The sequence below is a fragment of the Idiotropiscis lumnitzeri genome, chromosome 15 (genome assembly GCF_059441095.1).
Source record: "Idiotropiscis lumnitzeri isolate Australia: NSW breed Sydney's pygmy pipehorse chromosome 15, RoL_Ilum_1.0, whole genome shotgun sequence".
NCBI lineage: Eukaryota > Metazoa > Chordata > Actinopteri > Syngnathiformes > Syngnathidae > Idiotropiscis > Idiotropiscis lumnitzeri.
In genome coordinates, this window is record NC_142405.1 from 7,601,877 (window position 1) to 8,015,556 (window position 413,680).

General features: G+C 42.2%; 15 protein-coding genes and 2 long non-coding RNA genes across 31 annotated transcripts; 9 read left to right on the forward strand and 8 right to left on the reverse strand.

Moving 5' to 3' along the window:
• The first annotated feature begins 55,465 nt into the window (after nt 1–55,465).
• Nucleotides 55,466–118,051, forward strand: LOC148322632 (uncharacterized). The gene is made up of 4 exons (XR_015846711.1): nt 55,466–55,542; nt 57,490–57,621; nt 102,938–103,021; nt 116,358–118,051. It is a non-coding gene; the product is annotated as an uncharacterized LOC148322632 (long non-coding RNA).
• On the reverse strand, nt 97,136–115,132 carry LOC148322633 (neurexophilin-1). Its single transcript, XM_088318045.1, has 3 exons — nt 114,927–115,132; nt 114,643–114,724; nt 97,136–99,050 (listed from the first exon to the last, which is right to left on the reverse strand). The coding sequence occupies exons 1-3, from the start codon at nt 114,986–114,988 to the stop codon at nt 98,277–98,279; spliced, it is 918 nt and encodes a 305-aa protein (XP_088174171.1). The 5' UTR covers nt 114,989–115,132; the 3' UTR covers nt 97,136–98,276.
• Nucleotides 118,052–157,745: 39,694 nt separating the features above from the next.
• Nucleotides 157,746–179,432, reverse strand: ngfra (nerve growth factor receptor a (TNFR superfamily, member 16)). The gene is made up of 6 exons (XM_088318044.1): nt 179,187–179,432; nt 177,001–177,160; nt 171,655–172,017; nt 166,137–166,380; nt 164,030–164,253; nt 157,746–159,310 (listed from the first exon to the last, which is right to left on the reverse strand). Exons 1-6 carry the CDS (start codon nt 179,223–179,225, stop codon nt 159,258–159,260), a joined length of 1,083 nt encoding a protein of 360 aa, XP_088174170.1. The 5' UTR covers nt 179,226–179,432; the 3' UTR covers nt 157,746–159,257.
• A 1,844-nt stretch (nt 179,433–181,276) lies between these two features.
• On the reverse strand, nt 181,277–191,314 carry LOC148322635 (GTPase IMAP family member 8). Its single transcript, XM_088317271.1, has 6 exons — nt 191,229–191,314; nt 191,114–191,154; nt 188,188–188,868; nt 187,017–187,727; nt 186,183–186,797; nt 181,277–185,829 (listed from the first exon to the last, which is right to left on the reverse strand). Exons 1-6 carry the CDS (start codon nt 191,312–191,314, stop codon nt 185,231–185,233), a joined length of 2,733 nt encoding a protein of 910 aa, XP_088173397.1. The 3' UTR covers nt 181,277–185,230.
• An 819-nt stretch (nt 191,315–192,133) lies between these two features.
• LOC148322636 (migration and invasion enhancer 1-like) lies at nt 192,134–194,455 on the forward strand. The gene is made up of 4 exons (XM_088318046.1): nt 192,134–192,301; nt 192,415–192,512; nt 192,590–192,666; nt 193,949–194,455. The coding sequence occupies exons 1-4, from the start codon at nt 192,270–192,272 to the stop codon at nt 194,030–194,032; spliced, it is 291 nt and encodes a 96-aa protein (XP_088174172.1). The 5' UTR covers nt 192,134–192,269; the 3' UTR covers nt 194,033–194,455.
• Nucleotides 194,456–198,520: 4,065 nt separating this feature from the next.
• On the forward strand, nt 198,521–207,854 carry slc4a1a (solute carrier family 4 member 1a (Diego blood group)). Its single transcript, XM_088316759.1, has 21 exons — nt 198,521–198,676; nt 199,958–200,028; nt 200,142–200,200; nt 201,035–201,135; nt 201,202–201,248; nt 201,322–201,487; nt 202,169–202,304; nt 202,567–202,636; nt 202,715–202,757; nt 202,825–203,009; nt 203,112–203,319; nt 203,379–203,582; nt 204,016–204,164; nt 204,247–204,441; nt 204,824–205,057; nt 205,125–205,214; nt 205,583–205,743; nt 205,832–206,073; nt 206,328–206,497; nt 206,912–207,085; nt 207,270–207,854. The coding sequence occupies exons 2-21, from the start codon at nt 200,002–200,004 to the stop codon at nt 207,345–207,347; spliced, it is 2,739 nt and encodes a 912-aa protein (XP_088172885.1). The 5' UTR covers nt 198,521–198,676; nt 199,958–200,001; the 3' UTR covers nt 207,348–207,854.
• A 488-nt stretch (nt 207,855–208,342) lies between these two features.
• Nucleotides 208,343–219,679, forward strand: ubtf (upstream binding transcription factor). Of its 6 annotated transcripts, none has more exons than XM_088316823.1 (21): nt 208,346–208,859; nt 211,586–211,645; nt 211,749–211,921; nt 212,010–212,093; nt 212,570–212,725; nt 212,803–212,867; nt 212,941–213,067; nt 213,150–213,260; nt 213,865–213,998; nt 214,075–214,216; nt 214,300–214,341; nt 214,858–214,968; nt 215,071–215,226; nt 215,304–215,441; nt 215,764–215,874; nt 215,959–216,050; nt 216,123–216,312; nt 216,401–216,448; nt 216,542–216,595; nt 217,006–217,113; nt 217,804–219,679. In XM_088316823.1, exons 2-21 carry the CDS (start codon nt 211,609–211,611, stop codon nt 217,924–217,926), a joined length of 2,202 nt encoding a protein of 733 aa, XP_088172949.1. In that variant the 5' UTR covers nt 208,346–208,859; nt 211,586–211,608; the 3' UTR covers nt 217,927–219,679. The 6 variants fall into 6 exon arrangements, with proteins under 6 accessions (XP_088172947.1, XP_088172949.1, XP_088172945.1 ...); XM_088316822.1 differs by having other exon boundaries at nt 208,350–208,859; nt 217,801–219,679; XM_088316821.1 differs by having other exon boundaries at nt 208,343–208,859; nt 215,764–216,050.
• Nucleotides 219,680–219,730: 51 nt separating this feature from the next.
• On the forward strand, nt 219,731–226,258 carry atxn7l3a (ataxin 7 like 3a). 4 transcript variants are annotated; one of them, XM_088317599.1, is made up of 15 exons: nt 219,731–219,953; nt 220,361–220,394; nt 220,822–220,922; nt 220,990–221,122; nt 221,318–221,489; nt 221,557–221,657; nt 221,739–221,761; nt 221,839–221,884; nt 222,456–222,493; nt 222,600–222,674; nt 222,834–222,877; nt 223,043–223,102; nt 224,054–224,125; nt 224,559–224,707; nt 225,048–226,258. In XM_088317599.1, the coding sequence occupies exons 3-15, from the start codon at nt 220,872–220,874 to the stop codon at nt 225,278–225,280; spliced, it is 1,197 nt and encodes a 398-aa protein (XP_088173725.1). In that variant the 5' UTR covers nt 219,731–219,953; nt 220,361–220,394; nt 220,822–220,871; the 3' UTR covers nt 225,281–226,258. The 4 variants fall into 4 exon arrangements, with proteins under 4 accessions (XP_088173725.1, XP_088173727.1, XP_088173726.1 ...); XM_088317601.1 differs by lacking the exon at nt 223,043–223,102; XM_088317600.1 differs by lacking the exon at nt 220,361–220,394.
• Nucleotides 226,259–226,318: 60 nt separating this feature from the next.
• tmub2 (transmembrane and ubiquitin-like domain containing 2) lies at nt 226,319–229,208 on the reverse strand. Its single transcript, XM_088317043.1, has 3 exons — nt 229,061–229,208; nt 227,837–228,369; nt 226,319–227,253 (listed from the first exon to the last, which is right to left on the reverse strand). Exons 2-3 carry the CDS (start codon nt 228,358–228,360, stop codon nt 226,866–226,868), a joined length of 912 nt encoding a protein of 303 aa, XP_088173169.1. The 5' UTR covers nt 228,361–228,369; nt 229,061–229,208; the 3' UTR covers nt 226,319–226,865.
• Nucleotides 229,209–230,951: 1,743 nt separating this feature from the next.
• Nucleotides 230,952–233,774, reverse strand: asb16 (ankyrin repeat and SOCS box containing 16). Its single transcript, XM_088317272.1, has 6 exons — nt 233,437–233,774; nt 232,999–233,349; nt 232,417–232,684; nt 231,829–232,237; nt 231,683–231,766; nt 230,952–231,242 (listed from the first exon to the last, which is right to left on the reverse strand). Exons 2-6 carry the CDS (start codon nt 233,339–233,341, stop codon nt 230,952–230,954), a joined length of 1,395 nt encoding a protein of 464 aa, XP_088173398.1. The 5' UTR covers nt 233,342–233,349; nt 233,437–233,774.
• Nucleotides 233,775–233,952: 178 nt separating this feature from the next.
• hrob (homologous recombination factor with OB-fold) lies at nt 233,953–238,261 on the forward strand. The gene is made up of 10 exons (XM_088317042.1): nt 233,953–234,204; nt 234,333–234,383; nt 234,630–235,862; nt 235,941–236,024; nt 236,537–236,668; nt 236,767–236,875; nt 236,969–237,054; nt 237,134–237,256; nt 237,333–237,465; nt 238,069–238,261. The coding sequence occupies exons 1-10, from the start codon at nt 234,202–234,204 to the stop codon at nt 238,119–238,121; spliced, it is 2,007 nt and encodes a 668-aa protein (XP_088173168.1). The 5' UTR covers nt 233,953–234,201; the 3' UTR covers nt 238,122–238,261.
• A 1,490-nt stretch (nt 238,262–239,751) lies between these two features.
• Nucleotides 239,752–350,304, forward strand: asic2 (acid sensing ion channel subunit 2). Of its 4 annotated transcripts, XM_088316897.1 has the most exons (12): nt 239,754–239,944; nt 241,073–241,247; nt 242,573–243,198; nt 335,596–335,746; nt 341,193–341,320; nt 344,572–344,722; nt 344,822–344,878; nt 345,988–346,141; nt 346,233–346,324; nt 346,588–346,667; nt 346,735–346,803; nt 347,834–350,304. In XM_088316897.1, exons 3-12 carry the CDS (start codon nt 242,629–242,631, stop codon nt 347,933–347,935), a joined length of 1,554 nt encoding a protein of 517 aa, XP_088173023.1. In that variant the 5' UTR covers nt 239,754–239,944; nt 241,073–241,247; nt 242,573–242,628; the 3' UTR covers nt 347,936–350,304. The 4 variants fall into 4 exon arrangements, with proteins under 4 accessions (XP_088173021.1, XP_088173023.1, XP_088173024.1 ...); XM_088316895.1 differs by lacking the exon at nt 241,073–241,247 and having other exon boundaries at nt 239,752–239,944; XM_088316898.1 differs by lacking the exon at nt 239,754–239,944 and having other exon boundaries at nt 240,953–241,247.
• Nucleotides 350,305–353,422: 3,118 nt separating this feature from the next.
• Nucleotides 353,423–366,888, reverse strand: mpp3a (MAGUK p55 scaffold protein 3a). 3 transcript variants are annotated; one of them, XM_088316464.1, is made up of 20 exons: nt 366,772–366,888; nt 364,078–364,141; nt 363,884–364,002; nt 362,465–362,542; nt 362,080–362,160; nt 361,662–361,799; nt 361,485–361,566; nt 360,618–360,703; nt 360,472–360,546; nt 359,920–360,116; nt 359,655–359,719; nt 359,043–359,063; nt 358,293–358,334; nt 356,699–356,764; nt 356,059–356,214; nt 355,478–355,558; nt 355,307–355,400; nt 354,920–355,028; nt 354,717–354,845; nt 353,423–354,348 (listed from the first exon to the last, which is right to left on the reverse strand). In XM_088316464.1, exons 2-20 carry the CDS (start codon nt 364,112–364,114, stop codon nt 354,169–354,171), a joined length of 1,836 nt encoding a protein of 611 aa, XP_088172590.1. In that variant the 5' UTR covers nt 364,115–364,141; nt 366,772–366,888; the 3' UTR covers nt 353,423–354,168. The 3 variants fall into 3 exon arrangements, with proteins under 3 accessions (XP_088172590.1, XP_088172591.1, XP_088172594.1); XM_088316465.1 differs by lacking the exon at nt 356,699–356,764; XM_088316468.1 differs by lacking the exons at nt 356,699–356,764; nt 358,293–358,334.
• A 3,478-nt stretch (nt 366,889–370,366) lies between these two features.
• On the reverse strand, nt 370,367–382,439 carry LOC148322645 (uncharacterized). Of its 2 annotated transcripts, XM_088316462.1 has the most exons (14): nt 382,264–382,439; nt 374,500–375,873; nt 374,316–374,405; nt 374,147–374,245; nt 373,974–374,083; nt 373,832–373,890; nt 373,627–373,760; nt 373,417–373,551; nt 372,923–372,965; nt 372,537–372,574; nt 372,381–372,468; nt 371,816–371,993; nt 371,114–371,146; nt 370,367–370,936 (listed from the first exon to the last, which is right to left on the reverse strand). In XM_088316462.1, exons 1-14 carry the CDS (start codon nt 382,319–382,321, stop codon nt 370,808–370,810), a joined length of 2,568 nt encoding a protein of 855 aa, XP_088172588.1. In that variant the 5' UTR covers nt 382,322–382,439; the 3' UTR covers nt 370,367–370,807. The 2 variants fall into 2 exon arrangements, with proteins under 2 accessions (XP_088172588.1, XP_088172589.1); XM_088316463.1 differs by lacking the exon at nt 371,114–371,146.
• LOC148322646 (uncharacterized) lies at nt 371,849–386,013 on the forward strand. The gene is made up of 5 exons (XR_015846610.1): nt 371,849–372,011; nt 380,071–380,132; nt 382,421–382,709; nt 385,148–385,224; nt 385,810–386,013. It is a non-coding gene; the product is annotated as an uncharacterized LOC148322646 (long non-coding RNA).
• A 1,257-nt stretch (nt 386,014–387,270) lies between these two features.
• Nucleotides 387,271–397,553, reverse strand: LOC148322647 (zinc finger protein 281-like). The gene is made up of 7 exons (XM_088317802.1): nt 397,437–397,553; nt 394,393–394,806; nt 392,364–392,465; nt 390,897–391,014; nt 390,738–390,821; nt 390,538–390,656; nt 387,271–390,228 (listed from the first exon to the last, which is right to left on the reverse strand). Exons 2-7 carry the CDS (start codon nt 394,756–394,758, stop codon nt 388,930–388,932), a joined length of 2,088 nt encoding a protein of 695 aa, XP_088173928.1. The 5' UTR covers nt 394,759–394,806; nt 397,437–397,553; the 3' UTR covers nt 387,271–388,929.
• Nucleotides 397,554–400,123: 2,570 nt separating this feature from the next.
• Nucleotides 400,124–408,220, forward strand: LOC148322648 (G protein-activated inward rectifier potassium channel 1-like). The gene is made up of 3 exons (XM_088316964.1): nt 400,124–400,977; nt 405,559–405,775; nt 407,398–408,220. The coding sequence occupies exons 1-3, from the start codon at nt 400,279–400,281 to the stop codon at nt 408,027–408,029; spliced, it is 1,548 nt and encodes a 515-aa protein (XP_088173090.1). The 5' UTR covers nt 400,124–400,278; the 3' UTR covers nt 408,030–408,220.
• The last annotated feature ends 5,460 nt before the right edge of the window (nt 408,221–413,680 follow it).

Consider the following 413,680-nt stretch of genomic DNA (forward strand, 5'->3'; position numbering starts at 1 on the left):
GATCTGGTCTGAAATAGCAAATCAATTTTGCGTTATTTGTTCAAACCACACCGGCAAAACTTTATTTTCACTGTTTACTATGTGGTTCAACATGCAGCGCAATCTATAGTAACCAGATAAAGCGCTCATGTTTATGCATGAAGTGGGAATGGATTGCACAGCGCGCGCGTGTCATTGATTGATATAACGAGACACGTGGAGTTTGAGGCTCATCCGCAGCAGCGCGAGTGCGGAGATGAAGAAACCTCATTGAGATGAAGGGAGTGTCGTTTGCGAGACAGCAAACACATGCTGGTAATTAGTACGAGTATAGTCAACAGATTCTGTCAGTCAACAGGTCTGGAACTGGTCTCGGTCCGGTTGGCTTTCATGCTCTTTTATTTTCAGTCACTAGTGTATTTTATGACTGATTGCAGTTTTTAAAATCAGCTTCAGAAGTGGTCTCACTCTGGTTTGGTCTCACTCTGCTTTGTGGAACAGTTGGCTTTCATTGTTTTGGTTGAGGCTCTTTTGCACCATAAGAAGATTGGAATGTGGCCAAAACAAAACAAATCCCTTTCATATCCGATTAGTATTTTTTGTTGGTTTTGATCCTCTTTAGGATAATGTGAACAGAATCCTGCACCAGATTTATTTTGCTTATTATTTGAATGAATTCCCTCTTTAGTGGTTCACTAGTTTTCACTCTGCAGTTTTTGTCTTCTTTCGGAGTGGGTTTAGTTTTGATAAACTTGTGTTGTGTAAACCGAAATCGGCTCCAGATTTACTTTGCAACCGAGCAGTGTGGCACCTCAGGGTCTGATCAATCTCAGAAAACATGCCACAAATAATGACTGCTCCTACTGAAGGATTTTACTCAAGGACTTGGTACCAAAAGATTTCTGTCTACATTCTTCCATGTGTTGCAATTGTAACGCCATACCAGGACTGTAAAGACTTCATCCTTGGATGCAAATATCTGGAACACCTCTCATTTGTGTTTAGTTAAATCCATCTTGTCTCCACATAGCAGAACCCCAAAAATCTTCAAATTCATGTTTTTTTTTTCATTTATTTTTTTTTAGCCTGGACAAACAAAGGCAACATCACTGTTTTCTTAGAGACAACCTCAAGGTCGTCCTCTGACTCCAAAAACATCACAGCATCGCCTGCAAAGGCAATGCGAGCCGCTCTTTTAAAATGTGTGGATTAGCATTTTTTTGTTGTTGTTGCAGAATAACATCCAAGAATGCTCCACTCTCAGCACTCAGACATGATGTCGTTTGATGTCTAAAGTGTGTGAAGAGGAAACCAGCATTAAGGAAACAGTTTGAGGATAGAATTTTTTTTTTTAAAGTTTTCTAGGTTTTTTTGTGCTCCCCAGTGTCCGAAAAGAGGGTTATCCAAAGTTTAGCTCATCACAGATAATTTAGTGCAGTTAAACAAACTGGGATTAAACTTGAAGGCATGCAACTAGATTTAGTGCCCCGCTAAGGAAGCCCCCCCCAAGCATCCCTCCAGCGGTGGTCCTCGAACCTCCCCGAAACAAAGTCCCCATGCGGACGTTTGGAAATGAATCCAGGACTGAATTCCAAATGATTTGTGGACTTGACAGGTGACTCAGAGGGAATGCTAATTACACGTTGGCTCGGCACACGCATGAGTAAGAGCTCCTGGCACTAAAAAATCCGGGCCTGCATGTCGTTAACTCCTCGTTTGATGGCATAGAATCTCAATGTCGGTCATAGCCTCTGACCTCTGCAGCTTATTAAAGAAGGCGCGCTTCTTTGTAGAGTATGTAAATGGGTTCCTGGTGCTTTGATTGTTAATAAGCTCTTTAATGCATAAAAAGCAAGTCACTGCTTGGATGATCCAGACGAGATGCATTTTCAAATGTGTGTTTTCATGCTTGTAATTGCCATTGTTGTGGCAAAAGATTATTTACATTTTTGTGGGGAAAAAAATGAACACATCCAAGTTGAGACACTTTTTCAAATTGTTTCTTTCCTGGCATCAAAAATTTGCCACACAAGAGAGCAGCCAAACAACAAATAATTCCATGCACACCGTGTTTTGGTACAAATGCTAATAGCATAATTGTTAGTGTCCCCATTGAGAGATTCTCAAGTTAAAAAATGCTGTTCTTACTCCAAAAAAACCCAAACTCATCCAAAAACATTTTTTTTTTCACATTTTTAAATCCATTTTCAGTTCAAATGTTCTGTTGAGCAACATGTTTTGATGAACAGTATTTTTTCCAAAAACAGAAATAAATAAAAAATCCATACCTGTACACATGAAATAGTTTTTAATTCATACTCATTTGTGTTTCATATTATTTATTAATTTAATTATAATCAATTAATGAATTAATTCGAAACTGTTACATTTTCTATGTCATTTTTTATTTTAACAATGGCTCATGTCCTGGTTTTACTATTTACAATGAATCAATAAATTATTTAGTGGGATGCATTGATAATAAATGATAAATTCAAATTACCGTGGCTAAATGAATGCAGCGCGTATTACAGGATTCTTGATGATGTAAATGGTGTGTGGGCCATTCTTCACCCTTAACTTATGTAAAATGTTAATGTCGGTTTGGGCTTCTGATATTTGCGGCTTATTAACGGAGGCCCGCTTCTTTGTAGAGTATGATAATCAATTGTTAATAAGTGCTTGAACGCATAAAAAGTAAGTCACTGCTTGGCTCATCAAAGACGAGGCGTGCAGTCCAGGCCCATGCTCACCGCTTCAGCCGCGTACAGTAAATCCACACGAGGAAAGTCTCCCATAGCTCCAGTAATGCAGCCCGACGTTGATTGTCAGCTGTTGCCTCAAATGCAGATCGAGCCGGCACGTTGGTTCTCATTTGCATATGCAAATCCATGAGCGGGCCAGTGCGGTTGGCAGCAGTCCCCCCCCCCCCCCCCGGAGGCAGATAAGAGGAAGCGAGATAAATAAACAGATGGAAGACAGAATGGAATATTGCGATGGAAGGAGGCGTTTAAGAAGTGATGAGCGGCGAGCCAGGCCCAGCCAAATGGACCCAAAGTGTGATACTCTCAACCAGAGAGTCCCTCACAATGATGCTTCAAGAGGCCTTTTGCCAGGAGTGGAGTGATAGTGAAAATTCCCATCCCTGCCATGTAGATTTAGGGTGAATTCAAGTCACATGAGGTCCAATTTGAAGGTTGTGAAACCAAATTGTATCAGATTTAGCACGAGGGTTTCCGTTAATAGCACCCACAAAGCTCACCTGAAGTATAAAAAACCCAAAAAGTGCACTAACAAGTGTTGAAGTGAATATAAATATGTTAAGGAAAAAATGGGTTTCAATCTGGTTTGCGCTGTTTACACTTTCTAATAGACTGGATTGGATTTCTACTGTGAACTACTTGATTGCTTTTAGTTTACCAGGTTAAATCAGAGCAATGAATCCGTAATTTGAAACAAATTCAGATCAAATGTGACCTCAACCAATACAGTGGAAAGACGTGAATGCATTGCGACCCAGACCTAAAGCACGCCAAAGTCAAACCATTTCCTAAATAGAGTAATCTCTACGGTGTTTGTACCCAACGACAGAATCAACTGCAGCGTGAAATACACATTTTAGCCATTCAAGTCAATTTAGAGCAGTTAGTCAGAAATTATCTGCGCAAATATGAACACTTGAAACTAAATCGGATCCCATCGGGGTTTTCACATGTAAAGAAACTGAAGTCAGTCCTAATGAGTGACCGAACAGAACATTTGATGTTACAGTGGACATAAGCAAACTGAAGTGAGATTACTTCCGGTTGCTTACACATCCCCTCATTCAGACCCTTTTGTCAACTTGTACTCAGTCAGGAACAAAAAGTGAACAAACAAGGGATTCAGCTCTTTGCCTTTTGAATTAATTGGAAAATAGGGACGATTTTTCTTTCTGACCTACATTAGGTTAATAGAGTTCTGAATTCACTTCTGTCTTAATTTGTCGCAAAATTAAGTCAAATAAGCGCCTTCTGGTTCTTTGTCAAGATGGGACAAAAGAGCACAATGCCAGTGGACGATGACTCATGATACTGCTACGATATGAGGTGTTACTCTTGCGCTGCTTTAATGGTGCGAACAGGCCCGTTTAAAGGCTCCAAAACCACAATAAATGGGATGGGAATGACTTCACCGGCCTCCTTCACGTTATGAGACTTAATTAAAAAGTCTGTGTGCCACTTTAATGGCCGCAGCAGAGCTTGTTTTTGTGCGCTTTTTAAAAGCCTGGCTTCCCTAATGAGCAGCGGCTCGAAGAAAAATGCTAGGACCTGTGGTGCCGGGTCGCCGCGTCCCGCCCGCGTCAGGAGGACGGATAACTGCGCCTTCGACCGCTCGTTTTATTGAAAGATGTTTACAGCGACCAGGCGGAGATGAAGCAAAATGACAAATAAGAGCGTACGCCTGCGGCCATGTGCCCCCGCGTGTCCTTGTCTCTCCTTGGAGTGCTTATATTTCACCAGCCAAGCACAGCCAAGCCTTGAAAGCCTCCGTCTGTCTGTCTCGCTACAGTTTGAAACATGGACCACTTTGTTAGCCTGCTGTCAGAGGTGTCGCGTTCTTTCTCTTAAAGGAAACACATATTTGACTACAGGGATTACTAAGCGTTCCCAAGGATAGTGTTAGTCCCTGTAAAATAAAAATGTTTTCTAAATTTGACACCACAGAGAATAGTCCTGTAAACCACTATGCAGTATTTAATGAAAAAAATAAAAAGTCGTTTTCGAGACCTTGAAAAATGATCACACAAAGTGCGCGCACTCACAGCGGACAACAAGGCGCTCTAAAGCAGCAATTTCAGCAGACTTTCCAAAGGAAAGATACATTTTGGGGGCTTAAGCGTAGCTAGCTAGCTAACAGCGTGTCGCAATTGCACCAGCTGATGCAAAAAAAGTTCTTGTCTAGCCTATATCATGCTCCTGTATATTGGGAGAGAGGCCCACAGGGCACTGTTTTAGCCACGCCCAAAATATCAGGAAAACTGAAACAGTAAAAAAATAGTTTAAGGCTAAATTGCCACAATTCACCCCTACATAGTTCTTAGCCTTTGCGCACATTTTCAGATTTTATCAACTTCAAATGGTATTATGGATTTTTACATTTTTTTTTTAGAATTTTGGCAAAATAAAAAAAATTATTTTTAGCGCGTTTATAATCTAAGAAATATCCCCAAATTCTTTTTCTAAATTGTTTTCCTTCCAGTCTTATTGAAAGGTTGTGATCAATCCTGCGCTGTTAAACCTGTCAAAAGTGAATAAAAGAACCTTGTTTAAGGCTATATTTCACAAAGAAAAACAACAAATGTTAAACCCTGTGAGTATCACTATTGTGCACTTTTGTGTATTTTTCACACACTTTGAGCGTAATTAGGCAGTAGTGAGAGCCCTTGAGCTCCGACGCCAGCCTTTACTATGCAAATGTTCCCCGCCGGAGTCGCGCTGGAGGCTGCATCGGCTTCCCCAAGTCAATCAAAGTGAACTCAACCTCTGACAGCAGGCCAAAGCCAGCGCCGCTTGCGTTCTGCTTCCTTCTTAATTAAGATATTAATATATATATATATATTTTTGCCTTCCTTGCCGGCACACAGGCAAAAAAAAAAAAAAAAAAGCGCTCCTGGCAAGCGTATGCTACTTTGCACATAACAAATTACCAGCTTGCTAAGAGCACATCTGCAGCTGACGGCTTTTGCAGCGTAATTAACCGGCCATGCAGTTATCAAAAATTGTGAGAGGCAGAAATGACGCAAAAAATGGAGGATGTGGAGAAGGCGAAGGCTTTTAAATGGGAAGTCTCGTCAATTTATTTATTTTACAATAATAATTTCTCAGTGCCCCCACTAGTCTAAACACAGCATTCTGATTAATATTGGGTTTTTGGAATATGAATTAAGCAGCAAAATCCACCCATTTTTATTCATCTCAGGTGTTGGCCATTTTAACACTAGTTGAGGCGTAGAGAGCATAATATCGAACAGAAAAATGTGGACTTGACTTCCCCTTTAATTTTTGGGAGGGATGCATTTGTTTATAATCAGTTAGTCATTTGGCTTTCCTTCAAATTTGTTTTGAATGTATTTTTAGTTTTGTGTTCACAGGCATTTAATTCAAGTCATTCAGTTTTTTTGTGTGTTTAGTTTAATTTGTATTTTTATTTGGGCAACTTTGGATTTGATTTGTTTTTTTAATTGTATTTTTATTCATTTCGTATTTACACATTTTTACGTAGTCTTTTTTTTTTCAGTTACATTATTTTGCCTGTGCTTGTAATTGCTTATTTTTCCAATTTGTCAGTTAGTTTGTATTTTTACTTTCAATTTCATATTCATTTATTTTGTTTAGTCGAGTTGAATTTAAGAGCTGATAGCGACATTTTCCAAAGGCTTTCTTCGGAGGTATCGGACATTAAAATGACCCCAAAAAAATGAAGCCAACACGACGGTCTCTTAATTTCTTCTTAATTTTGTCTTGGCCACTAAGTAGAGTGCAGACCCCCTGCCAATGTTTTTGTCTGTATTTAGCTTGCAGCTGACTACTTCCTGGTTGGCAGCGGATGATGCCTCGACTGGCGGTAGAATTGTGATTCTTGGGGGCGGGACGTGAAAACCCTTTCCAGAGCCTCGCCAACATGTAAGTAACGATACTGGTCCTGTTACTACGCTTCTTCTTCTCGGCCTGCAGCTCGGGTCCCGGGGGAGATGTCGGTGTAAACCGGCAGGTCTGAAGCGATTATGTGAGCGCGGTCGGAAGAGAGCGATGCCTTCGGGTCCTGTGGGAGGCTTGAACATTCTTTGTTGACAATACAGATGAGGAGTGAGGGTTGCGGGAGGAGAGCCAGGTAGGAAAGGAGGAGATGATCTCAACACACACAGTCACGAGTGGAAAAGGTGTTTGTGTTTTGTCTTCGTTTACTTAAACACATTTTGTTCTTTGCCATCCACCAATTCTAGAAATATCTGATTAGTTGAATCAGGTGTGTTGGAGGAGACATGCAGGATAGTGGCCCTCGAGGACTCGTTTAAAACTTGTGACGTAGACACTTGACATGTGGTCGCTCCACAGTGTTGTGTGCATCCATATTCTCATATTCCTGTTGACTAGGGGTCACCAATCTTTTTAAAACTACTTCTTGGGTACTGATTGATGGAAAGGGCCACCATGCACACTTCGTAAATAAGAAATTTGCTCAAATTTCCTTGTATGATTATTCATAATCACTGATATTCATGTTTGTGAATCATGCTAATGAGATCTCACAATGCAACGCAGGCCTTTACCTGAACTGACGTTGTGTAAATAATGCCCATGCTTGGCCACGGTTTGTGATAAATCGACCCCCCACCCAAAAAAAATAAAATAAAAATTCATTCACGTTCCGCCATCTTGGTGGCTCGTCCTTGACACGCTGAAGGAGCTGAGCTGTCCTTTTATCGGCGCCATGCAGACAAATCCACTCAACGTTTCGTCATCGCTGCAGTAATCCATCAGAGAATTTACACATTGTTGTCTTTTCTCCTTTTTCTTCTTCTTTTTCTGAACAACGCGTTCCTCTTTTGCACTCTGAAGGAGGCTCAGCAGCACACGCGTATCAGACGGCGCGAATTAGCAGCAAGCTGTCACGCGTCCTTGTTGGAGTGCTCGCACGTCCTCCGTAAATGTCAAATAAGGAAAGCGCGAATGCATAAAAACAAAACAAACGACAGGATAAGCAAATAGGAAAATGTAAATAAATAGACAAACAATAAATGCCAGTGTCTCAAAAAAAAACTACAAAATAAATGCCTCCTTGACAAATATTAATTTACAAACTGTAAACAAGTAAAACTAAATAGAAACTGAAAAATAATTAAATGGTAACCTTTAAATACTCTACATGCAAAATATCCGAATATGAGTTTCCATACAAACAAATACAACTTGGCAGCATTCTCCAGAACACTTTGCTCTCTCTCTCTCTCTCTCTCTCTCTCTCTCTCTCTCTCTCTCTCTCTCTCTCTCTCTCTCTCTCTCTCTCTCTCTCTCTCTCTCTCTCTCTCTCTTGCTCTCGCTCTCGCTCTCGCTCTCGCTCTCTGAATTCCTTAACACAATGATAGAGTTTGATCTGCTGTGTATAATGTTGACTCCGGTGATTTTACTGACCGGCAAACCTCCGCTATAATGTCTTCAGTCACCACCTTTCCTAGCTGCGTCCGCACGCCCCCACCCCCCGCCCCCCCGCCACGGTGCAGCCAGCGTCGTAATTGAGTGTGAGCCTTGTGTAATCTACACTTGATAAGTACTCTAATTGAAGTGCAAATTCAATAGTCCCTCATCAGCCTTTCCAAAGGCTGCGGCTAATTAAAAACATCACCGCACCCAGCGCCGTGTCACTTGCCCACTGCAGGTGACACGCGTGCAGGCAGCGGTCGGTATTATAAACAATACAGAGCTCGAGTCACTTAACTATGATACAACAGGATTTTGATATTTTGCTTGAAAATCACATTGTAACTGCAGAGGGCAGATGTTGTCTTTTTAAATATAAATATAATGTTCCATTCATGACACATAATCATGGTTTGGTATTTATGAATTCACCCATTTGCTGAATTCATTTGGAACCTATCCCGTTATTTTATTTTATTTCTTTTTTTTTTTCTAGATGTCTTATTTCTTGGCTATTATCACATCATCATATACATTTGAACTAAAAACAGAACTTTAGAGATAAGCTCAGGAACGTGCAAGCTGGCAGTATTAATGAATGCGCGGGAGTGTGAGTGGGACTTTGCAGCTTTCATTAAACTTTCTGTGTTTTCTCTCTGGGTAGAACCACACATGCTTATTTATTTCTTGATAATTGCATTGGAGTAATGAGCCAAAGCAATGGAGCGCCTTCCCAAACGTCCCAGCGCTTGTCGGTCGTGGCCAAGTCGAGACAATATGAGACGATGAGTGCGTTTAATAGGGGGGAAAAATTGTCCATCTCGTGCATATTGTTGCGTGCGGAAATGAAAGGCGGTGCGGATGAAAACAATCCAGGTGTCACAACAAGCTTCTTCCTTTCTTCAGCTGCCAGATTTCCTCCTCTGCCTTTTTTCTCCCCCCTCCGTTCGCCTTAAATGAAAGATCCCACCAGGGCAACTTTTGGACGAGCATCACAGCCATGCCTCGCTTCATCCCCCAAGTGTTTTTGTTCTCGTCGGATGATCTCGATCTTCAAAAGGGGGGGGGGCGGAGGAGGTGGGGTGAAAATTGCATTCGTCTTCTTCTCTGGTGGAATTTGCCAAGACAGCCGACATGGGCAGCGTCCCACATGCAGCGACTTGATGCCGACTCACATCTGCCACACAAATAAACAAACAAACCTGCCTTCTCCTTGCAGCCCAATTAACATGCTGGCACCGCATTCAAAAAGCACACCCCTTCTTCTTCTGCACTTGATGATGATGGCAGGGTTTCATTACACCTCCTGCCTGCAGGTGGTGCTGTGGCTCGTGTTGTCCTGTTGAGAACCCCAGCAGTGGTTCGCAAACTTTTTTACACTATCTCGACAATTACCACCATACTGACCATACGTTAAAGTCTCAGCGCAGTAACACTTCAAAGTTAAATATAACTGAACTGAAATTAGGCAGAGATTCTTTTACCTATCACTAGACGGAGCGTGAGTATTAGTAGTGATACTTTGACCACGCTGAGTTTATCTCATGATTGGCATCGGTAAGCTAAATCATATCACAACCAAACGTGTTCAAATACAATCTCTCCCTGCACTAAACATTCACTAACCTACGATAAATCCAAAGTAGAATCCTGATTTTTTTTTTCTTATTTTTTCTAATATACCATTAATAAAAAATGATGAGGAGACCAACCCATTGTAACCTTTCAATTGTTGGCTGTGTGGCTGTGAGAGGAGCACCTGCACTTAAGAAGACAAGAACAGATGTTGAAAACAGTAATTAGACTGATGGCCTTTTCTTCTGCCGTCTCTTGGCAGCTGCAGAAAGACGCAACCTTTTCTTTTGTAAAGTGTGCGTGTGTGTGCGTGTGCGTGTGTGTGTGTTGAAGCATTTACATTGAAGCGTTTACACTGGCGTCATCGCATAAGTCAAAGTTAAACTCGGCGGCTGATGAAGGACGAGCGAAGCCGGGCGCATTCGTCTCGCTCCTGTAGGTTAAATTATCCGGAGCGATGTTTTTACACACAAGCGCCCACATGCCCACACATTCCCCAGTCTTCATTTACTACACGACGCGGCCATTTGCTTTATTTACGGGAGGAGGCGACCGTTGAAGCCGCTGGGGAATAGACGACGAGCCAATGGAAGTGGGGCGAGCTAATAGAATGTGACAGGCGGCGAGTCGTGGAGGCCACTCAGGCGTCGTAAAGCTGTCGCCAGTCAAACCTCCAAATTTGTGGCTCGAACCTGCTGACTTTTTTTCCCCCTCGCTCGGGAGCTCCACTCCAGTCGACCAGGCTCTCGGGTCACTGTCACAAATAAACGGATACATGACCCAAAGTGCTAATTACTGGGCGCCAAGGACACTGTTTGGAATGTTTATTATTACTCACAAAAACTATTTCTCATATTTGTAAAACTTGATATCTCCTTGAGTGAGTTTTTGCCAGGATGCTGTACAGTATCGATTGTACAAAAATTAAAAAATGTACAAAATGAAATGAGATATGGAACCAGTTTTAGATGCTAAAATGTTTTTTTATTCTTTGTACCACAGGATGTGTGTGACTGAAGAGTTCTGCAGTGTTCTGGTATCCAATAATACTGGAGGAGGTGGAAGAGGAGCGACACAGATTAAAGTGAGTCTTTTAAGAGCGCGAGAGCATGCTCACTTTGGACCAGTGATCACAGCTGCCTAGCCGAATATAAATTCAGCGTCAGCCCAAAAGTCACGCGCAATTGTACTGATATTATCTGCCATTTAAGCGCCGGGATAGTGGCTGGCCATCGGGATTATCGAGTGGAGTGCTGTCGCGGTTGAGAGATATGGTCTGATTTGGCATTTGAGATTGATGTCATTCATCATGGAAATGTGAGGGGTTTTGGAAAAGTGACAGATTCTACTGCACCAGACTTCCACTCAGGCTGAGCTATTATCAAAAGAGAACAAACATCATGAACTGACATATATCAGGTTATTTTTTTCCCCATCTTTTCATGGTGGATGACGCAATGATGAATTCCCGAGTTAACACTTTAGGTCCAAAAAAAAGCAGCAAATTTAATTATATTTACAATGTTCATTATAAATGTTAAGTTTTGCCATTATATTAAAGGTTGTCTTTATTTTATTTTTTTAATAAAAAAAATAATTTAATTCTTTAACTCATTCACTACCAGCCGAGTAAAAAAAAAAAAAAAAATAATATTTGTGTAATTTAAGTTAGTTACGTTGAAATAAGTAATCGCTATAGTAACTGGGTTACTTTTAAAAACAAAAATAAATCAATAAAGTAAGTTACTTTTTCAAGGAAACTTTACCATTTAGGATGGAGCAATTATCATTTCAATGTATTTTTCCCCCCTTCATTATAATTCCAAAATTTCTAGAAGAATTGATTCAGATTCTAATGTTGTACTGTGCTATTTTTGCCATGGTAATATTTCGCCAAACTTTTGCGAGTGGTGCACCTTTTTGTGGCTCTCTAACAAAACGTATTAGTTTCTTCTTTGGCTCATGGAAAATGATGTATTGTTGCGTATTGTTTCGGGTAATCCTGATTGACCGCCAATTAAAGACCAGACAATGCGGCTCAGAAGAGGCTTAGTAACGCACATCAGAGCGCTTTCTCTGACTGTACGCCAAAACGTGGAGCTTTGTGTTCTTGTGCTGTGGCTCGACTTTGACAAAATCTAAAATTCAGAAGCGAGGACTGCTCCATTCCCCCACATTCCAATCAGAAAACAACTTTTCCTGAGAGATGGGAGGGAGTGGGGTTGGGGAAGGAGAAGCAGGCAGAGGACAATGAAGGTGCGCCTGCAAAATCGATAGTTCATACGCTTGTGAAATTGAAGTTTTGTCACAAAGCGAGCGTCCAAGTTGGAACATGAAATGGTTTTGGCGTTGGGCCCGTGAACAGCGGCATATTGATTCCCCTGAGCGCTCGCTGCTTCGGTTTCCGCTGGACAATCTTTGACCTTTGAAAGCAGCACACACACATGGCCTCTGGCGGGACGGCTTTTGGCATCCGCGTGCAATCTTTTGCATGCTCATATGCCCTTAATCTCGCCAATAATGCCAGATGACCCCAAGTGTCCTTAACTGGCCTCAGATGCAACCTCCACCACTAACGTTCACACATTTTCTCTTCCCTCTAACTATTCAACGCATCCTTAACTTCAAATGGACACAAAATGCCTCCTAGATCCGCAAATTTCCTCCAACTCAAATGTCTCCAGATGACCACAAATACAACCTTTACATTCCAAAATGTCATCACCCTCAAATGTCCCCCGAATATCGCCCACCTTGAATCTCCCGACGTGTCTTTAAATATTAACAAATGTCCTCAACTTTGTTGCTTGTTGCTCCTCAACTTTAAATGGTCTGAAATGTCAGCACGGGTCCTCAGCTTCAACTGTTCCCTCAAAAACAACAATTATGCCCCAAATTGACATTCTTACAATTGATTTATTGGAATTAAAGAAAATATTCCATATTTATTTATCTATTTATTTATATATTTGCACTCAAATATTCTCCACTTTGCCCACCACATGTCCTCATATAAACCTAAATGCCGTCAACTTAAAATCTCCCCAAATGCCAGCATGACCTCAACCACGGTCCACAAATTTCCTCACCCGCAAATCTCCCAAGGTCTCATTTACTGTAACATCCTCAAATTTCCTCTTCTAATGTGAAATTTTAGTCTTCTAATGTGCCCACAGGTTCCCAAATGCCCTCACATGTGGCCAGATGTTCTTAAATTACCTCGACTCGCCCGACATATCCCCAAAGGTCCTGAAATGTCCCCACATGTCCGCATTCTTACAGGTTTGCGGGACCATGTCTTTAGATATCTCCAAATGGCTCCTAATGTCCCAAACCTCACCTACCTAAACCTTAATTTGTGTTATTCACAAATGTCCCCACATTCACCCAAATGTCCTCTGCCTCCAAATATGGTCACATTTCCTCAAAATGTCTTCCACCCCCTGTGAAAGTCTACACAATATCCTGAAAGGCACAAGCAAATCCTGATCAGTCATTTTGCAGAAACTCTGCAGAAAGGGGCTGCTGCTTGGCATCCACGGCAAGAAGGCTTTGATTTCCATCTCGGCTTCACAGGGTAACAACCATTCCTTTCCCCGGTGAGGCTTTGTGAATGCGCCCCTTCAGCCTCGTCCAACCGAGCTCTGCCCCATGGCTCACTCTCCCACCCGAGCTTCTTGTTTTTTTTTCTCGCTGGCACAATAAGCACCACAAGCTTCCCCCGCTCGAGTTTTAATGGGCCGCATGAATATCCATGAGGAGGCTGACATCACTGTTCTGCAGGCGAGCAGAGACATCAGGAGACCGAGGGGACGCGACGCTAATAATGAGACGAATAAACGCCTCCCTCAAGTAGAGGCGACTATTCCCCCAATTTTTCAGTTCTCAGTCACACTCCTAGACCGGCTTTCTGCTATTCACACCGGTGCCGTCCTTTCTTTGTTATACCCCAGATACCAGTTGAAGCTGGAAAAAAAGTTGATGTGGTACCCGCAAAATTCCTCACATATCTTCAAAAGTTCCAACATATCCACAAGCATTGAACACGTAACTACGAAAAGATGGCTTTCATTTCGGCAAATGTCTCAAATGATTGTCTTAAAATCTCTCCGGTCAAAGTCTGTACCTTTCACACAGAAGAGTGTCAAGTAAAAAAATGCTGAGCGACATTTCAGAGCAACAAGTGAAAAAAGTCAGGCGACAAACTGGATTTGATTTCCACAAATGTCCTCACTTATCCTCAAATATCCCCAAATGCCCTCAATCATATTCCCATTCGGTGTCTTTACCTTTCACATTGAACAGTGAAACTTTAAAAAGCAGTGAAATGATGTCCACATCTGTCCTGAAAAGTCCCAAAATGTCAAAATTCATGTTTGTTCCACAACGACGACCACGGCATGTAAATAAGTAAATAAATAAGCCCCGACTTCCACGCTGCAGACAGCACATCCAATTCACATCGTATGAAAAGCCTGAAATACACAATTTACATTTACATGAAGTTATTACGTTAGCCTCTCACGGTAGAAATATATTGGATCTACATTATATACACCGCACCCGACACACATTTATTTTTTTTCCTTTTATCAGTTTGTTACCTTTCCAGCCAATTATCAGCGATTGTGTTACATGTCAAGTGTCCTTCCTTTCTAACGTACTGAGTGGTGTGTTGACAGCTCTAAGTTTAACTTTAATTATACACTGACAGCGTTGAATACGCAGGAAGTTTATGTCAGTAAGTCACTAGTTGCTTCCCTAACAATGTTTTTTTAGGGGGTGTGTGGTGTGCACAGCTAACTGTTAATTTAGTCATTATTTGTATGAGTGTACATTGAAGGAGGCAATAAGTAAAGGAAAATTTTCCAATATTTTTCAGTTTGGCACAGACGCAGTTAGCCTTGGCGTGTGTTCGAGTGAGTGTGTAAAAGTCTGTCGCTGCATCACGGAGGGTAGCGAGGCGGCTCGTTAAAAACCCCTTTGCTCTGCAAGGTCACGCCCCTGAATTAAAAAAAAAAATTTTTTTTTAACCTTTTGTGAGTGTTAACGCTTCATTGTGCAGACACATACACACTTCTTTTAAGTTAGTGCGCAACTTTCTTACACTTTTCTACCATTTTGAAGGGTGATGTTATTCTTCCTTTTCGGTGTGGCTATTCCTGTAGTGTTATCAGAACCTAATTTGGATCCGATCCAGGTTTGGCCGTAATGTAAATGCAATATTGAAACCCAATTTGTGTAGCAATAGGTATTTTGGTCTTCATCTGGAGGAAATCGGACTTTCTTTCAAGATAAGATGACATAGTTTAAGCCTTGGTGGAGGCCTTTAAAAATGAAATAAAAAAAAAATAATTATATGTGGGAGGGGGGGAACCAACCAAATGAGCACTACCCCCTTTTAGCAGTAGCTGAAGTGAAAACTCTATGCTCAGGTAAAAACAAAAATTTAGGCACAAAGGCAGACAAAGTCAAGTACTTCCTGTCTCTATTTTGACTTTGTCCAAATAACTGCTGCATGTGCATCCCACTGTACATTTTCTACTGTATTTGTCTATAGACAATGCGCTGGAGTGAGGAGCGCTAGTCGTAATCTACCTTGGCCTCGGCACTGCTTGGCACTCATTGAGGAAGATTGATGGCTTTCCGGTCACAATGGGTGCAGGAGACAAAGATGGAGGCCGAGGGAGGATTTACTAGAGGGGAGCCGCGGAAAAAGAGCAATAGAGTGTCAGTGAATGATCGTCGTAAAAGATGGAGAAATTAGAGAGTAAATGTCACCGTGTGGAAGAGCTGAAGTGATTGCTTCCTCCCGCTTCCTCCCGCTTTTCGCATGTGCGGAATACCTGCGTGTCTACTGAGATGCAGGCAAGATTATAAGGAAATGTCAGTTGTTTGTTGCCAGCATGCAAATAATCCAGAATCATGTTTGCACATTTAATCTCAAAATGACTTTGTGGAGGCAAAAAAACGCCATTACAGTGTTGATCCATAGTCAAACATGAAATGCAAATTTTAACTCGGGTCATGATTTTTTTTTTTAATTCAGTTCCCAACATTAAATTTGGTAGACAGGTCTATTTTAGAGAGACCCACAAAAAAAGTGAGGAAACAATGCCTGAATAGACGCAGGAAGTCTACCGCGTTGGTTGATGAAGTCGCCATTGTAGACTCATTTTGTCATTTTGCAGTCCTTCTACGGCGAATTATTTCTTGTGATTTGATTCTGTTGCTACCAAAGTGGAACTTTTCCAACACAAATCAATTTAGAGATTTTGTGTGAACGGCACCAAATTCAAACCGTGTATTCTAGACAAGCATTGCTAAATTGTGAGGGATAAAAACCCAGCTCATTCATTTTTGGCAAATTTGGCCCTCAAAGCCAGTTTCCCAAAATGAAAAATTCAGCGTCATTGTTTATTTTTCTGTCATGTTTAATGCACCAATTTGTAGAAACTCAGATTGACCAGTCTGATAGTTTTTGGTGTGGCTTAGTGAATAAACTAGCTGGACTTGACCTGCGTGGAAAACGTATCCTGTGGAAATCAGCCTGAACGCTTCTGTGCTACCTTGCAAATCTTTGTATCTCTGTGTGTGTGTGTGTGTGTGCGCGCGCTTGTGAGGTTAATGCGCTGCATTAAAGGCCCGCAGAGATCTCGCCGTAAAGCTGTCTGCCCGAGCGTACCCGCGGCGCCGATCGAAGCGTCAAAATCATTTAAGCCCAATTCCTTTCCACGTCGGAGCTGCGCCCAAATAAGTGCCAAACGCACTAAACCAAACGGTCCTGAAGCTTTGCATTTGGCCCAACGTCTCCAAAATGCTCGTATTAAAACGCGTAAAGTAGTCATTTATTTTAAAAGCGGGCCATAACGGTCAAAATGGAGATCTATGCAGTGTGCACGCGATCGCACTCACGCACACACTTTGTATTCCCAGCCACTGCTCCCCTCTGAGATTGAATAAATGTCATTTCTAAACTTACGCGTGTTTACACTCCCATGCCAAGGAAATGTCAATCAGATGCCAGAAATGTCAAAAAGCTAGCCAGCTAGCCTATGCTCAGTACGTGCGTGTGTGTGTTGGTGTTAGTGAGAGGCCTCGTCAGTGCTTGCATTAAATATATGATTGGTGCTATGATTCAAAAATTTTGAATTTACGCGAGCGGCAAGCTGCTTCATGACCAAAAAAAAAAGTATAATTTACATAAAATGAGTCTTGAAAGTCAATTTTGACCTTGTGTACCTTTGGCTTATTGAGTGCTAGGATTTTAACAATCAGCAGGGTTCTTGCTGACCCAGGACCTTTGAACAAGGTCAGTCAGTGATGATTTGCATTGTCAGATGCAAAAAAAAATAAAAATAACAATTTTACCTTGGACATATCTCAGTCATCAACATTCTTCAGAGCCAAACTCTGCCTAGCAGCTCATGTTACCTTGACTAATGGTTTTATGTACCTAAGCAACAATATGTTTTTCTCCCCCATGAGCAGTGGTGCATCGAGATACAAGTTTAATTTGTTATGTCACCAACACAGTTGCATCTCAATCATCATCCCTCATTATAATCAACCTGCTCGAGCCTTCCCACATGTTCTTTTTAATGAAAACGCGACACAATATTTTGTATAAGAAAATTGTCACCCTATAATTTTTACTTGGCCACCAGGGGGCAGTAAGATCGCCATGAGGACGGACAAATATGTTCACGATTACTTTTAGTGACTGTAAACTGCAATGACATGAATCTTTTTACACAGAGGAGAGAGGAAAATATGCCTTTGTTATATTGTACGTCTACATCTGTTGATAAACTTCTTGTGTTCAAATATTCATTGCTTGAAGGCTTATAACAATGTAACTATTAGCCCCTCTGCAGTGTTTTGCATTGTGTGTTAGCATTAAGCAAGAATAAAGCAGAGTTGTGTGGTTGTTTTGGTTGCACAACGTGCGACGATGTTTTATTTATTTGATTTTGACTGTGAACTCTTGAAGTGAACTTGAATCCTATCGGACAAAATTCTGCTTATTGTGAGGTGGGTCAAAATCACTGCTGATACAGTGCTCGTATCTGGAGTTATTGCTTGCAAGTCAAAGCAAAAAAAAATGGTTTTCACCCAGCACGCCAGCTTCCTCCCACTTTCAACAAATATGCATGTGAGGCTAACTAAAAATTCGAAATTGCCCGTAGGTGGGAAAGTGAGTGTGAATGGTTGTCTATGTGTGCTCTACGATTGGCAGTATGCACCCTGCCTCATGCCCAAAGTCAGCCGGGCAGGCCCCAACACCCCCCCGTCACTCTAGTCAGGTTAAGCGATGTTGAAGATAGTTGGATGAAAAAGCAGCACTGGTCACGCTCCATCTCCAAAACATTTCTTTCCTCTCGCCAAACAGATGCAAACTTGCCGTCTGGTCCTCCCACGCTCGCTCTCTCAACTCACCAAGAAGCCTCGGCGGTGGACGTATGGGAAAGATCGGATGCAGAGTCCAGCTGGTCCGACGGCGGAGTCAGCCAGCGTAACAGATGTGCGAGGGCCTTTGATGTAGGTAAGGCACACATTCTAATGAAGGAATGAGAGCAAGTTGGTGAGAGGAACTGAATTATACAAACAAAGTGATACAGGATTAAAACTCAAACGTGGAAAAAAATACAACTCAAAACAAATAGAAAAATCGAGTATAAATCTGATTGGTTGTGTCAAATTCACGACCCGGGGGCCAGATCCGGAGAGAAGACAAGGATCAAAGTGGGTGGAAAATTCGGGCAGAGTTGATGCTTGCTGCCTGATACGAGCGGGCGAAAACTATCATGACAGTGAATAGAAATCAGTCAAGAAAGAGATGCAATATGACAGGAATCATGATTGCTCTGGTTTATTTTGCGTTTGCTGGAAGCGTGTGATCCGACGATGACGATGAGAAGGTGCAGAAAGATGCACACAAATGGTGTTTGAAGTGAGAAGAAGATGATGTGAAGGTGACAGAAGAATATGCGACCCGCGGGGCGGGATCGGGACCAAACTGACAGCAGATCAGTTTAAGTGCCAGTCTTTTCAGCTGTCACTCACGTGCGCAAATCACATCAGAATGCATTTTAACTCATTCGCTGCCATTGACGGATATTGAAGACAAAACGTTTTTTTTTTATCCCTTCAAGGGGTGAAATCCCCCCCTCTGTAAATTAGCTGAGTAGTCAGTATGATCACAAATGGTACAAAAGTAGGAAGTCTCTGTAATATAAACAAGAATTTTGTTTTCAGCTGCTCTATTCTTTCATTACCCCAAAACAAAAACTATACCGCCAACGAGTGAGACATCCATGTGACATCATGACAAAATGAGGGTCCATTTTTAACTGGAGAAAATTCTGCCAAAATGGCTGACCTCCTATTTAATTTCCAGTCAATCAGTGAAACGGGCATGAGCTCATTTCGGGGCGTTACTGAGGAAATTAACCCAAAATGGCTGACTTCCTGTTCAGGATATTATGATAAACACGTCCACGTGAAAATGATTTTGTGGGATTCGTTTTTCTGACTTCACTGATGCGAATGAAGTAATTTGCCTAAAAGACTTTGTGTTTAATTTCTGGCTTGTCCAACACATTTATGTATTCATGCCGAAAGCTAAAATGGACACGTATACCAAATTGCAGGTTGATAGGTGGGACCAGGGACCCGTTTATCCTAACAGTAGATTAAGATCAGGCTCTAAACTTTAATAACCTAAACAGGATGCATGACTTGATTCCACGGTAAAGGCCACATGTCCATACCGAGCAGAGCTGGAGGCGACGCAGGCGAGCCAGGATCTGTTTTGACGCCGCGCTCCGCGCAACATCGTAGTTTGTAATTAAAATGCAAATTGAACGACCTTGTTTTGAGTCTCGGGGAGGGGGGAGCGGCCTCGCGTCTATGGAGCCCAGCTGGCCAAATCGATTTTCATACCACACGCTGAAATCAATTTGGAAATTTAAACTCCGCACGCGCAAATAGAAAAGGTGGCGTACAAGCGAGTGGAAACATTCCGACGACTTTGGAGAGCTCACAGCGTTTACTTGCCACTTCGAACCAATTATTGACACGTTTAAAAATAAAAAAAATAAAAAACACACACACACAATCTGACAACGGCCAACTGTTTCAAACATACTTTAAGCTTCAATCTACGAACAACACGTGTGAGTGTGCGCCCTTCAACATGACATTGTCGTGCAACACATCTCCAGCTCAATTATCTCCATCCAGCGGATTTCAAATACGTTGAGCAGGGGAGCGCGATGCTCGCTAATTAGCCCGTCGCCGCGACAACAAAGTCTGCCTTTAGCTCCCCCTTGATGCCTCGCCCTCATGCACAATTGTTCGTGTGCGTGTGTCATTCAACACCTTCGCTTGTCAACAGGTTGGCGCGAAAGAAAAGAAAGGGAAGACTTTTGTAGGTGTTTGTGTTAAGAAGGGACATTCTACTTTAGGAATATAGCAATACAAGTTACAAAAATTAATAAAAAAATGAAAAAAAGATTCAACATTAGTTTTACCGGTCAACACAAAATTTGGTGGACTTACTTAGTATCAAATGGCGCATGAAATGTCTCAAGGACCAATGCCCAAATTAGAAATGGAACACGTCCATTTTTGGGCAAATGACACTACTGCACACTGAAAAGTTTAGTTTCACAAATGGACATAATATTGGGTACACATGTTGATCGTAACAGGACGCGCGTTTCAATTCATTCATGATAGTGAACATCAGGATAAAACAACAGGAAAAAAAAAAGTCGCTAATTTCCTCGATAAATATGAAATTGGGTGGATATGTCTCATGAAAGGATGGACAAAAAAAGTCTCAAGGCCGCATTCACGAAAATGAACGTCAAGTTGAATATTTTGGTTTGAAGCAGACATTTTGGGCATATTCACTTTGTATTTTTTTCCATTGGAAATTTAGAAAAAACAGCTCAGACACCGGTTTCACCAATGGACATGAAACTGCGTGGATCTATTTATCACAACATTTCGTATCTAAAACTCTTAAGCACCCGAGAATTGGAGGTCATCCATTTTGGTTTTAATGCCATTTTAGGGCAAATTTCACGGCTCCAACTATAGGACATTTCACTGAAACAGCCAGACGGGCGACACTCAATTCCAAATTTTTTTACAATAATTTCCCAAACCCTTCCTCACTCCTAATCTGAGAATTCCAAATGGGAGTACAAGGAGCGCTCGCTGCACACGACGCCTGCTTGGCCGTTACTCTTTTCAGCAGCAGGACGACAAAAGAAGAAGGTTGGCCGGGAGAAACTAGCTTGCACTAATAAGTTCATTTCTCTCCACTGGTTGCACTCCTGCATGACAGGGGCGGCTCCCGCGTGTGCCCCAACGTCTCTCCGCTTCCCAATTACCACCTTGCTTGCACACTCGCACGCACACACATTTACCTTCCGAGGAGCTTTTAAAAGCTCTCCATTAAATTGCTAAAAGCTTCTTTTTTTTTTTTTTTTCCTGCTCACCTTTTCCATACTTTGGAACATGTGCCAAACATGGCAACACATTATACACGTTGGGCTGCAAATGAGGCGTCTTACTGTGAAAAAGTGTCAAAGTGCAAAAAAAGCATCAATACAACCTAAGAAATGGATTACAGTTTTTGGGGCTAAAGTACTAATGATTCACTGCGCAAGAGAAGAGTCTGCCTGGATTTGTTAATTATGCGTACTTAAAAAAAAAAAGTGGAAGTATATTCCCTGGGTGTTTCATATCCTTCTTTTGGGGGGTGTTCTTTTTGAGAACGCACTTTTTAATTGTCTACATTGCTTCCAAATGCAGCATATTAACACCTCATTTCTTAATCTTATGAGTTATGTATGAAGGAGTAAGCGGGCCAGACTGAAAAGAAAAAATGAAATCTCTTTGGGATTACGATCGTAGTTTTGCGTGATTGAAATTGGATATTTTGTCATACATGTCAATAAAAAAAATAAAGTATATATAAGAAAAAATTACAGATTTTAGAAAAGGTTTCATATACTGTTAATTTCTTTTTGTAATTTTAAGAAAATTATAATAGTTAATTCAAGAAAGAAATTTTATATTTTGAAGAAAATTTATTTCATATATTCAGGATTGAATAATATATTTTAGAGAAAAACTTAAAAAAAAAAATTTTTGTAAACTGATATTTTCGAGAAACAAATATTTTCCTGAGTTTTAAGAATATTCTCAAGAGACATGTTTTACATATTCTAGTATTATTTTGTATTTTCAATAAAGTATATTTAATTAAAAAAATCACATTTTAACCTTTTTTTAACAGTTTCAAGACAAAAGTAAAAAATTATACATTTGAGAAAAACAGAAATACTTCTTTGAGAAAAAAACTCATAGTTTTATTTTACTCATTTTGTGAAAAAAAAAACATATTTTCAAAATCAACATTTTTTTGACCGATAAAATTAGTATATTTCAGAGAAATATTTTATAGAAAATGAGCTGTGTTCTTTTATGGTAATCAAGTAATATTTTTTTAAGAAAATAAATCTGATATTTTCAGAAAATAAAATCTGATAATTTATGAGGAAAAACCCCCAAACCTTTCTACTTCCTGTTAAGGTCATGTCGTGCTCTACAGTGTGGGTGGGGTCATCAGATGGCTTCTTCTTCTGCTTACGTCTGAGAGCAGGAAATGCCAGACTGATAAAACTGCACTATAAACACACACAGACACACACAAACGCGCAGACACGCGGCGGCAGTGACATTAAGCGTCGCCGCAGTGAATCTGGGAGCATCGAGGGCTGAAGTGACCCCCGACGCGCCTCCTTCCTATAACTCATCCGCTCGTCTTTCTCGCTTGGTGGCATTATCAAACCGGAGACTCCTCGCCGGCGCCTCTTCTGCCATTTTCAAGGGGCTCGCCTTGGTGCTTGCACACCTTTTGTCTAATTGGCCGTGGTAATCACTCCTTAACCCTTTAAAGGGCACGCAGTGTGAAACACTTCATCATTTACTCGCATCATTTTTTTATGACGAGTTTTGTGCCTCAACATATAGGAGAAATCACCAATTTTGATTAAAAAAAAAGTTTCTGTTTCAGAGGTCCCCAAGAAAACACCCCAAAACTCAATCAGATGCCTGTCGCGAATTTTCAGTCCTGGTTTTAGTTTATCAAAAGAGGATGCACGTGCAAGTCTCAAAGACCCATACACGAAATTAAACAGGAAGTCATCCACTTTGGATTGAAGAGGCCATTCTGGTTGAATTTCCTCCGTCGTGCATCTTGAAAAAGTAGAATAAAAGAGGCCACGGCGCCAGTTTCACCAATAAAAGCGCAATTCGCTAGACAGGTCGATCATGACGGAACACAAAAAAAAGCCTCCTGATATCGAATCGCATCACAGAAGCAATTTTAGGTGAATGTATCCTAGCTGGCGTCCTTTGATTGTTTACAATCATGAGAATACATACATCGTAGAGTGCGCTGATTACAAATATGTGTTGGGCCTCAAAGGGATTGTCCCTGCAAAAATAAAAATCCGAAATAAAATAAAGCCACGCCGGCAAAACTGATGAGTCAGCCTCCTCTCGCTAAACTCACTTGATGCGCCGCGATGTAACCTGTCGGCGTCTTTGCCGTTATGAGTCTCCCGGCAACGAGCGGCTTTCTAGGGTACGCGCGCTCAAAAGAGCTGAAATGTCAATATTGCGCCCGCGGGAGGGCATAATTAAGGAGTAAGGATCTAAAAGGCTTGTCGCATATGGCCTAGCAGCTGTTGCATCTGTCTGCCGCTGCAAGGAAGCGTACAGCAGAATGGTAACAGCTCGACGTTAAAATGCCAGCTGATGTGTCACCCCTAAAACGTTTTTGATTTGTTTCCAATGTTGATTTGCGTGAATGAGGATCATATTGACACACATAACTAGATACCATATGGAAATGTGAGCAGCAGCAAAAATAGCCAGCAGCATTTTGTGTATCAACTGTCCACTTTAAGGTCACATATATTTAGAGCAAGCAAAAGCAATGGATAGCACAACATTTTTTTTTACGGTTTTTTGATTTGTACATATTTTACAAAGCTCTACATTATAAAATGCACCCACCCATCAGTTTTTGTAGGCATAAAAAGCAGGATTCACGAGGATTTGACATTCATTCATTCAAAATAGTTTGCCTCCATCAAGTGGGCAACAGTGGAATTGCACCCAAACTAACTGTATTCAGAAATTAATTTGAGCAGCCTAAATAGTCAGCAACCACATATTGACACACATCAACAATACATTTCCAAACCAGGAAGTAGTAGATCACATTTTTGTCTGAATCCCTACCAAATTCTCATGGGAAAAACCAAATCCCCTGACGCATTCACTTTGTTCTGGTGAACATCAAAGCGTCTTCTCCAGAATGGGAAGTGACTGCAGTCGATGACATCATCCACTTTGGGGTCACTTCCTGTAAGGCGCGCTTGGCCGTAATCAACCTGAGCTAATTCCCCGAGCGTTCTGCTCTTTCTCCTCGCGTCTATCTCGACTGATGTGAAGTGGCATCAATTAAGTGGATCAGCCAGGTGTGAGGGAGTGAACGGTGAGATGGGGGGAGCTGCTTCCTGTCAGGTACCCTTTTATTTATTTTGCTTTTTTTTTTATGCGCATGGCGGATTGCGCAACACCGGCATCAACCTTGCCGAGCTAATGATGAGGTGCTTGTCACCGCCGTTGCGGCAAATTGGCTGCAACTGACGGGTCAGGAAGGAACGCATACGGACATGATCGGCCCATTAAATGATGCTTATGAGCTGTGAGCGTGCGTGGTGTGTGTTCATGTGTGAGTGACGTGTTTTTCGAACTTTATTGAACCAAAGCACATGCAGTGTGTGTTACGTTGGGAAAATTGAACAGACGTCAATGTTACAAAAATATTTTCTGTGCTACAAGGGCTTGGGTGATAGGGCCCTAAAACCAAATCCCGCTGCACTCGTACGTGGACAGCTGTTTGCTATTCATTGTGTCATTTGGCCAAGCAGCACATACATGGCAGGATGATGCTTTTTCCAAAATGGGGGTCAGGCTCGCTAATCCTCAAGTGCTCCCCATGCAGCGCTCTTGTCCGTTTTTTAATGGAACCTTCACATTCGGGCCACATTTAACATTGTTTGCAGAAGAGCTGGAGGGTGAGTGTGACAGGTTGTTTTGATTTACGCACGTCTTTGCCGTCTCGCTGCAAGGCGCATTCTTCGGTGACGTCGTCTCAGCGTGGTGTCGATCTGTCGCGGTTCAAGGTGACTCTGAAGGCGGGATTGTTGCTCTTTGTGCCTCATGAATGTTTGGTTGTTATTACATCCAGTGGAACGATCATGTTTTTATTATTTGGGCCCAAACACAAACCCACTGACAATTTTGAATAAAAAAATAAATAATCTCCCCCGACTATAGCTTTAGTAATGGACATGAAATTCAATGTTTTCAACTTTTTCTTTTATTAATTTTTGCTCAATTTTTTATTTAAATTCATGTTGGCAAATTTTGCATGTGTTTCATTTGATAATTTATGCTCAAAGTTGTTTTTAAACTCGCACTCCAACTTTTACTTCACATTCACAAGTCTAAATTCCTGCTCAGGTTAATCCTCATTAGAATTTTTTTCCCTTCTTAAATTCATCCTCATAATTGTTCCTTATTTAAATTAGCTCTTACGTTTTATACTGTAGGTCACTGATGGTGTAGTGGTACACTCGCCTGACTTGTGTGCGGGCAGTGTGGGTTCGGTTCCCACTCAGTGACGGTGTCTATGTCTGCCCTGTGACTGGCTGGCGACCAGTTCAGGGTGTCGTGCGCCTTTCGCCCGTAGTCAGCTGGGATAGGCTCCAGCACCCTCCCGCGACCCTGTACAGCAGGGGTAAGCAAACTTTCTGATTGGCGGGCCACAATGGGTTCTAAAATTTTACAGAGGGGCCGGAGCAGATGAATGGAGTGTTTTGGTAACCTCACCTCATTGGAGAAAAAAAAATATATATTTTAATTACAACAATATATATGTCCACAGTATTTAGAAAATAAAACATTAACAAGGTTTATTCATTTGATTTTTTTAATTTAAATTCGGCGGGCCGGATTAAAGCATTTAACGGGCCGCATGTGGCCCCCGGGCCGTAGTTTGCCCACACCTGCTTTACAGGATAAGCGATATGGATAATGACATATTATACTGTATCTAAATTAGCTCTCACATTTTTTCTTATCAACAGAAAATTCACACTCACATTTTTGGTATGTTAATTTGCGCTCATATTTTTGTTTTCCAAATCAAAGCAGTTCCACTCCCTCGGCAAATCACATAGTGAGGCACTTAAATCTGAATGGCTCCTCCTCCCAACACGAACGTCCGCCAATCACCATCCAGGTTCATTTTGCAAGCCCCCCCCCCCCCTCTTTCCTTTCTAAACTCTTTCACCTTGCACGCTGACGACGTGTCATTGCTGCAGGCTCTAATTAAGAGGCAGGTAGGCTCAGATCATTTTAATTGCAAATCAGTGCTGCCGCTCTGATTCATATTTGATTGTCGGACTCGGTGCAAATGCCACCAGTGAAGCGTTTCGCTCTCCTTTCCCCAGATCTTCTAATAAAGACAGAGGTCTCACTCGCTGTTTCGCCGCGCTCCCTAGTCTGTCACTTTTTTTTTTTCCCCAGTCTGGGAACTTTTCTCTCTCTCTCTTTCAGGCCACTAATTAGGCAGCTACGTGGAAGTGCGGAATGTGCAGTTCGAGAGCGAAGGAAGTCGCAACCTGACACTTTGTGATGACTGAAAGGCTACAGAATGTGAGACATTTAGGTAGCTTTCAAACGCCCGTGTGTGCACGCGCGTGTGTGTGTGTGTATATACGGAATGTCTGTTTGTTCCGAGCACATTTTTGCTCCTAGGATGCCTCCGGTATCGTCAAGGATACCAAATGAGGCAAAAATAACAAGGGGGTTTGCAATTGTCGCTATGAAAGTATCTCAAGGATGTAGACTTATAGTAACATCTCCCATAGTTGCGTGCGTGTGTGTGTGTGTGTGTTTGACAGACAGATTTTTGACATGAGACACAGACGTAATTGTTCACAGAATAGGATTTGAATGCTCTCATGAGTTTCAACTGCATATAAAGAGTGTATAGTACATTTAAGCACAACTCATCATTTCTTATTTTTTTTTAAATTTTACATTATTTGTATTGATGAATTAATATCTTACTCTGTTGAACCATATTCGACAAAACACTGGAAGTCGGATCTATGTACATAAGAATCGTTTTCTGGTCTCTATATAATCCAGTGTATTCAGCGTCAATATTTATTATATTTGTATTGATTAGAGAATAAGAGTTTGCCTCAGCCAACACTCTAAATTATATAAATAAATAAAAAATCCAAGTGATGTAAATTGATTACAATCACGCCTCACTTATCATTTTTTTTGTTCTAAATTTATGTGATGTAAATTTTGTTTTTATTTGTATTGATTAAAGCACAAGAGTTTACCACGCTCAGGACTCCGTGGATGTTATCTCCAAATATTTCTGGCCTTAAAAGATCCAAATTCCTTCCCCCAATTAAATAATTTACACATCATTTATGAGATGTCAGTTTTTAGTGTACGGGTATTTTTATTGAGAAGAGCATCATGAATTTGTTGCGTCTAGCGCTGTTTATAAAAATGCGGTGGCTTAAAAGGGTCAGAATCTCTTAAGCATAGCTTGTCATTTTCTCTTTTATGGTCTTTTAAACTCATTAACCGACTGCGAAGTCACTTGGGATTGGACACCCCGTAGGTGCGCTATATTTACATTTACAATCTTTTTGTGTTTGTACAAGCTTACTATTTGTTTTGATTGACTGGAGCAGTTTTGACAGTGTTCAAGGTCGTTTGTTTATAGCCGTCACGTCGCGGCTGTAAAGAGTGACGGCGTGTAAAAAGCTGTTTTTTTTTCATCTTGCGCTCGGCCCCGTGAAATTGTTCTCTCTGTTGTTGTTTCCTTTTTTTTTTTTTTTTTTTGCTTTCTCTCTGCTTTTGTTGTGGGTCTTTATTAAGATGAAAGGCCAGTTTGAAGCAAACAGCACTTAGGTAAATATAAAAAAAAGGGGAAAAATATATATAATAAATATTGAATATAAATATAGAAAGACAGGTCTGTGCTTTTTTTTTTTCTTTTTTTCTTTCCCGCCTGTGAAGTCTGTCATCATAGGTCGTCACAAGATGGCTGCTTGCTTACCAAAACAATCACATCGCTGCTGGTCACGAGGAAGGCAACCTTATTGATTTTGACACGTGCTTTTTTTTTTTTTTTTTTTTTCTTGGCTACTTTCACCGATCATTGTGGTGTGGGCCCTATTGATTTTGAATGACCTGTTACAAGATGGTAGCCTGGAGCGGAGGCTATAATCTGTTCATTTTCCTTTGAGGTGGTCTCGACACCTGGATTGTCAACTCATCGGTGAAGATTCCTAACGATTTTTAATCTGGCCCAATGCTTGGGTTATGATTTTTTTTTTCTTTTTAAACATAATCAATATATAAAGACTAAGTTTGCTGAGGTGAAATGTCATCTAGTATTAGTACTAGCTCCTTTTCAGCTTTTCAGTCCCATTTATTGTAAAGGTTGACTCTGGATCAGATTTGGGCAAACTTTTGTGCTCTGTGCCCACAGTTGATTTTTAAAACTGTCTCGCCTTCTTCTGTGTTGCTCCCTTTTCTTCTTTTTTGTGCCATTAATATTGGCAAACCGGCTTGTTTAAAAATATTTAAATAATCACAAAAAAAATGGTGAGTAATTGGAAGATGTGCTTGCACGTCCTCAAATATAACGTTAAATTGCAATATTTCAGGGGCAGTCTGGACCCCTCCTTATTTTACAGCCGCTTTAAGGTGATTCAAGTCAAATAACATTATTGAATATTGAAGTAATGTCAAAGAGAGAGAGATGGACTTCCTTTGTCAAAAATGGATGAGTAGGTTGATTTATGACTCTTGCTCGGTTTCTGACTGTCAAATATCAATGAAGAGTCATGCATTGACTTTTTTGGGGGGTGGGGGTGGTATAAGTGGTCTTTTTACCGTTTTTAAATCATTCTTTTTACTAATACACAAGTGGGCCAAAGTAAGGTCCAATCAAGTTAAGCGCCCCACACCGGACAGCCTCAGTTTGTGTGCGTGTGCGTGTGTATGACATCTACGCATCACAAGCCTCGCAATGGTGATGAAACCACATTCAGCGGAGTCGTTTCATTTTGACACCATGCTAACGGCTTGCGCGGCAAGTAGTTGCGAGGCGGCTGAGAGAAATGACTGCAGCCTCGGGTGAAACGCTTCAGACGTTTGCTGCTGGAATTAGACAAAAGGCTTTGAGGAGGGGAAAAAAAAACATTTGAAATTTGTCTTTGCCTCCCGTTTGTTTCCCCCCTACTTTGAACAATTTAAACGCGTAGTGGTTTTGAACTACTCTGTCCTACTTTGCATAGTTCGCTGGACTATATTGCCCTGCACTGCTGTTTAACTCGAAATTATCCATATCGTGGGGGGGTCTTCAATCCTGTTCCTCGAGAGCCTGTTTTCCATATCTCCCTGCTGCAACACACCTGATTCAAATAATCAGGATCATTATCTAGCTTCTGCAAACCTTGCTGATTATCTGATCATTTGAATCAGGTGTGTTGCAACTTGGAGAAATGGAAAACAGGCAGGACACCGGCCCTTGAGGAACAGGATTCGGGACCCCTGATCTGTAGCAATGACTTGCAAGGTATGTAGGCTCCCTCTAGTGGCACATGAAAGAATCACTGAATGAAATATTCAAATTGTGCATTAGAAGTAATTTCTAATCTGTTACATAGCATACACGCTACTGACTGAGTTGCACACTCATCTTGCAGCCAGTCATTATGACATTACTATTGATGCAAAATCAACGTAAACTGGACTGCTCGAACTGCAAATGGCACAAATGAGTACAAAAATAATAAATACCTAAATTATAGGGTTGATCATATTTTCCCGACCACTGAACAACTTTTGGGCCCACACAAGAGGCTGTATATGCATTGTTGTCATGGAGACACATCGCGGTCACCAAAACACATTTTTTCGTTAGGCTGGTTAACTGTGCGCTGCGACGTGATATGTGATTTGGGGTCACACACGACTATTCTGAAAATCTCATCTGATCGTGGAAAGGGCCACAAATAAATAGCTGGCGGGCCGGATGTGGCCCATGTGCTGCATATTGAGTATCATTCTTGTAGAAACTACATCATGGCATAACACAGTTTTGTACTTTATTACACTGCTACACACACTTTCGAAAATAGTCTTGTTTTAATCAATGAATGTTCTTATTCTATTTGAATAATTTTCCCTGCCGCTTAATTGTAACTGAAATGCAAAGTTGTGGAGCATTTGTCAAAGTTTCCAAATGGAAAAAGTGCCGTCACACCTGAGTCCTGAACTTTGTAAATATTGGAGGCGAGGCGCGTGTCTAATACCCCTGCGAGTGTGTCTAATAATGTGAGCAGTTGATTGCCATATGGGCTCGCTGGCTGTAAATATATCATTCCATGTAGTGTGGGGGGAGGGCAATTTTCATTTTAATTAAAAAAAATAATAAATCCCAACCTTTTTTTTTTTTTTTCCAGGCCTTACTCGGTCCGCTTGATGAATGTGAAATGAGCGCGCCTCTCCCCAAATTCTTGCGTTTTGCTTTTAATTAGGTTATGTAGCGAGCGGGGGGAAAGCAAACTTGTGTGGGATTGAATTAGCGAGGAGCAGATGTGACTTCTCGCCGGCTATCAGGCTTTTCTGAAGAGGAGGAGGTGTTTAATAAATGTATTTAAATGGGGGTGGTGCGCGCTTCGGAAAGGAAGAAATAATTTCCTCCTAACAAACTCGACTCCAACGCTTGAGGAGGAAATTTCGTCCAAGACTATTTTCGCCTGCCGAGCAGACTGAACAACAAAGAAAATTTGGAGTCTTTGATGTTTGTTTTTTGGAAACGTCAAAGGACAGTTTAATCTTTGACAAAGCTTAGGTACTTTTTTTTTTTTATAAACCTCAAAGTTGACTTTGTGTCTCTGATGGCCCGAACAGGTGCTACTGATAAGTGCAACGAGATAATTTGAGTCTGACAAAACTGACAAATCTGATAAAGTTCAATGACAATATTGTGTCTTTGTTGAGCCCTATATATTTTTAAAACAATCCAGGAAAAATAAATACCAGAAAAGCATAACCTATGCGATTTATTAACACTGAAGCCACTTTAGTCTCTGATGACTAGCATAAGCAACTGTAACCATCAAGAGTAAGACAACGCTACCACCGTGTGATTTGGTAAGATTATAGTGTCTTTGCTTACCCTAACATCCTCATTTGTGAACATCAAAACAATATTACAGTTTGAAACTTAACAATTTGTTGTCACACTCAATTGACTCGTTGATGGCCAAACATCCAATTCTTAAACAATTTCAGAGTCCGATAATCCTAAATAGCAATTTCGTGTCTTTGAACACCCAAACGTGCAATTAAATATCAAGACAATTTGAATCTGACGAAGCTGACGTATGTGATTTTCAATATCGATGGCAATGTAATGTCTTTGATGTCCCAACATACGCATCAAACTTGCAAATCAAAACTAATTTGTATGATTTGTAAACATTAACAGCAACTTGGTGTCTTTGATGACCCCCATCAGTTGTAAACCTCGACACAATTTGACAAGCCCCGGTGTAAGCGAGTCGTAAACATTAACGGCAACTGAGTGTCTTTGATGATCAACTCAATAAACCCCAAATCCACTTTTTTGTGAATATCAAAAAAAAAATTCAAAGTCTTGTCACTTTGCACATGTTTTGTAAGCATCAAAGACACGGTTTAGTCGGTCTTTTCTCCAAGAGGAGGAGTAGGAATTGGTGTTTAATGAATGCATTTAACTGGAGGAAGGTGCTGTTGCAGCTCACGTACACGCAGAAATCATTTCCTCTCGCTAACAAACTTGACACCTCGCTGGCGCCCTTCATCCCACCGGCGCCGGTGATGAACTATGCCGTCCGCGTTGATGGTGTAATGCGGAGGAGGGGGGGGTGTGCAATAAACAGACATTGGCGGTGTTTGACTTCCCCGCTCGGCCATTTGCGCGCGGCTCGCCTCCGCTAAACGAGCGAGGGAGAGCCCCGGCTCTCTGAGTGAAATGAAGAGGATCTCATTTCCTTCATCTCCTCGCCGCTCGCGTCTTGAGGGGTTCTCGGCCATAAATGGCGCACGCCGTGTCGCTCCAATCTTCCCACAATCCCCTTGGGGTGGGCGCCGGGGCCCCAGACTCGACTGGCGGCACGTCGGAGGCGCTTTTAGTAAAGATTGCTCTATTGGTTATGGATCATTTAGAATCCAATTCCATTTAGGACTGTGGAAAAGGAAAGAGGAGGACAAATAAAAACAAAGTGTCTTAATTAAGAAACGGTGGCTGGCAGTGCAGTGTTTGTGCTGGCAGCTTGCGATGCCTCAAGATAGCAGACTGCAGCCCACTGGGGGACGTTTTGGTTCACACTCTGGATCGTTTCTGTCTCAAGAGATTAAGAGGAGGAGGATGAGGAGTATGATACAGAGATGACATACCGTTCGTCAAAAGTCTGAATTTACACTTCCGCTGCATTGCGCTTAATTGTGCAATGCTGACCAATACTGTATTTCATTTTCTATACTGTGTAAAACTATCGAATACCAAGTGGGTAGGGAGCAAGATTATTTTAGAAAACTAACAAAGTGGCAAAATCTAAAACATTTTCTTTTTTTTTTTTTTGACGATATGTGATGGAACTCTCATTACGCCCTTGTCGGCTGCAATTTTTGGGTTTTGCAATCACTTTGCATTGACAGTGTGTGCGCGTGTGTGTGCGTGCATCGGGGTGTGTGTGTGTGTGTGTGTGCGCTTGTCACACGTTCACCCGCTCACAGTGGGTGAGAGACAAAAATTGGAAGTATACTTGCCTCTTTCACATCTCTGTTCGTATTTATTTATTTAATTTTTTAAATGTCATCGTTGAATACGACAACAAAGTAGTGAATATCTGAAATTATTTTGTACTCTAGTTGTCCGTTTAATTTTTAGAGGTGTAAATGTACGTTCTTTGGTGTCATGCTCTTCAGAAAAGATTGTATGACTTGACTCGAACCAAGAAATGACTCGACTTGTTTGAAATGTAGACACAGAACAACACTGCAATTCGCGTGACGGTAACTTGACACTAAACTACTTGCATGCTGGACACGACATTTAACCCCAACACTATGCACTGCCCTCCATTACACTACCCTTGACTGCACTGCACCGCACACTGAACTCTCTCCACTCTCCTGCACTTCACCACACTGTTAACACAATACGCTACACTACAGTACTGGAGATAAAGACGGAGAACATTCTTGATGGAGCAAAAATTATGCAGTGATGGTTGTACAACAATGGCAGCTTTGTAGAAGGAAGCTAATGAACCCATATTTGTGTGTGTGTGTGTGTGCGCATCAGTCACTGCTGTTTGCATCTGTGTTTGAATCTAATGACGCTAGGCGCTTTGCGAATGGAGACAAATTCCAGCACAAGCCCACAAAACCCGATATTCCACATCCACTCACACAAACACGCTCGCACACAGCGACATCCTTGCATACTCTCAGCATGGCCACATCATTTCTCTCCCCCCGGTTTAATCTGCGACTTCTGCCCCTCAGATGTGGAGCGTCGCACACAAGTGATGGAAAGTCATCATTTTCCGCGTGGTTGTTTGTGTCCTCCACCTTTCTTGTTAAGAGCCCCCCCGGACCACGCCTTTTGTTTGTATTGTCTGCACTAGTGATTTTTCCACCTTGCCCCTGCACGAGCACGTGGAAGAAGTGATTAGGCTAATAGACACAAGCTACGGTCCGTTCTTCATATAATCAGATGCTATTGATGCTAGCAGAAAGCCTGTCGATAGCCATGTTTGTGCTGACACCAGTTTATAGAGCTCAGTCTTCAATACCCATTAAGTCTGAGAAAGAGAGAGAGAGAGAGAGATGCCAAGCTAGCGCACATAGCTAATTGGACCGTCGCATCAAACGCTTTTTTTTGGGGGGCAGTGGCGATGGAAGAGGGGGAAGTCGGTGCGAGTGTGGTGAGTCTGCTTCAAAGTATGAGAGGGGATGACAGCCAGATGTGTGACGGCAAGCCAGAAGCCCGTCTTGTGACGACCTTCTGGCAACTGCGCACCTCTGACTGGAATATGGATGCTTCGCTGGCTTTCGACGCACTGGCGGCGCTCTCGCTGTCTGCAAAAAGCACCCCTCAGACTGCCAAGCGACCCCTTCCCCCAAAATTGGCAGCACGGGCCTCGTTTTTCTCACTTTCACTCATTACCTTCACTCCTTCGTCGGAAGGGTGAGAAAACTCGTTCCACTGCCGGGGAAGCATCAAAGTGTAACTTGTGGACTTGCAAATCTCCACTCCTGATTGATTTTGTACATGCGTCAATGCTACGAGGCTACACAGGAGTGCGTGTAAATACTCGAGGCAGGAAATTCATCCAGCCATCCGTTTTCTATTGCGCTTTTCCTCATTAGGTTGCCAGCTGAGCTGGAGCCGATCGCATCTGGCTTTAGGCGAGGGGCGGGTTACATTCTGGACTGGTCGCCAGCCAATCGCAGGGCATATGAAGACAAACAACAAATTACCACCTCTGGATAATTTATATAATAGGCGTGCGATTTAATTGTCTTTTCTTCTCATAATTTAACTCCACCATCCACCCCCGACCCCCGCTAGCCCCCCCAAAATAAAAAGACCACCCCACATCGCACACTCCCACACCTCCCTCACATCAAGTTCTTGTTGGTATTCTGTCGGCGTGGTTGCACTCCTGCTATCTTGGCCCGACTCGCTGCCGGAGCGAGCGCCGGCGTTTCCGATCCTGAGCTTGATTCCCTGCCAGAAGCGTCGCTTCCTGATGACACGCTGGAGATCACACATATTTGTATACCTGTTCATACATCACGCACACACGCATGTATGCACAATCACGCGCACATCTACGCACAGATGCTCATATATGCACATTCCCATTCTTGCACGCATCGGCACATATGAACATTCATGCATACATACACTACACAAACGTGCATACAGATTCACACTCGCTGTACTATTTGCACAAACATATATTGCTATACCATAAATACACACATGCACACACACGCCACACCAAATTCAGTGCGACATATACACACACACACACCCCTACACGCGCACCCCCTCACACACGGGCGTCAGTGTGACAGTTGAGTGCTGAGTAAATGACGCGTATTCCTCCTTGCTGTCAAAGTCCCTCCTGAGTCTCCAGTTAGCCTCGCGAAGGCTCCTCATTTTGGCAAGTCTTCTCTTGCCCCCGTCGAGTCACAGTCAACCTCACGTCGGCGCATCTCGTGTCTCGATCGCTGCCTTTCTAACGCTTTTAAAAGACGTATTCAAGCAGGGGCTCCCAAACTTTTCGCTGCCAAGGATTCCTAACTGGGATTATTTCTTTTTTTTTTCCAAGAACACCTTTATAATCCACAAGACCTCTGAATTGTTTAGAAATGAAAAGCTGTTTTTGAGGAAATTATCAGATAACAATTTTATCTTTTTAGAGAAAAAAAGTTTTAATGTTATGATGAAAATTTCCTTTTTTTTTTCACATTTTTGAAATGTGATTGGAGATGCAAGTGTATTGAGCTCCTACTGTGGTCACGTAACAAATTAAATGAGTATCTCAAGGCACCCAAAAATACAATTACGTTTCTCAAAATACAAATGGGTCTTTATTCTTGTGTCTATTCCTCCCCTTTTTCTTCTGATGCAAGGATGTAACATTTATGTCGTATGTTAAAATCATATCAGCACTTTTAATTAGCTCAAAGCTAAGGTAGGGAGATGCGTTATTCATCACAATTGCTGTATTATTTTTGGCACATCTATCCACATATGTACTGTAGGTATGTACTTTTATTTTAAATGATACATTATTTATTGCAAATTATTTTTCTGAACTCAAAGTGACTGCTCATGGTCCCCCCCATGGGGCAAGCGACTCAACTTTGAGAACCTCCGTCTTAAAATGCATGCAAGAGTCTACCCGGCCACTGGGGGCAGCAGCGAGTTGTGACTTTTAAAACCTGCTCAGCATTGTCTGAGATCTTTTATTGGAAGAAAAATATTTTTGTAATTCCCTGCAGTGCCAGTGAATGAGCCCCGAACAATGAACAAAGCGCACACGCGTGTGTGTAAGTGTGTGTGCACAGCGTTTGCTTGTCAGCCTGCCAGCGACGGGATTACGTGGAGGACCTCCCGGAATAAGGACATTCGCACCGCACTGCGCCGTCAATCCTCCTCTTTGGCCGTCTGTGAGCTCGCAGCCGAGCAGGAGATTCTGATGCTGCTCACACTAAGATGCGCCTGCAGAGTTCCATGTCGGGATCCCTGTGTGTGCTTGCGTGTGAGTGCGTGAAACCAGCGGGAATTTTGAATAATTCACTTTTTCAATGGTTTAATATTAACACTTTTTTTATTTTCCCATGACCTGAATCACCTTTAAAGTAGCGTATTATGACAATGTATTGAAGTTAAGTGTAAGTATGTGTTTTTGAAGCACAGAGCTACTTTTTTGGTACCGATTAATGCCATGGGCTACCATTCCTACGCACTTCTAAAAGAAAAAAAAAAGGTCAAATTCCATTTAATAATCTTAGTTTATGTTATGATTAATTAATGATACATATATAGAACATATTACGGTTTTAACACTTGCATATCATGTTGTGTGCCACTATGTGGGATAATTGGCACTCCATGAAGGCTTGATAATTGGGCCTGCTTTTATCCCGCCAATTCCTCACTTCCTCATCACTGACAATGAGAGACAAACACAGCAAGAGAAAGAGAGATTTTTTCATTTATTTTTTTCCCCCTTCCTGTGAAGTGTTAAAACCTCCCCACGGGCTCCACTTCCTGTTTCCACAGCCGTGACTCGCAACAAACTTTTTTGGGGGGAAAAGCGTCCACGGGAGTAACATGCTGCCAATTAGTGTTGTCGTCAATATTGAGTGATATGAATGTGGTAGTGGTTAGAATGTCTGTCTCACCATACTAAGTTTTGAGGGTTAACATTTTTTTTCTCCGTATGTGTGTGCGTGTATAAAGGGGTGTGTGTGTGTGTGTATACAGTATATAAATAATGGATTGGTAAATGCTTTTGTGCTTGTGCAAACGTCGGTCTAAATGTGTGTGGGGCGGCACGGCTCAATGTGGTCGTCTCCCAACTCAGAGGTTGCGGGTTCAATCCCCAGCCATTGTGACCTTGTCGAAGTGTCCTTGAGCAAGATATTGAACCCCCCCAGTTGCCCCTGATGCTGCGTCACTAGTAGGTAAGTGAGGCAAGCGTGTGAAGCGCCTTCAGTGACGTGTGTGTGTGTGTGTGTGCCCACTCGAACGCTCTGTGACTGCATGTGTATTGTCCCACAAAAAAAATCTCCCAAAGACACACGGCAAAATTTGTTATGGTGTGGTGAAACCAAGGTTAAAATTTTGGGCGATGATTTCAAGAGGCATATTTGGCGCAAGCGCAACACTGCTTATCACCAAAAGAACTCCAGCTGGAACTAAGGCAAGGTGGATGGGGAATTATGAACAGTTCAAAACAGCTGTCAGTGTTGGCACAAAACCGTCAAAAACACGTCACGAAAAGACGAGTTGAACATCTGAAGATTGACTTTTAACAAGGTGGCAGGTGTGTTGCTGAGTTCCATTTAACGAATGTGATTGATCGAATGGTTGATTTGGAAAAACAGCCACATCCCAGTGATGAGGGTGTGCACACTTGTGCAACCACATTGTCTTGCATTAGTGCGTATAGATGTGTGCGCATGTGTGTGTGTTTGTGTCAATGGATTGTAGTCCTGTGAGTTTCCATCTGTCCTCAGCATGTCCATCATCATCATCATCTGCCATACGGTAAGGCCTCTCAGAGTGCCTTTTTTATCCTTCTCGTCCGACATTCCCCTGCTGTTTGCCGGCGGTAACGCAGGAGGTGGCAGAGGTCAAGCGGTTCTTTGTCTGGTTGCTGAGGTGAAGGGCCGGCGGCCATGTTAATGCCTGGTTCACCACGCGGGCGGCCATTAATGTTTGAAAAGCTGTTTAAAACAATCCTAATGAAGCCGGCGGGAGGAACGTGACTTGAAATTCTACCGTTTTTTTTTTTTTTTTCTTTCTTTCAACTGTTTCCAACCTTTGCGTGTGTGTGCGTGTGTGTGCACGTGCGTGCGTGTGTGTGTTTTGCGGAGGTGTGTCTCGTCGGGACGTGGATTTGAGGATGAGCTGGCGGGAATGGGCGATGGGAGACGTGGCGATGACTCCTGGGGGCCCCGCCCCCTCTTCTGTAAATATCTGTTGTGTTGATGAGAACATTTGGATGGTTTTTATGCGCAAGTCAAAATAGACATCAATGGCTATAGCCGCGTGGCACTTGTTTGACTTTTGGGGAAAAGTTGGGCTTTGAATCGATCTGACAAGCTGGACGTTATAGCCACATGGCACGAGCGCGGATTTGAAAAACTGCAATATACAGCCACTCGTATGGAAATTACAAATTGAACTTTGCAGATGCATAGCACTCGTATACAAACAAGGTTGACCTTGCAGCCGAGTGTTACTAGTATAAATCTGACAAGGGCGACTTTTTGGTAAAAAGTTGGGCTTTGTATGAATATGACAATTTGGATTTTCAGAATGAATGCAACAATTTGCAGCCACTTGTCACCAGTATGAATAAACCTTTTTGAGCCACGTAGCACGAATCTGAATGTGCCATGGATTTTGGACAAAGGTAACTATGACACTAGTATAATGACAAGTTGGACGAGTGGGCTTTGCAGTCACATGGTGCCAATAGAAATCCAACAGGTTTGGCTTTGCAGCCGCATGGCTCTAACTGAGTGGTGGGCAAACTACGGCTCGGGGGCCACATGCGGCCCGTTAAACGTTTTAATCCGGCCCGCCGAATTTGAAAAAATTTAAATGACTAAACCTTGTTAATGTTTTATTTTCTAAGTACTGTGATGTGTCAAATGTTTTGTTGTAATGATTTTGTTCATTTTCATTTAAAATTTATTTTATCTTCTCCGATGAGGTGAGGTTACCGAAACACTCACATCCATCTGCTCCTCCTCTGTCAAATTTTAGAACCCATTGTGGCCCGCCAATCAAAAAGTTAGCCCACCCCTGCTCTAACTAATAAGCTATGTGGTCGTCCGCATAGTTCGTTATATATCGTGAAAAATCAAATATGTATGCAGAGCAGGCTCATCGTAAATGTCGTTACGTTTCATCAATATTAATACATCACAAGTCTATTTAATTCACCGCAGTCGACGCTAACGTAGCCCGCATGACACCAAGGTCACACAACACGCGGGTGCAGCGGTGACCATCACATGCGAATCGTGCATCCAGTTTGCTGACGCTCCGCTCCGAAAAGTCTGTTGGAGTCTGTTGGAGGCCTAGTGTTTACTGTGGGAGACCTGGCGCCGTTCTCGTCCAGATGGTCCCGTCCTGCATCTGAGAGCCCCCCTCCCCAACCCCCACCAACCGTTTCCCTCCCCCGTCCTCCTCCATCCTCTAACATCTCCTCCACTTCCTCTCTTCTGCCTCCCTTCATCTCCCATTCAAACCCAAATCGCTTTCATCTCCCGCTGCCGCCCACTTCTGACTTCAACTGGCGCCTCGCTCAGCTGTCTGCCTGCCTCAGAGCACCCCGAGTGCCCCCACCCTCTCTGTTACTGCCCGTTCGCTCGACGACTCAGTTTATGTCACCCGATTCAGACTCATGCCTGCATGACTAGATAGCCCAACTTATCAAGTTCCCAGTGGTGCCATGTGGCCGCTAAGTCCAACTTGTGGGATCGATGCGAGCGTGCGGCTGGTGCCATGAAAAGGGCTCAGTAGTCAGAATCATACAAGTGTCATGCAACTGAATCGTTGGATAAAAATTTGTATCGTTTGGTTGCAAAGCCAAACTCGTTGCTTAAAGTGCTTAAAGTAATGTCCAACTTGTGAGATTCATACTGGTGCTAATTGGTTGTTGGTTAAAATGACAATATTGGGAAATATCTGAATTAGCACATTCATATATCGTGTCATATTGCATATTTTCTATTTGATGTTTTAAAAACATCAGAAGTTACTCATCACGTATGCATTACTTTACTTTTTTATCAATGAATTATTTCATGCTTACACGATTCACATTCACTTGAATACAATTTTTTGTCTTCTCTACAGGCAAATGGTGCCATGCGGCCAACTCACCAGATTATAACTCGTGCCACGCGTGTGCAAGCAGCTGCACTAGTGTGTTCTTGTGCTGCTGCATGTAGCGTGCATGGTGGGGCGGTAGCATCTGGAGCGTGTGCGCCGTTCTCCTGGGTGACAGCCATACAGCATATGGTGAAGCCTGGTGAAGGATGGCCGCTGTCAGCTTCCAAAGTGCTTACCAGCAAGCGAATGGAGGAAACAGATGAACGCTGGCGTCTCCCCGGGAGGGTGCGCGAAGGGTGTGTGTTTGGTGAGTACCATGAAGAAAAGCGCCGGCGATGCATTACGTTAAACTGCATCTATGTTGGGCAGATAAACCAATCAGAAAGACACTACGCGTTTTCAGCGTGAGTTTTCAGCCCCAGGCATTTTCTTTTCACCACCAGGAAGAAGGCAAAGTCTCCTTTTTAGGATGTTTGCAAGGAACAGTGTAGGAGAATCAAATCAAAGCCAAACTGCTGAGAATCTGCTGTGCAGGGAGAAACATCAGCTTCACTTGGAAGCTTCTCAAAACACAAGCAAAGGACGCCATTTATAAATGTTGAATAAAAACAGCACACATCACTGAGAACTAAGCCCTCCTTGGACCATTTATGCAGCTGCAGAGTCCAACTTGTCAGATAGACAACATACTAGTTCCATGCATCGTAAAAGTCCAACTTGTTGGATTCCTACTTGTGCCATGTCCAATTTGGCAGATTCCTACAGGTGCCATCGGCTGCAAAATCCAATTTATCCAATTCAAGCTAGTGCCACACAGCTACAAAGTCCAGTTTGTTGGATGTATACTAGTGATTCAGCAATACTAGTGCCCTGGAACCTCCAAACCCATTTTGGCCAATTGGTACTAATGCCATAAGGATGCAAAGTTCAAATTGTTGGATTCCTTGTAAGGTCATGTTCACCTTGGCAGATTGCAACTAATACCATGTGGCTATAAAGTCCAAGTTGGCAGATTAACACTAGTGTCATGCAAGGTGTAAAATCCCACTATATTTTTATTTTCATTTTCATTTTCATTTTCATTTTCATTTTCATTTTCATTTTCATTTTTATTTTTATTTTTATTTATAGTTATATTTATATTTATTCATATTTTTATTTATTTTTATTTATTTTTATTTTCATTTTCATTTTCATTTTCATTTTCATTTTTTATTTTTATTTTTATTTTTATTTTTAGTGGTACCATGTGGCGGAAAAAATCAACTTGGCCATTGGCCTTTAAAGTCAAACTTGTATTTAAGATAAGTAAAAATGCGGCTGCACTCTTGTCAAGTTCATACTGGTTGCCATGCAGCTGAAAATTTCAACTTTTAAAACTCATCCTGGCAAATTTCTATTTGTGCCATGCGGGTACAATATCTTACTTTTTGTAGTGCTCATGTGCTTTTCATCAGTCATTTCCGCTGCTAACTGACAGACGAGATTCTCTCTCCTGCCTACTTCTGTTCCCCAGAGTCCTACGCGACTATGCGACCTCTTCAATGCCTCTAAGCCCGGCAGGCAAAGCACGGGGACTCAAACTGGCTGAGATTTCCCAAGATGCAACCGGATCCCTACGGGTGTTCCTGCAGAGATGACAACGCTGTCACCTCACAGCAGAGGTTAGTTGCGTGCTGGAAGGCAAACACGGAAGAGATAATTCCACCGACACTTAACTACATTTACCATATCATAGAGAAACAATTCACACAAGAGAAAGTAAAAAAACTGAAGTGGGACCTCTGTTTTTGTGATGAATCTTTCATCATTTCTGGAAGTGGAATTGTACGAAAACCAAAGTAATGTTTCCCATTGGAAATAGTGGGCTATATATCGGGTGAAACTATTTTATTGAGGATAACTATCATTTTATACACTTAAAACTGTGTGAAATAAACATATGAAGTGGATAAATGAAGATTTAGCATCACATTTATCTTTTTTCATAACTCTTGATGGTGTATGAAGGACAGGCATTGTCGTACTTTGCTACAAGTTCTTGAATTTGATCTTTTTTTTTTTTTTACTTTCTTTATCAAACGGCTGGCACTTTCTGTGGTTTTGTGTAAAAATCTTTCAACAGATGGCAAGACGTATTCTATAATGCAAGCTTTTATTAACTCAAGGCAACACCAACCCTTCTGGTCTGCTCTGCATTTTTCTAGCAAGTTGACACAACACTAGCTTGACGCATCCTGTTTAGAGTCCAGCCTTCAAAATAAAACCTCTCATGTAAAATAGTAGTTTAAGTAAAACTTCTTTGGCCCTATTTTGACTTATTTAGCAGTCACAATAAATCAATTTTGTGCCTCTTTATTTAGTCAGATTTTTAATAAGTCATCATGTGGTCCCAAAAAGTGTGGTTAAACTGTTTTTATGCCCTCACACTTTTATTTTGAAAGTCCAGACTCTATACAGGAACACATCAATACATCAATGCGTTCTGTTAAAGCCTTTTTACACAAATAAAATCTTTTGTTATGGCACAAAAGCACATTGAAAACTTGATTCCCTTGTAAAAAGCCAACTCGTCTAGTCAAACTTTAGAGTGGATAAGACAGGCCTGAATACATAATTATATTCAAAATAATAATAATGATCATAATAATAATAAAACAATGGGCTGTGTTTAACTCATTGGTGCAGCACAAAGGGAAAGCACAGCAAGTCAGTAATGAATTAATCTTTTCTTAATGATTATTTATTGTCCTCTGAGGAGCGCATGTACTGCGACTATTTTAATATTCATATCTTTTCTCAGCCTTTGGGACTCAGAGTTTGTTTATCTGTGACGGGAAGAAATGAGATTTGACTTTAATTACTCTCAGCTTCTAATCAGTCATCATTAAATACATCATGGCAGGTTCATACTAGCGCGCTGTATAATCTGACTTGTCAGAGTCCTACTAGTAACTAGTGCCATGCCCATATTTTTGGATTCATATTGGTTCGAATCACATTTAGCGGCAAAAACAATCCAGCTTGGCAGTTCCATACTTGGCGGCAAACTCCAACATGTCAGATTTGTACGAGTGCCTTGGGGCTACAAAGTTGAATCTTTGGATTTATACTAGTGCCATGCAGCTGCAATGCCCGACTTGTCCAGCTTTGCAGATCCGTACTCGTGCCATGCTATTGCAAATTCTAAAAATGTACTAGTGCGATGCGGGTGCAAAATCCAGCATGTTTAATACTAATGCCATGTGGCTGTAAGTTCCAACTTGTCGGATCCCTTGGTTCCTACTAGTGCCAGGAAAAATTCAACTTGCTCTATTCATACTCGTGCCATACAGCTGCACAGTCCAACTCAATTTCTACTAGTGCCAGGTGGCTGCAACTTGTTGGATTACTCCCCGTTTCATCCCATCGCAAAGCTTCGTCACGGCGAGCATGCGGGATCAAAAAGCACACAGAAAAAGTCAGTCTGGGGGTCCATCTGCCTCGGGTAAAGACTGTTTGATGATAAGCGAGTGTAACCAAATGCGAAAGCGTTAATAGGAAAGCAAGTGAATAATAGAAGTGAGTCTAGCAGGAGCACCTGCTCCGAGCGCAGAAGATGCAGAGTAAGTAACTAAGATGGATGTTGGATGAATGTGAGCAGATGGCGATTGGGGGAGGCGGTCAGGTGCATTGTGGGAAATCCCTCGGCAGCCTCCTCGCCCTGTAGCGGCACGAGGCGAGAAGTCAAAACTAAAGTACAGACTGACAGCATTGAATGGAACTCAAAAATGAATGGTGAGCTAGCAACCATGGAGATCTTTGGGTAGAATTCTGTTAGCCACATGTTAGCGATTAGCATAATTAAACTTAGCACTAGACTGACCCTGGTAATTTGGACTTTGCAGCCGCACGGCACGAGCATACATTTATAAATCAAAATGGGACTAGCATGACTATGCCGAGCTGGATCTAGCATATGCATGGCAGTATATTAATTAGCAGTTAGCTCTTGCTACTGCGGCACCAGAGAATTCTCCAATTCCAAGCGGATGCTTATTATTTGAGTGTGTTTTGTACGATTGAGTTTTCTGTAATTAATTGACTTAGACTTGTTTTCCTTTCCTGCTTCCGCAAGTAAACCCACGCGTGGCTAAACACAACGCCGTCCTTAAACACATGCACAAACAGATGGAAAAAAAGATTGATGTAATACAATAAATCATGCAAAAAAAAAAAAAAGCCAATCTGCGAGCGCCTGGAGGGACGAGCAGGAGAGCTTTAGCGCCGATCCATCTTTTCCTCCCGCCCGGTAACCGGCAGGCTCTGGTCCGCACTCATCCCGCTGAATTTAATTAGCACAACAAAAGCGTGATTGCCGTGATAGAGAGACCATAATTCTTCATTATGCGTGTGATTTACCTCTGGTTGGATGTGCTCGTCATCATCAGCATCATCGTGATTATCATCAAACTTCAGCTAATTGGCATTTGTGGAAGGAAAAACATACATCATTGGCACTTTTCTTTCCGTAACGCAAGCGCATATGAAGGCAAGGATGAGGCTATGAGGATGCGATAATGTGAAGACGTAACTCTATTAGGAGGGTTGAGAGAGATGAGAAAATGGGGATGTAATGAAGTGATGTGAGGATATAAGCAAGCCAATAATATCGATACGAGCGTGCAATGTATGTGAATGTGAGGGAGCAAGGGCGGGAGGATGTTCGGATTCAAGGCGATGAGAACGGCCTGCGTGTGTGACTATGAGGTTCCGAGGATGTGCTGGTACGAGACCAGGATATGAGGGTGGAATGAGATAAGGAGGCGTAGGTGGGCGTCTAAGGATGATAAGAGGATGGAATGAAATGAGGATATAATGACTCGGGGCCCAACCGATTCATCGGTCAGCCAATTAAATCGTCCGATGATGGCCTTTCAAACATCGCCCAAATGCCCATTATTTTTTACAATAATGCACTTGTAACTCATTTGCAGCAGTTGTTATGTTCTTGAATATATACAATCAAATTCGTTGATAATTCAAAACAAATCGTATTTTCTCTGAACAAAGCATGTTATACACAGAATTCACCTGATCAGTATTTTATACACAACCTAAAGTCACAGTTAAAAAAAAAGATAGGTGTAGGGTGAGTCAAACATAAACTTATTAAATAAGACATACATTCTACTGGTAACACAAACACACATCCAACGAGGATTTACATCCTTATGACTCTTTGTGAACAAAAGGGACCAGGCCATCCCGCTAATTGTGAAAAATCGGCGTATAATTGTCACCCATTTAAATGCATTAAGAGAGGCGAAAAAAGGTATTTTATGCAGTATATACATTTTAAAAACTGCAAATGGCTGGCTACCAGTCCAAGGTGTACCCCGCCGACTGCCCAAAGACAGCTGGGATAGGCTCCAGCATCCCTGCCACCTTTGTGGCTAGGATAGTAAAAGGGATATTTTAGAAATGTATCTTCCGATTAATTGGTATTGTGGATTTTTTTTTCTGCTAAAAATTAGCTTTAAAAAATTCTACATTGGTTGGGCCCTAATAATGATGCAGTGAGAATACACGACTGGAAGTATGACGTTGCAATCACATGATCTGATGGGGTTAGGATGGAATGAGATGAGGATGCAAAGACACGATGACGGTGGAATGTGATTTTGACAAAAATGGAGAGAAGCGAGCGGGTCGCCTTTTGCATTTAACTCTTGCTTATTCATGTGTGTGTGTGTGAGAGTAGATGGGAATATGCCCATCCGTCAACTTTGCCTCCTCCTGGAGTGTGACTAATAGAGCCAGATGTGGAAACAACACGCTCAAACGCACACATGCAAAGACACACGGCGAAAGCGGACGCCTGAAAATGCTGCTGGCTTGACAAAAGTCCAAATGTGACTCGAGAATGTGCCCGGTATTCTTCTCTGTCTCTCTATCTGTATTTATTATCCATTCATCTTCCCCCTTTTCCACTTTTTATCATCCTCCCTTTTGTCTACGCGTCGCCTTCAGGCAAACACTCCCAGCTCCTCCGTCAGGAGCAAACAAGAGTCCTTGACATTCAATTTCCTGCTTGCCTCGCACTTCTCCATTGTGCTCCCTTTCACTCTTTTTTTGTGTGCCGGATGGATGGATGCACTGTCGGGAGAGTCTGTGACGTTTCAAGTCTTTTTTTTTTTCTCGTCATTTTAGAGGTGTCAAGGTCAACGCTTCCACGGACTTAAGTGTGTTGTGTCCGCATCTCATGCCATGCCAGCACCGTTTTCATATCCTTGAGACGTCATACTTCCACCCACACAATCCTTTATCCATCCATTCATCATCCATCCATTCTAGTCTGATCCCCGTCTCATTCCATCATCATATCGCTTTTGAATCCTTTGCATGTTCATCATTAATCAATGACAAGCTGACACCTTGCACGTGGGAAATAAACACACTCAAAACATCAATGCAATGTTACCTAAAGAACAATACTCCGCTTAGTTAGTCAAGCGAAGCTTGTGTGTATGTGCGTGTGTGTCCTGTGGTGAGATAAATGAGTCGAGTTGATATTGTCTGGAGCAGGTGGTGAAGACAGTGGGGAAGATGACACAGACCACACTTGCACTTTAGCTTTATGGAGTTTCTGTCGTCATGTGTTGGTGTTTTATGCCGAATCAGAACGCACAATGCATGTTTTATAGATCATGCAGAGAATGATGAGACAAAAAGGATGGCGCGTCTTGAAAGCGGCGGAAGCTCCCCCGCTGATGTCCTGTTCCCACTCGCCATGTGGCACATCGCTAACATGCTAACACGCTAACAGGAGTGACGCACGTGGACAACAACAAAGCAGCAAGATTTTGACCCGGTGAAAGTTTCACGGATGACCCGGCCGGCTTTGTGGCTGCAGACAGTAGCAATAATTTTTAGCTAAAGTAAAAAAAAAAATTAAAAAAAAACTGATGCAACCTCAAGCCTCTAGTTTTAATCAGTCCGTATCGATACTATTCATTTTGATTTGTACATGTTGTAAAAAAAAAAAGAAAATGTGTTACAATTCTCACTTTCCTCATCCTGCAAAAGATGTCAGATTCCCCAGTGCGTGACTCATTATTACCTCCACCAAGGCATTTTTTTTGTGTTGCTCTTCCCTCTTTTTGAGACCCCCCCCTCCACCTCTTCTTTTGGTTGCTGCAGTATGAGCTCACCAGGATAGAGCTGCATAACATAGACCAGCTGTTACATCTTATCATAACATGAGGCTATTTAGTTCAACGTGATCAATTAGCTGCTCATTTGCACTAATTGATAAGTGCTAACTCATTTGTGACCTTTTGGACAAGTAGTTAGGGATCGGACATATTATTAATGATCATTCAAATGATGATTCAAACCATCGTCATCATTATACTGTGAATTAAAGCCAGGCAATAATATGAATGCCGACCGCTTTGCATATCCGCCGCACAGTTCAAAGGTCGAGAGTTCAAATCCACACATTCTTGTGTGGACTTTGCAGCTTCAAAAGTTAATTGAGGACGATTAAAAAGTCGGTGAGGCGTCAACGTGAGCGTCAATAATTAATGATTATATTTAATGTAATTAATAACAATCAACACACACACATAGCAGCATTGTGACCGCGAATCACTATTTCATTGTTCGTGTGTGCGTGCGCGTCTGTGTTATCAGCGCAGGTGTTCAATAAGGCGGCTGAATTCATTCGCCTGTTAGCGGTGGAAATAACGAGCCTCAAATACGCTCGTCCCTCCTCCCCACTTCCTTCTTTTACCCAGAACTTTCCCCACCGGCAGATAAACAATCCCGGGAGGCAGCAATAAGGGACTAACGCGAAAGTAAATAGAAAGTTCACAAAGCTTTGACCACGCTAAATAATCCCCATGTTTGACACACCGTTTTTTTGTTCCGTTTTTTTTTTAAATCTCAGCAATAATATGACATCATCCCTGTCAAGTAAAGTGTTGCCTTCAGGTACAGTCTGAAATCATATATTTCTTCACGTAAATGAAGTTGAATCTTTTCTAGTTAGTTGTTGTTGCCTTCAGGGCCAATATTAAATCCTAGTATTCATTTAAGTTTTTGTTGGAGTGTGCGCGTGTGTGTCCGTGCGTGTGTGTGATGCTGAGGGCATCTTTTCACTCTCATGCACACACGCACGCACATGCAACCCCCCCCCCCCCACTCCCCTTCATCTGATGGGAGATACAGCCGTCACGTCAGCGGAATATTGATGCCCGTGCGGCTCAAACGGGGAAATTATAACGCGCCAGGCGCGGGAAATGCAACTTAATTGCTGGTTAAGTGGGCGTCTTCATCAGAAAGACAGACAGCGAGCCCGGCCAGCCGTGTCCCAATATGACGCAGAGGAGCCAGATCGACGGTTGATCGGTCGTCGGCAGCGATCGGTATAAATAATGAGCTCATAAAGCCCATTGTCTAATCGAGGCCTGCTCTGCTGCTACAACACTCTTTTACGAGACGCGAATGCGATCCCATTTTGTAGTGGTGAGACGCCATCTCGTTCATTTATGATTTCGGGCAGTCCCTGAAGGCAACAACCAACGTCAACTGTTTAAGCTTCGGTGTTGTGCAACGCGACTAAACAAAAGGACGGAGTGTGTTCTAGTGGCCCGGGGACCTACTTTTTATACAACTGCAAGGATGAGCAAGTGTTTTTTTTTTTTTTTTTGAAGGTCTATTTGAGAGGAGGCCTAGAAGGGAAGCGAAACGTATATTTTGGTCAACAAAAACAAATGAGGACTTAATAGACTGATGACATGATTTTAGAACCAGCACTGACGATTTTACAAAACCTAAGGTCTGTGACAAAAAGTTTTTCTTCGTCCATGCCGCTCTCTTATTGTTTGCGACGTTTCCTGTTTTCGGATTTATTCGAGCGCAATAGATATTGGTTGTTGGTTGTGTCGTGTCACCGCAAAGACTGAATTTGTCAGAAGGCCACGACTAGGAAATGACTGATCTAAAACACCCGAGGTTACCACATTACACTAAATAATTGAGAGGACGGGGCGCGACATCAGCAAATCTCTAAAACTTCTTTCTGACTTTCTGCGACTGAGATTATTCGTATGCCTTGGATAAATTAACGTTTGTTTCATCATACATCAAAAAAATGTCTTCAATGAATCTAACCATATTTTGAAAATAGCATAGCCAACATGGTCTTCAAACACCATACACATTTATGTAAAGATCACAGCCAATTTTGTCTTGAACATCAAAGGCGATGTAGTCTTTGATGACAATATGGAAACGTCAGACAATTTCGAGGTGAACTCATATTTTCCTCTTTGTTGTTTTCAGACTTGTACTACTCAGTGAGGCTTTTAAGGTTTGGTGGTCCGAGCGTTTATCGCCTCTCGTCATATTCCATCTGCTGTAAAAAAAAAAAAAAATGTTTGGCTGCTGGCAGACTTCACAACCTCATAGTTGATATGAGAAAATTGAACTAAACTCCCAGTTATCTGCCCAAATCATCTCCATATTTGTTTTGCATTGTTTGGCGTCCAGAGCTGTGTTATCTGCAAAAAGGCGCAACAACTCCTCAGACTCTGCCGCCATTATGTCGTCGTGTTTACGTGCACTAAGCCGGCCGTGCACGGGGGCCGACCCGCCGCCGGTCACCGTGGAGACGATAAAGCGCCGTCGTAATTGCTTTAGCGCTTTTGTTGTGCCCGCCAGGCGCTCGCCAGGGAGGGTTGCGGGTTAGTGCAGATAAAGCCGACTCGGCGGGATTCGCTCTCGTGCCACTCATCTGGAAAGAATCAAATAAATGTAATAGAATGTCGTACTGGCCGGGCGACGTGTTGCGACTGTTCGCCAGCCTGCCCCGTGGCGTGTCCCTGAACAAGGTGACGGCTGTGCATAAACATCAAGTTTCATTTTTCATAATGTAAAATACGGCGTGACTTTCTGTCAACTCTGAGCAGGTGTAACCTTCAGGGACAGTCTGAAATTGTAGCTTTCCCCTTTGTAAGTGAGAAATTGTTCCAAATGTACTTATCTCCCTCAATCCATCCAACCATCCTGTTCAGTCACATGTTGCCTTCAAGCACTGTAGGACAGCATCCACCTATCCATGAATCCATCTAATTGAGTCAGGCGTGTTGCCTTCAGGGACAGTATGAAGTGTATGAAGCTATCCATTCATCCAACAGAATCAGGTGTCGCCTTCAGGGTCAGCTGAAATTTGGACTTTCCTCACACAGTTCCAAATGGCCATGTTGTTCCTATCCATGCAATAGCATACGGTGTTGCCTTGAGGAGCAGTCTGAAATCACAGCTTCTATCTCTGTCTATCCCATCCGTCCTGACTTTGCCAACTTTGAGGTGCAGGTGTGTGTGTGTGCGTTGTCCAGACAAATGACAAGGAGCCAGATGTCCAAAACGCCGGCGACGCCCCCCAACCTGGACAAGATGGCCGACAACCCACTGACAGAAGCTGACAGGTGCGCCATTTAATGAGATCTCGTACAAAAAGTCTGCCTTTTTCACCAGAATTATGTTTGTGTATTAATATAAAGAGATATTGCTTGTAATGTAGTGGGAACTTGAATTGATTTGCTTGATTCCTTTTTTTTTCTCACAATAACTTGTCACTAAAGGTTACAAATTGAGACTCGTGACCCGCACAAATGTAACTTTCTATCATCAACATGTCGTGTGGACTGCGCTGATATCATTCGTCTTCACAAGGACTCACTTGGGCAAACTTCTTACGCACGTTGTGCCATAAAAGGGAGTCATTAATTTTCAGTGGGAGCCATTTTGGTCTCCCGAGGAAATTTAATTAAATCGCCATTTCTTCGTCGAGTTCTCTTTGGCCGTTTAGCTGGACAGTAAGCCTCCCCTTAATCACCATTCCGGCTTTACGCACAACTTATTAGCATTACCGTCAGCGGTGATGTCGTGCAGCTCAACTGGAAGTGAAAGGCAAATTTTCAGCTGTTACATTGGATTTTATAACCAATTGTTACACACCAATCAAAAAGTTTGCCCACCCCTGATCTAATGTGTAGTTTTGTTCACAAAGATGCGTTTGAGTCTTTGATGAAACAAATATACGCGGATTGTAAATCAAATAATTTTTTTTTTTTGTAAATATCAAAAGAAACGCAGTGTCTTTGAACCTAACGTACGTGTCTTTGTTGCTGTGAGGCAGGTGAGCTCACCACAGTCACTCTGTATTACAAAAAGTCAAAATTGATCATCAAAATCACACGCTTCTGCTCTCTGCTTGCGAGCCCGAAGGTGCTCGCCCATGCAGATTCCAGTGCCTGATCCCGCTCATTAATTGTCGTTATGGCCGTTATGACAGTTTAATTTGCGGCTGCGAAATTGGCCACGGGGGAACCGGCGGCCCCAGCGAAAGCGTCATCCAGACGATCAACGGCAATGAGATCAACAAAGACAAAATCAGTGTTAGAGGACAAATACAGTAAGTGGGGGAGAGGGACCGAACTCTGCTGCAAATAGCAGGTAATGGATGCCCCCTCAAAACGTTTATAATTGCAACCATAATTATACCATTAACCATGATCCCAAAACACTTTAATATCATTTCAAACTCTTATTAAGGAAATTTGATTCAACCCCTCCACCCCCTCAAAAAAAAAATTATAATAAATAAAAGCTGTCAGTGAATTTCCAATAACTACCCAGGCTAAACTTAGCTGCTCCCCAACATTCTTGCTCTCAGTCGAGAGATACTTCCTTGACACCAATTCTTACCGTGATGCCTTGAGATACAAGTTCACCCCACTCAGAACTCAACACACCTGCATCATCCGACTCGTTTGAAATGAATGGAAACGCCATTAATTCGTTTTCCAGCCTCCCGCCCAATTAAACAATTTTTTTTTTTTTTTTTAATAAGGGAACTCGCACTCTATAATTTTATACTGTAATTTTGTACTGCATAAAAAAAGGGCACTCAAGCTCTGCATACAAACACAGTTCAAAGCAAACGAGCAGTATCATAAAAGCAACGGAACACGATACATCAATTAGAACGGCTGGCGATATTATAGTGAATAAGCAGTCTGGAGAACGCGTGTGTTGAGTCTGAATTTAAAGAAGGTGAAGTGTGTTCATTGAGACTTGGCAACAGCCAAATGAAGAAGAGTTTCAGTCAACTGCAGTAAGTGACTCTGTAGTCTGAAGTATTATTACTGTAAAACCTCGTGAATAACGCACTCGTCTATAATGCCCCCCCGTTAAAAAGCATTTTTTTCCTTTTTACCTGCCTGTAATACAATACCCTAATTTGTTGGTTTACTTTATCATCAGGGTGAAAAATATGAATAAAAAAATGATTAAAATTGTAAATTGTGTCAGGTAAAACTATGCTCCGAAAATAAATCTGTGAATTTGTGAATAGCGAACCACAAATCATTGGGCGTCCACTTATATATTGACAAATTCAAAACATCTTCATAGAAATCCCTTTCCAAGCCCTTTCCAAGAAGGCCAATTTTTTTTTTTGCTCATTATTCCAGCTGACTGGAGGTCAAAAGACCCACACGTACACAAGCCCTGTTGTTTGCTTACACTGGATAAACACGACAAATGTCACTAAAGGCCAGCCTGGCGGTGCGCAGCCCAGCACCCCGAGGGTGTCGGGACGGTGACCAGCGCCGCAGGGGTCGCCCGGCGGATGTCGAAAAGACCATCGCCGCAAGGGTGATGCATCAGCGGTTCCTCAAATAATGCACAATACATGTGCTTCACAGTAATTACCGGCGGATCAATTCAAATATTGATTTCGTATTGGAATTGGTATGCGGTTTCATCAAGTACTGAGCAAATGAGCAAATATTTATGTGGACTCGGTTCTTTACGCTTTTTTTTTTTATTCAAAGCTTAGGAAGCTTTCTTTCAAACACTAGAAATCCAGTACACCGAAGAAGTCAGTGAGTTTTGCATCCATTTATTTTCTATTCAGATTATCTATATTAGGGTTAGGAGTGATTTGGAGCCAGATGACTTTTTTTCTGGAGTGTGCATTTTGTATCCAAAGTGAGATTTCGCGCAAGTTTGTTTTAATTTACCCTCTTCATGCACATTGACTATTTAAAGGGGAAGTCAAGTCACAAAATCTCTTTTCAGTATCACGTTCGATGCGGCCACACTCGTCTCAACACTCAGCTTGTCAATGTCACATGACCAAACGCAGAAAACAGGTGAGCCGTGATTGGCTGTTACCTGAGCCCGATGCGACTGTGATGTCATTTTCAGAATCAGAATGCCGTGTGCTTGTGAGCCCGCACGCAACATATTGTAAAGAAACTTTTAGACTTGAATTACCCTTTAAGATAAAATTGAGACCTCACATTAGATTTAAACTTTATTTATTTATTTATTTATTTATTTTAGACTGTTTTATTATAAGTATTAAATATTTTGCAAAAAATATATTTAGCAAAAACTGCCTACAATATATTCTTAATTTGAAATAATTAATAATTAAAGACAAAAAAATAATAAAGAAGATTAATTTAGCATATAAAGTGTTACTTGGTATGGAATCAATCCCAAATTTTACACTGCAGAACTGCAATCAGTTCACTGCTCGACTTTTTATCCACAAAAAGTAATTGAAATACAAATAGAATCATTTTCAACTTTATTTCTCATCCAATTTCAAGAAGTTCATGGTGAAAATATAAAAATGCAACTCCCAATTTTTCCTTCCCGCATTGCTGCTCAAATGCTCAGAACTTTTGTCGATGATGTCACACGACATGTGGCCGGCCGTGTGATAAAGGAATGAGTCACAATCCGGCCGACTTGTTGCTGCGTGATTTGTTTAGTGTTATTGTGCACGTCGAGTCAATAGCGACTCGGCCAGCTGGTAGTTATGAGCAAGGTTTAGTGTATCGTGCAGATGGACATTTCAAAAGATGCTATATGTTTGTCTCCTTGTGCATTATGTTTAAAATGTCTAGTGGGTTGTATGTATCACTGCATCAGGATACCAAATCAGTATCGTTAGTATAATATGATATCATGAATCACTTTGCTGTCGAAGAAACTAATCTGCTACCTTTGAAATGACCGGGACACCGCCGTAATCCAGATGCAGCCATATGTGCTCACAGTGATACCAGACTTAATTATTATTATTCACATTTAATATTATTATTATTATTATTATTATTAATGTAAATTTGTCTTATAAATCAATTAATATTGTATCATGATGTGTGAATTAATCTGAGATTTCCACCATTGAGACATTGTGATGATTTGTTTTCCAATTATCAACTGTCATGAAACTGACATTTTGTGGCAGTATTGGGCGCTATATACTCTGCACTACCACCTTTAATGGATATTGTGATGTGTGATTATTGCCCCCTCCTCCCACATAACGATTATCCCATCATGCTTGTATCCTTACTATCTCTTATTGGTGAAAAGAAAATCGCAATATCGGTTACTCGCCAATCACGATTAAATACGATCACATTAAATAGAATGGATTGTGCAGAATTATCACCAGATCATGATACTATCTTGTATATATACTGAGGCTTTATTACCTTGAGTCCGACTGTCTGTCTGTCTGACCTTCCTCACACACTAGATGGAATGTGAATTTGATAGTCAACGTGTGTGTCTTTGTGTAGACCCGTGTCTTTGTGTGTGAATGCACTGGCCATGTTTTGCATGCTGTACAAGCCTCTCGCTGCCTCCCTCTCCTCCTCGCCTCACCTCCCCATCATTCACTTGAGGCGCTGGGCTGGCGGCGTGACGAGCCCCCTGTCTCGCAGTGAAGGAAGAGGAGGAGGAAGAAGAGCTTTTTGGGAGGGCAGGGGGGTGTCAAGATATCAGATTTGACATGTTTTTATTTGGCAGTGTGAAATAATGGTCGTCTTTATTTATCCAGTTATTTTTAGACTTTTACCTTTTTTTTTTGTTGTTGTTGCTCCAAATAGGACCAAGCATAGACGAAAAGAGGGGTGGGCCAACATTTGTGGACAAAAGCAACAAATGATTTTTAAAATGGGCAGATGGGGTATTTTTTGTTAAAATGTAAATATAAACGATGCAAAATTGTTTTGATGCTACAGGAATAAACGATAAAAATATATGTGTGGGTTCTATTTTTTTCTGTTACTTACTATATTACAATACGTCAGTGTGTAAATAAATAATAAAATAATTCATTTTTTTAAATAATTAATCCAAATATATCAAACATGTTATATGCTTGTAAACGTATTTATTTTGCACAATGAATACGATTGATAGTTTTATTAATAGTCTTAATTTGAAAACAAACTGATGGACAAACGTGATTGTTCCGCCCCGCCACCTGTGGAGTCTGCAAACGTCGACGGGACAAACGCAAAAAGAAGAATCGTCCCTCCAATCAGGTGTGTTAAATTTCATGCCACGGTTCTTCCCAACGTGTTCTTTCACCAGGTAAACGTTTTAACCCATTACTGTTAAATGATATTTGGAAAAATATGCCAGTTCAGTAGGTTGCTGATGTGTCATTTATGCACTGCGCATGAAGTCTGTCCTCCAAGATTGCAGACGCTCGGTCAACCGCGCTAGTTCGTGCGGTAGTACTATAAAAATGTAAAACCATCACTTTGTTTCCATTGCGGTGCTCTTGTTGATATTTGGGTGTATGCGTATCGTGATTACGACAACAGTGCAATTTGTTTGTGGAACAAAATGTTAGCGTTGAAATGCGAGACGCTTCGTTCAGCTGCCTGGCCTGTTGCTGCGACACGTTAGCGCGTTCGCCATATTGGATGGGGCAGTCGTTAATAATGCAAGGGAAATGCATTGCATCGCATTTTTACAAAGTTTATGAGGTCAGTGCTTCCCATTCATTAATACACGGTGTTTGACATAGACTACACCCGAAAAAGAAAAACAATTTTTTTACTTTTATTACATTTAAAAGCTTAACCACATAAATTCTCTGAAACATTGCGCCATTTCATAGTCCATCTGATTTTTATAACCAGATCTGTCATCGATTAATCAGTGCTTTGTCAAAAAAAAGCATTTGCGTTTTTACAATTGTATTATATGCATCCAAGGAAAATGTTTTACTTTTGATCACATGAGGTCGCCGTACTGTTGTTCTACTATAATATCGTTGACTTTGCGTGCACGACTCTCCAGGATAAGATGCTTTGAAGATGTCACACAGTGGGGCCTTGCCTGGTGAGTGACGTGGGCATCAGAGGCATGTAGACTTATCTGTCATACTTCATATGGTCGAGAAAAAGTACAGGTACCCCTTAAATTCAGCCGAAAACACACAGAGTTTGCTTCCTACATTGCGGGGATGGCTGTGACCGTGGAAAACGCGTACATCGTGATGGCAATCCTTAAATGAACTATCGCCCAAGATATCACTGTCGTTAGCAGTTTTCATTTTCTCTGGAACCACGCAAAGTGCTAATTTAGATTGAATGAAACAGCAATATCTGCAATGTGTGACACCTGTACCCAAAGATCTTTGCGTGTTGTGTGGCAATATTTCTTTTAAAGTTTTCTCCAGAAACCGAAGTGTTCCTTCAACATATCATTTGTCAACCAAGGTTCCACCGTGCTGTTAATGGCTATCATTAAAGATAGACTAGCAGGCACGCTTATTTGTATTCATTTACATCATGTCTAAATATGAGGGTGGTTATATTTTACACCCAAAATTAAAAGGGAGGAACTGATGAGATTTTCAAAAGGTCGACAGCTCCTACCATCAGACATTTTTTTAAAAAAAATATATTTTCTCTTTAGTTATTCACTATTTTTTTATGCCAAAGAGTTTGAAGCCATGGCATTTCTCTGTTGATAAAGGTCAACGACTCCTGCCTCTCTGCTAATAGAATGTCTATTTGTGGACCAGGTCAATTGCTTTGAATTGAGTGTGGGCAAAATGTATACCGTTGAGTTGATGCCTTCCTTAATTAGTTTAGCTAAACAGGAGACTTTATATCCTTGATTGGTAGTAGTGCAAGAAATAAAATATTTCATTAAAAGTTGTTATTTTACAGGAATAAATATTATACTGCCCCCTAGTGGCCAAGGCACACACGAGAAAAAGTACAACGTCAATAGAACGGATTAATGGCATTTCAATTGGTATAGAATTTGGATGTTTTGAGTTTCCGGGTTGGTTATGGTGCAAATTAACACAGAAATCAAACAACCACTCTACGAGAAAATTCAGTTACCATTCTGTTCGCTGAATGAATTAGACTCGCATAGTGTTGCGGTTATGCCTGCTATAAAGACTAAATGTTACAATTTCAAGTCTATTTGTCATCTTCAGAGTGAGAGCCTATTACAGATACGTGGCCCACACATCCGTCACGCTAACCCCAGTCATCCTCTCGCATTTGACAGGTGAAGGGTGCTCGGGCCTCGGGGGCGGATGGATAGCGGCGTGAAGAGCGATCGAGCGTCACAGAGGCGGCGACAGATAGCGAGCCAACGCGGAGAGATCGGTCTCGATCGGAGTCCATTTGTCATGTCCGAGTGAGTTATACATTTAACACAAAAAAAAATAAATCTTGACTGATTTAGCGGCGTTCCTGGACCTGCTTGCAGATGCCATTTTGTGGTGCTTCATCCCTTTGCTTGAGGATTGTCATAGCGATTAGGGGCGCCAGGCACAAACAAACAAACAGTAATCCACTGTGAACAGTGTGCTAATAACATCGGATGGTGATATTAGTGGAGTAAAAGACTCACATACACGCACGCAGTCAGTCTGCTAATTGCTTTGTGTGCTGAAAAGGCGCCCGAGTGATATTGCCATGCTGCGGGTGTTTGGCCGCCTCGTAACTGCCGTGCAGTGTGGCGGAGACAAGCTCGTATATTAAGATAACCTCCAAACGGAATGGAATTGTATTTCCCCGGCGGTTCAAACCGCACCCGCGCCTGTAAACGCGGTGCAGATGAAATTTGGCCTTAATGAAGCGCGACTTATTGCGCATAGTGCGACCGCAGGACAGCGTGCACCTGGGCCGGGTGCGTGCACTGTTGTCTTATTTATGATCGGGCTAAAAAAAAAATACAGAAATGATATAAAATTAAAAATAAATCTAGTAATAGTAATTATGTGAGAAAAAAAAATTCTGAGGAAAAAAACTCCATATGAGACAAATTAATTTTTTTAATTTTACAACAAAAAGGGCATAGTTTTTCAAGTAAAAAATATTACTAGAAAATGTAATCAATCCTCCAAAAATGCATCCCATGAGTGAATTTTTTTGTATATTTTACAGCGAACCGTCAAAATTTTCTGAAAAAAACAGCCCTTGTTTACTTGTACAGCTTTGTTTTTGTTCAAATGCTTTCCAAATAAAGAGTTGTAGTCATCATCGTATATGGGAAATTATGGTAAAAGGAGACGGAGGACAAATTTGGCAAGGAATAACAAATATTTCTCTGGACAAAGTTGTAGTTTTTTATTAAAAATGCGACGTGAAACATTTTAAAGGAATTAAGTCTATAAACTGTAATGAATGTGACATTTTGCAAAGAAAAAAACTTCACCGTTTAACAGGAATACCGTCAACATTTCCAAGGGAAAAAATATTTAAATATTTAATATAAAAAATATTTCAATATTTTTACAGCCATGCCATTTTGCAATAATTTTTCATTTTATGAGAAAAATGTCATAATACATGATAAAAATGAGTAACTTGATATGTCATAATTTTAAAAGGAAAAAAAAATCTATCTCACAAGAAATGGGAACAAAATCACCAGGAAAATAATCGTTTTCTTTATATTTTATACATGGAGGAAATGAAATCCACCAGTTTACAAGAAGAAAGTCTACTGAACAAAAACAACAAAAAAAAGTCCTCATATTAGAGGAAGAAATTTAGACGCTGCTGGTTTATTAATCTGCAGTTATTTTCCCAGCTCGGAGGTTACGGTGCGTGAACTCTTGATTTATTTGGGCCGAAATAATTTGGCCTCCTCAAGGTTGCGCGTGTTTACGTGTAAACTCCGCCGTCTTGGTCTGTTTATTAAAACGCCGCCTGGCCGGCCTTCCTGTAATGAGTCTCTGTGATGGACTCGCATTGGGACGTTGCTCATTAACAGACGCGGGGAGGCGGGGGTTGAGGAGGGTGGTTGCCAGGTGATGTAAGAAGGTCACGTCTTCAAAAATACATCAATAAATAACTTCATTTTATTTGAAAGGCAACTGCTAAACATTCCAAAACTATTTGCTGCGATTATCACTTGTACTTTTCACGTAAGGAATAAATGTCACGTATTAATGAGTCACCATAACGCACCTGCTTTTAAGTATCATTTTAAAGTATATTATTAGACATGAGCTGATTTTTGTTCGTTCATTTAAATGGTAACATTACATTTTAGGTTACAAACGAGGTCACGTCACGAATTGTATTCTTAACCTGAAGTTTCACTGCATACGTTTATATAAGTATACAAAAAGGACTCTCTGCCCCGGACTTAAGCAGAATTTATCTGCATTGACAATACCCCGAGCTGCTCTTCTAAACATTGCGGTGAATGAAAGCCTCGTTAAGCTCTATGCTCGTCCTCGCCCGATTAATATTCACCCTCTGGACTTTGGGGTAGCGGCTAGCTGAGGCCGCGCTCTCCCTGCAAAAGGGCACAACCATGCCTTATTTATTTAGTCTTTGACCTCGTTGGCCTCATAGAATATTTACTTCATGTTAGGCTGATCCATCAAAAGTCTCTTGCTGTATTGAACAGTTTTGGATGATTCACCATGATTTTGCGAGATTGTGATTTGTTTCGATGTTAGCTGTTTGAGAGTCGGCGTATTTCTTTCTTTATTTTGACGTTCTGCAACGAAAGCAATTGGACCGTCAGCAGACGAGTCATTTCGAGAAGTTGAGTGCATTTTATATAAAATGTATTTGTCTTTCTAAATCTATACTTAGCCTCTTGAAATGTCAGTCATTCTGTAAAACACAGGAAGTGTGTCATTTTTGTTTGTTTAGATTGAATTTTGCAATTTCCTGCGTCTTTCAAAGGCAAATTTCTCAAGATTTTGTCTGTTGGCTCTCAAATTTGAATGACATATTCTATACTAGTTTTTATTTACTACTATTACCCTAAGCAGCGGACTCTTCAACAACTAAATAGTTGTCGAGATTTTGTCTAATAGCCACCTAACTTGCCCTTCACCTAAGTTTGCCGAATTGCGAAGGAATTTAATTTAATTTAATTTCGTCGTAGCTCGTAAGCATAACTTTGACGATTAAGTTCGGTTAATCGTCAGGAAAAAGTTTAGGGACAAATCTTGAGCTTGTGATTTATTTATTTATTTATTTTTTCACTCTGTCACCAAAGCCACTTCAACTTTGCAACAAAACGTTCGGCAGGCTTTCCCGTTAAGAGTTGACAAAAACTTTACAACAATATATGTCTTTGAAACACCACAGTATTTAGAAAATAAAACATGAACAAGGCTTATTCATTTAATTTTTTTCAAGTTCAGCGGGCCGGATTAAAACGTTTAACGGGCCGCATGTGGCCCCCAGGCTGTAGTTTGCTCACGCCTGTAATAGTAGGTGGATGGAACATGGCAGCAAAATTGTGTCTTTCCAGGATCCCAAACGTGACTGCAGCAACGCTCATTATTTCTATCGTGACAGCATGCAGTAAAAAAAAAAAAAAAAAAAAGTCCCATGCCTGAAATTGAGCAGCAAGATGGCCATTTTGGTTTGAAGCCTCCACTTTGGGTGAAACTGACCCTGCCACCAATTTCACCTATCCACTTGAAATTGCACAGACCTCGACTCTGAGAGAACACGCTCAAAAGTCACAGGGACCCATGCCAGAAATTAAACAAGTCGTTGGCCATTTGGCTTAAACTCCCTTGGCAGCAGCCCTTGGAAAATGAAAAGGATTAAAAAAAAAATTATCCTTGACACCAGTTTTGTCGATCGACATGCAATTTAGTAAAATGATTGTACTCTTTGTCGTCTATATCCGTCAATGGCACCGAATGAGTTAATTGACATGCATTGGTGATTTTCGTTTTGGAGGATATGCCAAGAAATAATTAAATCTGCGTCAACGATCCGCAAGTGGACCCGCAGAGAAAACACTCGCCTGAGTTATTGTCGCTGTCGTGTTGGCAACACGGAGCAATTAAGGCCAAACTGTGCTGTAGGTTGCCCTCTATTAGTAAACTGGAGTGTTTTGTTGACTCGTCGGCCTCGACCTTGGCGTGCTTTCTCTCCCTCTCGCACCAAGGTTTCCACACAGCTGCGCCGCTCGGAGTCGTCGCACGTCTTCGCCGAAGCGTCTCGGCATTTACCCCCGGGGAGGTGTCTGACATTGCATTCCTCTCGCCTCTGATAAATCCAATTTCCCCCCCGCTCGCTTTCTGTTCTTAACACCTTCGTTTGCGTCGCATCCATCCGTACAAGCACCTCAATCCCCACCCCCACCCCCACCTCGCGCACCCTCGCACCTCGGAGACAATCTCTCCTTCGCCGTCCTTTCGCCGTCTGTCGGCGACGGCCTTTTCCTTGCGACTGAGCTCCCTCAAGCCTCCTTCATCTTCATCCTGCCGTCTTATTTCTTGCTCTTTGGATGGCAGAGCGGGTCCGACGAGGTGTAATTGGCTTGCACCGCCGCTTTGAATCCGTAGTCTGCTTGTAAATGTAAAGCGAAGCCCGGAGGCTCTTCATTCTCCCCACTTACTCACACGTTTGCATTTGAAACCTTCCTTGTCGTCTATTTTCATCGGAATGTGCGATTGGCGCAACATTGAGTGTGTGGCATCCTACAACTTTGTCCACACCGAGCGAGTGGCTTCAGTGCTCTCCAGGTGGCGTGTCGACTAGATAACGAGCCTTGAGCTAATTGATTGGGGCTTGAATTAGGCTTTAGCTGTCCCTGATTAATCACACTCCGCTACTTGCGCACTTCTCATCTTTGGCCACCACCCTCCTGCCGTTTGGATCACTTGCCCTGATTGGAAATCTTGATGCTGGTATTTGAATGCGTTCAGCATCCATCCAGCCATTTTCTAGATTGTCGGAAGGCTATCCGCAGGTCGCCGGTCTAGTTCCTCTTCAAGCAGTCACTGCGTGGGAACTGAAGTTAAGAAAGTGAAGCATTACACCAATTGTGACCGCTTTTAACATCTTGAGGGAATATCTTTGACAAATTTCTGTACTGTAAATATTCGTAAATAGTTTTTGTATTTATAGTCATTAGTGATGTGTCGAATGGGTTGCCCCCTCAAAAATTCACAATACATGTAGCACTTTTTTTTCAGACAGATAACAGCATGAGGACTCAACTCTTAGGTAGTCACCGATACCAAGAACCGATACCACTGGTAGTTTTGATATAGAACATTTTTATTAAACCAAGAACCAGTAATTTTAAAGTATAAATGGAACTTAAAGACTATATCCCAATATGGCATCAAATTAATGTCAATATTATCTTTTTTTCCATTATTTCATAAAATTCATATTTTGTATAGAACACACAATAAAACTAATTTAAAGTAATAACAGCAACACAAGTTTGTCATTTTGTTCTGAGGCACCGTTTAATTCAACTGGTGTCAGAACGCATAATGACTGAAAAAAGTAATAATGAACCATGAAGAAGTCTGATGTCATGAGGTGTATATAAAGTAAAGAAAAAAACATCAAATAAAAAAATAAAGACTTGATGCTGAGAATACGACTCATGACCACGGTATTTTCCCCCCCCGTCTCCCCTCCTCTTCAATGCCAGTCCATCAAAATAACAGCAAAAATGGTTGAGGGGGTGGTCTGCTGTCATATGGGGTCTGTTGATCCCTTGGGGTCAAACTGACGGTCAGGCATGCCGGCAAAAGTAGAGAAGCTTCAATGTGTGTGATGCCGGCTCACATTTGAGGCGAGGTGGGAGTGGGCCACCAAATCCCTCATTTTGCCACCGTGTGCAGCATCGCAAGCGTGATGTATTAGATGGCTCGCCCTTCAACAAGCTTTGCCCGACCTGTTCTCATCAATGGAATCACGCACACACACACACACACACACAGGTGCACGCCCAAAGGCCACAGTGAGGACAGCCAGTCCCCTCACTTAAGCCAGTGACTTCATGAAATCTCCGTTAGCTGCCAGACGCATCATTCTTTTCCCAACGCCTTCCTCAAAAGTTATCCGGAATTCTCATCACACCTGAGCCCAGCCAGATTGCACATCTTCTTTATTGAGCATATCTCACACACGCACACGCACACCCGCACGCACACCCCTATACACACGCACGCACCTTCATACACAGTGATGAGAAACAAACAAAACAAAATCTATCAAAAGCCCAAAATGACACCATGCTGCTTGTGTTGTGCTTACCTCTTTTGTTCTCCTGCAAACCCAGCCCCCCCCGCCCCCACTCCCTCCGCCCCCTTCTGTTGATTCTCCAATTTCACACCTCGTGAGAATTGCCCTCAACTTTGTCTGATTTTTATTTTTTATTTTCCTCTCTGTTGCTACTGCCAACCCAGGGGTGGGAGGTGGGGGGCCGTGGAGGTCCAGTTATGTCTCCACAGGGGGGTAAATAAAAATATCTCTGCAGCCCTAATTAGTCAACCGTTTCTGTGAACTTTTATGGCTCTTGTTCACCTTTCACCAGGTAAAAATAAAAGCCGAACAAAGTGATTCATTGATGAAAAAGTGATGCAGTAATGTCTACTAAGTTGCCATTTTTGTTCATTCCCACTTGATTTGACACAAACAATGGATATGGCTTGTAAAAAAAAATGTCTAAAGAAATACCTAATGCAACCAGCTTTTTGCATTGACATTAGGATTGTTTTAATTTTTAGCATTCGCTCTTCAAAGCTACAGGCTTCTTAATTGGTCTTGACAGTCGGCAAATCTAGTCTACAGCCATCTACAGGATTTGGGTTGAACTGCAACGACAGGAGCTTTAGTATATATTTATTTTGTTAGTTTGTTTGTTTTGTTCCAGCCCATAAAATAATTTCCATTTGATGTGTCCATGTCCGTGATTACCTTTTTTTTTTAAACCATAATTATTTATGGGCACACAACTTTACTCGATTAATTGGCAAAAGATCTGCAATAAGATTTGATGCATTTCTTTTTTGGGCAGCAGAATCTCCTCCACAGCGCCCCTGCTGGTCGCAACCAAGCAGCACACTCCGTTTTTGCCTCCCAGTTGGTTCAAGTCATAGTGAATCAATTCCATACAATCAGATTGACAATTCTACCCATCTCCACTCAGAATTCAAATTTTTTTTATTAGCTCACTTTTCCTGCCATCTCTCCCTGTCCTTTTTCTGCTGTATGGTGCTTCCATGTTTTTTTTGTTTTTTTTTGGGGGGTGAATGATTGTACCTCACATGTGCCAAGCAACAGGTGACAAAAAAAAAAACGATCGTGCCTAACTTATTGCATAAACGGCAACAAAATTCGCCAATACAAGCCTCTAGTGCTGCATTTATGCGACTTTCGATCATGTCGTCAGTTAGCAATCAAACAGCAAGTTAGTGTTCTCGTTCTCAGATTATTGTTTCTGTCCTTTTAAAAACATTTTTTTATTACAAACAATCTTCTGCCACGCACAATCCTCAACGTGTCGTAAAGCGAGAAAGTAGGTTGAACGCTGGCGGTCGTTGTGGAGTTTGTGCCTTGCCGCTCCGCAGGGAATCCATTCCAGCTGACGACGTGAGGCGCATGATAAACAAGCAGCATTGCAAGTGGTGACGGTGGCGCCAGTCTGCGCTTGATTATAATGAAGGACTTGATGAAAGACACTTGTGATGATGACGTGCGTCCAAAAGAAGAATTCACACTGTGATTTGGAGAACTGGTCATCAGCCACCAATTATGTTTGTCCGTCTGCTTTGGACGTATGAGCTAAACATTACAAAAATAACCGTAGACGATTGCGCTTTATGAGCAAAGGACCCTTAGAAAAGTTTCTACACGTCTAAATCTGAATCTTTAGTTACGAGGGCCGTGTTCCAATTGTTGCGATTTCTTCCAGATCAGGATCAGACTCAAAATCATCTTCATTGGCCTGCGCTGAAGTATGTGCCAACCATAAAAAAAAAAAAAAAAAACATCATGAGGAGGTAAATCACGGCTATAAGTCGCTCCCGAGTCTCATTGAGGGGGGGAAATTCATTTTACAAAAAAATCGAGACTAAATACATTAGAGCATGGACTCGTACCCAAAATCTGTTCCGTAATCATGGATGCAGTCCGAAATATGCACACTGCTTTCGCTCGGACCGTTCAAAGTCATCTATTTGTTGTTTGAATGTGCCGTTTGAAGGGCCTCAAAAAAAGAGTGCTGGCACCCACTGTGTCAACCAGTTGACGCACCGCAGCGAACGAGTTCCAATATGACTAAGTTTCACTTTTTAGTTTTGCCAATGGTGGAATTGTGCTTGGTTATCGTACCTTTTGATGCTGTAAATTCCTTGTTGTGGCGAAAAGAACTCACCTGCCAAGCTAGCGACATACGTTACCATGACAACGACTACTACTGCTGAATAAATTTGATGACGACAATAGAAAATGGATGGATATCTGATCTAATTTAAACCTTCAATGTCTCTGCTTATACTTCAAATTCATTGTGGAAAATAGTAAAGAAGTCATTGTCATTGCCCAATTACTTGTGCATCTCTCTGGGGAAATAATATTTTCCCGGCACTAGTATTAGAGCATCCCCTGTGTGACAAATGCGATATTTTGTGGTTAGAAATCGTCATCTGGCCTTCAAGCCCGAACAATACTGGTCCAGACCGCGTGGGTCTTTGGGGTTGGTCATAAATGAAACATGAGGCTGGACCCCGTGCTATTTACACGTGGAGCGGGCGATTAAGTGCTGAAATCTGCTTTGCGGCTCACGAGAGGCGGATATTAAACTCGAAGAGTTTTGTAAGAAGGTGGCCTTTTCTGGCCTCTCCCGCTCCCTTTTTGCTGTAAATGAGAAAAGCCAGATGAGGAGAAAGTGAAGGAAGGTAAGGCAAAAAAAAGTGCGCCCGTGAAATGTATATTACGAGTGGATGGAAAGCGGGGAGAAATGAAGGATGAAGGACGCTATATTGAGAGGGGACCGGCCGCTCCGTATTCGCTATGCACGTTGGGCCGGTCAAGTGACGCTCAGCTGCCTCGCATGCACGCGTTACAAATTAATTCCACTTTGCTTTAAAGCCAGATCCTCTCAAAATGAAAGAAGGGGGAAAAAAAAAACATTACGAATGAGATTGCGTCGGGCCAATTCTTTCATATGTCAGATCTATTATCCGTTAAGGGTTTATGCTCTGAAAGCTGGAAGACTTTTAATCATCAGCCAAGTCCAAATGGGAGCGGGAGATAATAAAACAACAATATAAGAGCCCAGAACGGCCGGCGTAATATGTTCACCTACGCCGTCCCCCCTTGATGCTAAATGGATCAAGAAGCTGTGTGCTTACGGCTCAAGAACCCTCGTATGAAAATTAAAATCCTTCTGACGGTGCAGCCGTGCACGGCCATATCAAGTCTTAAAGTGGATTTTCCAGAAGCAAGATTTAAACTCAGGACCTCCGTCCCGGCACTGAAGGACTGCGAGGGAGGTGTGCTAACTATTAGTCAACTGTGCCGCCCCGAAAGTGTCACATTATGAACAATATTCCAGTCGTTTGTGTTTACCTCTGTTGTGTGGCGCGTGAAGTCGCAATACATATTTAATTTGCTCTTGTGTTTAGATATTGAAGAAATATGTTCCTTGTTACTCCCGACTGATTGTTTTTTATTTTGGATTCACGACAGGGTCGCATTGTGGTTTATTCAACTACTTATGTTGATTTATGTAGCTATTTATTTATATTTATTTATTTATTTATATTTATTTATTTTTATATATTTTTATTTTTATTTTTTATTTTTTTTTTACTTTTATTTAGTTATTTATTTATGAATGCCGTTTAAGCCCCCCCGATTTAGTCTTCAATAAACCCAACATGAATGTTTATGGAATTTGAAAGGAAGCCAGAGTACCCAGAGAAATAAGAACTTTTAGAACATGCAAATTCCGCAGCCGAAAATTGGAGCGCGAGTCTCCGAATCGTGATGCGGACGCGCTAACACAACTGCTTCACCACGCTGCCCAAAACCGTAACATTTGAAACAATTTTCGTTGTAATGAGGCGTGAACTCGGTGGGATTATCAAACAAGTCGCTCACCTCCCCTGTGGGTGAAAGCACCGTCGCAAACACCGCTGTCATAGTTGCAATGACACACACACACACACACACACACACTTGGGCAGCATCTCCAGCCTCTTGGCTTCGGCGTGTCCTTCCTCCCTCCATCTGTCCGTCACTGCAGACGCACGCGCCATTCCAAGCAGCGGTCGCTTGGCAACATGGCTCAGCCTCCTAAGCATATTTCCCAGTTCGCCGGAGATATACACTTCCAGCCCACTGTTATTTCATTACGGCCGAGAGCGGGCGCATGCGTGGGTTTGAGGTTTGGGTTTCTGTGTTTTTGGTCTCCAGCCACCTCCCCTTTTATTGCTGCCGACCCCCCCTACCCTTTCCTCCTCCCAAGTTGTTTGCCGAGGGAATATTAAAGAGATCACAACCACTGAATGGGACATTAGAACGTGATTAGCGCGGGTTCAAGGCTAGGACATTGCACCAAAAAGCAGATGGCGTTGCTAATTCTGTTTGCGGTGCATAGATGAGATGACCGACGGCGCTTAGAATGGCGTGACCTTGACCTCAGGCTTGGGATCGCTTGCAATGCAATGGTGGCGTCACACCATGTTGGCTGGCCAAAGCTCAAATGTGCTAAACTGCTGCTGGAATCTTGGCGAACATATCGTGACATTTAAATGCTCATCCACCAGAGCAGAAAATTCAAACTCTCAAGCAGTTTTTTTTTTTTTTTTTTTTAAGTAATATTTTATTGTTCCTGATATACATGGTTAAAAAAAAAAATAGTCGAGACAATGCAACACTCAGTCTTTGATCTTATCTCCTTCTTCTCTTGGGTTTGTTCCTTCGTTTGAAAGAAGTGGCACATTGTTAATCCTTTGATGTGTACACTGAGGTCTCGTTATACCTCGGCATCATTATGAAATGGTCTGACTCCAAAATGTGTGCGTCATCTTATGAGGATAAATAATGGCCCAAGTCCAAACTTGCTAACTACTTTTTCCTTCCGGCCTAATGCAGAGAAGAAAAAAAGGACGAGCTGGTAATCATCAAACATAACAAAGCACTTTGTCACCTGAGATTTCTGTTGGTCTTTGGTCAACACTCTCGGACTTGTGCGCCGTCCTCCTCTCGCTATCGTATTTGCAGGACGGCCACTCGTGGGGAGCGATGCAATCGAGGCGATTCTCATACTTTTCCCACTTTTATGCTGAAATCCAGCTAGGGTTAATTTTTCTTTTTTTTTTTTGCGGCGCCTAAGTGGTAACGTTGCCTGATAAAAGGGTGTAACGTTGCTCTTATCTTTATTTTCTACCCTTCCTCATTAGCTGTGGCGCTATTTTATCTCCTCAGACATCCGCCTGATTAAATGTGAACAAATTGCGCACCGATTAGCACGTCAGGAAAGTGTGGCTATGTTGTCAACTCAGTGGGAGCTTAGCGGCGGCGGGAGGAGGGGGGGGGGTGAAAATGACTTTTTTTTTTTTTTTTTTTTTCCAAAGTGAAAATGTGGAAAATGTTATAATACCTTTGTTGCTGTGGATATTTTCTCCCGCTGAAGAGGGCGAGAAAGCGAGGCTTGACTGGATTTGAAGTTTTCGCCTTCCATTGATGCCTGTCAGTAATCGGGGGGAGTATTGTGGATTAATTCGCCTGATTGATTCCTCACATTTGCATATTAATGAGAGCGTTTGCAGCAGGTAGCACACGGAAACGAGCGTCCGAAAAGTTGCATTTTTGGCATATTTATCACTTTGCATGCGCGTGTGCGTGCGTGGCGAGTGGAGGTCAGTGTCTGCTTTTGCATGCATTTACATATTTTTACATGCGAATTTTTGAGCCTCCTTATCAGCGGCTCCCTTTCATTTCTGATTACAGCTTCGACTCGCTGCGGTTTGATTTGACTTGAGCTTAATAGAAACTCTGAGACGGATTAATAGAAATAGTATGAATGACAAATGAAAATGGCTGGAGGCCTTTGGATTTCGATGAAAAAGAGGAAACAAAGTGGAAAAGTTGACCGATTAGCCGACTCAACTCTCCTGTGGGGTTTTGCCGTCTTCGCCCGAGGGTACTGAATAAAATATTCCCAATTAAGACAATATTCTGTAGAGAACAAGGAGCCCCGCATCCACCGACAGCACCTCCAGTTAAGTATGGTTTAAAAATCAATTGAATCTCATACCGAGCCGGAAGAATTAAAGCTTCCCCGGCATCCGCTTTGTCATCGTGAAATGTTTGTTGAGTCACTTTGGACCTAAAAACTTTCGGTTCAATTCCGTGCACAGATCCCTGAAACTTTTTTCTCCTGTAATAAGTCTTGCACACAATTTTGTGATGATTGATGAATCAGGGCTAAAGCGCCATTTTTTTCCCCCCCCAACTTTCCTGAGCTGCTGTTTAAATTTGCCCAAAGTTACCGCTTCAATGTCAGAGATTTGATATTTGAGACTTTTTGTGTGCGATCGGGATATGATGGTAATGTCCACGCAGTTTTATTAATTTGAAAACCGGTGTCAAAATTACGTGCCGATGTCGAGGTGTATTTTGAGTGTTTCAGTTTACTTTCCAAATGACCTTTAAGACGTGCGATGTGTCCGTTGGCTCCCAGAATCATCCGCAAAACACCTCCCACTCCCTCTCGGGTCATGATTGCTGTGATTTCTGACACTTTTCATGGCGGACCGACAGACTCATGTAAAGCAAAGTGGCGTCTCAACATGACAGGGTTGCTGTTTGTTCTCGCCGTGGGCCTCGGCTAAATCACCGCCGCTTTATGGGCCACACGGAGAGAACATTAAGCCCGGCGCTCTTTTTTTTTTTGTAAAGGTTGTCTGCCTCTTAAACTCCGTCAGCCTTTATTGATGTCTCTCTCTGCTCATCTCGTGTGCGGAGATTTGCGACGCGGCCCTGCTTTAAATTCACTTCTTCGACATAAGCTGTTTGTTATGTCAGAGAGGCGCGGGAATGAGGATGTGCAGAGGTGGACTCTGCTGTATCCTGCCACCAAATGACACAGCAGATGAATATGTCAACGTCTCAGATGCCAGAGAGGATCCACTTTTTACGATGTAATTTTTGCAGTTGGTTTAATTGAGTGCAGTATTTTATTTCTGACTTTGTGTTTATTTTTATTTAAATATAGAATGACATTTTTGCATTTATTTTCCTTTTTTTTTTGCATCTCTTAGATGTGGTGTTTTTTTCTTTTTTAGACTTTTTTTTAATATATTCTTATTTATTAATAAGATTATCAATTATCTTCTATAATGTATAGCACATCCGCCTTGCATTTCTGAGTTTGTTGATTTCAGTCTGGGCTCAGGCCTTCTACGTGGCATTTTTGTACCCGTTCTCCAGGTCTGCTGGTTTCCTCCCACTTTTTTGAAAACCTGCATAATACGTTAATTGAAACTGGGTGTAATGATATGTGTTTTGACCGATACCATCCGTTTCGATTCGACACAAAGTGATATGTTTACAATTCTGCATCTCTATCTGTAAAATATAATTGCCAACGTTTTGTAGTGGAGACAGCTCAATGTGGCCAGGCATTGAAGTGTGTGGCCAGCGTGTGATAGAGCAAGCTGTGCCATGACGACAGGCAGGCCTTCGTAAGTCCCATTTTTGTACACTCTCACTTTCCCTCTGTTCCCCAGAGCTCACTGCTAAGTGCTAATTGTAGCACGGCGGGGCGTGTGCGGGGTACATGCTTTTTTAAAAAAAAAAAGAGGATATTAGCCACCGTGCTGGGCTGGCACTGCCGCTCTTGACCTGTCATCTGTGAACTCGGTCTGGCAGGAAGTTGACTCAACATTACACAGCATGAATAAGAAAAACTAAATTTCATGTTAGTCAGAATTGATTAAATAACAATGTAATAATAAAAGCACCCTCCATACACTTTTCGGTGAGAGACATTCTGTCCTTGCGCACTCTTATCTCATGGCTGGGTTCGTCGATGACACCACGTGTTGCTAAGCGCAGTGTGAAAAGGCCTAAAATGTTGCCTTGACTCCAGTCCCACCAATCAGCAAAGATTTAGTGGACATGATCATGAGAAGATTCGCCAAAAAGTCTCAAGGACCCATACATGAAATAGATGTGTGTGCCTTTTGGTTTAAAACGGCCATTTTGGGGAAATTCAAGAGCTCACACTATTTAGCGATACTAAATTCTGAAGTGTTTGTTTCGTCGTGTCATGTAATGTGTAACGGTGACTAAATTTCAAGATCATTTTGATGATTCTTGGAAAGTAAAGACAAACAAAACAAAACCCAATGACACCAATTTCACATATCGGCATGAAATTGGCTGCGCGTGTCTATCATTACTGGAGACGCAAAAGTCTCAAGGTCCCATACCTGAAATTGAACAGGAAGCCATATCAGTTTGACACAGCTCGTACTTTGATGGAGTTGGTCTAAATGTTACACAAGAGGCTGAGGCTAAATGATCATTTTGTATGTGCCACTAGGAAAAAAAAAAAAAGTTCACGTAAATTCACTATTAATAATAAAAGCCACCTGCAAATCGACTTGTAACTTCTTCCACGTCTTTCCCTGACTCAAACCGTCTCCTCAGTGTCCGGAGGCAGAAAGCAGAAGCTATAATAACCCTTTTTCTATATTTCATCTCATTTACTCCGAGCCCCCACCGTAAATCCCTTGTTAAGCTCCTTCCTTGATCCTACAGCCACACTTTTCACCTTCCCAAATCCTTTTCCCTTTTCCCAGAGCTTGACTGGACCTATGGATCTCTGCGGTCACAGTCCTGGGGCGCGAACCCCGACAATTATAGTGTCACCGTAGGAGAGCTCAGACGCCCGGGCAGGCCAGTGCAATGAAGGACTTTTTTTTTTGACTTCTTCAATTCATTCTAAATACGATTTGACAGCACAAAAAAAAGCATAATTTGGGTTTGGTCGACTTCAATCTTCACTCATTCCGTATGCGGTGTCATACAGCCAACTTGTGAACTAGTCGACCAATCGGTTCAACCCCAAGTACTTGTCAGTGTCACTCGTCTGTGTGAAAGCGGTTGACACAGAATGGGGAGACCCCTTGAAATCTTTTCTCATTACCTATCAAGGAGGGCACACTTGACTTGTGAATTTCCCAGCTTGGAAGCATCATCAGAGGTAGAAAGACTATTTTGTAGCACTCGACTTGTAAGAACCAGATTCCCCCTTGTTCTCTGTTATAGGGACTGATGGCAGGGTCAAAAATGACCCGCAAATTTCTTGTCCTTGAAATAGAGGTGAAACCAGCGGTTTGTTCCACACTCTTGTCCCTCATATTTGGGACTCAAAAGGTACTGCTTTCTCCTCCTCTGTTAGCAGATGCTTTTGTCAGAAGTATGCAAGTAACGAATGCCACTGGTAACCCCCGCACAGCTGCCCTCCGTCGCCCCGCCCCCTAACCTCACTTCCACCCATTCAAGCCCTCCTGGACCTTCCTGCGCCTCCATCAGCTCCCAGACACAAAACCTCTTGAGTGTCTTCTCCTCCGTGCTCTGTGGGGGTGCGACAGGGCTGGACCGAGCCGGGTTGAAACTCTCCGTCTTGCAGCCCAGCGGTGCTTCAGGCCTTCTGGATGGAGCAGATGGCAAGAGAGAGACAGGTCTGGTGGAGACGTCCTCTGAATTTGGAACTAGTCCAGACTACCATCAGGCCCGTCAGATGGATTTGGACTGGGCCCTCAAGACGTTGTCTCCGATATATGTTGAGGATGCCAATAGATCAGGGATTGCATGATTATCGATTTGCACAAAACCGAGAGGTATAATACTTGGTTGTCTAATTTGAGAGCGGACAAAGCTCGATGATGCCAAGTCTGTTAACAGCAAGCAACAATTGTTCTGAACACAAAGAGAGAAGTGAATCCTGGGTGTTAAACTTCCTACCTGGGTCCGAGGAGTCCGTCGTTTCCTTTCACACAGGTGTTCTAACACCTCTGAAACCACCTTGATGTAAACCTGGACTCCATGCCGGAATTATTCCGTCAAAGAAAAATGCCGGGTCGTGTGAAAAAGACTTTTGGACAGTCATCGCTGTTTGTTGTACATTATAATACAATAATGACGATCACAAAAAATGTAATCAGAAATTAATTGAGTTTTTATTGGCTATTTGGACAGAATCAGATTCCCCTCATTATTGGTCATAAATCGTCAAAAGTTCTTTCCTTGACGCAAAATCCCCCCTAATTCCTTTTTGATGTGCTGCGTTTATATACACCTTCTATTTTCATCCAGCCAAACAATCTTTGTCTCCAGGGCCCCGAAAGCGGCATAATTACTGCGTGGCTTAGGTTACACTTTTCATGTAATTAGAAAAGTATTGCATCTGTTTCCATAGCAACCGCCCAGGACTCCACGCTCCCACCTATTTTGTATGTGGGTGCTCGTGTACACAAACGCAAAGCCAATCTCGGCGCAAGGCTTAGCTTGATCCTTGTAAGTGCACAATATGATGGATGTGTCGGACGGAAAAAGAGATTGAGATGAAAGTACGCCGCGCGTGTCCCGCAGGAGAAGAATTTTCTACCTTAGCAGCCGGAGAATTAATGTCTCCATCAAATCTTCCTCGGAGAGTTTCGCCATCCTGATGAAGTCTGCGTAGCTGTTCTGCCACACGCGGCGTGATAGTTACAGGGCACCCTCGTCGTTTGGCTATATTTGAAAGTATATTAATGGCTATTCGTTCAAAAACAAAAATCATTTAAAATTCATTCGTACCACAGGGAGCATCTCGACGAGCGCCGCCTTCTCGTTTCTTTCATTGTTGTCGTTCCCCCAACGCCGCTCTCCTCCAATCACACCGCGTTATTAAATATTCAAGTCTCAGCCGCAACCGCTCTGTTTGGCTAACACTCAGGGGAGCTCGCCCAGTCTATTAAGGCGGAGATTATTGCCACGGTTTGTTTTCCGGGGGTCCCCGACACGGCCGACGTGCTAATTGCTAAAGCTTTCGTCGTAATGCGTGTCCGTTTTGTGTGTTCGGATCACCAGAATGCTTGTGTGCGTTTGCGTTGGAGTATTGCTTCCCGGCTCCTTAGCAGGCCATCGCACTCGTCGTGCAAGCGGGCCTGAGAGTTTGATGCTAATGGGAGATTTTGCCTCCATTTCCCCCCTGGTTTCTCCCCGTTCCTTCCTCGCCTCCTCCCCCGGCGGCGCTGCAGATATGAGCCCTGAGCGTACGCAGGGCACTCTCATTAAGACACCAGTGCTGGTATTAAATTCGCTGTTATTAGAGAGGCCTGCTTTCATTTCACTGGCACAGCAAACCACAGACACCCACAGGAGACTCAGGGCAAAGACTGGATTACACTCTGGGTAGCGTGTGTGAGTGTGTGTGCATCTTTGTGGGTTTTTAAGAGATAAAAGAGTTCTTTAAGCCTTTTTCTCAGACCACGCATCTGGAACGATGGATTTACGTTGATTGATTGTTATTCTAATCATAGGTACTCTTAAGTCGATGAATGTGTGGCTGGAGAGGCAAATGAATGAATGGGGCGGTTTGGTTACATTATGATGTCGCGATTGTTTGGAAGAAAACTGAAATTGGGTGACACAATTTATGACAACTTTCTGCCACAAGCATGGCGAAAAACTGTTTATTTGCAGTGTGCCATTTGCTTATTTACTGTGGTCTGCATACTTGAACTCGGGGAGCAATCGGCTATATTCTGTCGAATGAAAGGATCTGTGAGGCTTTATTGCCGTGGCGGGACATAGGTCAACCATGTGCTCTTCCGCCGCAGCCCTTGGCTGGATGGCCGATGTGCGCCCCTTTTCGGCCTGAGATGGACCAGCCGTTTGGGACATTTCCCGAACTTCCCCTTGTATGGATAGTCTAAAAATGAGAATTCGCGGCTCTAGCGCAGTGATTGTTTTTCCTGACAGACATGACGACCGATGTCACGTTGCAAAGTGAAACCGGCTTCCGAGCTGAATTAATTTTTTTTTCGAGAAAGGTTGGCGAAAAAACATTGAAATCAGGAGAGCTGAATAGTCCAGATTGTGACAAAAACAAGGAAACTTGAGATAACCATTTCTGAGGCTCAACTGTGTCGTCTTTTCATTGACATTTTGTCCGGGTGGTTTCGTAGCAGGATTGTTGCGCGGCACCTCCGAGAGACTCACGTGGGCAGAGATAATAGCTGGCATGGGCCGCTCCGGTCAGCAACGATGACTCCTCTGATAAGCATCAATCAAGCCAGCAGGCCTCTGGAGTGGCCCCATGTTGTTGTTGTGGAGAGGCCGGCCGGAGATGGAGGACGATTGGGATCTGATAATCGTCTCCGGTGAATCAGCACTGATGAACCCCCGTCAAGAGATGGCATTTTGAATTTTGTTTTTTTTTGTGGGGCTCCAAACTTCACATTGCTGAGTGAAACTGGCTTGTGTGCTGAATTCTACATTTATACATTGCCAAATAATGTGCTACATGTCCCCCACAAGATGTAATGCTTACTTTTTTCTGGACATGACCTTGCTCACTCACATTGCAGCGTAGTTATTTGATTGTCATGTTTTATGGCAAGTCGTCAAAGTTCACCCCTATTTTCCGCCCTCATGTAATGACCGAAACTCAAGTCCTTTACAGTGTCGTACCGGCCTTCAGTCTTGCACGTCGTTTCAATTTGATAGCCATCAGACGAAATCTATTCCCTTAAAAGATCTTTGAAATACACTTGGAATTGGATAAAATGGCCCTAAGATGGCTGCTTTGAACCAAAATGTCAATTTACCAAATTTTCACCAATGAACCTGACCTTTGACCATGTATTCATAATAGCACAATGATAATCCAATTATTACACACCGAGCAGTTTCTCATGTGTGTAGTCGTGTGGCGTGATCATTTCCGACTCCGAATGATTTCTTAATGAGCGTTGACGTCATGTCGTTTTTCCATGGATTTCTTATCAAATTGTTAAGCTGTCCTCTGCTCGCGTCCGTGCGTGTGCGTGGTGGTGTGCGTGCGTGTGCGTGCGTGTGTGTGTGTGTGTGTCTGGGGGCGGGGAGCGCCTTCGGGAGACAAATGGGGTTGATAAATAGAACTTAATTATCAGTTAGTGACACACAGGTTCAGAGGTTGGACCTAATCTGAGTCCGGGAGGAGCTCGGCCGCTTGGCCGTGGTGCGACTCGACTTTTAATCAGATGGAGGGTTTAACGTGCTCTCCAACACAGTCTGCATAGCATGGCTGCAAGTCTTGGAAAAATAATGTCGTCCAAATTCAGTTTGTCACAGATCAAAATGTCATTATTATTCCATTAGTCGGTCCACCCTCCATTTTTTTTTCTTTTTCTGCATGGTTTGTACAACCATTGTCGCCGATCTACAATAGCTACTCTGAGCAAAATGTGCCTACAAAGCACAATTTGTTAGCCATTTTAAAACATCTCAAGAAGCACAAAGACAAAAAATGTGCCATTTTGTTTTGGGGAAGCCATTTTGAAAAATCTTCTTAAAAGTCAAACTAGTCCTAGAGATTTTGTCCAATTGCTGCAAAACCTGTTCTCCCTCGACAAAAGAAATGGCCTTCGGTAAATCGTGAAGAATCTGAAACTCAATACGGCGCGACGCGACTCTTAATCCGATCTCAGGTTTAATGCGCTCTCCGGCACTTGGCCTGCACCACTGAGCCCAGATCACAAAGCGAAGAGCGAGCACGTGACAAAATAAATATGGTTAACCCGCAATTAAAACCCTGTTCTGTGTCCTGACACCCTTTATTGTTCTCATATCTCTGCCCAATTACAGCAGGCGGCAGTAATTACGCCGGGCATTAAAAAGTAATGAAGTTATACGAGCGCGGGACGACCTGACAGGAGGCTGGCGAGCGGGTGGGAACTCGCAGGAGGAGGCGGGAGGATGCGCCGCTCATCTGTGCCCGCGAGGTGAAATGTCAACGAGATGTCTGGGCAACTCAACGCCGATCTCCCTCGTGGCTTGCGCCGGCCGATCAATCACCGTGCCTGCCGGGCGGCCATTATTTTGCGGCTGGTCAACACGCCGTTGTAGCCATGGAGACAGGATCCCGCCCCTGGGGCAGGGGATATAAATGGCTAGCCCTCTTTGTAATGGCTGTTAACAGATTTAAGTCGGGCACTTGGCTCAAGGCCGTGTAAGACAGCTGCATTAAAACAACATGTTTACGGTGTTGTTGTCACATTTGTGCGCGAGTGTGTGTGCGTGTGTGTGTGTGTGTGTAGGCTGAACAGCCTCAATAAGCGCGATAAACGTGGGGTCAGAAATGAGAGCAAGGCAATTTGAGCTTGGAAATGAGCGATGTCCTTTCTCGTTTGAGCACCATGCGGGCCCTTGGCCTCTCGGTTGCCACGTTCTCTTAGCGTGTCAACGTCAGGGCTTTGTGCTCCGCCGTCCCTCTGTTGTGCGTTTGCCTCGAACGGCAAAGCGACATGTGAGCTGCAGTGATCGTGTGAAAAAAAGATCAGTGGCAGCCGAGAAAGGCCATGACGAGCGCTGTCGAAAGACAATCCGGCTGGGAGGACAATAACGTGTATAAAGGAGGAAAAAAATGGAGGGAAATAAATTGTGTGATGGGTGGAAGGTTGAAAATTTTTGGTACGCAAAGGATGGAAGGATACATTGTGCAATTGATGTCCGACCAGCTGGATAACGACTATCGATGGACGGATGCATCACTAGATTGACGGATTATTAGAAGTATACGAAATAAATACACCAATAATTGGATGAGAATATTTACGTGTACGTAAAAATCTGAACGAGTTAATTTAGGCTGACGATGGGCGGAAGATTATTTTAGGTATACATTGGGTTGAAATATGAATGAACATTAATGGATTGTATTATGAATTTAGTTGTGCTCAGAGCGGAGGGTGAATTCGCCGATGGATGAATTTAAGTACATGATCGTCAAAAGGATGATAATATCAGCGGACGGAAAGGAAGATTTATGATGGCCCATAAGCTGATCAGTCGATAGTGTTTTTTAGCCTTCCAAATCCTCAGTAGGTATCTTCCATGCCGCTTTTGTGCTCTTGTCAGACGCCCCACGGGGCCCCGAATACTGACGGCTGCGAGTCTTGAGTGGCCATGACGGGGCCAACTCGCATTAAATTCCATGACAGTCGGGCCTGACGCGACACGCCGCACGAGGAGATTACTGAATGGATTTGCTGGAAGTAAAAAGGAGCTTTCATGTCACTTCCTTACAGGCCAAAAGAAAGGGCCGCGTGTGATACGTTTTGGCACTCAGCGACGCGACAAACGTCTGGCAATGTCAGCCAGGCTGCCAAGTCACCGCAGGTGTCTTGGTCACGAAAAAGTGACACAAACAAACAAAAACACAATTAGGCCCTCTTGCAAATGCGGTTATTCTTAAATGAGGCGCCATTTCGGGCTGATGACGTTCTAATACTCTTTGCACTATTTCGAAAATTCAGTAGTCATTTTGGCATCGGCATCATTTCTATCGGGCCTTCGAAAACAAAGTCATCTGTGAAATTTTGTCCATTTGCTGGCAAATTGTCATATATGTCTACAAGATAAATTCCTTACTCGTCACTTAATCATTACCTCTCATGATTTGCCAGAACGCAATTACTTTTTGGGTCATTTGTGCCATTTACAGGGGTGCTTTATACATGAACTCATCCTAATCATTTTGTCTGATTACTGCCAAATTTCAACCTTGTTTTACAAGACAATTTTAATTATTGCCTGTGGAGTGCAAAGTTTGACGAGTCAGCTCCACAAAGTCAAAGCAAAAGCAAAATTCTGGAAAAGTGACGACGGTCAAACTCTCAAGTGATTTTTAGGCGCCCCCTACTGGCTGAGGCCATAAAGATGAACTAGTGGAGTCCTAGCTTATATTTTTAATAGACCATTGTATTACAAATACATTTGAGCGATGACCATAAAAATTCTCAGTTTGACTTCAGACGCCTACGCGTTTATTTGTAGTGACATCATGCAAATAAACCGACCAATGGCGCTGGCATCTTACCGCCTTCCATTTTTGATTGATGCCATGAAAAAATGAAGAGAGATTTTTGCGCTGACAAGTTTGAAGATTCCAGCTTTGTTGCTCTTCCACCTGTAGCTTGCACACATCTGTGCATGATGACCGAGAATAGACGGCTAGATTAATATCCTGCCAGCGGAGACGTTAATATCCTCTTAACTGCCTTTAACAAAGAGCTACGTGCATCCTAGTTATTGCCCCGGCCTCAACATCTCATGGTTCACCGCGGAGCACAGATGGATGAGACGAGTCCACCCCGCAACCTTGTGTTCTGCTCCTTGTTTGCTACAAATATGATGGATTGGAGCTGTGGGTGTTTGTGCCACTCGTGTATGCGTGGAGATTGAAGTGCGCGTGTGCGCGCGCAATGACACGTTTCTGGATTTGATTAAACGCGAGCGCCGCCGCCGCCGCCGCCGCCAATGAGGAAGATGATCTGGCTCCCGCGTCGCCGTTATTAGGAAGGCATATGAGTATTATGAAGGCGTCTTCGGATCGGAAACGCCGTGTCGCTGAATATTTGCCCGAACCTCACGGGAGATTTGGGAGATGAGGAAGCAACTGGACTGTGTAGGATGAGCTTCCTCCCCCCCACCCCACAGTCAATTGAAAGGGTGAATGATTCCGACGCCATCGCTCATTACGTGACACTTTCAATTCCAATCAAGGCGAGAAGCATTCCCTGGTTATTTTCATGAAAGTTTATGCCGCTTGGTTGCCAAGGTTACCACGGGAACGTTACAACTACCAATCAAGACAAACCACTGGCTGGTTATTTTGATGAAATATGATATTGCTTGGTTACCATTTAAACAAATCATCCCCCCCCCTTGGCTGTGATTTGTATTTCAGAGTGGCAATTTGTGTTCCAATCCAGACAAAAATACATTTCTGCTTATAGTTCTGGACAAGGTCAAAAGTTGATCAACTGTTTAATGGATTTTTGTTTATAAAACCTAATATTACATAAAAATATCATACTAGGTGTATTTGGGAGGGTTTGCCATCATTTTAAGTATCCATCCATGTCCATCTCATTTGCGTCTTTTGGCTTTCATGGCCTCGAAAATGCTTTATTTTCGCAGCATGCCGCGGTGATTCCCCAGGAGTGGGCTGGCCATTCCGCTGGCGCTCGCTCATTAGTTAGCTGCCATTGTGAATCTTCTCCTTGATTAGGGATGCGGGAGGCTGGCCGACAGCCTGGTGGCAAACACTCTATCAAAGCTCGTCCCTATCGATCGGGCCCTCGCTGTGCACCTGCTCGGACCTCGGGAGTTTGCTCCCAACATCGGCGCTGTGCTGCGATGGCTTCGCTCAAATGTCGCCGGTAAACGAGGTTCCCGTTCTTCCGCCACAATCGGATCTTTTAGCTGCGTGTTTGCGTCTTTAAAACCATTCCACGGGCGGCTATGAAAGGACGGTTAGTGATTGTGTTGATGGCAGGGATTTGTCTTCAATGAAGAGGAGAAGCTACAGTTCATTTTTCAATGCACCTTGTGGGAATATTCGAGTGTCTTCGTTTCCAAGTAATGGCTAAGAAAGTCCAGGAAAGTCTGCTGAAATGGGAATGGGCCAGAAAGAAAGAAAATAAATAAATAAATAAATAAATGTAATTTTATATATATATATATATATATATATATATTATATATATATGTATATATATATATATATATATATATTATTTTGATTTGATTTATTTTTTTTATTGTTATTTTTATTTAATTGTTTGCGTGTTTTTTAAAACAATTGGCATGAAGCAGGTCACACTGACCCATGAACATTTTAGACGCATCAAAATTAAAATTAAAATAAATAACATGCAGGCCTACACATCAAATGTCTTATTTCTAAAATGGTTTATTAATGGATTAATGCGATCAGATACGCTTTTTTTTTTTTTCCTCCTGCAAAATATTACTTTTATTAATCCGACTAAGGCAAATCAGATATTTGCAACAATATCATTAAAATTCTAAATGACCCGAAAATGAATATTTCCACGATACCGTGTAGCTTTGACTATTGAAATTTAAATACGTTTGTGTTGAAATACATGCTGGAAATATTAACTCATTCGCTACCAGCCAAGTAAAAAAAAATACATATAATAATTTTTGACGTCTTTAGCCGTCAATGGCAGTGAATGAGTTAAGAACACCTCTACATGGATCATTCCTATTTCCTTTAGCTAGATACAACAAGCTTTTAAAAAATCTTTCTTCAGGTTGTCAGGTACATTTTGATACCTTTCCCAGAGTTTTCCAAAAGTTTATATTCAAGGGCCAAGTTGGCGAATCATTTATTTATTTTTTTTTAAGTATCCGCATTCGTCTATAAAGTCATGCAAATAATTTATTATTATTATTAAATATTTGTAACTTTTGAACAACGTTGCAGAATTAATACGATGATTTACGCTTCGTGTCCACCTAGATTGCATCGCTTCCCACTTTCTCAGTTTTGATTCTTAACAGTAGGCATTATGTGGCAGCCCTATCAATAAAATCCACTCATGCAGAAATGAAGCATTACACATGTGTATAAACTCCGCAGTACTCAAGTGTTTCCCTGGCCGTCTGCTTGCAAGGTAGCCTCACCTTCATCCACAAGGGGGAAGAGGGAAGGTGCACCGGGGCCCTTTAAGCCAATTCCGAGACATCAATTAAGCCGGTGATTTGTGTCGGACAGAGAGGACTTTGGGCGCTGGATTGCTCACTAGCACCGCTCCATCCAGCAATGCTGGGAGTACTCAACAAGCCATTGATTGGTTGAGCTCAGACAGATCGATGATCACTGTGCCACTGGGCCAGGACTGGCAGACGCTCATTTGCCAGTTCCCATGGGAAGGCTTCGGAACCCCACGAGGAAATAAGCTCTCCAAATCCCACTCGAAAGTCTCGGAGTCAACCTTTAAAGACGTTTAATTTGGTGTAAAACAATAAGGACTTTAATTCGGGGGAGAGTGTCTTGGTTATTATTGGTTAACTTTCTTTTTTTTTTTTTTAATTTGAGACGCTACGACAATAATGAATTTCTTTTGATTAAAGTTCTCTCTCGGAAAAAAGCTCCATCCAAAGCTATTGATTTCCATTAAAATTCATCAAACTTCTCATGGTGGTGGTGGACGTTTTTTTTTTTTTTTTTTTCTCTTTTGTTCTCTCTTGGTTTGAAATTACCAACCAATCCGGGGCGAAGAGCCGAAGACTCGTCACATTCATCAATCAACCCTTGGCCGCCGCGGTATCAGCTGCTAATAGTCTGAAGCATCGGCGGGCGTATTGCCGGAGCCGCGAAAAGTTTAGAGCCGCATCTTCTGATTCATCAATCTCTCAGCCCCATAGCTCTGTTGTTCCCTGTGCTGCAGCCCTTGAATTGTTTGAACCATCAATCTCGCCTCTATTAGATCTGCGCTGTCTGCTCGATGGCCATGTCGACGCTTCGGAGTTATGGCCGAGGCGGGAGCTGATGCAGACACGTGGTGATGGGGGGGGGGGTTCAAGATGCGCCAGGCACGTGGACGAGGGGGATGGCTGCTCGTGTCATTTTGAAGTCACTGTCGGTCGGCACCATCCAGTCGGCCGTAAAGAGTCCTGCGTGGCCCTATGTTCAGGCCGTAAAACCAAATTAAAATATTAAATCTGTCAGGACCTGTCTCATAAATACAATCATATATTACTCCCCCCCCCATCCATAAAAGTGAAAAAGGGTTGAGGCATTTTACAAGGGGGAGAGGAGCAGGCTTTATTTATTTATTTTTTTTAACTCTGGACGATGCATCACGGCGCTCCACCTGTGGCCGAAGGTAATTATTCAACGGGCAGTGAAGACGGCGAGTGAGGTTGGGTCGATGGCGAGCAGCAGATGCAACACGCTATTGATGAAAGTTGTCGAGGCATAAAGACTCAATTTCGGATGACGCGCTGATGCTATTCAAAGAAAAGTTAGAGAGATATCAAACTTTTACATAATTTGTTGTATTTTTAGAAAATTTTCTTGCCTGCATAATTTGTGGGTGATGATGAAACAAACATCCTAAAGCAATTGCAATTTCCCATGGACTATGCAACACGGACTTCCGAAGCCCCTTGAGCAAGACACTTGGCGAGTCCTTGTACCAAACCATATTCACTCCAATCAAATTGCAGAATTCTAGTCGAGGGTAAAAGACTGTCGAAAGGGATCTTTTACCTGAAGTTGCCATCAGGATCTTTGATTTATAAGCACCCCCCCCCCGGCTGTCTGGTTTGGCGCTCCCTGAGATCAGAGCCATTAGCTTTAGCAGATGCTAGGAATGTTGGGACAGGCGTCCAGCTGCTCCTTCTGCGCTCAGCTAATTGGCTGGCAGGTGGCCGTAACATGGCCAGCAAAAAGAAGAAGCGACATATTCGGAATCTTGGACAAAAAAAAAATCGTCGTCGTGTTTGCCTTACTTGAGTCAGTAACATACTTCTTTCATGAGACATTTTACAATACCAGCAATGTAGGAAAAAGTCACAAATAAGCAAGCGTTGACCGGTAATGTGAAAGAAAAGTACAGAACCCAAGTGAGGGAGACATTGCCCCCCCTTTTTTGACACCTTTACCATCTCTGAAACTACCATCCACGTCAGAACCTTTTTACATAGACCTTGCACTTTTGGAAGTGGCTTCAGAACCCAACGATGCAAGACATCGGACATCTGTTTTGCCTCTGGTACGACCTCCGAAATATTCCGTGTTGACCCCTTTCACACAGACCAGTGACAATCAGTCAGCCATTTTGTGTTCATGGCGGAAAAGCTGAGGAAAAGACAGCTTTGTGTCAAAAATGCTACAGAACCCGATGTATGGGGGCATTGTTGTGTGTTGAAGGAGATATTTTTATTTGTCGTGTTTGTCTGAGCTGACAAACTCACGGACGTCTGTTTAGTTCCCATTCCGACAGAAGATGCCAAATGTGGGGAAAAAGTATTGACGAGCGTCTGACAAGCAGGATAAAAGTCGCTAAATGACAAGATTTCCCAAAAATTGCTGCGTCGGGTTGGAATGCCCACTCCAGCCTGGGCAAAAAAAATAAATATATATATATTGTTTTCATTTCTATATTTCTTCGTAACAATACCCATGAACATCTGGGTCTGAAACCGAATGAGAAAAAAACAATTCAGTTCATTTAGGGGCTGCCGAACCCAATTTAGATGTTAAGAGTGATTGCTTTCAACACTCAACTTTCTGCTATTCCTCAAACACATGCACATTTTTTTTACACCTCGAATACTACCTCCGTAGCCGTCAAATTCTGTCAGTGCGGAAAATGAACAGTTTTAATAGACATGATAAAAGTGGCTACTAAGTGTTTCATTGGGATTAGTGGGGGTATTTAGTCCTCCCGAGATACATTCCGCACACAATTCCATTTTGTTGTGTTTAGAACATGTAATCCCCACGTAAACATGATTAGAGCAGCGTATACGTTAATCTCGTGAGGGAAGTTACCCAAGCAAGTATCTGCAGGATAACCTTGGCACCAGCGTGGCGTCTGGAGATGGATGGGCCTCACCACTGCCTGGCACGGACTCTTGTTTTTTCCGTGCCGGTCGGCGGGAGCTCGGCCTTGAGATTCGGATTCCCGTCCTTCCCTGCTTGTTTACGACACTTGGCTGTTTCTCCTCTAGCCTTCTCTTCCTCTCCCAGCTTAATTAGGATGTGGGGGAGATGCTTGTCGCTTGAGTAAGCTCGCTATCAGATGATTAATTGCTAAAGGGGGTGGGGTGGGGTGGCGGCTGGGGGTGTACCGGGTAGCCGGGAGAAGGCAAGGTTGCCGGGTGGTACAAAGTACCCCCTTTCCTCCTCGCTGTTCATCTCTGTCTCGTTCAGCCTGCCCTCTCTCCATGTAAACAAAAAAGCCACCGCGTCTCCATGCCTGACCCGCGCCGGTTGCGGTCGAGGGTTCTCCTCGCCACCGCGTTAATGAAGACAAACGGCGGGCGAGCGGGCACCATCGGCAAGCAGCTGTTCATCGCCGCAATAATCATCGCCTACACACAAGTCATTAACGTTGCTGCAAATGTCCTCTCTGATCTGAAGCAGTCGTGCCTTGGCTGGTGTCGGACTGCGGCCGTGATTAGCTCGCAAATAGCGGACCTCGTCTCCGGTCAGCCAGAGGGCAGAAAATCTATTACGCGATTGGTCGGCTGCCGTCTAGCTGTGCCTTTGTCTGGACTGCTAGATTTAGATTAATGGGTGGCTCGCTGGAAAAGTTGATTATTAATAGCGGTGCATTGGCGAAACTCGAACGCAGGTGCATTCTGACCAAACACACTTCGACCGCGTCTGTTTTTCTTGGGCAGTGCTCACAAGAAAAGCCAGAGTACCAAGTGGCGCCATTTTTTCCCTCCTTGTTCGACCCTCCATCCAACAAGAACGCCATGTTTTTGCTTATCCTCTTAAAGGTGCCAGTGGAATCCACACTTTTGGATTTGTAGCCAGTCAATCTTAGGGCATGTACGCTGTAGACTTTAAGATCCTTCCATTCCGTTTTTGACGCCTGTTCACTGCCTCGGGTAAGATGGAGTTCATACCAGCTCGGTTTGAGCGAGAGGCGCTTGGACACCTTTTGATTTGTTGAAGGCTCATATAGTCATCCAATTACATATTGACTCTTAGACTAGAGTGTCCGTTTCTTGCATTTATCTTGGTGAGGTGTCCTTGGTAATCAAGAGAATACCGAGTGACTTGGGGTGAGAGGGAGGGTAAACCCTCAAATTCACACCTAGGAATAATCTAGAGTTTTTGAGAAAAGTGGGAGGAAATCCGTTAACCTGAAGAAAACACACACAAGCGAAGAACAGGAACTCCCCATGGAAATTCCCGAGCTGAGATTAGACCCTGGATCCTTGGACTGCGGGGCAGATTTGCCTTCCTTATGCAACAACATCCCGCCCCTTGAAATGTATTTATTGAATTGTACTATTTCGCGACTTTGTCTCGCCCTGCTTCGTTGACGGCAAGTTCACTCGGTGCCGTGCTGTGCTCAGACTGTGCCTGCGAAGAAAGGTGGGGTGGTCGGGGTGCGAACAAAGACGTGCTGCTTGAGCTCAGCTCCTTGTACTTCACCATTTCTGTTTGTGCCTCTTCCTTTCCTATCTCCCGGATGATCACTTTCTCTCGACACCCGCCCTCCCCCAAGGCCGACCTTCCCTCCCTCTATCACAGCGAGATGTCCGCCGACGTGTCGGTTGCCGTCGCTTTGTCTTTGATAGATGGCCGACACACGCGAGGAGCGGCCGCCCTTAATAGACACGGCGGATTGAAACGTAGGGGAAGTAAATGTTAAGGGCCTCATAAAACATCCATTCCCCCGCCCCCTTTGCACTCTCCAGCACCTCCACCAACTGCCCTCACCCCTCCTCCACTCATATTCACTGCCACACTTTCAGCTTTATGCCTTTCCATTTTGCCCCTTTCACACTGCCTGTCAAAGCTGCCCTTTGCCTTTTTCTGTGTGAAAGGCAGACTGGAGGGACGAAGGCATTCGGTGAATTTCTTGTCTTATGTGGTAGAATCGGATGCTGAACGCAATTGCGAAGTGTAGCCCATTTCACGTGACCTCTCAGAGCTGTCTTTTTTTTTTCTATCCCGGCCTGTGTGTATGGGGCATTATCAGGGGTGGAAAAAGAAAAACTTTCACATTGCCTGTTAAATAGTTGTTTTTTTTTCTACACGGCGCTGGTCTATTTGAATAGAACTAATACAGAATAGGCGCTGTAGTTAGGCTGGGTGGTAATTGAACAACACAAAAATCAATTTCTCATATTCTGCGCAATACCAGAGGTGGAATGACAGCTGTGTAGTCTATTTCACACTACAAGTAAAAGCCGAGCTTCTCCCCCGCCCCCCATGTCGTTGTTTTGTGTGAAAAGGATGACATGGAGCTGGAGGGGCAAGGTGTCTCATGAACATCACAACTTCCAAGGTAGTATCTTGTGCTTATTACTGAGGCAGAATGATGACTGTGTAGACCCTTTCACACCGGCAGTCTTATTTTTTATTTTATTTTTTTTGGGTGTGTGTGTTGGTGGTTTGTGTGAAAGGGAGCTGCAATGTCCCTACTTGTAAGTTAATATCAAGAGCTTAGCAAAACCAGAAATGACATCTGAGTAACCCCTTTCACGCGACTTATCAAAGCCGCCTTAAGTTAAGTGTTAAATTTGACACTGCCAAAGTTATGCCGTTGTTACTGCTCTGAAACTTTCATCCCCTCGTTCTGTCCAATGAGAAACGTTTGTTGATGATGAACCAATTCAGCGTGAGCGCTTGTGTGAAAGGGGCCTTTGATACAGCAACAACCTTTCCAACCGTCCGCAAGCATTGAGTTTGCAATCCAGCCTGCTGGAGTAGCTTGTCGTTTTCTTAAACCGAGCGTGGCGACACCCTTTTGGCCCTGACCCGTAATAACGTCCCGCTCCGGGTGGCTTGTGCAGATATAGGAAAGAGATTAACCGGATTTATGTCCTCCTGAAACCAGCAGGCAGGAGACAAATGCTAAAACGGTCGCCATCAATAAGCCCCCGCTCTTTGCCTGGCATGTTTTTTGAGGTAAGCTTTTAAAGCGTAGCCTCGGAATCACTCAATTCCCCCCCACCCCTTTCACAAGGTGCAGCGGTCAAGTGGAGTCAAGGACAATGGCTAAGGGTGGAAAGTGGATTGAAAGGGTGGATTGACGTTTAATCTGCAGCTTTGACCCTGGTCGTTATTCCAATCGCCTGACTTGTTTGATGCCCAAACGGATTCCCCCTGCGCCCTCACATCTTCAAAGCCCGACCCTAAATTGAAACTACCTCGCAGAGAAGCATGTCAGTGGTGAATGACACAACCTGCCGCCCATCACTGCGACTGAGCGCATTCTGCCATTTGTCATGGGAAGCCTCGCCCTCGGTGGCGTAATTGAAAGGCAAAATACGAGCGGTCGCACTACGGCGGAATCATTAAATTGAAGGTCGACAATGAGTTACGGGCCCACTAAGGCAAATGGCATCTGTTCCCCAACGAGCTATTATTCCCTGACGGATTCATGTCACCACAACCTATGCAAGCAAGCTGGCTTCTTTGGATTTGGAAGAAATGTTTCCAAAATATTTCCCCAAATCAGTACAGCCAACCCTCTTAAATTAAATCTCGTATTGTTAAGGAGTTTTTTTTTTTTCTTCTGTTTATTACACATTTATTACTTAAGCTTATCAATGAGCCATTTGTCTGGCTAATCGCTGCAAAGAGTTTCTTTTGGTGTCAAAGTGAATCGGCGGCCGGGCTTTGTGCCAGTTTACAGCTCAGTAAAAAGACAAAGCTACGGAGAAGAGCACACTTCACCGTGACCTTTCAATGACAAGGGATTTCAATGGACACTTGGAAAAAAAAAAAAATCATTTTGAGGTCGAGTAATGCACGTCTAACCTGTGAGATGAAATAAGGACATATTTCTCTTTGTAGATGTCATGCTACAATGTTCTTTTTCCACTCCCTGGGGCCTGTATCCCATAGCAACATGAAATCTGGTCGTCACATTCATCATGATTAAAACCAACCCCCCTTCCAAAAAAAAAAAAAAAAAATCAAAAAAACTACAGGAAGTGTGTCAGTTTAGTCAAAAAAAAAAATGTCGCCACTCGATTTTTGGCGGAGGGAATTCAAATGGATCTTGCCCCATATACATCCCTCCTGGCCGAGTCCACAGACGCAAACTTGAGTCGGCCATTTATGACAATCCTCCCAGCAAGGGTTCAAGTCTCGGGTGCCTCGGCCAACCATTAAGTGGGATCTTTTTTTGTTGAAAAATGACTCGCCGAAGCTTCCCCCCCCTCGCAACGTCGTCCTTGTTTGCCGCGCTCCAGCCGAGAGGAAACAAACGATGGATTTTGACAAGGAAGCGAGGGAGCAAATGAAGACTAATACGTTTGTGTGGAGCTGAGTCGGCACAAGTTTGGATCCACTGATAATGACGGGAAAACAAAAGGCTTCCGACAAAGGAGGGAATACTGCGCTCTGGGCTTGTTTAATGGCTTTTTTTTTTTTCGGCTGTAATTTGGCCCTATAAATTATTACCTCTGCCAAGGTTGAGTGAGCAAAACTGAGTGATATTTTTTTTTCTCCCAATTTGGTAGTTAGTAAGCATGATAAACACAAATTCGTGTGACTTGTCATGTAATTGAGTGCCGCTTGGGACTATAAAAATAAAGATGGACCCCCCCAAAAATCTGAAATCATAATTTTTGCCCACCATTTTTTTCACAATAATCCCAATTTTTCATCCTTTTAGCGACTCCAAACACTTTAATCCAAACATAACGTATGCACATCAACTGGACTTTTCGCTGAAGCTTCCAGAAAGGTGTCTTCATGCGAGTCGCGGCCCCTTTGGGAGGGAGGCGAAGCAGTGGCGCGAGGAACTCTGCAAAAATTTGTGAGAGTGGAAAAAAAAAAAAGCGGTTTAGTAGGGTGCGCCGAATCAATCCGACGTCTTTGATGGACAACTTCCCGGGACGGGCGTCTCATGCCGTTGACCCCGAGGGCGTTAACCCTCCCGTGGGGACCGCCACTCTGCTTTGAAGGCTTTCAAAATGGAGGAAATATGGCGGCCTTTTGTTTTCTGCATGGTCCCTTCTCACTTTCATCGAACACGTTTTTCACTCTTCCTCCTCTGAGGCATTAGGAATCAACACCTCTACTTCTTTGCTACATGGAAAAAGAGAAGTTGTAACGATTGCGCGGAAAATATGGAATCTCTAACGGGTAAAAGAAACTAAGTTGTTTAAATCGGGTTTAGAACACGTTTTTTGTAGGATTCTTATTGGCAAATTAAGCATATTTTCCAATTTTTTTTTTGTTAGGGTACCAGGCTCAAATGGTGGCTTGTCGCTCATTGGTGGAAGAAATTGTAAGATTTGAGGGTGCATGGTTAACTCATTCACTTCTAGCCAAGTAAAAAAAAAAAAAAAAAAAAAAATGGATCTTTGACGTCTTTAGCCGTCAATGGGAATAAATGAGTTAAAAGTGACAACAAGAAAGTATTCCACATCCTCGGGTTCTGTGTTGAACTGAAATGTGGGTACTGGTCTCTAATGCATTGGTGACCTCAAAGACTGCGACCACGCCCTCAAGGCTCCCCCGACTAAAAACACACATTTGGATGCAGCGCCACGCCAGCACTTCATTTACCTATGCGGCCTCCTTTTTGGACGTCAAAATGTATATTCTATACGCGGCTGCAGCACAATTTGCATTTAAACATTTTCTCTTGTAGTAAAGAGGATGACTGAACCCCGCAATGTGGAATATCAAAGAAGTGCATTAGAATGCTGCAGTGGTGGCGGCGACGGGGAGGTCTGATAATAAATTGCATCTGGATGGACGTGGTATCCAGGTAACAAAAAGACCATCAGCACTTTCTGTGCCGCCGCCGTTGTGTGTCCGACATGAGCTGGAGGTAGATTGACTGACGTCAATGAGATTGTTTTAGAAATTGATGGTGAGCTTTTCAAAACCTTGCTTGAAGCGCACACACTTGCAGTAAATCTGATGAAAATATATTTCGCAATCCAGCCATGATCTGATCCGCTTATCCTCATGAGTGTCGCGGGCGTGCTGGAGCCTATCCCTGCCGTTTTCAGGCAATTGGCGCGGTATTTATGTTTGGGGGGGAAAACTCAAACTGTAGCGCCCCTGAAAATTTGGAGAAAAAAAAAAAATCATCGCGCAACATGAGTTTCAAGGATCAACGCAAAATTAGGTGGACATGTTTGTCGTGACAGGAGGGACTCAGAAACTTCAAAGACCCATCCCCGAAAGGGAACGGAAAAGCAGCCGTTTTAGCCGAATTTCCTCAGTACAGCCCTCTTGAAAGTTTAAAAAAAAAAAATGATGGCGGTAATGCTGTGTTGTATTTTCCATCAATCCACACAATGGAAGGGCACCCGTTAACAGTCTCTGAGGATCACCCTAAATCCACAGAACGCCATCCGTCCGCATACACAATCAAATGAAGCTGAGTGATCTTAATTGGCGAATCTTTTTTATTCTTTGATGGCCATATTTAGCATGACAGGACAAATAAGTCTCAAAAAGTCAGCCCGTGCCCTAAATTGAACGAGCTGTCAAATATTTTGGGCGAAATCCCTCTGTAGTGTCTCCTCATCCGGTCTAGCCAATTTTATGACCTGCGTGTATAAGTGGGATGAGATACGTATACGGTATTAATTGGCTATCCAATATGCTTTAATGCCCTCCAGTATTCATTTAATTCCCGGAATTAAAATTTTCAAAGGTGAGCAAAAGTCCCCGAGAGTTGCTTTCATGCAATAATAAGTTAGCAGAAGCTTCATCCAAGGCAGAACTAATGAAGTGTCCAGACGCAGGGTGACCCATCGCCCCTTGATTATATTAAAAAATGCAAAGGATTGAGACCTAGAATGTCAGGAAGTAGATGGAAAAATGAAATAATTGTCATGGGAACCACAAAGCAGCAACATCTTGTTATTCAGAAGGCCGGCTGAGGTAACAGTGAGTCAGCGTCGTCCCTTCTGTCTTCTCCCACTCGTCCTCTCTCCTCTCACATATTCTGTCAGTCCACTTGCTTCCCAGACAAATGCTGCTGGCCTCCACTTCAAGGTGACCTGCTTTGCATGGTTCCTACCTGAGCAGTGTTTACATGAGAACGTTGGAATCAAAACAAGGTCGGATAAAGAAGTGTGAAGACTTGAAAGACGATTGAGTGATTTGACATGTGTCACGTTTGTTAGTCGCGGCGGTTTGACTCATTTTACAATGCTAAAAATGGCTTGGTATGGTATCCCTCAAGGGTCACTATTAGGGCTCTCACATTTGACTTAAAAATTTTGTATTTATTTTTTTTAAAGTTTTTAGAGGGATTCATCCTACCTATGGGCTCCAGAGAAGTCCGACATTTTTTGCCACAAGAGTGCGTTCGGCAGCAACACGGTCAAACACGTAAATGGCCAAACTTTAGATTTGGTTACCACAAAAATGGTTAAAAATCTTAATTGTAGTTTCAAGGCAGATTTTTTTTTTTTCTTTTTTGTATCCACACATGCTGACTTGTTTTGACCCATTCCGCTAAAAACCAAATGATGGTTGCCCAAATGGTTCAAATTGGGATTGTAATTGTCAACATCCCGCTTGGCTTCGGCAATGAGAACAAGCGCATATCGACAGGGAACACAATTCCTAATGAAGCCTCTCTTTTCTCTCCCCCTTTTTCTTTTTTTTTTGTTGCAATCCAAACCGCCCCCACCCGCCGTCGCTTTATGGCCTAACTGACATTGAATTCAATTTACTTCTTAATTAAATCCCAGACAGGAGTTCAGCTCGCCTTTAAACAAGATCGATTAAGGCGTGGCGGTCCCAATCTAAAGCTCCCATCCTCTTGTTTCTGAACAGCAGGCCCGTCTGGGGATAACCTCATGATGAAAGAGGAGCAAAAAGATGCAGAGCAGCCGTCTAATTGGAAAGGAGCACGGCCAAGTCCGAGGCTTTTTTGCCGCTCTCTCGCTGCGAGAAAAGGGCATTTTGTGAGCGATGGCGAGCTGGAGCGCAGTCATTTGAGAAAATAAGCAGTCTTGGCGCAGGGGGGGGGGTGCCTTCAAGTGTTAACAAGCACCAGAGAAAAGTGGATACAAATTATAAGACTGGTCATTGATATTAAAAAAAAAAAGAAAAAACTTTTCAAGGCCACCATCTTTGATAATTTTAAGCCTTTTTGACAATTTAAAACCACCACATTTTTGATTGTTTTTAGCCAAATGATTCAAAACAATTCGAAAGGTTGCGCAATCTGACCAGACCCGAGTGAGATAAGCGGCTTAGAGAACAAGATGAGATTTTAGTTAGTTTAGTTAACTCCCAATTATTTTAATAATCGATAAATTTTGGATTTTTTTTTTTTAATTCATCAATAGTTATAATAATCATTGATTAATTGTTGCACCTCTAATTGTATTTACAACCCTCCGCTGCCAAATGTTTTTTTGAATGACTACAAAGCATTTGAGCTTTCTCTCTGTGATTCCTCTTCTTGTATTGATGTATTAGATTTTTGCATTCTTATTATTCCAGTATCGGTATCGTAGGTAAAAAAAAAATGCTGTGCCACAAAAAAAGCTTCAGGACTGGTGCCACACCTCCCGCCTCTTCTCGCTCACTGAACAACGCAAACACTGCGGGCTGTTTTTGTACACACGCTGCTTGATCGTCTGGCCCATATTGAAAGGGGGAAACTCATATTTTGTAGTTTGGGTTTGAAACATCTTTTTTGTTTTCTGATGCACCATAGCACCAAAGTCAGAATTTTGCTATCGTGACTACAATGTAAACGTGTGACAGGCCCCAAGTTCTGTTCCAACAAGTTACTGCCTTTCAGTGTACATACACATTCCAGTATTGAGCCGTTTTTTTTTTTTTTTGGGTTGTTTTTCTTTTGCCCTTTTTATGGGAATGCAACAAGAAAAGGAGAGAAGGGGTAGGCTAATTAGGTGTTGTGTTGAAGCGCTTCCTGCTTGCTGACACACGCACATTTACACACACACACATTCCCTTCAAGTTTATCTACGAGAGCCCCCCCCCGGCGAACGTCATCATCGGCGGTACACACTTGTGTCATTTGCAGTGCTAAAAATTAGCTTAAGACAAATTACAGTGGGTTTGAAGCATAAAAAGGCTTAGTTAGACTCAATTATGGTGGCCATGAAGAGTGTAAATAACGTCTCAAACTAGCTGATGGGAGGTTGCCCTAAGGCACAGGTGCCAAACTCATTCGACCCGCCAAGTATTTTATTTATTTATTTTTTTGTCTTCTATCTATCATGTTTCGTTTGAAATACTGTAAATTCTACATGGTTAAATCTGCCGCTTAACATAAATTAAAAAATAGTGGCGTTCGGAAATGCGTGCTTGTTATCATTTTTCACACTTTTCAAGAAAAAAAAAAAAGTATATAGAATAGCAAAATAAAACCTCAAGTGGTGGCCCTCAAGGGTCAAAAAGGCTCAAAGTGTTGTATAATTTTCATTAAGCCCTTTTCACTCTTTGGGGGGGGGAGTAACGAGAGGAAGAAAATGGGAACGCTCGTTTGACCAGTCACAATTTCACACTTGTGAGCGGCAACTAAACAGATGCAGCGTGCACGGAAGTCCGACGAATGAACCACGACACCGTCGGTGATGGTTTTCAGCACTTTAATGTGAATGTTTTCCCAAAAAAAAAAAAAGCACAGTAAATGCCATGTCATCTGCACATTATACTTGATCATCCACGTGACAAACAAACCCCAAAAAAATGTCGACATTTAAATACCACTTTATTCATATCTGAGTCTTTTTATTTATAGATATATTTATATATATTTATATATGTGTGTTTATAGATTTTCTGTTGCTGTCCTTTTCTGAGGTGTCACAGTCTCTAAGGCCAAGTAGAGCGTGTGGGGGGTCACCCCTGGTGTCTCTTGGTCTCACCACCGGAGGTCTGGCGGGGGTAGCTACAGGGCCAGATTAAAGATGCGGTTACTACCCGGCATTCCTGCAGCGCGCGCGCGTGTGTGTGTGTGGGTGTGATGTCAGCTTCTCCGCGGGGGGTTCGAATTTCCAGGTTACAAAGGCATACGGACCAAATCCTCCCGATCCAGTCTTAGCGAAGATACTTTGAACACAGGACAAGATGGGTGCACTTTCATGATGGGAGAGATAGCAGACAAGGTGGAAAAGGATGAGCTTTTACTGCTAAGATCACCGGTGGGATTAGCTGGCTCAGCTGCAGTGATCACGGGCGGCTGGGCGGAGGCGAGTGCGGTGTATGTGGGAGGGGGGGGGGGTTCACAGACGGGTTATGGGAGGCACCGGGAGGTCACGGAGAGGAATATGGTTGAGGAACATGCCACCGTCTGGAAGGGGGATGGAGGCCAAAGTATGAGTGGAGCATCGCTCCCCGAGGCTTTGGCTTCTTCACCAACATTTCATGGGACGATCTTTAGCTTGGCAGAGGTGTCGCTTTCCGCAAGGGGGCTCCACGTGGGTCGTTGATTCTGCGGCATGAGGCGCTATCGCTCGCACTCCGGAACCATGACCCTCCCCCTAAATGTAGCTAATCCTACCCTCAATGTTTTGCTAAAGTTCTATATTCCTTACCCTTAACTTGTTTATTTCTAACTTTTCTTCTTAACCCTTATCTACCCTCCCTGTCTCTATCCCGACCCCAAGAGCTGTAAATGTCTCCTCCCCCTCCCCAACACTTCCCCACCCTCTGTTGACGTTCATTCAAGTGCCTTTTTTTGTGTCACATTCCTAAGTTAATAAACGCTAATTCGAGTCAAAACTCCTTTTCACCTGTGGGGTAAAAAAAATCATTTATCTCACGTTGCAAAGCCAGCAAGCCTCTGCAAAGGACAATTGTCTTTTTTTTTTTTTTTTTCCCCCCAAGAAAAAAAAAAAAAAAAGCTCCAGTCAGCAGATACCCACCATAATTTATTATGTTCTTCCTCGGCCAATGCGGCATACTTTGCCCAGACGTCTTTTTTTTTTTTTTTTTTTTTCCTGCTGATTCTGCTTCAACGCCACAAAGCAAACAAATGTGTAATTGTCAACAAAGTCGGGCGAATAAACACAAAGCAAGCTGTAACTTGTCTAGTCAGTGTGGAATTTTTGGGTCCTTGGACTGAATTGTATTTTTTTTTCCTGTTGGAGTTCTGTCATGGTTATTGGATGGAGCCAATCCGACAATTGTGCACCGTTGAAGACGGTGCATCTGTTTTTTTTAATGTTCAAATTAAAAGCCAAATGGTTAGCAGATGGGAAGTCGTCGATAGCAGCCGAAAGTCCGCGCTAATTCATGGCTCCGTTGTGCGTTGCCCTCTGCCGTTGTTTATGACACACGTCAGCCGCTGGCCATTTATCTTAATGAGAGCATTTAACTCACAGCTGAACTTGGACCTAAAACATCCCCGACGTTAACGTCTTGCCAGCCATCGAGGAATACGTCCGAGCCCCTCTGTGAAAGCTTAATTAGTTCTAAGGGAGATTAAATTATACGCAATTATTATGATAATATTTTCATTTTTTGGCCGATAACCGGGCGAGCGAGTGTGTTTTGTCGGGAGAGAGCAATCTCACTGGTAACAGTCAAAGTTATCGAGGCGTGAAATCAGAAATCCTGACGGCAACAAAATGTAATCTTTTTTTTTTTTCCCCCGCACACACAGGCGGGGACAAAAGACGGCGCCGCGTTTGCCGTTACGTCCAACTTTAATTATAAGAGTCGCGTGTGGTGGGCTGCGCGTATTTCCGCCAATCGGTGTGCTTTCTGTCAATTTCGGACTTGTCTCCTGCTCTATTGTGCTATAAAAATGCTGTATGGTGTCGTCGAATTTCGCTAGAATTTAAATGGCACTCGTTACCGTCTGAGGCTTCATATTTTCTTCAATAAAGAAAGGGGGAACAATTATTGCGGAAGTGAATTGTGTACCGTACAGTTGTGGCGTAGTGTATGATATGTAATTGGACGTGCGCAATATGTAATTTTTTTATTTTATTTTTTTGTGTATTTTCTTTAATTCTATTCATGTCGTAAGGTTGTCTCTCATAGCGTTAATATGCAAATGGATATATCAACGAGGCATCACTGACGTTAATATAATCCAAAATATTGCGAGTTATGATTATGATGTATGTATCGATGTGCGTTTAGATTTTGGTGATAATCAGATCATGGTTTTTTGGACGTAGAGTTTTCAAAGTTGGAGGCTCACTGGCTTGCTACATTGCACTGTTTTTTTTTCTGACAGTTAGGAGTGCTATCTAAATTCTTCAGCTACATGCCAATGCCATACAGCATTTTTACAGCTCCATTGACCAGGAAAAAACACCAAAATGAAGTCAGGAGAAAACACATCAAAGGGATTTACGTCAACTCCTGAAAAACGTCCAATATGGCAGCATACATTTTGATACTTAATGAACTTTGTCCTTTTTTTTTTTTTTCCAGGGTATCAGCTGTCACGTTTCATGTTTAATAGAAAGAAGCAAAATTCATTTTGAATCATGTGCTCCTTGAAAGAACGTAGTGGAGCCATAGTTTGCCCTCCCCTGAGAGCGACCCACTGTAGATTGGTTAACAGAAAACTTGTCAGTTCTATTGTCGTAATGTCCATCTGTCTGTCTGTTCTAAACCAAGGACCCCCTTCACCGGTTCGACGTTTTAATGGTAAGGCACCGCTGCCTCCTTCTGAGCGGGGATGAAATTATTGTTCACAATATTGCACGCGTTTCACACCAGATGTGACCAGGACATGGCGGTGTCCTCTCAAAAGTGCCACCAGAAACCCCATTTTTTTTTTGCATTCTACATTCAACCAGCGGAAAGTAAATGCTCAAATAGTTCTATTACCACACGACTTTTTGTCTTTTTGACATTAGTTCATTGTAAAAGTTTCGGAAATGATGCGGGGACGGACGGGAGAGCTGTGTCAGGGGCAAGACGGCGGCTTTTGTGAAATCCATAGCCAGGAGGATGCGTTTCGACTTAGACTGCACACTTCTTCGAGCATCCAATGTCCCACTTCTTTGCGAAAGGCACAGGCTGATGAATCCCGGATCTACTGTGCTAAGCCAATTTTGCAGAAACTCTCACGTCGGTAAAGCCAGCCTCCTCATGCGGCGGGCGCAGCAAGGACAGTGACGCGACTTAATGGAGACTGACTAGGGTTGAGGTAAGAACTTGTGTGTTGACGCTGACGTTCTCGACCGTTTTGCGAATGCCTCGATCCGACTGCCACGTTATGTGCATATGTATATCGTTTGGCTTTTGCATATATCTTTTAATCCGGTCAGGCTACACAGTGGCATCGAAAAACAACCCGCGATCCTGCTCCCCCCTCTTAGTCCCCCTCCCCATCAAGACAAGTCCCCCTACCCCGATGGCAAATAGGGCATCTCGTTGTGGTAGTTGTAGTCCGGGCAGACCTTCTGAACCAGGCGATAGTCCGTGCTGTAAAATGAAATGTAGATGCAGATGACTTTAAAAGGCTTTGAGCAAATCCAGGAGACGTGGCTCTGGATCTGCTCCTGGAAGCAGGTCTTGGACGGGTCGTAGTTGCACAGCGAGGTGCGCTTGCTGCGGTCCACCTTCTCATAGTCCACGCGGCAGTTGAAGATCTTGGAGTCCTTGGGGTAGACCACACTCTGGCGCTCCAGGTCGAACTCCACCGCTTTGACGGGCGGCACCAAGCTCACTGAGATGTTGCCCTGGCCCGTGGAGTTGTGGCGGAAGTAGACGCTAAACGTGCCATTGCCGTGGTCCACGATCTTCCCGGTGATGAGCAGATTCAGCCGCACCGTCTTGATGTTGGAGTAGAAATCCCCCCAGCCGAACATCTTTTTGAACTTGCCCGTCTTGACGATGGGCCGCCGCTTGACCCGGGAACCCGAGGAATCTGATTTGAGCGGGTCGCTGCCCAGCATCTCCCAGAATTCCTGCTTGGAAAACTCCTGCTTGGAGAAGGCGGCCGGCGTGCGGTAGGGCAGTTCTAGCGAGGTGGCGTTGGCGGCCCGTCCTCTGCCCTGAAGCATCCAGCGGCTCAGTGGTGAGAGTGTCGCCTGGCTGCTCAGGAGGCCCACCGTCTTGGAGGACTCTCCCGAGGAGCTCTTGGGGTTCGAGGAGTCGTCCTCTTGACTCAAGGCCACCTGGAACCAAGGAGGGAGAAACATGGTTATCGCAATGTTGGGCGACTTATCAAAACTTGACTTCAGTCGGACTCAAGTCAAGTTTAGGACTAAAACTCGTGAAAGACTGTCTGTAAACTTGCTCGTTTGCGTCTGAAATTTCAGAGAAGCTGAGTTTAGAGCCACCTCATGTTTTATTTTTGCCTCATTTGATTTAGATTTTTTGATTTAGAACGAGATTTAGCTTTATGTTATATCTTGTTTTCTTGTCCATTTTCATGCCTTCCCCGTCATGTCCACGTTGTCTCGTCAATCTGCAGCTCTGCAATTTTTTGAGAGACAGATTATATGTACAAAAAGAAGGGATGTCATAAATTTTGACCGCCGGACGGACCACACGCTAGCAATGTCGTCCTGTCTCGTCTCGTCCCTAAAAATTCATGCATGTCACGTCACGTCTCCGTCACCAAACAAAAGGGGTGCTCACGACATATTTTCGTCATCGTTGACGAAAACGCTGGTTTGCACTTGGTGGTTTTGACCTCCGTTGCGTTGTTAAGAGATTCCCCCCTGTAGTCGAGCCTTCCTCGCCTGCTCCCCTGCACTTTGGTCCACCTCCCTTGTTTGCCTGCGCACCACGACAATGAATCCCCCCACTTGCCCAAAACGTGACAATATGTGACTTACACCCACTTCTAGTTATTAGCAAGGGGGGAAAGGAACGTGCCACGAAAATAAATTACAGATCTAATCAATATCTAATTTACCATTCACACCTCCCTTCAGGTGTCGGTGACATTTGATCAATGTGATACTGTATAACGCGTAGAAATGTTACAAACTTCATAGGTATTACATTCTTTTGTTTAAATTGGCTGCAAGAAGTTAAAAACCCCCCCAAAAAAACGCATCTCTGGTGTGAGTTATTCCCAGAGAAGCCCTGCAATGGAATGCCGGAGATGCCCCGAGGAATCCTGCAATTGATTCAGACAGAAAATCCGAAATTCAAGGTCCGTTAGCCTTGCGGTCTTTGGCGTTTGGGTCGATATATATACGCCAGGGTGGGCTATAATCCCGTTAAACAATAAAGCTGTGCTATTAAGAAACGCTCTCCAAGGGTGTTTCTCACACGTCGATGAGCCCGGTCCTCAGGCGCATTTACAAATCTTCATCCGAGGCAGTGCTGTAAAATGCTCATAAAATTGATCTTTCAGGTTTTTTTTTTTTCTCCTCTCTCTCGTATGTTGCAGTGTTCGGCATGCGGTCGTTTTGAGGAAGCCCTTACAGAGTGTTGATGACCTATCACGTTCGCAGTGAAGCTCTTTGTTGCCCGCAGGAATTACGAGTTGGCTCACTTTTGCAGCCTGGCTTCAATTTGTCGGAACGGAATTTTAATGAGAAAAAATCGGTCCATGTTAAAAGCAATGAGGACGTTGTTTTTATTGAAACACAACAGCCCAATTACAATGCTCCGTTCCGTTTCGTACTTTATGTATCCCACTGCCGAATACGTTGGCTTCATAATCTTACATCATTTTATTTGCTTAGATAAGGCTTCACTTTCGAGTCTGTTCAAATTTGCATCACTGTAACATGATTTAAGATGTTAACATGGGCCAAAAGTCTTACAGTCTTCAAATTTGAAGTATGACAATTATTTCCTCATAGACTCATTTCATGAATATAATTTGAAATGGAATTTCTTCAGATGAAAAAAAACATCTTCATAGTCTGATCAATATTAAAGACCCTCAGTCTTTTAGCTTTTGGAATTTGCCAGTGAAGGCCTAAAGCTGAAGATGCTTCAAATGATCTCTTTTGCTCGTGTCCCAATCTTGATTTGAACTGGATTGAATCATATTCCATTGCATTTTTGTTGGAGCAAATTGTCTCTCATCACAATTGGAATTTTCAGTGCAAAAGGGCTCTAATGCATAAAAATTACAATTCAAGGACGGGACAAAACTGCTGAACAGAAAACAAACATTAACTGCAAGGACTCCCTTTGTGCATGTTTTTCCCACAAAAAAAAAAAAAAAAAAACTCACTCTGGTACTGGTTGTCCTGCGTGGCCTTCCAAATCCACAAAAATTTGTTCGGCCTACTCACGTTGTCTGTAGGGCAGTAGAAGGGTCAGTGCAAGTGCAACTAAGCCATATCTACCATCTAGTGGTGAATAGTGACATTACAACTTAGTAGTTAATTTTATTTTATTTATTTATTTTTTTAAAAGGCTTTAAAAAAGTTATCAAAGGGCCACGTAGGGCCCTCCAACCACCAGTTGCTTATCACTCATCTAAAACTACATATTTTTTTAATTTTATTTGCAATAAACTAAGCAAGTGCATTGAAGCATTACGAAAAAGCAGCTCGCAGTAAAAAGTAGTTTAATTAAATAATTCAAATGAATCCTGCTTGTTTAAAAACGCCATCCAAGTTTCGTACCGTTCGCCACCGCAAACTTCCGACTGCATGCATGCATTTAACGTCAAAAGCACCCCCCGCCCCAACGCTTTGTAACTGAATCCATGGGCAAGTTAGAGGAGGTCACTCGCAGATCATCATTAGTTGCTTCAACTCAAATCTTAAAAGAAACAAACTCGCGACTTCATAAGATGCGCAGGGGAAGCCGTTTATCGCCTCAAAATATTTGGGTTTGGAGCATCAAAGTGTTGGAAGACAGGCAAGGGAGCACATGGGGGTTACATACAAAGGAATAAAGCCCTCATATCCAATTAGCACATGCGGTCTTTTAATTAAAAGCGAAAAAGTGGCGGCCGAGAGTTGAGACATCATCGCTGCGCTCAGCGGTGGCTTTTTGAGACGAGTTTGAACGCCCCAGCAGATTAATGGTGGATTATTCCACCGTAATGATCTATATTAGCAGGTAGATTGCGTCTGAAGCGGCTGTGATGACGCCGCCCCCTGGGAGCTTCTCACTAAAATGATAAGCGATGCAAATACAAGCAGGTGCGTGGGGGGGGAACAATTCAAATGAAAAGGTGGGCGTAAAAAAAAAAAAAACTCAAGTTTATGTAAATTATTTTTTTAACATCTTTATGAATATTTGAATAACTGGAAATAAAACAATTTGAAGTTAAGATGAATATGCCGTTGCTCATTAAGACATTTTTGTTTTTCATAGTTAATTCAATTAGAATTAGTTAATCAATTGTTTAATAAAGATCTTGAGTAGATATGTAAAATAGTTTTTTATTCTTTTTATATTTATAATCAGAATCCATGAACTTATCACTATTATTTACTTTTAGTGAATCCTCAATTAGACGATAAACGATGCAAATATATGAGGTGTGCGTGCGCGTGCGTAACGCCCCACGAGACGTTGATGCCGCGATGCATTATGCATGCGTTTCCGTCTGCGCTCCCCTTCAGTCTACTGTCCTGACAGCGGCAGCTTCCTCGGGGATGATTAACTCCGACTCGTTTTGATTCCGCCGATCCGAGGCGGCCGGCCGGATTTGTTCCGACGTGCCGCGGACTGCGTGCTGCTATATCGATTTTCTGTCTTGCCGAAAAAAGAAAAAAAAAACTCGGGATTTCCTCTCATAACAACAGCGAGGAATTCCCGCCGTCTTGCCCTTTGGTCACAGACGAGTGGAGTCACGCTTTTTTTTTTTTTTTCTTCTTCTGTAATCTGGATTTCCGTGAGGCATGGCCTGTACTCTTATTACCTGTCAATCAAATGGCTCTGCCGATCTAACAAGAAGTCATAACCAGGCTGTTATAAAAATCGCTGTCCTTTGTTTTAAGAAGGCCCCAGCTTATATTATTGAAGGTGTGAAAAAAACTGTTTTGCGGTTTAATAATCACACAATTATTATTGCAGGGAGAAAAAAAAAGCGTAATTTTTCATGAACTAATTTTCTAATTTGTTGTTGTTGTAGGGATGTTCATGATGTTGCACTCCTTGTTCTGAAGCTTATGGAAATGGAGTGAGGTCTTCACTTATAAACGCAGCCAATCATGAGGTATGATTTTTCTTCAAAAAAATCTATCATTCCAAAAAAAAGAAATGTTGAATTTGGTTTCATTGATAATGGGCACCAAGTTACTCCTAAAAATTTATTTATTATTCAAGGCTGAATAATATTATTTATTATTATTCTTAATTAATTTATTTCTATTTATTATTGACCCACCTCTGCTATTTGTGGAAAATAGGAGCCAAAATCTACAATGAGACTCCCAAGTTATTTTATTCATGATTTATATTTTTAATAAATTGTTCGGTCAATCGGTTATTGTAATTTTATTCCGCCAAATATCGGTCGGCATTGACCTCGTGAGCCATATCATTAATGCCCTGTATCCTGTACTGTAATTACCTGTAGCTGCCACAAGATGGTGGCAAAGTATTACTTTTGTATAAATGGAGCGCCTCAACTCACTAAGTTATCACCAAACGTGTCAAAACAATAACAGCATTGCAAATAGGCCATTTTGGGAATTCCGGGTTCAATTTAGATTTTCTTTTTTTTTTTTCTGCTGTGATTTCAGACAAGTCTGCCGCGTTTTTATTGTGTTGTTTGGGGCACTTTTTTTTCGAGGGTGGTATAAAATAGTGAGGAAAGTCCAAATGCAGACGAAAATCATGGTTGAGATTTGCTCATTGTGTGTGTGAAAGCGACAAATTCAATCTTTTCTTTTCTATTTAGAGCATAACATCATTTAAAGGCGTCGAAGCATTTGCATGCACTCATTTCAATGTGTTAAAATTCCCCCAAAACAAGTGGAACAAATACATGTAAATCCATTTTCCTTTCATGTTTAACTTTCACGGCTTGTCGGCAGACTGCTGCGGTAGTCTGATATGCATTGATTTGCCCCGAAGTTGCAGCGTTTGGAGGCAATTTTTTCCTAGCGAGTCGTCTGAACTATCCCACTCAGGCTAGACAAACAAAAACAGCGGTTGCGATTTGCTTGCTTTTGTGTGTGAAGACAACAAATGTAATCTTGTTTGGCAGTAAGCCAATGTTTTGCAGAATCATGTTGTTTCTGTGCGCGGATATATCAGTGAAAATGCAATGGAATATGATTTTTTTTTTTTTTTGTACTTGACTAGTAAAAAAAAAAATTGCAAATGAAATATTTCACTCCGTGCGGTGAATCTCTAAATTTCACTTCTTCAATTGAACTTAACATAAATTAAGTTATGCCCCGTATTCAAATTTCTCGTAGTGCACCCTTACATCACTTTTCTTTTGAACATCATTTTGCTCCGAGCATTATTTTGTAGCATTTCTCCGAGGGAGTGCGGCGAAATTTTTTCGACTTCCTAGATTTCTGGAATATGTTGTCATCATCATTCCTCGTGGCAAAATTTGCTTTGGAAGTCCCTCGCATGTGAGCAAAATCATCTCCAAAAGAAGCAACAGAAGAAAAAGGCTTTGTAAGAGGACACCCGTTTTTTTCCTTTAAGTACAATTTAATACGCCTCCTGTGCTTTTGTCTTTTTTTTTTTTTTTATGTTTCATTTGCATGCGTTTGAAGACTTTCCATCCCCGCGGAGTGCTGAATCATCTCAAAAAGGTCGCCGCTGTGGCCTGACACCTCCTCCTATTTTTTTTTATTGTTGAATATTACAACGGGCATTACTTTTATGCTTTACATCCTTCCGGAAAGAATGCACACGGCTACAACTTTGTCGCCACTTTGCATTTAAGCGTGGCGGGGGGAGTATATGAGGTGTAAGATTTAACCATCAGCAGCACGCTTTCTAACTTTTACTTGTGCAATGCAAGCAAAATGGGATAGGATGGATTGCTTCGGGAAAGAACGTCTCGGAATGCAAACAGTGGAGAGCAGACCTCCGCCATGGCTCTGACATTACTCATCAACCGGATTTGTGTCGTAGACGTTCTTTTAACATTTATGGTAGTAAAAAAAAAAAAAACCTCCAATGACAAACTGTGATTCCACAAACTCATCTTGCACCATTTCCCTTAAAAATAAATTGCTGTGCATTTTACAAATACTAATTTCCACTGACGACCCAGGCTAAACTTAGCTCCTCCCTAACATACAGAAATAGTCTGTTTCTCATAATGTATCAGATCAACTTACTTCCTTGACACCAGTTACTATGGGCCATCTTGTGACATCTTCGAATATTAGAGAAAAGCACAAATAACACAAACATTTTTAATTCTCTTTATTTCTCAGCAACGGTGGATAGGCTCCACAGAAAAAAAAAAAGGTGAAAAGATTAATTTCTGAATGGTGAACCGCAAATAGAAAAAGTCAGAATAATCTAGCTTTTATTTATATATATATATATATATATATATATATATATATAATTTTATTTTATTATTTTTTTAATCATAAAAAAGCATTTTATTTTCGCTTTAAATAGCGCAAAAGATGAATGCCGAGCTACAAATGTGAAGTGGCCCACTCTATGTATTTTTGTAACATTTTTTTGTTTGTGGTGGAGTGAGCTATGTCAAATGTAAAACGTGTGCTTTGGCTCATTTAAGGTTGAGGAAAAACTCCCTTCGACTACAGCAAAGACTATGCGACATGGTTGTTGGTGTGTGTTGGCTACGATTTCGCCATTTGTCACATGCGCTTTAGCCTAGCGGCGAAAGACGCGAGGCAGGCGGCGACGGCTCCGTCGCCGGCGGTAATTGCGAGTCATTCAGCCTGAGTGATCGGTGGCCCCCCGGGCCCCTATACTCTCCGCGGGGAGCGCAATCTCACTCGGCCCTCCCTCTGCTTCAGGCTGGCGATTACCAGCCTGTTACCGTGACAGCGACAGCGCTTTAACGCCGCTTCCCGTGGCGTGCGGGGTCACGCTCGGCATAAAATAGCACGGGCGGGAGAGGAAATGTTTAAGTGGGATCCGAGCCATTATTTCAGCTCAAGCAGGTGACGGCTGACAAGCCAGAGTGTCGACCAGTCAAACACGCTGCATAATTATCACATTATTTGGCAATTAACTATAACTGCCGTGCAATTCAAAATAATACCGAATGGCAGACATTTTCAGCAGCTCCAGTCCGCTATTTGCTTTTCTCATCTTGCTTGTTTCTGAACTTCAGTATGTTTCTTCTGCCGTCTAAACATGGGCATAGCTGCCACAATTTGTACTGGCTCCGAGCCAAGGCCCCTGTTCCAAGTCAAACTCAGCCGCTAGCGCTACATGCTAACACAACCGCAACTACCGAAGCGTGACGTGACAGTGAGCCGAAGGGGAAGAGACGGGTGATGTGCTGGGACAAAGCGTTGAACAAGGAGACAATGTCACCTCAGTTGTCGCCAATGTTATCTCTATCGCCGCTAAAATGGACGAGCTCCTAGCGCTGACATGAGAGGGACTTCCTAGGCGACAGCCTGCTGCTGTTTGCCGAATCATGGCCGCCAGCGCTGACGTCGGACTTTGTCGTTTGTGAAGCACTGCATGAACCTCTTCCGTCTGTACTGTGGGTGGGTTCGTTTATGATAGCCTAGCTTGATATTGGTTTGGGTAATGAGAGTCGATTCCCATCGGAACTGTCATTCCGGTTTCCCCAGAATTTTAAAATGGCGATGCTAAATTTGTGTGCTTGCATTAATGAATAGTACTTGGTGACGATTAATGGTGTGGCTGAATTTTGTAAAAATAAAAATAAAGGCCCGTCTTCTGTTACTTCATTAAATCATAATGGGCACATTCGTCTGACAAAAATGGAAATAAAACAGCGGGCTAAAAAAAACGAAATTTTGATGCCTAGCTAATGTTTAGCTTATAGCATACACAGCATATACGAATACGAGCTTCTCAGAAATAAAGTGCTCTTGTGGAAAATTAAAGTTAATAGGTTTGATATTAGTATTCTGGTCAATAATAGCCTTTGAAGGAATTTGTACTAAAGTTCGTAAACAGTAAAAAGTTAATTAAATGAGAAGTTTATTAGATTTTATCCCCCAAAATACCTGGTTAGAAGCCTTTTTTTATTTATTTATTTTTTTAATTGAGTGATTGCGAATCGGAATCAAACTCGTCGCTGATTGTGTAAGCGGTACACTCGCCTTGCTTGTTTCCCACTCGATGACGCTGTGTTTGGTTGTTTGTCTCGTGTGCTCTGTGACTGGCTGGCGACCAGTTTGGGGTGTAATCTGCTTTTTGCCCCAAATCAGACTCACTCAAAATGGCGTGAGAGGAAAGAAAATGGAATGTTGTGGAATTTCGAATGGGGCAGACCTAAGATGACGTGACCGCACCAGTTTGAGTGATTCAAAACATCCCCAAAAAAATTCAAAAGTCATGTTAAGGATATTTGTGTTACCTGTCCACAAAGTTGGCAATCCGAAATTCTGCTAACAAATAAACAGACGTCCAGTCTTGTATAAAGTACTTGATCAAAACAACAACGTGCTTGGTGGAAGTAATCGACATCACAGTTTCTTTAACTAGCTCTTAAAGCATCTTTGAAGTTTTTTTTTTTTTTTATTAGTACATGCAAGCTCTATTCAGTACTCATCTTTTTCTGCGCCAACGTGTTGGGATAATGATTTCCCAATCAGTGTGGCGCGTCTTCATATGACCATCAAAGGAGCAGATGAAGTGATGGAGGCTGACAGCGTGCCTGGTGAGAGCTGAAAAGCTGCTCCCGATCCCGGGGAGTCGAATAAGCGCCTCGCTTGTCGTCTCCGCCGCGCTCAAATCTTCATCTCTAATACGACATCAATTTTTAATTAAAGAGCGCCGCAGCTCAGATGTCTTAAGTGTCGGCCCGGCCGCTTTATTCGCGTTTCTCCCGTGCGTCTAATAAGCTCGCCATGGGGAGCTCTCGCGTGTTACACGATTAAAAGTCTGAAAATGGATTTTGGCCTTCGAACTAATTGTTCCTCTGTATTGTGTGGGAAAAAAAAATTTAAAAAAAGGTAATTTCAACAGAAACATTTGACTCCTGATGAATCAGTTATTTCTTTTTTTGTGGGTTAACACACTCGGCACCTTTTTTCATTTTCAACTCTTCACCCACCGTGTTCCGCCTTTGTGCGGTCCCCCGAAGAGCGGCTCGTTTTGTATGCTCGGCAGGGCAAGCGCTTGTGAATTGGCTATCACGTTTCTGCATGATAAGATATCGACCAGCCGGCGGAGGGCGGCGACGGCGGGCTCTGTCGCCCTGATGGGAGGCATCTTTAAATGACACGACGCCTGCCTGCTTGCGTCTCAAAGCCAACAGATTTTCCCCAATCAGTTTTTGTAGCGTTGGGAAAAAAAAGAAAATGAACGTGATGGGGTGAAACGAGATTTGGTTAACTGTTACAGTGCCGCGGTACTCATATTTGGTTCGCAAAATTTGTCTAGTTAGTCTCATCAATCCAACCAAGGATCGTCTATACCACAGGTGTCAAACTCAATGAGTGAGGGCCAGATCCGGCCCGCCACTTCATTTCATGTGGCCCGTCAATTTCCATGATTCTTCCCAATAACTCAAAATTTCAAACTTTATTATTTTTTTTTTTTGACAGCCCTCTTTTTAGAGTATCCTTTATCCTTAACAATTGATTTCCAATTATTGCGTAAAAATAAACATTTGTATGGTTTCTCACTCATAACCGTAACAACCATGTAGCCCGCGGCGAATGCGCCCCAATGGCGCGATATATGCTTATTTTCCCGCTTTCGCAGCCCTCGGTGCACTGCCGAGACGCTTATCTGCATGTCTTCATTCGCAATCCTGCAGCAGGTGTGCACAACTGCTGCTATGCTAATAGTTCTGCCCGCAGGCTAAAAGTGTCTGACTCATGCACAAGCGCCGACCTGATGCTGACCAAATAACACTCGCCCTAGAGTGGATCATGCACCAGACGATTGCTTCGGCCCCCTCGGGCTCGCAAGCTCAGGTGTCACCGCATCAGCGGAGTAAGTTTTGAAAGCCACGTTTACACCTGATTGGCCGGTCGGGTTCAATTTGACTCGACGTAGCGTGGCTCGCGTACCTGGTTTCGATTGGCTAATTTCTGAGGATGGAATTTGTCCCAAACCAAAATGGCATCAATCGGGGAAATTGGTGTTGTGGATCTGATTCCCATCACAACTTTTTATTGAGGAAAAAAAGTGACTGACTCTACATGGATCCCTCCGTTTTATATAATATATCTGTGAAACTCGTCTTGTGTGGGACTTTTTTTTTTTTTTCTTAAACAAATTGTGATTTGGAGACTGCAGCAATGTTGCTTTTAGAGCGTGAAGGTTGACCCGCAGTGCATCGCCTGAGCACCTCAAGGGGAAACCAAGTGGGTGTAACTTCCGCCTGGGAATCCTAATTAAAACCACTCTCTGCAAGGATATAATATTAAAAAAAAAAAAAATTTTTAAATCCACAGCCGACATTGCATCTGGAACTCTGGACTCCTGTCGGCACCATTTAACGCCCAAAGACCCTCCTCCTCATCTTCTGAGCTGATCGGGCCTGCCTCAAAGCAAGCCTTTCCAATTAAAGCGGCGGAGCTCAGTTGGATGGATGACTTTTAAGAGGTGCTCAGGGATTCCTGTGGGGGAATTGAGGATATATGGAGCGGCGACAACAATCATTTGAAAAAGCCCATTTGAGCCGTCCTCCGCGGTCCACATCACAGCGACCACTCTGGGTCATAACGTATGTAGAGAGTCTCGGCATGATACATTGTACATGCACCAAAAGACTCATCGGCTCTTTCTCGCTCTCGCTCTGTGTCTCTCTATCTCCGTATTAATCTCAATACGTGGAATGCAATTTCGATTCAAGAAGGATGGTTCGATTTTTGCAGTGGAACGACACGATTTAAGGACGATTGGATTACGATTCAGTTTGCTTTGGTACGGCTCACTTCCAGAGGATATGATGCATGATGTGATGGCATTTTACATACGTACGGATGCACGCGTCTCTTTTTTAAAGGTGGCTTTTCCTTTAAAGTTGTAAGACTCGGGATGCGTATCTCAAAATATTTTAAACGATTATTTTAAATTTGAGAGAAATAGATTTTCCGAAGTGTTTTCAATTGAATTGTTTTGTCTTTCACTGTTTTGCTGGAAGATGAGCGATGATATATCTGGAATTAATAGATGATTTTCCGAAAAAAAAAAAAAAAAAAGAAGTTTGGAATCATGTCTATTGTAAAAATGCGTGGACTGAGTCGCATTCCTCGACTGTAGCTGCAAGTAATTGTGACGTTTACGGATAATATAACGCAAAATTTGGTGGTCATAGTATTCAGCCTTGTAGAACACCATTTTTCTACGATAGCAGCAAACATTTGTGACATTTATAGCTCATAAAAATATGTGTCCCCTAGTATGTAGCATTGCGGAACCTTGCCGGGTGTCCTTGGTTTGTGGTTGTGGTCCGTTTCGTCAACGACAAATTTTTTACTCGAAAGGGAAGTTGCGCTGTAAAGTCGATGCTAAAGCAGTATAATGTCATCACTACAGTTAATATTTGGATCAAATCCTTCCAGGCCATGAATGTAGAAAAACAAAACAAAACAAATGAAAAACAATGAGGTTATCCAATTGTAAACTCAAAATCTTGTGTGCTGGGAATGTTGTAAAACAAAGGATCCCCTGAATCTTTTTTTAATGAGCCTTGTTAGGTTGAGGTTGTTTCCTGATTTGCAGTCGAGACCTAAAAATATGAGTCCTACTCAAACGGTTTCTGGAGAAAAAAAAACCATATGATTGGCGATCTTAATTTGCTTCATTTTTTTCAAAGTCACAATTGATTTGTTTAAAATTACAGTTTCATTAAAAATAACTCGCGATCGAGTCAAATAAGCGCATTGAATTTCCTTTTTGGTTCTGGTACAAACTGTTCCGCTTACTCCCACTGCGCTCCAAACTAGCAGCTTTAATTAAGCAAAGAAAGTAGAAATTTAAAAATAAATCTTTTGACTCGCTCCGTGACCTTCCTTTCTAAACACATTTTTGCTTATTGAATTATTTCGACATTGAATGCCCACTTGGGTTCATAAAAGGACAGCTCCTTTTCTGAGGGGATTTAAACGGAGACATTGAAACTCGGTGTGTCTCATGCACGCAAGTAATTGATTGGCCGTTTACGATGCACGACAATAACCTCAGAGATAACGATGCCATTATACAACAATTATGCAATAATCGGTATGTCGATAATGTTTGCAATAAATTGCTAAGCAACGACTAAAAAAAATATTACGACAGAGTATTTGTCCCAGAATAAATATATCAGTATTATTTGACGCTCTACCGTGCAGGACTGACATAAAATCATACAATCCAATATTTTGGATGTTTCAATCATTTTGGATCTTCTCAACGCGGCTAAATTAGCAATCTATTTAAAATCGTTGTTTTGGGTATGATGCTGTACATGTCCCAGCGGAATTCTTTAATCAGATCTCCGTGCAGGTGTACCTAATGAAGTGTCCGCTGAGTGTGTATTTTGCGGCCATTTGCAGGAGGTCCCCGGTGAGTCGGGGTTTCTTTTTCCTCTCTCTCGGCGGGATTGCATGCCATTGCGACAGAAAAGATTACATTTTAAATCATCCCCTTTTTAATGACTCTTTTTTTTCCTCTCTTCGTAATGGACTTAATTCATTAATTGCTCCATAATTCGTCAATGTCATGGAGCTAATGAATTGCCCATGTTCCCCTACTGATGTTCTTCTTTTTTTTTTTTTTCTTCTCCCTCTCCTCTGCATGGAAAAAGGGGGGAGAAAAAAAGTGAGTGTTAATCCTATTATCACATGAATATGTTTGTGTGTAGTCTGCCTTTTTTATTTGACTATTACCTGAATATTCGCACGCCGCCTTTCTTCTTCTTCTTCTTCGTCTACCCCCCTCCTCCCCCTTCCCCTTGGTTTTCCGTAATGAGGCAGCTGAGCCCGCGGGCTTCCGAGCAAGAAGAGGAGGAGGATGTTTTCAACTTCCCTCGTGTGACTAAAGAGCTGATTTCTCATTGAAGGCAAATTTATTTATTTATTTTGGCTTTTTTTTTATGTGCAAGTACACATGAAAGGCGAGTGGGTGAGCCCACTTTAAGACGCAACGGGAAGGGGGGGCGGGGTTGAAAAAACATTTTTGGGACATTTTTTGTATTACACATATACGATTTCAAACAAACCACAGCCCAAAATTTGTGTTGAGCCTCAGCCCCTGAAGTCACTTCGACGTAGCAACAATAAAGTTAGTTGGCTTGGTTATGATGAGTAGACCCACAAAAGAAATCTCAAGAAGCCTTGCCCTAAAAGGCACAGGAAGTTTGCACTTTTGGCGGCAAAGTTTAATAATTCACCATCAAAGACGAGATTTGCAAACTCATTTGTTTTGAAAATTCCTCCCTCGCAGCCACTGCCACTTGGCAATATAAAATTTGGTAGACATATTTATCGTGAGAAGTCCCAAGAAGCGATGCCCGGTGATGTAAATGCTCATTTGAAGTCATTTTGGAAGACAAAGTCATCCTTGAGATTTTGTCAGGCAACCGCTAAATTGGAAGTCAGTGCATTAAACAAGTGGGCGACCCTCGATTGCGGAAAGCATGCTAATTCAGGTCGTGAATGTTTTTCTTAAATTCAGCACCCAAAGTTTTGTTGACGAATCTTAGCATAAATACATCCACCCACATTGAAACACATTCACAGTTTGTCATTTTTGTTTTGAAGCGACTATTCTTAATGTGAAGACCGTTAAAGGTGAACTTAATAAAATTAAACTTAGCTTTCTAAATAAACGGGTATTGCTAAATAATGAAGAATTTGATGAGCAAGTTGTCCCGTTTGAAGCTGCTGAGAGTCATTGGCGCCACCTGCTGGCAGAAACTGTTGCACCCAACAACTCATTGTGCCTCCAATTTCTTGAGAGATCTTGGGGTTTAATTACCGATTTTTTGTTGCTTGCAGCTTCAATTGTTAATATTTCTGCCACGGTGGATATAAACCAAAGGTCACATTGAGTGAAATACACGTGAAACGTGCCTCAATTCAGAGCATACAGAGATGACTTTTTTTTCCGAAGATGGCGATCAAAAGTGAGATGTTCATGATTTCATAGCAATGAAAGAGCGCGGTGAGTTCAAGTGTCTGGAAATCGCATGAGTTCCCTTTGAAAGCGAAATTTGGCATTAAAACAGTGACCCGGTATATTTGTCATTTGTTTATTCATGCAAGAAGTGCAAGGGGAAAAAAAATAAATAAAAGGCTGTTGGGGTCACATTGAACCTTATTCATAAGTAATGCAGAGTGTGAACCAGAGGAGACGATGTGGCAAAAATGAGCAGGAAGTCGCACGTTACTTTGTGTGGCATCACGTCACGTTTCTCTACTTTTCAAGTCATTTACTTTTTCCACTTCCATCTATTTTCCTGCCTGGCCCAAATGACTTTTGATGCAAGAGGCACGATGAATAAACTCCAGACTTCGAGGTACCAAAATGAATCGATTAATCGGCAGCTGATCAATTCTGAAATGGATCCGCAACTATTCTAAAGATGGTGTAATTGTCTAACTTAAATTTGTCGAACTGAAATCCTCTGATTTCAGCCTCTCGATAGTAATTCTCTGATTTCTGTCGTCTTTCAGGAAAGCTTTTGTGTTTGATCCAAATGAGACATTTGCAAGCATTTGTTTTTACTTTGGAGTTTGAAAACAATGACCGAACAGTCGCTGGAACAGGTTGGCAAGTACAATATCAAACTCTGGACTGGTCGCTGACTCGATCTCGCTCCGTCACCAGAGATCATTTTGTTTCTTGTAATAGATCACATGATACGACGCGGCATTTCTGATTGGCCGCTACAGCTGCGACTTTTCCGTGCCGTTCGCCCTGCGAGCCTAGCGAGCTTATCTTTGGAATGTGTGAGGAAGCCCGAGTACCTTGAGAAAACTCATTGGAGCACCGGGGAGAACATGCAATAGGCGACTAAGCGAGGTCAGAATCAAACCCGGAACCGCAGAAATGCGAGGCGGACATGCTTACCACTAGTACGTTATATTTTTTTATTTTTGACCATCCATCCATTTTTTTTTAATAGTTTAATTCGGGTTGCTGTTGACATGAGTTTGTCCCATTTGACTTTGAGGAAAGAGGCGGGGTCCACCCTTGACTGGTCGCCTGTCATTCGCTGGGCACAGATAGACAAATGACCTTTCCCGTCCCACGAACATTCAAACTCCACACAGAAATGTGCCAAGATTCGAACCTGGCTCTTTTTATCTGCGAGACAGACGTACTGTTCTTACTGGCATGTTTTATTTTTTAGGGGGGGGGGGGGGGGGGTGACAGGAAGTCGGATTCTGTATGAAAAATCCAACCAATAACCAATAACCCAACATGTTGGCTGCTTCAGATCATTTATGGATCACATCATCGTGTTCTGGACTAGTTTCAGCTTCTAATCCATATTTGTGTGAGTGCGATATTAAAACTAGTCGACTTGTGTTCGGTGACTTTCCGAACAGCCGGTATGTGAATTGTTCGGCATCTATTCCGCCCCCGTGGTGACTTTGATTGATCCTCACATGGATTGTTCCACGGATAACTTTTCAGTCAATTTTTAGCGGCCACGTGCACGTTTGTGTGCATCATTAGGACGCCCTCAAGTCCCCCCCCCCCCGAGTGTGACTTTGTTTTCCTTACCAAACAAGCGGTTCCGTTGAGGAGCAGCAGGATGAAGCCACGCATTGTTCCGCCACGCTTGAAAAGCCACAACTCTTCCCTCCTAATTATTTAAAAAAAAAAAAAAAAAAAAATGAACTCCCTCTTCCTCCTCCTGCTCGTCGACTTCTTTTTTTTCTTCACGAGCCTTCGACACGGGGTCCGTCCCGGCCGGCGCGCCGTCCCGTCATGTCTGTTCTCGGGGCTCGCTCTCGCAGCCTTTCTTCTTTTTTTTTTTTTCTTTCTGTGTGTCAAAGTCCAATTACCTGTGCCTGAGGAATTCCATGCCGTTATCATCCATGGCAAGAGATTCCGGAGTAGGGTGCATCCCCGGGAAGCTTGGGAATGACGATGGCTTCCGGCTCCGACTGAGCGGCGCGCTGAGCTTGAGAGGAGCCGACACTCGTTTTAACACCCCTTTCGCTCTCTCTCTCTTGCTCTCGCTCTCGCTTCCTCCCTCTCTCTCACTTTCTCGCCGCTTTCCCGCCAACTCTCATCCTGAGGCCGCCTCCTTTTTGGTTATATCTCTGTCTCGGTCACCCACTTTCTCACGTTCATTAGGAATGCGACGCGCTCCCGCCTCTTGTCAAATGTGCCCGACGCGTCCAATACACGAGACGACGGAGGCGTTTAGACGGAAGTATTGGGACGCATACAGGTAAACGAGCGAATTGGGAAATGAAAGTTGAAAATCAGGATACCAAAAATAGAACAAGTCTAAATATGGGCAAGAGGATGTGGAGGCCAAAAAAAGTGTACACAAAAGGATGAGGCAAGTACCGGGAGGAAAGAATCTCGAGTTCCCTCTAAAAGTACAAATGTCAAGGTTTGCTTTGACATGAGATCATGAAGAATATTTGTCCTTGCGAGAAAAGCAAATCATTTTGAAGCTGAGAGAAGACGTAAAGTTAATCAGAGAAATTGTAGCCAATACCAGTGATGGCCACGTTGCCGTATTTTGCCGGTCCGTCCTCTGTTCGCGACGTGGGCACCCTTCCGTCATCGTCTTACTCATAAAGTAATCATCCTTCGTCTGCGTCCCTCTTTGCATTTCACCAAACAGTCCCTTTGTTGAAAAAAAAAAAAACGCCCGTGCATGACGAGAGGCTTCATAATCATTTAAAGCTCATAAGCTGGCTAATTTGTTATTCACCTCCAAATAAAATACAAATACTAAATAAAATACAAAATATTTGACGGAATTAACTTTTAAGACTGCTGGCGTGGGCTCCGGCACGCTCGTGACCCTCGTGAGGATAAGCGCTTCCGAAAATGGATGGCCGGATGTTGAAATGGCAAAACGAAACATTTATAAAATCCATGCTGAGTCGTTAGTTACTTTTGAAGAGTAACCGTAGTCTGATTACTCGACCGGAAAAACGAACGCGTCCGATTTTTACAACAAAATATGCGTATGCGGACACTCGTAAGTCAAGAGAAATTAATTAGCATGTTTGACATTTAGAGAAATACTTTGCTTGTGGAATTCCCTTCTGGGACGGCAAGTTGCATTTCCACCCAGCTGGTCTGTGACGAACAAAGACAGCAGCCTCGCGCCGCAGTTCATTAATGTCTACGGCTCAATTCTGCCTTAATCAGAACCGCGGCCCGTCTTTTGTTTTGTCTTGTACTGCCCGAGAGGGAGGCCGTGACACGGTCGCAGAGGGTCAGTTTTTTTTTTTTTTTTCTCTCTTCAGAAGAACCTTCTCGCACCGGACCAGATGCTGCAGTGCAGGGTTAACTGAGGCCAGGGCACGGGTTAATTGGCTGAGCCTTGCAAACACCGAGAGACGTCGCCCTGGGAAATGGAAGCCGAGGTTGGGGCATTTGCGAGACGTGGCCAACACGGAACTCTGCGTATTGAGCATTTCGAGAACTAGAGGCTGCCTTTTGGAATATATCTTATTGGTACATTTTAGAGCGACAGAACTGAAATCCCAGCATCTGGAGATACTTTAGAGATCCGGGAACCTTTCAAGTTATTTTGGAAAAGATGGTCAGAACTTTTTTTTTTGGTTCAAGGAATTACTTGTAACTTTTGATGGAAATTTTTTATTTTTGCAATGATTTATCATGGACAATGGATGACACTGCAAACTGTATCTGTTTGACACTTGTTTTTCCTCATATCCCAAACCGCTGGACATTAATAAGATAGTCACGGAGGCGGGCTTTTATTGGACCTTGTCTCTTTACCATCACCATATACTGTCAAAGCCAACAAAGCGACAGTTAAAACTAGCTCGAGCAGTAAGTGGCCTATACCATCACCGGACATTCATCAACAGTGCCAGGAGTGCCATCGTGCGACATTACACAATATGAATCCCGTGGTCGGATTGGACACTTTACGGAAAGCAACTGACAATGTCACAAGGCGGGTGCGAATCTGGAATCCGCATGAGACGAGGAAAGCGGCCAGGCCAAGCCAGAGTTGGGGAAAGTCAGTTGAGATTCATTTAGTTCCATGGAGTCCAAAAAAACTAAAAGAAGTAAAGATACCTAAAACTGTTTGTAGAAATCGTGCAGTTTTTTTTTTTTTTTTGCTGTAATATTGAGCCCTTATCAGCTGTTCCTATTGGTTCTATTTAGCGAAAGCAAGTCTTAAATTTGATGGAAGTGGCTTTAAATTTGTCTCCCTGATACCGAGTCGTTCCGACGCAGGCGCAAGATGCCAATCATCTCCATTTTCCCTTCCTTTGTCTCCCTGGCGGGATCCTTCCGGAGGCTAAACGTGTGTGGGAATAATTCCAGCAGGCCAGGGAATGGGGGAGCTATTTGAGAGAGGAAAACATTGAGCCCCATAAAGGGAGATGGCGCTCCCCGGCCCACGATTGTCGGCAAAAGCGAGCCTAATAAAAGGCATCCTAAAACGCCTCACGTTCTCGCCACACACTTTCACTTTGGCACATAATTGCCGGGCCTTAACTCACTTTGCGCAGCCTCCAGGGAGCCCCGACTCCCCTTCGCCCCCCCCACCACCCTCGTTTTCCGCTCACTTGCAAGAAATCATTTTGTGTGTGTGTGTGGATGCTTGCGTCCCCAGATATCATCACTGTATCGTAAACTTGTCCCGCTCAATAATAAATGCGGAAGGCATGTTTTGTTTTGTCAATTCCCTTTAAATTGTTGTTGCTAACTGCGAAATCCGATTGGACACTCTCAGTTGCTTTTGAATGGAAAGCTGCAGGCCAACAAGATGTGGCAGACGGGGAACACTCCAGTGTGAATGGTGAGCGTAGGCTGCCATCTAGTGGAGGTTTTGAGTTTTGATCCCTTGAGAACAAATTTATCCGGTCTTTTCAACCATCACGACGACAACTTCCCCAAATAATACCAAACAAGTGTGGCGTAAACATAAGTCAGTCTTTTTTATATTTTGTTGTGCAACTCTTTTATTTTTAATATATCCACGTATAATAATGCCTTTATTAGTCCCACAATGGGGAAATTCGAGATTCGAACCCAGGCCTCCTGGGGAGACTGGGTCCGGAACGCGGCGCCTTAGACCACTCGGTATGAATTGTATTTGAACTTTTTCGTGGAATAAATTTAAATACGATTTTTAACTAATTGAATGTCAGCTATTTTCAGACCCGCCTTTATTCTGCCACGTAAAATAAAATAAAAATGCGTATCTGGGATTGAAAGTCTGGATTCTTACTGGACAAAAGTATGTAATTAACTTTGAATGAGTTACTTAGGTGCATTTTGTTTTATTTTTTTATTTCCCTTCATCCAAGCGCATTGTCACTAATTCAAACTGGACAACGTGACAGTGACTTGCAAAAATATTAAGCAAACCTTTTAGGAGTAAAACCTCTGTCTCATTTTTGAAGAGGGTTAGGCCCAGGCCTTCTCTTCCTCTATATTTATGTTGACCATAACAGTGGTACATTTAAACCTATGATTTTTTGGGGTGCTGCTTTGTGAGAAAAGACAGAACCAAGATAATAATAATGTGCTCGTCTGGTGTGTTTCGTCGTATCAGCCACAAGGGGGAGCCGTAACCCAGGAAAAACCACAGAGCGAAGTAAAACACTTTTCCTTCCCTGGTAATGCAAAATCCATTCATTCCCAACCACTTGACAGCGTCAACATGAAGAATAATGTAGTCTATGTAATCTGTCAAGCTCATAGCACATTTCTTTATTCTCTTTCCAGTTATTCTACATTTCAACCACAGAGGGTAAATTGAGTTGCAAGAATGCAGCATAAAGTATACACAATGTATTTTCTTCTGTTGAAGAATAGGAGGAGGAGGAGGAGTGTATTACTTCCAGACGCAGAGGGGCAGGTTTCATCCAAATGTTGCGCCAAATCTGTTTAGCTACGCTCATGTTGTCAGGAGTAGGTTCAGGAATTTAATGTATACCTGAACGACTCATCCGCATCAGTGCACTGGTCAGACTTCAAATGGGGGGAAAAAAATGGACGTTGAATTCTGCATCTGTTTTGGATTAATTCCAGTTAATTTTCTCGCTTCGGTCTATCACAACATTTGTCTCGGCTGTGGGTGGTTAAACACGTCAGCGAGACGGCGGTTCACATAGCCAAGCATCACGATCGCATAACCTAACGTGGTGGCCACGAATCCTGAGAACCGCTTGCTGTTGTTGTCTTTCTCACGGGAAACAAAAAGAAAGTGACACTCGGAGAAGAAGCCATTGGAATGTGTCAAACATTGCCCTCAAACGCCGCCCCCCCCCTTCCCCTTGCAATCCAGATTAAAAACAGGCAGCCAAATATAACTTTCACTCAAGTCTCACCTCTTCCTGAACTCCAGGAATTAGCCACATCCAATGATCTCCCCACTTTGTCCCTGTGGGGATAACGATGGAGAACTTTCTGGACAAAAGAAGACAAGAAATGAACTGCTGCCAGACGAAGGCAGGGAGCTGATAGGCAGACAAAGATGAGCAAGTACGACTGCCACGATTAGTCGAATAGTCGCGAACAAAATCGTCGACAATTATTTTTAAAAGTTGATAAGTTATTTATTTTTTGCAGCTTTTTTTTTCTCTTAAAACTGCCTTGCACCAACGCAGTAGCGGTAACCCGGGTCGTACATAATGTAAACAGAAGCATTGTGGGTAATCCAGTGTCATGTCTTGGCTCGTGTTTGCACACTCCGAAAATTTGGTCGCACGGATGCAAAGCTCCCTTTAATGGCAGCAAGGCGGTGATAAATGAGCATCTAAAAAGGAAGCACACTGTGGCTGACGCCTGATTTCATTTCGTTTATTTTTGTATTCATAGAGAGTGTCATACTCTTAATGCAACTCTGCTCAGTGTATCATTTTTAGTTCCATTTTAATATGCACTAAACATTTAATACCACTTTTTTCTTTAGGCCACCGTACCGCCTTCAAATGAAGTTTCTCCTTCATTTGTAAACATGTCATGAATGCTGGTGCGAGCTGCAAACTTTAATCAAAGTTGAATGCACTACCGTCTTAACTGTCTTATTATTGATTTAATTATTCATTTGTACATACCTTAAATAATTCTAACTGCAAGTAAATGAGGGTTATAGAAGAACAGCTGGAAGAATTTACATATACAAATTGTCGACTACTGTTGGTGATTAGCCGCCTAGCGAAATAATCGTTTCTGGCAGCCCTAAAAGCAAGAAAAATTCTCCAAATATTCTAAAGCCGACTTTGTGCCTGAGTGATGCACTTCCACTCCACTCCTGTAGGTGGTGGCAGTGCACATCACAAAGTGGAAGTCGCGCAAAATGAATGTATCTTTGTTCAAAATGTCCTTTTTTTTTTTTCATTTTACTAGCCTCTGTTCAGCACATAGATCGACTTTGTCCCATCCGTTACAGACAAAAAGACAAAACGCTTGGCCCTAATACAAGCAGACTGTAACTCTGGATCTGCACGGGTTGTTCCTTGTTTTCTGAGATCGGCGTTTTTAGAAACGTTATCCGACACATAATCTGACAAACTCCTTGGTGGAGGTCATAACAGAATGGGTTGCAATATGTTTGCAATTTGTGGAGCAATTGACTTGTCTCAAGGTGTTCGCTGTTTATATGACTTCACACAACATGGGAGCGATGGTGCCAGGAACTCATTTCCCCGCTTGCAATGTACCCCCCCCCATCCCATCCCACCCCAACCGCATCGATACTAAAAATAAACACTTCCCAGGGGTCCGAGGCACCCTGCCGAGAGGCATGATGGAGCTCTCCGACTCGCCTCTCCTGTGTCACTCAAACAACAATGTTGTATTTCAACCTTTGACCTCCAGCAGCATTTAGCGGACCTTTGGCAAAGGGCTAGAGTAGGCTCTGGAGGAGCACGTTTAATTTCTAGAAGAGTAGTCGACAAACATTTGCCCAAAATGTCTCATATAAAAATATTATTGAATGCACATAACCGTCATACTTAAAGATTAAATGCAAATGTACTAAAAAGTTAAATATAACTGAATTGTACATTGGCTGAGAATCTTTTTTTTTTTTTTTTTGCATTCCTACAACATTTTGCTCGTCCCTGTTCTCCAACAAACTTATGACCTCACAATACCATCCAAAGACCCGAGCTCCCTGATAAGAAATCTATTTGCAAGAAAAAGTATGTGAACCTGCATAAATTGGTCATAGAATATGCTGTGGTCTCCGTCATGACACAACAATAGAGAAACACAATCAGCTTAAACTAACACCACACGGACAGTTATGGCTTTTTCGTGTTTTTATTGAGCACACCGTGTAACCATTCACATTGTTGGGTTAAAAAAAAAAGGGGGGGGGGATCCTGAGGCCTATGATTTGTCTAAGAGCTAATCGAAGGCAGGAGTCAGCCAACGTGATAGGATGTGTTACCTAACGTTGCTTTGCCTCACCAAAAGCACAAACCAGTTTTGAGTTTGCGATTCTCAAGAAGCATCGCCAAGTATGAAGCATGTCTCGTTGCTTGCTCGAAGCTGGAAAGTGTCCTTTAAGTTCAAGTGTGCCGTGTGGCTGGCTGACAACGACTGCAGGCTGTTGAGGACCTTCCCCCCCAAAAGCTCCCCTTGAACCTTGTACAGGATAAGTCAGGGGTCCTCAATCCTGTTCCCCCGATGGCCGGTGTCCTGACCGTTTTCCATCTCAACACACCTGATTCAAATGATCAGATAATCAGCAAGGTCCGCAGAAATGAGATGACAATCCTGATCGTTTGAATCAGGTGTGTTGCAGCAGGGAGCGATGGAAAGCGGGCAGGACATCAACCCTCGGGGAACAGGATCGAAGAGCCCTCGGATAAATGGTATCGAAAATAGATGAATGGATGCGACCGGATTTTAACCCCAACGGTGAGTTTAATGACCCGCTGAAAACCATGGAACTAGCCATAACTCTCTTTTTTTTTGCATAATTGTGCCCTTGAAGTCATTTTGGATTTACCCCCCCCCCCCCCCCCCCCCTCAAAAAAAAATATTCTATGCATTTTAAGCATAGAGGACAACATCCGGAAAGTTTCAGGTGAGGTCGTGACGAACGCATCGCGCCACCGTGCCGCGTCGTGAGCAACTCACCACCACTCACCGTCGAGTGCCCCCCCTGGCGTTGCCAGCAGCAGATGAGTCAGAGGCAGAGTGGGGGGGATTAATCAAATAATATGAAAACATAGAAGGTGGCCATTAGGGAGCCTCCCCTGGCACACTTGATTTGATTGTCTTTTAATCCAGCAAAGACAACTTTCATTTTAGGGCTTTTTTTTTTTTTTTTCACCCCTCCCATCTTCTTGGCAGTGGACTTGTTTTTCTTCTGTTGCTTTAAGTACTTCCTGTCTAAAGCAGGAAGCCTTTGAAAAATCTGGTCATCATGTTGTTTTTGGGTCGAATCTAATTTTTATTGACTGTTAAAAGTAACTTGCCCAACTCGGCATGACGCCGGCTTGTGTGCCGCCTCCACGACCTTGACCTGACCCGCCATCAGCGAGCAGGTGTTGTCGTACTGAGCATGTGCGGCGGCCGCGGCAATTTCTCATCCTGACCTCTCGCCAGTACGAAGGCGACAATGACGCTGCTAATAATAAACTTGCTCGTTAATGGTCGCCATCACGAGCGCGAGGCCCGCGGGGGCTTCTTGTCCAAGCCGCCCGTCGCCTGGACCCTTCCGCAAAGGGAAAACAAGGACACGCTAAAAGGGTGACGAGAGATCAGGATCAAATGGCACTCATCATCTCACAGTCCGGAGGTCCTTTCAACAATGACGCATCGCTTTCGGCACATATTAGTATTTCTTTTTATCAAACACGTGAGGGATTACCGTTTCACTCGATCTGCGTTTGATTAAAAGCCACCCTGAGAACTAACTCGATAAACAATGACAAGAATTTCGTGGCAAATCAACTTAGCCCTCAAGCTCCAATTAGATGAGAAATCTTCACAATTAGCATCATGCTTCTGTCAAGTAGCCTCAATCTCATTTTATCATTTTTAACGTTTTTGTTTGGTGATGTGCCGTGGGATTTTTTTATTCCCCCCCATTTTTTTTCAATTATGCTTGTACCGCAGTTTAGATTTAAAGTGGGTCTTTTGTCATGTGTGAATTTGTCATTTTTGTGAAGACGTGTGTGTGTGTGTGTGTGTGTGAAGCTGGCACTTACATTGCACTCACATTAACATGTATTTGATCCATATCTGATTTTGGTTGCCTGATCCCCATCTGAAAAATCTCCAATTTTATGCATTTCCTCTAACAGGACGCGTATCCCAAGTAGGTCACTTGAGAGAAAAAAAAAAATCTGAATTGCGTCACTTTGAACCATGCGGACTAAAGCCATTCTCAAATTGAATAAATGTGAAAAAGATCAGAGGTGGTCGTGTCATTCAAGTCGACGTGAGTTCTTTTTTTTTTTTTTGAAGGCAAAACGATCTATAGTTGCGCTAACAAGCAATTAATTTCCTTAGGTCAGCTTGTTAGCTTTGATCAGGCTCTTTGTTTAGAGTGGCCCGTCCTTGTAATCGTGCCGGACGGCGTTGCTGCCCGTGATGGAGCATTTGGCGAAGCATGTTTATTTTCCGTCGGCAGCTGTGCAGCAGCACCTGTCCCTGCAGCCACGCTCCGTAAAAATAAACCACCGACGAACCATGTCGGACCCGAACCTGGACCCCTTCCTTCTTCCTCTCTGACAGCGCGCTATGGCGCTGAAAACGTCTTTCCCAGATTGCAATTGAGTCGGATCAGCCCGGGACATAAATCACACGACGGCGAGTGGGAACAAAGGGCAAGTGCAAAGGCGGATAAACCGAACCCCTCCACTTATTTTTTTTTTTTTTAAAGTCCATCACTTCCTCACTGTAAATCAACGCCGAATCCCGGATATGAGCGCCTCCCACCAATCCAATCCCTGATGCTTCCAATAATCATGGAAGAAAGGTCAAAGGCGGGTTTTCCATGTGGAGGAGCAACATGAGAGCTCATGGCAGAGGTGCGGGACTTGAGTCATTGACAAAAAAAAAAAAAAAACGAAAGGCAACGACAGTCGAGTCTTGCCAGTGATACCAATATCTGACCTTATTGATTTTTAAAATTAGATATTGCCTTAAGAAGTGATTTGACTTGACTTAACTTGCCCAATACTTGGATTCCAAGGTGCTCATGTGTCTGCTTCACTTCCCCGAGGTATTCCCGTTTGGAAAACCTGTCGGTGGGATCGGCCGAAGCTCACACGGGGGAATTGATACAGGCCGAATCGTTCCCTCCTTGAACATAGCGCATGGTGGAGGCTTCCATGGACCACATGGAAGCGATAAAGATCCGAACACATGTCAAGCGGCGAGCACAAAACGGAGATCACGGGGGAGGCATCAGGCAAAACCAAGTCCGCCATTCCAAAGCAGCGGGATCTTGTTTCGACCAAAAAGAAAAAAAAAAAATCTCCCACTCTCTTGCAAAACTGTCCTGGGAATGACTATTTGAGTGGGTTCGTGATAGCATGACATCGTCCATTAAATCACGTCTTAATGTTAACCCTTACGGAGCTTGTTGACATCTATATCGTTACTCAGATAAAACAAAACGCCTTGGGGATTTTTTTGCTCGCTAAAAAAAAAACGACATGACTCGAGCCAAGAAAGATGAAACAGTAGTTGGACGTCTCAAGGTTGTATAAATTCGAAATGTGACCAAAATTACGGGAAAAGTATGTCACTTAAAGCTGCACGACAATCGAGCAAATAGGATGAGAAGTGTCTCGGGGGCGAGACGTGCCCGTGTGAAAGCAATTTGTGCAACGTCAACGATGGAAAAAAAAAACAAATGACATGCAATTTTACTGGATCTTTTCTAGCATCTTTCAGACTGCCCGTCATTGTTCGGTGTGAACGATAGAGACACGCAAACGAGGGGATGAAGTCAACCCAGCCTTTTTTTTTTTTACCTTGAAAGTGAAGTACGGGTGTAAAGTTAATCGGGGAGGACCAAGCGAATATCGTGGGCCCGACGAGCCTGCTTGCATTGGGAGCAATTCGGAAGCTGCGACCGCTCTGACACACCCCATCAATCACGGAGTTAGAAGTGGATGCGTGGGGGGGGCGGGGCTTCCTCGGAGCCGCCCATAGTGACTGGAGTGGATCCTCAGAGGTGCCACTGCGGCTACTCTGAGGTGAACGTTAACAAAGAACACGGCTGGACGTGAGGGAATTTATGGTGGCCGAGTTTTGAATCTGTCAGCTGTGAGAATCAATGCGTCATTTTGACGACTTTTCCTTCCGCGTAGTTGCGCATAAGGGTATGTGTAGTGGCAATAAAGAGAACAAAATAAGTGGTGTTTGCATTCTAATTGCCGCGAGTCATCTGAATAAAGCTTTGTGAATGAGTCATCGTGAATAAGGTGAAATGTTTCGTTGTGAAACTTGATGCGCTTTGTACCGAGAAAGGGAAGTTATCTTGGCTCTTAATGGGCGAAAAGTTCTACAAAAAGCTGCGAACGAGTGAATAAACCATTTTGACCTATTTGGGAATAACAATGCGTCGTGTTGATTTAGTCGGCATCGACTTTATTTTACGTACGAGTGCGCGCAACACAAAATGCACGGTGGCACTTTCGCACAAGGTTCAAAACTCAAGGCCCGGGGGCCAGATTTGGCCGCCCACATCATTTTACGTGGCCTGCTCAGGCAAATCATGTGCGTCGACTTAAAATTGCAAATTGACCTCACGTTTAATACGATTGAGATATCGCAAGCATTTTTTGCTTTTGTGCCACTTCATTCTGATTTCAAAATTAGTTAGCCATCAATTTGCTGTGACAAAAAGAGGCATCCGATATGTAATATGACGATCACATTCTAGCAGCTTTGCGAGTTTTTATTTTTTTATTTTTATTTTTTTCAGCTTTGCCGAGTTAGTCATGAGTAACAACGTGTCACGTTGACTACTTAATGTGGTTTGCGTTGCGGCGTGGGCGCCTCGCCCCCGACCCACGCTAACCGCACCGCATCCATCATCTCCAGTGTGACTGATTGCGAGGCTCTGAAGGTGTAAAATGACATTAGGTGGCGTGACGCCGGCGTAAATGGCCCGGCGGCTCACGGCCGTGTAGGTGCGGCGTTAAGTGGGAGCTGCAGCTGTTTACGAGCTCCACCGCAGGAGTCTTAACGAGGGAGAAGCAGTCCGGGGTAATTGCTGGGCGTGGAGGAGGTCAGGCACTAAGGTCCAAAAAGAGAGCTATTTAACAAGCTCGCGGTGCAAATCTGCAACCGCAGTCGACACACCGAGGGCTGCGCGAGTCGCACCCTCTTATTCTTTTTCTTCGCTGAGAGCGCCCACGCGGCCAGAAGTTACAGAAGTTGATCTTTGGCCAACTTTCGGGGTCCGAGTGTCCTCCCTCCAAGCATGAATTTTATTCATTCGGAATGATATCCAACACACGTGTAGCAAATAAGAGAACCATATTAGTTTGATTAAATCTCACACTTGATTGCCGATCGCTAACGTTGACAAAAATCCGGACGCTCATATTTGTTGTCTGGTCTAATTTCAGGAGAATTATTGTCACCTGTCAATCAGGCTTCAGTTTTCCAAAGAGTGTTCCCTGCAAACTAAGGAAAGAGTCCGGTACAGTTTTGACAACTCTTTAAAAAAAACAAAAAAACTTTGCAAGGTTTAGGCACCAAGCCCTCCCGCAAATAATGAAAAACATGCTTGTAAACGACAGCCCCGACTCAAATGTGAATATTAATAGTTGAACTGTATACATACCACAAAGTATGTATGATCCAAAAACAAATGAATAGCATCATCTCAAACTTATTTTACAACTTTAACATGCACATCCTCCCCAAGATCTTATGTCACTCAGTCGAGATGTATCATTCAGTCATACTTCCTTGACACCAATTTCCTATTAGCCGGACCATTGTTTCCATTTTGTGGCATTTTAGGGCGACGTCTCATTGGTTCTAGATTATATTGGCATGTACATACTGAACAATGCATTCATGCTGGCCATTGGTTTTCAATCATGCCCAAATGGGTGAGCTACATGAGGGAAACTTTGACATTTTTGGGGTGGTATTAGTATCAAGTGCTTTTCAAAGATTGGTCTTGCTTATCAAAGCAAGAATTTGATGGATTTTTTAGATGCATGTCCAAAGTAGCTGAGATTAAAGTCAGATGGTTTAGTATGCCCAACGGGGTGGGTGTGTGTGTGTGTGTGTGTGTGTGTACTAAAATTAAGTGGACCTCACAATTGGCAAAGACGAGTAGGGGTGTGTGTGTGTGAGACGTTATTCACACTTTCAGAGCGATCGTCATGTAGAGTCTGTCTCCCATCAATCAATCGGTTTGCAAAGTTTATATTCTGTGTCACAGCAAGAACCTTGGTGCTTTTGAACACCACAAAACAAGCCGGATGAGCGATCTGATATCAAATGTGGAATCCATCCATGCTCCTTGTCACCAGCGTTCAAACATTTTGGGGCGATCTAGTCCGACCGTATATCAAAGCAACAAGATTTTTTGGGGGGGATTTTGAATGATGGAGCACTTCATGACAGGATTTGTTTTATGTATTTCTCCGGTTTGTTCAACAGATGATGGTCATAAAGGTTCTTTTTTGGTCTGCGAGGGAGATTTATGTGTTGGTTCGACTTTGATCTCCTCACATGCGTCTTTTGTTCAAAAAAATGAATTTCTCATTGCGTTTGCTGTGAAATGCCTTGTTTCGTAGACAGCCCCCCCCTCTCTCTCTTGGGTGCACGCTGGGTTCAGGAAGGCAACGGGGAAGATGGCAGTGAGGGCTTAGCGTGAATGTTACTGTGCTGGTTAAAATACTCGTCAAACTTTGCGACCCCAGACAAGATGCTGGCCAGGTGCGGCGGGATGATTGACAGCTGAAAAGAGGGCGCATTGAACGAGGCCACCTTTGGCGAATTTTTTTCATGTTTTTGGCTTGCACATGATTATGTTTACTGCTTGATTAACAGTACGCTGATTATCTTGCTTTTAATGAGCTGCACATGTGCTTTATCACACTTCAATATCAACTTTCGCGCCATGCACTGGTGGCAGACACAACCTGCGAGTGATGAGGAGTTAAGACGTGGGGGGGGGGGGACGGGGGGGTCAAGACAGCGCAGCAAAGTCTCGCGTTTTGTTGTGAGAGAAGGTGAAAGTTCAAATATCAACAAATTGAAAGTGCGACGTGATTGCTAACGTCAACAAAGAGAGGCTCCTCATCACATTTTTTTGTTTGTCCAAGGAAGTCACCATGGCGACGAGCAACTCGGCACTTTGGCTAATTTCATGGGAAAAAAAACAGAGAGGTAGTCGAGGGTGGGCTTGTATGCGTCACACAAATTATCGTAATCATCGTGAGCAATTCTTTTTTTACAAGTTTCTTCCTGACCAAGAATCACAAAAGTTGTCTGGAAATGACCCGATGGTCATCCCGTCATCGTCCCAACTGAACGGCATCTGCCATGCCGTCATTGCAACACAAAGAGGATGAGTCATCAATCGGACAAAATAAAAGAATAAAAACCGCTCTTGTTCAGTGTGCGAGGCAAGAACGCAGACGAAAAAATTGGAATCTCTTCGGGGGGAGACCGTCATCACATTTGAGATCAAGTTAACACTGCACTTCTGTCTTTGCATATGAAAAAAAAAAAAAAGTTCTATCACATCAACAGAATTTTTTTTTGTTACTGTATGTGAAGTAATGTGCATTTACGTGGTCAGTAATTTGTGATTAGTGCGAATGCGCTTCGAGCTAAGGTCGTTGCAGTCTATTAGTTCACCATAAGAGGGCAGTAAATTCTATACGCTATACCTTTATGTCTAAAAACTTTTTGGGTGGGACCACTCATGATAGACAAGTCCTTCGCATTTTATGTTGCTCCGTGAAACTAGTTTTGGGGGATACATTTTTCCACGGGAATTTAAAAAAAAAAGTGAATTTGCTGCTTCACGCTAAAATAACATTTATTATGTCTTTTCAGCCATGGATTATTATTTTTTTTTTTGTGGGTCTAATCAGCGATATGTCTACCAAATTTCATGTTCCCGAGTAAATCTAGTTTTAGGGGCTCTAAAAAAATTTTTTTTATCAAAAATCTGCATGTCCAGAACACAATCCTATCAGCGACTGTTTGACATGTATTTTGTGATGCGTATAAAACCTCTTAAGCGTCTTCCTCCCCACCCCAAACGCAAAAAGAGAAAAGGCCACATGACGTTCACCTCTATGATGGAATATAACAGCTTGACACCACTTGCCAACACATGTGGGGGGTCTAAAAATGGGTTGAAGTGTCTAAAATACCCCAAAATGAGCGTCAAATCTTCGCTGAGTCACACACCACGTCGTGTCAGTTTGGTCGCTCCTTTTTATTTTTCAATCGAGCGAAATCAAATTATTTGACGCGTCTCGCAGCAGGGCACTCACTTGATTAAGACGACTGCTCCATTAAGAAGCGCTCTGGTAACCAATGAGAACACCTGCTGCTAAGGGCCAGCTGCGTCCTTGTTGGTCAGGATGCACAAACAGCAGGAAGAAGATGAACTGCTTTGTAAGGAGGAACATTTTCGTCATCAGTATTTGAAAACGGGACCACAGATATTCTTTCAACGGACATTCGACGACTTTATAGGTTACACTGTACCATTAACAAGTTGACATGTTGATGCTGAACAAATGACAAACCGTCGTCTTTGCGATATTTTGGAGTGTGCAATTTCAAGAGGTTTTAGCTTTAAGTTCTAAACGGTATCATCAGAACTGATTTGTTCGATGTAATTGCCTTGGGACCTTCCCTGTTGGGGGCGGAGCTAGTCAGCATTCTCATTGTTGATTGGCTGACATAGAATAACCACCATTTTACAGTAGGAAAGTATTTTTTTTTCTCCTCAATTTGATTCAGTACAGCGCCTTCTCTGCTGTGCGCACCATGGCCACCGGGGGGCAGTATAATACACACGACTATACACACGAGCCGGTCAAGACTCCTCAGCAAGCCGCAGTAATATTAGTTGTTCTTCGCAGGGGATAAAGGATATGCATCAATATGAGTCTTGTTATATTAATTAACATTTGTTGGTCTTCTATTTCTATTTCTTAAACGTTACAACATATTTGTCAGCCCGTTAATGGCATATTACGTGGTTATTTAGCGAAAGAGACTTATCTAATGCAAAGCTGTTTTTGGGGTTGGGGATTACGCAACACAGAATTTTCATTGTTTAGTTTGACTGTAAACTTAAACTGGGAGCGGCAATAAACAATTTAAAACTGTTTTTGAAGAATTCTTCACTATCTGTCAGATTGCTGCTTGGTGCCAAGTGAGTTAAGTTGTATTCCGTACCATCGTACTGGGCTTGTTTTTTCTCATTGTTGCGAGAAAATTAAAGCAGAAAAACATTTTTTAATGCCATTTTGCCATTTATAGAGCTAATCCCGCCTGTAGTGGTGAAGTACGCTGTAGCCCTCGTCTCAAAAGTGATGACTCGCCGCCTAATCCGAGCGTCCAATCGACAAATCCGAGAGAAAACACAAAGCGCAGGCATGGAAAATCATGAAGCGAGCGGAAGAAAAAAAAAAGTCTGAATGCTTGCTGAATGCAGTGAGCCGAGCGAGGAGAGTGGAGACAGCTGGGCAAAGTGAAAAAGTCTTTGGGGGGGCCGTGACACACATCACTAAAGTGACGCTTGTTCCAAACACGTCGTGGGGTCTTTGATGCATCCATGAGGTGCTTTTTGCAGCGCATTACCCATGATTCATTGTTCTTAAAAGTGATTTACTTTGAATTTTTTTTTGGGGGGGGAGGGGTCGTGGGAAGGTGACAAAAAATATTTGAGTATAATATTTGGTGTTTTTTGACGGTTTCTCCCTTCAGTCTAGAGGGGAAATGCATGCTCTATTGGGTTGAGGCCTGGGGATTAACTTGGCCAGTCCAAGACAATCAATATATTGCATTCATATTGAATCGTCTTTTATTGACAAGTCATACCTTTGAAGGAAATGCCACATTTACACGACTGAGTTCATCCTTGTGCACTGTATGTAAAATGACGAGGAATCACGAATTGTACCACTTTCGAATCAAACTATCCTTGAATCGTATTGTATTGTGATAGATATAGCGATGCACACCCCTAGTGTGTAGGAATCACCGAATGGGGTCTTTAAAGATAAAAGTTGCATGTGGGTGATGGAACAACGGCCTCCACTACGCGTTAAATACCGCCTAAACAACAGCAGATGTAGGAAACCAAATTTCTTAACGGAAGCTGCCTGCATTGCTCTGAAAGAAAAAAACAAAACCTTATTTGTCATTGCATTTGGGCGTGAACGCCACAATCAGGACTCGGGTGGACTCGTTAAATCAAACGTGCAGACGGGAGCCTGGGAGGCATCACGGCAACGACGACAATCTCCAGGAGATGAATTAGCGGTATTAGCAGGACAAATTGCGACTCCCGCAGGCCGTCGCCGGGCTGGCCGCTTTCATAAACAAACTTCTTGACTTTAACCTCGTCTGGAGGCGGCTGAAAAAGAAGCCCCTCGTGATGCAGTCAAGGCCACTTATGCCGAGTGATGGGAAAGCAAACAGGCGAGTGAAAGTGCAGTCGGTGTAAATGGGTGTGAAAATAAACCACAATAAGCGACATGAGACCTGCTCACCTTCCAACTTCCTGCTTCATTTGCACCATTACACGAAATGATGATGATGCTCCGCTTCCAGTTGTAATGAGGAATGTGTCTTTGATTGCAATCCAAGTGATAGACAAGGACTCCATGAAACATGAATACTTAGATAAAGTTTTTTTTTGTTTTATTTTGCCACATTGGTTTGTCAAAATAATTTTTCAGGAATTTGAGTCAGTTCCCGCTGTTATTTTAGTGCATAAGACAACTAGGGTCTTTGATATCAATGACTCCTAAAAAAGATTCAAAATTCAATTCACTCGCTTGACAATGTTTCTGCATGATGATGATGCAATGCAAGAAGACTAACGGTGTTTGCTCATTGTCGCATTTGTCAGGAATAAGACGTGTCTTTGTTTTTAATAATACACGGGAAAACGTGATAAGTTAGCACTTCGAAAAATGTCATTTCTTTGAGTTTTTGTCTGCTGCTTTTTTTTTTTTTTTTTTTTTCTTCATCAGCGCCCCCCACAGGGTAAATACACACACCGGAGCGCTATTGGGTTTCCATACAGGCACACGTCAAATAAATGGCTCCCATGTAACCCAAATCGAGGCATTGCTCAGATCCTGACTGCTCACTTCCTGAACATCAGTACCGAACATCCAGACTGCCTCCAACCCCACCGGAGACTCCCCCAAATCCTCCACACATTTTGGGACTCAGCCATTCCTCAAAGAGAATGTCGTCTTAGCTATAAAGACTGGAACGGCATAGCCTCAATTGAAATCTACCGAGCCGATGCATTAAAAAAAAAAAAAAAAATCGAAGGGCCATTCCAACACAACAAAGCAAAATTGTGGTCACAAATGTCAATGCTAATACGAATTTAATTGCTCTATGAGAATTAATTAAGGGACTAAAGAAATTGAATTTGCGCTGTGTTGCTGACCAAAACAGTAGCACCTTAGCATAAACAGTCTCTGCAGTCACATAAAACCTTCTTGGAAACATGTTCATGATTTCTTTTTTTTTTTTTTTTTTTTGGGCTGAAATTAAACAGAGTTGGATTTTTTTTTGTTGTTGTTGTTGAATTCCTCTTTAACACCCCTTTGCGAACTTGAAAAGGCCATATGCCCCCTCACCAGTTCCTCCAATCCAAATGAAATTGAATCGACATTTTTAGCAGTGTGCCCAAAAAAAGTCTCAAGGCCCCCTGCCCGAATTTTAATAGTAAGTCAGCCATTTTGTTTTGAAGTAGTCATTTCTGGCTGCGTGTGCGTGTTGGGATGCTGCCGCAATTGAAGGCAGAGGAAATGAAAAGTGTTTGGCAAATGTTTTCACAGCCTGCTGCCGGTGTTTTAACACCCTGCTCATGATTAGCATGGATCTCAAGGTTTTACCGTGACATGATCCCACATGGCCACATGCTGAGATACACTCACACACACACGCACACACACACACACACACACATGGTTTGTATGAAACACAGCACTCAAACCAAGAAGAACATTACTTAAATTTGACCTTGTGTATAGCGCAGGTTTGCCCCGCCCAAAAAATCAGTTAGAGGTATGACTTACAAGACATGAATGGCCTTTAATATATTTTTAGGTTATTTCTTGGAGGAAATGGGAAAAACTGTAATGAAAAATGCTTGAATGCAATCACAAAGGTCTTCTGACAAACATAATAAAAAATTGTTTTACGGTTTCTTGGAACAGAGCGGAAACCGGAGAAAACGCCCAAAAAGCATGAGAAGAACACTCAAATTGCACTCAGGAAAGTAAGAGTTTGGAAATCACCGTAAGGCAGCCGTGATAACCACAAGATCGTGCTTCCCCCTAACTCAGGTCATGAAATTATTTTCAAATCCTCAACAGAAGTTGTTTTCTCATATCCCCAAAAAGTAGACATGTCTTTGGAAAAGAGGACATGTAGTCACTGAGGTGAAACATCTCCGACATTCACCAAGTGAAGGCAAAACGGATTTAATCGCACCTTTATGTGTGCCGTGGCTCTTGGCAAATATTTATGCACGCCGGCGCGCTTGGATTACAGCGCTATCACTCGGGGGCCCCGTTGCAGACGCGTAATTGTTTCCATTCTCGTTTGGCGGGCTCCGCATAAAGGCGCGTTGTACCCGAAGAGCAAACGCTGGCATTGTATTATAATGACATGAATCCGTGACATCATGCAAATGAGGAGCTCCAGGTGACATCTCTTATAGGATTAGCGCACAGCTTGAAACACTTGCCGCACATCCATTTCCTGACAACCTAAACGCGCCCCACACCCCGCTTCCACCACCAACGCACCGCCGCCACACTTTGGCTGTTTGTTATGGGAACTGACGATACAGCACAACACCAGACACCTGATACTTTATGTTTACACTGCGCACGATGGGGGGAAAAAAAACGCCCAAACTAGCAGAGATTTGCAAATGCCTGTTTCTCATTTTAAAAAGGGCCCAATGTAAACGTTGCTCGGTTGCACATCAGAAATAAAAACTCAGTGTTGCTTAAACAACACCAATGGCTACTGTCATTGCAATTTTAGAAACACACTTTTGACTTTATTTGTCTTATGCTCAACTAAAATTGGACATGGACTGGGGAAAAAAAGTTATTTGGTCACCAAGCTACGTGTGGGAATGTGGGAATGTGGTCAATCCTCTGTCTTGATTGAGTGATTGATCAGTCAATTAAGCTACGTACTGTATGTATATATACGCTTTATATATTTAAGTATATATATATATGTGTGTGTGTGTGTATACAGGATGTGTGTATAAGTGCTCAATTTCAATCAAATTCTACAACCGTGCAACTTCTAATTTCCGAATTGTCCGACCTTGACAGCTTTGAGGTTACCTTAATAAGCATCCATCAGATTGTGATGTGATCTGACAATAATACAAGTGTGCGGTGGGTATAAAAATAATGTGCGATGGGACGAGTAAGAATACATTACATTTATTACATTTTTTTTGGCAGGCCGTCCCGCCATCGAAGCTCACCCGCCTCACCTCCCCTTCCACCTTCCCTTTTTGGTGGCTTACCCCCTCCTCGGTCTAAAAGCTTTTTTAATTATGGCAGCCATTAAAAGGGAGGGAGGCAGGGTTGTCTCTTGGCTCGGTCTGATGGTATTGTGCAGAGTACGCACACACACACACACACACACGCTTGCTTAAAGATGCATGCAGACACGCTCAAAACAAGCAAAGTGGCTCCATAGGCATAACATTATCTTTACTATGGAGACGAGGCAGTTTTACCCCAAAGTATTGTGAAGCTTTCAAACACTTTTAGTGTGTGTGTGTGCGGTGCTAAAAGCGAACAAATAAATTGTGGCTAAACATAGCCGACAATATGAGTCCCCATCTTAAAAGTATCAATCGGTGGCCATAAAGCAAAAAAACAAAACAAAAAACATGCAAGAGGCTGATATCAATTTTTAAGACGAATGAGGATGAGGACAGTGCTGCAAATGTTTTCCGAGACACCAATCCTTTTTGTCACCTCACTAAGAGAGGAACCCACCCGTCCTCCGAGCGCCCCCTCCCCGGTGGCTTCACGGTGGCTTCCTCATTCGCACCAATTGAAAGCTTCCATCCTCCACCGAGGGGGGGCCATAGGCTGCTGTACCCTATTGGGTTACCGCACCCCCCCCCCTCGAAGTGTCCATATGTGAAGTACAGGGTGAGGTTCAGGCATAGGTCCGATTCAAGAACCCCGCCCGCTTCAAAGGCGGCGTTGGTCTTTGAGGCACAACAATAGCCCCCCCGAAACCTCCCCTGCGTGAGGCCTTGAAGTCAGACACCCTCCTGGCCGTTGACCCGACCCAGCGGTTCTGACACCTCCCAGCTGATGACGCTTCTGCTTTGATGGTGTAACAGAGCTACAGGGACCATATGGTGCGACCCGCTAGGGCGACATTACCTTTTAATAAACGCTCTTGTGTGATATATAGGTGGGAACACGTAATGAGGTTATCTGGACGGGCCCATAAGGGCTCGACTTCTGTTGTCTGGCTTGTAACGGGTCTGGTTCTGATAAAAGTGCCGAGAAGGACGTACGGGCATTGTGTGGAATCAAATGAAATCCAGATTGACCCAACAGGTTTGGAAAGACAGAAATGGTCACAAATGTAGTGGTGTCTCGATTTACAATGTCCCCAAATTTCCTTATTTATTTGCTTCATGTGCTGCAAGCCAAATTTGTACACCCGTGCTCGAGTGAACTCATTATGGCACTGTAATGTCCTCGCCTTTGGGCAAGGAGAGCCGCAGCCGTCGCCGTTTATTAAACAGGACAAAAAGTCAAATACACAACAAAATATATAAATATATAAAAAAACGAATATAGTAATTACTCTTCATAAGTATAAATGGCCTCAATTTTTTATGTAAATTGTCCTCACAATGACAATAATAAGCATTGCATAGTGATTTCCCAAACTGACTAACAATTGTTTCAGTTTTCAAACAAAAATTCCATTTTAAAAAATGCTGTTTTGATCAAAAGTTCTGTAAAGCATGTCTGAATATTCATTAAACACACACACACACGGAAATTATAATAAAAAATAAAAATCCATCCTTTGGTACTACACTGATGGCTGTCCCACACTTACTAAATCAGGAGTGGGCAAACTTTTTGATTGGCGGGCCAAAATGGGTTCAAAATTTTGACACAGGGGAGCAGATGGATGGAGTGTTTTGGTAACGTCACCTCATCTGAGAAAAAAAAAAAATAATAATTGTTTTCAAATTCAGGGGGCCGGATTAAAACGTTTAACGGGCCGCAACTGGCCCCCGGGCCGTAGTTTTCCCACGCCTGTACTAAACTAATGGAAATTCTTGGTGACCAGCTTCAACCTGTTAGGCACAAAAGCTGTGCTCAGTCAACATGTCTTCATCTAGAGAGGCGTCCATTTTCTAATAATGAGTGGAAGAACACTGTCACTTAACTTAATTTTCACCTCGTCTAGCACTCCGCTGGGGTCTTCAGTAAAAACTGCAGAAATGATGGAAAACAGAACTGGATGAATATAGTGTGTACGGTGTCTGAGAGGCAGGTGTCTCCTCTAACGGCTGCTATCAACCTCCCACCATTCACACATGAACACAAACACACACACTTCCTTTCACGCACACACACGGAGTAGATGAGGATGATGATGAGATTGTGAAAACGACAAAGAAGAGGGGCGCACCACAGGCGGCCGATATCGATCCCATTTCCTTTCACGCGCATCCAATTACGCCGGACCGCGATGGGGACGCAGCGGGAGAGATGAAATGACACATTCGCGCTCACACACGTAACACACACACACACATTAACAGCATCATAAAAGTAGTTGGCAAATTTAGATTTTGTTCCCAAATATAGAAAAATGTTTAACCTGTCTTACTATCTTTTTATTGTGATAGCTCAAACAGTCGTGGATTTTTCTTCGTATTTCTCAAGCTAGCTTGCAGTGATTTCCGCCTGAACCTGACATAGATCAAAAATAGGCAACTATGCAATTACTGTGTCATTTAAAAGTTAATAATATGCTTAATTGCCGTTAAGATCATGAGGTGGTAGTTTTTGGCGGGGGAAATCCCTTGACTTTCGAAAAGAAAAATGCTAATGAATGCATGAAAATGACCATGTGGGAGCCAGGCGTGTTTCCTACGCAAGCTTCACAAAGCGAAGCCTCATCTTTGGACAGCGAGCACAAAGATCCTTGAATGTATCATAAATAACTGCAATAAAAGCAGCGAATGCACATGGCTCAAATTTCTCGAAAGACCAAACGTGGGAATGTCTGTTGAGACGTGAGTCAGAAACGGAGTCGTTTTCGAAGGCGGGCGGATAGTGAGCCTGTCAGGCGCACTCGGGTTGTAATCCACGCTGACAGAGATTTTTCTCCCACACTTATGAACGCAGATGAGCGTACAGTAGATGGCTAAAAGAAGAAGTCGTAAAATATTTGTTGCTGCTTTGCTCCATCGTGAAACATGGCACGAAATGTTTGCCAATGCCGAGTGAGCTGCCTTTGCTTAGTGTGTTTTCCCTTTTCACACTGCACTTAGGTGGGCACAAGCCAATCATTGACTTTGTGTTGAGGGGCGGGCACCATGGAATGGAGTGTTTCTCCCTTGAATTGACATTTTTTTCTATTTGAGAGTGCCGTTGCCATGACGTCAGACAAGCACCTCCGGTAGGAGAGTCGTTGGCAGAGTTGACTTAGTTACATGCAGCAGCACGATGACAATTAAAAAAAATGCAGTGTCGCAGTGTCCAAAGATTTGGGACACAAGAGAGATGACATAAAGTGACGTGGTTAAGAAATGAAATATTCCTCAAAGTCGTCTTGGTGGAATTGGAGTTCACAAACTAGATTAAACTCTCCCGTCAAGCCAATAATACTAATTTTCCGCTTGACTTCTCCTCCTTTGAAGCAAAAATAAGCAAAGGAAAAAAATGTTTTCAATAATGACACAGCTAACAACAACACAATTCATATGTGGTCTAAACCAGCGTCAAAATTATTTTGACCACAGGTGACAAATTAAACCTGTCGCCACCTGTCCGTTAGTACCGACGGATTGTCCTTGGCTCACCTTTCAAATGATATCGTTTGAATGTTGTCCGAGCACGATCTATTGATCTGTCGACGGACGTCTTGGTTTTAAGAACTGTAAATCATCATCAATTCGCGTTTCTTGTGTTTTGGAGATCAGAAATGGGAATAGCAGTCGTCGAAAACCAGCGGCAGGCAACAGCTCGGACATGTGCAAGCAATCAAATCGTTCCATAATCGTCGCTTTCTTCCTTGTCATTTTCTCTGCTGTGATGAAGAACCGACGGTCGGGTCTGTCAAGCCTGCCCTCTGCCCATTACAGAGGTCGCCTGGATTCGACTCGCGGGCCGACGGGAATGCGAGCGGGAAAGTAAAGGATACAAAGCGAGCGAGTCACGCTGGGATTTCCGCTGGACCTTCGCCAGGAAGGAAAGGCTCATGACTAATGGCTTGTTTACACACTTTGGATCTTTGGACTTGCGTAATTGCCCTCCGTCTCGATCAATCAAAGAATCAATCAGCTTAAGTAAACATATTAATCATTTTACGATTCTCAGTTTCTGAGCGCCGTGTCGGCTCGAGTCGGGCTGCGGCATCGGAGCAGGAAGCCACGGGTTACGATCGCGGACGACGTCTCGCTTCTTTCAATCAGCTACCGGATCGCTTAGCCTGGATTTCCTCAGGAGCTTCCCCCGGTTTAAGGCGGGGCGGCTTTGCGGCTTAGCGGCTGTTCAGATCACAGCCTCGGGGAAAGCGATGGAGCTGAGCTGTCACGGAAGGTTTTGGAATTCCCTCGCGCTGCTGTGGACTCATTTTGTTGTTTAATGAGCTGATCGACTTGATACCTCAGCCAAGCACAAAGTTAGAATTCACCAGAATTTGGAAGGAATTTTTTGGCCCCTTTGACACCGTCTTTCCACTGGCTCTTTTATTGGCTGTTTTCCGTGGAGCTGTCTTGTTTGAAAGGTGAAATCTGAGTTGGAGTCAAACATCTAATTTAGATTGAGATGCATGGAGGCGGTTGTGTGAAATGGAATTGCCTAAAAACCTTGAACCCACTTCATCTCCCCGGTTTTTCCTGTCACTTTTCTGTGTGAATGGTAGTGCCAGATTTTTTTCCCTTGTTGCCGTGTGAACTGCACATGACATGGGGAGTTGAAATCAACCCCCAAATTAGTCGTTTTGAAAAGCATAACAGAGGCAACTGTCTAAAAGTAACACCAGTTTAGCACCCACTCCTCCCAATTTGTCGCTGCCCTTTAAGACGAGCCAGCTTTTTCTTGACTTTTTCGCATGTTTGTTTTGTGTGTGTGAAAGGCATCAACTGATCTGTTTGAAGGAAGTTAAGCGCACCCCAATACCGCGACAATGTCCACCTTTGTTGGGTCTTGTGGAGAAATGCAGCAATTCTGTGGAAACTCAACGCTTTTTTCTCAGCCTTGTCAGATGGTTGCACTCTTCTGAGTGTTCCTGAAATTGGATTCTGTCCTTGCTAAGTGACAGTGTGATGCTCTCTATCTCCGGGGATGTTCATCCAGTCCAAAAACGGCAACTCAAATTGCATATTCGCGCCTCTCATATGCGAGCGGTCGCCGACCCGCCGGCTGCCCCCGCCGGCGTCCACTCGGGACGAGAGGCGCGAATGACGGTAGGCCATCTACCCGTCACCGCCACAAAGTCTTCGCGGCAGCTGAGGCTCGCCGGTGGTCCGCAGATGCAGAGGCTCTCCGGGGCCCGCCATGCTGCCTTCCATCATTAGCGAGTTTACAGGCCAATGGCAGAAATGTGGCCGCTCGCCCAAATAAGAAATGGACTGGAGGGTTGCAAAACAGCTCAGTTTGAAAGTGGCAATCTTTTGCACGGACTGCAGCAGGGGGTTTGGAACAACACCTTGTAACTTATGGCTCGGGATCAAGCGGCAGAGCCTCGTTCCATCCGGTAATTCCACTAAGCACGCACTTGAAGTCCTAATGGGAAATTTCTAACCTGAAACGCTAACCATGGTCAAAGCCTTACTTTGAAACCCGAACTAAGCCTGATTTTTAAAACACTACTTGGGCTTAAAACTTTAAATTGTAACGCTGGAAGCATCTTTTTGAAACCCTCAACCAACCACACTTGAAATCCTAAATTGCTAATTAACGCTGGCTTGAAGCTCCAACTCGACTGTGAAATGCTGTCTACTGCCTTGAAACCCTAACCAAGGCTTGAAATCTTCGTTAGGAACCCTAATTAATGTTTGACTCGCTAGCTTGACGCACGGACTCATGTTTGAATCCCTTAGCTCACCTTTCAACCCTACTTTGAAATGTCAACTCTTCCTTGAAACCCTACCTTTAGCTAGAGACCTTACAACATCTGCCTGTGGATCAAGTAGCAGGCCCAAATCCAATCCAGTAATTAGCCCGAGCCTGATGTGGGCCAGGGAGCGGCTGGCTGTTCTCAGGCACACCTCCTAATGGCATTCGCAGAGCCATCTTTAAGAGTTAGCGCTCCTGCCGAGCCAGGCCCGCATGCACAACGAAGATTTGAGATTTACGGGGACTCTAATGAAGTCAGGCTGGCGAGACTCAGCACACTTCACTTGTGTCTTCTTAGATTTTGACCTAGAATTGTCCCAGCAAAGCGAAAAACAGACAAATGAAACCCCAACTGTTAGCAGCCCCCCCCCCCCCCCGCATGACCCCGCGACAGCCGCTCCCCGTCTTGCAACGGGTGCCGCCAAACACATGCCAGAGCCCGATGACACTCTCTCAACAGGTAACTCCTGACTGACGAACGCCGTATGTTACCGACACCGACCCCTCGCGCAGGAAATGGTACACTTTGCGCTTTATTGGTCTCTTTACGTGTCTGCTTCGCTGTCTAAATAAGCTATAAATCCCCCCAAAAAATGGTCCTTGCGGGGAGGAGGTGAGGTCCTTGCAGTCAACGAAAACTGATTCTCACTTAAGGACAACACAAGATGTCCTCGGTTTACGACAGCGGTGATGTCACCTCAATTTGAAAGTAAGAATGCGCTGTCGTCTATCATGGTAATAAAGTCCTAAGCACAGTAAATATTGGTATGAAGTACATCTTTAGGTGACAAATCTAAGACAAAAATATGTAAGACTAGAACAGAATCGAGTCTACTACTTTGTGTTTTTGCTGGAGGTCTGCCAAATAAAGTTCCGGAAAGATTGTGGACATTAAAGCGTGGTCGGTGGTGTGTTTGATGCTCGGAAGTGTCACAATTGATAAAAGCTTTCGCATGTGAGTCTGAGTATTTTTTTCCATTTATTCTTTTCATATTTTAAGTCCTCTCAGAAAAAAAAAAATGAGTGCGAGGTGACTCGTCATGAGTATTGACAGCGAGAAGGAAAACAGCACGGGTAATCGGAGAAGCCAGACTGCCGATCACACGTCAAGTCGCAGGGAGTGAACTTTATGTTAAGCAAATATTGTGGCAATACTTTCGGCCTCACTGAGATACAAACATTGAGTTGCCTTTGCAATTTCTCATGAAAAAAGTTGGTGCAGTCGGAAACATGAAGTCGCCTCGCGGTAACAAACACACAATTGTTTGTAGTTTATGGGAATGAGGCATTTCAACGGAGCCACGTGCTGCTTCACCAAATAATGCAAATAATCATCTTGGAAGACAATTATTCCAACTATGGAACATTCCAGTAGACCACCTGTCGTCAGTATATTCCAGATATATGGATATGTTTGAACGCAATGTCAATCCTCTGTAAACCATAATATGACTTAATCTTAAAAGAGATTTTTTTTTTAATGTGTTGCTGCACCGTTGGTGTTCCAGTATCGGTTATTTAAAGTGTTAAAACACCGCAAAACAGATACTATCCGTTAGCCCGTTAGCATTAAACTAGGAGACCATGAGGACGAAGCAATAATACAAGTTGTGGTGACTTGCCGGCTTGTATGCGGCGATGATGTCACACAAACAACCTTGATTGAGTAAGATTTAACGTTAAAGTGCTTTAAAAAAAATTTATCCAAACAAAGCCGGTCGTTTTTAAATGCACTGTGTTATTCCGAATACAATTGATTACCTTTTAAAACTATTTTAGGTTGATCGATGTCATCCAAAAAGGCCATCATCGATGTAGTTGGCTCATAATAATGAGAATTATTCATTAAACCCTTAAGAGTTTTTTTCATGGGAGGGGGAGGTGGCTTCCAGTTGTCAAAAATCTTTAAACGGGTTCAACCGATTGTCCAAAAGCGCTCAAGTGTGTTCCTTTTGGCTCTTAGCTCGTCGCAACCACACGCTGCATGTTGGTTGGCATGTCTGCTGCTTTTTTAATAAGCCAATTATGTGAATGTAGCTTCTGAAAAGTGCCCCAAAAAATGGGGGGGGGGGGTGTTGGTTGGCACCCTGCGTCGTCGCTGTCGTGGCGCCTGGAATTCTCTGTGGCGTCCATAAAGTGGTCGGAATGTTGGAGGGGTGGGGGTGGGAAGCAAGCGGGCCCCTTCGGGACATGATGCAGGCTTTTGACATGGCGGTGTGCTGATTGCCATGTTATACGACACGTTTGGAAAACACTTGACAAATGGCGACTTTATTTTAATGACATACTTTTGAGTATGTAAGACGAGTGCTGTGCATCAACGGCCATCTTGGAAATGTTCTTTTTGGATGAACAAGCCTGATTCAGCACTTGGTGCTAACTTTGGCGGCTTTGAGCGTAATCTTGGCCTTATTGCGAATTGCAACTTTTGACGGGTGTCGGATTCTTGCGATTGAGTTGCGGTCGCAGTCGATTTGCTCATGAAGCGTTTTGCTTTCCAAAAGTATCCCAATAACGCTCGCCATTGATCGCTTACAATCACAAATCTGCTGACTTAAACGCTGTCAGACACACCAACATACATTTACAACCTAAATTCTGAGATTTATTTCCTGAAATAGCGTGATCTTGAACTCCCAACAGTCTATTCTTTAAATTTCAACGCATTTGCAGAAGTAATGCAGCACAATTCAATGAAATATAACAAAATGGGAAATATTCCGTTTCGGAAGATCTGAAGAAAGGAGAAGGTATGTAAATAAATTGTCAGTTGAAACAAGTAAGTTGACCCCAAAATCAAACGTAATCCAATTCTCAAGGCATCATGAATGTAATTATGAAGACTCCCCAAACTGTGCTGTCGGATCCAGTGACGGGGTTGCGCTTCAATTGGGATTGATCTCTTTGTTGGGTGACCCTGATTGGTTCATGTCCGCTAAATCTCTTCCTCCACGACCCCCCTCACCTCCATCGATCCCATTCTTTTAAGTGTTTCCATAAATCCCCCCCCCAAACCCAATCTTCCCTCCATCCTACCATCGAGCCATTGGATGCCGTTCAGTGTCCTTAATTCCCACGGACAGCAACTTTGCTCCTCTCCATCAGCTGCTGAAGTGTTTTGTCTTTCCTGGATTCCTGCACCCTCCAGAGTGCCTCTTACGGGGTAGGATTGAATTCTGGCCCTAATTACATTTGTGACCTCTCGATTCGATTTTATTTATTTTTTTGAGAGGGGTAGTTTTAGAAGGTCTGATCATGCTGAGAATCTTTTACTCTTACTACCATTTACTTTACTACGACCATTTTTTGGATTGTACTTTCATGAACTGTCAGTCAGGCATCTGCCGCAGCTGTCGCGTGATTCTTTTTTTTTTCCCCTGACATTTACTCCATTCTGAGGTCTTCCCGAAAAAAAATTCCTGGATGATTTTTTTTTTTTTTTTGTGCTGCAAATGTGTGAAATCTCTGCGTAAATCATTCTCGTGTCCATGTGGGAGTTTTTTATTTATTTATTTATTTATTTATTTTTTTTTTTTTAGGAAGGTTTGGGGAAGCAGCTTGGAGTTGACACATGAGAATTCTGGAAAATTCACTAAAAGGATTTTGTCCAACTTATTTAGAAGTGAGAAAACTGAAATTGAAAGAAAAATTCCTAGAGCCGCATTTATTTTTAATATAAAATGTAATGCAAATCAAAATCTAAAGTAAAGTGAAAATAAATGTCTTCTTAATTCGACACACCGCAGAGCCCCACTCAGCTGCCAACTGTCAATCAAATAAAATGCTACTGTGCCTGGCATCTTTTCTCTTCCTACATGTTGGAGCTACGAAAATATATCCGCTTAAAGCATCCGATGGCTGGAAAGTATCCCATCGGGTCGTCACCGGGCTTTCCTATGCCGTGACAATGAGGCACTCGAAGGCGGCTACACTAATAGGAAGCCATTGTCATGTTGGACTTTGGAAAAAAATAAAAAATAAAAAATTATTAGCTAACTATGAGCCTTTAATCTGACTTAAACCACCTCAGCCTTCTTCTGCATATCTTTGAAAATCAATCTGATATTTGCTCATGCTCGTGTGTGGGTGTGCTCTATTAAATGTTGCCCTGCGAGTGGAATAAGTGAAGTGCATCGAAGCGTATCGAAGTGGAGTGTATATAACAGGCAAGGACATGTCCTATTAAGGTTAAGTGTGCATGGCAGTAAAAGGTGAACCTCTGAAGACTTGAACACAGCCGGCCACACAAAAGGAATTGTGATTAAAATCTCCCCACGTGTTATTTGAATCAAATACTTTCCGCGTCGTAAACGTCAAATCAGCCCCCCAAGATTGGCCTTTGATAGATTAGCGTCAGCGGCTAGCTGCGAGGCTCGCCGCTTCGAGTCTTTCAACTGGTGCGGCGGTCGATCCGCCGCCTTGCTTCTAGTAGAAGAGGGAAAAAAAAAAAGTATTTACTGGAATTGGAAAAGCAGCAGAGACCAAGCAGCTGCCTTGCCGGGATACGCGCCAGACATTGTCTTGCTGGCACAAAGACAAGCAAGCATGAAAGCAGACAATTACAATCAGTCGAAACAATCTGCACAAAAAAAAAAAGGCCGCGGGACGACGCATGGGCGATATGCGAGAGTAGCTGTGACATTTATTGCGCAATATTTGTGATGATTTCTTAAGATTTCTTCATGATAAATGCCACCTAGAAAGAATCTTCAAAATCAGTCATAATTGTCTATAATCTATTATTTAATGCAGAGAAATATTAAATTTCCTCTACAGTGTGATTTTTTTTGTTTTTTTTTGTAATAGTCCCAAAACTAAAATGAATGCAATGTTGTATGATTTAAATCCCCCGTCTATTATATTAGCCCCCCCCCCCCCCGGCCCAGGCGGCCAGCGGCAGAGGCTACCGGCGACTGATGTACTGCCTTGTTAATCAAACACAAGCTGATTAAATTATCCGTCTGATTTACAGCACACGTTTCCGCCCCCTTCCTCGCCGTCTGCCCGCCTGGTATGTAACTCAAGACAACATGAACTCTACGTCTTTATTTAGCATGCCGGGTTAGGGCGCTTAATGTATATTTCAAGTCAAGCAATAGGGACGCTTCATCTAACTCAATATTATTAGTTTAGAGATCAAGATGATGATATTAAAAGTACCGTGAAAATTGATGACACAGCATCCAATCTCAATCTGTTTTGTGATCCCGGCCAGCGTTCCTGGTGTGTTCCAGACCACAAAGCTTGTTTTGTGGAAAGATGTAAAACTGTACAATTTGGAGACCGGAAAGCAGACTTCCAAGTCATCACTTTTTTTGTTCTGTCAGCTTAGAACTATTCATTGTGTCTGATCCGTGATATATATATATATATATATATATATATATATATATATATATATATATATATATATATATATATATATATATATATATATATATATTTATTTATTTTTTTATTTTTTTAAATATATTATTTTTCATTTATTTATTTATTTGCACAACGTTCAACTATATATGTATATATATATATATATTTTTTTTTTTTTTTTTTTATTGAATACATTTTTTTTATTATTATTTATTTGCACAATGTTCAACAAGAGGAAATAAAACTCTGCCTCCTGTGTGCTTTGTGAAGAGAGCCTATTGTGTATTTTAATTAGAATATATCATTTTAATTATCCATGATTGTAATCTGGGAAACCGCTAATAATGTGAAAAAGGTCATTTCTCAGAGTGAAATGCACATGAGAACTGTAATTAACAAGCGCAGATCATTGTAATTGCATGAGTGGCTATTCTCTTTCGCTTGTTGTTGACTCCGGAGGACAGTCTGGCAAAAATAAGTTTTTCGAGCCTCGACTTTATTTCCAGAGTCTCCAGCTCTTGTTTTGTGATGTTCCTCTTTTTTGATATTTGACTCTCGGTTTGATAATCTGATTATCTGATCGTGCAGAGTGAAGAATTACCTCCGGCAGGCCCTTTTGCTACTAATTTGCATAATTAGGCGGAGGCATGGAGGGGGGAGGAGTCTCACCAAAATGTGCCGGTCGATTCCGCATTGATTGGAAAAATACAAAAGGAACGAGCTTGGATTCATGCCCGCCTCCTCTAACATTTGCACGAATGTGAGTTGGATAGCAAGTCAGCATTCTGATTTAGGCCATCGTCGAATGTTGGTGTTTGGCGTCCGTACACTCGAGAAGCCGTTGTTATTCTAAATCCGGCCCTACCATCATCCCCTCAACCCCACACAATTAGATCCGATGTAATGAAATCACAACGCGGTGCTCTGGCTGATGGAGGCGCCGACGAGCGAGGTCAACGAGTGGACAGCGCAGCTGCTTTATAGTCTTTATTCTTTACAAGAGCGTCTATGTGGATTTCCTCCGTGCAACCGCGTCTACACGTGAAACCTTTAAGTCACACATGTAAAGATGACAAACACGCGTTTACTTACTGAGAACAGCCATCTCATCATAGTTAAATATTTATGAGAGACGCGTTCTATGATGGGATTACAGTCTGCAAAATATACTTTCACATCCTGCACACATGCCCGCAGGGATCTACCTAATGTCCTGTATCTATAGCTGGAGGCAAATAGGTGAATTCGCAAGTGCCGCACCGTGAGTGTTGTTTTCAAAGCGGAAAATTATCTCTTGAGAATATATTACTTTATAGAAACGTACGGTAATGACGTAATTACAAGCTTCTGGTGTGTCCGTCTGTCTACATGAGTAATTTTTTTTAGTCCAAACCATTGTTTAAAGCGCCGTAACAAATGCTTTTTAGTGTTAGCAGGAAGCTAACAGAGTATTTGTATCTGTCTACAAAAGTGGAAATTGTATTTTTAATTTTATCCTTCTATACTGTAGAACATTTTTCATGACAATTTATGGATGGACATCCGTGGTAATGTCCTCTTCTGTTTTCCATTTCGACGGAATATATTTGCTGTATTAGAAAGACACGATCGAGTCGTCGTGCATTTAATTAAAGGATGGCGTCCGAGCGAGCAGGCAACCTCTCGCGGTTGAGCCGAGAGCCTCGGTACTCAGGGTGCTCTAGTGGCCGCCCGAGCACCGCGATAAATCACACGGGGAATGAAAAGGCCGGGAGTGGATTAATGAAGCTGAGGGTGACTCACGTGAAGGTCACTTTGTGTACTCCACCTCAAAATGCCAGATGAACATTGTTTTTTAAGATTGTGACTAAACCCGTGTTAGCTTTGTTGGCGTTGTAGAGATGTGCAATGCAACTCGGTTTATTGCAAAGGACACGTTGCAGACCAAACTGCAATAGGCGAAAATTTGGAATTTTTTTACATGGCCGACAAACTATAAGTAAGAGTTCTGTAAATACCCCAAAAGTTTCACCAAAAATTCCACAAAAAAAAAAATCTTAAATTCTGACTACTGCAAATCCCGTCAAGTTGTACGGGTTAAAACACGACAACCATTAACAGTCCCTCCCAAATTTGCTCAGGTTTAACTAAAATGATGGTAAAATATGCAAAGGTTGAAATAAAATTAATAAAAATCCCACCAAAATCGCACTTGTTTAAAATAAGACTTTAGTAAAAAAAACTCTCTCTCCCCAAAATGTGCACAAGCTAAAATACAACTTGCATAAATCTCCCAAAGGTTGCTTTAGGGTTAACGTAATTCCCCCCAAAAATTGTGCAGGTTTCAATAGGACAACCGTAAATCCAGCAATGGTTGCATCGGTCAAAATGTGACGACCATTAATCTCCTTAAAGATTCAAAGAAGAACAATAAGCCGTAAATTCCACAAAAATTGCGCCGGTTAAAACCTGTCGACTGTGAAGCTCCCAAAATGTTGCTCACGTTCAAATGAGATTATCGTAAATCCTCAGAAGATTCACAAATTACAAGTCTGTGTCAAAAGACTCGAATAGTTCAGGGTCCATCTCGAAAGTCTGGATCGGCTGCAGTGGATTTTCAGTTTCGCATCCGCTTTTATGACCGCAATTTTTATCTAAAACAAAATTAGCCTCTGCGCCAAATCCCGCATACCAAAAAGGAAACAGGCCTGACTTTAGCCACAAATCACACGTATTAACAGAGAAAAAAAATAAATAAATTACATTCCAACTTATGCTTGTCATCTCTGACTTCCGAACCATTTTTTTTTTTTTGCATGTTCTTGTTGATTCAAAGTGCTCGTTTAACTCCAACCATAAAATGCACCAGTGTTTATGTTTGGGTTTTTTTTCTTTCTTGTTCTAATGGCTCCCAATAAACTTCAGTGCGGCGGAAACAAGACCCCTGAGTCTAAGGCTTGTTATGAACGCTATTGATCACACGGACTGTCCCAACGCTATTAAAGGTTTAGTAGCATCCGACCGGCCAAGCTGCATCTGCTCATTTTTTTTAATGATTATCAGGCCTGTCGCTGGATTATTATTATTTTACACATTTTTTTTTTTTTTTTGTAAATCTCCGGAAAGAGAGCTCAGCTTCCACTTGACTACCCAAAGGCGTTTGGCATTCAAGACCAGGACTTTGTTTGCAATCGCAAAGACTTGGCTGCACAACCTGCGGTCCGACGTGCGGAAATTGAATCATAATGCAAAATAAAATGGAACAAAAATTTTAAATGGTGACCTGAGAGAAAATAAAGTGGGAAGAGAATGCAAAATTGTAAAAAGCAGCTAGTTTGTGGCAGGTGAGCTGTTAGGATATTGATTAAAATTAGAATCAAAGTAAATCAAATGTGGTTCTCATCAGAATATAGTCGATACTTAGTTTGTGGTCTGTTTAGAGCACAGAAATTGTGTTCTCACTAGGAACAGGCGATCCCAAAACAGATTTATTGATTTATTTATTTATTGTTTTTATGTATTTTTATTTATTTATTTATTTAATTTTTTAAATTTATTTATTTATTTAATTTTTTAATTTATTTTATTTATTTATTTATTTAATTTTAGATTAAAGATCAATTACAAAAGTACAACTGTCCATCTGCTCTTCTCATTACAGGACTTATTTTTATTGGTATTGATCTAAGACCAGAAATGTTCTCATTGTGGACAAGTCAGATGTGACTTTTCACTTTTGTTTTTATTTTTCGGCCTCTTTCAGCAGTCTCAATCGCATCCAAATTGAATATTTATTCGGGACAGGCAAGCTAGAAAAAAAAAGATGCATGAGAAATATTGGACTTTGTCAATCAGAAGATTAAAATTCAGATCAGGAAAGAAGGAACTACCTTAAGCTATACCGAGATCTTTTTTTTTTTTTTTTTTTTTTATCCTATCATTAATTCTGGCTCAAAGGACTTCATATTATTAGAATGCTGTCCTTGGAGCAGTCAGGTCGCCGGTCTCTCGATTCCTCACTCTGGGAAATCCTCTCAGTGGCAGAGATGGACGAGGCGAGCTAACCTCTCCCGACATATGTCGAGGGCCTCGTGCAGGGAAGTCGGGCCAAAGCGTGCGTTTGTGAAGGAACACCAGAAGATGTGACCGAAACAAGAAAGAGAATTCACAAATTCACCCACGGTGTGATTCCGCCAGGTCCGATTAGCTTTCAGGCCTAATTAGCGGCTGTCCGGACTTTTTCCCGATCTTGATGGATGATTCCATGTGGGAATTAACATGACACACTCCACTGCGACTCTGTATTATCTTCTGCGTCCAGTTCCTTGAGCTCCAAAACGTTACCTGAGATCTGAGCCTCCACTTGTCAGCATGTGGTGAGTCGCCACTTGCTTTGTGGGCCGGCAAAACATCTTGTAATGACTTTCATGTCAGCTTTTTGCAGCCTCCCACCTCTTCGTAGCTGAAACTTTGATTGATGACTCAGGAGTCACCCCTGTTTTCTTTCCGGGGTCGTCTCACGTTTGCGGGCGATCCCCCCCCCCCCTCTTGTGTCGAATTTGCCATATCCTGGTAAGCGTTAGAGCGTGCTCAGGCAGATGTTTGCGTTTGAAACGGGCATACAGGTGCAGTAAGGTGACAAACAAACGGCCAAGTGGCATACTAGAAAAAAGATCCTTGATTAGTTCTAGTCCGCTCTGGAGATTTAAAATTTTGGACTCACTGGATGGTCTTTACTCGTAATGTTGGAGTATATTTTGAAGGTTCTGCTAGACGAGCTGGACTCTGGACTTTCCATTAAGACCAGCGCTGATCTGCTACTCTTCGAATTTATTAATGTGATGAACAAACAGCGAACTTCTTGTCTCAAGCTTGGTCTCGTATTGTTTTTGACTCAACTTGACTTGCTCACGACTCCCAAAGGTCTTGGTCTTGTGAGTTCTGGTCTGGTCGTGTGGTCTTGGACACAACACGCGGCTCCAGACTAACTCCTGTCCTAGAGGGCCCCTAGCCTGCATATTTTAGATAACAGGTGTCAAACTCAAGGCTCGGGGGCCAGATCCGGCTCGCCACATCATTTCATGTGGCCCCCAAAGGCAAATCATGCTAGTTATTAATTTGTTGCGTATATGGAATAATAATAATATGATGATGATTTATATGGGTTCACGGTCATAATGGCCCACCGAGCGAAACCAAAACTATGATGTGGACCGCGAGAAAAGTGAGTTTGACACCCCTGAGCATTATTTCCACAATAGCTACATTCTGGGAGACTTTTTACTTGTATTTTAAAAGTTGTAGGAGTTATAGTTTGAATTAGTGAAAAGGTGGTGAAAAGTTGCAGTCAGCACTTGAGAAGCGGCATTTTGTGTCCGCTTGAAGGTCTTTAGAGACTTGCTGGATCAGCAATGTACACTATGGGCATTTAGAAAGATGAAACGCAGCATTTTCTCACACAACACACACACACACACACAAAAGAAAAATCACCAGAATACAAAATATTTACAACTAAAAATGATGCGAGTTTCTTTCATAGTTTGCTTCTTCATCTAATGGATCCCACAGTCTGCCTCAGCTTTAATCACCACTTTATCTCGTTCGGAAAAGTCAGCAAACAGCAAGCCGTCAGCGGAGGATTGGGGGCGCAGAGTGACATCAAGTATCTCGGCAACAATACAGAACGGCGGTTTTTGTCCCGCAGTAATTATCCGTTACAAGTGTCCCGTCTGGTCTGTATGGCATTTTGACTAATGGCTCCTCCTGAGCAAATTGATGCTGCAAAGTCGGAATCAATCAAAGCCGCATCCACTTTAAGTGGCTCTACGTTACGCGCCGCGTAGCTAGCGCAAAGCGTTTTCCCTGCTGAGTACGTTTCTAATCGAATAGTTTTCAAGAGGCCTCTGGTCAGCCGCCGCTAATGAACAAAGCCGAGCGATATTGCTAACATGCGCATGTGTGCTGTTTCGAATGAGGTCAGATCAACAACGCAGATGGGGTCTTTGTTTCAGTGACAGTACATTTGGAGCAAACACTCAAATCCCCCCCCCCGCCCCCCCGAGTTGGTATAAGTCAGGATAAGGGAGGCCTTCTGGCGGGGGAAGTAAGATTGACAAGTTGGTGGGGGTGATGGGAGGCAAATGACTATCGGTTAAGCACAATAAATGCCTGGCTTGTTAGGCAAAACTGCAAACATTTGACTTTGATTTGACGAGCAAGGACCAATCCAGATGTCTGCCCTTTTTTTCAAAAAGCTTTCATTATGGGATCAATGCAGTCTGAAGGAAACTGATGATTTAGCCAAGCAAGATTGTGTTTTTCTTTTTTTTTTCAAGTGCAAAGAAAGGGCAGCCATGACAAACAAACTGTCCAAAAGCCTTCCAGCAGACTCTTTCATCCGTTTTTTATAAGAAGGGTTGTTGTGTATAACTGGATATACAGATGAGAAGAAGACACGAAACAATGTTAAAGTTATTTAAAACAGACAAAAAAGTATTCTTAAAGCAGACTTCATGCTGGGGATACCACAAGGATCCATACCGCGACCACTAATCTTCCAGCTGCAGAAGCTCTGATCGTTCAAATATTCAGTTGAAGCCATCAAAAACTAAAATTAACCCAGATAAATGCAAAAAAGAAAGAACACAATTCATGTTTGATTCCGCGTAAAGCGATGGAGTTATCCACATAGCCTCAGAATTCAAATCTAACACGGATATTCTAATAAATATATTCTAATCTACCCTAAGGAAAAAAAGAAAAAAAAATTGCCGTCTTCTGCATAGTCATTTGAGACGTACAGAAATGTACCAACCAACATACAGGAAGAATTAAAGTATGTGTACGTGGTTCACGTCATCTGTTTCCAATGAACACATCTTGCCATCTGTAATGCTTTATAAGCACTCGAGTATTCTCTCAGCAGTGAGGTTTTATGCCGAAAACTCCAAAAGACGTTAATCACCCACTCGTCATAAATGCGTACTAAACGTCCACATCTAAAGGATCTGAGTGTGGCATACACTCCCTGGACACTTTATTATGTACTGCACAGTGCGCCAATCATTATGGACACAAAAAAAACTAAAACACAGAGACACTGAGTTAACAATATGTTTATGATTGTGCTGGTAGTTGGCGGTTGCGCAACAGGGCTGTTAGTGTCTATTTTTATGTGGTCGGAGATATGCCGCTTATTCTGTTTCCGCGTTTACGCGCCGTAAATAGAGTTTGCCAAATTAGTTTAATGCCACTTGAAGAAAAACAGCATCGACTCAGACATATGGCAGCTCCATTATGTTGTGTGTCCATGTTGATATTTTGCACAATTATGACACTTTTCGGTTTGCAGTTCCACTTGACATGAAGCAGAGTATACAAGATTATTTAATATTGTTACAAAACAAGCATTGGTCAAGAGATGGGGTCACGACACGTTTTTTTGTTTTCGCAGGGAGTTACTCGACTTATGGTTTCGAATTGACGCGTGGTGGCGTTACAATGTAGTGTATGTCAGTATTCCAAAACAGGTGTGGGCAAACTATGGCCCGGGGGCCACATGCGGCCCGTTAAATGTTTTAATCCGGCCCGCCGAACTTGAAAAAAATGAAATGAATAAACCTTGTTAATTTTCTAGATACTGTGGTGTGTCAAAGACAAATTTTTTGTTGTAATGCTTTTGTTCACTTTCGAGGTGAGGTTACCAAAACACTCCATCCATCTGCTCCCTTTGTCAAATTTTAGAACCTATGGTGGCCCGCCAATCAAAAAGTTTGCCCACCCCTGTGCCAAAATGTAGTCGCTGCACAATGTTGCGTGCGTCCATGTTTGCGTTCCCACGAGCTACACCGATGTAACATTAGTTGATCATTTTTTTGCTAAATTGCCTGATAAGTTGCCGTTTGCCAAAGGTGTCCCTCAGGGTTCTCTACGCAACTGCTAAATGGCTTTGTCCAACGATGGGAATACTTTGGGATACAAGAGGCTCGTGTTTACCCAAAAAGAAGTAATTTTCTGTGCGTCGGTGCGCCGGCAGGTCAACGCGCTAAATGAAAGCATGTGTGATTGTTGTTGTAGCGCACGCTTCAAGTGTGACAGCGCTTCAAACAGCTGGACGCCATCACGCCTTTTGCGCTTTCGTTCGCCGTGTGCTGATGATGTGTCAATATTTTCAGGTAAATTTAACAGATTTGTGTGGGCTTTTCTTCTTTTACCGCTGAGGTACAAGTATCTTTTTTTTTTTCCTTTCGATTGTTCTTAAAATTAATTTAGAACATTTGAACCGGTCCACAACGATATCTGGTGTTGATGTTAATACACACCACAATCCCTTTAATATGCTCTTATACACTTCCTATACGTGAACTTCACACCCTTGTGCACGTTGTTTGCACATGTAAGGACACAACGCGTGTGTTGCGCTTGGTTTGGATGTCGTTCCAATTTACAGGTTCAACATCTTAGACCCGACCAAACATCTGCAACCGGGTATGTTCTGTGTTACCACGGTGATAAGAATGTAGTGTGTCGGTGGAGGTGGATTATGCTGACTCAATGTGATGAAGGACATCTTGCTTTGTGGCTTGATCATCTCGATTGAAACCATTTGCCGTGCCGGACGCTAACTTGACCACATACTTTGACCACGTGTCAGCACACCGACTTTGGTTTCGTTTTTTTGGAGGGGAGGGGTTTTGTAGTTGTATTTTTCTTGAAATAAAAACACTTCTCATGTGTTTCTATGAAATGTTTGACATCATCTGGTCAAAACATGTCAAGGATGAAGAATAGCAGTGTACTTTTCAATTTTCCCGGAACTCAAATTTGAGTTTGATCTGTGTCAACAGTGTTTCCGGTGAGTCCGCTAACTCGGACAAGTGAATCATCTGAATCCATTGTGTTTCTTTCTTGGGCTCTGCTAACTCAACTGAGTCAACTGAGTCTCCTGAGTCCTACTGTTTTCGCGTAGTCTTGTAACTTTACTCGGCGAACTGGATCATCTGAGTCTGCAGTGGTTCATTGAGTGAAAGACTCGAGCCAGTTACTCAATTCAATTGAACGACTGAATCAACCTTTATTCTGTAAATCCATTAACTTGAGTGGTGGTCAGTCTACTTACTCAAATCAGTCACCCGATTCGCAGAATCATCATCCGCTAACTTGAGTGAGACACCCGAATCAACTGAATCAGCTGAGCTTGAAGTATTATCAATTAGTTCAATAACTCGAGTCGGTCACCCGATTCAACTGAATAATCAAAGTCAGCCTTTTACAATGTGTCCCCAAACTTGAGTCAGTCCCCCGATTCATCTGACTCATCACACTGCAAAGTGTTTCCTTGAGTCTGCTAAGTCAAACCAGTCAAGTGAGTCAGCGGTGCCTCCTGGGAGTCGAGTGACTCAAGTCTGATCGTCTGAGTCAGAAGTGTTTCTGGTCTGTGCGCTAACTTGTCAGTCTACCAATGCAACTGAATCACTTGAGTCTGCGGTGTTTCAGTGTGTTCGAGTCACTCTGATTGAACTGAATCAACTGAGTCTGACATTAGATGTTGAGCCCATTCACTTGAGTCCATCTCCATAAATCATCTGACTCCATAGGCTTTGCATGAGTATGCTAATTAATGTCAATGATCCGATTCCTACTGAACCATCGTCTGCTAACTCAGTCAGTTCAATTGAATCATTTGGTCCAATTAGACGATTCAAATGATGAAGTTTTGAGGTGCAATTTGTGGTCAAATCCAGAATCATCCAACTTTTCCTGCCACACATAAAGTACCTCTGCATTGTTTAATGATCTTGCACTGAGAGCTGTTTTGAATATTGCGGGACTTTTAACACGTGTTTGTCGTTTCAACTGTGGTTTGGCTCGTCGGAATCTCTCGGAGGTTGTGAGAATTTTCCCAAAAAAGCTGATACGGGGATGGAAAATGCTGGTGTAGCGTTTTCGTACCACTGTTGGCTTGATTTTATTTTTTTTCTCTTTCAACAAAAACGCAGCAGACTCACTATGCAAGAACCTCTTCTTTTTTTATTTTTATTTATTTTAGATCATTTCATGAGCACACTTTGTACATTTGTGTTTGTATTTTATATCAACTCTAAGAAATTCACATTTACACAAAGCATTGTACATTATTAGTGTGTCAGTACAGTGGCAAATATCCCTTTGTGGTCATTCTAATAATTCTAATACTGTACTATGGGAGACAATCACAGTGAAGAGTCACATGACGCATTCTATTTACTCCCAGCCACAAAATGCACATTCAGAACAAAAGAGACAAAAAAAAAAAAAACCTACAAAAAAAAAAGACAAAGCTCGCAGGCACTGCGGTGCGACTCTTTGAGTGCGTTAGTCTAATAAGTGCTTGAAAAAGAATTGAACAAAAACAAAGGATCAGTGGCAAAACAATCACACTTTTAATGCACTGTAAACTGTCACCTGGTTGCGTGATTGATTCATTGTGAGCCAGTTTTGTGATTATTGCGACGAAATGAAAATAACATTTTCGGTTGGGATGCTTGTTTTCCTTATCAAATTGCGTCCTTTGACACCTATTTAAGTAAAGATTTTTTTTTTTCGTTTTTGTGGCAGGTAACTGTTTTTTTTTTTGTTGTTTGTTAGCAGGATTATATAAAATCTTCACTACTGCTTTCTACGGAGCTATGCAGATATGTAATACTTGGCTGCAGATCTTGATAAAAAGATTTTTAACATTTTGCCTAATTTCCTTACCAAATGGCATCATTTGGTGCTTCCCTTTCCGGATTATGATTTTTCTGGATGCGTTTTCATGAAAAGATTGAACTTCGGTATCGGAGGAGTGGAGAGAACCATCAGGTGATGCCATTGCCCACAAAAAATGGCCGTTTTAGGGTTGACATTTGCACCCCACAATCAGCCACAGTTTGTGTGTTATTTCGTTTTGTTTTTAAGATGGGCTCGCCACTCAACACTGTAACAGCTTCTGCTTGAATGCCGCTCGGATGCGGATGAATCACGCCCACGCGGCCTCTCGGCAGAAGTGTGATTCATATCCTCGCCTCGTGTGTGCGCGTGTGCGTGGCCGCTGCTTGTTAGCCTCCAACTTGACCACAGCCGCGCATGAATCACAAGTCCATGGACGAAATAAAGGAGCAGAAGGTTAATTGTATGGAGATGTTGGCGGCCATGTGACCCATTTAATGACTCACTCTTGTGTGTTCGCTCACTATTCAGAGCTCAATGTCGCCAGCAGTGCTGCATAGGTCGGGCTGCTCTCCTCGATAAAACTTATCACAGTTTTGCCTCAATATTTTGCCGTTCATTCTTTGCGCTCCCATGACAGTATATCGCTGGTTTTTAAGGTCTTCTTTTCAGGGTTTCTGAATTTAGAATTTCAGTCGAGTACCAGGTTGTGCCGCAACACGCCAGGCATCAAGAGATGCAGCGTAATTAATGGCAAGAAGAAGAGGCAGAGAAGTCCCCCAACGGAGCTCCAGTAATAGGCTAGAGCAGGCGTGGGCAAACTACGGCCCAGGGGCCACATGCGGCCTGTTAAACGTTTTAATCCGGCCCGACAAACTTGGAAAAAAAATTATATACCTTGTTAATGTTTTATTTTCTAAATACTCTCGTGTGTCAAACACAAATATTTTGTTTTCATGCTTTTGTTCTTCTTCATTTAAAATTAAATGTATTTTTTTTTCTCCGAAGAATTAAACCGGGATCAATCTGGTGAAGTCTTAAAAATGGTAATTTTTTGGAGGGGGGCTCAGAAATTATCATCTCCCGTCCAATAATAATGCCTGCTCACCATTATCTTAAAAAAACATCATAACATCCTGATGCTGATATAGTCCCGAAAAATGTATTTGAAAAGCCTCGCCATTTATGACACATTTTTAAACTTTGATCTTTAAAATGTATTTATAGATGTCACTGAAGGGGGTCGACTTTAAAGCGATAAAAGGTTGCCTGTGAAGTGAAGCGCTTTTATATCAGTGCGTCCATACCGTAAATGTCAGCTGCTGCTTTTGTGGATAAGACTCACACACACGCTCACACACCCCCACACACACACACACCTGACGAGTGGGTGACGGATGCTGCAACCGAGCGGTAATTGTTACCTGCCTGTAACCGCATCTCACTAATGGACACTTCGGCATTGTTGACGACAACCGCTACGTGTTAAACGCCTCGTCGCTGTCGGTCAAAAAGATGTTTCTATTCTGTGTGCAAAACACCGACGCGGAATACAAAGTCGAGGGATTCAAACGCAGGACAATGGATGTGTGAAAGCTGAAATTCGGGACTGAGAGTTTTGGTTTGCTCACTTAACTTCTCCTGCCCAATTTTGAGAAAACTTTTCAACGGCTTCTTGACATGTTGCTCGTTGAGGTTTTTGGGGAAATTGAATATTGGAAAGCTTTAACAAGTGTTCTCCATTCAAAAAGGGGCATCCCTTTTGGAACATTTTTGGGGGGTGGGGGCCAATTATTTGGGGATCTTTGCTATCCGCAACAAGACTAGGTCCTAAAATATAGCTCACTGTACATGTTTTTTTACATGTGGAGAAGAAGCTTAAAAAAAAAAATGAAAAGCAGTTCTTATCCAAGGTAAGCTTAGCTGCATGTTTTGTACCTATAACCGTACCTGTTTTTATTATTTCATAATGTTTGATGATGTAAGGTCAAATAGTCCTTGAACGTTCAAGCGTTCACCTTCTAAGAGTCCACTTAATTTTTACGCGAGACAAACGTTCAGGGGCGCTGCTTTCGTCACGGCGCATCTGAAGGCAAGACGGCCAAAACGGACTCCGCTGAGCCGACGTGACTGAAAAATGAAACTGGAGCCCTGCAGGAGGTCTGAAAGGCAGAAGTTGAACAGAATTGCTTCCAACACCACCACCACCACGGGGTGTTTGCGAAAATAAAAGAGCGAGTCTGACATTAGTCGGACCTTCCAGGCACCGGTGGGTTACAAGGCTAATCCCTCGCTGAGTGGACAGGGGGAGAAAAAAAATGGTGTTAGTCGGAGAAAATGAGCTTGTGGAGTATTCGCTAAGATGCACTTTTTCATTATCTACATACGTCGATGCGCTAAGAGTCCAGGCACGTGGTTCTATGAGACTCCGCATGCAAGGATGAAGAGTCAAGAAGAGGTCCATCTACGGCAAGTGTTGGGGGGGGGGGGGGGCAATTTCAAGTCCATGCCCCCCCCCCCCCCCCCCCGCTGCTTTCTTGAATGAAGGAGCTCCGTTCTAAGTGGCCTTCCTCTTCTTCTTCAGACTTCGGGAGGAGGCGTAATGGTCTCTGAACCGCCGTCCACCCTCAACACTGCAGGATGAGAAACGAGAAAATGTTTAGACTCCAGCGAGCACGTCATGTCACTAATTTGTGTTGAGATTTTTAAAGAGACGCTTCGGACCTGGTTTTAATACCCGCTGAAACCTTTTTCACGGGTTATCGTCACCGTTTGGATATTTCTCAAACTCCAGGAGGGATTCCAATCATCACAATGTGATCTGTCAGTCAAAGAGCGCTTTTAGGGGACTAAAGATCACGGGGTGTCATTAGTATTTGTCAACTGTGGGCACGTGAAGACCTATCAAAATCATTTGGACTTGACTTGAATTTTAAAATAAGAGCCACAACGCTAGCGAAAAAATGATTGGACAGGTCATATTACTGAATCAATAAAGTCACAAATTACCAGATGAAAGTTATTACTTTATGATAAATTTTGTTTCAAATTGAAATACGAGGTTATGGTAAATATTGCCACCCTAATGAACGAGTTAAAAAAATCGTGATTTCCAAAACAGAAGCAACCAGGTTGCATTTTGTTTATAGTCTCACGACAATAAGAAAGTCAGAGAGTGGGGAAGTAAAGCCTTACAAATATGCAGGATTTTTTTTTATTTTTTGGTGGGTGGGGGAGGCGGGGTCCCAGGATTTAGGTTAATTGGCAAAAAAAAAAAAAAAAACTATGTATAAGATGCCTTTCTTAATCATGAAAGCTGTACGATTTTTTTTCCTGGGCTGTTTTCGTGTATTTTTTTTTGTTTTTTTTTCAATTGACTATTAAAAAGTGTGTGCTCTCATTTCTGAAGACTTTTTCACATATAACAAGATTGCTGACATTTACAATCTGTTCTAAATAGTTTTCTGTCTATTTTCCCATGATGACTTTTGATCATAAAATTACATCTTAGAAATAGTGAATTGCCTCTTAATTTATTCCTTGTGTTACATTTGGGTTCCCTTGTCATGTAAAGTGTCCGCTCTTTCCCCAAGGGGGCGCTGTGTTTTCACCCACTGTGTTCAAGTGGCATCATTAGCCGGACATGGATGGGAATCAAAAGCTGGTTTTTTTTTTCCCACAAACCTCTAAACCTGCTTTGCCACCAGTGCCGATGCCATGGAGACGCCAGAGGAATCCGGAGGCATTCTTTATCAATGCACGCTTTTGCCCAAGAGGAGTCGCACAGACCTATATGTGTGGAGGCTACTTTGGTCTGCTTCACACATACATTGTCGTTCATTCATCCTCAGCGTTGACGAGACTAGAGTCCTGCATCGGGTCCTTGAAGGATTACGTGCAAAAAAAAAAAAAAAGAAAGATGATTTTGGGGTTCTGTCATACTCTCATGCTACCTCGGAAGCTGTGAAATTTACCATTTTCTCGTCGGTACCTTTCACACAGACAAGGGACAACAGTTGAGGGTTGGGGTTTTTTTTGTTGTTTTTATGAGGAGTGATCAGAATTTGCTGACATGATTGCTCACACACACACACACACACAATGAGGAAAACACAAGTTCCTCGTAATTAATTTTCACACCATCCATCTGCCTAGCATGTGTGGTTCAAATTTGGTCGTCATCAGGCAACATCTCGCGGATGAGTTTACTTTTGAAGGGAATTGTGATATTCACCCTAAAATTTAGAAACTTGCCACAAAATGTTTGTGTGGGTTTTGTGCTTTTGTCTGAATTTGTGAGACTTTTTTGTGGGTCTTGTCATGTTCGATTTACAGAACAAAGGTCACGTTCAGAAAAGTCATGAGTCATGGATGCTTCAAACGAAAATGGCCGACTTCTGCCATTTATTTCTTTGGGCATGACTTTTTGAGGCTTTTTTGTGGTTCTGCTGATGACAGCCATGCCTGCCAAATTTACTGTTGTTAAGTCAAGCAGACTTCGGAGTTATGAATTAACGTCACTTGTTTTTGGGGGAATCATCCGAGTTTGCCTCCATGCCTCACCTAAAAACTGTGGCGAAGTCAAAGAATTCACAATTTGTCTTTCTGTCCTGCATTTGTGGTTTGAATCTAATAACATAGCAGTCGGACAAAATCTCTCGGGGGAATTTGTCTTTGAAGGACTCCTGGAAATGGCCCAAATGATCCTAAAATGGCCTCTTCAGACCAAATAGCAGCTTTTCAAGCCCGGCTGCATTGTCAAATTTGGGATATGCCACCCACTAAATTTGGTTTGGCCTGAGAATAATAAGAACGTCAAAAACAGCAAAGCCATTGTAAGGGAGGGACTTGGCACTCTGTGCTCAAGCCCGAGCAATCCGAACAACAGTCAGGCTGGCGATCAATGAAATCCACCTCTGAGTGGCTCAATCAAAAAGAAGCTTTGTTACGCACTGTTTGGCTTTTTTTTTTTTTTTTTTATTATCTCTCCCCCCCATACAACATTGCTTTCTGGCTGACAAATAAAAGTGATGCTTTCATTTCATGCAAAGAGGAAACAATACACTTAAGTATTGTGATTGCGCTCCGTAATTAAAGTACTACATCATGCGTTTGCCTCTCTGGCAACCTTTCTCAATGTAATGTTATTAAACTTGTCTTTTTTTTTTTCCCCTACTTTATTTATTTGATCAATTTTATTGTTAAAATGTACAATTTTGTTGTTGATCGGCAGCCTTAGGAAAGGAAAAAAAGCAGCAACGTGCAGCACAGAGTGAGTGAGTCATCGTTTCTGCGTGTGACTGTACCCTCGCAGGACACAATATTAGGTACACCCGCAACACTGAATGGCCGCCAGTTATAAAGGAGCTGTGAAAACCAAATTACGCAAATCATTTTATGATTTTGATTGACACTGTCAAAGAGCTATTTGTTTACATTGTTCATTCTTGGGAACAGGCTTTTACTCAGTTACTTTATATTTTTATTGTAATTTTTTTTCTTGTAAAACTGATTTTATTCATACGGTATTAAAAACCAAAGTAGTGATTACTTATTAGTAAGGTTTCAAGACGGTCATGGCTTTTAAATTAGCATTTAAGGTTGCAAGATAATGTCAGGGTTTGGTTTCAAGGTAGGGTTTTAAGGTACAGTTCGAATTTAAAATGAATGTACTTGCAGTCGAATTAGGAATTAATGCTTGTTGAAATCCTATTTGGCTTCCATAAGAGGGATTGAGTTAGTGTTAGGGTCTCTAAATAAGGTTTGGAGTCAGGCAATGAGGGCTTCAACGTAAGATTTCAAGCCTGGGTGAATCTTAAGGCTTTGAGTTTGGTTTTCTAATTAGGGTTTAAACTTGGGTTAGGGTTTTAAATCAGGGTCTCAAATATGGATTGGTGTTTCAACGTAGAGTTTTAAGTCTGGTTAGTCTGCCATATTTGAAATTGAAGATGGGGTTATATTTTCGCCACGGGGATTTAAATTACGACTGACTCGACTAATTTCAAAATTTTCAAGATAGAAAAGTCACCCGGCCGATTTATTTGTCCTAAATTGCACCACTCTATAATGCATGTGGTATTATCTTTATCTCGACTTGACGGCTAATCCGGTGGAGGCTTTTGCCTCATTAGCGACTGGGAGCTGTGACAGGCCGCCACTGTCGCTCGTGCACCGCCACAGTTCGTTTCGCGTTTCGCACGTGCTAATTGACATTAACGGCAGTGGAAGCCATTAAAAAAAAAAGTGAGATGACGTTTCGGGGTGGACCATTCTCTCATCACCGGATTACACGTTCTCACAAGTCTAAATAATAGGAACAGAACTCAGAGTAACATTATGCTCTCCCTTGTTTGGCACCGTAATCCTGTCTTCAGACCCAAACTGGAAACCTTAACCTTTCCTTGAAACCGAATTCTGTCTTGAAACTTAAATTCGAAACCCTAATCATTTTGCTTGAAAGGATGGTCACGCTAAAGGCACAGCTCTGCGTTTAAACGTCATCTTCCTCTTAGAAGTGAACAGTTACGATGCAAACACGTTTGGTTGCACTCGTCTGCTTTCAAAGAGGGCTTTTCCCGACATGAGCCACTTGCGAAGTGTTGATGGGGCCGCGGTATAAAGAGGGCCGGAGTGGCGTGCGGCATAATGGGGGTTGGCGCGTCTCGTCTCCATTAAATAGAAGCACCTCTCTTGGCAGAGCGCCTCCGCATACATATTGCGTGCATTTAAAATTTAAGCAAGACTCTGAACGCGTCTCTGTCCTACATTTGACCTGACACACACAGAGAGTGCTGAGCAGTGGTTCTAAAAGCTGTTACTCGTAGCACTCCGACGACAACCGCATTGAGCAAGTCTCATAGATAAGCCACGCCCGTGAAATTGACCAATCACAGCAGAGCAGAGCGATTTTCATTTTCAATGCCAACCTGGCAAAACGAATGGATGACGGATATCGGATGTTGAGTGGTCGTAGGATGTCTGGTTGGATCAATGATGGCTGCATCTTGGAATGCTTGGTTGGGTGGATAGATTTTGGTTGCTAGGAATTGTTGTTGCTTGGATAACGACGGTAAGAAGGTAGAAGATAGAATTGTTGAATGGATGAGTGGTTAGGATGGATGACTGATAAATATTTGTTGAATGGTTGGATGCATAGTGGATGGATGGACAGATACTGCAAGTGTTGGTTGGGTGAATATCATATTGAATAGTTGGTTGGATGACTGGCGTGTTTGGTTACCATTCATCTGTCATCCAGCGATCATCCATCCTACGACTCAACCATTCAAAGCAACCCGGTAGGATGGCTGGTGAATGGTCGGACGGAATGAATTGACGAGACATTGACTCACCTATGTGTTCCTGTGTGCGCGAGCGCGGTGGCTGCGACTGTACGTCGGCCTGCGCCTGTTGCTGCTGATGCTGTTCCTGGAGACTCTGACTGTCCACTGAGATGCCGCTGTCACTGTGCAGCTTCTCTCCCTCCGGCGTCACCGTCTGGTTGTTTGTCGCCGCCGCCGCCGCTGCCGCAGCGCGATTGTTGGCCGCCTGTTTGTTCTGCTTGCAGCTGTTCCACCTGGGGACGGACAAGGCAGTCAATCGGATCAGTCCTGGCTTGGCTCTTCAACGCCGTTTTAAAGTCATAGTTTAAATCCCTAACCCTGACTTCAAAAGTCTATCTTAAAAAATATCCTGGGCATGCAACCCTCATTTGAAACTAACGCTTTCTTCAAACCCTTATTTGACATCATCTCAACCCTTGTCCAAGCATTTAACCCAGGTTTGAAACCCTAATTTGCTAACCTAACCCTTGTTTGAAAGCCTAACCGGAGTGTAGTGGAACCTCTGTTCACTGGTTTTAATTAATTCTCCGACTGTTCACGAAATGATATATTTGAGAACCAAAGCGAATGTTCCCAATCAAATCAATGGAAATGGAATTAATCTGTTCCAGCTCAACACCGTCTGCTGTAGAGCGAGTTGTAACGCCGCACCACCTTTGTGCCGGATGACCTGCCGGTCTTGTTTATAAACAGTGGTGTTCATGAACCAACGTTCGTCTGTATTTGACTGATAGGGTCTCCAAAATTACAAACTGGTAACGAGCTGTTTACATACTTGCTTCCTTAAGTCACAGTCGCCAAGGCAACCATGCTCATTTTCCTTCGCCATGTTGTCAGGTCATTCTGTGGCTGATTGTTATTACTTCAACATTTATGATGTTTATATATAATGATTGTGTTATAGCGGGTATGCCTGAAGCCATTTGTTTGTTTTTTTTTTGGCTTTGCTTTGTTTACACTGATAACAAACAAACGTGGATGTGCGTACGGTTAAGGCTTGAAGTGATAATCTAAACGTTTACTGTATGCACACGCGCGCGTTGACATCTGCTTCTCTTTACGAGGCCGCCGCGATAAAATTAACACACGCGAGCATTTGATTTCATTGCTAGTAAATACGTAGACGGTCCTCATCACTCTTGAGGAATATATGCGGCGGGTGTGTCTGTTTACCCCCCCACCCGTCACCCAACCCCCCCCATCCCCCCAATGACCCCCACCCCCTAACTCCAACACAGCCTCATAAAAGTACCACTTGAGTTTCCCCCGGTTGGCACTTTTCAAATAATCAATGTGCGTAAAGGGCCTGTGTGCGTGTGCGCGTGTTTGTTTGTGTGTGCGCACGCGTGCATGTGTGTGACCTCCATAATGTATTTTGCGCTTAGTGCTTTTGTTGTTTTTGTTCGGAAAAGGTTGTTGGTTTTAGTAGGTCAGAGCCACCAGCGCGAGGATGCATTAGTCACCCTAAAACCTTCATTTTCTCTTCTTCTACAGCAAACTTTTATACTTCTACTTCCGTTTTCTGTGTCCTCTGCTTGAAACCGTAATTTCAAACCCAGCTTTGGTTTGGAACCCTCAATTGTTCAATTTTAACCCTGACGAGAAACGCCAACCTAGACTTGAAACACTAACCTTGGCTTCACACTCAAATTCAAAACCCCAAACCGGGCTTGAAACCCTACTTTGAAATCCGAACTCTGACTTGAAATCTTATATGCTTAAAACCCTTTTGAGACCCTAATTTCAAACCCTAACCCCGGTTTCAAACCCAATCCCTGGATTTGAACCATCATTTAAAAACTCTAACATTCACTATGAGGCTAAATTTGAAACTCAACCCGTGTTTGAAACCCTAACCCTAAACGCTCACTTGAAACCGTAACCATGGTTTCAAACCCTAATTTCAAAAACATATCTCGTGTCTGTCTTTAAAACCCCAATTTCAACCTACTCGAAATCCTAACTTTACAACCCCATCTTGAAACCTTGATTTAAAAACCGAACTCTCCCCTAAAACCCTTATTTGAAAGCATAAACTTGGTTTGAAACTCTAACCGAGGCTTGAATCTCAACCCTGTCCGCTTTTCTTGGGCTTTGGTTTTGTTGCGCCGCTGACCTTTTAAAGGCGATGTACGCCACCAGGCCCACCACCACGGCGGCCAAGATGGAGCAGTAGATGGGGATGAGGTTCTCGTTGAGGCCGTGGCCCAGGAAGCGCGGCGAGCCGGCGCCGGGCGTGGTGGTCTCGCCGCTCGGTCCCGGGACCTCGGAAGCATCGGGGAGGAAGTAGTTGGTGAAGGCGGGCGATGTCGGCTCCGTCTCGGAGGAGGTGGACGGGAAGTAGGTCGGCAACAGGGGATCTGAAAGAGGGACAAGGTGGACATTTTTTCACGTTAAGTTGGTAAGTGCAAAATAAATGAAAAAAAATAAAAATTTTACAAATGCTCTTAGTTGGTTAACTGAAAATAATGCTTATTTTACATTTAAGAAAGGAACTAAATGTATATAAAAAAAATTAAAAACAGTTTTCCACTGGTCCTTCTGTGGCCTCACTCGAATCGAGTTTTCTTGTTTCCTGTCGCACCTCCCTATCCTTTTTCGGTTTCTGTGAGGCAGCTTCCGTCCCGAGGAAACATCTTGCCAGGCAACAAGTGCCTGAGTGTTAAATAATGGCTGCAATCAAAATCCTCTTGCGAGGAGATCTTTTTTTTTTTTTCTCTCTCTCTCTTTTGAGGCACATTTTTGTCGCAGCTGTTTTTGAGTTCTGCTTGTGATGTTGCACAAAGGAAATGTTTCTCAGCGATCGTTTCTCAGCCTGGATCAGGACCGTATGGATCCATAGTTTGGGTTAGGGGTGGGTGGCTTGAGGAGGACACGAGTTGGGTCGAGGGAAAGTCTGGTTCCTGTCATCCATTTTTTTTTTTCTCGGCTAATGATTGGTCGTAGTTTCCATGCTCCCAAAGCACAATGGGCGCTCCGGGCGCCCGCCATTAAAGTCCAGTGCGGTGAAGCTGTCAGGCCTGCTTGTGATTCCTTCCCCCGCAGGGCTCTGGTCTGCCAGAACCCTCCAGTGCGGAGCGATTGGAGAGGAGGAGGAGGGTTGCGGGGGACTGCTCCTCATTAGCTCCGAGCCGGAGCAGCGGGGATTAACCCTGCGAAACCTCCCAAGAGTTCTTCAAAGCCAACGACGGCAACGCACCCACCACACTTTAACAATGTAAAGAAATTTTGGTGGTTTGGATCGATTACAAAAGACACTCAACAAATTTACATCCCAATTTCCTTCATTTATCGCAGCAGTCCTGCAGCTGGCGGTTTACAGTTTTGCGAAAGCAACCTGGAACATTTCCAAAATGTCATTCTTGGCCATCTGTATGTCATTTAAAAAAAAAAAAAGTGACAGTGCTGGAAAGGTCATTGCTGAGCTTCTTTCTGAAAATGTAAGTCCCAATGTTCTCACGTCAAAGGGATTAATAGCTCCTCCCACACCGAGGTGTGACGTTCATCAACGAGTTTATGAGCAACTCGGCCGTTCTTAGTTCATAGGATGAGGTAAACACTAGTTAGTTTTATGTAAACACTGAATACGTTAATTAGTTAGCTACTTAACTCCATTTAGTTTTGCTTAAATAAAATTATGGGAGTCGGTAGTAGTAACATTTGTTAGCTACAAGACAATTAGCATTAGATTTAAATTTAGTTAGCTATTAAAAAAAAAAATCCCCCAAAAAAAACGTAGTTGGAAAAAAAACATTTTCCATTTAAAAAAAAATATGATTAGTGTGTCAGCTGGCAGGATTTATGTTGCATGTTTGTTTTATTTTTTTTTTCAGGATTGTGTAAAAAATAAATAAACACTACGGTAGTTTTATATAATTTGGGGGGGAAATATTCAGTAAAAACCCATTTAAAAAAAAAAGGGATAAGTTAAACCAAAAAAAAAAAAAGTGGGAGCGCAAATGAAGAAACGCCATATAAGGGGCAAGCGGTGCTATTTTTACGTAAAATACTTATAGTTATTTTTATGTTAGCCGCATGCAAATACGATTGATAGTCCACAGGATTATGTAAACAGCATTACTGTCGGCGTAACTTAAAAAAAAAAAAAAAACACATTTCCTCTATTAAATTATATGCCTATTTCCTCTGTTATTTTCCTCGACTGGAACTCTTCAGTCTTCAGGGTGTTGTTAATTTGTGCGCAACTTCCTTGTGTGTCATTTGCTGAGCACACAAAACAATCCAGTGCAATGTGCGCCCCCTTAAGTGTCCTGTGATGTGGTCCCAAACATGTCATCTGTGTCCTCTTCTGTTTCCACTTTGCAATTGATTTGCTGCATTGCTCACACACGGACGTCGTCCCTGTTCGCCCGCCGGGGGCGCCAACAAGCAGCAGCTTGGTTCTGTGTATCAAGAAAAGAAAAGATGCCTTCGCCGGTGGTTGATGACAGGGCATTCCTGCCTGCCTGCCGGCCGGATCGCTTTACAGAACGGGTAGAAAATATCTTTCGCAGACAGCGAGGCATCATGCACGTGTCTATTTAAAGGTATTGATTGGACCAAAAAAAAATAAAAAATGGAAATGGAAGTCAACGTGCGTTTCATGACCTTTCCGCCGCGCGTTGTCAGGTTTCCTGCGCCCGGCCCGTGCATCATCCCGCTAATGCGTGGCCGGCTAATGTTATTAGCGCAGTAACACAAGCTGGCAAATGGAATAAAGTGAAGGTGTGTTAACAGTGAATGCTGGTAATGTCTTTTTGCATTCGTGCAACTCTGAAGTACCTTGATGGACGACTTTATTCCATACCCTAGCGAAGATATCTGTTCTTTAATCTAACACAAAAACCCAGAAAAAAAAGTCTGCTTTTTTTTAAATTTCAAAAATAAATATGGAGAAACAGTCCATGCTGGATTGATTTTAATATTGAATATATCCTGATTAAGAATTTTGCTCAGTAACGGTAAAGATACATTAGTTACCATAATTGGCCAGGACCACCAACATAATCCATCAAATGAGTGACAGGCAATTTTATTAAGGAAATATGAAAAAAAAAAAGGGCTATTGTTATTTTTTTAATATAGTAAAAAATGAATGGATCCGTTTTTCCTTTTTTTTTTTTTTTTTAAATTGTATTTTTGATCACCTATCTAAAATGATGCAGCAAATGTAGGTTGCAGAACGATGCAACTGAATCAGTTGTCATCACTTGCGAAGACCCCAAGAACTCGTCTACTTTGGGCTAGTTTTGAATCCACAATTGAAAATCATATTCCATCCTGCGTGGCCTTAATTACCTCCGACCCAGGAAAAGCGCTCCACCCCCAGAACTAAATCCTCTGCCACCAAACCGGTCCGCCTCAACCGAAATCCTGCAAATTTTGTGACTGAGGGAAGCTTTGGCGCAGTCCAACCATCACAAAAAACAAATCTGACCTCCCACTGGCAAAGCGGACCAAACTCAGACAGTGGATTTAAAAGGATCAAAACTGGCTGGTGGCCCACCAAATTCTGGTTGCATTTCGTAATTGTCCAGCTTTACTTTCGCAAACCTGATGAGTAAAACACGGCCGCATACCTCGACTGGGCTACAATGCGAGCTGGTCTATTCATGGGGCTTTTGCTGGCTCGTGAAAGCGGCCAGCGAGACGCATTTATGAGCAGGGTGCGGACCGGAGAAGGTCTTGTGCGGAGCACCACGTCAGGTCGCACAATGACGTCTTTATCAGGGCCCCCCTAACACCCCCGAGAACACTCGCCTCTCTGTGGAGGCGACGCCTCGTCCGACGCATCCCAGCTTCCTTTCCAGAGGAAGGCTGATGGACAGAGGAAGGGAGTGTTGATGAACAGAGGAGCTGCTGTCAAGGTTCCCAATTAGCTGAGGATGCTCAGTGGGTGCCGGCCAAGAGAGAAAGAGGGGGGGGGGGGGGGGTTATTAAGGGTGAGGTTGAGACCGGGGAGAAGTGGACGGGGGACAGCACCTGCTGGCTGTGAGACGACATCGTCAATACCCAGGTCTTCTAAATGTCTCTAAAAATGCACTCGTGGAGTCGCTGTTTATCATAATTCCTCTGACAAGTGTGCATTTCGATCTTGACAACTTGTACAACAATTGTCAAGTGATGAAAATTGAACCGGATGTAGGTAACTTTTGGACCTTGCCGTGTCTGTGACTTTGAGACTATGGAGTGTGAAAAGCTCTCAAACCATGAAATGTTCCGATACGTCCTCATTTTTAGCCGGTTACCACCCACGTACCTCAATACTCACGACCGTATTACATAGGATGAGGAAGATGATGATGTCATGTGATGAGTTTAATAGAATGGTGTGAAGTTCAAACCCACCTAGCAGGAGAAAGTGTGCATACTACGGATTTCGGACGCTCATAATAAAGAGAATGTGTGTGTGTGTGTGTGTTGATGGAGGTCACTCAGCGAAACGTGAGCCCCGGTCACATGAATCCCATGACTCTGATCGACCCATCATCGTCAACATCATGGAATAGCTGCGCAGGGCTCCGTTACGCTCTCGTGTTCATATTGCTTCCGCTTCCTCCATCGTCACATGCTGCGATGAATGAGCGTGAGGCTGAATCAATTAATAATCCGTTTCGCAATCCAAATAATGATTTTTTTTTTTTTTTTATCTATAATCATTCAGCTTTCGTGCCACGTGGAGACCCCTGCAAACTAATGACGTAGCGACTATATTTGCACGTCATGTGGAATTGCAAAGCAACTGTGCTTTAGAAAATAGAAAAACTACCAACAGAGAATATTCTACAGATGTATCCTCGTGAATTTTTAATCGGATTTCTGAGTTGAGGTCAGCTGCTGTCAAGTCTGATCTTGCAATGGCAGGAAGTGGAACTCTTTAGCGTGAAAGAGGTCAAAGACGAGGGAACGCATGAATGTGTTGCTCTCCCACAAAGAAGAAAAGCACAGTGGAAGCTGTAAATGAAGTCGGGCCCACGGGGCATCAAATCAAACACCAACAGAGCGCTTCAAAGTGGACACGCTCAAGTTCAGAATCGTGCCAAAGATGAAATAGCAAAGAACTCTTGATTAAAACGATCGTCTTTGGGAATGCTCTTTGATGTGGATAAAAGTTGTTTTTTTTTTTGTTTTTTTTTTTTTGCTCCCTGTGACTCGTTAGGGAGCGCTTTGTGTCCGAAATGACGGCTCGTAAATTAGGCCAATGTCTTTTTAGTAGGTCATTCACAATAGCTGAATTGAAATGGAACTGGGTGGCACTGTGCTCTAAGTGCTAAAGCGTGTCTGGTCAAAGGATAAGTGTTCGAAAATGGACTCCAAAAGACCCTCAAGGTGGTCCAAAATGCTGCTGCATGTCTGTCAGTTCTCCAGTACATTTTGAATTTAAAGTCTTCCAAGTGCTGTCAAAAACAAAAATAAAATTGTGATATTTCTCCAGTATTAGCATCACAGCTAGCTAACGTCTGCCGTTGCCCTTATAAGGACATGAGATGGCAGAAAACTAATTAGTGATCTTTGATCACCTGGAAACTTGGGCGTAAGACTCTCTGGTAGTCTGAAGTTTCTGCATTTGAATCACCGGTTCTGCTGCTCGAGCGCTGACCCGAACTGCAAATGCACGACACGAGGCTACTTACTGTGGCAGACCGAGTCGCTGACAGGCGTGCAGTGCGCCAGCTGGATCTCGGTCTCGTCGTCGCAGATGGTGCAGGGCAGGCAGGGGTCCAGCGAGCTGTCACGGTCCGAGAAGGTAAAGTCCACGCACTCCTCGCACACCGTGTCGTGGTCGTGCTCGCAGTGGGCGAACACGCCCTCGCCGGTCGGGCACACCGTGCACGGCTCGCAGTGTCCAGATAATTCGTCCAAGTAGAAGTTGTAGCGGCACACGCAGATGGCATCGTTGGAGTCGGTACACGGGGTCTCCATGCGCATCAGGCCCGTGCACTGGGTGCAGGGGTGGCACTCCTCGGTGTGGCTGTAGTTCTCGGAGAAGGTCTCGCCTGGGGACAAGAATGTAGGATGAAGTGACTTTGAAAGATGCGGACAGGCCGTCATTTTCATTCGCCACTAAGTGACAAAATTACCAAGCCCGGAAACGATTAAAGTACATTCTATATTATGAAATGATCATTTTTATTTATTTATTTTTTTTTTTATACGATAGTGATTTTTTGGGAGGGACCATCTAATTTTTTATTTTCAAGTTTTTGCTTTCCAATTTTTCAACTTTAATACTTGCTTTACTGGAATATTTGTCGTGATTATTGAATTTGACGTGACCCGGGAAAATTGTAGCATTTTTTTTTCATTATTTTTTTTATATTCAGCACTACTAACTAACAATTGGCGAACTATTAGTAACTCATTCAATAGTGGAGTTTTTTATCTATTTATTTATTTTTACATTTTTCTCGTTTGAGGTGTGCATTCATGAAAAGTGGACCAACTCTTGAAAAGGTGAAATGGCGGTTGTATTTTGATTTATTTTGGAGATATTTTTATTCCTATTTTGTTAACTAAAAGGTTAAATAGTATGCTTCCAATCAACAGAGAATAAATCCACATCATAAGACTCATATTTTTACTTTTAAGTGAGGAAATATGTATTCCCCCATTTCTGTGAGGGCAAAGGTCTCCAGCAATTCAGCAAGGACGTGATCGGAGGTGTAGGGGGGAGTTGCCCGTGTATAACTTTCAAAAATACATGGCACCTGTCCGCTTTTTTTGCCGGTTAAGTGCTCCTTAAAGGCTGCTCATCTTCTTGCAGTGGTGTAAATCACGGGCGGGCAGGGCTGGCGGGAGTGTAACAGAAGTAACAACATGATGTGTGAATGTGTCAGACTTGCACATGCGGGTGTCATGTTGATTAACAGCAGTTTAGGGGCTGCGAACACCCCATTGCACCCTTCTCGTCTCGCTATGTTGGAGCACATGTTGCAAATCGAGCCAAGGCTGGCACCGCAAACACCTTGTGAACAGTGCTGATGCACTAAATAAAAAATAGTAATACATTTTTTCAGGACCAGCATTTTACAGTCTCGGGGTAGGGGAGAAAGGAGGGGAAAATCTTGTCAAGAATTTGACCAGGAATAACTGGAGACAAGGTGGTCCGCCAAGCTCAATTACGAAAGTGTTGTTTACAAAGGACCACACATTCTCATGTTGACAAATGAACCAAGCACTGGAATGCTATGTATTCGGATCAGGTTGGGGGTGGGGGGTGGGGGGAGCAGCCAAACCCCTTCTGCGCTGCCTCCTGTAAATCATGCTGGAGTGCCATTTGTGTCATCAATAATGCAACATTGATGAGTCTCAAAATTTGGTCGTCTCAGCTTTTAGCCTCCACTGTGCAAAGATGACCCAGTTTGTCATTTTAAACGCTCTCATCGACCTAAATGGTGGTGCGCAACCCACACCCCACCTGAGCTCTCAATCGCAACATTTCTGTGCAAATTTCATCGTTGATACTGAACTGATTATTTTATTTATTTATTTATTTTTGTCATATTCTGGGGGGATGCCCTTAAAGTACATTTTCGTCAATATTTAGTGACTCATTAAGAGGCATCTTTTGTACCAAAATGAAAATAATAAGACAATAGGGCACCACCTCTGAGATCAAGGCGGAATACAACTTTAAAAAAATATATTTATAAATCATTTATATTATTTTGTAATATTTTTTATTATAATAATATAATAACAACTTTTATAATCGAATGAGACGACAACAGACGTTCATTGGCTGAAGTCGACAACGCAATTTTAAATTAAATACCTGCGTCCTATGTTTCTGGGGGTGCGCTAGCAAATCAATACTGTTGGGGAATTTTTGGAGCCCTTGTAACAATTTTTTTTAGAAGGCTTACAATGGACCGTTTGCTCATGTAGGGATTCACAATCTGTGGTGAATGTCCTGTAGGTGTGGTGCGCATGTTTTATTCAGTCCAACTCCAAAGTGGCGTTTTAATTTTATCCGTCCGTTTTAATTGACTTGTAAATGAAAAATAAATGGCTTGATATGATGTTTTTCCTTCTAAAGACCTCGACCTAAAAAAAATTTTTAAAAAACACAGGGAGTGTAAAGGGAATTTCCTGTGCAGGATGGGAACGATGGGGTGCGCCATCTTATTGCATCTGGATTTTTAAAGGTGTGTGTTTGGGGAAAAACTAAACACTGGATTGCTTCCGCCTAAATTGCGTTAGGAAGTGGTGGGAAGAAGAGCGTATTGGGAATTTCCCACGTCTCCTTGAAAATTCACTTCCAGTCTTGAATCTGGGTCCAATTGGCTCTTAATCACTAGGCTGACCTGTCAGCTTTTTGCGGAGGGTCCGGGTGCGGCGGCTCGAGACGGAAGAGAAAGCAAGAGACAGTTGATTAATATTTCAACAGTGCTGACTCTCAACTTAAAGTGAGTGTGTGTGTGTGTGGGGGTGTGTTTGTGGGGGGGTGTGAGGGGGCAACTGTCATGAGGGGGGAGGGGTGTCTGTGGGTGCTACACCAAAAGGAAGTGGGAATGAAATGGCGCTGCGGTAACTAAAGATTGGCCGCCAAACAGGAAATTTTGCACTTTGCAGGTCATCAATGATTCAGTCGAGCACTTCAGCCGCGCACGCAGGTAAGTTTGGCGCCGTTCCCGTGGTCCACAGCCACATTAAGACTTTGACTCGCCACGTGCCGCAGAATATTGGACGTAACCTCTCAAGGGGGCCCATGCGCCGAAGTACAGCTCGGCTGAGAATAATTGTTCCTGATAAACTCTGGGAAAGCGTTTAATTAGCGAAAGGCGAGCTTGCATTCAGCTAACAGAATGCATGATGAATGAGCAGATTGGGCTCTCAGGTGCGCCGCGGTCTCTTTCAGTGAACCTTCACGTTTTTTAATATTATAAAAGGTAACTTTAATGATTGGCTGAAAAACACAATAGGATGACGCCCAAAACACCCGGCTGCTTATTCAGTGCCATGTTAGCGAAGGTTTAGCTAGCATTGGCCAAGGCTGATAGTCGACCGGCTTGACGGCAGACATCAGCGTAAGAAGTAACATTGGAAGCGAACTTCAGAATCAGAAAAAAATGTGAGTGAATTGTGAATCAGCGGGAGTTTCTGTAATTGTTCCTGATAAGCTCTGTGATGGTGTTTAATTAGCGGCAGGCGGATTGTGCTAATCTGCATTCATGTAAGAGTATGCATGATGAATGAGTGGATTGGGGCCCTCAGGTGCGCTGCTTCCGAATACCAATTTATCCGCCAGTACAGTCGCGTGAGTCATCACAACAGGGAGGATGATGAGGAGGGGGGAGAGGGTCTTTTGAATAGAGAAATAAAAATGGAGAGTCGACAGGAGTGCGGCGCGAGAGGGACTGGTGGGGCTTCTACTCAATTGGGAAAAGACGTGAGAACAAACGCATCATCGACTAGAATTTATGTTCACAACATTGGAGGAATATGATACACATGTGATTTTAAAACTCAAAGCAGGCTGTTTAAGTTCATGAATGTTTTACAATCCATAGAGAAAGGTCCATCTATTTTATGATTCCCGTAAGGAGTAAAGAATCACAGAATTTACTGCGCAGATCAAGTGCATATTTTGTTGGCGAGCGACCAGAAAGACGAGCAGCTGTTGGCCTGGAAGCAGCCAAAATTCCAACATGTTTTAAATCACCTCAAGTTAATAAGCGATGAAATCACCCTTAAATTTCATTACGCCTGCCACTCATAGTGACACAGCTAAACCCAACTCAAGCGCATAATTACAAACAAATTACAGTTGGCTGCCCACACCCGCGCACCTGCCAATTGCCTCTATATATATATATTGCGTTTGAAAGCTAACGGCTAACTGCTAAAATGAACCGGTATTCAGTGTGCCAATGCCTTTTGAATCGACACAAAAACAGTTTAAACAATGTTTGTCGGCTCTCCCGAATGAAATTAAACCAGTTAAGAAGTCAAAAATCACATCAGCTAGTTGTTCATGTTAGCATCTAGCTAGCCTGTTGCGATTTCCTAGAGGGGAGGTGAAAGTTACAGAGTCTTAGTTGTTAATAATGGCGTCTAAATTGGTGAAAAAAAAATTCTTAACAGGACTCTTGATTTTATAAATGCTCAGATTGCCGGAATAATGAACAGAATAATATTTTACCTGGAAAATTGCACTGCTTTGGTTAACTTTCATTTCACAACCTGTGTGTAGTTTGGCTAAACTTTTCTGAAGAAGTCAGCCTAAAATAACTGATTACGTAACATAATTCAACACAGATTTGGTCTGTTTTGTGAAAAGTGAAAAAAAATAAAACTTTTTGGGGATTAGCATTCCTGAGAAATTCATGACATCCCTTGTTTTCAAGTGAGAACCACTGGTGATGCTAATGTCGTTAGCATACGTAGCGCTCTGTGTTTTATAGCTTTTCAAGTGGTTTGAAATGTGACTTAGAAATGTGTGGTCAATTGAGGATTTATGACTTCTTTTGTCCATCCCGTGCACCAGTGTGGTACACGTATAAGCCTTCTGTTATGCTTTTGCTTTTATTGACACTTTTTAAAGTTAAAAGTGGCTCCAATTAACTCATTTCCTGACAGATCATTCCAAATTAAAAGGGGTTGTTACTCAAATAGAGGACAAAATGGAATGTATCAATGTGTCCCAATACGTTTGTCTACATAGGAGACCAGAAATGTTTTGAAGTTACTAGATGGTATATTTTTTATGTAAATCTGAAAAATGTTTGATATATCATGTGGAAGTGGTTTGGATAATGGATGGATGAATTGATGTATAAATTATATCAAAACTGAATGGTTGGAAACTATTTACCGTGATTCATTTAATACATTTATGTCACAGAGAGGAGCAGAGAGCAGAAATGTTGCCTTTAAACACGTTTAAAAAAAAAAAAAAAAAATCCAATAATACATAACAGCATTGCTTTGTCTCATTTTATTTCTTCCTCCAACAATAGAAACAAACGCAAACTTACTGTCAAGACACTGCGCGCAGACGGTCTGCTTGGCGCCGCACGGCCTGACCACGCCCTCGCCGGGTGGACACTCGCGGCAGCACTCGCCGTCGTTGGTGTACTGGCCCGAGTCGCAGGGCAGCTGCACCGCACGCTCGCTCTTGGACGCCACCAACACCACCTTGAGGCGAGACGCACACGATAAACAAACATCCGCGGCAATTCAAAGGAGATGAAATCATTGACATCCATTCTGTGCCGTCTTCATGAGGGGAGTCTCATGCGAGTCGACTTCAACATCTCCTTTGGATTTTTAGAATGTAACTTATAAAGCTATTCTACCATTCCATTTCTTGTAACTGTAACCAATTATATTCGGAAGATATTCTTCCCCTCTCTGGTGACACACATGGAATGAATGAGGCTATTGCCCAATACCAGCAGGAAAGCGTGGGTGTTGAACCCCGCCTCCTCATTGAAACACCCGCATGCCCCGCGGGTGTGACAAAAAGTGGGTGTTAAAAACCTTTGACCAGAGAAAGTGTGCATGTTAACCCTTTCACTGGCAAAGGTATGTGGTGATGAAACAGATGTTTGCACTGTAAATGTTGTTGAGTCAGTTCTCCTCATGCCTGCGTGGGTTTTTTCTGGGTACTACCTCCCATATTGCAAAAAAAAAAAAAAGATGCATGGTAGGTTGAGTGGACACTTTAAATTGGTGTTAGATGTAATTGGATGGTTGTCTTTGCGTGTCTTACGATTGGCTGTCAACCAGTTCGAGGTGTACCCCGCCTACTGCCCGAAGACGGCTGGGATTGGCTCCAGCACCCCCCCGACCCTCGTGAGGAGAAGCGGCTCAGATAATGAATTGATGGATGTTCGGTCACATGAAAAACCCACAAAACTGTGTGGGTTAATCTAAAATTGTTTTAGGTTACGAGTTTAGAAAAATAAAATTTCCTTTTTTTCCTCTGAATTTTCTTCCTAAAAGCAAACATGCAACCTGAGGCCTCACAAGCGCTGCCTTCCTTTTGCTCTACGCCGCTTGAGCTTAGGGCGCGCTTGTTATTCTTTCACCCTGATTTCACGCTCACAGGTGGGAAAGAGGGAGGATGAAGATTATTCCTAAATTGAATCCGTGGCCGTCCTTTGGGCCAGCTTTCACAGCACAGCTGGTTGGCAACGCGGCCGCGCCAATTCCGCCAGCTGCTGCGCGCCTGCTTCACTGTCATTGAAAAAGTCCTCCAGCGATCACTCTGACGAGTTTCCATCCGCAGAGGGCCAGCAAACTTGAGCTGAGTGTGAAAGCGTGCCGCCCGCGACTAAAGAGCTGCGGCTCGAGAAGGTTTGTTGCTCCTCCTGATGGATGGATGCATCAGTTGTGTGAGGACAACCGCAATTTCAGACAGTCCATGAAGGTGACACGTGACTCATAAAAAGATTGACGAGAGCCATTGGCTTTTAAGAAAATAAAAAGTATCAATAAAGAGCCACGACATTATTTTAAAAAAATCAGTTAATAAACAGGTGAATTTGACTGACACAATCGGAGGTATAAAGCAGGGTTTGTCACGCTTGCTCATATATATCCCTCATATATATCCCACATTGGTGGACCCTGAGAATATAACCCTGGGACCACCTTTGGACCAGCAATCCACAGTTTGGAAAACATAATCACTTGCCTCTTACATATGCGAAAATGGAGCAAATTTTGGCATCATATCCAGAAGTGGTATACTGCACATAAATAACAAATCCATTTTGCAACTCTGAAACAAAAAGGCACACTGACATGTTTAGAGCCCCATGATTGTGGGAAATTATGCTTCATTATTTAAAGGGGATGTTTTCAACCCTGCTCCAAAAATTAAATCAAACGCCTCGTCTTGTGCCTCTTATTTGATAATCAAGTAACCACCATGTCTGAAGAAAAACAACCAATCAGAAACAGAAGGTGTCAATCATATGTTGCACACTAATGGGCGATATATTTGAACACTCCAGTGTTGTTCTGTGGTAGCAAAATTGAAATTTGCCCAGGGATCCATTTTGGGGCCCCCCAGCCACACTTTGACGAATGTTACTCAATCATCCAGATAGTACGCGTTGTATACGTGCGGGTTGTCATGCATGGCTTCTTTTGAGGCACCCAAGTAGCAAAGAAGTCACTGAAACTGCAAAATAAAAAGTGACAAAGTACTCACCAGAGCGTACATGACCACAAGCACGGGAAAGGGAGTCATCCTGTTTGTGTGTTGTCCGAAAAAATGCAAAGAGGAAGAAGAAGCTATGTGCTCATTTTCATCCCAAGTTGACTTGTCTTCTTTTCTCTCTTCACTGCAGCATCAAGAGGAAGAGGAGGCGCAGCGATGTCCCGTCCGGAGTGAGGCTCGGATGCAAGTGCAATGCAGAGGAGGAGGAGGAGAAGTGAGTCCCCCTCACTCACTCTCGCTCGCTCACTCTCTCTTTCTCCCTCCCTCTCTTTTTGCCTCGCACCCTCCCTTGCAGGTGCACGACAGGGAAGTAAGAAAGATACGCTGCAGTCACGACGTCAACGCGCCTCCCTTCCTCGCTTTACGACGGGTTACGATCAGAGCGGAGAAGACCACATTTGACACAAGGTGCAAGAAGACACGCTCAGTTTTTGCTGTACTTGCTGTTTTTCATGTCATTGTTTCTTGTTGCACCAGATGTATTTTTACATCGAATATTTACTCTAATTATGACTTCACAAGTTGGACAACGGCGCTTCCCGACTTGCGTACAGATGAGAATGATGTCATCGTGTTTAGAAGATGCTAAAATGTAGAAAAGCTCACACACACAGTCAAATACAAACGGTGTTAGTAGTACATAACTAATATCCGTTCAAATTTGCTGGGGAAAAATGATCTGTATTCGTTTTATAGCTTGCAACCAGCAGGGCTCCATGTGTTCTGCATATCCTGCATAGCTGAGTTTGTCATTGATTTATCCACCCTTCAGTACCGTCGCCAGCCACAAGAGGGAGAAAGTGATTATCTCAATTACACAAGTTTTGTCAAGTCTATTTTCCAAGGTATGCAGAGGTGGCAAAAGCACACACACTCTAGTTGAGTAGAAGTTCAGATGTAAAAAAACAAAAAACATAATACTCCTGTAAAAAGAAATAAGTAAAATTAAATATATGTAATGTGTTAATAAATAAAATAAAATAACTGCTTTAAAGTAAAAAAAAAAGCCATTTAATTTCCTGAACTGGGCAATTGAACACATATTTGGGGGGGGGGGTTGTTAAAACCTATAAACTGCTATCTCTTTGCCCAATTTATTTTTTTTTTTTGCAATTTTACAGGGTCTTTAAGGCTATGCATGTATTTGATATTCCAATTGGGAATTTTTCAAACGCTAACAGTTAGCATGTTCATCAGCATTGACACAACTAATTTTCTCAAATTTTTTTTTTTTTTTGCTGACCTGGCGACTGATGACCCTCACCACACACCCCACCCAGCATGGGCAACTTCAGAGAGAGTGATTTAGTTACATGGCCGAGATCTCGTATTGATCCCTAGAGGGATACATCCACTTCTCAGAGACCTTCACCCCCTCGTGGGGACCTCTGAGTGACCTTCAGCCACTTCCTGAAATCGTTACACCATCTTCGTCGGAGAATCATGATCTGTTTGGATTGACACCAAGAAATGTATTTTAATTCATTTTATTTTATTTTTCATTCAATTTATCTTAAATACAGATACACTGTAAAATATTTCATTTAAAACAAATGAAGAGATGATTTGAGTAATTATAATAACTATTGTTAATAAAATGCAATTCATGAAAAGAGAATACAAACAAATTTAATGCTCAATCTGTAATGACATGACATTTAAATAAGTGAATAGGATAAAATGAATGTAACAACAATAGATATTTATTAAAATTAGTAAATGAAATGCATGTTAAATCCAATTCAATCATAATAAATGATTGAAGTGCATTTTAATGTACTCTATGTAAAATAAATGATACAAGTAGAAACAAATAATAAAGTTCAAACAAACCCAATTTAATACGAAACATAACTACATAAAATCTAATCGAATTACATTTGAGAATAAATATACAAGAAATATAAACAATATTCAATTAAATTAATATTCAAAATCCAAATGCAATGATTTTGACGATAAATTAAAAAACAATGATCAACATAAAATATTCCAATGTGGAAAAAACTATGTTGAAAATATATGGACATACTTAAGAAAATTCAATTTATGAAATTAAAAAAAAAAATACAAATTAAATACACAATAAAATGTGATCAATCACAACAGATTCAGATACCGTTTAACATCCTATTTTTTTTTTTACTTAATCGCTCCATAAATAATGCTTAAATCTTAAGCTTTGTATCTAAAATGATGTTGAATTTAGTAATGATCCACATTAGGATTGTTTGCCCCCCCCCCTTGTTTTTAGACAGCTCCTGTATGCACTACAGTGGATTGTACAGATAATCAAATGTCCTGAACAAAAAATGCAATAACCAGATTGCAACATCAGAGCTGAAGAATTCCGAGGAATGTGTTCATGATCACGATCTCTATATAAAGTGCAGATGTTGAGAATCTTCACAGACAAACAGTCTTCACCTGCAGCCATTTCTTCTTCTTTAGTTGCACCCCGCCTACATTGCACGGCACTCCGCCAGTTAATTGATGCGCGGGCCAAGAGGGAAGATCGGGACGGGCGACGACGGGGGCTCACCTGCAAATGGTTACGCTGGTCTGGAAGCCAGAGTTACGCTTCCCAGTAACAACAGAGGAGCCAGACGCGCTCATCCGTGGCGAATGCATACGAAGCGTCCACGTTACAAGCCGCGAGGATGTTAGCCAGACATGCCGGGGGGGGGGATTCTCCCAATGGGGTGTCTTTACGTTGTCAAATTCATGGCCCGGCTCCTGTCCGCAATACTGAGCTCAGGTGTCAGGCCTTCAAAGAAGACGGAATGGAAGCCGGCGATGAATCAGCTCCTATTGTAGAGTGATGATACAGATAGTCTTTGTCACCGTATTTCACATTTATTTAAAACAGACGGCAACATGGATGCCACCGAGGCCTTTAATATTTACGCGTTCCTAATCTTTGAACTTTGAACCACACACTGTTAAGGTCTTCCAGGTCAGAAGTTGACAAGACTTTTACCCCCTGTAGGAAATCATGTCAAGTGAATGCATCCGTTACATACTCAGATTATTGCCATGATAAAACATTTATTAACTATACAGTCAATAATTCAAGAGACATGTTTTAAGATAAATCCCACAATTTCAAATTTAGAGAGAGAGAGAGAAATTGAGACGGAAGGAAATTGAGACGCAAACGGTCCCGCCTGGGTAATAATCTTGCGCAATGAGACATGTTTACATAACATTTACACAACAAAAGAAAGGAGCTGTCATTTGAAAACAGACTCAATCCAAAATGTCCAACAGACTGAGGCGTTGCAAAGCGACGCTTTCTTGGCGGAAGTTTTAAAGAGAACACGCCCAAAAATTTGAGCAAGTAGCAGATGTGCTCACAAAAGTTTCCAACGACGTTGCGATACAACGTGCTAATCATGCTAACTGAGTTACTTAAGTTTCCTGTACAGAGGGGTGCTCGCTTTTCCAACATATGATACTTAAAGGCTCTGACTGAATCGGCGTAAGACTTTGTGGCGTATAATACCATAGTAATTACTATTTTTCATTTCATAATTATGTAGGACCGCTAGCTTTGTTTCATACAAATATATAATTATGACATTACGACTGGCTTAGTGTTGATTGTTGCTGTTATTGTTGTTACTGAAAATGATTTGTGATGTATTTTAAAATTGTTATTATTAAGTTGAAGTGAAAGGGGTACCACTATGAAATAATGTTTTTCATTTAGTTTCTTATAGCACAGATTTTCTGCATTGGCACAAGTTTCACTTAGCATAGCGTAGCTTAGTTTAGACCACCGCAAGTCAATTCCGATTCATGTGCTGTGCAATTCCAGATAACTTGAATATTTAGTAAAAGCTAACAGCTAGACTATTTAATGATATGCGTTCCAATCTGAAGTTGCACAACTTTAACTGTTTTCGAAGTTACCTGTGGCAAGGATGTCGCTTTACATTAATAGTGACATGCAAACGTTAAATTGCTGTGTCAGCATCTGCAGGCTTCCTTCCGCCTGTCAGCATAATGACTTAGCCACGTTCATGCCATTTGCTTGGTCGCAGGGTAGTAATTTCGCTTAATTGTTTCCTGAACTTTGCCCTTGCGTCGTTTCCCCTCCCATGGATTGATGGCGGGCGGGCACTCCATGGAAGACGTGGATTTGAGAAGACCAGAAGGGGGGTTCATTTGTGTGTTTGAGTGCATGTTGGCCAGGTGGTGATAAAAAATGCACGCCATTTACTTGTGACAGCATCATCAACTCCACGCGTGACGCTCGGAATTAAAACCATTGCCCACGCATTCCAGGGAAATTGTTCCCACTGCTGAGATTGGCCGTTGCCAGACTTTCCTAAATTAGCATTCTGATTTGGCTCCATTCATGATGAGTTTACTTGAGTTCCCGCTTTGCCGCATACCAAGACAATTAAAGCAAGCCCGCGCAGATTCTTTTTCATGGCAAATCTTCAAAACTTTTTACGCCATGCTCCACTCACATTAAGTGCGTTGGCAAAATGTTTTACCCATCGTTTGAGCTGGGATTGTTGAGGGAGCATTTTTTTTTTTAACTTCCTAAGGGGCACTACAGAGGGAATTCAACCAAAATGGCTGCCTCGAAACAAAATGGCTGATTTCTTGTTCAACTCCTGGCAAGAGTCCTTGAGAATATATTTTTTTGGGCATCCTATTATAATACATGTTCACTCATTTTTGTTTTGATCAGTTAAACTGCTGTTCTGAGTTATTTTTTTATTTATTTATTTATTTATTTTTTATTTTTTTGCAACTGTCCAGGGAGCGCCACTGAGGGAAATCAGCAGGTGGCCGCTGCAATGTGCCGCTTTTTAATGGAGACGGATAAGTAGCGAGGGGGACATTCATCCCTCCTGTATTTGCTCCAGGCGGTGGGGCTACCCTAACGAGGTAAGGAGGGGGGGGGGGGGGGATAATTGTATAAGGAGGATGTGGGCACTGTAATGTGATTTAAGGGGGATGAATATAGACCTGCAGGTAAAATAGGAATGTGGGAAGATGGGGGGGGAAAGACAAGATGCCCATGTGATGGGAAATGACACTATGATGATAAGTGTGTATGTGTGTGTTGCATCTCTACTTTTCCATTATGATACAGTCAGTCCATCCTAGAAGTGTTGCGTCCATTTTGTTGTTAGCTTAGCAATGCTAAGCTAATCCATGTCCTATTCACCCCGAAAGGTCGCATATGTATTTAATCATGTTGTTATTCAAGACTCAACCCTCGTGAGGATGAGCGCCTCGGATAATGGATGGATGTTGTTGAAGAAAAAGGATGCAATTACTATATTTATTACTTTCAGTCGGAGGTCAAAAGTGCATTTCCCTCAAAGCATTTCTTGAGGTTGAAATTACTGAATAGATTCAGAATGGACTTTGTCATAAATCCTCTATTTACAATATGTGCAGTACTCTGACAATGATGCCTAGTTTTTTTTTTCTGCGTCCTCTAAGGAAAACCATACAATAATGTCTACAAGATGCAGTGTTATTTTTGCTGCGTTTTTTTTTTTTCTTCATTTGATGTGTGTGGGTAAAACGTGTCTCCAGAGGATCCCAAATGAAAGCTGTGATAATTTTAAATGGATGCCAGCTGTCTTTGTATTAACTTATGCCATATTTGATCATGTTAAATTTAAGCGGGTTCGCTGCACCACGTGAGGAGAAGGCCGTTGACTGACTATTTATGCAACAGCACCCCCTGGTGGAGAAACCTTACTTGAAACCCTCAACTGACTTGAAACCCAACTTTTAAACCCTAAACTGTTGATTTGAACACTAATTTGATACAATTACACGTATTTTCTACCTTAATCTCACTTGACCACCTTCCCCGGGCTGGTCATTTGAAACCTTATCCCAGGGTTTGGACCTTGTATCTTGCGCTTGAAGCACTCGCGTGAAACCCTAAATCTTGTTTACTCACTGAAACCCCGACTAAATAAATTGATGTTAAATATAGTTACATGAAACAGTCTTTTTTTTTTTAATTGTAGTGCAGGTGTCCACTGAGTGTCTTTTCACTTGTGTTTATTTTTGCATCTAATTTCCTGCATGACGCTCCAGCTGAGCTCCAGGCTCCTCCGCACTTCCGCCAGGTCCTCCCGGATCTCCTCCAGCACCTCAAGCTTGGAGAGCTTCCTCTCGATGGACGAGAGTAGGCGATCCCCCGACTGCGGGGCGAAGGCGGCGTTGGCGGCAGCCTCGGGCTCGGGCGGAGGCGGAGTTAATGCCTGCCACTCCCACAGTGTGTCAAAATACGAGTCGATGAAGGCCTCCAATTCCTCCAGGTTGCTCCAGTCTCCACTCTGGCTGCAGAGGGAGCGCTGCAGGCGAGCATCCCCGTTGGGAAGCGGCCCATGTTGGGATGTAGGCAGCACCAAGAGCATCATGGGAAGTGTGGCTCGCTCAACGTGGAGCCACGCAGGTGTGTTGACTCTTAAAGAGTGTAATCGCTCCTGAATCACGGCCAGCAAACAAGAAGTGGCGTTTCCCCTGTTCCACGTAGTAGGCAGAAGCGCAACTTGCTTGTCAGAGGGTGAAGACTCAGTCAAGTCGACTGAAGGGCACTCGCTGGAGGACGCACTGAAAGGCTCGGTGGAAGAACCACTGCAGTTGTCTGCAATGCAAGCAACAAGTTTATTGTGAGGTGGAGGAATTAATTTGAACTATAAGAATGAAAAACTCTTTCTTTGAAAGCTGATTTAGAAACTCGAACAAGGGCTTGAAACCATCGTCTAGCTAGTTCAAAACCTTATCCCTGTCCTAAAATCCTATTTTGAAAAACCCAGTCCTTCAAATCCCCAACCCAACTTGAAACTGTAATCCGTCTTTAAAACTGTAACCCAAGCTTGAGACCCAAATTTCCAACAAATTGTTTTGTCTTATTTTCGAAACCTTGACTTCAACCCTGACTAGAAGCCATAATTTGAAACCCATTGAGTGTGTTATTGTTGTGTTCAAAGAACTCACGTGGATCTGAAAGCTGATCGTCACCGGGCATCAAACTGGGATTCTTGCCCAACGTGGCACTCGTGTGGCACGCGGATAATGCTGCAGTTGCGTGTCGCTCCGCCACCAGCATGCGCTCCACCTGCGCTATCAACTGTCTCACCTGCGAGCCGTCTCCTCGTCGCTTGTTGTCCAAAACGTGGTACCAGTTCCCGCACTTGTCCACCAGCGCCCTCAGCGCCGGCCCCTCGCTTTCCAGCCGTTCTTCAATTCCCATGTCGCCCAGCCAGTCTCCGTGGCTGAACACCACCACAACCCTGGGCCAGAGCCATCCCAGCTGGGCCTCCAAGGCTTCTCCTTGGCGGTCAGTGAAGGCGGCGCTGGCATTGACCACCAACAGCACTGCGCATGACGGCGCCCCCTTTAGGAAGCCGGCGGTTAGAGGAAAGCCACCCGGCGTGTCCCATACCGTCACCGCCAGGTCGTCCACTCGGGCCCGCCCGAGAACGCAGGAAGTGGTCGGGCGATCGGTGTGGAAGCAGTCATGGCCCAGCAACGTGTTGCCGCACGAGCTCTTGCCTGTTTTGTTGCCACCCACCAAGACGAGCGTCATTTCGGAGAGGCTTCGTGGCTTTTCTGGAACATCAAAAAGCTGCTTTGAGTGAGTCCAAGCAATCACGATTCTTTAATACAGCTTTGAGATACAAGTGACCCGACTTTGAAGGATTTTAAAGGACGAGCCATCAGTTGACCAGTCTGATAGCTTATATGACAAAAAAGGCAGGAGACTTGTATCTCAAGGCAGCACTGTGCATGTTTTGTTACTTGTAAGTTAAGGTACTACTGTAGTCTCACCAAGGTGCATCCCGGCCTCCTTCCTCTGCTGATCCTTCTTCGTCTTCCTCTCAGTGGCTCTCGCCTGCTCCACCCTCATCGTCATCTCCAGCTGTTCTTCTGCTTCTCTCACCGCCAGCCGATGTCCGCCACCGCAGCCCGCCACCATCTCCTCAATCTTCCCCAGAAGCTCCCTCACCTGGAATCCATCACCGGCGGTCTTGTTGTTGAGCACGTGGGTTCGATTCCCGCAGCGCTCAGCCAGCCAGCGCAGCGGCTCGCCCTCACCCTCCACGTGCCGCTCGGCGGCCGTCTCGCCCAGCCAGTCGCCAAAGCTGAACAGCAGCATGACCCGGCTCCAGACGTCCTCGCCCAATAGCTCCAGGTGATCCCGCGCCGCTCGCCGGTAGGTCTCTGAGAAGGCGCGGTCCGGGCGCACCACCAGCAGGAATGCGTGCAGGCCCGGCGCACAAAAGGACGGGCCGAGTCGGATCTGACGTCGGTCGAAGGCGGTGGTCTCGTGGCCAAAGAAGTTCATCCACCAGCCGGGCGTGTCCACCACCGTCAACTGCCTCCCGAAGACCGCACCTCGTCCTACTGCGCAGCGAGCTGTCCTGCTCGAGGGCCGCTGCCCCTGATCCCGGCCCAGGATGGTGTACAGAGAAGACGTCTTTCCGGAACCTTTGGCTCCCAGCAGCACGATCCTCATGTCAGGCAGAGGACGAGCCCGCTCTGGAAATGTTCGATGTAAGATTTGAAACACTAACGCTGTCTTCAAGCCTTATTTGAAATAATGACTTTGAAACTTTACTTTGTAATCCATCGACTGATTTGAAATCCCAATTTAAAATTCTCACTCTTATTTGAAATGCTAACCACGCTTGAAACCCAAATTTGAAACATTAACTCGAACTCTGACTCGAGGCCCTACTATGAAACCACAACCCTGGATCGAAAACCCTAAATCTTGTTGAAAACCCTAAACCTGGTTTTAAACCATCCTTTAAATTGAATCCTTATTCCTGACGTCAAACCGTAATTGAAAACTCTGATCTTATCTTGAAATAATAACACTGGTTTGAAACTCAAATTTGAAACCCTACTAAAGTTTTAAACCATATTTTGAACCCTTAATTCTGACTTGAAACCGTATTTTAAAAACTGTCTTGAAACCCTACTTTGTGATCCTTACCTCTCATAAAGGCTCTGTGAGTTTTCATATTCAAAAACCGGACGTGGGCGTCCTCCTCCACTTGTCTCATTTCCGCCGCTATGGCGCGGCTGACGCTCGCCTTCATCTCAAACACTCTGTTTCCAATGGCAGCAACCAATCTCTGGATGTCCTCCCAGAGCTGCGAGGCTCCACTTCCATCGCTCAGGTCGACGAGGTGACACCTCTGTCCGCACTTATTCCTCAGCCAGTCCAGAGCCTCCGACCCCAGGACCTCCCAGTCCATCTTGAGCTCGGGTCCGCCTGGCGAGGTGAAGACCACCAGGCAGTGGCGCCACACCCGGGACCCCAGCAGCCCCACATGCTCCTCCAGGGCGCGGCGGCGCCTCTCCGTGAAGGGCGAGCCGGCTTTGACCGCCACCAGGAAGACGTGGGGTCCCGGGGAGCACAGGGCGACGCTCCCCCGGATCTCCCGGCGCACTGTGAGGGGCGTGTCGTCTACGCCGAAGTCGCACCACCAGCCGGGCGTGTCCACCACCGTCAGCCAGTGCCCGCCCACCTTTGCCAACCGCCGCAAGCACGTGGTTCTCTCCTTGGTGGCGAACTCGTCTTTGCCTAGGAGGAGGTTGCCCAGGGAGCTCTTCCCGGAATTCCTGCCTCCGAGGATGACCAGCTTCAACTGGGAGGTACGCCAGCCGTCCTCTAAGATTCGCACAAAAAGCATTTGGGAAAGAAGCATTTTTTGGTCCCATAAGTGGGAGTTGACTTTGAGAGCCCCATTTTTACAATTCATTCAAGTAGAAATGGGAACATTAACTGCTCATTTTGGGAGGCTTTAATTTATTATTAAAAAGTCATTCGCTTTAGAAAAAAAAAAAATAGTAAGTCAAGCAAGTGTTGCATTTGACACAACAATTTAATTTAAACAATAAAGCTAATTGTGTTTATTGTTGGTTTCAGAATTTTAGCTTCATTGCTTTTGTACTGAAGGAATTATAAATGGGAGTCCAATTTTAAGAGCATAATTAGTACCTTCTTTAAAAATAAAAATGATTGCTATTCAGCTTAATTATCTTCACGCGAAAGAATGCCTTTTAGCAGACTAATGAGGCATTTAATGTCACATCAAGAAAAAAAAATGCAATTACAGTCCAAGTCTTTGTTTAATGCTCATTTTAGACTCTTTTGCCTTCATTGGCTTCAAAGCGCTTTGTTACAACTTAAGCGGTTGCGAATTGCGCTTTATCAATAAAGTTGTATTGAATTGTGTCGTCGCGGAAAGGAACCATTTTTGGTCATGTTGGAGGGTTTCCAATAGACACCACTGAGAGGCAGTAGTAGCATTTACCAGCCAAGTACAATAAAAACAATGTCCCTAGTTTAGAAGTAAAAAAATATGATAGTCGTCGTCATTATATGTACTTGATAAGCATATACAAAATATGTTTACCTATTTTGCTGCTAGATTTATATATTTTGAAAAAAAGACTCAACATAGCTATAGGAATACATTTGCTAAATTTAGTTTAATATTTTTGAAAATATGACTACTCACTACTGAACTGAATACAGGCTATCTTATGAATGTCTTGAAATCATGATCCCAAAAAAAACAGTACATCATAATATCATAGCAGTCAAACGTGTTTGTAAAGTACGTCACCCCGCACATGCATGAATTATCATTCTTCACTCTGTCACACCCACAAAGGGCTCGACACTTTGACAGCAACTTCAGGGTGTAACATAAAAGTAAAGCTCCATTATGAAGTTTCTCTCATAGGCACAGAGTTTGACTTACCTGCTGATTGCTCACTGCTCGCCATTATTTTCTATTGATATCTTCTTAGAAACATAAACACAACATGTCACGTTGTCTCCGGAAACATGTGAACCAAACTCTGTTCCACCAGACAACACATTCCTGATTTTATGCCTTTATGGAGGTCTGAAGGTCGCCAGAAATGACCACATGCGAAAATACCCGCCTCGAGGCAGCAGGGAGACAAGCTATCTTCTAATTGTAATTTTCATTTTTAATACATTTTATTCTAGAAAACATTTGGTGCAAATTGGATGACATCAATGTATTTGTCTGCATCAATGAACCTGTAGCTATTTAAATTTGCTTAAAATTTCTTTTCTTTTTTTTTCAGATTTCTAATTGAAAAAGCAAAATGGCTATGAAATAATTAACTTTAATTTCGTAACCCACTTGTACAAACCATAGTAGGCCCTGAGATGAATGTGCCGAAAATGTTTCTGACAAGAAATGTATCCTGAATTTTCAAGTTAATAGTATAAAATGGATATGGAATCATTTTCAGATTAAGTTCAAAATGTGTCTGCATAGCTTCACATTTTAACCACCCTCTTAGATTTGCAATCACAAGTTGCAATTGGATGACTACAAAAAAGCTCTGTCTTACAAAAAGCAAATACAATATGATTTTTTTTTCCTTTTTTTTTCTTCGACAGAAACAAACATTTGTTTTCTTTCTTCTCTTAAACCTTTTTGAAGTCATACAATTTTGAGATACAAGCTTTTTGTTGGACAGTGAAATGAATGTAATGCTAACATTAATCAAAAAATGCGGTTTCTAACTAAGTAAATGACTGCAGTCTGGTATTATGCCTTTTGCATGCTTGTGTTACTCAATTTGAGAGACAAAAATGCTTCTGTTAAGACGACCCCACAAAAATGCCATGAGATGACTCTCTGATAGGCATTTTGCCACAAATTACAGGCCTGTCAAAAACTACAGTGGATGGATGGATGGAATGATTGTCTACGTGTGTTGCTGCAGCGTATGCATTCAAATATATGTTCCTTACACTGTTATAACACCAGGACGTAGATATGTTTTGTTAGTACAACTATGGCATTTCCCATTATGAGTTTGCAAGTTCTAGTTACTCTGGAACAGATCATTTTCATTTCTTTTACTTGCGGTGGGGGGTTGAATTGACAAGCTCACATGTGCTTGACTGGGAATAGAAAGAGAGAAAGATTATGAGATGTTTTATTCTCATAAGAGACTGGTTTTCCCTCGTAAATTTACAGCAGTTCTCGAGCCCAGTGAATGGCTTCATTGACGGCATCCGTTTTGATTCTTCCCGACTTGACTTCCCATTTCACACAGGCCATGTTACGCTCTAACTGTGGCGAGCTCTAGACCACCACACACGCGATGCCAAGTGAACAAAAAGATGCATTGTACAGATGTCAGACTAAGCTAGTTTGGACGCTGCTTCGTTCAAATACTTTTGAATGAACGCTTTGTTTTCACACTGACAGGACAAGAGGCCAGATGGAAAATCTACTTTCTATTGTTCTGTACCCTTTTGTGATACACCTTGTTAGAAAAATAAATCAAGAAGAATTAAAAGTTTAGACAAACCCACTCGAGGCCCAAACATTTTAATTTTTTTTTTAAGTAAACGTGAAAGAAGTGCACAACGTTTAAGCTTCTGCTCAAAATAAGATGAATTAATAACTCAAAAGTTCTGTTTTCTGTCTGAGCTCGTCGTAAAAAAAAAGGAATATAGGAGAAAAACAATACACGAGTAAGAGAAGTAGACTCAACGTTAAATAAAACGTAAAAATCATCGAATTAGTGACGCATTGACGGAATGGGGTATGTATGAGAGCTGTTGTTAATCCGTTACGGCCATGTTTGTTGTACTAAATACCGGGGGTCCGTGAAGGCACATCTCGCGAGAGTTATGTGCGATTGGTGGAGAACGAGGAAGTTAGCAGGTGTAAAACGAGTGCGAGTGGAGTTGCTTTTATGAGTGCTACGTATATGTTGCCATCTAACTGTTGCAATAAACCTCAGAAAAGCAGCCGCGACTCTATTTCGCTTATGAGACGTAGTAAAGTTGCTCAATGAACGTGTGAAATGTGTAATTGTCGAGTTTCCGGGTATCGCCCAGTGACAGTAGTCGTCCCTCTCACGTGACCTACGAGTTTGCTTCCCACCCCCGCCCCCTTGTGAAGACATTTTACATAAAGAAGCTCATCTTGACACTTGTCGAAATTTGTGTTGGAACACGAGCGTCCGCTACGACAGCAACAGGAAAAAACACAAAACTAAACAAAAATGGGAGTGGTGACAATACGAGTGGAATACTGGTAACGCTTTAGTGTGATCACACTCTTTTTGTCTTGTCTTTGTTTGTAGACTGTAATAGTAATACGGTTGTGTGTGGTTAATTGCTAAGCTAACCGAGTTTCTCCGTCTCCAGTGGCAACTGAGGCTACGAGCCCCGTTATCTGGAGCTCGCCCGAATCGTAAAGGGCGAGTTTCCCGATGCGGATGTGTCGGGCTTCGTCGGACGGAGAGGTAAATAATAAATGGCACAAAGGCCTAAATGATGATAGATGTGGTTAACAGTACGCTTACACGCTTGTCTTTTATAGGCAGCTTTGAGATTGAGATCAACGGGAAGCTGGTTTTCTCCAAGCTGGAGCTCGGAGGATTCCCATATGAGGATGACGTAAGTAATGTATGCCCATTTTACTCAACGCAAACAGCTGCGTTGCTCCTTTTGACGCCGCCCAAATATGTACGTACGTACGGACTGAGTGCACTGTCGTGTATCAAGTTACGCTATGTAGTATTGCTAAATGGCTGTATAAAACACATTTAATTCATAAGTATGTAGGCAAACATTAAAACTACAGTTGTGTTGCAGGTAATGAAAATGCGTTGGCTTTGGGTCACATAGACCTGTGAAAATGTGTGGTATGCAGTGTCGTCAATCAAACCCCTGCTACTTTTTTTTTTTTTTTTTTTTTTACAGCCTATTTTCTTCCTGTTATGCTATTTCATATGCACAAGGAGAGCCCCAGTCAAAATGCATTTTGCAGTCGTTTATTGAAAACCCGGGACAACTATAAACAAATGCAAAAACTGAACTGCTGCTGTTGTAGTTCTCAATGAAGACACTTGTAAGTCACACAACCCCACCAGGCCCCGCCTCTAAAAGGCAAACCTATGGACAGTATGCCCTCTACATTTTGTGCTACTTTTGTGTTCATGTGTATGAGATGCTGAAACTGTGGAAGGGGTTAAACTCTTAAATTTAACAGAACTATTTTATTTTTACAGTAAAAGTAAAAATAAATCAAAGAGATAAAAGCTGGGAAAAATCTCTAATACTTTCAAAGTTTTCCAAGCTCTTTTCAAAAGGTCTTGGAGCCATGAGTGATGCAGTAAACGGTAAAAAGCTGCCGGCTGTAATGGCATGTCCGGAACTTGTTACGCCTCGTTACAGCCGTAACATTAAATTTTAAGGGTGTTAAAAAAATTTAAAAAAAACAAGCCTCGAATCATTGTAGGAATCATTTCATTGAATGCATAATTATCTATTTCTCTGCCTGTGGCAGCCACTTTGCGTGCAGGGTGTCAGGTTGTGACGCACAGACCAACTTTACATCATCTGCAAATGGAGATCTTCAAGTTCCTTATAAACGTAGTTAAACTGTGTTAATCTCTTGCATGGATTTCAGTGAGTTATTTTATGCTTCCGCTGTATAGAATATTAAGGGAATGAGAGGGGCCGCTTCCGTTCGCTGGAATGTAAGTTGGCTGTGCTCACTCCCACAATGGCGCAAATGTCCATTTCTACCTGCATGTGAACGAAAATTCCAAAAAAAAGAAAAATGCACCCTTGCATATAATTAGAGTGTGCTTTACATTTCAAAAAGCCACAACAAAAAAAAAAGTAGTTTTTTTTTTAACTTTTATATTTTATCCCCAATCCCGCATTTGTCCAGGTAATGGAAACTATCCAGAAAGCTCATGATGGCAAACCTCTGACGAAGATCACCAAGAGCCGCGCGCCATGCGTCATCATGTAGAATAACTGGTGTGAATGGACTAAGCCTGGCTTTCCCCAACAGATTGATGCATGAGGTAAAAAAAAATAAAAAAACGGGATGAAACATTGTAAATCTGGACCAAGTAGCTGTTGGGGAAAGTCCGGTTCTCCTCTCCCTCGTTCGTCCTTGACGCCGAACTGCTGGGCCGCTAATGACTAGCACTGCCTCAAAATAAGCCACGTGGCTGTGCTACGATGAATTCTCATGCCTGCCAGTTCTGCAGCTCGTCAGGAGCGGTCGACAGGGAGGATTTGCTTTTGTTTGAATTGAATGCAAGGTCAGTAATAAGTCATCAACATGCTTTTTTTTTCCCCTTTTTAAAAAACGGTTTACACATACTGTGCTTGAATTGCGGTTTGAAATGACTTAATTGGGTTAGTTGAATAAAATATCTGCTTGCAATTCTGTGTTTGCGCTCTTTCCTTGAGGGACGTCTACTCCACCGCCTGGGCGACCATTCCTCTTGTGTAAACATGTTTTCCTTCGTTAAGCGTCCCAACAACAGGACGCGGGGAGAAATGAGTCCCGACCATAACAATGATTCCAGATCTATTCATGAGTGTATGAGAGATAAAATAAGTCTAACAGTATTATATGGTGCATCTGTCAAGTCCAGCGTTTCACTCTAGGGGGCGCTAGCTTCTCAGTCAAACGTGAGCCTAGTGTAGTTTCTGTTTTCTGTTACTTTTTAGATTAGACGCTTTTCCACATTTAATTTTTTGTAAGTAATCATTTTTACCCAGTAGAATAGAAATCTAAGGCAACTCAAATTTCTGTTTTCAAAATAATGCATGAAACGGAAATGAAGTAATAAACTGAATCCAGAAATAAATATAATTGCAATTGAACTTGAAAAATTCTATTATTATATTTTATTTAAAACGTTATCAATTTGCCACTTGTACATTAGATACTGAAAAGTCCAAGTCTAAAAACATGAGACTTGCGTGATAAAAATTATTTAAAAAATACTAAAATTGGGTTAAATTTACCCACCTGGGTAAAAAAATGTCACTTTATCTGTAACATTTGAAAAATATTAAGTCAAATGTCTATGTAAAAAGAAATTGCAAAATTGTTTTTTTTTTCAATGCAGACCTTTCTTAAGTGAGCTGGAGTAAATTCCGACTGAATGCCAGTAAATTGTGGGAATTAAAAATGAAAAATATAAAAAGAAATGTTGAAAAATCAAACAATAATAAATATATATGGGAAAATTATATTTTTATATATATATATATATATATGCGCACACACACGCGTACATAAATTAAATGTATTCACAGGACTGCGGACAGACAACTTGAAAACTGTTGTAAGATTTGGTGGAAAATTCAAGCATTGAGTCAGTGGCTCGCAGACCACTTGGGGTTTCTTTTGGCCTACCCATACAAAAATGTGAAAGAATTAAAATAGAACTTTTACCATGGCTAGTGTCGCTTTTAATCGACCTTGCCCTGACGCTTGTGTTTGTTGTATGACAGGTCGTTACCTCCAAAGATGACAATGCTCGCTTACCATACTGTGTGTTAAAACGTGTCTTGATGGGGTCAGGGTGTGTCTGGCTGTTGCGTGCGTGGAGTCAGCAGATAGCTGGCCAAAGCTGATGATGATGATAAGCCTGAAGCTCACGCATGCAGCGACTTCATCTGGCCCCCTTTGCCCTCTTCGCTGTATGCAAATTGTAACTTTTATTCTGTTTTTGTTTTTATAAACGTCACAATTTGTTTTTAAATGGAAAAAAAAATGTTAAAAAGGCAACCATTTTTTTTCGTGGATAACTTTCCTTAAAATATAAATTTCTCGAATAGTCTAATCAATTGTCATAATCAACGTACAATTTAGAGTGCTCAAAAACGTTTCACATCAAACAATCTGAATCTTCAGAGATATAGTAATGTTTTGTCAACGAAGAGAATTAAGCGTAATGAACTTTCCTTTTTTTTTGGAACATCAGAGGTTAACAGCTTTATGTACGTTTATGTACAAACTATATACACTCTTTAAAAAACCACTGTAAGTCTTCAAAGAATTTCTGTTTTTAGAACCATCAAAGACGATGTCTGTAAACATAAACGAAGCAAAGCTACACCATAACCGTTACCAGTGAAATTAATTGACCTAAAAAAAAAAAATAAATAAACTCTTCGGTGTTTCTTCAACTCTGTAAAATTAAAAGCTGTTAATCCGTTACTGGACCAATACATTTCCTGGTTCAATTTGAAATGCTCTTTAAATAATAGTTCGCGATATCATGCTGTTGACATTTTGACATCATGAGACCAAGACGGCGCCAAAGCGTTGATCACCAGTAAACGGGCTTGCTGCTTTGAAGTCGTTTCCCTGTGTGGATGGAATTCCTACGACAGAAAAGTCAAGCGTCATCTTGATTGGTGATGCTTCAGGCACAACAGCACATCTCTTCTGAAAACATACAGCTTTTTCAAGAGTCTGACATTTTCTTTTGCGACTAGAATTTGTCCAAAATGGCTGCTTCAAACCAAACAGGCCAACTACCTCCAGCTTTGTTTTTTTTTTTTTTTTTTTTTTTTTTTTTAACTTTCCAAGGGGGGCTCCATGGAGGAAAAAAAGCCCAACGAACTCTTCAAGTTCACTCATGGGTCCTTGAAATTTTTTTTTGTGTGTGCTGGCAACTGTCCCTGTTACCGGTTTACTTAATTAGCGACATTTAGGCGCAATTTTCATCCAAGTCATGAGGACGCCCCCAATGAACTGTCCAGTGTGTCTCACAGAAGTAACCGAAGTGTGTCCAATGTCGATATAATCGTATTTAGCACGATTGACGTCAGGGTCCCCATGATCGGCATAAGACTTCCTCTCATTGTTAGCCTTCTCACACCATGAAAAGTTGTCGCTGGCTCTGACAGACACTTGATAACCCCTTTCATGTTGATGATTGGCCGCTAACGGTGCTTCTTAGGGCGAAAAAACTAGGGTAAGCGGTTCGGACCATGAATGACAAAAAATTGGGGGAAAAAAAAATCAGCGGACGTGGTTATCGGGGGCCGAACTGCGTTTATTGCAGGGGCCCAAGGAGAGATTTGCTGTATTTCTATTTTGCACCTCTTACAAAACGTGATTTCTTTTTCAGTTAAAAATAAACTTGCAAAGTTTTTGATGCATGCGTTTCGCTCGACAACCACAATATAATTATCGTTTGTTTCTCCAAATTGTCTTTTTTTCGAATACAAAACATATATTGCCAGACTATAAACGGCTACTTTTTTCCTTGATTTTGAACCATGTGGCTAATACAACGGTGCAGCTTTTCTGTGGATTTTTCTTTCGTGGGGAAGGTGCGATCGTTAGTTCAGAAAATATGCTTAATAAGATTTCTTTTTTTTTTTCTCTTGGGTCTGTTCTGTTTTAATTAAAAAAGTTGTTGCTAGGCACTGTTTTAACCATCTTTTTATGTACAAGCACTAAACAAAATTTTTTTTCAACATAGAAAACTGCGGTTTATAACCTGGTGCGGCTTGTATATTTAATTTAAATTTTTTATTTTTTTTAATTTTTTAGAGTTACTGCAGTTTATAGCCTGGAAAATACAGTCAATGCAATTTTGGTTTCTTTTTTTTCTTTTTGTTTTCGATGGTGTGATGATGTTTTTCATTGGGCATTATTGATATCCTTGACTCCATTGAAAAGAAAGCATCTTGAAATTCTTATTCTTTTACCCGAAATACTCATTCATGTTCAGGTAGAAACTAAAGTCATTTAATATTTTTTCTACATACTGCACATTATTTTTATTGAACTGCAATTTTATCCCCACATCTCCAATTTTTTTACTTCAAAACAATAATAATTTCTTTTTTTTTTTTAACAGCAACAAAAACACCTCAAAATATTTGGAGTTTTTAATCATGTCTTTTTGCATTAAACCATCAGAGGGAGTTTAACTTTTGTCCATTTAGGCACAGGTCGCATCATCCACACATTCACAGCATGTCTAAAATTCATCCAATTAGCAGGTGAGTTCTACTACAAAACGTTTTGCATGAGTTGTGTGCTTCAACTTTATTTTGGATTGAACAGAATTGGCCACCATGAGTTTGGACTCGACATCCTCACAAATGGACTCTGGCTTCTACAAGAAGAAAAGACTTGGGATCACTTAACTCGCACATGACGTTGACGGGTGTCCACCAAAATGAAATGACCGTCCTAACCTAACGTGAGTTGTAAATTTGGGGGAATCCCAAAGATGTCAACAAGATGACGTATTTTGACATGATACATTCAATGCCCCTTTTCTACCACCCTGTGTGCCCCCTCGTGTGCCCCCCAGCAGCGAAGATCATGGCATCGGCCACGTTTGTTGAGGGTGGAGTCGTCCAACTAGGGCTGGGATATCCCCACGTTAAGGTGTCCCGGCATGATAGCGCCGATGTATGGTCATGTGGGGCCTTATCTTCACCTACCTTGTGTGGTTGCTAAGCAACCGGACGGTCTGCGGGGTACGGCACATTCACCAGTTTGACGTAGTTTTACTTTTGGGTGTTCCCACTCTTCACCGTGGGGTCTCACCAAGGTCGTTGCTCATTTTCATAGTGATTCGTCGACGGCTGCCGGAGACCAGGCGGGAGTACCTGCATGCAGGTAGGGGTGTGGTCTACTTTGGGCCAGGGTCCACCTACTTTTTATTTATACTTTTTCAAATAGTTTATAATGAAAGTTGATGTAACACTTACCCTTAGTCCAGAAGCCTAACCCTTGGTTGCAAACCCATATTGCCGAACTGATAACTGCAAACTCTTTGATTCTAAATCTAACCCCGAGTTTCTAAGCATAATCCTAACCCATATCTAACCCATTGTCGTTAATCCTAACCCGAATTGTCCATGTCCCTAACCCATAGTCCTCAGTCATTGTTTCTAACCCATACCCGGGAGCCATAACCATTCATCCTGATATAATCCCATGTTTCCCAATTTAGTCCCAAATTTGAACCCATAGACCCCCACGTTTAGTCCTGAGCTCACATTTACAAACCTAACCTATTGTCATTAATCCTAACCTAATGGAATGTCTCAAAAACTATGCCTAATTCAAATTCCTCATCCTAACCGATAAATAATCCCACGGTCCATTTCTACATCTATCACACCTGTCCTTAATTCAGTCCCTAACACATTGTCCTCAACCCATAGTTGGGATTCTCCACTAATCCAAACCCTGAGTCCTGAAACCTCTCGTTGTTAATCGTAACCTGTAATCTCCCAAAACTATCCCTAACTCATATTCCTCTCGCAAACCAGTATTTCCTGACTCATAGTCCCGATCCTATTATCTTAAAGACTAGCACATTATGACTCAATCATAGTCCCTAATTCTTAATTCCCAATTCTGGTTTACAAGACGATATCTAAATCATAGTCAGGAAACCTAAAACGGAGATCTGAACCCATAGTGTGTAATCCAAAACCTGCTCTGTTCCATACATAGTTTTATTGTGCTTTTGTAAACGGCAAAGTTTTATTTCAAATTGACTGAAGGTTAACAATCCAAAGATGGCTCCATCGCTTTTTTTTTTTTTTTAACGATTGGTTTTGATTGTAAATCCACCATTCTACAAAGTAAAAATCCACCAACCCATCTTTTCATTTTTACTACCGTAGTTGTTTTGTTTTTTCTGCACTCAAGTCCTTTAAGGGGACAGAGAAGACAAGCAGGTGTGACTCAAAGATAGACCAGTCATCGTTCTTAACTGCCGATTATCTGTCTGGGGCCATGAGTCTGCACATCAAATTGGAGTGACATAATGTTCCCGTCGCCTCGCCTCTGTGTTTGACTGTTTTTGTTCAAATTATTAATGACTCAATCTTAGGTTTCACAAATGACAATAAATGACCCCCCCCCCCCCCCAATTGTCCTTCAAAGGTAATGTACAGCAGTAGCTGAGCGTGTCAACCCAGAACGCAGCAATGGATTACAGATTCACTTGTGACGAGGTTGGTCTGTGTTTGTTATCAGGGGGCCATCATTTGACATAAAAATCCGTTTGAGCCGCCAAATTTCAAGCAATCCCAGACCCTTTCATGAAATCCTTTCTCCTCCCCTGCAGGACAGTGACATGTCATACGAAGACCGTGATTCCTCCTTCCTCCCCTCTCCACTGAGAATGTGAGTCCCAGAGTCCTTCGTAACACAAATCAAACGTTCATAAATCACATGCTCCACATGCATTCTTTTCACTGAGAAATTCCTGCGGAAATGTCAAAGACTGGAGGAATTGCAGAAATGATAGTCAGCAACATCGGATGTGACAACTGTACATGAGTAATAAATACAGTTTATGTGAGGTTGTCACAAGCAGTATATAACAAATTATGTACTGTATATAATCGAAGTGAATGTGAACAGCAGCAACAATAGTCAGCAGTGTCGTATGTATCAAAAGAATTATACTAAACAAGAACTTGAAGCATTGTCGTATATGCTTTTATTTTATTTATGTTTTACTACTGACCTATTTAAAGTGTTGGAATTGGCTTGAGTTTTTTTTCTGAGGCAAGGATTCCACCCAAAGCCAGATATTTGAAGAAATATTTGTGTAAAGTCTCAGCAGCACTTTCTGTCTGATGTCTACGGTCTGATAACAAAGTGCATTTTCTCAAACAATTCAAGGTAGTAGGAGATATGCTGCCATCTTGTGGCAAGAATCGTGAAACACGGCGTCATTGCTGAGGCGTCATCTTAAAAATAGATGGGTAGAGTCTGCTCTCTGGTGGCCACAGACTGAATTGCAGGATCGTGAAGTAATTTGCCTTTTTTTGATGCACTAAAGGAGTACCACATCCTCAAACTGGACAAGATTGTCCAGGAGGAAATCATATCAGCAAAATGTCTTTAAAATTGACCCAAATTTCCTCAGAAGTCCTCAAAATGGTCCAAAATCTCCTCATAATAGTTCTCGTGTGGCGTCATTGAGTGCAAGTTTCAATTTCTCCACACCAGGAAGCCTCCAGCGGACCGCGGTGATCTATGCAATGTGGAGAAAGGGAGGAACGATGAAGACGCACCCTTGGAAACATACGTCATTCCCCGTGAATCAGCAGGTAAGCTCCTCTCGTCTCCCTTTTCTGACTCTTTGTTTCATTTTTCATGTTTTTTTTTTTCCCCAGCAAACCTCAACCTGAACACCAACGCCACCACCAGAGGCGACTCTCAGGTCTGTCTATAATCCTAAAACCATGTCTTGTAGCCAACTTTTTTACTAATTGGCCAAACGCCCTGGGGTGCAGGCGTACGTGGAACTGAATGAGCTCCAGGGAAACACCTGGCAGGAGACAGGCCGCTGGGTGGGCTTTGAGGAAAACCTCAACGCCGCCACAGGGAAGTGGGGTCCTTCGCACACATCCTACCTGACCTTCAAGAGTCTCATCCAGCTACGGAAGACCATGAGCACAGGTGACTTTGGATTTCTTATCAGGATGAAAACAACCTTCATTTTTGAGGGACTGAAGTTGATCAATTAATTAATAAGTCAGTATAAAATATCTACATCTTTGTGAAGTAGATTATGCCCCAAAATGTTCCTACATTGACCTAAACCAGGGGTGGGCAAACTTTTTGATTGGCGGGCCACAATAGGTTCTAAAATTTGACAATGTGGCCTGACCAGGAGCAGATGGACGGAGTGTTTTGGTAACCTCACCTCATCTGAGAAAAAAAAATGCATTTAAGTTTAAATGAAAGTGAACAAAAGCATTACAACAATATATATGTCTTTGAAATACCACAGTATTTGGAAAATAAAACATTAACAAGGTTTATTCATTTAATTCTTTTCAAGTTCAGCGGGCCGGATTAAAACATTTAATGGGCCGCATGTGGCCCCCGGGCCGTAGGTTGCCCACACTTGTCCTAAAAGTTAAAAGCTATCGACCAGAATCTCCAAGTGGACTAAAATGTCCTCAAAGTACTCTTGAATGTTTTGAAGTTGGATCAGAATGCGCCTAACGTGATCCATAACGACCTCTTAGTGGACCAACATGCTCGCAAAGTAGATCGGAATGATGTAGCAAACTACAATATGAGGTTTCTTTTGTTTTTCATTTATTTTCCCTGACATTGACATTATGTCCACAGGTGCCATCATCTTTGACGTGAACGCCAGCAGTTTGTCATCTATAGCCGAGAAGGTGGTGGACGCGCTGGTTAACAAGAATGAGATCCGAGCCAGCGATCGGGATTCTCTGCTGAGAGCACTCCTCATGCGCCGCAGGTTAGGTTATCATTAGTTATTTTTGTGCGACTTAACATAACTTGAGACTTTAAATTTGTTCTTGTAGCAGCTTTTTTTTGTTTCCATGAATTGTTAGCCATTTTTCTTAATGTATATGTATATATTTTATACAGTATATTATGAAACTAGCACATTAAACAGTGGCATTTAATCAAATAGTACTTTGAACGGGAAAATTGGGCCTGAGGTAAAATAAATAAATAAATACCATTAATAATGCCTTCTGTGTGTTTCCCTCCAGTCAGTCCGACAGACCTGTGGTCACCCCCTCGGGAGACATTCAAATGCAGACCTTTTCTGTTTCTACGAAGGTATAAGTCCGCATTTTGGTGGTCCGCTCCCCTGAGTAGTCCACATGCATCACAGCTTCCTTTTTTATTTTTCTCCAGAGGGACAGCTCTGACAACATGGAGGCCTCCATCGTCCTCTCAGGTATCACTATACCGCATTCAAATATTTGGATTTTTGAGCTCAAACTGAACGAAATTTCATCCCAAAGGTGCCCTGGATCTTCTGGAGAAGCCGGTGGTTGCTTTCGTCCGGCTGAGAGACTCTGTGGTGATGGATTCTGCACTGGAATGTTCTGTGCCTGTGCGCTTCGTGTTCGTCCTGGTGGGCCCCAGCCAGAGCGGCATGGACTACAGCGAGAGCGGTCGCGCAATGGGCGCTCTGATGGCTGACTGGGTGAGAAAAGAGACAACAGGAATGTTCTTTCTTGTTTTGGAAGGAGTCAAGTCAAGAAAGTCCAAGAAAGATCTAAAAGTCTCCACTATGCCCCGCCCCTAGGTGTTCTGTCTGGAGGCTTTTCTGGCGCAGACCGACCAAGACCTGACCAACGCCATTGCCGACTTCATGGACTGCAGTATCGTCATCCCCCCCACGGAGATCCAAGACCTGGGGATGCTGGAGCCTGTCATCAAGTTCCAGAAGAAGATGCTGCAGGACAGAATGCGCCCCATCGACAACCGTCTGGCTTTCGGTGACAGGATTAAAGGTAAGACAAGTACAATGAGGGTTGGCCAAAGAACTTCAGTGTCAATTTGATGTGTACAGTTACGAAACCCCCGGAGCCTCCAAGAGAAGACCCCCTTGCTCGTACCGGGTATCCTTTTGGCGGTATGGTGAAAGACATCAAGCGTCGATACCGCCACTACGTCAGCGACTACACGGACGGTCTCAACCCTCAGGTCTTGGCCGCCGTCATTTTCATCTACTTCGCCGCCCTGTCGCCAGCCATCACCTTTGGAGGACTTTTAGGTAGGAGTAAAGGGGAAGTCAACCCCAAAAAAAGTCTTTGCAATAAATTGTTCTGTGCATCTTCAGCAGTCTAAACATGGCATTCTGGTTAAAATTGTGTTTGCGGAATATGAGTTAAGCGGAAAAATCCACCTGTTTTTAGCCCTCTCGGGGGACATTTTGTCATTTTTGTTGCGTGAAAATGACATCACAGTTGCTCAGGACTCAGGTCACAACCAATCCCAGTTCACACGTTTTCTGAAGCTGAACCCAAAAAAAAAAAAAAATATATATATATATATATATATATATTTTTTTTTTTTTTTTTTTTTTTTTTTCACATTTTCAGAACTTATCTTCAAGCAATTATAATATATGTACTGAATTTAGAAACAAATAGAATTCATTTTCTGAATCCACTTTACGGCTCTTTACCGATTCTTCTTTCTCTTAGCCGTTAAATCGAATACGATGATGGGTGTGTCCGAGCTGATGATCTCCACAAGCGTCCAGAGTATCGTCTTTTGCATCTTTGCCGCGCAGCCAGTCCTGGTACCTGGTTTTTCCGGACCGCTGCTGCTCTTTGAGGAGGCCTTTTACGCTGTACGGATCCACCATGAGCACCACCGTTGTCTTCTTGTGCCTCATCCTCACGCGCGTCTGCTTTGTCCATCCCATGCTATAGTTTTGCGATTCCCAGAAGCTTGATTACATAGTTGGGCGTACCTGGGTGGGCATGTGGCTCATCGTCATCGTGGTGATCATCGTGGCGGTGGAGGGCAGCTTCATGGTGCGCTACATCTCCCGCTTCACCCAGGAAATCTTCTCCATCCTCATCTCGCTCATCTTCATCTACGAGACCTTCAAAAAACTCTTTAAGGTTTCCCCAGCCCACTCATTTTCTCATCATCTCTACATCCGTATGTCTAACCCTTGTCAGTTCACATGATCCTAAACTTAACCCTTATCGTATCTCTAACCCTTGACCTTTACGCTTAACCCTTGAGAGAAGTGTGGGGGAAACGCCGGTCCTCGATAGCCGCTGTGCTGCATGTTTTAGATGTCTTGTTCCTCCAACACACCTGATTCAAATGGTTAGCTCATTTGTAAGATCTGCAAAAAGCGCATAAGATTCCAGTTGATTTGAATCAGGTGTGTTAGAGGAGGGAGAGATGTAAAACCAGCAGTCCAACGGCCCCTCAGGATCGGGGTTGCCCACCCCTGCCTTAGAGCGATCGCTTACGGCGTCTCCTCCTGCACAGATCTTTGAGTCCCATCCTTTGATTCTGAACTACGAAGAACTGAACGCTTCCCTGGAGAGGCCCTTTCACACCATCTACAATAAGACTGCCAACGGCACTGTTTTCATCCAGAACGTGTCGATCAAGAATGCCTTCCCCAATACGGCGCTGTTGTCCCTGTGCCTTATGTTGGGTTGCTTTTTCATCGCCTACTTCCTGCGCCAGTTCAAGAACGGCACTTTCCTGCCTGGTTGGGTAAGTCAGAGCCTCTGATGGACAATCTGGTCGAGTGGTGTTTTCCTGACCATTGTACTTGTCACAGCTGCGACGCCTGATTGGAGATTTCGGGGTCCCCATTGCTATTTTCGCCATGGTTGCTGTGGATATCAGTATTAAGGACACTTACACTGAGGTAAGTGATTTAAGCGTTCTGAATAGTATGTAGCGCAGGAGTGGGCAAACTTTTTGATTGGCGAGCCACAATGGGTTTGACACAGGGGCCGAACCAGGAGCAGATGGATTGTGTGTTTTGGTCACCTCACCTCATCGGAGAAAAAAAAAATACATTTGATTTTAAATGAAAGTGAACACAATCTATGTCTTTGAAAAACCACAGTATTTAGAAAATAAAACATTAGCATGGCTTATTCATTAAAATTTGTTCAAGTTCGGCTGGCCTGATTAAAACGTTTAATGGACCGCATGTGGCCCCCGGGCCGTAGTTTGCCCACGCCTGAATGTAGTGTGTACTAATGTGGGCGTGACGACGCTCTATTGCAGAAACTGGTCGTGCCAAAAGGTATCCAGGTGACCAACCCCAAGGCCCGTGGCTGGTTCATCAACCCTTTCGGAAATGACTTCCCCAAATGGATGATGTTCGCCTCCTGCGTACCGGCAGTGCTCGTCTTCATCCTCATCTTCCTCGAGTCACAGATTACCACGTGGGTGACGTTCAAATTGCATTTCAACGACCTGTTTTGGGGTTTTTTTCGTTTTGTTTTTAAATGCTGATGCTTCTTCCTCTTGTAGGCTGATTGTTAGCAAACCAGAGAGGAAGATGGTTAAAGGTTCCGGCTTTCATTTTGACCTGCTCCTCCTGGTCACCATGGGTGGCATCGCATCCATATTCGGCCTTCCATGGCTGAGCGCCGCCACAGTGCGCTCCGTCACACACGCCAACGCTCTCACGGTCATGTCCAAGGGCCCCAAACCCGAAGTCGAAAAGGTGGTGGAGCAACGGATCAGTGGAATTCTCGTCGCTATTTTGGTTGGTAAGTAAATGGAATGCGCTTAGTGAATTAAGATGGAGAACCAGCCAAATGGTAAGGTCTCTTCCTTCTTCCTTCAGAGCATTCAGATTTCAGATTTTTTTTCACCTTTCGTCAAAGCTGTGTTCTATACTCACACTGCTGTAACCTCCTTGTAATCTTATGAAACCATGTTTCGCAGAGAGAAGGGACACATGTGATATGATTAATCCATGTACAAATTTCCATCACATTATAAAGTGACTTCTCTGTTTCAGGTGTCTCGATTTACATGGAGCCCTTACTGAAGATGATCCCCATGACGGCCCTGTTTGGAATCTTCCTCTACATGGGTGTCACTTCCCTGAGCGGAATTCAAATGTGGGATCGGATGCTTCTGTTGATCACACCCAAAAAATATCACCCGTCCGACGCCTACGCTACCAGGGTAGGAACCTTCTTGCAAGTCATTCCTTTTTAATGTAATCAAGTGGTTGTCCATGAAGTAATGAGCAATACATATGCGGTCCCCCAGTAGACGTACCTGAAGAATCACTGAAATAAAAAAATATATATATATTTGCCTTATTTTTTTTTGTTTGTTTTTTTAGTACTGTACATTTATTAAGTACATTCTGTTTTATTTTTTTTAAGTTCAAGAAATTTTCATTTAATTTATGTGCAATGCATTTCAATTGAATAATTTATTACAGTTATTTTATTTCTCTGTATTTAACTGCAGCTTAAGGTTCAAACAGTGTATAATGTTAGGGGAGCTAAATGAGCTACGTTTTTTTTTTTTTTTTTTGTCGGTGGCACATGATGTAACATATAACACTCTTTACGGATGTGTCTTATGTAGGTGACGACGATGCGCATGCACCTTTTCACACTGATCCAGCTGTTGTGTCTGGGTGTGCTTTGGGCTGTGAAGATGAGCCCCTTCTCCCTGGCGCTGCCCTTCATCCTGCTGCTCACCGTGCCGTTGCGCATGGCCATGACCGGCACACTCTTCTCAACCATGGAAATGAAATGTGTAAGTAGTAAAACAGACCCCTGGACTGTTTTCATTTAGAATGAATTCCCTTTGGTTTTGGTTGGGGTAGGCAAACTTTTCTGCTCAAAGAGCCACATTGGATTTTTATAATGGAAGACAGGCCAGCTCATTTGTCGATGAGGTTATAAGAATATATATATTTACATGTTCATTTGTGCTGCAGCTGGATGCGGATGATGCTAAAGTGAAGTTTGAAGAGGACGTTGGAGAGGATGCGTACACCGAGTCCCCACTTCCATAAGTGAAAGCAACTTAATTTCAAAAGTATAGCCAGTAATTTTTTTTTTCTTTTGGAGGGGGGGTATCTTTAGAAAATTAACTTGCTTTTTCCAGCTTCATCCTGTCATGTATCTTAACATTTGGGGATTATTTTGTGTTCACTAGAAATACCAGTGGCATTTGTTCTTTTAGAAGTAGATTTTTCTCTTTTGCGTAAGTTAGAGGTTTTATCATTTGAAATGTGATATACAATGCACTCTATGCATTTTTTATGGAAATAAGCAGGGTATTTATCATACACAAACTTTTTGTCTCGTGTTAGTGATTTATCAAATTATTTTTCTGTCTAGTCCACGAATTTAGCATTGCATGAAGACATGCTGTTATATCTGAATTGAATGAATGCTTTTGACAAGTGTTTGGAGAGAACATTTATACGTCTTGAATTTTGCTTGATTATCTGTACATGCATTGGGTTTTATGAATAAACTGATTAGTAAAGTTGAATAAAGTTAATTATCTTATCACATTAGAAGTCGTTGGTTCTTTTATCACAAAAAGACTATTAAATTGTCATTAAACAACTACCAAATATAACTTTATTTTATACAGTCGTGTGCACTAGCTTCAACGTGTTGCTTCGGTCAAGTTTGTTAGTGGTCTTTGAAAGCAGCACATTTCAAACGTTTAAAATGAGATGTCACTCTGTGACGTCATGATCAAACATCACGTGTTCCTCAATAAATGTTTATTGAAAATATTTTACACTGTAAAGCACACATGAAAAACAACACGTATGATGTAAATATGCCCGACAGCAAGCGAACGCATCGCTGTTGAACAAGGCCCAGAAGCCTGGGAGCCGTTTGTTTTCCTCACCCGGCTGCCGCGATTGGACGGCCCGGGGTTACGCCCACAAACACACAAGGTGGAGTTGGAAAAAGGAAAGAAAAAAAAAACATGCTGATCTAATATGAAGCTGTCAAACATCCACCGACAATTTACAAAACGAGCATTCCCCTTCAACGTGCAAAGGTATCGAGGTCCATTTAGTGACTCATCAGTGGGTAGACATACAACAAATATATTAAACTTTTTTTTCTGGAGTAAAACCAATATAAGTCAAGTCTAACCATATAAGGTTTGAGATTTGAGGTTAGTCAAATGATGCGAACTTTCGGTGTTGGAAGCGCGTTCAGTTTGACCCATCAAAGTGTTGCGAACTGCGGCGGCGGAGCGGACATGATGGCCGGGGTTCGGTCGCCCTCTCCAGATGTAAAAAAATGCGATGGCGGCTGACGGAAACGACGGCGGTGGCGTCGGTCCGACAACATGGAAGACGCCTCGGCGTCGCGCAACGGTTGGGTGGGGAGTGGGAAGCTTGCTGTGCGTTGACTGGAGGGAGACTGCGAGTGCGATGGAGGCGGGGGAAGAATCATCTCTGCGGGGACTGGATCCGAGGACCGACGGCGCAGTACTGGCGATCGTTCAACCCTCCCATTCTTCCTCCACAACGACGCCGAGAAGCAGCGAGGTAAGCCCAAGCCGAGCCACCCCCTCCTCGATTCGAAACGCGATACGATTGCGCCACGAATGAGTGACTGAAATTCGCTTATTTGACCGTAAATGTACCATTATATACGTGTGAAAAACGCGGCTCGGTCGACGGTCCCCCTTTGTACTCGATCAACGGCGGTGGGAAGGGGACAGACGAGGTCGGCCATCGCCGTATTTCTTGTCCTCTGCGGCTGGGGGGGAGACTTGTGGAAACGAGGCCTGGAGGTAACTACGTGTTCTGCAAATGACGGTCTAGTTGCGAATAATAACGTTTCTTAATTGGATGTTGATATATTTTGGGTTTCGGTGGAACTCGCGGTACTTTCCATGCCGAGACCTCCATGCGGCAGTTGGCAGAATATTCAGCCGCCCCTCTCGGTTTGCCATCAGGGATCTTGGTTTAATATCTCGCCGCCCTCTCTCTCCCCCTTCTCTCTCCCCGACTAGCCCCGGACTACCGACTACCATGCACCACGGTGAACCCGCCTTCCTAGTAGTCGCATTTCGGATCCGATAAAAGGAACCCGCGGTTCAGTTTTGATTCTCGTTCATTTTCTTTCTTGTTTCCCCGGGCCGCCATTTGGACCTTGTCACGGTAGGTTTGCTCGGAAGCATGGCGGTCGTCGGAGCTTGTTTGTGGCGCCACGGAACATTCACTGTTTCCGACGATCATCTTGGTTCCCGTTAAATATGATCAGTGCTAATCCCAAAGATACTTTTTAAATCGATATTTTAAATCAAATTTACATTAAAAACAGTCTGTGATAGTGTAGCTTTTATTTAGTCTTTTTGTAGTCCCTCGTCTTTGTGGCTCCTCCAGCCCCGCCACCACAACGTACATAGCCGATCCATCTATGAAACGTTATAGATTTAATATTTTACATATTTAATTTTAAAACGAGTCCCTGTGATGTGTATATTGACATTGGGTCGCGATAAGCGTTAAAGGGGACACCCACAACACATTTTAGAATTAAATTGAATTCTTCCGAAAAACGCGTCAATTTGGGTCATATCGTCTTGAAAATGACCAAAAGCCCTCGTTTTGTGTATATATAATTTTGCACGGTGTTAAAATGTTACAAGTTTTGTGTTTAAACGATCGTCTGGTACCGAAATGTACGACATCGCTGGTTCGACCCCGGTTGGTGCTTTTCGAGCTAACAAGCTAGCCGAAGCTAGCCGGAGCCATCAAGGACACGACGAACAACGAGCATCCGCCATCATGGAAGCGCCGCTCGGTTACGCCTCACGGCAGAATAAACCGTCATTTCGTTGTCAATTCTCGAATCAAACCATACACGCGACACGTATGATACAAAACACATTTCTTAACCGCAATCGACGTGTCGCAATTAATCTGTTTTATAGTCAAGATTGGAGTCTGGCGCGGCGGAGCGAGATCCGTGGTGGGTGATGAGGCTCCTGTGGCGCAGTGATAGCCGCCATTGTGGCACCGTCTGTCGGAGAGCGAAAGCAGATCCCCCGTGGTCAGCTGGTCGCCTCCAGCTGCATGTCCGTCCATTCGCTTCCTTCCTTTGTGGATCCACCCCAACCCATCGTCTTCCCCCACTCGAAAATCCTCCATTCGCGAGCAGGCCCTGGCATAGAGAATGGTCGTTGCGCGTAGCGATAACGTTGAAAGGGAGGGAGGGGGAAAGAAAGTGAAATTCCGTGTCGGGGAAAAGTAGCTAGACGGAGAGTGGGAGCTAAACCGTTGCTACTTGTTAGCCCTCCGCGGTGTTATTTGAGATTGGGAGCAGTCGCAAGCGATCGCCTGTGTGTGTGTGTCCTCAACTCTGAGCGTAAACGTTTAAGGGGCGGTGTAATAAATATAAGCCATTATGTCGACGGGCATTTCGCATTCAACTCGCCTGTTGGAATGCACATTCGCACCACATTTGTTGTCACCAAGTGAACGTTGAAGGATTCCATTCATTAGATCTTGTTTTTGGGGATTTGTGATTCATTTGTAGATGCTATGGCGATTCCTCATTAAAATGCAGTGAATCTATTTAATGCGTTTTGCGGAAAAATTACTGGACGCCTCTCCTAAGATATTAATATTTGACTTTTTTTTTAATTTAAACGCAGCAAGTACTGAACAGAACGTTTGTTAAACTAACACATTTGAAAGATGAAATAATATATTAAAGCACAATAGAGAGGAAATTATATATATATATATATATATATATATATATATATATAATGCTAGGGGTTTCACATTCAAATCAATTAAAGCTTAGAATTATTTATAGTTTTCAGAGCTTAATGCTCCTGACACTAGGACAAAACATGTAATAACTATTTAATAATAATATCAAATTTAACCTCCATTTCTTTTTTTTATTCTGCGATTGCTTTCACTGGACAACTCCACCGAAATCTCTTGCTGGTGTTACTTGGAGGTTACTCAGCCACCAACTCTTTTGTTGGATACATCAAAATCTTGTCACGTCGTGTTGAATTCAGGCCATGAGGTTATCGACAGTTCACAACGTTGTGCTCTCTGTGTGAAAAGTCCTTTACAAAGAGCTAGCGACATCTTACGTTATTATATTTATCAAATATACATGGATAGGTTGTGAATAGGCTTACAGTCTATAAACAAAAATTGTCAATAGGTGAGTTTGCGAATGGTTAATTGAATGTATTCCGTAAAATATGTTTTGATGGTATTAACTTGACTTATTTCCCCAGACGAAATAGAGGATAACCCACAAATGAATGGAGACATGGAGGCAACATCCCAACACCAAGGTAAGTGCTCGGCCGCCCTCTAACGCCTTTTGAAATTTTCCAACTATTATTCGATTGAATTGATTAATTTATATTGTCTATATAATTGGACATTGTGCTGTAGTGTGGGCGCAGGATGACCTGCTCCAGTTGCTGGAGGCCATGAAGTTGGCGCTGCCACAGAAGGACTTGACCAAGTACAAGACGTCCGAGTCCCACCTGGACTGGCAGAAGGTGGCCTTCAACTCCTACACAGCTGAGATGTGCAAGTTGAAGTGGCAGGAGGTTTCCAAAGAGGTGAGACCACCAGGATTTGTTTGTTATTTTTGAAAAGGCACAGTTGCATGATTCATTGAGTGTTTTTTTTTGTCTAACTTTACCACAGATCCGTAAATTCCGGACCCTCACAGAACTGATATTTGATGCTCAGGACTATATCAAGAACCCATATAAAGGCAAGAAACTAAAGGTGAGCTAAGATGGCTTCTTTTTGTCTCGTTTTTAATTGTTCTACACAGAAATTTGCGGTTTATGGAATGTACCCATAAATGCCACGTGCATATTCCAATACGAGGAAAACAAACTAGCAACTTTTCTGTCGAAAAAAAAACAAATTTTTTCAAAAGCTAGGTTGATCGCCTTGAACATGAGAGCTGCATTGTAGCCATTGTGTCATTTCTGGCATAAAAGCGTGTGAAGATTTTAATACCAATCCGAATGCATCAATGTGTGCGGATTTGATTTGCTGCAAGGTGAACAGGTTAACCTTTCAACACTTGGAAAAAAAAATAATGAACAGTACGTTGGTGACTTAAAATGAGGTTAAGACATGAAAGTGAAATTGCCGGCATTGGGGAAAATCTACAAATAAACTGCAGCAAATGTGGCGACTTTTAGTGCGAACTTCACAGTACTCAAGAACCTCTTTCCCTGTGGACGTGACAGAAACATCCAGATTTCCCTAAGAAGCCCCTGACGCCATACTTCCGCTTCTTCATGGAGAAGAGGGCCAAGTACGCAAAGTTGCATCCGGAGATGAGCAACTTGGATCTGACCAAGATCTTGTCCAAGAAGTACCGTGAGCTGCCGGACAAAAAAAAGGTAAAGGCGGAGATTTTTGAGGTTTGAATTGAAAAAGGAAACCAGGTTTTGATTGTTTTTTTTTTTCCACCTTGTAGAAAAAATACGTAGATGACTTTTTGAAGGACAAAGAGGCATTTGTGCACAGCATGATGAGGTTCAGGTGAGATTATCTATTCTGAGCTTCTCTTTAGCTGCCTTTCACAGGCATTTTGAAGACGTTTACCTTCTTTCAGGGAGGAGCACCCAGAGCTTATGGAGAGCATGACGAAGAAAGGCCCAAATGTTCCTGAGAAGGCCAAAACGCCCCAACAGCTGTGGTACAACCATGAAAAGAAGGCCTTCCTCAAAGGCCACCCGGACGTAAGGAGGTTTTTTTTTTCCTTTGTTGCCCGTTTGCTTCATCTCATCTGGGCAGACAGTGACCTCTGCCGTCCTTTTCCAGGCTACCACAAAGGATATCAAAGACTGCCTTGGTAAGCAGTGGACACAGCTGTCAGACAAGAAGCGACTCAAGTGGATCGCCAAGTCGCTGGAACAGCAAAAGCAATACGAGGTGACCTGGAAGAGGCTTTACAGATCATTCCCCATCTTGTCGAATAGACACGAGATATCTGTGAAGTGTCTCGATTTGTCTTAAAGGCAGTTGACTGTCCGATTTGTGGGGAATTTTGGGTTCACTGTCATTTTTCTTTCTGGGCTCAGCATGTGATGCACACAGTGACGTAAAACGCAGCATTTCGGGATTGTGTTAATTTGGGGTTCGCTGGTGGCCATGGCTGGAGATTAATAATCTTATGTGCAACTTTTTTTTTTTTTTTTTGCCATAATTCATTTTGTTTTGTGTTCAGTCAGCCAAGTAGCAAAGTCCCTGATCTTTATTTCTGTGACGGCGACATCAATAATTACCCACACATCTAATTGTGTGTTTTTATCCTTCATTGAGCCAAGGGACATTTTTCAGATGAGAAAAATCTAACGCCAGACCACCAAATAAAAATATCAGAAAAAGTAAATACCTCTGGTATACAGCGCTAATGATAATCTTGTCTCAATTTACTCACAATTTTACATTGTAGGCTACAAAGTTGGATGTGTCTAATTAAACCAAACTGAATTATTTGGCTTCCCTCTCAAAATTGTGGTTTTGCTACTTACAGGAGACGATGCGTGTGTACATTCAGCAGCATCCCGAGATGAACCTGACACAGGGGGCCATCGTCAAATCAACGCTGACCAAAGCCGAGAGGCACCTGAAGGACAAATCGGACGGGCGCCCCGACAAACCTCCGCCGTGAGTCACCGCCGCCCATTCCGTCCAAATCCCTCAACTATAGAAAAGGGGATACTCATAATTTCCCTTCTTCCAGGAACGGTTACTCCATGTTCTGCGCCGAGCTGATGTCCAGCATGAAGGACGTGCCCAGCACCGAGCGCATGGTGATGTGCAGCCAGCGCTGGAAGCTACTCAAGCAGAATGAGAAGGACGCCTATCAGAAACGTTGTGAGCAGGTGAGGCAAAAATGGCCTCTGACGAAATTGCTTCTCTTCATAGTGATCTAAACATAGCTTGTTTTTTTTCTCTCTCTCCGTAGAGGAAGAAGGAATTTGAAATTGAAATGAACCGATTCCTCAGCGTAAGTTTGTTTCAGGCTATGGCAACGAATAACATTAACCCCAAATGCATGATTGGAAACTACCATCACGCGTCCCCGCACTACATATCAGGCAAGATTGTCTTTGTGTGCCCTGTGATTGGCTGGCAACTAGTTCAGGGTGTACTCTGCCTACTGTCCGAAGCTGCAATTCTCGTAAGGATGAGTGGATCAGATAATGCATGGATGGATGTAAAACAAAATTTCTGCCAACTTGCTCGCATTCAAAACTATGGGCATATTTGAGCCATTCTTGAGCTCAACATGCAGCTTCCCCTAATAATTTCATTTTAATATATGTATACGCACATTTCGAGAGTATTACGTCCCCCCTTTACCATGTCATCCGTTTTATTTTACTTATCCCCAGAAATCTGCCTTCTGATTGGCTAAAACTGGTTTCCATTTTGAAAAAGAAAAGTGAATGAGGCACCCATAGATTCCCACTCCCAGTTTTCATGATTTAAATTGGGCTTTAATTTTTTGCCGCCTCTTCAGAGTTTGTCCGAGGAGGAGCAGCACAGGGTCTTGTCTGAGGAGAAGGTGGGCTTCAAGAGGGGCAGCGTGGCCAACAGCCCTGCGTCCAAAAAGAAGAACGCCAAAGCTAAGGTGCCGTGAGTGGAGAGATCAATTTTCTTCTCACCGAGGTTTTCTCACCAAGTATTTTTGAGTAGTGATCGCATTTTCTGGCGTTTTCCTCCTGATCTGCAGGCCAACCCGGAGAAACCCAAGCGGCCCATCTCGGCCATGTTCATCTTCTCCGAGGAGAAGCGTCCCAAGCTGCACCAGGAGCGTCCGGATCTATCCGACAGCGAGCTCACACGACTGCTGGCGCGCATGTGGAACGAGCTGCCGGACAAGAAGAAGGTAGGACGCGGCAAAGAAACCAAAAGGGGGTTTCTTTAAGTGTGTAGGCCTAAGCCATGTTTTTGCTCTTAATGCAGGAGAAGTACAAACGACTGGAGGCGGTCTTAAAGGCGGAGTCTGAGAAAAAGGAGGACCGCAGTCTGCCCGACCCGCCAAAGACGGCTCAGGATATTTGGCAGCAGAGCGTCATCGGAGACTACCTGGCCAGATTTAAGGTAGGCGATCAACAAACAGGCCACTATTCATTGAGGTTTAGTTTTACAAAATGCAGGACTTGTTTAGGACTTGATCCTTGTTTTGTTTTTTTAAAAAAACATTTTTAATCCTGTCTTAAAATTGCTAGACAGGTTTATTTTATAGAGCATAAAAGAATGTAATACATCTTTAAAATAGATAACTACTTGGTACAAGGGAACATTCTGTTAAGTTAAATAATTGAAATTATCATGAAATTAAATCATTGAAAAAAAATATTTTAAAACGTAGTAAACTGACTGACTTAATGCTTGTTCAACTGAGCATGTGCATACAATGCAGAATGACCGTCCCAAGGCTCAAAAAGCGATGGAGGCCACCTGGAGCACCATGGAAAAGAAGGAAAAGATCATGTGGATCAAAAAGGCGGCAGAAGACCAGAAAAGATACGAGGTGGGACGACAACGTGCCGGCCTAAGCCTGGCAGCGGCATCTAACGGGATGGCGGCTAACCACCATTCTGCCTGTCGTCCACAGCGAGACCTGTGCGAGATGCGTTCGCCCGTCGCCACAGCCGTTGCCTCAGGGAAGAAGATGAAGTTCGAGGGCGAACCCAAGAAACCGCCGTCGTGAGTTTCAGTCACAATTTGAAGCGGGCCTTTCCGCTTGTTTGCTTGAGCTCACAACCTGCTTTGCTACAGAAACGGGTACCAGAAGTTCTCTCAGGAGATGCTCTCCAACGGCGAGCTGAACCACCTCCCCATGAAGGAGAGGATGACGGAGATTGGCAGCCGCTGGCAGAGGCTGCCTCTCAAGGACAAGGAGCGCTACAAGAAGATTGCCGAGGAGATGCAGAGGCAGTACAAAGTGTTGCTTGAGCAATGGCTTGCTGTGAGTGCTCTCTCAACACTTAACCGTCTGATGCTGCTTCTGCTTAAAAAATAAGTTTGTCTTCTAAACACTCCTTCCCTTCTCCTAGAGTGTATCTTCTCAAGTGAGGAACACCTACAAAGAGTACAACTCACAGGTGAGTTGGGAACTTTCAATCGGAACAGTGAATGAGAAACTGCTTATTTTGTGATGGCTATTTATTCAAATATGTGCCCTCTTGATTTTCCAGAAGAGAAAAGCCCCGGCAAAACCAGGAGGCCCCATGGCCAAGGTCAAGAAATCTGTAAGTGTTCCAAAATTAAAATGGAATCCCAACCCTTAAAATTTTTAAATCCCCCCCCCCAAACATTCATATGACTTTCCGTTAGGGCTAGGCAATTAATCGAGATTTAATTGCAAAAACAAAATGATTAATATAGGCATAGTGTGTGTGCAAGTTCGCAACATTATGAAAGTGGAATGTTAGGCGATTCTGCCCTCCATGGCCGTGCTTTAAAAAAAAAAAAAACAAATCCCCAGAACAACCAAAATCCAGCCTCAAAGACTTCTCAACATCTCAGAATCTGTTGGAAAGCTAATCCCTAAAAATTGTAGAGAAAAGTTCAAATCAAGCCTGTACGACTGTCGATTTATTTTTTACAACGGTCAACTTTGCAAACAGCCAATGATAACCTCCATCTACGCTTCCCACAGGACACTGAGGAGGACAACGACGATGACGATGATGACGACGACGACGATGATGAAAAGGACAGAGCTTCTTCTGAAGGGGCATCCTCCAGTGATGATGACGACGATGATGTAAGTTGCCATAAGTCACTTTTTGGTAAGGCTAAAAAATGAACGCCACTCAAAATTCTGTGGCAAAATCAAAGGAATAGCAAAATGTGTGGCATTAATCTTGTAGATTCTCACTGAGGTTAGAGATTTAGTACTTTTTTGACTGGTTCTTTAAAAAATCAATAAATACTAGTCAACATGCAACCTGTCGATGCTCGGTGAGCTAAAGTCGCATGAGATTTTTTATCTCTTTGTTTGAAATGCATCTTGTTCACCGTAAAAATAGCAAAAAGTGAAACATGGGGTGTTCTGAACATGGCTCGGGTCTTTTGAGATTGGCTTGCTTTTTTTTTTAATCTCCAAAATTAGAAGACTTTACTTCACAGTAAAAAGAGAGAACATAACTCAAACTTCTGTAGTGACATCAAAGAAAAACAGTGGGAAAGAAACTTATGGTTATTTGTTAGAACTATAAAAGTGTTCTGGCTTTTTTTTCTCTCCATTTTCCATTTTTCTAATCATTTCCTGCTGTTTCCTCCAAAATGTTTCATCCAGTAGACATTTATTATGTCGAGTAAAAAAACAAAATGCTCTTTCCCACTTAAAGTTTCTCTTTTTTTTCTTTTTTTTTTGGAAACTCCAAATTGATTAGCCACCGTAAAACTACTGCAGCACTCCAAAAAAAATGTTTGCTTGTTTGTGTTGAAGAAGGACGACGATGATGATGATGACGACGACGAGGATGATGACGAGGTGGACGACAAGGAGAACAAGTCAGAAGACAGCAGCAGCGAGTCCAACTCGGGCGGTTCGTCAGATTCGGACTCGGACTGAAGGACGGCGCGGTGGCGGCGGCACCGTGACAGACCAAGCTGAGCCACGGGGGTTCATCCAGGAGGGGTGGGGGGGGGGGGGGGGGGCTCTGCCACTGTGCCAACCCCTGCCCAAGCCACCTCCGTTTCACACACCCACTTTTTTGGGGGGTTATTTTTGTTCCTTCCAGTCCTTCGCCAAGTTTTAGTCTGACCCGCATCCCACTGGTTTGGCGATGTTCCGAACTGACACATCCTGATTTTGTTTTTAATTTCTTTTTGTTTTTTTAAGTTTTAAAACAATGTCACCTATTTTATTTGATTGTTCCACAGGGACGAGCCAGGCTTCTCGCAGCCAAAGAACACAACGACCGGGTGGGACACTTTAAGCAGGGAGAGTGGGGGGGCAGAATGCGAGGGTGTTTGTACTGGAAAAATTGCACTCTTAAGAATGTTTTCTTGTGAATACTTTTTTTCCCCTCTCTCCTTTTCTCTGCTTTTAATTTTATCCCGTTTAGTTCTTAAAGAGGTGGTATATTTTCAGCTATAAAAAAAAAACAAAAACGAAGAAGCCATGTTTTTTGTTGTTGTTGTCGTTGCTGGAACGTTGTTTAAAATGCTGCAGTGCACATAAATTCTCAATCCCGCTTATTGGTTTTTAACCCTTTTTTTTCTTTGATCACATTCGGCAATTGATTGGACGCCATTGTACTAATTGAAAGTGTCACAGTCACAATATAAACAATAGACAAGACATTGCGCCTCCTTGCAAATACCCTTTCTCATGCAGTGTATCCCATTTGGAAACAAAGAAACTCATGGGAAGTTCTTGGATCCTTTTTTTTTTTAAAAACCGGCACTGCATGTTTGATTTGACTTTTCTTTTTCTTTCCAAACAACATATGAGTTTGTTGTTTAACACTCACCATGACCCCCCGCCCCCCATGCATGCTTAATTTTATGTCAAAAATATTCTAAATTGGATCATTACAACGGTGTTTGATGCTGGTTACCTCCCCCAAAATCTGCACTTATTAGTGGAGGGACACAGACAGCTGGGATAGGCCCCAGCACGCCTGAAACCCTTTTGAGGATAAGCAGTCTGGATAATGGTTGGATGGATGGACACGGACTACATCCTGAATGTAGATAGACATTTTTCCTTGGTGATCACACACACCATGACTGACGTTATGATATTCTGTTTTGAGATGCTGATTTGTGACTGAATCAAAATTAAAAGGGGGGGGGGTGTATTATTCCTGTAAATACTGTTTTAATTTTGTATGGAGTGTTTTTCTTTTCTCCCGTCCGTTGCTTGGTTTTGTTTTTCTTGAGAGGGGGAGAGAGCAAAAAAAAAAAAAAAGCTTTACAAGTTTGTACTGCTGATCATTTGACAAACAAAATTGATGTTTTCTATAGCAGAGGGTGTTATGTCCTTGTAGTTCAAGTATTTGGGCAAATAAACACAATCTTGAACAAGTGGTCGTCTTTTGAATATGGGGGAGTTAAACAAAGTCACAATATTATAAAGCAATCTTGGGCTCAATCATATTGTGTTGTAATGTAGTTAACACGCGCACTTGCGTTTGTAGTGTATTTTCTTTGAAGAGCGGTCCGTCCTTGCGTCTTTCCGGGGTTATTAAAATATTTTTTCATTTTGTTAATTTCAAGTCCGTATTAGATTCGGGTTTGTTTGTGGTGTTTTATTGCCTTTTTCTTTTCATGTTGTAAAATGCGCTATTTCAATAAATTTGTATTGTATTTGTTTTATATTTCATGCGCATACGTCTCATGACGTAATCGGAAGTGCTTTTTATCTCGCGTTGTGATTGGTCGAGCACTGCTGCATGGGCGCCCTGCGACTGTCAAGCGGCTCAAGACCGTCATTTGTTTGTTTCGTCAACACTTGCGACAAACAAACAATATTTTTTTGGCCAAGACATGACGGATATGGACGTCGAAAAACATTATTCGCGCTGACTGACGCGGGTCATGCCGAGTCGCCTACCGCCGCGGTGGCGAACGGGCCCCTTCCTTAACAACAAGGTAAAAGCAAAGCAAAATATCATGGTGACGATGAAGACTATGGCGGCGTTAATGATGATGATGATGATGACGACGATGATGATGATGAAGATGCGCGCGCAACCTCATTGCTGGCTATGGCACGCGCGTCATGGTTCGGCGTTTCCTAGGCAGCTAGGCAGCTAATGCTAGAGACTACACATAATGCTGTTCTGTAATGTTCACTATTATGTTGTTCCGACGTAATCAAAAGAGGCATAACAACTCACACCTTAGTGTAGGACTAAAGTATTATCAATTCGGTTACCTGTTCTAAGGCGTTTTCATTTATTTATTTATTTGTGACTTGGCACTACATTCACGATATTAAACGCACAGTGCAATGACTCCCACGCCAAAAGTAAGGACTGTTTTGTTTTTCTCGATAGGATGAAGAGAGAAAATCATCTTAAAAACTCAAAAGTGAGTAATTTGGTGTTAATATGACTTGTATGAGCTAGCTGATACCAGAATTTTTTTTTTAGATTTAAAGTGACTGATTTGGAATTTTTTAACAGCTTTATGTTGATTTTTTTTTTTTTCCCACTAGTAATTTATTTTATCATCGAAAGAGAGGGTTGCCACTCTAAAATGTTTATTTGGACTCTGTTACCAGAAATGTGTATTTTTTTTTAGTCATGAGAAATATAGAGTTAATGTGGCGGCTATGTATTTGCATAAATGTTTTTTTTTTAGCTTAACAGTGAGTCAAATGGCATTAAAGTTATGGATAATGTAATCAATGTGTTGATTTTATTACCAGCAATTTAGTCACCATCAATGTCTTTTTGCTTAAATGTAAATAATATGAAGTTACTGGGCCAGCTGCTAACATCCTGTGGGTACACAGCGCCATTTTGTTACAACGCCATCGAGGAGATTCAGCCGAGAGATTTTCAAATGAAAATGGAGGATATGGCCCTGTCAGGCCCAGACAACACCAGGCTGGAGGTACAACCATTATTAAAATGTATATATATTTGTTATTGTTGATTTTAAACAGCCATGTATGTGGTAGGCCCTGGTCCATGACATCTACTCTGAGCTGGTGGAGGACGCCTGCCTGGGCCTTTGCTTTGAGGTGCATCGCGCCGTCAAGCACGGCTATTTCTTCCTGGATGACACAGATCCGGAGAGCGCCAAGGAATTCGGTTGGCACCGTCATACCTTTGCCAAGTGTTTTTACATATTTTTGTTTTTTTAGTTCAGTTCACAACTATTGTTTTACTGCATTCAAGTTTTTTTTAATCGATTTGAGCAAACATAAAAGTAAACACACATGCTAATGTTAGTGCAGCTGCATGCATAACCGCAGGACTTGGTTCTCCCCTTTTGTGTTTTTGCAGAGATTGTGGACCAGCCAGGGTTGGATATCTTTGGTCAGGTGTACAACCAGTGGAAGAACAAGGAGTGCGAGTGTCCCAATTGCAAGCGTCTGATTGCGGCGTCCCGCTTTGCGCCGCACCTGGAGAAGTGTCTGGGCATGGGACGTAACAGCAGCCGCATCGCCAGCCGCAGGTTGGCCCCATGCAAATTGCGCTTCCAAATATGAATTTTTATTGAATTTATTTTATATTTTTGACAGGCTGGCCAGCAACAATAACAACGTGAGCAAGTCAGAGAGCGACCAAGAAGATAATGACGACCTGAATGACAACGACTGGTCTTATGGTGCAGAGAAGAAATGTGAGCAATGTGAAAATCAAAGAGAACCTGCCACTGCTCTGATGTAGCAAATTTTATTATTGTTATTATTTCTCATTGCAGCTAAGAAGAGAAAGTCAGATAAGGTCATTATAGTTTAACTTCTTCTCATTTTAGAAAATCTTATGTGCTGTCTTGTAACTCATGTTTTTCATCTGTGCAGAATCAAAATTCACCGCGACGATCAAAATCTCTGAAGCACAAAAATGGTGAGGATTGACTTTTATTTTCATTAAAGTAAATGAATTAGGCGGCATGGTGGACGACTGGTTAACACAATGGCCTCACAGTGCAGAGGTTGTGGGTTCGATTCTGGCTCCGGCCTTCCTGTCGTGAGTTTGCATGTTCTCCCTCTGCCTGAATTTTTTCTCTGGTTACTCCGGTTTCCTCCCAGATTCCAAAGACTTGTATGCACTTTGACATCGATTTTGGTCAACAGCAGTGGTGGTATGCAATGGATAAACGTGTGTGGATTAATCTGCATAATTCTTATCCCAGAAACACAATATTATACATCATTTAGACGAAGGTGGGCTCATTTTTGCACAGTCAATATCTGACTTGAGTTCCCCTTTAAATCCAAAGCCTAAAATTTTGAAATTTGTAATTCACTTAAAATATTTATATAATTATAGATATAATTGTTGTGTATTTATAATGTAAAAGATTATTTAATGGGAACATTGAACACAAAATCGCATGTGGTTAGCAAAAATATTTCAATGAGTTTTATTTACATAATACATGCAGGGTTTATGTAAGCCTTTGTTTGTGTTTCAGGTGATCTGGGCAGCGGCGTCCCATCAGAAGCTTTCAAGGTGACCACTTCTTTTCCCTTATTACCAGCAGTCACACTTTACGATAACGTTTACAGGGCTGTGTCAGAGACAATCAGCGCTCTCTGTATCTTTTGCCTTCTTCCAGTACAATAACTACAACAGCGCCGGTATTAGTTACGAAACTCTTGGGCCTGAGGAAATCAGGTCGCTCCTAACCACGGTGAGAAAATCGTAGTTACTGTTGAGCTCCGCCCTCATAAATGATTGCTTGTTGGTTTGGGATATTCCTCCACAATACAAAAGTAGCATAATGTACCGGTCGGTGGAAACACGTTACTTGATGATGGATGGTTTGCTCATGTTGTGTGTGTTTGTGCAGCAATGTGGAGTGATCTCTGAACACACTAAGAAGATGTGCACCAGGTCTGTAGCACACATAACACACACACACTGCCGTGATGTGGTTATGTCTGTCTTACCCTGTCAGTTTTCCCCTTTCCAATTGATACTGCTCTGAAGTGAAAGTGAAAGTGTATGATGACTTTCACTTTCATCTTCATCTACTTTAAATGTTGGGACCGACTGAAGGTTGAACACAAGTGGGCAGCAGGGCCGGCGAGCCATCGACCTGCACGCACATGCCTCCTGGTAGGTGACCAGGCACCCGCCTCTTTTACGCAGCGGCGCTGCAAAATGGCCGCCCGATGAGCCGCTTTCGCATTGTGAGACTGCATCCCACAATCAGATAATAAAGAAGATTGCATTTATAAACAAACAAACAAAAATCCCTGTTTGTTAAAACTACCATTATGACTTGACAGTGGTGGCACCAACTTGTGCCCAATTAGATTTTTCATAAACCACCGCGCCTGTGATTAAACAACCAATCAGATGCTGAATTTTTTTGCTGAAATTTGGTGGAACATTAGCTTTTGGAAAATCAAAAAGAAATGGCCAGTCCTCATTTGCCTAAAACTGGTTATACAAATAGCAAACAGAAGCTTAAAAAATGGACATGGCCAGAGACAAAATATAGTTGACTATACTAGTCACTTTTAGAGTATAATATATATACTTCAAAATATATATTTCAATATCAATTGATTTTACATTCCGAAAACCACACCTACATACCAAGAACATTTTTATTGTTAACGAATAAATTAGACTCCCAATCGCAACTACAGTTAATTTACTTGAATGTGATTGGGTGAGTAAGTCAGGGGGTGGGGCAATTTGGCCTGTGGACTGCAGGGAACAAACTCTTGTCTACTGTATGGCAGGGAAAATGAGTTTGTACTTGGAGGCTGAAGGCAATTACAGTAGTTGTTAATCTGAAATTGCGCACTCCCACCCTACTGGGATGCAGAATATCGTGTTGTTTTGTGAAAGCGCCGGCAGACACAGCGATTGCGCGCGTTGCTGCTCTCTGTATAGAAGCCACAGTTCATGAAGACCCTTTCTCCTTACCGATTCGCCACTTTTCCATAATCTATGTGTGAAAGGGAGCAAATTACCGTGAAAGGGTCTCCCTCCATCGAGGCTCGTGCGTCAAGTCAGTCAGGGATGTGTAACGCCACCTTGTGTCCCGCCCACCAGGTCTCAGCGGTGTCCCCAGCACACGGACGAGCAGAGGAGGAGCGTCAGGGTGTTCCTCCTGGGGCCGTCCGCGTGAGTGTGCCCCCCCCCCCTTCCCGGTCCCCAACTCCAATCCCATCCTTAACGCCCCACCCCGTTGCTTATATGTGTACTTATGTGTGACTGCTTTTGTCAGGTGTTTTTTTTACAGCTTTAAGGACACTTTGACTCATGAGAGCGCCTGTGTGTGTGTGCATGCGTGCTATGTTAGAGGATTTGTGTTTGGGTTATAATTCTGTGCAATTATTGAATTTACAAGGCAATCACCCACATTTGCTCACTCAAAATGGGTGCTTCACTGTTAACAACCCTGAACCAGTGATGAAAGTCAAGAAAATGCCACCAAAGTTATGATCATAGCCTGATAGGCATATTGTGTCGAGTTTCATTTCCAAAGAGCAGAATTGCTGGTTTGGGCTGAGGCCAGACAGGAAGTGACCTGGTGTGCACTTCCCATGGTCACTAGGTCGTCCCTACCCGATGTCGATGCCACTACGGAAGGCGACGCGTTTGAGCTCCAAGGGGACGGCGGCGGGGCTCAGAATCTTATCAGTCGACTGCAATGGGAAGACTCACCGGAGGTTTCGCCCACCGACTCCGCTTCATCCAGAGCCAGTAAGGAATGAATTGAATTTATCTGTTTATATTTTTATTTATATCGTTCATTGTTAATTATTTTTATTTTATTATATGATTATTTATCATTATGTTAGATTTCTTTTTTAAATTGTACTTAAAGGGGAAGTCAAGTCAAGTCAAAAATATATCTTAACAGTTATATGAACCCCAAGTAGCCTAAACACGGCATTCTGATTCATTTTAATTAAGCAACTAAATCTACCTGTTTTTATCCATATCAGGGAGCATCTGTTTTGCCACTTGCTTTTGTGTAAAAATGACATCACAGGTTGCTTGGGAACTCATTTTTCCACATTTCTTCCATCTCGCCTCATAGGCACCAACCATTCGGACCCTCGTAGGCCCAAGAAGAAGAAACGGACCTCACTGGTTTTGAGCAGCACGACAGGAGGAGGAGGAGGAGGAGGCGGCGGCGATGGAACAAGCGGAAGTCTGACAAGTGGCAGCAATGGTGGCGTCTCGCAGAGTAGCGTTAGTTTGCCCGCCAAGAAAAAGCGGCCCAAACTTCCTGCACCTTCTATTTCCAGTATCTACGATGACTTGAACTAGCACTAGAGGACATGCCCCCTCCCCGCCCCCTCAGTCTCAACGCCAACTTGACAGAACGTGTCGGGATGATGTGTTCAGGTGCACCAACAACCACACACACACACGCACACGCACACTCCTCGACTCTTTCTACTGCAGTGTGTATTCCAGGTGAAGTGTGACTCGTGTCTACCATATTTTCTCAAATAGTGGCCTGTCTGACTCTGTCCCTCCAGGACATAAATGCCAAGCTACTATTCTACCATACATCAAAAGACAAATCAAAAAACAAATGTATCCCTCCACAAGATGCTGTACCACATAAGAACAGATTGATGATTGATGCCTCCCTTCAAGTGACGCTATACCCCAAAAGGCAGATGCCTCCCTCCAAACAAGACACGGGCCTTCCTCCAATAGCGGCCCCTTTTGTAGGTGACCTCACCTCAAAAGACAAAATAGAAGATCTATCCCGAAAGACAAATAGTAACACCCTCCGCTGGACGATAGACGCTGAATGCCAAAATAGAAGAAAAGAGAAATAGACACCTGCCTCCTATAGACGGTGTACCCCAAGACAAATCCAAAGACAAACATTGACCTAACAGATGAAACAAATTGACACCTCCCTTCCAATAAATGATGCACCCCAAAAGACTGATGTGAATTCTCCAAAATGTCACCGCTGGCCTCAATTTGTGGAAATATGAAACTTTTTGTATACTTGTTACACATTTTGAGTTTTGTCAAGATCATTACAACCTCATCCTTTGATGTAAAGGATCCAAATGGTCACCTTTGTGACCTGGTATATCGTACATGACGTGGTTAACACACACGCACACACACATGCACACCCTGTATTTGCACATTTAACTGTAATGGTGGTGGTGGACAAGGTAAGATCACAGATTTGAAATCTAATTGTATATTTTTATAGTCCTGTGAAGTTTTGTAAAGTGTGTTTTGTGATGTGAGCTCTAAATATAAACATGTTAAAAAAAAAAACGAGCACTGTCCTTGATTACTGATTGTTTGGAAATAGACAAAAGAGTGGGAAGGGTTTTTCCAATGCTTTTAATTGGAGATATACAACTCCAAATATCTTTCTTTCTCATAAGTGCCAGATTCATTTGTTCCGTTCATTTTATTTACACTAAATACACAAAAGACACCAGGCCTGGTCTACTTGCACAATACAGTATCTCGGCCTTTAAATTAATTTCTACACACCACAGAAAAAATGTTCAGTTTGAATCATTTCACGGGGAAACGCAACTTCAGACAAGGGAAAGCAGAAATGAGAGTTTAATCTCAAACTAAGTCAGTTTTTTTCTTCCCTCCTCCCCAATTAACATCCACCAAAAGGAAATTTGTCTTTGTTGCCATTTGTTAGCGTGTGAGCAGGACTAGCCAAAAAGCATCCAACTGAGTCCCGGTGACGTTTGATGGCAGAGAAGCGCGGAAGATAAAAACTCGTCAAATACAGGTGGGTGGCTTGCCTTTTTTTTTTTTTTCTTTGGTTTTCAGCATGTGGATGATCCAAATATGGGACTTTTGGAGCCTTGGCGGAGGTCACAATAGTGTTACATGCGAATGAGTTTCTTCAGCGGCTGTGCATGCCGAAAATGAGGAAGCTAAAGAAGATGGTGACGCCCACCAGGGAGATGGTGGCGGGTGCGGTGAAGAACTGGCGGTAGTTGATGCGGAAATACCACACCACGGCCAGGATCACTACGAACACGGGAACCACCAGGCTGCCCGTGCTGACGGCCACGCCCGCTGCCTGCAGGCCCCCGGACACGGCCGCTGCCCCCTGGGGGGAACTTGCCGCCCCCGCCTCCGGGGTGCCGTCGTGAGGGGCCTGTGAGACGTGGCAGTGGATGACGCTGTTGTGAGTCACGTTCAGGGACAGCAGAGTCCTCTTGGAGTCATGCAGGAGTTGGCCTTGGTAGATGAGCTTGATCTGATGCTCACGCCCAGAGAAGTACTTGCTGACCAGGGAGAAGGTCACAAGGTAAATAACATTTCCTCATCGATATGTACATATAAAATATTAGACAAACATAGCATTTATGTTGCCCTGCCTTTTTACCATATTGTGTAGCTGTTATAATTTTTGTTATTTATTTTTGCAAATGGCTTAACGTTAATAATCCGTTTAATTCTTCACAAATGTAAGCGACTGCAGTTAGATCTTCCCAAACTCCTGGAGCCATGAGTGGAGCAATTATTAAAACAATGTAGTGACTACGCAGTGTAATACGCGGAATCTCACCTTCGTGGCTGATTGCTTCCTTCCGTACCAAAGCGTTACAGCGATCCATTTTTAACAAAACAGGCTTCCTTAAGTGTATCTAACCTAATTTTCACGAATTTCACGCAACTGACTAACTTTTTTTAACCTTAAGGTGACATTTTTTTGCAAGCTATAATAAGCATTTTAAATTGGTTAATATTGAGGAAAAATAACAGGTGACAGATGAATATGATCAATTTGAGAAAAAATATGACATTGACCATATTGGTCCTCCTGACAGCAACGTGTAGTTGTTGTGCTGAAATGTGTGCCCTAACCTTTTGAGTTGGTGCACAGTGTGGTGAGGCTTGACGACAGCCACTTCCTCTGTGTCGTTTAAAAACTTGAGTCGCACACGGAAGGACGGTATGGCAGACATGTCCTTTTTATATCCCTCCTCCCTCTCCTCGTCTTCGCCGTAATCCTCGTCTTCCTCATCTGAAGCATGATTCCTTCCCCCAGGAGGCACTTTGCTCTGAATGTCCAGCAACAGGTCAGTGTCCTCAGGCGGCACCCCCTCGTCCGCCTCGCCGTCATCCGGCTTGTTCTCCGGCGAGGGAGTAGTGGCACCGGTCTGCTCGGGGGCGTCGACTTGGACGTCACCACCTGCGTCGCCACCTACGCTGATGAGTGAGGCGTGGGCGCCCGCCGTCAGAATAGTGCCCAGGATGTGGTCGCCACGCTCTGCCACGTGTGTGGAGAGCCAGGCCAGGACCAGCGCCAGGGCTACCAGCAGGGCGCCACACGCCGCTGTGGCCTCTCCGCCCATCCCGTCCAACATGGTCAGTGCACACACTGCCATCCTCTTATCCTGCACAAATGGTGTTTTGGACACTTTTAAAAAGTATAATTTATCATTGTCGTATTCATGGCAAAATCTGATGTTTTGTGACAAAGCATACAGTCGCACTTTAAAAAAAAAAAGCTATTGTGGGGCAAGAAAAGTATTTAGTCAGTCACCAATTGTGCAAACCACTTCAAAAGATGAGTATAATGTGTATATAAAACTGCTTTTTTCGTGACATTGTTACAAAATACGTAATTCTGAAATTTTTGAGTTCGGGGTATCAACTTGCGTTTTTGTAACACATACTATAAAGCCGTATATAATAAAGGCGTTAAGGCAAGCTAAATAACGACTAGGCAAACCCGGAAGTAGTGTAAGCACGTCACAAAACGGCTGATTTGTCGACGTCACAATCCGGTTATTTAACATTGCACGGGTGCAATGCATACAAAAGAGGTCGTTATCATAATTTTTATAAAATGCCTCGCTTGTTCTAATACGAATTAACGAGACAGCAAAGTAGCAAGGTTGTGCCCCCCGTCAAAGTGTTACTTCATGTCAAAAACGAGTAGCGTTAGCCTCGCGAGCTAACGTTGCTAAATAATAAGGAGGCGCTCTTGGCTCCGTTTCCGCGACTTCTTTTTCGCGTTTAATCGCCGTAACAATTTGCGCTGCGTCGTTTTACTTCACCGTGGACGACAAGATTTTTTCTTACCGTCCAGGCGGGCAATCAGAGCATGTTGGACGACGAACTTTCTAGATGCTAATAGCTAGCAAGCGGCTACTTCCTCAAAACAAGACACACACACACACACACACACACACCCACACACACACACACACACACACACACACTGGCGGAAGGGAGGAGGGACGTCAGCAACCTGACGCCGTGCTGCTGTTCTCCCACAAGTTCATTTATTCATTTGATCTTTGAATGTTTATTTTATTTTACCTTTATGCAAAATAATTGTCTAATAAAAACACAATATAAGGGATCTCCCCTAAAAAAAAACACAAGTTAATCAGTTACATCACGTTTGTTCAAAAGGAAAATAGCACTATTCTGTAAAATCACAAAATATACAAAGAAGTTAATTGGTTTTAAGGAATTTTGTGTTTGTGTGGTTGACGTGTTCCTTTAGGGACGTGGCCACGTGAGTGACGAGGGAATGCTATTTTTTTCCCTCTCATTTCTCCCCATAGGCCTACTACTAGTCAGATGATGTCAGTGATTATCAGCATTTTACACGGATCAATAACTTGGAACTGTATGTGTGTACAATACGATAACCTTAAAGTAGTAATTTGTAAATGTTGAATCCACCGTGACACTGTATTTAATGCAATTTTTATTTCCAGCATGGTCTGATTATTAGATTATAAATAGGCCTGAGCCATCAAGTTGTGGTTGCAGCACATAGAGTCGCAATTTGATAACGTCACCGTTAATGTAACAAGTATTCGTATTTATAACAGGTAAGAGCTGTTCGTATTTATGTTGGGGTATTTTGTGTTTTAATTGTTCAACTTTTCAAAGGAGTACAGATGACCGAAAATCTTTCGACATTTGACATACCTTCTGACAAAAGGCAGAACAGTCACTAGAGAATTGACGTTCAAAATAAAACGCAAACAACTTTTTGTGACTAAGCAATCATTTGTAATACATTAACAAAAGTGAAAAATAAAATTAAGGCGACCTGATAGAACTTTCCAGCAATGCCCATTCCTAACTTCACCCGTCCTCTTTTTCAACAGTCGTGACACAGCTTCAATGAGTGCTGTGGAACAAGATGATGTGAAGTGTTTTTTTTTTTGTTTGTTTGTTTTTTGCTTGACATGTTTCTGCTCTGCAGTTTTGCCAAAGCTGTGGTCAGGTCACACAACAAGCCACTTATTAACCTTTCTCATGTGCATGTTTCTCTTGCTCCTGTCCACAAGGTGGCGCTGAAGAACCTGATCCGTGCAGCATGGGTCGACTTCTGAAGTAGAGCTCATCTTCAAGGTTTGCTTTTGTGCTTTCTTGTTGCCTCTCGTCCATGAAGGTGCTGAAGACAAACTTTGAGAATATTAAACTTATTTTCATAAAATTTCAAATTTTATCTATAAAATACACACATTTTCTTAAGAAAAATATACCATTTTGGGAATAAATTCACTTGAGACTCTAAAATACACTACTTCTGGCTTGAAAATGGAAAATCTTTACATCTCAAAAATTATACAAATTTATTCTTGTAAATTTAGGACTCATCTTAAAAATGCTATCTTTGTATACAATTATTTTACCTCAAATATACAACTTAGGTTTGGTAAAATTACTTTATCAAAAGTAAAAATATATATTAAAAAATCCTGAATAAATACTTAAAATACAATAAGGTTAATCTTGCAATTTTTGTAAAATTACAACCGAATTAGGATTTTCTGTCACCAATATAGAACTGAATCCATTTGAAAAAAAATAGTTGTAATAATTGTAATAGAACAGACACTTTTATCCCATTTGAACTCATTTTTATTTGCATTGATATATATAAAAGCATTCATTCACCAACAAGACTTCCATCAAATCAAAGAAAAACACAAGGCAAAATCCAAATTCAGTCTAGCGTTCCATTATTCTGCAGCAGCAGGTAATCCCTGACCGAGCAGGGGATGTCCAGTCGACTCACTTGCGAGTGGCATAGCGGCCCCAAGTGACGACGCAAAGCGAAGCGACAGAAATGCTGTAGTGAGCGAGGATGGCCACTCTTTTCGCGCACTAGTTTGAAGAAAGCCGGGTGTCCCTGCGTGAGAGTGCATTCGTCCATCCAGTCGCATGGTGGGACGTTCGGGTACGAGTTAAGGATCACCTCCATCGTGGCGGGGGAGAGGACGCACTGCCTCAACACCTGTGCACAGAAAACTTGACATTAAGAAACTGATCAAAAACTCTAAATTGAAAAAATGTGTTTGGGTTTTCGTTAAATAAATCATCTTTGATGTTTATGAACTCACGTCTGTTTTGTTGAGGACTAATTAATCCATTAAATATTGAAAATTGTCACCATTTCGTCAGAATGTACACAGTATTATGATTATTAATTGTTAATAAATTGTCTTTGATTAAAAAATAAAATCCATGGATATTAACCCTCCAATTTGGCTCAAAATTGTCTTGTGAAATTTCACGTTATTCACAAAACATCAGCTTTGGTAAAGACTAAATATGTTCGGAAACACATTTGGTCCTTGAAAAACTGAAAATTGTCTTTATTTGCAACAAATTATGTTATGTTTATTAAAGATTATATAATCTTTGATTGGTCTCTGGAGTGGTGCTTTTCCAAACCTTTGGTGGGACAGATTTCGCGCCGTGGTTCAGTAGAGTCCGTACCACTGCTTCAGGCTGCTGGTCCAAGTAGTCCTCAAGCACCTTCAGGGACAATTACTGTTTTACTTCCTTGTCTTGATGATTGGCTGTTTTTGTTGTTGTACCTGCAGCACACATTCCAAGGGCGTGTACCCCGCGCAGTTGCTGACATCCGCCTGCGCTCCGTAACGCAGCAGTAGCTCCACGATGGCCGGGCAGCAATTGGCGCAAGCGTTGTGTAGCGGCGTGTGTCGCTTCTTGCCTGCCGTGCGCGGGTCGGCGCCCGCATCCAGCAACTTGCGCACCACGCCCAAGTAGCGGCCCACCTCCGACGGCTTTTCGACCCTGGCGCAGGCGGCGTTCAGGGCCGTCTCGCCCTCAAGGTTGGTGGCCAGCACGTCGGCGCCGAGGGAGAGCAGCAGCTCCACGTGGCCCTCCAGGCCGTGCAGGGCGGCCACATGCAGCGGGGTGAGCCTAGACTCGGCCGTCCTCATGTTTACGTCTGCGCCACCATCTAGAAGCAGCTCGGCGCACCTGCAGGTGAATTTTCATGTCATGGGAAAACTTATTTAGTATTTTTGACACAGATTTGAAATAAATAAATAAAATCACTTATTTTCTAGCACATCAGGTTTTTGAGAGACTAAACTAACGTACATATTTTTTTAAATATAAAAGGCAACACATGAAGTCATGTTTTCTCCTAATCTCACTGTAATGAGAGCGACGAAGTGCACAGGTGAAGAGGAGCATTTCCGTCAGCTGACAGCAGTTGCGCATCCGCTCCGTGTGCGAGCAGCAGTTTGACGCAGTCGGCGTGTCCTCCCGCACAGGCGTCGTGGAGAGCCGTGCTGCCTCCCGGGTCTGCGTTCACCTCGGCTCCGCGGAACAACAGCTCCTCCACGCACGCCGTGTGCCCTCGGCCGGATGCTAGGCGCAAGGCGGACGTCTGCTTCACCTTGGAGCTCATGGTCCACATGCCTGACGGAGGAATGGAAAGTACTTAGTGCGCTGTAATTGAGTAGAGATTTGGGCTTAACAATTGTGAAAAATAATCGAATTACATTTTTTTGCTTCAATTTAGCAATTTAATTAATTAATTATTAATTTTATTTAATTAAAATATTCATTGGTCAAAGGGTTGAAACGATTGCAACACTTGTGTTAGTTTTATTAGCATGTCTATGGCGTTTTGCTTTGTGAGTCAAGGTACCACTGTATGTGCTTTTCAAAGTTATTGTCACATCCTGCCTGCAAATAAATGAGTTTGCCAGCCTTGTGATGGAGTGACATACCTATATCCGGGGCCCACACCATTTCGTCATGCACCGTCTCCATCAGGGCGTTGACCATGGCAGGGTCCTTGAGGATGGCGTACACCCCCTTCATGTCTCCCCACATGAAGGTATTGTGGACGGCGGCGTCCCGGCAACGAACCTGAGGTGGCGCAGCCCGCACTTCCTGGAGACGCTGTTGCCCGGGCGGAGGCCTGCTGCGGGCTGCCCTCGGCAGCGGGTCTCGGGTCAGGCCTCGTCTATAAGCCAGGGCCCTTCGTGCTTGCTCCCAGTCCTGCAACTCCTGCTCGAGCCTCAAGGAGCGCAGCGTTGTGGATGTGAAGGGAAACGTGTCCTTGGACATGACGCTTCCTGGAGTACATAAGAGGTTATATAATGTTTGTTCCGTTTTCTTGTTCATGCAGGTCCAGAAAATTCTCACTAAAAGGTTTGACTCACCTTCAACCGAAGTCGCAAACAGACTTAAACTTCATAAAAAGCACAGTTGCTCCCCTTTTTCAAGCTCTTGGTGCAGTGTCACTTCTTCCACTATGGATCGGGTTGACCAATACAAACTCATAACCAGTTATTAATAGATACCAGGCTATGTGTCAACTGAGACCTGTACATTTCCGAAATACTCAATAGATGGCAGTGTTGAGAGTAATGACATGAAGCCTCCATAGAACCTATGAGTGAAAACGAATTTAATTTGTGTTAATTCAACCTTGGTCCAGGTTGGACGGTAACGATTCATATTTTTCTTGTCAATGACTGGAGTTTTCCCGAGATGGGAAGTGAATCATCTCGCTCCATTTGAAGGGGTGGCTTGATCTTGTCTAAGTCGTAATTTTCCTATTACCGTAATTATAGGGCGATTATATGGTTATTTCTACTTATATTTAGTATGGCCACCAATAAAGCCCGTTTTCTGTTTCGTGTGGTTTTAACCGACTTTTTGCTGAAGACGGGAGGGGAACTATCTCAACGCACTTCTGTTTTCTTTGGCAAAAGACGGCCCACGTCATCACGTTTGAACGTGAGTCGCGGGCGCCCCGTTTATCCAAATCCGCCCATTGCAGCAACGCCAGCAACCAGTTAGCCAAATTGGATTGGAAAAGAACGTTAAGAAGCAAAGTAAAAAAAAAAAGAGGCTTGTCCCCACCGGAAAGCTTTCGATGTCTTGTTACATGTTAGAACTCGTCACGACATCTTGTGCTTGCAATGGTAAGTGAGATATCGGGGCGAAACGTTAGCGTGCACGCTCAAGTGGTAGACACTTTCGCTTTAACTCGTCAACATTTTGTATTTCTGTGTAAAGCGAGCTTCAGAAAAGTGTATTTCGTCTGTTACAGAGCTGCCAACTGAGGGGGCTGTTTAACATTGGCGAGGACTTTGACGACGAGGTGAAGAAACACACCCGATGCTAATACTTTTCAAGTACCTCCATCATGTCTGATTTTGTTTTTCTCACGCATAATTTCACAAATATTGTATATCACTGTCGGGTTGACACTGATAGTTTTACTAAATAGGACAAAAAAATTCTGCAGTGAAGTTTGACTCACTGAGTGTTAACCCTCCCGTTAAAATGCATATTTACTGTTCACGTCAGACTTCTGTTGTTGACCCTCGTACTGTTTGTGCCTCAGGACTTGCTGGGGACTAACTGGGCTGTTGGACCCCCAACCACCGTGTCATCTCACCCCGTAGGTGCCGCTCTTGTGGCCTCTAAAGATTCTGGGAGCAACCTCCTCCAGAGATCAACTTCCCTGCGCCCCACTTCCACCTCAGAAACAGTTGCGCCAACTTTACAGAAGTTATCCTCCGACACTCGGGCTTGGTCCCTGCTGCCGGAATTTCCTGAGCTCCACTCGCGGTTGCAGCCGAAGCCCGCCGTCACTTTGCCACTGTGTCCTCCCTCTGGCACCAATGTTGCCCCCAGAGATTCCCACACCAACCTCCTCCAGCCAAATGGGGAGTCGTTAAGTCTTTCCTTAAATAAGGTTTCTCCGCTTTTGCAGAACCTTATCTCTGGCGCTCATTCCCAGAGGACCAATCCCCCCCCAACACCGGACCTCCCTCATCCTCATGTGGGGGCAAAGCTTAGGCCTGCTGCCGCCCGCCCTCTGGGCCAGGAAACAGTTTCTCAGACTTTGCGAAAGCTTTCCTCCGGCACTCGAGCTTGCCCGCTTCCGTCCCCCGAGTGGGACTCGGGGAGGGTCAACACACAGCAGAGTCCCAACCCCACCAAGGTTCCAGCATTACGCCCACTGGATTGCAACCCTGCGTTCCCTAGAAGCTCCGGTATTAACCTCCTTCAGCAAAGCGGAGAACGATCAGCTCACTCCCTTCCACTTAGTTCGTGTAGTGTCACTGAGCCCCAATTTGGGGTGCAGCCGAAGCCCACCACTAATGGCGCCTCCCAGGATGACTTTGACGACTGGGACTTGGACCTTGCAGACTTGGAGGAGTGTGAACGCTTAGCGGGACCCTTTACCCCAGTCAAAACGCTACGCCCCCCCACGGGTGGAGGGACCATAATAGCGCCAACCTCGATAGCCCCCCAACTGGTCACCACCTCCTCATCGGTCCCCAAATCACTTTCCAGGACTCTCAGCAAGCCTCTGCAGGCACCGTATCGCACCCCGGCACCCTCTCGTTCACCCCAGGAACTCTTTAAGACGGTTTCGCCCGTGCCTGCAACGTCACCCTCGCCCTCTCTCGCATTCAGTCCACACCCCCTCAGCACTCCGCTGCTGACCAACCACCTGGTGCAGCTGGTGTCTGCATCCAACAAGGTGTCGCGGAAGAGGCCTCGCTCAGAGCCTCTGCCGCCGAGAACGCGGCGTTTCCCCGGCCCGGCGGGGCTCCTCCCACAGCAGGTCAGTCTCAAATGTTGATGTTGACCATCGTCATGATGACACCATATAGTAAATTTGATCCTTTTTTTTCCCCCCTAGCCACCCAGTCACAGTCTAGATGAGATCGTGGTCTCTGTTCCCCAGACTCCCGCGCACGGTGTTGCGCCTCGTCTTCCAAACCAGGTAATGCCACACAGTATACACTTGATCACAGGGCTAATAAATCTGTGGGTGTGTGTCCCCAATGATAACTTCTGCATTTCTAGAAAATCACAATGTCCCATCATTGGTGAGCTCTTTGTAGAACGGGCCTGTCTGCTTCTCAGTGGTCCTTGAGGGCTACCTGGTGCTCGCAGGTTTGAGGTTCTGCAGTCAAATCTCTAGCACTACAGCTTCCTCCCACTTTCCAAAGACATTTGTATTAGTTTTGTTTTGTTTGTTTTAGTATTAGTATTTTCCATCACAGAATCTCCTGGTGTTTGAACAGGGGTGTCCAGACTTTTTGGGTTTATCGTCTGGCCCACAGGGAAGGGGCAATTATTTTTTTTCCCCCTGCCATTCCCTGTGACCATTCCAAGATGTCGCCCTTTACTTTCACCCAGTGTCAGCTGGGCCAGGCTCCTGCTCACCTATAGTCCTAATGAGGATAAGTGCTATTGATAATGGATGGATTGTGTCCCAATAATTCTGCCCAGGTTTTCAGCTCCCAGGTTGAGGAAGAGGAGTTCGGTGGCCCCTGGGCAGTGATGAAAGCCGAAATGGGACTGGACGAGCGGAACCCGGCGTGCTTCCTGCGCTCCTTCAGCGTGGTTATGGTGCTTCGCAAGGTCTTTCGCTTCGCTGCCTTATTTTCATTTCCACCTCGTGAACAAAAGTGTCATTTTTTTTTTCTTGGGGGGGGCATCTTGTTTTGTTGTCGTGCTAGGCAGCTTTGAAGCAGCTGAACAAAAACAAAGTGCCAAACATGGCCGTGATGCTCAAGAGTATCAACCACACGCACACCGACGCTAAAGCTGTGTTCAGGGATCCTACAGGCATGTTTGCACGCACACGCTTGCACGCCGCACTCCACAGATTTTGCTCCTACTCCTGTTCAGTGGTTGACATGTAAATCTTGCTGACTCAAGGTGAGATCCAGGGCACAGTGCATCGGCGTCTCCTGGAGGAGCGCTTGGGGGAACTGAAAGTCGGCGCTGTTCTACTGCTCAAACAAGTGAGGAAACACGCTTTTTATGTAAGAATCTGTCACCAGAATCTTTTTATTTTCAAGCCATTGTGATGTCTGCTTCTAGGTGGGCGTATTCTCACCCTCTCATCGCAACCACTACCTCAACGTGACGCCCAACAACCTCCTCAGGATCTATTCGCCAGACGGAGTCTGCCACACATCAGGGCAGCTCCCACCGTTGGCTCTGGTGGGCAACGTGCACCAAAATTTAAATCGGCAAGCCGTCTGCGTCTTCGAAGTGTTTTTTTTTTCTGTTCACGTAGGAGCCGCCCCCTCAGCCTCCCGCCGACAAGCCTGTGTCCTGCATGCAGCTGCTGTTTGATGATGACGACAATTGTAATGATGACCGGGTGAAATGCAATGATGGAAGCCTGCAGACTTCAAGCTGGGATGCAGGTGGGTTCACTAACCTGTGTAGGATGCCAATGCCAAACGTTGATGCGTAACGGTTTTTTTCGTATTTCTGTTTTAGTTAAAATTCAACACTTAAAAAAAAAAAAATCTGCTTATTTCACATGTCAGAAATGCAATATTATTGTAGACTAATGGGCTCATGCAACATATTTTAAAACAAAGGTTTGGATTTGACTTTGTCTTTCAATTGTACACTTGCAGGCACTTGTTGCCATGGCATGTTATGGCATTAGTCAAGGAATGTTTTCATCTGGTTTTGAGGGTTTAAAAAAATCTTTATTTTGTTGATTGTAATTGTAATGGAATTCTAGTCATATTTAATTTATTATATTTTTTTTAACTATTAATAATCTTGATCTTATTGTATGTTTGAAAATGTACACTCAAGAGTGTCCTTGTCATGGCCAGTCAGTCAGTAAACTGCTTGTGTACTTTATTATTTTTTCTAGATGAAATTATATTTTATGAACCTTCTGTTCAGACAATTTTTGAATTTCTGTTTTTTTTTTTTTTTTTTTTTTTTTTTGGGTTCGCGTGAAAGGGTCTCATAATACTGCACATCATCGCTTGTCTTTTTCGTTGCAGATGACCTTGATGAGCTCTTGGTGGCGCTTCCTGAGGACACCTACAGTCTTTGAGGGGAACTGATGCATCATCACCACTGATGCCAATACAATTTTGATAATGTTAAAAAACATGCAAAAATGTCATTTTTTGGTTGTTGTGGAAAGGAATCTCTAGTGGCTTCCCCTGTCAATAGTAAAAAATTAAGTTTCAATATTTTCGTCACGCTGATTGGTAGACTGGCATGCACAAAATACTTGGGTTAGTAGAAACTAGGTTGGTAGGGAGGTATAGGTAGTTATAGGGGTTACAGATAAGGAGTAGTTAATTGGTAGCACACATGATAGATTGGTGGGAAGGTAGATATAAAGTTTGGTAGGAACAAGGGCTGGTAGTTTGATTGATATTTATGTGAGGAGATTAACGGCAAAATTTGCACGGTGATTGATAATACATTGGTGGGTAGATTGATAGATTATTGATGTGTTACACTTGGGAATGGTTTTAACTTTGTTGAAAAATGCACAATGTCTGCTTTGATAGAATTTATTATTATTATTTATTATTACTTCCTCAGCCTCTCTGCTACATATGCAAATTGAGCGCATAATTACGGCTGATGATGCTTCACAATCCATTAAAATGAAGTCGGCAATTGTAATTAATGTTTACGCAGGTCTGCACAGGCCCTAATTTAATATTTTGTAAAATTCCTTTCATCTTCAGTTAAATTGAGTACCCGGAGGAAGGTAACATTTCTCATTACGCCAATATATTTTAAATAGGTTTGGCATCAAATAATCAATTTCAGGGTGTGTGTTTGTGTGTGAAGGTGAACTAAATTTCCCCCGAAGACTGCTAATACAAAAGTAAATAATTCCTCATAATCACAATATAATGAAGGTGTCACCAACAAGGTGTTCGTGGGCCATTGGTGGCCCCAACAACCACACGAATATCTTACGAGAAGTGGGGTATTGTGATTTCCAAGGAATGTTGTCGGAGTGAGCATTTGAAAATTATTTATCGAGAAAAGGGGTTGCATATTGACATTTGTTTTTTTGTGAGGAATCCTTAATCATTGACTTTCTGATAATATCATTATTAATAACATAACATTACTCAAGACAATTTGAGTAGCCCTTTCCATTACTCATTACTACAAAATATCTCACAGCTTTAATAAAGTAGGTGAGCCTTGATAAAACGCTTTCAACCTTGCCAATGATTACCAATTAGTTATTGTAGCTGTGTAGAAAATGTTCGTCAGATTTCCTCAGTAGTGTCATATGACTGGTCCTTAATTCACCCGATCTTTAACAATAAATCCAACATTATCAAAGTCCAATGTACATGTAGCAAAATGTGTACACAATGCCTAAACAAAATAAAAGGATAAACAGAAACAACGTTCACGAGTCAAGTGTTTGATACATTTACAGCTGTTCCAAAATGACGTCACCGGTGCATTTTCCCCCTGTATTTGCATAATGGCCACCGTGTGAGTTAATGTAGTCACAGAATTGGATTAATTTAAAATAAAAATTTAGTGACCACCGTCCAAATTTGGACTGCACTTTCTTTTTTTCCCAATCAGCTACTAAATAAACGATGTAACGCCCTTCCATTTTCTGCATATTTACTTAGCTGAGTTTTGATTTGTTGATAAGGTTAGGGGCGGTTCCCAAAACAAAAAGTTGCTCACGTGCGTAGTGGCTGCTCAATTACGCCAATTTGCGGGAGTGAAATGTAGCGAAGGTGGTTTAGTTGAGCACAAAAACTTAGTAAAGTGGAGCAAACGTGGACTGGAAATGTTTTCCCGAGAGAAGCGGAGTTTATTCGGAGGGCAACTACAGAATGAGGATTAATGGCGCCGGGCCCGTCACGTTTCCGAAAAGTAGGTGAACAGTGAACACTCGCCTTGTTAGCGAAAGTAAAAGTTTTTCCTACGCCTTGATAATCCTCATTATTACCTCTTTTGTTCTGCGAAGTGATTCATATTTTATGCTAGCTGCCTTTTATTCAGTGACATGTCATTTTTCTTTTTAAATCCTCACACATTTGACTTACACTGTCCACCAACAAGGCGTCCTAACACGGTATTAGTTAGACAACCGACGTACGTCAACCAGTCCTCGTTAAAAACGAATGTTTTTGGGCGCCCAACGATTGTTTTAAACTGTGGAATGACGTCTATAAACAGCTAAAACATTATTTTTAGTTATGGCCCAGCTTGTGAGAGTCACATGACCAAACTCAGAAACTCAGGTGAGCTGTGATTGGTCATTAACTGAGCCGTGTGCAACTGTGATGTCATTTTCAGTTGACAGCAAGTGGCAGAATGGCCACCCTGTGAGCTGGATAAAAGCGGTTAATTAAGGTTATATTAAGCAGAATGCTGTGTTTAGCCTAGTGGGGGTGCATAGAACATATTGTAAAAACATTTGACTTGAACCCCTTTAAGCTGAATTGACATTTTGTGACCCAGCTGTGCTGTGTGAGGAGAATGTAATATAAAACCTGCCCATCTTTTTTTGTTTTTTTTTTGTTTATCATTCTCCATTTCCAGGGCCGCTTGCCCTCATCCTCAATATGAAGACTCTCACAAAAAGGATGCTTGCCTCGCATCCCCTGCTGTGCCAGTGATGGCGTGCTACCTCTGACCTCGCTTCTCTTTTTCAAACCACCCCTCCCCAAGTTTCTTTTTTTGGTCCTGCTCCCTCCTTCCCAACATCACGCCTCACTTCTGCTTCACTTCCCATGACACCACAGTAACCAAATATACCCCCCTTTATATCCACTCCTCCTCAGTGAACTGCTACCATCCGTCCATCCATCCGTCCATCAGTCTGCATCTTGGCCATCTTCCCGCTTCACATCCATTCGCCTGTGTCTATCCGAGGTGACGGGATGTGCAAGTGTGAGAGAGAAGGGAGGGAGTGAAGTAGCCCCTCCGCCCCACTCACCCTGCTCCTCTCTTTTCTCTCTCTCACGCTCTCTCTCTCTCTTTCTCCGCCGTTGTCAGGCGCCGCCACAGATGAGGAGGAAAGAGGCGGATGTAGCCGGACGGAGGATGCCAGGAGGAGTTTGGTCGGGCACGCGCGCAACAAAACAGTGGCTTTGATCATTAACGGCTCACCCATCCGCTCTCCTCTTACACACTCACGCCGGATGTCTCCTCGCTAAGCTGAAGACGAAAGGTGCTGGCCGTCCGTTGAGTGGATGGGAGAATCCGGCACGCTTGGACATACATGTGATGTGTGTGTGAGATTGCACGCGAGAGTGGCTGTGTGACTCCTGTCACAATGGAATTTGGGTAGTGTATGTGTGTGCATGCAGGAGGATGGTTTCAGTTTAAAAATGTTTGCTAATTGAGTGTTCTTTAATTTTCGTTCCGTCTTAAAGGTTTTATTATTATTCATTGAATTTTCAAACTTAGTCTGACATTTACTTCATATTTTGTTTTCTTGTTTTTAATTTGGTTTTGTATTTATTTTACTTTTTCATTTTTAGTTTTCATTTTTATCAAATCTTTTTAAATTTTGGTATTTTTTTTCATTTGTGTTAAACTTTTTCATGTCTTAATTACTTTGTCTTATTTTGTTTACAATTTCTAATTTATATAAATAGATTTTTTTTCCAAAGGTTGGATTTTGTTGAATTGAATGTTATTAAAGATCAAGTTAAATTATTTTTTTCTCAATTGTGCATTTTAAGCATATTCAGTTTTAATAACCATTTTACTGAACTCAACAATTTTATTTATATAGCGCTTTCCGTTTTCAATTTTTATTCACTTAATCTATTTATGTTGTCAATTTATTTATTTTTATTTTGCAGGTGCTTATTCATTGTTGAATTAATTTGAAAAAATATTGCTTTGAACGCATTTTACTTTTTCATTTTTTGTATTCGACAGTTATATATTCCTCAAAAATATTGAACAATTTTTAAAATTTGTCTTTTTACAATCATAGTTTGAACTTTGTTTTATTTATTTTGTGTATTTAAATATTTTGTTTTAAATTTTTATTGTATTTGATCACAAGAATATTATTTGATTTAAGGTCACGGTTTCAAATTTAAATTAAATTTAGATTTATTTTTTTTCCTGATTAAGAAGTTTATTGTAATTTTTTTCCAGATATTTTGTTCATTTTTTGGCTTTACTTTTAACGGTTCCTTTTTAAGTTTCTTGTTTTTATTTTATTTAAAATGACTAATTTCTTAATTTTGGGTACTCACATTTCCTTAATTTATTCCTAATTATTTTAATTTAATGAATCTAGATTTAGAAAAAATATTTTATTGTTTTTTTTTTTTAACATTGTTTCAGTAGTTGTTACTACATTTGTACTTACTATTATTTTTCTAATAATTCAGTTTAATTCATTTCAGTCATTTTTTTAATTTTTTATTGTTGCCTAAATACTTTCATAAAACAAAACAAAACAAAAGTAATGTAATTTGTCAAGGGGATTCCGTGTAAATTCTATACGTGACCTAATGTGTGTTTTGAACACAGGTGCGCCAGCGTCGGGGAAGAACGGTCTTCCCGAGGCGACGAAGCCACTGTGGACGATGGACCTGAAGGAGAGCTGCGGCAGCCGGGAGAGCTCCAGCCTGCGTCCGGGCTCTTGGCGGGCCTTTGCATTCGGCAGCACTCTGCATGGCCTGCGATTCGTTTTCCCCTACCCGGGTGGCGGCGGGACGGCGCGGCGCCTCCTGTGGGCGGTGGCGCTGTTGACCTGCACTGCTCTTCTGGCCCTGGAGAGCGCTGAGCGTCTGGCCTACTTCCTGTCCTTCCCGCATGTGACCAGCGTGGACGCGGTGGTGTCAGGCAGCCTCGTCTTCCCCGCTGTCACCGTGTGCAACCTCAACACCTACCGTTTTGGACGACTGACGCGTAACGACCTCTACCACGCCGGTGAGCTTCTGGCGCTGCTGGACGTGCACCTGAACGTCTCGCAGCCGCACCTGGCCGAGCCCGACGTGCTGGACTTCCTGCGGGAGCACGCCAACTTCACGGCGTACAAACCCAAGACTTTCAGCATGCGCGAGTTTGTGGAGCGCGTCGGACACGACCTGCAGGAGATGATGCTCTACTGCCGTTACCAAGGCCAGGAGTGCAGCCACCGAGACTTCCAGACGGTGAGTGCGGTCTTCTTCACGAAAAATGTCAGCCGGGTTCGCGGATTAGTCGCCTCATTGTGACTGAAAGCGGATCTTTTCCTCCCACGCTTTCGCCTCTCGGGCTTTGTCCTCGTACCCTTATGTTCCCTTGTCGTCTTCCTCTGCTTTCAGGGTTCATTTGTCTAATCTTGCACATTCTGCCAAACTGAAAGCCCACTTGTGATCTTCTCAAGGCCTTCATGTAGGACCAAAGTCAACACCCACTTGTTGCCTCCTCCGATCGTTAACTGTTGCTTCTTCTGAAATCCTTTTGTTTTGAGAGTTGTCTTTTTCCTCCGCTGAAAAGTTTTCACAGCAGTTTGGTCTTGCTAGTTAGCACTTGCGTGCAAAACTTCTCTGCGAGTTGCTACAAAACTTAAGGACCATATGGGGGGGGGCCATGATTGATTGGTTAAATTCAGGTAGGGCTTCAAGATGGGGCACTCGTCTAACATTTTCCTCAAATCTGTCTATAATACTTGAAGGTCTATAAATTGTTTGGCCTTGGTTGTCTGGTTCTGTTACGTTCCGTGTTTTTAGACAGGAGATGTAATTGCCTTTCGGTTCACGCACGTTATCTTAAACTGGTGGGGCTCAGCCTCTGGCTTGCGTATGTCGTCTTATGAAATCCTTTCAAAAGTTCTTCCTCAGCAAGAAGTTTTCATTGCTGTTTTGTCTGCTAGTTGTGCTTATCAAAAAAAATATCTCTGCCGGATTTTTAATTAGCAGGGGCCAAGATAGAATTGAATATATTCAAGATGGGTCATCGGGAACCCATCCTTATTCACAAGGTTCAGCTTCACATGTTTTTTTTTTCCTGTGGACCCTAACCTCAGTTGTTTGCTGAAAAAAAACTAACCTATTTGCTGCTATCAGTGTATTTTTGTGCTCTTTCTCTAATGCCAAAAATGCCACGAGATACTGACAAAGCACTGACTGGAGCGTACATTTTTGGAGTTCAGCTTTTTTAAGGGTTTTGTTACATATGTTTGAAATAACACATTTAGGCCGGCACTACGACTTTTCTACTATTAGAACCATGAGTGCTGTTGTATATTTCTACATTTACAGCCGAGAAAGTGAATGTGTTTGTCCCAAATTCTGTTAATCCCAAATTATTTTGTTAGTTTTATTGGCTTTCCTTGCATGATATAATGCATTTCGGGTGTATTTTTCCCTCAATTAAATTCAATGGGTGTAAATCATATCAGAATTTTGGCTTGTCTACAGCCCGTCTGGTCCTGATCCGCTGCAAATAGTGGGGGTCGACTGTTAAGTAAATAAACAAGTTGTTTAAATAGTTTGATCCATCTTCTGATCTGGTCGGATTGTTTGTTTTTTGAGCCAGCGATTGGCTCCAAAATCCAGATCATATAAAGCCTAGTTGCCAGTTCCGTGTAGATTTTATTTATTCTTTTTTTTTTGGGGGGGTGTGCTCAGCAGGTCTTTGTCCCTATGAATAGGAAAGGTTCACTGTACTTTTCATTCAAGGTGGGGTACTTTTCTGACATTTTCCTCGCATTTCTCACTCAATAATGCATGAGGGTGGTAAGAGTCCTCTATGAATTGTTTAGACTTGGTGGTCTGGTTGGGTTACATTTGCGCTCTCAGCACACGTCTACTTTGTAAACAAACAGTGCGGCTCAACCTTTGGCTAGCGGATGTTGTCGGTTGGCTGGTGATATGCTTTTGGCCTTGGCGGTCTGGTTGCATTACGTTGTAAAGAATACGACAGGTATTTTTGGGGGGGCTTCAAACTGTAACTTCAATTGGAAAAACTTTCAAATAAAAATGAAAAATCTCTGGCAAATGGCTCAAAAAAGTTATTTGCTTTTTTGCTTTTTTTATACACACAGTATACCTCTTGTTTAAATGCTTTTAATTTAGAAATGCGTTTTATTTTCAGATTGTATTAACCTAAAATAAATGAATCAATTTATTTAGTTTTATTGTCTATATTTTTTAAAGCATTGTCTGTGCGCCCCCTGGAGACCATGACTCGTCTGCAGGGTGAATCCACTTTCTTCAGCTTTGACTCGTTGTGACAGTCGGCTTGCCCTCTTCTGTCGCAGTTAGCCTGCGTAGCCTAGCGAGTCTCTGCTTGTCTCCCTTTAGCGGCCATCTTGGATGTCGTGGGTCGTGTTGGATACTCGCTTCGGAATCGCTTTGACAAGCGAGGCCACGGGAAGGCCTCGTTCTGTCTCGCTGCCTGTTGCTGCAGCTGCTCCTGGCTTGTCACCTCACTTTACTTTTGCGATGTACCTTCACCTCTATGCGGATGCTGAAAAAATGGAAGGTTGCGCCTGTCACGGGTGTCATGGGATTTTTATTTTATTTTTTTCCTACCCCCCCCAGTTTGCACACATGCAACGTGTGAGCGTCACCTCACATAGCTATCAACACATGCACTCTTCTTTAGGAGTACAACACTATATTTAGCCTGCCTTTGAAGTTCTCATACACTTACTGCAATGTGAACGATCTTCATCAGTTATTCATGAAAATAGCCGCCTCTTCATGACGTCACAGTTTCTTCTGGTGTGCAAAAATCACATTTCCTCCGATAGCACTAGAAGTTAAGAAGCTCTTCTATGTTGTGTGAATTGTCAGTCGACAAGATACTCTGTGAGGTCAACTGCAAGAGTCATTGTGGGAATTCAGACACGATTAACAATAAATGAAATTCCACAACTTTAGTCAAGGCCTAGCCATTTGTGAACGATCGTAGCCTAGCGGTGAGTTTTGATGACTCATGCTGTTCGGCATACAATCTGTTGAGCCGTTTCCCTGTTTTAGCAAAGACAGCTAAAATGTTTGACTTTGCTCTTTTGGTGATGTCTACTCAGCTAGCAAATTAAACCCATGGGGATCATGCAGTGACAGACTTAAGCTGGAGCGCAATATTCACTTTGCAGTGCTCTTGCGCACCACTTATATGCACCCCGAGTTTAATACAGGCACACATGGAATTGTTTGACACACCTGAGCTAGCCGCAGTAATATTAGTAATTTTTCCAAGTAGTTAATATGTACCTGTGAGTATTATATAATCTGTCTATATGTGCTGCGCCATCATTTGTGTTCAAATATCCGTTGCTTGTAGTCACTCGTGTTCTGTCACCGATTGTTTACCAACTTTCTGAATTGGTGGATAGGATGTGATAATAAATACTCCACAGTGTGCGCTGTATGATTTGTCTTTGCTACTGAATCCCTTTGAGCCTCAATGTGAAATCTGATTGCTCGCTCCCTGTGGTCTTTTACAAATTAGCTGCTCGCTAATTTGTTGCGGGCGCACGCTGATTTCAAGTGAGACGCAATAAGTGGGCAGGTCTTCTGCACTTTTCCTCTCCCGATCACCTCAGCTCGAGATGAACACGTTCTCATCTTTCAGAGGCGTTGGCGTTAAGCTATTTCTTATGTCCTGGCAGAAGATGCCACGTCTGAGACCTGTGCCATTAAATGTGCTTAGAGGAGGAGAGGCTGGAACCTTGCCCACACACAAACAAACACACACGATGTGCGGATGATGATGCCAATGGTGGTAAACACCGGAGACGCATCGATTTGGCCTGTGGTTTTGTCTGGATCCATAGCTCATACTTTTATTACTTTTATTTATTGACTGTTTGGTGGACAGCTTCCAAAAGCAAGCACGCACACGCACGCACGCGCATATACACTGTGGATGAGGTCATGTTCCTCGGGATTTTGGCTGACGTTCACGCAGGCGGAGGGGCTGGTTAGTGCTAAGAATGCGAACATAAAAGCAATGTGCTTTTAATAACCTGCGTGCATGTGTCTTTGATTTTTGCTGAGAACATCAAAGATGGCCTCTTTCAGACGCTACGTTCCATTAGGTGACGGTTTTGTGCCTTCAGACAAACCTTCAGTCATCGGTGGTCTTGTAGTGCTGAAAATAATGTTGTATGCTGTATGCTCAGATAGTTTCTTTTCCGCTCATGTCCCTGTAGGTGTCTGTGGCGTGCATTTGAAGCGGTTGTACTTTGTAGGTGACTAAAACAAAAGGTATTACTGTGCTAGAGGAATACCAAACCAATGAATCAATTATTCTATCGATTATTTCATTGGCTAATCGGATGCATTTTTATTAATTCTTTGCATTAAAGTTCTATTGCAAAACCTAATTGCTGTTCATTTGTATTATTAATTAAAAAAAAAAATCAATATTAGATGAGAGAAATCGTTGTACGGTGGAACGCCCAGCGAGACCCAACACTGTCCAAAACACGGTCAGCTAAACTGTATGAAAAGGTGTCATTTCTCGCCCTCACATTTGTGTCCCCTCCTTTTAATATTATTGCAATCGTCAAATATTTTTCAGCCAAGACGCAAAGCAACTCTTGAGTCTTCTCAAGGACTTTTAAATGTCAAGCTGCCCCTCTGGCTGTCCCACCTGTGTCCAGCACCTTTGACGTCTTTTGGCATCGGCGTCAGGACGATGTGCCTTCTTTCCGTCAACGTGACACTTGTCGCATCACAAAATCCAAACCACTCCCCTGTTCCCCTCCACACAAGGTCAAACTTATTTTTACTGAACTTCCCAAAGTATCTCTTGTTTGTTTGTCCGGAGACTCCGAAATCTGGTGTCAAATTGAATCAATTAATCGATCATGAAATTAACCCACAACTATTTTGATAATTAATTGTTTGAAGCCACTGTTTAATTTTAATTTGTCCACATTCTCTGATTTCAGACTCACAAAATTAAATATTCTCATATTTCTGTATTCCTTCAGGAAAGCAGACTGAATATCTATTTTTCTTTCCAAAATAAGACATAAGTAAAAATCTGCCTTTATTTTGGGAAACAATGATCATCATTTTTGCCCATTTTACTCACACGTTACAGATCAAATCCGTAATCAAATCATATTAAATTTACGGGAAAAAATAATTTATTTGGAATAAAACAATAGTATGAATAACCTGTAAATGTAGACTCAGAAGTTGATATCACCCTGGCAGCCAATATCAACCCTTAATTTTCCCTCACACGTTTTTTAATTATAATTTATGATGTATTCATAATCTTATTAACGCCTCTGTAGCTGTTTGAATGGCCAGCCAAAGTTGTGGCGTGCACATGTCTTTCCCAGTTTGCTTCATGTTTATGTTGACGCCATCGTCGCACACCTCTCATGCTAGCCAGCAGACTAATGTTCATTGTTACCGTGGCGATGCTCGAGCTAAATGAGACAAATGAGAGGTGGTGAATGCTCCGCGTGAGGAGCCAGGCATCCACTTCATGTGCTGGCAAATGATCTCATCCGAGGGGAAATCGTTTGCGATGATTTCTAAATTTCTGGCTTCCAACAGTCGCCCGCGTTGGCTCTCTTCACCTGATTTTACTGTCTTCGTTGTCGTCCATTATTCAGAGAGTGGCTGCTTGGATCTTATGCACTGTGGCTAACATTATTAGTAGCTGTGCTCAGATCTTATCCTACAATGCCGTTTGGTGTTTCATTTCGTACCCTGATGTTGAATACCTGCATGCATAAAATTGGGCTCATCTGCTCAATACTTGTTAATCTGAATGTGTGACTGACTGCCACCCTCCGTGTGTTGTGACTAGTGGACACGAGAATTAATTCATGGGGATAAAAGGGAACAAACCAGGCATTGACTGAACTGAAGGTTGTAGTGAGTCACAATTTCCAGTTAATTTGCGTTAATTCTTGCAATTTTCAAGAGGAAGTTTCCCCTTGCGGAATCTTGGAAAGTTGCCAATCTTAAATTCTTGCGCAAATTTACTGCAAACTGTCCGCTTCTTTGAAATCACTGTTGTGATGGGTCGAGGCGGGGGCTTGATTGCAACTTTCTGTCACATTACGGAGCGAATGGAAATGGTTTTCTGTGGAATATGATGGACGACTGCCATTTTATTACTGCCAAGTGATTTCAATCAACTTTTTATTTGCACTTAATATTATGGTTCAATCAGGCTCCCTCTGGAAATTTGCCATTGATTTTCCTCCGCCTGCTCAGAATATAACAATAAGGTTTCTAATGAGTTGGCTTAAAAGCCAGATTTGAAACATGCCGACTAATCAGCGGGGTTTGTTTAATGTTTCTCGGCAGGACAGTGTGACCGGCAGACTTTTAAGAGTGTCTCTCGTAAACCCCGTCTTGTTTAACAGGATGTTTTATGTCTCAGAGTTGCATGACGGGAGCCTACAAGGACTAAAAAGTCTATATTAACCCCCCCCCCCCCCCCCTTCCACCCCCCCCCTTTTTTTTATCACTCTCTCTTTTAATGGAAGCCCATTTGTACAGCACTGCAGTATGCTTATAAAATCTCATCTGCTACACTCTCGCTCAGGAGCTGGACATGCTCAACAAAATTACATCTGTCCACTGTGCTGCCTGAACGTGCAGATAAATGAAAGGTGAGGCTGTGACAAGACCCGACTGAACGCGGGGTCGTCCCTCCACGTCGGAATACACGGGAATGCTTTTAGCTGCCCGTTCCTCTGACAGTAACATCTATAAATAAGTAGTTGGTGTCCACTGTTTCTCCACACGTGTCTTGGAATATTAATGTTTGTTAGCCCTTTTTTTTTTAAGAACTCGTGGCACCTTGACATGAGTTTCATTGACAGTTATTATTCACTACATTAATAAGGTTAGTTGTGCTTGTTTTATTTCAGACTTAAATGCTCTATTGCAAAGTGACTGTGAGATAATTTTACTGGAAACTTTTAGGTATCAGCAATGCTCGTATCAGTTCTCATACTGGTATTGGTCTAAAAAAAAAAAAAAAGTTGTATCGAATCAAACATCCCTCCTCCTTGCAGATGCTTTCCTCGTTGGCATTTGTGCAAGTACTGGAAGCTCTGAAATGCTCCTTTTCTTTTATTGTCGCGTGGTGTCAAGGAGATTGTGCCAGAGTCAGAGTGCTGACATGACACGTCAGCTCTCGGCACAAAGAGACGCTTCGCGTTGAGTGTCGCTTGCCTCCTCGATCCCGTTGATCACTTTGGCGGCCATTGTGACGAGCGCCGGGACTGAAACGTTTGTCACTGCCAGATCGAAATGACTTTCCTGAGCCGTATGACAGACTTGACTGCAGTGCTATTGATTTCAACCCCCGCTTCCTTTTTCCCAGCAAAAGTGTCTTTTCTTGAGTAAATGAAGCTTTAACCTTTTCACCCTCGGCTCAGAGAAAGGGTGTTTCTATTGTACATGTTCTGAGTCCACTCATGCTCATTGCCAAGTACTGTATATACCAGTCTGAATGACATCCAATCCAGAACGTGATGTCACCAAGCAACAACCTCAGGTGCTCCTTTGAGAACTACACTCAAATACTTAATGACGCTACATTATAATATTCGCAACAGTGGTGCATATTAGGGTTGAAAGATGTGCAAAAATAATCTAATTGTGATTCTATGCAGATATTGAAATTCAAGTGACTTGGTCTCACGCGCTAAAAAATGTCATTGGGACATTCCTAGTTGGATTGTTTGACTAAACAGTGGTCTTTTTAAGGTAATTTTAAAAGAGATTTTGTCGAATTGTGGGTGTGCAATACATAATTGCCGAACTTGTGTTTGCTTCTGTGCTGGGCATGCTGTCGAATATTGATGATTTGCCATTAATCATGAAAGTCCAGTCGCGACTTTTTGAATTTCTGGGAAAATTGGGCTACCAATTTAAAGCCAATTTCTCTTTGCTCGCTTTCATAAGCAGAGCCGCATGAAGGCTTCAGAGTTCAGACCCCTTCTGTCAGAAATGTGTAGATGCTGGAACTCTGCTCCAGACTCTACTTGCATTGCTTCCCATTTGACGGCATACTGAAATGGTCTCCCAAATGAAGACTTTTAAATCCAGTTACCTTGCATGGTGCAATGTAAATGAAGTCAGGAGAGACTTACGGAAAGAAGTTCACAGTGTCATTCATTTGATGTGATACAGGGGGCATTTGAGATATAAAATGTAACAGTTGCCGAGACTACGCTGTGGGTCCTTGATTACAAAAGCGGCATTAAAAGCAGCCGGGAGATGTAATACCTTTTTTTTTTTTCCATTTTAAAGCTCATTATCACCTCGTCCTTTGGCTGACAACCTTGAAAGTGAACACTTAGACTGTGTTTTTATGATATTCTAACATGCTCAAAGTGGCTGCTGAGCTGCTGGCCAACATCGGGAGGGCTAGGAGGGGGAGTAGCTCCATCACTTTTTGTCGCGATTAGCCTGATGCTATCTTCACTCCTGTACAAAACAATTAGCATCAACTTAGTTTGCCAGCACTTTTGCCATGCTCATTTTCACAAAGTGTCATGCACTCTTCTAATCTCATTTTTGAAAATGAAGACAACAAAAGGGGGGGGGGGGGGAGCCGCTTTTGGCCATAGTAGGCCATCTTTCCCCGGAAGGTGGCTTTGGGGGAGGCGGGCTATTTTCGACAGCACATGGGTGACCTAGATAAACACCCAGCGATCCTTCATTGTGCACACGTCGCTGCAGTGGCTTGTCATAGCCAGATGTTGACTGGGAGCGTTAGCATTTACCAACATGACAATGCACTGTTCTGGAAACTGGCGTGTTTGATAACAGCTGAAGCTGGGTATACGATGTGAAGATCACGCCGCTTTCAGCGCCGGATCCAAGTCTGGTCAAGTGTCTGTTGAGTTAATGTTAGGTTACAAAGGATGATGTGTGTTCATGACATTTTGCAACAGACTAAGCGCTTCTCACACCGGGGTTGTGCAGAGGCACACAGCATGAGGAGTAGGCATTTATTTGATCGTGAACTGAGCCAAGGATGGACATTGGTGACACTTCAAAAGCCAGCAAGTTTGCGTAAACGCTGCATTTTGTTTTAGTACCTTTCATACCAATGCAGTGACATTGGTCTTTTTGCGTTCCTGTTGTTACCTTGGTACAGTTCAACTGCTGTCAAAAAAAAAAAAAAAAAAGAATTAGTGTATACACTTACTTGGTGCTGAATGCCAACTTCCTTGCACTTTCGCTCCCTCTATTGATAGCTGGCTGTGTTGTAGGGTTCTGTTCTAGGGTGTAAGGGGCTTGATTGAGTTAGCGTTATTTTAAAGAGTTCTTTTTCAGGGGTTGTGAGGTAGGGTAAGAACTTGGGTTTAAACTTTAAATCGGTCAAGGTTAGTGTTGTTTTTAAGATTTAGCATTCCAAGTCCAAAGAAGGATGAGGATGCTGTTGTCCTTTTGATTTCAGGTGAAATAAGTTAAGGCTCATGTAAATGTCGGGGTTATCTTTATTTTTTGTATTCGGACTCCATAGAACAGGCGTGTCAAACTAATTTTTGTGGCCGGGCCATCTCAGTATATATCTCAATGTTGTTAAAAATGAAGAAAATGTGGTAGAAACAGGAAGTTGACACACACGATTTGCCTTTTGTGGGCCACATAAAATGAGTTCACAGGCCAGGTCTGGCCCCCGGGCCTTGAGTTTGACACCAGTGCCATAGAATGATGGAAATGTCGTCGTTTTGGGTTAGGGTTACTTTTAGGTAAGAAGTTCTGGGTTAAAAATAATTGCAATTGGTGATCGGATTAGTATTTGATCAAGGGCAAAAATGATGACATTGTTTTCTTTATGTAGGGTTAAGGTGAAGTTGGGATTCAAACTAGAAATTTTATTGATAGCATTGTTTTTATTACCATTAGCATTTAGAGTTCTCCGAAGGCTGGAAATGCAGTCCATCTTTCGACTGACTTTGACACACTCAACCCCAGTTTGAAAAGACTTTAAACGCAAAATGTGTTTTAATAAAATTAGCGCGGCCTATTAAGTTGTACTGCGCAAGTTGAGATTCAAGGCTAAGCACTTCTCAAAAGTGTCTATCGTAAACAAAACCAAATGGTCACATTGTGTTGCGATAAATGCAAACTGTCCATAAATTAGAAGTTTCGCCTCACTTAGCGTTAACAGACCCCTGATGTGTCCAATTAGCCCGAGATGGAGGAGGCAGATGCAGTGACTGATAGCGCAACGAGACTCCACAACGAGATGCTAATTAGCCGAGACATCGCAGGCCGGCGTTTGCGGCCGCGACCCCGCATGTTAACGCCGCAATTAGCCGTAACCACGTCCCATTTGCTTTTATATGTCTTTGTTTTACAGTCGCGCCTGGCTCTTGCGTATAGCCGCCTCCATGTTTACTCTTGTTGTGCCGATTAATCGCGCCGCTAAATGGCAGCCCAGGGTGAGGGTGGCGCCAATACCGCGGCGTAGGATGGCTGTTATTATGCAACGAGGATATTCAGAGATGCTATTCCCGTTCTTCTTCATAATAACAGATGTCTCAGTAAAGATGCAAAAAAAAAAAAACAACTCACTCTCACTCAGTCCTTTGTCTCGTAGCCAGTGTGTGGTTAAAACTCCGTGCCTTGTCAAATTCATTTTCCCCTGTTTTTCCGTTAAACACATTGTCATTCCGCTATTACATTTGTACATTTTATCCAGAAGGGAACACCTGAGTGTATAAAGTCCTGTCTTGGCAAATGATTAAACTTTGGCGCCATGCATTGCCCACATACGGCAACAAAAATTTTAAATATTTGCAAACCAGCTCCTAAAAGTAGAAATCCTGCCGCGGTTTGGTTTTAACCACAGATGCTTCTACTCAACCGGCAGGTAAATGAGCTAGTTCACATGTAAATGTACAAGGTAAATAATAATGGCACATCTTAAGTTTACACTCACAAATCTCTAACTAAAATAAATCTCTGCCCAATGACTCACAAGCTACCACTATGGATTTTTTTTTTTTTAAATCAAGACTTGGACAGGGGACTGATTTTCAATAAACTGGATTAATTTACAATGAAAAGCTCATAAAGCGAATCTACACGGAACATACGGAACACCAAGCATTGATGTGGCTCCTTGCTGTGACGGGATATTGGCTGCCAGACGAAAGAAAATCCTCTGGCCTGCTGTGCTTGCAGCTGGGACAGATATCGTTTACACAACTCAGCCAAACGGGGAAAATTTGCCGTTTCAAAAGAATCCTAGACGCCTTTCTGTGTGCTGAATTAATTCCTTGCTTTTTCTTACATTTGGAAACATTTTTTAAAAATCATGCTTCGCATCCCCCTGCAACATTTTTATGGGTCTACTCAAGACGTGACTACTAAATTTGGTGTGGACATTTTCAAAAAATTCATTACATTTTCTAAAACTCTCCCTTTTCACCACAAGTTAGGAGCATACCGCCACCGGCCTTGGTTGTGAGTTGAAATGAGGTCTAGTGAGGTGTGCCGACGTCACGCGTTGAGCTTTCAGATGTCTGAGAATGGTGCACGTAGTGTACGAGGGCATTGTGCTACATACGTCTACAGTGCGCCGCCGCCTCGGCTGGCCTGCTCACGTCTGTTGCCATCATTCTCAAACGAGCTCCAGTATGAGCGGAGGAAGAGAAGGATATAAAAAGATGGATGGTGTGTGCGCGCGCGTTTCAAGATGAAGAACACCACTGTCCATTCGCCACTTTATGGACTCGCTTGTCATTAATGTCAAGCAGAAGAATCCAATTTACAGGTTGCACTTTGATTGTAGCGATTAGCTGATTTTTACCCCTTGACTGCACAGTCTTCAGCGCTGTGTGATATCGCTTTGTTAGTTTGTGGAATAAGTCGCCATCTTGAAGGTTTTCCCCTTACTCGTGTCGATCCTGGTGGATATCCCCGGAGGCTTTTTTTGACAAGCCTGCCCCCGAAGCCAATTTTACTCGGCTGTATGAAATTTAATAGGCTTGTCCATCATGATTAGACCCACGTACAAGTCTCGAGAAGCCATGCCTGAATGGACCCAGAAAGTCTGCAGTTTTGGTTTGACGCTGCCATTTTTGAGCCATTTTGCCCATTTCTAGGATTCTTTAAAAGGTGACCTTATCCTGAAGATTCTGTCCGATTTACTCCGTCAGGGGAAAAATGTTAAGCCTCTAGTAGATAAGACAGAGCAACCACTTTGAGGATAATGAGATATCATTTAATTAAATCCTTCATGCAAGGAGGCATTTCCAAATGCAACCACAATGTAAGAAGTGTCCCTCTGCTTAGGTGAGGTCCTATATCGATGCAGGAGCAGGGCGAGCGGACTAAGACAGGTGAATGTCTTAATAAAAAAAAATAGTAATGAAACTATTTATAATTATATATATATATAATATATATATATATATATAATATATATATATATATATATATATATATATATTATATGGAAAATTCAATATTTGAAGTTTGTTATATATTTTCAGGAAAATTCCGATAGTCAGAAGCCACTTCTCCTAGCAGCATGAAATTTATTAGAATTGTCTTTTGTTTTTGAGCCATTGTTTTGAGGTAAAGAGCTATAAAAGATCAGCAAGCACTCCGTTGCCTTCAATGTGTTTGTGCTCCCAGGGAGATCAGAGAACAAAGTACAAATCTATGTAATATGCCACAACATCATAATCAAACCCCAAATCCGAAAAGAACTGGGTTGCCCAGACGACGGTTTCTGTCTGCTTTAAAAAAAGCAACGGTGGCGTTAGAGAAAATAACGGTTTGATTTCCAAGACCCGCATAGAAGTAGGATAGAAAAGTTTATTTTCCACATTTGTTCTTTTTCTATCCCCCAAAGCGCATTCATTAAGGCAAGCGAGGGCGGCATCTCCATCTCGCTGTCGATTTAGTAATCGATACATGTTGTGGAAGGTCATCTGGCAAGATGGAATTTTGCCATTTGGGAAAGACTTTTAATCTGACATCCGGGAGGTCGACATCGCCAAGGTTTGGCTCCCTCCTCATCGAGTCGTGACGCAGGCAAACTGGCAAGTGCGTCTCATAAGCCTCTCTGACACATCTACTCTGCGTGTCACTCTCGGACTGCTTAGAGCGCATCCATTATTTACCACGCGCTCCCCAAGGTGGCGGCATACCTTGCGGCGGAAAGGGACTGCTGCTCACTAGGGCTGCCAGGGTTAACGAGTCGCACAGCAAAGCAATCAGGCTCGTCTGCGTGGGTCCATTTCAAGTAGTAGTAGCAGCCTTGTTGGAATCCTAATGTCACCCTTGTATCAAATGGAATTAACAGCGGACCTAAAATGCGGTTTACACATACTGATTTTGAGCATCTTGACTTGAAATTTAATAGACGTATCTCCTACCAAATTTGAACCTTTTATGCTAAATGAGTTGGATTCTTAACGGCCCAATTCGCTATTCACTGAACACTTCATAATTTGCCATCTTAAAAATTGAAAAGGTGTAATATTTACTATCTGAGCAGACTCTACAGAACCATTTCGCGTATTTGTCCTGTTAGACTTTTGTCTCTCGTGTATCAAATGGAATGCACGTCGTATCGCGGCTAATATGTTGCTTCACGTTCTGTTGACTAAATAGAAAATGTGTCTGATCCTGCTTTTGGGATTCTAAGGTCCTGTGACAAACCCGGAATGTAATCCATTAGCCTGAACGGAAAACACAACAAGTCTCATTGAGTCTCTGTCGTCCTATTTGTGTCGTTGTGTTGTTTGCTAGAAAGACCATAATGCTTTCCCCCCACGACTTAAACAAAAGCATCCATTATTCATGTTGCCGCCTGCTGGCTACTTATTTAGATCTCTTATTTATAAGCGTGATGGCGTCAGTGACTCAGCTTCAGGGCTAGTAATGTCTAAGGATTCATGCATACTGTATGCGGCATATATAAACGGTTTGTATACTGTACAAAGGGGAACATTTGAGGAATTTGGATTTCATGGTGGATGCAATACCTATAGCCGTCTTTTCTCTGAAAAGAACCGTTGCCGTCCATTGCAATGGTAATTTATCAGATAATATTGACTTTAGACGTGGTGAAGCAGCATGTGGCTTGTTGGTACCTTAAAGGGACACTTCACTGATGTTAACATCGGCACTTATATAATAGGTTTGGGTGTAAAAATGACATCAGTACTAAAATGCTCCCCCCTAAAAGACTCAGTATGATTTAATTAATTTATTAATTTATTTTTGATGAGATTTATGGCAAACTGGCGCAAACGTGAGCTCATGTGATCACCTCTGCAAAATCAAAAATACAGTACCGATCGCTTCTCCACTTAACGTGAGCTCATGTGATCACCTCCGCAAAATCAAAAATACAGTACCGATCGCTTCTCCACTTACACAGGCTGAAGTGGACAAGAGCAAAAATGAGCACACGAACCCCGACTCATTGCATTTCGGACATTGAGCTTCGCTAAACTTTTGTTACATGTGAGGAGGCAGCCAGTCATCGATGTTTACACCTCCAACCCCACACGGTTAACAAAAGTACGTTCTTCGGCGGTGTTAAAATTAACAGCATTGCTCAGGGCAGCAAATAGCTTTTGGTCACCGGTCCTCGGATTAATAGTTGAGTATGCTTACCAGCTGTATAAATGCTGCTGACTCACCAGCTAAATCAACTCTTAAGCCTCTCGAGGAGTTAGATTGAACTAATGTCCTTTTGCAGCGCTAACTGGCATCTCTTACAAATGCACTTTCCACAGACGTATTGCACTCGGCTCACAAGTGATCAGCGTAACCGTCGCCTCATAAGCACATCATCCCAATGAAACCACGCTTAATCCATCTATTGAGCGGGAATGAATTAGTAATGCCTGGCGAGTGATGCACACAGATGATGTTGTAGAAAAGATGACACTGACATTAGTTTTTTTTTTTAAATACATAGTTTATATATTTCATAGTCTATATCCCGTTAAAAACATGACTAACATGCACAAGAGTGCAATCTGCCCTGCCAAAATCACCCTTAAAACATTTTCCCCCTCTGTTCTTGTCTATAATGCAGTCCCATAATTTACTGACATCCTTTATTATAAGGTGAATAATATTATTAAATAAAAATACCCCAAAATACCAATAAAGTGTAATTGCTTTTAAATCCAGGTTAAAAAAAACTGTGCTCTTTTCCAATACCTGCAATTCAGGTCTTTCAAAGAATTTTTAAAATCATGTTCTCCCCGCAATCTTGTTCCTGAACTGTAGGCACTGTTAGTCATTTTAGTAAGCCATTTTTTTACTTTGTTTCTGAAAATCTAATGGTGTGTATCAGAGTGTTGGGACTCCATCTGTGTGTAAAGGAGTTTGTCAACTTTCTCCTGCCCTGTTGTGTTTTCCCATGTCATCTACCTGCATGAAAGTACCAATACTGAGTCTGGTTACAAAGTTGATGCCAGTTTTTTTTTTTTTTTTTTTTTTTGCAGTCAGAGATTGTCTCAGAGCAGTAATAACGGCTGACGATTTCCTAAGGTTCTCAAACCTTTTACACCAATTACCACCTAATGAAAATAGTTAGCTCTCAAAGTACCACCATCAATCAGAATCAGAATCAGAGATCCCTTTATTGTCATTGTACTCAAGACCGTTTGTTCCTGCGTCCCAATACTTGTGTGCTCTCTCTCTCTCTCTCTCTCTCTCCGTGCACAGCATAGGAAACCAACAGAGCATATAATTTGAATCCATTCTTTGTCGTAATTGACATTCATTAATTAAACTCATCATCTTAACAGGGGGGCAAAATAACAAACAAAAGAGGCCAGTCTGGCGCGAGGCGGAGAATGACTGTTTAGTTCCTCATGCTCAAATGAACCCACAGGTAGTCATGTTTGGAGATGATCACTCTCAAATGGTCACAGCAGTAGGGGATCTTTTCAAGAGTATACGTTTGGCAAAAAGTAGGGCTACTCTTTTTCAGTTCATTTTTTTATCAGGAATATTGGGAAATAACGGCAAGAACAAAGAAAGGAGATCTTAAATGTCGATTCAAGTTTTTTTTATTTTTTTTATTCTCCTTATCCAGATGGGGGTTTAGACCTGAGGCTTTCTTCAATCTCTGTGGGCTTGTGAAGCCCTTTGAGACGAGACAATCTGGAACGAGAGCAGGAAAAGCCAGGTATGAGGTGTAAGAAAGGGAGGGCGAATGAAGAAAAGCAGAAAGTTGGGAGGGAAGGAATGAAGACTAAAGCAGGTTTGTGGTGGAAGAAAGGATGCAAGATCAGTGGTGATTCTGAGGAAAGGAAGAGAGGAACAAAGGAAGTAAGGTAAGAAAAACAGAAGGAACGAAAAAAATGGGTTTGAGGTAGAAGGGAGGAGGGGCAAGGGAGAAAGAAAGGAGATCAGGAAGGGAAGAGGAACAAAAATAAAAATCAGGTAAAGTAATGGAAGGACGCAATGAAGGAGTCACAAAGGAAGTAAGGAGGGAAGGAAGACGTTCAAGAAGGAAATGTCTGCTGGGTGAAAGGAAGGATGAATGACAGATGTAAGGGAGGCAGGAAGAAAAAATTGAGTTAAGGGGAACAAAGGATGGAGGGGAGGAAGGATTTTGGGAACAGAAGGAGAAAAGCAAGACTGAGGTGTGATGGAAGGAAGGTGGGGTTCAACGAAGGAAGAAAAGCTTTCAGGATTCACAAATAAAGAGCGGGTCAAAGGGAAAAAGGAAGTAGGTCTGCAAGGAGAAGTTTTGATTGGATGTAATAAATGACAATTTGGAACGCGTATCGCTACTTTTGTCCTAGTTTGTGCAAGGCAACCGCATATGTGGAGCCACTTAGACTTGTGTTAAAGCTCCTAGCGACGCACTAATAACTCTTTCCAGCAGCCCTCAAACGGTCTCGAGTATCTACTTTGGCAAAACTCATTTTGGACGTGTTGGGTAATTAATTAGTCTGTGCTTTTTGCTTTAGGGAGTAACGACTCCCTGGTGCTCCGTCGTGTTTTCGAGGTCTCTTTCAAGCTTGTGCTCGCCTTGAGCATCTTTGTATGCAAAAAAAAAAAAAAAAAAAAAAACGAGAAACGTATCGTCGCTGGGTAAGAATGTATGTAAATATTGTAACCCGACGCTTTTTGCATATTAATGAGAAGTGGAATATGTTGCACGAAAAAAGACAAAGCCGGGGAAGGCACATTTTTACAGATTTGCATCAAATTCCAAATGATATTACCATAGGAATTTGACTTTGATCATAGTTACCAAATAATACGATCTACCTTTTAAAACTTGCCGCACACTTGTTTGTTTGCTTATTGATACAAATGATCGTCTCAATTTCCGCATCTAATCTACCTGATGCTAATGTCACAAAGGACGATGCAGGAGTTCAAACATATCCTCGCCTCCCTTCTGACCCGACAGAATTTCCCACAGATCCCGACGCAGCGTGACTTTAACGCGGGTCGCCGCCCTTATCGCCGCAACTCCCGCTGCTCTTCCTCGTTCGCCGACATGACCTCCCGCAGGGTTTGTCGAACAACAACTTCCGGAGTGCCGGCGATGCGCTCGGCCGGCTTGATCAGCCGCATCTTTGCGTACGGTTGGCACGATAAGAGAGAGAGAAGTTCAGCGCAACAACTGGCGAGAGAAATCTCACTGGCTCAACCCCGCATCAATAATTCAACAGCCGTTGTCGTGACGAGCAGCACAAAGAGGAGAGCGACGCAAGATTAGGGAAAAAAAAAAAGAAAAATCTGAACGAGTTGATGAGTGACAGTTACGGAATATCTGGTCTGGTAAAAAAAAAAAATAAAATAATCAAGGTGGCGTTGAGGGTTATGATCATAATTCTGTCCCCTGAGCTTCCTTTTAGTCACACTCACGGCTCCATAATTAAAAAAAAATATTGCCGCACGCAATACAAACAACATACAATCATAATGGCCGACAATATCATGTCCATATTTACACGAGGCGATCGGACTGAGCAGAATGACGGCAACAGTGCGACATGAATAATAGATACTCTACAATATTTATGCGGCAGCAAGACTAGTCAGCAGATTTATGTGGCCGCTGCGCATGAATAATTAAGAGTCTATATAGATTTGCAAATGTGAATGACATAATAAACATAAATGGCTAATGTGAATAGCAGCAAGAATAGCCAGCAATATTGTCGGTGGCGACTCTACACAAGTAATAAATAGAATACAGTGGTGCCGATACATTTTTTCAGCCATGTAACCCCGTTCTGATACGATCCACAGGAGTGTGCGCAACAGCAAGAGCAGTCAGTCAATGCTCCACAAGGACAGGTTGCTACTTTTTACGTTTATTTTTGCAGAAAAAAAGAAAAAAAGCCAGCACGTTTTGGCAGAGGTTGAATGTTGACTATGCTCCGTGTTTATCATGCTGGAGATCAGTAAACTTGGCGAGAGTGTCGGCGAGTGCTCATTAAAGGCGGGACAAAGTGTTTCCCAAGACAAGAGAAACAGGTGTGGAGGAAATGTGCTCACCCAAGGAGAAGAAACAAATGACTCGTAAGCTCCTCGCCCCACTGATATCTTTCACACCTGCGCTGCTTTGTTCCTGTACCCGTCGCTGTTCCTCTGTGTTTCCTACTCGTTCCACCACCTTCATCTTTTATTTAGCCCGGCATGGCCTCTACCTCCGCCCCCTGTTTTATGGCCTCCACCGTGCATCAGACTTTCACTGCCTCATTGATTTATACGTGATCGCCGACGTGGTTGTTTTGTGCCTGGGGAGGAACCGCTGCACCCCCAGCATGACTGAATACAGATGGACAGAGGACACGGACCATTTGAGGCTCGTAGTAGGGACAGGCATCGTACTGTACAACATTTAACATTATTAAAAAGCTGCTCCAGATAGCATAGCATTCTCGACGATAGTCACGACGATTATGATGCTTTATTGGCACAAATAAAAAAAAAATCCAGCTAACTTTTGCAGTTTTTGTGTAATGCTACTAATTAGATAACCTTAATAAATGTAATCCTGTTTGAAGTTGAATATTATTATTCTTAATATTTTTTTGTTTAGTCTTTGATAACTAACATCCATCCGTCCGTGGGTCGCATGCTTGTTGGAGCCTATCCCAGCCGCCTTCGGGCAGCAGGAAGGCCGGGGCCGTATTCAATCCCGCGACATCTGCACTGTGAGGTCGATTTGCTAACCAGCCAAACACCCTGCTGGCTTAAATGATTGATTTTTGTACTTTTTGTGTTATTTTAACCACTCTAATTATTTCAATTTGTGTTTTGCATAAACCTAACCAACTACCATAATTTGCATAATTTTTCCATCTAGACACCTAGCTAACATACTAATCTTATATGGTTACTAATTTAAGTAATATTTGAGTCTTACTAACTCAGAAATTAACAAATGTGAATGTAGTATTGACTTTCCAAAAGATTGCCTTTTTGCAAACATAATTGCTATCACAGCTGACGTAAAACTGTTCTGCTGCTTGGTTTTCGTTTTACTATCCATGGCGCACACTCCAGCATGGAACCTGTGGCTGTGATGGAAGCAATAAACATCTGACGCGCCTCTCCAACTTTAACTCGAAGCAGATGCAGCTTAACACTCCTCACCGTAACTTATTCGGCTTCATCTTGGCATTTCTTCTTCGCAAAGTGTAAATCAATTCTCCCGGCAGGCCTACTCCTACTGCTTATCCTTATTTTATTTTATTTTTTTTTTTTTTGCCTCTCACTTTATCTTCATCATACTCCTATCTTTTATCCGGGCCTTCAGCTGCTGTAGGAGGTTTCCCCGATATCAAACTATGCTGCTGTGCACCGCTCCCATGGGATTTCTTTGCTTGAATTGTGGTGCATCCGACTTTTTTCATCCGAGGCAGAGGAAAAAAACAAAGCATTTTCTGCACAAGTAATGAATCATCAGGTAGTCCCTTTAAAAGACAACAATTTCCAGCTTTTTCACTGTTCTGTTCAAACGACACCAAAATGCAAAGTCGGCCTTGCAATTTTCCGCCTCGGTTCCACTGTAATTCCATTACCTTTCCAAAAAAATTATTAAAAATAATAACGCAGTGAGACGAAGCTGATGAGACTCGATGACTGTGGATAAATGTTTTCTTGCGTGTCGCACTCCATTTTTTTTTAATGTGCAGCCACTTTTATATATTCCATAAAAGTCTCCCTTTTCTGCATTTGTTTTTCCGCGCTTAAAGCTGTTCCGTCTAAATGGCACTGTCACGGAATAGAGTGACAAAGGACCTGGCAGTTTTCTGCCTTTTGAGGTTACATCAGAAATGTAAAAAAAGCAACAAAATAGCATCTGTGTGGAAGGGAATACCAAAAGGTGTGATAAGCACGGCAATATTCCGCCTTAGCTCGGTTTTGTGTAACTTAAATGTGGTTTCATGGTTTGGGTGTCTCTTATGAGGCCCTTTTGTACCGTGTTTAAACGCCGACATTTTCCGCCTGCTGTCTTGTCCAAACAGCACCTTCATGGACTCGGGGCGACAAAATCCGATTAGGAATCGTGCTGCATCTGTGTGTAAGGGAATGCCAGAAAGACGGGACGAGTGCTAGAATATCTTGCCTTTGCTGATTTCTGTAATTAATTAATAGGCGAATAAATAGCTTGTTGAGTCTCACGCTCTATGTTCTTTTTGTTTCTAGCAGCTTTCATCCAGGTTTTAAAAGCCAGCATTCTTGTGCTTTTTTTTTTTTTTTTGGTCCACCTTGCTAAATGACACTCATCGAATAAGGGGGATGAAACGACCACACACTCTTTCGTCTTTGCAGGTAACATCAGAGCCGTGACGACACCTGTGTTTCAATTTAAAATAATTTCAGTACGATATTCCCCCTGTGTGAAATACACCAGTAATTTACATCCTCCTGTAAAAGTCAGTGTCGATTGGTGTCTCAATATGGCGGTAAAGCAACCTTTTATCTAAATGAAGCTCCTCTACTCACTTCAACATAGTTTCTTGGTACCAAAATCTGAGTCATTGGCCCCAAAGCCATACTTATTATTGCCAAAGCTTTAGCCAGAGCTGTGAGGTTCTCTGAGCAAATAGAGAAGGATAGGTTACCCCTCCCCCAAAAAATCAGCAGATCAGGTGAACGAGAAACGCCACACTACCTGCAGAACATCTGTAAAGCTGAAATGAAGTGATTTCCTGAATAAATTTTTTATTTTATTTTTTTTTTAAAAAAGTCTATATTTTAATGAAACAAATAAATTACAGGTCTTCCTCCTCCCCAATAATTACCGCCTGGCACTCTTTGCGGTTGAGTAAATCCGGTAGCAATGATACTCTAATTACATCTGACACTTTCACTCTCCTGCTTGATTTTCCAGCACCCTACACGGTACACCCACCCACCTACCATTCCACCCATCTAATCTGCACATGTTGCACGGTGTCTCGCGGCACGGGAGAAAAGAGACTGGAGATGAATGCAGACCGCCTTCAAAAAAAAAAAAAAAACAACCTGCAAGTTTTGCCCTACCCCCGCTTGGCTCGAGCTTGAGCCTAGATTTGTGTTATTGCTCTAGCTGTGTTCTCATTACACACTGCTGCCCGTGAGGGAGACACGCACACACACCCCCACACACCCCCACACTCATACACACAGAGGCATGATTGCTGCTCCTTACTGCCAAGAAGAAGGCGGCAGACGGAGGAAATAAACATTTGCATAAAAGTGAAAACAGCACCAGAATGTATTGCTTCCTTTTTTTTTTCACTTATTTTTGCTGTCTGTATTGACTCATCGCTTACCACTTTCATGTCTTTCATCATCTCGGAATGCTTTTTTTTATTTTTGATTACATGTGCCATTTGCTGCATTTTTGCTGCTTTGTAAATTGTTGGTACTGTATCGTCTCAAACCAGAACTGACTCGTAGTTTGTTCGCAATATGTGAGTAAAATTACAGAATATATTATTTTACATACACATTTAACCTTTTCTATTCATTTTTATTAATTTTATTTTACTTATTTTCCACATTTTATTGATTACCCCCCCCCATTAATTGGTTTATTTTTTTTTTTTTTACATGGCCTATACGTCTGAAAACTAAAGCTTGCAGAAAAGGACTGTTCCCGAGGATTTTTCCTGAGTCAAATTGAGGTAGCGGTGATAACATTCTCATCATTTGCACTGGCTCAAGCAACCAAATTCAAGCCGATAACATTAAGTGTCGTAGTAACACTCCATTACGAATAAGGTGCTTGTCTGGGGTCACGAGGTCAAAGGTCAGCAGGAGGCTGCTCCGTTGCGCTTGACCAAGGATTGACACTCTTTTTGACCCTGTATTATTTTTCCTTGGGTGCTGTGTTTCTTGTATATCAAATTAAAGGCACAAGCTGGGGCCTGAGATGGCAATTTCTGTTTGAACAAATACTTTGTTGTTTTTTTTTAATAATTTAAATTGTCGAATTTTCAACATATTCCTTTCCACTCCACAATGTCAGCTTTGCGTTAATATCACGTTACTCCTTCTCATATTTACATAATTCCCTTCCTTGTCCTGAAACTATTAACAGGTTTGAAACTCAACTAAGGTAACGTGTGTACAATGCGCAGTTGGAAAGAACATCTGTAATTTGTGAATCCAAGTCTTCTTCTTGATCTCGCAGCTAAAAATAACACTCAAATAATAACTGTTTTGATGTCAGAGGTCATACCGCTTCCCCGAAATTAGGCAAGGGTGGACACCTCCAAATTTGATATGCCAACAAACTTCTGATTCCCTTGGAAAGTCAGATGTTTATCACTGAACTCCACCTTAAAATATTTGTGCAAATGATGTTGGCTATGATCTGAAAAACTTGTTGATGGATGGCGTGTTTGTGTTTAGGAAACGGGGACACACAGCGGGGAGTGTTTACGTGTCGCCAAGTTGCTTAGCAACTCCTCATTGTTGCTCAGCGTGAGGAAACTGGAATCAAAAATTCCAAATGAGCTACTGAAGAAAACCAGCATGCAAAAAGTAGAAAACATCTTACAGGTGTTGTTTTTGAGACGCGCGCGGTGTTGAGTATAGAGAGGTTCTCATTCACGCCTGCTGCATCTCCGCACATTTCCTATCTGCAACCATCAACCTCAATTGTAGACATTCTTCTATTAATAGCTGACCCAGCGAGCAAACACTATCGTAATTGGCAAAAGAAATGGTGACGTCGTCCCTCTCCAGGCATGGTCACTCCAACCAAGAACACCCGTATTTTTTCTTTTTTTGTGTAATGGATGCATCGAGCGAAAAACGATTAGTCATGCCTAAAGAGTGAAACACTTCGATACAACGACGATAACGCAATGTAAAACACGGCAGGTTTTACAGCTGCTGCTACGCGCCATATTGTAATATGATCGCACAGCTCTTCACTGACACTGGAAGGACTTTCCCGTGCCTCTTGCGCATACCGATGGCTCACTTTCGATTGTGATACGAAGCTTCGTGGTCAAATATATACATTTTGTTGCTCTTTAGAAATCATGTCGGAAAAAGGTATCAGGTGCAAAATAATAATATACCCTTAATTAATTGTAATAATTTCTCCTAGGCCTTGAACAGAACTGCAAGATACATTGACTTGGACTCGTATATATTGTAGCATTCTTTTAGCGCAACTCCCTAAAAGTAGCACCCCCTGTAGACAAATATTATCTCTCCCGACCAATGCATTTGTTTGAAACCCAGCACAGATACTGTATGCAGCTGTGAAAGGCACAGCGAGTCGCCCATTTTGTGTGTACGTGTACTTCAGAGTTCACAAAGCCTCGCAAGTTGTAATTTGAAGCGGAGCACTTGCTTCTATTTCACTGGCCAAAAGGGAAATAAAAAAGAATCCATGCATTCGGCCTATTGAATTGAATTGTTGGACTGCTTTATACTATAGCTGCAGTGCGGCAGTGGACCAGGCGATCGATTTTTATGCAAATAAAATGTTTATACAATCTTTACCGTTCCCTGTATACTTGCATTTATAATGTCTGTCTTGCCTCCGTTTTCGTTGGCGGTGTGTCTGCTGGTTCCTGAAGATTAGATGGCGCTCGTGTAGATATGAGAAGAATCGTTGGAGGCGGCGACGTCATGGCACGCCATGTCAGCTACGCTAACGAGCCTTATGTTCAGCGGGGCAAAGCCGTCGCGTGCTGTTGGTGCGGCATGTCATGGATACGCACCTGACCGCACTTCGCCTTTGTGCACGCCGAACACAAACGTGCTATCAGGCGAAAGCAGGCTTGAAAACCGTCTTGTCAAGAAGCACGGCTTAGCAAGTCACGGTGGCTTCATAGTTGGAAGCTTCTACCGGTTTGCTGTCATGTCCGTAAAGTACCTTGCCATCTTCTGAGGTTAAATTTGAAGGACGCTTAAGACCTGAAATTAATTGGCTTCACCCACTTTGTGTTGAAATAAATGCAAGAGGCGGGGCCCGGTTGCCACATGATCTCAGGGCACCTCGATGAAGACGGAGAACCAAAGGAAGTTGGAAACGCTTCATGATGCCAAATCAAATCGTTGACATATTTGTCATCAAATTGTCAGACCAATGAAGACTCACATCATCATCAATGGCTCGTGTGAAAGGGCTTAAGAGTTCACGCTGGTCTGAATACCACTTTGTGAACGTAGCAGTCTCTTTTCAAGCTGCTTCAGCAAATCTTGAATCTACCGTCATCCCTAGGCAGTACATCACACATGAGACAAAAAAAAAAAAAACACAGAAAGACTTCTTTAATGGCCAGTATGAAAAGGTCTTGCCTGAACTGTTGATGTTAGATGGTTTCTTTTCATGCAGTAAAAAAAAAAAATCCTAGCGGACCAAAATACCTTGCACTTAACGCCGCGTATTCCGACCCTTCTGTCCAACCCTGCTTGGATGTTTTCCGGTTTTTCGCTGTGGGATCACATCAGTCAGACGGTATCAGACCAGATGAATCAAGCCACCTTTATGACGTCGATAAAATCACACACGTAAATCCTCCATCTGATCAAGCAAGTCGCCTGAACAGATGGCGGTTATCTGCCGATAAAAAAGCTGTTTTAATTCGGAAGCTCTATCTTAATCTCCCGCATTGCTCACGTTCATCTATAGACATTGTCTTGATAGTTTTTTTTGTTTCTTTTAAAAGTAGGGACACATTGTTAATCGCTCATTCTTGTCATACCTTGCTTGCTGCAGTATTTACGTCAAGCTTTGGATGCTTTCATGATGGAACACACAAGGCAGGGAAATGACATTCAAGAGGGCCACTGGATGCATTTGTGGGAGCGCAGCTTTTCTTCTTTGAGCCAACCAGACAGACTGCGGGGGCGGATGATGATTTGTTTTGGTCGAAAAGGCCACCTTGTTTTTCCCGCTCAAAAGCTAAAGGTTAGTCGAGCTTGAGCTGTGAACAGAAGCCGGCAAAATGATGGCGCCACTTTTTAAGCTAACTGAGCTTTTTGGGCTTGTTCTTTCGCGGCAGAATTGAGGCCGTCGTCAAAGCGAAAATATGTGGCAGTTACATACAAAATACACGCGTTGAGATCCGAGTGATACATCCGTCATTCCCTCATTCGCTTCTTCCCACCTTTCGTGATGAAATCCATGATTATGTGCTGCTCATGAATTATCCGAAAGTGCCGTCTCACCAAAACTGTATGAGCACTCTGACAAGCCATGTGCTGCTTGGCTGTGTTTCTGCGTGAAAGGCTCAGGTGTGAAAGGGGTTTTAATCGCTCATATGTGCCACGCTCAGCACAAATAAGGCAAAACGCAATGAAAATGAAGCATCCAAAATGTATGGAGAAATACATTTCTCGATTTGGATGACGTCTCAAAGGTACAGTAGAGCTATCCTAATAATCGTTATAATGTCCTACATCTGTTCTTTTCTGCAGTGATGATCATTTCCATGCTAATTTTGCGGAAATGGCTTTTTTGGTGCCCGCTCAAGTTGTTTCACTCCAAATGGATGGATGGATTGAGAGAAGCTTTTGTTTGACTGTGTATTAATTAAGGATTTGTCAGTCGTGTGGCAGAAAGATGTCCAAACATCCCACTTTGCTTTTTCTTCACTTTTGGTTCATTTCTGCCTTTTTTTTCCCCCTTCCGCCATCCTCTTTTGAGACTCTTTCCATCACGTACTGGAATGGAGTCGTGTCTTGCCGGCTGAAAGATTACACGAAGGATAAGAGGGGGGGAAGCGATGATTGTTGTTGCTGCCAGTCACACTAAAGGACAAGGAACTCACCTAAAGAGGCTTGCTTGTTCTGTCAGCTCGAGACATGTGGTGCATATACTGACGGTTTGTTATCAGCTCTAGTACTTGACTCGATGAATTGTGGTTTGTTTCAGTAAATTGTGTGACAGTTTTCTCTGCAAAATGGCACATCATCTTGAAAATATAGATTTGCCAAGTCATGTGGTTCAAGTCTGGGTTAAATAAAATCTTATCCAGACCAGGTCAGAGGGAAGTCCCAAGTCCTGTAACTGGTGATTTAAGCCTGACTCAAGTCAAGTCATTTGACCCATCTCTCACCTCTGCTAGTTTATTTAGGAATTACATTGCTGTAAAGGGACACCGTTACCTCTTGACGTACACAGTCATAATACCATCCCGTTTTTGACGTGTCACTTGTCGTCTTGATTTTTGCTTGATAAAGTGGCTTTTGACATTTGGACTCAAAAGACATCTCCATCCGGAACAGTTTGTTGGCACGGAAATAAATCTTTTTGGCGCGAGGAGGGCACAAGACATCGGAAAGTATCACGTCCTCTTTGCGTCTGTAAAAGTGTGCCTCTGGGATGCCTTCTAGAACCACTTCTTTTTAAATGAAATATGACAGTAGTGTTGTTCACCATGCCCCCTTTAATACAAAATACCCGGTTTTCAGGTTAAGAGCAGTGTGTCTCTATTCAACACAGATGTAAGGCCGTTCCACAAAACTACCGTACTAAATTGGACGTGGCTACTCCAAGTCATTACTTGATCAGGGGTCACAGAGCGCATCATTCTCGTCTGTGAAGAACTCTTCACACTACAAGGGTGGTCACCAGCACGGTTTCAATTCATTTTACACGGACCATGAAAGCTCAGAACATTTCTTTCCGTCCTTTAGACTGTTCAGACTTAGTTATTCATTCTAAAAATGATTTAATTAAATGCGGAATTTAATTAAATACAGGGGCAATTTTGTAACATGCTTATTAGGGGCCACACAGTAGGAAAGGGGCAAGAAGTGTATCTGTCGCATGCTCCTGCCCAGGGGTGGGCAAACTTTTTGCTTGGCGGGCCACAATGGGTTCTAAAATTTGACAGAGGGGCCGGACCAGGAGCAGATGGATGGAGTGGTTTGGTAACCCGCACCTCATCGGAGAAAAAACATACATTTAATTTGAAATAAAAATGAGCAAAAGCATGACAACAATAAACAATGAAAAACAACAGTATTTAGAAAATAAAACATTAACAAGGTTTATTAATTTAATTTTTTTCAAGGTTGGCGGGCCGGATTAAAACGCATAATGGGCCGCATGTGGCCCCCGGGCCGTAGTTTGCCCACGCCTGCTCTAGCCACACACACCTAGTCTGTAAACAGAGTGCAGCTGATCTTATGGCTGGCAATATATTTTTGGCAAGCTGTAAAATGTGAAAAATATATTTAAGCAATTCACTTTTCGCAGCATGGTTTGTTTCATACCCTCCCAAGTTGATGTCCTTTCACTGTTATACCAAGCCATAACTACAATGTTTGGTGTGTTGACTTTGACACCCTTGTTTCACAACCTTGATAAAGGGTAGAAATGTCATGTTTTTCTTTGTTCGATGATGTTTATCTTTTGGAGGCAAAAATAATCACAATCTGTCTCTAAAAGCGTCTGTCTATTGAAACATCCTTTTGTGAAATTCGGCTGAAATTTGAGGTGGCAAAAAAAAAATGAGGCAGCTTTCAGTTCCAGGAAAAAAAAAAAAAACGTTGACCCGACCAGCTTCAAATTGTCGAGGCCCTGCTGTGACTAGGCTGAGACGAAGTTTCACCACGGCGAGGACTTGGCTGCACACTCTTCTCCAACTTAAATTGCTTTTTTTTTTTTTTTTTGCAGCAAATGTCGCCAGATAATTGCCCCTTCCCGTCGGTCTCATGCCGTTTTCACGCCTTTTGGTAGACGTTTGACATAGTTTACGTGTTGCGACGCAACTCCAGCGGAAAGGTCAACGTTTTTGTACTCCACGAATTTAAACGCTGATACCTCTTTGCGGCTTATGCATAAGAGGGTTGAAACAGACGAGTCCTCTGGGGTTCATCACGGTTAATTGATTCACAAGCATCACAAACTCCCTTCACGCTGCTGGTAAAAGCAGACAATTTACGTCTTGATTTTGTGGCACGGAGGGGCCAGGGGAGGGCGAAACCGATCCTGGAATTTTCCATATACACAGGTGTGACATTCGGTTAGGCTGTTTACACAGATTGAACTAAAGTTGTTCATTGAAAACTCTCGGCTATTTCGTGCTGCCTGTAAAAGTCATTTTTTTCCAGCTTTTTGATGCGTTTCTCACAACATAATGAGCACCTTGACAATGGTAGGACGAAGTCTATATGGAAAGGCAGGGCAGATTCATTTCTAGTTAAAAAAAAAAAAAAAGACCCTATATTGCATTTGACCCTGTCAGAAAAAAGCCGTCATTTTTCCAACAACAAATCACTTTCAGCTTTTTGACTATTTTTGATGGATGATGGGGACGACAGACTTAAAAATTCACAAACACAGAGCCTTGTCGCAGCTTTTCGACACATGTAGAGCCGATGACAGTTGAACCCGTTTTTTTTTTTTTTTTCCCCCCTCGAGAGAAAGGTACGTCGGCAGGTCTTCCAACCTTATCAAACCTGTGCGGTGCTCTACTGGTTCCAAATCCCACCCCCCACCCCCCAACGCAGCCAGCCTGTCGCCCTCAATGTACGTGACGTTAATGTGATCCAGCAGGGCGGCCGACACGGGAAGACCGCTGAGGAAGACGGCGGTATAAGTTGTCGCGCCGCGCTTCCAAGAAGGAGATATTGCGGCACTTTGGAAACCAAGGTGGACGGACCGCTTATGACAGCAGCGCTCAGATGATATTCCTTATTAAGTCCCTATGGGTCTATTCTTTGAAAACTGGCTCCAACTCAATTATAAAACTGCAGTGAAAAAAAAAATCATGGCAAATCCTCAGAATGATCATCCAACTTTTGCTCTGCCCACATTTAATGCTGTGGGCGGAACCACGTTATGCGTCACCCTTCTGTCTTGTATACCCATTTCAAACAAAATGGGTTGACTTTAATTCATGGTCCATGGGATCAACTCAAAATTGGGTGGACGTGTCCATCGTGACTGGACTCAAAAACACATCTCATGGATCCTTAGCCGAAATTGAACAGGAAGTTTGCTATTTTTGCTCAATTGTGTAATTGATGCCACCAGTTTGAAAATTTTATTACACCATTTTCACCTCTTGGCACGAAATTAGGTGGACAATTCAATCAAGACTGGGCATGGAAAACTCTCAAGTGCTTACCTGAAATTGAACAAGGAGTCAGCCATTATATTCTGAATCACACATTTTGGGCGAATTCCAGAGTTCACACTTGGACAAATTCTGATAAGGAATTTGTACTAATTGGCCCCAATTGCAAGCAGCTGTCATAGACAGATGGGTGACAATTAATGGCCCCTTTTTTTTTTTTTTTTACCTGCAACTTTAAATTTCCATTAGGATTAATTGTTATACATCCCTATGCCGACCCAGCAAGAAATTTGAATACAAAATTTATGCACCATTTTTTTTTTTTTTTTTGCAGAAAGGCACAAGCTCCTCATGCATAAAAGTCTTTACAGTATACACCTCGGCGTCCAGTCTGTGACCGAGCATTGCTTCCCTATCATGTTTACATTTTCACGCACTTACCTGCTTGTTGTTGTTGCACTGTCATTGCCACTACGCAATCCCGCTGAGGCTTTTAGCGTCATGTGCGCCATGTAAAATGTATGAATGTCCGCCATTACAGTAATAACACTGGAAAGGAGCCACTGCACCTCCAACGCGTCCGCATAAAGGTTCCGTCGGGGTGCCGGGGACATTTTGCAATCGTTTGGATGAAGAACAGACCGCCTGGAGCAAATTCAAAATGTAGATCATCAAACACACGCTAAGCTAAAAGGCAATTTAATACGTGATAATGTGATAAAAACAAAACAAAAGAAGAGAAACTAGTACATTTGGCATGCATAGCTAGATCCTGGGGACTGGTGATTGTGTTTTTAATAAAAATGCTTTTATATTTGCTTTTTATTATGTGAAATGTAAAAAAAAAAAAAATAAATTATGCTGCGGAGGCTGCAATCGTCTGTGCTGTTAACCCCTTTAAAAAAAAAGTCAATTGTATCCCCGCTGATATGGTCAAACCGTATGTCAAATAATTTTAAAAAAATTTGCTCCCACAACACATCCTGAAAGAGACACGCCCTCGCTTGACTTCACTCCCAAAAGAAAAATGAAGTCACGATAAAAATCAAGCTAACATGATTGAAACGTGACAGAAAAATACTGCAAATTAGCAAGTGTGAGGCGGCGCAGCTTCGTCCCCCTAATGAAAATAATTTAAAGGCATCATGTTTCAACACCATCAAAGCACGTGACACACTAATTTCGCATCATTGTGGTTGATGCTACCGCAGGGAATCCTGATGTTTTATTTTCACCAGACACACTTGCGGCTTCAGCCGTAGCTTGTTAACTGAGCACAAGGTAATTGTATTTGTTTTGCTTACATCTCTGCCTCAAAAGACAAACTTGGAATACAAAACGGCTTCCTTTGTTTCCTCTTTGCATCATTTAAAAAAAAGCAGCCTCTGTCTCCCATTAACATTTGAAGCTCGGGTTGCTAACGAGTCCTTGAAAAGACCCCCCCCCCCCCCACTCTCTGCTGGTTCAATCTTTCGGTCCGACGGTGATGGCAAGGGGTGGCCAACCTTTGTATTTCACCCAAAAGAGAATTGAATTATTTTTTTCCAACCACCAAACATGGTAGTAAATATGATTTCACATTTTAAAATGCTAAAACTGTTACGTTAGTGTTTCATTCCCACCTCGAGTGTACGCTGTTTACTCAACTGTGGTGTGTATTTTGTTCCTAAACCAAGGAGAATGTGCCAATTATTCTGTCGGATTACATCCAAAACAAACAAAAGGCGCGTGCTGTCCGTCAATGGCTTTCTTTTTTTGTGTGTCCAAATGTGTGGCCCGATGCGTCCAGAAGCAAGCTTAGAAAAAGACAAACAGTTACATAAGGCGCGTGGCATAACCAATCACATTATGGGGATTATAGCATTAAGATGGCAAAGCGGGGGGAAAAAATCAGGTCCATAATTGTGTCATGCAGCGTTCGGGATTTTTGGTGGTTTCCCTTTGAATATGGAGCCGGGTTTACTTTTCCTGATAAATTCATACCTGGCTAATGAGTCAACTAGATGGCCCCACACGATGAGCGATATGACTTTTAAGATGTGCTTTTTGATTCAAGGAAAAGGAAGGTGGTGCTAACGTACAAAATCACAGTTCCCATTGTCTAAGGCACGTTTTTTTTTTTTTTCGAGTAATTTGACATAAATTCTTAAATATTTATTTATTTTTTTATGTATTTACTTTTTATTCATTTATTTATTTATTTATTTTTTTATTTAGTAGATGACTTAAAGGAAATTATGCAGGTCCTAAAGGGACAAGAAGACCTGATGTTTGCAACATTGCAGCAATTTAGTTGTGAGAAATGTGTTACATTGACTACTTTATTTAAGAAGTCAAACTTGTATGGACAAAAACGACCGTCCGGTGGCCCTAACGGTAAATAAAATAAATAAATACATAACGGTGTTAGCGTTAGCTGTGCCGAGTCGGTAAATTGCCTCGACTAAGTCACATTGACATGGTCTATCCCGTCAGTCGCGAGTAATAAAGTGTCATGTTGACTGCTTGACTATTCCGTTCACAACCAAACTCTCCTCCCCCTTTATCTCTACCCTCATTTTCCCGCTTGGCCTCCGTCTGGTAAACAACCTTCCCTCCCGCCCATACGATTCTCCTCCTCCTCCTCTTCCTCCTTCTCTCAATTGCATTTTGAGTGCAATCTGCACCGCATTCCCAACGGTGCAGCGCTCTGTGATTCATTACTGAGCAGCCATGCCATGCGAGAAGCCGAATTCTGTCTTTTCGCTATCTCGGGGCTGCAACAGTCTCATCAACGCAGCGGTGGCGTAGTAGTAGCAGCCGCGTGGTGGTCCGTGGGGGGGCCAGATTTAAGACTTGCTAGGCTCCGCAGTTACATGCGGTGATGTAGCACTTTGCACGTCAGCAACATTGTCAGTTCACCACTGTGACAAAATGCTGTCACCTCCCCTGGGGGAAATCTCTTTACTGAACATGGAGACACTGATACTCACTGCATCCAGGCTTTCTTTAGGGCTCTCTCGGGTTTTTTCGGGGACCTTAAAACGCACCAATTGTTTGTCTGTTGAGGTTATAACCATTGTATTATCCCTTCACAATCCCATCCAAAAACTTAATCCAGTTTTCAGCAGTCAACACAAAATCAGTTAGTAGGAAGCAAGAAAAAATTAAGTTCCGATTCCTAAAATTGAACAGATTACAAGAGTTGAAGGAACAAATTTGAGGGCTTGTAGTTTACTTTACAAACTCTACAAGGGAATTCACAGAATTTATTTAAATTGTTTTATAATTTTTGTTTTATAATAATATAATTCTTGAGTCATGAAATAATTTCCCTGCAACCCTCGTGAGAAGTGGTTCAGCTAATGCATGGATGGATAAATATATATATTTTTTTTCATTAGTAAAAGAAACAATCTTACATACAATTTAAACATTCTTAAAGATCAAATAAATCGATGGATAATTTATTGTAATTAACATTTTTAAAATGCTAATACAATAAATATTTTACATAATGCAGCGCATCGCGTCGAAACCTTTGTCCAAATTTGGTCAATTTCATATTTCACGCGATTTGGCCCGCGAGTGGATCTTTTATTTATACAAATTGTTGACCTCGCTAAAGTGTTTGAAACACTTTTGAGATGTAATGTTAATGGCTCAAGAAACATGCATGTATTTCAGTTGTATTTTTTTTTCTTTTTTTTTTTTTGAGATGTGAGAATTCAGCTTGACACCTGCATTCTAAAAGTTTTGTTTTAGTATTGATTATTTACGTTTGACGTGAGGTGGACATGGCTCCCCATTCACCACTGAGGTTTAACATCCGACATCCTGCCGGAATGGGATCTGTCACCGCAGACAATCGGACGGAAGAGGGAATCCACTGACATGTGATTGATGCCCGTGTCTAGCTTCAGACACTTCCCTCCTTGGATGCCGAGCTGAGCATCCGGCGAGACGGACGAAAGCCGCGATGAAGCTCAAACAGTACGTCTGCCCTTTATTTTTATCTGCGTCGCCAAAGGTCAGGGCTGAAAGTGGGTCGACGCGGAGCAAAGCAAAGCTCTCCTGTAAGCAACGCGGAGCACTTTTCGGCAAATGTTTGACAAAAGCCCGGCCTCATCATTTATTGAGATGAAGCTCTTCCACGTCCTCGCGCTGCCGGGCCGAGTGTTTTGCCGCGGTTGAGCACCCGTCCTCTTTGATCTTGAAAACAATCTCTTCGGAGTTAGAGCTGAAACGGTATAAAAATTTCATATCACGATTAATGCGAACAAAATCGGATACCCATGTGCACTTGCCGTCCATTAGAAGCGAATGAATTTGTTTCCAAATAGACACACGCTTGTCACAAGTGAAAAAGAAGTCGAAAGCCGACTACTATTTTGAGCGATTACTAAATATGGTATTGACAAAGATCTAACATTTGTAATGCTTAAACTAACCGTTGGACATTTTTGCGTCTTCTTTCTGCGTTTGTTTGCTGTTGGGAAAAGCCAAAATCCGATAGCTTCTCTCAGAGAATCTAAATACAATAGTGACAATTGGAATTTTTAATGCCCGCCATCCATCCAATTTAATAATAATAATAATGCTCATCTTCATTTGGAGTGAAGGCAATTGGAGCCTGTCACAGCTGACTCTTGGCAACGTTTTTGAGGTTCCAGAACATCATGCAAACAAGCTGCTCCTCTCAAAGATGCGAAATACAGCGGCGGTGATAATTCAACTTGAGCCATCTGAAATGCTAACATGGTTTGTCTTTAAACCGTTCCATCCCTATTTGGTGCTATTGCCCAAATTAGTTTACAAAAATTCTCAAAATTCTCTTTGGGCTTCATAAAATTGCCCGGGCACTCGTAAAGACGCCCATCGCCTTTTGATCCTGTAATGATCTTGCGCCAAATTAGCGCTGGTTCTTTGATGTTTTAGCTTAAAGCAGCCACTTTGAACTATCGGCGCACTAACCGCCAACATTTAACCCCCATTTTGGAGCAAGAAGCCAGCCAATGTGTGGTGATGCACAGACGTTCTATCGAAGCAGTACCCAGCTGGCACTGGCACCAGTTTGAGGTGGAATGGGTATTTCTGTGGCATGTGTGAGTGTTGAGGCTTTGAGGTTAAGATTCACCGTTGTTATTGACTCAGCGTCTGCTTCACGCCTGCACGGGTGATGGATGTTTCCCATTAAGGTGCACAGGCAATTAAAAAAAAAAGAAAAAAAGAGAGACTCAAATCTCATTTGTAATCATTTGACACCACGCCGCCGGTGTGAGACGCAAATGCTGCCGCTGATGGAATTCTTATTTGTTGTTAATCGCTTTTTGACCATGTCTGCTTTTTGAATATTTATGACGACGATAACCGAAAAACAAACGGGTGTTTTAATGAAACAATCGCCTGCATCGGATGCTTTTATGCCTTTTGTTTCTTTTTGGTGAGCTTAAAATGGCACAAATCTCGTTGCCAAAAAAACCCAATAAGCGACTACCAATGATGTACTGAAGCAATATATTCATTTATACTTAATATAATCTGTTAAATATGTTCTTATTAGATGCCTTTTTTTACCTTGTTAATTTTTTCTACATGTTTTTAATTATGAACACGCTACATTTGTGTGCACGTTGGTATTTGCCTGACATTCCTCCTTCTCAGCTTAAAAAAAAAAAACTTTCATTACATGTAAAAGTCAAAGAGAAAATGTGTGCATGATAGTAAATATTTGCCATAATCTACCAAAAAAGTAATTAAAAATGTTATTTTATTTATTACAAGAGTAAATGTTACAAGTTCGCATCAGGTCGTCAAATTTTTACTGCAAGTTAAACTCTTTGAATTTTTTGGGGGGCGCTGATTGAACCGTTTATAATTACAATATTATAATATGTAATGTAATATTACATAACAGATATGAATTAAGTTTGGTTCAGCAACAGATTTTGTTTCTGAAATGTCATAGCAATAAATTACAACACGTGGTAAAATCCATACTGCGCAAACTTTCATTGGTCAAACTTGAAAACTAAAACTTATCATTTAAAATGAGCAGTTGACCAGTGTTATTGATTTATAGAAAATGTATTAGAAGACTGATGATACAGATACCAACATGTCAGCTGCGCTAGTCAATTTCTTTTTTCAAAGCGTACTTTAGTTTTATTCTTGAATGTAAATCTAAAATGTCTTTTTCTCTGTCTCCTCCGGTTTGGCATCTTCTGCATGTTCCTGATTGCTCACCTCGCTTGCTGCTGGCTGCTTTTAGGTAAGTGTTCTTATCCTATATCACATGTTGCATTTGTTTGTGGCTTTTGTATTGATTTGGTGGATGTGTCCAAGCCCCAAAAGTACACATTACTGTTATGATTTAAGAGCGTATCCAGAAAACAAGCACAGGACTGAAAAGCCCTCACAGTTGACACATGACTCGACATGATTTTGTCCCCAAAAACTGTACATTTTATGCCCTATTCATTTTCACCTTAGATGACCTCCTCAAGGTTTTTTAATTAATGACCACTAAATGCATACCAGCTAAGTGGCTCCAAACCTGCTGGATGAAAAATCCATAGAAAATAATTTTGGGCATTTGAACTTGATGCCATCTTGAAATTTGCCACTCTGGAGTGTGAGTCACTTTTGAACCCCCAAAAATGCTGTGTGGGAATTCTCAGGGATTTTTCTTGGTGAATAATGAGAGAATTCCACCAAACAAGGGATTATAACCTGTGGTTTGTCCAAGAGCTGCGTTGTGCCACTTGCACAAGTGCCACAGCACCCCCAGGTGCTGTTTAGATGCCACTGCAGCAGAAAACAAAGAACCCTGCAGTGACGCTCAAGAGTTATGAATTTGTATTTATTTTTTTCTATGAACATGTTCTGTTGCTGCAGCGTATGTATCCACTGCTCACTAATTAGCATCACTGTCACGGAGGGCTGCCGGCAGAAGTCTGCTGCGCTTCCTCAGGGCTCCACCAGATGGCGTAGTATAGTCAAGAGTGAGGACTCTGATGGTGTTTTTTGTACTTACTTTGTGATCAGAATGAATGTCACACCTCAAAACCATGCCCGCCCTTTTCCCATCACGCAAAGTCAGTCTAAGGACAGTATTAAATCACTTGACATTAATAGTATATTATATGTCATTCAGTTCTTTTGCATTAAGTTACCAAAATGTCTCCCTCATGCCATGCCACCTTTTGGCTCTCTTATTGTTTAGTTGTGAAGTATTCCAAAATGTACCATATCTAAATGGGTTGTCACTTGCATATTGCTTTTCTACCTTTGGTACTCAAAGCGCTTTGCACTGTTACCTCATTTACTGATGACGCAGCATCAGGAGCAAATGGGGGTGCAGTACCTTGCTCAAGGACACCCAACCCGAGTTGGGAGACAACCACTCATCCACTGATCCATGCCTCCGCCAATCTATCTAATTTTGGTCACCTTTGCTCAGGGTGACAAAATTGCCGAGGCTACCTGCTTACTTCATCTGTTTTTTATTCCCTCCTTTGAAGTACCAAACTAAATCCGTTCTGCCGTGCCACTTTTAGGCTTGTATGGTATGGGAGTTGTGTAGCATCCCAAAATGGCGTCATTTTCTTATTGTGGCTTTCTTATCTGAACCCATTCGCCATCCCAGCTCTTTAAAAAAAATAATGGGTTGTATTGCAGGAAGAATTTGAAATTGAACAAAAAATAGGATCGTTTGACAACACACCGATTCCGTAGCTGGCTCCGGTGACTTAAGCGTTGCTGCGGATGCTAGCAGAGGACTCCAACGCTAACGAATTGACTCAACCCCAATTGCTGCTAGTTTCAATAGATTCATATAAGCAGCGAGAAACAAAGTGAAGCTTCATCGGCAGGTTATTATGTCCATTAATGCGCAGACAAGATTTCTGCGCGAACGACATCGTTATACATCCTAGACTGACAAATGCCATCACGCTGTACTCTGTTGTACTAGTAGTGTCATTATCATACTTGTTGGAATATGCCAAACAGCCACGATTTGGTGAAGCGTCCCTAAAGGTGAGTGTTGTTTTTAATCCTTTTGTTTTTATTTTGGTGTTTGAAAGAATGACTTCACATGAAAATGCTTTTATTTCTGGAGAAAGTGTGCGTGCTAAAGTGCATTGTGCATTTTCGGAATGTCACTGCAAAGTAATAATTGGGAAACAGATATGCAATATCCAACACATTATTGTTCATAAATCTCCGCCAGTGTTTACATTTTCAAATGATCACTCCTACAACAGTCTCAGAAAATCACAATGTCCTGTCACTGTTAAGCTCATTTTAGAAGGAGCCATGTGGTCCTCGATTGCTCGCGGGCACCATGTTGGTGACTTTTGATTTTTGTATGCATGGCTCGCTCATAATAGACACAACTATCAAACATCATAATTTCTAGTTTGGATGCTGAATTTCCATGAAATTCCGAAGTGCACCACCAAAACAAAGGGGAGTCGTCAAAACGGCGCACACAAATACCAAAGTAATGTTGCTCATTGAAGGAACCCCTGAAATGGCCCAAATTACCCTAAAAGTATGCTTTAAACCAAAAGAGACTTCCTGTCTCTTTTTAATCGTTATTGCTTTAGGCTTTTTGTGGTTCTACTCATGATAGACATGCCTACCGAATTTCATGCTGCTGGGCGGCAGCCGAAACCCTTTCAGAGGACCTCCGAGAGTGTTCTGCTTTCAGAAGACATCACATGTTTAATGAAGTGATGCGCATTACAAGTGCAGCCATCCGGCACATTCTCTCGCGATGACCCTCTCTTTTTTTTTTTTTTTTTTTGCCACCCCTCCTGTTCTCCCACTCTGTCGCTTCCGGACTTAAATCCTCATCTTGCTTTGAGCCGTGGTGTCAAGTGTAGACTGCGAATTGCCACAGGGGATGGCTCCGGATAAGGGAAGGGGAACAAATACTTTGGACCAGAATGATGCATGTGTGTCTTTGAAGATGTGATGGTTTGCTAAACACTTTGGTCAGATTAGTAAAAGTTTAGCTCAGCCCACCTGTGTCTTAAAGTTTCCTTAAATCAACAATTACTTTTTGTTCACAACATTTCATTTCTTTGGCACTCCTGACTTAACAAACGCATTTTTGATGTCGTATTTATGTTGTCTAATTGAAGCGCCTTTCACGCTGTTTCTCTGTAAAATTTCAAAACATGTTTCCTGTCGGATTGGCTGCGAAGCTGCTAGTCATATTTCGACTGACATACTAGAATCTCAGAGAGGGTCTAAAGGGACGCGTCAACCCACCCGGGGAAAAGAACTTGTTCTGCCAGCGCACTCTTGGAGGTGTTGCCGCGCACACCGCCTTCTTGTTTATGTATACCCTCCCGCGTTTCCCTCCCATCACCTACCGAGCGAAGGCCTTTGCTTCTTGACAGGGGTTGTTTTTGCTACTGTACACATCACCTGAGGTGACACACCCCAGTTATTATACTCGTTCAATATCCTCGTGTTTGAGCCACCTCCAGGTTTTTTTCTGGAATAAAAACGTTTATTGGCTCACTTTGTCTTCAGAAGCCGTAATTCTGACAGAGAAGCTTAGCAGCCGTCAGTGCACGTCTGTCTCTGCGTCTGAGTCAGTTGCCCTTGAGCAAGAAGTTTTTACACCTGCCACTAATGTGTCATTATGAACTTTCAACCACAGAGCCCCAAGCGCTGGCTTCTGTCCTTTCACACATCCCTGGGGAGTGTTCCCGTCAGACGGATTTTCACCTGCTGGAAATATTCTGCTTGGTTTGGCGAAGATGTGACTCCCCATGAGCTGCATTAGCAAACACTTTTTTTTTTTTTTCCGTTAGCGCCAACAAATTAACTAGAAACATTGTGGTAAGAGAGCAAATCTTTATTGTGGCTCCACCATAAAAGAAATAAACAAAAGTTTATTCATCAGAACTAGCTAAGTCTCTTTTCCTTCGGTTAATATTTTGCCAACTACAAAAAGTACTTGACTTACTCGTGCCCCAACTTAAGAGTTTTTAAGTCATGAGCCAACGCTTGGTCAAACTTAGTTGTGTGTGTTTTGAGAGACAAAATTTACATGCAAGCTTCAAACAGTCATGTGGGAAAATTATATCATGCAATTAAAGCAGAAGTCAAATAAAATTATGTTCAATGATTCCCCGCGAGTCAAAACATGACATTGTGTTCATGAAATATGAATAAGCCACCCGTTTTCGGCTATCCAAGGAAACTGACATTTTATGCAACACTGCCCCCCTACTGTGTACTGAAATTGACATCAAAGTGACCACTGGCATGTCATGTGACCAAACGCAGAAAGTAGGTGAGCCTTGACATTCGCGGGCTTTTAAGGAAAAACACCAAGATAAAATGCCAGCCTCCTTGGGTGCATTAGTCAAAATCCATAAACGCAATACATAGTGGAGGCATATATTATTTCAAATACATTTTTGGACTGCGGCTTAAAGGTCAATCAATCAAATGGGCCTGAGGTCTCTCTTTTTTTTTTTTTCCCCATGTGTGATCTTGCCAATATGGCGTCATGCCACCCATAGCAATACAGTTCCTACATTAATGAAGACAGTATAGACAGATATACCACCATCCACCCAGAACGTCGAGCAAAAACCTGCAGATCAAATGTTCAAAATGCAAGCTCAACAAAAACAATGCCAGTGTTGTTAGTATATCACAACACACTGAGGAAGATCAGCAGTCAATAAATTTCCTGTCACAGGCGCCAGGGCACTTTGAGCAACTTACTGAACGGGAGATATAAACACAAATGAAAAATGACAAACGCCTGCACCTCGACAAACGGACTCTGGCCATTCATATCACTCACTTGACCACGCCCCCTAAACACTTTATGAAGCTGTTTCATTGCTTTTCATTGTTTGACTATGTTTATGTTTTACACATATTCTTTATTGATAGGCCATGACAAAAGGGAACAAAGTTAAATGAGAAATATTCAAATGTATGCATGAGAAATAATAATAATAATATAATACAGATCCCCTCTCGCCGCTAAATGTAATATTGAGTGAGCAAGAGGCATTTTGAATTGAATTTATTTTCAATTTAATCAACACCTGTTTGCAACTTTGCAACCACAATTATTTCTTTCTCATCTTTTAACGGATTTGCAGAAATATCTGTCATTTTTTTCCCCTTAATGGCTTTATCCTGTTTCCCGTTGTCTTACATACAGTCGTATGCAAAGCTATGAATGCACGCTATTTTCCCGTAATGTTCATTGTCAGTGACATTCTTGTTGTTAAAGTGATGCATGTGGTTGAGCTCGGCGCCCTGTAATGGTGGCGAAGCAAAACAGGAGGCCATCAAACGGCCGTAATTGGCTCTCGGGCCTTTCGGATGGGACGAAAGTGCAGCTCGTAATGTCGCCAACTTGAAAGCACTTCTTTACACGGCTCAAGACGTGTCGCAAAACTTGCTTGATTTGCGCACCGGTTCTCTGACGACAAATGGCAGTAAACACTACATAACCGGCTTGTGTGCACGCGGCGAGGCCCTGCAGAGAGAAGCTGTCATTAGCGACGCTTTTAAGCCTCTTTGCTTAGCTCGGTCGCCTGTCGTGGCTTGTGACAAAACACCACAGGAAGCTTTTAGTTGTTATTGTGTCGAGTGCAGCTCGCAAAGGCAAACGAGTGAGGAGAGAGAATAGGCAGACGCAGTTTGAACCCACTTCCAATTGCTATGCTAATGATAATAGTGTAGTTTATGTAAAAAAAAGCTCAGTGTACACCCTAAATGTTCAAAACAATCCCCCGTTTACAGAGCAAGCTGATTGCAGTCTCAAAACTTTTTATTTAAAAAAAAAATTTTTTTTTAAAGCATACGTCTAAGATTTGGTGATAATCAAGATGTATCACGATGGTTTGATAATCAATTGGCGATGCATCGTTTATTGAAATCAATTTGAGATATAGCGTGTTTAGATTGGAAGCATACATATTCTTTATCAGTTTGAGTTGTGTCTATCATATGTGAAGTGCTTTGTTACATCTCCAGCGCTTGTGAAATGCGCTATATAAATAAATTTGTATTGTATTGTGTTGTAATTAAATGCCTAGATTCACATCCACAAAAATGAAGGAAATTTTAGTCTTTCACTTCACAAAGCGAGATTCCTGAAAATGAATTGAGTCATAATCCTGCTGACTAGCAAAGACAATCATGACAATAGCAACAGTAATATTAATGCTTGTGTTGCTTGGCAGCAGAGTAAGCAGTCCATAAGTGGACAGCTAATGGAAAGGTCTTCTTTCAGTGCACAGTCATCAGTCTCTGCTCTGAACCTTCACGCTTCACAGCCTCTGTAGTCTCACCCAAAAAAAAAAATCCACTGAAAATAGCTCACAATGACTAACAACATTTCGGAGGAGCCGTCAAGCTGCATCAGTGTCAAATCTGTGCACCCTCCTCCCACTCCCACTCCACCTCAACCACCCCCCTGCCCCTGTGAGCGACATCAGCACATGATTATGTCATCAGAGAAGCAAGTCTGCCAAAGAGAATAAAAACGAAATATAGAAAATACATGAATGTGAGCAGCAGATAGACAAGTCAGGAGAGTTACATATAACAACCTTACATGATCGCAATGGTAAACTTGACATGGATATATATTAGGGCTGAACAATTAATCAAATTCAAATCCACTTGGCTATTTATTTATACAGTGCTGAAGTGTTAACATATTGTTTCCTGAATCAAAAATTGTTTAAGTCATAAAGCCACATACTCGCTTGTGTTGTTGTCATCTGAGTTAGGACTTATTGCCTTGTTTGAGCCACACTTGAGTCATGGTGTTTAGTAAGTTTACATTTGGAATTGAAGTGGATAAACTGTCTTTCATCTGAATTTGTGGTTCAGTTGTCTTTATTGTAACATAGTCCGATCCAATAAGACCAAAACATTTATGTATAATACATCTGATAGTTGATTGGAATACAGATTAATTGATTGCTTGTTTGTTACGTGGGAAGTGGACCATGAAAAAAAAAATGTCTTTCTGAATTGCAAAATTGACGGGAGGCGGAAATTATTTTTCAAAATCCTTCAGCCCAAACAGATCCTAAATTATAAGTCAATATGGGCAACAGCAAGAAAAATCATCATTGCATGCGACAATTCTGTCATCATAAATACTATAAATAAACTGCATGAATTATTTTTTATTTATATATATATATATATATATATATATATATGGATGCAACTGGCAATACTACTGTATCTATGAATTTGAAACGCAATATGTACTTGTATTAAACTTCACATATAGAAGTGGACGTCCACGGTGCCAAGATTAGTCATCGGCGTTATAGAAATTGGCCGATTTGCCTTCGTGACCACATTCCATGTCGGGACATTTCACACAAAACAGCAACATGGGAAAGAGCTAGGGTGGCATAAGTGAGTGTTGGGTGCTAAACTTCACACCCAGCATTGCAGCATACCCTCAGACACTGCTGTTGGCTCATTTCTTTTTCACGGCTCTGTTAGTAGCTCCAAAGGCGAAAAATTGACATTTGGTCTGTTGTTGTTGTCGGCATTTTATAGAGAACAGTAACGCAGCGGGTTGGATATGACGACCTTGCTGTCTTGTAAACCTTCCCTTTCTTATTTTCCCAAGTATCTTGTAACATAACAGGTCGTTATCGTTAGGCGGCGGGGCGGTTAAGGGGGGCGGGTAAAACGTTTAATCACTGTTGCACGCAAATGACCAGACATAATGAAATGAAAGGTGATAATTGTTATATTTGTCTCGTGTTAATTTGCTGAACAGAGGAAGACGCGCTGTGAAATGTTGCCACATCTGTCATTTGTCAAATACACCAGCGGGATTTAAACCAAGGGACAGTTTTATACAATTATACTGACACAAATGAAGAAGAGTTTTACAAGTACTTTGAATTATCCACTAAACATATGTAATATTTGTCGTGTTTTGCAGAGGATAAAGAATATATATTGGTAAATGCATTATCACCTATCCACGTCTGTTGCTGGCCAGTTTATTAAAATTGTTGTAGGAAGCATTTTTTTTTTAGTTTTTTTTTTTAGCTCGTCCGTGGCCCGGTCCAGGGGCCACTTTGGACCACGCGGCACAGATGAAAGAGGAAAAAAAACTAAATTGAGTACTTCTGGTTTATTTATCATTTGAGGCTGAAAAATATTTGGTTTTGAAAATTCACCAGCTTCTTTCCATGACATCCATCTATGATCGACTCTAAACGCATGTCAAGATACTAATTGTCTCAGTCGCATGATGCGAATATTAAAGCCGCAAGCTAGCAAAAAGAGTAATAAACAGACCTCGCACGAAGCCTGCTCTGCACAATACGCGACGGTGTAAAATGCATGAATAAAATCGGGCATGCCGGAATTACGGCAAGCAAACGTGCGAAATGGGAAAGATCCCCTAAAAGAGACGTGCGGCTTTATATTTTATCAGCTGAGACACGGGCATCAAGAGCGTTTGTGCTGTGCGATAAGAGCTGCAACCGCTCCTCGTCCTCCTCAGAAGCGTCGCCAAGACGGAATCATCAAAAATCAACAAAACAAGCAGAGAGCATCATTTGAGTCCTTGGCATCCGCGCAAGTAACTGTTATCATCAGAGCAGGAAACGAAACCTCCTAGATTATATCAACATATGCAGATTCACAAATCCAACAAGCAGTCATCCAAGTGTTAGATGTCTCTGATCGATAAAATCAGCCGCCGCATAATTGTCAAACTTAGTTACTCAAGAGAGCATCAATTTCCAAAAGTGATATTAGTGGATTGTAATGATACATCACGATATCAATATTAGGTAATGCTGTCTTGGTAGTTTACTGTGCTGAATTACGACATTATTTGTTGTTGTATTGATTCTGAACAATGACGGATGCAATGCAATCTCGATATATTATGCTGGTTGTCAATACTGTAGTGTAATGCAGAATAATAGGTGGGGATGTCTGAATCACCTTTTTAATGTAGAGTATCTGCAAATAGCGAGACCTGATTTGATGCCAGGGAATTGCATTAAGAGAAAAAGAGCACATCCAAATTGTCTCACTTGTCCAACCCTCATTGAAATATAGAAATTATCCCTACATGTGTTTTATATGGCTTTAAGTCTTGCAAAGCATTGTTTCAAACAAACAAGCAAAATAGTGCAAACAAATTCAATTTAAATGACTTAAATTAAAAAAAATACATCTTAAAAAATTAAATATCAAAATTCCACTTAATGCTGTCAAAGAATAGAAATAATAGAGTAGATATACTGTTGATACTTTATGCGTGACGTAAAAATGATACATCGCAATCAATATTTAATTGATTGTATTGAAACTGATAGATGGGGGCTATTTCGTAATAATATTTCCCTGCTTATTTTTGCTTCCAAGTGATTGTAACAGTAAACCGAGCTTGCCGGCTTTACACAAGAAAAGATTTGATTATTTAGCTGGCAGTTTGTTTCATTTGATGTTGACGTTTCCGCCCCAGGTCTTACTTGTTATTGCCAATAATGGAAAAATGTATTATTCCTGCCTCTAGGTAGGACAAACCGGTGGTCCCCAAGGGTATTGTCTCATATTAGCAGGCAAGCGAAGCCCTGTGAGCTGAGCTACCCGGTCAGAAATGTCAGCTCCAAATAAAGACCGCAGGGGGAAACCAAAAAGACGCTGAGCTCGACAGGATGGATGTTGAATATGTGATGACTTATCATTCACATGAGGACGCAGATGAAGAAATGCACATAGGTGGACTTATACCTCACCGATACCGAATGTATCCCTATAATTACCCATCGTTACAGAGTATTGATTCACAAATATTGATGTGGTAAACTACTCTATCTGTATCCCTCTCATTTCAATGTTGATAAGCAAATTGAAATTTATTATTCACCATGGTACAGTATTGATGCATCAGATATCATCCTTGAGATGTATCATACTGTGGGTTCACCACAATTCAGTATTGTGACGTCTATATCAAATATCACTTATGCGATATATTATTTATGACGGTAGAATAACGATAAATCTACAGGAAATATCAATATTCAATCTATATAAGCCGTCAACATGAAATATCGGTATCGTGATGGATCGTTATACATCGTGATGCAGTATCCATACAATGGGAAACAAATATTTGTTATTATGATGTATAATTAACTTTCATCGCACCGTATCGATGCACCACTTAATATCAATATTGTCATATTCGGCATCATATTGTTTATCCACCACAGGGAATTTAATTCCAGATTTTTCTCCAATATCGTGTCACAATGTTGCCACTTGAAGTGTTCATGCCGTGCGTGCCGTGGTTGTGGTGAGCAGGGAAGAGTTGAGGGTGTAGGGCAGGGGGGGGGGGGTCATGTTCCAGTGGTTGGTGAAGACGGGCGCAAACACGTCGGCAAGCCGTGAGGTCGCTCCAGCCTCATCACGGTTCGTTGCTCATCTCACCTCCGCACTCACGCAAACGCGGCACAAAATGCCTGCTGGCTTGGCTCTCATACGCACACACAAAAAATGGAGTGCGATACAATTCTGACTGCCAACTCCTCCGTGATTTGTGAGTGCAAATCATCTCTTGGCATTCCTCCCTGCTATTGTTTACATTGTTTGTGCACATGGAGGAGCTTGTTGTAAATCCACCTGCACTGCCAAAAACATGAGCATGCGCCATTCTTTTCACCACGAAAACAAGGTCAGACACTTTAAAAGTCCTTAAATTTAAAAACACTCTTGATATTGGACTTTAACGAATGCACGCTATTCTGAATAGAGCTTAGAAAAGAATCTGCAACTACATGAACTATAGCCACAACCTTTATAATAATAGAATGTTAATATCAAGCACATTCCATACCAATGTGCAATATGTGTTACGAAAATGTAATTAATTGTGCATTGCATTTATACATTTAATTTCCTGGGGACACAAATGGCATCAATTTATGTAATAACCCGTACATAAGCATTGATATAGAAGAGTCTTCCCTCTGTTTGAGTGCATGTGATTTATCTAATAGGAAACAATATTGACGAGGGTCATTATTGGCGTGCGCAGGCTAAAATGACGACTCCACGCAACTACGTAGTTGGTGGTTTCATGTGCAACTTCTCATCTACAAACGACTTTGTTAAAAGCGTCCATATCATTTGCACTCAAACTTCAATTTGAAGTTCGGTGGTGTGGACGTGTCACAAGTCGATAACCTGCTTGTCGCTTTCTCAATTCTTTTGTCATTCTGTGAGGCGGGGCTAGGCAGACCTGAGCTGTTTTAGACGCATCGTTGGGATCACCCTGACTGTTTTCACGTCAGTTGTGTGTCGTCGTTGCTCCAACTGATGTCCTGCCGCAGCACGGCAAGAGACCACTGTGAACACACAGACGGGCCTCTGCGCGTGTTCCTGCCACTCTGACCGCTACCACCTTCCCCCGGAAAAAAAATAAAATAAATACATTGTGTAGTATAAAATTAAGCTTTTACTGCTCGATTTGCCAAGATATTTGTAGATTGAGTTATTTGATAACTTTGTGACTCGTAAAATTTCAGGAAATGAAGAAAATCGTTTTGCCCTGATCATCTGAAAACCACTGATCGCAACCGAATTCCAATCACGTGATTGGATCGGGTCTTCCCTATTTTTATTCACGTTATTAATACTTAATTATATTCGTCAATGTGAAGACACTGATCAAGTCAACATTTTTTTTCATAATAATTAACAATTTTAACAAGGTAGGAAACCGATGAATCAATATGCTTAAAGCTTCTGGTGACCCGATGGTGTATACCCAACATGACTTTTCGGAACTTCCAAACGCTGCAACAATGAGACGCTCTTGGCTGTCATGTCTGACATTTTCTCCTCGTTGCTCTTAAATTTTTCGTCTTAATAGACGTAGCTAGCTAGCTAACTGTGTCGCAATTGTGCCGGATAAACGCTAACGTGAACAACCACATGATGACGAAATGAAAATCATGTCGGAGCCAAACGAGTTTTTACAACGCCTACAAAATTGGGAAAGCTGAAATGGTCAAAAAATTACACAACCAAGTACTAAATGTAGCATATAACATTTTAAAACAAATCTCTGAATTCATTTCACCGGATCTTTAATCTATACGGATTGCGCATCATTCGAGTACCATAAAACTCAAAAGATGATGTTGCTGGCTTCTTTTGTAGCCAGTTCCGTTCATCTTGTACGACTTGTTCCATTTCCGGCATGTTCAAGGGTGAATTGAACTGGTGTTGCTAATATTAGGCGTGCTCTGAATAACTTCACAGACGCGATTGAGTAGCACGCGTCCTCGCCGGCGTCACGACATGAAGTCCTTGCGACGGCACAGACTCCTTCTGCCGCACATTGTTGACATTGTTAAAAGCTAGAAAAGTCATGCAAAGTTGAATCAACACACCCGGAAGTGTTTATGTAAGCCGATGCCATAGACCGACTGCTACATGCTCATTATTGTGGAAGGATAATGAGATGATGCTTTCAAGGTGTGTGTCGGCTGACACGCTGTCGCTTCTTGCATTTTTTTATGTATTTATTTTTTGGTAACAAGTATGCATGCGCCTCCACCTGGGTGGGAGTGATGAAGAACACAAGTTGGCTGAAAGCATCGTCTTAATTACGCCACGAGATCCGCCGCCGGCAAAAGCAACCGGCATGTGTGGTAGACACAGTGGTAGTAGAGAATTTATTATTTTTTTTCCCAGACACCTTCTCGTTCAATAGCACATATCTGAACTTTTTGACTGCCGCTGTGTTGTGGACTGAATGTTAAATATAAATATGTTGCATTACAGTTGCATATCGCAATAAATCCACCAGAGTTGTATAGAACTTCAAAAATGTAAATATAGTATATTGGAGTTGTATAGATGAGTACATCTGATGTAAACATAACGCATTATAGTTGTATAAATTATTAAATATATACAGTGGTTTCCTAGCGGTGAAAAAGTAAATACAAATTCTATAGAGCATTAAATATGATGCCAATGTTTTATTTGGTTGCATAGAGTATTAAGTATGTAAAAGTTGCACTAGAGTCGTGCATCATTTATCACATATCAGTTGTTCAGAATATTATATCTTTGTCTTGTATAGAACGATAAATATCATTTAAGAACAACAAGAGTTCTATAAACCAAATATGTAAATATGTTACACTGGAGGAGTACAGCTTCCTTGAAAAGTCTGAATATTCCTTCTCAAGCGATAGCCGTTGAGTCCTACTATTAGACACTGTGAAGCTAAATGCTAAAAAAGAATATCTAGATTTCAAAGTCGCCGCTGCCGGGAAAGCCGACAAGCGAGGAAGGAATGAAGAGAACATTCTCGTCCTTCCGAGATGAGATGCCCAAATGGACAGGCGGCGAGGCTCCTTATTCTTTTTTTTCTATCGCTTAATCTGCTTTATGAATATTTTACACACAGGCTGCGTTCACAGCTCGCCGGTGAGAGAACAGAGGCCTCGCCTCGGCAATTTTTGTGCGCGGCTGTTCTTCCGCCAGGGAAGCTTGACGAAGAAGTGTTTGGTAACCCAAGTTAAGCCTTCTTTGAAGCAATATTCTGGCCCAATCGTAAGTCGTCATCAACGCACACCTCCCGCATTAGGCAGAATGTTCTCATTGATATTCATGCAATATTCAGTGGGGATAAAATGCCCTCGCAATGTTAAGCAAAGTGCTGCGCAGACCCCTCAGGCCATGCTTCAGCTCGTCTGTTTCTCTTGAAATCTTAAAAAAAGAAAAACAACAACAAAAGAAAAACAGCCTCCTATGTAAAGTCATCATTCATTGATTGCTAGGGCGACCATCAAGCACATTGTTGATATCGATATTATTTTAAACAAAAAACTCGCGTGATCATTTTGGCACTCTTCTTGACATCAAATGCTATTACTATGCTCTGATTGATCTGGGATTGGGATTGGCACATTGACATTGTGTTTGGGTGCAGGCCTGGAATCCCGTCTGCATTTTTCAATTAGAATTAACTATACATTGTTAAAATTTTGTATTTTAGTGATACATTTCATAATTGATGAATCAGCTAACGAGAGACAATTGGTGATCATTTAGAGTATCTTTAAATACAAGCGTTTTAACTTTTTTTTTGTTTGTTTGTTTGTTTTGCCAGGTCTCTTAAGTAAGCATTAAAAATTATTATCATGTATTTTTAATGTACTTTTCTTATATTTATCAAAATATGTACTTTTTAAACTTAGAATGTAATTTCTCACAATAAACCAAGAAGATAAAGGAATACAAATGTTTTAGGTAACCAGTTTCAAGGGAAAACAGCAAATTAATGCAACTATCTGGAATTGTCATTGTTGAATTTCAGGTTTGTGTGTTGTTCTTTTCATGCTTCAGTAACTTTTCTACAATGCTAATGTTAATTCACATTTAATTCCATTTAATCGACTCTCTGTTGATTCTTCTTTGTAGCAATTTATTTCATTCGTAGATTGCAGACATGGCATTTGACTGAATTTTATCTTCTTTTTTTTTTTTTTAACGCAAATGTTGTATGCAAAAGTTCCGCCATGGCTGGCTGATCATTTTAAATTGATTCTTCTGCTCTAACTTCATTAGTGCGTCCACGGCAGATTGAAGACAAATAGTTTTACACCACCGCGGTGTTGGAGAGCTGCACTGACAGCTCGCTTTAATGAGGCCGAGCGGGGGTGTGCGCTGGCCTCCAGTTTGCCCGCCCCTCTCCGAGGCCCCTCGTATTCTGTCAGGTCATTGGTCATCACATTCGCCTATGTCTCTCTCTCTCTCGCCGCCTTTCTTCTCGCCAGATGTCAGCGACTGTGCCGAGCATGTTTATTTCACCCGACATGGTAAATGTCAGCCTTTTTTCTATTTTTATTCTTAGGAGATTTGAGGAAGTCTCGTGCGATTCAGTCGAACTCCGGAGATTTGAGGAAGCCTCACAAGACTTGAAGTATTACAAGATTTGAGGATGCCTTGCATCATTTAGCATATTGGTCACAATATTTGGAAAAAAGTCTCGCATGAATTGGCACAAGCACAATTGGACTTGAGGAAGTGTTGACTGCTTCAACACAAGCGTCATGAGATTTGAGGAAGTCTTGTATTATTAATTATATATCTGCCTGACTTAGCGGGAATGTCTTAAATTATGAGGAACGCTATTGTGATTTAGTACAAATCTCAGGTGAGGAACTCTCTTGCGATTAAGCACCAGTCTCACGGGATTTGAGGAAGTCTCGCGTGATTTAGCACAAGTCCGACAGGATTTTGAGGAAATCGTATGCGACTAAGGACAAGTCTTGTTTGAGGAAGTCTTGCATTATTTATTTGTTATTCACATTTAAGTGTTACAAGATTTGTGGTAGTCTGATGAGATTTGAGGAAGTCATGCATGTTTCAGCCCAAGTGTTTGGTGATTTCATTTAGTCTGAGAGGTGAGTACAAGACTGATAGACTGACTTTTATGTGATTTTGTACAAATTTAATTCAGCACCAAAATTTGAGAAAGTTTCACATTTCCCACAAGTGTCTTGAGAGTTGATTGTCAGACGAGGTTTGAGGAAGTCTTGCCTGAGTCTCAGGAAATTTTAAGTAGTCTGGTGAGCCCATTTTGACAAGTCTCACAAGATTTGGGTGCATCTCATAAGATTTTAGTCTTGCGTGATTCAGCACAAGTCTCATCAGACCTGAGGAAATCTTGTGCGATTTAGCTTCAGTCTTACGATAGTTCAGAAACATTTGCGCAATTTAGTACGCACTTGAGCAAGTATCCAGAAGTCTCCTGAGATATGAGCAACTCCCGTCATGCATGATGATGCTTAGAATTCCAAAGATGTTACCATTATTCCCTGTTCCACATTTCCACAAATAGTATATTTTTATGCACAAGTTTTTTTTTTTTTTTCAGTTCTTTGTTCCCCCGCAGTCAAATCTATAGAAAGTCTTTAGTCAGCTGTTCAACATTCATCATAGATGAACCAGAACAACAGCATGCAGTAAAAAGATTTGTCACCCCCCCCTACCAAACCTTGGCCAAATCTAAAATTGTACGTTTTGACTTCGTATACAGACTCAGACAGGAATTGTGCTCTTGTGATGTTTTGTTGCTGTGCATCAAAGTCCAATAATCACAATGTCTTATTCCTTAAGTGGCTCAATTTTCAGCAGAACCCTTTCAAACTGGAACCTGGAAATCTGCCATTGTCCTATTTTCTTTGCGTGCCCCCGCACTGAGAAGCCTTCACTGCCTTCGCTGCCTCCTGCACCTTGTTGCTCAGACACGTGTGAAATTAGGTACCGCTGCTGCCATTTTGCCCCGCGCCATACTGTACCCGTCGTAAGTGGATGGAATGAACTTGCAAGAGCCTGGGTTGCGTTTTAGAGTTATATTTTGTTTATACACAACCTGGATTGGTCGCTTGTCAATAGCAGGGCACATAGTTGGAGAAAAACAAGCGTGTTCAGATTCACACCTTTAGACGTACATTTTAGCGGTCATATATCACCGATAAAACCTATCTACCCACTGTGCTTGCGTCTGCCACGCCCACCAAGGTGAGCTATGTGCTCCGATGGGACGGTCCTATTGGAGTCTGTCTTGATGCGATGTTAGAATGCATCTTGGTTTGTTTTCCTCTTTGTCACTTTAAAATGGTGTATGTCAACTTCAAAGGCAAACTGCAACTATGGGACCATCTCGGTAATGAATCGATTTGGATTCCAAGGCTATTTGTTCGCGATGTGATGATTTTTTTTTATTTATTTATTTCATCGTCCGTCACCTTTCACTGACTTCTCGCTTGGAAACAAATTGTGCGCTGGAGTGTGTGTGTGCGAGTGTGTGTGATGCTGAATAACAAATAGCATCTTTTGGCTTTGAATGTTCACATTAATCCAATAAGGCTGCTTTGATAATTAAACAACAGGGTTAAAGAGTCAGTGTTTGGAATATTTATTTTTTTTAGGAGAGTCAACATGCTTGAAAACTTGTCAGTCTTGACAAAATACATTTATCATGGGGAATTTTTTTTTATACACTAGGCGTACCAGATAACAATCCCAAAACTCATTAAATGGTAAATGGGCTTTTTAAAGACATTTATATCATAAGTATGCATGTTACATCAGTACTAAAATTCAATCATATTCAAAAAGATTCTGGAGTTATTTAAGGGCTTTTCGGGGTGAATAAGTAAAAATGCGTTTATCCTGGCTGCACGATCCCTTAAAGCTGCAACACCTGGAAAGAAAATATTTGCCTATGGCCAAACAACATGGAACCGTGTGAAAATTTTTATTTAAAGGACCCATGCACAAAATTGAACAAGAAGTCCGCCATGTTTGGTTTGACGTGACCATATTCTAATATTCATACTTGAACAAACTCCTACTTGGGGGGGTCCTGGTATTTTCTAGCCGCCACTGAATTTGTCGCGCAACAATTTTTTTCGAGTGTTTGCTTTTGTTGTTACATTATTATCATCTCAGCCAGTGTGTTTGTTGTAATGTTGCAGAATGGCCCTCAGCTGCTGGCTCAAAAAGGGTCGCTAACTGAGCGGAAAAGTGCCGCTCTTACTGGTGAGCCCATGGGGGTGCGCCAGTGCTAATTAGCTCATTTAGCTCGTTGCAATGTAACTGAAACGCATTGCCAGCTACGGTGGTCTCGCAAATCTGTCCGTTGAATTGACATCTTATCTGCTGATTAAGTAAAATGAAGTGGATGCTTTGACTTTTTTGTTATCACTTAGCTTCTATTTACACTAATATATTATGTTATTTGAAGACTGAATTGTCTTTGTTTAAAAGCGTGTGAACGTCACAAGATTCTAAATTGTCTGAAGTTTTACGACAATACGTATGGGAACGTCATTTACGACTAAATTGACTTCGATGTTTACAAAAAGAACTTTTGAGGTTAATCAAAAACTCGCAAAATTGTACTTTCATATCACTGAAAACTCAATTATTTGTCGTTTACGAACGTTATGATTCCATTCCTAAAAGTCTCTAACTGCCTTTGTAGGTTGAATAGACGCGTCAGGCTCCTTGCCAAATTGTCTTTGATGTTCATTTTGAAGACTATCTAACCTATCAAGTTTACAAATACAATGTTTAGAAACCACATGGTAGGTTAACTGAAGAACAAAAAAACAAAAAAAAGTCTTTGTTTCCAAAAATGCGTATGTTAACTTCACTCATGTCTTTCTGGTATTCAAGAAGATAAAACTGTCTTTCTTGTATTCATCAAAGACTCTAAATTGTCTTTGATATTGAAATTAAAAAAAAAACTACAAATTGAGTGCACTGAAGACTGAAAAAAATCCATTTTAGGTTCATTGAAGACTTCTTTGTAGTGTACCAAAACTCCGTTTAATTTAACTGAACGGTGCTGAAGTGTCTGTGATGTTTACCAAAAAAAAAAAAAAGATTTTGTCCCGAGAGCGCGAGAAGCTCCGTAATGCTCACTCTTTCAATTTCAGTGAGCTCTCGTATGCAAAGCGTCAATTGTAATGTGTATTGAAATGAATGGGCCGCTGTAGTGGAGTCACTCTTGTGAATAATAAAGTCTTGCATAATAAAGTCTTGAAGATGAAAGTGTTGAGATTAACATAATGTATTCACACGTGCACACACATCAGCCCCAGCCCCTGTGTAGCCTTGTGTGAAATTGCTGCCGACGTTCATCCGTTCACGCATCCATTCATCGGCGTGGCTTTGCATCTTCAAGGCGCTTGGATGTTCTGACGAGCCTTCAAAGGCTTCCGCTGATCCGCTTCATCCACCAAGGTGGATTTTTTTTTTTTCCCCCTGTCCCGGTGAGAGATTACGGCGTGACGGAGCGAGAGTGGATTGTCAGGGAACAATGATCTTTAATTAAGGCCACAATAAGCTAACGTGGAGGTAATCGGAGCTTTAACAGAGCCGGGACATTAGCCAATGCTAGGCCAGGGGTCTGAAGTTGAACCCTTGTTGGAACGGAGGCTCGCATATGTTGGGTTGAAATTGGGAAAGGGGTCACCCCTTACAAATTGAACCCTGCAACTACCAGACCAAACTGTACCGACCTCTATAGTAGTAAGATTGTTACCTTTTTATTTTGGTAACCCAATAGGTCGATACCAAGAAATAATAATAATAATAATAAATAATTTAAGATAGTAGTATTCTTTACAACAGGTGTGGGCAATCTACGGCTCGGGGGCCACATGCGGCCCACTAAACGTTTTAATCCGGCCTACCGAACTTGAAAAAAATGAAATTAATTTTCTAAATACTGTGGTGTGTCACAGACATATATTTTGTTGTAATGCTTTTGGTATTTTTTTTCTCCGATGAGGTGAGGTTACCAAAACACTCCATCCATCTGCTCCTGGTCCGGCCCCTCTGTCAAATTTTAGAACCCATTGTGGCCCACCAATCAAAAAGTTGGTCTAGGCTGTGCCCCACCTTTCACCCAAAGTCAGTTGGGATGCGCTCCGGCTCCCCTAATGAAGACGAATGCTAGAGAAAATTAATGGATTGATAGTTGCGTTTGGATTAGAGGTTCCACTGTGTATCAGCAATTAACTTTAAGTGCCTGTGTGCGCTTGTAAACTAATGTGACGTGTTTGTATTTCACATTCTTCTCCGTGTGAACCCGGTTGTTTTTTATCTGAGTCGTGAAGATGTCTTCCGAATAGAGAGCTTGATTATTAAATGAGGAGTCATCACACATCATATCCTGTTCATTGCGCTTTGATTTGCATTCGGTTGTTGATTGATGAGATCGGTGAAGACGCCGCAAACGGGAAGCAACACGCAAAAGAAAGACCGTCATGCTTTTTACACTTTTTATTCCTTTTTTTCTCCTTTCTCCTCCCTTGCTTAATCCCGCTCGGCCCAGAGCACATAGTGGTTATTTGTTGGCGGAGTGACCCAATAGGTCAGGGTCAGACCGGCTTGGCAGCGGCTCCGAAAATATAAAATGATGGACCAGGATCACATGATTTGATGAGTGATGACATGGAGCTTTTTTTTTTAATTTTTTTTATTAATTAATTATTATTATTATTTTTTTAAGGCCGTATTACTTGTATGCTTGGTTGGTGCAAACGGACTGGTCACCAATCAATGCCAGGGCGCATAATGACCAAAAAAACAGACTGGCAATTTGTCAATATCAGGACACATTTACAAGCATTCACACCCATGGATAATTTAGTCGCCCATGAAACCGGCATGCCCAGGATTCGAACCCAAAACCCAAGACATACGTAGCAACCACCAGTCCTACATGCAACATGATGATAACCCTAGAGCAGGAATTCTACGTTACCGCCGCATCGGGAAGGATTAACTCCTCAAAGGTTGCGTTGTTTGTGCCAAAGATTAAAAGTACACTAAATGCATGCGCAAGGAAGAAACACGACACGGGCCGTCCTGTTTTTCTGCAGTCGTGGTGAATTGATGTGGGCGGGGCTTTTATTGAAATGTCAGCGCCATCATTCAGACTGAAGGTTGATGTTATACGCTGACCTTTTACACATAGACCACCCACTCCCGCTTCATCACACGCACGTGAGACTGTTCGTCCCTGGAGGGGCCAACTATTTCTTCTGCCATATACTCTCTTTAACCCTCCATGCGGCTTATGTTTATTACTGCGCCCCTGAAATATCATGCATTTAATTATCTTAATAGGGCAACCTGCCAGACTGCATTATGCAGTTTCGGTGAGTTTTGTGTGAAAAATAAACACCAGCTATCCTGTACATCTGTGACGTGCCAATTTTTGCATCCAGATGCTAACTCTAAAACACTTATTAAACCAGTGCTTCTCAATTATATTCTGTTATGCCCCCCCCAGCAAGAAGAAAACAATTCGTGACCCCTCCCCACCACCCCGTCTACGCCGCCACTATAAGTAAAAGCATTTTAATTGGGGAAAAAAACCTACACCGTAGAGTTAATACTCGTTGCGCCCAATGGGCAATGAGAGCGCCACTGCCAACTACTGGAGTGGATGTGCAATAACACTTTTTTTGTAGTATGGAAAAAAGGCATGTTCCCCAGGGTCATACGCGCCCCCTCAACTGGGTGTGGTCACTCGCTAATGAATAACTGATGTCCGGCTCGGTAAAACATTTTTTTTCTTGCCATAATATGGCGCCACTACACTATCATGAGTAGGCTTTTTTTTTATTTTATTCAGAATGAGGGGATTAGCGAGGCATTTTAGCAACCTCTGCCTTCTCAGTCGGGATTAGACATCCTTTCATTTCACTCTCATTATGACTTCTGACTTCCCACGACGCTAGTGAGCCACGCTAATGTTTAACTGACCTTTCTCAATATTACACGTGCAGACAGTTCATTATATCCATTGCACATGATTTTATTTAGATTTAACTTGAATGCTAACATTAACAGCTAATATTAGGGGACAGTTATCATTTCGCAAACTTTGACCTAGATTTTTGGTGCATGATCAAGAGCATTGTTGAAGAGGTGGTCGACTGCTGCATTAGCATCTGTAGCTAGCCTCTTTTTAGCTAACTGCTATTCTGCCATATTGCGAACAAAAGGACATTGATTTGCGTCTATCTTCTGAGTTATTTGATTCAAGGCGTAGACTCCAAGGTCAGCTTCTTGCGCTAGTTGCCATGTGTTTGTCATGTTATCTAGCAGCTTTTTATAAGCAGAAAGACTTCAGGTGGTCGTATGTGCATTGGAGTCTATGTTTGTAAAAAAATAATCACTCTTGATTGAAGCCATAAACCGCTAGGTTAGTTTCTTTTGCTTATTGCTTGCTGCCTTATATTTGTTTGTGATCAAAAGGTAGCAGTGACAGCTCTTGTTTAAAAAAATACAAATGGAAGCAGGTATGCAGTTTGTTGAACAAAAAGTGTTTTATTGCTTTTAATTACCATCGACCGCAGGTAACTGCTTATTAAATGTATATTGAATCAGCTTGTGCTCTTTAGTAAGGTCATGAGGAATCATTGTAGATTTTCGTTTTCTTTGTCTTTTTCCCTGGGCGGCGTCACCTTTTAGAATACCGAGCAGGGCTGTCTAAAAAGAAAAATGAATTGGCAACACAAGCACACAGTCGGGTCCAAAAGGGTGAGCTGTGAAATATTTGATGTGCACAAATGAAAACTCTCTTTTCTGTTTATTCAGCATTTTGACAGGAACAAGAGTGAGAAAAAGAAGAAGCAACAGTGGCACATTTTAAAATATTCCTCTGATTGTTTACAATTGCACACTATCGCTGTATGGTTCCTTATCTCGGGAAAATGACATTTGCCAATTGATGCTTATGTACTCTATAATTAGAAGCGTCTTATCATTGATGTTATTTGATCGTCTACGTTGTAAAGTAATTGTCATACAAGTGTAAAAAAATAAGCGCAATGTTGAGGCTATGAAATAGTAAAGCGTACTCTAAACATACAGTAGGAGTACTATTCCCAAGTAGCACTCAGCTAAACACAATTACGTAAGCACGGAAATTGTACACTAGTGCACAACTACACTAATTGAGAATGTATTTACACAAGAAGACAAATGTAGTATGCATGCAGCACATTAATACAATAACTACACGCACGGTACACAAAGCTGCAGCCGTTGTGAAGCGCTAAGCGAAATAAAGTTGAATTGTCCATATTGTAACAAAACAAAGTCACACAGAGCCCTCTGCTGGCTCGGTCAAATCAAGCGACCATGGCATAATTTAGTTTAAATTGTGCATGTTCCTCATTAAATGGAATTTAATATTGGCAGTATTTTTTATTTAACTATCGACATTGTCATATTTATTATATATTTATTATATTTTATTTAGTATACTTTTGTTTGAATTTGTATTCATTTTATTATTGGCATTTTTATTGTATTCTTTTTTGTAGCAATGGATTACATGTCATATTCATATAATCATACTTTTACTATTTATGTACTTTTTTGTGAAAGTAGGTGTTCATTTTATTTTATTGCCATTATATTTATAGTGATTTGTCTGATTTTGTTTACTTTTGTATTTATTTGTAATATGTGTATATATATTTGACTTTTATTTGTATTTTTTAAAATACTTTCCAATCTCAAGAAAGGTTCTTATAAAGATTTTATTGTGTATTAATTATTTTTTTATATTACATTGCCATCCATGCACTTTGTCATGTTTCATTGCGGTGGCGGCAGACAAACAAGGACGGGGGTGGGTGAAGGGGGCTTGAGCAAGTTAGCGCAGCGGTGGGGAGAATGGGGGCAGCGTGGGGGGGGTCCACTCAAATCGCGCGGCTTGTGCTGCGGGAAGCAGAAGAAGAGGAGGGAAAGCGGAGCCAAATGTGAGATGCAGACAGGGAGTGAAGGCTAGCGAGGGAAAGTGGGAAAAGAAGACGAGGAGGAGGAGCGAGGAGTTGATGGATTGGAGTATTTTTAGAAGGCGAGCCAAGTATTCGCAAGGGCAAACTCGTCTGCTTTGTTGTGGTTGCTTTCCTCCCCGACGCCAGTGTCATTTTTTTTGCCTTGCGCTCAAGACCTTCATGGCTTTGCCGTGCCCCGTCTATCCAAGCGAGGAGCGGCACGTGGAAGTCACGGAAGTGAGACCGCAGAGCGGACGCGGACTGCCAATCAGCTTCCGTGAGTCCAGTCGCTGTTGCTGAAAGCCGTAGACGAAAGAACCTGAACGAAGCCGCTCCGCTCTCATTGATTTCATTACCTTCTCATCTCACGTTTGTCACCCCCACCCCCCACTGGTTTATATTCCGTCCTCCCTCCTCCTCCTTTGGCGTCCTCGCTCTCGCTCGCTGTCACACAAGCTGCAGCAGCGGACGCTCTTCAATTTCTTTCCGCTGAGTCGGCAGAGTCAGGAGGTACCAACAAGTCTGCTTAGTGAACCGGCGCAAGGGTACGTCCGGGGGGAGTGTCCGTCAGCCAGCGGGGTGTTCATCCGGGTGTGGATTTACCGTTTACCCTGGAGCTACATGTGGGCCGCAGCCCCGCAAGCCGGGCTGGGAAATGACGCCGTCCCCGCAGTTGTAGGAGCCCTGTGGGCGGCGGTCATGGCCCGAGAGGGGCGCTGTCATCGGTCTCCGGCGGCAACCCGGCGCCGCGGGACAACCCGGGCGCTCACTTTTGCTCTGCTGTCACGGACGCGCCTCCACGGCCTGAGGCAAGTGTGCGTCCCCGGTGGCTCCCTGGGCCGAAGAGTGTTTTGGCTCCTGGCGCTTTGCACTTCCCTGGGCCTGCTGTTGTCCTGGTCCTCCAACAGGCTGCTCCACTGGATGTCCTTCCCCACCTACACCCGGGTGCACACCGAGTGGGCCAAGGAGCTGGCCTTCCCTGTGGTCACTATCTGCAACAACAACCCCATCCGCCTCTACAAGCTCACGAAGAGCGACCTATACTTCGCCGGACACTGGCTAGGCCTGTTACTGGCCAACCGTACCGTACGTCCCCTGGTGCTGGACCTGCTGCAGGAGGATCGCGTGGCCTGGTTTGGCAAGCTATCTGACTTCCGGCTCTTCCTGCCGCCTCGAAACTTCGAAGGCACCAACTTGGAATTCATGGACCGGCTGAGCCACCAACTGGATGACATGCTGCTCTCTTGCAAGTACAGAGGGGAACCTTGTGGGGCTCACAACTTCTCTTCTGTAAGTTGACCACGTCTTTGCCATGCTTCATTGGGTTTAAGTCTGGAGTTGCACTTCTCTCGACAATTTTTGTCGTCATGGATCATTTTCCATGTAATCCATGTTATACTCAATTGGGTTTAAGTCCCTACATGGACTTTGCCATTCAAATGCATTTCACAGCTTCTGTAAAATTTGGGTCTCTAGAGTTTGTATTTGGACTTGGCCTGTACAGAACCTTCCACTGCTTTAATCAGGTCATTTATGCATCATCTGTGGTATTCTCTATAGGGTTTATGTCTGGACTTTCCAAGTTCATTGGCTCGTCGAAAACCTTTCCAGATTTTATTTTTTTTAATTATTTTTTTTTTTATTTTTAATGCGTTATTGGTTGCAATGCTACGGTCCATTTTCTGACCCATTATGCCGATTACACACTGCCCATAGAACCGCTTGATTAATAGCACCACATAACAAGCACATAAAGGCTGGTGTCGGCTGGTGTTTCTTTGCTATAGCGCTGTTTTATTTATTTATTTATTTATTTTTATTTCAGGACCGCCTGTTTCTTTTCAGCGTGTGAGACTGCCTCTGATCACTACCTGTGCAATTCAAAGTTGCAACATTACTAACACAGCATGACATATGAGTCACCACACTGAAGGACACCTGAAGACCATCATGAGAATCTTGAATTTACCCGAAACATAAACTTGTTCCAATGGAAAAAAATGCCACATATCCACCTCTTTCAAAAAAGCAGTCTTTTTACATTTTCTTTTTCAGATTTTCAGGTTTATTGCAGCATCCTCAGATTTTTGCAATTGCATAACCTTGGCAATTATGAAGAGCAACATCATTTATTTTAATTTGAATCATGTCTGTTTAATTTCAAATTTTTTTTTAAAAAGATGTTATGTTGTTTTAGGCTGTTAGATAATCTTTGTACGGTTTGGCTTGTTTCCCAACGTGTGCTTTAAATTTTGAGCCCTAATGTAATTAAGTTTGACCCCTTTTCAGGGTTTGTCTGGTGATGGACTTGACCTGTCTAAAACCTTCTACAAATTTTAGTGATTTATGTGTCATCACTGACATGTTCAATAGGGATGAGTCTGACAATGGACCTTGATCATTTTTTACACTCAGACTCATAAATGTAGTTGTTACAGGTCGTCGACAATCAATCTGTGTGCTCTATGGTTTTCAAGTCTGGAGAATGTCTTTGTCACACTAATACACCTCGACAATTAATTTTTTAATATACCTCTAGGCATCTATCTGGTTTTTATGTTGGTTACACCGCTAACTCATAACATTGTTGTTTACGCCGTCAAGAACCCCAAATTTTGCGGTATCTAAGCTCTTCCGGATCACTTAAACAGTTGCCGCTTTTTGTAATGATTGGAGTCGTTAAAAGCGCGGGTAAATCAATGACGCACAAAGTGTTTGGACTTCCTGTTACAGCAAATCGTTGGAGCTTTCGAGCGCAAAATGAGTCGCAGCCGCATTCATTCAGAAGTCTAGGAAAAAAGGTACTGCTGGCAAATGAAAAACTGAAAAATGAACGAAAACCGATCATGTATTGGAAAACAGATCTCATATTTTTGGTTTGGGGAGGGGGGGGTGTTCTTTTGATTTCCCTTTTTTTCAAATAAAATGTATGCTTTTTGGATTTCAATCTGGAGATTGATCTGGCCAGTCTTAAAGTTTCCACCTAAAATTCACAATGACCCTCCCACGCCATCCACACACATATTTAGCTGTCTTGTTATCATGTTGCTTAGTATAAACCAAACTTTCTGTGGCATGGGTCGCTTACACACAATCTGTGGTGCACTCTATAGGTTTTAAGTCTGATAGATTGATTTGACAAGTATAAAACTTTCCACTTGGCATTTTTTTCCACCCTTTTTCATTTTGGTTACATCTCTAAAATAGGACAAACAATTAGTTAACTTTGACATTTAAACTATAGCATGCTCTTTGGGGTTTAAGTCAGGACTTTTTTCGAGTACTGACCCAAATTTGAAGCTCCAACAGAAACCATGCATGGCGCTCCGTATTTTCTGGCATCTTCTCACTTAAGTTCCCATGTGGTCAAAAACTGCCAAAGAGAAAAACAAAAAGTTGGACCCTGTGTAGGCGTTACTGTGCTTTTTCGCTCTCCTCGTCTTGCTGTTGTATTTGTTTGTGCGCTGCCAGCGTGAAAGCCCACGAGGTGCATCAGCCCGCCGCTGAAAGGGCTTTAATAACAAGCACACGCTTCCATTAGCTTTTAGTTCGACACGTGAACGCCAGGCTGCTTCATCATGGAGTTTGCTTTGACAAAGTACTGTTGGAAATTGGGTCATGTGTTGTGTGATACTGCACAACTGTGGCATTTTAATTTTGTAAATTCACAATGTCATAATCTAGGACTCTGTTTATGTTTGCATTCTATCAATATTCAGATTAAGGTCAAAATTCCGATTTCTGAGTCATTAGGAACTGCCTGTTCACATGGCTTGAACGGACGGTATTAGCCCCCCGTCCCCCCACACGTTTAAATAATCCGAAGATTTCCCCCTGATTTGCTTGTCCATTCTGTCTGTTTAAAAATCAAAAGAAGTTCACCCACCCCTCCTCTAGAGTTTTACCTTTCCAGTCCAAATCCTTCAACTTCATATTTTTCATCATTAATGTTATAAAATCTCCTTGTTCGTGTGTTGCCCAACATGCTAACGTTTGCCTGCTGGGCTTATGACGTTATGTTTGTTCCTTCCTTCCATCGCAGGCAAACTTCTTCTAACGGGCCCTTTGTGGTTTGTGGCTGATCTCATTAGTGAGGACTCCTTGAGGTCTTATTTTTTTGCTCTCAACTGAAAAACAACAAGTTTGGGTTTTTTAGGGGGTGAGGGGCATTACGCCCTTCAGTGTGCTCTTTAGCAAAAAAAATAAATAAATAAATAAATAAATAAAAAGCATCCTCTATAGCACAGCTGGGCAAACTTTTGTGCTTAAGGGCCACATAAATTTTTAAACTGACAGAGGCATTTGTTGATAAATGTGTATGGAAAAATATGGAAAATTATTCGTTTTTATGATAGTACCTTTATATAAACAATTTTTAAATACAATAAACATACTTTTTTTTTTTTTTTCATTTTATCGTCAGAATATATTAACCAATTATCGACATCGGCAAATAATACAAATAAATAAATCAATCAATAACAAATGCTTTTACGGCTACAGTACTGTAAATGCTTGGTGCGGTGGATTAAAGAACGGTGCTGACCATCCAGTATGTAACCTGCGGGCCAAACTTTGCCCCACAATTGCTCGATAGGGTTTAAGTTTAAAACCTTCCACCACGTGTAAGCCAAATGTTCCTTGAGGTCATTTTCATGATCACAGCATTTGGAGCTCTGCCATTCAGGATGAATCCTGACTAAACTGGAAGCACTTTGGCCTGGCCCAATCCTCACCAGGCATCTTCCATTATCTCACCATGTCAAAAAAGAAGACAAAGAAAAAAATAAAGATGTGGAGGATCAATAAATCTATTTGTGCTGGATTTTTGCGCTGCTGTACTATCGGTCAGGTTCAAACAGCGTGGGAGACACGCGCATGAATAGAGAAGTTCCACGACCCTCTTCCACCTGCAACACCCGCCAACAACGACCAATTAAAGGGCATGACGCCTCATCACACATTCGGCAACTCGCATTTTTTTTTTTTTTTGCCCCAAGGTGAGCAGTGCGGCATCTCCTCAGAAATCTAATAACTGCGAGTATTGTTCGCGGTCTTCAAGCACTCAAGGTGATTTTCTTTTTTTTTTTCTATCACAACTCACCCTGTGGGGAGTTGTGTGCTTCGCATTTGCTGTTATTTAAGCCCATTGTTTCTATTGGAAACACTTGAAACACTTTGAACCTGTTAGCATCCAATAGACCTCTCTGCTACTGAGACGATCTATTTGTAAACATGAGAGTGAAGGCTAAAGCCGAGTGTGCGTACGGACAAAAACAGCACGTTTGATTTGAAAGGGATATGCCAGTTTCATTGGAGAATAACACTGATGAATGGTGTCAGGTCTCTCCACATTTGTTGTCCCTCGAGGAAGACCCAGTGCCGCCTTTTTCTTTTTTTTTTTTTTTTTTTTAGTCAGCCATGGTAGTGTGATGGAAAATGCCGTCATTAGGGAGATGCACATCTGGCTTCCTGTCGGCTGACCAGTGGTGTCGGAAGCGGAATAACCAGCTGTAAAGCAGGAATTGGAACAGGTGATCGATAATTGAGTCGAGATGCAGGTTAATCACGAGGAGGCTGTTTCTGAACTCGAAGCTGCGTGATCAAGAACGCTGTGCAAATTAGCGAACATATGGTCAGTGGCCGGTTGATTCTTGGTGTCAGAGGCGTGCTGCCAATTATTTTACAGAGACTTCGTTCAGAATAGGGCTACACAATATATCAGAAAAATAATACAATATCGGCCCGTGCAATTTGCAGATTGCAAATGCAAGCAAAAAGTTTCTTACCGAATTGTATGCCTTTATCAACCGCAAACTTAAATGTGCCTCGCCATCCATTAGTCGATTATTATCTTGGGTAATTATAATTAATTAGACCGAAATACGTTGAGCTTGCTTATTTTGCTGCATGAAAAAAATAGTCATTCTTTCATTAGATATAAAAATGTCAGTTCTTTTGGTACATGTTAAACGTCACAATGATATCGTTATTGTCATATTCACCAACCGTATCACATCACGTTTTTCCAATATCGTGTAGCCCTCATTCAGAGGATCCGTTTCTGCTCAGAAAGCAATGACACACTTTTATGTGTCAGAAGTGGAACGATCAGATGTGACATTATCTCCTTAGTGTATGTGACTTGTTTCTCCGTCTGGGAATGGCTCGGAATGTGTCAGGTATGTCAGGCGGTGCACCTTGAACCCGTGGCATTGTGATGTTGAGAATGTCAACGTGTCAAACTGTGAGTGCGCATCTGCAGTTGTGAAGGATGCACTCTCCTGTTGAGCGTTGTAGTTTACACCCGATGGAACCGTGTGCCGTATCAATCCGGATCAGAGTAAACACGTCGGGCTCCAGTCTCTCGCTGCAATCTCATTAACCCCCTCGCCCTTCCCCCAATCCAATTTCCCATTCCAGTATTGACGACGGCAGAGCTTTCTTCGTGTTGGGAATGAAAATAATGCTCTCTAATTTGCCGTCAGGACCTCCATGTCGCGGCCAGGTAGCTCCGTCTCTAGGTGAAAAGCGACAAGCTTGAACGGTGATGATGAAATAAGATGTGGTTTGCATTCATAGTCGCTCTGCTGCATAAATGGGGATGTTATTACTGACTTGACCGTGCCAAAAAATGTCATTGTTCATTTGTGTTGGTCTCAACGCGCATCAAAATAGAAAAAAAAAAATCTCTACTGCGATCGCAGTAGCGAATGCTCCTCGCTTGACCTCCAAGAAACACATATGGCGGAGGGCATGTTTACATTATATCGCAACGCCCACCACACTAATATTTATTCACTTTCAGGTCCTTCGGGGAGCAAACACCCACACGAGCATCAAATATACGAAAGTAGACTCAGAAATAGTGTTAATGTATAGTGGCTAGAATGTCGGCAGTTTTATTTTTTTTCCCTTAATTATCCTTAGAATAACATTTGTTTCAATTGGATTTCCATAGGTCTTAAAAATGTCTTGTTAATTTTGCTGAGTGTAAAAGCTAAACGCTTGAGGCTAAAGCTCATTTATGCTAACTTGACAACAGAGGGTGAGACAAAATCAGAGGCAGAATAACAAGCAACATACATAAAATGCCGTGAAAATGTCTTCTCCCTCTTGCATAATTTCCCTACTTCAATGTTTAAGATCATCAAACAAACATAACAAAATTCTGTTTTTAATATTTTGCTCTGCAGACTTTTATCAAATCTGTCATTCCTATTTCAAATGTAAGTAAAATGTAAAGTGAAATGTAATGTAAAATCAATTTATTCTCGTATTAGAATTAAAATTGTCCTTTTGTTTATTAATGTTAGGCCATTCTTTTTCAATATTGGAAAAAAATATTTTTCATTATTAGAACACAAAGCCTTTTAGTGAGTTATTTTTAAGGTACGATAAATCGGTAAATTGTATCAATTAAACAAAATGGAAATGGCAGTGTTTGTCGCTAGCCTAAGGCCAATGGGCGTTTAAAGTCTCAAGGCTACAAAAGCAGAACATTTCTGATTCAGTGTCAGCGACTGCAGAAGTGAGCGTTCATCGCTCCCGAGCGGAGTTGTCGACTCAGACTCGATGACGCCCCTGTGTTATTGTCAAACGGGGTCACCGTGTTCCCGTTCGTTCCTGGTGCTGCTGCTTGACGGCCACAAGAACGAGCCGGTCGAGCGGGACAAATGACCGCCGCTAATCGGCCCGTCGTCCTTAAGCGTCTTTCGTCTTGCGCAATGCAATTAAAACGCGACAAGAGTTATGTGGGCGACTCCTCCCCTCTGGCGACTTGATTCTTCATTGAAGGCGATGAGACGTGAAAGCACCAATGCACAGATCGGCATTTGGGATACTATGAATTTATTTCAACTGTGTTATTCCAAATTAGATCATATTGCAGGATTTTGTTATCCACAAACTATTTTTTTCCCCAAACTAGCAAAATTAGCCTCATGACTCATGATGCAAGTTTGCCATTACAAATTGAGAGCCGTTGCTTTCTGTCGGCACAAAACGCAGGATGATGGAGGATTGACACATTCATGTTCTTGGCAAGAAGGAGGCTGATCTTGAAATACTTCTTGTTTTCTCTTCTTTGTAATTTAGTGTTAAAAACAATCGTAGTGAAGAAAGTGGAATCCCTGCACTGTGAGGCCGTCGTGCTCACCAGTCGGCCACCGTGCCGACTGCACTGTGTTGTATTTGTTTTTCATTCTTTATGGCACATATTTGTGGTTTCCCGCTATGCCACATTGTGTCGCAGATTACCTGACTGTATTTTTTTTTTTTTTGCTTTATTTTTCGGCATCAAGTAACCCCAAATTTCAACCTCCTGATCACATGATCTCTTGCAAATAACCATTCTAGTGCATTCATGTTTTACAACCTGATGTGAGCAAGTGCGTTTATTTTCCTCATCGGTCGCGGAAGAGGCTCTTGTGATATCTTTCCCCCATACTCTCTCCTCTTTCGTTCGCATTCCTGATGAGCACCGAGACCGCGTGAGGTGGTTTGGTCTCACACGAGACGCCGTGACGGAGCAGCCTCTTTGTCTTTTGTGCTCCTTTATCAGAGTCATGCAACTTAGCCTTTTGGCAACAATCCCACCGGAGGAACATCATCGATCCGTCAAAAAAAAAAGAGAAAAAGTGTTGTCCCCCCTCCTGAGCTGTTTTTCTAAGAGAAAAAAAATAAATTTTGATGAGAGCAAATTTCTGGCGCCTTCCAACTTTGCGCTAACAGCCTTGAGACAATAAGCACTCGGTCTGCACTTCAATTCCCATTAAATTCATTCAGTGCATTTTTAGCACGTTACCATTAAAGTCCTTCGAGAGGCATCAAGGAGGGAAGTGAAAGTAAACAGCAAGAGAAACTTGGAGCTGTTGAGCTCCTGTCAATAACCGAATGAGCCGAAACGCTCGCTGCTGCTGTCTTTGTCTTTACAAATAATGGAAAAGAAAACAGGAGGCAGTTCGCAGTGATAGCTTCTGTTTGCTTGACAGCTCACTTTAAATCCCGCCTCTTTCACCCTTGAACCCCACTGTGTGTAGAAACAAACACATTTCCATCATGAGAAAACTCAAAGACTCAAGACAATCTCCTCAGGATTTTGTCCAACCGCTCCTAAATTGGAACCACAAGTACTGAAAAATAGATGACCTGAAATCCTGAATATTTTTTATTTCTAATTTTTTTTTTTGCTTGTGAGGCGAGTTATGATTTGGCATGTTTCTAGAAGTCCACCTCAGAAATATTCTGTTTCAAGTGTCCTTTGAATTTTTGAAAAATCCAGACCCCTAAGCTGGTTTTACTTAGCAATATGAAATATACATGAGATGTCAATTATATAAGTCTCAAGAAACCAAAAGACACTGGAAGTCTGCCATTTTGGTTTGAAGTTGACATTTTAGGGTCATTTCTGGGGGTGAAGAAAAGCTAATTTTGGACACTTCGAAGTGATCTTTGAGATTTATGTGCTAATTTAGCCCTTGAAGCCAGTTTCTTAGTCACATGAAATTTAGTAGTCTGGTCGATTTGCGAGTCGAGCCACAGAAAAGATGCAGGAAGTAGGTGAGTTTTATTTGAAGCTGGTAGTTTAGGATCATTTTGGCAAATTCCAGGGTCCTTCCAAGACGATTTGGCATGCTGCTACCAAATTTACATTAAATATAGTAAACAGATTGGCGACGTCAAATTCCAAAGCATTGAGGTTTTTGTCGTTTTGTGTAGTCGACTCCTGGTGACAAAGTGAGATGACTTGTTGGTTAAAATTTCATACCAGAGTTGTTTGAAATTTCTTCTCCTGGAACCAACATTAAAAATCTCTACTTTGCAGTACCTGGTCACACATCAAAAGGGCACACACCGCAGTAGAGGGTGAGAGCAGTAGCTCATTTTTTTTTCGGGGGCTAACTTTTGCAGTTTGGATGCAGACGCATCGTGTATATAAGAGTTTGCTGACGTACTGTATATTCTTCTTTGGGGTCTAATTGCTGAGCGAGGGGCTGATGTCTGGGAGGCTGCGAAAAGAAAATTTAAATAGTCTTTTTTTCTGTACCTCTCTGCAGCCGTCCGTGGAACGGTGGTTGGGTCAAACTGGTTTAAACTATTAATATAAGCTATTCTAAGCACTGCAGAATTTTCACTGGTTTGTTTGCATTTGTGGCCTCGTTTATGAATGATTGTCATTTTTCCGCTAGTTTCAGTCTGCTAGGCGGTTTTTCGGTTCCTGCCTCCCTCGTGTCTTGACCCGCGCTGTCGCTGCACCGCACAGCGGGGGACGTGCTAATAGGGTGTCCATATTTCCAGACTCCTGCCAAAGATACCCGTGGGAGTCGGCGTAATGAGCCGGCACCACCTGTGCCGGGCGGGTGTTGCGGATTACGATACTTGGCGTTGCCATCCGTCTCGCAAATGTTGAGCGTCGGAATCTCCGCGGTGACCATTCGGGGCGCAATTTGCCGACAGAGCGGGAGAAATCACACGGGAGGATCCCGGGAGTCGTTTGGTGAACCGGGCAGAGCGGGAACATATTTGTTGGGCTTTTTTTCGCACTTGGTGTGTGACGCTTGCTTCACATGAGTCATGAATAACAAGAGGGGGATCTTGGTCGTCTCAGCAGCAGAGCGGCAATTCAATCGCAGCTATCTGTGTGAAAAGACGAGCAAGAAGTTTCCAAATGAGTTGCTAAAAGTCATTAGGAGAAGAACACTAAACAGATATACAAACACAATTAAAGCTGCAAGTCGGGAAGCACGTCTGAATGTTTTCAGGGTGAGACCTTCATCACACAAGTCTTTTGGTCAAGATCTGAATTTTGGGAGATGCCCAACTACAGTTTTGTCTTTTATAAAGAGTCATTATACCGTATAGTAACGATAACTGTCATTCTTCGTATTATGGCAATTGTTCATTAGACAAAATCCAAATCCTGGAAATGGCCAACATGAAGCTACGAGGGCCACTTCGAACCAAAATGGCAGACCTCCTGTTTCTTTTCCGGCATGGCTTCTTCGACTTTTTTGTGAGTCTTCTCATGATGGACATACCTACCCAATTTTAAGTTGCTAAGTCAAACTAGCTTTGGCAGCCACATTGGGACAGGCGACCAAACAATGTGAATAATTTACATTCACAGATTGGATTCACTCCCTGCTCGTTTGTCCCCATGCTGACCCCCCCCAAGTCCATCTCCTGAGTCTGATGCTGATAAGCACCGTTGCCTTGGTAACGCTTTGGGCGGTCCCGCACCTTACTTGTACCTCCCTGACACTTTGTCCCCTGCTAATTCCGTTCAAATATTCCAACACACATCAGAGTGATGTGATGGGTCCACACATCTCTTCCGACCATTGACTTTGACTAAAGGGTTCCTTGTCGTCCTTTCAAGCATTTTGTTTGGAGACGAGACAGGGTTAAGTGTCCTTGGCCCATTGAGTGCTATAACTATCAAAATATGACCATACAGAAAATTGTCTAATTCTACACTTTATAAGAATAATATTAAACAAAGTCGGTGCTTGGATAAGATTTATGAAACTGGAATCCATAAGTAGCCTGATGCCATTGACCAGAAACATAGATGAGCCTTTAAAAAAAAAAAAAAAACGTTTTTAAATTCAGCAGTGTGTTGTGATTAATGTCAAGTGAAACAAGGTCAAGGTTATATTATAATTCATGAGAAACTGGAGACCAAAGGTGACGTACCGCCACAGTTCAAAAACAAAGACACTCATAACATTGTAAAGCGACCGAATGTTGGGCTTAATGCTTATTTCGGAATAATATGGAACAGAATTACCAGTGCGACAATTTATGTCAAATTAAAAATTAAAGCTACACGCTACACGAAAATAGACATAACACTGAAAATGACATGTCTTCTTGATGGCTTATCAACCAATCACGGCACAGCTTGTGTAAGTTGGGTGAGCCGTGATTGGTTGTTTTCAGTTGACAGAAAGTGGCAAAATGCCTTTTTAAAGGTGTTAATTATATATGACAAATAATGACGGTATCAAATTAATTATTGACAAAATATCAACATTTTTCTGCTGTAAATAGTCAAATTAAATCTGCGGTTTTCCCCTATAGCGTAATTCAAACTTTTTTTTTGTTTGTTTGTTTTTTTTTTTTAGAACAAAAGGGCTTAATGGTGGAACTGCGCTCCCACAGGGCAAGCCAGCGAAATTAAAAATCTTAATTAAAATAACATTATTACAGTCCTTTTTCTTCCTGGCGACCATTCGATTTCCACTGTAATCATAATTAGTTTCAGGTGACGGCTTTTGTTAGCACTTGAAATGAAACCACATCCATGACTTTGATGTTAGCCGTTTTCCCTGCGCGTCAGCACCAGTTAGCCTCACGGCAACCGCTGACAGGCAACTGTTTTGTCACTCATATCGTAACCCCAGTGACCGCTCCGCCTGCGGGTTGTCATTTCATATATAATAGATATGGGCGGCTGTCTTCCATCCCGGTAGCAGCCGGGACTTAGTGATCTGTTGTCTGTTATTTGAGGCTAATGCTGCAAACTTTTTCTATGTGGTCGCGATTTGTTTTTTTGTGACCTCCACCAAGCACCAAAATGTACGATATGGTCACATGATGTTAAACCACCCAACAGATTTTTAATTTTGGAGGATTTTGGTGTTAAATCCAGACGAAAGTGTGGATAGTATATTTTTTAAATTTTACTCCCGATGAAAGAGATTTTCATTTTTGGCCTTTGACTTCAAGTGCAAGTGAACCTCTCCTCCGATACACGATTCAAATAGCATATTCCGCCCAACTTTTTCAATTCAAAAATTGTACAGTACTGCCTACTAATATATGGACATAGTGACAAATACAAATATTTGTATTTATTTATTTATTTATTTTCATCTGAATACTTCTGTCTAATTAAGCAACTTGTCAACTTATCATCGCTATGCTAATCTTTCTTTTCAAGCAGTCTTCAGCAGCGACGTTTCGGTCTTGTCAAACATCCCTCCGTGTTCATTCTGTCGTGCTTCATCTATTTTGAGTTTGTCCCGTGGAGCTCACGCGTTCATTAGCCATGCTCTGTGATGATGCGCCTTCCCGCCGCAGACTACCGTTAAATAATTCCTGATCACCTTCGCTCAAACTCGACATGAGGTGGGAAGTGGCAAATGGGGGGGGGGGGGGGGGGGGAACAATGACAGCACTAGTTAATGAAGCGCAGCTCATATGCCGAGTGTCACGCAATTAGCATAAGTCACACATTAATATTTTACGCAGTATTCGGATCATTATGTTGATGTTTGGAGCCCCGCCAGGACTCCTTTTGTTCTCTTGCAAGTCAATGAGGGCCAAGTGTCTGCCGCTCGCCGCATTGTCACTAACCTGCCAGCTAATGACTCACAGCTTACCATTGAGTAAAATTAAGCTGTCTCTCTTTCACATGTGCTTTTATTGTATTTGACATATTTTGCAAGCGACTGTGCTACTGTCGTCATTTTTTGGTAATATACTTCCACATGCTGGTGGGATACTATTATACGGCCATATGCCATATTGCGACGATAAGTGTTGTGATGTGGATGCGTGATGTTTCACATCCACAGCTATCTTAATTTTTCGAATTCGGCTTTTGGGGGACGCAGCTTACAAATTTGGACACCAACTTAGTTGTTAGAAAAGTTTAAATCAACATTACCATCATCATCATAAAGGTGGGCATTAAATTCACATAGTTGTGCAGCGTCCTAGCCAGCTTGGCTGTGATGCAACTGCGAGTTGAACAGCTGTGAAAGAAATGTGAATACAAATAAATAAATAAATACAATCACAAAGTCTGGTCTCCTCGAGTGAGCACCAAAACATCTGTTGACCATTTTTAACTCTGCAGGCGTTTGGAAGCATTGCGGAAATGCAGAGGGAGCCGTGTTGTGGCAATATGTGACAAAACGGTGAGAAAACACTCACACAGTTTTCTGTGCAGTTGGCAGGAAGGGATGAAATCGCAAATTCCATACGTATGAAAAACCTGGCAGGTGCCGTCAACCTCATAGTTAACAGAAACTCATCTACCAACCACGTTTCAACTCTCTACCCACCTCCAAAGCGGCATGTTAAAGTGTGTTTTCCTCCTGCGGCGCTTCCAACCTTCATGCCCTCTGATCCACACGAGCGTCGGAGTGCAACAGCAAAAGCCGTACCGGCGCATTTTTGATTCTCCTCTGCGATCCGTCTGTATGTCTGTCTGTGTGCGTCACGCCAATGATGTCACCGTGACATCACCAGCGTCACTTATGAAGGGACGCTGGTTATGCGTTGGGGACGTGGGTGATGCGAAGCGTCAGGCGTGTTTGATGTTTGATGCATGTGGACAGGTGTCAACTCGTCTCATGTTCTGGTGAGAGGGAAAAACAGGCCAAGCTGTCACGCCGATCATATTTACTGCAATGTTTTTCCCTACTCATCCATTACGATCAACCTACTCATCTATCACTCCCCTACTGACTTTATTACCAACCTACAACGACTATCCATCTCCAGTCCCCTCTAAAGGTTTTGGAATGGCGAGGTAAATTCCTTAGGAGGTGAAATACATGCTCTACTGGGTTGAGGTCGAGACTATAAAGCAGTTATGAAACACATTTTATGTAGCATAACAATTCAATTGATGACATACAAAAAAAGTCAAACTAAACGTTCAACCAATTTTCAGGGAATGTACAATCTTGGTTGGTGTGGCGTCTAACATCACTCTTGTCACACAAAACCTCACAAAGTCTCTTGAAGCTCATGCCCGCTGCACAGATCCCGTTTATTAAACCAAGCTCACATGCGACCAGCGAAACATAACAGTCGCCTCCTTTAGCACGTCTCCCTGCGCCCGCTTTCCAGGCGTGACCAATCAGCCCCCCGCCGTAGTCCAACTGTTACATTAGTGCAACAGTTGCATTGAGCGAAAATCGATTACTCATGCTTACAGAAGGGAGGCACGAGGATGACGTAATAGAAAGGCAACTGTCGCATCTCAGATACCACATTAGTGGAGAAACTAAGTTAACCGAGTACCCGCCACATCGAAATAACGATAAAAACGATTAGAGGGTTATATGGTACAGTAGACGTTCATCTTGCAAAGTCCCCCTTTGACGAAATTAAAGGTCTGCGTGTGAAATAGTCATACTTTTGAGTGCTTCGGCTTTGATCGCGTCCTTCACAAAATACACTTCTTTCCTATTTGACGTCATCACAGATTTGCGATGCACGAGGAATCAATAAGCAAAAACGTCAACAGGCAAGCAAATAATCGATTCCTGGGAATCGAATTACTGGAATCGGTTCTCAATAAGAACTCGTTTTCGATTCTCATCTCTGCTTATAACCAGTCTACCAACGTAGCTGTGTAGCTATCTGCCTGCCTACCTTATTTTTTTTCTTTATTTTTGTTTATCTTTCTTTTTTTTCCCCCTTTCTTGTTGTCTTTGGGAATTCATTAAAAATAAAAATGCCATCACTGGCCAATGTAAAAGCCCCAAAATGGCGTCCCTCAGCGAGTGTGTTATTGCGGCAGATCCTGTGAGGGGGCCATGTGAGCATGGGTCCTCACCGGGCGAGGTTAAACATCATCAGAAAAGACGCAACGACCGCAGTCCGTGTGACGTAAATCCTCCTTATCGGGAGTGCCACGTCTCTTCGGGAGAGGCGGTGATTTATCTATTTGCTCCCACTCTTTCGCAGCTGTCAGAGCGGCAAAGTGAAGAGCGACCATTTGAATGGGTGAGCTGCCACGACGCCTCTTGTCTGGGCTGCTCAAAGCCTGCCGACGCGGGGAACTGAAAGGACACTAAGCCACGGAAAATAAGTCACAGACACTCGGACGCATCCCGACTCCGTTGTGCGATCTACTTGGCCTGGCAAATGGGTGCTTATAAGTAACGTTTTCCCTTAAAACTGAATTTTGTCACGAAAGGTTGACACTGCGTCATACAGACATCGAGTCAGCATAGTTTGCCATAACAATTACAGGGAATGTTTTGTGAATATGGTCTGTCTAATTTCTCTTTCTCTGAGTTCATTAGAATAGTTTTCCACCTGCTCGCTTTGTACTGATGGAACAAAATGGCCGAATGGCACTCATCGCCTCCGGAATGACGAATCAGCAGCTGGCAACCGACTGGAAAATTTTATATTTTGACTGTAATTTGCACTCTGTGTGTGTGCTCTTAATGCTTCCGACATAATGAGGGCGATATTGTTGTGAACGCATCGCTTTTCAAATGGTGGGCATCAGAGCAGGCACAGCCGCTTGGAAAAAAAAAAAAGGAAGATTAAGTAGATAAGTAAATAACAACAAATGGCCAAAAGGATAGATTGTTGGGTATTTAAATTTTGTATTTGCAGAAAATCATTTTAGAATGTAACACAATTTTAAAACGAAAAAAAATTTATATTTTTTTAATATATATTGAATTAATATTTACGTCTATTCTAAGTATTTTTCAATATATACATTTTAGAAACATTTAAATCATCAATAAAAACTTATTTTGCACAAAAAAAACACTGAATTTTACAAATCCGTTTGGTAATAAATGGTTAGTTTAATTAATATTACATTACTTTATTAAATTCATCTAAACAATCATTCAATAAATAATAATTGACTTGAGTGTTAAAATATTCTTATTTTTGCCCCCAAAAAATTACAAATGCACGTTTGAAAATACAATCATTCACATTCATGATTTATTTATTTGCGCTAACAAATGAATTATTATACTGCACATTTTGGTCAATAAATATGTATTTTTTAAATAACACGTCTATTAATAATTCATTTTAAATAAGCCATTAACAAAAAGTATCATGACTAGAAATGATAACTTACATTGGTAATCTGCAATTTAGCAGGTCAGCTTGCTAACACAACGCCGAGCCATCTTTCTAATCAACTCATAAAAGGCATTGCTTTAATTCCACCTTAAAATCGTTTTATTTGCAAGTAATGATGATTGAAAGTAACGTAGCACAAATACATTTGAACATTTGGTGTTCATCGGGTAAAAACAGCCTCCTGAAAGGGCTCATTAGCGCTCAGTGTTGCGTGTCACTTCCAGCAATTAGCCTCCACTGCCAGCGGCAAAATGATTTTGCACGGCAAGGTGGGCATCATTGCTTGTTTTAGGGGTCTGGGTCTGAGCTCTGCAAAATTCCACCGTGTCTTTAAACAGCTCAGCAGTCGTCTCACGGCGCCTAGAAGGCCTTCACTCCCTCTAGCATTACTACCTTTTTTTTTTAAAAAGAAATGATGCGTGTCAGACGCCGTCTCCGGCAAAGTAACATCCCCCTTAAATGCTTTTTGCGATGGGTGACCACTGTCGAATTGCGGATCGCCTTTAAACTGCAAGTGAGGAATTCTGTAGTAAAAGCTGCGATCAGAAAGTTACAAACGAGAACGTATTGAACAGGACATTGACTGTAACAAGTATGTAATAAGCAATGTATTTACGTCATCTAAAATGATGCTATGCTGTTGGTCGATTGTGATTCAAAATGCTGTGCTACACACGTGTGAGGCTTTTGAGAATCGGTCCGGCCGAATTGCAAGCGAAGAGCTATGGTACATGGGTGCGCGTAAGGACACAATTTGGAGTTTGCCAGCTGCGTCTGACAAATGATTCCACGTCGGATGTAAATACACAAGCGCGCAAACATAATTTATAGGGGCGGAGAGTCTTTTTTCCCTCCGTGGGGGTTTGTGCTCGCGGCATCATTTTGCTCGTTCAAGACCTAATTTTTCACTGATCTCCCGGCAGGTTTAAACATATTCAATAAGCCGAGTGAATGAATAATTCACAGCGGCAACCTGTGCAGAGGCCCCGAGCTCGACTTCCTCACAGATTCTTATTTTCGGGCTTCCTGCTGCTTGGCCTTTCAATTTTTTTTGTCCTTCCCTCCATGCCTGCCGTCTAGTGAATATTGTCAATATTTTATGCTGGACACAACAATGTGGAGAGACCGCCACGTCAGTCTCCCATTGGTCGTCTAATTCCTACAAAATTATGGCAAGGTATGAAATCTGATATTATATATTCCAAGACTGGGAAAGTGTGGAAAATATTTCCCAGATTGTTACCACTGAAATGAATCAATGTTGTTTTCGCTCGCTACTCACTAAAAGATATTGGACTTTAAGGTCAAATTTCTGGATGAACCTAAAATGCTCTATAACCTTTTCAGGTCTATTAAATTTGACCTTCTCTAAAGCTTTAATTTAATGTTCAGTATTTCAGTTTTGCACAACTTGCTGTTTTCTAGCAATTATCTGAGCATGTTAGTACAACTACAACTACAGTTTTGTGTACCAAACTTTGCCTTAGAATTTTTTTTTTTTGCGTGGCTTTGGTTCAAATGGCTTCGGGGGGGTACTTAAATAAAAAAAAAAAAATCTGAAGACAGAATAATTTTCAACATGCGCTTAAAATGGCCATTTTCGAACAAATTGTCTCTTTTCAGTCATGCCTTCTTGAGACTTTTTTGTCTCTCTACTCATGAAAGGTATGTCTATTAAATGTCTTGTAGCTAAGTTGAACTGGCTCCGTGGCAGACATTAAAAATGAAATAAGGACACTTGGAAGTATCCAAAATGACCACGGAGGTTTTAAAGCAAAATGCTTTTTGTCTTTTCAGTCTTTGCTCCTTGAGACTTTTTTTGTGAGTCCACTTGTGTTAGACATGCCGATTGAATTTTGTGTTTCTGAATTAAACTGGCTTCATAGGATGAACTGTCTGCAAATTCAAAATGACCAAAGGGCCAAAGCAAAAATGACAGACGTGTGCTGTCTTTCAAGACATTTTTTTTTTTTGCATCTGCCTTTGGGGGATGCATTTAAAAAATAAATAAATAAATAAATAAAATAATCAAAAAACACTTGGCGATGTCCAAAGATGAGCCTAGATGGCTTCTTCTAACTAAAATGGCAGACTTTCTGTCTTTTCAGTTATGACTTGTTGGCGTATGTGAACCTTGATAGAAATGTCAATTCAATTTTTGGTTGCTCGATGAAGTGGCTTTTGCGGAGATACATTTTCAAAGAATTTGAAGGACAATTGTAGCTCTCTCTTCAAAGCCGAATGACGGGCTTCCTGCGTCTTTTCAGGCGTGGAAGTTTTCGTGGGTCTCATCATGCCCACCAAATTTCATGGTGCTCAGAGACAAATTAATGTAATGCCCGTGACTCTTTCCAAACTTTAATTTCCCTCCGGATGAACCAACCCAACTACTTGTGTTGTGAGTTTCCCTTCCCTTGAAAACTTTCCCTTCCAAATGAGGCACATGATGAACTGCATCATTCGTTCCCCGCTGCACCGCAGTGCATTAAAGAAAAGCAGTTTGTCCGACTGCGATGAAAACTAGCACATCATCATCATCATCATCATCATACAAAAATTATGCAACCGTTTGATGCTGGCCCGCCTCGGATTGTTGGTTCTTATTTCTCTGCTGGAGTGTTGCGCTGTGGCCACATAAACCACTTCTCAGTTGTCTTTGATGATAACACCTAACTTCTAGTTCATGTCTGACTTTTTTTTTTTTTAGTAGTTTTCTATTTCCGCACTTCACCTGCAAATGAGTTTGCAAAATGTAACTTTATTTTTGTGCTTATGCAAACAATCATGACTGGTCATTAGAGATGAAGCTGGCGACCTATTTAGGGTGGTTTCTCACCCAAAGTCATACAGGGACAGAAAATGGATTCTTCTTCACCTTGGCAGTAAAGCTCGTCTGAGTCATCAGAGTTCCAATTTGGTGCTACGCTGCTTTTGTCAACTAGTGTGTGTCCTTTCCATTCAAACGTGAACAGACACAGATGGTTACATAATAGAGATGGACTCCTGGCGCCATCTTTGTCATTGTCTTGTGTCCTTTCATGTCTGCGTTACGCATCTGCCCTGCTTTAATTAGACATCTACTTGCCGCCTTCTGTGTCAGGCCACAGAGACCCCCACTTTTTTTTTTTTTTCCTTTTTAAATTACAAATGGAGCGTAGGCGACAGATTGCAATGCAAGTTAGTGTGGAGTTGAACTGGTGAATACTTTCATTTGGAGCGAATACAATGCTCTCAAATCCAGGAGGAAGGAAGAGAGGGAGGAGGGAAAGGACGCAAGGTTGATGGAGCAAGGGGTCCAACTGATAGTGAGGGAAAAGTGAGTCTTCTACCGGGATGAAGTCAGCGGCACTTAAATAACGACACTTGTGTCGCAACCTTGCAAGTGATTACCTCCTGCAGGTTAAAGAGCCCGTTTGAAGAGTCAGGCACGAGACAGACAAACTGATAATCGGGCCGGAGTTGAGCATTTTCCCTCCCTTGGCATCAAAGTGATCAAAAGAGCAATTATGGGATGCCTCTGGAAAATTATCCTGATTGTTTATCCGGTTACCTTTTTAAACTGTTTAAAACCGGGTAACCAAATATGAGAATGATGCTGAATTCTGCCCCAGAAGCCAACTTTAGTTCGTAACTTGAAATTTAAGCGTGGCCTCGCTCAGAAAGACATCTTCGCTACCATTTGGGTTTTGCAAGTTTAAGGTCATTTTATTTTCTACATTTTATTATTTTATGACGTATCTTGCAGGGGGGGGGCGGTCAAAGGCGAACTTGTCCCGTTTGCAAATTAATTCTAACCACATCTTGCCCAAGTGGGCGTCACTCACATGAGCTCACCAGAAGGACTGCCATTCTGGTTCGGAGCAGCCGCTTTCATTGCATCACAGACAAAACTTCCCCTCGAGATTTCCGTCCAATTGTAACCAAATTTGAAGCTCAGACACGAAACAGATGGACTATGTTAACTTGTCAAGCGCTTGCAAAATGCAACACATGGGGGGTGGTGAGGGCTTGAAGTTGTGCGAGGTATTTATTTGGAATCAATCATGCAGCTTGGGCAACGGTGTTGTTATTTGTTTGTGATGATTATTATGGGATGGTTATGAAATCTCACACGGTCAATGAGCAAGGTGCATGACGACTAATGACCGGGCATAAATCACGACTCTCCGCAAATGCAACCCGACCTCAATAAATGCTAAAGCACGACTCTGTTATTAGTGCTATTGATTGTCTGATTGTTGTGCGTGCGTGCGTGTGTGTGCATGCATAAGAGTGCACGTGCAAGACATGGCTTTCCATCTGCATCGAGGATACGTGTAAAAAGTAAAAATAGAAATTTCGATTTTCAATTTCGATCACAAAAGGATTTTTAATGACGACAGTCAGATCTGCTGTTTATTTTCACGTTTAGGTCTGGCATTAATAAAACACTAATAGGACAAAAATGTAGTTACACATTCAAAATTCATTTTAATTTTTTGGGTAAAGTTATAAAAGACGAAAAAATTAAGATGTTAAAATAAAAACATTTTTTGGTTGGAAAATGAGTCTTTCATTTTGTTTAACAAGAGATTAAAAAAATTGAATCGAAATCGGGAACTGAAAATTGAATCGAATCTGGGCTTGAGTCAATCGTTATATTTACACACACATGCACACACACACACGTGAAAAAGTTAAGATTAGCTAAAGTGCATTGCAGCTGTTTTTTGGAGTCATGCATGAATTATTTAATCATAGAATGAAATTAGGCTAGACAGGCTCTTTTAATGCTGGAAACATGTTTCTCCATTTCGTCGGCAGCTGTCGCTCACAACAAAAACAGCACAAACACACGCATACAGACATCCCGTAATTTATGCAAATAGCGGAGGCGCTACGGCGCTAGACGAGCACTTAAACCGGTGACGCTGTTCTTGAGAGACAATCAATCGCCGTTTAACGGGCGGCCGATTGAATCCCCTCACCTCGCACTTCATTTCCGCTATTAGTTTCCTTTGTCCATCACCTCTTCCCGAAAATGTGGTATCGCTTCCCGGTAAATTGACTCAAGTCTAATCAACTCCATCCCGTCAAAAGTGGTTGATTTTTGCCGGCTGTAACCGTGTCGTGTCCGCCATCCCATCTTTTTTTTCTTTTAAACCATTACGAGCCATCTAATATTCATGCGTTGTAAAACATGCAGCACAAAATGGTCGCACGCTAGCCAATCATCTCGAAACGAAAAAAAGAAAAAAAAGAGAAAAGTTGGCACGGTGGGTGAGTGGATGACAGCTGCCTCAGGCGGCAGCAGAGGTATCAAACGGAGTGCGCGGAGGCTGCGATCCAAACTGTCAACGTCATCTGATTGCATGCAGTTTGCCATTTTTAGGCTGTGTTAGTTTGCTCTCGTGCGTTTGAGACCATTTTTTGGGCGTCAAAAGTGCAATCCCGGTGAAACTGTCACCTGATGGAGGCACACGTTTTTGATTGGTCCACGGACTGTTGCCACCTGCTTCGTCAGTCCACATCTTGTCATTTCTTTGCTCTCAAAGTAATCTTTGTTAGTTTTTTTGGCTGTCAGAAGTGTTTTCGACTCTTTATTTGGTGCTAGAAGTGGGATCTAAGACAATTAACTTGGGGCCGAGCCCTCATGCTATTCTCGCCTGTTGTGACTTGGCTTTCAAAATTTTGCTTTTAGATGTTAGTTATGAAGGGATTTGTTGGTGAGAATTGCGATTAAGTCAACATCGTGACCAGTTCGAGTCTTTTGATACCCTGTTTTTGCGCTTGCATTTGCATTTCAAATTTCCCCATTGTGGGACTAATAAAGGACATCTTTATCTTTATTTGGTGCACACCGGACTTCAGATGGATACCATTAACACTTGAGCAAATATATAAATTATTTTACTAATAATTTATTTCCCCTCCTGGTTTTTTTTTGTATTCTTGTTTATGTATTACTACGTGCAAACAATGTACATGCCAACACGTCTCTTCTGCAAAACATTTTCTTAAATTCACTTTTTACAATGTAATTTCACTTTATTTTTTTTCCTCTGTATTTTTAGCGGAGCGTTTTATCCCTGCAGATAAAATGGATGCTCTCAATAATGCAATAAGTTTGACAAATTTCACTCATATCGTCTCATAACGCCTCCTGGTGTGTTCTACAGTTTTATTACCATGCGGGTGTCGAGCCAAGCTGTGAAAATAAATAAACACGGCGGTGATGAATTTATCACTAAATGGTCAATTAATGACTCTGATATTACAATTGTTGTTGCCTGATTATTAGCGCGCGTATAGCTGTGAGAAAGATCATGGAGATAATAAGCTCTATTGTGCTTTTAGCCAGATGAGATTGGAGAGTGTTGCACGTTTATAAATATTATAGCACGTCAGTGTATGTCGGCTTCTCATCCCGTCTCATTTAATTGAGACGCCACATTCATTTGGCATTCCAAATATAAAAATGTAGCGGAACCACGGCTGCAAAGCCGGAAAATGACATTTGAAACAACCCCCACGCACATTATGCTTCTCTTTTTTCCTCGATAACGCACTGCAACGATGGAAAATCGTTCAACTGCAGGTCTCAAAAAGTCAAATTAGGACACTTTTTGCTGTATATGCTAGCCTGCTGTTAGCATATCAACTATTAGCATTCAGTCAATTCTCCTTTGAAACAGCAAGTGACTCAAGAGTGCTGTTTAAATTCAGTATGTGAGCATCCCAACTATTAGCATGTTAGTATCGTGACTGTGGGGCTGCGCAATGTGGCTAAAGATTCCCGCTCTGTCCGAGTGCCGTCGTGTCCCAGCGCCACTCACTCTGGTGGACGACTCTCTGTGAATGTATTGATATTATTATTAACTTACTACTTGTTAGATGTTAAATCCTCGTGCTTTCACTACTCAAATTGCTCCCTTGTTATGTTAGCATACCTAGCATGTTAGCATGCTAGGATTTGGTCAAGTCTCATGCAGGTTGAATGCTCTAAAGGTCAAATTCCTGAACGCTATCATGACGGTGTGCTGCTGTGATTAGTTGTTGTTGATGATTTGACTCCATTGAGCTTCCTGTACTGATGGCAGACACGAACCATGAATCGCAGCCTTTAAGCGTCATTAGCGTTGGCTGAGGCCGATGCCGATGATCCGCTTCACGGCGGCTATTGCGAGGGGACGACAGAGCGAATCAATCCGACATTGATTTTTTTTTTTTTTTCCTTCGTCCGACACAAAGAACCCTTTTGTCCTCACGCCGTGTTCCGATGCGATTTATGGCGGATGAGGAAATCAGGGGCAGACTTTAAATGTCTTGTTTACGTGATGATGATAGCGGCAGGTGGACAAGCGGTGGGAGGACTGTGTCATCGCGGCGGCTGATAATGAGCTTGGGGAGCCTGTCGCGTCCCCGCACCGTCATGTGTTTAACGAGGTCGGCAACCCGCTGCGCAGTTTGCTAACTGACTTTTAATCGCTGTCCGATCAAAACACACACACACAACACTTTGATGTCCTTCGCCATGACGCAACGAATGCAGAGGTTCCCGAACTGCAGTTCCATGTATCTCTGGCTTTAGTGTGCATAACATTTTTTTTGCGGGGAAATTGCGTCTGATGCCGATCCACAGGAAGTTTCAAACTCGGAAAGAACTTTTCTGATACACAACCACCAGTAGATGACATTGATGCCCTTTTTTCGATCTGATATCAGCACAGTTTGTGAGTCCGCTGGGAGAAACGGCTGCATTTTTTGCAAACTGTCTTTTTTTCTATTGCTGGTTGTAAACGAACAGAAAAGTGCATGTAGAAGCACAAAACTTTGTGGTTCTTGAAAATGTCAAAATGCTTTAAAAGTTCTGGTGGAGAGTTAAAAACATTTGATCTCTTTTAGTCTGTACACTAAAAAAAAACAAAAGGGGACAACGAATCATTTCCAGCTCAGTCATAAAAAAAAAAAATTCTCATGTGGTTCCCGCTACCTTTTTCCACCACAACGCACTTTTCAAAGCAGTTGGACAGCAGACGGCCTGTCTCAAGTGACTTGCGACACTTTCTTCCAAATTGCTCTTTTGTATTTATCCTTTTTCCACGCATAAATGTTCTTGACATTTCAAATGTCACCTTGAAGAACTGCCGTGAAAATGTCAATATGAGATTATTCCCTGCACATACGTGTCATTGTGTACACATTGAAGGCATCTTGTGACATTTCACACGAGTGTCGGGGCATTTTAATAATAGTTCTAATGGCAGTAGGCTCAACCACTCTTCTCCGTGCTCCATAGAACTTTGCACACTAGCGCTTATTTCTTATCTTAAAAATTACCGGGATGGTTACCTTCCTCACCTCAGAAGCCAAATTGAGAATCCATATCTTGCCGGAAAAAGGCTGGCAACGTAACAAGAATTGTACCCTTACTCGATCATGAAGTGTCCCGTTACCAAAATGCTTTTTTTTCTTTAAACGGACTATGATTACTGCTGTGCTTTGAACATACCCCAACATTTACTTCTCAGATGCTCGTACTTTTCACTTCAATCAATAAAATAATGGGCAAGAAAAAGCGTGCTTGTTCATTTAAAAGCCTACAGATCATGTTTCTCCATTTTTCAAATACTTTCCATTCCCCCTCTCAGATAATTTGTGTGAACGAAGTCGATGGCTAATAATTTATGCCGCACCAAGCGGTCGCTTTTATCTGAGTTTACTCCTCCGACGAGCAAAAAAGCAAGAAGGGCGCTCATTCTGAGAAAGCAGAGCAATAGCACACAAATCCATCAGAAGAATGAGCTGATGTTATCGCTAAAGCCTCCCCTTGAGCTAGCTCGCCCGGCGCGTGTTGCTAAATGAACAGTAGCAACACTGAAGTCTATTAAGATAATTTGCCCAATGATGAATCAGCCTCTTTAAGTGTTTGCTTTACCGGCGGAGCAAATGGTGTTTGCCGCACCGCGTTGTTTTTCATTTTGGAAAGCTAGTTTTTAATAACAAATTGCTTCATGCGTATGCATGCACACTCAAACACACACGCACACTCACACACACACACACACACACACACCATGTTATAACACAATGGTTCTGGCGCATACATTTTAGGCACGTGGAGAAAAAAAATGGTGTAAGGAAAAAGAGTTATGGCTGAAGCTTGAGACATGCATCCGAAAATCATATTGGCGTGTACTTTGTCGTCGTAGTGAATCATATCCCATCGTAATTGCAATGAATCATATCATCTTGGATCGGAATTAGAATCATATCGGATGACATTGTTAGGATGTGAATTGGAATGAATTTTATTCCGTCATGGTTGGACTGACCTGTGTCGTAAATGGAGGGGAATGAATAATTCGATAATTCGAAACAAAAATCACTGCCTCGAAGCTTCGCAGTTTTAATTTGGTTGTTTAATAATAGAATCGTGTTTTGTCCGATTACTCGATAAATGGACGATTGCATCATTGGTAGAATAAGCTACTGTATTTTCTGGATGATAAAGCGCACTTGTATATAAGCCGCAGCAACTCTTCTTGGGGGGAAAAAGAAGAAGAAGAAGAAAAAAAAGGAAAAAGACACAAACCCCTCCCGACTATAAGCCGCAGTTTTCTATTAGAATATGTTAATTAGAAAATTAAATAATTAAAAAGTATATAATAGTTGTTCACTGCATGTACAGAATGATTTTGTACTGTGAATGCACATAAAGGTAAATAAATAGATTTTTAACACAACAACTTTGTTAATTAAAACAGAACAGACCCAAGAGGGAAAAAAAAAGTCGAGCTTTATTTAGCATATTTTCTGAACTATAGAGCGCCCCTACTGGTGAAAAAAAAATCCACAGAAAAGCTGCACCGTTGTATTTGCCGCATGGTTCAAAATCTAGGAAACTCTCTAATTATGACATTGTAATTGGGGTTGTTGTTTTCTTTGGGTTGTAATTGCTGTAAATCTCTGCATCAAAAATGGGGTGAGTCGTTTTGAGTGTTTTTGTTTGTTTTGGGTTTTTTTTCCTGTTTTTGTTCGCCGGTTGTGTTTGTGGTTATTGCTTCCATCACTCTTGGTGTTTCTCAGCTCGCAGGTATGGGGACAAGCCATCAGGGGAGTGATAACGCCGCGATGATGTCGGATGTCACACCAGTGACCAATCACATTGATGTGACATCCATATCCAAAAGCCTGCGGGGCTAAGTGAAATTGGAAGCGTTACTATATTGTTCTGGCTAGCAAATATGAGACAAGCCGACGGTTTTCAAAAACAGCATTGAGATTTGATCATTTATTCATGTCGCCTCGTGTTGTCATTTCATTTTCTTTGCAGATTAATATTTCACTCATCCGTGTTCCATATTCATGCCAATCACTGGCACAAAATGCGGAGGGAATTATTGGAAAGCACATTAGGAAATGACTCCATTTGGAATTTGATGTATTACCCACTGTAAAGTTCGCGTTCTTAATTGCTTCTTTCAGCTCTTTTTTCCAAGCGTGCTACCCCGTTTTTTTTTTTCTTCTTTTTTGTGTAAGTTATGATCACATGTCTTAAGGTTCTGGACTCTAAACCAGGGCATAATCAAGCGTGCTGACCTGTTACCTCCATTTTAGCTAAATAGAATCAAAATGGTGACAAAAGTGTGATTTGCTACTCGATGATGCTACTCACTTAAATGTAGATTGGTGTAAAAGGAAAACTTACCGTCAATTCTATACAATATCTGTTTTGATATATTGGCGCAAAACTAACTGGGTGTACCTAATAAAACGACTCCGGTGAATTTCTCATGCAACTTGGCTTCTCGCACCGTGTGAAGATTTCATTAAAGCAGAATGGATGTGGTTTATTATACATTAGCATTAGGTGTGCAAAAATAGTTAATTTCACGCGTACTTTATAGGACATGTTAAATAAAGAAAGGTTTGATTTTTAAATTCGAATGTGTTCTGGGATTGATCGGTCACTTTTGCCGCATCTGCTACGACTGTTAAATCGTCCGCTGTTTGAAATCTGCAACTAAACAAGTCAAAGCAAATCTTTCTTCGTGTTGGTATTTTGACGCGCTGCCTTGCTAATCATTCATTAGCGGCGACTTGGATGCTAATGTAGACGAAGAGGGTGCATCTACGGAGCAGATGGACATGCGTGTGAACAGATGGGCCCACGACCGACTCCACACTAGGTATTTCTGTGTTATAAAAGATGCCGTTGGACTCGTTGTCCTTCGCGTGTTTGACCTAATATAGCGTGTCGACTCTCCCCCTACAACAATTTCCTTCCTTTCCTCGACTAGCGAGTGCATTAAGAAGAGTCATTCACTCGTGAGCCTGTCGACTATAATCAGATTTTACCTCCGCACTCCCTCCGTAGAAATGTGACAAGTGAAGGGGAACATCTATAATGGGTTTGCTACGCACCCCGTTAACACTCCCCAACCCCCCGTGGTGACCCCCGCCCGTGTTAGTGTCATCATGTTATCCAATGTCAACGACACGATACAGATATTGTCATAAATCATCCCCCGCCACATCCCGAATCACAAGTTGTGCTGTCGCCACATCTTATGTAACGTGGTCGGCAAGAGTTAGATGTCAAAAATCACTTAGTGCTGTCGGGCTGCGCTATCAGGGGGGAAAATTTGAATCGGGATGATTCTGATTCACGTTGAAATGAGGATTGGTAAACATGATTATTCATTGATTTCTAAATGTAGTATGAAATCATTAGATGGGGAAAAAAATGAGGAAAACAGTGATTAAGCTTCATAGAAAAATGAATGCCTTTAAGTATATTACCTGTCTATATGTGTTACTTCAGCTTTTGTGTGTCAATATTCGTTTTTTGAAAGCAGACTCTGGGAGGACAGAATAACATTTCTTGCACAGTTGCTGCACAAGACAACGTGGTGCCTTCAGATTGCATTCACAACACAGGAAGTTGCAAACACACTCCACGCCGTTTGGCACATTAATCATTTTTTTTTAAATTATATAATAAATTGGTGATATATGACAATCATCCTGATGGTAATCATTTTAGATTGCAGTTATGATCGACATTTGGACTGACCAGTGCCAATGAGCCACATGCTGCTTCACCCGACGTGACCACACATGACATCGAGTTAACCAGCCCGCGTCAGATTCCTTTCACTTTCGTATAACTCACTTTTTTTTTTTGTGTGCCCAGTCCCTAATCTTGGACCCGCCCCCATCCACATACGCATAAATCTCCCGCCGCCTGCCATTTTTTTGCACTATCGCGGCAGCTTCGCCTTGTAAAAAAATAAAAACATCATCACGGAGCGCCGTGATGAACGGCTTCCATAAAAAGCGGCCGTTGGTTTGGAAGGTGACGGGAGCTGCTGTGCACGCTGTTCGGGAGAAGTCCACCCCGCAGCGTCTGTGTGATGATGGAGGAGTGCTGATACTAATTTAACATATTTATTACTGTTACGTTTGTCAAACACAGTTTCATCTTGAAATTTCAAGTTAGGGTGTAAAGCCAGGGATTGACAAGTTTTTTTGACTTTCAGTTCTGAAGATGTAGAAAATACTTCTGTTCGGGCCCCGCGTCGGGAGCCACTTGTACGATAGGTAACACTATCGAAGAGCCTCATGTGAAAGTATTTTATTTTCTGTTGAATAATTCAACTGCATACAGCCATTTATGTGAAATGTGTTCGTGACTGTGTTGATGCTTTATGATCCTTCCGTTTTAAGTGATTTGCCGCCCTCTTGTGGCTTCTGTACGCGATAGGAAATTCCATTTGGGGGGAGGTTGTCAATCATTCACGCATTTTTGCGACTCTCGGGAGGGCTCGGGCCCGTTCCGCAAATAGCTATAGGGACTATTCATTGTCATTTCAAAAGTGTATACTATACGCTGCATTTGTGTGTGCGTGTATATTATTTATGGGCAGCAAAATGTTTGTGCTAAAAGTGCTACTCTCCATGCATGGCTTCTGTAAATCTCGTCTTGGAGTCTCTTCTCATAACAGCTTATTGATTGTACAAACAATAACACGCCACCTCATAAGAACTCCCTCCTTGGATCCCCTGTGTTTCAATTTTCTCGTTACACCTGGCTGCAAAAAAAAGTAAATGGGGGGGGGGGGGAGGAGTGTGGATATTTGCGTGATTGTTCATTTTCGTGTAGTGCGGCGACTAGTGGAATTCGAGTATTCAAATTAGATTGGATTTTATATTGAATTCTGCTTTCATGTTAACAAATGACATTATTGGCTAAGTGTTTGCTTATCAGTGTATGGTGGGAAAATGACATGGAATAACAAGTCACTTGGAAGATTTTGTACACTGCAGTCCACACGCATGGATTCGCATATGCAATTTCTCTCCTCACTTGAATGGTAAAAAAATATGTACTATTGTCACTAATTTTGAATAATTGCGACAAGTGTAACAGCAGCAATTGTTGTACAGGGCCTGTATCATGTAAAATATATTTATTTATTTATTTTAATCATTTAGCCATGTTAAAATGCAAATTCCTCACCAAAGTGGTGCCCCCCCCCCCCCCACCTCTGAGCATTGCTGCTCTCTAAACACCAGCTCCGCCCAATCCAAGAAAATGATCGGGTCCTCAATCTTTTATTTGTAAGATCGAGTGAGCTTGTCCCAGTGCCGCCTCTGCAAACTAAACACAACGCCCACTTTTCTAGGAGTCCGGTGTATCCGGCCTCCCTGGCTGGAGCTCTGATTATCTCACACGCACATGCGAGTCCGAGATTTGCACTGCATTCCGCACATCTTCTCTATGCAATTTCTCCTCATGTCAGTATCGCTCTGTGTTTTTTTTCTTTATTTTTGCTGTTTCTTTCCTTTTTCATGGTTGCCAGGATGTTGTTCTTTTTGTTTTTATTCTTTTCACACTTTTCTTATTTTTCCGCATTTCCTTTCCCCCTTTTTACTGGTTCTTCTTTTTCTTTGTGTTTTTTTTCTTTATTTGCTTTTTAAGAATCCCCATACCTTTCTATTCTTTTCTCGCTTTTCTCCTCTTTTGTACGGAGGTGGTAAATGAATCATGCTGAAAAGCGATTTCACTCGCAAACAATCAAATGCTCACCTTTATTTCTTCCGTGTTTTTGTCCTTCTAAAGCAGACAGGATGTCTTTTCCTTTCTTTGGTGCAATGACACATTTCTTACGTGAATATTTTTTTTTTGCAGTTCCTTCTCCCCTGACAAAGCAGCACTATTTTGTCAGATATCTGGACAGGCCTGAGAGCTCATTATGGGCTCCTTTTTTTTTTTTTGACATCTCCACTGGAGGCAACAGATGACGAGTAGCAAGAACCGACGGCTGAAGCCTTTCAATGGTGGACGGCACAGTTTTTTGTTAGCGTCTTTTGTCACCCCGTCGCCCTGCGGGATGACGACTCTTTTCTCCCAGAGCCTTGTTGACTTCGGCGCTGACCCGCGCGCCAAACATCGTCAAGCTTGACGAATGCAGCGACGGCTGCTATTGTTCAACTTCAAAGCCATTCAGAGCTGTCGGGATGTGGGGGAGAAAAAAAAACCCACACTTGATAACAAATTATATCATGTTCAATGCAGTTAGCGCGTATATGTCAGTGAGTAACTAAATTGCCAAATGACATCAAGGACATGAATGCTGTTACTCATTTATTAATGTATATTTTATTTATATAGTGTCGAGATATGTTCGGTTATGTAATTATCGTCATTAATACTTGGCTTGTTCAGAAATGTAGGTATGGTGAGTGAGTGATAGCTTTAATTTATTTCAGGTGGTCAGGTCATCACACGAAAATGACCATCAGCACTCTAATAAGATCCTGCATTTATTTAAAAATACGCCTGTGCGCAGGTATGCCCAGTGTGCATTTCGGCTGCACAATATATAAAAAAATGATTATAATCACGATAACGGCCTATGCAATATGCATGTCGCAAAGGCATGCAATGATTTTCTTATGGAATTGGATGCTTTTATCTGAATTTGAGCAGTCAGACGGAAACTTAAATGCGCACAAAAAAAAAAAGTTGGACATTTTTGAGTGTAATTACAATTAGCTAGCTAGCTAAGAATATGTTGAGCTTGCTTATTGTGCTGCATGAAAAAAAAAAATCTCATGAGATTATAATCTTTCGGTACATGTTAAATATTGCAATATCGCTATCGCTATAAGCAACAACCATATCGTTTATTGCGTGTTTTTGCAATATTGTCCAGCCTTAATGTGCAATGTTGAAAGGTCACTGCTAAATAAATATTTACCTGAGTGATATATTGCTGATATTAAATATACAGTAAAAATAGGAAAATTAACAAATTGGTCAGGAAGTGACTTTCTATAAATTGCAAGTTCTGTGAATGTCATTCAGTCACACATTTTTCGTACTTAAGCGCTGGTGTAACTAAATAGAAAAGTTGAGTCCGCCAATTTGCAACCAGTACAAAAACAGTCTGTAGCACTGCTTTGATTTATTTTACATTTATTTCTTTCAAGGGCACTACATTCTCACGTTAGGAATTGAATTTATGTAACCTTAAATATTTGTAATACATGGGGCCATATTTTCTCATACCTACCATTGCTGACTGTTCTTTGTTTTAATAGTACGACTTCATCAAGTCTCTTCTAACTCGATCAAATCAATTTAAGCATGTATTATTCCAACTGGTATCGTATCGGACGATATCGGTATAGACCGCAATATTGGTATCGTATTGCAAAAATAAATAAATAAATACATATATATGTATAAAGGAGTTTGTTTGAGGCCAAACTCTGATGCTGCTGAGTCAGTCGTCGGAGATTGTGCTTGGGGACCCGTAAAATGCAGGCATTTTCAAGGAGTGCGAATTCACTGGCAGTGCAGATTGAGTCTGGGAGCATCGCTGCTGCCGGATAAGTAAAGCGCACCCCCGTGTCCCACTTCACACTCCTGCTGGTACGTAGCACCTGTGGGTTTGCTTTTAATTCAATTCAAATCCATCGATGGTGAGGTCGAGACGACCCGTGTTAACATCCAAACATGTTTTGTGTGTTATTTTTGGGGTTCTTTTCACTGTAACAGGAAGCTCTATGGGGGGTGTTTTTGTGTATACCATTGATCCAAATGAATGTCTTCAATCTCCTTTCATCTGTGTAACAATAAGGCTGCCTCAAAAAAAAAAAAAAAAACACATCGAAAGACAGACCGGCTGAGTCATTGATATTATTAGGGACAGAATTCATGATGCTTGGAGGCTACTATTTGCTTCACTGACATAGCCGAGTATCTTCACGATGATATATGCAAATATAATCTTTTGTTTCTGAACTAATTAAAACGAGTTTCCGTATTATCTCTGTTCTCCTCAAAGCAGATGGGTCTTCGTTAGGCTAATGAAGTGGGAGGGGCTGGCTGGCACAGCCTCTGACAGGCACAATAAAACACTGCAGCGCCACATAAACATCTCAAGTGTCTTTTGTCTAAATTTACACGTGTTCGGGGAAGTCCCTCTTGACTCTTTGGATTATTGTCATGTTTTTGTTGCATACTGGTGAGCATATGTCTGTGCCCGAGACGAGGGAAATCATGGCTGCTTACTTGTTAAGTAATTAAAATGCGCCATTTTCTATTCTCGCTTTAATAAACAAATCCAACAACTAGATGACAAAAGTAACAAGACTGAGCTGCTGTTACCTTTTACTGTAGCCACGTTTCCACCATCATTGACAGCATAGCAGCAACCGGAATGGGGTGCGCAAAGAAAAATGCATCTTCACTTCACTCTTAGACAAACATTGGTACAAATGAAGTAAACGCCATGTACTCCCTGCAGATGCAGTTGAGTACATCCACAATCTGACTGACCACCGCCTGTCGTTCCTCGCAGGTGTTCACGCGCTACGGCAAGTGTTACATGTTCAACGCGGCCGAGGAGGGCAAATCTCTACGCACCACCATGAAAGGCGGCACGGGGAACGGCCTGGAGATCATGTTGGACATCCAGCAAGACGAATACCTGCCAGTGTGGGGCGACACAGGTGGGCGTCGCCTTAGTTCTTCAGACGACAAAGACTAAGCAGGTTTTTCCGTTGACGAGAAAGTCACTTCTCTGCTTGTGAGCCTCGGGGCCCGGGGATGTTTTTTCATTCACGCAATTTCAAGTCATCTATAATTAACGTGGCGGTGACTCACAGTTCTCTGGAAGGGAACACGGCGGGACACTCGGACTCGTTTCACACATATGAAAGTATTTGGTGTGTTAGTTACATGGGATTCATAAATATGGTATTGTGCAACACCCCAAAACATTTTTTAGGTTATTTTACTGCATTTTCTGTAAAATATCAAAGGAATAAGCACTAATTAAACCGATGGTTGGAATTTATAACAACAAGGAAAGTGCACACCTGGTCACAATGAAATGAGCATTTTACTGCTTCCTGATGTCAAAAGATCAAAGCACAGGTAGCTGTACAAGCCTCATAAAAGAGTAAATCAATTTGGAATTTATGATGTCCTTAAAATCATAAAATGACGCACCTAGTGACAGTAAACGGATTTACATTTTGTTGCTTCCTGGGCGGAAGATATTTATTTATTTATTTTTATCCAAAACAATGATTAATAAGATTCTGATTTAACACGACCACTGCAGCAGCCATTTTGACAGTTTCCAAAATTGCATATGTCATTATTCTTACTCCGCTTGTATCATTATAAGAAACGTCTGGCATCGGGACTTTTATAATTCTGTATTTATTTCATTCCCGTGGTGAAATGTTCTGGTATTAAACAATCTAAAAATAGTTGAGAGTTATTATTTTAACTACGGTTTGCCAGTCAATTTGACAGCTCCACTTAATCTTGCGCATGTTGCGCTGACACGGCGCCGCCGGGTTTCCATAGCCACCAGCGGCGGCATTGCAAAGCGCTGCCGGCTGTTCTATGATTTGTCAAAGAATCTTATAGAGTAGAGCCGGCATTACATCTGCTTCAAAGTATTGACGAGCCTGAGGATGAATTCCTCGGCTGAGACACAGCGAGCAGGAATATAAAGGTCCCACCTGACCTGGCCAAGAGGAGACATGTCGTGTGGGTAAAACGGGCTGTAAGGTTGTGAAAGTCATGACATTGTGGGCACTACAAGCCAGACAGTCAAAATCAATCAAATCTTATGTGGTGCTTATTGTCATCATTCCGAGTTCCAAGGTACACTTCAGACGGAAATGTGTTGTGAGGCGTTCTTCCGATTTACTTCCTCTTTTTCGAAGTGAAGTGCAGTAAAGTCATTGACAACACGCGTCTACTTTCCTTTTCCCCCAAAGCGGCTGCACCATCCGTCATCCATTTATATGACATCATTTCCATTCAATTTTGGTGAAGAAAATACCTTCATGAGACACTCGAGCGGCAATTGCTTATTATTTTAGTCGATGATCTCATTGCTGGAGCGCAACTTGTCAAAATGAGCGGTCTCATAATTCTGATGGTTTCAAAATCCTGGTAGTCCTGGTCGTTAAATTTATCACCTCAATCAGACATTCAAAATACATGTAAACAAAAACAACATACATGACGTGATTTATTACCTTCACCTAAAGTTTCATCTAATACCTGTAAATGATCAAATAATGCTCATTTAGATTTTTATTTCCTCCAGTTGGAAAAATAAATCATGGGACAGCGTGATTAATGACCCTCATATTGCACTTAAAATGTCCGTTGGGGAATTTATCACATCGATGAAACAGTAATGATTCGGACATGGGTGAAATAAAATCCTATACATCATACGTTTGTACTGGCTTCTATTGCACACCTGAAAACAATAACATCTTGTACATCAGAATGTTATTACCTCCCGGTGTTCGAAGATCACGAGACAGAAGGATTAATGACCCTTCATAACACGCAAAATGTGTCAGATTGGAATTTATAACATCAATAAAACCCGAAGAACGTGCACATGTAATCAACAAAGTACCTTTGATGTGACATAACAAGCCTTCTGAACGTGAATTGGAACCAACGTGTGGATTTATTGCGCCCAAACTGTGGTTTGTTCTCACTCCTACTGATACATTCTTCACTTGTCATTATCGTGCGTCTTCGGGAGCCTGCGTCTGCATAACAAGCAGCGATTTGCCAGATAGTTCACAATTCTTCAAGAACAAGATGCTACAAGTTGGGTAATGCCACTCCACGTTGAATTTAACTATCAAACTAAAGAGAAAACAAAGGCAAGTCACTTGTGTTCTGTTCTTGGATTTATACATTTGCATCTTTTTTTAAAGATAAAAATCAATTTGCTTTGTCTTAATATAATTCTTTTTTGTTTTGAACCCAAAACAAAAAATCATTTAATTAATCCTACTTCAATTATTACTAAAAATAATCGTGATGAATATTTTTTTTTTCTCCTAATTGAGCAGCCCTATCTCACCCATTGCAAAATATATCTAATTACCGACGAAAAATGAAGGAGTCACTGGAGTTTCGCGTTGCCTGGCAACTAGAAGTTATTTAAAGGATCATGCGCCCTGTTGTTGTGCAACCGAAAGGTGTTCCAACTTCTCAACAGCTGCTAAAATAATCAATTGACAGTATTCTTAGTGTGTGAGCACTGGCTTGAAAAACCCTCATTTGAAATGCACACACAGACTCCAAAACCGACTTTGAAACCATAACACAGTCTTGAAACCCTAAACTGAACGTTTGAGACCCTAACCCAGCCTTAAAACGGTTAGTTTAAAACCCAACCTTTATTTTGAACCTTCAAAAGTAACAATGGAGCGTTGAGAAAGTCAAATGAGTTGCGCCATGGCTTATTAGTCGTCATGGCAACCATTCATATGTTTTAAAGCTTTCCATGCAAGACCTCAAACTGTTCATTTAATGCTGATGACGGCCGATTACCTCACAGAAAATCATTTTGTCAGCGCAGTCTGTGTCGTTTCTCCGTATCCTCAAACGCCATAAAAAAAAATAATAAAACGTGCTAAATGCCACATTGTCGTCACAAAAGCCAATAAGCTGAGAGTGGATCATAGTTTGTAATCACTATTAATAAAAGACATTTCCCGGGATAGCAATTTACTCCTCGCACGCCCTCGTCTATTTTTAGTCTTCTTGTCAAGCTCCGAGCGGCGATAGAAATAATTAATAAGCAAACAAGTGTGTGCTGTGTTGCATTGTTAATGACTTCCGCTCCTTTTTCTTCATTTTTATGGCTTTGAGTTCCACGGCGGAGATTCTTTCATCGTCCCGCCCGCCCCAAAGCAACAGGTGGCGCTGTAGATGCAAACAGCAATTAAGAAGTGAGAGCCATCAAAATGGATCGTCAAACTCGAACACAGGCTCCAAACCCTCATTTGAAACGCTTATTCTCGCTTGAAACTCAAAAAGCTAACCTTGGCTTGAATTTCTGAAAACAGTGACTGCATCATAATTAATTCAGATTGGTGCATTTTCTGAAATATCAATTTGAAATAAGAAAGGAATGGAAATGGATTTTTTTTTTTTTTTAATCAGATTCCTCGCATAATGGCCTGATAAACCAATTATTGAAATATTCATTGGTTGCAGCCTTTCTTTGAAACCGAAGAAACACCTTCGGTAATATCACGTGTCGTCGTCCTTTTCCTGTCGTTTTGTGACTTTTACGAGCGCGGCCTTCTAGCCGAGCTTCTTTTTGTGAGTTTTTTTGCATGCAAGGACTCACTAGCGCGTTATCGTCAGGGCCAAAGCTAATTTGCATGTGCGGGCGTTAATGTGCCAGGAATGCAAAAGGCCATAAACAAGAATACCAACGAGGTGAGTTTTAAAAGGATGAAAACACTTGATGAATGACTCAGGTCCTTTATTTACAATGCCGTGGGCGCGCGTGACTGTTTTCATCTTTTCACAGCCGCAGCAAATGCATCAAAATGGATGTCAAGAACTCTGATTTTTGAAGGTTGTCAGACACCGACTGACTCAAGTACTTCACTGTCAACTCAAACTGTGTCAGTGTATTATTTAGGATTTAGTTAGCTTTTAAACCGTCTGCCATTATTTATCTGAGTCCCGATCGAGCCCCACATTGAAACTCTGCGTTAAAACTCTGTTCTGAAACCCAAACCCTGACTTTAATACCTTGTTTGAAACTAGATTAGCTATATCCTGATTTATTCGATATAAATGATTACATAACTTCAACCGGTTACTGTTCTCTGGGATTATTTCTTTGTCCTCGTGAAAATTCAGTTTGTTTATTTTCGACAGCAAGATGTCTAAAATTGACGTTTAGCGCCAAGTGATGTTAGCTCATTGTTTTTAAATGACAGGGGTTTGATTGTGTTAACCAGAGCGAGAAGCGTATTGATTTTGCCGGATGTGACTCACGGTGTCCCTGAAGCACTTGACTTGGGTCAGGTCAGGAGTCTTAATTGATTTTGTTGAAAATCTCAACCGGTCTAAGGTTCTTCGCGACTTCAACAATCGTTGATCGTACTTGTCAGCTCATCGAGATTTTAAGCGATTACTTCTGCTGTTGTTTGGGGAAGAGCATTATTGGGATTAAGGGAATTTAGACACGATCCGCACGAGGTACCTTAGGAACAAAAGATTGCTTTGTCACCTTTTTACCTATCTTGATATTTAAGGGGATTATTAATAATGTTTTCAGTGGTGATTTGCGACAAGCATTTTGAGTTGCAAGTATGGTCAAGCGATGAATTAAACTTGTATCTCAAGGCACCATTGTATATAAATGCATTTTTTTTTTGTCTGTGGCAGCTCAAGAACCCCACAAAAGGGATTTTGATACTTTCTTTTCCATTTCGACGTGTTTTTTTTTTCCCTTCCTCCACTGCATGCCAGCGAAAACGCATATGGACGCCGTTTATTGCGTCCGACCTGTCGCCATGGCCACAGCGGCAGGCTGATGGGTATGTGCTGGTACTTTAATGGGGAGGGGGAGGAGTTGATTGAATGGTTCCTAGGAACACAAGAGCGCACGTGACGCCGTGATGTTATCGATTTCTACACGGAGACATTTACTCACTCGCTCCTTTACCGTAAATGTGATTGTGGGTGTGTGTTTTCAAGGTTTTTCATCAAACCTCCTTCACAATCTGGTTTCCGTTAAAGTGGACATTTTTTTTTGTGTGATGAAAACTTTCCTTGTACCTGAGCTGCATTTTGGATAAAAATTGAACGACAATTAAAATGAGATTTTTCTTTTTCTCATCAGTCGTGTCCATTCAGAAGGCGGATCCAAAAGACCAGCCTTTTATCTCGGCTCCAAATGGATCGACAACCAAGCCGTATATGTCGCGCTGGTCCTAATTCTGAACACATGAAAATTAGCACTCAAAAGAGCACCGGAACTTGTTGCTCGATGTTCATTGTTGTCCCCCGGCCTACACTACTCCAAACAAAACTTTGGGTTTCCCCTCTGCTGTCTCAATTCCCGATTGTGAAAGCCATTTGTATTCCCTGCAGAGGACACGGCGTTTGAAGCGGGAGTCCGGGTCCAGATCCACAGCCAGGCCGAGCCCCCCTTTGTGCACGAGCTGGGCTTCGGCGTGGCGCCCGGCTTCCAGACCTTCGTGGCCACGCAAGAACAGAGGGTGAGTTAACACTAATCCCCTGCGAAATTTAGAACCCGTTTTGGGGGATGATATGGATACAACTTAATGAGTTGTTTTGTTTTGTTTTGAGTCGTTTGTTTTTTCGATGACAACATTATTGTTATGAGGCACCAAAGTGTACTAAAAGTGTGTTGTTCCATTGTTTTCGCCTTGTTTGTAGGCCGACCCTGACCCTGGTCTAACGTTTGACTCTATTTTTAAAGCCTTAACCTTGGTTGAAATCCTTCCTCAGATTCTGCAAAAAATCAGGGGTCCTGAAATATAAATTGCTACATGTAGCCACTTCTTTAAATTGGTTGATTAAAATAGAACAATATTTTTGGTTTATTTATATAAGTAAATAACTGTTGAACTTTTTTTTTTTTTAGAATTATTCATATTTAATTAGTCAAATATATTTACACTCACATGTTTTTTTTCTATTAATCTTGTCTACAAATAACATGACCCATGTCTCCTTTAAGATTACATTTTCATGTTTGCACACCCTGGATTTAACAACTCTCCCATTTTGACTTCAGTGTTGACGTTTTGTCATTTTCTTTCATATTTTGTCGTATACTTTATCCCTTCGTCCTTGTCTGACTGTTGCAATCGTATTGGCTGCTAAAAAGACGCGACATGTCATATTCAACCTCCAGACGGTTGCGTCAGGGAAACTGTCTTCCGCCTTTGAAGTTAAATGCCTTACGGAGTCGGACTGGTGCAAGTAGCTGTTTTAATTTCATCAAGGCCGGTCGAATTTATGACGCGACAAAAATACAGTCAGCCGCCACAGTTGCATGTCATACAAAAAGTATTAGCTTAGCATCTTCACTAACGAGCCTCCCGGGTGAGTGCTTGCGTCCGACTGTCAGCCCACTTTTCTGACTGGCAGGATGAAGACGAAGCTCTCCTTGCTCATTACTGGCGTTGAGGCGAGCACACGCACTGAGGTGGAGCGGGCAAAAAAAGCCACTCACGTAGATCCTCTCATTAATTATTACAGAGCGCAAACGTCATCAAGTTGTCTGCTGGGACCGTCCTACTCCTCTGAAACACTTTCAAGCATGCTAACCATTACTTCAATTATATAGAATAGTGGTCCCCTAATTGAATACTACAACAACAAACACAAATCCGTGTATTTTTATGTACCTTAATATGGTCTCTATGGTAACAAGATGTTTTTTTACTCATTTTGCTAGCTCGTGGGTTTAATATTAGCTTAATGCAAACGAGACAATTAGCATCTTGACATGCGTCAAGAGGCCGTCATAAATGGTTGTAACTGAGAGAATCATGTCGCTTTTAAAAAGAAAATATTTTTCAGCTTCAAAATGATTAATAAATTATTAGTATTATCAATAAACCAGAAGTACAGCAATTTATTTATTTTTCCCCTCCATGTGTGTGACCTGCCGATGCCCAGTCCAATGTGGCCCGCAGACCGGTGGTTGAGGACCACTGATAAAGAACATTAAACGTGATAACTCATTTGCTTTGAAGATGGTATACCAGATATGTATATTGCAAAATATTGTGTCAATAAAATGGGATTACTGTTGCCTAAAACAATTAAACCAATGATACATTAGACTTTTATAGACATTAAATAAGATGTGAAGGTTGAACAAAAAATATAATGATATATATTCCTATAGCACTTGTAGCTGCATTGTAATTCCCGCCTCTAAGGCTCCCGAAATCTGACTTAAGTCATTCTATTTCAGGGCACAGCTCGCTAAATTGAAGGCACACTTTTATCGAGTCGTGCCTGTGCACTGTGAGGTTCAAGTGCGTGATGCTAAAACAAAACAGCCTTTCCCAACAATTTGCCGAGTGAACTGTAAAGCCTCCTTTAAGCTCCGTCTAGCCCCCGCCTCAACACCCGAGTGAAATATTGATGAAGACGACGGCGAGCGGCGCCAAGGCTTTTGCCGCTTATTAGACGGACTGCGATCAGCTCACATGCCATTACACCAAATTAATCAGAAGGCGAATTAGCCGCAATTCGCTTTAATTGGGCCCAAGGAAAAGATTAGCTTAACGGCGGGGGTGATTTGAAAGGTTAAGAATTGCCGAGCAGCACCTTTTCACTGAAACGTTAATCGCGTCGGGGATGTCGGCATCGCTTTTAGCAGGCAGGGCACATCAACAAGCAGGCACGCGGCATTGTGATGCTGCCACGTCGGAGTTGCTTTTCATCCTCAACAATATTTCTACTGCACTGGAATGCATGTCGAGTCAAATTGGAACCCACGAGTGCTGTAGCTCGTGACCCGACCACATCGGGTTTAATAGTATTGAATAATATTCCCATTGTGCGCTAATTCATACACGTGAAATTGGACCGCATCAGTGGCGTGGCGTCTCGCACACAACATTGTGGAGCGGTCGCAGTAACCGCTGCTGTTCCGGTTTGCGGCAAACGAGCTCGACAGCAGTTAAGTCCTTAATAGTCATGTGGAGTAACTAAAAGGTTGAGGATGGCCAAGAAGCTCGTTCTAATGGCGTCGAGGTTGTCAGCATTCATTTCTTCCACTGGCTGCTTTCTTATCATCCGTCGCAGCCTTGCACAGCAATCAGCAACATTCTGCGCACTTGGCCGCTCTTTATGTGGAACGCTGGAGCGGCTTCCCCCCCCCCCCCCTCGTCTGGACTGATAGCGCAGAGCAGACGCGCTTTTCAAATCCCAGCCAGCAGCGGCCCACTTTCACCTGGCACCGCCGCGTCTCGCTTCATCCAGAAAATGTAGTTGCCGCTCCCTCGTGCGCGACACACTTCCGTGACGACTCACGCAGTGTTGTTTGACCCTTATTCTTGTTGTTCTTCGGAACGCGGCGTGTTGGAGCGCTGCCCCTTTCGCCGGACCCGAAGGGATTATTTGGTCAAGTGTCTATACAACTGTGAAATTGTTGGACTCTGCCAACTGCCGGTGTTTAATCTGTTGTCCAAAAAAAAAAAAAACGTTGACCGTGTCGAGCTACAATGCTGTGTTCATTCATGTTTACATTCCAGGCAGCTTCGCTACTTCCAGTTTCCAGTTTCGCTTACGACATAAATCGTAAATTATACTGATAGCGTAGTTGATTATTATTCAAATGTGCTGCCTCTGACATCTGGTGGCTCCACAATGTTGTGTGAGTCAGTCTTTTTTTTGATATAGTTGTTAGTATTTTCCCAGTTAGCTTGTTATCCCTTAGCATCCTGTGAGAAATGTAACCGACTTTGGTCCAATTTCATGTTAGCTCACCTTCCTGCCTCCCCCGTGGGGCGAATGCGAGTCCAAGACTCTGGAGTCGGGCTTCTTCCACGTGTACAGCGTGACCGCCTGCCGGATCGACTGCGAGACACGTTACATTGTGGAGAACTGCAACTGCAGGATGGTGCACATGCCTGGTAGGTCCCCACCTCACCCAAAACTGAACAAATTAATTTCACCTGCGACTCCACGCTAACCTACGTCGACATTTTTACTCAATATTGTCTTCCTGACAGGCGATGCCTCCTACTGCACACCCGAGCAGTACAAAGACTGCGCTGAGCCCGCCCTCGGTGAGTCGCATGATCACGCCATTTGACAAAAGTTTCCCAACTTTGGAGGTCGCACCCGAGCCGGTACGGAGGCGGGACGCTCACCCGACGGCGCTTCTTCCGCCCTGGTGTGTTTAAAGTCATTGTTGCCATCCTCTAATTGTGGGATGCCGCGTCGCTGTGTGAAAGTGCACAGTCGGTCTCAGTGCGCTAAAGGCAATTTTGCCAGGGGCTCCGTGTTTAAAAGTTGGAGATTCTTCCGACCGGAGAGAGCAAATGGATTACAAGTGCACACAGGGTAACAAATAAATGACCTCTGTGTTAAATGGTGTAGTCAAACTTAACTTTTCCGCCCACGCTCTGCAACAACCTCCGGAATGCTGAGAATAATCCTGCATCAATAATTGCAGGTGCATAAAAAAAAAATGCAGCCAAGAGGCACGGCAACTTTCCACCCAGTGCAAACTTTCACGCGATGAGTGTCGATATCGTGCTCAAGGATTGGACGCAGCCTCGTCTTCACTTGTAATTGGGCCGCCGTTTTGACGCCTAGATCTCGACTTGCAAATCGGATCAAGTCATTGCCAATTTGGCGGAATATTTCTGACTGCAATTTCATATTTTCTCTCCTTTGAATCATAATTCTACAAAAAAAAAAAAAAAAAAAAGCACCTGTCTCCAAATTGTCAGCGGAGATTATGCCTTGCTCTACTCATCAAGCGTTTCCGCTTTCAATTTGAAAGTTTAAGAGGACACTTTGATGACTTCCAGCGCAGACAAGTTGCGTTATTTCCTCCAAGACGATGAGCCAACGTGACAAACGGTCTCATTAAATGAGCATTATAAATCGGATTATTACCACGGGTTAGGGCTCAATGGATTATTCTTGATTGATCCAATCTTCAGGAGTGACAAGGCTTCAATCCTCTGCCGCGGATAATTTTGTCAATAGTTGGGGAGTCGGCGGTAGGTTATAGTTGTTTGGTAAAGTTGGTCGGGCACGCACATTAATTTGTCCTTTAAAAGCCTCAAAAAGAGTCAGACCGAACAAAGACTATCATTTGACCATACAATGGGAGCATATGCTCTTCTGTGCCCTTCATCGTCATCATCGTCGTCATGGTCATTAGCAAAGCTGTCTGCGGCGGAGAGCAGTAACTGCATGTGCCGCACGCCGTGCAACGTGACGCGCTACAACAAGGAGCTCTCCATGGTCAAGATACCCAGCAAGACTTCGGCGCGCTACCTGCAGAAGAAGTTCAACAAGTCGGAGAAGTACATCTCGTAAGTGCAACACCTCGACATCACGCCGCGTGTTCGCATGATGTGGTGACGTTGCGAGCGTCGTTGATCTTCATGTTGTTGTTTTACGCAGAGACAACATTTTGGTGTTGGACGTGTTCTTTGAGGCTCTCAACTACGAGACCATTGAGCAAAAGAAAGCCTACGAGGTGGCGGGCCTGCTGGGTAATAATAATATGCTATAAAATGCTGCGGAAATAATTGAATTGTTCAGATGCACTTTATCTATTTTTTTTTATTTTTTTTTTTTTTTACAATTTGGATTTTTGACATGCAGAAAGTAGTACTTCATATCATTTGAAATGAGAATGATTTTTCAAATGGTTGAAAAATGTGGAAGAACTCCGAGGCATTCCCGCTGCAATAATGAATATAATAATGGAAATTATTGTTGTCACATTGATGGTGCCACATTGTGCTCCCGACAGGTGACATCGGCGGCCAGATGGGTCTCTTCATCGGGGCCAGCATCCTCACCATCTTGGAGCTTTTTGACTACGTCTATGAGGTCTGTCATGCTGTCAAAACGAAGCAGAGGAGGAAGAAGCGTCGTACAATCTGGACTTGTTTTTCAGGTGGTGCGGGACAGACTAATGGACCTTCTGAGTCGAGAGGACGAGGAGGAGGGTCGTCGAGGGGATGTGGTGAGTTTGCCCTTTAAATCCTATTTAACATTTTGCAAGGCCTAGGTAATATTACCTTTGTTATTCTTACTATTTTACAAAAAAAAATAAAAATTCTGGGTGGTGCATGCTCTGGTATCAATCACTGCCTTTAAACTTTTTACTGTAACATCAGACATGATGGCATGGCAATTAAACTAAAACGCCACTAAAACACCTACAGGTTAGTTTTTTTTGTTTATTTGTTCCGTCATTTAAAAAAATAATTACAAATAAAAATAATGTATTCTTTTATTAGCTTGTAAATGTTTATATTTAGCTTTAATTTAACAGAAAAAAAATCACAATAGTGTATGTTAATTAAAGTGAAACATTGTTTTGATTCCTGTTCTTTTTTTTTGTTTTTTGTTTTTTTCCCAAGTTATACAATTTAAAATAAAAGGATTGTATTTAATTTTATATATTTTTTTAAATGAAATACATTTTTTTTCATTTACTGTTAAGGTTTTTTTTTAAAAAATCTTTTTTTGTTAAAGGTTTGTGTCTTGTATGATTTTTATAATGTATTATTAATTTAAAATATAATAAAATTTTAATATTTAATATAAATAAAATAGGGTACTGTTATTCATTTTGGACTTTTTTAATGAAATAAAATCTTGGGTTGTCTCACTTTTTTAAATTTTATTTATTTTGAATGCAATACTTGTGTATTAATGTTTTATTTAGTTTTTTGCTTGCTTTTTTGAATGTAAGACATTTTCAGGGCTGGTAATTGTTTTTTAATTGTATGTTTTAAATGATATTTTGCTCACTTTTGTTGAAAAAATTATTTTTTATTAAATAACATTTTGACTGCTTTTATTTTTGTATTTTAAAAATGAAGTACAATGTGGGGTTATGTTGTTTTCTTGTTGAATTTTATTTTATTTTTTTATTGTTGAATTTTATTTTATTTTTTTCTTGTTGAATTAAAATTTTTTTTCATGAAATCACATGTTGGGTGCATTTTTTTTTTTTTGTTTTGTTTTGTTTTTAATTTTTTTTTTAGACTTCCTGTGATCCTGTGGCCAACCACTCTGAGTCCATCAGCCACAGCGTGGCCGTGCCCCTGCAGGCCACACTAGGGACTTTGGAGGAGATCGCTTGCTGAGGCCCCCTCGCCTTGACCCGCCACTCCCTCCCTTCCATCCATTGTCAGGACAGCCAATCACGAGCCGCTAAAAACTGTCATAAGACTCAGCGGTGCCAAATGGGGCCGGGTGCGCAGGCCGCCCGGCGCGGGGGTCCGAGTGTGGAGAGACACACCTGAGTAGCATCCATTGGTGGCTCAACGAACACCACCGTGCAAACAATGCAAAAAAAAAAAAAAAAAAAAGACTTGAGAGCCACCAAAGCGCATGTGTCACTCATAATGTGCTCACGTGATGAATGTGCAGCTTCAACCCCGGATTCCCGTTTCAGCTTTAAATGGGGCGACTAATTACTACTTTTTGTTGGACTAATGATAATGAAAATCAGCCAATGAAGACAGTAAAGACACATTTTTGTTGCACTTTTATTTTTGATTAGTCCGCTGAAAGACTCAAGGGCGTACTCACACTGGGCCATGCCAGACGAACCAAAACGCTGCAACTTTTCTACTGTGTCGATTTTTTTTTTTTCTTTCTTTTTTGTCATTATGTTGCTTTCTATTGTGCAAGGTGGCGGCTATCAGAAAATAACTGGCAAGAGGAGGAGCTACGGCATTTTTTTTTTTTGGGGCGCAATCTAGTCATCCATTGTCTTTTTTGACTGAATTACAGGCCTTGTCTTGATTTCTATTGTGCAAGGTGGCGGCAATCTTTGCTAACTGGTGATTGGAGCAAACTCGTTAGTCGTATGACACACACACACACACACTGCACGCGCATATGTGACTGGCATGTTGTGGATTTTGTTCTTTCTGTGGTGCGAGCATGAATCATATGATGGTTCATTTTTCATTGTTGAGTGGCCTTTTTTTCGGGGGTGGATTATTTCCAGTTATTTTGTTCATTATTACCGGGCAAGGTGGCGGTTATGATGAAAAACTGGCAAAAGTAGCAATTGCATCACTCAAATGGCACTTGCATGTGTCCAAACGTGATGAGCTGGCACTGGAATTTTTTAGCAGTGGATTATTTTGTATCGCTTATTTCTGTTGTGCAAGGTGGCGATCGTCATTGTCAACTGGTGGCTGGAGTAATCGTACTAGAAATGTACTTTGTACAGCCGCACTTGACTGAATGCACCATGTAGACTGTATGGATTATTTCTAGTCGTTCTGCTGATTTCGATCATGCACGACGGTGGTTATCATAAATAACTGGCGAGGCGCCTTTGCATTTCATGTACATTGCATGTGCTCTGACTTTGTGTATTATTTTTAGTTGTTGTTATTCATTTCTATTATGCAAGGTCCAGTTATCCTGAAAAAACAGGCAGGAAAGCAGCACTCTAATCAATTTTGAGCTTGCATGAAAGTCCAAGTGGACGGGACTTTAGATGTCAAGTGGGCTCAAGCGCGGTTCTGTTGGCCTTGTGTGAGCACGCCCAGAGACAGAGGATCTTGAACGGCATCTCACACTCCCACTGTTATCGTCGGGACACAAAGTGGAGTGTGCCTTGTACTGTGACTCGGGAGGCAGGCAATGTACAATATGTTGTGTGGTGATGACGTCTTTAACCAAAAGATCCTGGACAACATTTCACCATTTGTCCCAAAAACAAACAGCTCAGACAGAATGCTTTATTTGAATTTTGTATTTAATTTTTTTTTGTAAAGATGGTGTAAATATGTGTTTCTTTGACTTGCGTTTCCTGCTGGATTTTGGAATGTCCAAAAAAAAAAAAAAAAAGAAACAGAGGATGCCGTTGAGCTTTTCCTGAGACTCCGCCCCCTGCTTTAGTTCCTATTGCTATGTAAAAAGGGTTTAAAAAAAAAAAAAAGGCTTGCATTTTTTTCTGGTTTAGCTTTTGTTTTTTTAATGGAGCACAATGTTTATTTTGTGGCCAGAACAAGTTCACTGCTTATCTTGAAGTCGGATGATCCAAATTGCAATGCTTTAGCCAAAGCATTTATATTTCATTTAATTAATTGAAATAAGTACTTAAGTTGAATTAGGGAATCACTTGTATGGGTAGGTTGTCTTAGCCAAAACTCAATTGAGGAACAGAACAGCACTTAATCTGGAATATTTTGGTGGTCTCTGATTTTTTTTTTCTCTCGCTCTTCAATTTTTGCAATCATCCCAGCATGGTCCGTCCGCCATCTCATTCGGAATGAAATTACTGCACTTTTATTTCCGATTTTTTTTTTCTCGTCCGCTGCGCTTGAAAGCTGCCGTCTACGTGTTCCGCATCGTGTTGCCGTGTTGGTGCCACCTGGAACATCTTGCCGTGCTCGGGCGCCGTTTTTGTGCCGCGGTGCCAACATTAAGTGTGTGAGATTGTTTGTGTGTTTTCAATGTGGAACCAGTAAATTACACTTTTTTTGCAACAGTTGTCTTCTTCTCTTTGGTGTTGTATTTTCCTCGTTGGTGTTTTTCTACCAATGTTTTTACATTCTTGAACCTTTATTTTCTTTTTTTCAGGATTAGGTTTTTCTTCAGCCTTGGTTGAAATCAAGTGTCAAAAGCGCTATAAAATAACAAATGACCAAACCTTTGAAAATAATCTGTTCCAGGGTCAAACTTCTTCACAAAACCATTAACTTACTAAGCCATGTGTTTGGCAACCGTTTACCCCTGCCAAACATTTTTCTTTTTTTAAGTTAACCGCTGTCACATTAATATAAAATACAGTGGTACCTTCAGATACACATTTTATTCATTACATGACAATGCTCTTAACTCAAATCATCCCCACTAAAATGTATTGAAATGCCCAAAATTTATAGCACACTATAAGAATGAATCATGATTATATGGTTTGGATATAGTATTGTGCATTATATAAAATACTGTATGATAATTGAAGAGAATTCAAAGGATTGCTTGTTTGCATAATCAGTAAAGTATGGCGATTTAGCCACCAGGTGGCACTATAAAAGTTGTGGAGTTGTTTTAAATACTCAAAGTAAAATTTTCTTTTTATATTAAGGGGTCCATCCTTATTCTTAAGAAGCATTAAATCTATGAAAAACAAATTCTTAATTGGCCTCAATGTCTTAAATCAGTCTCTTAAAAAGACTTAGAGATGTTAACACTTACAATTTGATGATTGTAAATATTCTCTAATCTCAACATAAAGTAACATTCTTAACCGTGCAACCATGATAGCGGAGCCAACAAAACACTTCTGTGATATTGATCGGAGCTTAAGAGCCAATGCTCGTCTTTTATCTATGGAACATTGTGACATTGGTCTTAAATTTCATTTTCGATTTAAATTGCCTTAAGATGTAGGAAGCCTGTACAAAGTAAACTTACTCAGCCTTTCTGGTGACCCTGGAACAGACTATTTGTGATTCCATTACTTCTAATTGTGAAGATGAGTGCGTGACGTGTGAGTTTGGTCCGTTGCGCGGTCATCTATGATTCATGGAATCGTCTCGTAAAAGCAATACTGGTAGAATGCCAATTTGATTTTCAATGTTTTGACTTTATTATTACACTCATGTTGTTTGTTTTGTTTTTTTGCAAAGAGCACATTTCTTTTAGGTGTCAACATATACCAGCTGTTACCATCATCCATCAAGAATTGAAACAGTAAGTCTCCCTTCAACACAACCATACACGGATGAATGGGGGCGTGGTTAAGTAGGTGAGTGTACCAAAGATCCCTTGATTAATGTGAAAATGGCATGATTGAACGAATGGAAAATAGGTGAGCGTGAGGTGATCTGTTGCTAGGTAACAAACAAATCAAAGGCAGCGAGGCTAGTATGCTCTTGAATGCACTGCTCTTGAATGCACTGCTGAAGGACTTTTTCCACAATGGGTTGATAATGTTATACGGTCTTAGACGCCATTGTGCTTCTTTTATGTCATTGTGTGTCTGTGATGGACGGCAAGTGTCTTTTAGATCATTGTGTGTCTAAAATGTGGGAGAGATGCTTTGGGTTTCCGTTGCTGTCATTGTGTCTCAGATGTGTCTTTGACATCATGGTCTTTTATGCCATTATGTCTGAAGCTATTGTGTCTTTAATTCCATGGTCTTTTTGATGCTGTTGTGTATTTCATATTGTTTCTATTTGGCAGCATTGTATCTTTGAAAGTGGGAGAGTTGGCTTTGATATTGTCTTTGATGTCGGTGTCTTTGGTGTAGGCCTGCTGACTTTTGTCATCTCTGACCTTGGTTGTGTGTCTTTGATGACATTTTGTGTCTTTATGTCAATGTCTTTGATGTAATATAGGTGACTTTGGTGTAATTGTGTCTTTGATTTATGTGGCAGATGCAATTCTGGGTGCGCCCAGTTAGTTGATCCGCTTCCACATCTATTTGTGTGCATAATCGGGCTGTGTCCGTTGTTGCACTTTTAGACCTTTAGTAAATTAGGCATTGTCATTGTGTTTCTAATATCTTCATGTGTCTTTGATGTAGGGGAGGTCTTGATGGAACTGGTCAGTCAATAGTCGCATTATGTGTGAATCATACAATGTAGATTGCTGACCTTGGAGCAGTCAGAGTAAAATGACCATCTAGACCACTGAAATGCATTTTTCCTTCAAAATGTACGGTTGTTTCAGATAGCACAGTATATCTTGAGGCAGCCAAAAATATGGAAATGTGCTTGTGTATTGCTGATATAAAACCAATCGTGTCCTCCCCAACCACGTTAAGATTTCTCTTGTTGTGCTAGTGCCCCCCAGTGGTGGCTCATTGTTGTGACACTTAACTTTTTCAACACTTGCTTATCCTGGACAGGGTTGCGGGAGCCTCTCCCAGCTGACTGCGGCCAAAAGGCTGACTTCAACCTGAACTGCTTGCCAGCCAGTCACAGAGCAGGAACCCGTCCCATCCTGCCCGCACACAAGTCAGGGAAGTGCACCACTACACAATTTGTATTCTATTAGAATATACGACTTTAAAAAATGAAGTTCCATTCCGAATTCCAGTGAGTGCATTTGGATTATATTCGGCCTAATAACACTGCGATATTGTAGCCGTTTTTATCAATCCCCCTTTTAAAATATATTGCAAAATGATGAACAAACAATTAATTTTTGCTGGATTCCGGTGTGTATTTATGATCATACATTTATATGGTTAAAAAAATTAGTCACCCCTGTTCTAGAAGCATGCTTCAACCTTGCTTTACTCATCATACCTCAAGCAAATCACAGAAAGAGTAATACTACTAGAATGATATATATTTCAAATTATCAAGATTTAAGAACTCAAACTATTTATTCATTAAAAATAACATGGATAAGTTATAACAGTGAGCTACAGGTTAGCATGTCTAAATTGTCCGGAGTAAATTAAACAGCAAACCCAGCCTTAAATAGCTTTATTCTTTATTTAGTATTATGGCACTTTTTACATGTTTACACATTACAAATAACTTCTGTGGGCCCTCTTATAGCATTTGAAGACCAAAAGAAATACATACATTAGCTGTGAATTTAGATTTGTTTTTCTTTCGGTGAAGTAGCATACCAAGCAAAAATAAGAATACAGTTTCTCAGATTTTATTGCATTTTCAGGATGTGAGCATCATTATTTTATGTATTGTCAAACCAAATCAAGCTTCATGAGTTTGAAAATGTTGATAACCAGTAAGACAGCCACAATGTTCATCCAAATACTCTTAAAATGTGATTTTTTTTTTTATTTTTTAATTTAGTTTTTTTAGGACAAGATGCAATGCAGTCATCACTTATTAATTAGTCGTCGTACTGATGTTTAACATGAGTGCTGTGGATCTCTGTTCAAGTAAAATATTAAAATAAGCCCCAAAAATATTCATCCATCCATACAAACAGGTGCAGGCTCCAAGGGACGCCAAGGTAAACAGGTTGCATTTGATGGCACACCAGGAGTTACAAGTACATTATTTACATTACATACGCAAGTGGACATGCAGTTCCTTGAAAAGAAGCTTGTGGAAAAATAAACATACTGTATGTCACATTCTGTTGAGTTTTTAGTCCCCGGGAAGCATTCTGTGATCAGTATTAATTAGAAAACATGCTACTAGAACGACTCCAACAGGAGTGGTGGTAAAGCTGACTGAGTCGTCCTCCGTGCCAGGCAGCGACTAATTAAGCAGTTCTTCAAAGCAAACCTGATAAATGTGGCGTTCGGAAAGTGGCCGATTTTTGCGCTTTAGACTCAGTTCCCTGCCAAGTCCTGGATGGGAAGTGCAGCAGACCCTCAAGTCCGGTTGAGAGTCAGGAGGATGGCGGTTTTGAAGCGTTTTTAGGTCCGAACCCAGCTGAGAGGCACCCAGAAACACTCACGCTCCAGTCTTTCTAAAATACTCCGCAGTTCTGTGCAGGCGCTGGCGGAGTCCTCCTTGATCAGGACCCGGTCAACCAGATGCCCGTATTGTTGATCCATCTGAATGGCGGACTGGCGCATCTCTTGGAGGTCCTCGTCCTGTTCAGAAAATGCAAAGGAATCATACAGCTCTCTAATCTCTCAAGAAAATTCATGTTCTACTCCAATTGTTAATCCTGGAAGTCTGAATATTGGCTGACAAAAGGGAGCGTGAGAGAGGAAGGTAGGACCGTGTTCGGAGTTAAGATGTTGATCGAGGCTGATTGTTAACTCTTTCTTTGCGGCACATTCAAAGCTTGCTCATACCACATTTTTGCAACACTGAGCAAAAAATAAACCAAGCAACGCCTTGTAACTGGAAAAAATTCAAAGTTAGGTTACTCGTAAATTTTTCTACTCTAAATTTGTTTTACAAAATTGAGTATGTGGGTCATCATTTCATTGTGGAAAAGCCTCAGGAAACTCACCGTAACCCGGCCTTGCTCCGCCCCTCCCGGCGAGGTAGTGGCGGTGCGGCGCCGTCTGCTTTCGGGAACCCGAGGTTTGACAAAAACCACGTAAGGCTTGAACTCCGCCGTCCGTAGCCTTCTCAAGGCCTGCAGCGTTCAAGAAAAGCCATCAGAACAAGTAATGAGGCAGTTGTATGAGCACGACTGGTCCTTGCAGATACCTCAGGCTGAACATCTACGATGCACAATTTGTTCTTGGCCTGCACGGAGCGGATGGCCTCGATACTGGTACCGTACTGGTTTTCCTTGTACTCGCCGTGCTCAATGAACCTGAAAAGCAGAACCAGATGATCGTTTAATGTCATGTCATATCATTACACAATTTCATTTCTCATAGAATTTTTACACATTGCCATTCCAAGTCGGCCTGTGCGAACGCACACTTTGCGCATGCCTATTACCGCCACGGCCCCTTTATAAGTTCCCTATTAAGAGTCGATCTTCAGTTTTGTAAAGTCGTGTTTTATTCCAATTAATTCCCATAAATGCCAGTTAATCCCCACTGAAAGGTTCCAACTCTGAAAATGCCTGGAATTTTGCAATCGTACTTGTTGTTGAGGACGTCCGTGTCAAACTGCTGCTTGGTGACAAAGTGATACTCCACACCTTCCTTCTCATGAGGTTTCTTAGGCCTGGTGGTATCTGCAAGGATGACCAATAAAATGGTTGAGACCAAGACAAACTCAAAATAAATTTGGATTTGGAATACGGAGACTCACGTGGCACCGCGACGGCATAGCGATGCGGGTTCTCAGCAATCACCCGCTGCTTGAGTTCATTGATCCGCGCTCCGAGAGAACCTTAAGGCAAAGACAAACATTCCCAGCTTTTTTTTTTTTTTATATAACATTCCCCCCAGCTCTTCTGTCTTTCACTGCATGATTTTCGGCGTATTGGTAAAGCTAGCTAAGGAAACTGCATATTGCAACTGGGCCAGATAACCTCTGATGCGAACGAAGACCCTCAAGTTTTTAAATAGTGAGGGAAGGGCGACTCATACACGAGCCAAAGTGCGTCACTGGGGTTTTTTTTTTTTTAGACACACTCATGAATCTGAAAAATAAAATGGTGAAAAAAAACCTTCAGGTTCACTGCAGCTATAGCTCCGCAATTGATAACTGTTTACTTTTCCCTTTTTCATCTTGACCAATGATATAAAATTAATTAACCGCCCAACTCTACTTTGAAAATGAAGGAAACTCCAGGAACCGTGCAGGTGTTGCCTGAAAATGTGGAGGAAGCCAATCAGACTGTCCTAGAAGGCGCCATCAAACTTCCTTGGGCGGTTCCTCCAGCTTACCAATCAGAACCACCAGTCGAGGCCGCTCGTTGGGCCGCTGCTGGTAGCGGGTCACCTCCTCATAGGTCAGGAAATCAGAGTCTCCCGGGTCTGAGCCGTCGCTCGAAGAGCCTTGTCGGTCTTTCCGACTCAGGCGGAAGCTCCTGCGCAGACCGGCTGATACGGAAATGTGACACAACAGATGGCATAAAAAAGGGTAAGACGGGCACCACACAAAAAAAAAAATTTTAAATTGCGGCTCTTTTTCATGCATTTTGGACTTGTTTGATACCTTATATGGTATTGTCTTAGAACAGTGATTCTCAAAGTGTGGTATGCTTATTCCCTCAATTCTAATCTGCATGAACGAATCACTGAATTAAATGTTCATATTGTGAAAGTAGTTCAAACTTTTTTTTTTTTTTAAATCATACAATAATATATACACATTTTAGGAATAAAATTAAAAAAAAAAAACTTGGAGAACCACATAATTTTTGAGATGGCACGATAAGTAAAAAGTTTGAGAACCACTGTCTTAGATCTAAAGTTATAAGGCTGTGGCAGGACAGGTGGACCCGACCCTGGGCCCGCCCCACAGTCGGGTCCGTCTGTCATCTGGACGGCGGACTACACACCCAAGGGAAGCCGGCCATCGTACCTGAATAAAATTCCCAGGAAAACACCTGACCACAGGAGGGCGCCACTGCGTTACACTTAGGAGAGACTACAACTGTTGTTAGAGCTTGACTCCACTTAGACTCACACGTGCACGCCAGTCAGGTGAACGAGCAGCAGACGTGCCTGGTAGAGTGCGCAATGCGTCCAACGTGGCAGGAGGGCCCTCGTGGGGTGGTGGATAAGGGTGGGATTTGGTTGCTGGTAGGGTGGGGCACTGGAGCACTGCAGCAGATGCAGATGCAGGCAGGGAGGGGCAGAAGTGGGGATTGGTTGGGAAGGCATGAAAGGGGGGCTCGGCAAGGGGGTGGTGTACGGCTCCAAGCGGGGTGCTGAATGTACCGGAAGCACAAATGTCGAGTTATACGGTGACAGACACTACCAGCTGTTTTTCTCGATTCCAAATGACGGCATTCCAGCAGGATGGAGGGAAGCAGACGACTCATGTTTGGCTGAGGGACGGCAGTTCAGAGGAAGGGTTGCAGTTGAGAGCCCCTTTCACACTTTTTCGGGAATCCCCCTACCCACTCTTGAATGCTGGGCAAAATATTCTTGGGCACACCCCAAACCCTGGCACCACATATTCCACTCTATCAAACAATGCACACCATAATTGGAAGACAATCTAAAAGTGTATTTACCCTTTCCATCAACTTCAAAAGTTGACTTGTACTTTCATTGGCACTTTGCTAACCTCTGCGGTGCCTGGATGGATTACTTCACAATTGCTCGCTTTATATTGCCCTGACTCCTGACTTTCTCCATTTCCATGTCAGTGTCAGAGGCCTATCATAGGAAGAACAAGCTGACCTTTTATTCAATGAGTCACTTCTCTGTGTGAAAGGGACCAACTGGAAATGTACGGTCTGACTTTCCCAGAGATGGGCTCCCTCTTGACAAAGCTGTCATATTTCCTGTATCACTGCTCTGTGTGAAAGTGACCAACTTGGAATCGAAGGGGATCCTGGAATTTCTCGATTTCCAAGGTAGTATCAGAGGCATACCAGAGACAGGAACTACCAACAAGGCTGGCTTTTACTCTGTCCTGGGTCTTTCTCAAAGAGACCAATTGTGACAATTGGTTGAGAGAGTTCTGGCCCTAATCTTGTTGTTTATTTCCATCCATCAATTTGGTCATCGTATGGATGCTGAGGACTTCAGTACTGACTAGTCAAAAACCCACAGGATTGAAATGTGAAGTTCAAAGCAAATAATTTCTGAAAATGATGGATCATTTGATTAACTTCCAAAACCACCTGATGGGGATTTGGTAGCGTTCCTCTTTAAAACTTTATCTGATTGTAAAGCAGCTTGAAGCCACGTAACTACATCAGTAACCAATCTCCACCAATCAACATCATTTGGTTTCCTACCCATGGGGTTGTTACCCAAATGTAAGCAGAACACCAGAAATTGTTTGGTGGAGTTTTATGCATCGAGCATTCTATCCTGGACCCTTCCACAGCAACCCTCAACCCTGCAGCCAAACATCTGGGACCTCCCCCAGGGCCCGTTGCGTCCGGGGAACCAGCCAAGTGCCATGACGAGCAAGATTAGGAGGGTGTACACGTTCTCACCTATGTACTGTCCATTGAAATAGCCCTCACAGTCACAGTCGTCTGCAGAGAGGGAAGCAGGGAAAAGAAGGGATGGGGTAAGCAACACGGGTGTAGGACATCTTGGTAACGGTACACAAGAGGCGGGATAAGCATAATGAAGGAATGACATGATGGAAAATTGGCGATAAGGAGCAACTTTACACAAACAACACAAAAAGTCATCTAAACCCAGATTACAGGTGGGACAACATCGATATTGCATGTACGGTAACGTTAGCACGGTGGGATAGTGGTTAGCACATCTACTTCACAATTCTGAGGTTCTGCATTCAAATTTTGGGTTCTTCGAATTCCTCCCACATTCCGAAACAACATGGTGATATCAAGTATTGATACAATGTGGTGGATGGACTGTTTTGGTCACCTCACCTCATCGGAGTAAAAAAAAATACATTTAATTCTAAATGAAAGTGGACAAAAGCAACAATATATATGGCTTTGAAAACCCAAAGTATTTAGAAAATAAAACATTAACAAGGTTTATTCATTTCATTTTTTTCATGTTTGGCGGGCCGCATTAAAACGTTTAACGGGCCGCATGTGGGCCCCGCGCCGTAGTTTGCCCACCCCTGGCATAGACTATGCTAGATTCTAGAATTTTCTGATATAGTAATATTCAGGTGGTGAGAGCGATTAAGTGGGAATAGTTGAGGAAATATGCAAACATGATTTTGCCTTTAAAATCATGTCTGTTGTGTTTGTACTCACCTTTATCGCACACTTGATCATCTGAGACAGTAAAGAAGACAACATATAACACAATAGAAGAAGAAAAATATACAGTGCATAAGTGGCTTAATTACAAATAGAAAAAAAATACAGTGGTACTGTCCAAACTATTGTCCAGCATGGAGTTACAATCACAATATGAAATGACGGTAATTTTAGTTGGTTTCTCTTGAGCGAGGCAGTCTGTGACATTAACATTTGGTGCAAACTGCGGGCTATCGAGTTAAGAGAGTGTTTTATTGTTCAAATCAAAATTGCCATATGCTGGATTTAAGGCGATAAAAGTCACGAGTGGGAAAAGCAGCGAGCAGGCCCCCCCCCGCTGGGCTGGATGGGGAATTAAGAGTGGCAGAGGGCGGCCGCCATGTTGCTAAGCCACGGCGGCCTCCCCCCTGCTGCTCATAATCGGATCGCCTGCAAGCAAACATTTCATGCAGACTCCCACGCCCAACCAACGCAGATTGAGCTCGCCCTCACCTGGCTGCATGGACATTAAAAACACCAGTCGACTAACATAAGGAAGCGAGAAAGTGACCTATTTAAGCAATTATGGGATTGATTTAGATATTGATGTAGCTGTGGGAAACTTACAGGAAGGCGTTTTCGGGGATTTGGGATTAGGGAGTGTGCCCACTTTCATCCTGTAGGCCAATCGCCTGGTGAGAAGGCAAAAAGCATATTTTGATGTCGAGGGCATCATGGAAATAACAGGCGTGTAGTCATCTTTTTCACACAGAAGTCCTGCAAATGTGTCGGATGGCAACTTTAAATTTGCCTTTCACGCATAACCCAGCAAAGCCCGGTCGAGCAGCAACACATACAAACGGAGCGCACGACAATACACACAGACGCTTACCTCTCCTGAAAGTGTTTAGAAGGGACGAGTCCAGCGCGCAGGTTGCTGTCACCCACTCGCTTGGCCTGCCACCACGTGGGGTCGTCCTGGGTCACGACCTGCAGGATGTCGCCGCGTTTGAAGGGGAGTCCGGCCTCCTGGCATGGCGTGGCCTTGTCCTCCAAGGGGATGTAGTCGAACAAGGCTCTCAGGTACACCTGCGTTGTGTAGATATTAATAATGACTTGAAATCCCGCTTTGAATTTTATCTTATTGAAGCTTTACTTTATTTGGACCTTAATCTTGCCAAAGCGTAAAAGAGAGGTATGATATGTTTCTGCAATTGACTTTAAACGTGGTGGACACGTGCCCGTAGTCGACGGATTACATTTTAGGACTTTGTTCTAACTGACCTTAAACTTAAGGAGATCGTGTCAAAGTCCACCAATAAAAACATGAAAAATATATTTGCAACCGACAAATTAAAAGCTGGAATGAAGGCTTCCTCGATAATTGTATAATAACACATGAATAAATCAGCTCTTCGGCAAGCTACCCGTCGTAAAGGCTCACCTTGCTCTCCCGCAGTCGATCTTCCTCTTTAACAGCAGGGATGATCTTGAGTGTGATGGAACCCTGCGACTGCGACTGGATCAGAACAAGAAGAAGAAGAAGCGTTCAACTAAGAGGGAGCACGACTGCCATCCATTTTGGCTCACCAGCAACTGACTGATCTCATCGGGCCTCTTGTGGACCACCGACACACCGTTGACTTCCCTGAGCTCGTCTCCAACATGGACCAAACCTGCGAAGAACCACAACGACGACCGTGAAAAGAAACAAACATGAATCCAAGAAGCTGCTCTGCTGGATTTATCTGTTTACTTTGACATCTCTGTCTGAGCTCTTTGTCGCAACCACAATAATGAAAGCCAAGATGCAAAGTACTGAGCAATATTCAGGAAAGTCTCAATGGTGTGTTTTAACAGACAGTTTGGGTCTTCCTTTTGATTCTTAATCCGTCTTCAACTTCAAACATTCATCTCAGTGACTTTTATCATGAAAGTTAGCACTAGGCAGTGGATCAACATCATCAGTCAAGTTGGCTAAAATTAGCCACGAAAACAGAAACCCGGATGAATAATGGAGGCATGAGCAAATAATGCGGATGCAAATTAATTTCAAATTGTTATCAGATGATTAGTTATAATGGGAATAAAATCAAATATGCAAAAATCAGAAGGTGATGTGCATAACAATTAGGTTACTAAAGTATTCCAAAAATGCTTCTTGAGCAGACGAGTATTGGGTTTTTAAAAAAAAGCGTCGATCGGATTAGGGACCACAGATGCTGAGGGTCAAGGTTCTAATGGTGGAGGTTAGGATGTAAGGATGGGGAATAATGTTAGGGATGAGTGTTGGGTTTTAGGGTAAATGTTAGGGTTTGTGTTAATGTTAAGATATAGGGAGAAATGCTAAAGATTAAGTTGAAAAGTTAGTAGTGTCCAGAGAAGGGTAAAGATTAACTTTAGTGGCTTTAATGTTCGATGTTAAGCGTTGAGCTAAGGTTTAACTTCACAATTTACCACTTCTGTCCGCCGCACCCCCTCTCATGATACGAGCCACAATTACAGCCCCGGTGGCCTCATCCCTCCTGATGGTGGCGCCCTGAGGTGTCGGCACACACATGGTATGCGATTAAAATCTGATCTGTGTGACTCTTCCTGACGTCATCTGTTATTTTTATGTGCATCACCACTGACCAGAGGCTCTTTGTTCTTTACCAGACGCACAATCTTCACCGACTCCTCCTCCAGTTCATCATCGTAGTCCTCTGGCAGCGGCGGCAGGACGGGATCGAAACTCTTCTGGGCCACCGTGTCGTGCACGGACAGGAGGGCCTAGTGGGGTACCACGATACAGCAATTTCAGGTACAGAACCAAAACACGGTTGTACATGTTTAGATTTTGTTTAATGCGCCCTTGCATCCTCAAAAAGGTCAAAACAAAGGTCAACCAACATATTTTTTGTTTACAGAGCACCACCATTTTTTCCTTCATTTTAAAAGTTAATGATTTGTCACAATAACCAATTACATTACTAGTGCGATCCGTACCACCAATCAGCAGTGCATCTATAATGATTGACACGCGAGGAGACTATCATCGCAGCTGGCTTACTTTGAGATGAGGTGAGGTCAGCAGATGCAGCAGCTCCCTCTCCTCCGTGTTCATCGGGCGACTCTGCAACTCGTCTGTCACCTGTCAGTCACAAAGACATAAATCAGCTTCCTGCCAAGCACACTCGGAGTTGAGTGGTCATTGAGTGGTGAGCGAGGCCAGGTCAGCACTTTTGCCCGGGCTGCAGGATGCTCCTGGCCCATGGATGAGATGTGCCTGGCGATGACTCGGCACTTTTTTACAGCTTTCAAACAGTTCTTGTAATGCTTTTTGGCTGGAGACCACTCAGGGTTATTACCTCCGCCAAGGACATTATCATGTCCCTTTTTTTTTTTATTGTGTACGTGCGTGTGCATGGGCGCGTGCATGTTTTGAGTGGACGTACGTCTTCAGTTAGAGAGGAGACGCTATGCAGGACAGGAGTTGGACTTTGTCTCTCATACTGTCTCAACCTTTCATGGATCTGGAACAGAAATGTGAATATGCGATATTAGAGTTGCAGAGATGAGCTTTAAAAGTGATGTAAATATGGACTATTGGACTTGTATAGGGCATTATACGAAAAAATAACTCGTTGGGTGCTGCCGCAAAAGTGGGAAGTGAAGGTGATCTGTTGTCCTTCTTGTCTCTATTCTTAATAAATGTGGACTGAAGTGACCGCAGGGTCAAACTAGTTGATCGTCTTTGCAAGTATGGGGTCCAAACCCAGGAAGTATTTAACAGGAAACGGAAGACAAGGACGTGTCCTCCAAACATTGCGATACTATGTATATAATTAAATGCAAATACGAATATGTAAATTACTTAACTACATAAATTAACTATACATATAATTATAAATGACTAAAAATTAAACAAATAACTTAAATCTATGCACAATTATGGCTACATTTACAATTACAACGACACGCCGCCGGTTTGTGCGCGATGGAGCGCACCTGCATGTCACGTGACGCAAGTCAATGACTACTAACGCTCCACGCTCAAACTAGTGCAGACGTATATTTGCCGTTCAAATGTTCGCCTTTCTGTGTACCAACCGAGTTAAGTATCAGCAGCGACGTTCCGGGGCCGAAAAAGACAGCCAATTGTCGCACGTCTCTGTTCGAATTGTTTTTATTTAAAAAAAAAAAAAAAACTCATTTTGAATGCTCAGCAAACATTGCCAACCGAACCGAAGTGCCACCAGCTGACGGCTTTCAAAAACTCGCCGTCAGACTCGCAAAAGCATATTGAGGTAAGATTAAAGTTTCTTTTTCAGGGGTGTCGAGGGTGTGTGACTTAATTAGACTCATGATGAAGGTTGTAATAAGAGTTTAAGTTATTGCGAATAAAGTTGGAATTCAATTGCAATTTCTTCTGTTAACAATGTAAGTGGGTACTCCATCCCGGCACAGCAACACACTGCCCCCAAGAGGCCAAAACGCGCAGAAACTTTTTTTTATAAGTTCCGTTATTGTAGTATGTTCTTTATTGTGATGTAGCAGAATGAAAATGTATGCATGTACAGTCATTCTGCGGTTGACAAAAATATTGAGTTTTGAAGTCAATGAATAATTGTTATAATTATTGTAATTTCAATCTTATTTTTTTTTACATATATGTGAGATATATAAAAGTATTACACCATTTGGAAAGTGCTTTGTTACAACTCCGGCTGTTGTGAAATGCGCTATATAAAAAAAGTACTGTGTTGTATTCCATAATCATCCAGTCCATTACAGTTGTTTAGAATATTAATTGTCCTGCAAATACGTCTGTATTTGAGGTAAACTGTTGATTATTAATAATGCATGTTCCTCACCTTCATCAGGTACGCCAAGCTTCTCTCGCTGAAGACGTCCTTGAGGAAGACCATATCCTCCTTGTGGTTGGCATCGGGCCTCAGCTGCGAGGTGAGCAGGGCCAATGTCTCGTGGAGCCCTAAAACGACGAAGAGGAGGAAGATTAAGGAACATGATGGAGGCAATCGAGATTACACCGATTATATCATCTCACCTGCTCCTGCTGTGAGCACCGGCATGGCGTCTTTCATCAATCCTCCAGGTAAGGAGGAGTGAACCTGTCAGGGTGGGCAACACTTAACTCTCACAAAGTGCAAAGATGTAAAATATAAAGGAATGGAAAATGCAATTTCTGTAGCGATTGTGGGGGAGTTCTAAAGAGCTGCCAAATTTTTTGGACGACATGAGTCTTGAAGTTGGAATGGTTTGGTTGATTAGAGAAAATGGAAGGAGGTGGGAAAAAAATATATAAAATAATAATTCTTAGTTTGGGGATTTTATTTTGAAATTGTGGGTGTTAGCATTGTGATCTGTATATTTACAGAATGAGCTGTACAGTTTCAAATTGGAATATTTTAAAACGATGATGAAATGTGAAAGGAGGCAATAAGTAGTTAAATTATGTTGTAACTTTGGTCTACATATTTATACAAATATTCGGAAATTTTAGTGTTTTAACCCAGATGAGAAACGTGAAAGCAACACATGAGCACAAAAGTGAAGAAAATATTACAATTTGCTCACACAGCATTCATACATTGATGGAGTTTGGTGAGGGTTTTAAGAAAAAAAAATCCCATTTTTATGTGGCCCATACAGTGAAATGCACTTATTTATTAAATATGCCAGGACGTCCACGTCAGCAGCTCCACAAATAGACTCAGACACTTTCTGGGTGGCGATCCAACAAAAATGACGTACTCTGCACTCAAATCTCGTTAACAGCTTAGCGGGCAGATCACACAAACATGATGGCGCTCACCCGGGCAGATGATTGGATGTCACATTTTCAAGACCTGTCTCAAAAAAAAAGTACTAGTAAAACTAGGACCTCCACCAAGGTCCAACAATCCTCGTGTGGCTCAGCATCAAACACGGCAAGCTGCAGTCTTTCTAGCGTATTTTTTGCAAGGCAGTTTACATCAAACATCCTGACAATTTTGGTGCACCCCCCAATGTCCTGCTCAACCGAAAATAAGTTCAAGCAAATCCCGTCATCACCAATATTCTAACCGAGTTGGCGCACCCTTATCCCCATCCGACCCACCAAAAAATTCAAAATGAACCTTGTTAATGGCTGACATCCCAACAAAGTTGATGTCACCGCGTTCTCCCTCACACCCACCTAAAACGTCTCATGAAGTAATTCCAGTCATTTGAGAAACTTCTGCTGAACATCAACATGCAGCATTGGTGTTGTTATGGGTGTTAAAAGTGTCGTCAGCGTGTGTAACACAACAAAGCGCCCGTCTTGTTAGCATTTTGTTAGCAGCATTGCACTCGAAAAATAAATAATCAAACTCAAGCTGTTCCAAGTTGGCGGTCTGCTAAGACTGACGGCACAGAGTCCACGGATATTAAGTGTCGGCAAGTCACACAAAAGGCGTATGTCGGTCAGTATTGCTGGAAAATATTCTAATACTGCTGTATCGTGATCTATCAATATCGTATCGTCATTTAAATATTCAGAAAGTGTTCTGTATTGCTGGCAAGGCACTCTCACACCGTGATACTATTAGCATCCTTTTCAAAATATTATAATAATACTTTAATCGTGATATTTTTGGTATTGTACATAATAATCCATAATTTCTGTTTTTTTTTGTTGTTTTTTTAAAATATTGCTTTTTCTGTCGTGATGCAGTCAGAAGACACATTAGGATGTGGTATGATACCATCACTACTGTTGATTAAGTATCGCTTTCATATCATATGTTGATATTGTAGTGTGATAATATAAATCATTGGCTGTCAAGATATTGTGGGCAAATTTTCTGTATCACGAAAAAGTATTGGTCTTGTTGGCAAAGTGTTGCACTAAAATTGTTCTGTGATACCATCGGTAGCTATAGATGACAATGTAATGTGATAAATATATTGTGATACTATTGCTCAGTGGTGCCCGACCACCGGGCCAAGCTCCAGTAGCGGTACGTGGCGGGCCGCACGGATGAAAGGGGGGGGGGGGACTTGCAGTACTTTCAGTTTATTTATTATTCGAGGCTGAAAAATATTTTAAAAATGATTCTCTCCAACAGACATCGGACTCTTGATGCATGTCGGGATGCTAATTGTCTCGGTTGCGTTACGCTCATATTAAACCCACAAGCTAGCAAAATGAGTAAAAAAAAACAGAGCACGTACGAAGCCCGCTACGTGGCAAACATCGTATCATGATGATACCGTATTCTAGAGTAACAAAGTATCGTGATGGTATCAAGGGTATCTTGATACCTGCGTTATGGGCTAAGTATGTTAAACACCATCTCGAACGTGTGTGTACCGTGATTGTAAGTGATATGGCATTTGGTACAAACACATACAGGAGGTAGAGTGAGCACATGTCACGAATGAAGCTAATCCTCTTGTTTGTGCCTCATCATCCTCACCATCATCATTCTCATCTGACAGGAGGGAGTGGTCCTTGCACCCCCCATGAACACGGAACAAAACTACTGCATCCCATTTTCTGCCGGCATATTGATGCTACCCCATCCCCCGCTAACTCCTCCACCCCACCACCTGGGTCTCCCATCCTCATCCTCCCTATGCAGTATCACGCTGCTCTTTCTCGCTGGCAGATGGAGGGATCCAAAAAACGAGGGAAAATAGAGCGATGAGGGAGCGTCCCATCTGGCTCATGTCGATGGCGTTGAAAAGGCTAAAAACACCAAACGAGGTGTCCTACCTTCTTCCTCGCTTTCTCCCGACGTTTGCAGCCACACTGCTGCCTGGCTCGTCTTTCTCCTTCCTCCTCCTCTTCCTCTTCTGGCTGCTGTGCTCACAAACCTGCTACACACTGGTGCCTCCCCACCTTTTTTTTTTTTAACGCCCCTCCTTCCTTCCATACCGTTCCTCCCTCTCTCATAACACTAGACAGAAGCCCGTAGTACATTGCAGTACATTGTGTGTGTGTTTTTTTTTTTTCCTCTACATTTCGGTGCAACAACTGGATAAAAATACCATCTCCCAAATCAATCAATACATCAATGTTTAAAGAAATCAATTACAAAATCACCAAAGGAAGTCTTGACAGTAACAGATAACTTAATTGATCCCAAGCAGATAAAAAAAGTTTATTCCAAAAAAATATGTAAAATAAAAACTGCATTAAGAAATACTACCTACTCTATTTTTCCCTGCAAACCAAAAATATATAATTGTGTAAAAAAAAATCAATCGGCAAATAAAAACTACGTTAAAATATGAATAATGGAAAATATTAATACATCGTCGATAGTTTATTGATACCAATAAACAAAAACATATAAATGCAATGAGCTAACAAATAAACTAAAACAAAATACAAATAATAGATACTTGTAAATCTATTCTAATTAATATTAAAATAAAAGCTTCACAAATATATTAATAATGATCACTGCATGCGAACAATAGATGGATAATGTACAATGAATACATTTTAAACATGAATAAAATAATTCAAATGGACAGATTAATACAAAATCTATATTCATAATTTCTACAAAAATATATTTTTCAAGTGCTTTCTTTGAAGTATTTTTTAAAATGTGTCTGAGTATTTTTGTAATGACAACTTATTGACTAAATGTAAAAATGTAAATTTAGTAAGCACAATAACAGTCTTGTATTTTTGTGTCTTGTGTGTGTGGCGTTCATGATGATGTCATCACTAAAGGACATCTTTAACTAATTGGTTATTCCTGCTTCCTGGCCCCAACATGCTTTGTGCACCCACATGACTGCCTAATAACACACACACAGACGCATACACAAGGAAACACACACACACACACACATTCACATGGTAATTGCGGGTGTTCCCATCTGGACTGTCATATATCTTCGGCTGCAAAGACACAAGCTGTGCATTGTTTTCAGTTGCGCTCACACATTTCATGTTTTATGTCTCGATTTCAAAGCTGGAACCCAAATATCTTTTGTTTGCAGATCAGTAATTAAAGTTTCAAAAATAGTCAATGATTTTAAATAGTGTTTTGTATTCTTGACAGCACTATTTGAACTCACAGGGCAACGGTTTTATCTTTATATGTCCTAAAAGTCTGGACATTTTAAAGTGTCTTTCTCTATTTGATTTTTTTTATCTATTTGAATGACTATATATAATACTTTAGATTATATTAAAATATTTATCATTGTATTTTTTTTTCATTTTTGCCGCCATTAGTAGTGGGTTAAATGTTAAATGTTTTGTTATTATTGATTAAGACCAATATGCTGAGATCAAATGTTTTCAATTTGATTTATTTTTGATTGATCAAAAATGATCAGGATCAGTGATTCTGGCTCTTATCAAATCGATACCAAATCCTTAAAGCGTCACATACTGACACATTCTTTTGAAATCCCATCAGTGGACTTGACCGAACATTGTTTTATATTTTTTATGCATTTTATGTATTACGTATATTGTATTGTATGTCATGCGATGTTACGAGGTACACGACTTAACTCCATCAAGGCCTCGGACAACCCAGCAGGATGACGACTTCAGACGGCGTGGAAGCGAAGGTAAGATGCCGTCTTATTGGTTTCAAAATGAGTTTGATGATGTTAGATGCGGATACGTGACACCTAAGGCTGCTGGGAAATGTCTCCTAATTGGATGCACTTGCAGAGTAGCATTAGCCCACAGTAAAAGTCAATTACAGCCAATAGAAACGCAGTGTCTTGTATCGGTTTCGTGATATCATCATCTCACGTTGCTATAGGCATAGGACCGTGATAACATCGTTTTAACATCGTTGTCATTGACAGAATAGTATAGTTTAGCGATATTATGAGTAAGGGCAACAAAGTTTTGTCTTGTGATATTATTGGTATGGTTGGTAAAATATTTAAATTATTTTCAACAAATGCTAATACCACGAGTATAGATAACTAAGTATAATAATGTATTGTGATCCAATGTGTATTACCGGCAAATTTTTGTGTGTTTTATCACCATATTATTGACAAAAAATTGTAACCTCTTTAAAAGCAGTTTAATTGGTGAAGGTCATTTACTATTGTGATATCTGTGTTTTTTATGTATCACATACCCAATGCTATTTCAGTATTACTGGCAAAGTATGACAACATATCGTAATTCTACTTTTGTTGAAATTTGGAAAAGTATTGAATCGGGATACTATTAGTATCATTAGTGATGTATTGCTATAATATTAGAATTGGTATAATTAGCGTTGCAAAGTATGACATCCTCATTGTGGAACAATTGGTCATTTTGGTGATATATTGTGCTATTGATATGATCCTCGATTTGTGAAAAAGTACCAACTTGACCAAATTTGGACATGGGAGGTTTCTGCCTGACAGTTGTGTATGATAGCGTCGTCATATTTACAAAGTGTTTCATTTTCCGCAAAAGTCAAGTTATTTTTTAATGTATGTCGCCCTTAATCACAAGAAAGTCTCAAAGGGCTTCACATGCCTACACTTGACAAATAGTAACAGCATCCCCTGAAATTAACCACCAGGAGGGCAAGGGAAAAACTCCAAAAAGTTGGATGTAGGTGTTGGATGATCTTCACGTCTGCGGTTCAGTCCCACCATTTGTCCTGGCGGGTCGATACTGATTGGATTGCATTCCTCTTTCCGAACCCTCAGACGTTTCAGATGACTACTCAGACGGGTATTGAGCATGTGGTGGAGTACCCATGATGTGTTACACTTGCACAATTTTCTTTTTGAAATTGATGGAAGTAGAAGTAACCGTACAGGCAACCTTTTGACATTAACTGTCATAACAGCCTCATTTTTAATAAATCTGAGGATTGGGAGCTGATCCACATACTGTATATAAATACAGTACACGTAGTATGTCCGATTTATCATTTCTGGATGTCAGCCTCTGTGTTGCCGTGACCTGGTGGCTGAGATTAGGTCAGATTTATCGTAGACAACATGCAGCTTTAGGAGGGCGTTCCATGTTTAAGTACATGCATGCCACAGCAGATGCCAGACAACCTTGTATGCCGCAGTTAACTGTGCATCTGCTCTGTACGACTTCTCCTCTTTCAAAGTTTAGACTACAAACTCTTGTTATGCTTGGCACCCAAAAAGGAGGGTTACTGAGAAATTGGTTAGGTACCCGGTTTAGTGATTTTTTTTTTTTTTTTTCCCTCAAAGACGGCAAAGCACCTCAGTGTGGTCATCGGTGACACTGAAAACAAACGCACAAAGAAAAAAAGACGGCTACCCAAAGTTGTTTTTGACAAAGGAAAGATTAAAAATAACTACATTAATTTAAAAACGGTAATAAAAAAGAATGATTCCTATTTGAATTTAAATTATTTATTCGGCTGATGTGCAAATATTTACAAAAACAAAACTGTACACACTTATAAAACACAAAGAACAGCAGTAGGATGACAAAAAGTGATAGTTGGCACACGCACCACAAAACCCAACGTAGTTCCTAGTAAACATTCCAACAAGCTTTAAAGAGTGCTAAATTTAAAAACAATGAAATCCCTTCACCGGCATTTAGAACGGGGGACCAGCCCTTAATTTGTCATCATAGATTCATATTGATCAGTTAGAATAAGCCACATTCAATGAACCATTGATTGAACAGGTAGTGTCGCACAATTTAAACATTTTGAAAGCGACAAGAAAAAAAAAAATCACCAGTGACTCCCATTGGTCACTTTGTTAGCAACACTCAATTCTGATTTTAAAAATAAAAGTTTTAAGCGTCTGTGGCGGGGGAAGCCGTGTCAGTTTTTCTTGTCGTCGCCTGGGAGGAAGTAGGGGTTCTCGTGGCCTTGAACCAAGTACGAGTAACGCGCCGGGTTTTTACTCGTGAAGGTCCTCATTCCGTCCGGGTTGAGATTGTACGATCCGGACTGAAACGGCAGTGAGAGCAGTCGACGTGTTAGTGTCACGTCATACACACGTGAGCGGCAGTCGAAGAACACCACCACTACGCAATTATAAGCTTGCTAGCACCACCACCAGCTCGCGAGATGCCGTCACCATATGTGTACTCCACACTACGACCACCAGGAGGGATGAAACCTTACCTTTTTCCATTCTCTTTGCTTCGGAAGAAATCCCTAAAGCGACACATCGGGAGTCAGGCAAAGGAAGGGAGCATGGGCGGGAAACTATTTGCAACTCGCAGTACTACCTACTACTGGTGCAACCAAATAACATTGTTGATAGAGCAGGTTTAAACATTAACGGCAGAAAAGAATCGTAAGAGTCTGAAGCTTAGAGATCAACGTCTTAGTATTATTATTATATAAAATAACTGTACTTTGCCTATTACTCCAATCAGAGACTATATGATTAAGTTACAAACCGAATATATCGGCATACTTTGGCAACGGAAAAATTACAATATACGATATCATCACGATGCTTGGACCACATTACAAAGAGTATCATGATATTGGGATACTTGGTCGACAATATCAATAGTATCACAATTTGATATTAGGAGATTACGCAAAGGTTAAAGGCTCTCACGATACAATATCACCCTCAGATTGATTAAAGCGGATCGATTAATATGCTTAATACGAATTCCACTAAAACACTATCAGAATACCATGTTCAGACTACTGCGATCACATATAATAGAATTATTGCGAAGAAAACCTTTGCCTTGAGTTTTCCTTTTATGAATAATTTGATATAGATGATTTGATACATGAAGACACGGCTCCATTTTTTTGTTATAATAATCAAGAGGCCTTTTGAAAGGAAAGTGCGCCGCTCACCACGCCATTGCCGTGATGCCGTTTATCCATCATCTCCATGACAGACGCAGCATCCCAGTTAGCAGCAGCGGTAGCGCGAGGAATGGGCGTGATGCCGACCGGCCACGGCTTGGTCAACTCACCCGCCGGGTACGGGCTGGCCTCGCTGTGCTCCGCCTGGCTGCCAGAGCACCGCCACCTAAACAGGATGGAGAAGGTTATTTATTTTTCATTTATTGCTAAATTTAATCTGACATTTACTGTTGATGTTCCTTCTCTCAAAATTGTATCCATGTGGATGGGTGCTTTTGCCTTAATTTCTTGTATTTGTTAGTTACTTTGGTTGAATTTTTTTAAATGTTATTCAAAGTCAAACTGACTGAAAGAATGCCTCTCAACATGATGGACAAACAACTGACACATTATTAAGGGTCTGTCGACCATTGTTAATCAATGTAAGAATACTGTGTTCTCAACCTCAGTTTTCTATTTAGTTCCTGTGTAGTGGACTTGCTTGCCCCCTAGTGGTGAGTAATCGCACTACATTTTTTTGACAGCTCATTGAATGAAGTGCCAATGGACTCACCAGCAGCAATAAGCGAGCAAAGCCAAGATTAATATAAGTAGAACTCCACCCAGAACGCAGGAGACAACGACCACCGCCAGCAGAGACGCTGCCAAAACACAATTTTGTTGTCACGCTTTGCTCTGTGCTCACAACACAACAAATATAGTCACCCACAGTCAGTGCAGTTGAAGCCTGCGTATCCAAAGGCGCATCTGGAAGAGAGAGGAAAAACGACATTTATTGATATGTCCCACAGTGTCCGTTTACAAGTAAAAATGATTCTCCCGTTGTTGCTTTTTCAAAAAGTAGTTGCTCGAGTGGTTGAGAAAGTTCAAATTACAGCGACTAAATTGACAACCAGGGCTGTGCTTTTTGTGAACTCCTGTCTGTTCACAGCCAGTCCTGACATTGTTTGAACCACAGAGGATGCATGAAAAGAATAAATAAATAAATAAACAAAATGACTGCGACAAATTAAACGGAATTGATCAAATTGACCAACCACTATATCACCCAGGACTTGACTGAAAACGCATCATTAAATGTGCACGTTTACTCACTTGTGGCAGCTGTTGCCCACCACTTCCTGCCCACTAGGACAAGCTGCAGACACACATGGGCATATTCATAAAAAAATAAAAATAAAAAACAAAATACTTGACTTGTCATTCAGGTGGTGGCATCAGTGGTTTGTCCAGTTGTGTTTTTGTCATCAAGTTGATCTCGTTGGTTGGACCAAATTGTCATCAAAAACATAAGAGAATTGTTGTTGCAGTTGTGTTAGGCTGTTAGTTTTTATATTTTGATTTGCCATTGTTGGTGAGACGGGTTGTTGTCATTAAGGTCCTTGTTTGTTAGTTGCTTGTTCGTCATCATGGTCGTCTCGTTGTTGGTCGGGCTTGCTGTCATTGGGGTGATGTCGTTGGTGGTTAATCTAGTTATTGTCAGTGTTAGTCAGAGGAGTTGTTCTTGGAGACCGATTGATGTTATTAATGTTGTGTCATTGTTGGTTAGTTCTCAACAACTATGTTGTTGTCATAATAGATGACTTTACCCTTGCAGCTGGTATTGGAGTACACAGTGGAGATGTAGCCGGCTTTGCATGAGCAGCCCACACGACCATTTGGGCTGATGCACATTGTGGTGGCGGCGTCACAGGGAAGCGGAGCTTGATCGCACAACTCTGTCCCTATGAATGATAAAATCAAAATGTGAGATGACAGGTGACAGTTTTGCCGGTTGGCATGAGATGGCGTTAGCTCACCGCTAAACGTCGCGTTGACCAGCAAGCCTTGGGAGCTGTTTCCAATGGCATACTTGATGACCTGGTCGACGGCCTCCTGAGAGGTCTGTGTGTTGTCAAAAATGTTGTTGACGGTGGCGATGACGCTTCCCGGGCTGTGGGAAATGCAAATCGTGAGAAGTTTTCCTGACGCCAGGCGGGACCTTTTTCAGGTAAGATAACTCACGCTAGCTGCACCACGTCGGAGCGGATGTATCCCGGTTGACTTGCAAAGGCATCACCAAGCTACGAAACGGAATGCAAAAATGTGTTCAATAACCAAAGAAGAACGCCAAATGGTCAGCGTTTTGTGTGACGTGGTAGCTGACCGAAGCAGAAATGTCCGTCGCTGCGTCCTGGAATGCTTTGGAGGATCTATTCAACATCTCCTTGGTAAATGTCAAGGAGGTGAGGTGGAGCTGCCCAGGAAACACTTGAGCTGAAGAAAACGACAAAATCAGACACTAACACTAGCTTTCTGCCATTTTAAAGTCTTGCTTACCACGGATACAACGATCGCCCACTAAGAAGCTTCCGGAGAGACACTGGCAGGTTCCGTTCAGGCAAATGCTTTCAAGGGGACACTGTTCCGTGGGACAAACTAGGACGGATGAAAGAGGATGCAGTCAAGAGGCCATCATCCAACAATCCAAAATCTTAATGGTACAAACCTATAACTGGACCCTTGGTGGGACCCGGTGGGGTTTGGGTGGTTTTGTTGGTTGAGGTTGGGGTGAAGCCGCTTGTTTGTTGTGTGGTTGCTACATTGTAATGTTCAAAGACATGCAACAATCAATCCAAAGACAACACACACAAATGCGATTGTTGTTGTTGTTGTTGTTGTTGTTGTTGTACCTCCTGATGTTGCCGGCGAGGGGGCTGGACTATTGCTGGTGACAGCGGCTGACATCTCTGTAGGGCTGGTAGGGATTGCTGTAGTTGTGTCATTGTCAGACTGAGTGGCGGTTGTCATCCAGGTTGTTGTGGATTTAGTGTTGTCGGTCCATGCAACACTTGTCATCAAAGTTGTACCGTTGATTGTCAGAGATGAAGTTGGGCTGATGGTTGGCGAGCTGGTGGTTAGTCCAATTGTTGTCATTAATGATGTGTCAGTGTTGGTCGGACCAGTTGGCGTCATTGAGGTGTTATCGTCAGTTGGACCAGTTGTTGTCGTCGTTGAGGATGTGTCACCGTTGGTTGGATCAGCTGTTGTCATAAATGTTGTGTTGTTATTGGTCGGACCAGCCGTTGTCAGTAATGTGTTGTTGGTAGTCAGGCTGATTGTTGTCATGGAGGTAGTGTCGCTGTTGGTCAAACTGGTTGTTGTCAATGAGGTTGTGTTGTTGGTTGGACCAGTTGTTAGTAATGTGTCATTGGTAGTTGGGCTGGTTGTTGTCCAAGAGGTTGTGTTGTTGTTGGTTGGACCAGTTGTTAGTAATGTGGCGGTAGTCAGGCTGATTGTTGTCATGGAGGTAGTGTTGTTGTCGGACAGACCGGTTGTCATTAGTATCGTTGTGTCATTGTGGGCTAGACTGGTCGCTGTCAACGTTGCGGTGTTGTTGGTTGGACTGCTTGTCGTTGAGGTATAGGTGTTCGTCGGACCATTTGTTGTCAATAGCGTTGTGTCGTTGTTGGTTAGGCTGATTGTTGTTATGGATGTTCTGTCACTGTTGATTGAACCGGTTGTTGCCATCGAAGATGTGCCACTATTGGTCAGACCAGTTGTCATTGATGTGCCCATTGTGGTCATTGAGATTGTGACATTGTTTTCTGGACCGGTTGTTGTCAACATGTCGTTGTTGGTCCGACTGGTTATTGTCGTTGACGTGTCATTGTTGGTTGGGCCAACTGTCGTCACCGAGGTAGTGTAGTTGTTGACTGGGCCAGTTGTCATCCAGGTTGTGCCGTTGTTGCTCATAGTAGTTAGTATGGCTTGCGTGACAGTCGTTGGGGTGGGATTGTGATCTGACGGGTCTGGCGGACGTGCCGTCACCGTGTTGCCGGTTCGGCCTGTCGATGTCGGGACGTCACTTGTCAGTGGGCCGGTGTTGGCGGTGTAGGGGTAGTTGGCAGATGTCTCATCTCTCACGGTTGTTGTAAATGGACTGGCTGCGGATTGCGTAGAAGACGTGTGGTTGCTGAATGGACTCAGCGTTTCCGTTCTGGTCGTGTTTTCGCCGGACATTCCCTCGGCTGTGGCGTTAACGATGTCAAAGTCTACTGCCATGACTACAGTCAAAACAAAGATGAAGAAAGCAATCAGCAAATTGTAGTCTTTCTTGTAGAAACATATTGCGAGCATTTGATAAAATGACTGTATGTGTGTGTGTGTGTATGTACGTTTACATGTTTGTGTGTGTGTGTTATGTATTTGAAACAAATATACTATACTCTTGTAGTTTGCAACTGATTTCAGGCCACACGGACGAAGAGTCGTGAGCAGAAAAAATATTTTTTTTTCAGTCTTGATGCTGCATCTCCTACTAGTCACTGCTGCACAAATTCATCTTACTTTTAAGGTAATCAGTTACATCACTTTTTTTTGTTTGTCAGATTTTTTATTATTTATTTATTTATTTATTTTTTTTACATTCTTTTCTTTCTGGTCGAAACTAATCTTTTCCAGAATGCGGGAACATGAGGACAAATATGACATTCCTAACACTGGGGCCTATCTTATCTCCCTTTTGCTGTCAAACATTCCTAAAAATACGAACATGACCATGGAAACATAAGAGGCCGAAACAACTTTTATGGAATCATCAGCATCCTGAAAAGCCTGTGAGTGTCTCCGGGTTGACATTTTAAAGTCGAGGGTGGAGAAAAGGGGTATAAATCAGTTGATTAAAAAGAGTGGCACTCCCTCCTTGAGGGAAGTGCTGCTTGTTATACGACGTCTGTTCCCGGTTTCATTACTTTTATTGGAGGGATGAAGCGGAAGTCGCCGGGAAGCCTGATGAGTGTGGAAGGCAGGAGGCCTTTTGAGCTCGTTTACAGCTGTTCCTCAGCCACATGCAATGATTATTCAGCATTCTGAGTTGCCGCTGGCCATTGGGAAAACAAAACTCAAGTCCAGATGAGCAGGCCCCTCGCACAAAGACAGAGTGAGGTTGAGAGGTATAGGTTGTTGCCGGACCTCGCTGGTTTTGAGATTCAAGCAAGTTGAGTCCCAGTGTACTTAAACGAGCTGCCAGGAGCATGACAACATGGCCGCTGCGTCGCATGGTGACGCTCTTGTCCGGGCTGCGATTTAAAGGCGGCGCGCTAATCTGGCATTGGATGACCAGTGACGGATATTACGGCCACATCCAGCCGCGCTTGCGTTCATTCACATTAGCCCGGTCACGCTCTCGCCATGCTGTTTTGTCTCGGTACACGTGAAAGGGCCTGCGGGGTGTTGACGGTTATTACATTTCACGCAGAGACTTCTTTCTACATTCTTTCCATTCAAGGACTTGGCACATTTTCTCCTTTTATTGCAAACGTAGTCCTATCATGTGTCAAGTGTTTGACTGGTCAAGTAGTGAGTGTGGTTGTTATGGTAACAGCGAGTCTTGCGGACATATGACATGAGTCAACATGAGTGTGTTTGTCCATATTTACAGAGGTGTGCGTGCGTGCGTTATCAGCACCTTTCATCTCCATATAATGGTAAGAGTGGAACATTGAATGTGAGCTGGCAGAACAGCAGGAGGAAGAAGCGAGCCCTCGTTAATATGATATAAATCAGTCATTTGCTCTAAAACAACTTTGGTTTCAATAAATTTATAAAACTCTGTCCCATATATGACAATGTTTCTTTGAGCCCTGAATAACTTCATGCCTAAGCCGTCAGTCATAAAGCAACTTAATCTTCACTGAGTCAATATTATCAAGCCATACTTTATTAATAATAATATAATAATAATAATCTTATTTATGAAGAATTACGCATTTTTATGTGTTTCTTCATTGGTGTCTTACGTGATTATTACTGATTACATGTCTTGCATGTTCCTGTAATGCACTAATTAACATAAATAAAATTGAATGATAAACACTAAAATTGGCAACAATTTGGGTGGAAAATAGCCAAAAAGTATATTTTCAGTTTTCACCAAAGTCTGTGATTTATTGAAGCCGTTATTTATTATCTCTTGCGCAAATGCATATTAATAATAAACAGAGGTGGACGTTAGACTCTACTTCCTCTTTAGGGGAAATTATTCAAAAGGAGGTTTATTACTGTTACTATATCTATTTTGCAAAATAAACAAGGTGTTTCTGGGAGCGATGCAGTTTACAGGTGTCGTGTAATATTAATGACGACGACCAGAAACTAAGACGAGCATGAAGTAGAGGGCAGCCAGCGTGCAGTAATTAAGAGTGTGTTGTCTGCGTGGGTTTACGCTGCCGCAGATAATCCCCGCAGACACAAAAGGGATGACTAGGTCAAAGGTGGTCTACAAACACACACTCAGGAGAAGACGGATCAGAAAGGTCCGGCTTGTACCCACGTTGAGATGGCTTCGACATAAAAAGCGCGTTTAACACGCACACAATGACGCTACTGTAGAGCGCTCATCTTGCTGGAGGCACTGACATGACCAAACCCTTGTCACAAGCCGCTTTCAGGAAGAGAGCCCAAAAAACAGAGCTGTAACAGAATACCCAGCATTCATCCGCCGATGCCTTTTAAGTGGAACTCCGTTAAGACGGAGAGCGAGCAAAACTGCGAAATAAGCAACAACTGCACAAGGGAGTGTCGTTAAATTTCACCCCTCCATTTTAGGTTTTTATTTCCTTTCACGTGCCCACCTTTTCACCTTTGATACATTCTAGGAACCTGGGAAATCAAATTTCAAACATTTACAAACTTGGTGAAGAAAGTAAACCCCTCAAACAACACCCAATTTGGACAAAGAGAGAATCTTTTTTTTTTTTCTATAAATAAAGGAATAGGTGAATTTGCGAAACTATGAATATGTGGAATATATTAGACTGTGCAATATAGTCATGTCACTGCTGTTTGCGGCATGTGCACATTTTAAACATGGCATGTGACTCTCAGCAGGACTCAATGAAATGACATCAGAAGGCGTTTATGGAGTTGCTTGAGGAGATGTGTCCGCCTTTAAATAGCGGTGAGGAAGGAGTGGTCCGAGAGAAAAAATAAAAAAAAAAAAGGCATGTTTTCTCATTAGGACACGGAAACATTTGGAGGAGCCCATAAAAATAAATTAGTTTTTTGTGTAATTTATCGGGATGAATAGATACAACATTCAGGAAGGAAAATTATTCATAAAACAAGTTTTCATCCAAATTGTAAGGCATAATGACATTATCAAATATCCATCGCAATATAGGCGAGCACCCAAATGGAAGTACCAGAATTTGGACTAACTGGTCTTTCTGACAAAAAAATGCTACCACTGTATCCCAACTAAATACACAACAGCCCTCCAAACGTTCTTCCATCCTTATGTGAGGTTGAACAGATGGCCGCGTCTGCAGGTATCATATCCAATTAAAACTGGGCCAAGTCCAACGTAAGACTTGGCGTCCTCTTGCACTGTAATCCACACAATTGGACGCACACAAAACAAAACAACTACAGCTTAATGGTCAAAAAAAAAGAAAAAGTACTGCAGCGAGGAAGTCAAAGTCATAATTGCCTGGTGCGGGGATACGTCAAGTAAAGATGACTAGCGGGCTACATGATGGAAAAGTAGGCTCTCACTAAACCAGAATGCGTAACCAAGAGGAAGTCGCCACTTCAGGCACACTCAATCACGCTTCGGTCGGGGCAATGCCACAAAGGGGCGACATCCTGCGGCACATGACGCCATGTGACGAGCCACCGTCAATAACAACTTTTAGTTTTATTTATTATGTTTCAAAAAGGATGCCAAAACAAATTAGCTGTGCAACTTTTTGGGCACTAAGCCTTGTCTGTTTTTTATTGTAGGAGACAAAAATAACTGATCCTTACCGACTTTATGGAAATCCATTCCAAAGGGTTTTAACACCATGACTGATATTATTCATTAGCCCGTCTATGGCATTTTGCATTGTTTGTTAGCATGAAGCTGTTGTCTCGGTCATTCGTATTTCAAGGCACGATTGTGTACTTTGTACCAAATAGTTTAGAACGCTGTAGTTTTAACCTACGTTGTTAAGGTGTATGCAGTTTTTTCATAAGCTGTTTCCTTAATCTGCCAGGATGGCCGAGTGGTCTAAGGCGCCGCGTTCCGGACGCAGTCTCCCCAGGAGGCCTGGGTTCGAATCTCGTGGCTGCCAGGATGGCCGAGTGGTCTAAGGCGCCGCGTTCAGGACCCAGTCTCCCCAGGAGGCCTGGGTGCGAATCTCGAATTTCCCCATTGTGGGACTAATAAAGGCATTATTATTATTATTAATCGACACCTTTTTTTTTTTTTTTCATTCTAGATACCAGAATAACTGATCCGGAGCAATTTTGGCAACATTCTGTTCAGATACCAACGTCAACGGTACAGTAACCTTTCCATCAAGCAGCCGCCGTTTAACACGGAAACACATTATACCCATTCAGATATTTCCACCAAGCATTTCCATAGGGTACAAAAATAACCGATCAAATTTGGCAACCCTCTGTCAAGCCTTAGCATTGAGTTATTGCAAGATACCAAAATTGACCGTCGTGGGGGACTACATGCAAAGGGTGAAATAATGAAAGCCAGTGATGACAGTAAATGTTATAAAACATTTAATTGCCTTCATAATGTCGAGTTGTTGTCACCCTTTATTTGCATTAATGGTATAGCCCAAACATGAGTTGACGGAACTAAACCTCTATAAGTGGGACAATACAAACCCTTTGTTCATGTATGCAAGTACATATTTCTGATCTTGGCTATTTTTTTTCTTTTACATTTACTCCCTACAGTTTAACACATCTATATTTTTTTTATCCTCTGTACTTAGTCAAAATCCGCGTGACTTTTTCAACCTTTATGGATGATGGCACAATGTAAGTTCTTCTCGCTACCTCCGCTTGAAAGCAACTTTGTGTACTTGGTACAATTAACCTGTTGCTGTTCACGCAACAGAATAATAGCTTTGTGTTCAACAAAACGGGGTGAGATTCCATACTGAGTAAATATATTTGTGAAAAAGATTGAGATGATCATTATTTCAATGTTTTGAGTGTCTGTATGTGAGCTTGTTCAGTAACGTTTAGGAAACACTGCTTTTAAACTGGGATATTAATTTATGGGTTATTATGGGTCAGCATATTTTGGTTAGTAGTGAAATCATTATTAGTTGTTACCTTTTTATTAGTATTAATGATCCCTAGATGAGTTGATGGAACTAAATTATATCATTGGCACAAACTATTTCTTGGTACTTTTATATACATCCGTGTGGACTGTGCAACTCTCATCCTGGACATATTAAAAGTCTGTTTATACAAGCTGACAGGTCAGATATGTAACACAATTGCTTTACTTTAAACCAGTGCTTCCCAGCAGCAAAACAGGTGTGCCACAGGAAATAAACCAGTTATACTTATTTACTATATGTATTTATATATATATATATATATATATATATATATATATATATATATTATAATAATATAATATAATATAATGTATTTTTGTTCTCTAGCGGCCCGGTGTGTGCCAAAAAGATTGGGGGGGATGCTGGGAATTCTCCATATGGATGACCACGACGACAAGGCAATGGGTGATTGTTTTACAGTATTTTGAGATAATTACAATGAAAGACAATATGGCAGGTCACAAATGCTTTTCCATAAGAAAGCAGAAAGACGACTTAACATATGTAGCCACCTATTGCCATTCATGTACCATACGTGTGAAACTGAGGCTTGGCGGCCACATTCGGCCCACCACATTATTTTATGGGACCCACTAAACCAAATATTGTCTACTTTGTTTTTAAATGTTTTGATTTTCTGAAAAATCTATAGGAAAACTGCATGTTTTTCTTCCTCTTTACGCATTTTTTCCCTACCAAAACTGTACTAAACACAAATGTAACAACAGTATTTTTTTTACGGTTCGAGTTAATGCACTCGCATCTGGTAAAATCAAAACAGTTTCTCCAATTGAAATTTGCTTTTGTTAAACACCAATTATTTATATTTGGTTGTATCGTCCACAAGTTTTTATTTGAAATTTAGTTTGCTTTTAAAAATATGTATAACAACATTTGAACTCAACGCGCCATTGTGTATAAGAAGTAACATAATGAAATGAAATTGATGATACATTTTCAGTAGATGATTGTGGTCTGCGCTAAAAATTAGTTTGGCACCTTGATATAATATCATGATCAAAAGACCCCAATTTATTTATTTAAATAGAAAATTAAGATAACATTTGCAGAATCTTTTGGGGTTTTGTGTAGTAGTGTGATGTGAGACTTTTTTTGGGGGGGGGGGACGAAAAATACACGTGCCTAGTCTCAATAAAGATTGGGAAGTACTGGTTTTATTTGATGAATAGTTTCCACTCCAGTTGAGATCACAAAGAAAGCAATAGAAAACTTCCCATTTACATAAAGAAATATACGATTTAATCAGCATTGTCTTACGTCAGCAAGGAGAACCTAAAAAGTGTGACGTTTACTTACCCATGACTGCGACCGCCACAAGGAATGAGCTCAAGACATGCAACTGACGTAGCAGCATGGTTCCGGTAGTCGCGAGCTTTTGCCGGTGTGTAACGGTACCGACGCGGGGCCGAGGCGTCTCCGAGTGCGTGCTACAGGTGCTTCTCTTCTCTTCCAGGCAGTCGGAGGAGGCTCGCTCCGGGCACAGCCTCTCCCTCCGCTGGGGCATTATAGGCTTTGCTGAGGAGCCTCCCGATTGGGCCCCCGTCGCTGTCAATCATCGTTACTGCTCCACAGTTCCCGCCCCCCTCCACCCATTAGCCCGGCTTGCCAATGGCGACGCACAAAACGGTTACTGTACAATCAAGTTCTATTTTTAACGCGATTGTTTGTCCCGCTTTCTCTCACGCTGGCTGGCCGGCCGGGCGGGCAGGGAAGCCACAAAGGCGACTACACGACAAATTCTTGTAAGTTGCAGCAACGCCAAGGAAACCTCCCGGCGGGGTTGAGACAAGGACAGTCTCAACTTTTAGCCTCCTCGCTAACTCGCTCACTTTTCCCCCAAATGTTTGCCGCCATTTTGTCATGGTCAAATCTTAAGTTTTCTAAGATGCAAATTAGTTTAAAGTGGTTTTGTAAGCAGCCAGAAATCCTTTTTTATATATATAGTTTGCGTATGTATGCAAATTTTTATTTTGAAAGCAGTTTTCTGTCACAGCCACTGAAATGCTTTTTAGAATTTTTATCCTCCATGCTAACATTTAGCTCAGCGTTCTCAACTGACCGCCATTTTGCTGCAGTCAAAATGTATATTTTTTTCACAATTTACCTCTCTAGCATGCTTTAAATTTATTTAAATACTTTATATTTCAACACCCTTCTGAAAGCATTCCTTAATGCTGGTGCTCATTCTGTTGCTGTCAAGAAACGGGGGACTTTTGTGTCCAAAAAGTGTAGCAAAAAACGAACAATTGAATCAAATCATCCCATTTCAAAATATATTGCGATACATGTTGAACCATCTTTGAAGGAAATGCCACATTTCCAGTAGTGACAAGTTCATTCATATGTAAAATGACAATAAGAAACTCGTTGCATCGTAACCACTCAAACTGAGGTGTACAATATCGAATCGAAATTCCACTCAATCAAAACGAATCAAATCCCTCGAGCTAAAAATCGAACTGTCCTTGAATCACTTGGCACCCCATGTATCAAGGCACTTTTGGAATCAACATTTATTGGAGAATTAGTATAACATCTAGTATAACATCTCTTGGACCAAACCAAAAGATTGACTGGTGCTCGCATCGCTCTGCAAAAAGGTCAAAGCGCTTATTTGCTTGCTTCAAGCATCTAATTTGCAGTCCCATTTTAAGTTCCTTGTAGCATTGTAACATCACTTCCCTGTATTACAAAATATGTGGTGATATTTACATTTTCTGTCTATGAATTGAAACATTTTTTCCCCCTCGAGAACAAAGTGACTGTTATCACTATTGTTATCATCATCATCATCATAGAATTGATTATGGATGAATCACACCACCAAAGGTCATGTGAGCAAAACCGTTTGTGACCTGAGGAAGTATTGTGTTAAAAGCAAATCATTAAGGATCAAATACCAGAAATATGAAGTAAGAATTTCCAAAATAAATGATTAATGAGGAAGACTATAACTCACTCAATGCGAGGGATGTTTTTTTTTTTAAGAATACAGGCATTCAATCCCAGGTACATCTTGAGGACATTTTTTATTTCCCACATGGAAGAAAAAAAAGGGCTGTGTATATATATATATATATGTATATATATGTATGTGTATATATCTATATATATATATATATATAGTTAGGGTAAACATGTAATATTTTACAGAAATAGTGAATGAAAGCATTAAATGAAATTTTACAATAGTAGCATACCAATTATTTACAGTTTAATAAATTCATTACAATATTTGTAATATATTTTTTTTGTATCTTTATTACCATAACTATATATTACCAAAGACATGATAAGAGAAAAAGTTTTTAGAAGTTGAACCAACGTTCAGGTAGTATCTTAATGAATACGTATGATTTTTACTTGGGAGTTCCAGCATCAGGTTACCATATGGAACCTGTTCCTGTTCTTGCGGGATAAAGGCCTCACGACGTCGTGCTCACAACGCGCTTATCTCGGGCTCACATGTGGCGAGCATCCGCCATTTTTCAATTTCTATTGTGGTTGTCGTCGTCGTCGTGGCCTTAGCAACCTCCGGCAACCGGGACTGTCGGCTCCTGCTGGCCAGCCAACGTGTACCACGAGATTAAACCATTCACCTCTTAACAGCTCCTTACTTAAATCGACATTAATTATTAACAGTATATGAAAGATATATTCATTACTGTTGATATAAATGCTACTATTACCATTATCTCTTCTGTTACTGGAGCTCAAATAACATTTGTTAATGAGAATAACCGTAGACAGCCATTTGGTAGCTTAAAAATTAGAATGGCTTCCAGAGGCCCCTCTTTTAGATGTTTATCCATTTTCTTTACTGCTTTTCCTCACAAGGCTTGTGGGTGGATTGGAGCCTGTCCCAGCTGACTTTGGGCGAGAGGCGTTGGTACACCCTGAAATGGTCACCAGGGCCAAGCCGTCTATGGATGAACAGCTGTTCAAACTCCCCGCCATTTATGAAACTGAGAGCTACCATTAATTAGTTTGATATACACTTCCGAAATAACACATTTGCGCCAAATACTCTGAATTTGATATTCGTGTTGCACTGATCGATCGATCGACCATCGATCATAATAGTCTGGTTTCCGTGCAAAAGTACCCGATTGATCAATGATTGCCCTTATTGCCAATCACAACAAATGATCACCTGCATCTTGAATTTTGCTGCCTGCAGCCCCTTGAGACCAGCCTTGTGCAGTGTGGTGTGCCCTCCCGACTTTCTTCAGACTGCGGCAGCCGCAACCCAAGCAAGTATGTCTGCCATGTTGAATTTGTGAATTAAAAGAGTACATATGTTTGCATCCTTCAACACATGTAAAGATACTTCGCGGGAAGAGCATGTTTAAAAAGCTTCAAGAATTTAATGAGGACGGACTATATTCTGCTTTAAAATTATCTTTACAAAGTTTAAAGTTACAAATCCAACAAAGTGCAGCGGCATTAAAAGCCAATCCTTTTATTTGAGCATTTTCCGCGTCACTTTGCTGCTGCGTGGTCACTCCTCACTTTTGAGTTGTTTGCGGAACAAAACGACATATTGATGCGGACTCACTCGAGGAAGTTTGAAGTTTGGTTAAAACCAACAAAAATCGTGCAATGATCACAGTATGTGTGTTTGCTGACATGCGCCTGAGGACATACCGACATGTGCAGGTTGTACCCACGGGCATGAGTACTTCCTTTTTATATTTTACAGAAGTCGTATAATTCCCAAATATAGGAAATGAGAAGAGGAAATTAAAATGAATTAAAATTCATGTTCGGTAAGATACAAGCTGCACTGCTGTGTTAAATGAAATATATTTATCCATTTTCAACACTGCATATCCTCTACAGGCTCGCGGGGGTGCTGGAGACTATCCAAGCAAAGGCGGACCCTGAACATTTGCAGGTATTAAATAGATAAAGATAAAGATGTCCTTTATTAGTCCCACAATGGGGAAATTTGAGGTGTTACAGCAGCAAAGATATGTAAATGAATGTATACAAGGATAATCTTAATAACGTAATCTTAACATGTATCTCCATGTTTTGGGGTTCAAAAAGGGGGATTGATACATTATAATATAATAAAATGTAATATATTAATTTATAATATAATAAAAAAATTTAAATTGATATATTTTTTTAGATTTTCCCCTAATTTAACCAAAAACATGAAAAGCATGTTTCTTTGCGTTTTGGTTCCCCTTTACTAAAACATGATAGAAAACAAAAACACTCTCCAAATGTTATAAAAAAAATCTTTTAAAATCCTTTCTTATGATTGTCTTGGACAATTAAAATCGAAAATTGTTTAAATATGAGAATATTTACTTTCATTTCCTACGTGTCAGGCGTCGTTGAAGTTGTTGGATGTAGTGAAGGACAAGGAAAGGATGTCATTTTACAAATGACATACTTGACCTTTGTGCTTAATCTGATAAGATTTCTTAAGAAAAGGAACAAATACTCCCTTTCAATTCATCAAGCCCGCTACACTTCCATCCATCTATCGTAGGTCTTTACATAACGATTAATAATTTATGGTCGCGCGTAACCTGGGGAACATGCTTTTCATCATGCAAGAAAAAAAATGTAATTATATATTGACTACAGGAGGTGGCAGTTGCGCTCGCATTTATAATTTTCTTATTCAGGCAAAGCTTTTCTGTTAGACTAAGAGTATTAGTTCTATTTTTTTGTTTTCTTTAATCTTAAGGATACAATGTTACGCAGAGGTTTATACTATTTGTCGTCACAGCAGAGAGGACCAGGGGGGTGACAACAGCAAATAAAACAATCTAGCAGCGGGTGATTAACATAAAACGCCAAAATGTTTCTACTAAAGACACAAAAGCATTTTTTTCATGACAGTTTTTATTTTCTCCCTAATGACTTTTAAATTCATTGGACAAGCAAAGTCTTAGCGAAGCGAGTCACAAGAACCTTAAATTAAAAAAAACAAAAAAAAAACATGGTGACATCAGCTATGACATTGGGTGGTTGTATAAAACTTACAAAAATTATTTTAATCGTAAAAAGTAGTGTTAACAGGATAAGCAATGTCAAAAATGACAAAATGAAGGCTTGTAAACAATGAAATGTGCTACCTTCACATCTCAAGATATTTCATATAGATATGAGGTATATGAGGCAAATTTTCAGCAGATGTCGATCACTGGAAGACATTTTACAATTAATAATAATAAAAAAAAAAAAAAACAACCATAAATACATTTAGAAATGACACCTAACATTTACTAAACAAGCCAATTTATCTACTGGGACAAATCCAAAATGCATACAAATTGTTCATTTCTTTTTCTTGCTTTCTTTAATGTTTCAAACACAAACACCAAATTATCAGATCAAATTTGGCTAACTAAAACACGTGAGGGGCGCAATGACATTGACATTATTTCAATTTAAAATCCTATCCCAAGCCTCCGAGTTCAACCCTCCCAAATACCCAAGCAGTGTAGTCCGTCTTAATGCAAAAAAAAAAATTGACTTCATGCAAAACGGCTCAAAGTGCTCAAAGAATTTATTGAAAGATGACTTGAATATGAGGGCCACACCTTCCCCGTTAAATAACCTGTGACAAGGAGAAGCCTGAGAATGAAAAATAGGCGAGTCTTAACCATTAATGTGGACAAAGATGTCACAGCTACTACACAAGATTATTGTATAACCATATCGAATATATTACAAGGAAAGTTCAAATTTGATATAAATTTTGAGAAATCATTGTAAAAGATTCATGCTCTAATTATGAGAAACAATCAAACATTTTTCATTTAGAGTTTAGACCAAAGACGGCTGGGATAGGCTCCAGCACGTGCCGTCTACATCCCTCGTAAAAAGCGGATCGGGTAACGGATGGATGGATAAAATTCAAGTAAACTTAAAAACAGCTGATTAGAAAACGAAGGAGAAATTTGACATGAACAAAGTAGATTAAGTCTTGAGCAATACGATGTCATGGGAATTGATCAAATCACATCTTTGGTCTCATATGACTCACCCAACAAAAAAAAAAAATCTGACTTTCTGGAGAGCACTTTGTTGCTATATATATATATATATATATATATATTTTTAAAAAAAGTTGAGTTGAGCTGTTATTCTTTGTAACTTGTCCTTTCTTACTGTTTGTTCTTGACAGTGTGGCCCTTACTTATATTGCCTGGTCGAAAGAGGGTAAATGAAATGGAAGGGGTTATCCATAAAGTGGAAGGTTTCTCCAATTGCTCACATTCCAAAAACATACTTGGTAGGTTAATTGAGTACTCGAAAATTGTCCTTATATGTGAGTGTGAGTGTGAATGCTTGTCTGTGTGCCCTGCGATTGGCTGGCAACCAGTTCAGGGTTGACCCCGCCTACTGCCTGAAGTCAGCTGGGATAGGCACCAGCATTCCCTCGACCCTTGTGAGGATAGAACGGCTCAGATAGGAGATGACTGGATGGATGTCCAAGAGCAACCCCTGCAGGTCAACTAAATTATATATTTTAAAAATACCAGTAGCTTTTTTTTTGCCCTCAAAACAACCCTCGTTATTCCTTGATGGCCATCGTGGTTAAATCTGTATCACAATATATATTATAAATATATATAGATTGATCATATATAAGTACGGTCAAGAAAAGACAGCATAATCTCTATATTGCCAAGGAGAAAGTGTTTTCAGTGTTCATACTCATTCATCATGTCAGCAACTTCCTGTTTCCTGAGTAATACTTTCTTTTTTTTGCATTTCCAATCCTGGGCTAATAGTCCCTGCCACAGTAAAATCACTAAATCAGATGGCTGGTGAAAAATATTCTTATTAGTATAATCATAAAAATAATACTACACAAGCACTGTCATGGTTGTACTCCATAAATAATCAAAAAAAGATGTACAGGAAATTGTCTGGGGGGGGGTGGAATAATAATTATAAAAATAAAATAGGTTTGAACTTTGAGGCGTGGTCTCATCTGAAGCTTTGGCTGGTCGGCGTTTTGGAGGCGGGGCTTGCCGGCTCGCCGACATTGGCCAGTAAGCTGCTGTACCCTGAGAAGTCGGACGCGGATGTCCTTATCCGATCTTCGGACTTGAATTGCGACCCGAAAGCCTGCGCAAAGTTTTCTATCTGGTAGGGGATGGCTTTGGAGGACGCCAGTGGGAATATGGCAGCAGTGTGGTTCTTGGCGGGCGGTACCTCCTTGTGGCTGCTTAGGTCAGCCGGGCTGATCTGGTAGGATGGCGGCGGTGTGGCTGAGGCGTTGAGCTCCTGTGAAGGGGTAAGCTGGTGGTGGTGAGCGACGTCCAGGAGGTGGAAGGCGTGCTGAGGCGAGTCGGCCACCCCCGATGGCCCAAAGCCACATTCTGAGTAGAAGAATGGTCCAGAAGACGAGGTGGCCAGGGGGAAGCCGGCACCGTGGCTAGTGCGCTCCAGAGCCTGCAGAAGGAAGCGCGAGTACTCATTCATCATGATGCCCTTGTCGCCGGGCGGAGTGGAGCCGGCGTCCAGATCTTGGGCCGAGGCGGATTGGAGCGCCTCCACGTGCTGGTCACCCAGATCAAAATGGATGTCATTGTGCTGGGAGGTGTCGGGCTTGTGCGTGTAGTGCTCCAGCAGGCTCTGTAGCACCTCATCGGGAATGCCGGATTTGTCCAGCCCCGTGTCAGCGTCTGTCATCTGAACGACTGCGTGGTGCGGTGACAGGAGGTCGTACTCTGTGACGCCACTTGCTGTTGATGACGTAACGTTTTGGAGGTAGCGTCGCTTTTTTAGGAACAGCATGGCGTCGTCATAATTGTTGTTGGACACTTTGTTGCCATTTGTCTGCATGACGGCGTGATCCTCGTTGTGCTCCATTGAATCCATTTTCCCGCCTTTTTCTGGCCCTTTCCGATGAGCCTTCTTGAATGCCATCTTCGAGGCTCGGCCATGGTGTTGCATGCTGGGACCTGGCTCGTTCGACGAGGACACCGTTTGATTCTCCAGCGAATATTCGTGGACACTGTAGGCCCCGCTGACAGCAGCGGGAATGTGAGGTACTCTCAGCCCGGTGTCCCCCTTCTTCTTTCGGGTGACTCCCTCACCAGGATTTTTGGACCTGCCTTTTTTTCTCCCACTTTCCGCTGCTGCTGTTGCGTTTCCCTGAGTAATCCCGAAGCCGCTCATGTCCATGCAAGCCACGTCCAACATGCTGGGATCCAGAACTTTCCTCAGGGCATCTCCACATGTCCGCTTGTGCTTCAGCAGTCGATCTGTCCTGGAAAAAAACTTGAAGAAAAAAAAAAGAAAAACATGTTATAACCATAAAACGATCTTAAGATTCATATAGCACATTTCATCCAGCTATGCTAAACAGAACATCACCTCTGTATTTTATACTGGTGTCCACTGTGGGTAGTCGTGTAATAAACATTGGGTTGGGCTTTCAAGTTCAGGCCAGGGGTTCAACATTGCATTTCAAGCAAAGGTTGGGAATTCAAATAAGGGTTTAAAATTATTCTTGGAAGCCAGTGTTAGGTTTTCAAGCAAAGGTTGCATAGATTCTGCAACGACCAAGACGACGTTAAAATGCCGCACCTGTTGGCAGTTCTCACATCTGTAGGGCTTCTCTCCACTGTGCGTGCGCTTATGTCTCTCCATGTGGTACTTCTGGATGAAGCGCATGTTGCACTGGTCACAGCTGAATGGCTTCTCTCCTGACGGCATTCAATAATAGACAAGTACAGGTTAGACCGAGGGTATATGGACATGTTCCTGCCAGTGCAAAAATGACTCACCACTGTGGATTTTCTCATGTCGCTGGAGGAGGTACTTCTGGATGAAACTCATGTTACACTGGCTGCATCTGAACGGTCGCTCACCTAAAAAAAGACGAAACATTTAGCCCAAATGGCGACTTGTTTGTTTTACCCTCTCATGAAGCTTGTAGGCATTACCGGTGTGAATGAGGACATGTCTGCGCAGATGATAGGAACTCCTGAAGGCGGCACTGCAGTGTTCACAGATGTGAGGTTTACTGCCCGGTGACATGCTGCCCCCATCCAGCATCATTGACTACATGCAACATTTAAATCGAGAATCAGCAACCGAAGTTCAGTGAGCAATTTTTTTTTTTTTTGTGATGCATCGCAAAAAGTTGCCAGCGATGGCAATCATATGTAAACAAAATGAATAAACAAATAAAAAAACAATATTGTGTGTGTTGTGGTCAGCATGCAGCCACAAAGAAGCAGTTAAACCAACAATGAAATGGCTAAACCAACGACATGCGTGCGCCATACTTACGCAGAGCAAGAGATTGGCGTAACTTGGTTTAAATAAAAGACCAGTGGACTCAGTACAACTTTTGCAATAAAATGACATTATGCATAACCCGATTAAACACCTCTGGATGGAGATGTGTACACGTAAAGGACTTAGCCATCTTTAACGTGCTAGCGCCAGCGTTAGCCAAGTTTGAATCAGGCAAGCAATATAAATGGACTAAGGCAAAATGAGTCCACGAAAAAGACGGATGGGCAACGGTAATGCATGCACTGAAAGAGTATTGGTTAACTACACTTAAATTCTATGAACACTGACGGAAGGCTAATCTAATTGTAGCAACAATATTGCTTAGGGGAGCATCTACGACAAATGAATAATTATAGTTAGAATTAAGTTATAAAAAAATAATTACCAACAATGACTAATATTTAAGTCTTAAGTATTATGCTCACTACTTCTCAGTTAGTTTAAAGCGGATTTTCATTTGTCGCCATACCTTTGTGTGTTAGTTTTACCTCGCTAGTTTTCTTCCTTCTAAGTCACCTTGAAATAAGTGAACATTAAGGTCGCGTTTGGTAATTTACTCTTGCACTTGTGCGCTACTCTTGAGTGTGTGTGTGTTTTGGGAGTGCGCCCTTCTCTTATTATTTTCCAAAGCCAGCCAATTCTGAACCAATCAGCAGCCGGGAATGCAACCTACGACCTTTGCACTGGGCGACTGACAATGCTAACCAGACGACCACTGTGACTTATTTCCATTATTTCTTAAAAACAACTTTGTAGATGTAAAATGTTAGTCCACCGCCATCAGTAATAAATCATTCAAATGGCTTTTTCTTTTGTTGTTGCCTCTTGACTGCAATGGAGGCAAAATGCAGCGTTCCTCGCTGACAGTTGGCTGATATTAAGCACAGCGCTGACACACTGATTTAGGACGAGTCATTTACAAAAAAAACACAACAGGGCGGAGTCTGGCGGTTCAGCGAAAACGTTTTGTGCTTTTGCACTAGGCTGGAAATAGCTGCATCATTTTCCCTTTCATGTGACTCGAACAACACTTGCATTTGTTTTTTGCACGTGACATAAATAGGCATCAGAACTGGTTTAATTCATTAAAAAATGTAAGAGTGTCAAACCTTCGCCTCGCTCCGCTTCTTCCTTGGCCGGCCCTCTTGTCCGTCACCGTTTGACCTGCGACCTTTCCTCCCAGTAGGCTCCTTTCCTAACTGACTCGGCAGCTGCCAGGATAACAAAGGAGGATGGCGTGAGAGCCAGCCGCCACATGCATATTCTTTCATTCAAGGACTGAGCAGCAATCTAACAAGAACAAAGTTGGATTCTCCTTAAGAATAAAGTATAAATTTAATGAGGGAAAATCATTACCATTAAGTAAATTTCAAGTGGAATTCTAATACTGCAATTTATTTTTGCTAGAATATAGATCATACTTGTAAGAAAAATGCATTTATTTTCCCCTTGCATGTTAATAACTTTTCCTACAGAGGCCTTTTCTCCATAAAACAGGTTTGATGATTTGTTTACCCCCTAAGATTAATCTTTTTTTCCCCTATTTTTTTGGGGGTTTAAATTAGTTTGAAATTGAAAAATGTTTTATTCTCACGAGATAATAACCAAACTTTACAAATTTTTCACTGGCCGTGTCAATATATATATGACACAAACATTCTATATTAGAATGACAAAAAAAATGTATATTTTGGAGGCCTTAATAAAAAGTGGAAAAAAGGCAACATACATTTAATGCTATTGGGCCAGTTAACTCAACAACGGCCTAAATTTGCAGCCCTCCTGTGGATAAGTGACCTATAATTCACAGATTGGGCTTTTTGAATTACATTGTAAGCCAAGGAGGGGGAAAATCAGTTGCTGTAAAACAATCAGAAAATGTGTGGATCAATTTAAATTAGTTTACAAAAATATAAGGAATAAAACGTGAAAATAAAATGATATTTATGCATCATCCACATGGTATTAGTGCAGACAACAGTTCACGTAGGCTTAACCCCGGGAGGCTGCCCACATTGTCACAAGTTTGTGCTTGTGTTTGAACGGGCACAAAAGACGTCTGAAATGAAGTGCAAGTGCCCACAAGACAGCTGGGTTTGAGACAAGACGTTTTCATTCAGTCGCCACCGTGACATCACCACAGGGAGGAAGGAAAGAGTGAGGGAGAAAGAATAAGCGATGGCCCACGTTGTTTGCATGCCGAGGCGACAGAAGATTTACGCCGTCTTAGTCATTTTGACACAAGCCCCTCTCGCTGCTTTTTTTTTTTTTTTTTTTGTACTTTCACCTGCCACTACATATACAACAAGCTAAAGTATTGTGTCTAATACCGCAGCCAAGAACTGGACATCCCCCTAAAGTTTATGAAAAGATTAAGGGAATAAATGGTCAGAAGGCTTACCAAATATCCGACAACACCATTGAGAGCTGCAGAATTTTTTTGCCAGGTAGTGAATGTTGAGTATGTCAGACATTCTCCAGCAGTGCCAATGTAACATACCAAAAAAAAAAAAAAAGTCTGACTACATTTTGCTAAAATCACTTGACATCTCCAGAATGTGCTATGATGACAGTCTGCTCAAACCAAGGTTGAACATTTTGCCTTTGCTCCAAAAGGTTTGCTTGGCAACAACACTTCTCCTAGAACAGCATATCTACAATGAAGCACAGTGGTGGCAACAGCATGCGGAATTGTGAACACTTCCATGGAACAATCAATGGAGTGATCAGAAGAGGGCTGCTTAAAGGAGATGCCCTCACAATCTGACACATTAAGCTAATAGCGTCTTGCTCACTGGTGTTAGCAACAAAATCCGAAGGTTATGGCACACTTCACCAAAGATATTAAATGTAATGACAGCAGAACGTTAACGCACAAGCATCGAAAAAGACAGTCATGTTTAGAAGTTAGCCTTAACAACCACATATGCGTTTGATGTAACAAAATAAGAGTTGAATTTGATTATGCATTGTCTACGATGAATCTTGGTTTATTTGCAAACAAAATACAGTTACTGTAGTTAATCTGTAGGTAGGAAGATATGAGAGGTAGGTCAACATACAGGTGGACTAAGCATTGAAGGACAGATTTTAGTGTCCATCAAGGTAACAGTCGACTTAGAGCAGAAGAGTACTCACGTTGGCCGTGTTGACTTCATGGACGAGCAGGTTTTGGTTACTGACGGCAACCTCCAGCAGCTCGGTGGTCTTAGCCAGCCCACCCGGGTACACCGGCAAGTGGTAGTCATGCTCAGACACTTTCTCCTGCTTGATGCCCAGTGCGTGGATATAGTCGCCCGTTCCTGGTACGCCGCCACCGCTGCAGTCAGGCGAGTCTCGCTCCTTCTTCAGGATCATCTCCTGCGGCCCCACGGAATGCAGCCGGGTGAAGCTGGCGACGGGCGGCAGGTGGCTGAACATGATCATGCCGGCGCCAAAGTTGGTGTCCATGCCGCCATTGGGGCGCAGAAAGTCATTGCCTAACTTGTCTTGAATGATGCTCATGCTGGCGGCTGGGTGGGGAAAAGCTACGGCGTGCCAGTCAGTGTCATCCTGCCGGGAGAAGCGACAATGCAATCATGATTAGCACCAGTAAGCTATAATCCATACCAGTGTTTCTCTACCTTAAACCATGGTAAATAATTCATATTAGAAAAAAATGTCACAAAGAATATAGCACAAATACTGAAATAATGAAGTGTCAATTCACTCAGAATTTACTGTGCCTGGTGAACACAACACTGACATACTTGCATTTATGGAAGACACAAACTGCCATCTCGTGGATAGTTCTACAGGTCACCGGCATAGAACGATGAACAAAGATACAGGTATTTTGTCATAAATTATTAAATTATCGTTTTCGGATCATTTAAGTGAATTTTCTATTACTATTTTCTGTTAAGCTTGTAAGATATTTACGTGGAATTCTAAACTTGAAATAAATGCAAAATCAAATACCAAGTATATTTTAACTGCTGTAATAAGTTATTTAGATTCCTGAATACAATTTATTCCGTGTAAACTGCGGAACGAAACGATAAAAATTGAGTCATGAGTCGGCTTTATCCACATTTTTCTCATGGAAACAACTCTGAAAACTTCTCCATGGGGTTAGTTCTGCCCACGGGCACCGCACTCCAGCAGCGTTGATTTGTAACTTGAGCAAGTAAGACTATGTAAAAGTCCATCTTTGTCTTCGTGACTTTAAATAATTTGGCTGCAAAGTGAGCAGAGGTCAGCTACCACAAGTAAATAAAAAAAATATATATATATTTTTTATTAAAATAAAAATCTAAACGTGACGCTTCAACTTTGACAGCCCTTTCCATCTTACCCAGGGGTGCCAATGATCATGGAGGGCACTGTAGGTATGTATATACAAATATATATATGTAATTTATAATAAAAGGAAAAGCCGGATAAACGCCTGCTCTTACTGATGCAGCAATTTTGCAGGATCTGTGCGCAAAAGAGGCTTCAACCGGATTAAACGTGATTATTTGTGGGTCAACAAAAGGGCTACAGTCTGGCACGGGGACAAATGCAAGAGCTTCCTGTCTGGTGGGACACTGCATATATTCCGTTACCCATCAAACGTTAATCTGTGCGACATTTTATGTCTGATCCAGTCATCCTATTTGCATGAGGATTATATGCCAATGAGTGCTGGTGTGATTACACAGAATACACAATATCAGTGATGCAACATGCTAATGATAATACAAGTACAAATCAATGGTGTTAAATGGGGACTCAAATATGAAGTGGATTTCAATGGTGACTCCTAAGTACAGTATACCCCAACCCTCATTGTGCACCATTCATAACCTCCAAATCTTGTAGGTAACGATTGTTGTAAACACAGGGCCCTCAATTATGGTATGCTCCTTATTATATTGTTATTCTGCCTAACATTGACAAATGCTAATGCAAGGGTCCTTGTTTTACAACAGAGTTAAATTCCTACAGCGGTAATATGCAAGTCTGAACACGCTATAGTCTCTAATAACAAAGTAATGCAAATGCGGTGGTAAAACTACAATTATATCAAATATGTTATGTCAAAGATGCAATTATATCATATGTGTAGGAAAAAACAAACTCTTAGGATGCAAATATGGAACAAAAGAAACACACGGCATCGTTTTGCCGTGTGACTTAATTTTATACTGCCCTGAAAGCTAGTTGCCCAAAACAACCTCTTACGTCAGACCGCCACACATAGCACTCCCTGTAATGAGTTTGGGCCTCCTACTATATGCCATCATGTTGCCATAACAACCCCACATACTGTAAACATAATAGATGGAGATTTATTACACAAAGCATCCAAAAATTATTGCTTGCTTGACCATCACAGCATTTTGCTTTATCCATATTAAAACATGGGACCGAATTTGGGCCCTTGAGCCACAGTTTACAAAACTCCATGGTCCCATCCATAACTCATAACCAGTGCTCGCATTTACTGAATTTCATTACTCGCGTTTAGGGTTTAAATGAAACGGAGTGTGATACTTTAGTCCCGGTTTAATCACGCTGCGCGGCGGAGGCAATAATAGAAGCTAAAAATTATGCTAACCATATCGCAGGGGCCCACCGTCGTCGTCTTGTTCTTTGTGATGCGGAACAATAATTAATGTGGCCACGCATTTTCGGCAGCGCACATCAGCCTCGGCACGGCGCTCAAAACGCAAAAGCTCCAGAATTCGAAACAAGGCGTGCAATGCTTGGTTGGTGCAATGGTTCTATCTGTAACCAGGGGGTTAAGTTTGTCCAAAAGTTACCTTTTGTGTTGCATTTGAAGATTATTATAATTAGAGGTCGCTCGCGAACAAATAACCAAGGACGAAAGAGCAGCCACTAGTTTTCAAATAAAAATAAGAAAAGTCAAAATTTTTCATTCATATTTACTCATTTGATTAGAGCCGGCGACTCTGTTCCACCGCACACCGGAGCGAGCGTACGCGGTGATGGTGCAACGAACATGGGCATGACCCACAAAGTCCCGAGTGAACAATGATGCTCGGTCCCATTAGCTTAGCAATGCTAACTTAGCGGCGGCGGGCAGCTTTTGTTGTCTGTCCCGCACGAGAAGTTTCAACTTTCCCAGATGGAGCCGCTTCGAACGGGACTTTTTTCATTTTTATTTTTTTTAAACCGCGCCCGGCGTCTCTTACCGGCTCATGAGCACCACAAGCCGCTCCTCAGGCTGGCGCCGGTGGCTGTCGGCGTTCCGTTTTCCCCAAGAAATCTAGAGGCAAAACATTGTTCTCCCGCAGCTGCTGGATTCTTCCATCTTGGCTGCGCGCGGAGCATTGTGGGTGTTGTACGTGCGCGCGCAAACAAACGCGCGCGCCCGCACACACGTTTCAATATATTTTGTTGATGCAATAAACAATGCAATATCCAGTGTGTAGTTTTGCACTCAAAGCGCGTTTGGATTGACTTACGTTATTGATTTAAACGTGTAATAATAGCTGGAAATCAAAAATGTAAAAGGTTTGATCGATGACATTGTTTCTTATACTTGTAATATGGGCTGGATAGGAGGCCAGAAAGGTCTTCTCTGCAGGACTGGTGATAAAAGGGTTTGAAGGAAAGAAATTTGGAGCCGGTGGAGGTTTTGGAGGGCGAGAGTGATGTGGTCATGAAAAAGTGACTAAGTTCTGAATGAGTTGAACTTTCTGTTGTTGTGGATGAATTTTAAAGCGGGTTGTTGCAATAATTCCAGAGTTCATATGGGAAATGTGTTTAGTGATGGGTGGGGTGCCATTTTGTTTTTAGATAAAAGGCACTTTTGATTACTTATGTTGTTTGCAGTCAAAAATGACACCAAGGTTGCGAATGTGTAGCAATGGAGAGTGTGAAGTTATGCGTGTTATGTGGTTAAAGTTTGTTTTGGTGAAGGATTCATATAATGGTGATGTCAGTCTTGTTTGTACACAAGTGAAATTTGTAGACAGTTCTTTGCATCCAGGATTTAATTTTAGAGAGGCAGTTTGTCTGTGGAGCGGGTTTATACAGTAAAATATTTGGTGGTAATGTGAAATGGAAAAGGCAACTTTTTTCTCATTTTTTAAATACAGTACAGTTGCGGTTAATGGTACTGGTGGCTCTATTTTTTTCCTTTTTGTTGGAAAAATCCGCACTAGAGCCGCAAAAAGTGAAGTGCGAGGGATTACTGTAATCATTTAAGTTATAAATTATTACGCACGTCACCGTCTTAGTAGCTGAAATTTGGCAAAGTTGGTGCATGGTCTTACCAAGTGGGCGACTAAAGGGTGAAACGTGGAATAACAAGCACTGAACCCTGCGGGAGCCCTTGGAAAAAAAGTGTGATGGAAAAGTCCTCTAGAAGAAAGCCGACAAGACCGTTTATTACAAAGGCATTGCAGAAATAGAATAAGAACCCCTAACAAATATAGCACAATATCAACATTTTAATGCAATCAACATTGTAAAGTTTGGGAAAATGATCATACAAAAACTGGAAATTCAAACTGCCACAATGTGACAGGACATTGTGTTTCTTTTTCATTCAGAATACACAAATCCATCTGGATACCTGCTTTCCACAATGAATATTGTCATGCACTGACATGAAGGTCAATCAAAGCAACAATGCCACGATTCAGTCGACTGCGCTTTGGAGACAAAGAAGTGAACACCTTCTCCAAGGTGAAGCAGACAAAGGCAGTATAGTCCCACTGTGGAATGCTAGCCCTAATGCGCGTATCGTATGACGCAGACTCTTGTACATCACTCATTAATAATTCAGCATCGCTTCATATCCTCCCCCTGCTCGCCTTGAATCTCAAACAAAGCATGATGTTAAAGCAGCCACACTAAAAAAGAGGAGAAGTGAGGCATAGCAACGCATAACAGATGGCGTTACCGGGCGCCCTAATCCTCAAGGATCAGAGGTCCCTGTTGTTGGGGTACGGGTTTCTACGTGAACAGAAACAACACTATCTAAACTACAAAATTTTGATTTCTCTGCTCACAATACTCTGGAAGGTCCCATAGGTATAGAAAAGGAAATGGACTCTACCCTACTTGAGGGTCAACGTGTCACCATCATCAAAGAACTGTGTTTGGCGCTGTTTTTCCCCTCTGGGATTTGATTCCAGCAGGTTTTCTTATCCTCATTTCCACAGAAATAACACAAATGAAATGTTTTCTCTAGAGACCATGTGAAAATATGGGTTTCCTCTTTTGGGGAAAAAAGCCGTTTTTGTCCAAATCTATATCTCCATGCAAACATAATCCTTGATAAACGTTTGAATAGTTCAACGATTTACACAGGATAAAATTAATAATGAAACTAAATGGCTTAACTGGTCCATTTGGCACCCCACCAGTTCTCTGGCATTCTTTTCCTATAGTTGTAGAGCTAAGTCAACTTCTAGGAAGCGCATTTAATACTGGAATTATGTGCTTGGGTGATCGAGTACACTTCCTACATACATCTGGCTTGAACCGCAAACATATTTACGAGTCATTAGTAACTAGCCTGTTCACAAAAACAATTAAACTCGCAAATCAAAGTATCACCGAGAGATGAAGCTGCACTTCGGTCATTTGACCTGCAGATGTCGCACTCAGCCGCAAGCTTTACAAGTCGTGTGTGCGCGATGCGTACAATTTAAAAGGCAATTAAAAAAGGCCATGAGGTATTTGAAAATTACCAACAAAGGGGGTTAGTGGCTCAAACTGATAAATGGCACAATGATGAAATAAAGCAAATTAAGCTAAACGGCCCCTCCTCTCCCATTTAACGTGGTCACGCGTAACTCTCGATCCCCTCCTCTTTTTTCTCTCTCTTTCTCTCTCTCACTTACATACGCACACCTCTTCACCCACCCTTCTCTTCAGTTGTAAACCCGAGCTTCAACCGATGGACTTATTACAAGCAGTGAGTGTTCTCCCCGTGCGTAAAAAGTGACCATGGCGCCTTTTACGCACCGCTGCTAACCGGAGAAAACCATGGAGTAGTCGCTCAATTTGATTCGCGCTGAGATGGCAGCACTTCGCAGGAAATTCGGCGAGGACTACCAAGTGGTCAGCACCAACCGGGCCGGGGGTGGAGGTGGAAGCGGCGGCGTTGGCGGCTTCTCGGTGCCGGCGGCAAAGAAGAAGAGGCAGCGCTTCGTGGAGAAGAACGGTCGCTGCAACGTGCAGCACGGCAACCTGGGCGGCGAGACCAGCCGCTACCTGTCGGACCTGTTCACCACTTTGGTGGATCTCAAGTGGCGCTGGAACCTGCTCATCTTCATCCTCACCTACACGGTGGCGTGGCTGGTGATGGCGTCCATGTGGTGGGTGATCGCCTACATCCGCGGCGACCTGCAGCAGCACGCCCGCGACGCGTCCTACACGCCGTGCGTGGCCAACGTGTACAACTTCCCGTCCGCTTTCCTCTTCTTCATCGAGACGGAGGCCACCATCGGCTACGGCTACCGCTACATCACCGAGAAGTGTCCCGAGGGAATCATCCTCTTCCTGTTCCAGTCGCTGCTTGGCTCCATCGTGGACGCCTTCCTCATCGGTTGCATGTTCATCAAGATGTCGCAGCCCAAGAAGCGCGCCGAGACTCTCATGTTCAGCCAGGACGCCGTCGTCTCGCAGCGGGACGGCCGGCTGTGCCTCATGTTCCGCGTGGGCAACCTGCGCAACAGCCACATGGTGTCCGCGCAGATCCGATGTAAACTCATCAAGGTAAGAGGAAGGCGCAACTCACAGTTTTTTCACTTTGAAGCCCTTTACAGGGCGACGTATTGGAAATTTTGGGGGGAATGGAGTCAATCAGAGGTGTGCAAAGTGAGCCCAAGGATTTTTTAAATTTCATTTTTTTAATATTGGCTCACCAAGCATATTCTAATAACATTAAACATGACCCACAAGTTTACAGTTTATTAAGACATCCTATTTTTTTGATAAAAGAAATGCAAACATTTTATAAGCTATCCCATTGTTCTTTAATTTAAAATAAACATCCCAAAAAGTTATTTCAAGAAAAATGCAATCAAAGGTTAATGGTACTAAATATGCCCAATATTTTATTTAGAACAAGTTAAATTTAACTGTTCCAAATTAGAAGACTATTTTCTTATCTGTTATCAGAAAAAAATGGAACGATCACTTTCTGAACAAATTCTTTAACCATATTTTTCAGTTGATGTTTACCTAGATCTAGGATTTAGCATTAATTCAAAACACAAGTGAAATACAACTACGTAGGCTTTCCATGCTCAAAAAGGTTTCAAACAGAATATTAAAGGTTTTGTGAAGTTATAACATAAAAACAAGTTTAATCCAAATGTGACACTGATCTAGCATTGGCTCTAATTTAAAACAGAAGTCTAGAAATTTAATTTGTCCAAAATGAGACTTGTCTTTAGCGTTGGAGATCCTTTAGAAGCTGTAAAGTAAAACTTAAGTTTTATTGGAATCTGATCTGGCCTTCGGTGATAATTAAATAAACAAGAGCGGGAAACTGTGTCCAGAACCTGAGCAATTAAGATCATTAAGCTGTAATGTGAACCCAAGTTTAATATGGATCTGATCCTGATCTTGTCTACAACGCTTGAATTTGATCTTGCTGCAAAACGTTCTTCAGCGTGATGATCAATCGCTGATTTTATCACACTTCAGGTCATATTGAATGTGAACATTAGCGAGCAGATGTCGGTGCGCAACAGGCGCTGAGCTTTTTTTGTTGAACACGCAAACAGCTCACTCGCTGGCATTATCACTATCCGTCAGCAGCGGCAGGTGTGAGATAAGAAGCTGACTGTGTGTGTGTGTGTGTGTGTATACGTGTGCTGGTCAGGTAGGTGTGAAAGCAGGAGCACATTTGGCTTTCCAAGAGGCAAGAAGCAGAGTGGAGTGGAGTAGCGCAGTGAGTAAAAAAAAAAACAGCTCACCTGGGAGCCAGTGCTGAACATAAAAGTGTATTTATGGCTCTTGAAGCCAGGCGTCATTCACTTCCTTTATGATGTGCATCTTTTTTTACCTCGGCCAAGGAGCTTTGTCAGAGAAAGCCCTACGAATTTTTCTAGTGAATTACGCGCAAGTTATTCAAATAGAGATCCCGCAAAATTGCCACTTGAAAACAATAACCTATTTATGTCATCGCGTTATTGTTGCAAAATCAAAATGTTCCCTTATAATGCACCATATTTATATTTTATAAGCTGTATACAACTCACAAAATCAATGTTCTTTGCAGCTCTCATTTTGTATCATATTACAGCCATATTGAATATTGTATACAACAAATATTTCAGGACCTTTACAATATATTTAATGTTATATATTGTACAACTTGAATCTACTACATTTACATTTTGGGATGTTTTTTTTGTACGCAGTGCGCGGTCTAAATCTGCGCAGGGGCGGGCTAGACTGGGTTTTGGTATTTTTGCAGATGCACAAAAGTTTGGCGCAGTTTAAAGAAGTTTTGCATTGTTGTGGGCATGACCACTGCTGTTTTGATTCACCGTCAATAGAAGTCACTTCTTAATTCCCTTTAAAATTGGTGTGTGAGAGTCTTACAATTCTGTAACATTTACATCATGAAGTGTTCAATATAACGTGCAACGTAGATGTATTTTGATGGAAACCTGTAGCCGTCGCTGATCACGGTGGCGCGACGGTGCCGAAAAAGAGATCAAACATATTGACCGTCTGCTCTTTTAATTATCAGAATTGACTTCCTTTGCATTATGTCCACGTTCAGTGTGCAAAAAGGGGCAGTAAAAAAGACAAACAGCATTAGCTGGGAGCCGCTTCTCTTTTCGCCACATGTGGAGTGTTGCGTCAGGAGGCTTAATGATGCGTGAATGAGAAAGGAGGAGTTGGACTTTTTCCACATTTACAAGCACACGAGCAGCCCGTAAAACATAATCGCACACGTTCACGTCGACAAAACCACATGCAACTCGTACACTTAATGAATTGTTTCTATTTTGCAAGGTGGCTGCTATTTGGATCCTGATTTTGAAAAATCCGTAAGCCTTTTATGGATGTTTGTACGGCAATAAGGCTGCACGATACTGAAAAAAAAAACATCCATATGCGATATAAATGTTGACAAGAGCGAGATCGATATTGCGATATTCAACATGTACCTAAAGAAATAATATTTTTACTATCAAATGTAATTTTTTTTTTCATGCCGCAAAATAAGCAAGCTCAATGTGTTCTTAGCTAATTAATTTAAATGACCCTAGATAATTAGGTGGTAATGCACAATTAAGTTCATCTGACTGGTCAAATTCAAATAAAAGAATACAATTCAATGAGAATAATGTTGCATGTCTTGACGATATGCATTTTGCTTTGGCCATTATTCTGAAATAGATATATTTTTTGATATATTTTGGTGTCCTACTATACAAAACTACTAAAAATGTTTCCTGTACCCTTAATGAAGCTTTTAAATTGGTTTAAATTTGACCCTAGAACAGGTTATTTGAATTTATGCTAACATTGAAACGGTTTCCAAAGCCAAACAAATTGGCGCTCAGAAGAGATTCCACCGTCATCTGTTTGTGTGAAAGCATGAAACAATGGCGGCTGTTTGGACAGGAAGTTGTTGGCGAGCGGCGTAGTGGATAATTAGTGGCTGACAGCTGCCAACAGCAAGACGAAGAGGAGGAGGAGGAGGAGATGTGTGTCACTCAGTGAGCGGCTGACGACTACCAATGGAACACCAAAATGCCACTGGCGCGGTCAGAGAGGCAACATAATGAAAAATTTGCATGGTAAGAGTGTCATCTGGAAAATGAGAATTTTCTCACGTCTTGTTTTACCTCCTCAGAGGTTTGAGGAATCAAAATTGATTTTCATTGCTTTTTCTATTAATATGCGAGATGCAATTATAAAAGCGTACAAGGAAGCAAGAAGAAATGCCGTGAAAGACACTTAGGACGCCTCATAGCACAAGTTTTTACACTGTTGGGAATGAATGTGTAAAGGCAGCAGAATACTAATCAGGAGTAACAATCATTAGTTGGATGATTTCTATGTCCTGAATGTGCTCAGTCTCTTGCCCAAAAAGACAGCTGAGACTTCAGCTCAGGAGTGACTCTGCACATGGTAAGAAGTAGAAAATGAATGGATGAATTTTTAATAAATTGTGTGCATCTCTATTATTGAATGTACAATAACAGAAATTTATATATGACGAATTACAAGCTTGGTGTTGCAAGTAAAGGTATCAGCGTCCCAGAGGTGGAAGTGTATCACATCACGTCTAATAATGAATGCGGGGCTCGGGGCGCAAAAATCATCTTATTTGAGACACAAGAGACAGCAGACTTATAAGGAGCTTTGCCTGTGGACTGTCGGCATACAGTCTGCTCACCCATCTTGTTAACGTGACAGAGACAAGGCAGCGAAAAGAAAAGGGCGTACAGAGATAAGGCACCTCAACTGGATTGCTCACGAGCCGCTAAATAGCGCACAAGTGAACAACAGCCCGCTGACACCACAGCGGCTCCGACACGGAACCCTGAGGCACGCCTCATTCATATTAAATTGGAGAAAAGGCTGTTTACTCACATGGCTCTCGCAGTGGGATTTCAGGGGGGGTACTGGCCTGTGGCAATGTCATGGAGAGGTCGAGGGGGGGCTCCCACGGATGGTCTTGAGGTCATTAGACGTGCATCGAAACCTACAACAAGAAATGCATGACTGTACAAGTAGCAACAGGACATATTTTCCATCTACTTTGAAGCTTACAAACTAAGAAACAAGGTCATATTTTATTCAATATTTAAGTAGATGGGGTACATCCATACGTTGCCTGTGTATTAAACGAGGATGCGACTGTGGATTATTTTGAGTCATTCTGTTTATTTCTATCATTCAGAGTGGCAGTTATGATAAATACCTGATGAGTGTTGGTTTCAGTTTATGACACACTGGATGTGCCCATGTGTGCATGAACATGTGGACATTTTTTGATGTTATGGATTATTTTTTTGAGCCATTTTCTTTATTTCCATTGTGCAAGATGGCAGCCATTAATAAATAGCAAGAGGGGTCATTATAGGGCACGTATGTTGAACAACCATGCAAGAGTGCATACCATGGACCTTTTTTTGTGTATTATTTCCTGTGATTCTGCTTATTTGTATCACGCATGCAGGTATTTATCATAAATAAGTAGAGAGAGATGCAATCAATTTAAATATTATACATAGCTGTGGACCATTTCCTACCATTGATTATTCTGAGTCTTGTTTATTACAAGTGAAATACAGTTACCAACACGAACCGTTCGTCTTTCAGTCTCGCCAGACCCCCGAGGGCGAGTTCCTGCCCCTGGACCAGTGCGAGCTGGACGTAGGCTTTGGCACGGGGGCCGACCAACTCTTCCTGGTCTCGCCGCTCACCATCTGCCACGAGATCAACCCCAAGAGCCCCTTCTTCGACCTGTCCCAGCGCTCGCTCACCAGCGAGCAGTTTGAGATCGTCGTGATCCTGGAGGGCATCGTGGAGACCACCGGTAAGCAGTGACAACTCCTCTGTCTTCCCCTCCTTTTTTCCTCCGTCTCCATCTAAATGGAAATATGAAGATTAGTCAGTCAGTGGAGATGGAGCCGCTTTGAAATCTCATTTAGTCGGCGCCTTTCCGGCTCGGTGTAGGTACGAGTGACGGTGACACATGCAAACGGATCGAATTAGGTGGGTTATTTTATTATCGTGCGATGCCGTGATACTTTTGTATAATAACCTTTACAGCGGCCGTGATTAAGCTGTCAACGGGAAACCATATGTGGCTCCCCAGAATGTAAACATTGCAGCTTGACCACATCAAAAGTCAAGTTTTTGGGAAATAATATTAACAACAGAGGTGATAATACAATTAATCTGACATGAACTTATAATAGGCTAAGATCCACAGAAAGTTAACACGTCACGTCAGTACATTTTTTTTTTTAAATATTACACTATAAAGCAAATTATGTCACATACAATTGGTTTAGTTCCCAGGAATGTCTATATAAAGACAACATTATGTTTGTGAATATGTCGGAGACTACATCATTTATTTTTAACAACAGTGGTATATTGCTATTCATTCAACATGAACCTGGAAATCTAAACATGGCCACAACATTGTGGGGTGTCCACACAGAGTCAACACATTGGTCAGATATGTTCCCTATTTATTACAATTTATGTCAAGTTAAACTGGAAAGCACACGTGACGTTGCTCATTCTGAACATTATCGTGAACGTACACAACATTGCGGAATGACAATATGTCACAGGCAACGTGGTTTTATCCCACTAACCCCCAGTTGGCAATTTCAATCGGCAATTTCTCCAACGCCCGACGTATTTACCGCACCACTCCTCCCCGGGGTCTCCTACAAATAAATCCCTCCTTGCTTTTCTCTTTCCCAGATAATGTTCACTTATAACCCACTGCTGGAGGACACACTGCCCAGCTCAAAAGGCTTAGCAGATTTAACAAGTGGGAGGAAGAGTGGTGGCGTGGGGGTTGTATGTATAGAGATACAGGCGGGCTGGCCGTGGCGTCTGTGTTGTGTTGATAGTGCCATCAAACCCGGGTGCAACGAGAAGTTTATTGCTGCAGTATCCCTGGACTGGAGGGATAGAGCCTCAACTTCAGATGCCTTATACGCTGTCCAACACCCCAAAGGAGATTTTATTGTACTTATGATAATACTATACTACGGTTATGCAATTATGGTACGTTACAATATACGTCAAGCGAAAGTGATGTTTATACAAAATATTGTGGCTTTTTGTGAATTCACGTGGAATTTAGTAGTGTAACATCTTGTCCAGTCAACCTGACACACCAACATTGTGGACCAACACAAGAAAATGGAAAATTTGTGAATAAGCCAATTTACAAAATTGAACTGCAAATATTCAGGGGCTTACTGGAGCAGGTTTTCCGTTTGTGTTGCACGCCCAGAATAGCAACATTCAGATGACATAACACCTGAAGGGCACAAGCACTCCTACTCAGGAGCCGAATGCTTGATGTAGAAAAGATGCACCAGGTCTTTGTTGAATGTTTATTGACCTTTCAGAGTAACAAAAGGCCAAGCAATCTTTCCGAAAGGTTCACCACTTCCGTTGCCCTTGCAGGCATGACGTGCCAGGCGCGCACCTCGTATACAGAAGACGAGGTCCTATGGGGACACCGCTTTCTGCCCGTGATGTCCCTGGAGGAGGGCTTCTTCCGGGTGGACTACTCGCAGTTCCACAGCACGTTCGAGGTCCCCACGCCAGCATATAGCGTCAAAGAACACGAGGAGAAGAATTCCCTACCGTCGCCCGTGTCCACGCCGGCGCTGACCGAGAGCCAAGAGGCCCGGCGTGATCGAGTTTTCTCCGTGGACTGCATCAACGCGGCAACGGCGACCATGGGTGGCGGCGGGGGCGGGGGTCGCCTGCCCAGCAAGCTGCAGCGGATCAGCTCCTCCGGGAAGGAGGACCTCCAGAGGAAGGTGCTGATGCTGAGCTCGCAGCATTCGGAGAAGGCGTGCAGCACCGGGGACCTGCCGCTCAAGCTCCAGCGCCTCGGATCCTCTTCTGGGCCTGACGACTCACTCAAGGTGAGATTTGAACCCATGACCCAATCCACCGGGGACCTCTACCAGCACAGCCTGATGCCCACCTTGTGCCCGCCGCAGCCTCACGCGCACAGCCCACTTTTGACAGCCGGCAGGAGGCCTGAAGACAACCTACCGGCTAAGCTTCGCAAGATGAACCGCTGAAAAGGCAAAATCTGCCTTGGGGGAGGGCAGCCTCATGCAAAATCCTGAACTGACTAGTTATCAATGACTCTCCACCGCACATGTTGGGATTTCTGCGCAACAAAAATATGGAGCTCCACAAAATGGACCCCTCTGCATGTACACTTGTTAGTAAATAATAGTTTTATGAATAAATAAATCACATTCAGTCACTCTTGTGTTTTTGTGTCAATCAGTCATCCAAGCCAATGTTTCCCAACCGTTACGAGAAAACCCTCACGTAACCACCAAACAAATGTGGAACGACAGGATCCGGGGTCGTCTAAGCTACAGCTCCATAAAGACTGCATTGAGGTGCATTTCTGGCTGAGCAGGGATTTCAAACGAGTTTCATGATAAGGACTTGGAAATGTGTTTAGTTCAAATGTAATAAAAGAGTTTATATAATGTAATCTAACAAATATATAATGTAATAGAAGACCATGTACATAATGCAATGAGAGTGTATTTAATTTGCCCCCAAGGGACCAATAATGAGTTGTTGTTCATCGTCTGGAACGAGATCTTTTCTATTACTCGCAATGAGGTTGACGTCAAACAAACACACTCAAGCACACACACAGTGTTTTGTCAGCACCAAGAGTACGTAAGCCTTAATTTCTTGAAGGCAGCAGCGATCAATGCTCTGGGAGCTTTTTTACCCCTTAACGGGACACTTGGAGGAATGGAGGCTTCTGTCCCTCACTCATTAGAAAACAACTCAACTCAAGTTCCAATGCCAAACAACTGCTAAATTCATGTGCGTGTGACAAAATGACAGTACAGTTCAATTAAATAATCAGGACACGACCAACATAAATAATGTCTGAAGCCCAAAGGTGCCTAAAAAAAAGTATGACACTGCTGTACTTAAGTACAGATACAAATGTGGAGAAAAAATCTTTGGTAAAAGTAGTACTGCAGTGAATTTAGGAGGGTGTGAGTACAGGTGAATTTTTACGACTAAAAATACCGGGGACATGAATACTTGATCCAGTGGTACTTGAATAATGTCCTAATTCAAATGACTGGTCGTTCATTATTAACACCTCATTCTCCCCCAAGTCAGTCAGTCAGCTTGTTTTGGTGTATGTCGGATTCATTCATACACACATGGATTGTGCAAGTGTTTGTTTTGATGCGTGTCTGAGTCCCACAAACTGAGTGAGTGCTTGGCTAATTGGGCCGCCTCTGGGTGGCTGAAAGGGAAGTAGGCCTCAATGAAATAAAGGACAAAAACACAGGCGTCAGTCGTTAATCAAAAGATGAACATCGCCACGGCAACGGGGCGAATCCGCAGAATCACAACATTAATAAAAAGTCAAAATCTGAGTCATTGAGACAGATTACATAATTGATCGGCTTGCAACAATTGGTGTATCGATCCTCATTTGGGACTCCTGATCAGCTCAGTAGCTTCTGATGGAAGTTTGGCCTCACAGAAAAACGATACACAGAGAGGTCCCTTCATCATGCGAGCAGGACGCGCATTTGTGTGAATTATTCACAATTTGCCCGTCACCGACAACGCACAGACGGGATTCACTTGATGTGGACGTTTCGAGCGATCAAAGGCGAAGCGTTGAGAACATCTGTGGCCGCACGAGGCACAGAGGAACCTCACGGGTTTGAGGTATCAAATTTTCACGCCAACAGCTGTCTGTCTGAAAAAGAGGCTCCATTACATGCGGACGTTCCTAAAAATAACAGACTGAGCGTTTTCTGGTCCAACAAGGCAGACGTGAGGTGAAACCAGGAAACAAACATCAGCTGTTATTTATTTTCAATCATGTCAAAATCAAAAAAATAATTTAAAAGTTCATCCAAGAACGATTAAATCTACCAAAAGAATACCGTTGCACCTTTACTTAAGAATTGAATGTAATGACCAAAGACTCGAATCAACTTTGCTTATTCTAATCAATGAAAATGCTGCAGATCGGTCACAGCCGCCACAAAACGCATTTTTTCATAAAAGAAAATAGCATTTATAATAAAATATAAATATGATTACAAATGTGATTTTATTTTTATCTTTATCTTTTATCTTTATGCTCTTCTGTTCTCGTGGCATTCAATATATAATTGAAACCTGGATCAGTGACTTTAGCTCTCCTTTCCCACAGCTGATGGCATAGCAGTAACTTTGCGGTTTGAAAAAATAAATAAATAAAAATAATCGAGGCACCTGGGAAAATTTGGAGACAATATGTATGACATCAGAAAGCAACAAAATGAAGAGTAAAAGAAATGCCTTCCTCTAACTAAACAAAGCTCCTCCCCGACTCTCCGTCAAGATGTACCACTTCAACACACTTCCTTGATACCGATTACTGTACTACTTCTCCTGTTTCGATGGGGCTTTGTCAGAATTTTGTTGATAACGGGAAGAGTTGAATTTGTGAGTAGTCAACTGCATACTTTCAGAGGATTACTGCACATTTGTACAAATTATTCCGTTGATTCACAATATCCATGTTGTTCACAACCTTATAGAAAGCTATTTCACATTTCTATAAGTGGCCTTGACGGGACAAACAATGACAGGTTTGAGAATGACTATAATAATAAAATCGCAAGTGACAATACGCTGCAAACTCGATCTATTGTATTGCGATGTTGTAATTGTGTATTGAAAACATTTGTCTTATTAACAGTGAATGATGTTTGTCGTAGCCCACATGTTGGAAAATGACGTACGTCATGTTTCATTTTTCTTCTTTCTGCTTGCGTTCCCCCGACGGTCGAGTTACCACATTGTGCCGGATGAGCACTTTTTCTCTAGATGGACGAATAGCTCGTCTGGCGGTACCTCTGCTGTGAAATTGTACTTGTTGAACACACAAGGCGGCACCCAAAAAAATGCTCCCACATTACCCGAACAACTTAACACTCCATTCTTCTTCTTGTTCTACTCCCTCAGTCGCCAATCATAGTTTCACAGACCGTAGCAAGCATCCATTTTAGAGTTTGAAGGTTTATAACGACTGTAGCATCTACGCTAACTAACGTTAGCTTGTCTAGGTGAGTATTAAGCTAGCAGACATTTGTTTTTGTTCTTTGTTTTGTTTTTTAAAATGACACTCTCACTTGAATGATTAGAGTTTTGAGTAGACTCCGACAATTATGGTCACTTCACAGTGTTCTTTGTTCCCAAATTTGTTTTCTGGGGCACTACATGATGTATTTGTCCATAATACGCCTTTGTATTTTGTTTTAAAAAACACTTTCACTTGAATGATTAGCTTTCCCGTAGACCGACAATTATGTATTTGTTCCACCATGTTGTGTGCGTGTGTGAGTTTGTTTTTGTAGAAGTTACATGGCCTGTTTGGACATAATAGTCTTTCATTTTGTTTGAAAGGCAGTTTGTGATGGCGAGAATTGTTTAGGGTTAGTCTAAAATTGTGTTTGCGCCACTAAAGACCTCACACTTAATAGAAAATTCCCTCACGGCCACTTTTAAAACCATCCATCATTGTAGTTGATCAATAAAACACGCATGGGTCCAAATAAATATGTCTTTTAACAAATAAGAGTAGACCTTCAAATAAAGTGTTTGTAATTAAAAAACTGATTTCTAGTAGCCGTCTCATTTGTATGTGTCAAAGTATAATAAATGTTCAGAGCCAGCGCACACAAGAACTCTGTCCCAAGCTCAGACACATAATTAATTACTTTCCATTTAGTTCACCATCTTTTGTTCTCACAAAAACCCCTTCACACATCCACACACATAGAACTAAAGCTAAAGCAAACTAAAGCAAAGTTAAAAAAAAAAAAGTGATCGTATTTTATAATTACAAAATTAATTGGCGTGCTGAAGCCAAGCAGCCTCCATTGTTAAAGCCCCAAACAAAGATGGCTGCAAAATGTCCCAACTCCCGAGACATTCAAATTACCATGCAACACAGGTGACATTCAAATGATCAAATTCATACACTGACAACATTCGACAAATTTATCAAAAAGTGTGATGTGATTCACTACAATTGAGGAGCTATATGATGCATTGCAGTTACAATTGTGAAGCAATACAAATCACCCCAATTGTGATGACGCAATTCATTCCAATTACAAAATACGTTTTAGTCCACTTGTTTCAATATGCAGTAATTCACGCCATTCATGTCTTAAATTGCTGTCTTGTTTTTGTTCATTTTTTTGTTGCGCCTCACTTTTCTTACTTTACCCTTTACCGTGCGCCTCTCAGTTTAAGTTGCAAAGAGCGCTGAGTGGAACAAGGTACACTAAAGCAAAGTTCTGTGAAGACGTGACTTGATGATTTGGCAACGCTGTGATGATTTCAGCGGGAACGGGAAGTGCACACTTGGCTGCTTTATTGCTTTTTCTCGGCTGCCAGTTTCCCGCTGTCGCTGCGTGATATGAGAACTATTACCTAGTCGCTGTTTCGTGCAGTCAGGAGGAGCTTTTGAGGTAACCACACTAAAATTCACAAATGTGATCGCAATTACATTGTTCCGTGCGATAATTCTGACATTGAAATTCATCGCTGCCTGTTTGCGCCCCAGCAATTTTTTTTTTTTAGCCCCCCCCCACAGGCTGACAACGCGCCTGAGGACAATTAACCAAGCTGACGGCCGTCATATTTATTCATCATTAATTAGTCGTCATGCCGGCTCATACCGAGGAAACATTAACTCTGAGAGTAATGCATGACCCACCGCCATGTTTCCATTCGTATAATTTCAGTGAAGGCTTAATGGCCCCATGAACATTATAATCACGGGACGGAGGCACGTTGATTTTTTTTTTTTCATCCCATAAAATTACTTGAAAATGTCACAGACAAAATGTGATTACTCGTAAATTGTACATCCATTTTTTCAGCATACATTCTCTGCTGCCATACAAGTGTTAGCATCGCTTAACAAAATATATACATTACAAAAAAAACTGCCAGTTCCACATTTTTTCGTATTGGTCCTTCTGAGTTTTTCATCGTTATGCTGTACATCAACTTGGTTTTGTGTCGATTGATGAAATGAAATTACTTCGAACAACACTCGTGGTACAAAACTTTAAGAATCATTGGTGGTTGTTTTGAAATTAGCATCACCGAGGCTCTAGCGGGCAGATGGGTTGTGACATTGCTCCAGACGAGTTTCCAAAATGCCACTTGGCCACATTGTGCGCTGATGACGGGAACAAAAAAGTGTCACCACCAATCTCTTCTCTCCCCAAGTACAGAAAGTATGGATTCTATCTTCCTCCCGCAATGTGTGCGTTTGAATGAATCATCTGGAGAGCCATCTGAATGCTTTACAGTCTGTGTACCACTCCAAAAATAATCACGACATAAAATTATATGCAGCACATCGATGGCCTCGCCACGTGCATACCAAACCGTTGATCCTTTGGTCTCACGCCGGCCGTAGAGGAGAAGAGGGAAGAAAATACGTGGAATTCATGCCAATCTATTACAATGAAAGAGACTGAAATGGCATCTTGAGGGAAAATTGAAATGTTTCACCTCAAATTACTATCACATTTCTTGCATTCTGTTTGTTTCGATGCCTGATGCTTTTTACCACAGATACGGTTGAGAAAACCGTGCAGCGATGCATTTATATGAACATTCACTTCATTATTTTAACAATAAATTAAAAAAA

Coding starts and splice junctions, on each gene's coding strand:
- ubtf (XM_088316819.1), top strand. CDS start 211,609: ATGAATGGAGACATGGAGGCAACATCCCAACACCAAG. Junction 211,922..212,009: donor GGCAGGAGGTTTCCAAAGAG/GTGAGACCACCA, acceptor ACTTTACCACAG/ATCCGTAAATTCCGGACCCT. Junction 216,596..217,005: donor TGGCCAAGGTCAAGAAATCT/GTAAGTGTTCCA, acceptor CGCTTCCCACAG/GACACTGAGGAGGACAACGA.
- mpp3a (XM_088316464.1), bottom strand. CDS start 364,114: ATGAAAGACGCCATGCCGGTGCTCACAGCAGGAGCAG. Junction 364,003..364,077: donor GGTGCTCACAGCAGGAGCAG/GTGAGATGATAT, acceptor TCGTCGTTTTAG/GGCTCCACGAGACATTGGCC. Junction 360,117..360,471: donor ATCGACTGCGGGAGAGCAAG/GTGAGCCTTTAC, acceptor TACACAACGCAG/GTGTACCTGAGAGCCTTGTT.
- LOC148322648 (XM_088316964.1), top strand. CDS start 400,279: ATGGCAGCACTTCGCAGGAAATTCGGCGAGGACTACCAAGTGGTCAGC. Junction 400,978..405,558: donor TCCGATGTAAACTCATCAAG/GTAAGAGGAAGG, acceptor TTCGTCTTTCAG/TCTCGCCAGACCCCCGAGGG. Junction 405,776..407,397: donor GGGCATCGTGGAGACCACCG/GTAAGCAGTGAC, acceptor TTGCCCTTGCAG/GCATGACGTGCCAGGCGCGC.
- LOC148322635 (XM_088317271.1), bottom strand. CDS start 191,314: ATGGCCTGTGTGAAATGGGAAGTCAAGTCGGGAAGAATCAAAACGGAT. Junction 188,869..191,113: donor AATTCAACCCCCCACCGCAA/GTAAAAGAAATG, acceptor TGCGAATCTTAG/AGGACGGCTGGCGTACCTCC. Junction 185,830..186,182: donor CGATCAGCTTTCAGATCCAC/GTGAGTTCTTTG, acceptor CTTGCATTGCAG/ACAACTGCAGTGGTTCTTCC.
- hrob (XM_088317042.1), top strand. Junction 236,025..236,536: donor CGCCTCGTCTTCCAAACCAG/GTAATGCCACAC, acceptor AATTCTGCCCAG/GTTTTCAGCTCCCAGGTTGA. Junction 236,669..236,766: donor TGGTTATGGTGCTTCGCAAG/GTCTTTCGCTTC, acceptor TTGTCGTGCTAG/GCAGCTTTGAAGCAGCTGAA.
- tmub2 (XM_088317043.1), bottom strand. CDS start 228,360: ATGGCAGTGTGTGCACTGACCATGTTGGACGGGATGGGCGGAGAGGCC. Junction 227,254..227,836: donor ACTGTGCACCAACTCAAAAG/GTTAGGGCACAC, acceptor CTCCCTGGTCAG/CAAGTACTTCTCTGGGCGTG.
- asb16 (XM_088317272.1), bottom strand. CDS start 233,341: ATGTCCAAGGACACGTTTCCCTTCACATCCACAACGCTGCGCTCCTTG. Junction 231,767..231,828: donor CCTTGGAATGTGTGCTGCAG/GTACAACAACAA, acceptor TTGTCCCTGAAG/GTGCTTGAGGACTACTTGGA. Junction 231,243..231,682: donor CGAAATCTGTCCCACCAAAG/GTTTGGAAAAGC, acceptor TTCTGTGCACAG/GTGTTGAGGCAGTGCGTCCT.
- LOC148322645 (XM_088316462.1), bottom strand. CDS start 382,321: ATGCTGCTACGTCAGTTGCATGTCTTGAGCTCATTCCTTGTGGCGGTC. Junction 373,552..373,626: donor GGTCAACGCGACGTTTAGCG/GTGAGCTAACGC, acceptor TATCATTCATAG/GGACAGAGTTGTGCGATCAA. Junction 372,966..373,416: donor CTCCAATACCAGCTGCAAGG/GTAAAGTCATCT, acceptor GTGTGTCTGCAG/CTTGTCCTAGTGGGCAGGAA.
- LOC148322633 (XM_088318045.1), bottom strand. CDS start 114,988: ATGCACCCTACTCCGGAATCTCTTGCCATGGATGATAACGGCATGGAA. Junction 114,725..114,926: donor ATGGAATTCCTCAGGCACAG/GTAATTGGACTT, acceptor TTAAATAATTAG/GAGGGAAGAGTTGTGGCTTT. Junction 99,051..114,642: donor TCAACGGAACCGCTTGTTTG/GTAAGGAAAACA, acceptor CCTTGGTTCCAG/GTGGCCTTGAGTCAAGAGGA.
- slc4a1a (XM_088316759.1), top strand. CDS start 200,002: ATGGATTACAGATTCACTTGTGACGAG. Junction 200,201..201,034: donor CTCCCCTCTCCACTGAGAAT/GTGAGTCCCAGA, acceptor TCTCCACACCAG/GAAGCCTCCAGCGGACCGCG. Junction 202,637..202,714: donor CCTTTTCTGTTTCTACGAAG/GTATAAGTCCGC, acceptor ATTTTTCTCCAG/AGGGACAGCTCTGACAACAT.
- asic2 (XM_088316894.1), top strand. CDS start 302,495: ATGTGGGCCGCAGCCCCGCAAGCCGGGCTGGGAAATGACGCCGTCCCC. Junction 303,164..335,595: donor GGGCTCACAACTTCTCTTCT/GTAAGTTGACCA, acceptor CGTTCCTCGCAG/GTGTTCACGCGCTACGGCAA. Junction 344,879..345,987: donor CTGCGCTGAGCCCGCCCTCG/GTGAGTCGCATG, acceptor CATGGTCATTAG/CAAAGCTGTCTGCGGCGGAG.
- ngfra (XM_088318044.1), bottom strand. CDS start 179,225: ATGACTCCCTTTCCCGTGCTTGTGGTCATGTACGCTCTG. Junction 177,161..179,186: donor TTGTGGTCATGTACGCTCTG/GTGAGTACTTTG, acceptor TCTCGCCTCAAG/GTGGTGTTGGTGGCGTCCAA. Junction 164,254..166,136: donor GCGTACATCGCCTTTAAAAG/GTCAGCGGCGCA, acceptor GTCCGTCCCCAG/GTGGAACAGCTGCAAGCAGA.
- atxn7l3a (XM_088317599.1), top strand. CDS start 220,872: ATGAAAATGGAGGATATGGCCCTGTCAGGCCCAGACAACACCAGGCTG. Junction 220,923..220,989: donor CAGACAACACCAGGCTGGAG/GTACAACCATTA, acceptor TGTATGTGGTAG/GCCCTGGTCCATGACATCTA. Junction 222,494..222,599: donor TCCCATCAGAAGCTTTCAAG/GTGACCACTTCT, acceptor GCCTTCTTCCAG/TACAATAACTACAACAGCGC.
- LOC148322647 (XM_088317802.1), bottom strand. CDS start 394,758: ATGAGCATCATTCAAGACAAGTTAGGCAATGACTTTCTGCGCCCCAAT. Junction 392,466..394,392: donor ATGAAGTCAACACGGCCAAC/GTGAGTACTCTT, acceptor TTATCCTGGCAG/CTGCCGAGTCAGTTAGGAAA. Junction 390,657..390,737: donor ACATGAGAAAATCCACAGTG/GTGAGTCATTTT, acceptor GAATGCCGTCAG/GAGAGAAGCCATTCAGCTGT.